The sequence below is a fragment of the Tyto alba genome, unplaced genomic scaffold (assembly GCF_018691265.1).
Source record: "Tyto alba isolate M040663 unplaced genomic scaffold, T.alba_DEE_v4.0 Super-Scaffold_45, whole genome shotgun sequence".
In the NCBI taxonomy this organism is placed as follows: Eukaryota; Metazoa; Chordata; class Aves; order Strigiformes; family Tytonidae; genus Tyto; species Tyto alba.
This window is the reverse complement of record NW_024881321.1, coordinates 34,479,023-35,055,738: the sequence shown is the minus strand read 5'-3', so window position 1 is coordinate 35,055,738 and position 576,716 is coordinate 34,479,023. Positions and strand designations below refer to the sequence as shown.

Sequence of the window (576,716 nt, the reverse complement as noted above, 5' to 3'; positions counted from 1 at the left end):
GTTCTCAAAGAACAAGTCTGAGTCACCAAAGTCTCTCACAGAAACCATTGAAAAAGGTAACCCTCAGCTCCTTCTGAACCAAGGCATCTTTCAGGGCTGTTGCTGGTAATGAAGCAGCTCTAGCGCACAGAACAGGAGACAACCTCCTGCCTCCTTGCTTGACCCTGGGAGATAGCATGTTGGCTGGGTGAACTGGAGAAGATTGAGTGCAGCCACCGTTAATGGCCTAGTAAGTACCATCAGTCTCTCAATCTGTGTAGATTCTTACCTCAATACCACTTTTGTAAGAAGAAATGACAGCAGCAGGCCAGTACTCTTAGGTTATCCCCTTCCTTGTGTTTTTGTTTTTCTGTTTGTTTGTTTTTTTCTCTAGGAATGGTTTCCCTCTGGAAAAAAAAAAGTAAAACCTAATGTACATAATTCTAGATGAAGCAGCTTGGGGAGCACAGATATAACTGAGATGCAGATCTGCTTAAAGTACTGTCACAAAAATGATGACAGTTAAATGCGACAGCCTCCACAATTTTTGGAGGGGTGTCTTATGCAGAGAAAAATCTACAAATCTGTGTGGTAGCAAGCACTCTTTGTATTTTTTTTTTATAGCTGATTCATATAATACTTACAAACCTGTGATATCTATATTATAAAAATGGTTCTGTGTATATGCTTGGCACTTAACAAATTGTAATGGAGAAAAGATGATTAATTGCACAGCAGAACTCTTTGACAATTTGCTGAACCTGTGCATCACTGACATAAATCTTTCTCCCAAGTGCCTTGACTATCATTAACTTGAAAAATCAGCCAAGCAAAAACCTTTACGAGTAGGTTCATGGAAATAGACACACATATTTTGTAGCTATGGTATGCAGCAGACATGTGGGAACACGAGAATACCTGCAGCAGGGTAGTATGTCTTGCATATTTTTCAGTAATGCTCTGTTTCTTAGGGCTGGTATTTATCTGGACCCATGTGCAATACTTAGTATGTCTTGTTTTGCTGGGCTATGATGGCCTGCTATGTGGAATTTTTTTCTCTCATTTGCAAGTACCCTCAAATAAAGCAGAGGAATTAATTTCCTTCTGTGGCCTTAAAGAGGCCTGAGCTCTCTCTGCTGCTCCTCAAGAATTCAGCATCCACAAGCTGCATTCACTTAACTACACTGCCATCTGAATAGCAAATGCTAATTGCATTTGTTTCTAGCCTTTTCCTCACTTGAGATCCCCTCTTACAGGAGAGATTGGGAACCTTCAGCCTGAGAGCTGGAATATGCATTGAAGAGTCTTGAAGGAAGGGTTCTTGTTTTATGTTTTAAACTTGTGTAAGTGCTGGAATAGAACTTGTTCTCTAAAAAAATGGCCAATTCAGTAATGGATGGCTTAGTACTGAAAACCTGATTTTATATTTAGCAGACTTGTCTGGGCCAAACCTGACTGAAATGAAAAGGACATTTGACATTGATAATCTTTACATGAAAATTGACTAATTCAAATGATCTAAATTACATTAATAATTCAGATGAAAATATCTAGCTGTAATTGAAACGTATGCAGCATTCAGAGAGACTCATAATATGGTTTATTCATTGCATTTATCCATTTTTTATGTTCATGTGCAAGGACACTGGTATTCTTGAAAATCATCTAAATCTTGTTTCATTTCTGTTTTCACATCTCCTGCAGAACCTCCTTGCTTGAGAATAGAAAATTATTTTTGTAGAAAATGAATTGATTTGCTGAAATCTAGAACATAAATTATGGTATATTTGAGATGTTTCAGGTATTTCAAGAAAATACTGACTTTTTTTGAAAAGACCTAAAATGAACTTTCACCCAATCTGCTTGAGTTGAATACTCAAAATTAAGAACCAGATCTTCTTTTGGAATTGATCCATTGCTTAGTTTTGATACAGGTCCATTAATGTTCTGCAACACCATATTTCCCTTTATTGCACTCAGATCAGTTTCTTGAGCAAAGATTACTCAGTCTACAGCTGCTTGTGGAAGGCAAACATTTGCACAAAGATCAATGCGAGTCCACTAAAATATCTACATATGTAGATGGAAAAACCAAAATCTAACACGTTTTTGCTTTTCCATATAAATCCCCTGTATTCAAGACCACTTGCTTCCAGGGTGAGAGGAGACTGTCATTTGCAACAACCAGCATGTGTAGTGAGTAAAGATCGTCAATATGCTGTTGACAAGGCTTAAGGATGTCATTGCTTTAAGACAGCATCCTTCCATCATGTACACAGTTCATTAAAAAGTGAGTGACTTCCAAGTCTGGATATTATAGAGATTACTCTATTCTCATATACACTGAGCAGTTGAGGTTTACTTATTTTTATATTTACCGGTGCATCATGAGCAGAAACCTGATAAAGGGGTTGTGTATCATTTCTGTAATACAGAGTATTAAGTAATTAGGGGAATCTGATAGAAAAAAAAATAGCATTACTTCGATTAATTTCACTTTATAATAAGCAAGAGTTTAATTAAATGCTTTTAATTGTTATTAGGCATATTTCCTGCCACTATGAATTAGATTTAGATTCAAAAAAATCAAATATAGTGGAAAAGTATTATGAACATGAATACACTTCCATTATTTCCACTGAAATCATATGTAAAACTGAAAGGTTCAGGCAACTGCACCAGTTTATCATCAGAGGCAGTCAAGTACCACAGCTATGTTAGTGTAGATGTTATTTGACTTTTTTATCAAGATACAAGTAGCAATTTTATACTCTTTTTTTTTCATCTGAGCATGAACTCAGTATTCACCCAGTTCCCTTGTGAGTCCCTGGTTTGTAACCAGTAGTAGTTTGATTTTATAGTGAGAGGCGCCCTTTGTGTGAATGTGCTGGCATGCAAGGAACAAAAACCTCTCAAACCTCTCATGGGAACCAACCTTCTTTCTAGTAGCCAGTACCTATCATTTCCTAATTCTCAGTATGAACTGAGGTTGGCCTGCTCTGAGCTCCAGCATCGCGCTGCAGGTTACAACATGCTCATAGGCTGTAGTCACAAACTCATTATTTACTCTCTGGGATAAAATATTGAGACCCATCAGACAAGTACTGCTACAGATAGGCCATTACTAGAGGTTAGGCATGAACTTGTGTGCATCTTCAAGGTCATAGCTGAGACATTTTAGAGCCTGGGAGGCTGTGGATTTTCTTCCTATCCATTTTCTTGCACTAGGGCCTCTTTCCAGGACACAGCAGAGGACTCCTAAGTGACTTCATGGTCCATGCACACGGAGCCTCGTGACTAACAGGATGGTGGGATGGGACACCAGCATCACTTTTTGATTTGTTTCTCTCTCCAGTAACGCATCCTTTTCACTCCACCTGCCATGTGTCTTGAGCTTCTGTGCCTATAGATTGCCTCTCATCTTTGAGGCACCTTCTCTATAAAAGTACTAGACAGTAAAAGGGCATTTTGGGTGCAACTCATCGGACCAGAGGCAGACATCAGTATCCGGTGAGAGGAACTGTGGCCTAGGGATGCCCACTCAATTCACTTAATTTCACTGCATAGAAGGGGAACCTACACTGTCTATCTCAGGTACAAATGTTGACCATGAAGATTTCTAACGTTCCTCACTTGATGTAACCATTAGCAGAGGTGTTAAATCACAAGCCCAGTTTTACTGAGGAAATCCAATAGACTTTCCTCTAACACCCTTAGTACCACCATTGATGTGTCACATACTCCTCTGTCTGTGTCTTAGCTGGTCACATCTGGGCTGTCCCTGTACAAAGTAGCAGGTAATAAACAAATTCTTCATTCCCCATCTGTGCTTCTGCCAGAGGCATATGCTTGTTCAGAAAAGCAAGTTCCAAGTGTGTTCAAGCCTGCCTACTCTGATGGAGACAAGAAACATTTGTTTTACCCTTAACTAATCATCCTTTTTCTCTTCCTGTCTGAGATTCTTCTCCTTTTGTTGCTGCTGAGACAGAGAACTGGGTGTGCAGCCCAGTAGCTGCTGCTGTATGGGGTGGCTGTCAGCAGCATCCCTAGCGCTCATTGCCTCTTTCCCTCTTCCCAATGTGGACAAAATCCTTGCTTTTCAAGGATTTCCTCTGGCTCTTCATCCCTGTGACAGTAAGAAACCCCAGGCTTTTCCTCCAGCAAACATTGGAACTGGTGGTCTATATGTGAAAAATAGATGTAGAAGGGAAAATTAAGTTATTTCCCTAAGGATAGCCAGAGTGCAGTGCAGCTGCTAATTCTCAAGTACAGTTTATCATGTACAGATATGTGTAGAGACATACACTTAAAATCCTAAATTATACCCTTAACTTTGGGCATATCAGTAGTTCTACAACTATATACCTGACCCTAAATAAGCCATAGTCTTAAGTCAGGTCTTTAAATCATGCAACTGGCTCATGACCTGGGTGATTAAGAAAGGAAAGAACTCAGAGATGACATTTGGTTTTATTTTGTGTTGGTTTAAGGATTCTAAAAGTTATAGGAAATATTTTGCTCATGGCATCTGCCCTTGCACATCTGTCAGAAATGAAAGCTGAAATACCTGTGTAGTTCTTTGATTCCAGGAACTGAGACTTTTGAGAAGAACACATGCTGTCAAGAAGCTTTTTTATATATACATGTGTATAAATATGAGTGTGTGTATGTATACAAAACACAAGATGGTGGTCAAGATGCCATGATTCATGTGGGGCTGTTCCTTTACAGATTAAACATGGGATTGTTTTCAGAAATTTCATTACCTAAATTATACAGCTAAAGTCTATGATGATAAGAAAAGCCCTTGGAATAGCATTTTATGAAGCACAAATAATGATTTGAATGATTATTATTAATAAAATTTCACCATCATACTATTGGACTCACCACAAAATAGATCCAGCAACCTGCCAGTGCTGGTTTACTAACAGCTAGAATACAGAAGGTCAGTGTTTATTTCTGTGTTTTAACTCTTGGGAAAAAACAGATATAGAGAAAAAAAATTACATAGAGGGTAGAGTGAGCCTGATGAAAATGCCCACATACAATATAATAATAGATCTTTGTAGCATCTGTTCTTTGGTTTTTAGAGGTCAAGGAACATAGCCTAGAATATGCAGGAAAGTCTATTAAAAGCTATTGATTTTGTAAAGCATCTAGGACTTAAGAGTGACTTCAGACAGATTTGGAGCATCTGAGTTCAGGTGAGGTGGCAAATTCCAGGTTGTAGGAAACTGGAATTTTTGAAGAGAAGCAGCTAAACATTTAGAGAAATCTAGCTTTTAATACAATGAGGAAAGCAGATGATGAAGAAAATACTTGAGTTTTTCTTTCCATAATAAAAATGTTCTCCTTGGAATCACTTGTTAATCATAAAAATAATATTACTTGGAATGTATACACACACACATATATATACACATATAAAGTCCTTTGACTAGAATATATTGGCATCTTGAAGAGAGAATAATATACAAATCATTTACCCTATTGAAGTCCTTTAAGACTTCAGGAAAGCAAATGCCTGAACAAAGTAGATGAATTAGAAAACAGAAGGCAATCCTGTTCCCTTGATCTAAGCTACAATTTATTGATGGAAAAGCCTGTGGTAATAAAATAAAGCAGTTTGTTTCAATATAGTTGATGCACAGTGCAAGTGCACTTTTAACACAGATATCTAGAAATAGATACTTTTGTTGGTATCTGCAAGTATTTCAGCAAAACGACAGAAGAAGAAAGCAGAAGGATGCTGCATGTTTAAACTCGTAATCCTCTTTATCCACAAGAGAGACACAGCTAAACCTCACACAGTGTAGATCACCGAGTGATTTAGCATGCAATCACCATTGCTACATGGGACAGGAAAAGCACTTTAACTGAAATTTTCTCTCTGTCTTTAACAACCCTCTGCAAGTACCCTCAACACACATGTACATTTATCAGTTGGAGGTCATGCATGCCTCTGGCGTGGTCTGAGGCATCATGTGCCAATTTAAACTTTGTCAGTTCTCTGTAAAAAGTTCAAGCACTTCCAGCACATGCTACTGTACACCAGGTACAAAGGGCCTAATGTCCCAGGTAAATTATTAATCCTCATCTTTCATAAACAAAAATGTTCCGTATTTTTAGTAAACAGATCTGTAAAACGCAGAGGTAGTAGGTTCAAAAGGCTTATGAACCCTTCGACCTTTGTAATCTTGGGTGTGGTATTTCCTCTCTCTGCCCAATGTCTTCATGTGCAAAATGGAGGTAATAGCTCTTAACACAATTAGTTAATGCTTCCACAGTGTTTTGAGCCTGGTAATCTTTGTGTAGGTGCTTATCTGCTACTGCTATGTTGCAATTAAATAGCCCTTGCTATGCAAAAGTAAGTCTCTTCTGTTTTCTGTTTACTACAAGTTTAATATCTGGAGAATAAAAGCCAGTCCTCTGAATGGATCAGCCTGCAGTTTCAGGGAGCAATCTGGGAAGCAGAGCAAGAAACTTTGAATTATTTGAATTGCCTAAGTCTGATAATGAACTTAATTCCTTGAAACTTGGTCAGTCAGGTTTTTTTTGGTTGGTTGGTTGGTTTTTTTCCCTTTTTTTTTTTTTTTTTTTTTTTTTTTTTTAACCTTTCTAGGTTTTAATTACGTAAAAGCAGTCTCCCTTACTCCCAGCTCCCTTCCATGCTCTCACGGCCGGCTCATCTCCATAGTCTCCTGATTTTTCTGCTCTTCTCTGTTGCATATTTTATCCCTTCCTTCTTTTCCTTTCTTTCTCTCTCCAGGCTGGTCCCTTCAAAGTGGAGCTGCTGTTGTTCCTTCGGTTACTTGAGCACCAGTGGGTTGTATTCAGGTCACCTAATATAGCAGCAATCGTGCGGCCTGTCTGTGTCGAACCATCTTCTATCTCTCAGTGTTGTCTGTTCCTGATACCACAGGTAAACCAGGCCCAGACAACCCCCTAATGTATGATGTGGTGTTTATAACCATTTCAGTGAAAGGGATTCTGCAGCTCAGCTCTGTGTTTGCTTTTTTGACTGATGTGTTAAAGAGGTTCCCAGTGACCTATTCATAGCCATACCTATGTCTCTTCCTAGAGCAGTTCTCATTAATTTAAGTTCAGATGTAAATATCTGAAATTTGGGATTTTTTACAATCAGAATGTCAGTTTGTTTCGTTCCTGATAAGCAGTTCACAGATGGAGTTGTGAAGTTAGTTTCTGCTGAAGTTTAACTTCTCAGAAGTATTTTTGTTTTGTATAACCCGTTTGATTTTCCGTTTGCAAAGGCCTTGCAAAGCTAGGCCAAATAAACCATTAATTAAGAGATTACTGGAAGAGAGAGAAAACATGGAAAAGAATAAAAGCTGAGATCATTAGAACTGTTTCCTTGAAATTGTATAAAATATGACAGAGTTCAGAATCTTGTTTTTTCTTAACAATGTTTCAAAAAAAATTAAATTTAGTGCCAATGAAAACTGCTGCTTTGGCAATACGCTATGTCATTCAGTGGCTAACAAACTCAGCTAGGTATAAACCAGTAACCCAGCTGTCAAAGGATACATCGACCTTTCCTTAGCAATCATCCCTTCCAAACCTGTTTGTTGATTCAGGCATAGGGTGTTTGCCTGGGAACTAGTGAATAGATATTCCTTGCCAGGGTAATATCTGGAAAGAGAAAGGTTTCAGTTTCATAATTAAATGAGAAAGCTGAAAAACTACTGAAAGATAAATTACTTCACTTCTGTGAAGGAGAAGTTTCTAGAATGAATTATTCAATACTAACAATGTAGACTTTGAAAACAGGATAATTTCCACAAATGTCATGCCTATCTAAAACTATCTTTATACACACACATAGGAATACACACAGATGCAGATACACAATCACAAATGCACACACACATATGTACATGTTTCTGTAAAGATACCTCATATATTACATGTTTTGGTTCTCTGAAAAATGAAGTGGTCTTTCTTAAGTGTATAACAAAAGAGAAAAACTCCAAAACATTCAGTAAAATTCGGTGTAATCGTAACATGACTTTTAACTTTTGCTTGGTGGTTTCTTATGTTTCCTGTGTATTACAATTTGTCAAGATCAGTGTGCAAGTAAAGAGTAAGCTTAAATGAATCTGCTTTGGTATTAAATATATAAACAAACTTGTACAAAGAAGTTGTAAGGACAAAATGATCTCCTGTGGTTCTAAAATGGAATGACATATGTATGCAGAGTCATGATGCAGAGAAAGATATTATCAGCTTTAATTAAAACTGGGTCAAGATGGCCAAGTTTTTCTTTTGGTCGACCTCACTTGCCTTTTCCCTGGCAAAATCAAAGCCACCCATTTTTCCTAGGATACAGCATGGCAGCATGGTCTGCTTTGCATTTTTCAGCTCTCTTGTGTGTGTTTGTAACAATTTCAGACAAAATGAACGGTCCTTTTCCCCAGATAATCTGACCCTATTTGTAGGAACACAAGCGGAAAGACTTGTCGACAGGCAGGCAAGCCCATGAGCAGAAGGACCGCCGGGACCCTGGGGTCGGCAGAGTGAGCCTGTGCACTCTCAGGTGCTTGCAGAGTGAGCAGCGAGGGTGGGAGAGGTCTGTGGTGCCTCATGCTGGGAAGAAGCTGGATGTTTCCTGAGTGGTGAGCTGGTGAGAGGAAGAAATAGGCACCTCTGAGGTCAGTTAAGTGGCTTAACGGAGGTGGGTGATGTCAAGAAAGAGTTCCTCGGAGAAGGGAAAAGGTAAGAGGGAAAAGGTAGCTGGGACAGGTATTAAGGGTGGAGCGAACAACAGGGAATGAGAATATAGGTGACCTAAGGAAAGATGTGAAGGACAATGGTGGTGGGTGGGAACCGGGGTGACAACTGCTTCAGGGGCAGTATGAAAAAAATGTAAACTGTTTGATGCTGTTTCCTTCTATTAGGTCCTCGCTGAATTTTAACATAACACCATAAAACAGAGCAAGACATAAAGCTGAGCTGTACTCTGTTCTGTGCTCTAGACCCGAACATCCCCCAATGTGAGGTCAGGCACTGTTTTTGAATTTGGAGCTTCAATCAGACCCACAGCCTCTACTACTCCTGCTAGTTAATTGTCCTACTTGTTTTTAACTGGGTAATTGAGAAAGGGCTTAAGAAGAAGTTTGTCTAGTCCATTACCAATTTGTCTGGCATAAGATACTTCTTCTGGATGCAGATCCTGACTTACCTTTAGGACCTGAGTAAATGACTTGTCCTTTTATGTCCTGGCTTCCACATCTTTTGAAATAGGGTTAATTAAACTTGCCTACTTCATGGGAATGTTGCAAGGATTAGCTTGTACACAGTTTTGAGAATGGTTAAGTATGGGAGTTACACTCTTTTCATGGAATAAAAGCAAAGCAGAAACAAAGCAGTTTCCTTGCTACAATCCCACACTTGAAACCACCACCCATCAACAAAGAGTGACTCACAAGCACCATGAGCCAAGGATATGGTGTTTACTCCTGCAGGTTTGTTTGCACAGAAAGAACGATCTATGCTTCCGAGTACGCCTGGCTAACCACCCTTGCAGCACAGAGGAGTGAGAAATGACAGAGTCCAGAGGTGTGTCCCATGGCTGATAGGCAACCTGGACTGCATCAAGCCCTTTCACTAGGGAGCAGAGCTGAACAGGAAACCAAACCATGGCAAACCACAGCAGGCCACTGCAGCAATGCCACTTGGAAACCACCTTCAGTGAGCTGTGCTGAGGTTCAAGAGTCACAAAACAACAGCATTTTTTAAGTCTTGAAAGGGCAATAATTGTTGTCGAAAGATGATGTACCTCAACTATTATACACGTGTGCATTGGTAGACTAGAGTAGACATCAGAGATCCCAGATTACCGTTCATAAACTAGAAGAGAAATTACAAAACATTGTATGATGCAGTCCTGGAAACCACGGTCTTGGGCAAGCCTCATGACTGGCGTGCCAGCAGGGTCCACTACCATGATGAGCAGCGGCAGTGGGGTAGGTGCAGTTGATGATGGCTGCTGGAGAATGTGCTGCTGTCAGGGGCAGTGGCTGGGGGAAGGTGCCTGATCACTGTAGCCACCTCATCTCTTTGCACAGGCTGTGCTCACACTGAGGGTTTCACTAAGCTTCTGATCATGATGTCTCTTTTATAGACTCTCAGACACAACTAGATCTTTGGCCTTGGGTCATCTGCCTCCTCTGTACCTGCCCACCTCTACAGCTAAGACCTCAGCCTCCTAGTAATGAACTCCATACTGCTCATAAGAACCAGCACCTCAGCACCATTTATTCAACTACCTAATAAGCTCCCTTGTCCCTCAGTACTCCATTCCTTTCCCTCTTTTGCCGCATTTATGAATACTGAGATGGTGCCAGAGCCTGGTGAGGCCTTGGCTTGAGCACACGTTGGGGAGCAAACACAGGAGCTAAGACCTCTATTGTATTCAGCAAGAAAGCATTGCTATTGCATCTTCTCCCAATCCATACCATCCAGATACAGAGGTGCTTACCTTGGAACAGATGAGATCCTGTGCACATAGCTGCACATCTGGCACCAGAAGTTTCCAGACAGACTCAGGTCTCCAAGAAGCTCCCCCCACATGCTGAAATGACAGCTGACACTGCTTACTTCAGTGGTATGCATGCAGCCAAGTATGTTTGAACTAGAAGTTTACTCTAATGCCCTTGGTCAAGATGTTCGTACTGTGTTCACATGCACATTAGTTAAGGCTTAAAGGAGTCAGCAAAATCATATGTTCTGGCCTCCTGCTTAATGCAGGTCTCAGACATAGACTGGTTTTCTTTTTTGTTGCTGTTATTTGCTGATGCCTCAAAGAAATGGTGTCTGCATGAGACCTGCTTGTTTTAGTAGCTAAATTCAAGCTGTTCAGGCCTCCTCATATGCCCTTGAGGAACACAATGAACTCTGGTCTTGAGAGTCTGTTATGACACCTCTCCTGTTTATATTATAACCCAGACATCCCAATACCACACACAAAAAAATTAATACCACCAAAGTATAAGGACTAATAAAATTATTTTTTTTTGCCAGCATGCTGCTAGCCACTGTAGTAAAAGTGAGAGTCTTCCTTTGGTATCTTATACACATATTTATGAATGTGTCTTTTAGTAAACTTGTAGATTAGGATAATTAAACAAATATAAAAGATCAATAATCCTTTTTAATGAGTGATCTCTTTTCTTGCATATCCTTCAGTTAGGGTAGGAGAGCCAAGAGTCAGTGCCCTCACCCTGCTCTGATACCAGCATCCCCTTTGTCTTTTCTGATCCTCTTATTCCTTAGTTTCTTCAGGCCCACAGACAGAAATATTTTACAAAGATTACTACTCTTTTTTTGAACTCATTAATGTTAAAAAATTGATTATGCCTGTCACAGTAAAGGTGGTCATTGTAGTTGGCCTTATCAACTTATGGTAAGAATAATGTTTTATTTTGTTCTTAATTTATAACAAAATAAAGTTTTTGTCTCCAGATGGAGAATTATCCCATTATCTATGGGTATGCGCACTTTTCCCATTTAAAACCACATTTTCCATACTATTTTTACAGTTTTCCAGCAAAACATAGGTAATTTATAAAGCCTAGTCACTCTTGGACTGGTCTTTATTAGGTTTAAACCAATCTGATTGCCTTGAAAAGCAAGGATGCATTTGCTAGCTGGAGCTGGAGCCTTTGCATAAGTAGAGGTTGCACATCAGAATGTTTCCTTCAATCTCACTGTGTGCACATTTGCAGTACATGCATATGCGAATAGAAAACCCAGCATGCAGATGTTTGAACATAATACCTGTGGTTTTGTCCAAGCCTCCTCTTCTTTTAAATGTAAAACTTGTAAGAATGTCATATTTAGTTTTATTTTCCTGTTAAAAGGTGATTTGTTTCTTAACAGAGTGTTTGCAAGTCTTCTTCCATTTATATTATTATATTAAACTTCTATTTATATTGGGGGTTTGTTGTTGTTTGCCTGTTTTGTAGTTGAACTGCAGTGGAAATATCAATCTATAAAGATTTTATATTACTGAGAAGTATAACATAGAAAATATAAACCCCACAGTTTACAGTACAGTTCTCCTAATCAGCAAATGGACAAAAAGCCCCTTTTAATGTAGACCAGAAAATTCAGTTGATCATAAGAGAGGGCCACATTATTTTACTACAAAGTTAATGTAAGTGCTGCAATGAGTGGTTTTTCAGCCTCAAATCTTATAGGAGTTTTATTTGGATGTTCTGTTCACATACAAACATAGAAATATGCTCTCAAGGCCTGTGGTGACCTCACTGTAACGTTATACCATTTAATAGTATAACTCTAGTGTGAGTTCAGCATCAGCCTTTTCCTATACAAGCTGGATATTTATAAATATAATTTTACTTTCAAATTAATGAAAAGAATTGCTAATTATACTTATTAAGGATCTGGGCCCTATAACATCTAACACATTTATTCCTGAGAGAAAAAAGTAGCCCTAGGGAAACTGGCAAATCTTGGAGTTCTAGGAAAAGAAATTATTCTTCTGAGTACTCTTACTTTGTTCCTGAGAATGAGAAGTAAAATAGGAGAACATTTACATGCTGCTTAATGGACTACGTAGTGTCACTATATAAACACTCATTGTTCTAAAAAGGGGTGAGCTATTGCACCGAAAATGGATTATCTTTCACTCTTGCTATTTAAAAAGAGGACAGTGCTTTCTAATTAAAGTTTGCACTGTGAAATACACGAAGTTATAAATGAATAGTGAAAAGAAAGTCAAAGCAGTGTGCTGCTTTGTAGTCCACGTTGAAGGAAAGGAAGAAGAAAGATACTCCAGGCAGTCAATACAATAGAAACTGTAAAGACAATGGCAAAAGGGGTAATAATAGTGCTCCCCTAGCCTAGGGAAATATGAATGTAAGAGGAAAGGGGGAAAGATGCATAAGAAAAGAGGATTTTATGTAGGCTGCACAACCTAAGGACATTTGATTGTGATTAGCTGCTGCTCAGTTTCAGCACATGACTGCAGGTTTCATAAGACAGGATTTCAGCTTAACCTCTTTTTCCATGGAGGTCGTTCACTGCAGTCCGCAAAAGCAACTTGTCCTGAATTAAAACCTGTAGGCCTCCTGCCATGAGGAGAGGACATTCATTGGAAATCATCACACCCTTTGTTTTTCAGGCCAATCTCACATTCCTTTTCAGCATTATTTTGATCATTTTCTCCCTTGTCACTATAACTGATGAGAAATACCCCATGGAGAAAGGTAATTTGCATTAATCCATTTGCAAGAAGGAAACTTTATCTTATCAGGTAAGGTAAAAAGAAGCCCACTGAGGGAAGAAAAAAAAAACCCAAAGCAATCACCCCAAAACTATACTGGTTATGCAGAGAACTGTAACTGAAGTACGTCCTTTGACTTTTAATTCTACCTATGCTGTACATGAGGATAAGGGTATTCATTAGTTGAATAAGATGCTTTCCAATTTAAAAGTACATTCTCATTCAATAGGTGGCCATCAATCTTCAACAAAGCAGAAAAAGTGACATCTCTGGTCTTCCAAAGACTAGTTGTTATCCATAAAGAATATATCATTTGCCAGGTGGTATTTTTTAGTGTTCTCTGTCTGGACACAGCTGTTTCATGTTCTCAGTGACGTGTAACACATTTTTTAAAAAGCCTATTAACACAGTTGTCAGTTGGGTGTAGATGGCTGTGTAACTATTGTCTGCCAAGTCTCCCCCCTCCCGCCCTGTTAACTTCCTTACTGAGAAGACGGAAATAAAAATACAGGATCATTATGCAAAACATTCTTTAGTATTTACCTGGAAGTATAGGGGCAGGATGTTCTCAAAGATGGACGTAGTATTAGAAACTAAACAAAATAGTTAAATTATGCAGTTTCACACAAACATGACACAGAGAAAGTGTTACAGAGAAATTGTGTACCCTGAAACAAATTAAATTTTTGAAAACAGGTGGGAAGTAGGGTTTTATTTAGAGGTAGTCTGCACCATTTCTCAGGAACCCTGTGTAAACAATATTAGCAACCTTGATTTGGAACAGTGTCAAACACAACAGGAAGCAGAAAGACAAAATGGGTTTACATATTTAATGTTTATTGACAATTTTTCTTGGATTGTTTTTTAAGATTAATTGCTTCAAGACAAGTCTACAGATTTGAAAGAATTACTTGAGAACCCCACTCGTGTCACTTTAGCGCCCTGCTTTTATCCATTAGGCTGAGCACCCCCTAATTTTAAACAAACAAATGTCTGAAGAGCAACTTCATCTGAAAGCAAAATGCCATAGATATAACTGATGCAGTAATGAGCAGATTTTTCATAAACAAACCTGTTTATCCACAAGACTGTCTGGAAGAGATCTGAGGATCCAAGTGAATATAAAAACAAACAGCTTAGCTGTTGCTTTCTTTGGGCGAGTCTTTGTTTTTATTTAACATGAAAATACAAGGAACTGCATTTTATTGATTTGAAATGGCAATTGCCTCCTTTAGTTCAACATTATTATTTTTTCACAGAATGTGCTGTCTGATTATTTATTTGTTACTGGAAAAATGACTGCAGATTTAGCAAATGTAATCACTGCCTGGCTTCTTGGAAAAGTGCAATTTTTCCATGTACATTTAACACCTTCTTACATAACTGGGTTAGCTTTTGTCTGAACAGGAAGTTTCTGACAGGTACAGATTTTTAAATCTAAAAAGAGCCTTCTCGTAACACGAGCAGAGCATGTCCTGAACACTGGGGTCTGCGCCTGCCCATGCCAATGCCCTGAGCTGTACCCTTGACCCTCCCAACTAACCTGAAATGCACCTTGGGGCTAACGCGGTCCAAAATGCAAAGTGATTTCTCCATTATCACGCAGGAACCTGTGAGACAGTCAGGCATGCTGGGTTTAAAAGAGGGTAGCGAGACTCTTTGCTGAATATCTAAAAGGAAGTCATGGTGTGAGAGGAGACAGGGCTTGCTAGCTCTTCCCTCTGGAAGGGGAGCCAGGCCTGTTGTGCAAAGGGATGTTTTGTGAAGGGGAAGACCACTCTCTATTGATAGGCTTTGGATAAACATCCAGACATTTGAATACATATCTAAACTGAATACAAAGGCCAGAGAGAAGATGGTTTTGTGGTTAAATGCCAGGCTATGATGTAACAAATTTGCACCCCATCCCTGGCTTGTTGCCCTAAACTTTCTACATGGCCACGTGTAGGTTATTTTCCATTTATACAGTTTGATTTCCCATCTATCAAATGTGAATAATAAAGCTTTTGATTCATACCCTATATTTCTCCTGGTGTATTTACTATATCAAAGGAACACAGAAGTCAAAACCATCTCAACATGTCTTTTAATATCCCCCTTTGGAGCAGCAAATACCCAAACACTCCCTGAAAGTTGTTTGTCTAACTAGTCATTAAAATCAGAATAAGAGCTGTCTTTTCTGCAAGAGTCATAAATTCAACTTATGAATCACCTTTTTTTTTTTTTTTTTAAGCCTGGCAATTAAACATATTCCTTATTTTTTATTTGTAGCACAGAGTTATGTTTTCTCAGAGTAATCTGTACACTTGTATTTATTGAATTTCATCTAGTGATTTGAAGTAATTTCTGTAATTAATTTAGATTATTTAACTTCTATTCCTCCAACTGCTTTATAACACTCACTTTTGAAAATAACTAAGAGATCCAGAAGCATACTCAATTTCATTATCAAGGGATTCAATCCAGCTTTCCTGATTTTAACATCTGCAATTTAGATGATTAGTAAAGTTGTCCTCCTAAAATAAATACCTAGATTTCCACTGGCAAATGATGAAAAATAGATGCCTTTGAAAGTATCTGGAAGAAGATCCTCTGTACCTAACTGGCCAAGGTCTTGTTCCTGAGACCTTTCAAGCAGCTGATCTCTTTTTTTTTCCTGGTGAGACAGTGTATACATTAGAAGTACTTTACTAGACAGTAAAAATGATGACACAAGAAACTCGGGCACCTGCCCAAATCAGTATATTAGAATACTGAATGTAACTAGGCTCAGAATATGTAGAGAAGGGCACTATTTCAATCTCCTCCAGACAACTGTTTGACTACAGAGCAATTTGTGACTACCTGCAAGTCTGTTTTCTCCCCAAGTGGTGTGCACCAAACTTATGACATGGGTTTAATCAAAGCCATGTTTCCCAGTTTTCTTCATGTAGGCTAGTTCGAAATTAAAGACAAGATAAATCACATATAATGCCTTTTTAAATTAATTCTGAATTAATTTCTTATCCAATAGGCCAGCTGTCCTGGTAAAGAAGAAAATTAGACTAGCGTGTTACAGTTTGTACTGACAAATTGATATTGGTTTATCACTTGATTATTTTTCAATCCTTACAAATAAATTTGCCAATTATGTGTTTTGATATTTCAGAAGTGTTAAAGCAATTTAACCAATCAATTTTCCTCTAAGTTACTTCACTTTTCCTCAGCAGTTCATTCTCTGTTTGCCTTTCTTCACTTCTTTTGAGTGTCTTCTGCTCCCTGTGAATGCTTAAGGACTTTGCTAGAAGTTCAGAGATCACTTTGCCTTGTTTCTTCAGCATTCTTGGGTGAATTTCATGAGGCTCTGTCAGCATGAATACATCCAGTGTATTTGGTAACTTGTTATTTCTCTGTTCCAGCCTCTGCTTCTATCCCTTCATTAAAATTAAATATTTTTATTACTTGTTTACTATCTCCCCTTTTTTGTGGCAAGGGATGAAATCAGCTGCTGTTTGCTCCATTAATGCAGTGTTGTGTTCCTCTGTCTACTCAAGATTCTAACTGAACACTTCTTCCTGCCTCTTATATTTCCCTATGCTTGTTGTGTCCTCAAATTTAGTAAGGGCTTCCATAAAGACTGTATATTTATACTTCTACTATTTGTCTATACTTATCCTTAGTCATAGCTTCTTTTTCACTTCTATGTTATTTCTGTAAAAGTCCTCAAAGAACTCTTAATGCATCTCTAACAGCATGTTATGTGATTTTACTTCATCTCAAATTATCAGTCTTTTAGGACGGGAAACAGTTCCCTTTGTGATTTGGAATTTCTGGAGTTTACAATAACATATACAGCAACCTTGTGAATTTTACCCACCTCTACCTGAATCTTTGCTGAGAGAAATCATTTGTGTTCTTTTTTTTTTTCCAGTCAAGATTCCTTCAACCTCACTGGAAGTATCATAAGGAATTTTCAGTTTGGCAGGGTTCAATCTCTGATTTCCTAGTCTGGATTTCAGTCATCTGTACATCCTCAATTATCTTTTCTTGTACCCAGCCTCTTTGAGTGAGCGGATATTTCTCATTAAAATGTTATATGGCAGGGAAGAGAACACAGACTCAAAGACATGGCAGAGGGTGAATGAATACAACAAAGGACTAATCTGAATTAAAGCAGGGTATACAGATTTGCAGGACACCCTGATTCAAACCTGAGGCTTTCTTTACATGGTGGGTAGGTAACTGGATATAAACAGATGTTTACTCTTCTTTTGAAACTTTGGTAAGATATACAGTCTCTAAACCAGAAGCCTCTGAGGAAAAAATAAAGTCCTGAATTCCTGGTCCTTCTTATTCTTTTCCCTGAACCAACTCAAAGTTGTAGTCATGCTTTCAGTTCAGATCAGGTTTCAGGATTCAAAATAAAGACAAAACTCAAAAATCCCCACAACACTTTCCCTCTGTTGCACAGGTTAATATTAAATTCAGATACTAAACCTTCATTTATAGGAGACTGTGCTTCTTCAGTGTAAAAGACTTAACTTGAAAAGCCTCACTGAAAGATCATCTGGCCCTTCCCTTACATATTTATATGTGCATTTATTATATAGTTACAAGGAAATGCTCCGTGTGCGAGTTTCTGGAATCTCTTGTTTTCCTTCCATAGTGCACAAACAAGTCATTTAGGTGAACAAAGTCTGAAAGTGAATCATAAACTTATGTTGTTGTTGTTGTTTTTCTAAGAACTTTCTCTGGTGGCTGCAAGAACAGAGATACCCTGTGTCAGGCGAAAGCACTGGCTTAGCCCCTAGAATTCAATGGTATTGCAGAGCTAATTTTTGTGGACAGGCTGACGAAATTTTCTAGTAGCTCTGTGCCAAGGATAATGACATTATGGCTTGGAGTATAGCAGAAAGCAGCATTAGAATCTGTTTTGAGGGGCATAAGTAAACAGCTTTGTTTATCACTACATTAAGAAATTTGATATAAGCAAACACCTACACTCTACCTAAAAGCCATACCAATGAAACCTCAGGCAAACTGGTGGTTTATCTTAGCACAAATGAACTATTATGTTTCAAAAAATAATTTCTTTGTTAAAAAAAAAAAAGTTTTGGTCACATTTCAATGATTAGATTGACATGGACGAAATCCTTGAGAACTTTGTACTTTTCAGAGACAGTTCTTGGACAACTCGAGCTTTGACACCCCTATATGTTTACATCTGTATTACACCCCTCAGCTCATGGGCCTGGGTGTGTGCCTCAGCCATGTTGTAGGTGAGACCAAAGGAAAGAAAAGCCAGGCATGAGTCAGATAGGCACTGCGGTGTGCCCCACCTTGTAAGTCTAGACACAGCCCATGTGCCTAGTACTGCTAAGATGAAACTAGCAGATAAAAGCAGCCTTGTAATTGGAGCTGTTTTCATTTGGATTCAAACTTTGATTTGATGTTTAAAATGTATTCTTCAAATAAGACTTCTTTTATGAGTCTTGAGTCATAGAGACCTAAATCAATTCACCTTTCTGCCACAGAATTTCGGTGTGGCCTTGGGCAAATCACTTAATCTCTCTGTCCTTATCTACAATTACCAAATGTTATGCCTTCTCCTTGCTCAGCATTACTTTCATGATAATAAATAGGGATTGGAAAAAAGATGGCAGCTTAGAACAGAAGACAGGAAGATGAAGAAGGGAAGCAAATGGAAAAGACAGAAGCACATGTGGGATATAGGAAGTGGACAAGGATGAAAACATACAGTAGGAAGAAGTGGACAGGCAGAGACCTGAGAGGTGGCTAGTCATACTGAGATGTGGTTCTGCAAGTCATTTGAGAAGGAAAGTGGCAGATGCACTAGCTAACATCTGCTTAGAATAAACGGCATGTGTGGAAGGGGGAATGTGGGAGAGGGGGGAGGATGGCCAGCACTGCCTGAGAAAAACAACTCAAGTGATCAAAGGGTGCCGATTTTCTCAGAGTACAACGACCCTTTGATCTGTGACTCTTCCCATAGGTAACTACTTGGATGAAGGATTGAGGGGTTAAAAGTGAATAAAGTGACAGAACACAGGAGTGTCCTACGGCTTCAGTGTTTTCAGACCAGTCTGGAAAATCTAGATACAAATCTCCCATGTAAATTAATAGCAAAAGGAGGAATTTTGCCAAGGTAACCCAGAGACAAAAAAACAGTTGAGACTGAATGTGTATAAATGCAGTGCCTAAGTAACTTCTGATATTCAAAACTGTGTAAGTTAAAAATCATGAGTCACTATTGCAAAAGTAATAGGGAGGATTAAATATCTTAAGATTTAAACAGAATAATGCTTTATTCTTTGCATTTACTTTTGTTTTTGTAAGTCCTGAGAAGTAACATGGTTCCAGTTTCACAATTTTTCTGTAATCATGATTTCTAGGAAGTCACTTATTTAAAATGAATGGTGAGACTCTTATGCATTCCTATAATTCTCCATTCCAGCAGCTGGAAGTTTGGAAAAAAATGTCATTTACTGTGGACCTTGCAATAAAATATCCTGGGAGTTAGCTCCCTTGGAAAATTCCATCCAAAATCCATCACTCTTGTCTAAGTGGTCCCAGACTAGATTCCTTACATATTGTGAAAACTGTGATGAAATCATGTCCCTAAAAAAGCACGAAAATGTTTTTTCCATGTGCATTCCTAAATGGAATTGTTTATGGTCATAAAAATCCCATAATAGTCAATAGGAGAGTTAGAAAGTACACTAGACTACTTTGTTATGTAAGATTCTTACTCAAATAATTCAACATGGTTCCTCGCACAGATTTAAGCAGAAGAAGCACTTTAGCCTTGCAAATGGTCTGAAAGTCAAAATACCAAGCTTTTTAGTGAGATTTCCAGAACTTAGCTACATTTCCAGAGCACCATTGGTTGGATTGTAACTCCATTGTACAAATTAAATGATAACAGCAATAAAACCTGGAACTGTTGAGAAGAAACCAGTGTATATTAGGTTGTAAAGTTCTGAATTTAGGTAATAGCAAAAACCATACATTTAAACAAAAGTCACTGTGATAAGACATGTTGTCTAGGTATGGGAAGCACTAGTAAACACCCTTTTCTGAAATGTCATATTCACTCTTCTGAGGATGGTGATGACAAAACAGAAGCCAGCTTCTTCTTTCAAACGAATAGTTCCTTGCCTCAGACCCTGTTGCTTTCCGTTGTCGTTGAGTGTGTGAACATTAGAGTTCTTGGCATGGAGAATTATGCTAGTGCCTGATCCCTGAGATTGTCTCTTGCCCTTGAGAACATAACCTTTTAGAAGTGTTCTGCTGCTTGGCAGTCCTTTGTATTCCTCACATCGTAAAACGGAGCATTTGAGTTAGAACTTGGGAAAATGGCATTGACTAACGTGCAAAATACCACAGACATGAATCCTCTAGGTTTCCATAAATCAGGTACTATCCCTCCTTCCCTGGGGTCATGAAGCCTCTGGTAAATTCACAAAGGGCATCCCTTTTGAAGGAATGTACATAAAAGGTTAATAGAACTGCAAGAGCAGCATTTCTTTTTTCTCCTTAAACGCCCACAAAGCTTGGGAAATGGCAAATGGAAGAGCTCTGAAAAAGACTTAATCAATCATATTCAAACTTAAGTAGATTCAGGAAGCATTCAGTTATTTTATTGGTAGAATGCACCAACTTGACAGCTCTATGGAATTTAATTTTCTATTTATCTGAAGACAAACTAATACTCTGGAGAAGTAAGTGAAAATTTCAGTGCTTCTATCTTATGCGTCAAGCTTGACTTGCAGATATCCTCACTAGAAGATGGAAGATAGGTTGTTAGTTACCATAGTCAAGAAGCCCTTAATCTGAAAAGTCCAGACATTAGCAACAACAAGCAGAAGCAATTTTTACCGATTAAAGTGCTGGCTTTTTTTCCTTGCTTATTTCTGGTTTGTGTACACCAGGGATACCTACAACAATAGAAAAACTATTGATGCCATTTGTTCTGAAAGTCAATGAGAGGCTAAGGGTAGACACAGCTTTGGTCCCAAGGCAATCTGAAGCTGTTCTGAAGGAGAGAAGCCTGACTAACAAACAAATCAAGTGATTTTTAGAGCATGTGTGTAACATGAGACAGTGCTCATGGGGGACCACACAGGCCCCTTACTTCCTTTCTCTTGGCAAATGCATATTTGGGATAGTATAGATAAAATAGTTGGAGATGGTGGGGAACTTGGTTGGACCATCTGGTAAGTTACATCTGGTATTATGTCCCAAACCACCATATGCAGAAGCTAATGAATATCTGTTAATATGGTCAGAATTTTTGAAGGCGTTCCTTGTTCAGATCCAAAACATTGATCAAATACTAATAGTGAATGCTAGAATAGAAATGCCACTAACTGCATTTATGTTGTCTTACTGTCATCAGCTTTTCCAAAGTTTAGGGGGTCGTATGTGTCTGAAGGATTCTGGTAACATCAGAGAGGTACGTGATGCTTGCAAGTGCTTCTAGAAAATGGGCCACTTTTTACATTTCATAACTGAAATAAGTGAAGTAATTTTAATTGTTCAGTGTGTGTGGCCTGGCTTCAAGTGTTACCTTCTTTTCCTATATCAAGCTAAGAGTAGGAAGCAGAACATCAACATAATTGGTGCATATTTCATGTTGTCATGTTTGAACTCAGGAATTTTTGAGGAAAATTTAGAAATTTCTTCTTAAAATTTTCTATCAAATTAAAAAGGAATTATCTGGGTAGAAGTACTCAGTGGTTTCTGTATGTATGAAGGGAGCGCTACAAGAGTTTATAAACCTGCCTGACACTTGAGCCATAGATGGCTCACCAAATTAAGCATTCTCCTTCCTGTGTTGCCTCTAGGACATGAGGCAGATGGTGTTTTTGTGATACGCTTCCCAAATTAAACTTAATTCAAAGAAACAGTACCTTAATTGGATTCCCCACCTTGCATGTTCCTTAGACCACTACTTGCATTCTCCAAACCGCGAGATGACTTTAGAATCTGCCGTGAAACTATCAGAAGCTAAATGTTGCCCCCAGATAATCACCTGTGACAGACATACAGTTCAAACAGTGCTGCTCTTGAAGTGTTTTAAGCACATGTTTTGACCACTCAACTCTTGACACAAGTCTCTGCTGTACAGATATTTACCATAAAAATAAGTTCATGGTTTCCTATCACCCCTTGATTTTGTTTGTTTGCTTGTGGATTCCTTGTGGCCTAGCTTACCCCTGTGACCTTAAATGGTGCTTCAATTAAATCCAGTTGTTTGTCTTACAAAAATCTGCCCGCTACTTTTTCTTTCCTGTCTAGTTTTGAACTTTGCTTTAGTTTTTTTCTGGCTCAGTGGATCTCTTAAATATCCTCATTTGAACACTTTGAACACATTTCCTTTCCCAAAGTTATTTCTCTCTCAGTAGACCACCATTAAAGATTGAATATCCATCTTTTGTTTCCAGTCTGTAGTATATGTGCTGAATCTCCATCAACAAACTGGAGAGCACATTAAAGGAGGCAGAGTTTCAGAGCTACAACTCCACAGCTCTTATTATCAGATGCAGTTCTGTAGTCACACTCACAGCTCGCTCAGTTGTCACATTTGATTCTTTTGCAGTCCCTGAAAATGCAACACCCCCGTCATGATGTCTTGAAATACTGAGGCTAGGTCCTTTTTGTGGAATCAGTAACTGCTGATTTTGTGAACCATGTATTTGTTACCAGAAGTAATACATTTATTCCCTTTTTTTTTTTTTTTTTTTTTTTTTTTTTAAATTTAAAACACATTTAAAAAAAAAGAAAAAGAAAAAATCACTACATCTTACTGGCAAAATATATCATACATAATATGAACAGATCTGGAAATAGGGAATCAATCTAAACTGACTTGTCTACAAACTGAAAATAAATTTGTCCTATAAAAGAGTACATTGGTTTAAAACGCTAAATTTCTTTCCCTAACATTTGTGTACACTGATGTAATAAATTAAAAAGAAGCATTTGAAGACAATTTTAAGAAAATAAGTTACTCTACAAACATGTTTAACTGAAGCCCCACACATACTGTGATTTGTAATATTTGGTAATCATGTATAAAATTCAATATTTCTGTTTTCCACAGTCAAAGAAAAGTTAATGAGAATTCCTGATTACTGGTGAGTGATTTCTTTAAGTTTAAAATTCCCAAAAAGCTAATGATAGAGGGCCAGAGTCCTGTCTGATTAACAGCAGTGCATTACAGTGGGAATAATTCTACTGAAGTAAATGGGGTTTGGCTAACTGTCAGTTCTTCTTCTCATTCAATTTATACCAGCATCATTAGTAATAGTGGTACAGAGATCTCCACCAAAACAAGGATGAAGAGCTTTTCAGGTTGTTACTCAAATGAGAATGAAAGTTCAAGGTGTGGAGGGAGACAGAATGGAAAATTAAGAGAGGACCAACAGTCTAGGTGGTTGGTAGTATTATTACAGAAAAAAACTACTTTGAGACCTTGTGAAGGTGGTGATTAGGTGGATGGCCTGCTACCTTTGACAAGGGTGAAGAAACAAATTTCAGACTATCTTATCTCTTTGTTAGTGGTAATTTATTGCACAGATTAAATTTTTCATTTTGGTTTGGTTTGGTTTGTTTGTTTTGTAATAGCATAGTGTGATGGTTTCTGGCTGGGATGGAGTTAACTTTCTTCATAGCAGCCCGTATGGTGCCGTGTTTTGGATTTGTGTCTAAAGTATGGATAACACACCAGCATTTTAGCTGTTGCTGAGCAGTACTCGCACAGCATCAAGACTTTCTTTTTCTCTCTCTGTCCTCACAGCAAGTCAGCTGGGGATGTGCATGAATGGGGAGGGAGCACAACCAGGGCAGCTGACCCAAATTGACCAAAGGGATACTCAATGCTGTATGAGCTCGTGCTCAGCAATAGAAACTGGGCACAGGAGTGTGGTTGTTTTGGGATGTAGCCACTGCTCAGAGACTGGCTGAGCACTGATCTACTTGGGGAAGACAGTGAGTGATTGACTTTGCATCACTTATCTTTTCCCCTCTTTCCTTCACTTTTTTCTTCATCTTGACCCACAAGCTTTCTTGCTTTTGTTCTTCCTGTTCTCTCCCTCATTCCACTGGGGAAGAGGAGGAGTGAACAAGCAGCTGTGTGGGGCTTCTCTGTCAGCTGTGGTCAACTCACCATAGAGTTTAAAAATAATCTTGATCCTGCACGGAGAGAAATCTACTTATTTCTGTGACAGTTTTGCATTTGCAAACATATTGAGTGCTAGGTTTGTTCCAAGCACCATGCATATATGAGGGGTGATTCTCCATTGCAAGAAATCACCATGTGGAGTCTGATCATACCATGCACATGCTGGATCATCAGTCGGGATGGGTGGGCTTAGGTGTTAGACGATGCCTTAAGATGGCACTGAGCAGAGGGCCAGGCTAATACTTGTGCTATAGCGATGATAAAGCTGAGCTGGCTTGTCATCCTTTCCCTTGCTGAAGAAGTAGCTTTTTAAGATGTGGTGAATCTTTTCATTTGCAAAGGAAAAATGCTGCGAAGGAAATAGTGTCATGTTTTCAAAAGTTGCTGGCTTTGACATGTGTACCAGGACAGCTGAGATCATCCTCCTTAAGGGGAAACTGGGAACTGTGCGAACAGCTGACAGATGGAGTTTCCACAACTAGTGTTCGTGCAAGCTTTGCTCCTACACTTCTGTCACTGTCCACTTAATACAGACGTGTTACTAAGCTTAACGTCTCAGTGGCAAACCAGTACAAAATCCATAGGCAAGCATGGTTAGAAAATTACTCTGTCTTCATGTCTTCAGGCTGACAAGGATTGTGGTTCTTATGTGAATGATGCTGTTGGTAGCCAGAGAAAGGTCACAGCCATGTGCTGCTGCTAAGGTGCCTTTAGATGCTGTGGATACCGTGTGGGAGGTAACAGAAAAATAAGGGAAGAATGCAGGTGTCACGACTAGTGATGGTAGAAGTTAGGCCTTAAAGAAAGACATTAAAAACAATTCCTAGATTGTATTTCTTTGGGGCTGCTCTCATCTATTCATATGTGGTATTCTCCTGTGCATAGTAAGGGAACATGCCACCAATGTTTGTTGTTTAAATATAGAAAGGAGAAACATGAAAATACAGAATGCCTTTTTACTGCCCTTTAAACCACATCAGCTGGCAGCAAAGACACCCATTCCATTTCTGAGCTCCAGAGAGAAAGCAGTATATCACATCAATCAATAAACCCAAATCTGCTGTAACCTTCAATAGATGACAAATAACATCAGCAGTAATCCTTACTCGATAGACTTGCTGTGAAGTATCATCCATTAGTCTTCATAAAGTGCACTGAGATCTTCACATTTAAATGTACTACATGCTGTGTGTGCAAAACATAAGTTTGAACATGGCTGAAAAATGACCAGTCGAGCTGAAGTCCCACATATCTGAAAGCACTGATCATGTGTTGGTCTGATTTTCATCTAATTTGTATTGGTGTTAATCAAAAATTACTCACATGAAGTCACAGAAGTTACAGTGCTGTGATATATGTGAGATTACAATTAAATGTGATACATTTTTTAATGTTTTAAATTTATAATACCTATTTCAAAATGCTATAAATCTATAGCTAGTTCTTCTATAGGACATTTACAAATCTAATATAGACATAGTTCTGATCCTTCAACAGAATTAGACCAACTGGCATAAGATGAGGATCTGTCATGAAAGGAAATTGGGTACGGAATATAATGAGATTATTCATTGTGATATGGATAGAGGCTGTGATGAGATATCATGACTGTATTTCATTCTGCTGAGAAAAGACTTGATCTGTAAGAAAATTAATCTAGTGGAGTAATTACAATCTGCCTACCTAAAGCCCCTCCCGCATCCAAAAACTTTCAGCCTGATTAGGAAAAAAAAGAGGAAATCCAACTAGGGTCTGTCAGAAACAATTTCAGAAAAGTTTTAAGTTTCTTAGAAGGAAATATATATATTCTGACAACTGCTTATTTATTTGACAGCAATAAGTCAATATACAATTAAGCAAGTGAAAATCACACATATTAATTTAAATTTATGCTATTTTCTTCTTTGTTTCTCCATCCCTCCTCCCTTATCTTTTTGTTTTCCCTCATTCTCCTGTGATACCTCTTGTCCTTCATGCACAGCTTTCTCTCTTCACCCATTTGTTCCCCCTTCCCAATAAGGGGATATCTTTTCTGTAGAAAGAGCAAGAGAATATCCTGGGAAAAGCATGAGCAGGTTAGGGACTTTCTGAATATAATAAATCTGAGCTTGAATCTGTGCTGTTTAGGCCTGCAAAATGTTCCCATTGACTTAGAAAGCAGAAGCATCAGTCCTTGGAAAGGTAGATGGGGCCTCTGTTTCCATAACACTGTGTATTATTCTCTTTTCTGTTTCAAAAAATACCAAACCAAAACAAAACAATTTAATGAACACTAGAAACTGGCAAATCTAATGCATTGAAAAGGATAGGAAAGTTAACCTGAAGATTTGATCACCAAAGCATGCCTTGGTTTGAGAGTGGTCCAGGAGACGATGCTCTCTTACAAAGTTGAGCATCATTTACTGCGGCCAAACTAAGCATTTTATTTTCAAGGTTGACTACCAAATACTTGGCAAAATACACTGGTTTCATTGGCTAGATGTTCCTCTCTAAAACAATTTGTACAGACCTGGGAAATCATTAGGTCTGTTTTCCTCAAGTACAAATAATGATCGTCTTGTAAGAACACCTAGAAATGAATGTGTGACAGAAATTTAATGAAAAAACATCCAAATCCTGGTGCTTTGAAATACAAAATAGGCATTGCTAATATATTTTATTTTCTTTCTATATTTTCCTTCAGATATGAGCTTCAACCTTACATTATTTTTTTGTCCACAATGTATAATTGAAAAAGTCCTATCTGAACTTTTGGATTTAAATGACTTTATAAGTAACTGAACAATACTATTGTTTGACTCATGCTTCATGCTTGACCTTTACCATGTAGGTGTTGGTGTTCAAAGTAGAAAGCTTTTCCCATGTAAGAGAGACAAAATTTATTTCACATAATTTATTTTCTTATTCAAAAGGCAAAACATTTGATTTCTATCCTATCTTTCTGTCTCACTAATCATAAGAAAATAGTGATTCCATGAGCAAATCCCTAGTAAATTTGTGAAAATATGACTATGTTGATATTTAATGATGTTTTGGTGTAATCTTGCATAAAACACTAGGAAAATATATCGAGTTTTTACCTTCAAAACACATCAAAATTTTGATCTCTAAGTGGGAAAGAACATGTACGTAACTTCTGGCCTTACATGTTCATCTTTGAATACTGTTTTGTTTTCCAATAGAATTAGCAGACAGAGTTTACGTATCACACAAAATATCTAATTACATGCACATATATATAATAACTAATTACCTCCCCTTTAATTTCTTTTCCCTAGGGAAACTGAGATAATAATAGCAATTTTTTGGTATATTTTTTCAAGCTTTGTTGAGAGTTGAAAGGCCCTTGGGCTACACGAAAATTAGAGAATTACACTAATTTATTTCTGTCAAATTAAGAGCATTTGAAAAGACCTAAGCATGACATTTAAGATCACCCTCACTGTGTCTTTATTTTAATAAGTGAGGGCTTAGTTTTTCCTCCCTCATGAAATACATTAAAAGTTTATGCTATTGTATGTCATATATCTCCTGGGATACAGCTGCAAAAGCTCATGATTCTCAACTGAATTTTTTGTTGTAATAGGGACAAGAGCTTCCTTACTGGTAGGTGAAGACAGAACAGCAATCACATTCAACTTCTTTATGGAAGGAAATGGTTGGCCCATTGCTCTCTGTTTCTAGAAGGAAAATAGAAATTGCTGGTTAAGAGGGATCTTTGGAAGAAAAGGCAACATGGCAAATCAGGGGGTCTGTGAAAGTGCTTCTGCTATCTTACCGATATGTGTGTGATTTCTAGTACAAATGCCGTGACTGGTATGCATAGAGATGAAAAAAACCAAAACTGTTTCTTCCTCTCTGCAGTCTGATTCATCTTATTACATGCAAGATGCAAGATGAGTCTAAAGCCAATTAGGTTTTTCATTTTCACTAAGGCTCCACCATTTTTTCCAGAATTACAATTCTATGCTGTTGATACCGGTGTTTAGTTCAAACCACACATCTCCTATTTGTTCTTCCACCTGGGAAAACAAGGTCCTTTCTGGTGTCCCAAGTAAATTTGTATTCCTTAGAAACTGATGAATTGTACCTTAAAATTTTAATGGAGTTTTCCATTAAAATGAAAATTAATACAAGAAGTTCATTTTGCCTGTAACTTTTGTCTTTTATCCCACGCAGCTGTAGCTGGTGGTGCCATTGTTTTGGAGCTGGGGGAAAAGAGTGTGCTCGGGGCAATGTGATCCTGACTGTATGCGCTCTTGTTTCAGTCAGGTAACCGTGGTCTGAACTTGTTCCTGCTCTTTTAAGTCATTGGTCTACTAGCTGGGCACAGGGAACAACAGCACGTGAAATTCTGAAAAACAGAAGTCCATGGCTTTCACATTTGCATCATCTAGGTATATGGAGGGAGAAGAATGAGCCATACATTGAAAAACAGTTTCTTGTGTTAATAGCTTACCATCAGAGAGTACTGAGGAGTCCTGTTCCACTTCTGAGAATGCTGATGTTGAGAAATATGTGCAGTATTGTGTGGACAAGCTCATACTCATACATAAGATTTATACAGTCAGGATCAATTCTGTCTTCTAGGGAAGCAGGTAGTAAAACTTCCAGTGACTTCCACAAGCATAGGCTCATGCCCCATGTGCTTTTTATTCAGCTCGGTTCAGCATGTTCAAACACATATTACAATAATCTAATTGCAGTGTAATTCCTTCCAACCATCGAGTGTTACTTTAATTGCATAGCTCATATTTACCGTATGCTACAAGGCCTTAATTTCCTTTACATCTGTGACTTTCAGAGTGACAAGGCTATTGTGTTGGTGTGCCGGTACATCTACCATGAGAGAAATGGCCCTCTGAATTTCTGGCAAAGTGGCAATGCTTTGCCAGACCAACTATTTAAAAGAAAAATTGTAAGATGGTAGAAGCGCTGCTGGCATATATCCTTGTTGAAGGAAAATTAATCTCCCTATTCTGATCTGGGAGACGTTGGCATAACAAACAACTTGAAATAGCAAAAGTCCATTCGCTGCTGATTCTAGCAGATGAAAACAATAAAAATACTGAAAATAAACCAAGCACTCAATCTCTAGAAATAACCTTTTGTATTCAAAGATAAAAGCTTAAAGAACCGGCTAGTTGCCAAAAAAAAAAAAAAAAACAAAAACCAGAACTGCAGCTGAAAATGTATATATTCCTTTCGAGCTCTGTAGTCAGGGTCATACCATTAATTACAGATGACAGCAAGAGGTTTAAAAACAAATGGTTTCAACCTCACCTTTAGGCTGAAATGAAGCAAATGTTTTATTCTCAGGGAGCACTACTCTAGCATGTTCTAGAAGGATTAAAACAATCAAAAACTGAAAGCAGGTGTCCTTTCAGGGCAAAGGTGGTTCTTGACACTCACTTTAGTAGCAGCAGAAATTGTCTTCGGGCTTAATGATACTCTATAGGCACCATGATTTCTGTTGTTATCAGCTCTTTATTTAATGGTAAGCAGGATAGATAGTAGTGCTTTTTTAAAAAATTAAATGCAATTAAATGCAAATGTGCTTCTTCTCTACCTTCTTTCCTTATGTAGCTATTTACATTTATATTACAAAAAGCAGACTAAAAAAGATCTGACTTGTGTGCTATAGATCTTCTTTTTCTAAACCTAGGAGTCTGACTCAATTGCCTAAACATAGGACATAGTGCCCTTTGATATGAGGTATCTGCATGGGGCTGGAAGATACAGGACCTATGGAAGTCCCATCTCAATCTGAATTGGCAGACCATGCAGGAGGCTAGGCAGGACTACCTCAGATATTTCAGGTGCTGCTAGATGCTTGTGTTTAGACTGCTGAATCAAGCTCTAGCAGTCTACACAAGGTACACAGAAGTGAAAAATCAGGTCCCCTGTGGGTAGCCTATGAAAACTATGTAGATTTGCTTGCACATGTAAATTGACAGCACAAAGAGGTTTGTGTCTTAAAGAGATTCTTTGAAGTAACAATTTTGAACAAATTGTCATGAAACAGTTGTTGTAGAGAGGTGCCTGGTTCTCATTCACTATAAGCCATTGCTTCCTCATAGTATTAATTCTTCCAAAGTATGAATTCAGCATTAGGAGTGGATATATTCTGTATTTCTTGCCCTCAGCCCCGTGGAATTGCTCCCGAGGTACACAGTATAACAGCTAGGAGAAATTAGCCAAAAAAGGGATGGTAAAACCCTTTAGAAAGTTCCATAATTCTTCTCTCATACTCTCATGACTCACTTCTTTTCTGGAAACTTCTTTTTTTTTTTTTTTTTTTTTTTTTTAATATCTCTAAACAATGAACACTCATGAGCAAACTGTCTGCATTCTCAACTTTGTCACCAGGTGTGCTGAGTAACTGCAGCATCTCCATTCACTGTTGAGACATAAATTCTCTATGTGGAAACTTGCAGCCCTAGATGCTAATCAAGGGCCTGTTCACATGAGCATGTGAAGCATTTTTAAAAAGGCTCTAAAGTTTACAAGTCCTCAGGGAATTCTTGATGGCTTTGCATGACTAGTTTTTCTCACTGTGTGGAAGGAAATGCAAGGATTTAACTTTTGCTTTCCACAGAGTGCAGAAAAAAGGATTTCTTCCCTATTGTTCTGTAAGACCAGATACCTTTGGAGACTTACCAACACAAAGAGAAGATGCACAGGAAAACTTCCTAATAGTAGGACAGTGGAATTTCTAGGAATCCAATGAAAACAGGATTATTTGCCTTGTGTGGTTAAGGATGTGAACATAATTGACATCATAATTATTTTCTTTCTTTATCTGGGAAACCCTCTTTACCATCTATAACTGTAGGTGAAGAACTTCTTACTGAGGATGTTTTTCTTAGGAAAGAATCACTTCCATGTGCAGTCTAGGCAGAGGTGGCATGAGATTGGAGTGTACCTTTGAGAAATTCAGAAGTAGATGGCAGACCTTAGCCTTGAGACAGCTGAATAACACCAGCTTCAAATGATTACTGTTTGTTTTCTACACAACAGCTGTGAGAATAAGGGAAGGAAAGGCTGCCAAAGATTTGCAAGCAGGGAAATAGAAGCTACCAAGACATCCTGAGCACTATTTTGGTTGCCAGGACACAGCATGAACATCTTTTTCACCTGCTTGGAGGAAGGGTGGGAATTTTCATTTTTTTGCTGTGCTCTGAAGCTATTTTTGGCTGTAGAAGAGAGAGTATCAGTCTATAGGAGGCACTGTACATGGTCTGTGTGCTCTCACAAGTTCTGAATGTTGTGGATCTTTACACTGAAAGGCACAGACAATTTCAGCACCTGGGACTGCAGGAGTGAATGGTTTGTCTGCCACGAGGTAGGTATTTGCTGTGCATGGTTTGTGGATACCACAGCAGGGCTTTAGCTGATAGGCAAAAATTAAAATGCTCTGTAATTTCACAAAACATGACTTTATTGTCCTTAAAATGCAATCAGTACAAACAGTGCCAGAACTGCAAACACTGAGAACATTTAGAACACTGAGAACTGCAAACAGTAGGAGTTTAAATTAAAGGATGAGGGAAATTTAACTCAATAGCTTGTAGCCAAGAAATGGTTCAGAGCTGCAGAGAACAACTGTATTTCCTCCTGGTAGGCTACTTGAAAACCAGGACGGTAAAACACAGTGTCAGCACTGAGGTCTGGAGGGTCCTAAGTGCTGTCCCAAAGGTCTTATTGGAAAACATTTTGCTCTAGCTAGGTGATTTCTCCACCATGTATAAGATGGAGCTGGCGAATCTTGTGTTTGCTGAAGCAAATGTAAAATGCTATTGGAGGAAGCAGGAAAGGAGTGACAAATCCAAGACAGCACTTGCTGTCTATTTTTTTTTTTTTTTTCCTTTGTGTGCTGGCAGTTCATTTTCATATTTCTTTTTATTTGTTCTCTCATTGAAAATCTCTTTCTGTTAATTCTTGGATCAGCAAGTTTTTTATCCCTGAGACACTCTGTCATGTTTTGCAGAAATCTTTATAATTTCCACAAACGTTTCCTCTTTTTTGTTTATTTTTTTTTTTTAAACTCTCACCATACACCTATTAGACAAAGGCTGACTATAGTGTTTTGAATGGACTGAACATTTTAAGTACAGATCCTGTAAGACAGGAAAATCAACAGAAATTTATTCTTATTTGGACTATTTTCATGTTAGCAAACATAATATCTTCATTTGAGTGTTCAGGCATGTCTTCAGATGTTCCTAGTCTTGGATGACCCAGAAGATGGTAAGGTCCTACCCACCAGTCATTCCTCTTGTATTCCTTATGTCTTCACATCACAATCTGAGTTTGCTATCAGAATATCAGAGTTACTAGTGGTTTGCTACTGCATCTCATTTCTTTCAGTGGGGTGTGAGGCCTTACGACCAATAAATAGTGTCTTCCTTAAATAGGTGAAGCTGTAGAGGGAGTTCTGATGAAACCAGGCAGTAGACTTCCTCAGGAAGTCCTGATATTTGAGAGTAACCTCTGTGACAATACAGCAAGTTAATGCATAAGAGCAATCCAGCCAGGTGTGTGCTGTTGGTATTCATTAAAATAATCTGGAAGAATGCAGCCACTTTTTTGGGGAATCAGAGCAGACAGCAGTAGCTCTGTTTGCAGTATTGGAGTCCTATCAGAGAACTCTTTATGCTTCATTCCCTTCCATGTTAACTATTCTTAGCCCTGAGTTCATGGAGTCAATAATGCTGCTTTGTAATTACTTTTAGGCAGTGTGCCTCCTTGTGTGTGTGTACATCTATATGGGTGTGTGTAATTACAGTGTTTGTGCCTTGCAAATTATGCTGGGCAATATGTTGCCTAACTTCTACTTTGCATATTCTTGCAATACATTTTTTGGAGAATGTGAAAATCGTATTGACATAGGTTTTACTGATAATAAAAAAGAACCTAATTATGGTTTATGGTAAACATAAACAGATTGGCTAAGATTTTACTGAAATATGCATTGATGAGATTTCTCCTGAAAATAAAATACTATTATAAGATCCACCCTGGTAGCAAGCTCACACTGACTTTCTGAATTAATTCCCTTGGTGAACAAACCACAGTGTGTATTTTGTCCATGGTACAGAGTAAGATATTCTCGTCTCACAAATGTCCTCTGCTGATAAGGGTTTAGAAACTTCTGCAACGTGGACATGAAAAAATAGGATGACTTCAGGAGGGGATGGACACTTGGGGTGAGAGAAAAAAGAGTAAAGAACTGAATGGCAGGACCGAGAACGTACAGCATGCACATTTTACAATTGTGCTGAAATACTCCAAATAGACAGCTATGATCATTATGCAGAGAGTGTGATTTACTCTTGAAAAAGCAGAGTGAATCTCAGAGGAATCCACATGAAAGAACAGCTATTAGGCTCACACACACAGAGGAAAGAATCCATCTATATCCCCTCTTGTATCAAAAGGCAACGTGCAGTCAAGTCTGAACTGTTGAACAAATAAAGTGTTAGAGCAGATTACCACAAGGGACAATGAATATGCCGAGAACAATTTTGGGAAATGTCTTAATGAAAGAGCAAAGCATGTGGAAGAATGAGGAAAATAAGATGAAACCAAAGAATCTAAGTGAGAGCTAACAGGGACCATGCCTAGACCGAGGGATTTGGGAATGAGTCTCAGCTCTGAGGTCACTTTGGCTGCATCCCAGATTCCTGTCAGGGTAACATTTGAGTGCATGTCAGTCCCTTCCAGTGCTCTGACTTTCATGCAAGGGAAGCCCTGATATACAAGCAGCAAAGGAGACACAAAGCACAGTCAGAAGGAAAAGGAGAGCTGAGGTATGGGTCCCACCTGCTCTGCAGCCCTGATCTAATTCAACAGCATTTGAGATAAATGCTGCTAGCCTTCTGCAAATAGATTCACTTCATGAAAACCTCTATCTCTCTCTCAGTTGGAGCTGTTAACAGAGTTATTAATAGCAGTTTATCAATAAAGGAGTTATCTACTGCTGGCTGGCTTGATTAAAACATTTCCATTGTATACTAATTACATTTATTACAGATATGTGATTTCTATGTATTGATTAGGCTTCTAAGTTTAACCCATTGACAATGGTCTTGACAAATAAAATTAAGTAAATATGGACACCTTATGGTTTTGAGATAATCCTTAAATTATCACTGGCCAGGGTAATATACTTTAAAAATGGCCAGAATGATGTCAACATAGAATATGTGATATATAATCCCACAGAACTGTGTAAATTTAATGAATGGAGTTGGGTGTTCTAACATCTCTTGCATTCACTCTTATCAATTTTTGGCTTCAAACATTTTCTTTGTCTTTCTGAAAATTTCAAAATAATTGTACAGAATTGGTCTGTTCAGAAATATTTGGCCTGATTCCTCATTACATCATAATTTTGCTGCTGAATGGTACCTGTCAAATTACTCGTGACGTTCCTATTCTAAGTAGCATTTCACATAGAAAACTCAAGTAGAGTACATCTGAGCCCTGTACAAAGAAAAGTATCCAACCTCCTTCCTGATTCCAGCTGGGACTGTAGCACTACATCAGTTCTGTTAATGACTAGCATTCCAGGCTTTAAATAAGTGATTTAAGAGTAATGGTTGCATACTTCAGTAAAGTTACCTGATACGGAGGCATGGTTGTCTCTATTTGCTGGTAAAAACAAATAAAACATTGAGTTTCTGTTCCACATACTGCAACAAATACAATTCCTACAGAAATGTTTATTAATTAAGTTCTGATTTTGAATAGAGAATTGAGAGTCAGTGAAAACCATAAATTTCTGCAGACAGATCTTTTGTGCTGCAGGAATTTTTTTACAGCAGGAAGAACACCATGAAGCAAAATCCACTGCAGTCACTGGCAACTAAGATTAACAGCTCAGGTGTCAATTGCACTGCTGACACATTTTCACTTGGAGCTTGGCTGAATGCCCCAACTCATTTCACAAAACCCTCTTGAACAGTAACATTCAGATTGTAACAGCTTTCACCTTCCATCCATCTGGTTGAGATGATGAATAAGCAGCCAGGAAGGTAAAAGCCCCCAAAACTTCAAAAACCACTTTTGATCCTCTAAGATGTTTGGCCCACTAAAAGCCTCTTGCTGGGTGAGTGAGGACATACTCCGTAGGCACAGCCCACTCACCATTTTAGAGAAAGAGATTCATTTTCTCATGTGACCACTTTGCCACCCAACTGCTGCATCTCTGTTGTAAGTGAACCTGTTTCCAGACATACCAGATGGGAATAATGCTGGAGAACACTCAAAAGGAGCCATGCATAGAATAAAGTGGGGAAATGCTTCCATGGGCATGCTCTAGACAGCTCTATGTGAATATCATGCAGCTGTGCAAGTTGCTGGCAGATTAAGATATTGGGTGTTGAAACTCATGACAAAAAATAAAATCCCCAGGCTGAGGCATGGCACACTGTATTTGGCAAATCTTAAACACTTGTAGTTTAGTCATTCAGCTTCTTTCTCCCACCTTCTCCCTGTGAATATTCATGTGTAATCTTAGGCTTGCTTACTGCCTTTTCACGTTCTTCATGGTGGGTGCTGTGACTCACGTTGCCTGCCTCAGACTCTTTTCTCCTTGTTCCCCCACAGCTCCTCACATAACCTCCCACGCACCAAACACACCTCCCTCCATTCATTTCCTATAGACTTCTGTGACGAGTTGCTAGGCTTTTGCCTTCGCAGAAGATGCAACACCCCACGAAATCGTCAAAGTTTGCTGTCCTCATTCCCTGCTGAGCCATCTGCAACAGGGAGCTCCTCCCCTACTCACCTTAGTCATCCTCTACTACGACACAGCCATCTCTGACCTCACTTCTCTCTGTAACAACACCTACGACACCTACATACAGAAGCTGACGCAGCGCTCCTGACTCTCCTTCCTGTGACACAATCATCTGGTGCTTCATCCCTTCTGAGTAAATTTTGTCATTCAGTGTTGCTGGTGCTGCCTATGCAGAGAAGAAAGCCCTCCTTCTCAATCAGGGCTCTTGCTCCTTGTTTGATCTCTGTATTTACACAGGGTTTGTTATCGGCTGGGGTGTGATGGGTGCTCAGAGTGATGCTGAGCTCCTGACTGTGAGCAGAATTCAGAAGTGGTGTTGGAGCATCTGCTACCAGATCCTTTTCAGTGTCAACATGTGCCAACAGCAGTCTGGTCTCTGAGCAGAGGATTATAAAATGACCATAAACATGTGATCTGTGCTGAAGCTCAGTATGGGAGAGCACAGGTTAAAAAGAAAAAAAAAAAAAAAAACAAAAAAAACACCAACATACCTTTAAAAAACAAATGTGGTTATAAAAACATTCATTCGGTCAGTACAGTTTTGTGAGTGCTTTCTAGAATATATAAAAGGCTGAGCTCAAAGCTCTGTGAATCAAAAGTAACTTGCTGAAGAAAACTGAGCTATTCCAATGTCAGTGAGGTCAGAAATCGACCCCGGTCACTGCCCTAGTGAGAAATGCTCCAAGTTCGTAAGAAAAGAGACAAGCAGTTAAAAGATGAGAAAGCAATGGAAAGGTGGGGCTGGTTCAGTGGATTTAGTACAAACTACTGTGGCTATTGCATCCTAGAAAATATTGCATGCAATGCTACAGGCTTGGGGAAGAGTAGCTGGAAAGCTGGCTGGCAGAAAAGGACCTGGGGAGGTTGGTTGACAGCCAGCTGAATGTGAGCCGGCAGTGTGCCCAGGTGGCCAAGAAGGCCAACAGCATCCTGGCTTGTATCAGAAATAGTGTGGCCAGCAGGATGAGGGAAGTGATTGTCCTCCTGTACTCAGCCCTGGTGAGGCTGCATCAGTGTGTTCACTTTTGGGACCGTCACTACAAGAAAGACACTGAGGTGCTGGAGCGTGTCCAAAGAAAGGCAACGAAGCTGGTGAGGGGTCTGGAGAACAAGTTCTATGAGGAGCAGCTGCGGGAACTGGGGTTGTTTAGACTGAAGAAAAGAAGGCTGAGGGGAGACCATAACGCTCTCTACAACTGCCTGAGGGAGGTTGTAGCGAGGTGGGTGTAGGTCTCTTCTCCCAGGTAACAAGTGATAGGATGAGAAGAAATGGCCTCAAGTTGTGCCAGGGCAGGTTTAGATTGGATATTTGGAAAAATTTCATCACCGAAAGGGCTGTCGAGCATTGGAATAGGCTGCCCAGGGACATAGTTGAGTCATCATCCCTGGCATTATTTAAAAGATGTGTAGATGTGGTGCTTACAGACGTGGTTTAGTGGTGGACTTGGCTGTGCCAGGTTAACAGCTGTACTCAATGATCTTAATAGTCTTTTCCAACCTTAATGATTTTATGATTCTACTCTAAATGTTTTTTAAAGCATGACTTCCTGAAGAAATTTTATTCTGGTTAATTCCAAGCTCTATTGTACAGTGCTTCTTCCTGGGAACAGGCTACTAAAAGCATACATATTCCATAACTCCTACACTTCATGCTATAAAAAGCTACAGAACAGCATCCATGTGATGCTATCCATAGGGATACTACAAGTGCTTTCTGAAATCTTATATCCTATTTTGAAATCTCCAGTAGGAAAGATTTGTACATTTTATTTTCTACATTTGGTACAACTTCAGTTGACCTTGCACTAACAAAAAATGCATCTCTTTTCCATGAGAAAGAAAACAGAAAGATCCAGTTGCATAATAAGGCCATATTTCTTCTGATTAAGTCATTAGACTTTTATAGTCTGTCTCATCCGAGACAGGTGCCTCTTTCTGCTGCATAATGAGAGAGCTATGCTCTGAATCAGGGGTTTCTGCTATATGCCTATGGTTACCCATGGAGGTTTGGGCATTTCAGAGTACAAATTAAAAAAAAAAAAGTGATTTGATGAGATAACTGCTTAAAGTGAAAACTACACTTCCATCAGATGTTAAAAAGCATGTTAATGTAAAAAGGCATGGAAAATACAGAAATTCTTTAGCTGTCAGGACAACCAGTGATAAAGTTTAGGATCAGATAAAGTAGAACTCAGACAAATTTATCACATGAACAACATATAAAATGCTGATGCTGTCTAATCACTGGAGAAATGTTTGCAAAGCTACTAACTTCCGTAAGAGTTGCAAAAGGAGCTATTTCAGTCCTCTGAGTCTATTTACAGTCAAAAATAATTACTTAACTATGTATTCCCTTAAAGGGTTGGCTGTCTTCCATGTTTCAGGTATATTTGTGTTTTATTATAGCTGTGTGTCAAACTCTACAAACACCAAATCAGCTTATATAGATGTTTTCAAGTAGTAGTATTCTTTCTCCCCAACACCTTCATTTTAAACACTTAGTAAAACATTTATGTGTGAAAAATAAAAGTTTAAGCAGAGCCTCTCCCATGGATTGTATAAACCCAGTTAAGTAACGATGTTCTTATATTATTGCATTATGTGGCTTTTCTTTACAAGCTGACACAGTCCAGGGTGTGTACGATGACTGATTGAGCTGTTCATTAAGTTTGCCCAATGTTCATCTGTTTAGGGATGGTTGAAGCTATTGGCTTGCCAGTAAGCTATTATATGCATATATCTGAATGCCATTTATGGGAAGATGAACAGCATAAAATATGAATTGTGTTTTTACACAGAAAATATTTAATTTATTCCCATTCAAATATAGCCATTCCCCAGAACAAAAATCCTCTATCTAGCTCCTGCTACTGCCATCCTACAGACTCATCTAATGCAATCAGGAGTGTAAAGGAGACCTCCTGTACCAATTAGCTCGTGCTTTAAAAGCAAAATGATTCACTCCAATTTGTCACACAAATGGATGCATCAAGGGTCCAAAAAGATTCTTATAAAGTCAATAGCTTTTCAAGCTACAAAACTAATTTTAGGGAAAGATCCAATAAAGGCTTAAAGACCTTCAAGTTTTGGCATAAAAGAAGTGTTGTCTAAGCCCTGGAGAACATTTCAGGAAGAATTTGTGGAGAGCTGAGGAGATAAGGGCAGCCTAGAAAGCTCTGTAAGCACCTCCCAGTAGGTCAGAAATTAATTTTAAATCTTGGCTCTCCAATGCTCTCTACCTGTGTACTGAGATCAGTGGACCTCATCCATAGAGTTTCTTTCAAAACTCAAGTTCAAATCTTTCTCTTCTCTCAGAACACACCTGATGAGGCAGCAGTCACAGAAAAAATGAGTACCTGGATAACTGTGGGATCAAGCAGAAAATGCAAGAGAAAGTATCCGCCAGAGCCACTTAGGTAGAAGGTCTGATGTGCATATGGTTGTAGCAGGTCTGCTCCAAGACATCTGAGTCTATGCCCTCAAGGGAGGTGAGCTCCAGCCTGGGCTCCCAAGGTCTTGACAGTGGTTTTAAATTCCAGTCAGTCTCACTTCTGGAGCCAAAGTTTCTGTCTTTGTTGTTGAAAAATTCAGTAAATTAGCTCGTTCAAAGCTCATTGGAACAGCAGGAAGATGGATATAGGTACACAAAGCTAGTTTACTAGTTTACTAGAGCTAGCTGAGATAGTGCTCCAGTCACTGCAGTGGCTGCAGTGTAGGTGTGTTTTGAGTTGTCACTTTAAATTGGAGTTAATAAGTTACTAGGGTGAACAAGGGGTGTTTATATGTATGTGTGTAAGGGATCATTGAAATAAGACAACCTTTGCTGTGTGATATATTTGTACCAGAGGAAAGGGTGAAATTTTCACAGATTAGCAATTTTGTCTTGTTTCTTAATTTTTTGAGTCTTTGCTATGCAATCAAAATGTTTCTTTAATTCATCTTTTGATGGATTATCAAGTGGTTTGTTATCGTACTGGCATATGCTTAGGTCCGCAGTAGTAAACAACATTTAAGAATATTGATCTAGCTTTATCTATTCTTTAGGTTCCATTTATATTACTCTTAAGCTTTAAAAAGAAAGTATTTCTGTATGTATCAATTACAGGAAAAGCAGAGGCTCTGTGCTTCTATCTGGACATCACAGGCCTGCATGAAAGAATTGATAACATTCTCCACTCCCAGAATTAACTAGAAATGGCTCTGAGTCACACATTTGGCATAAGCAAAAATGTTCCACAAATTAGGAAATATTCAAACTCTTGAGTTTTCGTTCAGCTTGTTATAAAGCTCTGAGCTGGCTGTGAATCTCAGACACAGATCCAAATATTACCAAGTTCCAGGAATGTTCAACCCCAAGATAGGGGGGTTCTGTTCAGGTTCACATCTAGAGTTATTAAATATCTAATCTGGTTTCCTAAGGAAATTGATCTTATGTGATCACATACATGTTAGTCCCTATCCAATAAATTCTGAATGAACTGGCCAATTGCAATCAATTTGGAAAGAATGCTAAACACCTCAGAAATAAGCATGTACCTACAGGTGTTGTGAATGCTGGATGATTTATAGAATACTTCCTACACTCTATGAAACAGGTATTCTCCCTTGCTTAAAGTGCCAAGAGACCTAGATGCCTAGCTCCATGCATTGAGCAATTTAAGGAATTCAGGTGCCTAGAGAACTTTTCTACTAAAAACCTCCATGATTAGACATGGGAGTACAACTAGAGTGAGGTGGCAGAGTATGAGGAGCTAAAAGTAAGGTTTTGATTCTAGTTGCTCTCAGGTGGAAATTTAATGTACATTCAATTGATAAAGTCCAAACGTTTGCAGCTAAGGGTTAAAAAAATCCCCCAAAACATTCTAAGCAACAGCTTCTGGAAGAAAAGGAAACAATTCCTACCTTACCACTGGTTGGCTTCTGCAAAGTTACATATGAGTCAAATACAGATCTTTGAAGAGATACAGATATGAGTTTATATCATACTGGATTCCCAGAAAGCTGTGAGGCTGGACAAGAACTCGGGAATTTGATGGGATCATCATTTCTGCCTCTGAACAGCCTGTACCCTCAGCACATAAGTATTGCAACTCATATGTTCCATGTACAGACAGACTTTCTTCAGTTACACAATTATCATCATCATTATTACACTTGAGAGCACAGTAACTTGTTCCAGTGAAATATACCCCACAAAAATATTAGTCCTGCAGAAATACAAGATAACTGGGGAAGGGGAAAGTCCTATCAGTAGTAATATTTGCAGAAGGAGCTCCAGGAAGGTAACAGTGCACAAGGGATGTTGGAGGACAGAGATCTACTTATCAAAATAACAAATTACCACATTTTGAAACAATGGGCTATATAGGAACATTTTAGCATACCCATGAATTACCAGAATTCCACCTTAATTTTCATGGTTTATAGCACAAGTGACTAACCTGTTGCTTGCATTTTGGTTCCTGTCTGACCAAATGACTTATCCACCCTCTAAGTAGCTATGCAGTTATTGGGAGGGATAGGTTAACAACAGGCCTAGTAGATGGTTTCTAGACATTCTTTCTCAGAAATCCTTTATCCTTATTCCTATTCTGTGTCTAGATATGTTCCCAAGAAAGAACAAATAAGCTTGGCATGTAACAGTGTCATCTGCATTTTAATCTTAGGTAATACAGGCCCTGGGAACATATTTTGGGAGAAATTTTCTATTTGGCAAGAACAATATCCTTATATGCTCAAAATCTTCCCATCGAGCTGATGATTCTTTGAAGGAATTCTGTATTAATCCTTTAAGACTGATCTGATTTTGAAAGCAGCACTAGCAGCAATATTGGGTTTCTACAATTGTCTCCTCTGGAACTCTCAGTAATATCAGTGTTACAGTAGACTGGTGAATTAGATAGTTGAATAATTACCTCTGAGGAGCCTCCACTACAGGAAATGAACAGCAGTACAAGGGTTTTCCAAAACGTGTCAGAACCATTCCCATTCATGATTTACCCAAACCTTTGGTTCAACCTTTCCAAAGCTTAGCAAAACATCAACATTTCTTTCTTTTTCACTTTTTAAGGAGGCATAGGAATGGCACAAAAAGCTGTTACCTCACACAAATGTGTTTCTAATAGGAAATACTTGTTGACTGACAGAAAAGCCTTTGGGCAGGTAAACATTATGGGCTAACTAATACATCTGAGATACAGAAGGTAGGATTCAGTTGCCAGACCACAGATACATAGTGCCATTTGTGACATCTGAGAATCTTTAAGACAGTTGTATGGAGCTAGATGATACAGGGTATGAGGAAGATTCACATCCTTCAAAAGTGGCATACTAAGATAACTGCAGGCACGTACCTTTGGGCAATTAAGCCTCACTCAAGATGTCCCTTCAGTACTATAGGAAGGTTCTGGATTGCATATAGATAACCACGTATGGGTAAATGAGTATAGGCAAACACAGGAGTCTGAATATAGTGCTGAATCTTAACTGTGTAGATATCAACACTGTAGTTATCTAGGGATCCTTCATTTTAGCTTAAACATCTGCTTTCTGGAATCCTGTCTGGGCTCCAGTGGCCTCTTCAGAAAGGCACAAGAATCATCTGTGTCTTTTGTCATACTTGCAGCCCCATATGGGTGTTTTGCATACTGTAGTGCATTTCAGATGACACAGACTCAATGTTTAGCTGACTGAATTGACAGATGACACCTATATATGAATATGCTGCTAGTTATCTTTGTAATGAATGCCCTTCTCCTTTTGTGGCAGCTATTTCTTTCTGCAGTGGTAGCATATGAAATAAAAATCCAGAAACATTTAATCATTAGAGTAGAAGCAATGCTATTAACAGTGCTTTTTTTTTTTTTTTTTTTTTTTTTGTGTCCTAGACTGCAATGAAACCTGCTTTACATACATATCTTGTACTTCCATTTTTCCTCCCAAAAAGAATTTGAGAGGCATTCTCCATCAGCTCAACTGCAAAATCTAAGTGGTGTAAAAATGGAAATATATAAATGGTAATTCAATGTCTCTGCTAAAACCTTTCACAATCAAATATTCAGATCTCCAGCTAATGAAATTTGGCTGAGAATAGGTTGAACCAGGTCAATTTACTGGTAGAGAATCCAATCATATGATTTTAAACGAAGGTAACTTTGGTTTCTCAAATGTGTTGAACTTGAGAGGTAGTGAGCTAGAACTGGAGCTGTTCAATCAGACTGCAGCAATGAGCAGTGGACTCAATTTTGCAAAGCTGGCATCCTAACCACCAGGATATCTGTTCATCCAATTTACAGTGCTCCGAGCATTGCCAAGAGAAGTCTTCTACTCATGGCGGTATGAGAAGCCATCATCAGGTTCTCCAAAGCCATTTGGTTGAAGTCCATATAGCTTATTTAATGGGCAATATTGTCAGCAATGAGGTGATTTCGCAAATGCAAACCTGAAGAAGTTTCTACACTTTATTTGACTACTTGATAAATGACTGGTGATTTTTAGTACAACAGTGGTGCTTGACTAGTAGATGCCATAGAGGGCTGGGCCATATAGTCCTGTCGAATGTACTTTCAAAACTGAAAGTGTCTAATTATACTTTTCAATTGGTTAGTGTTTTATGAGGATTTATCAAGATTAATTATCATGATTGTAAACAATTTGTCTTTGAATAACAGGAATGTAAAGTAACTTCTTGAAATTCACACACTCTAATAAATAGAGGGGGTCAGTGCCAGTTTTTGTTTGTATATTTGGAGTATTCATCAGTCACGTTACTGACATGTAGTCAGTCCTCTGAAACACAACACAGCAAGTTCAGTTAAATTCAGATTGACAGCGTGAAAAGAAAGTTGGCAGAACACAGGGTCCCGTTGCTAAGCAATGCTTGGCAATACAACACACGCACATTATGGTGCTTGTGATGACACCATGAGGAGAGGAGATGTTTTCAATTTAATGAAAATCCATCATTTCAGAGGAGATGGGGCGGAGCAGTAGCAAACAGGGTGAATGGATAGGAGACATGTCCACGGGGAAACAAATTTTGCTATTAGTTACATCAGCATGAATACATTAACTTAATCAAAAATACTCTGGATTAACTGTGGAGTCACTATAAAGTATTCCAGGTGTTGTACCGAAACTGTTTGTAAGGTTTTGTTAAAAAACACTCCACATCTTTCACAGTGGTTCCGTCGTGCTTCTTTGTCACTTCAAGTCAATGTGAAAATTACAGATAGTTCCACCTGGCTGTGGACTTCAGAGAGTTGTGTTCGTTCAGCCAACTGCAGCCCTCAGTGTGTCCCATCCTTGAGCTGGGCCCAGAATGGTGACTCTTCCCCCTCTTCCTCCTATTTGCAAGTGAACATCACCCTTGGGCCTGAGGGGGAAATGCTCACAGAGTTTGGGAAGTCCTGGGGCTTATGAGGTGGGGCAGGAGGAGGTGGATGAGATCTTTCTATCCACTGGGGAGTCCCCCACCACAGCCTGAGTCTGACAGATGTCTTCTGCCTGTCCTGTCCTCCAACTTCCTTCTATGCTCAATCCTTGGCTAGGCATCTACCCTGTGCTTCCAAGTCCAGATCTGCCACCATACTTCCTGCTGTAGAGATAAATAGCTTTTTAGCATTTTGAGATTTTGCCTACTTCCCCGCTCTTCTCTATCTTACTAGTCTAGTGGGATGATTTCATTCAGGTTTTTTTAAGGTATCATTACCATTCTGAGCCTACTATTTCAGATTTCATAACAGGACAAACCAAATTTGCTTCATCTCTGCAGTTTTCAAAGATAACTGTAACCATTTCCTGTTTAGTCACATATAAATGAAACAGAGTGAAATCTCAACTTTTATTAAGTCAATGACAAAAATTACATTGATTTATGTCTATTGCTAAAAAACGGAAACTGAGAGTCCTTTATAGTGCTCGAGTCTTGTACATTTTGTGGGTATATCCTGACAAAAATGCCTAGTGCATTATTCTCATACTTTCATTGCCACTGTTTTCACTGAGAGCAAAGCCAGACATTAAGAACAGGAAGGGGTCAGTGATCTGGATGGCAGGGGACTGCTCTACTGTTAATAGATGACAATGAAGGCCAAGTTTTCATTTATATCTCCCACATTATAGGATCACAAAATGGACAGGTTGGATAGCCAGGAGGGAAAGATGTGCCAGCCATCAATTCTGTGTTTCCAAATGGTAGATGTCATGTCTACTGTGAAGCCGCTACTTGAAATATGGTCAAGTCAGTATGAAGGTTCCAAAACCAGCTACTGTTCTGCATCCTAGGGGCTGCAGGAGGAGCCATTTTAGGTTCACTCAAGGTTTGCTCTTGCAGGTGCTGAAAGTTCTGGGATGAATCACACAAGTGTTGAAGAGTGTAACTTCAGTGCAAAAGAAAACCCAGTGAAGCCTAGGAATGCATGTAAGTTCTTTGCTGGATCAGATCAGTATGTCTAGTGTGTCACAAGGCAGAGCCAGATGTCTATATTTTAAAAAGTTCCAAAATCTGTGTTTCCGTAAAACAGGCCTCACCAACTGCAGAAGTTACTTGGTATTAGAGAGACAGGATTTTAGTCAGTATTATTTGTTGTCTTTGCTTCACGCTAGTTTGTTTGAAAGATATTTTCCAAGCAACCTATTCTCTCTCTGTACTACAACATCTCTCAGGATAGAATGTCCTTTCTGATACACTACTCAAATATGGTTTTAATATGCACTTAATTCAATGAGAAAGTATAGACTGTCAGGTTGTGAGCTGGTTGCGCACACTGTTAAATTGCTTGTGGAATGAGTGTGCTCTCACAGGACTGAGGACATGTGTGCGTAGAGGCACTATCACCACTCCTCCCTGCCAATTCACGCTCTTTCAATTAATGGCTCTTCCTTATCTGCAACAAGTTAATCAGGGAGTTTGGGGGCTTATAGGCCTTCCTGTTGAATTTTTAGAGAGACAATAAGTCAGGCAGATCAGGGAGTAAGCATACCTACTGGGGAACAAACATTTTTAAAAAGGGAGGGTGGCACATGGCTTTTAGCTAAATAATTTGAAGAGCAACTAAGTCTGAAATCCTACTTTTAATATCAGATTTCTTATATTGTTAAGATTCATGGTAGTGATTTTCAAACCAAGCTAAGAAAATATTTTACTTTCGACATGGGACTGCATTTGAACTAGTCATTTAACAACATTATTTTTTCCTGCATTTCTCTGGAACAGCATACCTCAGAAATACAATTTCTATTCAAAGTCATCTTTAAATAAATCAATACTGATTTTTTCCTGTTATTTTGACAGCTAAATGAAGAATACAGTAAAACTAATCTGATATTCCTGCAATTTGTATGCCTCTAGCTTGCTATAAAAAAGGAGAGACATTTGATTTGTGTATTTTATAATTAATTACTTGTGATTACTTAACTAATTAATTGTGATTACTATCTTTAAATCATATCTCACAGGAATAATAAAAAGCTTCTGTGTTCATACATTTTATAATAAGATCTCACTTACTGAATAGAAAGTCATAGTTCAAAGGCAGCAATTTCCAATGTGAATGGTCACATACTGTTGTAGGGTTCTGGTTTTGTTTCAGGGGCAAATGTGCTATTTCTTCACTCTCAAGCACTCTTCCCTTATCTTTTCCAGTTTACTAACACCCTTCTGTTTATCTTCTTTCATTAGATTCCTTTTTACGTCTTCTACCATAGTTTGTTTTTTCTCTTTTCTTTCCCCTCACCAAAACCACTCAACATACTGTAATGGTATCTTCTATTCATTCTTTTAAAACTTGATACAGCCTGTAGTCAATAATTAGCATATCATTGTTAAAATGAAACAGAAAAAAGGAGATAAGAACAAGAGATTCATCCCTGAATAAAAGCTGGAAAATCTTTGGAAGTTATTTGCCTGCCTGTGTTAATTGTAAGCAAACTGAGAGGACTTTTTGTATCCTGGACAGTACTTTTTACATTGTTAGTGATGCCCAAATGAATAAGTATTATGTTTTCACATAAATAAATGTTTATTTTTTCAGGAAGCCTATTCACAAAACTTAAACTAAATATAAAGAAATCCTAGTTTCATAGGAGTCCTTCTGGAAAGGACCAGATCTGGATGTGCCTAGCTTAGCTGTCTGGTGAAACTGTGCCTAATGGAAGTGCCAAAGTTCACAATGCTGTTAGAGATAGTGTGCTCTTATTTAACTGATTAATTAAAACCAAAAGTCAAAGGTGGGAGCTAGAGAAAGGTATCTACTTAAGGTTAAATACATACTTGTGTTAATTGAATAAGATGTCCCTCTGGATGCAGTTGAAGGTACCTCCACTGAAATAAACTGACGCTTCCTTGTTGAGATATGTATCATGACGCAGTTAAAAAGGAGATGAGAGTGAAACATCTCAGTCGGGGGAGCTGGATGCCCTTCTCTTTGCAGGACACAGTTATGTATCATTTCATGAAGAAGTGATACCGGAATTATGATAATTTTTCATGTACATATCCTTTACCCCAGCCTTATTGGAGACAGACAGAAATGGTCAAAAAAGAGAAAGCAACAATCTGCACTGCTGCTCACAGTCTGACCTATCTCATCCTTGTAAAACACCTGTTTTCACTAGAGACATCTTGTATCCTTCTCTACAGCTGGAAAACGCATCTGCATTCTGAGTACAAAAAACAGTACAACCAGAGCAATAGGTAGATAATGAACAAGTTGCAACATTGCCTGAAAAAACAATGGCACTATATAGCTATATTAAATGAACTATTGCCTCGAAAAAGGACATTGATATTTGACAACAGTAGCAAACAGACTTAGACTGAACAAATTTAGGACTAATTCCCTTTAAAAAACCCACATTCCTTAATCAAGCAACACACTAACTAGAAGAAAGTCACAGTGAAGAAGTGAAACCATTCAGGATCATGGTTACTCATTTCACAGCTCTAAGCCAAATAATTGTTCTGAGCCAAAAGAGAGCAGCAATAAGCCATGAGGAACAAAAGTAAATATATTCTGAAAATCAAAGAGCAATCTCAAAACCCAATTGCACCTTTTCATCTTTACACATAATTTATGAAATTCCACATCAGTTTTAGGTAGTATCTGATTTCTAAGACAATATTCAAAATAAGGCTTCAAGCTTCTCTAAGACTGGCATCACATGGAATCCTACTTATTATCCATTGAGTAATAAGGATACAGGTTCTCCAGGCAGTTGATTTTGCTAGTTAATGAGTCTGACCTGAGGCACATAGATGGTGAACCAGGACATTGTCTGAATAAAAAACTGCTGCCCACCATACTCTGAATTTTTAGGCAGGATCACTAAGAAGTTATGTAAATGGCACAGCTTTTGTAAGGCACTTCAAGGCAGATTACATTCCTTCAATAGTAAAGTAAAAGTGAAAAGAACAAAAAAGTGAGCTGATCAACAGTTACTGTAGACAAGCAAAATTTGTCCTTTATCACATTGTATACCAAATCAAGACACAGCTAAACTCAGTTTCTGTATTTTGTTCCAATTAGTGGATAAAAATGCTAATATTGTTACCTAGGACCATTCTCTAGCAGACAGAATATTATCTATAATGCAGATCCTTAAAAGGGGTGAATTTCCTTAGTGCAATGAAGTTTTCAGGAATACAAGCTACACTTGCGGATGGAAAAATAAAATCCCTTGTTATAAAAGGCAAACATTTCTACCCAATGCTTTCTCTGTGAGTGAAGGTGGCAGGAATCATCTGTTGAACATTTCTGATGGTGAAGAATGCATGCTTCCTGGAATGCATTAGGAGAAGGGCCAGAATTCAATATCACTAGTGAGAAAGTGCCTACACATCTCTTTAGATCAATAACACACAAAGAAGTAGGTGTAAGTCCACCTTAGAGACAGAAGGTAAGACTAATAATGACAAAGACACCCAATAAATCTCTGTAAATAGGAAGATCATTATCAAGTACCACCATCACCTTAGTTAAATCAGCAAATCAAAAACCTATGTATGGCAAGCTGTAACACCTCAACACCTTCTTCACCTTTCTGGATGGTGATTGGGACCTTCCTTGCTACCACTTAGACTAGCAGATGGGCAGAGAACTGTATGGAAGTCTAATACATTTATTTGTGTGATACATCATGAAGACCTCTAGTCTTAGCAATAAGGACCAGATTTTCCATAAGATGGTAGTGCCTTGTACTTTTACCATTATTTGGGGGAGGGGGAGGGGGAATACATCTACTGAGTGTAATAATAATAATGCAGTGAATCATCTGAGTAACAGATGTTTCATCATCAAAAAGGGTAGATGCAAGAGAGGTGCTAGGTAAGGCCAGGTGAAGAATCAAACCCCAATATAATTGGTTTTTATGGGAGATGAAGTGGAAAGCCACATGAAAGCAGTAACTGGTTCAGCCTGCAGCAACTTGCCTCGTAAAAGGATTAGATGGTAGACAGAACATCACACCAGAGCTCTGCTCCTTTCCCTGGCTCCTGCTGGTAGCTCAAAATTGCTTCAAGATGTTGGTTCCAAAACTTTAATGAATCCTTTCCTGTGCCCCTCAAGGCAGCTGGGATTAATGGGGATGCTGCAGCTGAGGAAGGCCCCGGGGGAAGCTCTCTGCCACACATGGCACAGCACCCTCAGATGTGGCACTGCTTAGTCACAGAGCTCAAGGCACATTCAGTTTGCCACAATTCAGACAAAATGTCAGGTTCACTTCTTTGTGTAAGCATCTTGTAATAGCTATGTTTGTTTACAGAAGGGCTTGGCACTGTTTTGCCCAGAGGTAATCCAAGGCATAAACTGGCATAAACAAGTGAGGGAGTGGAAAGCATAGACTGCCTGAGTTCTTATATGTGGTGTTGAGAACCCATCTTGAAGAAACTGTTATGAATGCCAACCTGAATTAGATTAGCTAAAAAACCAGGCTTTGATTGCAAAGAGTTAGAAACATCCCAGCCATACATGCATGTTAACAAAAAAGCAGGCTCTGCACAGACCAAGTTCTTGTGCTTTGGAGCCGGCCTGTGTCAAGGAAGAGGGGACATCTATTCTCTTCCACTCTCTCTGGACCTGAGCTTCAAGGGAGGTAGAACAATGTCTGTCTTGGTCAGCTTGGAATGAGTCATGAAAACAGTATCCCTTCAAACTACTAGCACAGACCAAGAATTTGGAGGGTGGGATGAAGAAAAAGGTTTCTTTAACATATTTCTCCAGTATTGTAACAAACCCCCTTGCCGCCAGCAGGGAAGGATTAAAATTCTGTGTTAGTGAGGGTGGAATGGAATTTGGAAGGAATAAACAAAAATAATCCTGGGCACATTTCCAAGGGAGTTCATAAGAAGAATGCCACAGGAATAAATGTCTGTCAAAAGACAAGAGTCTAAAAACGAATTGATTTAGCTTCTGGTGCCAAGAAGATTTGACTGTAGAGAAGAGTCCTCATCTTCTTGAGTGAAGTTACAACCATAGATTGTAAATAGTGAACAAGACTTTTAAAGATCCTCTCTCTGGTGGTGACAGAAGTGAGAATACCTCTGCAGCTAGCAGAACATGGTTTATTTTAGGCTAGTTAAAAAAAAAAAAAAGTATAGAACTGCCTTCCCCATGACATTTTGAAGCACCCAAAAGCAAAGCACCCAGGCTAATCCCACTAGATAAATGTAATACAGAAATTAAAGTTAAAAAAATAGAAATGGTCTAACACACAGCCAAGGGGAGCAGACACTGTCAAGCTGGCCAAAAGCTGGAGGAGGTAATTATGGATTAAGAATTTAATATTGAAGATGTGTAAGTGCCTGTAAAGATTCAAACAACTCAATGCTGGGATGATTTTTCATGTGCCTTTCCAGACAGATGGGATTCCTGTAGAAATAAAAAAAAAAAAACAAAAAAAAAAAACAAAAAACCCAAACCAAAACAACAACAAAAAAAACCAACCCAAACCAACAAAATTCCCAAAAGAAAAAAAAAAAAAAGTCAATATGTAAGTCATTAGAGCTGAATAAAAAAAGAAACAAATACAATATGTGCTTTACTTTATTAGGGACTCAACAACTATTACAATAAATTTTAAAGAGAGGCAGATGTGGCAGCAATTAACAGATAAAAGCTTTCTATGAGAATACACAAAAGTGTGGATTGGGGTGTGATCCAATGGACTTGGATGAGGCCCCAAATATCTGCAGGAAAAAACATGAGAATTTTCCTCCAGCCCTCAAGGGCAACAAATGCTCAGAACAGCCTTCAACAAAATGGGGGATACTAATACCATTAGTGAAATAACATTGAATACAAGGAGGATCAGCTCTGCAGAAAATATTTTCTTTAGTGGATGTAAGATACCAAGGACATCTGCTGTGGCCTACAGCCCTAGTTGTCACACACTGAAGAAATCATAATCAAGATATGGAAAAGCAGATCAGATCACTGCTGAAGTTTGCATATGATGTTTTTTGTTGAAGTGTACTTGCACGGCTAAGTAAACCAGCTGTGCACCTCAAAGTTAAAGCAGGATAAAAATAATTGTTTGTTTCAATATCACTGTCCTGAAAAGGAGAATTCTATAGAATTGCATAATTGGAGGGGTGTCTCAGGGTGTTAGCCAAAGAGCTGAATTCAATTGTCATCTTTTTATCTGATATTATGTTATGTTTAATCTTGTATCTCCATTCAATATGTGTATATCTGAGGGGTTTTATACTACCATGATAGAGATTTTTTTGAGGATGAAAATCAGGAATGATTATGAACTACTTCAATTTTGCTGTAGTGAAGCATATGCAAGGTTCAAAAGGCTTTGTCAAAACCATGTCAGATTGTTTGCTGATACCTAAAATTCAAAAGACAAAAAAAAATGCTTTAGATTCATCAGTGGGCCAGCTCTAAACAGCAGAGATGATGACAGTGGTGGATAAAACAGTGCACTCACAAGTTGCCCTTCTGTTAACTTGAAAATAGTGCTGCAATAAAAAAAAAAAAATCCTACTCCTTTATAATTCTGATTCTTGGAAGACAATGAAGTGATAAGATGCATAATACAAGCAATTGTACAACCTTAGAGAAGCAGAAATCCCAGATGATGTTTTAAATGAAACCTTGAGACATGTCAGGATCTTGGCCATCAGTCCAAAACTTAATGCAAGCATTCAAGGGCCACTGATTGCAGCACTGTTTCCTTCAACTTGTTCTTTTATCTTAAGCCATTCAAAAATAAACATTCATAGATTAAAATCCAGACATCCTATTATGGTTCCCCAGTCCCTGTACCTCATGCTGAGATGTTGATGTGTTTTAAGTACAAATTTCATGGCAAAGGTCTGTAGAATTACAGAGTGCTTCTGCATCATCCACAGCATATAAAGCAAAGATGAAGAATGTCTTGTTATTAGATATCCAGTTTACAATCACTCACCATATATTGTTCAGTTAAATCCACAAAAATCCTTTTTATCACTGGTGTATTAAGCCTCTTTTCATGGGATGCCTTCAGGTTGAAGAATATATTAAGTGCAGCCTATTCTTTTCACCTGTCTCCAGAATCATCTCAGCTTCCACCACTTCTTGCCAGTGGGCAGAGCCTGGGGGAGATCTCTCATCCTCCAGTATTTGCAGCCACCCCCACTTGCAGCACCCACGTTTCTGCTTTGCCACCGGTGCTGTGTGGGCAGGCAATTAGTATGTGGCTTGCGATCTCCTTCTACAGAGTGGGTTTCTAAAGCTTCATGTGTCTCATCTACTTCATTCTGCAATCCACCCCAAACCTCCCACCAGCCAAAAATGAAACAGCTTTACTTAATTCTTTCCACACACCTCCTTCGGGCAAACTAATGATCTGGTGCTGCTTGTTTCTTGGTAGGAGGGTGCAGCTCCTCCAACACAGTAACCATTTGATTATATTGAGCAGTGCCTTCCAGATCCCAAACCTTTCACTGCCTTTTCTTTAACTCCCTGTGAATTGCTCTTCATTGCTGCTAAGCAAACCTATCAATGTTAAATCTGAAAAAAACCCAAAGCCTTCATTTTTCTCTGTGCCTGCTTATGTCAGGTCTCTTATTCTCTTCAGTGAGAAGAGTATTTTAATTTACAGAGGGTCTTGGGGTCAAGAAAGTTTTGTTTGTAAGCAGATAAAATATATTAGAAGTGCCTCACTGAGATTATAGGTGCCTTGTATATCACATCTGACCAAACTATGTTTTGAAATGTCCAGGACATTGCATTCTGTAAAAAGTGATTGTGAGTGGAAACTTTGAGCAACTTGTAATAATAAAGTGCTGCTGAGCACCATTATGTACCAGTATATTTTCAAAACCAATCCTTTATATGTCTATTATTTTTATCATGGTTTCTTTGTTTTCCATTTCTTCAATAACTTACAATTTCTGAAATGATAGTATGAAACCAATGCAAACATTATTTTATAAAGAATTGTTTCCAAGGACAACGATAAACATTTTTATCCATGCTGGGATTACTCTCTGGGTAAAACTGGAGTGTTACCAAATCCGGCACATCTGCGTGGAAAAAGGCCACTCCTTTGCAGAGGTCTAGCACAGATCCCGACCACCAGCTAAGTTACCCTCTTACTGTCAGGGTAAGCAGCTCCAAGTCTCTGCTTCACACACACGCACACACACACAGAGTTGTGACAATGTTCAGCTGGGATCATGCGAGACTGTGGGAAGGGACACAGTATCAAAATAAGCTGGAAATAGTGGAGGAGTAGCTGAAATGAGCCCAGCAGAGGGGACACCCATACTGAGAGTGGAGGAGGAAAGCATCTGAGCTGGCCATATCAGGAACAGGGCAGTGGGCACAGATGCGACACAATAACATCTCCTTACAGCTCTGCGTATAAACACACACATATGCATGTGTAAAACAGAACTGTGTGGGCAGATAGTTTAATAAATAAAGAATAGTTGTAATATTTACAGCGGGAAAACATTTTCAGGTGCAGATGATCTGCACAAAACTATATCAGACTCGCTCCCCACTCCGTCCTTGGTCGTTACTGTGTGCAACTTTCCAGCAACACACATATTAGCAATGCATGCAGGGATAAACAGGATCAGTCAGTTTTGTTGCTGGCTATTTAAATATATGCTCAGTGGTATATTCTATCCATAAGGTTTCTGACAGTCATCCAGTAGTATAAAAATGTAGGTGGTAAGAAATACTTAGAGTTTCTCCTGTGTCGTAGTGTTTAAAACTAAATATTTCATGTCTTATGATCCATAAGAAAGGTAATTGGATAAAATAGATGATGACTGTACTTTAATGGCAGTTGTGATTGACTTACCCACGGTCTTTTCATGCTTGGGCACTGATATGTGTGTGGTCTGCTTAACAGGAAAGATTCTTTCCCCATACATGAAATATAGATGTCAAAGGACCAGAGCGTGAAAATCCTGCTCACACTCATGAACAATTTTTTGCCTAAGACCACTGCTCTGGTCCGAATGCGCATGGACTAAATGATTATTTAGTAATAGGATTACTAAGGTGAACAATCGCTCAATGATTACAGTAAAGACTTTACTACTGGCCTGGAGGGACTAATTGGCACACTCCTCCTCTGGCTAAACAAAAGCTGACGTCTTCTTTTGGGGGCAAATTTGAATACAGTCATTTACTTAATTGGATCCATGACACAGTCATGTCATTGGAAATTAACATGTCTGTCTTCATTAAAAAGAAAGTATTTGCTTATATTAACGAGTTTTTTGCAGCTAAAGAAATCTACTCTGCTGACTGCCTTACTAAAGATTCAGAATACAGTGGTGGTGGGTTTGTATGAATAGAATCCAAGTGTGATAAAAAGCGCTATTAACAGCATTTGATAGTTGATGTAAATCTGAGTGCTTGGCTGCATGGCCCACTCATGCTTTTGCAGAAGTAGGACCTGTTAATCATGGCCAAATTATAGTTTGAGCTATTCAAATGGATTATTATATATTGCTACTTCAAATGTCCTCTGCAGTTATAACTTGATGTAATTTTCTACACTTCCTGGACTGAACTGTTGGAGTAAGTTCTTGGGTACTTCTCTGCAGCTATTGGGTTTTATCTCTGCAAGAGATGAATTTGCATCTGGGCCAAAAAATGTATGGATGAATACATGGCCAAATTTCAACGATGTTTTGCAGCCTTCTATACTACTTTCTTCCCAGAAATAAATATAGATGGGTTCTTAGTTACATGCCATTTTGTCCTGTATGGGTAAATGAAAATGCCCTCCTTTCTCCAACAGTCCACATAAAGCTCTAACTGACAGAAAGTGTCATCACAGTGTGAAGTGAAGGCCTGAGGGAGGAGAGAGTGAGTTGGTTCTTAAAGGGTCTGCTAGAATCAGAGCAAGGAAGAAATGAGATTCAGACCCCTGGGCAGCAGCATGTCCTACAAAGGCAGCTGAAGAGTGGCACCTCATTGAGCCCAGCCCGGGGGAAGGAGTATCTGTAAAGTTGTTGCTATCTCACTGGTGCAGTGATCCTCTGGGACACTGGAGGTCACATCTTGCTGGACTTCTGGGCATACATTCACTCTCCCTGTGGTCTTTTGCTAGAGGATCTCACTGTCTCCCTAAGCATGTGAATGAAGCTATAGGAAGCATGAGAGGACTGTAAGGGTTAGAGGGACAGGGAGTGGTGAGGCTGAGTGAAAGCCATATCTGTTTTGATTTACATACTGAACTCATAATGAAAAGTGGAATAAAAGTGTCCAGGAAGTTGAGGGAATTTTGTGAATTTTGGGAGTGAAACCAACAATAACAGCAAATTCTGAGTTAGTTCTGAGTGGATGTCTACCTGCAGAATTTGATCAAGTAATGGAAATGAAGACATCTGTATCTTAATTCAGAATACCCTTCTAACTGAGTTCTGAAGTCTACAGTTGAAATTCTTCTTCTCCTCTAAAAAGATATTTCCTACTAGTCTGAGTGAAGGACCAGAAACCAAGAACGCCCAAATTCTAGTGTTATTTCTGCCACCTATGGTATCTACCAAATGTCTGAGAGCATCTTGGTTTTGCCACAAGGTAATGAGTGTGGGAAAGGGTAATCAAAGCTATCGATTAGTAAAAATACACATGTGCTTTGCAACTGGACAGCTTCTTGTAGCTGCTAGGCATACTGTTCACACATTTGCAAGCAGTTAAATCCATTCACCTTGAGACTCTCAAGTGGCTTAATATTTCCAGAGGTACAGAGATTTCTCAGCTTCTGTTCTCCCCAGCAGGAGATTCAGTTGTTGAACACAACTGGAAATCAATCAAGCATACCAAGAAATAGCTTCTTAAGATTAATCATGGAAATATGGATATCTAATTGTAATTTGAGTAAATAATAAACATAATCATTCAGTTTATTCTGGATTAAGATGGCATGTAGTTTTTTTTTGCTCTTTTTTGTATTTGAAAACAGTCCAGTACCAATAATAGTAGACAACATACATGACTGAATTCAAGGGAAAGATGATTCTTCACTAGTCATCTGAAGAAAAGCCTAAAGAAGTGCTATGTCTGCACTCTTCCCGGCATAAGAACAGGAACCTTAGGTTGATTACACAGATCACTGTCATGTCCCTATTGTATATTTTACCCTCGGCACAAACTAAGTTAATATTTTATTAGGCACTCATCAGATTGAAGTAATGGTGGAGGCAAAGTGATGGAACAGTCATTAGCATTCCTATGAGAATCTTACAAGTAAATAAAGTTGCTTCAAAGGAAAAAAAAAAAAAAAGTGAGAGTGAAGTTCTGTATTCCTGGAGTTCTTCCCAGGATATTCTATCTACCAAAGCACATGCTGTTATTAGTTAAATTTAATAGACATGTAGCTTTTGGCCAGAAACTGGGTGCTCATTTCATAGAACAGAAAAACATACCTTTCATCTGGTCATAAAAAAAAGGTAAATTAGTAGAAAGCTGTTAAAATCATAGCCTGCAAATGCACACAAAAAAAAATGTATGCAATTAGCAAACTGAAGTGTGTGTTTTTATTGAAAAAAAAAAATCCATTTGTGTAAAATCTTTAAACAGCTATTTTCCTAGTATGATTTTTTTTTTTTGCTTGTTTTCAGATATTGTATGGAGTCTTCTGTGGCAGACTTCCACCCAGTTATAATTTTAGGTGAATTTCTTTGGCAAATAAAACTAGACAGCCAGCGACCTGGTTATAGACTTTTAGAGTTGGAAATGAGCCTTTTTTTTTTTTCAGTCTAAGAGTTAGATTAATTCAGATCTAATTTTGCACAGTATTTGCTTGTGTTGAAATGAACAGGGCTTTGAGCAACCTAATTTGGTGAAAGATGTCCCTGCCTGTGGCAGGGTGGTTGAACTAGATGATCTTGAAGGTCCATTTGAACCTAAACCATTCTGTGATTCTATGAATTTAGGTATGAAATACAGGATTGGCTTTCATTGTGCCCATCCGAATTTCTCACCCATCACATACATTGCATTACCTTCATTTGCACAACCTCATCTACAGTTGGTGAGCATTTGATGGGAAACCTATTTGTCAGAAAGTAAAGAAATTAATGCTGTCACATTCACTGTATGACCTTTTAAATGGCTGCAGCTTTATGATACAAATTTTAGCCCAAGTGGCTTTTTAACCACAGAGCCTGAACAATCATAATAATTTTAAAATCAAATGCAGCAACAGAATGTCAGAGTGTTCTGACAAAAGTGTAGGTTAATAATAGCAAGTAAACTTGTATTTGATGACACAGAAAGAGTATGAGATTAAACCTAACTGCAAGAGCCTAACTGCAAAAGGTAATAAGCATATTCCATTGTAACATTTGGTGTGATGATTGTATAGAATTTATAGGCTTTTTAAAGTGCTTTGAAGTTCCTGGTCAGCTTAACAGAGGGGTGATACTTTCACCCTAGGGCATCAATTATATAACCACCCTGCTTGTCTAGCTTGGGATGTAAAAGTTAGAAGAAGGAGGAAATAATTTACTCTGTGATTTTTACCAATCAACTCAGTTTTGAAGTTTCAGTGACAGACGAGCTTAGCTTTACAAATTCCCAACTGGGATTTGGCTGCATGGAAGTAACTGGTGAACTGACTTGTACCTCTTGGCCTCTTCATTATTTCTATGAGAACAGGTCTCCTTCACATCAAACAGTTGGGTTTTAGCATCTAACATGACAAGAGAAGTCTGCTGTTTGATGACTCAGTTTCTACTTATTTTCTTCTGCATCCTGTGATGACAGTGGCATCAATTATCTTGACAACCTTCTTGGCCTCGACCCGGATTTCACAGAGAAGCTGAGCTGCTGAAGGACAGTGTTGGCAATTGTGATTCATTCATGACCTAAACTGCCACAATTTTACCCTTCCTTCACGGTCCCGGTATGCTTTAGAGGATGGCAGGAATCCTTTGATGCCAGTTTTTACAACAAAATGGCTCCCCGCCTACAAAATCCCAGCAAGTGCTTCTGAACAAAGGCAGAGGCCAGGGCTGATTCATGCACCATGCACACAAACGCGAGCCTCAAATGTACGTCAGATTTTCATGTTCAGTGTACAGATGACCTGTTGGAGGGTGAGAAGGGAAAAGAATAAGTAAAACACCTTCTCATCTATTTGGATCCTCATTGGTCTCAGCTCTGAATTCAGCTTTCCAAGACTGTCTCCCATCTCATTTATATGCCTGATTCAGCTTCCATTGAAGTCAATGGAGAGACTCCTATTGAGTTTGATGGAATGTAGATCAAGCTCTTATGCTACCATAAATCAAAAGTGCAAGGCTTATTTATTGCTGTTGTGAGCACCATAGCAAAATGCTGTGTCAGCAGACCTGCTAAAACCTAACATATTACATGGCTTATAAATTTGCCATAAAGTTTGACTGGAGACTAAAGCTTGGCAACAAAGCATATGGCCTTGGTGAGCATTCAGTTTTCCTTTGTTTTTTGCAAAATACAAAATAATTAGGTGTGACTACTTGATAAGTTTAAAGATGCAACAGAATAAACAGTGAGTTTTGGCAAGTTCTCTTATTTTTCCATTTTCTCCTTTGTTTGAATGTGAACAAAGAGATTTTCTTAGATTTTAACCCTGCAGGCCTGTAGCACCCTTTTGCCTTTGAATGTCTTGAGAGAAATGAGATGACTGTTTGCAAGAAAATTTGCCTGCCTGAAGAATCTACTTTAGTTCCTCATGAAAGAGTTTGTGAGACTAGTTAACATGCTGTTATGGAGGTAAGTTTCCTGTGTTCTCAACATGGATCATATGTTTGTGTGCATGAATATACTCACTGCATTGTCTTACATTCAGGTTTACCTTGTTGTCAGGAAGAATGTGATCATGAGCTAACAGACTATGACAAAGATGTTTCAGCTGTGGATGGGACTGTATAGTTATGCCCTGAGCATCTGCTCTGATTAAACACCACAGAACACTAATAACAATCTGTTGGTGTAGTGGTTTAATATTCCCTTTCATTTATGAGGATAACACACTTCATTCCTTTGTATCCTAACATTTGCTTATTATCTCAGTCTGAGCTAACATACTGACAGGGTACACTTTTCTTTTTGAGGTCCTCTGAAAGATTTTGTCATTTTTGGTTTGTTTCTTGCACAGAGACTTGTGTCTCATATAGCAAATTAATAGGCAACATGCATAAAGAAAGTCAAATCAAGTCTTCTACCCAGGCTTATATAAAATTACCTGGGGCTTATGTGTTGTTTTATGTACTGTTTTATGTATTTAGCAGTTCACAACAAACTCAGCTGTCTTTCAGGAGGGTGCCACCTGGTTAGGAGGTGAATGGACGCTGTCCTTGAGGGATCATCAGGAGATGTCGCTCATAAGGGCAGCACAGTGCCCCATTAGATTTCCCATATGTGCTGGGTGTTTCTTTCCTACAGTCTCCTCATGACTGTGGCATACTCTCCCCTCCTCAGCAAACCAGGCACAGTGCCTGCCAAAAGGCAGAAGCAAAAGAGCAAATGCTTTTCCTGTTGCACTCCCTCCCCACACCATTTTTCTGGTGAGGCACTCCACAGGGGAAACAATCTTTTGTCTCTTGAAGGCAAGGACTGTTCTCATTATCCCCTTTTATGCTGACCATGTAATGGGATGAAAGAGGGACTGTTCAGTTCTTCCTTCCCTGCATGTCCAGGATGCTGGCCCTCAACCTATTTCTGCATAAAGCTATTTTCATTTAAATCGAAATGTAGTTATCATCCATCTAAACACAAGCCAGACTTGCTGAAGGCTGTAAGAGGTCAGTTTTTTCCTGGCAGCTAAAACCAAAACAATAGTAAAACTCAGCTCGCACTGAAACTCTCTTCTGGTCACTATAAATACTATGGGAAAGAACACTAGCCCCGGTGAAAACAAATGTTAATGCTACATGATGACTAAGATCTGCTTTCAGTTTTCACCATGCAACCACCTGAAAACCCAGTGACACCACGTGGATGCAACAGAGGCTTTCATCAATGCAAAACATGCAGCATATTTCAGAAGATGTCAGACTTCCACTCCTAATGTCCCTAAGAACGCTTTTCACGGCAACGTGTTCCTGTTCTCTGACTTGTTTCTTTTCAAAGCCCTTTGCCCCCTTCCCTTTTCCCCCTCCAGTTCTTAAGGGCCTCAAATGAAACTCAGTCCATTAATTTCACTTTTTTTTTTCTCGCCCTGAAGATGGTTGTGTGAACTTTTTTATTCTGACATTTAAATTCAAATGATGAATGCTGTCATTATTATTACCAAGAATAACTGAGTAAGGAGTCCTCCACTTGCTATCTAGCCTTTGTGTTTCTGGGCCTTTTTGTGCTATTTGATTAAAATTTACCGTTATGAATATGAATGCTATTATTCCTTTCTAAAAAGATTATTGTTGTGTCTATTTTTCATCTGTATTGACCTTGTTCTTTCTATGTGACAGGGACTTCATTCATAAATAATCACACTGAGATATAAAAGTGGCCCATGAAATTAAGTCCTGGAAAAAAAAAAAAAAAAAGGACCGTGACATAGATGTTAAAAAAAAGCAGTTTAGTTTAAAGAGGGCTTTGATTTTTGTTTGTTTGTTTGTTTGTTTGTTTTTAATTACTGAAGCATAATGAAAAGGCTGACAAATTTATCACTCCCTCCTGAAAAATCTGAAAAAACAAACAAACAAAAAACAGCCAAAACCCTTGTAGGAAAGTTGGTATTTGTAGCAGTGTTTCTGACTTTCTCACTGTTCCAGTTTGCTTCTGATCTGCAGACAGTAGGGATCTATTTGCCACTTATAGGAGGAGTTCTTTTTTGTGCTAATTCAGTCTTCCTCTCAACAGAAAACCCACCTGTAAGAACAGAGAGTTTTTTCTCAGAGGACTCTATACCTATGTTTTTTTACAGTTCCTCCAATAAGCTGTTCTTTTCTTCCCTGCATCTCTGACTTGTTTCAAACAAGGCAAAGAGGTAACAGAATAAAAGTGATATAAGGGCAGAATCTAACTTACTAAAACTTTTTAATAGCTTGATGAGCAGAATAACTGACAGTGCTACTGATGTGGCTTTGAATTTCTACATTCATTCATAGATGCACAGTGAAAGTTTCTCAGCAGTTCTCATTATCATTGAACAGAGCATACACATGTCCTCCTACTAATTCATAACCTGTGTTTGCCAGCTAGTCAAAGCATGAACCAAGCTTATTGCAATTTTAGCAAGCCTGAAAACAGGGCAAGATTTTCTCCAAGCTATTTTTATTTTGGAATAGATTTGCCTCACTGGATGTAGGATGTTTTAAGTAGTAATCCAATACCAACTCATCTTTCAAAACAGACAAAAAAAGAGCTTTTGTTAGGGGAGATAGTAATTAACATGTAATCCACATAAAAATTGTCCAATTTTATTTTATGTTTGCACAGGCTTACATGGCTAGCTTAGAAGCTTTGTCTGGAAGAGAATAAAATATGGACTTTTTACACTGATGATTCATCAGCCCTTTGTTATTGGTTATTTTAAGTGTCATCTTGAAAGGGGCCTAAAAGAAAGCTGGGGAGGGATTTTTTACAAGGGCATATAGTGATAGGACAAGGGGTAATGGCTTTAAACTGAAAAAGGGTAGATTTAGATTAGATCTAAGGAAGAAATTCTCCCCTGTGCGGGGGGTGAGACACTGGCCCAGGGTGCCCAGAGCAGCTGTGGCTGCCCCCTCCCTGGAAGGGTTCCAGGCCAGGTTGGACGGGGCTGGGAGCACCCTGGGCTGGGGGAAGGGGGCCCTGCCCGGGGCAGGGGGGGTGGGAGGGAGGGAGGGAGGGATGGAGGGAGGAAAAAAGCTATAAACCCCTAGAGAAATGTTTAGTCCTTTTTACTTGTGTGTTTTTTATTTCACAAGCCACCCAGCACTATTTTATACAAGGACTGACACAAATGCCACCGTTCCACTTTGAAACAGATCATGTGTTGAACAATTCCCATTTACCAAATGATGTTGTAAGTCATGAATATACGTTATATGCTGAATATACATCTGTATTCATAGCAGAGCATATAATTAACACATTGAGGATTCTGATCAGTTATGCAACCCACTAGACCTTCCTGGAATCTCAAGAAGGCTCTATTATGTGGATGGGAGGGCTACACTTTTTGTGCAGTCAGAAGTAGGGAAATGCCAAAGAAAAGGTTTCTGGAACAACCGTAACTGAGTGAGACAAAATGGAAAGCCTACTGTGCATGCCAGGTATGTTATTTTCAGAATCTACTTCATCAATTTCTTATAACTTTCAATGATCTATTCATCAAAAGTCTTCAGTATGAAAAACTTGAACTCATAATGCTCTACAGCCTTTTATTTTGTAATCTGCTTGATTTTATTTGTTCAATTAGAATAGCCTACACTCATTTCTTACCTGCACAATACAAAAACTCTTTTTCTTTCTTAAAAGATAAATGAAAGTAAAATGATCTTCAAGGAGACAACAGGCCTGGAAGATACAGCTTCCAAGAGACATATCTTCTGGAGTGATATAAATGGTTTATAATGGGGGATTAGAATCAAAAGAATTATGAAAACCTGAATACAAGCAGCATGGATGTTTCTTTTTCATGATGAAAGATAAGCTAGCTGGTTAGCAGGCAGCACCTTTGTATTAATTATATGCATGAACTAATGGAGGGCTCAGAGACACTCTATACAAACAGGTATTCAGAGTCCACAGATAGATAGCATTGTTCATCCACTACGTGTATAATATAAAAGCTTTGTGAATTTTTAAAGTCATTTTTACCCTTGTAATTCTAATTTGTTTGTTTGTTTGTTTTAATGTGTAAATATAATACAAGAGCATCTCACTCATCCAGTTTCACCATGAGTACATCTATACGAAGAAATTAAGCAGTATCAGTGAATTTTGCCAGGCACTGAAATTCAATCCTCTATACTGTTAAATTGCTTGAACAGCCCTTGGCGTTGTTTTTTTGTAAACCAACTAATATTCTTACAATATGTTTTTGGGAACAACTCAGTGTTAGTATGGGCCTGGAACAATTACCAGGAGGCAGTCTAAATGTATTAGTAGAGGTATAAGCCATGGGAATGCTTTGCTGTATAGTATTAAGAACTCAGAGGTGGGATCTCAGAAAACATTTTTCAGAAAAAAAACCCCAAATATAGTCACTGCTACTGACAGAAGTGAAATTCAACTATTGATTACACTTGAGCATCCAAAACTTCATTAAAAGCAATTGAGTTTATCCATCTAATACAGTACATACAAAGGAATTATTGTTTTGACTACAGGATGGATGGTGATTTGACAGCAATTACTTTTAAAATAATACATAAAGTAACACTGATAGCTGAAATTGTTATGTCTTAATCTCTTTTATGTGAATTTAAATGAAGAGTGCCTCATTTGAAGCTAATGAACTTACAAAACTGTGAAAGCAGGATCTGAGTATTTATGTTGTTTGGTACATTTACATTGCTAAACAAAATGTCTGAGGCTGAATGCAAGTATTGGACCACTGATCTTCCACACAGTTTATTTCTTGGCTTTTTCCCTAGCTCTGTTCTGCTCCTTCTGGCTCCAACCAGTTTCTCACGACAGTGCCTGGACATGGTCTTCAGCTCCACTAACTTCCAAGACTGCTCCTGGAAACAAGTGTGTACAAGGCTGTCACAGGTTTGTCTTCCTTGCCTTATATCATATTCTAACACTGTTGGGCTTTGTGTCTTCTCTTGTGCTCTCATGCATCCCAAATCTGGAGCACGCACTCTTGGTCTTATGCTATAAAAACACTGTTCCAGTGATCTACAGCATAACCCTCACATTATTTTAGTCATTTTGAACAGAACCTCCTCCCCCTCAATAGCAAAAGATCACAATAGTAGCACAGGCCAGAGGGGCAAAAGAAGACCAAGAGATAAGCCATACATCGAAGATGTGGCCATTGTCTCTGGAGGAGGTAACCCTATTCGGTAGAGCAGTGAGCCTGTCCATTTCAGTTAGCTTTCGGTCTATGGACTAGAGCTCTGTAACTTAGTGACATAGACAGTTCAGCCAGAAGAACAAACATTCAAGATACTAGCATTGGGACACACAGAATATGGTACCTGACAGACTGAGAGCAAGAGAGATCAGGAGTAGAGAAGTGAAGAAAAGGTTCATAAAAATGGAAGGGATATGTTCATAGCAGAGGAAACTTTTTACATTAGCTAGGGAGGAAGGAAACAGATTGCGAAGTGAAGGCAGATACACACCATAATTAAGGAAAGGAGTCACATAAAGGAAGAGGGATTATAAATTCTTGTCTGAGTGCAAAATTTGTGTAAATTATTTTTAAGAATACTGATGAAACTGGGATAAGCAAATTCATGCAAGTATGTTACTGCATTGTGTAGAACAACATATTTCTTGTACTAGCTCAAATAAAGACTTAGCTAAAGGTAGATTTTTTGATCTTTGCATGTTTAATGACTGTCTGCATCTGCTGCCACATGATCCTTGATCTTACAGGTGTGGGAGTGGGTGGGCTTAAGCTATTTGTAAATCAGCCACTCAAAAATATTGTGATTATCTCGAGTAACTGTGCTGTGGCATCTCATTTATGTGAAAGGCTAAAAAAAATAAAGGGTATCAGAGTATGTGCCAGAGAGTCCAATGGATCAGAGAGATGTGCAGCCAAAGGAGGCTTCAGAGCACATAATTCAAAGGCAGAGAAGGACAGAGAATTAGCATGAATGTATCCAATGGATCATACTCTTATTAGGATTTCTAAAGAGTATTAGTCATTAGCTCTTGAAAGCTAAGTGTTTATTATGAAGTTCTATTATTTGTTGCAATAACTGTGAAATATTGCAAGTATTTGCAAAGAAATTATCAATATTCTTTTTTGTTTAATGAGGAAATGAAGCTAGAAGACATAAAGCAATTTGAGATAAAGAGCTTTATAGAGTCAGATTCTCAAGATCTACAAAGAAAGAGATAATCTTCAGTTTCTGTGTAGATCAAATCCCACAGATTCAATAGAAATAAAGTGTCTGTTGAAAATCTTGTAATCTCTCTACATCCTTATGAGTATAAATACTTTGAAAATGTGATGCTTAGTAAACATACATGCAACAAAGTCGTCAAACAGCAACAAGAGGCTCTAAAAGTCACGGGCTCTCATCTTCAGCAGAAGGATGTCAATAAATTAAGACCTTGGATTCTCAGGCTTGTGAGCAATACAAAGGGCTTTTTGTGTCTGCAAAATTGACGCTGAGTAGAAATACTAATGCAAGCCACACACGTTTTTCAATGCCAACACAGACTTATGAGAGTTACCTTTGCTTAGATACAATCAGAATTTACCGGAAGATGCCAGAATATTCCCCACTGATTATTGTCAGCTATATTAATGCAATTACAAAGGCTTGAACACTTTGGTACTTTCCAAGGACCTATTTATATAGCAGTCTATTACTAAACTCTGACAACAGCAGCCCAAATTATGATGCACTTACTCACTCTGGAGAGTACTTTGTACCACGAGCAGTCGCACTTTGAATAAGGCATTCACGATCTGGCCCATCACCCTTTAATTATAGATGTTTCAGAGAAGAGTGAGCATCAGGGTTTACTGCACTATTTATAAAACAATCTAGCAGCCAAACATTGTAGGGCTTCTACTGCTTCAAAAAACAACTTTCCTTCCTTTTATGAGCTCTTCCACTGTGCACTTTAAGCTCATTTGAATGTACCAAGAATATCATTGTAGTAAAAGAGTCATCCACAGATGAGAAATAATCCCACTCTTGGAAAAATCCAGCAGTTAATTCAAACATCTGATTTACAGTGTCTGTTTTGGAAATTAAATACAATGTGTTTATTAATACTAGTGACAAAGCATTCTGCAATCATAGTGTGTCATCCTACTGTAAATCATTTTAGGTTACACTACAGTAGCTATCATTACATGAGCTGAGTAACCTCTGAAACACAAAGAAATCTGTCTTCATTGTCCCTTATGCACATATGACTACACCAAAACACTAATCTACAGAAACCAGCCTCTATCTGGCAAAAACTAGAAGGAAGCACTTTATCCCTGTCTTTCCATTACTGGAGTGTTAGAACTTTCATTTGGAGTCTCTACCACTAAATGTTGTCTGAAGTAGGACATGAGCCTGCAAGCAGCAGTGCCTGGATTCAGTAGCACAGGTGGGTTTTTCTCAGTGTGTTAGGGGAAACATACAGCATATTCCTGGGAACCACTGGGAAGATATGGGAGGAATTTCCACATCCCACATACAGGTGTGAGCAAAGGAAAGGTGGCAGAGAAGGTCTTCAACTTTCACTCAGGGGAGGATCAAACCCTATGTCTTTCTTTTCCTATACCACTGTTCTGACGTTACTTAGCAGCTCTTGATTCTCTGCTGCCATATCATAATGAAAATTTTGCTAGTTTTCCTATCTGTACACAATTCTAGAACTCACAGTGGATGTGCCTTCCCGCTTAAACTTATTCTCTGTGGTTCAGAACTAGTAGTGGTTTTGCTGGATTGTCAGTGCTTCTGTGTGTTATATAGATGCTGCAGATTATATGTAGTTATTAAAATACATACATACCCCATGTAGTTTTGTCTCCATAAAAGCTATTTTAGCTTTTACCCACTAAACATTCCTCTCCATTGGTCATCCCTGCTCTCTAGATGCTTATATGTCCCCTTTCACTGTGGTTTATGAATGTCTCATTATCTAACATGTTCCCCTTATATTTATTTAGCCTTACAGTGGCCTATCAGGCTGAAAATTATTACCTTCCACCCAGCAGGGAAGCCATGGCAGGCTTGCCAGAACTTCCTAAGGTTTGCATGGCATAACTCTCCTAACCATTACCTTCCTCTCCCACACACAGAGGAAGATGATCACAGAAGCAAAAGGATTCTTCTGCAAAGGTAGCCTTAACAGTCCTCCCCAAATAGAATAACCTCTTTGCTAAAGGAATTTTTGCTGGTGTAATTGCTTCTATATAAGCGTATTTCACCCTATAGCCATGTCAGTAAGGGACTGTTTTTTTCACCTCATGCTTCTAACCAGTAGAGTTAAACTGGCAAAACAAAGTCAGAGAGATTTATCTGTGGATGTAAAAAAAGGGCATGAGAAAACAGTGGACTGTTTCATTGGGTAGAAAAGGTATTTGCTTTGTGTTCTAAAGCAAAGCATTGGATCAGCTCAGTTGTTGCTGTCAGCCTTTATCAGATGCTATTGACAGGATCTTGGGAGATGTGAGAATTTCTTGGAGAAATAGCTGGAGAACTCCACAGTGAAGGAAAAGGGGAGAATCACACTTGTATTCAGTATGTTCCCACCGCCTACAAGGACAGGTGCATGAAAAAAATTGCTCTCATTTGTGCCAAAGTTTCATCTTAAATGGAAGCAGTTCTTTTGCTTCAGGTACTCTCTGTGGAGCAGAGCAGACGGCTCTACAAGGTCACAGTATAAGGATCAGAGACTCTGCAATAAATGGTAAACATCCCTTTACGTCAAAGATGAGAGTTCCAGACCCAGTGTTATGCTTTCTGGCCTCTGTAGGTGAGGACACATTGCACCGTAATAAGAAGTGGAGCTCAGAAAGCCTAAGTAAGGTGCTGAATGAGTATCAGCCTAGTGTCATCTAACACAAAATATCAGGCACAGGGGCTTAGAGGAATTTAGTTCATCTGACTCAGACACTCAGTTCACCGAGTCCATCATAAATGCTGCCTTTTAAACACCCTGTTTTGGAGAACAGCTTAGAGTGTGTAATAGAAATGACTTGATTTCTAATAATAGTCAATTAGAAGTTCTACTCTGTAATTGTATTTGGAAATGCAATGTAAGTGCTTCTGCTGGAAAAAGTTAATTTGTCTTAATTTTCCTACGATTTCTAAAAATAGATTAGAATTAAATGTCATGTACCTTCGGAATGTGTATGTTTGGTAACTAACAAACTCACTTTGTCACTGTTTATGATCTCAGAATTCTTTCCATGGAAACTATTATAAGGTCACTATTATCATCAAGCAGCAATGAATGCTGTTCATATTTTAGAGAGCCATTAGGGAAAGGACAATCCTAAGGCCTTAAAATCCATTTGTGTATTCAGCAGGAAAGGAATGTATAGTACATTTTTTGTGTGTACATATGGTTTTATGTGTTCGCAGACATTTTTGGCTTGAAGATTCCAAGTCATGCATACTACCTCTTGCAGAAAGCTTCTTGTCAGTCAGACAAAATTTGTTGGGTTCCTAAACTACATCTTCATAAATGGCATGTGTTTAAATGAAGACAAAACCTATAAGGTACTATATGGCCTCAGTTTGCATTATCATCTTTTAAGTGTATCTATAACCTTGCAGAACTGAGGCATTTGTTCATTGAAAGCCAGATTCTGAATTGTACACTCTACATGTACAAAGAGGTCTTAAAGTGAATGTACCTGTACTTTACTCCCACTGGAAGATTTAATTGTACTGGCAAGCTGGTGTAAAGGAGGAGTCCTCAAGCAAAAATATGGTGCAGGACTCATTTATTAACGTAAGCTGTCTCTGTGGAAAGCTCGGATATTTACTCAAAACCAAGCAGAAAAGAAAAAATATATTTTTTCAATATTTCACTGTGTAAGGGACTCACTTATTTCAATATGTTTCTTAGCATTTATACTATCATAGCAGGGGACTCTATATCATAAGACTTGACCAATATACTGGAAATGTAAACTTATGAGAATGATATAAAAACCTTTCTTGCATATGCGTGATTACATGTATAATTCAGCTAATGAGCCTAATTTAGAGTCTCTCTAAAGAACTGCCACTGATTGATAGGAGTAGCACTGGAAGCAAAATAGAAAACTCTGTCAATAGAGAAGGCTACTTGCACATGCACACAGACATGTATCACAGTCAGCAGAAGATGACTTTCATCAATCAAGGTGTTTGTTCACACTTTTCTACTATTAATCTGGTAACAGGTTTTTATGTTATTTCAAACTCTGCTCTAGCATTTGAGAAGATTTAATTAGAATAAGGAATGAAACGGTGAATTTCAAGATCTGTATTAAAGCAAAAAAATTAAAACATAGAGATGGATTTGTGATAAGTTGAACAGGTTTAGAATTGTTTTACTCAGAGCTGAAACTGAAAAATAATGGGTCAAATGTGCCTAAAACTTTGTTAGTCTAAAAGATAAAAATATAGATGTAAACACTTGCAGCTGTTTGCTAATACAGACTCTAAGTAATATTAGTTGGCAAATAGTTTTATAAATAGGTATGATATAACATTTACCTTAGGCTGCCAGAGTACCTCAGATAGTTATAGGAAAACCTGTGCATAATTTCTTTTTTTTTTTTTTTTTCCCTTTCCTTTCTCTTTTTCCCCCCCACCAAGTAGATTTCTCTAGTCTTACCAAACTTACCTAATGATAGTGAATTTTCTGATGACTTTCTTCTAAATAAGACTATCTTTTTACTAATTTATTTTTCTACAAACCTTCTGAGGCATATGAAGTTTCTGTATGTAGCACTTCATATTACAAATCTGAGTTCTGTGAATATGACTAGTTTACTGAAGACAAACTTATATCAGCAATTTAACTCCTTTAATGATTCTCATGCATGTAATCTTCTGATTAATTTGTATAGCTTTTTTGGAAAAAAAAAATTTCCCATTTTTTAAAGTAAGTGATTATGAAAAATTGTACTTATGTGTCTCATCTCACACACACATGTGCATACAAAAATGCTTAAAGGGAAACATTTTTATATATCTTAAATGCAGCAAAGAAATTTTATTTAGTCTGTTGCAGAAGTAAGTGGTGCTCTTTGTGAAGAAAAGTGACTACCTGGACTCCCTTCTTTGCTACACGGGATATCTGTCAGACAGAACTAGAACAAGGAGATCCTTCTTTACCTGTAGTAACATAACCTTCAGTGATCCTAGAGCTCCACAAATTACTACGGTTTCCTGCAGTATCTAATAATTGGATCACATTGTTTTATCACCAATGTATTGTCAAGCTCACAAAAATATTTTTTCCTTTTTTTGGTGCTGACCATGAATTTACAGTTACTTTTATTATTTATCCTGCTATTTAGTTTATTGCAGGCTTCCAAACATCTTTGTGGCAGCAGTAGCTGTGTTCTTGAGAAAAAGTAATTTGTGCGTGTGGCATTACTCAGAGACGGTCACAAGTTACATGGGTTTCCAAACTTCTGGAACAGTCTGCCATAGTCGTAATAGGGCGGGACATCTTGAACTTTGTGGAATGATTGAAAACTAAGTGATAACAACCTGTGTGGTCTCTGATGGGAGTTACTGTAACACTGAGGAAATACCCTATTCGCACTGTTACCAACCAACCCATTGGTTGTTTTTATCAGATTTGGCACAGAGATGAAGATCTCAAAGGGAAGTGTTTTTACAGAAGTGTCATTAAACACAAGAAAAGACAATCTGAAGATAGATGCCCTAAGTGTGTGTTTAGCTTAATGGCAGACATCTTCATTTAGGAGCTTACAATAAATGTTGTGTGTTTGTCTACTAGGCACCGTCTCAGACTATAGTCAATGACAATCTGAAGTGGTAGTCACCTGTCTAAATATAGGCATCCAGTGCCACGTGAGATGACCTAATGTATTTCTCCTAGTCTCCAGCTGCCACTTCAGAAGACCATTCAGTAGGCCCTTATTGAAGCCGAGAATACCAGGAGGATGGTTCAAATACCTTATGAATTACAAAGGGCAACTAAATCAAGCTCTGGATCTTCGCTGACTATAGTGGACACTTAGATGGTTAAGTCTGACTGTCTGAATTTGTACTAAATCCCAGCCCAAGTCAGGGATGCAGTTGCCTCATGTTAGCGCCATTGTAGACACTGTCTCCTCACTGATGCTCTAGAGGGGTGTAGATCCTATAAATCCTGTCTGCTTATCCTGTTCCATTTCATTTGGATTCTTGACTGAAGGGAAGATGCAATGTAATTTCACAGGCTTTTAAATCCACGACTGAAAGATTTGTAAGTATCCCAACTCTGGAGAAAACGCCTGTAAAAGTTTTCAACCAACAGTGAGGCCCCTGTGCAGAGGGTGTAGGATTTACCAATCCCAGAGCTCACCAAGCAGCTTCTCTCATGAAAGCTGAGATTCTGGAACCAGAGAAAAGCCACTGCAGAAAGTCACAGCATCCCCCAAGTGACCCCTTTTAAAACAAGAGTATAATAAGAAGGCGAAGAGTAAATTGGTAGTTAGCCAGCAAGAGCAGACTTTTCTTTATAGTCTTGGCCACCACCCTGTCTTCAGGATTTATTTATTTGAGCCTTAGTTTTCAATTTTCCCCCAAACTCACTGGATAAACTGCTCATTCAGACTATTCAATCAGAACAACCAACATGTGAGGGACAGTGACATTCTTCTGGGCTAGGACCCTCCATTTGAATTTAACCTTGAGAGGTGTCCCCAAACCCTAGCAAACAGCTAAGGCATTGGTTTTTTAGCAGTTATTGAGAAGTCACTTCAGCAAGCACCAGAGCTGTGCAGGAGGCTGTCTGCCTCAGTTAAGTTGAACTGGCCTCTATCAGGTACCAGACCCCTCCTGCCTGACATGTTTTTGTCCTTCTCCTCCTTCTCTCCAGGCCTGAGTCTCACCTGGGCTTTGAGCTGAAAGACCTGCTCCTGATCTGCCTCCTCACAGCCATTCCCTCGGTCCTGGATGTTATTTGTTGGTAGTACACCCATGGCAAGGGGAGGCAGCGGGTGATTAATTGGCTTAACTGGCAATCAGACAGACTGCCTTACTGGCAACTACATTTTCCTAGTAATGGTCAGTATGGGTCTCACAGAAATCTCCCTGGTATGCCTCTCCAGAGCTGCCAGAGCTGTTGATTGAACTTTGTGCGATGCTGGTGTTTCCCTTCAAGGCAATTTTCATTTGTAGCTCAGTGAAAGGAAATTGTTTCAACTGTTTTGTGGGAAAAGTAAGTACTGGCATATGACCCTTCTGCTTCCAGACTAATTTCCCTTCATTAGCATCTCCCAAGTAACAGGCACAGTGACAGTTATGTGGACATTTATGCTTTTGAGACAGACTGTAATTCCAAGGTGTGTGATGTCCTATGACCAGTGCAGTCTGCATATACGGGACATGGGACAAATGAGGGATCATCTAATTTGTGAATCCTGCCAAACAGCAGGGAAAATTAGGTTGCTTGTCTGGCAATATTTGAATATCCCTGGTTGTTCACATGTCTCAATGACCTTGGTAGTGTACATATGGTCTTGAAAGAACACCAGACAGTGCTCCCATACAGATGTCTACAGATACTAGAAGTCAGCTTAGACTTCCCTGAAAGTCAGTGGATCTAACAGGTTTTTTGTGGATGTGGTTCATCTGACCTATTTTAGATGTCTTTTTTCAAGATGAGATGAATGGCTCCCTAGAAATACCTATTTTTCTCTATTAACTATGAAGGGTGCTGACCAATGTCTCCATCACAGATGCCTTCAGACAGATGAACCTCTATTGGTTTTACAGATGAGGTGAATGAGTTTTTTGTGAGTGCCCCGGTAGGTACTGAAATATGGGACAGGACCAGAGGCAACAGGCACCACCTGAAATTCAGGAGGTCCCCTCTGAACATGAGGAAACACTTTTTCACTGTGAAGGTGACCAAGCTCTGGCACAAGTTGCCCAAGGAGGCTGTGGAGTCTCCATCCTTGGAAATATTCAAAAACCATCCAGACATGGATGTAGGCAATGGGCTCTAGGTGTCTCTGCTTGAACAGGGGGTTGGACAATATGACCTCAAGAGGCCCCTTCCAACCTCAACCATTCTGTGATTCTGTGAACTGTCTGTTTAGCCATCTTAGTCCCCTTTGCAAATCTAGTATAAATTGTTCTCAGTTCTACTGGTAAGAAACTGTCCAAGAAGAACTAGTGTAAGACAATCAATATAATTTCAAATAAATTAGCAGCAAAAATTTGTATTATTGTGTGGCCATCTTTTCATTGTATCTCCTCAAAAAAAAAAACAAAAAAAAACCAGAGCAGCTGAAAAGGTCAAGCCTTCTGATTTTTCCATATTTTATTCAATTAGTACCCCTGAGTGACCGTGATTGGCACTTTATGAACATTAACAGCCTTGATAGTCTTTACTAATTGCCATGCTTCTCAATTCTGGGAATACTGGAGACCCATTTCTGCCTTTATTAATTTATATATTTATTATAGTGTTGTTTTGTACACTATAATGTAGAGAACATTCATGAAACAGTCCTGTGGGATCATCTTTTGAGAATAGTTTTTCTCACTGCTCTGTGATACACATTGGATTTTCTGGCTTCACTGAGCAAATGCTGCAGGGGAGGTGGGTGCAGGGAGAGAAGGGGTACCTTGCATTCATCTAAGAAAAAGAAAACCTCAAACCAACAACCTTTGAAGATGTTTTGTTTTAATCGTTTTATGTGAATAAGGTTAGTTCAGTATGTAATAACAGGCTGTCTTGACAACAAAAGGCTGAATCAACACAGAACATGATTGGAATTATGCATGTCAATTATAACGAATCTCATTATGCAACACGAAAAGTCTAATTCTATGGTAAAGGTCTGCAGTCTGCAGTCTTAAGGCTGATGTCAATGCTGAACAATAACTGCCCTCTCCTCCACCCCACAGCCATAAAGAATAAATATAAACCTAATTTCTGTAGCTTTTTAATATGCAAATTTCCTTGGGGTAGGGGAAAAGACAGATTTCTTTTTTTAATTAAAAGAAAACTGCCCTGGTCTTAAAGCAGTCCATCATGTCCATGGTTTCTTTAGTTTTAACATTTTGCTTCTCACAGGAAAAACTGAAGTGCTGTTATTAAGTTCTCTCCTTGTATCAAAATAAAACCCAAGAATGATAATTCCCCATATTGTACCAGCCCACTATTGTGTTTATCAAAATAAAATAAAAATTTACATAGCTGTAGTGATTAGGCTCTAATTTGTAACAAGAAGGTTACAGTAATAAATGTGATTAGCAACACCTTTATGGAATTACAGGGTAGTAGGGGTGATGCTCTGTGTTTTGTTACAATTAGCTATTTTCCCCCATTATTTATTGCAAGTATTTTGACACTTGTGGTTGAAATGCCTAGATTTGGGAGTTTATTTTGCAACAATAAATACAAAGGTGGATTCTTCTTTGTGAACATGTGATTGGAATGTCACTTGATCTTTTAAATACCGTTCCTTAATTCATTGTTAAATAGTGGATAACTTCAGCTGGAAGCAGGCATGTAACGGGCATTTTTATTTGCTGAAAGAAAACACTGTTGTGACACTATGTGACTCTAGTGGATGGGGGTATGTCAGCAAATGGACGTCAAATAAAATTCAAGAGTTAGTCTTCAAACTGCCATGTTGCAGGATTAGGTGAGCGCATCACAGTGGGGAAGCAATGTCTGCATGCCCTGCACTGAAAAATGGACCATGGCCATCAAAGAATACTTCGCAGAATGCAGTAGGACTAGTCAGTAACCTCTTGAATTACTGGTTATTTTCAACAGGCATTATGAAGAGGTGCTGCAGTTGATAGCAAAGCTTATAGGCATGAATAGCTCTACTCCAGTAGACAGGACTTATGAAGGCAAACCAGCTACCAGGTCTGCACTGCAGTTCTATATGAGAATTCATGGTGCAGGGCTGGTTTACAGACAGACTTGTAGTAAAATATCTATTTGTAGCTGCTGTAAACTAGTTTTTAAACTTGTCATTTAAAGTAAAATTGAAACAAGACATGTGATTTCAAAACAGTTGACCCAGAATTGCTTTGAACTCACACCTTACCCACAGATCAGGGTTATTTACTTTTCCTTTTAAAAGACAGATGCAAACAAATTTTCAGGATCCAGAAAGAAACTTGCAGTTATTAGACCTAGGGACAGTTATTCAATATGCAATTAGAACAACATGCTGAATTTTCCTTGTTTAGAATTTCTAGCAGCTTTCACAGGAAAAGTGTGATTCAGGTTTAGTAGCCTGAGAAAAAGAAGTCCCTAAAGCTGGCCATGAAATTTATCGTCCTTTCTGGCTATTTCTGAAAACCAACTTTACATTTGTACCAGCAGAATGTTACTGTAACCACAAACAGCAGAAGAAATAGTAGACCCGACCAGAGAAAGGATTAAAGATAGTAATTTGACAAACATACAAAGGATACTGTCTTGTAAGTAAAAGGTATGTTATTCTTGTTATTACTGGTCTTATTGTTACTGTCATCTTCATTGGTGCATTTTTCCTGAGCCAGTGGAAGGGAAAAAAACAAACCCCAAAACAAACCAAAAAATAGAGGACAAAACAGCATCCAGGCCATTTCCTCGAAGTCTGTGATTCCCCTTCAACTACTTGTAAAGATCTGCGGGATCTTTGCTTACCATGAAAGTTTTTAAATTAGTTTTGTGCTGTTTTCTTCAGCAAGAAGAGGATAGGGCAGGAAATGACAGAAAAAATAGCTGCTTTGCAGGGTTGGGTGAAAGACAGAGAAAGAAAGGAAAAGGGGAGGTTTTCCAGTGCCAGAGGCACAAAAGGAAACAGATAGCTGCAATTCATTGTAGACAACTTCCAACACGAAGTGAGGGCACCCAGGCTTGTTGTGGAATTGGGCACAAGGGAACGAGAGGGGCTCTGGGGCATAGTGAACTTTAGGTCCAGTCTGCACCACATCCTCACAACAGTTTATACACTACTAAGGTGTGTGTAGAGTACTTCAAAACTCAGGTCGACTCTGTTCACACAGGGATTTGCACAACTGTTGCAGAGTGTATAGGTCAGGAGTCAACAGTGCACTCACAACAGTGATATCTGGAGTCTGGTAACTAATGATGTACTCCAGGGGTCAACACTGGGTCCAGTCCTGTTTAACAGTTCCAATAACAGGGCAGAGGGTACACTCAGCAAGTCTGCACAAAAATGGGAGAAGTGGCTGATAGGCCAGAGGGTCATGTTGTCACCCCAAGAGACCGCGACAGGCTGCAGAAATGGGCTGACAGGAACCTCATGAAGTTCAACAAGGAGAGGTACAAAGTCCTGCACCTGGGGAGGAACAACCCTAGGCACCAGTACATGCTGGGGGCTGCCCAGCTTGGCAGAAAAGGCCCCGGGGATCCCATTTGACATGAAGATGAACTTGAGCCAGTAACGTGCCCTTGTTGCAAAGAAGGCAAATGGTATCACGGGCTGCATTAGACAAAGTACTGCCAACAGGTGGAGGGCGGTGATCCTTTCCCTCTGCTCAGCACTGGTGAGGCTACCCCTGGAGTGCTGTGTCCAGTTCTGGGCTCCACAGTACAAAAGAGACATGAACATACTGGAAACAATCAATGAAAGGCCATGAAAATGCTTAAGGGACTGGAGCATCTCTCCTCTGAGGAAAGTCTGAGAGAACTGGGACTGTTCAGCCTGGAGAAGAGGTGGCTTGGGGGAATCTTATCAATGTATGCAAGTACCTGAAGGGAGGGTGCAAAGAGAACAGAGCCAGGCGCTTTTTCAGTGGTGCAGAGGCAATGGGCACTACCTGAAACTCAGGAGGTTCCCTCTGAACATCTGGAAACACTTTTTCATTGTGAAGATGACCAAACTCTGGCACAGGTTGCCCAGGGAGGTTGCGGAGTCTCAGTGCTTGGAGAGAATCAAAACCTTTCTGGACATGGTCCTGGGCAACGGGCTCTGAGTGGCCCTGCTTGAACAGGGGGTTGGATAAGATGATCTCCAGAGGTCCCTTTGAACATCAACCATGCCCCAATTCTGTGATTCTCTTATTGAATCAGCCAAGATCTCTTCCTAACTCAACTCCTTCAGCTGATTTTCTTTGCACCTATGGGGATCATGGTCAGCATCCTGCCACTCACTGTCCTTATGAAACTCAGAAGTTACAAGAATCACTCAAAGGCTGGATTTACTCAGGAAAGAGGGGATAGAGGTGGTTAACAGTACACTTCCTCTGATGCTATTACCAGATTTATATTTCTGAGGTATCACTTGTGTATGTAGCAGTGCACACGATTTCTTTTCTAAACTCTGCCTTATTTTTCCACTCTTCCCATGGGGAGCTGCTGGACTGCATGCTGCTTGTCTGTCCTAAATTTCACTCTCTGCACACCACATCACTCTCTTTGAATGCAGACATGGAAAAAATGAGCCACTCTGTTTACTGGTAATCTCATTAATAGATCTGTGGCACAGTGTGGGTGAGGACTTCACCTCACAGCTGGCACCAGTGCGTGACGCAGTCTATTGCAGACCACAGTGAGCATGCATGGAGTAAGCAGTTGGTGGGGAGAGGTGGTCAAGAATGGCAGAAATCACTTTTCTTTTTCTCATGTTTTATCTCTCTATATAATATGGAAAATAGAAATATCAGAGACAGTTACCATCTCGCTTCCACTTACAGCTAATAGACTGCGGGGCTAGAAAAACAATTTGAGTTCAGCATGCTCCCAGAGGCAGTGCATTGTTCAACAAACTGAAATTGTGACAGGTCCCAAAAGCAGGAGAATGGAGGAATACTAGGAAAGCACTAGAAGGTTCTGCTGGTCAATGTTCAAAGTAGGTTCATGCTTAAAGGCAACAAAGCCCTCAGATTCCTTAGCTGGGATGACCTGAACGTTGCCTCAAGACCTGGTTGGGTTTGCCACCAAACATCATCACTGCATGATAAGTCTCGGTCCATGCCTACGTCTGAAGTGCAAATAATTATCTAGTCAGTGCATGGGGAATGTTAGTACATGGGAGAGTTAGAAGGGCATGCCTGGAATTTTTTTTTTTCCTGGCATTTCTGTGTATCAAAAAACAGCTAAAATTATGATGTCTGCAATTCTCTGGGATTACTATACTGTAATATCTTGCTTTGGAATCTGGAAAGCTATTGTTAGCACACAAATCTTTAAGGAACTATAATAGGCACCTGGAGACTAAGTGCTCTCCTAGAAAGGATAGCTACTACCTGAAAAAGTCATTATAATTTTCTGTCAAATGGAAGCGTAAATAGTGATGAAAACTAATATTATCAACCAGTGAATGCTTGCATTGTCAGCAGCAGGTGTCAGGTACTATACACCCAGATCTCTGGTTGCTTTCCCAATGCTGTCTTCTCCTAGGCAGTATTTTATTTTTACATGCACATTTTTGTACGAGAAATAAAACTAGACTGCAGGTTTCTCTGGTCTGTGATTTTTTTCTGCTGCAGAGATAAAGCAATGCATAAGCTTACTATCCCTGTAGGAAGCAGGACGCCCCAGTAATTAGGGAGCCTCACACTTTGGAGATCTGTGTGCCCATACTTGTTCTGCTACAGACTGCCTCTATGACCTCTGGTGTCATTTAAGGCCAAAACCCTCCAAGTTTTTTATACACTTTACCTTCGGTGAACTCCAGTTCTGGCTGGCCCATCAGGTAAACAGAGTTGATATTTTGGAAGCCTGGCAGCTTGTGTGTGTAGTCCTAGCTCTAATAAAAGATCTTGGCCAGTCAATAGGGAAGCAGAGGGTGTCTGTCACTGTCTAAAGAGGCAGCACTTTAATACAGAGCTGGGTGTAGCCTTTGAACAGGAGGGATGGGTGGGGATGGACTGTGGGGCTGCTCCACTGCTTCCCACCCCTAGGAGTATGGACCCCAAAGTGGGCAGTTGTAATGGGGAGGACTGGGGGAAAGGGAAAGGGGATTGAGTACATCTGCTTCCTGCAGGATGCCTAGCTCAGTTTAATGGGCTTTAAAATACTGTCTACATGAGGATGGGAAATATATTTGCCTCCCTGAGTGTGCTCTTACTTTATAGTGAGCTAACTAGGTTTATCGGTCACATTTTTCTATCAGATGTGTGGTACACTGCATTGCTATTCAGAAAAACCTATTACTTCTATTTACAATATATATACATACCTGCCAGTGAACTCTTCAATGTGCAGTGATCTTTTTCAGTTTAATAAATAGCAACACAAGAATTATCTGCTCTTTGGGTTTAATCTGTGAAATGCAGTTGGCAGAAGTGCTTAGCGCAGGATTTTATTTTTAGGTTTATGGATATTTGATTAAAGGCAAATGAAGACCCATGCCGTACATCAAGAATATATGTATGATAATTATGGAGAAGAAAGATTTTAATTCAAGAAAATAATATTTGGTTACAAAAATCTGCAGCTTTAACATTCTGATTAGGCAAAACATCCACATGACGAAGCTCCTGGTGTCCATTTTATAAAGATGGAACAAAATGTAGGTGCTTAAGAAACAGTAATTATGAAGACTGAGCTGAGACATCTGGATCCAGCCCTGCAACACAGCAGAGAGTTTAGGGCATGCTCTGTGTTAACCTCTTATTGGAAAAACCAATGAATTCTAGCCCACCTTTGGGGTTTACTTTTCAGAAATTAGGGAACATATTTTGACAATTATTTTTAAGAAACAAACTTCTTGTAAAATAAAATTGTTCTCACTGAAATGGTCACAACAAATCTGTAAAACTGCAGATGGGAATGTTCCTGGAGAATGGGAAGAGTGGATAATTAAAATGCCCTTTCGTATAGGTAAAACACAAATGATTCATTCAGTATATAAATAATTGCCATTACTGACAGCTGTGCTGTTCATAATTTCTCAAAGGTACTTCTCAAATCAGCAATTATTTTAAAAAAAAGTATTTACTAATTCTGATCTCTCACAATTGCTGTGTTAGATTAAGATATAGTAAATCTATAGCAAGCAAATAGTACAGTACAATATATGAAAGTAAAAAAATAAAAATAATAATAAATCCCTACAGAACTGGTGTGTGAACACAAAGCTATTGAATGATGATTTATGCCTGGAATAATTGCTGCCATGAGCCCCTTTGGAGCGTGCAGCTGGAATTAGAATTCCTGAGGAGGAATCCTAAACTGAGGGCTGCAGCAAGGTCTGTCTTTTTTTTTTTTTTTCCCCTTCCCTTTTTTTCTAAAGAACAAAAAACCCCCGTCTCTCCCTGTCTGGATGGAATGGTACTGTCCCAGACAGAAAGGTCCCCATAGGCCAAGCTATTCATGTAGCACCAGGCTGCTGGGAGTACCAAGCTATGGCAGGGACCGGGAGCAAAACCAGGGAAACAACTGCAATGCCCGCATGACAATTAACATGATACAGATTGGCTTTGCTTGCTGGGCCTGAAGGAACAGAGAGAGAAAGGGAGGAAGAGAGTGAAGATAGAGAAGGAGAAAAAACAGAGAGAAAGAAGGAAAAGAGAGGAAGAAAAGACAAAGAAATAAGAAAAGGATTAAAAAAGAGAGAAAGGAGAATTAGGACTACATAAGGAATACATAAGTATTTCAAGACTTCAAAATGAATCATGAAAAAAAGGATGAGGCAGCAAATCAGTCTTTTTCCCCAAGTTATTCTGTAAAGTGATACAAATGTTTATTATTTTGCTTTAGAGAATATTCAAAATTGTTTGCTAAGTAAATGTGTGAATAAATTCACTGAGCACATGCAAGGTTTCCTGGCTGACTGTGTCTCTGAGTGCCTTTCTCTTTCTTCAGGCCTTTTGTAACTGTTTCTCCACACTGGTTATGAAGACCACAACTGCATTTGTGCTTCTCTGACCAAAGGATTCATTTTAACAGATTTAAAAATCTCTATAAATGAGGACAACACCAAAGAAAGCAGGTGTAAGCGAATTCACTGAATATTCTCCAGTGTGTCAGTAATAAAAACATTTTTCAGGATAGCATTGCAGGGTGATGTATGAGGTTTTATGCACATCACTGCTAGTAAAACCAGCAGAAATAATCAATGTATATATCTTCATGCTGAAGGGGAACAGGAATGGCTAGTAACCACCCTCATATCATGTCCCCTGAAAAAGCACATAATTTTTCAACACGGAAAAGAAATTTTTTATCATCATGAAAAATCATGGATATCAGAAGTGGCTCCTTAATTCTAATTTGGATTATTTCGGTGGTATTCCAGTCTGGAAAACAGCCATCATTTCCCTGTTTCTCCCCACCCCCTCACACTCTGCTATTCATGATTCTTCTGTCATGTAGACATCCCAACTGTGTTCTCTCCTCTATTATTTTATTCCACATTTTATAGAGCACTGTATTTTCATTTTTGGTTAATGTAAACAAAGAGATCAGCTTAAATTTTCTGTGATCAACAATAGTCTAAAACATCCTTATGATGGGTTTCTTAGTCTTTAAAAGCTTTCACATTTTATAATCTTTAAGACTCACTAACCATTATTACTATACATATACAATAGCAATAAAAGCTTTGCAGAAAGAAGAGTACCAAAATGCTTGGCAAACCAAGCCAACCTATGAAAATAATCCTACTAAATAATATATATGCTAAATACATGCATACAAATTTACATACATTCATACAGAGATACATCTATACATGTATATATATAAGTTTATATATATAAGTTTATATATAAAAGCTTTTCATTTTTTGTGATTGATACCTTAGACCACTGCTGGCTTCCCTGGATATCCAATGATGCTTGGCAACAATCTGAATTTGGCCCTTCATGACATACCACCTTGCATCTCCTGCTTCATTTGGTTTCTTTGCCCCATATGGAGTGAGTTTCTCCAACTGATCTGATTATCTCAATATTTACTCCAGTTAAGGTTTGGCCTCCATCACCTTCAGTGGGAAAGCAAAATGGAAAGTCTTCTTGAAAAATCAGGCAGAATGATGCTCAGAAGCCAAACATCTCAGTCAGTGTAACACAGTGTTGTGCTGCATAAGGGGTGGTTCACGTGGTTAAGCTGACAGGACCGGCTGGTTCACTGACGTTGGGCTCCCCTTCTCCTCCATCCCAGGTACATGGTGATGTCCCTTCACTCGGGCTGGCCTTGACGTTTGTCTGACCCTGCACTGAGATCACTCCACTGGCAGGAAAACCCCCAGAATTAACCGTCTGGCTCCAAGGGTCATGACCAATGGGTCATGCTCTTCTTGGAGGATGCAATAAGGTAGGTACCAAAGGTGTCTATCCTTGGACCTGTGCTGCTTAACATCATTATGATTGACCTGAAGGAGGTGACAAAGGGCATCCTTGTTAAGTCTGCAGATTACATGAAATCAAAGTGACTATTCAATATGCCCAACTGTAGGGCTGCCATCCAGACAGAGCTAGACAGACTTCAGGGATGGACCAACATGAATGTTGTGCAATTTGTCAAGGACAGGTTGTGCACCTGGGAAGGAAGAGTCTCTTCAAATGATAAAGGCTGGGAAAGAGAATACCTGGGGAGCAACTGGGGGCCCTGGGAGCTGGGCGGGAACCTAGGAAAGACTCCATCACTCCACTATACCTGCCAGGTACCTACACATATCATTCTTCCTACCAAGGGTCTGGGAATAATGACTGGATGTTTTCCTGGAGTTCTTTCATGCAAAGAAGGAAGATCTTAGTCCCTCTATTGTTCTGTAGTCTTTGAAGAGAGTTGAAGTCCTCATTGTTTGTTTGTCTCCACCTCATAAGCAAACTGGGTTGTTTTGTAACTGTAACCTGTTGTAAATTAGTATTTAATCAAACATTATTCCACCTGATTTTTTTTTTCACAGGTTGCAGTTTAATATCTGGTTCCAAGTCATTCATAAAAATATTAAAAGAGAAACTAGGCTGAAAACTGACCAGCAAGAGACAAGAAATTCTGCTCATTAATATTTTTTCCCTATGTTCTGTGATGTCTCAGCTGGTTTTTAATTAATTTCATACATACATATTTTAGGGAGTGCCAATTTTTAATCAGAATATTGTGTAATACTAAGTCAAACTAAGTCAAACTCCCAAGAAACTAGAGAAATTATGCCCATTCAGTTATCTGTACCAGCTAAATTGTCAATGAATAATATCTCGTCAATAACGGGCATATCATGTGCTGATGAATACCACATATATTAACTTTGTCTTTTAACTTTAGGCTACACCCTTCCCCCAAACATATACAAAAAGAACAGATTTTTTCCTTCTTCACATCTACTGTGGATACTTGAAGCCCACCCAATCCCTCTCTGTAAGGTTGATGGATGGGTAACTCAACTCAGGATCTAAACAGAGGGTTTTGAGCTACAGGATTGCCATGCCAGCCTCCTGCCATCTCTACTCCTGGTAAGTATTTCTGCACAAGAACATTTTCTTCTATCTTAACATCTTGCACGAAATTAAGTCAATTGGAGTAGCACAAAGAGATGGGTTAGATGTTAAGCTTGTGGAGAAAATATTTTGATACGGTTCCTCTTTTCCAAATTACCTCTCATCTTCCTCTTTTCTTTTCATCCTCCTCCAAGCAATATGATACACAATAGTTGAAATAGATGAGTAGGTTTCTGTGACTCAGAACCTCCCTAAGAGAAAAGGGAAAATGTCTGTTTTAATTCGCTGTGGGAATATACTGACTCAGCACAACGTCACACCACTTCTCACTTCTTGCCTGGCCTATGATCCTCATCTAGCCACTCCTCCACTCCTTCTCACTTGGACTGAGTTAGAAGCTGTTAGCACCACACTTCCTAATTAGAGATTTTGTGGCACAGCCTACAGTGACAGAAATTGGCTCGTATTTGCTCATGCTATATGTTACACATCTGCAAAAGAATCTGAGAGACAATTTGTCATAGCCAGCCTGATTAAACATGGGCACTTTAGGGCAGCCTCATCCATCTTCCATAGAAACTTGATGGTCACAAAACACACTGACAACTGTGGGATACAATATATTTTAAGAAAGCTTTCCATTGTAACCAAATCACATCCCTTTAGCTGAAAACAAAGATTATGATATTTGCATCTTACAAAAGCCGAAAGTCCACAGGCATATTTTCCCACGTAACATCTGGAAATATCTCCATTAGAAAATGGCAAAGTGTGGGTTAGATTCAGTATCTGATATGCCATTTTCACTGATGGTGAAGTTAAGTGTAGATAAAAATATCTTTCAAAAAGTTTTGACAAAATATTATTTATGCATTTTCCACTGTCCAGCTTGGGACATCAAGGATGTGCTCACATATTATTTTATTTACCACCAAAACACTGATTTCCAGAGGCACTATTTTTGAGAAAGACAACTTCAGACAACCCTCTAATTATAGGTGATGTGACAAAGACTAAACCCCTAGTAACTTGGATGCCTCCCAAAGGAAACAGTAATTTAGTACTATGGCAGACTATTCTGTGCTAATTGTCTTGGATCTAACTACAGTTAGAAGCAATGTGATGTGTGTGATTCCTGAAAAGTCGTATTCTCTTCCTTGTTTCAGATTCCGCAGCAGGTTGATCTGAGACTCCTGTGCTGGGGCTGTTCAATGAAATCTTTTGCTGCTGTGGTCTCAGTCCACTGAGCATTTAAAAAGTGCTGCAAATTTTGCACCCCAGATGCTTTCATAATCAAGTAACACCAATCACTTGAAAAGTTGATGTTCTGACTTCCTTTGAAGACTCCTATCAGCACAGAAACAACCACAGCTTAATCACAGTTCTATTTGAAAAAGAAGAACACATATTTACTTTGATTACATTTTTGAGTTCCTGAAGGCCAGATCCTGTTCCCACTGGTGTCTGTGAAAAAACTCCCATTAACTTCAATGGCAACAAAAGCAGCCATTTAGTTTGCACGATCTGCAGAAAGTAAATATTTTAACGCATCTTATCTGTGATATTTAAGTAGCTAATAAAAATGTGCATGTAGAGCTGGTTTGTATTTATTTAAGCTGGTAAAAAAATGACTTTCAAATAGGACAAAATATAGGACAAAAACATTCTGTAAATGAAGACTCAATAAATAAAGCAATTTTTTTCATTTTTTCCTCCCCCATAATAGAGCATATGCTTTTTAATAATGTCACAGAAATATAGCTCTGACCACTGAAAACAAATAAAATGTACTTATTATGGAGATAAGGCACAATGACTTAAAGTCCTGAATTCTTCCACTACAGCACACACATGTATATTTATATAAGGAGAAGGTAAATTGACAAACTATTCTACTTGAGCTTATTTCTGCAAGAGCCATCTCAGCCCAGTTGCTAATATGCTATTTATCCATTAAAGAATGTTGCTATAGTTACAATATCTATTGCAAAAATAGTCTGGTAATATGAGAGAGTAGATGAAGAATTTAGAACAAACAAGCTTTCATATTTCTAGAGCTTGTATTTTTTTACTTGTACATGAAAGTTAAAAACTTGTAGTTAAAAAACACCTTTACTGCTGGGTCTGTTTTGAATTAAAGCCTTAGAACAGTCCTTTGTACTCAGTGGACCTATTTTCTTGTACATCTGGTATTACAGGAGCTAACTTCTATGACTCAAATAAAGACTCACGTATAAGGGTTTAACTAAAATTTTGACTATAGGAATTTTATGAGTGATTACATAAGAAGATCAAAACATCAAGATTTGACTTATTTATCCCAGATCTCATTTGGAAAATTGGAAGGCAGAAGCACCATTTTTTGACTAGTAAACAGCAAAACAGACAATTGCACAATGTCAGTTTTACACTGCCATATTTCAGCCCAGAGCTACACCTTGACCGTGTTTCACATGAAGACATAATACATCTGCTTGATCACCCCACCCTAAATCAGCTTTAGTGAAATCCTTTAACTGTATAAGAGAATGCCCACACCATAACCCAACTGCTTTGTCTTGTGGTAGTTTTGCACCAGAATTTAAATGGGCAGTGTAGTTATGCCTAAGCAATATGTAGATAGATGCATTAGTTTGCCAAACTCCTGCTAACCTTAAAAACCTCTCCTGTCTAATTTTTTTTAAAAAGAGAATAATCCAAAAGTAATAATTCTTATCTAAAAAATTGTGTAATCGGACTGTCTTTTACAACTTCTGGAGTAGAATCTGCACAGTTGAACCCAGTGTAAATAAAACTAGGATCTTCCCAATAAAACACCCATGAAGTGAGAGTCACTGGGTTTAACTCCAGCTAGGATGAAGCCCTGGACAAATTCCAGAAAAGTCAGTGTTGTTACATCAGTCTTAAAACCAATTTGATATCAAAGACATTTTTCCTCTGTGAAGTTTTCGCAATCCTTCTGTTTAGCAGCCAAAAAAAAAAAGTGGTTGAGACAATGTTGCTCTCAAAAGTAATCCCCAGTACTTTGACCCTTCCCAGATGAAGAGAGAAACTAGAAGGCGTGTAGGTAACATTTCACTTTTGGATAACCTCAATAAAACTTAACACAGAAAAGGCTATGGTACTTTCTACTGGAATGTCACCTGCATAAGCAAGCACTAAGGATATCTGAGTTTTAAACACTAACACTTATGGACCTGACATAACAAAGACAAAAAAAAAGAAGTACTAAAGTGAGGCTGTGTCTGTGTAACCAGATAATTTAGGTGTTCAGTTCATCCCCTGGTGCTTGATCATCACACTGCACAAATGCCAATCCCACTGTGGTCTGTCTCGGAGAGACCCAACTTAGTTCTCTCACACATAAAGTCCAGGCTGGGTTCGTGTTTTCCTCAGGCTCCTACCACTGCGTGTTGGGAACAAGGGTGCGCAGGAGACAAGCCAGGGCAAACGCAAAGCAGAGAGAATGTGGCAATCTGCTCTCCAAAAGGACATGCTTGTACTACTGGGAATACAGGCCTCTTTGCAGCCCTCGTTTTGGCGACGCGATAATCTGCTGGGGCAGATGGATTTAACAGTATAGATCGGTGCTGTTGATTAGTGAGAATGCACTCTCTCAGGGCTAAGAGACTTACGCAGACTGCTACCTTAACACCTGTACCTGCTCCTTTTGCCAGCAGTTGTGTCTGAAGTTGGGCTGCTGTGACAATCCCAAGGTATTAGCTCAGCTGAATGGAGTATCTTTTGCCCAGATCCTGCCCAAGCCTGGCCGGAATTCTCACCCCCCTGCCTATATCGCCAGAGAGACCCAAAGGATGGGAACTAAAACACGTGAAATGGCTTTGGCAGAAAGAACAGCAGCTGCTCTCACTGGGGACTTTAGCTGGTTGTGCCTGTCTCTTACAGCTCCATGGCCAGAGGGTTTGGACTAGAAGAAAGGCACTTTATACCTTTGGTTTCTTATGGGGATGCTCTAGCCATGAAGCAGTGAACAAGGCTTACGTACGTAAATGCTCCACCCCTGTTAGTGGAGGGGTGCCCACCGTGCCCCTGAGAAAGGGACAGAGTAAGCTGGAAGAAGTGTGGTTAGATCTCAAGACATAGAGCCTGACATAATACATACATTTTAGCAGTGGGATGTATAATGCAAAATGCATAGGCAGTCTTGAGGACAAGGCTTAGTGCAAGAATAAACAGCTCTGGGGGTATTCTGTGTAGGAGAAAACTTGTCTGCAGAAGGGGACAGACAGTTGTTTCCACACTAGTAAAGACACTGAAAAAATAGCATTGTGTGGGATGGTGAGCCATTAGCCAAAGATGTTCGTTTATTAAGCCTAAGTTTGCATTTGGCTCCAGAGATTGGAAAAGTTTGCTTCTATTTTATCTGGGAAAGTCAGCATAGCCTATAAACCCCCAACCAGTCAGTTAGCGTGATCCTGTATTCCCCTACTGTATTCCCAGTTTGGATCATGCAATCTAGTGCTGTATGGAGATCCTTCAGCCATCACCAGTGGAACTGAGGGACAGTCTGCTTAGCCTAAAGGTAATACTCTGCCAATATATCTGCACAGCTTTTGGAAACTATGCAGACTTCTCTGGATGGTACTGTATGGCTCTCCTCCACTGGACAGCTTCTCCACCGTGTCCCCTTTGCGGTGTTCTGAAGTTGCTGGATGGAAGGAGAAAATTGTGAGATAAAGTGAAACCAGCTATGAATGCTCTTAAGCATCTGCTATTGGTCCCTGTGGGTGAACTGGTGGTGTTCTAGCTAAATCTGTCCTCAGGTGTGACAGTTTTCATGTTCTCTCCCTGAAGTCTGAATTCACCAAAGTCACATCAGCAACAAACCTGAATGATAGCACACCTCCGCTGTCAAGCTTTGCAGGCTAAACTTCAAGGCTCCTGTCAGGCTTTGTCCCCTGTGTGGTATCAACTAAATATATACGCATGTTCCCTCACCACCCACCTGTTGACTGCCTCACCTCCTACTAATCCAGAAACTACCCAAAGGACACTTCATTCTCTCTTGATATATTAGTCATTTATTATTAGTTTAACCTGCACTGACAACATTTCGATGTATCTAAAATCTGCATGCCACAACTTCTAAGCCATTTCAAGTTATTTTTTTAAATAATTGAAAGTGTTACACAAAGTACTAAGAATTCTGTCAACTTCATATGTCATGTGTTCCTGCATTTGCTGATTGCTTAAGGTGAATAAAGCAATAAATGCCAATAAAATAATTCTTCTCTAGTCTCTATAATTATTTTGTTTCAGTCAGGTTTACAAGATTTTTCTTGTAGTATTTACTGATCTTGTCAGGGAAGCCTGCAAACCCAGTGAATGAGAAATACAAAAAACTATTGTAATATGAAAGTCTTTTATAAAAGTATTGATACTATTTTTAATGATTCTGAATCACCTAAATGATCGTCTGTGAATCTGACAACATATTTCATATGAACTGAATACATTCACTGTTTCACATTAACATTCAGGAATTGTGACCTGTTTTGTTTAAATGTTTTTAGTAGCTACTTATCTGCTTTATATAAACCATTACCCTTAAGTCGCAGATTTTCCCAAACCAGCATGGTTTCATTATCATCACAGTCTACTATTTAAACACTGCTTTATTATCACTGCCAGACTCCACCAGCTGTATTTGCCCATCTGGCTTCTCTTCTTGATCTTCAGTTTTGGTACCATCTGAGGTGGGACAGAACTACCAAGAAGCGCCACTCTACAAGTGATTATTAAGTCTGATTTCTGGGCCTGAGGAATCTCTGACCACTGGTCAGCTCTGAGCCATCTTCCCATGCTTAGCACCTCTGTCAGCTGTTTCTCACAGGAATGCGTTTGCTGTGGATGGCTACAAAACCCACCCAGGAGTGACATGTTAACTTCCTTCTCCACCTGAGAGGGTCTGTTTGGGAGAAGTGAATGGGTTCCTTTCTACTGAAGAAGATTACTAGGCTGCAGTATTTCACCACTATCTAACAAAGACCATATTCTGATAAGAATCATGGTTGGAAAAATATGGGAAGTGGTCCAATCAGAGGTACTTAGTGAGGGTCTGGGAAACCTACTCTAAGGTAGTTGGTGTCAAGAGGATGAATACAAGCTAGTCAAAAGGTAAAACTACTTCAGGCATCTTTTATGTAGAAGTATAGACACAGACAAATAGCCACCGGGTCAAAGAAATTGAACAAAAATTAATTGAAAACATAATAGGAATTTTTGTGCCTGACAGGAGACAGAAATCTGGCTTTTGTTCAAAGCAATGCACCACACCAAAATGCATGCTGCAGGTAGGATTGCAACCCAGTCTCTTACTTGTATAAACTTCCTTCCCAGAGATTCTGGGACAGACAAACTTTGCCTGTTTGGCCACGTCCAGATTCTTCTTCCTTTCTTGATACCGTGTACTGCAAGTAACAGTGGGGCTGCTGTGCCAGGTAATTCCCATTCCCCTCTCCTAGGAGGAACACTGGCAGCAGTAGCAGCTGGCACTGACACTGCTGGGCAACTGTGTGACCCAGCTCATCTCCAGTCCCCTTCCTTCAGCCTTCATCCTGTGTTGTGGCAATGGGAGGGCTGAGGAGCTGGTGCTGTCTCCTACGCTCAACTATTTCCAGAACTCCAGTACTGGAGCATGTGATTTTTGGCTCTCAGCACTACAGCAACTCTGGTGTACTGTTAATACTGCTAGAAAGTTGTCTCACATTCTGCCCTTCCCTTCAGCTCAAAAAGCATTTAATTATACTGTTCAACAATCTTGAACGAAAGTATTTAAGAACAGCCATAGAAATTAAGCTTACGTTATAGGAAAGAGGCAGAAATGAAAATGAAAAACTAATGCTTGAAAGCTTCCTAAAGTCAGGACAGACTATCTATGTACTTTACTTCCATTTCTCTAAAAGAAATAAAAAAGAATAGCAAAACAGTTTTCCACCTATGAACGAGTAGCTTTCCATTCAACTGCTGTCATTAGTTTCCTGTAGACCAATAAAGCCCTTTGTTTATGTGAGCTAAGTAAAAAAGTTATTTGAACATTGGCATATGGATAGACCGGGATTTGACACCATCCTTTCAGACAATTGATCATACTAACACGCTCCCTGCTAACCACTTAGTACTAAAAAGCTTTTCAAGTAAATCTATTATTTAAATATCAAGCAATTCATCCTTTAATGGTTGGATCCTTGAGGAACCTGCCTAGTGATTTTCATTAGATGGTCTCTTCTCTTTCCCATGTAACCAAGCAATCCTCACTGGCATTCATTTTGCATCAGCTCCCTGATGCTACCTGTCCCCTCCAAGAGTCAGAGACTGCTGCAGAGGTATAAAGGTTGACTCCTACCCAGCAATGGTCAGTGACAGGGATGTTTTCTGTCCCTTCAGAAACTGTAACTGACTCACAGGGACCTTGACCTTATTGTTTTTTATTTGTATCTAAAACAGTTCACTATATAGCATTATTGCTAAGCTTTACCTGTGGGTGTGGTAATTAAACTTCTACACTACACTGCAATTCTCTTTTGTAAGGATATTGAAAGGTGGAGAAAGCAGGTGATACTGGGCTTCTGCTTCTGAGTGAGATGAAAGGTTAAAGGAGATCTTCCTGTCCATCCCCTTTTGGGCTGCATGGGCTACAAGTCTCTCCGACTTTTCTGGCAAATGTTTTTATGAGATTAAAATTGCCATTGTTTTTTGAGTCATTGTGTTACAACAGCACTGCAGTTTAGCAGGACTTTGCTATTGTCATGAAAGTGTGGGAACATCAGGAAGATCAGAACAAAGGCGGATTTAGAATAGACTGAGGATATAAAAATCTATTAAAGACCTTCTCTCTCTTTTTTCCTCTGAGTGAAAAATCAATAAAGTGGTATAAGCCAGATAGCACAAAATGTACAACTCCTAGACCTCCAATTTATGCACAAAGTGACCTTGACCTATTCTGCAGTTTCCTATCATTAATTTATTATGTACCTCTCCTAACCATATTACTACAAACCACAATGAAAAACAAAACTTCAAGAGCTGGATGTGTTTCCTTTCTTTTAAAGAAGCAAACTGAGCATGGAGTAAAAGAATGTAAGTTATTATTTACAACAAAGGTGGAAATATTTTTTTTCACTATTTATAGTCTGACTAAATAATGATTTACTATCTAGAAGCTAGCTGCAGAATACATTTAGGAATCATATGACTCTGAACTTTCTGAAAATGTTAGTACTGTCTGTACTTTTCTACCTTTAGCCTCATAATGCTGTGATATTTTCATGAATATATGATCATAATGAAAACAAAAGAAATGTGAAAACAGTTTGACAACATTAGTTCTTCTAGAAGAATGAAATACATCACTTTGTCAGTCATAGATCAGTTCATTATATAAACTGCAATCAGAGAAAAATAATAACTTCCTCTCGGCCAGGTAAGACACAGAAGTTAACTGTGTAATTTGGGCCATACAGTGGGCAACCAGTTGAGTTTGAAATAGACCTCAATGTTTCAGTGCCAGTTATAGTGAACAGGCTTTGAATGAATGTATGGAAGAAAAAAGTGGAAAATTCTGTTTCCTAGAATCATAGGTTTGGGTTGGAAGGGTCCTTAAAGACCACCTAGTCCCACCCCCCCTGCCCCGGGCAGGACCCCCTTCCCCCAGCCCAGGGGGCTCCCAGCCCCGTCCAACCTGGCCTGGAACCCTTCCAGGGAGGGGGCAGCCACAGCTGCTCTGGGCACCCTGGGCCAGTGTCTCACCACCCCATAATGACAAAACAGTTCTTCCTTATATCTAATCTAAATCTACTCTCTTCCAGATTAGAACTGTCATCCCTCATGCCCTACACTCCCCCATAAAGAGTCCCTCCCCACCTTTCCTGTCCCCCCTTTAAGCACTGGCAGGCCACTGTAAGTTTGCCCTGGAGCCTTCTCTTCTCCAGGCTGAACAACCCCAACTCTCTCAGCCTGGCCTCATCAGGGGAGGTGCTCCAGCCCCCTGATCATCTTTGTGGCCTCCTCTGGACCTGCTCAAGCAGGTCCATGTCCTTCTTATGCTAGAGGCCACAGAGCTGGAGAGAATACTCCGGTTGGGGTCTCACAAGAGCAGAACAGAGGGGCAGAATCGCCTCCCCCACCCTGCTGGCCACACTTCTCTTGATGCAGCCCAGGATACGGTTGACTTTCTGGGCTGCAAGCACATATTGCCAGCTCACAGTAATTTTTTTATCCACCAATACCCCTAAGTCCTCCTCACATGGCTGCTCTCAGTCCACTCATCATGCAGTTTGTATCCATGTTTGGGATTTCCCTGACTCAGGTGCAAGGAAGTACCACCTTTTGTACATATTACTAGAACACAGGCCAAAAAACAAGTGGAGACAAGGATTTAGAACTGTTCTTATTCACAGCCATGTTCCCTAGACACTGGGAAGAGGCCTTCATTTTTTTTTTTTTTTTTTTTTAGTTGCATACTTGCCAAAACAGTGGCCAAGCTTCAAGAGAAGAGGTAATAATACTATTAACACAGTACAAGCTCTTCGTCAACAGAAGAAGCAGATGCCTAACAATGGGTTAGACCACCTCTTGAGCTCCCCGAGTACCAGGGACGTGCCGAGGCAAGGGACACCACTACTCTCTCTGCCGCTTTCCACCTCTCCATTTTGACAGACCAGAGAATCTAAGCAATTCTGTTCAGGCAGATTAGATGCTTCCTCTCCCTCCCCTCCAACATCCACCTCCTCCCAGGGGCACCTGCCTGAGTTGAGACAATGTCTACATGAGATTGGCTGGATTATCACCCTGTTCAGGTTATTCCGCTAAATACACTGTCATGATCTTGCAACAGCCCCCGGTTCAATTTGAATATCAAAAAGACTTGACACTATTGTGCCTGAGGGTGACAGAAGCTGTTTATTTATCAAAACCTAGTTTCTATTTTCAAGCATAAGCACTAAAAGTAACTTCTTGGTATTTACTCTATAGAATTTCAAGTTTTTCACCAAACTGAACAAGCCGGTAGTGCAAAACACAAGATATTTTTATATTAAGAGCAACTACTCAGAACAAGTTTTTCAGAGTAACTCAAAATCACTAGTAAAGAACATGCCCAAAAATAGTTGCCTGTTATTGACCCTCTGTGGGCTGACAGGGAAAGTGTCCCCCTGCACGGGTACGGTGGCTTCTCGGATACAGGGGCTCAGAGCTATGTGAACTACAGCCAGCTTTGAAGCTGTGCTGCATGAATATCCAACACTTGTTAAAATCCCCGAATCTGCTCGCAGGTTTGCCCTCGATTTCAACAGGAGCAGGATCATGCTTTCTGAGGGTGCTTAAGAGCTGCTCCGCACCCCCCATACAAAGTGAGTGCATTCATACAGGGAGCCCTGTCACTCCTATTCACTGCCCACTGCGCTAAACCCCAGGGAAGTTGTTTCTGGGTCAGTGTCTTGTGCAGCTGTTCCAAAGTCCTGGTCAGGAGTACGGAGGGGACAGACTCAAGACTTTCCAAAAGTTTTCAGACTCCCCTCATTCCGTGTGCTGGTTAAAATCTGTAGAGGTTTTACCCCTCAACCCAGCCTTCTGATGCATTACTGATGGGTGCTCCCCCGGCATTTGGGGATCTATAAATCACACACACCTTTCACTTTTTCTATTCAAACGTAAACAGCGTGGGAAAAAGACAGTGTCTCTTTTTGCATGACCCAAATGGAGCTTTGCAGGAAGAGCAGCATCAGGCCCACACTGCTTACATTTTCTCGCGAGCAGAACAAACGTCAAAATCTAGTTTTCTTCAAAGCTAACCACATGCAAAAGCAAGGCTGCTTTGGATGGCTGGAAACAACAGGTATAAATAACCTCCTGTGCCCTACAAAGCAAGAGCCTGGAAAGGCTCCTTGGGTTGTTTTCTGCACATCAGCCTATGAGCTCGGGGTGTTTTAATGCTCTGTTGATGCCACAGGAGCCGACAGAAGCAGGGACAGATTACACCGAGAAGGAGGTAAACAAGTTGTTTACAACTCAGCGGGGCTGCAGCGTATCCTCCTTACATCGGCTGAAAGGCAATGAGAGCATTGGACACTGGGCTGCTGATGGGAAAGGATCCCTGGAGCTGCCAAGCTCTGGCTCCAGAAATGTCTGCGGGGCTTCAATAACAGGAAATCACGTGTGCTGTCATTATCAGCTGCTGAGCGAGACAGATGCACCCAGATCAATATCAGTGTCCGATATCAAAGAGCTATTGTGACGGTACCCAGCGTTTTGAACTAAGGAGAACAACAAAACTATTTTAAATTATTAGGGCTGGCAAAAATCCCCTGACTTTCTCTTTTTTGTTTTGTTTTTGTTTTTCCTGAGGCAGTGGATTCATCACCATTAAAGGAACTGAAAGTCCTCTCTGCCCAAAGTAACTTTGATCATTATTGATCTAATTAAACTCTGTTTGCTTAAGGTTGCAGTGGCAAAGGGCTGCAAATCAGCAATCTTCCTGATCTCTTGTAATAGTGAAGTGTATCTGTTCACTCAGCCTGGGAATCAGCATGTCTTTCAGCACAGCTGAAACTGGAGTAAGCTTCCCTTATTATGCCATGTTTTATGCTGTCTAAAAATACAGTTTAGGAACAAAACAAAACATCTCCAGGCCTCTTGTTCTGAGCAGGACTTGGGGACTGGAGAGGCTCTGCACATAGGCAAGTATCCTCCCTGCACTAACACTAGAGCTGAGGGGGTCTTGACCACACTATCATTACACGACACTGCTGATTTCTGCAATGGGCTTTCTGTTTCTTGTCATTTATGTTGTCAAATAAAGTATGTCTGTAAACAAGCAAGCCACTTTAGCTTTGCGCAAATTATACACTAAGAGATGAACTCTGTTTTACGCAGAAACATATCTCTCCTGATTATTTCAGCCCCCCCTACCTTTTTTTTTAAAAAAAAAAAAAAAAAAAAGCTGGTAGGTTAGGATACTTTGGAAGGATCTTTTTCTCCTGTGCCTTTAAAACCATTGCAAGCTGTTGTAGAGAATTCAGTAGTTTTCAGGCCCAAAGTGTTTCAAAGGAAATCCACAGGTAGAATCAGGGAGCTTATTTCATAGCCTAAACAGAGATACTTTTGTTATGCAAGGACAGACCCTGCAGAAGAATTCCTAGGATACTTTGGCCCCTCTGATTTCAGATAGGGAAGAATCTGTGACACATGAGAAATGCACTGAGGTGAATCATGCACTTCTTTCCATTGCTTCAGCTGGGTGACTGCTGTGCTATTGGTGCTTCAGAAAAGAGCCAGCAGCTAAAACAGATATTTGCCTTCTGCCAGTTCGGCTGGTGGCTCATCTGTTTGCATTACACACTCTAGCTTGTAATTGCATTGCTGTATGTTTGCATGTGCTCACATAATCTTGCACATCCTGATAAAAGCAGTGTGTAAGGATGAGATGGTGCAGTCTGCACACTAGCCCATACATACATTTCTCTTAAGTGTAAGTCTGGTGCTCGAAGGCAGATAAACAGATTTAAAACAAGAAAAGGTCCCGCCTTGGTTTTATGGAGGGCTGGGTGGGAAGTGGCACTGGACCGAGGGAGGTCAGCAGGTTTCCGTCCCTTCGGCTTTGGACCAGCCATCAGTGCACGAAGGGCTGACTCCTTTCAAGGCTGGGAAGAGACTTGGGTTGGTGGCAGGGTCTGAAGCACGGGCTTCTCTCACCCACAGCTGAAGCACTCCTCCGCCGCTTTTTAAGATTTTGCCTTTGGCAATCATCCTGGCTCACCTGCCTCTAAAAAAAAAAAAAAAAAAAAAAAAACAACAACAAAACAAACAAACAAAAAAAAAAAAAAACCCAAACAGCCCTGCCTCGCTTCCCGACCCCACTTCAACCAAGGGTTGGCTGGGCCGGAGGGCTGCCACCTCCCCCTCTGACCGAGAAGTCTTCCGCAAGGAAAGAGTTAAACGCGGCGCAGAGGGCCCAGAGCTGCCTGCGGTTGTGCAGCGCCTCTCCCTCAGCCTCCCGCCGGCTCCGCGGCCCTGACGGAGGTTGCCTCTGGAGTATAAAGCTTGTCTCCCGTGATAAGATAGACGAGTCCTTAATGCGATTCCTCACATCCCCAGAGGGATATCCATAAATGCCGCAGAATAAACAAACAGGGGAAAATAATGAATGGGAGCAAAGCAGCAAGGCAGCAAAACAGGGCGGCGGCGGCGGCGGCCGCCTGCGGCCGGGAGTAAACAAGCGGCCGTGCGGGCCGGGCGCCGCCCCCGGCGAGATGGCGGCCGCCCCGCAGGCCCTCAGCCCCTCAGCCCCTCGGCTCCGCCGTCCCTCCGTCCCTCCGTCCGTCCGTCCGTCCTTCGCCGAGCCCGCGCTGCTCCCTCACGTGCTCTGAAGGCAGCGGTCTATTTTTACAACTGTCTGAGAGCCCTGGCTTCCTCTGGCAGATCCTCCGCTAATGCTGTTACCCGGCAGAGGAGAAAAGGCAGTGAAGCTGCTAAAATAACTGCGCATCACCGAAATAGATGGAAAAGGCATTTTAGGTCATGCAGTCCGTGACCCGGCCACCAAAGGTTGCTCTCTACAGAATAAATCTGAGTGCTTTGTAGATCAGGTCTATATTGATGTATTAGACTCCCTGTTGTAGATGATTCTTTTTCAGACCAAGTTTTGGTGCTTTTTTTTTTTTTTTTTTTCTCTTGATCATGAGCAACCTTGATCAAAGTAATAGTATGAACTGGCACAGCTTCAGTAGTAACTGTTTACCCAAGGCAAAAGTTAGGCTTTTTTCCTTTGTTCCTTTTCTCACTGTTTTTATGACATAAAATGTTACTCTCTGCAATATAGAAATGTTCTACAAGGTTGCTTGCGCAAAATCTAATAAAGTAAGCTTATTGTTTCCCACAAGAAGATTATGTTTGAATTTCTCTTTTCTCCTCTTTTATTTAAACTGCTGTCTGGTTCACTTTGGCAGGGTTCAACTGTGAAAGTCACACAAGTCCTGACTGCCTTCTCATGATACTGGATTTCAGACTGTTAACATGTGTTTCAGACAGTGAAGCAGGTATTTTAGGGCTTCTCCGACCTTCTTTAAATGTTGTAATAGCTGATGGTCATCAAGTGATCCTGTCATTCCCTGAGTGCTTAGATAGGTATATCCAGGATGACCTTCAGTGTGTATCCTGCCCTGCTGACCATTTATTCTCTTAACTCTTCATCTAGGAGGTTGGCGATCAGAAGGGAACCTGCCAACCCAATCAAGAGGGAGCTGTCTCCATCGTGCAGCCTGGCTGGAACCCCCTGAACCGGTGAAAGAAGATTGGAGGGAGAGATGGAAAATAACAGCTGAAATCCTGGGCTTGCCAAGATTCCCTGCACCTGAGCTGAGACAATTTAATGGCTGCAGTTACACCTGCTTTCCCGCATCGGAGAGCATTTCCATATTGCTGAGCCAGGGTATGTTCTCTGGCCATATTCTAACTCCTAATTCTGCACCAAAACCAGATCTGCACACCAGCCTGCTCCAGTGTGCCAGTGGAAATGGAACCTTGTGGGTGAGGTCTGGCTGGGAATGGTGGCACGAGCCGGATGGCACTCATCCACCCCCACAGAGCGCGGGAGTGCTAAGTCTGGATGTGAGTCTTTCCTTCTGTCCCTTCTGATCCAGTGGAAAGGCAAACAGATTAGCTTAAATAATTGGCTCTTTAGAACTGTTAGGACTTCAAAATGGAACAGAGAAATAATGCTTACAGACTCAGGAGCAGGTAGGAGGTAGTTTTAAGAAGCTGCTTCTTATCAGCTCTCAGCTGTTCTGCCTCTCAGCTGAGACAGTGCCTGACTGTGGCCTAATTTTGATGTGATAAGATTGGGCCAAACATGAATTCCAAATGTGCAAAAGCCATTCAGAGACCAGTCTGCAAAACTTAATTTCATACAAGTGTTTAAAACCTGTATCATCAGGAGAGGAGGGAGTTTTGAGGAGAGAGCAGGAATAGATAAATAGATAAATAGCAAACCTCTGCCATTTGAGATAAGATATACCCTTTGTTTGCAATTCGATGCTATAGTACTTATGACAGGCAACAGAACATTTCTGATTTATTTTAAGAGAGCAATGGTAAACAGACTATATAGGTAGTATGTTAGTGTTTACCTGTGTGATAAGTTTTGCAGTTTTGAAGAAAAATTTATTTTTTTAAAATCTAATCAGGTTTGCAAAGGAGATAACCAAAGGATATTTTACTATGGAGGTGGAATATGAATTAAGCGTCTTTACAGTTAGGTAAGGAACAATAGCCAAGAGATTAAATTTGATAGTTCATAATATAACCCCTATGGAGTACCAAAAGAGGGTGGGACTGAAGCAGCAACATTTCCAGTGATTAGAGAACCAGGAGAAGATAGCATGGAGGTCCAGAAGTCAAGGAGAAGGCTGTAACAAAGAACTACTGGAAACAGTGAGGTGTTTGAATGTGCAGATGATTCCTTCAGCTGGAGACTTCCTGAGACACACGGATATCATTGAGGGCACTGGTGCAGGTAGAAGCCAGGAGCCAGGGTGGCCTGAACCCTGTTAGGAGGTGAAGAGCAGAAAACTGAGGCAAGGACTGTGAACAGAGCCACGCACAACCACAAGAGAGTTAGAAAAGGTGTTGAAGAGGCAGAAAGCAGTGACAACAGGTCTCTGCCGAACTTATCAATGAGAAGTTATCACGGTCCAACCATAGAGAGAGCTAAGAATAAGAACGCTGAAGAGGTCAAGGAAACTTCCAGAGATTGAGACAAGGCAGGGAGGGTTAGCTACTACTGTTGTAAATGGAATGATGAAATAGTATTGATATGGCAGAAAAGGAAGTGCAAAGACACTTCTAGCAGTGGAAGCTGTCTGGTGTTGAACTTTTCCCAGGTGCTTTCAGTGGCTCAGCATTTGGCAGATGAGGAAGTTGAATATTGCAGGTATTTATTGTGGTTTTTGTTCTAGATTTCACGTTCACTTAGGAAAGAATGGTATGGAGAAATCCATTTATGTTTTTTACAGCCATTTTGTCTATTAAAAGTGTGACTTTAGCCCTTTAAATCTGTTTGTAGCAGCACTTCAGCGCCTCATAGTATCCTTCTAAGTAGCTGGTATGTGATGGCTCTTTACAGGCATCTGCTCAAACTATATCCAATTAAAAAAAATAAATCTGGGAACAAACTGCTCCCACTTTCAGCAGACTGGCAGGTATGAATTCTGCCTTCATAAAAGGCTTATTCCTGTTCTCAGTTCTGTTTATGGCTATCAGGCCAGGAAAACTATATTGTGTAACTTTTAAGTCATATTGCGTTTAAATTTATCTAACATTGTCATCTGCAAATAGCATTAGAACAACATCAAGTCAGTAAAGAAAACATGACAAAGCAGCTCAGAAACCTAAAATGTGGTGGCATACCTCATTATGAAATACTGCCAATAGTTTTGGGGAGTTAAGTGTGTCACGTTTCATTGGTATTGGGGATAAATCTTACTGATTTCTGTCAAGGTTAACAGACTTCTTGGTTTTGGTCAATACAAAACAAATACAAAATCTCTGTCAGCGGTGATACCTTCCACCTCATGAGATCTGGAAAAAAGCTCAGAAGCCTGCCTTGCTTAAGACCTATTCAGCATGAGCACTATTAGCATCAGTGTAGAACGATGCAAGGTGTGGAGCTCTAACAATGGCATTATGGCAGAATTTTTGGCACCAGGTTGAGCATTCACTTACAAATGTACTACGGCAAAATTTTGCACTTGAACCTCCCTGCGGTTCACGAGAATAAACGCTGCTGGCAGTGCAGCAGCAGCAGCAGCGGGGCATGCAAGTGTTAGAATTTGCACTTGTAAAATTTATAGGGACCAACTGGTTTTGCAGGTGTACTGCCTAACACTTGTGTGCACCCAGTTGCTGGAGCAGATAAAGCGTGAGCTGGGGGCTGGAATGCTGGACGGGGACCGGGGAGCCGATGCCCACCCCAGGGCTGCCGTGAGGGGCCTGCTTTGAGAGGGAGAGCTCTTGGCTCTGTCTGTAAAACAGACCCTTATATGGTATCAAGTTTGGCACTCCGAAATGTAGGTATCTCTAAACACTGCACTTTCTTAAAAGGTTAGTCAGGAAAAAATGTGCACACTTAGAAAATGTAGGCATTTAAAATAGAAGCCCAGTACGAGGTCTTTAGATAATATAACTCATAATGATGAGTCAGACACTTTTATTTTAATTGTCAGACATAATCTCCAGCTCTGTATTTACTACCCATCTGCTCAGAGGGTTGTACTTGCTACCAGATTTACTGGGGGAGAGGAGCAAGGAAGAACAGGAGTGGGAGAGGTGTTGGAAGGAAACAGGAGACCCTCCTGTGGCTGCTGGGACTGAAGCAACCTTTGTCACTGTGCGGAGCTCCTTTCCCTCGTCAGGCCACAGATGCATGGGAGTGTGGCTTCTTCTGGAAATCACAAGACAAAACTTCGAAATTGAGATACTGTGTGGTCCCTAATTGACGATCCTTCTTTTCTGAATGTTCTCAGAAGCATAGGTGAGCAATGGATATGCACAATAATTGACACATTTCCAGTTTTAATGACTGCTATTAAGCATGATACAAACTGTTCATTGATACAACAATATTCAAAAAAGCATTTCATTTGAATTTACCGGCTGGTGGCTTTGTTTCCATTTCTACTGTGCTTTACTAGTAATTTTCACCCATCATAGAATGGGTAAATCACTTGCTGATTCCTCCTTTCAATGGGAATTCGTGAGCATAGCTTCCCGTTTTATATAATTATAAAATACTGTAGTGTTGATTCTTAGAGCTGACCACATAATTTTACTCTGTCTATCAGGGGCAAATAAGCTTCATAGCACTGATAGCCTTTCGGTATCAGAATGAAAGAATTTTTGGTTAGGTACACCTTGTTTGATGAGTTATGCCTTACTGTTTCTGATAAGCTGTGTATCAGAAGTCATATAGCATAGGAATGAAGAGGAAGGCAGAAGTGCAGTCATTTCAGATGCTTCTCTGCAGGACTGAACAGCTGAGGACACCAGCTATAACGTACTAATTCTAATAGTTCTGCGTGAGAAAGAGCTACTTTAAGATCCTTTGCAACCAAGCCTCCATGTGGAATATAGCTGTGAATACACGGATCCAAATCCAGGATATACAAACCCTGCTGCGTGGAATGCTTTGTCACTTGAACCTCCGTATGCTACAGATCCAGTTTGGGGGCGGGAGGGGGGAATAAGTTATCTACTTACATTCTAAATAGATACTGAGCTGCTGAGAAGCTGAGCCTAATGACTCCTTTTGTAATCAGGGAAACGATTTTGTGGCAAAACCCGTCTGGCTCGTAGCCTGCTCTGAGCCACCCCTCTCGCTGCCCGCAGTGGCAGAGAGGCAGAGCTGGGCACGGCTGTGCCCTGGCCCCCACGCTCCCGGCCCTTCCTCCGTGTAAACACCGTGGGGTCGGAATGCTGCAGGAATTTGGGGTTGGGAGCCAGCCTCCGAGGGGAGCGGGAAGGAGCAGCTGCTTTGTGTGACGGGCTGTCATCCAGAGCTTACTTAGCTCGTTTGAAGCCAGGCAACCTTCTAAGGCTACGGAGAGGCTCCCGGGGAAGCTCGCAAGGCTGGAGGGGAGCTGCCAGGCAGCTCCTCCTTGGTGCTGAGAGCAGCCGTGGATGCCACACGCTCGCAAGCAATACGATGCCGACACATCTCGCCCTTGCCGTCGTGCAGGGAAGAGCAGACTCAAAACACATATGGCTTCTGTTTCTCCTTCAGAACGCAGCAATTTGCATGCAGAAGCACCATGTGCTGCTAAACTCATGGTAATTTAATGTTTTTAAATCAGTCTTAAAACCATTGAAAGTGTGTGGTGGTAACTCAAGTCCTTCTCCTTGAGTTACCGCTTAGTTCGACACAAGGATCCGACCTAGGCTTTCATTTACACATTCATGGCCAAGTCAGCTTTCAGGATTGAATTAGTTTCTAGTGACCATGTTTTGCTCAAAGAACATTGATATACACATGGTTCTCAGTAGTGTTCCATGGACATCTCTATGCTGACATTCACCAATATATAAGAATTAGAAATAACTTTCTAGCTGAGTGCCCATGAGGACGAGTCAGAAAGCTGGTCCATAAATCAAGTTAATACTTTTACCTTTGCAAATTTATCTCATTTTAAGATATCCTGTACTGCGCAGAGACTTCCTTAAATTGATCACCGAGAACATCATATTCCTTTGGGACAGAAGCAAGTGTCTCATTGTTCCCTCACTACCGGTCTGTGTCATTTTGTGAAAATGCAGTCTTAATTCTGAGTTTCCTGGAGCTCTATCACATAATGTTTGTCACACATTCAAACTAAAGCTGTGCACCTGCAAATTCTACTTAAAAGCAAGAGTTTTCTTTGCTGAGGGAAAATACAAGGAAGCCTATGTGACACACACATTAACCCGGGAGAAATAAATTTGGCTAAATTGCACTGAACTGTCATTCTTTTGTTACCAAATATACTTTGTGCCTGAAAACAGGCCTAATTGTGAGGACTCCCTAAGCACAGCGAATAACTCTTTAAATAGCCAATGATCTTCATATCATTAGTTCCCCCTTCTGAAAACTGAAATGCCCTTTAATTATCCAGCTGTAGGAGCATATAAGATGGTACTAAATTTTGCTTAAGTACAGAGTAATGCCAAAAAGGAAGCCAAAATACATAATTATGTTGGCATTAGCATTCTATAGCTGTGTGATATCAAACTGCACAATGGCTGGAACATTCTGTGAAGGGCAATGCTGTCTGGGTAATGTAGCAGAAACACTTATCTAATAGCATGCCCTCCTGTGCCCTCTGTCAGGGCGCCAGCACATTAGTCCTATTATCAGCCTGCAAATACTGGAGGCTTCCACATCATGGCTGCTGCCAAAAGAAACAGTCTTCCCTGTTACAGGAGCAAATGTCTGTGCACATAAATGAAACTGAAGAGTAATTAGATTACAGCGTTTCCAACTGACCCTCGTGCAACAAAATATTCGGGCTTGCTAATTTACATTAATAAAGATCCCACTATTTTTACAGCATGTTTGCTTTAGTTCACAGGTCAGGCGTTTTCCATAATACGTTCTAAACAGACTATTTCAGTCAAGTCAAGAAATGTTGAGGTGACTGCTTGTAAAATTATCTTTAAAAGCACTCTTTGTCTTTTCCTTCCCCTACGTTATGTAGTATGTTTTGTTTTGTTTTGTTTTTTTTTCACATAAGGTTAGTATTTCATAGGTCCCAGATTTGTTTGTTTGTTTATTTGTTTTGACAATTTGAACTGAATAGGTAAAAAAAAAAATGAGGAACAATAACAAATACCTGTCCAACCAACAACAAAAGAATCTGTGAGAAAGTTATTTAATGTATTTAGCTCCTTCATTAGAAGCATATTGCAGTAGTCTGTCATTGTGTGACAGGCACATCTGAAACAATTTCATTTAGTACAGGAAGAAGGGAACCAGGCTTTTATATGGGATCTAAACCACACACAAAAAAAAAAAAAAACCAAAACCCCCCAAATTAAAATAAATGCCTTGCTTTAATTATTTTTTAATAAAACAAATGCCAGATTACAGTTTTCAGGGATAAATCTATCCATTTATTGATAAGCATTCTCATCAACATTACAGAGTAAAAAACATCTGTTCATGTAGCCCATGTAGTTGAATTCATATTAGCTTGTATAAACAATCTATGTACTATTAAGCCCATCATATTAAAACTAAGTCAGTCAGTGGTCAAAGAAGGTAAGAGCTAAGGGATGCAAGTTTTTGTATGGTTTAGATTTTGTGTTTATAAAATTCTAAAATACTTTCCTGAAACATGAAATAATATTGATCCCTTCATTCTGTTGGCTTAATTTAGATGACTCAATAATTTGAAGAATTTCTAGGTGAGGAGAAACAAAACAAGATCCTGCTATTGTATTCTTTTAGATTAAACATTTCCATTTGTGTAAGGTGTTTCTGTCTGTCCTGGGTTGAGTGAGTGGTGGAGTTTTTTGGTGGCAGGGGAGGGGGCTATCGGGGCGACCCCTGTGAGAAGCTTCTCGAAGCTCCCCCAGCTCCAAGCCAGCTCCACTTCTGTTTGGGAAATTGAGCCAATCGGCTGCGCCTCTGCGATAACGTATTTAAGAAGGGACGTGGTGACGGGCAGTGGGACTTGTGAGGAGGAGTCGCTGCAGCTGCATGAACACCAAGGTCAGTGGAGGAACAGAGGAAGAAAGGAGGGGGGAGGTGTGCCAGAGCAGAGACCCCCCTGTATCCTGTGGAGAGACGGCAGCGCGGCCCCCCCCTGCCACCCATGGAGATCTACGGTGGAGCAGACATTGATTTATGGCGTGTGGCTCCTGCTCGGAATATTCAAGGTGCTGTGCCCGAAGAAGGCCGGGGTCTCATGGGAAAAGGTAGCCCCGCTCCTGTAATTCAGTGCTGGGAGGATTGCAGCATGCGGGGGTGTCCCACGCCGGAGCAGCTCGGGAAGGGCTGCAGCCGTGGGAGGGAATCCAGTTGGAGGAAGTTAGTGACCCATGACGGAGCAGTGTGGGGAACGCTGCGGCCCATGGGAGGAATTCAAGTCAGAGAAAGTTTGTGGAGGACTGTCTCCTGTGAGAGGGGGACCACGATGGATCAGGGGGTAACAAGTTTTGGACACTCCCCCCACCGAACATGAAGGAAGTGGCAGCGCTGACTGCACCCCCCATTCCCTGCCCCTGTGCCCCTGGGGGAGGAGGTAGAGATATCGGGAGCAGAGCTGAGCCCGGGAAGAAGGGAGGGGTGGGGGGAAGGTGTTCTCAAGATGTGGCAATGCTTCTCACTGTCCTACTCTGTTATGTGTTGTTAGTGTCTGTAATAAATGTATGGGTTTTTTTTTCTCTTCCACTAACAAGTCTGCCTTTTGCTCGTGATCATAAAGGGGAATTTTTCCCCATCCCAGTCCTATCTTGAACCCCAAGCCTGGCTCTCTGTCCCTTCTCATTGCCGGAGGGGAAGGGAGAGAGAGCTGCTGCCTTGTGGTTGGCTGCCAACCAGGCCCAAACCACAACACTGTCCTACAAACTATTTCTGGAACTGCTATCTGGTACTGCTTATGGGAGAACTGGATTCTGCTGCAAATAAAAGCTGTCAGGTATCAATCTGTAAATTCCTGTCACTTGTCAGAGATCCTAAGGAGCACACCATTTGGGGCAAGAAAGCTTTTTGGAATATTTGATGGGTTTATTATAAAAGAACCAGGGATTCAATGACTAATTTATTTACAACGGTGAATTCTTTTTCTGCAGTTTTATGAAGAAATGCATTCAAAAACAGTGTCATATGACATTACAACTTTTACACACATAGGTATGTTGTGACTTTAAAACAGTTCTTTTGTATGATTTGAGTGTGTCATTATTGACAGTAGGGGTTGCCACTGTTGCCTTGCATACGTGTGGCTTCAAACCTGCTCTTAAAGTAACTGAGAAACATTTCTGACTTTTTGCCCTAATCTGCTTCTATAGTGTGAACAAGCTGTGAGTACGGGAGAACACCCTCTCCTTCCTTTAAAACAGGCTTCCTTTGTTCAGCCACAGGAAAGACTAGTAAGATGTCAGAAACAAGTTATGGATAGCTGTCAGGCCTTGTTATAATCCAGTGCTCTGGAAAAGAAAAATGCAGGGAATTACAGGTTAAGGGCAAACTCTTTCTTACCTGAGCAGCAGTCACTTTGGGGAAAGAAAGGAAGAGAGGAAAAGAAAGGCAGGCAGGGAAGGCAGGCAGGGAAGGAGGGAGGGAGGGAAGGGGGAAGGGAGGGAGGCAGGCAGGAAGGGAGGAAGGAAGGGAGGAAGGAAGGGAGGAAGGAAGGGAGGAAGGAAGGAAGGAAGGAAGGCAGGAAGGCAGGAAGGAAGGAAGGAAGGAAGGAAGGAAGGAAGGAAGGAAGGAAGGAAGGAAGGAAGGAAGGAAGGAAGGAAGGAAGGAAGGAAGGAAGGAAGGAAGGAAGGAAGGAAGGAAGGAAGGAAGGAAGGAAGGAAGGAAGGAAGGAAGGAAGGAAGGAAGGAAGGGAGGGAGGGAGGGAGGGAGGGAGGGAGGGAGGGAGGGAGGGAGGGAGGGAGGGAGGGAGGGAGGGAGGGAGGGAGGGAGGGAGGGAGGGAGGGAGGGAGGGAGGGAGGGAGGGAGGGAGGGAGGGAGAAGGGAAGGAGGAAAAGAAAGTGAGTTAACACATTTATTTGCATTTAGAATATGTAACATTAGCTTTCTTTTCTCTTCATAGAAATAATGCATCAGCACTAGATCAGCACCCCCAGTTAAACAGTGTCTCAGAAGAGCGTGCAAGCACCTCACTTGCTAACAAATAGTTCTGGGTACACCACAAGGGATGAAGCCTGATTTCCAGCGATTCCTGCTCATAGTCAGCTGATGTTTTAGTTTCCTATACAAAGGCTGCACTGAGTGCAGTGCTACATCCCCTTCGCTCTCAGCTTATTAACTTCTGGAAGTTTCTATAATGTGTCCTGCACTTAAATCTGAGGACATTTTGCCTTCCGTGCAATACATACATCTGATATTTCCTATGCACACCACAATACCTGCACTCTTGTTCCTTGTACTGTCCAGTACAATAACTCTGGCTTGCTGGCTCTGGAAAAAGACTGCTCAGCAGAAAGCTGTAGAGTTTCACAACTTTGTCTTTGGTAGGATAGCAAGCTAAAAATGTACATCATTTATTTTTCATTGGCAGAATAACGTGACAGGGTAAAAGCTGAGGCCTAGTCAAAGGTACTAGATGTAATAAAAATTTAGTGGAGATGTCACTAACGGGGAGTGGGAGATTTGAGTTTAATTCCTTGTTCTGCTCCAGACATTTAGAGCATCCTTCAACAAGTCATTTAACATCAGTTTCCCGTATGAAACATGAGCATAAGAAAAATTTTATGCCTGCCATGGTGCCAGTATTGCATGGCATAACGCAGGGATGACCATGGTGATGGGGGACACTTCAGTGGAAATGCATAAAGGGAATGTAAGATAAACAGTTTTGTGTTATAGAAGAGAGAAAAAAAGACAGTGGATTTTGTCTTCTCAAGAGAAACTGGGTTAATACTTAGGATAATCTGTTTGTAAACAAGTATGTGCAATCCTGTTATGTATAGACTAATGTTTTTTCTTTGCTTTCTTGAATATTCATGTAATCAATTTTAATTTATCTGGAGAAGTGCTTTTACTGGAACAGAGATGGAAATTCATGCATGAAAACAGTATTTGAGCAAACAACAGAAAGCTGCAATTGGGCTGTTCTCACCTGGACACTGTGTACCACTTGAGCTAAGGATGTGGCTGTTCTGAGATGAGAAAATGAGCAAGTGTGAACACCAGTGGCTTTCAAAGAACCTCAGATGCATCACCCAGCACAGTCAGGAGCAGCAAAGAGAGGTGGTTTAACATAAGGGCAATGCTGACATAGCCACAAACTCCCTGTCCTGGTGATACATTTAGTGTGTTTCAGCCTCAAAAGGCAGCACGATCTGCCCACAGTGTGGGACAAAACCTAAGGAGGGGGATCAGCTTCTGAGCACAGGCAAAGGGGACACTGTGTGCTGAGGTCTTAACTGATCCTTACACTTCTGTGTCTCTCTGCCTGCAGGGTGAAATTGCGGCTAGCCCTGCATTATTAAAAGGCACAAGGTTCTGAATTAATCTTGTGTAATTATGGGATTATCGAGGATGCCTAAATTAGGAATGTAGCCACTTCACACTCCTTCTATGGGCCTCTTTAACTGTGAGATATTGGCATTATCAGTAGGCAATCTGTATACGTAGCTTTCTTTTCTGTATATTGTGTGGTGCTTTTGATGGACAGCCTCTTTTCATCTCAGCCTTCCACACTCCACACTGAAGATGTCAGCTTTCATATTGCCTCTTTTTGGCTGGTTTAAAAATCATTTCTATGCTTGCTTTCCCCACTCCCCTAGTTTTTATTCTTGCAAAATCTACCTATCAGTATGTAAAATCCCGAAACAGCCTCATATTCTGCATATTCATTTTAATTTACCTACAAAATAACCCATTCTGTTCTGTCTTGTATCTTACTGGTGTTTCCTCTGATGTATTGTTTTGTCAAGCCCCCCAGTTACATTCCCCTCTGAGACTCATTCATAAACTCATTGAGGTAGGAATTACAGGATTTATGCATGTCACATCTTTGTTAAAATAGCTAATGATATGACCAATCACACAGTGAGACATGGGGATGCTGCAACTGAATGAAAGTGGGGAAAAACACTCTGAGACCCACATTTGCACAATAACATCCAGCTCAAATAAGCCCAGGATTCTTATTTGTTAAGCAGTTACTACAAATCCATAAAAATCATGATCAATGCTCACCTATAAAGAGTGAAAAGATGCATACCTGGTGACTGTTCAGAACAAATAGTCTGACCAGCTGCAGTCTGAAGTGTCTAGATGGGAAATCAAATTGTAATATTGCAACTGAGTAAAATGTCTTGAGATTTGTGTTCAGAAGCTGAAATTATGCAAATTCAAATGAGAGTTAATATGTGGGTTGTAACGGTGTGGATAATCAATCATGAGCACAACTTGCCTGTGGATATAGTTGCTTCTCCACCGCTGCTTGTTCTCAAGTTGGCCACAGACCTTTTTTGAGCAATATATCGTATAGTTCAATCAGAAGTTATGATTAAGATAAATATGAGTCATCCAGTTGGTTTTATGTGGGTGGTCAGACTAGATTACTATAATCACATTTTGCAGTCTGAAAATCAATTTTGGGAGGTTTCTTTCCCATTTTGTGCAAAAGACAGTTGTTTCTGGTCAAGTAGGTGAGCCTACCAGATACTGGAAGATGTGAAGGGGAGACTGAAAAATTCTCACATTCTTGCTACTGAACTACACATACTTCATGAATAAAAAAATACTCTCAACAAATGATTGTAATGGTCAAATGCTTAAAAGACACTAAATAAAGAGATTGCAAGATTTCTTTGCTGTCTTCTCAAATACTACTGCCTGCTGGTCTATGACTAAAGGTAATTCTCATTATTGTGTTGCACTGTGCTGATTGAGTGTTCTAAATGTACAATACTCCTTTCCCAGTCTGTATCTTGCTTAACTATCTTTGAGGTCATAATGTGATAATGCTTTGATTTATATTGAAAATAAAGATTAAAACTACTGCATGCAAAAATGGATAGGGAAAAGAATGAAAAAAAGTATGTCTAAAATATCCATCACTAGGTTCCATTGTCTAAGATTATTTTTATTAAATTCATTGTGTTTGAACAAGCAGATCTTTACACTTGGTAAGAAGCAATAACAGAAGTAACGAATTTTTATTCAAGGACTTGAAATATATTAGCAAAAGAATGAAAAGAGAAAAATGGCAACAAGTCAGACATTTCAGTACCTCCAACACTAGTACAGGAAGGTTCTTCCTGTAAATTGTCAGTATTTTTTTTTTTCAGATAACTGACATTATAATGTGTACCAATCACTGTTTCTAACACATTTTAATCATCTGTAAATTCCTACACATCCCTTTGTAAACTTGACATATGCAAGACAGTTTCCAATCTATATAATCAGATATGCTATTCAAGTTTACAATTTTTTCTTTTTTACTGGAAAGACCACACCGACTTCTTATCTGGAGCTGGTATTTGACCTTTCAGGTACTTCCGAGTCTAAAATAATTCACACAGAAAAATTTTACACTTGAAAGTGTAAATTTTACACTTGAAAGTTTCTAAATTACACTGCTACCCAAAATGATCCAGTGTGTTCGGGGCTAATCAAGACTACTCAATGGTGCTCAGAGTAGCAGTGAAAGATCCAGCAACCTGAGTTCTGATTAACTTAATGAGATTGTTAAAGTTGACATAACAGCCTTATGTTCAATTTAAGAGTAGTTACTCCTATATTCTGTTAAAATTACCAACTTTGGACAAATAAATAACATTTTGACTATTTATCTTCTATATTCATTGTAGTTTCTCTTCCCAGGGAAAGTATAGCAGAAACACATGACTTTGTTAGCCAGAAACCTGGCACAACTTTGCCAAAACAATGTTTTTTAAAAAATTCCATGTGGAAAAGCTGGGAGGTGTATATGACTTACAGGTATAATCGACTCAATCTTCATTTTAATATACACATATTTTAAAAAGTTTTGTTTTCCTTAATTCATTTGTGCATGTAAAATCCATCAGAAGCAAGGAAACTTGCTTGCTGTACACAAGCAAGGAGAATACCTCTTTCTCTGCTTAAAACTGAGAAATATTGGAGAAATACCAAAATACTGCAACAAGAATACTTCTTGCGTAGCAATTAGACCTTTCTAAGGACATTTTTCATTGAAGGTTGATTCTTTTTTGCCATGCAAGACATTTCAGGCCTTTTGACACAATAGCCCCTTTCTTCTGAAAAGAAGACAGAAAAATATGTGTCTTCCTTAACATTTTTAAAAATAGGACTGATTTTAAGATGGAAACAACGACTGCAACTGGAATGATGTGAGACTCTTGTTACTGGAGTTACTCAAAACTGTAAGCTGTAGATATGACAAATTCCTGCAGAATCATGACCTGATATCATATATTTCCTTCCCTTATTCAGGTAAACGGTTCTTACCAGTCACCCTGAAAATAGTGGACTAAGCCCTGAAGCTTTTACTCTGTGCTTAATCAGTTGTCAGTCAGGCAAGCCTCCTGGGAAGTCAATGGGAGTTTGCCTGGGAAAAGGCAGAGTAGGAGTTTAATAAAGCTCTTAAAATTGAAATGTATTCATAAGATTTGCAGGATCAGGCCTCTAATTTAGCATGAACTAAAAATGTTGATGGGAAGTTGGTCATTCAGAAAGCTGTAGAAAGGCTGAGCTGGGGCAGGCACAATTCCAGGCAGTGCCTGCCGTGTCTCTGGATGTTGTGGGAGTAGTGTAATGAAAAGTGACTGATGTAGCTTGACAGAACACTTTAAGATGACACGTTGAGCTAGATTCAGTAAAAGGGTAATGGACAGATGGTTTTCATTTTCAGAAATTTAATGGCTATTTGACATTCTTTGTCATTAGTGATCCTGTTTAAAACTTTATTGAATAGTGATAATTTTTGTTTCCTGTTTTAACAGAACAATAGCTCTGCTATCACTACAGCCGGCAAAGCACACCTGTTAAAAACCTCTACTTCTCAGCATGATGACTGAAAGAATGATTCCTTGCATACAAAATATTCATACTTATTTTTAACAAAGAAGCTGTGTGAGGGGAGAATTGGTCTTTTTTCACTTCCTATGTATAAAAATGGGAATAATGCATCTTGAAACCCGTATCGGATGATATGTTTACTTACCACTGTAGCTGAATTTGAATATTTCTTTAAATTGCTACTTTAAAGTGATTTTTAAACGTAAGAAGTAAACAAACATATTCTATTTGCTCCTGAGGCCTTGTATTACAATATTTAACATATGAAAAGAAACTCTGTTTCCAAATAGACCTACGAAATTCAGATAAAATGTTACTGAATGCTTCTTATTTCTTCTAAAATGACTCCTCGCAAGACTAATCTAGCCATTCCTTTAAAACAAAAATTCACATCCAAATTTATCCCATTTTCAGTCTCAAATTCCAACTTTCCAACAAAGTTCAGGCTACTAGGTAGTAGAAATATAGATTTGTGTTACTTATTTCAGCTGCTAAATAATTAAACACATGCTCCCAAAGTGCTTCTCATTTAAATTGTTGGTCTTCATATTTCATCTGCAGATTCTGCCACCCTTAGAAAGTGTCAGAATATCAACTCAGTTGCACACAGTGCAATCAGATTCAGAAGAAGACAGCTAATGAAGTGTCTTTCTTTCATGAAGACATAAAACCCTACTGCTTCTTTCGAGAATCAGCTTCAGAATGGGCATGCGTACATGGCTTGAAGTATGAAATTACAGTTCCAGTGAGTAACTCGAAGTCCTTTTTCAAAGCATGAAAAGACATTTTATTTGTACATTTTATAATGTTCTAGTAAAAGTCTGGATATGATTTTTTAAATATTGTTTGGCGATTTATACCTTATTACTCTGCAGAAAAGATCTTGACTGCAGAAATTATAATACTGACTTACCTTTTCTTTTTTTCCTTGCAAAACCAATGCTGCTTTATTTGCTACAGAAAGATAAGGTTGCTCCAAACATGTAAACTGATATTCTGAGATCTACATGCTCTTACAAAGAAGAGACAAGAATAAAAGTTCAAATTTGTGGCCTGTTGACTCTGGCAGTCTCCTTTTAAAGCATTATTGTTTATGGATGGGTTCGTGTTATCAGGCACATTCCATTTTCATTACCTGTAAATGGTACAAGGCTTATTTCATTATTTATTTATTAAGATCCCATGTTGGTTTTCAAGTTAGTGAGTATCCAGGTAACTTCTGGAGTGTCACGCAAAAGGGCAGATTATCAGCTCCATTTAGCTCCCTCCATTTTCACTGAAATGCACCAAAGCCCCTCTTGGGTATATGGTTGCTGGCAGGAAGCCCTTGATGCTGTAAAACTTGCCTCTGCCCCTCTGTGTTGAACACCCCCACTCCCACCCCCACCCCCACACCCCCCCCCCCGTTAGGTGTGTTGGGGAGGGGCCGGGGGATACAGTGCAGCAGGTCCAGCCCACGTGGGCGGCTTTGGGTGGCCCCGAGACTGCTTCAGCCTGCGGCGTGGAGAGAGCTGGCGTGGGGAGTGCTGAGCGGCTGCGGGGGAGACACCTCCGTCCTGTCCTACCCCCCCCCCCCGCGTGACTGCGGCCCCCGGGGCTGGAACCCGCCAGGCTGATTGCCCTTAGCCCCGTAGGGCGGCTTTTAGGTGGCGGTGGAGTGGGCGTGCGTGTGCGTGTCTGTGGGATCCAAACCGGTGCGGCGGCCCGCGCGCGTCGCGCTGGCGGCTGTGGGGGCCGGGGGCCGGATCGGCCGCCCAGCTCGGCGGAGGCTTTAGCGCGTTGCCGCAAGGATATCCACGCTCCCGCGGGGGCGAGGGGTGGGTGGCAAGTGCCAGCTGTCCCCTTGCCCCACGCTGCCTGCCGCCATCGCGGCCTGACATCGGCCTCGCCTTTAGGGAGAGGACAGCGACTTCCCCCCCCCCCGCTGCCGGCTGTCACCGCAGCACAACTCCACACCCAGATGGGAAGTTAAAATACGCGCTGGAAACGCGCATGTTAAAAAAGGAAAAAAAGTCTCCGGATTTAATTTGAGGCGTGAATGTGACAAAAAGGGCTTCCTGCTGCCTAGGCAAGTGCTATCAAGATTAAAATTTCCTCCAAGAGTAGAGACCCCTCCAGGATAAAAACAATCACACAATAAAGCTTGTCAGCATTCACTAGCCTAATCACCTGTGTGACAGAAATCAGTCAGATCTTGCTTGCCACTGTACCTGGTTGGAACCAAAATATCAGTGTAGAACAAGGTTGTTTTTTTTTTTTTTTTTTTTTTTTTTAAAGCAGGGAAGAAAACATTAAAAGAGAGAGGGTCATTGGTAGTGTTAGAGGTTTTTGAGTACTTGTTTTTAATTTCCAGTAGGTTATTTTCCTTAATGATTTGTCATGGCTGACAAGTCACCATTTTATTTATAAAATTTAATTTTAAAATTGATTGCCTCTGTAAGCACGTAAGAATTTTGACTCAGTATGTAGATTAACTCTTTCACTTGTGCAGTGAAAGGCATATTTATTTTTATTTTTTTTTTCCACAGTGCTTTTATAAAAGCATCGCAATTCTCAGTTCTGACTCGGAGGGATCATCCTGCACACCTCTTCAGTAGTGTCTCCAGTGAGGCTGGTAGGAAGGATGCCAAGGGAACTGCTATTGTTTCCCTGTAGCATGACAACCTCTTCAACAGGAATAATCGTCTCGGGCCAAGAACTTGTTTCATGTATATGGCAGAATTACTGACCCAAGCTGGATTTGAACCAGCAGCCATATGATTTAAATAGGAGATGAAAATTGATCTCAAAATAACCTCAGCAATCTAAGCCAAGGAAGCAACAAAAGGGTGAATGCTTAGCACTGCAGAAAAATAAATATCCTGTTTTAGAAAACAGACCTTGTCACGAGAACCAAATGCTCGTATATCACCTAGTATCTTAAGTTGAAAAATATGCCTCTTGCTGGTAAACATAAGGAAAACAATAAGAGAAAACCTTTAATGAACCTTTGCTACAGCAGTATGGCCAGAACTACTGGAGTGAGAGGCATATCCCTTTTGTTGTGAGACTGATGAATACTGATTATGACAATGTCAAGGATATCAGCTTACATATTATGTTACAGAGAAAGACTAGCTGAAAAGGAGTACCAGACTAATAGAAAGGAGGCCCTTAGCAGAGTCCCCTCTCTAGTTTACATGTATGTATATACATACACACACACACACACATATATTTGTATATACAGAAGATCAATCTATCAAGCTACGTGAATGTATATGTTGTAGATGTGGTTCACGGTGTATATATTTACAATATCACATATGATGTATCACACATTGCATATATAATGTGTTGTACCTCCCAAGTTTAGCAAGTATTCATTGTGATCTTTAGTGAAACAATAGCTTCCTGAATTCCTGGATTGTATTATTCACGGAAAGTTAGGGTCTCCAGCAAAATTTACTTACCAGATGGATAAAATTCAGACTGTGGAAATGTCCCCACGTTCAGCTAGACAAATAGACAGAGTGGGTCAAAACCGTGTCATCTTACTGCCTGCCGGTTTCCTTGCACTTTACGGAGTGCACTGCTGGACAAGCTACAGTGGCACCAGGTGTTCAAATAGTCTGTTGCTGAAAATTCAGGGGAGAAGAGATTTTTTCTCATAGAAAGGGTTCAAAAAGGCCTTTGGGAAGGGGAGTAGGTTCTTTCCAGAGCATCTGCCTGTGTGACAAGCATTTTACTTGTACAAGAGGATATGTTCTGCTCCTGGAATCCAGTACATAAATTACAAAGAAAATAATAACTTCAGCCCAAAGCACCATCCACTAATCTACTTGTTTATATCACAGGTAATATGTAAGTGCTTTTCAGAGCTAATCCTGTCAGCCATAGCATAAATGTGAAGGCCAATATGATTACTTGGATTGAAGCATTTTAATAGCATCACACAGTCAGGAAGTAAACAGATTATGAAAGGGAGCAACTGGCATTGATTTTATTTTGCAGCTTGGCCCGAATGTCCTAAACTTGATGAGTCTTGTAATCAATCTTGTTTGAATTTTGCAAAAGATTTTATCTCATCCAGAGGATAAGGAAACATGCAATTTAAAAAATCAGAACATTAAAAAACAAATGACAAGAGGGAAGAAAACCACAGTGTAAAACCCAACAGTGAAATCCTCTTTGCTGGGCCTCAGAGGTACCTGACAGAGTTCAAAGGATGAATCTGTGAGACAGCTGTGCAGGAGGTAACTCTGATGGTGCCCACCTGGAAGCATGGGCTCTCCAGAGAGAAGTCAGATTCTGTAGGTGTGTTGCTAGACAGTCTGCAGGCTTCTCCATCTGTGGGTTTGTTTTTCTCCCCTATCACTCTGGACCATTCCCAGTGGGGACTGCATTGTTCTGTTGTGGTTTTAATATGAAGACACACTTCTAGAACAGAGATTCAAGCTTTAATTCTTCTGTAAGGAGTCTCAGTCATGCAACAAAACTGCTTTGCAAATCAAACTGATAGAAAGGGCCAGTCAGGGATATGGATATAGTCCTTCAAAACTGCACTGTTGCGTCAAATCAAAACACTAATTTAGAGGAACAAATTTGGTCTAAACTGCCAAATCAGTGAAATTAACGCCCTGATTGTGATCTCCGAGGTCTTTCTGACAAATACCATACTGTAAACAGCTTCTTTTCCTTGCTTTTCCTACTGCTGTGAAAGTTCTCTACAACCTTTGTTGTCTACAACAAAGTGTAGAGACAGAGAAGCATTTCCCTGCAAGCGTGACTTTTCTGGAGGGCATGGGAAAAGTCTAGATCACCAGACTACATACCCGCTCTGATTTTCTGCCACACCAACCTTGAGTGTGGTGGAAGAAGGCACTGTATTTCATGAAGTTGGCTAGCATGACTAAATTAACAAAGAATTTATATATGCTCTTTTCATAGAACAGAAGCAGTCGACACATCTTTTGCCACAACTTTTTTCTCCCCAAAGTGTTGGATCATGCTCAACATTTTGTCATAAAACACATAAAGTCTTTATCTGAGATAAACCTATGCCTGTCTTCCTGTGTAGATACAGCCCCACATTTTCACTGGTGTTTGGGAATCAGTAGAATTTAATACATTTTGTGTCTATTCAATTTGAAATTCAACCCTTCCACTCTGTCCCTGCAGCTACATAATTTGTTTCTGAGATAATCAGCTTTTACCTAGAATTTATGCCAAATCTGCCAGTGCCCTCATTTTGTGTGGTTCTACTTCCATTTCATACTTCCAGGCTAAATGAGAGGGCAATTACATTCCCCTTAGATTAAGAATAGCTGAAACAAAAGAAGCTACTGGATAGGAGTGGGCAGGGACTAGCTAATACAATTCAACAAATATTCTTTGGTGCTGTGAAATAAGAGGGATTGGTTGGATGTGAATGTGAAAGATAAACAGCAGAAACATGTAGAGTGCAAAGAGAGAAATAACAGCATGCTAAGAGGAAAGAAAGAAAGAGGACTGGTTGCTGGTGAGACAGCACAAAGAGTGCACAAACAGTACAAAAGTGGTTCAACACACTCCTGAAAAAAATAAAAGTCTTGTAGTAGAAGTGGAGGAAGACTTGCAACAGATGGCAAAGCAACTGAATCCTATTGACTTCACTACAGAGTTTAGGGAGATTGAGCCACATGAACTTTTTCTACTGTTGTGGCTTGATCTGAGAGGGCAACTGAGCACCACACAGCTCCTTGATCCCATCTTCACCCCTAGTGCTGAGAAGAATAAAATAAAGCAAAAGGCTGAGGAATTGAGATCAGGACAGGGAAGAATGAATCACCCATTATGGTCACAGTCAAAAGACAGACTTCTGAGGGGAAGAAAAAAAGAGCATAAACTTAATGCAGTAACAACAACAGCACTTAACAGACAGAGTAGGACAGTGAGAAGCATTGCCACATCTTGAGAACACCTTCCCCCCACCCATCCCTTCTTCCTGGGCTCAGCTTTATTCCCAATATCTCTATCTTCTCCCCCCAGTAGCACAGGGGACAGGGAATGAGGGGGTGCAGTCAGTGCTGCTGCTTCTTCCATTTTGGGGGAAGGGGTGGAACTTCTGGAACTTCTTCCCCCTGCTTCAGTGAGGTCCTCCTCTTACAGGAGACAGTCCACAAACTTTCTCCAGTTTGGGTCCCTCCCATGGGCCACAGCATTTCCTTAGGTACTTCAGTGTGGGACACCAACTTTCTCCAACTTGAGTCCCTCCCATGGGATGCAGCCCTTCCTGAGCTGCTCTGGCATGGGACACCCCCACATGTTGCAGTACTCCCAGCACTGAACTGCAACAGCAGGGGCTGCTTCTTCCCACAGGATCCTGGCCTCCTTTGGGCATAATCACCTGAGATGATATGGGGCCCCCCACAGACCGCATGTTGGTGTCTGTTCCATCATAGACCTCCATGAGTGGTGGGGAGGGGCAGCCCTGCTTCTCACCACAGGATATGGGGTGGGGGTTCTGCTCCAGCACATCTTCCCCCCCTCCTTTCCTCCTCTGTTCTTCTACTGACCTCAGTGTTCACATGGGTCTCACAACTCCCACTCCTCTTCCCAGGTTCCACTTCTTAAATACGTTATCACAGAGGTGCGGCTCAGAAGCTGTCGCTAATTGGCTCAGCCTTGGTGCAGTGGTGGGTTCAGCTTGGAGCTGGGGGAGCTTCCAGAAGCTTCTCACGGGGGGCCAACCACTGTAGCCCACTCCCCAGATACCAAAACCCCCACCACTCACTCAAACCCAGGACATCTGCCTATGCAAAAGATGGCATAGAACAAGTATCTGACTCCACCATCCATTTCTCCTAACACAGAGAGCCCTGAAACACTGTCTAAGTGCTGAGGAAAGACTGACATTTCTGTATGCCACTGTTCTCAGATTGCCCTGTGAGTCACCACCATTTGCACAGGTTCAGCTCTGTCTCTTGGGCTACTCTCTCCTGTGAGGGGATGGCTCAGATTTGGCATCATCCAGATTCATAAAGCATTTCAAAGCATAACTTCCACTGAAGCCTTAGATTTTAATTTCATAAATGCCTTTGGGATTTTCAGCTTCCTCAAGTTTTTGAATCAAAACATCTGTATTTTTTTGCAATGCACTACTTACTTACCTTAGAAACTCTCCCAGAACTGGTGTATAAGTTTTGCACAATTCCTACAAATTATTCTCAAACTTTACTATTCCAGTAGATGTGTAAGAAGCAAATGAATTATATGTTAATTTTGTGGGCAAGAAGGGTGGAGGAACAAGGTAAAGCTGCTAGGGAAGGAGTAGATATCCAGGGCTGCATGAACAAGTATTTTTTTTTCTGTGGATTTCAAGTAGATACATACCATACTAGAGTCTGATTTTGTGAAAAAGGAAGGAGTAAATGAAAAGAGTCTTATATATCTGTAGATATTTTGAGACGTGATTCTCTTTTAAAGCTTCAGCAGACAATTTCATGGCAGGTGTATGGTATGATTCTGTTCTAAAGATCACCTCATTCTTTGTGAGAATCCTCAGGCAGGGAATACATGGCATGTTATACAATAATGTATGAAAAAATAAGTACTTTGACAAATGATTATTTAATGAGAAGTTGTTTTCAACTGACCTTCCACTGGTTTTTAATTTAGTATATGATTTAGCCTGGAGACTTTATGGTTCTCTAGTTCTTTTTGCCTTCTCTGCATAGTCACCTGTTGCACAAATTTTCTTCCAAGTGTGTCAGTTTTTGATTCATCCCCATGACCCTGTGACCTGTCATTGACCAAGAACTGCATTTCATTCAAATTGCAGCTGAGCATTCAAGGATAAGACAAGGGTTTTCTCTCCCACTCTGTCAGCTGCTCTTTGGGCCGGTGGCCGCACCTGAGTGACCCAGTACCTCTGTTGTAAACATCCATGGGGAAATTTGGGACAGATCCTGGCAGCTGCAAGTGGGATTGCCATTTTGGTTTTGGTGTTTTACCATTTCTGTAGAAGGGTTGTGAGTTTTTCCCCTGAGGTAGATCAATGATGTAATTTTAGCACTGTAATTTTAGGGAAGCTTTTCAGCATCACTGCTTGATTTCCAAAACTAGTTTTGAAAACTGAATAGAAAAAGGAAAACAGCCCAGAAAAATTAGCCTCAAAATTCGCTTTTTGTTTTTCCCTTCTTCAGATTCTGAGGAATAATGTCATCACTCATCTTATGCTTTTTTTAAGGAAGGTATCCTCCTTTTGGACCTCATATAAATTCTTCTGTCTGAGGTCACTCTTACTTCCTCTCAGCAGCTTGTCTCCCTTGCCGTCTCTCTTCATCTTTTTGGAAATGTTGTGGAAAAACCTTTCCAGGTGACACAGACCCCTGTCCGCATATGTGCACTCAAACAGCACCAGGCACCAGCTACTGTCCCTTCCCAAGAGCCTGGGCTGGTGTCCTGACACCCAAAAAAGTGGGTCAGAGATTTTATGCATGCGCTGACCTGCTTGACAACATCAAATGAGGTCTCAGTGCTACCACAGAAAACCCTTCCCACTCTTTTCTTTTCCATGGTGGAAAGCAGGGTCAAGGTAGAAAACCTCCACTGTGGCCTTTGTCCCCTGTAGCCTCTCTGAACACTGTGGCCAGAGGTTTGTTACTGGACTGGGTGTTATCCAGTGGCATCTGCTGCCTGGTTTATTCCAGTTTGTTCTGCTAAGCCCCTGTCTGGGTTAGTCTGCTCACCCTGCCTTCCCTCTGTGCTGAAGAACAATTCACCTCTTATCATCTCTCAGCTCAAAACCTGCTTGCTTGTGCAGCCCACAGAGAGATGTTTAAGACTCATTCCAACACATTCATAATAACTTGAAGGGAAAAGAATGAGCAAATGCAAGCCGTAATGTCTTCCAATCCACCGTATGAATGGAATAAAGGTTTAAGTCTCCAAAATTAAAAGCAGACAGGTAGCCACAGTACTATTAACCACTGCTTTGTAACACTTTTCTTATAGTCTAAAAATGTCATCAGTGTTTCAATATTTATGTTATCTGTGCTAATGTAAAACAACAATAAAGCTATCAAAACAGATATCCACCTCTTGAAAACCTCCATAGTGGCTAGTCTATGCTCTGGACTATATAAATCATACCCTAAGAAAATATCCAGATGAATTATGTTTGCTGGGAACTGGTTTGGTCCTTCTGAAATTACCCATCTTGCAAAGTAAAGCAATAATTTGCAGCACATGCTGTTCTAAACTGTGGATCTACCTGGGAAAATGCATACCTCGCACTGCAGTTATAGGCCAAGAGAATCAAGTCGCTGAATCGTTGTGTAAAGTGATCGGCTGTCACTGTGATAGGTAAAGGGCTATTCTGAAAATGATGCAAATTGGCTTTCTATCTATGAAACTGTAAGTACTGTAGAGTTGCTGATGGAGCTGCAATTCTACAACAGGGTAACAAGCTGTCTATATTATCACTTATAATACTGGCAATGCTCTACAAAAATGTGAGTATATTGTTTTAATCCTCCCCTAGTCCTGTCAGGTATACTACTAATTATCCTGGCTTATGCTGTTGGAAAAAGGGCTCATACATTCTCATGTCAGATTGCTGAAACAGCGAGTTTTAGAATATAGGAAATCATCCATTGTTTCCTTTCATTTATAGAAGCATATATAAGGCATTTCACTGTAGCTACAACAAGAAAGTAGGCAAGCTGTTTTAAATATGATGGTATAAAAACTATGCTGTGGCCTGGTACCTTACTTTCAGCTGGATTGAAAAAACTTTCTCAAAAAATCCTTCATGCTTCTTCAGGTATTTCTGTGTCTGCCTCCATCTTCTTGCAATACAATACTTTGTGTATTATCTAGAGAACAACAAAATTCCACAGAAGACAGATCGTGGGTCTGCAATCTTTTCTTCATTTTGGGTTATAATTATTTCTGAGTGTTTTCTTTTTTGACTGTGATATTTATCTTAGGATAATGATACGGGGACAGACTTTAGTTTGAACTCCAATAACAAACCTATTATGTTGTTAATCTCTGAGACTGAATTTAAACCACAAGCAATAATCTTTATGTATATTTTAAAATAAAAATAACCATTTTGAGAAAACTGGAAACCTATATACAACATTTGATATATATTTTCCCTCTCCTCCCTTTATTTTGAACATCTACAAAAGTATAAGAAATAAATAATACTGAGGATAAACAATATTAAGCACAGCGTAGGAAATATTTGCACTGAATTGAAAAGCACTGGAAATTATATCATTGTATTAGCATTTATATGACATCTGCATACCCAAAGTATTTGCTTGAAAATAGTTAGCATATGCAGGGTAATACTGGAAGCCCTATGAGTTTTTTAAACTCATGGGACATACCAGGAAAACACAAAACAGATGGGCTGCGAGTCTAAAGAATGTCAGGTCTCCTCATTTTTAAATGTGCATAGAACAAGCCTTTCCAGCAAAACTTGTATTAATTTCTGAAGTTGTAAGTCAACCTGAAATGGACTCAAAATGCAAATACAAATATAAATGAAATTTAGGATTACTTTAGGGTCAAGTGGTTACTTACTGAAAAGAAAAAGTAAATGTGATTTCCATTGCATTAGAATTTCAAGCAAGTAATGTATACAGTTCATTTGCATATTTTGCAGTAATTTGCCCTGGATGACAAAATCAATATTTATTGTTTAATGCACATTAATTTTATATTGTAAAAACATTAAATATCCTGGTGAACACATTCTTTTGGGACTCTGCAGGGTACCAAGCTAGAATAAGCTTTTCAGTGTAGATCTATTTCTGAATAAATGCTCTTCTAAGCACATTAAGAGTAATATCTTCCTCCTATACTACCTCGTTCTTGGTCTATGTGCAAGGACCAGTTGGTGCACATCAGGGAGGCCAGTGGTAAGACTGTAAAGTCGTCATACAGAGCAAATAAAAACTGAAAACAAATGTCTGCAAAAGAAGTTCAAAGTTTTGGTTTTGAGGTATTTTGGTTGGGCTGCATTTTAAGGTATTTTCATTTGCAAAAGCTAAAAAAAAACCTCTTCATGAATATATTTATTCTGGAGAAACATAATTTTAAAAAAATGTAGTTCAGTTGTGATCACTGTTCCTCTACAAGTTTTTCTCTCTGTAGTGCTCAGGGGGATCTTATCTTAACATATATAAATACCTAATGGAGCAAATGAAGATGAACAAGGCAGGCTCTTTTCAGTAGTGTCCAGTGACAGGACAAGAGGCAAAGGGCACAGATCAAAACCCGTGAAATCCAGTATGAACATAAGAAAAAATGTTTTAGTGTGTGGGTGGTCAAACACAGGAGCAGGTTTCCCAGGGAGGCTGTGGAGCCTCCATCTGTGGAGATATTTCAAACGTGACTGTGTCCAGCCCGGGCAACTGGCTCTGTCAGACGCTGCTTGAGCAGTGGGGCTGGACTAGGTGATCTGGAGAGATCCCTTCCAACCTAAACGTTTCTGTGACTGCAGCACTCCAGCCATGGGAGCTGTCCCTTCACGTCTTTGTCATCCCAGTGAGATTGTAGCTCTGCAATTGCATGCAGATCTCTAATTTATTCTCTGATTTTATATCAACTGCATGCTTCTGGATTATTGGACTACCTGTTTGAACTCATTTTAGGGAATTAGGATCGCTTCTGTCTAATGACTGTCTGGTGACTACTGTAAGATGGATTTTGAGTCTCGCATTTCCTTCTATAGTGCATCTTTAATAATTAAAATGACAAAAAAGGGATTTTTTACAGCTGTGTATGTGATGTAATTACATTAGTCATGCAGAAGAGATTAATTTTGTCATAGTAACTCAACCAAGATTCTTTTTTTCTTGTATATTGCTATAGTATATTATATAAATATAATACTTGGTCTTGTTCTTGGAGAGGCATGTCTGAACACTTCTCAGGATATTTTTTGTTAGGACATATGTTCTGCAGTTTGCTGTTCAGCTGTAGTTCCTCATCTCACAAATGCTGTTGCTTGAGCTTAACTTCAAGCAAATGAATATGTCATAGGAACACAAAACCCTACTCATCTGTGCAGAATTAAGTACGAGTGTAAAGATTCAGGTCACTAGAGCACTGAAACTCATACTTAACCTTAACCTGGAATTCAGGCACATACTGGCATTAATCAAATGATGGACTGCTTCACCTCGTTTAGGGCCTACATCTTTGCAGAACTGGAGGACTGGAGTTGCAAACAAATCAGCAGACCACCTTGTGTGTCTTGGGCTTATTTCTTATCATCAGTTCTGCATGGAAACACCTTTGCTACAGAACAATACATTGATACTGCAGTGCACTGAGATGTACTTTTCACTTGAATAATTAATCTTTGTTCATCCTTAAACATATAAGGAGCTACTCTGAAGTAATTAATTTTGCCAAGTGTTGCTTTATATTTATATTGTACCTTGTTCAGAAAAAAAAGAAAAAGTAAAAGCTGATTATAAACCTAGCAGGCCATGTCTTGGATTTTGATTGGGTAGAAAATCAGTCATTAACCTAAGAAAATCAGTAATTTTCCTGCACAGCTGCTCAAACATGCAAGGGTATTTACTATGGAAAAAAAAAAGGGGGGGGGAGGACATTATCAGCATTGTAAAGCATTGATTAGAGTTTGTTATACAAAATAATTACATTTAATCAATTATCACAGTTAACAAGTGATTTCTTGGGGATTATTATTACCTAATTGTTATTAAAGATCTGACTACAGATGGCATATGCAATTCATTGCTTATTATTACTTTTACAAGCACAGATGGCACAGTACAACCAGTAAGACTAGCAGACAGTGATCTTTTTCCTAATATAATAACAAATGAATGTGCCGAGTGCTTTTTTTTAGTTTTGCTAAAGTGCTGCAAAATAGCTAATGGACTCAGCTCTTCGGATCATTTTGTCTCAATAGCAGTTCCTACAGATTGCACGTAGAAGCCTGTTCAAGAGATTGTCAAATTAATGTTACAGACTGAAAATATTTGCATCATGATGCTCATTCCAACTTGCCTGAAACTACCCTTTGCATAAGAATCAGTTTAACTTGAACTCTGTGAACTCTACTGGCAAAACTTCTAAGGCATCAAAATATCAATAACAGTCATACAAAGAAAGAAAGAAGTTAGCTCAAGAACATTTTAAGGCTATTTATTTAAAAATAGATTGGTAGCTCCTTAAAAAATAGAAGAAATAAAAAAGATACTTATATAAGAGCCAGAAAAAATCCCTTTAAACTAACTAGAAAGAATTATTTCAGCAAAAGATCAAAAGTTTGTTCAGGAACAAAACCACAGCATGTATGCAATACTTTCCTACCTTCCTTTCCATCTTTGGGTCCTAAGTAAGTGGGTGGGAGGATAAGTGTGTGATTTCAGTGAATATTTAGTTAGATTAAATGGATTCCTAAAAGGAAAACAAGTGTGCTGTGATAACTACAGCTTAATTCTTTTGGTCATGTCTATCTAGCGATTATGTCTTGGAGTTACATTCTCTATCCAAGTCTCCATCTCTAGTTAGCAAGCTAATCTTGTCATTCACAATTGAATGGAATTGTCGAAATATAGTAAGTGTTACACTCCTAAGACATAATTATAGTACTCCAGCATGAGAGCTTTTATAGTCAGCAGTTTCACAAAGATGGAACATGTTTTCACTATTCATTTTAGGTCGTATTAAAAATGTATTGTTTGCTCTCCTTAAAAATATCCTAATCACATCTCAGAAAAGGCAAATAACAACACTAAGTGTTATTGCTAGAAAATGTTATTGAAATACTTCAGTTTTGAAATAGAATGAAGAATATATTTCATGAAAAAGACAGCAAACATATCATGTTAAGTATAGGTAATACAAAAATAGAAAAAAAATGCAGAGCCATATACTAAAATTAAATAATCACCTGATGAATAGGTTGAACATGGGAATAGACAATCACTTTTTGCAGAAGACATATCACAATAGCTATATCCCTAAGTATGTAGCAGATAAAAGGAGTGAAAATAACACTATTGACTTTTAAAATACTTGTATGCAAGTTCTACCATTACACTAATTTTGCCATATATTGATAATATCTCTAATTGAAATCTGTTGAATGGCACCTCTAACATCTGAGTTTGTTATTAAAACCTTCCAAAAATAACATTCTCTACTTTCAGGCCCTTCTAAGCCTGATTCAGCATGCCAAGGCATCAACAAAAACAATTCTATATCTGATCTTCTGAATAAAGTTTTTAATAATGAGGTCAACATCTGTCCTTATATATGGCATACTTACAAGGTCAAAAATGATTTAATTACCTTATCTTATTGAATTACTACTCAACAGCTGAGCTGTGGTAACTGGCAAAGTGTACACCCTAGTAGAATGCATTTGGTAAGTAAAATCCATTAGCTTAAACCACTATGGAACTGTGCATAGGAAAATCACCATCAAGGAGTTGTGGTTTAACTGGTGGTTTGATCTAATGTGTTTCACTTATCACAGCTTGGCAAAGCAGCAGTCACTTGTTTAGCCACAATAACATGATTGCTTCCATTTGACGGCCATTTCCTTACACATTTTCCATTAACTTCAACAGAGAAAGACCTGGTTCTACCTGTCTTATGCTAAAAGGGTGCTATTCAGCGTAGGCACAGCAGAAAAGCACCCACACAGAATTTTTTTCCCATCACTTTAATTGAGAGTAAAATAATCTTGCCCTTAAGGCTCTGAAAAACACAGGAAATAATATAGACTGTTAGGTGAGTTGAAAATAGCAGATATATCAGGTTCAGAGGGTAATAATCAATTGTTTGATGTTTGGTTGGTGGTTAGCAAGTAGCAGAGTACCCCAGAGGTTGATACTGGGGCCCTTATTCTTTACCATATTCATCAAGGACCTGGATGATTTTGGAGTGTACCTGCAGCAAATTTAAATTAGAGGGTACAATTACCGTAACAAAGAGCAGGCCTTGATGAACTGGAGAACTGAACCAGCAAAAATCTTACAAAATTCAGCAAGGAGAAGCATCAGGTTTTACGTGGCAGTCACAACAGCTCTGTGCAGTGTTACAGTCTGGCAGCCAGGTGATTGAGAAGCAGTTATGCTGAAAGGGAACCTGAACTGAGTGTGAACCAGCAGTTCACTCTTGTCATGAGTAAGGCAGACTGCATGCTGAGTTGGTCAAGGAACCATTAGTTCTTGGTTGGTACTGAGCTGGTCAATGAACATTGATCTACTCTGTAGATCTTGTACACTTGTACTTTGCTTGCTGCTGGTGAGGTTGCATCTGGAATATTTTGTCTAGTTTTGGATCTTCTTATTGAGGTGAGGTGGAACTGGAGAGGGTCTAGTAAGTAGGACATGTCATAGGAGAAGATGAGGGAGCTTGGCTTCTTTAACCTGGTTAAAATGAACCAAAGATGATCTAAAGGAACTGATTATAATTAACTGAAGGTTAACTACAAAGATGAGAGATGAGCTACTCTGTAGTATCAGATGAGACAGAAGGGGCAACAGCCACGAAGAGTGTCATGGGAGATTCAGACTGGACATTAGGAAAGACTTCACCAAGAGGGTGTTACAGCACTGAAGCAGGTTACCCAAACAGTGTGTGATACCTGTGGTTAGACATATGGTTGAACAAATCCATGGCTGACCTGACCCAGTGGCAATCTGCTTTGACTGTGACTTTGGAAGAGTCTCCATAAGTCCCTTCCACCTAGAATTTCTGTGGTGCTAGAAAGCTATGGCTATATGATGTGTCCAGCACAGGAATTGCATACAATTCAGGTAAACATTTTGGAGATTCCTATCAGTAACAATATCAGTATCAGCAACACAACCATTTTCAATGCACAAAACTCATGGCAACACCAACTGATGGAAGCACAACCAGAAGGGATTGGAATTGATTATATACTCCATGGTCATGGTTCAAATATAAGAATACCCTCCCCCTGCACCCCCCTCCCCCAAGAAAATAACCTTTTAAGCATTAAGTAGCAAAGTTTTCAACTTGGAAAAAATAAAACTCCCCAAAGTATTCTGAAGTTTTTTGTTTTGTTTTGTTTTGCTTTGTTTTGTTTTGTTTTGTATTTTTAATTCTACCCAGCAGTTTCCCATGAGGACAAAAACAGGAGTGCAAACCCTTCATTAGATTTTCTGTGGTCTAAAGATACTCACTTTCTTCTCTTTTCAATATGGATTTATTAGGATAGGAAAAACTAAGTCCTGGATTTAACAATTAAAAGTTGATATAATTGTGCACAAAACACTTAAAAATCTCTGTTGCTTTCAAATAGGACATGACTATAGAAGGATGTTTAGATGTATTCTTTTTTCTAGTCTGTAATTGTCTCAGCAAAATATACTTTTCCTCCCTAGTTCCTGTTTTTTAGGTTTAAATAAGTTGTATAGTGTGGAGGAAACCATTCTGAGTTTGTATCATAGAATGGTTTGGGTTGAAAGGGACCTTTTAAAGATCATCTGGTTCAACCTGTATTACCTAGTCCAACTCATGTCTCTTTCAGTATGTTTTATGAAGTGTTTTATTTTTAACTTTTTCTGGTCTTTGCCATTTAATCACTTCCCCACTTGGAGATTGCTCTGCCTGCTCTTCTCTGCACCTTGCTCAGGGAGGTGTTGCAGTCATAGAAGCACCAAAACCTGGATATGATCACTGAGATGATCACTGTTATTATACCAGCCTGTGGGAAGCATTGATGGAGAAGGGAGAAAGTGGATCCTCACGCTTTCCTTCAACATGCTGCCCCTGGTGTACCATGTTACATTATTCTCCACTGCTGATGTGAAGAGGATTTATTGTACAGCTGCCATGGATCTCTATGGCATGGATCACTTTTCTGTCTCTTTTTTTTTTTTTGCTAACCAGCTCAATGTCAGCTACAGTCAGCCATCCCCTAGCTTCTCTATATCCTTCCACACAGCCTACTTGAAACCTGCATACAAACGTATGCAATGTTGTCCTGAAACCATCAGCCATCTGGACAATAGAATGCAACCAATAAGTTTCTATAAAAGTTCAGATAATGCTACCTTTAGTCAAAACATCTGTCATGGGGAGTAACTGTTGAGTTAAAACTAGAGCCAAAACTTCATTGCCTTGATCTGGCAGGGAATACTTCATTGGTCTTTCTGTGGAAAGTATTTTCATCTTTGGTGAGATCCTGCAAAATATCTTTTTATTGTTACAGATGTTGTGGCTCAGGGACAAAGCTAACCTTTGTAAAAGTAATAATGAAAATGTCGGCTTTTCAAAAAAATGTTTGAAATTGTGAAGGATTTGAGGCAAACCAGTATTTATTGGGAAGCCAGAACTCCTTGTAAGAGCTAAGATGTAAAGATTTCAATATTCAGATGTGATTAGAAAGTAAGCCCATCTTTTTCTATGGTTCAGGTCTTTCTGGAGTGAGTGCTCTCCTTGTGCAATAGAAGCTTTCAGCACTTCAGGGAGAAGTGGCCAGAATCCTGCTGTTAAGGTTGGGGGTCTCAAAATCCAGTATAGATTTATAATAATTAAAATAAAAATATTAATAATTAAAAAAACCCAAACAACAAACCATGTAAAGTAAAGTAAACACAAAAGATCCCTTTGAAATACTTTTTCAAGAGCAAAAGTAATGACCTGGATTCCTAGCACATGCACATGTTTAACAAGAAACAAAAGAACATGCAACGTGTAGAGCTCCACAGGCAAGCATGGCAAGCAGTTTTATATGACTGTTTGCTCAGGGTTCATTTTCTTTTCAGCTATGATTTTTCTCCTTTTGTATTCATTTTCAAAAAAGTATGGGTTGTTACCATGCTTGAAGCTACCAGAGTAAGTATTAGCAAAACTACTTGACACATGAGAGATTATTTGTGCGCTCTTCACTCTGAGAACAGAAACAACACCATATGACTTGTCTGACCAGTCACAACTAATCAACACAACTAGAAAAACAAATATCAGACATTGCATAAATACAGAAAACTGTTCACAAGCAGTCTCAGCAGTACTATTGCATAATGAACACTTATGATCTGCTCATAGATTGATCATAAGCATTAGGAAGAAGGAGTCTTAGGCTGATGAGAAACAGTATTACTTTCTTTCTGTTTTCTTTGATTTTGAGCATGCACTCTCAAAGGAAAACTGCCTCCTTCTTGAAGTCTTCTCTATTAGCGAAATATCAGTTCTAAGATAAGGTTTATGCTAAGCTTTCAATTCTATTTTGCCTAAATCCAGTGTTCCTTGCATTGAAGACCACCTAGCCAGCCTTTACTTTCTCCAGTCCTTACTTTCCTGAAGTTCTGTTTTTATCTGTGTAACTGTGTGTACACAGTATGTATGAGTCAGTATGCCAGTCTTGGTGAGACGACCAAAACCGCAGATTCGCTACAGTCAACACAGGGAGTTTCCTTCTGGAAAAAGTGGATTCTCCTAAGTATTCTAAAATCTGCATGCTTCCTTGAGTTTTTCTCCTGGAGACAGTGAAAAGTGGGAATAGAAAACCAAAGATGAGAATGTCTGAAAAAGAGCAACAAGGTAGGGAAACACAGCTTTTTTTTTTTCTTTTAATGTATTGCAGATTTTTTTCTCTTTTCTTGGCTTTGCTTTGCTTTGATTTTCTGCATGGAGATTACAGTGCTATACTGGTTGTTCCTAAAATGCTCTCACTTGTTGAATATTTACCTCATGTTTGCTTGGCATCACTTGTTCTATTGAGGAAATCTATTAGAAAATGGTATTCAGACATGTATTCTTTTACTAAAGGAAGTCTAAGCCTAACACTTCTGAACTGGATATTCACTTCAGAAAACTGTCCTCTTCCTGAGGTCTTTTGAACCAGATGTATCACCTGTGTCTTTGGAATTGACCACACATGAATTGAGGTAAATTACTCATCTGTGCTAATCTAGAAACTGAAGGATAATTTACTGTTCTCAGCAGGCTTACATATTTGAAAGAGACAGGGGCAGATACTTGGAAAGTCTGGGGACAGTCTCCCTCTGAGACCATTGCAATGTTAGAGCTCACTGTTCAGCAAAGGGAAGCACTTGTTATTTCCACCTTTCCTCAGGGTTTGTGTGAAATATTATTATAGTACTCGTGACTATCTTCCAAGATAGGGAGAAAATACCAAGACAAGAAGTCAAGTGGTGGTTGCTTTTTACAAATACAAGAGAGGCCTAATTGCTGATTCAGAGATGTTTGCAGCCCAGGGAGCTGTCAGTAGCCCATTATCATTAAATACATTTAATATGATTTGTCAGTAACAGGATGCTGAATTTCCCCTTCAACAGCATATCTCAGATTCTACTTCTTTACGTTCTCAAATGTTCTAAAAGTTGCAATTTCGTGTTTTTCAGGAGAAGACAACTCCACCTTTTCAGAAGCAAGTTACTCAGGCTTCTGAGTGTCTCCAAGGAAGCTGACAACCAACTCATGAGGACTGAAAAGTCAGTAGACAGGAACCAGTATGAAAGAGCTTGCCTGCCAGCACTTCTGTCCATCACCTGGTGTCTGTGAGGACATAAACCTAGACATCTAACTTTTGAACATGGAACTCACCTAAGTGTTTGGCATTTACGAGGCTGCAACAAACATCACCATCTTGACTAACTTTACCTATGTGGTCACCTGGGATTTAAAATCTAAATATCCCTGTATATGGGTTTCCTCATGTGCCTAGTTCAGTAGACAAGCTCAGGTTATGCCTAACACAACTAATAAAAAACAGGTGCTTTGGTTTGAAAGCAAGAGTGTTCCCTGCCTGTATTTTAAATAAAATGCTAATTAAAGCACTCATCAATAGAAAACCTTGAACAGAGAAAACTAATACCTGTGCTTCCTGTTTACAGTAATCATCAAGCTACAGACCATTCATTGACCATATGCAGCCAAAACCATAAAGGTCATGAGGTGATGTGGTAGAAACCAGGAAGCCTTTGTAATCTCCAATTAGACGTGAAGGTAAAGGCCTGCTATTATATTCACACTCTTTTATGTGGATCTACTAATTGATGTAACTTTAAAAAGATCATAAATGTAGACAAATTATACTGAAAATTGCTATGCTGTCTGCTTTATTCTTAAAATACCTTATTGAGAATTACCTAAAATGCTTCAACTCTGACAATTTTAATTAAGTCAGTACAAATATTTAAATATTACAAAATGTATTGGTTTTAGCTTAAATGAGTTCTCTAAAACAAAATATTTTTTACTCACGTCTGATATTGAAGCTTTATATTCTAAAAACGGTATCAGTACCTCATTTAAAAGTAAATAAAGCACTTAATTTTGAGATAACTATTTAAGCTTTCTTAAACTTAGAGGTTTGTTTCTAGTGTAAATCAGTATACAAACAATAATACATATTTTCCTGAGTTTTGTATATTGATTTACATTTCTCCTGTCACAACTGCGTCAAGATATTTGCAGCTTCACTTGTCTCTGGTGTTAGGTGGATATTTTTTGAACAATTCACACAGAAAAAGATTAAGCTTATGATCATACTGACTGCCAAATGTATTCCTGCTGACACTTTAATTCAATCCCTTGATTTTAATGGTTTTGCGCAAGCAGAATTGGTTTCAATTTAATAAACCATTTTATTGGTAGTATGTTTGGTGAAGATATCTAAGAGTGAATTGAAACAACCTTATTCTTCCTGCCTGACCTGGCTCTACAATCTTAAAACAGTAGAAAACAGAAAAAGCATGTTCAGTATTAATATTGTACACCCCATGACCTGGTGTAAATATAGTGAGAAGATCAGACGTACAAGGAGGTGCTATTTTTGCATAGTCACTGTTCAGAGCAGAACCACACTTCAGCAGCTTTAAAAGAAAGCATTCACAACATCTTTGAAATGCAAGCTTGAATCACAGAACATACTGTGCATTGAAAGACATCCATCTAAAGAACAATGAGTAGGCATTCTATTTTTGAAAAATATGAGCAAATAAATGGAACCATAATACATTTATTTGTAATGTGTAACAACTAGTTCTAGAGATAATTGCTAAGTCCTTGTTTACAAAAAATCAGTTTACTGAACACATTTTGAAATGGGCTATTAACATCAATAAATATCTGTCACCTATAAAAAGTTGTTGATTGCGACTATGTTCACTTACCATCTTTGAAAAACAAGTGAAAACCAAATAGAACTATCATTTATCCATTTAAATTCAAATGCAAAAAGATTTTGATGACTGTTCCTGTGATAAATTTAGTCCATTATTTTGGAGAACTTAGTTGTGCACGCAAAAGCGTCTTGGATAAAAAAGACCAAGTGTTACACAAATCACTAGGAAAGAGCAGCTTCCAGTGCCTGCCAACTTCTTCATCACTAATACACATTTCTGCAGCAGTAATTGTTTTTTCTTCATGCACCAAGCAGTTTTGCACTTCATGATGAAAGAAGGCATTATTATCACTGAAAGCCAACAAGCATTTCTAAACCACACCTAAACCTGCAAAAACACAAGGTATAGCTTTTAACATTAGTAAACCTCTTCCGTGCATTACAATGCAGACAGTACTGCAAGCCAAAGACTGTTATCTCTGATAGCCAGAGATCAGTGAAAGCATGCAAATTCTCACAGGAGTGCCCAGGACCAATTTCCCTGACAAGACTGGGGAGTGTGTATTTAGGCTTCAGAATAGAAAAACAGACTTTGAACCCCATTTTGGGTAAAAGCAAGAGATGTTATTAATATCTTGGTGAAATAGGCATCTGATAAATTAGGGAGGGTGTTGGCAAAAAAGCAAGGAAGAATGACAATTCCCATTTTCTCTCAATCTCTTTTTCCTCTCTCATTTCCATTGCTTCTTTCTGTATTTCTGCATGATTGGTGTGTTCAGCTCTTGTCATTCCCTCCATACCTTTCTTGTTCAGTCATCCACATTCCTAACCATCTAGATAGCTCTGACATTTATGTGGGCCTAATCACCACCGCCTGCAAGACAATGCCCAGAAAGCTAAGAGCAGCCCTCTGATGTTGCAGTCTAATTAAGTCCGAACAGAAGCTTTTGAAAACACCTGCCTAGCTGCCATTTTAACTATCGATGTGTCTGATTTGGTAGGCACTCAGCTGTGGGCCTTACACCTCCCTACAGGTTAACAGCACTGCATTTTTCTATAGCCATAAATGTCTCGTTTACACCTGGAGTCGGGTATGCCACTTCCTTGTCTTCATGCCAGTCTGAGCCCTCTTCCTCTTTCAACCATCACAAACTCTCTTCAAGTCCTGGCAGTGGGGATCTACCCTCTCTATCAGTCAGAAGGGAGCTCCTCTCTATGGATGGTTCATAGGGTGCAGAAGCTGCCTACACATTTTTTTTTTTTTGTTTCTGAACAAAGATTTTGTCCTGTAACTGTCTAAATATGGTAAAACTGGCTTACTATATGTATACAAGTTGGTGTACTGTTATCTCTTGATCCTTTTTTTCCTCTTTAGGATAATTATATGCCTTTATCTTGGTATCTTCACTGAGTATATTCTAACTACATGTTAGTGCCAATAGCCCAATATGTATTTAACTTAATTTGTTGGTTTGAACTGTAGCAAGCCTCAGGCATTATTAATATGCTGCTGCATGTATTAACATATAGAATATGACTCTGGAAAAAAATAATTCTTTAGTTAGGTTAGGTCTTAGCTGGGGTAATCAACGCTCCATGAAAAAAAATGTCTTTTTACTTTTAATGGTTTTGAATGCATTTTTTCTTTTCCATTCTAGAATGGAATAACAAAAATAGAAACTGTTATAGAATCATTCACTGAAAATAGCTGAAGTAATAACATGGAGATGAAATCAAGTTCCATAGTGGGATAAACAAACAAAATCCCCAGGAAGCTAAACTTGACAAACACTAGTAACTTTATAGTACTTAATATTAAAGCTTTCTCTATGTGTTATTACCTGAGCTATGTGATTCCCAGTTTAATTAGATAGGAAAACTGTGAAGAGCAGCAAAGCAAATTGTCTTTCCTATGAAATCTTTGAAATTTCAAAATATTTTCCTTTCCACACCAGGATAGAAACTATGACATTTTGACAATTGTCATTTAGGAAACAACATACCACCTTAGAGAGCACTCACACTGAGATGAAGGCACAAATCACTTCCCTTATTTAGGCTGCCTTATCAGCTTTCAAATTAAGGACCCACAGAATTGCTCTAGGCATCAGGCTGTGAAATATTCTTGTGTGGGAAGGCAGTAGACATGCTCTTTGCACTGCCACCCCTGGTTTGAACTTCTTCATTTATATTTTTGTATACATGTAAACATGTATTATGTATTTAAATTTTGACCAGCTGTAAGGACAAACTTTGTAAAATGTTTCTTTAGACCTTGTGATCTGTTCTTTTGCTAGGCTGCCTGAGATGATGTTTGCTTTGGGGTGGTTTTGCCAGTGACTGCTGTAGATGGCATTCCTTTTGCAGCAATATTGGTGGGGTTTTTTTGTTGCATTCATCTTCCTTACACAGTCATCCTGAAAGTTTTCTAACTCAGGCTCTTGTGTATAAACATTTAGATTCAATAAGCCAAAAGAAAAAAGTGATTTCTAAAGGGTAATGATAAGGAGTGTCAGTTCCCTACTGGAAAGTGGATTCATCTCTAAGAGAATAAATCTGTTCAGTTATGTACAATTCTGAAAGAGATTAGGTCATTGTACTCATGTTGTGCATCTGAACTACTGTGTAGTTACTGTTTTCCAAAATCTTTCTTCCAATCTTAACGCAAGCACTTTAAACAATAACAGAAATAAGCCTCAGTTACTCTCATCCTATGCAAATCCATTTGGGATTCACAACAATGAGGAAAAGACATGCGAGGCCTATTTTGCTCCAGTACCTGTTTCTTTCCCACTGTTTTATATGACATTAAAATGAGTGTTAACACGGCAGGTGTGTTTGCAACATGCACCCACTAAGGAGACAAAAAAGGATGTTGCTTACCAAATGCAGGGTCTGATCCAGTTCTCCAGGGAATCCTTGGGAAATCAGTGGGTGTAATGCTGGATGCTGAAACAGCCTTCCAAGTCTTTTTGGCTCAGAATTGGTAAAGGTAAAATGCTAGTGAGACATTTCAGTTTGTGATTTAAACACAAATAAACAGAAGAAAAGACTGTGACTTCTCACTTTTGTGCAATATCTCTTTCCACCACTCTACCTAGACTTAAATTTTTTTCTCATGTGAAAACCCATTGCTTTCCCACCACCCTGCTTTTCTGTTTATTAATACTATATTTATAATATTTTTATATTCTGTGATGTCTGGGGATAGATTTTTACTAAAGCAAATGTCCAAACATAACTGTGCAATGTGTTTAAAAATTCAGCATGACATCTATTAATGGAACAGGAGTTAAGCAAATAAATCTTCCATGAACTGAAATTAGAAAATTATACCTCAAAGTATTCATCCACCAAAACAGGCCATAAGGGGAAAAGAGTTATAGGTTATTGTCTTGTTTTTATTTAATATTTAATACAATTAAACAAGCAACTCTCTCCCAAGGGATTTCTCATAATGAACAAACTGCTAATATTATAGCAATATCTCATAACATCATGTTTCAGGGTAATGAAGTGGCTGCAGCCATTGCTTTCAATAAAAAAAAAGGGAAGGGAAGGGAAGGGAAGGGAAGGGAAGGGAAGGGAAGGGAAGGGAAGGGAAGGGAAGGGAAGGGAAGGGAAGGGAAGGGAAGGGAAGGGAAGGGAAGGGAAGGGAAGGGAAGGGAAGGGAAGGGAAGGGAAGGGAAGGGAAGGGAAGGGAAGGGAAGGGAAGGGAAGGGGAAAAAGGTCTTTGTTTCATAGTACAAAAACATTTCCACCTTTCGATATAAGCTGATAATAATAAGAGGTCGAGTCAATAAGGAAAATTCGTTTTGAAGTGCTGCTTTAAAATGGTTTGAGTTCCTATTAATTCCCACATATATAAGTAGCTTTGGGGTATTTTGAATCTTAAAACCCTTCAAAACAACTATTTTCCATTTGTTGAGTGTCTATGAAATTTCCCTGGGACACTCATTGAGGATTGCATAATATTACAGCACAGAAATTTTTGTGTGCTAGGGGTTGGTTTGCGGTGACTTCATACAAACACTCAGCTTCCTTTTTTTAATATAAAGTAGAACTGACTCTTTGCTGACTTCTTTCCAGATTACAGTTAACATCTGAGCTGGGCCAAAACCCAACTGTTTGCTAGATGGAATATGTCATGTGTTTGAGAGTATGTATGTATTATATTGGACAACACTATAGACACCTTATCTTCAATGCTAATGTAAATTATGAGGAGGGGAGTATTAGTTATAAGCTACATCTTCTCCAGATAGCATGATGGTTCCCATACAGCTAATGTGCAAAATGTCCCACAAACCCCGTACATTGGTGATCTGACTTAGTCCAATCCATTTAACTGATAGAAAACATGACAATGGCAGAGATTCTACAGATGTGTCACGTTCTTGCAAGCTGGATTCTGGATAATTTTTCTTTCTTTATTCATAAGTCTTTATGGTTTTGTTCAATTGGGAGTTTGGTTTAGCAAGGTAATTTAGTTGGTTAGTTGTTTTTTTATAAATATATTTTCTGGTGTTTTAGTCTATCTTTATTACCTTCAGATTAACTGCACAGTATTCTGGAAGGTATTTCATTTATGTACACAGTAAAAGGATGCTTATTTTTCCACACTCTATATTTGAGAGTGTGGAATTATTTTATATTTCAAATAAACTATATTTGAAATTTCTTTTGATAGGATCTTTATAGATTGTGGGCCCTTTCTGGAAGGATACCAGAGAGCTGGTTACCCAGGACGTAGAGAAGGCTGAGGTACTCAAGAAATTTTTTGCCTCAGTCTTCACAGGAAAGTGCTCCAGCCACACCACCCAAGTCACAGAAGGCAAAGACACGGACTAGGAGAAGGAAGAACTGTCCACTGTAGGAGAAGATCAGGTTTGAGACCATCTGATGAACCTGAAGGTGCACAAGTCCACGGGACCTGATGAGATGCATCCACTGGTGGATGAAGTGGCTAAATCACTACACATCAGATCTGAGAAGTTATGGCAGTCCAGTGAAGTTCCTGCTGTCTGGAAAAGGGGAAACATAACCCGTATTTTTAAAAAAGGAAAAAAGGAAGAACTGGAGAACTGCAGGACAGTCAGTCTCACTTCTGTGCCTGCCAAGATCATGGAGTGGATCCTCCTGTAAACTATGCTAGGGCACGTGGAAAATAAGGAGGTGATTGGTGGTGACAGCCAACATGGCTTCACTAAGGGCAAAACATGACTGACAAATTTAGTGGCCTTCTACAACAGGGTTACACCACTGGTAGATAACGAAATAGCAAGTGATGTCATCTAGCTGGATTTATACAAAGCATTTGACACTGCCCTGCATGGCATCCTTGTCTCTAAATTGGAGAGACATGGATTTGATGAATGAACCACTCAGTGGATAAGGAATTGGCTGGATGGTCACACTCAAAGAGTAGTGGTTAACAGCTCGATGTCCAAGTGGAGGAGGGGGGTGACAAGTGGCATTCCTCAGGGGTTGGTATTGGGACAGGCGCTGTTTAACATCTTTGTTGGAGATGTGGGACTGAGTACACCCTCAGCAAGTTTGCTGATGACACCAAGCTGTGTGGTGCGGTCCACAGGCTAAAGGGAAGGGATGCCATCCAGAGGGACCATGACAAGCTTGAGAGGTGGGACTGTGCAAACCTCCTGAAGCTCAGCAAGGCCAAGTGCAAGGTTCTGCACATGGGTCAAGTCAATCCCATGCACAGATACAGGCTGGGCGATGAGTGGATTGAGAGAAGCCCTGCAGAGAAGGATTTGGGGGTATTAGTGGATGAAAAACTGACTGTGAGCTGTCAATGTGCTCTTGCAGCTGAGAAAGCCAACTGTGTCGTGGGCTGCATCAAGGGAAGTTTGGCCAGCAGGTCAATGGAGGTGATTGTCCCCCTCTACTCCACTCTTATTCAATCTCACCTGCAGTACTGTGTTTAGCTCTGGGGTCCCCAACGTAAGAAGGACATGGGCCTGCTGGAGCAGGTCCAGAAGAGGCCACGAAGATGATCAAGGGGGATGGAGCACCTTCCCTATGAGGACAGGCTGAGAGCTGGGGTTGTTCAGCCTGGAGAAGGTTCCCGGGAGACCTTATGGCGGCCTGCCAGTGCTTAAAGGGGGCTACAGGGACTAGATGGGGAGGGACTCTTTGTCAGGGAGTGTAGGGATAGGATGAGGGGTAACAGTTTTAAACTGAAAGAGGATAGATTTAGATTAGATCTAAGGAAGAAGTTCTTCCCTGTGAGGGTGGTGAGGGGCTGGCCCAGGGTGCCCAGAGCAGCTGTGGCTGCCCCCTCCCTGGAAGGGTTCAAGACCAGGTTGGACGGGGCTGGGAGCAACCCGGTGTAGCTGAAGGTGTCCTGCCCATGACAGGGGGGTTGGAGCTAGATGGTCTTTAAGTTCCCTTCCAACCCAAACCAATCTGTGATTCATTCTGTGTATTGCAGGAACATGATTTAGACAATCATCTTAAGGAGAACATATTGACATTTCTGGAAGAGAACTCCTGAGTTTGGAAAATTTTCTATTTATTAGCTCTTCTAGCCATGTATCTTTTTAATAGCTACACCAAAAAACCTGCATGCAAAGGGAAATAAATAACAGATGCCTGCAGAAGACATCACCTGTGGCAGTCCTGCATCCTCCAATTGCCAGACAGTGGCAGTTAAGCAGATGAGTACTGCTTCCTGTTGTATGTCTCACTTGTCACAGGATGTATTTGTATTTGTATTTGTGTTTGTATTTGTATTTGTTTTTGTAATTTGTATTAACTACAGACACTGAACAACCGTCTCTCCCCATGTCTCCTATTTCAGTCCTTTTGGTTTGGTGCTGTTTTCCAAGAAAGAAACACTTGGAGAGAATTGGTGAAGAGGAGACCTGAGACATCTACACAGAAATGTCCTATGTTCCTGTGTTTATGCAGACAAGTTCATGAGGTATCTGACAGTGGAAAGTCAGAGTACCTTGCCACGTAAAAACCTGTCTGCAACTTCTGCTGGTACGGTAACTTCCGCTGACATGGTTAAAATAGCAAATAAACAAAACCGAAGTCATTCTTAGGAAAATAAAAAATGCTTTATCGTCTGTCAGGCTGACCTTTATCATTATCAATCACAAGAACTGGGAAAAAAAAAAAAAAAAAAATAAAATACCTATTATATTACTGAAGTACAGTGTCTACTGGGCCTGTTTTCCCAAAACAAACCCTTTGCTTTATGTGATTCAAGCAGTTGCTTGCAGAGTCCAGCTTAGTAATCAGGATAAAATGGAATTGGAGATTTCTCAAAATATCAGTAACATTAAGGTCAAAATAACAACTAAAAAAACCCAACAACTAATGGAAATGTTCAAAACTGGTGTGAAATTCATCACATGGATGAATTCAGAATGATTCTGTAGTATCAAGACTATTCACATGCTGGATATGCTCTAGGACACCTGTTTTTGTTATCTACATTCATTTTATCTCTGAATAAAGTGCTACCAACTTTAACAATTGTGCTGGGTCTGGCTGGCATGGAATTAACTTTCTTCATAGCAACCTGTATGCTGCTGTGCTTTGCATTTGGGGCTAAAGCAGTGTTGGTTACACCCCAGTGTTTTGGCTGTTCCTGAGCAATGCTTGCCCAGCATCAGGGTTTCCTCTCTTCCCCCACACTCCCAAAAGGAACTAGTCTGGGGGGTGAGCAAGATGCTGAGAGGGAACATCACCTAGACAGCAGACCCAAACTGACCAAAGGGTATTCCATACCATGCGATGTCATATTCAGAAAGAAAAGCTCAAGGCAAGAAGGAGAAAGGGGGGAACATTTGTGATGATGGTGCTTGTCTTCCCAAGCAAGCGTCACATGTGCTGAGGCCCTGCTTGCCAGGAAGTGTCCGGACATCTGCCTGCTGATGGGATGTAGTGAATTAATTCCTTATTTTGCTTGGCTTATGTGTACAGCTTTTTCTTTCCCTATGAAACTGTTATTATCTTGATCCATGAGTCTTCTTGCCTTCTTTTTTCTCCCTGTCCTGTGGGAGAGGGGAGTGAGCAAGAATCTGGGTGGGTGTTGGCTGTTGGCCAGGATCAACCCACCACAACACTATTTCCAACTCTTTACACAGAGTCTGAGATAATTGAATTATAGAACAAACATTTGAATCACCCTCTGCTTTAGCTGCAAAACATGGGTATTCTTTAAGACATATGAGAAAAATTAAAAGTATGTATTTTCTGAAGTCACATTTCTATGGCATTTTGTGATGTGAAAAGACAAAAGGCTTACTTTAGCATCTCTTTTCTAAAACAACTTTCAGTAAAAGTATGTTTGGTTGTATTGGTCTTATAAAAATTATTTTTCGCAGCTGATACAAAACTGAGCCAAGGTTTATGACTACTGTGACTGTGGCATATCAAAGCTGGCTTTAAAGTTGACAGTGTGCATACACAGCTGTAGTCCAAATCAGGAGTAGGTGAGGTCAGGCTAACCTTCCATCTGGTTCACTGACACGGGGTTCATGGGCAGAGTTGTCATCCTGCCCTGAAGTTCTCATCAGCATAGTTTGGCTGTTCCTATACCTTAGCTACTGGTTTTGGAATACTTCTGCATAGGCATTCCTTATTAGGCATCAAGTATACCAGTGATAAAATAAAAATTAAAAAATAATAACAATATTGACTCAAAGTAGACATGCTCAAAATGCTTCTCACCCAAACAAAATGCTGTATTAAGATTCCAGAAGAGATAATGAAATTTTCCCTTTGTTCTAGAAAGTAATGGCATATTGGCTGACTTAGTGTTAACAATATGTATACTCACAGTTAATCATTGACTACTGAGATACAGCAAAGAAAGTGGAAACCATCACACAAGCAAGACTGAATTTTGCTGCTTAATGATGCAGTCAGAAGGCCCTTTCCTTATAGAAGGCTGTAAAAAACGTTTGGAGAGGTCCTGAACTTGAGCTTGGTCAGAGCTCAAGACTCTTTAGTCTTTTTATCATCAACCACTGGCTGTTTCAGTCTTGCCAAAGAATCTTATTACTTACTTTCTGTGCATGCTATACCCCTTTTCTTTGTGTGAGTGAATTATCTTGTCAGGAAGGGGGAATTAGAGAGACATTCAAATTTACCTTTTCAGGTGTAGGTGTGGGGATTCTGTTTCTCAGATTCCAAAACTTGTAGTTAAGTTTTGTTTCTTGAGCAAAAAGCAGATGTGATTCCCTCTTCAAAACCTTTTCATAAGGCTCTTTGGCTCTGATAATCAAATCCATACTTAACTAGCCTGCCAGTTTGCCTGGGATTCCTCAGTCTGCCAAAAAAATGTCAAATAGCGTTGAGTGGTGAGGGGCTCTGAGATGCATCATCTCGTTCCTCCTCTGAACCTGATGGCAATACTGAGAGAATTGACTCTTCATTTGTTGTTATTTGCTAAGTAAAGGGATCCATGGAGCTTTGAAAAATAAAGTTAATTTTGTCTCCTAAAGGTACAAAGGGAGGCATAAGTATGTTTTTGTAGTTTATTATGCTGATCCAGAACTCTGAGCTCATTTAGAAAGCACAGATTGTTCTTTACCTTTCAGCGCAGGTATCTGAACTGTTTTTCATGTGTATGTTTATTTGAATTGTATTTCATCTGGCACAGTAACTGCTATTCATATGGAGGTTCTTTTCATCTTTTGCGAACCAAATGGACATTTAGTACTAATATCAAAGATAAGATCAGATACACAGCTGACATAAATCACCGTAATGCTACTGAGCTGATCAATTACTTTTGTCAAAGCTCGGATCTTAACCTCATTGCCCGCTTCCTTCCACACAATGTTAGTATATACATGAAGCAACGTATTTCCCGCTGCTGTTCCACAGAGGATCATATAACTAACCACAGTCCACTCTGAAGCAACTAACCATGAAAGCTTCTTCATTATGGCATGGAGTCTTCAGTTGTTGGTGTCTAGACATCAGCGTGGCACAGATGTTTTTGGCTGATGGTCTCTGCTGAATGATCAGTTATCGAATGAGGAGTAGTTTAGATAAACCTATTAACTTTGATACATTTAGCTAGGAGTTGCTGTTAACTTGCCCACAAGCTTCTGGAAGTAGAGCTGCAGCCACTGCAAAATGTATCCATTTTTTGGCTGGTAAATGGAAGCTTGTGGACAGCTTCTGTTAGCTACTTTGAGGTGAAGTATATTTTTTTTTTTTCCATGGAGTGTGGTTTAGTTTAGGTCAGTATTAAGTCATAGGAGTGACCATGTCTAGCTTAGAACCCTTCTGGAGCATGAACAGATATGTGACTACAGTGTCATGGGCAAAAGCAGAGCTCCAATTTGTCCTGCAAATTCTCTCAATTCACGCCTGGGGAAGAACAAAGACCTCTCAAAGAGGCTCCTTCTCCCAGATGCTTCCAAATTGGGTAAACTAGATATTAATGCTTTCATTAAAATTTGTTTTCAGTGAATAAGGTTTTTCTTCCTCAAAATTGTTCAGAGTGTCCCAGTCAAAACCTATTAGATAAGCAGATTTTTAGTTTAGTTCAGTGTGTGTAATTAGAAACAATGGTTTCATGTCCAATTGGTCCATCTTTCCTTTAAATGACACTTGTAAGGTTCGTATTCGTATCTTCTTTGTTCAACTCACAAGTACACTGTAATGATTAGCTTCAGGATCATCAAAAGTTGACAGTGAAGTGTATAGAGATGTGCCTAAACTGGAAAAAAATTCAGAGATACTTGATAGTTGCAAGTAATTATGAGTGATATAGCTGCAACACTGAGAGTGTATTGGGCCTGAATATGTACCCTTCTTTTTGTAGCTTTTGATGAACGTTGAATTGCTCTGACTGGAACATTTCTATCATGAGTAACTATTTTAAATGTAGCTCCAACTCCTTGATGCTATATTTCATTGACAGCAGTGGCTGTACCACAGATGAGCATTAAACTTTATTCAGTAGGTACCAACCTAAAAGCTTCTTATTTTCTGCCCAGACGGATTCAAAACTGGATGAGCAGAATGATAGATTTGCATTCTTTAATAAAGACCATTGACCTGCTCTGAGTGTGCATTGTTACTTTATGGGCAAAAATATTGCCCACAGGCTTTCAACAACAACAACAGATGGTCCTAAGGGCACTAGCCACTTGAGGGTGTTTGCAACAGATAATTGTATGTCGAATAAGGCACAAGTATTTGCTGCTTTCATTTAACTGCTCATGTCTCTTCTTTATCCACATCCGAAACATGTCAGTGTGTCAAAACAGGCACAAGTTCTTGGGTTTTTGTTTGAAAAGTGCTTTGCTGCTTGAATGTTTCTTTTGTTTTGTTTTGTCTTTTTGTTTTCTTCATCAGGCCAGCTTGAGAAGGATCACCATTTCAGTCTTTTCTGTTCTGCCCTTGGGAGTGTTCTGAGCTTTCTTTTGCTCTTGGTAGAGGAGAGACTGTTGAAGTGGGGTGGTATTTGTGAACAAGACTGTGTTTTTCTACCTCTGTTTATGTTTCTGCCTGTGATCTAGAATTTTTAAGCATGTTTCCTGTGAATCTGAAATATGCTTACTAAATGGAAGTAAGATTTTTGATACCTTGGACTGTGCTTTTCAGGCTTAATAACACATATTTATTTGACATGTCTGTTACTGTTAACACTAGGAGTCTACATAATTCTTTCAGAGACTGTCACCTCTGTGTGATCTGCGTACGTCCTGTCAGGAATGCTGACCCTGTGCTGCCCTCATGCATCTGTGTCTGGGTCAGGCCCATGGTGACTCTTTACCATCACATGAAGAGAAATAGAGTGAATAACAGAATCCATGACATTTTTGTCCTGCTTACAAATGGCCACAAATAAGAAGATGAATTTATTTAAGTAGGACGATCTTTTTCCTAAGAGGGAGAAAGAGGTTTTTTCATACTGAGACCAGGAAACTGCACAGAGTGTTTCATGGCCGAATTCTTTGAACAGCATTGATTTTGGATTTCTTCCTAATTATTCTGATGTCAGGAATGGCATATCCAAAAGGTCACTTTACACAGTCCTGGAAGTGATACTTTCTCTCTGTTTTTTTTTTTTCCCTAAGAAATTACATGGATCTCTTTGTATCTTTGCATCTCATTTGGATATGTTGAATACTTAACTTGCATTTACTGAGTGGTCCAGTCAAGTCACTGTAAATTAGACCAAAAACAAATGAACTAACACACCGATCTAGAAAATCAAACCACAGGTCAAAGTGAACATCCCAAACAGTATCCTTAACAATGGGCAGAATATTCAGAGATTTAATTCAGACCCCTGCTACCTTCCTGTGGTAGGCACCAGGAATGCAGTACCCTCTCCTTTATGGACTCCCCTCCAGCACCAAATATGCTTCTCTGCTTCCGACAAAAACATCTTTGAGCATCTTTCCAGCCCATTAATGCTTAAGGCAGTCTGCATGGGACTGTAATATGAGGGTTCTGAAAACTGTCTGGAAATGCTTTTATGAAAAATCTAGCCCCAAGTGTCAAAATGGTTAATAACTTTGTAGCTGGAGATCTCAGAGAAAACTCATATCTGAACATAAAAGTCTTCTCTGTGTTTTCAGATATTTTGATATAACAATCATATTGGGGGAAAAAAGCTTTTGCTGTATCCTTTCCATATATTTCTACAATTTATGAAAAAAGACATTGTACTCTTCGGGTTATCCAGTTGAATGAGTGGAGGCTATTCTGAATAGCATGTCTACACTACTGTAGAAATGCCTAAGGAAACTTCAAAACAGCTCACTCAGGTAGTGGAATGGATCTAGTAAAGGCTCGTGGACATAGCAGTACCTACTCAAGGAGCCTGCTTGTCTCCTGGGATGAGTTGGGTTTCATCGGGGCAATAGTTTGACACTGGTCTCCCTGCACTGCAGCTCCCAGTGCTCCAGGTCTGCAGGGACCTCCGCAGAGGGCTGCCCCATGGCATGACCCTGTGGCTCCATACCGGTGTCTATGGCAGATTTGGCAGGCCTAGACACCTCAGGTACTACACTCCTGCACAGCTGTGCTGCTTCGGGTCCCAGAGCAATATCTGTGTGGAGCTGAGTCTGAGACAAACAGACCTGCTGGAGCAGAACTGGCCCCATCCGCCACACAGCCGACACACGGCCAGGCTGAGCTGGTAGATCACTGGTGGGGGTGCTGGGGGAGGCCAGGCAAGACTCACAGGATGTATTTGATTATACACTGGCAGTCGGTGATCCTTGGATCCAGGGTGCTGTGCAGGAAAGTAAGGGTCTGAATCGCTTCAAGCAGAGGAGAGGACGGAGATAGTGTCCCATGTTCTGGATCACTCAGCCCTGTAAACAGTTGTACAGAATAGAGAGTGTACAACATTTTACAGATTTAAAAGTGGTCTGACACATGTGTCTTACATGAACGGCGACGCATTACTGATGCTTGCAAGGATTTTAAGACTGCCTCCTACCCTCAGCAAGTCTTTGTCACTCCCTTGGCAGCTGCACAGGGAGGAAGCTGGGAATTTTGGACCATCGTTGTGAAGGGCACGTGACATTTCAGGCACTGAACAACATGCCCAAGTACCTCGGATAGTGTCCTGGCTGCCACTTGGGGACTGGGTGTAGCATTTTGTCCCCTTGGCTTCCTCTTATTTTTCCATCAGGTTTCCATTTTAAACTAGTGGAAGTGGAAAATTTCAAACAGTATGGGTAAAGCAGCACCTCCTAACTGTAGCCTGTGCTTAGCAGTCACTTTTCACCTCTAGTGTGAAGAAGTGAGCCATTCCCCCAGTCCTCCTAGGGCTCAGGTGTACCTAATGTGCACACAAGGGCAGCCTGGAGTGAGGGTCCCTGGCTGGCCTTTAAGGCATTCACCACACAGGCTGCACTGGGGAAGTTCACCATAGAAAAACTCTGAAGAGATAATTTCAGAGACACCAGAAGGATGTGTAATTGTATATGAAGAAAAAGCTTTAACTTGTTAGGGTAATCTTAAATTATTAAGACTTTTCCTAGGGTAATTGCACATGCATATTAGGAAGAATTGTTTTCACTATGTCCTGGTTTGCTTTTCTGTTTTTTTTTCTGGTTTCCTTTTACTTTCCATCCTTCCCCCTGCTCTTTTTTTTTTTTTTTTTTTTTTTTTTTTTTTTAAGTGCACTAAAATAGCTAAAATAGCTCATACATTGTTTTGGAACTTGTAGTACTTCTGTTATGCCGCTACATGACTTTGAAAAGGGAAGCTTGATTGGCCCAGCTTTCGAGGAGCTGGAAAATAAGGACCTATGCAGTGCAGGATATGAAAGAGATGCAGGCTCAGCCTCATCAAGAAAAACATCTAAACATTTATGTGATTACTAGGAACAGCATATTTTCCTGCACCCATGTGCTTCTGGATGCATTCCAAGATATTAATAGCAGTAGTGGCAGAGCTGTACATTATATTGTTATTTCCTCCTTGGAGAGAACAGAATGTTAGACTGTGAGAATATGACATGGAAACTATGTGAGTTGGCTGCCCTCTTCTACTTTATTTACTCCTTCTTAGATCTTTCTGACTTTGGGGCTTTTGCATCACTTTAAAAGGGATTCTCTTTTTGCCCAGGAAGAGAAACACTGGAATTTCCACTCTGGATCAGATTATGGACATTAATCCAGGCTTCTGTCTCTATCTCTTGGAAACAGAACAGGCCCGAGTAGTCGATAACATGTTGGACAAAGGCAAGATCTTAAATTTACTTCCCTTTTGAGTTACAACAGTGATCGATACATGCCAATAGGTATAAACATTGATAAGCTTTATTATTTTTCATCTTATTTGTACAGAAATATATATTACACATTCAGGTAAATGTCTCTTCATTTCATTGTGTGTCTCACTAAACTAGGCAATGACACCGTGTCTTCCACAAGTTTCTTCTAGGCTCAGCCAAGAGCAGGCCAAGTACTGCAAAGAGAGAGGCCTGAGAAGCCAGGCAGAAAACAGTGATTCATTTTTTTCATTCCTCTTAAAGTAAGGGCTGGTTGCTTTCTGAAAAGCTGCCATTCCATTGCTAAACGGAACCCAAGTGTCTCTTAAACTGCCTTAGTCTGGACTGAGTCTAGCTACATTTTCCAAGCCTGGGTTTTTAAATCGGTTGTTTCCCCAGCACCCTGACGAGGAGGAAGCTGGCAGTGCTGCCCCTTTTCTACACCTCCTTCCAGTGTATTCCTGCCCTTCGTGCTGCACCGGCTCTTGTGCCAGAACAACTGTCCCCGTGGTGGCATGGGAAAGCAGATCCAGATCAGGGAATGGATCCAGTTTGAAACTATCTGTTTTAAGAGCTCAAGCCTGTTTCCCACTGCTGTTCACCGTTCAGCTAATACCAGTTGACACTGGTGCAGACAGGGAGGTGAGCAGCACAGGCTGGAGGGGAGGAGGGCAAGGGAGGGGAGGAAGATGGGCAGAGCTGGCTCCCCCTGCGGCACGGCTGCTTTATGCTGTTTAAATGTTTATGTTTATGCTGTTTAAATGTTTATGCATTTTTATAATTATGGGCTAAGACACTTTCAAGTTTGCATTTCTTAGCAGAACTTTTTTTCTGGAGAAGTAAGGTTTTACCAGTCAATGCCCCTAGACTGTGCAGGTTTGGAAAAAAAATCCCTGTTTGTCAAGATAGTGAAGTTTGGCATATGTATGCTCTCGTGGACGGCAGCCAGCGTAAGCTTGAAGGACGTGATAAAGCTAAAATAAAACTACTTCAAACTAGGGGCAAAGCGGAAGGGTTAAAGGACATTGGCAAATTGTAGATGTGTGGTAATAGCAGATAAATCTCTATTTCTACCCCAAACTTGAGGATTGCTTCTCTTGTTCTCCAGAAAAAAAAGGAGAATCTGCAGATTAAGACAATGATGCCTGTTAAATGTTGAAATAACGTTGCATTTCAGGGGACATGAATTCAGTAATCTACATCGTACCTTTCAGTTTTCCTTGCAATGATACCTGTTAGTTACAACACAGTAAATGTTTGAAGGGCAGATACTGTCTCACCATAAATTAGCAATGGAATGGTGGGGGAGAGGGAGGATGAAAACTTCTGTCATGTTTCATTTCTCTCTGACGTAGAAAGGGAACAACCAGCAGCTCCTGTTCTCCAAAGACTGTGTGGACTGTTTCCCATGGGACAGACGGTACAAGATAAGGTTTCCCACACCATTTGACAGAAGCTATTTCCCATGGAGGGATTTTGCTGTAGATAGATTCAAGTTGTGTAGCCCACTTAGAAGAAAGTCTAAGGCATCAAACTTGATGCAGTTGTGTTCACATTGCTTATTGGACGTGGTGCTTTGCATAACCTAACCCCTAAGCAGCAGCTGGGGTTTGTTTCAGGGGAATGAGAAGGTTTGCTCTAGACGAGTGAATGGTATTTATTCGGTGTGGGTAATAAGAGTTCATGAACCAGGAAATTTGAATTACCTGGTAGTACAGATGCTGGCTACAAGCACTTCAGTGTTTTGGGGGCTTTTAAAGATAAGATGTGTGCTTAAGTGTTTGAAAACTGTTCATTTCCCAGTTTTTTGAAAGTGACCTTTACATGTACACAAAACTTCCCAGCGTTTCTTGCTGGGTTAGTCAATGTAAAGAGGTAAGCATATAACATAAGTAGTCATCTTTGAAGATTTCCTTTACAGGTCTTTAGAGGTTCTTACCTGTCTACAGTGACTATGTAGGGACTGCAGGTACTTATTTGTGCATAGTGGCTCACCTCCTGTCCTTTTCCATAGCCCACTTAGCTCCTTCTGACCTTTCCTCATCATTCTAGATTTAAGGGCCTAGTACCAATTGCCTAAGCTAGCCTTACTGGGTCTAAAATACTTTTATATTTTGACTTAGAAAGAGAACATACTTATTGTTTTGTGCATATCAGAAAGTACTATGAATGCTAAACTTTTGCTTTCTAAAAGCAATTGAGTTTTATAATTATTACTGCTTTTTCTCCCAGTGTGAAATCACTCATGATTTATTTGATAAAACAGTGCTTCTGTGTTCCCTGTGAGAATGTTCCACTAGAAACACATTATTTTTCTGCTTCAGTGTGAGCTGGACCAAGGTATGCAATTGGATCTGAATTCTCTGACAAAGTTCTTGTTTGGGATCCAGGTCAGAGAGCAAAAGTTGAGTTTTGCATTGCTGCTGAAGTGATTCAGATGCCTGTTACTGCAGCGCAGTTTTGAAAATAGCAGCTGATGTGCAGGTTTAACACCATATTAGGTCTGTCTCAGAGTGTCAGGGGCTATAGAGCTGATGTGCAGGCCCTTGCTGGTGCAGCACAGAGAAGGGCAGGAAGGACCTCCCTGGCTCTGAAGCTTTTCAAAGCATGCTGACAAAGGTGCCCACTGGGAAGATTAACTTCAAAAGGCCATACTTTCTTGGTAGATATGAAAGGAAATTAATTTCCTCATAAAAGAAGTACCCAGGCATCAAGAAGATCTGTGAAATGATGCTATGAGATTTATTTTTGTGCATGGCATTGTGGAATAAGGCTCATTCCCTTTTTTTGCTTCCTTCTTTACACATTGTCTGAACACAGCAATGAAAATAAGGAAGCATGTACACAGGACTGTAAAGCCTCTTAATGACATGTATGGATTTTCAGTTTGTCTGTTTTGGAGGCTTTTTGGTTTTGTTTTAAATGAAGTGATGAACTCCAAATAAGTTTTTATTCTAATATCTAATTGCTCTGTGATAAGGATTTTGCCATGGTACCTTCCAGCAAATAAAGACACAATGTCTCAGCCTTGCACAGTGAGCTCATCAGGAAGTTACTTCTGGAATAGCAGCTGCAGCGAGTGTTAATCTGGAGAGTTGATAAGGAAATAGGATGGACTAACTCACTTTCCTGAAGTGCTTATCTGTCATTTAGGCTTATGTAAAATATTCTAATAATGTGCAGACCCCAGTAGCCAGAAGCTGTCACTGGGGTATCAGAGGAATCAGGGTTTGCATAACAACAGGAGGGGGGGTATCCTTGCTATGTTTCCTTCTCTTCTCTTGTTCCCAGTCTTCCCTGTGCCTGGAATGTAAATTCTAAACCTCCGAACAAGGCAGCAAGCAGACCCATACAAGGCAGCTGGCAGGTGGGCAGCAAGTGGTCCGGCCAGCAGGAGAGCACCAATACACTGTATGTCTTAACACTCAATATAGCTCTTAAGAGACTGCAGAGCTTGCAGTCTGTATGGAAGACCATGGCTCAGATGTTCAGCCACACGAAGTGCAAGCGTGGAATCTCGTACCTGCGCATCACTCACATTTCCTGAGTCCTGGGTACTTAAAGATACTGTTTAGTCAAGAGGCACCTCAGCTTACAAGGTCGTTCTTTTTTCATATAAACTGAGTGTTCATTAAAGGCTCTTCTGTGATGCTGTTGATGGCTGAAGTGACCTTCATCTGCCCAATTCATGCATACGAATTCACCACGCAACCCTGTGTGACCCTAGAGGGTCCTTTTAAGGGAAGGGGGATAATGCATACCCAGGGACCATTCTGGCGCTCTGCAGAATTATATGTGTTTATAAAATTAGATAAAATCTGTTGTCTGTGATTACTTTTTTATTAAAAAGAATTCAGAGGCAGCTAAATGGGAAGGAGCCAAAAAAACATATGGAGAAAATAATATCCAAAAAGCCTGGGACATGCTAGAAAAACAGCAGTCAAACAGGAACAATAACACAAAAATCAATAGGAAAAAAAGGCATATACTAAACCCAATTAAGTTTGCATTGATTATAGAGAGGAAAACAAAACCAATTTTGACTCCTCTCTCTAATATTTGATCCTGAGCCTGGTGTCCTTATTTAAAACATTCTCAGAATCAGTTTCTTTGATATTCTGCTTTCTCCTCTGAGAATGTGCCGTATAGCACATTTGTCATTTGTCAGAATAAAAACAATAAGAAGCCACTAAAACTAGTTTCAGTTTTGTGAACTAAAAGTATCAAAACCACAATCAAAGAACTGAATGAATAATTAGTAACAATTAATAAAAAAAAAAAATCATTTCAAGCCTGTTTTATTCAGAGGAGGTGCTATATCAGAGGAGGGCTAAGGAGGCATAGAATATGAGAAATATGTTTTTTCTCAACAGGGAGGAGGATAAATTCAGACCACACCTAAGGGCCTATCCAATATTTCTATTAAGATTCTTAAGGCTAGAAGCTAACGCCAGGTATGCAAAAACATTTTTATTTATTCACCAAACTCTTACCTTGCTACCTAACTTTTCCAGGTGATCAGATTATTCAGATTGGTGTAACACATTTCACATAATGAACAAGCTCCATATAGAAACCTGGATCAGACAAGTGGGTAAAAAGTAGAGATTAAGGTAGTGTTCAGAACTTTTAAGATTTGTGACTCTACATTTCATAAACAAGAAACAACTAATGAGAGAAAAGCAATCCACTGGCATAATGGAAACATCTGTTCTACCTTTGATTTATTATGTTACTAGTTTTGAAGCTTCTTTGACTTTCTATGCAAAGTGAGGATGATTTCAGTATTAAACGTAAAAATTAAGAAAAAATTTAGAATGTGCAGTGGTATGAATTTCTGTGATTTTTGGAAGAGAGAACTCTGAGTATGCTGTTCTTTTGTTTCCTAGTTGTGAAGTATCCATTTACAAAATGCTTTTATTAATTTACTTGGGCTGGGGTTAATCTCTCCTCACATCTAACATCTAAGAGTTCAGTGTATAGTCTAAGCTTGTCCAATCTGATTCTGTTGTGAACAGAAAACACTGGATGTCTAAGGAGGTAAAATGAATCGCTTTTTAAATGTGCTTGCCTCTCAGCCAATGTGAAAAGCTTGAAGTGCTCATCTCACTGTTAGGCAGTTAAAGTTAAGTAAGAGGAATCACAGCTTGACATCCAGATCTACAGAGGCATCTGTTGGTTTCAGTCGTAATATATGGAGAGATCTGGCTTCAAAATGCTACAGTTCATACACTTGGTAGTTTTGGACACTGTGATGAAGCATGCAAAACCATGAGCATTTCTTGCAAGACGCACTACTGAAATACCTTTTCTTTATGGTTTCTTTTTTTTTTTTTTTCATCCTCTCAAGTAAGATTTTAGCATGATAACATGCTGTACAAAATGCATTAAAAAGGGGAAAATAAGCAACGAACCTGTGCAGTCACAGGGGAAGACAGGAAGAAATCATTTTAAATACAAAATAATTATTTTGGGCACCAGGAAAACATCCTAACTTGTTAAAAGAGTGGGGCAATCAAAAAAGAAACTGGAGTGGTAGTGGTGTATAACATACTGGTGGTGTATAATATACTGGCAGTGTGTAACAACAGGTCACCTCACCTGTAAGTGATGATCTGTAGATAGCAGATCCTACTGGTCTCAACTCAGTACATGAAAGGATAGTTTGGCTTGCTGACCTCCAACTTCATACATTACAACACAGTGAAAAGCCTTAACCTTTGCATTGGAAACGTCTCTGAGCTCACACAGGACGCATATGCCAGGGTCCAGCCATGTTTTATAATTCCCCATCAGTTCTGCAGAATAGAGACTATCTTGTTCCCATCTGCCAAGACTTGAGCAGGGCTGTGCATGAACTGAGGTGTTACTCGAGGTATTTGGAAAACTTTAAACTGAAATATTGAAATGGAATTTAGCAAAATTTGAGCAGCTGAGCAGGATCACAGCTTTGGACTTGGGTGTCTGTGTGTTCTGTGCAAGTCCCAATTTTGGTAAGTCCCTTTGGCTCTGCCGATGTTGTGGGATGTGAAAGTGCCTGCCAGCTTCTGCATCCCTGAAACTGAATCTAGGCACATACCATCTGCCTTTCCTCCCCAGGCTATGGTCTTCAGCCAAAGCATATTCAGGCATACAAGCAAGAAGACAGTGACAGCAAATTTCAACAAGTCCCCTAAATAAATGCGGAGGTCAGGACTGGGTGAAGTGGGGTACCATTGAGGACATGCAGCATAGAGTAAGTCATCCCTCAGACCATATGAGTAGACACAATATATTATTTCTTCCTGAAAAAGACAGTAGCGGATGTCGAGGGAGGGGTATTTTGCCCTTCAGTATAGACATGGTCTCTCTGAATCTGGCCCAGACAGCTGCCCATAAATAATCAGGCAAATAAGTAAAGCTTCTGAAGAGAAGAAATGTTTTCTAATCAATTTCCATTAGATAGAAAGGTGTTAAGGATAAGTAGGTGGTAGGCTTTGCTGCCAATGAATTAATACAGCTACTTCATGACCATCAATTGTCGTCAGAAACATGTGCTGGACTGTAAGCCTTTTTTACAAATTGACAGTGACTGGCCAGGCTGAAAGCAGGTGTATCTCTTTGAATCTATTCTGACCTTTGGTTCATGGCATACGCTCATGTCATGTCACATTACCTCACCATATCACAAAAGCTAAATGTCATACAGTGTCACGTCTTAGCCTAAGATGGCTCATCAGCCCCACCATTTTCAGATTAGGTATCATGTAACAAGAGCACAGTAAATACATAGTCTCATAGGTTATTTTAGCAGTTAACAGTCACATAAGAAGTTGAAGGCAATATTCACGCAAATGAACAGATCTAGCATAATTTATTTGGAACCTCTCTGGGGCTTATTTACTAAGTATTATTTCCATAAATCACTTAGCTGTGCATTAACAGATCTTTTGATTTGAAAAATTCTTTTCAATATTCAGAACCACAGCCCCATGGAAATCTGGCACTTAAGACTCCCTGAATTATTACCGTATTTGAGGTGAGAGAGCGTGGCACCTGAGGGCAACTGGCCAATAAAATTGTCCTTGCCTTCTACGTGGTTGTGGGATTGCCCTGGTTACCATGCTCCAAGCTTTCTATCAGCCTATGAGACAAAGCCTAGTGATTTAATCACGCTTGTGTCTGTTTATAAAGCTTATGTCATCTGAGTGGGAAACTGGAGCAATCCCTTGTGACTTAGGGGACCAGTCACACGTAACCAAAAATGACTGACCCCGGAGCTTGACTGTCACAGGTGGCAATTTGTTTAGACAAATGGCTAACAAACAACTATGAATGATACGCAGGTTTGGATAAATTATCATCAGTCCATGGGAAGTTCACAGGCTGGAAAAGAAGGCAGGGAAAGGATACATTCATCCTGTAAACTGGTTAAGTGATCTCTCTAGGCCTACCCAGCCCGCACAATGCTAGTCTTTGATGAGACTTGCATGCGATCAAAAAAGTAAAGGTTTAATATTCTAAGGACAGGTAAGTTGTATGCAACTGCAAAATGATAGCTGGCGGCCCTTTGGGAGAGTGGCTATCTTACTCTCTCAAGGCAAGGGCAGAGGGGTAGGCGGAGGAAGTTGCTTTCAGAAGATCTTTGCTTCTGGGCACATAGAAGTTGTGTAGACCTCCAAGTAAGAGGTTTCAAAGCAAATGTTTCTGATTATTCACCTATCTGTCTACATTGTTTTGTTTTGTTTTGTTTTGTTTTGTTTTTTTCCCCTGTCATTCCAATAAGCATGGTTTTGTCACTCCACATGACAGAAACATCCTAATTTGCTTCTCTTCTCCTCCTCCCACTCCACGCTGGGCATGCAGGGAAGGAGGCAAGGCACATGCAGAACGGTGACCTTCTTGCCAGGCTGCATGCTGAGATCTTCCCTTTCTTTGTCCCCGCTACATGCATGTCTTGCCTACTGTCTCACGCATGTGATGGGGTGATAAGGGCTTATGAAGCAGTGGGGAGCAGTAGACTTTTTGGATGCAGCAACCTTGTTTTGAAAGTCTGGGTGCCATGTGGCATTTGGCAGCAAGGCACCAAAGAGAAGTAGGAAAAGAGGGTGATAGGATTTAACAAGGGAATGAGGCTTGTGAGGTATCAACCATAAGGAGCAGCTCCACCACGTGTCAGAGCCTTCTGTGTGAAATACTGAGCATCTGCAAGCTCCTCAGTGGCCCATGAAACCAAAAGGATTTGAGGGTTTCCAAAGACTTCTTGGAGATACTCAGCTTCTTTCAAGACTAAAGTCCCCCCATCACTCCTGCCTTTTGCCTTTCTGTTCCTCCTTCAGCTGAAATGTCTAATACTTACTAACTAAATCATTAACTGAGTTAAGCATTTTAATAGGCTCAGTAATTATAGCCCATGGTCATAGTAAATGATATGAAAAGGGGATTTTTTGATTAAGAAATGTTTTCCCACCCCTGTATAACATATGACCTTCAATGTATAGGCCATATTTCTCACTCACTCTGCCACCCTGAGGGCACCACTTCCCTTTATATATATATAAAAAATGTTAATGATGCACTTGTAATCACATGGCTGTATTTGAACGAATCTCATTCCAGACTTTCCCTGGAGGGTTTAATTATACAGGTTTGTGCAGAATTACATCCAGTCGTAATCCTGGGGTCTGCTAGTGTAGCTGGTGGTTAATCTGAGCATCTATTCTCCTGACCAAATGTGCACAAAGAAATGTGACACAACATTAAAAAAAAAAAACACTTAATGAACATAACTGCAAACTGAAGCTCTTCAGCAATTACATGTACCTTTCTGCATAATGGCAGATTATAATTCTGAGCTATCCCCTCAATGCAGGAAGAAAATGTGGTATCAGTTCTTTTCATTGTGCAATTCAATGTAAATATATTTTTTCCAGTCACAGATATTTCAAAAAATAACTAATTCAAAAGGAGCTCCTTCCCCGATATCCTCCTATTCAAGGTCTGCGTCAAAGTCTGACATCTGCTACCCTGCTATAAATCTAGAGATGATACCTGGATTCCAGTGGAGTAGCTCTGGATTTATACCAACTCCAATGAAAGCTAATTTGGCCTTCTAAATATGTAATTGTTCTTAGTGCAAAAAAATCTATTAATCCCTCATAGCAGTCACTGATTGTGGCATTTTAACAATAACATCCAGCATGATTGAGTGTTTTCAGTGCTTACTGACAGATGGTCATTGTGTTACAAAACAGCCTCCAGTAAATAATGACCATATCCACATGAGAGATGGAAAATAGTTCTCTATTGTACGATCCTTTTTTGCTACACATAATGAAGTAGAAATGTGTCTTCGACTCCATTTTATACTGATACTGAAAGACCAAAACTTCCATTTGAATGAAAAGTGATAAGAATATGAAAGCAAAAATGTTCCAAGTTGCTTTTATTTGTTAGTTTGCCTGTTTGTTTGCATCTAATAAACCATCAGGCCTCCATGATTAATGTTCTTCTATCCTTATTTCATAGTATACAGTTCCCTTAGGGTGCTAATGGAGCTTCTTTTGAAAGATCACAAATAAACTAAAGGCAAAGATATGGTTTAATAGTTACAAAATGACAGGGCTAAAACTCCGCTTCCTCTTAACATGATGAGTGCGAGTGCACGGTGGTCTGTGTGGCTGGGAAAGAGATTTCTTTGTCTAAGATGCTTAGGACCATAATGTGTACTAACAGTTTATCGCAATAACATTCACAGAACTGTGGATTTCCTAATGTTACTAATGTTGCTACAGAAATTATTTCTGTTATTCTAAAAAATAATTTGAAGCACCAAGCGTGTTCAATAGATGCCTCAAAAATGTTAGTAGTTGCCTTATTGTACACTAGGAACAGCACAGGTGAAGTAGTACTTCTACCTGGCTAGGAGATTGGAGTCAGATGAGTGAAACAAGTTGTCTTGTATCAGGTGATTGATAAATAAAAGGAGTGTTTTTCACAAGCACAGAGACATCTAAGCCTACCTTACTGAACACATGCAGACATAAATTTTTGAAGAATAAATTGTTGATCAGTAACTGTCTTCATTCCCGCTGCAAAAAGTCTCAATGATCCAACAGAGCTGAAGTGAAGTGATGAAGCAGAACAGGAAAAATGAATACACAGCTATTTGTTTATGTGTTGACTGTTCAGGAGTACAAAAGCTAGCTAAACTGTTTTTTTGTCATTAAAAAGAGCGGGTAAAGCTAAATACATGGAATGAACAGATCTATCAAATAAGAATGTTCCTGTCAGCTCTCAAAACCAAACTATCCTTCAGCAGTAATTTTCAGTCCCATGTTGCACAACCTACAGCAAAAATATTCATGACTTTGACTGAATATCTGTGCTGAACCTGACTGCTCACCACTTTACATTTCCACTCCACTATATTTTAATGTTTGATGTCTTAAACTGGATTATTTTACTGACTTTTACTTCGTAAAATCAGGGGGAAAAGCAAAACTTCCAAAACCACAAGCATCTTGTCTACAGAAGTTTTCAGGGCACACTTTGCATAAAGTTCACTGCTATGAAGGTCAACGATCAGATTGAAATCAGAAACTTCCATGTGTCTGAGTGACCCCTTCCAGTTGCAAGTACTCTTGGGTTGTAACGTGTGGGTTTTATATCCCTCTATGTGTTTACATGTGTTTAAATTAGGAATTGTGCTGAACTAGGTTCTACGATTAGAAGCAAGAGCTGTGCTTTTATTAGAGGCCATAATGAGTTCTCAGAGCTAGTCACTTGACCCCGACAAGCTGTGGGAAAGATTTTCTGTGGTGGTTCCCACTTCTTTCTGATAGTGAAGTAGCCTCTTCAAGACCAACTAATCTCAGTAAAGGTGAGAGACATTCTCATATCTATTAAGTAACCATTTATAATTCAGAAGAACTTTAATGAAAGCAGCAGCATGTCTTTTGTCGTCTATATATGGGACAACATTCAGTGCTTAAACTAAGTGAGCACTTTTACTGCAACTTGTTGGCAGTTTGAAATTCAGTGGGGAAATTAGTGCATGGCTTCATCACCTGCTAGTGAGCTGTCACAGCTCACCATTAGCTAGCAATCTCACAGACCTTGAAGGCTGAATGATTACAGATGTTTACCTTATCCTCTTTTAAAGGTGGTATCTTCGTGTCAAGGCTGCAACAAGGCAAAACAGATCTTGTAATAGCAGTATCTGGAATAAAAAGATGACTCCTGGCTCTTGGCAGTTTCAAGACCTTTTTCATTGTCGTAATGTAATTTAAGTACATCATTGTTTATAACTTAAATATATTAAAGCAAAGTCTTGTTCCACTAATCAAAGCAACACTAAAAGGGAGAGACAAAATCACTCATTTCCTCATTTTCAGCCATCATGGTCTTGTGAAGCTTGCCCAGAAGTACCTTTGATATGTTCTCTGATTGTCCCCAAATGGAGCTAAATCTTGCTCTATCTCCTCACAGAACTCCCACCTGCTTTATGTCCTTGTATGAAGAGCAGAATGGGACAGGGGAAGTATTATTTCTTCAAATAACAGGTTTCAGAGCTATTGTGCATGGGTTGCACAGGCGAAGGAAGACATTTCTAACACCATGAAGACATATAATGGAATAGCATCTGTAGACTCTTTGTCAAGGTTAAATTGAGAATCCCAATGTTCCTATACGGAATTTATTTGTAGTCATACCTACTAAGCAGCACATGTTAAATTTACAAACACAGACAGCAAGAGACACGTGCACTCACACACACATTCACAGTATCTCCGTGTGATACCACAGTTATGACAATACAGTTACTTTCATGTCAAGTGCTGTGTGCCACAGCTCACCAATTTAGCACATTACACACAGACTCCACCAGTCTACTCAGTTCCTAAACATGGTCTTCCAAAACTTACCTTTTCCCTGCCTCTCTGGAGACTCTGAGACTGTGGGCATGCTTTTCTCTGCTGAGGGAGAAATGAGCATCTCTTATTTTCCCACACTGTGGAAGGACCCTTGGCAGTTTTTGTATCATCAGTTTGAATTCTGCCCCAGCATTCTTACAAGCTCTTACAAGTTTTATATATGTTTGTCCTGTTCATCCATCCACCCAGATAACATATTTGGAAAAGAAGTGGGTCTCAGATGCCTCTGAAAAAGAGATCCTATGTGGAATCTCAGTTTCCTGACAGTTTACCAGCAATTGCTTTCTAAGAACTTATTTTCAGCCACCTATTTACCTACATTGTGAGCCAAGGTTGCTGTCTACTACAGCACCCTATAGCCAAATTGATGAGATATGATTTGCGTAGGTGAACTTCAAGGTGGGTAAAAAATTGGCTGGACCATTGGCCTCAAAGCGTGTGACAACAGCACAAAATCCAGTTGTCAGCCAAATAGTAGTATTGCTCAAGGGTTAGCACTGGGGAAAATACTGTCTTTATTAATGAACTGAAAAATCATTAAATTTGTGGGTAATAGCAAATTCTGCATATGTGCTGAGATGAAGAGGAGTCGATGAAGAGGAGTCAATACTTCAGTGAAGCTCTGAAGGATGGGGCTGATGTTCAGTGAATGCTAGCAGGCTGAAGGAATGGGTTGGCAGAAACTTAACATTGTTCAAAAACAAATTTAAGTTTTACATCCTCAGTAGGAACCCCCTATGCAACAGCACAGGCTGGGAGCGGATTGGACAGGAAGCAGCTTTGCTGAAAGGACACGAGAGTCCATGGGGGGAAGAAGTTGAATATGTTTCAGTAGCATGCATTTGTGGCAAAGAAGGCCAGACCCATACCGGCCTCTGCTAAGAGAAGTACAGCCACAGAGAAATGAGACCTAATCCTCCAGATGTCCTTTCAAACCTGTTTCTCTAGGACAGTACTTATTTCCTCAGCTTGTTTAAAGGATGTGACAGGACACAGAAAAAGCCCCCAACCCCATAGCTGAGTTCTCCTTTAACATTAAGGCTTTTGATCTTCTCTGCCAGTTCAGTTACCTTATTAAAGAAGAAAATGTGGTGGAATGATACATACAGTTTCTGGGAACCCCACATGAGCTGCTTGTCAATCTCATCATCCTAGTACTTGTTACATATTTTCTCCTAGTACTAGAATGGGATAAAATAAAACAAAACAAGTAAAATAAAATAAAGCTGACTACCTTACTAGAAGTCTGGTTTCTCTCCCTTACCCCCGCTCCCCCAGTATTTTTCATCTTTATCCTTTATATACTTCCACATACTCCACAAATTCCAGGTAACTGTCAGCCTAATCCTGGGCAGCTGTTTGTTCACCTCAAATATTTTTTTGTCCTTGCCTAGGCTTCTACTTTTACCTGGGACTATTTTCAAAAATACTGACCTTGATACATGCCTGTACTCTCATCCTTAAAGGTCAGGCATCACTTCTCTTAAACACAGTGTCCCAGTGCTTTAGCAGGTAAGGAGCATGGAGGTTTGGGAACTTTGGGAAAATTTAGCATGCTGGCTCAGAAGTTCTCAAAATTCCTGGGAAGATGGAGTGTCTGTTCCCTCCATCTCCTCCTGTGTGCAGAGATATTCCCATCATAATGCATAGGGCTTCCAGGCTGCTGAGGTCCTCTCCTTCTCTCCCTGAACTACAGTGGTTCTCCCACCAAGAGAAATAATTGAGATGGAGATGGAGAGCAGAACAGGCAGTATGGAAAGTCAACTCAGTCCTATATGCCTTTCCAGGGACAAGGCATCTAAAAGGCAGGCCCTGTGTTAACTTCCTTACGAAATCCAAATCCTCACCAGGATCTGACCTTTTCTTACTATATAGGGACTAAATAAAAGACTAGATCTATAGATTTGCTATGATTTTTTTTTTTTTTTTTGGTCTTGGCAGAACTTCTTTGGATGTTCAGGCAGGACTTCTGTACATACACAGAAATAAATACATCATCTGTGGGCCTTAAGAATCAGCTGGGCTCAAATCCTGAATTTAACTGAATATCTCTGTAAAACCATGGACCTAAATTAGACCCATGTTCTCCAGCTACAAATCAATGTCCCTGTTGAGCAAATAAACCTGATCCGGAATGCAGAAGGGAATAATACCTGGTATGGAGAAGTAAGTACATCTACATAAGATATTTGATATAAGGTATCCACCATTGTGCATTTGATCAACTAAACAGAATGTTTTTCCCACCTCAGAGAAGCTGAGGTCTAGATGTTGTTGTTTGTCTCCCCCAGGAGACAAAAGATGCATGTTTTTCAAGCTGCATGTTTGGCCTTGGCAATTGCTTGTGCCTGTTGAGGACTTGGGGATTATATAGCACATAAAATCAAGGCAGAAGAAAATCTTTAAACTTCAAGAGCTACTTTTGGGTTGCTGTCTTGATCTTTGATGATACAGTATCCAGCATATTATTTATGGAAACTTTAAGGCTCAGGGAGCCCAGATCTCAGCCTGGACCCAGAAATATGTTTCAAATGCAGTTATTTTCATATTGCCCGTTTTTAAATTATTTTTTTCTTTTTTAAACACTAAGTTCATATTACAGACATGGGAACTATATCAGTAAATACTAGACTTGAATAAATATTTGGTAATCGGGTTACTAAAATATAATAAATGAAGATTATTAGAGGAGTAATTTCTATTCAAGATATTCTTAACTGCACAAACTGACTGGGACTAGATACATAAAACAATGATTTAGACAAAATCTAGCTTCAGGCTGCTGTCCAGAACCATGAGAAAGGTCATAATGTCTGGAGATTTCCAAAACACTTACCCAAACTTACCCATACACAGATGACTGTTCTCCTGTCCTGGTTCTGTCACACTTAAACACTAGGCATCCCCTTGCCTATCTGATTTGTGAGGCTCAGACCACTCTATTAAGGAGGGTCTGCACTAAAAACAACTAGAGATAGTTTTATTTCAAACAATCCACATGGAGTCGTCTTCCTGAAAGGATGCAAAGTCAGGTGCCCTAGTTTCTGGAATATTTTTCTGACCACCAATTTATACTATGTTGTGAGATAGAGGAGCTATAGCTCCATAAATGTTCATTTAATAGCTGTGGCTATTTCATTGCTACAGTTTTCTAGACTAGTGGTTTGTTCACATCTGGACAGTGAGAAAGTTGCATTCCAATTCCTGTTTTCAGAAATATTTAAGTAATTTATATGAAGCAGTAATTAGAAAGAGCCTGGAACACATTTCTCCTCTTTCTTTGGGAGTATATGACAGATTCAGCACTTTTCTTTCTGTAGTCTAATGAATACCAGGAGACAGGTGACTCCATATCCATGCAGACAGAAGGGGGTAGAGCCCAAATAAAAACAGTGAGGGCACAAGTGTTAGCTAACAGCTGTCACATGAACATTACTGTGATGGCAATATACCTGTGTTTGTCAAATTTTTCCTGTTGATGCTTCTAAGGACCTCAGCAGTTCTCCTGCATCTCAAAACAAATATTCATTAGCATGGTCTTTTCAGAGAAGAGTGGATTTATGAAAACATATGTCTGTGAGGAGTTAAAATTATGTGTAAATTCAGACTGCACCCAACAAACAATTTCAGCTGGAAAAGAAAAGGTGAAAACCATGTTGAAAATGTTTAAATATTCTATCTCAGTATTTTTCAAGGAAATTGTTTCATTTCAAAAATTAAACCTAAAAGGTTATGCTGTAATTTCATTTAACCACTTTTTTTTTCATCATAAAAGTTTGTTTGAAAATTAACCTAAGTTGACAGGAAAGAGAATAAGAAAGGACTAAGAGGGGCTTTTATTCACATATACAACAACCAGAACAAGCTACTTAAGGTTGAAGAAAATACTCCTAGCTAATTCAAGGTGTGTTTTTTTTGTTTACTGTAATAAAACAAAAATCCTCAAACAGTCAAATCATGACTTGACAAAATTTTTGCCTAAGATGCTTCACAGCAAAATCCATGGTTGGGCCAGATACAGCATACGTTCGTGTGGTTAGGGAAAGGGCCAAACCACAGAGGGAGGGCAGACAGTCTTTGCTAATGATCTAATTCTCACAGCCACAGTATAAGCCAGCACTGGAATTTATTTATTTATTCTCAAAATGAAAATCCTGAGTATACAGAGAACAGCAAAACTGGAAGAAAAGCATTTCCTTATACACCCTTCTGTTTTGTTCAGATACTGTCAAATAGTTATGCTCAGGTGCCGTTTTCTTTTTAAAAACTATATATTTAGAACACATAGCCATGAAATGTTTAATACCATTCTGGAAAACTGACTTGTACAGAGCTTAATTACATTTATTATTTAACAAGTGAATGGCAAAACTTATTTTAAGTTCCTCAGAGCATTTCAGATATTAGCAGGCTTTATAGAGATAAGAATAACAGGATTACTAGGGATGTCAATACTATAGAGCAGAATTAAAAACTACAATGAATATGGCTATTACCATCACTTTAGAACTATGCTACAATCTATTACGCTTTCTTAGCAAGTTAATGAAATTCTTTGTCCCACACACAAAGGATCTGCAGTATAATAAAGTTATTAAAGAAAATAAGTCAACATTTTAGAAGGAATAAAAAAGGATCACTGGCAAAACGGCAAATGTAATTCACTTATTCAACAATCATACTATTGTTTTGTAAACAATACAAATTTTTAAAAGTCTTATCACTTCATGCTGTACACAGATCTTCTGTAAAATATTGGTGCATGTATTTCTCTGAATGTCTAAATCGTTTTTTAAAAGCAGTTTTGCTTATAATCTGCAATAAGAATGTAACTACAGCAACCAAAAAACACCAAGTGCTATTTCAGGAGTAACAAGTAAGGTTTACAAGCTTTAAAAATTTCTCATGCCAACAGCTGTTGTTTTTCTTTTATTGTGGTTTATTATGGTTTCAGAATTCCCTTGGCTTTAAGACCAATGACTTTTTAAAGTGTAAAACATATCTGATTCTTCTTACCTTATACTGAAGGACAGGCTGATTTGTTAGAGGTTTTGTTTGTTTCACATATTAAAAATTAAGCAATAAGGCACAGTGTGGAGGAGTGATTATCTTATGATAACCCCAGCTTCCTGAAATTGCTTTATTGCAAATATAAATATATTTTAGATTGTGCATTGGATATTAGGGGCATTAACATGCTCATAGAGTTTAATCTTTCCCTTTAGAATATTAAATTCATAAGGCTTTTTTTTTTTTTTTTTTTTTTTTTGTCTAAGCTATTTTTTAATGTGCAAGAGAGGACTTCATATACTCAAGAAATACTGTAATTGGCTGGTGCATACTCTGCTGGGGAGATTAATTTACAAGCACTGTACAGTTCTGCTAAAACTACTTCTCAACATTTCAAAATGTCAATAGTATATTTTCCCAGCCCTGTAAACACATTTTGATACACAATATAAACCTTAATGGTAGTTTTAAGACACCTCTGGGGGTACGGTTATTTAAGCAATAAGACACAGTAGGGTGTGAATTATGGTATAATAATTCCCTACCAACTGCATTGTTAGGCAGGAGGCCAAAGGCCAGGGGACCAATGAACACACTAGGTGTGAATTATGACATCATAAGTCACACTCTGGAGTGTCTTACTGCCATTAGAGAAATATTTAAAACATGTTTTAACACAAATACTTTATTCCTATAGTACTACATTTTAATGGAAAAATCCTCCCAACTAAAAAGTTAGCCATTACATAACCTGGAATTAATAACAAATTTTTTTTTTTAAAAAAGGTCTCATATTCTGCTATTTAGTTTGTAGTATTGCACTGTGGTAACATGCCTTAAGTAAGAGCCCCAGAAAATATATGCCTTACCCAAGTTTGCAAAAAACAGAACAAAGGCCTTCTGCACAGTGGGGAATAATCTGCTTTGTTTATTGTCTAGAGAATCAGATTGCCTGAATCAGGTCTGTACTGGCTTCTACTGTGTAACTGTATTGATGAAATTGCTAGAAGATCTACATACCTTTTTTCCATGCTTGGTTCATACTACTGTAATAGGGCACAATTCAGACTTCGGAAGAGTTGCAAAAGGGTTGCTTAGACCCCATTTAAGCTCCTGGAGCTGAGGCTCATCACAGCCCTAACACCACTTTTAGTAAGGATTGCAAACAGTATAACGTGCATTTATACTATTTCCCATTTTAAACTCCATTTTAACCTCCATTTGACAAATGCATCCTCTCCCCTCCGGGAACTCCGGCATTACAGGCGCAGCAAGGACAGCAGTGTCATCGGGAGATACGCAAGCTCGCCTTACAGATAGCGAGCCCGGCCAGCTGGTCGCAAGCTCGCTGCTGCGGCAGGGATCTTGGCTTGTTCTGAACTGGCTTCTCAGCCAGCTTTTACAGCTTGCCCTAAACCTCCAGGCTGCTGTGGGTTGACTGCTACCAGTGGCTGAGCCAGCTAGTGGGCATTAGGGTCAGCAATATGATAGAGCTTATGAGCGGGCTATTTGCCAGCCCCGTTCGAGGAGCGATAAGCCTGAGGGCATGCCTGCCTGTCTCAGTGCAGTGAGGTGTTCAGGATTGCTAAGCTAGCTGGGTTGATGTTGTTATGGTTATGTGTGAGGATGCCGTGCCATGTAGGGATAACAGCTTCCATCCTGGAAGCAATGTAGTCGCGAGGTCAGGCTCTTGCATCCAGTTCTGGAGCCATTTCGTTTTGCTCTCAGACAGGGATCTCTGTGCGTCCCTGGTTATCAGAGCGAAAAGACAAAAAACCTCAATTCTTCCAGGCAAAGCTTCGTTCTGACATCAATGTTTAGTGGGTGAGAGTTGTTTTCTGCATAACCTCATAAGTGGTTAGCTGTCCCTCCTGGACAAAGTCATGATCTACGGCCAGCTACACCAGCTGGAGGTGAGATTCAGAGTCTAGAGTCCCCTCTTCTCCATGAAATAGAAATGGGTCATCTTGCAGAGAAGACTTCTGGGAAGCTAACAGTGGTAACAAGGTAAAATTCTGAGCTACCCTGGTGTCTCTTCTTCCTTGTCCACTCAAAACATCTTGTTTAATCTCCAGCAAGAGAAGGTGCTTAATTCTGCCTACAGCTTTATGATACTCATGGGAACAATTTGAGTTTTGCTGCCTCCCTGTAAAAACAAACAAACAAGCATGTGATTGCTTTTTGCCATTCAGCCTGCTTGAAGCTTCTGTCAAACATGATGGAAAAACCTACATCTGCAAGCAGGTTTTTTTCCTTTCCCAACAACTTCCAACCAAGGGTAAGCTCACTTTTTTAAACCTAGCTTACATTTGAAAATATTAGTTTTACATCCACTTGCAAAATTACAGGCACTTTTTCCTGGATCCCAATAGGAATGGGGCAAACAGCCAAAAAAAGTGTTTCACACTGGTTCTACATACTCCAAAAACTTAAAATAAGTGGCCCCTGACAAAATACCTGTGTATTTATATAAATTACACCTTTTAGTGGCAAAGCAGTATTTCAAAGACTGCTGAGCAGTAGCTAACAAGTTTCCAGCAGCATGTTTTTCATAAATTAACATTACTGCTCCGAACTCATGTTCGCCAACTAGAATGCTCCAATTTCTGAAACCATTTCATTATGTGAAATTTGAAGTATAAATGCATCACTGTACCACCATAAGGACATAATCCTTTGATATACCCATCTCCATAAAGCCTTCTGGCTTGTAACAGTAAATCACAGCCCTATTTTCATACCTCATTACCATTATGTATCTTTCCACTGACACCTGACCTTATGCATAATCAGGTATGAATTTCAAACCACACTTACAATCTAAATGAGTGCCTCATTATTTTACATAACCCAGAATGAAATAAGATTTGAGATGTAACTGCAGAATTCACAGTTCACACATTCAGAAACACAGGTCCACCGAAAAGAAGTCATGCTCTCTAATTCATGACTGTGAACAGCATCAAATCACACCTGCATCTAGGAGCTTTGCAAGAATTTCAGGATTGAATTTTAGAAAGGATATTGCCAGTTCTGAAAAAAACCAAACAACACAGTGTTGAAACTGTTTGGTATGTTGTTAAAGATAAACTATGAAAGAAAAATGCGAGTACTGAATTTATTACCTGTATTTTGAAGAAAGAACGACAGCACCAATTGCATAAAGTTATAAAACACCAGTAATAAACATGTGTATAATCTTCAGGTTTGCAACGCCAATAGAACACAGACATCTACAAAGAAATATATATATGTATACATGTAATATAATAAAACCATTCATTAGGGAACAAGAAACATCATATTTTTGTACTATATAAAACAGCTGTACAGTGTGCACACAGACTTTCCTGATCTCTCTAAAATGCCTGTCGATCACTTCTCCCTATCATCATTTGTTTAACACAGTTTCTTCACTGTCCATGGGAGAACTCTAAGTGACCATCTTGTACTTTTAAACTAAGTACTTATAGTGCAGTTTGTCTCCATATATATATACACACGCATACATATATATACTCACAGATGCACACATATATGTATATGTGTATATATATGAAAAGAACAAACACACAGATGTACACGCACACATGACAGATCTAAATAGCTCCTCCATCCTGTGCTCTTGAATGAGTGCTTATAAAAAATCCCTGCACGCTTTGTGAAGGGAAGAAAACTTGCTGATTGTGCAGCTTGAAGTCATTAGATGGTTTCTAACAGTCTGCAAACACACACATCAGAATCACATGGTGGTATCCCATATGCCCGAAGAGAGTCTGTTGCAGGAGGTATCTTCTACCTTCTTCAGCAGCGTTGGCTTTTTACAAGGCGGTGGAGGTGGGGCTGTGATTCTTTGCTCAGTGTTGTGCAAGATTTGCTGCCAGTCTTCTTGCTCTTCACACAGCTTTCTCCTCCAATCTAGAAGCTCTTGCAGAGCCACACTCTCGTTCTCTGAAAGTCTCAGCTGGTGAATAACCTGTTAGTGAGAAGGAAATAATAATAATAAAAAAGGCAGTAAGTGAATTCTCCTCGCAGTGTAAGACTGCAGTGTCCATGTTGAATGATACTTCTCACAGGATCCTCTGCCTCTGTTGTCAAGGATGTAAACCTGTAGGCAGGGAAGATGCAGGTCCTGTTTTCTTACCTGCTTTGTAATGAGCTCAGTGACATGTATAATGATGTATAAACAATAATGACTTTCAGCAAAATAACCTTTCCTTGAGTTCAGGAGAGGTGTTTTATTCTGCCAAGCCCTGTGTGAGGAGGCAACCACCTTCTGCTCTCCATCCATTATTTGCAAAGGGCACCATGGAGCATTATAAGCTTATCCACGCATTCTAGCAGGATGATGAACAGAAATCCTGCAACTGCTACTGTGTACTCTGGCTTAGCCATTTTTGATGTTGAGTGACTGTGAGTGCTCCCTTTCTAATGTTTATGATTAAAGAAATAAATTAAGCACTCGAGTTCTATACTTTTGCCGAGGGAAAGCTGCTCTCATTTGTACTACAGCTGAAAGAAAACAGATCAAACAACCCTGTTAATAACTTGAAGCTACCTTCTCCTCCAAAAGGGTTTAGAACTTTGTGCTTAACTTGCTGCCCCACTCTCCATTTATCATTCGTTACACTGAAAATAAGGAAAATTAATGGTTTAGGATTGCCTTATTTCAATCTCATGTCTGAAAGTCATGGAATTGAAGTTGTATGAAGCAGGTGCCAAAAATGAAATTAATGGAAAAAACTCCCCTATGTCAGCAAAGGGTACATAACACAGTCCTTTGTAACACACAAACCAGACTGCCTACAGTGATGAGTGGTCCATATTTCTATCAACTTGGTCTTAAAACTGTTGCCATATACTACTGTTATACGCATAAAATACTCCTTTACACAGAGCAAATAGCAACTGCAGGAGTAGCAAGGCTTTGCCACTAAATATAAATACCCAAAGATCCATAACCAAGAAACTATAAGCTGTTTTGCTGCTTAGAATTAATAATGCTACTTGTCACAGATAGGTGTCATCCTTAGACACAGGGGCTGGCCCTTGTCTTGCTTCAGAGAATACATTAACAATTTTAAATGTATTTTCTGTTGGCCTGAAACTATTTATAAATTTATCCTGAAGTAACCAAACAGCTCTGCACTAGATTCATAATCCACCTAGGAGAAACCATTCCCTCCCATTTAACTTTTCTGTTCCAGTGACTGTTTATTTTGTCCAAGCCAGTTTGAAGCCCTCATGACAGCACAAGTTCACAAAGCTATGAAGTCCATCTTACCATCCTTTAAGACCTACTTAGCACCTGTGAAGTACAGCAGCACCTGAAGCAGGTAGTGAGAGCTATTTGCTTGCGGGTATTCTGTAGCAGAAGGGGCCTATCTAGGAAATAAGAACCAAACCTACCATAACAGCTAATGGCCCTTACCCTGCTACCTTCCTTCTTAAGGACACCACAGGGGCATCTATAAGGGCATGTATGACATGACTACAGTGCCCATACTTCACGTTGTACAACAGGCTCACATGAAAAGTATGGCTATTCTTGTCAAGGTTGCATTTATTCTACCTGTCATAATGAGAGATGGCTGCACGTTAGTTACCATGATAGAGGAACTGATGTGCAGTGCCCTTAAATGCTCACGAGACACTGCGCGTGTGGTTGGTTCCAGCTGCAAGGAGGGCTGAGTGACATGAAGGGCACTTTTGTCACTGATGGGCAATGAGGTTCCTGGGGTAGAAGGCTTTGATATTGCCTGTGGCTCCTGCTGTTCCTTCATGGAATAGCAGGTACCTGGGGACAGGCTTACACAGGCTTTACCCTGCTGCTTCAGATGTGTCCTGTGCAAGTCAGACCTTTCACTCGTGCTGTCAGAAAAGGAATGAGACTTTACATGGAGATGCCTGAAGATCGATGAGGAATCTGCTTAAGTTCTGGTTGCTTGATACTTCAGAGAGAAATGCATTAACCTACATGATGTCTTAGTAAAAGGTATTATAATTTCAGTTATAATTGAAAATTATAATTGTTGTAAATTCTGCATTTTTAAGAAAAGAGAAGAAAAATGGAAAGTCTTTGAAAGATTTCGTAAAATATATTTTAGTGCCATCCCAGTTGTGAATCACTATGAAATCAAAAACCTCCTTGCTTTTATGTTTACACCAAACGCAAGAAGGCATCTCAGCAACTCAAAGGAAAAGGAAACGTTCCACAGATATTGTTAGAGGGATATCAGAGACTTCTTGTGTACCAGAACACTTTTTTTTTTTTTTTTTTTTTTTCAGAATGGGTAGGAAAGGTTAGAAGACAAATGAGAATTTTGTATTTGGAAACAGTTTATCAAGAAAGACAGGTCAGGTAGTTTTATCCTATGGGAGAGGTGTATATTTTGGGAGGCACCGTGGCTTACTATGGCCAATTCCTATAGGTTTTTGTGGGTTTAAATTACAAGCATAAGCCAATTTAGAAAACAGATAGATTGGAATCCAGTCTTCCCAATTTAGATACCTTATTTATATCTAAGTTTTAGGCACTTCATGAACTTGTATTAGGCATGCTTCTCAGAGAGGTGCTAGACCATACAAAAAGCAAGCTATGTTAGACTGTCATTGCAGGAGTTTCACATGAAAGAGTTTCAGAGCAAAACAATCAAAAGATGTGCCTGAACACTACTAGATAAGTAGCCTTATAAGAAAACAGGTATTTTGAAACCATGTGTTATTGGATGTGCTCAGGTGACAAAGGTTTGGTAGCATGACCAATGAAGTATGGAGGAATTTTCAGTTTTGAAAGATGGACAAAGTATTTGAATAGGGACAGTGCCACTGCTATTCTAAGAAACGTAAAGGCACACAGGTGCAGGATGAAAAGTGAATACATTTTGCCTGGGCAAGGCAATTGACAAATGCATCCTATTTATAGCTTATAGGCACTGAAGAAGCTTTATTATACTGACCCTGCTTATATAAGCTGTAAATTAATGTTGGGTCAGCAGTTTCATTATAGAACTCATTTTCCAGTGTATAGTGGACAAATGTTGGTCCAGTCCACAAATAAGTGTACATCTTTTATTGTATTCTTTAAACAAGGTTGGGAAAATATCTCATATCTTTATTCATTATGAGATTGATCTGGTAAGTACGCTGGAAAAAGTTTATATTTCAACCTAAATGAAGGACATGCAATGGAAATGCAGTGGAAATGAAATGGGGGGAAATGCACAAGAAATTACAGAGCTTTAAATGGATCAATTAATTTAATTAGATCTATTTGAATAACATATCTTCTCTCTTTTCCACTCATGATTAGACCTGTGACAAGCTAAAGATTTATTATACATATTCATTATAGAAAAGATTTGCTGAATAATGTCACATGAAACCATGTAAAACAGCAAGCTACGGTTCTTCATCAGTCTATATCCAGAACAGGTATTTTGCAAAGGGTGAATGAGATGTGTAGGAAGTAATCACTTTAAGACTACTGAGCACGCTACAAACACTGAACATTGAACAAACAACTTCAGCCATTAAGGGGTAGAGATGGTACCAACTGTAGACCAGGATTTTTCGACTCAAAGTCAATAGTCAGACATGAGCAACATAGCATTTGGGCTAGACCCACAAAAATACATAGCATTTAGCAGCCTTGCCATCTGGTGGAAACACCATCCATCCATGTATTTGGTATCCAGAGTCCTTACTGAGCAAAGAGAAGCTAAAGTGTCCAAGACAGTGACACACAAGAGAAGAGCACATGGAGTTATCAAAGCTGTTCATTGGAAACTGCAAATGGATTGAAGCAGTTAAACAAGATCCATATTTTCCAATGCAAAATATGGCAAGAGGAACAAAATAAATTTGTACTGAGCAGCCCAGGGCAGAGATCCCAGGATTTGTTCCTCCCACCTCACAGCCCAAACTACCAGACTGCAGAAGCAAGTGCTCTCTTCCTGGCACTAGGGATTTTAGTTGGTGACAGAACAACAATGGCTCTGTTCCATCAGGACATGCATGGAAGGTCTTCCACCATTATCTAGTGGTTAGAACATATTGGGAAATCAGAAGATGTGGCTTTGACTTCTGTCAGGTTAAGGAAGAGACTGAGTTCCCACATGCTGAGGGGACACTGCAACCACAGGAGGTGGACTCTGAGTGCAAGGAAGAAGGACTTTGGCTCCTGTGCTTTGTGCTGCCCATGTGTGGTAAGTATGCTAAAGAAAGTCCTTCAGACTGAGTGCCTTGTGGTTTTAGTGCACAAGAGACAGTGGAGATAGAGCCATTTCATTGTATGATGGCAAACATGAAAATCTTGGAGCACGATTTTGCGATTTTTCCTACTGAGCTATACACATTTAAGTATTGCATAGTCATTTGAGAATGAGCCCATGAATTGCCTTCTGGATTTAGGCTTCTAAATTCTGTCTAAATTTCACTTTATGGCCTAAAGCAGACATACTGGATTTCAACTTTGTCTTAGAATCAAGATAAATTGCTGTAAGATAAGTCAATAAATTATTTTAATTATAGTCTTATTTCTTACACTAGTTAAAAAAGTCAGTGAGTTTTTAATTATGGAAAGTTAGAAGTTTCACATTTTTAAATCATTTGTGACAAAAGATATGCCAGATAAAAAGATTAAAAGGTCCATTTAAAATTGAGTTATTTAGAGATTTGGCTCTAGAACCTCAGGAAATTCATTCTGCATTAAAAGATCAAATGCTATAACTTTACAGAGGTATCCTGGGTTTGAGTGAGTGGTGGGGTTTTTTGGTGGCAGGGGAGGGGGCTATAGGGGTGGCCCCCTCTGAGAAGCTTCTCGAAACTCCCCCAGCTCCACGTCAGCTCCACCTCTGCACCAAAACTGAGCCAATCAGCTGTGCCTCTGCAATAACGTATTTAAGAAGGGACGTGGTGACAGGCAGTCGGACTTGTGAGGAGGAGTTGCTGCAGCTGCATGAACACCAAGGTCAGTGGAGGAACGGAGGAAGAAAGGAGGGGGGAGGTGTGCCGGAGCAGAGACCCCCCTGTATCCTGTGGGGAGACGGCAGGGCGGCCCCCCCTGCCACCCATGAAGATCTACAGTGGAGCAGACTGTGTTTTTGTGTTTTTCACATGGAGCAGACTGTTATGGACTGTGTTTTTCACATGGATGAGCAAGGTGCTGTGTCCGAAGAAGGCCGGGGTCTCATGGGAAAAGGTAGCCCCGCTGCTGTAATTCAGCACTGGGAGGATTGCAGCATGCGGGGCAGTCCCACGCCGGAGCAGCTCGGGAAGGGCTGCAGCCGTGGGAGGGAATCCAGTTGGAGAAAATTGGTGACCCACACCAGAGCTGTGAAAGGAAATGCTGTGGCCTGTGGGAGGGACTCATGTTAGAGAAAGTTTGTGGAGGACTGTCTCCTGTGAGAGGGGGACCATGATGGAGCAGGGGGAAGAAGTTCCAGAAGCTCCCCCCACCGAAGATGGAGAAAGGGGCAGTACTGACTGCACCCCCCATTCCCTGCCCCTGCGCCCCTGGGGGAGGAGGTAGAGATATCGGGAGCAGACCTGAGCCTGGGAAGAAGGGAGGGGTGGGGGGGAGGTGTTCTCAAGATGTGGCAATGCTTCTCACTGTTCTACTCTGTTAAGTGTTGTTAGTGTCTGTAATAAAAGTATGTTATTTTTTTTCTTCCCCTAATGAGTCTGCCTTTTGCCCGTGAACATAATGGGTGATTTGCCCCTCCTGGTCCTATCTCGAACCCCAAGCCTGGCTCTCTGTCCCTTCTCATTGCTGGAAGAGAAGGGAGAGAGTGGCTGTGTGATGTTTGGCTGCTGAGCAGGCTCAAACCACGACAACAGGATATTTGGTAACATTCAGAAGTAACAAAGAGCTTATATTGTCTATTTGTGTGTCAAATGCAACACAGTCTTAATCATCAAGCTATGGCTAACTGTCTGCCAAACAGAGATTTATTAATTTGCATATAGTAGATTCTTTTGAGTATTTCACCTCATTCAGCTCTCTCCCTGAACAAATATATGGTTTATTTTTTAAAAAATACGTGTATTGCACTGTAGCAATTTTTTTGGTCATGTGTGCTTGCATTGATTTTTCTACTACTATTCACCAGAAAAAATAAAAGAAGTATTTAATTACATTCTTGGATGTTAAAACAATTTTCTTTGCACAAAATGTGGCTCTGCATGTTTTATTACAGTTCTGGTTTTAGTTGCTTCTGTAAGTTTTAGTAAAATTCCTAAATATAGACATATAAGCAGAACAGAAAATATATTTTTAAATCACAACACAATTTAAGGACATATATAATGTATAAACCTGTGCTTCTGAGACATCTGCATGGGGTAGCTAGTCCATAATTTCTCTTCAGAGAAATACTGCCAGTTATTTCCTTTAATAGATTTGTCAATGTTGTTGTTTTAAAGTAACTGTCAGTAGATGCTCACAATTAATTATTACAGCATTATTATGTTTGTGTTCCATTAGTGTTTTAAATTGTTAGTAAAGTTGAGGTCCCATCATGGAATCCACACGGAGATTGAGTCTAGAACAGCAGTGATTTTACCTTTCTAAAATTTGATCAGGATCTAAAGTGAGTTATGCAATAAATGTAAAATGTTGATGATAAATTACCATAATTATCTTAGAAATGGAACTGCTTTGACAAAATCCCTGTTTTTAATCTTTTCCAGTTTGTAGGCTGCCTAAAAATGTAATCAGAACAGATTTCAGCCAATAGGTGACTCACAGTTGTCTTTATTAGAGCCCTCAAAAGCAGTTCACAAACACCAGTGGGTCTCCTGCAGATCATCAGCTTTAAAGACAGAAGTGATCAGGATGTTTTCACCTCTCATTTCAAAATTAAGAACACAATTTCATTCAGTAATTCTGGAACTAATGCTTACTGTATGCAATTATTAGGAAGACCAACATATTTTGATTCAACCTGTGACAGATACGCCTCTCTCACAAAAATGTTTCTAACTCATTTTAAGGGCTTCATCTTTCTCCATTTTCTTTTTCAATCTGATAAGCCACTACATTGACTTCCAACTATGCATGTCACATCCTTTTTCCGAAGTACAGGACAGGCACACTGCAACCACTCAAAAAACACTCACCCCTTAGGTTCAGACAGATATGTTTGGTGTTTTCTATGTTACAAAAAAGCATAAATCAGGAAAGTATTGCTCTCTCACCAATTCTTGAATCAAGAAAAGAAAATCTGTCAGCCTACATGTGATTTATCAATACAATACTCATTTAAAGATACAAAGGGAAAGAACACAGTAAATCAAGGATGTGTTAAGAAGACTAAGGCAAGCATTCAACATAAATCAAATCAATATGTAAATCTGTGTTTGATTGGGAAACCTGCATTGGCCACGTAAGACCCCATCAGGGAGTAGAGAGCAGCTATGATAAATGAGTTTACATGCTTCTAAATTCCAATTAAAAATCTTCAAATACAAATGTACCACTGGGATCCAAGCTGATTCATGTGATTGTCTTGTGAATGGTGGGACATGCATTTTTTTGAAAACATAGTCCCACTGGACATAATAACTTGATACGTGATACACAACAAGAAAGTAGTTTTAGTTAATCATTCTTTTAAACTGCTGATGATTTTTCTTTGTGTTGGAGCAACCTTACAATCTCCAAAAATAAAACTCTCCAAATGGAGGCAAATGGGTTTATTGGAAAGGAGAAAATGGCAAAGACAACAGGTGCTCTGTCTGTCTGGTGCAAATCTGGAACTACTCTGGAGGAGGTATGCCAGATTAAATAGAGTTAAACATGAGATCCATAACTGAAATATATATTGCATTTTCTTTGTTCTAAACAAGAAAACACTTTTTTCTCTCTCAGTTAAAATTTCTTATTACATCAAAAGGATAAACTACCTTTAGAGCAGGTATAGATGACATACCAAAGGAAGTTACAGCTTTGCTGATATTTAAAAATTGGGGGTAATCTTAAAAGTAACTTTGTATTTAAAATAAAACTAAAAAGGAACTACAGTTCTGAACATAATCAGATCACCACAAGAGTAATGAGAAACCTTCTGACAAGCATTTTTCAGCTATCTGGATTTTTTGAGGGACAGATTTAATTTTCTTCCAAACATCAGTTGTGGGATAATGTGGGAAGCAAGATATTCTGGTGTCAGAGATCATGCAGGCACAAGCAACTTTGATTGCCCAGTCCAGCCTTCTGCTATCACATGGCATTTGCAAAACTCTCAAGCTTCATCCTAAAAAAAATTAATTCCACTCTTTGACTTAGTTCGGCTTTCTGAAAGGATTTTTCAGAAAAAAAAATATGAGGGAAAAGTCCACTAGAGGATTACAAGCTACAAAATGAACTTTGCCTCCAGGAGGCCCTTCCTCACAGACCACTGGAAACTGAGAGATCACACTGGCAACAGAGGCACCCTAAACCCCTCTCTTTTCCCTCGGCAGCAGTGCCTTCTCATTTTTGTCAGAGGCTCCAAGGCTACACACACCTTTGGTGTGCCTCAGACAGAAGATTTTATATTCTTCAACTGATCGCAGTGTTATTTCTGGTGTAAGCTGTCCAATTTTCTCTCATAGTTTTGGGGTTTTCTGATTTTTTTTTTTTTTTGTTTGTTTGTTTGTTTGCTTGTTTGGTTTTGGGGGGGGGCATGGGTGGGTTGGCTTTAGATGATTTTTTTTTTTTTTTCTTTTCAGGAACGCATTTTAGTTGCAAAAGTAGGGCTTGGTCTTCTGTACTTTTGTACCTCTCTCTCAGTGAAGTGGTAACATGCCTGGGACCACAATATTCTCAATTCATCAGGTCAATCATCTTCCACACAGCTTAGAGGTATTTCAGCAAAGAAAGATATTATATCTTTGCAAAATAAAATCAGTACACAAATCCTGAGTATAGCTGTAAGGTATCATCTGGCAGGAAGTATTAGGACAAAGTTGGCAATGTTTAGTAATATATGACAGCACATGTCAGGCACTCTGATTACCTGAGCTGGGAATACAGTTGGACAGCTCTATACGTTTAAAACAGCTGTGTATTTTATTTACTTATTTGGATCTTGTGAGCTTCAATTATTTATTTTATTTGTTTTGGCTGAGTTTCTTTCAGCTCTAGATTTCTGATATCAACTACAAAATGACACCTTCCCAGAGTGACTAAAACATCAACGAATATTGAAATATACTGTTTTTTTCTCTACGGCAATATTTCTCTTTCCAGCTAAACTGACTACACAATGCTCTAAAACCTTCAGAGCATCCTCCTAATTGGCCTCTGATGCTTGAGAGAAAGATTATGTTCAGGATATCAACTGCGCAACTATGCCTTTCTCAAGATGAGTTCTGAAAACAAATAAATTATCATCGAGATCCTCAGAAGAGCTGATATAACAATGCTAATACCACTTTGTACCTAATCTAACAAAAAATATCTGAAAAACTGAATCATGTTGCTACTTAATCGATCACTGTTGCTTTATGGTATTAATGGAGGTATCTTACTTGATCGGTTAGACACTAGGTTTGCCACAATGCTTTTGAAGCAATTACAAAAACAACCATCAACTCATATTTTCTAATGTTGGGTATCATCCTTTCTTGTATAAAAACACTACACTTATGGTCAACATTACAGGCAAACGCTGCTTAATTTATGGTCTGTTATCAGTCTAAATCTCTGCTGATCTACATGTATGCGGCAGTGTGTGACAGCAAGGGAATGAAGGGCAGAGGCACCAATTTATTCTCTCTCACACCAGGCACTTGTGACTAAGTCAGAGGGGAAGTCACTCCCCACAGGTGGTGCTGTCGGTGGGGTAGTGGACCACACTCCCATTGAACTCACACCTGAAGCATTCTTTAGAGTGACACATTGGCCGCTGTGGCAGCCCAAGGGGAATAACTACACACTTTCGCCAAGCACCTGACCTTAGGGAGGGCACAGGGATGCTCAGGAGGTTTTGTTCCCTCTCCTCAACAGTCACAGCCTCCTACCAGAGGAAAATGCAACGAGGATGAAGCAGTAGAGACAAAAAAGTGGCCTCAAATATGTAGGGAGCTGACTGTGGAACCTACTGGTTTAAAGAGGAGAATCTGCACTTTCCCTTTTGGATGTCACAGCAGTCAGTTCTAGGACATACTGGCTGAGGAGAGGGGCATCAGCCCTCCAAAGCCCTTGATACAGAAACACAAGATAATGTACCTACTGATGAATTTATACTATGCGTTACCTCATACCATTTAATCTATAAGGCACGTGTTTTTGACTGTAAGTTTTCTAAAAACAAAGCTTCACTGTGTTGTAAGACCTGATTTTTGTCTGTATGTGACACTACAAAGAGAATTCTTTGACATTACTGTCAAAACAATAAACAAAACATAAATCAGGGGGATATACGGATTCAGATCAATGATAAATATATAACATTCTATGTCCTGTCTTGGATGTTAAGTGTTTACAAAGGAGTTAGTGATTTTTTTATTACACCAGACTTGTTTGATTGCCATGTTTTGCTTCAAAGATGATCAAAGATTATGTCTAGCTAACAGCCAAACATGATGGACATTTATCAAAAATGTTAGAGCCCAGTGTTTAGAACTGTGACAGCAGGCAGGGGGTAGCAACACATTCCATTCTTAACTATTCATTTTTTTAAAACTTTTAAACAGTCAACAAAAGAAGTGATTGGCAACAAATATTAAATCAAGTAGGAACAAAGGCGACCCTTGAAACTATAATGAATATGCAGCTCCGTCTGAGGGAAGAGACTGCTGAAAGCAATGAGATTTCTTGAAATAAGAGCTATGGCTTAAGGTATAATGAAACAATAAATACATTCTTCACGAATATGAAAAGACGTTTCCAATTTTTCATTGTCAGATGTTGGCTCCTATATTACTGCAATCTGCCAACCAGCACTATGGGGTTTAAACAAAATAGAAGAGATAAGACTGCAGATTTTTTAATATAACAATATGGGAAAAAATAACCATCATTTTTTTTGTCTTACCTCTTTGAGCATGTGATGGATAAAACATGTTTCAGAAGTGGGTAACCAAAATCTTACACCAGGGTGTATTGTGTGTCTGATATCACTTAACCTACTAGGATGGCAAACTGTTTGCTTGTTTGTGTCTTGTTCTGGGAGTATTTCCACAGGATGCTGAACGCATGTGACATCATCTTACAAATAAGCCAATGTTCAGCCATTAGAAAACTAAACTGCACAAAGAGGCTTTGCACCTTTTAATGGGAAAATTTCTACCTTTATTTTTGAATGGCTGAATCTTCAGAACACTGTGGTTGCAAACTAACTTGCACAGAAAGCAACCCTATGGTCGGTAGGTGGATCATTACAATTATTTCTAGTTTATGGAACATAAAAGATCACATTGACATGTGTATGAAGATGAATATCATATCTGGAACATCACATAGACTTTCTATATTTTTACTCCTTAGTCATTTTCTCTTTTTACTCTACCACCCTATGGTCTGTCCTTGGTTCTTCCCCTCTTTTTTTTCTTATCCCCCTTTTAGCTGTTTTTCTCACTTCTCTGTTTTTTTTTTTTTTTCTTCTCTCTAGACCTTCCTTCTATCCTCTTTGTAAACCCCATATTCCATTTTATTATTTACTTTCTTTCTTAGTCATTTTATTCTTCCTCCAACCGTACTTCTCTGAATCATCCTTTATCTGATGCCTGTTTTACTCCCCGCTCCCACCCCCCCCACACACTTCTTATCATTCTAGGCTTTAATCTGCCCCTCACTTCCCATATGTTCATTATCTCCAGGTTGTCCATCTCATCCTGCTACAGACAGACCATGTTGCTTCTTGCTGCCCACATAAGAAACAAGGAGTCTTTAAACTGGCCTGATTTTCTTCATTCCACTGTATCTTTCTCACACCACAACCTACTTCGTAGTGGATGTTAATAACATTATTTTTACCAAAAAAAAAAAAAAAGAAACAGTCCTGGATCTGTGAAAAAGAAGACATCAGGGCCGCTTAGTTTTTGTGTGAGGTGCCAAAGATACAATCTTGCTTTTGTTGACTCAGCTTCATCTTGCTGCTGTTGCTGACATTCCAAAGAACTTAGATATTTCAACAGTCTTTATGGTCTGTCTTTTAAACATATGCACTCATAGGAGCTATCGAGAACAGAGGAAGTAAGAAATACAGTCTGGAGAAAAGAGCCCATTGGAATGGCCAAGGAACTGAGAAATGCTTCACGTAAAAGAGAAAGAGCGCAGAGGTAATGTTTTATAGAGCTTTTTTATTTTAGAGGGGCTTTTAGGTTTTAGACCCTGATAAGCAATTTCAACATTTGTGGAGTCGCCAGTATGCTTTGGGATCACTTTCTGGAATGTGACTGAGTAGAAATGACTCTTAGTCATAACAAAATTTTCTATCTAAGCAAGATTATGGCACAAATTACCAGAAGAGACATCTTTTCCATTTTGGTGGTCTCTGCCTCTGGAAGGAAATTATGGCATAAGAATTGAAGACTACAGATCCAGGCACATTTGGAAGTCCCAAACCGTTTAAACAAATCACTGAAACAATTTGAAATAATAACATTAAAATAATTTTAAATCAGTAATTTTAAATCAAGTTTGGAAAAGGAAGTTTCCTAGGTTTCTGCTGTTTGGGGAGCAAGAAGCACAGCACAGCTTCCAAAAGATTTTCTATAGAAGCTCAGTTACATGCAGTCCTTGCAGCTGATATATGTGGGCTTAGTCGCTAAGAACAAAGTAGGTTTTCTTCTAAGGGTAGATTAGGATTTTGTTTCTTGCATTACCATTTTACTGTAGATTTCTAGTGTACATTTTGAAGATTTTCTTGACTAGAATGTTTTGGCTTACAAGGAAAGAACAAAATTGGAAGCTGGTATGCTGGGTTGTGAAAAGAATATGTGTGGCTCTTTGCTAATAAACAGTTTCTTAAAGATCACTATTTTAATGAAAAAAAGTGCATGAAACTTCTTGATAACTGGTTTCACCCCCAAATTCATGGCTTGGTTTTCATCTTTATTCTCAATAAAGATGACACTACAGTGTTGTATCAGTTGTTAGGTTCTTTATGTTATTATGTGGTGCCTACTTGCAACCTTTAGACATAATTGCTTGGAAATCCACAACTGAACAGCCACAGAACAATATGAAGAAAAAGGTATTAATTTAACAACAACATACTTTGTTGTTCTTTTAACACACAAGACTAATTACTTTTGATGTAAGTTCTTCAATTTCTGATGACACAAAAATTGAACTATATTTTTAATATTCTTCCCCTTTTTCTAGCAGAAGAAAGTAGAATTTTATTACATAACTTTCAAATTATAAATATTTTGTTAGTGTTTTAACATTTTTTTTTTCAATTTTTTTTCCTTTTTCATTCTGATAAAAATTGACCTTTAAGTAACCATTACCCTAGAAAAGTAGCATTTGTGCTCAATTGTGAACTTTTTTGGTTTGTTTTCAGCAGACTTTACTTTGAAGATGATCAATTAAGTTGCTGAGTTCACATCTGCATGGTATTTTATACTTGGTAATTGCTTCCAACAGTGTTTGTTAAAAGATTGATCCTTATGATGCATGTCGACAGATACTGAGCTGAAGAATTTGCTCTCTGAAGTGTGTAGGTTTGCAATGTGCAGGAAGTATCAGGCAGTGATGCAGGTAATTATCACTTGATGTGACAACATGATGGTACCGTAAGCCACAATGCCTAAACTTTAGTTGGATGTATATGAGCCTTGAAATCCTGTGACAAAAATGAAATTAACTCCTGTCACTTCATAAGGAACTAGCAGGGAGATATTAAAAAACCCCATAAATATTAGAAGTCCCTGAAAGCTAATGAACCAGTTTCCTTTAGCTGAAATGACAGAGTGTCTGCCAAGAAATCCAAGGACACAGTCTATGTTTCTTTCTCTAAAGCAATTAGTCAATCAGTACCTTCACAGATCTGTGAAACAATCTGTCCTATTATTTCATATGTCTCTGCAAGAATTACTTTAAAGTGATAAGGTTACTGCAGTGAAGCCTGGCAAAGACTTTTACAATAGGGTTGTACACTGTTAGAGTCACCAGCAGCATGCTAAGAAATGTCAACTGTAATTAAAACCAATCATTTTCAAATATATGCCATGCTTTGGAAATGGCGTGGAATGCTTTTTACGGTAAGAATTATCAGCCCTGTGAGCACAGACTTTTTTTAGGTTTTGGTTTTTTTAATTTGTAGGAGGAAGATTTTTTTCTCCTCTTGGCAATACCATTTTGGAAGATGTTTATTCATTATGGCAATTGTATCAAAAAGCTCAGAACTGCAGGTTTCTTCTCTAAACTTGTCACAGTTCTTATTGAGCTTGCATTTAAAGATTGTCCCTGCATGTAATTCTGAGTACAAGGCATGGAATCTATTTTTGTGAAACACTTTGGCAAAACATCTATTTACTGAAAAGTGACATTTCAAAGTACTGAATTGAAATCGTGTTCAGCTTTTGGCAAGCAGTTTTGGAAAAATCAAAAATACAAGTTTGCAAATGGTTAAAGACTTGCTTCTAAAATAAAGCATTTTAATGTTGCAGAGTAATTTCACATAAGGATACAGTTTCCATTTGCAAAGATAAGAAGAAGATAATTGCTCCCCTATACCCAGTTCATTTAACCCTCCATGTACTGTACTGATGTAGCAATTTAAACATGATCCTCCTTAATCTCAGGCAAGCATTTTAGCAACAGAGGTGTAAGGTGCTCCAGGAAAAAAGTGTCTCACTGTGTGAGGTTTATAACTGCAGTAGTGTCAGGGACTTGGATTTTTCATTCACTAGAGAGGGCTCTTTGGTTACTCTCATGCCTAATAAGTATTTGGTTGATCATTAAAAAATATAACAGAGACGACTGAAAACATTGCCTTCCGTTGTCTTCATAATCTCATAACCTCATCCAGTATACTGATTGGAGACAGTAGACCTGTATGTTTTTCCAGTATGGTCAAAGTACATTTTGAGAGTCTGAGAGGTAGGTTGATGGTAAAGATTTGTTACTGTGTGCAAGATGGGTATGTGCCTATGTGTGTCAGGCAGCTCTGGCCAGCCTCACTTATGTATCTGAAGAGATTAGTGTGAGATTTGATGAGTGCCATCTTGGCACAATTTTTCAACTCAGAATAGGCACTGTAGTTATGCCTGTGCTTTGGACACTGGGGCAGAAACACAAAAAGTGAAGACTTTTGTACGGGTTTGCTCACATATTTACTCAGTTAAAACCTATTTTTTTTCAAAGTTCTGTTAAGACTGAATATGATGTTGAATATTGAATCCCACTCCTGTTGGAGTCAATGGCCAAACACTCATTCACTTGGTTAGGGCCAGTATTTTGTTGTAATGAAATTCCAGATGTCCCTTGCAGACAACAAGTAGCTTTTAAATGTGATAAAGCACTTCCCTTATGAGAGGTTTCGGTTGAGAAAATTCCTGTCAGTTCCAACATATTTTCTCTTTGGACAATATTTGGCTTTACTGTAAAATTCTTACAGCCACCTCAAATGAAAAAATGACACAGGACTACCCTTTTAGAAAAGTGGACTGAAGACATAAAGACAACATAATAATATATTACTACCATTTAAGTGAAATAAAATAAAATTTCTTGAATGCCTTCATGCCTGAATGGGCTATTTAGAAAGTAGTGTTTCACATTGTATATAAAATGCTGAAGAAAAGGATGAAGAAAATATATTATGACAAATTTCATTCCTTTTTGTTCACTTAATGCACACTGCTGTGTCACAACTTAATCCTGTGTTGTGTTGTTAAAGTGACATTAACTAAACAGAAATTTTAAAAGAACCAAAGTTCAAGCTTCACACTACCTCAGTACCTATTGATGTTTTAAATAACAGATATTTTTATTTTAATTTTTACTTATTGATATCAGTAGAAAATCAGTGAAGACCACTTTTAAAGTCTTCACTGCTTTTGTGCACAAAAGGTTGATATAGTTATGCATTTATCCCTATGGGACTCATTATCATGCAGCTCTTTCTGGTATGAATGAATATCTTGAGATAACATCTTGGTCCTCTCAGGGTGAAGAGACATATTTCCTGCCTGAAAATAGCACCCTTACAACCAGCAACAGCAAGTTTCATTAACTTTGAACTCTACTATGAGAACCTTCCAGGATGATTATCCTTCCAGCAAAAAAAAGCTAAGATTAAAGTAATCATTGTCCTTAGCTCAATACAAACCTATAAGAGAAGTCTGCATTTTTCAATGCCATCACACAAATTTGAATTTAGACAGCTTTCAACATGCAGCTACTATGATTTTTTTTCTCTTTTACTAGTTCTAGTAGACTGTCAATGAAATATTTACCTGACTAGTGTGGCTCTCCCTATGTCTTTGAATCGATGAGCTTGCTGTAGTGCTGGCCGACAGTCTTGAATATTCGTTTTCCTCTGGTAAACCTAAAGCAGAACAATACTAATTTATAATCTGACATTTATGCATTGGTTGATTTCAGCATGAGATTTGAAAGTCCTTGACATGTTTTACTAAAAAAAAAAAAACAAACAAACAAAAAAGTCACACATTTGCCTGGATATTTACTATTTCCATGCTTACTGAAACAGGAACAATTATTGTTTACCAAATATGAATACCATCATAGGTATGCATGCTGGTTTACAGAAGGAACAATTGTACTGAAAGAGCCTACAAATTACACAGTACCTATTCACTGGCCAGGGATTCCTTCTGCAATGCGGAAATCCCTGGCTCCTCTTCCCCTGGCTCCTTTTCATCACAGAAGCAATGCAAAGGGAATGGAAAACAGGCTTGTGGTCTGCTCTCAAATAATGACCCTAGGTCACACGGGAAGTCGATAGTAGGCCCAGAACTTACAACTTCATCTCCTCAGTACAAAGGTTTTTTTTTATTTCTTGCACTTATTGTGCACTCTCCATGGGGGAATTAGCTGCCCAAAATTTAGCTGTGTAAAAACCAGTCGTCCAGCAAAAAAAGAGCCAGGTAGTCTCTCCCTGTATTCAAGAGAAACAAACATTTCTGCACAGTGATCCTAGAGCGAGGCTCACTGCCGGTGCTTCCCCATCATTTCCGCCGGAGTGGAAGGACCATTCCCATAGTACTACAGAGGATCTGAAAGGAGGCATGAGGGGAAGCAAAGGTGGAAGCAGAAACACAGTGACTCCATGATAGGTGTTATTAAACCCCTCACAAACTAGAATCACAGGCACCATGGTAGGTCTGGTATCCAGCAATTTTGGTATTGCTTTGTATCGCATATATTCCAAATTTTCATACTACTATGGCATCCATAAAGAGCATATACTCCATAAACTCCTTCTTTAGTCAACTGAACAGAGCTAGCCACCGTGAGAAGAGGACTCATCCTGGTAAGATGTGCAAGTTCAGTTTTTCTAAGTAAATTGCCTGAGATTTACTAACTATAAATGGATAACATCTAAACTGAAGTATTTGATTAGACTAAGCATCTACTTTTTGTGTGGCTAAAACTAGGTAAGGTGATTCTGGGCCTAGATATGTAACTCTTAGATAAGAAAAAATGAGGTGAGCCCCCCTCTTTGCATATTATATCCAACATACACAGAATCATAAAGGAAAAAATTCAAAACTCAAATGCAGTGCATCATGAACTACTTATGAGATTATGTACTGCACTACACATAGTTCTGTTTCATGTTCATGTTCAGTTTCTTGTTCAATCATGAAACTGGCATAGAAACACTCTGTGAAACATGCTTGCCTCCCAACCTGCTATTTTCAGTATTAAAAGTTTTTTGTTGTTGTTTTTTTTTATTTTGATAAATGATCATTAACTCTTATGTGGTTATTGATACATGATTTAACTCATGAAAATATAAATTGCACGAATAATCCCATAAAATAACCTGACTTTGCGAGAGAAATAGAACAAGAATTTTAAAGAGAAGGAATGATCCTTATTCCTTTTTGGCCTCTTTACCCTGCTTTTAATTTCTCCCTTATAATGGTGCATCTCCAAAGCTTTGTAACTAGGGACAGCTATTTTTTTTTCTTTTGTTGTTGGTGTTGTTTTTTTTGTTTGGTTTTGTTTTTATTTATTCTTCTGAATAAAACTTGTGGAAGTATTCATAAATATGGATCTTTTTCTACAGTTTCAAATCATCTGGACTTCCCCTGGATACACACAGGCAGTGAAGAAGGTGGAACCCCTGCTTGCAGCTCAGGAGTCAGGTCAAATCTTGTGAGAATCCAGCATTTCAGTCCTTTCTGCCCAGTGCAGAGGAGTCTCACTCTGTTCTTTCAGTGATTGGAACTATGTGTTGTTCTGAGGTAATCACTTTTATAAGCTGGTCCATGATATCTTAGATATGTTCTGGGGCAAGGTCTGATGTCCAGGCTCTCCAGTATGCTAGGCTTGTAAGATATATAGAAGTTTCCACTCTTCCCTTCTTACCTATATTAAATTCTCTGTCCTCCAACTTAAAATTCTCCCTCAGCAAAATCACATAATTTTAGTCAAATGAAATGCTTGAAATGAATACCTCTCCAAAAATCCATATTTTGTCAACACAAAACAAATCTCTTTTTTCCAAATAATTTCCTGATCTAATAATTTTTTCACATGGATTCAGTCTGGATACATCTCAAACAAAGTAATAAAAAATTATCCACATTTTAATGAAAAATGCCTTTTTAAAGTAGATGCTATTCAATTAATTAAAATACAAGATATAATGTAAATTATTTGCATGATTCTTAGACCACCATAAATGAATGAAAATACTTTCCTAGGCCAGCAGCATGTTTTGAAAAAGATACTGCTTTTGCACTGTATTCATACACTTTAGGATCCACTGTTCATGACAGCCTTGAGCTAAGAATAAGATTATCAATGATTTTCTGTTTTTTTCTATGAAAAACACTTTGATAAGAGGTCTTATCAAAGAAATAAAGTTTCCATGTAGAGCAACAGCATGTCGTCACAGACATGGCAAGCAGCGGCTTGGTGGAGTTTGGAAAGATAAATGGAGTAGTTGATTACATTCTGAGAGTTTTCCTTTACGTACACCTAAGTAAATATTAGGATACCACAGCTGTGCCCTGAATAAGACCTTGCTTAATTCAGCACAAGGTTAGAAGCATCCGTTTAGCAGTGGCAGAGGCAGAACTGCAGCAACATGAGTTAATCAGGGGTTCAGGCTGGAGCACTAATTACACCATCTGGACTGGGCTTTCTTGCAACTATTCTCAAGTTACCAAAAGTAAGTCTCTGATTTGGCAATTTTTTGGCAAAATTATGCTTGCTAACATTATTACTGCAATTGTATGTGGTGGTGAAAATGATAGCAAGGAATATGATTCAATCAATAATCTCTAACTGGAGGAGTTAAATGAAAGAAATGCACTCCATTTTCTTCACATAATTAAGAATATGGCCTTGCCCCAAACAATATATGTATTGAAGCTAGAAACCCAATCCTTTACCCTGTTACTTCCTGTAATGTGCTTTCTATATTGCTTAAAGGAGGATCCCATACTCAATCCCTGATCTTTTTCTTGTACTTCCTATTTCCCATTTCTGCCCTGTTCTCAGATACTCCTTAGGATCCTTCAGATAAATAGCTTGCATCTCAAATAATGAGATCTAGATCAGTGGACATCTAGAAGTGGTTCTGTGGTTTCAGAGAACCTCCAGTCTCATAGGCTCTGCTATCCCCAAACCCTGAACCTCCTAGCCTCCAAGATGCATCTTTGCAAAACAACATCAACACCGCAGAGTGTCTGGGTCTTCGCAGCTGTGGCCAGACATCATTCCCCAAACCTTCTACCTTCCTCCATGATTCTGCATTCACACACACAGGCTGGATCTACTGATCGGCTACACCTGGCACATTGGCTGCTATATATTTCCAGGAGAGGCAAGATGTAAGGCTCTGTGCTCAACAGCATGTAGCCTGTGTCATGGTGACACGTCCTTTTTCTGTCAGGTTATCTGCTGTGACACCTCTCCCATTCTGCGGCTTGTTGCCTGATGTACTTAGATCTGGTGTTAAGTTTCAAGAAACTACACAGCAGACTATATAGCCCACAGGTGACCTGCTCAGACAGAACGGCTACCTTCTTGACAGCTAAATTGAGACAAGGCTAATCCCCTTACCTGAATAATGCATAGGGCTTTGGGGGAAACAGGCAGGTTCTTACAGTTACTCTTATGCCGATCTGCATAAACTATAGAGTGAGTTCATTCGCCTGGATCTCCATACACAAGCAGTGGACCTCAGTTATAACTGCAGAGACGAGAAGTAACGAGAGGGGCTTCCTTGGAGGGACGGCCAGCAGAGCTGGATGAAGAGCACAGTGCAAAGCACGTGCCTGTGCAAGCGTTAGGCACAATGCAGCCCAGTGTTCCTCCGGTCCAACGGGGCTGGGTCATCTACACAGCATCTACTCTAATTATCAGTCAGGTCACACAGAGTAAGTACCTCTACAACACATTCCACTGCAGGTAGAGAACTGTCAGGTATCGGGGGAATTTCTCCCTTTCACTAACAAAGGTTAGGTCACCTCAGTCACTTATTATAGTTGGCATATTTAAACCTTTCACTTAATGATTAAACACTCCTCTATATCCCATTAGGTACTAGACGGAAATGACAAATTTCAGTAAACTTTTACCTGCAGTGTTTGAGTGTCTCCCACCAGAGGATCTGCTGGTTTTGGTGGTTTAGGATCACAGCTTTCAGCATTGTAACATAAAAGGTTATTATAGGCTTTCTGATTACTCTTTGTGTTTGGATAAGAAATAGCAAAAAAGCTCTTTCTTTCAGACTAAAAACTCTGGTAGGTGTGGAAGATTTGTAGCAGAAAAGTCACAGCTTGATAGCACAGAGCTGTAGAAAGGTGTTACTCCTACCTAATATTAAAGATAAACTAAAGAAAAGGAGGATTACATTATATAAAATGAAAAAGCAACTTCTGTTAAAATTCTGAACTAACAGCAGTGTCAGAAATTAAACTCAGCTTCTGAAAGCAACACAGCATTAATCTGTTTGGAAGCTGAGCCAGCCAGCTTCTTAGCTGCTTAGTAATGGTTTTCTAAAGAATTCATCAGGTTATAAGTAAGATTAACATCTTTGTCAAAATGATTATTCTTATGACCATTGTGCCTTTAAGTTTCACGATGCTTCAGAGGAGTGGTGCTGACACTTCATTCATGACAGCAAAAGACTAGTCTTATTTAAGAAATTGTTTCTGCATTAGCTCATGAGTAAAGTATGAATGTAGACTTTAGTTCTATCTGTGAAAAGTAGATTATATAGTTGCACTGTGTAACAGTGGGAAGCAGATTACACTATTCAAGAGTTTTGTAATCTCAGTAACAACTATTTAATAAAGCATTTCAGGTTTTATTTTCCTCAAAGCTAGAGGAGTTTGGTATACAGTGACAAAGAAATGAAAAAGTATTTTACATGGAAACATCTCATGGCACATTCTCAAATATCAGTATTGCCTAGATATATCCAATAAGAACAGATTTCAAAATCATTAAGGTGTTAAGGTTGAATCCTGGAAGAATTTTTTCCTAATCAAACTGGAAAACTGATTATGAATTCATGTAATCGGAATACACCAAAGTTTTCCATATTGTCAACTCTTTCAATTATTATTATGGGTGGCTGGAAAACTAGCATTCTGTATCGCAAAATTTATAATCTGATTTTTCTCTGCGTCAGGGTAAAATAAAAGCTTGCATCGTTTCTACAACAGTCTGATAGGCAAAACAGATTTGAACCTTGAATTACCACAAATAGTGTTAACTCCTTGCCTAGTGGGATACTGCCAGACCTACAGGGAGTTTTTTTCTACTCATAGTTTACACTGAATATCAAAACCATTCCTTACCAAAGCTGCAACAATATTGGAAACCTTCCATGAAAAGTTTGGGTTTGATGAATCAGTGTTTTTTAATGGAAAAATATCTTACTGGAAAGTTCCATTGCATGACATTACACCTTTATGATTTAACTTTCCATTTACAGAGAGTTTGAAAATAAATAGTTTAGACATGGTAGATACTGTATATTATCAATATGAACAACCCTGTCTACTAGTGATCACAAATACACTGATAAAATGTTCACACAATTATAAGCAGCCATCTCACCTATTCGTTGGCCTTTTATTCAAGCAATGACTATTTATTTCAGCAACTGAGATCATTTACTAACTTAACTATAATCATCAGAAATTATAAACTTAAAGCATCATTTCATTTCTAAGCTGAAAGAAGCACAGCTCTTGTGATTAAACTCTCAGTTAAAGGCATCTGGGGATAAAATGGTTGCTCTTATAAAAAGCTGATCTCCCACATGTCCCATTAGGACATCAGAGTACATGGTTAAAATCCTACACAGAAGGGAATCAAAGACTTGGTCTACCCTCAGTTTCTGTGGTCATTTAACAGTCTGACTGTTATACATACTGAAAATATGCTCCCCTCCTCTCCAGATTATTATATTGATACAAATGGGGACACAGTTGTAATGGACGAAGATGCCTTTTTCTTCTGTCACTGTGTGTTCCTGGTTCCCTACAGGAGTGACTGCACCTTTACACTCATATAACTTCTCAGACTGGATGAGTGCTCTGCTTTGATTATCAGAGAGAGCAGGAAGAATTATTTTGGCCAAGCACTCCAGAATTTGGAGAATTGGTTTTCTTGAAAAGAAAGGAATTATTTGATTATGAAATGTTTCATTTTGATAATAAAGTTTGATTTTTCATTTCACAACACTGCATATTAAGCAGCTCTAGCATTTTTTTTTATTTTTTTTTTATTTTTAAAGGTTAGAATATTTGTAAAACAAAATGCAATTTTCACTTGACCTAATATTTTTTTTCCCTTTGATTTTTCCAGTATAGCTCTCAAACTACCAAATGCATTATTTGTAATTCTACCTTTAATAGTAAAGGCTATACAACTGTTCTGCTTACACAAACCATATTTAGACTTAAGTTTTCGGCATGAAGATAATAGTACCCAGTGTCATGCAAGTATTTAGACATCTATTTCTTCACATTCCATAAATACTTTCTATTTGTCTTTTGCCTATTAATACTTGTGTATTTGTATTGTGTGATCTTAGGTAATACAGGGGTTATATCCTTAGGATTTATGCTTTTAGGACCTTGAAAGATTTAATTGTTTCCATCATTGATCTTGCACCATTTCAATCATCTTGTTGCATTGATAAACAATTTGTCATTCACTAGTAAGGCACCTGTAGCAAAGGGAGATCCTGATTTTCCATTTTCTATCCCATCTTTATTGATTATAGGATCAGAAATCTGAAATCTTGGTCCTCCATGCCTTGGGATGCTTATAGACTTGGACCTGAGCTAATTACAAATTCTTCAAGAGAGGCTGTTTTTATTTTCTTCACATTCAGCTTTTATTGGAGAGGGGCTTATCAGTTCACACATACAAAGTTAAGCCAGTTCCAGACACATGCATATTTCACAACTCAGAAGATTGCAGCTTGACTATATCTTAAAATGCTCATTCAAGGAAACACTTCAGCAATTTTATGTGAGAAGAGCTTTGGGATTAAAAACTGCTTACCATTTGATACTGAATTTCCATTTTCAGCAGTCACAGAACTGGACAGTGGATTAGATGACTGAGTTCCATGGTTATTTGCATTTTTATCCTGGGTTTCAGATCCAATATCCGATGTACTTGGATCTTCCCTGCTCCTCAAGTTCAGATTAGTTTCAGCACCTGACACAAACAGAGAAAAAGCTCATCACATGGCTTTCACATATAAGTAGAAAAAAACCTAATACACAGGAACCAAATTACTTTATCAAATTAGTTTAATTAATCACTAAATTAATGGGCCCACTGATAAATGTGGAAGTGATTTCTATGTCAGTGATTTTTGCAGTTTATTTTTTGGGTTTTTTTTGCTAGTGTTCCACTTGTAGCCATTTAAAATGTATGGAAGTGAAAGGCATTAACAAAATTTCACTTGTAATGTTTCTTTTCACACAAATATCAGCTGATAAGACTCAACAAATGTTTACATTTCCTCTATTTTAGATTCTATTCTACTTCACACGAGTTTATGTACCACTGTCATCACTGCAATGACTTTCACCACTGCATTAGGTGATACTAGCAACAGCTATAACAAGGGTTTATTTTTTCCCTTATCTCCTTCACAAGAAATTAAATGGCTTTTGATATGAAGCCATATGTAGCAGGATTCCTCCCAGCAAAGCCTCCCTGTGGGCATTATTTACCCCGCCTCAGGGCACTGCAGCCTTCAACTGTCATTTTCTGTAAAGTTCCAGGTTTTCATGTCATAGCCTTTTAGTTAAATTTCTTCAAGACTTCAAGAGGGTGTCTGGTCCTGTAGGAGTTACCAAGCTATGTACAATGCACGGGCATTTCTTCAAAGAGAAGGGCAAACCCCTCTCTTCTCCCCGCTCTGACTGATGGCACATCCATGCAAAGCGCAATGGCTCACAGCAAAGTGCCCCGAGCTGGCTCTGAGCTTGCCTGGCTTTATCAGCCCGGTGTGCCACAAGAAAGAGGGCTCAGTTATCAGCTGCACCCGAGCTGTGATCCCCACCTGAGTTCAGGGCCTGGAGGCATGGTCAGAGCTGGGACACAAGCCCGTGAACGGGTGGGGATGGTAGAAGAGACCCCCACTGCAATTCTGGTACCCCTGGCTATCCCCGCTCCACCCCTGTGTGGCAGGGCTGAAGGGGCTGCATGAAATGCTGCTCTGTCAAGGCTATGCATTTTTTGATACATTTCTCTCTTTTCTGTGTTTGTCTTCATTTTGTGGTGAACATATGTACATACTTTTTCCTTGCCATAATCCGGTTTGTTTCACGGAAGGCAAAGCTGAATTCGGTTCTCTCTCTGTTTAGCTTTCGGTTTTCCTAACTCTTTCCACCCCCTCTGAGAGCTGGCCTTAGCTGCGGGGCTGACATGTTATGGCTGGCCTGGGTGCAGAGGTCCTCATTTAGCACTCTAAAACGGAAATTTTTCTTCTGTGACCTCTCTCAAAAAGCTATTCCTTGATTTTGGTTGTGTCTATTTAAGCTTTGTCATAACAACCAGCAACAACCAACAGAGGTCAAAAAACTAGCTATTAAAACCAACATTACAGCATTCATCCATATTTCCAATTACATCCTCAGCTCTCCCAAAGATACAACATATTCTTGTAAGTCTTGAGCACATGAGCATTTTTCAAGTGCACAGGAAAAACATTTTTTCACCTGCTAACGGATACTTTGCCTGCAGATTTTCAAACTCGATATTGACTGCACAGTCGGTTTTTAATTTTTATGCCTGAACTGAAAAAAGCCCACGTGGTTTACAAAGTACCAACATTTTAAAAATGAAATAATGAAACAAAATCTATACATGCATTCTGGTTAACCTTAATGTTTCATTCGAAAGGGCTTTCTCATTTTTGTTAAGCTTTCAGTTATCTAATGCTGAATCTTTCTTAATATTTCCTCTTCTAACAAAAAAGCTGTCTTGAAAAGTCAAAAAGTTAATTTCCAAGCTGTCAGAATAAAACATTTCAGTGTTTTTTTTCCGCTCCCTCCTTTGCCCTCATTCCCTGATCATTATTTTTTGCCAGATCCGATTGGAGTATTTCAGTGGCAGTGTTTCACAAACTGCGTATTTAGGCAAATGTGCGAAGCATTGAAAAAATTAGGCCAGCTCTACCCACAGCAACTGACTTGGGAGAGGCGGTAGAACCAGAGTCTGAACTGGAAAATGCATACAATACAATTATAAGAGCATTATAAGAGCATGCCTGATTTAGCTTTCGTACAAGCAAGTTGACTGCAAAATGCATCTTTGCAGCTCATATTAAATTCGTCTGAAAAGGAAATGTCACTTTTAGATGTTAATAGTCAGTGCACTTGCCTATAGATCATAATCCACCTACATAATTATTGTGCCACCTTTTACATAAAGAGTCTCGAGGGAAGTGGCTGGGATCCTTATTTTTCTTGATATCCGAAAGATTTATTGATTTGCCTGACATCTGCAATTCATTTGAGAATGTGCAAGTAGAAAGACTTTTTCTTGCATTCCTATTTGCAGAAGCCTTTTATTTCATAGGTAAATTGATGTCTTTTCATGGCATTCATGAAGGGCTCTTGGAAAAAAAAGGTTGTCTTTTCTCCTTTATACCTGTAAGATGAAATACTACAAAGAATTGTGGATAGCTACTATTGAGCTGAAATATCATCCTAAATTGACAGAATCAAGTAATGGACAGATATGCAGTGTATCTTTTGGGACAACTATTTAGATAGAGATCTGTTATCCCATTTGCTCTGTTGAGTTATCGTAAGAAATGCACACCTTTAGTTTCTAAATAGAAGACTATATAGTGAAAATATACTTCATTGTGCCTTAATTAATTAATCTTGGGGGTGGGAAAGAAGCCTATATTTTGTTTCAAAGTAATCTGGATTATATAAAGGTACTTGTACTAATTTCCTATATATAGGCATCTTCTGCTCCTCACTGGAGCAGTCATGTGAGTCTATGGAAAAAACGTAACCACCTATGTTGTCTAACTTCTAAAAGACTCCTGGAGAAGCCAGAGTGCGCCCCTAGCAAACAAGTACTGTTCATTTATTTTGGACTTTGTGTAAACTGGGGGAGTTTCTGAAGAAAATATTTTCTATAAATAGGATAACAAGACGATGCTTTAGTTAGGTGTAACCAGTGTACTCTCCTGGTTCTGTAAAACTTACCTAGGATCACTGGGAAATTCAGGCTGGAAGGGACCTGAGGAGGTCCCTCGTGCACCCCTGCCCCAAGCAGGGCCAGCCATGGGACCAGACCGGGTTGCTCAGGGCTTTGCCCAGCCGGTCGTGACACCCCCCAAGGATGGAGCCTGCCCCAGCTCCCGGGGCAGCCTGTCCCCCTGCCTGCCCCCTGGCCCGCCCGTCCTCACGGGGAGAGGTCTCGGTGCCCAGCCCCAACCCCTCTCGTTTCACCTTGTTGCCCTGCCATTCACGGCCGAGAAGGGCCCGGATCTCCCCTCCCCATCCCCTCCCCACGGGCACTGGGGTCTCTGCCCCAGGCTGGACGAGCCCCCCTGCCCCAGCCTCTGCTCCCGGGGCGATGCTCCAGCCCCGAGCGGCGCGGGGGTGAACTCACTCCGGGTTGCCGGGGTCTTTCTGCATTGGGAGCACCGAAGCGGCCACGGTACCCAGATGTACGTGCTGAGCAGAGGGGACAACCCCTGCCCCGACCTCCTGGCTGTGCTCCTGCCGAGGCAGCCCCGCACGCTGCTGGCCGTCCCTGCTGCCCGGGCTCGCTGCCGGCTCCTGCCCAGCTCGCTGCCCCAGAGCCCCTTCCCCAGAGCTGCTCCCCAGGCACTGTGTCCCCAGCCTGTATCACTGCAAGAGACTCTTCCTTACCAGCTGCAGCACTTTGCATTTGTTTTTTCAATAAGCTTTAACATGCCAGAAGGCCCTGACTTTATTATCTTCTGCACTGGAGTATCTCTCCCTGTCCTGCCTTCCTGCTACCCAAAATATCCCTGAGCATAACAAAGGTCTTTCCTGACTTTTTATCATAGTATTTTATTCCACACAGTTAATCATTGCACAGTGGTATCTTAGATAGGAATACTGTTAAGGTATAGGGAAGCTCTCTGTTAACACTAAAGGCTTAGAAAATTCCTACTGATTCCTACTTTATCCATCGAGTATTGGTCTGAAATTCACTTCACCATAATGTTTTCTCAGTCACCTAATATAGAAGCTTGGACTTTCCTCCACATTAATGTCAGCTTCCCCCTGCTGCCATGAATCCCTGCAGACACAAGTACGCATTGCTCTCTCACCCCTTATCAACTTTCTGAAACTATCAGAAATACTTTAGGAGAGAGGACAAAACTATGGTTCCTACAGTTGAACATCTTCACCACGATGCTGAATGTTAGCTTTTTGTTCAGAGTTGTGCTCCGCTGTTCTCGCCAGATGGATGGATTATTTACCAGGTTTCAACTTTTTTTTTTTTTTTTTTTTTTGGGGGGGGTAAGCAACAGCATTTTAACAGTTTTCAGCTAGTAATAAATGTTATTTGAAGAGTCATCCATGCCTACTTGTGAGAGACTAGCTACAGAGAGGTATCAGCTGTAAGAGCATAGTGGGAGTTCATGATTATAAAAGGAATACAAGTTTTAAGTAAAAACCTACAGACGCTTTGCAACAGTGAACAGCATTAGGGTTATTATTTCGGTAAACTGACTTTGCCAAAAAGATACCTCTGACTCAGTCAAATTCTGCTCTGACTAATCTCGCAGTTAATGAGGATGTATGGACTACAAGGATGTATAGATGGACTGGGGGCATAATTTTCCCCTCAACTGAAGCATAGTTGATAACTGGAAGCAATCACATATACAGTGCTTTTAATCAGAGTATGACAAATCAAAGTATAACAATTATTTCCTTACAAGCAAGCTCTGTATTCCAATAAACCCATAATTAATTACATAAACATTACTTGAAAAGTGTAAGGGAAAGGTATGCAAAAGAGACAGCTCATGAAATCCACAGTTGCTTGTTATTTTCAGTGTTACTGGAAGAGACTGAGTTTAAAACTCATGACAAAGCCATAAGGCACAGGGTGGACTGAATTTTCACTTATTTTGGAAAGAAAAGTCAGAGTATGGCAGTCATGGAAATGATTTAATATATCTGCTTTTTATTTCCCTTTTTGAGTCATTATCTCACTCTTAAAAGAAACCCAATGAACTGAAAATCTACATGATATAACTTCATTGTCAAAGGAATAACTTAAACTCTTTTAATTGAACTATGACTTCCAAATATCCTATTATAAAGCTCTTCTTTCTCAAACATAAAATGTAGGATCCCAAACATCATAGTTATTTCATAAGTAGTATTTAGGTTGAATTAATGCTGTTATCACCAAATTAGAAAATGGGCCAGTATAGGCTCTATTCAGATGACAGATTAAAATGCAGTACTGAAACATTTTGAGAAGCTATTAATTTCGTAATATGCATTTAGACTATTTCATAAAGTCTAAAGCAAAGTACAAATCCATGACTGATATCGGCATTTAGGTGGAGTCACCATAGACGGTGCAGCAAGACATGAAACAACAGTATGTTATTAAAAGCCCAGCAGTAACTCAGCTGGTTGGGCTGTATTTGTTTTTTCTGTCAAAGCCCCTGGTTTGACTCTCCTTTCTTTAAAAGTAGGTATATCTATAATGTTTATCTGTTCCCGTATGTTCTTTTTTTTTTTTTTTTTTTTTCCCAAATACTTCTCCTTTTAACATTTAGTGCTCATTTACAGTCTGACTGAAAACTCATTAATAACAACAGAAGGCCTCCACTGCTTTCAGTGGGTTTTGGATCAGATTCATGCTTACCTTGGATGCTTTCTGCAGCACTGCCAAAGCACCAAGGGATTCATAATACCAGGCAAAAACAGAGGGCCTCTTGCTTTGTCTATCCTGGTAATTCAAACGTGATCGTAACTGTGCTCTGGCCCCGAGGCAAATGGTAAGGGATCCATGTCTACGTTATTATGCGTTCTTTCCCTCCACAGCAGAGAGGCTGCATCCAAGTTGCCTACTGGGAATAGTCCCCGGGCTGTGCCATTTCCTGAACTATGCCCAGATCTGTCTGGAAGGGAGCCAGCCTGCCAGGTCCAAAACCATGCCAGGGACTGCTCTAGCACTTTGACTGCACAGAGGACTGAGCTGCCGTACCCAGGACATTCCCTGGCAATGGCTCATTTACTAAAACAGACATAGCCTTGACAGCACCAGTTACCGCAATCAGAAATGAGAGGTCAACATTAAATCCATCTCAGGAGAAAAGGAAAAATATGGAAGAAAAGCAACCTCAAACCAGATGGGGCTAGTGGGGCACTGAACTGCCGTACAGTTTCTGCTGAAGCCACATTTAAAAGTTTCTTCTTGACTATATGGGGAGAGCAGGTTCTCCCTTGTTTTGCTCTAGTGTAAATGTAAGTCATACACACCCCTTGATCTGATCTGACTCATACCTGGACCATTCTTTTAAGTCACATGTTCCTTTTCATTAGGTAAACAGAGAGCTAAGGCTGACTTCCCAGCTGAGGAATTTCAGTGCTACAAGCGAGGCAGGATGTACTTAGATCCCAAAGTAGAAACAACCTCTGTCCTGGTGAACAAAATCATCAGCCCCATAAAACAGAAACCACAAATAGTATAGAAAAAGCTTAAAAGCTTTTCAACAAAGGAACAAAACCTACAAAAATATGTAACACCTAAAATTATGGAAATATACGTATGAAAAAAGGGGGAAATAGTTCCCTTTCTTATAATTTAAAGTCTTTAATAAATCCCAGGATAATGTCAAACATTATTTCTTCATCCATGACAAACATCACTTTTTGTAACCAGTAATCAATATACGGTTTTAGTTACCGAGATCCACAGCCATTCACACTTCATTAGTATCTATGAAATCTGGAACATGCATACATTCTGGCAGATAAATTAATGTAATACAGGAGGAGAAGCTTTTTGTACCTGGGCTACTATGGAATCTAAAAGCTAAATAGCTTGATTTCCTTGAAACCGGTGGCTGGCATCCAGCAAAATGGAAATTTCAAATCAAGCAGCTTGTCATTATGCATGTGAATATGAGAACTGATGGATCCCATTAACCATTATCTGAAAGACAAGACATTGCAGACAGAAGGGATTCCTGATTTATGCTTTCACTCTTTATTGGGAGAGTCAGGAATACCCTGAATCCTAGTGGCCAACCCCGAATATTTGTTACATTTAGTGTAGTAAGTGGACATTGTGAAGTGAGGAAAAAAGAAAAAAGATGGCGACTGCAGAAATTATGCAGATATTTTTTGATGAAGGAAAGGGAGAAGAAGGTTAAATAAGAACAGGACATTCTATTTTGGCTTGAGTGTTTACCACTGTGTTTTGTTGCACCTTGAAAAATGCCTTTGGCACTTCCTGTTTTGCTCTGACTTATTGTTGAGACATTCCTTGTCCATGGCATTTGCTAGCTACCCTCAGCACATATTGTCTTGGGTGCCCTTTCACTGGATATATTCATATTGCTTCACTGTAGTTCAGTTTACCCACACGAAGTCACACTGTGACCTGCTGTAGCATGACTGTTTACTTTGTCTGCTGAGAGCTGGAAGCAAACAGATGCATCCTATTTGCTGAAAGAAATGGAGCAGGATGAACTGTCAAGACAGGATTCCCCCAGCCTATTAGCGTGTACTGCCTGTCTCACCCTCATAGCTGTGCTGCCGGCTGCCGCTGCCATCAGAGGCAATAATTATTCATTGATTTATTTCATCTCACAAAGCCTGCCCTTACAGCAGCAATTGTCTAAGATTTCCCTCTGCAGTGATGCTCCTAGGATAGGCAGCAATGAGTTTGTACTGCCACTTCCAGCACCCTTTCTCTCTGAGCTGTGTAAGTGGAGCTATCAGAGGGTGTTACAAGCCACTCCAGAATCCACATTCTTCAACAGAGCAGGTAAATACAGAAAGAAACCACTTTGCTCTGGGAAGCTGCATTCGTGGAAGCTCTGTATGAACACTGGAAAGCAAAGAGAGGAGATGCAGGCCACGAAGAACATCAGGTGACAAAACTCAGGCTGCTGGAGGTAAAGAGCTCCTCTGAGGTATGGCACCAATCAGCCAGAGTTCAGAAGGTAAGGCTGGTAGTGAGAAGGAAGTTGCTGAAGCAAATGCAGGAACTCCTAGGTCTGGTTCAGACCTTAAGAACCACCAGCCCAATCACTTTTTTTGTAAATCACTTCACAGCTATGGAAAGTAAACACCTATAACAGAAAGGTTTCTTCTGCTTTTTTCTCTGATGGACTTGTGCTGGTGGGAAGATAGTGCTCTTATCTTATTTTACATTTATTTTAGTGACAATCATTACAAGCGATAAACCATTCCCTCCTTCCTAGAAGTAATGTTAGGGACATCTCTGGGTCAGTTAAACTTTCAGAGCTGGTGGGGGAGATAGATAATGGCAGTGCCTTCTTTCCCTGTCTGGAGGACTCCTGATTGTTTGAATTAGGCTTGTTCCCAACATGAGACAAAGAATACTGCTGCTGAAGTGGAGAAAACAGCCTCCCTAGATACTGGTAATGGATGAAGAATATCTGGACAGGCTGCCACTTCTCCTGCTTGAGAGTATCTGAGCAAGAACTTGGAATACCTTTTTAATACAGCAAGTGTGCTAGAGTCCACTCAGTGCATGTGTTTCAGAGACTGGGGATGTCATTCACCCCATCTTCTCTAGGAACCAAACTCTGCAGGCCTTTCTGTGGTCCATTACTAACCACAGAGGGCAAGAAGGAGGACAGCATTGCTCGGGACAATTTCCTGCCTTAGGTGAAGCATTTCTTCCCTCCATGTTCCCTTGTTCCCCACCTTTTCAAGTCTAATATGGAAAAAAGTAGATGATTTTACTCTGTAATAGTTTTGTTTACCGTTAGGTGTGTTGATTGGCTGACCAAAGGGTCCATTTCTTATGTTTGTGTGGTTAAAAAAACAGCTGGTGCGCTGGAAAAGGAGGAGGTAATTTGGTAAAAAACACAGCTTCCCTTTTTTAAACTGTTTTCTTCTAACTAATGTGGATGCAGCAGTTCTTTTTGAAGGCAGACATTTAAGTTTGTTTACATTTGTGTGTGGTATCTCAGTAACAGAACAGCCATTACTGCTGGGCTTTAGCTGCTGTTGGAAGGAATTATGTGATGAGACACTGTCTCAACCTTCCTCCCCCTCAAACACAGTTGCAAATATTGTAAAAATAAGCAAACAAAAAAACCCCAAACAAACAAACATGCAGGGATTTGCTACTGCCAACAGCATCACATCAGTTCTATTTATTTTTCCCACAGAATACTTCTACAGAGATTTTTCAGGATCTCTCTCATACCAGCTCTGGCACTGACTGCAATGCACAAGTCTTAGCACGTAAGTGACTGCACTGGGCAGATAAATTGTTTGAGCAGATCCTGATAGACAATCCTAGGAATATTTTTGGATCACCTGTAATCCTGCCCACCAAACAGGGACAGTTGTTCTGGAAAACCTCTCAGACAACCTTTCCAATTTGCTTTTGAAGTGCACTTCCAAACTAAAAACTGAATTTAGATTTTTCTTTAGCTTGTTTTTAAGTTCATTTTGAAGGGATACACTGATGGTCAGTGACACCTCTGTGAACCTCTAAGAAAGAACATATGGCTACCACAGATGCAGTGTGAGAAACATCCATACTGTGCACATATATAGCCAACCTGCGGCTAAAAACTGTCACTACATACCACTAGTATGTCAGTATCATACTGCAAACAGTCCTTAAGGAAAGAGCTAAAAGAAATAATGAAATGTGGGACTTCAGGTCTAATTTTTTCATATGTTTTTTCTTTTAAAAATTGCACTACACGAAGGATAAAATTAATTTTCATGTTTCTCATTTTAAAATAGAGTGAAAACACAAGCCAAAAGAGCACTGAACTTGAAGGCTTCTTTATCATCCCACTTACTACTGGCCCCAGGGAGAAGACAGATGCTCCAAACTGCTACTCCTGCTTCTAGTGCTCCACTTCCAAACACTCTCCAATCCTCTCAACAGCAGAGTGCAGAGGAGTGGAGACAGCATGAGGGTCACAGCATCCTCATGTTTATGACCAAGTGTTTTTCCCAATCTCTTTCCAACTATCTTCTCTTTTTTTCTCTATCCAGCCCCACAAAATGCCAATGCTGGAACATGAACACCATCCACACACATGGATCTACAGACTTTCACGGTGACCTGCATGAGTCCCGTCCAGAGCTTTGGGTCATCACTGAGGGGCTGGAGTTTGCACACTCACAACTGCATTGATTTTGGATACCTAAGCCAGTGAGTTTATAAGTAGCTTGGCTTGTTTGAAACACATCTTCAGTTGCTGCGTAGACATACCCCTAAATGACAATCTGACTGGTTTTGAAACGGCCTGCCTTGAAATTATCTAGGTCCAAAAATAAAAAGTCAACACATTGAATTGTTAACATTTTCAGTATAAAACATTTTACTCTGTTTGAGGCAAACCATTTCAATACCTTCCAAACATTTTTGAAAGACTGGACATGAAAGAATATTTATTTTTGCACAGAATTTCAGAATGCTTGACTTTCATTCCAGGGCAAAACAAAAATAAATGTCACAATCTTGACATTTTTTGTGAAATGGAATTATTGTTCTCTACTGAGGATCTACGCAAAAGATGATTTAATGCTGAGATGGATGTAAATAAGTTAAAAGAATCTTAACAGATTTCTCACTCAAGTTGTGAATTTAATTAGAGACTTTCACTAAAATGTGTGTTCAAATTTCATTCGCTACTATGTCCCAAATGCCTGTAGTACTGTAATAGTAAGTGATATGACGTTTACTGCCAAATAGCCCTATTCTTTGTTGGTATCAGGAATGGAATTGTGCTTTAATTCATTTTCCTTGTTCTCTCACATATGGCTAATTTCTCACATTAATGTATCTTTGGTTTACAGTTATTGATTTAGTGGTTCCTAAACAAAGCCCTTCATGGTTCTGCATCTTGGATCACAGATAAAAAATACTGAAGACTGTTTACTATTTAAAGAAGCCCACAACACTGTTAGTAATGAGACAACTTTCCAAACCATTGCTGAATTTGAAATAACGATGTTGCATCAGATGGTGAAGAAAATACATTGTTATATAATAATCCTGTAAATGTCTACCTGAATGAACAAAGTAACTAACTGTTAAAGGTGGGATATTATTAAAATCTATAGGATTGAAATACACTAAACTGAACCAGTATGGTGTGGTCATTGTGCTCCAATATCAGACATGATGAAAGGAACACAAACTAAATCCAAACCAGCGGAAAGAAAGCAAAAAAGAATCAGTAATTTAAAAGGCATGCCTGCAGTTCTCAGAAATGGACCATGTAAAAGGAACAGAGAAGTCGATGCAATTATTTCTCCTCAACTTCTGTCCTGTTAAGCAGTGACTAGGTATGGATATGAGAGAGCCTGTACTGGGTCAGACCCAGGGTCCATCTACTCCAAGATCTCTTTCTGACCACTGTAGATACTTACAGTATGTGATCATGTCAAAAATGCAGTGATATTTCCTGTGTGATCCTGGGGCTGCACAGTCTCCACCAACCTCTATTTGACTGGATATAGGCTTTGGAAATGTGTGGAGAATGCTAAAGATTTGATTTTATTTTCAATAGAAGTATTTCAAATGCAAAATTAATATAATAAAGGTTTATGACAATATCCATTTTTTTTTTCACCTGAAAATGAGACTTGATTTGTTCTTCTCATAATTTTCAGGTTAAAATTGTTTATGGTAATCACACACAAAGCCTCTTTTCCATATCAGAACAGAAAACCAAAGCAAATTACACATTACATGATTTTAGGCTGTAAGAGCAAACAGTGAAATCAACCAGGAAGATAAACTCTACAGTGAAAAAAATTTTCATAACAGAAACCCAAAAAACTCTTCAGCAGTAAAATATATAAATTTTCAGAGATTCTGAAATGGAACATTATTCTTGGTATATTGTGTTTGTCCTAAAACAACAGATCTTTTTTTTTGTGAGAAATTATCCAGATAACAGCAGATTTACAGATGAGAAGACTGCTGGTTAAGGTGGTATCTTTCAGGCTATAGAAAAGTTCATAAATATTCTGCAAACAGAAATGGAGGGTCCTTTCTTTAGATTCTTCTAACCCCTTTTACTGCTACCATAATCCAAACCACACTTATTTCCTCAGAGAAATCACCCAGCATGTGCTGGATGGCAACCATATTGCCAGCAGTTCTGTCTTCTCCTTTGTAATTTTCTGCATAGAGCATCTAAGGCTAGCCAAGTATGGGCATTTTTTTATGACTCACATTAACCTCTTACTAGCAGTGCTTTGCCTTTCTCTCACTTTTCTGTACCTACTGCAAGAGATTCAGACTGAGAGCTGCAAGTAGTCCATAGTGAATCAGAGAGTGATGACTCTCCTGTGTTTAGATATCTAATCTGAAAATTAGTCACAGAAAGTCACCCTCACTCCCTGGTAATTAAGGCAATTATATAAACAGATATTAATCTCTTTCTGCGAAGTGTTGTGAAGTTTAATTCATTAAAGTTTTAATGCTTTGAGAATTTTTATTGAAAGATGTTACAGAAGTCCAATGCCTCATGTAATCATTCCTCCAGCATTCACAGGTAAAAGATGAAAGGTGAAAACACAGTTTTTTGCATTACTCATGGTTTGTAAGTTGTTAGCTTTTGCCACAAAGAAAGTAAAACTATTACATTGTATCAATATAATGTAGGAATAATGAGATGCAGATATGACTATTATCTTTATGAAGTTGCTTAAGAGAAAAAGCTGAGTAGCTTAGAGGATAAGGGACTGGGATTTCATCTCAGAAACCCCATTGCGGATTTAATTTGCAATCCACTATTTGAGATGTTAGCTGCATAATAGCTTGCTCTAATCTGCTGATAGAGGGAAATTATTTACTAGCTACCAAAGGGATACCTGCCTTTGACAGGACAGTACTCCCTATACATACACATTAAATCCTGTTATTTTCCAAGTTTAAGCCAATTTCAATAGAGTATTTGGCAGGCTTTAGTCCCAACTAGGTACGGCTAAATATCTGCATTATTTGTCATTTGTAATATCTTCCTTCCAATGCTTTATTTGCTGATATGTGAAGCTACCTCCCTTGGAAATACCTCACTTAGGAAGAAGGTAAAGAAGGGATTTATATAGTTAATGGATGCCAAAGATATTGGGCAAACATTTGAATAGTACTGATATTTTGTTAACAATATAATATTTGCATGCTTTTTCTGTTGTTATTACATAAGTTACTAAACTGTTTTGGAAAGGAATAGGTCACTGAAGCATGTATAGACTTGCACATGCAGATCTACTTGTATTGAAACACTAACAATATTTCACAAATCTTGGAAGCCTCTACATTGATGAGCTACATAAAGGAAAGCTCTTCCTAATTTTATTTCTTAGGCGTCTAAATCTGTGGGTTGGAAGTTTGCACATTTTCTTTTGCTCAGACACAGAAGTCAAGCATCCACGCCAATCTTTTCTCAACAAGCAGGAAGGAGAGAAGGTATTAGGTCTTTATCTCAATAGCCTGATGGTAAGGAAATTTATCCAGGTTAAGGGAAAATCGTATTTCCTTTGCTCCTTTCCCTTCAGAATCCACATGAATACTCACTCTGCCAATCTGAGTATGGATGATGTGCTAGGAATTATTCCATTTTTTATTCTGAAGCTGCAATGATTCCTCTTTGTATGGAATAATATAGTATCAACTGTACCAATCGAGAAATAACACTACGACCAAGCAATCTGAGTATCATACATCTGTGTGGAGGAAAAAATTCTGTCCTTGCTCCACAAATATTTAATATGAAATGCTTAAACCTGTAATTGTCTCTTCCGTATATATGGAATGTTTCATATGTTGAATAGTTAAAAATATTTGTACATTCTGCTAGAGAATGTGGGTTTTAAGTCATTGAATTGTGTTTCATGAAGTCTAATACAAATCTAAGGTCCTGTATAGAAATATCTGAGTAAGACCTCTGAAAACAACCATTCAGTTTCTATCTGTCTTGCAAACTAAAGTTTCTAATTCTAGAAATCAGGGAGAATAGAAAAAAAAACCTGTATGTGTGTGTGTGCATTATTGCTTATATGCACTTAAGTCTTGTTTCAGGTAGAGGAAAAGGAAATCCCTGTCTAACAATACAGCTTCAGTGACAACCTTTTTCAACCTTGGAGAAATCACTTTATCTCAGTTCTCACCTGCTACAGTTTTGCTTATTTAAATTATAAGTTCTGCAGAGCAGAAAACTTCTCTTATTACATGTAAAGTATTTTGCAAGAAATTGAATACGATATGATCCTGATCATTGCTTGAATCAGTAGATGCTACTGTTGTATAAAAAAATGGTCAGACTAGGCCACCAACTAATGACAGTTGTTGCCATCTGATTATTTTTTTGTTGTTGCCTTTATGATGCTCTCACTTCAGTTCACAATAAGTCCACAGCCCATCAGAAAACCATGAATTCGTTCTATTGTAATTCTGGACAATCATTTCCCAAGGATAGGTCAGGAGCCAAAAAGGACATCAGTGTTCTCAGGCCTTGAAATTACTCCTCCAGGCAAGATGGAGGCATGTTGGGGGATCTGTCTATATTGCACTTTTATTGTCAAGGAAGCTTTTATCTCCAAGGCTGATGATCCCATACAGAAACTTATTGATTCCCACAGGTAACTCTCCTTGACTTTAAAATGGCCCACAATTTTACTTTCTGGTTTTAGTTAAGGGTGTTCGCAGACTATAGCTTATGGAAATAAAGGAAATTGCACATTACAGAGTGCTGCTCAGGCTATGTCTTCAATTTTAATAATTTTTTTTTTTTTTTTTTTTTTTTTTTACGATATTATCTCCTATAAATAAAATACTGAAAATGACAAAAGGAAGAAAGGGAGGAGTCTTCCAGAAACTTAATATGCATTAGGCAATAGGTGATAAAAAATCAGAAGGTAAGACATGGACAACTTCTAGTTTTACATAACAGAGTCCACTCTGCTGATTGTCATATTATTACTTTACATCAGAAGTTAAATAAAAAATATTTTTTTCCAGCTGTTACTCTAGAAATTAACTGAGCAAATGTAGTACATGAAAAAAGGCAAATTGTAAAAACACACACATACATTCACCTGTATTTCTTTGTTACTTTCAATCCATCTCATCACTGAAATACTCATATGTAACTGCATTTAGTATACACTAGCTTCCTAGCTCATCAAATATTGATTCAGGTTTTTTATCATATATCTTTCTTGAACTTTGATCTTTCATACTTAGTGCTGCCTTGATGAAATATTTAGAAGTACAACATTTTCCATATGAAAGGTAAATTTATAGTTTTTTAATGGTATCTTCTGTTAATGCACTAGCTTCAACCCACAGCAGACCCAAGACGAACTCCATCTTGGTCACATTTAGTTGAAAATTGTATTTGCAAAAGTTCTCTACCCCAAAGCAACATTTTTTTTAGGGTAAAGGTCAGTTTTGTAACTTGGTTGGAGTAGGCTTACCACACTTTCTCACTAGGTACACTGAGACAGACTTGAGAGGATGCATCCAAAGGGCTGACTTTAATAGTTACATCCTAGCAGATAAAAATGTATTATCTATATAATAAAACAAGACGACCAACTTAAAAAACCAAACCAAACCAAAACAAAACAATCCACAAACCAAAACAAAAACCCATGCTACATATATTTATAGGCATTGAATGCTATAAAGTAATTTTGCCAAAACCAGCAAAACTACTGCATTTACCAATTTTATCAATTCATGTACTCAGAATAACAAACAAGACATTCTTTTCAGGTTGACAACTGATGAGGTCTCAGTTCATAGCTCATGGCTGCTTGAATTTGTCAACTAGGAACATTCAAGGTCCAATTAAACATTTTTCAAGGTCTGGAGGACTCACAAGAGTTCTGTCCACCATGGTTTCTCTGATAGCTTGTAGGAGCCTTTCTCCCAGTATAAGTCTCTTGTCTCCACCCAGCCACTAACTTTCATGGAACCTGTAAAAACCAGTTTTATTTTGAGACCTTTATCTCCTTGTTGTATTTGGTTGAAAGGGGTTTTGCCTGAGGGCTGCCAAGGTTCTTAGGGACAGAGAGATAGGGTGGCACACAGACATACATACACATAGCCAGAGTAAGCACAAACACCTGCTTCTTTTATATTATAGCTGCATAAATATAATACTAAAATCAACGGAGCAGTATATATTTAAGAAAATAGACAATGAATAAGAAGATAATCTATCCCATTCTCTGCTGTTTTGTTTTATATTTCAAAAAAAAAAGCGTCAGGATTAATAGCCCAACTGAAGTGCATCTACACCAGTGCATGTAGCATGGGCAACAAAAGAAGGACCTGGAAGCCGTTGTGCGGCAGGGAAACTATGATATAGTTACCATCACAGAAGCATGGTGGGATGACTTACACGACTGGAGTGATGCAATGGATGGCTATAAGCTCTTCAGAAGGGACAGGCAAGGAAGGAGAAGTGGTGGGGTAGCCCTGTATGTTAGGGTGTGTTTTGACTGTCTATAGATTGATGATTGTAATGAAAGGATTGAGTGTTTATGGGTAAGAATCAGGGGGGAGGCCAACAAGGCAGATATCACAGTGGGAGTCTGTTATAGACCACCCAACCTGGAAGAAGAGACAGATGAAATATTCTGTAAGCAGCTGGGAGAGATCTCACAATCACTAGCCCTTGTTCTTGTGATGGACTTCAACTTACCAGATGTCTGCTAGAAATACAATACAACAGAGAGAAAACAGTCTAGGAGGTTCCTGGAGTGTGTGGAAGATAACTTCCTGACACAGCTGGTGAGGGAGTCAAATAGGGAAGGTGCTGCTGGACTTGTTTGCAAACAGCAAAAGGTCTTGAATGTGATGTGATGGTTGGAGGCCATCTTGGGCACAGCAATCACTAAATGAGAGTTTTCAATTCTCAGAGAAGGAGGGAGGTCATCAGAACTCCTACCTTGAATTTCCAGAGGGCAGACTTTGGCCTGTTTAGGAGCCTGGTTGACAGAGTCCCTTGTGAGACAGTCCTGAGGGCAAAGGAGTCCAGGAAGGCTGGACATTCTTTAAGAAGGAAATCTTAAAGGTGCAGGAGCGGGCCATCCCTGTGTGCTGAAAGATGAGCTGGTAGGGAAGACCACCATCTTGGCTCAGGAAAAAAAAAGAGAGTTTATGACCTTTGGAAAGAAGGGGTAGGCCACTCAGGAGGACTACAAAGATATCATGAGGTTATGCAGAGAGAAAATTAGAAGGTCCAAAGCCCAACTAGAACTTAATCTGGCTACTGCTGTAAAAGACAATAAAAAATGTTTCTATAAATACATTAACAACAAAAGGAGGGCTAAGAAGAATCTTCATCCTTTATTGGATGTGGCGAGAAACATACTGACAAAGGACAAGGAAAAGGCTGAGGTACTTAATGCCTTCTTTGCCTCAGTCTTTAATAGTAAGACATGTTGTCCTCAGGGGACCCAGCACCCTGAGCTGGAAGACAGGGACAGAGAGAAGAATGAAGCTCCCATAATCCAAGGGGAAATGATTAGTGACCTGCTGCACCGCTTAGACACATGCAAGTCTATGGGGCTTGGTGGAATCCACCCAAGGCTACTGAGGGAGCTAGTGGAAGTGCTCATCAAGCCACTTTCAATCATTTATCAGCAGTTCTGGATAACTGGGGAGGTCACAGTTGACTGGAGGTTAGCAAATGTGACACTCATCCACAAGAAGACCTGGAGAAAGTTATGAAGCAGATTATCTTGAGTGCCATCACAAGGCATGTCCAGGAGAACTATGTGATCAGGCCCAGTCAGCATGGGTTTATGACAGGCAGGTCCTGCTTGACTAACCTAATCTCCTTCTATGACAAGGTGACATGCTTAGTAGATGAGAGAAAGGCTGTGGATGTTGCTCACTTGGACTTCAGTAAAGCCTTTGACACTGTTTCCCACAGCATTCTCCTGGAGAAACTGGCTGCTTGTGGCTTGGACAGGTGTACTCTTCACTGTCTTTGAAGTCAATGGCCAGGCCCAATGAGTTGTGGTGAATGGAGTTAAATGCAGTTGGCAGCCAGTAACGAGTGGTGTTCCCCAGGGCTCGGTATTGGGGACAGTTCTATTTAATATCTTTATCAGTTATCTGGACGAGGGGATTGAGTGCACCCTCAGTAAGTTTGCAGATGACACCAAGTTGGGTGAGACTGTTGATCTGCTCGATCAACAGTCTCCACAGGCTGGGATCTTGAAGGCTCCACAGAGGGATCTGGACAGGCTGGATCGATGGGCTGAAGCCAATTGTACGAGGTTCAACAAGGCTCAATGCCGGGTCCTGCACTTGGGTCACAACAACCCCATACAATGCTACAGGCTTGGGGAAGAGTGGCTGTAAAGAAGTTGCCCAGCAGAAAAGGCCCTGGGGGTGTTGGTCAACAGCCAGCTGAATGTGAGCTGGCAGTGTCCCCAGGCAGCCAACAGCATCCTGGCTTGTATCAGAAATAGTGTGGCCAGCAGGATGAGGGAAGTGACTTTCCCCCTGTACTTGGCACTGGTGAGGCCACACCTCAAATACTGTGTTCAATTTTGGGTCCCTCGCTTAAGAAAGGCATTGAGCTGCTGGAGCATGTCCAAAGAAGGGCAACAAAGCTGGTGAAGGGTCTAGAGAACAAGTCCAGTGAGGAATGGCTGTGGGAACTGGGGCTGTTTAGCGTGGAGAAAAGGAGGCTCAGGAGAGACCTTATCGATCTCTACAACTGCCTGAAAGGTTGTAGTGAGGTGAGTGTTGGTCTCTCCTCACAAGTAACAAGTGATAAGACGACAGGAAGCAGCCTCAAGTTGTGCCAGGGAAGGTTTAGATTGGATATTAGGAAAAATTTTTTCACTAGAAAGGTTTATCAAGCATTGGAACAGTCTGCCCAGAGGAGTGGTTGAGTCACAGGTATTTAAAAGACCTGTAGATATGGTGCTTAGGGATATGGTTTTGTGGTGGATTTGGCAGTGTAAGGTTTACAGCTGGACTTGATGATCTTAAAAGTCTTTTCCAACCTAAATGATTCTATGATTCTATATTGCCCATTTTGAATATGCTGCACACAGCTCTTGATTAAGACAAGCTGTTTGGACAGACAGAAGTGAAAAATCAGAGAAAAAAGTCTAGAGATTTTCTCACTTTGAATTTTAAATTCTGTAAATTTTGTGTTTAGGTGATGCTACTAGGGAAAGAAGTTTCTGTATACAGTGCACTGACTATTTTCAATAGGAGACTTTTTGTTATTTTTTAAATCAGAAAAGTAACATGAAGACCGGAGTCAGTGTTGTAATTGACAGGCAGACCCAGGATTTACTTCAACTTTAATCACTTAGAAGTTACAACTCTACTAGTTTAATCATGTAGGCTTTCCTCATACACAGTGGTGAAAAATATATGGGAGAAACTGAAGTCTCAGAATGACTGTCGCTTCATAGCCTAAGGATATCATACCTACATATTGAGCTTTTAGATGGACCAAGTTAGCTCAGAAGCATCTCACCCTCACAGAACACACTAGTGAATCTGTTAATATCAGGATGAATTTTCAGTATTCATAAGAGCCATATATTTGCTCCAGTAACAACATTAAGCCCCTTATTACCTGGACATGGCAAATAATGAATTGATAGTACCTGAAGACTGTGGTCTCAAAAACCTTTAGCAAAATGGAAAGCTTAGGTTATTTTTATAGTTGGCTTTTGCACTAGATACAAAAGATGTTCTCCAAATGCTGGAAAGCCACAATATCAAGTAATCACTGGGTATACACATAAGCATATGAAAATTACAGGAAATGTAGGAAGAAAAGGATGGAAAAGGGCAACATAGTTTGCTGCATGATTCTGTCTCAGCTTTATTTAGGACAATAATACTGGCTGCATCACCAAATTAAGAATTTCATGGAAAGAAATAATGAAGCCTCAAAAGAAAGTCTTTAGATTAAATGCATGCTATCTACCAGACACTTAGCCATATATTTCATTCAAAGTTTTTCTATAGATTGATACTATGAACTCATTTTCATACGATGCAACATCTGTGTTTATTTTACCGAGACTGCTGGAATCTTAAAAATAATCCATCTGAATTTGTGTCATACAAACATTTTGGTAAAGAAAAGTTGACATCTCAGAGAAAACCTGAAGATCTGTAATTTTTATATGTAATGTATTTTCTATATGTGTTTGACTGCAACAGACTTTTCTTTAAAAACAAGCAACAAAACAAAACAAAAAACAATGGTTTTGTTTTGCATTTTTACCTACTCTATTAGCTTCCAATGTAAGAAAGTTTTGGTGCAGAACAAATACACTATACAGAAGCACAGAGATCTCTCTTACCTTCTGGCTCCCTGATCTTACGTCCCGCTGCAGATTTTCGTAGTACACTCCGTCCTGAGTTGAACAAGCTAGTTAACTCATCAAGGGGACTGGTCAATGACCTTGAGTTTGTAGGGCTGTATGGAAATGAAGACGATGAATTTGAGTTCAATTTCCTGTGATCTGCTCTTGCCACCTTTGGGGAGTAAGGTAGTTTGGAGAATGGAGAAGATGAGCATCCAAGTTGAGCAGGATTTGGTCTCTGAGGTATTTTTGACAGATCTGAGTTTGTACTTGTTTTCCCTGTATTAATCAGAAAACTAGCACAAGTCTCTGGAGGAAATGCAAAATGTGTGGAAGCCCGGTAGGAAATAGGAGGTGGTACAGGAGGAGGGGGTGGGGGGAGAGGAGGAGGTGGTGTGGAAGGAGGAGTCACTTTGCTGGAAACACTGAACACAGCCAATCCTGGAGATGCTGGTCTTTCATTCTCCCCTTTCTGGCTTTTGGAGTACTGTGGTGATAACGGACTTGAGCCTTCTGACTGCACAGGGTATTTTAGGTTGGTTTCCAAGACAGGAAGCTTTTTGACTTCTAGTGGTGTTAGAGGTGATTCATCAGAAGCAGGTGAACATGTGACAGGGGTTGGAGGAAATACAAGAAGTGGTGGCCTGTGGGGGAGCAAGTTAGGGAAAGGGGCTGGAATGTCACATGAGTCTTTATAGATCAAAGCTGCATGACAGTTTCCATCCAATGTTCCATCTTCAGTGTTAACATTTTTCTTGCTTTCAAACAGCAGAGGAGGAGATCCAGTCACTATTGGAATTATTCCATTACCATTGCTTCCTTCTTCTGGTAGAAAATACTTCATTTCTTCATATACAGACTCTCCTTGTTCTGGACTTTCTGCTTCAGCAGAACTGCTTTTCATTGCATTCCCTACCATTTCAATATAGACAGGCTCATTTTCCTCTTCTTCCTGTGACATATAGAGACTCAACACACCGTGTTGTGGCCCATCAGCAGAAGCTGCTCTCTGTACTGTCACAGTGTCATAACTACCTGGTTTAGCTACTGTGCTTGCCTGTTTCACATCCCCAGGCTTTTGGCCAGGTATTTCTTCATAGGAGCCACTAAGTTTCGTATTGGGACTTCGTTTTGGTTTTCTGGGAGGTATTTTTTTCATGGTACTGTAGTCATCACTGTGTGGCCTTGGACGGGTCAGTACTAGGAAAGTGAAAAAGGTTTGTGTTATTAACAGATCAAAATCATTTTTTTCTCACACAGATCTAGCACTTTAAGCCTTCAAATATTGCCCTTATAGTTTTAAAATGAGCAGCAGTCACCAGCACAGGGATTCAGTCAAAAGCACAAATATCTCAAGGAATGAAATACAGAACTTTCAGCTTCCGAACCACAAGACTTTGCTACCTTGGCATATAATCTGCTTTGGTAATCTCTATTGCCACTAAAAGATGCGAATTAACATGTGAGGAGATATCTTTTGAATCCAAATGCTCACTGCAAGATCTGTAACACATGGAAATATATGCTTGTTATTCCTTTTGCCCCAAGGAAGACGGGCATGCTTTTAACTGGGAGTTTCAGCATGGTGCTACTTTGACACACGTTATTGCCAGTAACTGAAGTATCTCCCTTTTATGTAATATCTATAAAACTCTATTTATAGGCAGATATTATGCCTATCTCTCCCTCTTTTGTGCTGCAGGTGTGGAAATAATTTATAAAGTTAGGGAATCCCATAGCCTAAGGGCAATTCCCCAATGGAATATACAGTTAACTAAACTAGATATCTTTTCACAGCCTCCAGGCACGTTTGGAGCGGACAGACTAGATAGCTAGGTGATTGATCTTTTAAGATCAAAATTAGATGGTGAAACTCAGAGCTGGTTTTGGACAAAGACTAAGGAAAATGACATAATTCTTGAAAAATAAGTTATACGGCAGGGAAACTGGCCCTATTGTTTCATACATATGAGAAGAACTCCAAAGTTGTTTTGTGAGTGTATAAAAGCATTAGTGTTAAGACCAAAATACATATATCAGTTGTCTTTCTTTCAAAAACCTCTGCTAGACCTTTTTGGTTAAATCAGTCATCTCTTTCAGAGCTGGGCACAGAAAGCCAAAATCACCACAGAGCTCCTTAAACCATACTAGTTTAAAAGTATATTGGACACAGTTCATCTCTCCTTATATGGAGCTTGAACAAGCAAGAAAGAGGTAAAGAAAAACGGACTCGCATCTCATGAACTGGACATGAGAACAGTACTTATTTTGCAAGAGGGAGCTGCAAATGTTTCCATCCATTGTATGTAGGATTAGAGAATGGTTATACATAGCTTTCAACACAACCTGAAGGATCTTCCCTGATAAGCATAGAGGATCCTTTACACAAAGCATGACAAGTCAGGCTTATCAAGGAAAAGCAGAATACATTCCTTCCCTTCATCTTCTACTCATTCATTTCAAGGGTGAAGGAGAATACAACAATTGAACTCAAAACCTTTCTATATGCACTATAATGCATTGAGCTTTTGGACTTTCATAGCACTTTCTTTCTAAAGAAAAAAATTACTGTAAGCAAGTTATGGCACAAACATAAACCACTGAATGAATAAGTTATTCATGTGAACACAGAGAAAAAGTAGGAGAAAATTTAATGTTTGACTTCCTGAAATTCAGGATTTGAGCATTCTGTTTTAGTGATGCAAGATATTTTAACATACAGTTTGAGAGGTGAAATAAAATGGTCAGGGGGGAAGAGTAGCTCAAGTTGACAGATCATTTGTCTCTAGAGGGAGTTCTGCAAATGGGTTTTGGTTGTTGACAAACTAGGCAATTAGAACACATGAGCATTATTTGCTGATTTGGAAACAAATGACAACTTGACTAATTTTATTTACTGCCACTGAAATATTTCGGGAAAGCAGGACTTTTCAAAGGTGCTTGACTGTGTTTAAAAGGATCAAAGTGAAAAGAATAAATCAATAACCTAGAGCACCATTTGCGACTGTTTCTTCCTTTATGCCTAACCTTCATTAGTGGTTTCCTTAGAAGCTGCCGACAAGCAAGCACTAACAGCCTCGTATGAAGCGCTCAGTCGTGTGTTAGGGTCCCTCTTTGGTTTGGGAGGAGGCTGTTTCCTTGGTGATGGCAGGCTATTGCTGTCATCCATGCTGAACACAGAGTGCAGGGAGGGGGATCTGATGGATGACCCAGCCGCAGAATGTACCAAGCCATCCACTGCCATGGGGACAGGGACGGAGCTGGAATGAAAGTGCTTAGGCGTTCGACAGCCGGCAAAGCTGTCCTCAGAGACCTTCCCACCCTTGTCTTCAGCTCTGAAAACACAGAAAAGAGGCCCAGATGCATTATTCAAGCGACAACAATGAACCTGTTCATGCAAACATAACAACAGCTTTTTGGTAAACAATCTCACAACTCCCCTGCTGTGTGGAGGGGATGTGTGCAGTAATCTTCTGACAAACAAATCCAGATCAAGCTGCTAGCTTTCTTCCATTTCCTGTTTCATGATAAATCAGGACACCGGCCCTTTTTCACACAAATGCAGCCTTCCTTAAGCAGTTTCATATTGTTGATCAGACATTCACTGAATGAATTGTTCACACTTTGATTGTTACACACAATCAAAAGCTGGGTTTTCAATCTGAATGATAATTTCTGGGAAATCCATTTTAATAGAAAATTACTGAGGCAGCAAATGCTGAGCCTTTATCATTATTTTCTAAAAAGACAACTATAAATTCTATTTAGATAATGCAAATCTTTAAAATATTAGATGACCTTTTCAACTGTCTGCTTGAACTATTCCATCCAGATATCTATATATCTTCTTGTTTAAGCTTAATTATTAGCTATAATCTCAATAATATTAATTATGAAATTATGCTTAATTATTTCAATTGCAGTTTTGGAGTTTTACTTATTCCAATTTTTTCTTTTTTTTTTGGCTATTTCAATATGTATTGAGAAATTATGTTTATCAGCTGCTTCCAAAAAATTGATTTTTAACAAAAATTTTTCTAACATTTTATTCCTCCAAAAATCAAAACATTGAAAACCTTTTAACTCAGAGTGGTAATGTATTAGATAGAAGATGTCTATACTGTAATTTTACAAAAAATCCCTGAGCATTTTTTTTTTTAAATTGTATTTCTGCATGGCAAATCACCAGCAGAGCTGGAATTCATGCACAGGATATAGCCAGCTGCCCATGTAGTAAATGAAATAGCTAAAGATGAAAGCATGGTACTCAGTGGATAATTTGTTTTCACTGTAATGTTTAATTACAGTCTTTCCTACAAAGGCATTTCCTCCAATATGTAATCACTGGGATATTGAAGCTAATTAAGCAGATGCACTGCCATTTTCACTTTAATAAAAGTCAGTGACAAAAGCAATGAAAGCAAAGGGAATTATTCTGGATGAAAATTAAGTTCCTATGGAAAAATAAACATTTACATGTCCAGCAAGTTATAGACACATTTATAGTATAGACACATACCTATTAACTGCAAAAGCTACCTCTGCACATTGAGAGGTTGTCTGAGAGCAAAGAGATCAGGGACTCAGTTCCTAAAGAAAGGTTCTCCAGCATTTGATGGATTTGTAAAATAGGTATTCCTGAAAACTCAGATGGGAGTTTAAAAAAACCATATTCGCCTATTTTCAAATAAGAGGAAAGAATCCTTCTCACAATCAATCTACCTAGTTCAATGCATAATCAGGATTTCTCAGTCTGGACTTTTTTTGTATTTTAATGCCTTTCTAGCTGTTTTTCATTACCTTGACAATTACCCAATGTTGGAATTTTAACTTAGAGGAATTTTTCTTTTGTTCATTTGGTTTGATTAAAGTTCAACTACAATCTATTTATTGTAGAATTAAAAAATATTTATGTAAAAAATAAGTGCCTCAGAGACTTGAATAAGTTCCTATAAAGCTCAGTGTCCCCTAAATAGGATATTAGGGGTGTCATTCAGTTTCTAGACTAATTACCTGACATACAGAAAAAAATAGGGCTTAACGTTGATTCAGGCTGTGTATATACTTGAGAACCCTCTTGCAATTCCTCAGTCATTTCTATGACTTTCTCAGCAGGGAAGGAAATCACTAAAACTGAAGAAACACTTTAATTCTTCACAGTAGATGATTTCTTATCTTACCTTTTGTGGCCTTCTTCTGGTTTGTTTCTGGAGTCTAACTTTTCCCTGTGGTAAGCTGCATTCATCTCATTGCGGAGCCGGTCATTTTCCCGAGCAATGTCAGAAGCATTTTGAATGACCAAGGCGTCATATGTTTTCAATCCCATATCCTCAGCGTTCTGCAAGAAGCTTTTGATTGAGGTGACCTCTTGTTGTTTGATGCTCATCTTCTGTAGCAAGCGCTGGCGAGCTAGAAATCCTCTTACAACTGCCATAACAGAAGGAGAAAACATGGACCAATGAAAGACAACTAATTAATTGGTGAATAACTTAATATTACTGTGTGTTCATCTGTATATACAAGTGAATCAAGTTTGGTCAGTCTTATACAAAGAACAAAAGAAATGTGATGACATACAAATAACATACTAAAATGGAACTCTTTCTGTTTTCTGCTGTCAGTGCTAATAACAAAATATTGACAGTAAATTAATTCATGAATTTGAGTTATGACAACTCAAAATGTTTACTTTCATTGAACATTATTTTTTACTACATTACAGCTGGAAACTTAGATGCATGCTACAGATTGTGAAAGCATGCATTTATACTGGAAAGGTCAAAAGATTGTTTGTTTCAGAATAATTCCCTGAATAAACGATTGCACATTCAATGCAATAGCAATTAAATGATTGTTTGCTTTTGGTCAACTTTAAAAAATTCTTCAAATATTTCAGTGTACTTAAAAAAAAATCAAAATCAAAACTGAGAAGATATTTTAGTTTGACATAAAGACCTTTTGTTGCTCATTTCCTCTCAGCAAAAACAATTAGATTAATTTAATGCAAATTTCTCAAATGTATCTGTCACATCATGTCTGCATTTTTCAGTTTAAAGTTTTCATCTGCATTGCATCAGCTTTATGTATCTATTAAGCCTATTTTTCACATTCTTTGTCAGCCTCATGTTGGGAGAAGATTTTGGTATATCTCCTATAATAGCTTTCTGTACCACTTTCCTAAGTATGCACATTCATACAACAAATTCTACCCAACCTAAATACCACCTAGTTCCCTGAATTTTCAGAAGTACCCAGCTGATCAGAAACAAAAGGCACAGGGACCTGCATGGCCACGATGAATTTGGCACCAATTTAATCACTCCACCTGCAACAGGTGGTATTAATATTCTGAGTGTATGTTTTGGTTTAGAAAGAAGAAATATGCTAACTGAAGGTGCTTATTTGTATGGGGATTTTTTAGTTCCACAAGATCTTGATTCTTTCCAGATCTAGAATCACTGCTGTGTACCTTACAGGGAAGAACCTGTTTTATAATTACTCACTTGTTGCCTGAAATATTGGTGATTTTCAGTACATCAACTTACATGTATCAAGATAAGGTCAAACTTCATGCTTCCTTATTATGGTTATTCTCATTCTTGTCAACTGAAAGCTTTTCTTAAGTGAAGTCAGCAGGCAATACCCCATATAGGATATTTGTTTGAGTTTTGGGGGAAATACTGAAAATGTTAATATTAAGATTGTAAGATAAAAAAATGCTAAAATGCACTAGGCCTTTTTAACAATGCAGTTAAGTCTTAGGAACACTGCAGAACAACGTTAAATGACAAAGAGTCAAGTTGAATTAATCTAAAGAGAAAGATACAACTAGTCTATGAATGTGAAATGTTATTGCATAAAATAAACAGCTAAACCAGAGGGCAATGTAAGGCATTTTCTATCATCTTCTATGTCCTTGTTTGAGTATTTAAAATATCTTTTTTTTTTTTCAGAGATGCTCTGTGGCCAGCTGATGAAATATAAGAAATGTTAACATTAACATACCAATACTGATCCTATTTGCTGGATTTGGAAACATTCAAGTTCAGGTACTTTGAGATTATTTATAATGGACAACTTTGAAGGTTTACATTTTTATAATCACAGCCAGTCACGCCATTTTCAATTCCTTTAGTTTCATCCTATAAAATCTGACTTCTTTAAGCCCTGAAACATTAATGCACTTACCCAGTTTAGTTGAAGAGGAAACTAATAGTACAGTTTTTTTCTGACAATTTTATGAGTATTCACATTGGATATACATGTTATTGAGTCTGAATCCATAATATTGCTGTTGCAAAGGTCATGAATACATGCATAGAACATCATCAGAGTTCACTGCTCACAAATATGAAAAATTCAGAAGAGCTTAATAATCAGAAATTGCTCCTTCACTTCTAGTGTTTTCTTTAAACTTACCTGCTGCAGAGCAGATAGGGTATTTGACAAATGGTTAAGCATCAAATCCTGGCTGACTTTGGAAAAAAAGCCTGTATTTTAAAGTAACATTTTTACAAGTGTGTGTGTGTGTATGTGCGTACTTTTACCTTGAAAAAAAAAAAAAAAGGGTCAGTAACGCCACTAAGGTTGGTTAGGAAAAGGAAACAGAGAGGTCAATGCTCTGGTAGGATTGCTAGCAGGCATGAGTGATGCAGAGTAATCTGCTAGGATGGCCCAGTAAAATGATATCCAGTACAGCTAGCTGTAGCATTTAGATATTGTACAGCTACTCTGAACTATGTACTTTCATCAAAATTGAGATGTTTTGAAGAAACATTCAACAAAGTTTTGTCAGGAAGGGTTGGCAGATAGACACCCGTCTTTCCTTTTGCACACATTTTCATGAACTGAATTGCTCAGGTTTTCATTAGAAAATGGACATTTCACCACATTTCTTTTTCTGTGAGAACGTTTGAAAGATTTTGTCTTCAGTTCAACACAGAACAAAAAGCCAATTTCATAACGTTAAAAACTGCTGTGAAATGAAACTGTCATCTCCTAGACCTTTACTGCTCAGTTTCATCTACTACTGTATGGGTATTGTCTTCTGAACTTGCTCCTCATTTATGTAGATTTAAAATAATTCTCTCTTATGAAAATTAAAATAATTGAGGTTAGCACCCAGAGGGCTGAAAAATACCTACTCCTTTACAGTTCATCTAAGGATAAGGATCAGAATAATAAAAATTTGAGTAGACCATGGATCTAGGTTATGTGAGAAATGTATTACCTATTGTATATACAATGTATTGAAGTTAATTCCTAATCTACGTGAACTCTGATGGAAAAAATTCAGCATGATGGACTTTCCTACAGTTACAATTTTCTCAGTGATTCAATATGGTCAAAAGTTCCCATATGTAGTTCTCATACCTGTGAAAAAAAATATTACAAAGTCCCTAAACTCACAGATAAATTTTTAAATAAAAAGTGCTTCTACACATGCTTTCACTTTAGTTTGACCCCTTTCTTTCCCTCTGTAAGTTAACTTTCAGGATAACAGAAAAAGACTTGGATCGGGTTTGCTTTGTTTTGGTTTTCCCCAGATTTATGGGAATGCTGAAGGGATTGCTAGTAAGACTGAGTTAAAAGCAGTAGATAATTTTTGCACAAGACCTGTTTTTCCTTTAAGTCCACATATGGATATATATTACATTTTAAGTCTGATACAGAAATTATTGACTAGTTTGGCTATTAGTCAATATGATATCAAGAGTACTTTAACTTCCAAAGCTCTTTGGATGCAAAGGGTGAGGGGACAGAAATGTGGATATGCAGCAGGACTGATACCATTACTCAGTAAGCATCACCATCCTGGTAAAAAGTCTATGGATCACAATTTGAGCATTACATAGGAGCAATGCATAAGTACCTTATCCTATTCCCAAACTGTCAGAGATCTTTGACATGCTAATTCTGCAAGTTTACAATTGTACCTGTTTGCAAAGGGCAGCTTATTTCATGAGCTAACATTGTGAAAGGGGTGTCTAGCTAGTCTTTACTCAGGCAAGTTCCCGATTTTCTCAGGTTTCCTAGAATATGAAAAACATGCAGCTGAACCATAGCTTTGAAAAAACCTTTGAACACATAGTTTTAGTGAAAATGACTTTTCAGGTTAGCCTAATTAAGGAGGGCTAGAAGCAAAACCAACAGATATTTTTGTAAGGAGCCAAGGAGACCTATCATCTTCATTCTTCAGACAGGGTTTGGCAGACATCTTGTTCTCTTACCTCTGCAAAACATGGTCATATCTAAGGATGTTTTACATTTTGGTGTAGGGTTATACTAAAGCACACTGCAAATCAGACTGTGAAAGGTAAATACTTCCTTTCTTTGTTAAGTCAGCATGAGAAGGGAAAGAGGATAAATGACTATTGCTTTTCTAAATGTGTAAATACAACAGGGTGATTCACACAAAAAATCAGGCCCCAGTTATATACCCAGCTGAACTGTGACCTAGGCTGTCACTCTCCACATTAATTCCTGAACTGCTACTATTTTGATTTCTCTTGCTTCAAGATTTCTCACCTTCCTCATTTTCACGATATGCTCACAGTGAAGAACAGATAGTTAAAATGAAAGGGATTTTTATATTCTTAAATCTGAAATATTACAAATCTGACTAAAAAAATCCCAAGATAAGTCTTTGTCTTTTTAATTTCCTTTAGAAAGGTGATAATGGGAATTGTTGCAGACATCAGCCAATTAGATAAATAATGCATTGTGTGAAGGAAGCTTCTTCAAACAAAGCAATATTCACATCTTCAACAGTTATTTGAGATTTTGATAGGAAACAGAAGTAACAGGAAATCAGGAGGCAGTGAATAATAACTCCTTTTAAAAATGTGCCAAAAAATGTCAGTGTGACCTTAGTAAAAGTGCAGGCATAAAAGGGGGCAAAAATGCCTAAACATAAAATACTAGCAGCCAAATACAAAACCTGTAAGAAAAGGGGAAAAAATAAAGACAACTAAACATATTAAATTATCAGCTTTGTATTCACTGTTGATATATTTGAACACCTTGCAATTTTCTATCATTGTAACCTTATTTGATTTGCAGGAATTTAAAGGTGATATTAATGCCTTGAAAAATCACTGAATACACTTGAAAAAGGAAATAATGAAGATCCCCTAAGTTTTAATTACAGTCAACAGTTTGTCATAAAATTATGATTGACAGACAGAAAGTGCAAGCATCACCAATGTTAATATCATCTCAAAAAATCTGTATAAGGAGTTAGATGGAAATATGTCTGTAGGGAATTGTATAAAATACAGCAACTATTCCAGGAGGAGAACATTTTTTTGTTATGCAATATTCCGTTTAGTGTACAAAGAAACAGCTCAGGAATACTTGTTCTGTAAATGTTACCTTTTTGGCAGGTTATAATTTTCTTCTGAAGCTGAAGGCAGAAATCGTTGAGATGGTCAGCTTGCCAGTACTTAAGAAACACTTTTCGGACTCCTATCTAGAATACAAATAGCAGGGAAGCCTTCATCATCAACAGAAAAGGCCAGGACGATGACAGGCAAATAACAATAGTATGTATACAATCCAGCTAAGGGTTGAGATTAGTTCTACAATTTAAGAACAGTACAATGCCAATAGTTGTACAGAGAGGTAGTATCACTTGGTTGAATAAAAGACGTATTTGGAAAGGACGAGCAAGTTGTCAGGCACACAGTCTCCCTTCAGTTCCAAAACCATACAGAACAAATACTATAACCTTCAAGTTAAATACAGGTTGGAAAGAAAGCATTCTGAATGTAATTGCGCTAATGTGTTAGACAATGTAATTGAAAATAAGGTTTAGCTTTTATAAAACAGGGGGATGTGGTCAAAGAGAAAGGTGACAAGCCGTAAACCCAAATGGAGCAGAAAATGGTAACAGATAGCTGCCATCTGTGGAACATGAAGAATTTAGCCCAAGTTGGCAGATGGGAGAAACTCACTGCCATTAGGAGTGATGATTCCTAATGTCCAGTAAAATTATGAATCCTAGTTCCCAGTCTTGCCTGCTGAAGCTGTACTGCAGGTCTCCTTTTAGAATTAAGCCTAAAAAGTCAGAGATGGAGGGACTCATTTGTGAAAAATAATCTCGTAAGTATTGATTGAGAGTATGAGGTTATTCTGGTGCTGACTTGTTGCTTGGTTTAACTCATCTAGTTCTTGAGCATCTTAACAATGATCATTAGATGCTCTTCCCCCTTTACAGAAAAATTTAGCTAGTTAGACCAAAAGAAAACACCTTCCTTTTGATACCTTCTGAACATGCTGAAACAATTCTTAGAAATTCTTTTCTGTATAATCTTCAAAAGCATTCCTTTCTAATAGCCTTAAAAAAACCCCAAACCACACACAACCTAGCTACTCTAAAAACAGTAACTAACTAAAAAAAAAAAATATAAGTAATAGCTTTCTTTATACCATTTTCTTATCAGGAATTCTGTAGAAGAAACTTCCTCTCACTACTTCAAAATAAAAGGACCAGTATCAGAGAACTGTGCTATCCAGTGAAGATTATAGCTTCTGTCTAGCTATTAATTTTGTATGGTTAATAGGCATAATGATTAATTAATACAAGACTGGCTGAAATTGCAGAAGTTCATTCCAACTCTTGTTTGTCTGCAGCTCACAAGTTCATTCTTTTCTCATTGCACCATCCTGTTCCACTGTTGTGTTTTTTAGCATAGATCTGGGAGACAGGTATCCGCAGGGAAATTCGCATACATTTTCAACTAATTGTTTTTAATCCAAACACTACTGTCAGATGTACATCACTGGTAGTGATGAACTACAGCGAGCCAGGACATATATATCGTGTCTAAACTCTACTAACAAAATTCAGAAATGATTGGGGCACATTTTTGTCCCTTGGCTTCCCTTCTCTCTACTCTAGAGAGAAACTATTTTGAATCAAATGTTTTCTGAAGTTTGAGCTGACAGACAATGATGGTGCAACTGTTAATCTTTTAGTTAAAATCAGATGCACTCAAATGGCGAAATTAGAATGCTTTCTAAAATTTTTTTCCATTATTATCTCTTCTCCCAATAAAATAGGCCTTTTTGTGTTATTGCAAAGTGAGTGAAGGTAAGGTGAAAAAAAGACATATTTTACTTGTCTTGACATTGTAAAAACTCATAAATAGGGAATAGGCTTTCTTTGCATGGTGGAAAATGCCTGGAACAGCTATTTTAGAAAACTGTGCAGCTACAGAAATACTAGTATAACTTAGCTGTTCCAGGGTAGCTCCTCTATTCAGACCATCTGTTCTGGAATAATCCTTCTGCTTATAAATTTGAATTATTGTTCCAGAAAAATATTACCTTTTCCTAGATCCTGTTTCTACAAGGGTACCTTGTACCTTTCTACCCTGGTTCAATGGTGTTTTTATAGTTAATTAATAGATTATCATGAGCGATGCCTTCCAATTTTTAACTTCATGTTCATCTGAGGTAATATTGCTGAGATCTCATTGTGCTCTCATACTCTACTCTTAGGGACATACTCTCATCCTCATTTTCTTGCCGGGTGACTTCCAACAAAAGTTTTCATTTCCTGTGCTTTCAAAATTGTCTCTTTGCCTGCTTGTCTTAGTACTCTGACTTCCTTCTTCATCCATCATCTGTTCTGGGATCTGCTTCTTTCCCAGGGCTTGATAAATTTCCTTAGGAATCTTTCGTCTTGTCTTTTCCTCCTTATTTCATTAAAAATTTATATGAAAAAGAGGTCAACTACCTATGTCTTCAGTTTAAATTTGCTTCTCTTTTAGACATCTAATCCTGTATCATGAACAAGCAAACTTTTCATGGTTTCCCAGAAAACCATGTCCATTTTCTCCTCTCTTCCCAACAAGTATTCTATTTTTGTGCCTTGAACTTTCTTTCAGGACACCAGAACTCCACCTTGACTCCTCCCACCATGTGCACGCTGTCACTAAACACTGCAAATTCTGTAATAACTGCTCATCAAACAACTATTTTTTCCATCCATCTTGTCAAAACACATATTGAACTTTCCTTATTACTAGCTTTGGCTACTAAACCCTCCATCTTCTTGCTCACATCACCTTAAATCCAGAATTCTTCTATAAGAATAACTGAATTATTATTCATATGGTTAACTGTAATTAAATTATCATGAAGTTATTATAATTACCATTTGTATCTGAGTAGCTCTCAGACAACCAAAGCCTGGATACAAATACTTAATAAAATCATATTATTCCACTCTGATTACATTTTCCCTTTATACTCCACTGTTCCTTTCCACAAACCCTCTGTATCATATAGGAACCATTTTTTCCCTCTCTGTCTCAGGTCTATGACAAATCATCCACTTTTTTCCTCATGTCTGCCTCTTTCCCTCCATCCCTCAGAATGCTTGTTTCTCCCCTTACTTCCTCACTGGAAGTCTCTAAAACATAGGGAAATATTATGGTGCTCTGACAGTAGAAAAGGGGATGAAAAATTACATTTTGAAAGCTTAAAAAAGCCCTGATTGCTAGCAATGACCATGGCAAAATTAACAACCACATTCTTGATTAGTCTCATAATTAACACACTGGTCATATCTAGCCTATATTTCAAATGTGTAACTTAACTAAACATCAAGTTGCAATTTATTTTGCAGTGTGCAGTCACAAAATCACAGTCAAGACAATTGCTCAAGCTTATGGTCAGTTTAGCTACAAGTGTCTGGCACTGCAGGGTCACAAAGCTAGCTAAGGGACATTCAAAGCATTAGCGTTCTTTTCTCTTGTCCTACACCCTAAGAACAATATACATGTAGTTATTGTGGCATTACTTATGCTATGAACTTCATTAGTAGAAGCCTGCTACAACTTTTAAGTGAATGAAGAAATACAAAATGTCAATACAAACTAATTTTTACATTCAGATAAAAGCTATTTAAAGACTTTACATCATATGCCAGGTCTATTGAGAGCAGAGCTCTAGACAGAAGCATGTATAGAAGGAACTGCTATAACACATTTGATTATGTCAGTATGGCTGGAGATCTGTGTTGCTCAGTCTTTGAACTAAATCTGATACCTTCTAAAGCTGACTGAGAACAAGCTAGTCTCACTGCCCTCTGTACAGTTCTGGTGTTCAGTGAAAGCAATAATGCTGAAAAATGTTGGAATTTCGTATGCCAGATATCAAAACAGTTTTTGAGGCTGCCACCTGTCTTCATTCTGGTCTTTTCTCTAATCACAAAACATTTCATGCTTGCTTAGGGGAAAAAAAGGTTAAAATGTTCTTCCACTAAAGCACTCACTTTTCAATACTTTCTGGACTACAAAGTGCTCTCATCTGAGTCTGAAATTTTAATGTCATTCAGACTCCTGTAAAAGTAAACCATCTGTGAATTACAGTCATAGTTATTTTAATTAGAAAAGCATTAGGGTTTTAAATGTTATTTTTCAAAATGACACATTTTTTAAAGATTAAGTAAAGTTGTCATTGATGACTACCAAAGCTTCAATTACTGCCACAGGCCTCCTTTTTTTTTCCTGGGAGGAAGGAGAAAGGATGGGAGGGAGCTGTTCTTTCTCCCTTTCTTCTTCTTTTTTTTTTTTTTTATTTTTTTTATTTTATTTTACAGAAAAGGTGTAGGATGTAGAAGTACAGACATTCAAAACTATGGAATGGATGCTGAGATGGTGTGTAGGTGGCATGGAGGCAGTATTAGCTCATACTTAATAGGTGTCAAGGGAATCTGTAAAGCTGTTCTTTAGTTTAAAAAAGGCAATTTGTGGGAGTGCTGTGTGTTTCTGGCAGTACTTTCAAAATAGCTACCTACAAAAGACAGAGAACTATAATCTAATGATATTTTACACAATGACACACATTTTCACAGTGCATTAATGAAATGTAGAAAAAAGCCTTAAAACTATTGTAAAATGTGTCTTTTCGCAGTGTACATGTCTGCAAAAATATTATAACGACAAACACATTTACAGGGTACCGATCTTTTACAACGACTGAAATGTTATTTTTAAAGGCTTACTCTCTCTGTTTTATTTGCTAGCTTTTCTTCACACATTTTAAGAGTCCTCCTTCATCTCTGGCAAATTAGTGACCTTGCACCATGGTACATACTGAATAAACCTATAGTTAAGTGTAGATTATATACGGCCTTAATATAAAGAATGGGAGTAGTCCACTCACTGAAGTGACATTAAGCATTTATGTAAGCACTTGTCAGGAGTTGGACTTTAGGGAGAAAAACTGTCATTCAGCTCTCTGGACAGGGCAGAAAAACGGTCGTTCCTTTTCCCAAAACTGTACAAACCTCACAGCTCTTTGCACTTGTGAGGCATAAAAAGGACAGACTTACCTGAAGGGAAGTGATGGGGAAATGTAAGATGCATGTAAGAAATACTCAGTGGAGGAAACCCTACCCTGGTTTTATCTTATGGGATCTCTGTACTTACTGGACCTATCATTCTAGCTTTTCAAAATTACAGGAATAGACATAGCACCAAAAGAAACAATATGAAAGTGTCTCTCTGCGTGAACTGAGAAAAAAGGGCAACAGAGCCAGCAATGGCAGAGGAAGTAAACTCTGAGATAGGGGATTGGAAAACTAAACCCAGACAAAGAAGGAATTAACACAGGGACCAAATATGAAGTATCTAGAATAGAATAAAAGAGAAGAAAACAAGAAAAAAGTGTCAAGATACAAGGTGTGGGAAGGTGGGGTGCGGCAGAGAGAGATGAAATCCAGATTTGAGACATCTGGATGAAAAAGATATCAGAAAGTTTGCGAGACTAGTAATCATAAGTAAACCCTGAAAGGGGGATGGAGAGAGGGAGGAATATGTTCTAGAGGGAAAAAAAGATAGAAATAGGAACCAAAAATAGAGGTTTGTGTTGAAAGACTGAAAGCTTGTGAGCATTCTGAGGTCAAAGTGAACCATCCATCCTATTCTCTGGCCAAGGAGACAAGATGGACTTGTATATTGTGGCACAAAATAGCTGCTGAGAAAGCTTGCAGGTGGTGGCTGGCCCAGGCCAGACTTTTGGTAGCACTGGTGAGATCCAAACTCACTCTGTGGAGATTTCTGATACTAGCAAATTATTTCCAAAATATAATGGGATGATATAATGGGACAAAGATATAATGGGACAATGCAATTTTGATGACATAATTCAAAGTATGAGGAAAATATAGACACTGGTGTTTTGATCATTTACCATCAGTCTGGAAACTGCTCCTGGGATTATTATTTTTTTTTAAATGTGATCTTCATAATTCACTTAATTTTAAAAGTGCCTAAAATAAAATGGACTCTTAAAATAAGATATTCAAAACAAAACCAAAACTGACTTCCAGTACAGTTAAAATTACTAAATGACAAATGAATAAACTGGCCTATGTTTGATGAACACTCAAATTTTTCCTACTTGAGGGGAAAAAAAAAGAGTTAAGAAACCCTTACATACTACATTGCTTGCAAAGTACTCCAGGACTTTATCATACCATGTATAAAGCAATTCAAACTTCAATATAGTGCGACCACTTTCATTTTAAACCAAAATAAACATTTCTGTTTAGAAAATAAAAGTCCTGCTGAACAGAGCATACAATTTACATATGTATGATTTCATATACTTCTGCTCATTTCTCTGATTTAATCATATGCCATTTATGTTCTGTACTCTTCTATAAATACATATTCATAATGTACATTTCATATATTTCATAAATATACTTTTCCCAGAAATGACTCTGGTATGTTAATATTGTATATTAATATATTGAAATAAAAAATACTTGAAGACAGCTATATCAAATCCAATAAATGAAACACCTGTACATCAATAATGAAATATGGTTCTCTTTGTGACTGGCAAGAACTTTGGATCACAATTCATTTTCCTTCTGCAGTTCTAGAAGACTAAAAGAATTAAAAATCTCTAGATGGACTTATGGGATTTCTCTTTATTGAGGTCTTATTCTCCACTTTAACACCTATTTTGAGTGGAAGTTTAATAATACAGCTCCACATTGGTATGGATCATTTCTCCAGAAACACTGCAGGCTCCTGAAACAACTTTAGCAATGTCTGTAGTTGCAAAAATGTGAACCGGCACTAACACAACATCTATCTCATGCAACGACCTGATGCCGATTTGGAGCTTCATAAAAACATTCTGACTGACTTTCCTGTACTGCTTATTTCATACCTGATGAGTGTCTGGATCATCCCATTCAAACTTAAGACTAGTCTTACCCTCTCCAAAATAAGTGATCTCTTGTGTTCAGAATTCAAGGCTACTGGTAAGAAGGAATCATTGTGGACTAGAAGAAGCAGGCTAAAAATTAGAAAGATAAACTAAGACAAAGATTTTATTAGACATTTTTAAGCGTTGCTAACTTTTAACCAGACAAGCATTTCTAGCAGTCAAACGCTGAAAGATTCACTTTTAGTAAAGTCTGGCCTTTGCAGCACATGTATTTAACAGCTGCACTGTATAGCAAGAGTAAATTAAATTGATTTTTTGTTTTTCTTCTGGTATAATGTAAGTTGTTTGCATTTCAGCAAGCTCCATCTGAAGTAACTGAGAAGGGTTAATTGCAGACTGCTGACCTTAGCTAAACAAAATGTAAAGCTCCAAGTTTTGATGAGAAAGCTCAGTAAGCTATGAGCTAACTCTCTTTTATTGAATTTATATTTGCAAGCTTAACAGTGTGAGGAATGATAATCCAAACAAATGAAAGTTTCCTTATGTCAGTAAAAAAAGCCAAGGACTGTTTGTGCCCCGTACTTCTCCCAAAGCACAGTAACATTTGCAATCTAGTCATGTTATTGGGATAGTAGGCTTTGCTTAGCTAATATATCACTGTATGACAATAAATGAACACAGCACCGAAAATGTGGGTTTCCTAATGTAAAGGCCTTCAGATGTTCTGGAGGGCATGAGATTCTTCTGCTTTACATGTAGCAGCCAGTCCTTCCACTCAATTTAACTCTGAAGTTGCTACATACCATCTTGCTCCTTCTAACATCAATAGCAAAACTCTCACTGACTTCTCCAGGGGTTAAACAAGTCTATTACTTTCACTCTGGTGTAGGAATGGTTTGTTTTGATTTAGAAATCTGATTTTCTCTTACATTGGGTGTGCTTGAAAGTCACAGAAAATAGATAAGCTTGTCATGATCAAGTATATATTTAAGCTGAAAGAACACCTTATCTACGGTATGTACAGAGTCAGGATGCAAAAACTACCTTTCATTAGTAAGTCTGCATTTCTTTAATCCCAGTAGCTAAGCTAAGTGCATGACTGAAACTGCATGGTATGCCAGCTTCAATGAAACAGCTATTTTATTGCCCTAGTTTAGTTATCTCCAGCTCAGCTTACTCAAGTAACAGCAACATTTCATAAACCTATCAACATTTCCTTGATAAATAATTTCTTCTAACACAGAAGCTGCTGAATCAAGCACCAGACACTGGCTAGCTTATAGTGTTTGCTCTTATGCTCTACTAAATAGTAGAAAATAAACCAAAATTTAATTTTGGTATTGGATCTTCTGCATTTGTCCTCCATTTTTAAACGGACTGCAGTATTTACAAGAGATGAAAGAACTTGTTCTGTGAGTAGGCTCCAGAGTTTGTTGCTTAGTTGGTTAAGAAAACACTCTCCAAGCACAACTTACATGAGAAATAGAAGATAAATTGTCAGGCAGGAAATAAATACAAAGAAACCGTTTTCTTTAATCGGTCTTGGGCTCTCACTTCAGAACACAGATTTACTTTCCCCTCTCCCACGTTAATATCACCTTTCACAAAATGGTATGGTGAGGTACATTATTAGAAGGAAGTTAAATAAAGCATCATCTCAATTTGCTCAGCTAGTCCAGATCTTTCTTTTTCCCCTCTGCTGAGGAGTTTATTGGCAACCTCATCCTCTGATGATGACATATAAGCAGGAGGTTTATTTCAGATGTGTGTTGCGTTTTCCTAAACTTCACCATCTTTGATGAGGATATTTTAGCTATCTATTTTCTTGGTCAATTTATCTACCCGAATGTGCAACAGCTTTTCAGGGAAATGCAGGTAACAGTGTTGGGGAAGACAGTTTCTGACTTATTCATGAACCTCTGAATCAAATAGATTTTCAGTTCCAGCAGTGACTCATTTGAAGTAGTTACTGCTGACAACAGTGGCTGAATAAACTGGTTATATGTGTAACCCCCTACTTCTTGGATGATTTTTAGTGATGCACTATAGATGACTCCTTTCCTCTGGCTTTGCTAGCTGACATCATCCTGGGAACATAATTCCTTTTTTTCCTTCTCCTTCTTCCCCCTCCTTCTCCCTTTTAAATTGTTTTCTTCTTTATTCAGAGTCCTCTGCTGTAAAAGCATAGAGGAGGGAACCCATGACAACTGCAGATTGTATAAGCTTCCTCATTTAGATTGTTATTTAAAGTTCAACTTTCATGATTAGTCAAATGAATCAAAAAGATAATTGAGAGCGAGAGATTATGTGACACAGTCATTAGTCACTACTGCTGATAGTTGTGTATATGGCTTTGTATAACCTATACAAAACGTGTCAGTGTCAGGCTTTCATTCACTGGGCATTTGTCTTTAAGAAATTGTCTGGACTTAGAGTGAATTTTCTCCTAGATTTTTCTTCCATGATTATCCTCTTTCTATCTGTTTGTCATAGCCCTCTGTGGCTTGAAAAAGGTGTAAGGAGGAGGTCACTCATTTTTTCAGACCTTGTTCCTTTAGCTTAGTCTGTTGCCATGTGCTTCTTAGTCACTGAGTGACAACGGTATAATTCTCACCTCCAAACCCTCCTATTCCTTTTAACTTATCAGTGTTCCCTAAGAGTTTTGTTGCGTTCTGGTTTGAAGGATGGTGCATTATGCGCTGCAGTAGTTTTGCACACCTGTCTTCTCCTGGTGTTAATGAGATTCTGGAGTCAGAACCTCTAAAATCTGTTTGAGATCACAAGCTTCGGTCCTCTGCATGATGGAGGGATCCTGTTTTGCAATTTCCTTTTTATATTTTTGTCTTTCAAGGTTTCAGACTTGTTTTCAAATGCCAGTCACTACAGAATCACTTGTCTTGAGCTGTAGGCTTTCACTGACAACCAATTGCTTTTTTTTCATGCTATAATGCTGTTACTGGCTGCTGCGGAAATAAACTCCATAGGCATCCTGCTCTGTGTTTCGTGACCGGAGCACAATATGCAATTACTGTTACACAGCTTTTGCCCAATGTCAAGCTTGTAGCCCCACACAAGTTCTGAAGGTTAGTGGTACTCAGCTGCAGGCACTTGTAAGCAAAGTTACAGCTTCTAGATATTAATGATTGTTTTTTATAGGGAACCTTGTCGCAAGGGTGCAGAATATACCCCAGAACTGACTTAAGAAACCTGAGTAGGGAAAGCAAGTCTATTTTAATATTGTTATCTTTTTCAGGGTCTACCTTTTTGCTCTTTGCTATTGAGAGAGTGGGGCTATACGTGGCCACTACTTACTTTAGTGACTAAAAGGGGACTTAAACAGTATTTTGAACAAAGAAAAATTTTCTTACATGTCCAAGTGCAGGTGATCATACATGTGTGCTCCCATCCTAGTGAGGGGCCTACCTTTTTTCCTGTTACAACTAAGGAATCTGGGCCACTGAGAAACACCCATAGTGCAAAGTCCAATATAGTCCTTCATAAACAGTTGCAGAAACTTTTTCTGGGCATCTTAATGCTTAGAGGTTATACATGAATTAGAAGGCCTATGTTAACACCATCCTTTAAACTAATATTCCCAAAGTAACCTATAGGAGTGCCCAAAGCACTGACCAGTCCCTAAACTTCATACCTGTCCCTGAAACTGGTCTGGATAATCTCTTGCGGAATAGATTTCAGTCCTGCTAGGCTGGGAAAAGACCTGAATTTGAGGCTTATACAGCCTGGGAGAATACTCTACACATTAAGTCACAGAAGCTTCCTTTCTGTACAATAGTTTATATAGTGTGCAAGGAAACATAATTTTCCTTAGAAATTGTATATGTTAAAGAAATCAGTCCTGCTCAATTACAAAACTACCCAAAGGAGATGACTGAGTACTCTGGACAAATGGAGACATCCACCTTGCAATCCTCATGCTGGCAAGGATTAACTAGGATATAAATAGGGTAAGGAGATACGAAGTTGAGACCTTCCTGTTCAGTGTTTGACTTATTTTTTCACTTTATTTGATGTACAGCAACACTAGGTACTTTGGTCTATACCTGGATTAGCATTGGCACTTGAAAAAGAATTGACTAGATGGGAAGTCCTAAGTTGTTTTGGACCTCCCCAGTTATGACAGTATAGCATTTACTATGGGATTTTATATAAGGAAAACATGAAGGTTTTTTTTTGTAATTCAGAAACCATTCAAACACTAAAATGTGTAGACCAGTTACCTTTAAAAACCTGGATGCAAATTTACACAGTGTACATGCTTAATTGAAATCTTTTCCTTCCCACAAGAATACACTGATTTTTTTGACACAACGATCACAGCTACTCATATGCTAGAAAACTCAGAAAATCAGTTTGATTCTATCCCAAAGCATATATTAAATGTCAAAAGAATATACTGCTGCAAAGGATCTGGTGGCTTGCCACAATGGAAGTGACTCAGCTAGCTTGTTTAAAGAATGATATTTTAATTGCTTTGTAGATCACAAACCTGCCAGCCTTGTAATTTACACTGCTGAAGAACAAGACGACATCTCTCCTTGGCAGACAACTTCTTCTCTCCTGCTGCTGTATCAGCCAAATCTTTATACCTAGAAAAATCATCAGAAGTAGAGTTATTCTAATGTTGACTTGGTTGATATCTTTGCAAAAATTGTCAGTTTTCCTCTGACTCTCAAATTTTTGCTAGCCAAATTGGAAGCTTAGGATTCTGCTAAGGGTGAAGAAAACAAAAAGGCAAATCACTTTAAATCTTGTATATTATTAGACATGACCTTGGTTAATAACAGCGTGGGACAAATAATGCCTAAAACCCAGATTTGCTTCCTGTTAGTTCTTTGGATGCCTCACTGAAAATCAATGCAGAGAGAATGCAAAGCCTCACCAACTGATTTCACTGGTACTGAATTGGGTCACTGAAAGGAGGAAATTATTTTTTCAGTATGTGTCATATGACATGTGCCTATTCAGAAGTAACTCGTAAGAAAGTGACATTGATAAAAATGTTTTCCATCAGTCTGAAATCATATTTTCTTCATTTTGAACAAAAAATCTTACAGCAAGGAGACTTTAAAGAATTTGATCAGTTTACACTATTGGAAAGAAGATCAAGAGGAGACGATTATAGCATCAAGTACCCTCAAAGCCAGAAAATGCTAGACATTAAAGGGATCTTTGATGTACCAGATAAAAGAACTAATGTAGGAAACTTAAGTCATACAAAGTCAAATAAAGTATAAAATTCAAATTTTAACTGTGGACTTACATTGCTAAAGAAATTGATTGATTTCATACACCTTGATGCTTCATATTATTACTATACTTTCTTGAAGGTATTAATCGGTCTAGATCTGACTGAATGTGATGAGCTGGGATGCTTTTTCATTGAGAAAAAAATGTTTTCAAAAGGAAAGATTTTGCAAATGTGTCACTTTTGATTAAACTCCCAAGGAAACAGGGCTAAGTTTTGAAGTTTGCATGCTAACTATATTTACTGACATTTTATTTGGTTCCTTAACAGCTGAATTCACCTGTAACTCTGGTGCAACCCAAAACTGTGCTGTCCTGGGACCACTCACACAGACCATGGCGGGCAAAGCTGCAGGGCTGGAAGGACTCCAGGGACATCAGTGGTCCCAGGAGCTGGGGCAACTCTGGAGCAACATCTGCAGGCAAACTGCTCTAAGGTCAAATTTCACCTAGATGTCTAGTTTCCTGGAGCTGCACAGACCCTTGGGTATCTCAGCTCCTGCAGTCTGGAAATGTTCTCTGGTCTGGTAGCAGTCCTGCTGAGGACACCATGGCTAAATCTATACTAGTAAATGAAATGTTAGAGGCATTATTTCTCTGGCATAGAAACCACCTGGCAAAAACCCAGCCTATTTATTAAGTATTCTACTATGTTCTATTAAATTCTGTCACCTTCCAACAGAGTGTAACCACATCTAAGGTGCCTTCTGGGACTGGTCACTAGCCTGTCTTAATTTCCAGATTGTGCCCAGTTTGGAGGAATGCTGGTTCGAATGGGTCAAAACTTCACTAGAGATCCTTTTAGTTAGTCTAACACTCCAGATTAGCAGTAGAAACCTGTGGATCCTACTTTCAGACTAACTTAACTAGACGTATGGTCATGGAGACATTTGTTTTATGCACTGCTATTAAGGCTGGGGCCACATCATTTCCATACTTGTATCAACTGAATTCTTAGAAATCATGGAGAATCAGAGGTGTTAGAGAGACAACTGCTGGAAAGCTTAGCAACTGCTGACTGAAACAATGATGATTCAGCATTGACTCACAATGCATGAAGTAACTGCAAAAGTGGTCAGCCTGAAACTCACTCACAGCAGAAACCCAAATAAATGTATTTAATTCCTGAAACAGAGACAAATTAAAATGTAAAAGTTTGAAATTCTAAGTTTGGATCAGATTTACTTTAGATCCATCTAAAGCAAATCGCAGGACTCAACACAAGGATAACCAAACATTCTTTACAATCTGTACTATACAGGATGCCAGACAAAAATGATCCACTGTTTTCCCCCAGCTTTAAAGGTTTCTGAAATTCTACCACATTATCCTGGAAGTCTAATCAGAGTTCACAATTCACTTCTACCCATAAAAACAAGCTCAATCTTAGAAAGAGAGGATGTGCTAATAGTTGTGGCAGCAGAGAAAAAGCTAACTATGGAAATTTAATTCTGCCACAAACCCTCTGTGAACATAGCAAGTCATTTGGAAGACAATCTACCTTTCCCTATGTTAGACACTGAAGAGCTACAGTCCTAGCTTGAGTTAGTCTTCTGGTTCTCAAGACTGTCTGTGAAGATAGGTATTTCCATGGGGTGACTTGTTCTATGAATCCTAGATATTTCTGTTAAAATGAGAAGAGATTGCCCTCTGGAGGTGCCTTTCTCTAGTGACCATAGATGGACCCAGAAGACAACTTCAGGCTGCTTGCATTCTGGATGGCTGAGAGAAATTTCATATTGAGGTCTACTTGTCTGACTGACTTATTCATCTGCAGAGTAACTAACAGAGGGACTAACAGAACTTCCTTATTTCTCATATCTTGTTCAAATATACTGGCTATCTAAGCACCTAGAATTAAAAAGCACCTATAGGTCTAGTGTCATCTCCTGCTATATCAGATCAATAAATTTTATCTTGTATAAGACCGCTTAAACAAAAGCAACACAAAATTTGTAGCAATTTTCCAGCCAGAATGGTTCCCTGATTTGATTCTCATCCAGGTTGTGCAAATACCAGTGTTAACACCAGGGAAGTAATAGGAATGGGTAAGTGGGAATGAGCAGGTTGCACCTGTTTGGCAGCCCAAATTTGTCCTGGACAAAAGGAGTGGTCTAATCATAAGCTTTTTTGATTTTTTTTGTGCTTAATTTTAAATGAGTTAAAATAGTCAAACTTTTTTTTTTTTTTTTTTTTCTTCTTTAGGTGGGTAACCATATACTATAGCTTTGGCTTAGGGATTTTTTTTGTATTTTAAACTTGCTATTACCCATGGTAAAAAATTATGCTAAAAAGAAAGCAAAACAAAATCGACAAAAAACTAAGATATAAAGAAATAAATAAAAACTTATGAGACATTATCAAAATGCAAAATTATATCTTTTTAGTGTAGCAGATACTTGCTCCTGTGAATTGATCTTGTATTACCAGATTTATTTTAGACCCATCCAAATCACAGGACTCAAAATAAGGACACAAGGATAACCAAAAATCCTTTACAATCTGTACTATACAGGAAGCCAGACAAAAATAATCAACTGTTTTCCCCCAGTTTTAAAAGTTTCTGAAAATCTACGACATCATCCTGGAAGTCTAATCAGAGTTCACAATTCCCTTCAATCCATTAAAGCAAGCATGTCCTCTTAAATTTAACCTTTTCATGGTCTCAAGAATAGCAGAAGAACTTACTATTTTTCAAATTTACTATATTACAGAAAACTAATAAAAAATACTGCATCTATGGTGCAGATTTGTATAGATAAACTTGAGTTACTTGCAAACAACAGGACTTGCTTCTGAGGAAGTGTAACCTGGCAAGTTTTTGAAACTTTCCCTTACCAGAGAATTCTTCCCCTACCACTGCAGCTTTAGTTCACTCTGAAGTGAATGAACAAACCCAATTAAATACCAGGCTTCTTCTCACTGACGGGTCATACATTTTGCCCCAAGTAAATAATGTGGAGAGTATTTGTAAGGCTTTATAAAGGATCCTGAGGAATCAGGTGAGCATACTCAGTGTTACCTTTCTAAAAAATGTCTTTAATCAGGTGAAATTCAGCTAAACCTGGATTAATTAATTAGTTTTCTAGACCTTCTTAAGAGTCAGTAGAGGACACTATTCAGGTGTCATATACCCTACTGTAATACTGATGCTTAAAATAGGTCAGATGAATTGTGTATTGCAAGATCCCCCATTTCTTTCCATTGAGTATAAAGATAGCCTATGCTCTCGACTTCAGCACAGACATCTAATATTAGACAAAGTGAATCTCTCTCCTAGACAAGTCAAGAAGATGATAAAAACCCAATATTTCATGGCTTAGCCCCAGCAACTCATTCACTAAGGTATCCAAACCAAAATACAAAACTGGGAGATTTAAAGGATTAAATTGAATTAACACCCTTCTACCGCCATGTCAAGACTAACGTAGTGTTGATTAGGAAATAAATGCAAGACCTCTTCCAGTTACAAGTTGCGACAGGGAACACTACCATCAGGAGGGCTTTCCCTAACACCTCTCCACAGGAAATCAGTGTGAGAAAAGCTCTGTCTTCCCCAGCTTTGTCCTTAGCATCATCCTTGTCCTAACTTGTCATTTTTACACACCTAAAACAGAAGAAAGACATTTTGTCTAGACAGGCTAGCACTATGAGCATGTACGGACTGGCCAGGATCCTCTGGTGCTGCAGAAGCTGTGCTCTGACCTCTCTTCCTTTGCTTCTGAATGACACTTTATCAGGGAGATTTTTTGTTTGTTTGGACTAGATACTGCTGCCAATACCTTCAGGTAGCTTGTGAATATGGGAAACTCAGTTCTCTTGGGTCTTCACAGATAAGGATGTTATCTGATCATTTTCTCCCTCACTTCCCTAAGTGCACAGCTGACAAGATCCAGCAGGCTGTTTTTCTCTGAGGCAGAATATTCTCCAGTTCAGGTTATGGCACAGTAACCCACAGTAATATTCTAAGGCTCAGCACGCTATTTGATTTACACGGAGTGTGCACAAATAGTCTGTGAGGCTGTACTCCCAGTTCTGTATGCACAGCAAATCTTTAAGCATTGGAATAAACACTACACACTCAATTTCAATAGCACATCAACATGACAGAAGATACTAATGGAAACAACAGGGTAAGTACAAAGGGCACAAAAACAAGCAGCTCCAACTCAACAGCTTAAACAAAACACATAGATGTCTTTGAACGGAAGCTTCAGAACTACTTTGTCTGGTTGTTTTTTGCTATTCTTTTTCTGAGGTCTCTCTCTTGACTAGATAAGAAAGAAAGACCAAAAATGACAAAGTCAGAGGTAGCTACTGACTGCAATCCAATGTCCTCAGTAAGAGGACAGCTTCTAACATCAGAACTCATCTTTCCTGAAAGTAATTCCTTCTATCCATGCCTTTGTCTGTTATTTAAAAAATAAAAATCACATATGGCTGACATGTAACTGCTTTATAGGAGTGTTAACTAATGTAGTTTTAAGTTTTAAACATCCAAACACAGCTTATGCAAGGAAAGATAATCAGTCTTGTCAGTGTAACTCATTATGTTGCAGTTTCATTTTCTCTTTCTTTTGTTTATTACAGTGTATTCTGTTTGGCAAGGTAAAATGGCATGATTTAGTAAGATCTATTCAAGAGGTAGTGAATAAAAGGCGGCAATCAAAATTAACTTGTATCTTATATTCCTGCTAGAAGAGATGTAAAAATTGTCATCACAAAGGAGTAAAACCAGGTTGTGCTGTCTTGCACAATTCTTGCTAAATTCTCTTTTTTCCTTTCAAAACTTCCTCTTTTCTTCCTTTGACAGCCAGTAACAGATTGATGTATTATTATGTCTGTGAAGTATGTGAAAGAAATGGACTTTGTTTGCAAAACTTGTCACTATGTGCTCATAACTAAGGATTTTTAGTTTTGTTTGTTTGGATTTGGGGATGATGGGGAGAGTGGGTTAGGCATGGTTTGTATTTGAAAAATCTATCAAGTGAGAGCTGTAGTATCTAGAGGACGTATCCACTGAAGAGAGAAGCCTATTTTTAAAAAAGAAAAAAGAAAGTATGTCTGGAAAATTTTCAAGTAATAGAAATCTTATAAAAGCAGTCAGCAGAAAAGAATAGGATGAAATTATGTTTAATGTTATGTGTATGTAAAGGATACATACTCATTCCACTTCCCTGTGTTATATTCTTTCTTTTTCTTGAAGGAATAACCTAATTATTTTTGAAATATGAGGAACATGGGGAATTCCAGATAATCAGAAAAGAAGAAATAGATTATTATAGTTTCTAAGAAAATAAAAGTGACTCTGCCAATCTCTGTATATATATATATATGTGACATAAATATCTCATCATGCAGGATAAATATTATCAACCAAAGCAGGTACTCAAAATTTTGTACAGAATAAATCTTCAGATGTGGAAAAGAAAGCTGCCTTTATAAATAACAGATTACAGCAGACACACAGACAGAATCTGGGGCTTCTTTTATAGGAGTACAAAAATATAGTACAAGAAGACTATAAGGTTCACCTTTATATGAAACACATTTTACACTGAGGCTGCTTCATACAGACTTACAGAAATAATTCAGATTGGTGTAGAGGTGAGCATGAATTGCAATTTGCCTGATAAATCTGAAACAATGAATAAGTATCTGTGGCAATGAACCAAAACTTTAGAGTACTTGCCTGCCATATTAGTGTTAAATATCCTAATTGATATCAAGCAACATGGGACTAAATGGCTGGACCTGCAGACCAATAGGAATTCAGGGACAAAATAAAATTAGAGTCATTTTGAAAAAAACTGCAAGCAGTTTTATCCTCTCTGGGTTAATCTGGCACATAGACATTTGCTGACAGAAAAGAAACCTGGAAAGCTATAATGCCAAAAGTGACCTTACAGCAAATTGACCAGGTACCATAGTTTTACCACAGTGTTTTTGTACATGCTGCTGGAAGCCAGAAACTATTCAGCTGGTGAAACATTCTGATTTTCTACTTCAACAATTAAAAATTCACTTTCTACATAAAGAGGTATAGGCACATATATAGCATGCTTTAACATGTCTTCAGAAAAAGGAAAACATACTTAGAGTGACATAAATGGTATGTAACTGGGATAAAAAGAGCAAAATTAAGGACTAAGAAATAAAAGTGGAAAAGACTCAGAAAATCCCTAGAGCAAAATTTTACAGTGACCTGCATGTGGGTCAGCCACTGGCCCCATGTGGAGCTCAGTACAGACTTTTGAGGGAGGATAAGGGCTATTAAGTCCACTGGATTGGAATACCCTTGCATAAGAAGTGGCCATTTGGTGTATTTTAATTTAGACTGAATAAAAAGTAAAATAAATTTCTCAGATAAAGATACTACTTTGTGATGCGTGATAGACAAGTGACTTGGAAGGATTTTTTTTTTTTCTTTCCTAAATTTTATGCTTTTGCATTATGTTTTGCCACCCTTAATCTTTTCTAGACATCTGAATTTCAATTTCTGGAGAGAATAAATAACAAAGATATGTGTGTCTTAATCCTAGAATATTTATTCATATACTTCATGTAATTAAGCAGGGGCTTCCTCATCTCAGACAATGTGGCAGCAGAATAATAAATAGAATATAAATTATAGTTCAGCTCTTGGGATTAGTGGCTTCAGCTATGCAAATAAAAAATGAATTCACAACATCTGCTAAAGATTTGCATTACAATAGTTTTTCATCATCTCACTTAAAGCTGATGTTCCCATTATACCTTGATAAGGAATGTAAAAATATATTTATTTAAGAAATTGGCAAAAAATGACACATTAACTCAGAAATAGGCTAGCATCAAACAGACAAGCAGCCCTATTACATGAACGTTTGCCTCTACTTCTGTAAATATTTGCACTTACCTCTTGACAGGTAGGCCTTCTCCATAGCTAACTGCCTCTTCATGCTTGGGCACTCCACAAACATGCACATAGATCAGTAAAATGCTTCACTGTACGCAGAATATATGGACTGTAGTACAAATTTAACTTACTCTATCACCCTGCTAATTTGATTCTGTATAACACAGAGGTGATGTAGAACTGGTGTATAATGAAGCTAGTTTCCCTTCTCCACAGACGTAGCCATGTGAAAATAGGGCATCAGATTTAAAGTCCTCCTGCAAAACTAAAAGGTCTGAAATCACAGAAAATCAAAAGGTACCTTCTTTTTTTTTTTTAACAGAGACCAGAATAAAGGAATGCCTGGAAGTACGAGTCAAAAGGTGACTGAACAAATGGGTACATTTTTGCCCTTTCCTACCACAAAGAAAAAACCTGCTCCATGAGTCTGAGCCGTATCTCACTACTCGGATTATAAAGAATTAGAAGATGTCTTATGCATCCTTTTCTTTAAGATCACTCTAGAAGGCAAGAGTTTTGGTGATTATCACAGTATTATGCACTTGGCCTCCAGGAAATGTGCTGCCGGGCCTCACCAGCAGGCCAACTTTGAGTAGGTTAAGATAGAGTGTACCCTTCAAGGTCATGACTGCTGGTCTACAGATATGCAGGCAGAGTGGTGGGCATGATACTAGCTGGGGATGACATTATGAGAAGACTTTGAAATGGTATTCAAAGAAGGACATGCTTAGGCCCAGCTTCTGTCCCAGTGTTTGGAAGCCTGTAATCAGATGCCCAAAATAACTGCAAACAGGTTCTGTAAAGCAAAGTGACTTATGACTTTTTCTGAAAAATACACGAAGCCTTTTCAGAAATGTGTTGTGATACTGAGTTGAAATACCATAGTGGGCTTATACAGTTTCCCACTTAGTCTCCTGGAGAGATTGCTACTTTATTGACTCATTGTTTGCCAAGAAAGCACTTCCCAGCTCATTTGGAAATATACCAAGACACACACATATTGCAGAAGCAGAAAGTAAAACCAGAGTAAAATGGGGAAAATTTTATATTAAAGGGAAATAGAATTGAATTAGATGTTCCACCTAGATTATGCTTTATTTCTTCCTTGCTTTTGTTTTTTCTCTTCTGTGCAACCTTGACTCGGCCAAAGAGGAATGGAAATACATAAAATCCTTCCCACAATGCTCACTAGTAGCTCAGACAGGTGTATTGAGATTATGGGAAAGACTTTCAGGATCTTAAGGCATACAGGCAAAATAGCCTCTCTGAATGATCATCTCTATCTCTACTCTCTTCTGTGGGAGATTCCCTTATGCCCGCTGAATCCTGTGAGTAGTATCAATCTGGGTAACAGGGATTCTCCTGGCTCTGAATTGTATAATAGACAAAATGTACACAATCAACATTTTTCAAGATAGCCTAAGGCTGTCCCCTTGGTATACTGTATCAACACTGGACCAGATTCTGCTCTCATTTACTGTATAGTTCAGCAGGAGTAATTCTGCTAAAACTGATCATGTTAAATTAATGACACATCGGTCTAAGAAAAAAAGCGAAGTGATCCAGTGATTAAGATACATAAAAGGATTTTACATGCACGCTTGCATAGGATTTTCTGTTTGTTCTCAGATGCCACCAGTATTAACTGCCTACTATTATTCAGTCTGACTAGGAAATCTAGCTTTAGGAAGTCTCATTCCAGCTTCTTCTGCTGCAGATTAAATGGCTGTAAAGAATATCAAGATGTGGATAAGGAGAAAAAGGGTGCAATGAATGTCTGAGTTGAGTGGAAAGAATTTAACAGCTGCAGAACCACAGAAAGAAAAAACAGCAGGAAGGTCACAGTCGCTTTTGTATGTGAGGCAGCTGGACTACATTTATACAAGTCCTATAAGCAGAAAAAAAAGCAGTCAAGAGCAACTAATTATATTTTTCTAGGCACTGAAAGCACACAGTTATACTTAATTAATCAATGAATACAAATGAATTATTTTAAAACTATACAGTAAAATTAATCTATCTATGTGACAATTTGCACCTTAATTAGATAATGCAACGTTCCTGCATAGTTCCATTAGCATAAACTAATGTGTTGCATACTTACTTCTTTAAAATGTTTATTTTCAAGATAAGCTGTTTGTATTAATTTAAGAGGTCTATTATTTTAACAGACATTTCCTTAAAAGGGTTTCAATGTATAAGGATTAGTGAAGATATTAGTGGTTGATAATATTTTCTTTTAACAGGTTTATTTCTATGACAGGCATTTAACTGAACTTCTTACTATCACATATAAATCTACGTCTATTATCTTTGTCATTATGTGATGTCAGCAAATTATGAAGTGGTCAATAATTATTTCTGTTGAAACATCAAGGTTCTGAAATAATTTAATGCTATTAGCTGCTTATTATAGGCACACAGAACTCAGTCAGCTCCTAAGATATGGGTCAAGAACTTTCAATATTCTTATTTCTACACAAATATAATTTTATCTATTTTTATAATCCAGGCTTTTAGATGGAATCCAGTACTGTGCTAGGTATTTTAGTACTCTGTGGGAACATTTTTCCATGTTTAGAAACAGCACAGGCTTTTAAATTCATAGATATAAAAAATGCATAGATATTATAAGAATATCATAGAGTAACAGGGTTATTTAGTGACTTAATAAATGTTTAGTTAACCCTGAGGGAAACTGCTAGTGGAAACTGAATGTCAGTCCAGAGGTATCAAGGGTGGCACTTAACTCTGGAAATGAAATAAACATTTTAAAATTTCAGAGATCCCTCCTTAAGTTAAAATAAAGAAAACCACTGGAAATGTAGAATCAGTTCAGCCAGAATTATGTTTGTGTGTGCGTAACAGATTTATCATTGTCTAAGAAAATAAACATAGCTAGGAAAAAAAAAAAAAAAAAAAGGCAGAAGAAAAAAGGGCAGAAAAATGCCTTGCGTACCCCTAGTAGTGGAGGGAGAACAATACCTTGAGATTCTCTTTGAAAGGACCTAAAAGCCAGGACATTCTCTACTGCACAAAACAATAAATTCCCTAACTAAGTTTTATACATTCTATACTAAATGTAATACAAATAATGCTGGAAGATTATTCAAAATGCACATAAAATATTTGGAAGTTAGGAACTGACAGACTTAAAACTGACCATGCCTCCTTTATTTCCTTGTATCTGTCTATTTTATTACTTAATTGCATCTCCCTACTCAAGGGAGCCCTTTTCATGTCGATCCGGCAGAACTGAGTAGTACAGGACAGAGATGAATAATTCAGCTGACTTCAGTGGAATGACACAATAGTTTACACCCATTTATAATCACTATAGCAAATGAGGGTTGCATGATAAAACTCAGAAGATGCCCAGCAAACAGTGTTGATGGTGTTTGTCTGCCCAAGTAACCATTACATCTGATGGAGCCCTGCCTTCCTGAAGATCAGTAAACACCCACCTGCCAATGGGAAGTAGAGAATGAATTCTTTATTATTCATTGCTTGAGCACACAGATTTTGCTTTCCCTATTAAAATGTCTTTATCTCAACCCAGAAGTTTTCTAACTTTTGCCCTTCCAATTCTTTCTCCCACCCCACTGGGCAGGAATGAGCGAGTGGTTGCATGGGGCTGAGCTGTCCACTGAGGTTAAACCATGACACTTCTTTCTACAGTGATGATTACCAAAACTGCCAAGACATAGACGTTTTAAAAAATCGTGGGTTTCAACTTTGTGGATGACCTTCATTCTTCACAGGAAATTAGTCATGACTGTGTTTATGAATTTGGGTCTAAGGTGCCCTCAAAACTGATGACTTCAACATACTTAATTTACGCACCTTTTCTTGCATTCTAAAAGAAAGACAAACAGAAATGATTGCCCTCAATCGGAAATATCACCTCCAGCTCTAGGTCTGAAGCAACAAACTACACAATGGTGAGATTTCCATTTGGTATAAACTGATATCATTACATTTACTTTAATGGAATATACCTTTTTAACACTAGTCAGATTATGTCTTGCTTTACTTGCAAGGATTGAAGGTATCATGGCATATACTAATGCAGTGCTCTATGAGAAGACTGATGATATTATTGTATAGCAGACAATAAAGCTAAAAGGGCCAGTGTGATGACCTGTCACTTTTCAATCTACTCAGTTTATCATTCTCAATAACGCCCTGCCTAACTCGCCCATGAGACTTTGACATATTTTGCTGCACTTCTTAAATTCACAAATGAAGTATTAAAAAATTGTACAACTTCCCCAATTTCAAGAGGAAAAAAGAGAGAAAAAAAATGAACACCAAGAAGCTTCTAGACAAAGAGAGTTCAGATATGCAGTGATGAGTCCCACACAAGAGTCACAAACATAAACAACACATCTGTGCAATATAGCATCAGCTAACAGTACACATTTAATCAAAAGATTACAATAGTTATTAATAATGGCTTTATGCCAGTTGTAGGACAGACATTACTTGACAAAGCAATAATAGCATGAACATAAACTTTCCAGAGAAAAAAGGTATGCCTTCAGAATTATCTCCAAGCAAAATCAGTTGTCTGGATGATTTAGTAACAATTAAATGCTCTGAAGACATTTTTGATCTAAAGTCCACTGTTAGAGCATTTCAGTATCAGTGAATGTTGCCCTGAGTACAACTGTATATTTCAGGATCTGCAGTTAAATGTAACTTCTAAGAATTTAATCTAAGAACTTCATACTGAAATCAGAGGAAAACCTGTAATTAAAACAGGCTTTGAACATACTTGTTTCACCATCACTGCTATGATTACCATAAGAATCCATTATCATTGTGTTCCATATCTTCCTTCCTAATATTTCCTATTAAAATGGATGTTTTGTCATCAAGTTACTTTAAAACAAAAATTCATCAGAATGCTAATTCTTTTTATCATTCTATTTTCAAAACATTAAAATCTTAGAGATTCTTTATTTTTAATTGAAGCTATAGAGCTTATGTGTTGTAATTTAGCTGGTTTAACATAATCTGTTCATACAGGAAAACAAGGTTAGACAATGAAAAGGAGGGAGAAGAAGAAGAGGGGAAGAAGGGGAAGCAGAAGAGGAAAAAGAAGTAGAAATAGAAAAAGAAAAAAAGAAAAAGAAAAAAGAAAAAGGAAAAGGGAAAAAGAAGAAAAAAAGGAAAAAGAAAGAAGGAAAAAAGGAAGAAAAAACCAGGATAAAAGGGAAAAAGAAAAAGAAACAAAATGAAAAAGAAAAGAAACAGAAAAAGAAAAAGAAAAAGGAAAAGAAAAAGAAAGAAAAAGAAAAAAATAGAAACAGAAACAGAAAAAGAAAAAGAAAAAGAACAGAAAAAGAAAAGAAAAAGAAAAAAAGAAAAAGAAGAAAAAGAAAAAGGAAAAAGAAAAAAAAAAAAGAGAAAGAAGGTGGCTTGATGCTGTACCTTCAAATTGCACTTGACACTGTTTTACCTGTTAACACAAACAACTACTTATAGTCTAAGATGCATGTCTGCATATGCATAGGTAAATCTAAAGATTAGATTGATGCAATTTGAGCCATTTAAAAAGAGAGTTGGAAATGGTAAATCATAACATTCTGGTGACTTATCTCCTCTTGTAACAACACTGTAAGAGATGTCTCTACATACAGCCTTCATGCTCTCCTTCACAGGATGAAATTTTCTCTGCTGTTCCTTGAACAGCAACAGAAGGCAGGATGAGAGTTCCATGATGGAAAACTCAAGGCTGAGTTGAAAGAGTTAAATTCAGAAACGACAGTCTAGAAACATGAGAGACAGTAATAAAATTCCAAGAAACACTCAAAAAGTGAAGAAATAAAGACAAGGAATAGCACACTAGCAGACAATTACTTGGGCTTTCTGAACAACATGGTTTTACTCATAGAAATTCTGCAATTCTCACCACCTAAGTGAAAGGCTCAGTTTATTTATCAGTTCACATAATCCACAGAGGTTATCTTGAGGTCCAACAGTCCTGAAGGTTTGCCACAAACTGGCAAACTGGCATTTCAGGACCTGTGCAACTGGACCTTGTAGTCTTCACTGCTAAGCAATGTCCCAGACACAAAAAATATGTGTGAAGTGAATTTCAATCTCTAAGTCAGTAGGTCATAAATTCTTCCTTGACCAAGGAAACTAAAACACTGGGAGAGCAAATCACTGGGTACAGTTCAGCAACTTGGTGAACCACATTATAAAAGAAAGAGAGAGGAAAAATTAGTTTCTAATCCAATTTACAAAACACATAGAGGAGCGTTTGTAGAAGATGGTACCAAAATAAAATTGTTCAGAATGAGTGAAACAGAGCATTTTACTGACTCATTTTTACCTGAACATGTCTGAACAGCTGTATTCTTGTACTTCACTGAGCAAGAAATATAAGCTCACCTCATTACTCTAGATGGGTCCTTGATCACTATCATTATTTTAAAAAATTTATATACCAAATGGCTTTTACGTGTCTTCCTTGAGCACCAAGTGAGGTGAATGACACAAAAGTCAGCCAGGATCCATTTTATTAATTGATGCAAAGAGATTAGGTTCTAGATATTAAGCTTGTACAACCAGGCTCTGTCTGTGCCCCAGAAGGATCCTGAACCCTATTGTTCTACACTGGTAACAGAGCACACACTGATACTTTTTTTTTGACATTGCATCAAATACCAAAACCATAATGAATTACTATGTTGCTACTAAAGTGCTTTCAGTGTATCTTGGGTGGAATAATCCTCATTTTCAATAAGATATCAAAATGCGAGATACTAGAAAGAAACAGCCATCTGCAGACAGTTCCTAATTCCATGGTCATTTTACTGTTTTCTTTCTTCCAGGAAAAGGATATTTGAGGATACTTTTCCTGTGTACAATTTGGGCTTCGAACTCTTCACAACATTGTTTATGCCACTGCCTTGACTTAAAAGCAAAGCCAGAATTTAAAAATCTAGCCCACTGAGAACAATTTTGAAGATATTAATACAAAATAGATGGGTAAACTTTTCCAGGAATCTAAAATGCATGTTACTCAGGGCTTTCTATTTTAAAGATAAGGTAAAAAATTATTTCTGTCTCTACTCACAGAGCTTCAGAAACTGAGCCAACACTGCAGGCAAATTCAGCGGAAACACTGCAGCTGGAGTTGGCAAATCTGCTAAAATCACATATATCATTTCATAATTATATTGGTGCTGCCTGTTTTTACAGCATTTAATAGCATCTGACCTTATTAATTCCCACTTTTATTATATATTCATTGACAGTAACTGTCACAGCTTCCACTTAAAAACCAGAAGTTCCACAAGATTTCTCTTCTGATCAATGAACTTTAGTGATTGAGGGGTTCACCTAGCAGCTGTCAACTTTTACTTTGATAATACAGAAGCAGAACCAGTAAATCCAAAAAGGACAGCAATAGAAATAATGATTCAGGTTTGTAGCCTAGGAAGAAATGCTCTTGCAAAATATGACCTTTCCTTAGCTACTATCTTTCTTTAGTTGTCATGAGAGTTCAAATGTGACTTATAAATATATGCTAGACACCAGTCATATTAATCCCTAATTAGATATTAATAGAAATTTATTCAAATTCATCCTATTAAGAAATCAATGGTACTGTCTGTATTACTGATAGAATATCCAGGTTTTCCAATATTCTATCCCTTCAGCACAAAGGCCTCTAATTCAAACATTCTGTCTTTTTATTAGTCAGCAAAAAAAAAATGGTGTTTTAATTTTCTCATTGATTATTCTTTTTAACTCTGATCACATTACCTATATGATAAGGAAGACCCAAAAAGTAAATGCATGACAACTGCAGGCAAGCTGAAGGAGGGTAACAATTCACTATCCTTTGGGAATTCAAGCTGGGATCTGAGCCACAAATTCTCTTTGATTTTGCACAGTGCTTTCAGACCTACCATTAATATCCTTTACTTCTCAAGCCAGGTAAGCCCAGGAGAACTGCATTAGTACATTCAGCTCTAGAAAAATGAGATTTCCTTGCATCACTACTATAAAACACTTTGCAGCTGAGCTAAGCCAAGCTGTGAACCACACAGCTGCATTCACTGAAACTCAGCCCATCAGAAAGACTCCAAGACACAAACTGAAGGTGAAAATCTTGCAGTTATGGGTAAACCTCTCACAGGCACCCAGCTGGGGATATATTTTGCTACCTCTATGTCTTGTCATTCTTGGATTGATAGTTCGTAGGGTCACACTTATCAGCTATATCAGGATATCATGTGTTTTACATGTGTAGACCATTTTTCTCCCTTTGGGGCCACATGGTCAACTTGCTAGTTAGCATGACTCAAAATGGGAGGAAACCCTCCTCTTCAAAAGAGAAAACCTGCATGAAAATCAAGAGTCCCTACTAGTATTCAGTACTTACAAACAAGGACACAGCAGAGCATGACAGGATAAAGCAAAAATTACTTATATTTCATTTTCTTATAAAACATTCAGGAAAAAATTAAGGTGCAGGCAAATTTCATTATTCTCATTAAGAGATGGAAACTGCCTATTTCTTCTTTCTCCCTCTTTTTTTTTTTCTGCTGTCAGCTGTTAAGGTCTTTCTCCCCAGAGTAATGGGGAATAATTCCTTTGCCCCTTGGGGAAGCTAAACTTTTTCAGCCAAGTAAGAGCACTTGGTAAGAGCATTCACTTGCTTACAGCTTCCTACAGTGAACAAAGAACAATTTCTTCATCTTTCCCTGTGATTTGTTTCCTCATTTTTCTGCCCCTCCCCAGTATTATCAGTATAATAGTAAACAAATACACTTATTCCCTACTTAAAAAAAACACCAAAAATTAAAATAAAAGAACATATTTTTCATTCACTGTGACAGAGCTGCATTTTCAGACCTTACACTTGCTCGTGATTCTTCCTTAATTATGAAATGATGAGATTTTAACTGAGCCTCTAACTTTCCATCTCTATCTAGAGCAGTAGTTTTACTGTTTTTGTTTTATTTTTGTGGGTTTTTTTTGTTTGTTTTGTTTTTTTGTTTTATTTTGGGTTTTGTTTGTTTGTTTTTCTTTTTTTCTTGGTTCTAGGATAGATCAGAATGGAGTCTGTTCATATACACACCAGTATCGTTGTGGCCTGTTGTGATCACTACTTGTTATAATTGACATTTTATATTTTACCTGTTTGTGTGGTATTTGTATTAGTTTGAGATTGAGGGACCCTAAGTAAAATCTAAATTGATGTAATTTTTTCTCTCTTTTGCAACCTGAAGAATAATAACCAGTACCTCAGAGTGCAGCATCCTGACATCTTGTGCAGCATCCTGACTGTTCTGCAAGAAGCAGCTCTTCTCATCGCACTCAGTAGCTTAGTGCCTGTGCTCAAAGTCTGCCAGAATGCATACCAATGCAACCATAACTGCCCACTGAAGGGCTGGAAATCCCAAATCATTCTGAACCACGCAAAAGAAGTAAAAGAGCCAAAATGGAGGAAAAATAATTGCAGAAATAAAGAATATACTATTTTCCCAAGTAATAGAACACTAGAAATACCAGTTTGACATCAGAGGAAATAAAAAATTGACAGGTGAGAAAGTCTATCAACTTTAGGTCTATAAGCACATATGAAAATCTGACAAAATAAGTTCTCATTCCAGTCAACAAATCGCAGGACAAGGCCAGAGCTAGGATGAACAGCCAACAAAGCAAATCCAGCCTGCAAGAACATTGTCAAAACTAATTACCCGGTTTCCAAAACCATCCTGTCCAGTCACTGAAGCAATACAGAGATGTAGTACTGAAGCAATACAGAGATGTAGTACAAGCGACAGTTTTTTAGAAATCTTTTTGAAAAGGTGGTTCATAATCTCTGAATTCAATAATTCTTTACTCTTTCTTACCTGTAGTCTATTGCCTAAAAAATTAAAGCATTAAAAATTTACAGTACTTTTGAACTGCAATCTAATACTATAATTTCTGCTTAAAAATTTCAGACTTTTCGGCCAATAACAGAACAAACTGCCACACGCTCGCACTATTTGAAATAAAAAGAATTATCCAAGTACACTGAATGTGAATATGAAGGTTAACTGGTCATGGTGAGTAAAGCAAAGAATTGGCATCTTCTGCTGTTCACAGATAAGCTTTGTCCTGCATAACAGGAATGGCTACTGTAAAAACCTTACAGTGCTGATGATTTCTTTCAGTACTGCTGGGCCAAGAGCTCTGTGTTCCTCTTTGTACACAAATCTAAAAATCTAGTTTCAAGAGATGTATGCAGAGTGATTATTGCTAACTTCTGAGTAGGTCTGACATATATTCACAGGGAATATTATAAAATGGACTTCATTTTCAGTGACAGCATGCTAGCCCCACCACTGTTTAATTACTTTTATGTATAATAATGCAATTATCAGGACCTGGTGAGAACAGGTAAAAAGACAAGGGCTCAGCTGCAAAGAACCTATGAAGATAATTGATTGTGGAGGAAAAGGGATAAAGATGGACAGTAATGAAACTAGAACACTTTAAAATGATAGCCTAAACATTGCTGGTATCATATTGTTGGGTTTTGTTGCTAGTCTTGTTTTACTATCATTACTGCAAATAAATATTTATTGTGAGACACCAGATGTCCTCTAGACTTTTAGATAAACACTCGTCTTTGGGACATACTTGAAGGAGAGAAGGAAAAAGACTGAAATTATACTTGAATCTTCAAGCATTCTTTTACTGATATTTTTAAATAAAGTTTCTTCAAAAAAGACAACATGACAGACTCATGCCTATACTGTTAGAGTGAACATGCATGGTTCCATTTTTTGGCACCGAAGACAACTGAATAAAAATACCTTTGTACATATGGTTACTCTCTTTTATCCTCCAAAAGAGAGCAGCTATGTCCACATCGCCCACCAGGAATGGTCCCAGGCCTGTCCTAACTCCCAACAGGTCTCTGGGAATTGCAGTGAGAAAAGCTAGGTGGCAAGGACAAAATCCCTGCCAGGAACCACTGTAAGGTTTTAACAGTAGAAAATACTGTGGTTTTGTGCTTATGTAATAGTCCCTTGAAGCATTCAATTCAGTAATATAGAACAGCTACATAGAGATTGCCCCTACCACTTCTGAATATGGAAGCAGCCTGCTTTTCCAAATCTCCCATTATCTGCACCTTCTCAACCAGTCTGCACTTCTGGATTCATGCTGTAGGATGAATATTGTGGTAGGACAGAGATGGCTCACTTTTGAAACACATGGGATTATAAACTCCTATACTCCTTTTAAGCATTTACAGACTTGTCAGACAGAATATGATCCTGTCCGAGCAGTAATTTAACATCCACAACATTTTCCAAGAAGGCAACTGAAAGTTTAGATGTGTGTAAGCAGCTGATACTCCCATGATGGTTTTCAGAAGTAAAATAATACATAGGCCAGATTATGACTGCTTGATATGTCAGTCAAGGAGTAGAACACACAGAGAGGAGCAACATGTGTTGAGTGCATGAGGCTGCTAACCAAACATCTCTTGGACAAGATGGTGCGCCTTCTTTGATGAAGCATTTGAGAATGTGAGCCAAAACCCAGAAACTGAATAAGGGATGGGGGAAAAGAGCTGGCCTTCAGTGAGAAACAGTGACATATATCTTTCCTGTCTTTTCACATTAATTCAAGATTTCACTCATTTCTAACAACAATAATAAAAATGGAGTTGTGGAATAAGCATTAACAATTTATCACCATGCAGAAAAAAAATCCTAGCATATGAAATACAAATACTGAAACCATGACACCTACACTGATAAACGTGAAAAAATAGATTATTTCTCCTTCTGGTTTTTAAGTATGTGGAGACAACATGCAATATTTTGTATTTTATATATTGTATAAATAGCATAAATTATAAAAATATAACTATTTTATGATTATTTTTTTAATTCAATACATTTTGCCAATGATCTTTACAAATATATTTCCACAAAGTTAATGTTTCCTTCCATTAAAAAATAACAAGCCTACTCCCCTTGCTGGTAGACATGATTTTTCTCTGAAGAAAGTCTGAAAGACTCATTAGCAAAACAACACTGCAAGCACTACCAGAACATAACAAAAGGGTTTGTACCGTAGGTAAGAAAAATTTTTTATGAAACTTAAAAGAATTTACCTTGACAAGAAGTCTGTGAAAGACAGACGTATTGGATATCCATGTCGTATGATTTTGACCATGTCTAGGACACCGATATAATGCAGTTGAGCAGACACATAAAAATTGTCAAATGTATCTGGCAATTTGGAGGTATTAGGCTTTATACAATGAATAGAATGTGGCGTGCAGTTCTGCAGCTTCCCAATAATATCTGTGAGTGATTTCTGTGGGAAAAAAAATCAGTCATCATTATTGTGCAGCAATGGCAATTGCTCAACACGTATGCTCTTCCTAACTTTTTAACATAATTTTCTCATAAGGCTTGACCTGGCCATGTAAGTGGTTTTCTCAAGCATATGATTTCTCTTTCTTCTATTGCAATCTATAGAGACTAATCCTGCCTTTAAAATGTGGGGAGGGTTTTTATATAAATTTCTATCCAGAAGATGTTCACTAACCCTGAGTTGTATTGCCACAGTGGTTGGACCACCTCGTTCCAGTCTCTGAAGAAATGAGGATGTTCCTTTCTTTTTCAACAGCTGTAGGGGAGAAAAGCACACACACGATTCCTTTATCTCAAGATGGGCAGTAAACCTTCATTTTCATTGCTACACAATTTACTAACAAAGGCAAACATTTATACAAATGGTATGTCCTAGACAATGATTTGAGTTTCAGAAAGAATTGGGAAAGTGGATAAATATCTTTGAGTATCTGCAGAGCCATGACTGACAAGAAAGTTTTGATTTCAAAAGCAGCTGTACAGCATTCAAAAGATAAAGCAGCTTTTCTAAATAACTGGACAAAGCAATATGATGTGGAACTCTATTGTGGAAGCAGAACTTCTGTAGTTAGTATCCCATACAGTCTGCCTGTAAGTAGCGTAATTCTGTAACTCTCTGAAAAGGTTTCTTATGTCTTTGGCAGATGCTTAAGTAAGTAAATGAAAGCACAGATCATTAAAAAAATATTGAAGGCAAAACAATAATATTAATATTTGAAAAACCCTTCTTTTCCTGCATGCATGAATGCAGTAAACCTTTTTTTATTTTATTTTTTTTAACCCATTTTCACCCATTATAGGTATAAATTATCAATAATTTCATATTTCATTAGAACTATTGCTACATCAGAGTTCAGAGTGGGGAACAAATTTATTTTTTACTGTTTTACTTCCTATCTTTGAGACTAAAATGGCAATAAACATCCTAAGAGTGGACCCAGAAATTTGGGACTTTTGTTAAACTATCTACAGGAAGGCTGGAAAAACTACTGCAGGCCAGGATTTGGCCAGGTTCTTAGATTCAAACCTCTTTATCAATGACAGCCTTTTCAACTCCAACATTTTCACTGTCTTTCTCCAGTCCACCTACCCATAGGACTCCCCTTCTATCAAATCAGCATGTTCCGGCCTATTCCTCTCTTCTTTCAGTTGCATCAAAAAAAGTGTACATTTTCTCAGCTTGGCCCACTCAAGCCAAACTCCATTAAAAATACTGCAGTGCAAGCAATTCTCTACTCAGTGTGCTAAACTTTGGAGCTCTTTTTTATTTCAAATCTCACCTACTAGGATGCAATAAGATTTTAAAGGTAAATTCATCCCCAACTTCAAAACAGAAAAGTAAAAGAGATCTGCTTGCTCCAGATCTTCTCATAAAAAGAACCACTATCATGCCAATGAGACTTCTCAGTTAAAGTTTACAAAATGATTGAGGAATGTAACTAAAATAGAGTTTTCTTCACTTGACAGATAATGTGCTCACCCCTTCCTCCCAAAAGATTAAGTCACTAGTTCAAGACCATCTCCTGAGTTAGTGGAAGATCCAGGAACAACACTTTGGACACTAAACTTTCTGCCTGCTGTCCTGTGTTGTGTACTTCTTCCCATGGGAAATAAGTCTTTGGTTCAGAATGAGGGAGAGAAAAGAAAGGAAACAAGGCAAAACCTAAAAATTAATTTAATTCAAACTGTCAAAACTTGTACATCTTCAGATGGGGCTGGGAACATATGTTCCCTAGTACGGGCCAGGGAACAAGACTACCTCACCAAAGCTGTACTTCTCTATTACTCTCTAATATACAGCTTTACATTGGAAAATCTTGTACCTCTAATCTACAGAAAGAAAGTACATATGTGTAACTTTGTAATCTCTGTTAAGAAGGTAAAACCTCCTCCTAAAACCCCTCTATTTACCAGCAGAATATTTTAAAGCTTTAACCAGAAGATATACTGAAAACTTTGCAGTAGATGAGTTCTTCAACTAACAGGCAATGAAGCAAAGTGCTCATAAAGAGAAACAACTAAAAGTCAATGGAAAGAAAAGCCTTCTGTTAGTGATGTGCATTCATGTGACTAGCATTCTGCTGTATGAACTTTGAAACCCACTGAGTCTTCCAAAGAAAGTGAGGGAAAGGCAATAGGACCAAAGTATGCACTAGGAAAAGATTGCAGAAAAATAAGGGAGCAAGAGCTGATGTGAACAAAAGAGAGTTATAAGAGTATCAATGAAGATATGTTCTATTTTATTTGAAAAGGGGACACAGTCTTCATGAGTCACAGAGACTTGAGCTGGTATCCCCAAAGTCCTATGACTCCTTATGTGCTCCAAAATTCTGGCCAACTATTAGATTTGTTTATGACTATTTTAGGATGGATGCACTGTTCTCTTGGACCCTACTACAAGTAGAGTGGCAAGATCAAGGAGGTACATCATCCTTACCTGTGACAGCATGCTCTAAATCAAGGAAAGAGTAATTTCTGGAAAAGTAAACAGGTAGATACATGGCCATACACAGAGAAATCTATAATTATATAACCTAGCAAGTAGCTAGGACTGCAGATGACGAACTGAAAGGGGAGGGGAATCACAACAAATTCCTATCTGACCTCTGAAAGTTTCTACTTCCCTTCCCTGGACATGGCAGAGTCTAGATGACTGCTCATACACAGCAACATGAATACCTTCCATTTTGCATTTCTCACTGCCTACAGTATGATGTCTGTTACAACTCAAATTTCAGATATAAAAGGAATGCCAGTCTCTGGCTGATAATTCTTGCCTTAATGGCTCTCTTTCTCCCCCTCCCCCTTTCTTTTTTTTTTTCTCTTTATTGCCTTTACCCTTGGGATAAACTCCAATAAAAATATAGTGGTTATGATTTTCTATCATGTAGTCATTTTAATTCTAAACTGATTAGAAAATGCCCCTTACGCTGCATTTCCAATTGCAATTACAACAGAACAACAAGACCAACATCTTTCCAGCCATCACAGTTGATTTTTGAGGCTATACTGGAAAGGGGAAGAAATTATCTGGGACAGCACAGTTATAGATGTGGGATTGATCCACAAAAGAATTTAAGCACTTACCTACTCCCAGCTCTTGCATCAGATGGCTATTCCAAAATAACAAGTGTCTCTCTTTTGCCACTGGAACAGTTTGGATGATACCTAAAGTTCTGCTTCCATCCTGCAGGGCAGCACAGTACCTTGCTCAAATGAAGCCAGCTTAGTATCTACAAACTAAGTGGTGTTCTGCCTCATCTGCACAGCTCTTTTTAAAGCCTACCTTTGAGAAGCCAAGACACCTTTGTCTCTGTGAGCAGATGAAGGATTAAGTTCTTCCCACCTTCCATCTAATACCTAAAAGTTTAGAGCATTCTCACTGAATCTGGAATTTCTGACTTAATTTATCACACTTTGCAAAGGAATTTGAATATGTCTTCTCTCTCTCAAGAGAGTAACTCCAGGTTAAAAGCTATTCTGGACTGGTCAAAACCCTCATAGTTTCAGAGATCCCAGCTGTGTGGTGTCCCCCTGGCTTGATTAGTCTTCTAACTTAGACGTGCTTTTCATACTTCCTTCCATGTATGGGACTAGGACCTTTTTCACAGCCTTAGGAAGCTTCCCCTAGGAAGCTGTTATTATAGTGGAAAGGCACCTAAAGGCACCTTGTGATGCCTCAGCTGTTTGCTAAATATAGCCTTAAACCAACACCATTCACTTCAACTGAAGTTTTTCCACTGAGATTACTGACAAGAACAGTAGACAGGAATTATGCTACTATCAGCAGGGGGCCTATAAGGAAAGCCCCATTGCTATTCTGTGGATGTACTCGCATAAAGCCTTCCACAATGACACATGAGAGCAGGCTCCTTAATCCCATGACAGAATCAATTTTATGCAGCTGTAAGCCAAAAATAGAGTTGTAAGATTCAAGAAGCCTGGTGAGGCAGCTGATGTATTGTGAGAACTGCTTTCTTCTTTTCTAGAAGAAGGAGGAATTCCAAAGGCCTGTCAAGAATGGACTGAGCAAATCATGTTATTTCTCCTCAAAAGAGATGGCTCATGTGATATGAACAATTAATTTTCTGATAGCCTCCCAAGTTGTTTCCCCCCCCCCTTTTGTTTTGTGGGTTTTTGTTGTTGTTTTATTTTTTGTTTTGTTTTGTTTTTGTTTTTGTTTTTTTTTTTTAACTTTTTTGACTGATTTACCGAGCAGAAAAAGAGACAAGTTCAGAAATGAGGAGAGTTTGTTTTGATTTCAAATCGACTGGGAAAATTTACATGCAAGTGACCATTTAAAATAGCAACATTTGACAAAATGTACAGGGTGGATCTTCATACAAAACCACACAAACTATCTTCTGCAAACCAGAAATCTTCTCAGGTTAACACAATTAAGACACTGAGATTTTATTTTTGTGCTTCCTATGTCTTTGTTTACTTAATTATTCATCATAAAGTCAGCAAAGAAGACAAAAAAAAAAAAAAAAGAATTGTTCCTATGCAGCCATAAATCAGTAATAATGCATCCACTGTTAAGCCCTGGAACCACAAAATCATGGAAGGATTCAGACTTGAAGGGACATCATCATCATGCCCAACCTTCTGGTCTGAGAGTCCAAGAAAGGGGTTCCTGAACCAGCATTATTAGTGTTAGTAAATTATAACCTGTTAGTTTCCACTGTTGCTTTAGTGTTGATATTAAGTACTAAATTATTTGAATAGTTTAATGACTACAGAGAATGAAGCAGAGAACAAGGAGCTTTCGGAAATGACAAAGTAACTGAGAAAAATTTTCTAGGAGCAAAGAGCAGAAAGAGTCCCAAATTCTTACCTTACTGAGTTCAATATATTTCTTTGCTTCTCCACTTGCACAGGATACTGATGGTTTTTTACTCAGCAAAGCTGCTTTACACCCTTTGATTTTAAGGGAATGATATGGAGGAATAAGTGACCCAGTTTGTGTCAGCTTGGACTGGAACAGTTGATTGATGACTACATTTTCACTGGCTGGAAAAAAAAAAAAAAAGAAATTAATGCATGAAGATAAAATATAAGTTAGAAAATTATACATATTCTATTTGGAAGTAAAAATACAGTAGGCGATAGAACTAAATAAGTAAACTTAAAACAAGTGGACAGACCAATAAACTATCATATTATGTTAGTTATCAAACAGCATTCAATTTCTAAGTATATTAACACTATTTTAAAACATATTCAGGTCCTGTGCTGAGCAAATCAGGGCAGAAAACAAAATCTTTCAGACTGTAATCTGTCTAAACTTAATTGCTTATGTGATAACCACCTCTGAATTTTGTTTCATTACAGACTCCCAATTTATCCATCTATTAAAGTAATATGATAGATGCATTCTGCACGTTTACCTAACATATAGTATTTAGGAATGATCAAGGCACCTGACAGAAATAGATTATAGACACTCACTGCACCAAAGGAAAATAATTATATAAAACACAATATGGGAAGTGATGAAAAAAAAAAAAAAAAAGTCAGTGTGAAAGACAGAACTGTAGCAAGCTGGGTTCACATTTCTCTACATTTATAAACATTCACAGAAAAAAGACAATGCCATATATATGTTTGATGCAGTGGTGACAATTAGTACAAAACAAATACAATTCCAAGAGGTGTTCTTAAAAATAATCTCAGTTTTAAGACAGATAGGATACTTCATACTAATTTCAGTCAAATAATCCTTTATGAGATTATGGTCATGGGCTTTTTAAAATGAACATGGTAATTACATGATGCTTGTACTGCCACAGCACCAATAAGCATTAAAAACCTGTTGTGTGATAAATCTTTAACCATCCTTCATTTTTATTATTAATTTTTTTAAGATATAGTGTACTGGCATTATGATCACACCATCATGTGAATAAAACAAACAAAAAACCAGAAAGATGAATGGGATAAGCATCATGAACAATGTCATTAAGCTTAGCATAACAGGTAGAAACCCTCAGTTTGCTCTTTATTAGCTGTCTAAAGGTATATTACTAAATGCTTAAAAGTAATAAATTTGTTTCCCTTTTTCTGTGGAGGTTACTATTCCTTACTTAACAGGAATAATAACATTATAAGGAAGATAGTAAAGCAGATACTTGAAACAATTTCAGCACAATCAGCAGACATAGTAAACCTCCATATTTTTAAAATATGGATAAATGCAATAAGTGGCATTACAAAAGGCATTAAAATTACATCCTTCAAATTAGAACAGATAAAACCTACGTTAATAGTCTTTCCTGATTTATTTGTTGGACAGGTATGTTCCACATTCTTACACATATAAGCAAACTACTTTAATGTTGTGAGCATATTTTAAAGTTTTGATTGAGGAAACTAAATTAAAAGAAAATCGAAGGAAGAATTCGCTTATGTCATATGTCTACATAACTTGTGAAGCTGTACCGAAAGGAAATGTGTCACTGAAAATCAATAGGTTTTAAGCCTAAGTCACTTAAAAAGAAGGAATGAAACCCTTAAATGACTTATGTGTTTGTAAATATTCTGCCTTAAGAATTTTTCCATTAATTATAATTTTTATTATTTTAACTTCTTAATTAAATATACACTCTCAGCATACAAATTATTTCATATCTAATCCAAGTCTCCATTCTTCTCTTTAACAGTTGCATAGCTGATTACACAAAATAGCAATCTAAGTGCAAAAGGAGAATATGTGAGAGAATGGAAGAATGCTCTCTCTCGTAGAATATCCTGGAAGTTGCCATACATTCTTATTCTCTTTGGCAGATTATTATGTAAATTCCAAGCAGTGAGAACTGAAATGTCCCTAAAACTATAATCAGTAGGATTATATTCAAGATCAATTCTTCCATTTTTTTCTTCATCCCTAATGTACACTGTTTGCCTTTAAAATGCATCAATTATTTTACTAGGGAGTTTAGCTAATTTCACAGTAAAATTACTAAAAAACAATACATTGTAACAGTGGGTCTGATTTGGAAGTCAAATATGACCTCCAAAAGACCTTTATTTCTATGGAAGGAAATATAAATATATAATATATTAAGTGAAAAACTCTGCAGTTGTTGGAGAAAAGACAAATAAAATCTCAAGATACACTGACATTTCCCTGAGGAAAATGTTTTATTTTTCTTCACAGGAAGTGTAAATGATAGGGGTTTTTAATAATCTAATTATGAATCGTCAATTAATAAAGTGAGATGCATCATTATTAGGCATAGTTATACAGTATGCACATGGAAAGGTCTTTAATTTTATATTTCAATGAACATTTGTATCTATTAACTAAAAAAACCACAAGAATGCCCACAAGTTCCTGCTTTTAGAAACATACTCAAACAGTGAAACGCATCCCACTGCAGTCTGTACGATTTTGGGAGCCTTATTTCCCTTCCCTATTTCCTGGGGTTTATTTTTGTTTTAATTCATACTGAATGATTACTTTAAGTCATGCTCATCTATCACATTATACCTTCTTGTTCTTTACATCACATCACATGTTGAAGATGCTTTACGTTCATGAAGTCTAAAAGCTTTCTAAATTAGAGCAAATTTCAAACAAAGCATACATATTTCAAAAAGATGAGGGTGACTTCCTTTTACTGGAAATAAAATACATTAAATTTGTTTTAAAAAGAAAATGAAAATTAAAGTCACATCATAATATCTTGATTTCTAACAACAACAGCAACCAGAAAACCATTTACTTACTTTTCATTACAAATATGAGATTTTGAGAAAGGGAATCTTTATTTTTTTCTATCGCACCAGCAATTTCATAAGTAACCTATAATAAAATATTGTGACATCATTAGTAATGACTAATGCATCTTTTAAAAATCTTACAGCAGCAGAAATGAAGCTATGTTTTTTTTCCACCCAACACTTGAAGGCTGGCACCAGGTAGCGTCTTTTGCTCCTTCCTTAGTGTCAACAATACTAACCAGAAGAACTGGTTGTTGAACATTGTGCATCTCTTTAAGTATACAGAAATTTCATCAGACTGATTCTAAAACATTGCCACAATGCAAGACTCTGAATCAATAGTGTAGTGTCGAACAGAAGACAGTGACCGAAACATCACTTTCCCTGTAGGATGAGCAAGATGCTCCCAGATCACAGATCTCCTTGTCAACGGGAAACTGTCCACCCTGACTATGACAAGACACTTACGGAGAAATCTGAGTCCCAGCTCACACTCAAAACAAGTTCCAGCCATGTATATGTCCTTTGGAGGCAAGTACAGTCTATAGGTTATGTACAAATTCCATTGATCTTTCTAACAACTATGCACATAAGGATATTGCATCACCTTAGTCACCTGATGTCATAATTTCAAGGACAGACAGCTGGATTGTCACTCCATCTGTCATCTGACTGCAGATAAACTCTAACACATGTGGCGGGCACTCTGAGAAGTGAGAAAAATGCAAAGTTCTAGACAGAGTTCCTGAGGGTACATCGAAAATGAAGAAATATGAACAAGTCGCTGTTTTAACATTGAGCCTATCCCAGGAGACACTGTATAGAGAAACAGCTCTAAGACCAAAAAGCAGTCACTGAGCCCAGGTGAGGGTTTTTTTTCACTTTGTATGGGGATGGAAGGCAAACAACTAGTTAATTTAAAGGCTTTATATATAAACTGTTTTAGCTTGCATGGTAGTAGAACCGAAAGGGAATTTTTTTAAGTTAAAAAGGAAGAAAATTATAGATTGTAGTACATCCAGGATTAGGCAGACACTTAATCGGAACTTAGCATACAGTTTGGTTTTATTTACCTTGGGACCATGTTCCTATCTAAAGCCTTTTTAAAGTTTTTCATTGGATCTATATCCTACGCCCCTTAAGACATTTGGGGAAATTTTATCCTTGTATATTTAATAAAGCCGTAAATATATAATTAAGATTAGTAATAATAATCAGTGCATTAATTTTGTTTCCCATTGGGTTGTTTGACAATTATGCAATACTATCTTACTCACGAGAGAGATTATATGACTTGGATGCGTATAATCTATTACAATTAGTAATTGTCAAATGATGTAATTAGTATGGCATCTGACATAGAAAATGTGTAACAATAGAATTACATTCTTACCCATGACAGATGCAATGTTATGTAATTTTCTAATTGCATCTCCTAAGAACATACAACATATTTAGCAAATTATTAGAATAATTTTAAATATACTATTTAATGCTTTTAGTGTACATAAAGTAAATGTTCTACCATACTGGTCCATAAAAGATAATTAACAGAACTTATCTGACAAATCCATAATGCCAGTTACTAATTGAGCGTCCTAGGCTTTGGCTAAATTAGAAGAAGAGAGCTAGTATTGGTGGGAAGAGTAGGTGAGTATAGCAGTAGGAGATAGTATATTATGATTAAGTGCCTAGATTGAAAGAGGGAAAATTTTCAGTACTGGTGCTGGTATAATACATCATAAACTTCTAGAACTATATTGATAAGACATCTCTCATACCACATAAAATACATAAAAGTTAGCAGGATTCCCTTTTACGAAGAAATTCCTAACTCTCTAACAGTTTTCCCATAAACTTGGTAAATTAATTCACTGCCTAAAGACATGAAAACTGACTCAATGAAATGGCACTCTAGGGTTCCATATTCATTGCCAGTCCCACAAAAGAGAAAAAGAAAGAAGTCCTCTTCTAGCTGCCAATTTTGTTAATTTAATCCTGCCCTCATCAGAGATGCCAACCTACATAGCACTTTGCCTAAAGCACAAATATTTCCCTCAGTTTTCTTCCACTGGGTTTCTAAAGTAAACCTGGCCAAAACTCTGCACTGATTGGCACTCAAGCACAGTGGATAGTTATTCTGAGGAGACAAAAAACAAACAAATATTATATGATTCAGACAGGAAATGTGCACTCGCTTAGATCATGGTTCCAGTGTTATAAAACATACTCCTTATTCTCACTTCTATTTGTTGCAGCTGTTTGCTCTATCTTGCTTTACATGATGAACTCTTTGGGGTAGACAGTATGTAAACCTACATGTCTGAGATAACCAAAGGGAACGAGATCTTTAGATACTATCTGTACTAGTTGGAACTATTTTTATTTAAAAAGAAAATAGTGTGCAGTTCCACACTGCATTTTATTTCATTAAAACAGATTAAAACAAGAAAAGGATTGGATTTGCTTTCCTTCTTGAGTTAAGTTCAGAAAGAAAGAGAGCTTAATCTAAGTACAGCAGTAGTGGGGCAAGCCAAATGCTCATCTAGTCCTGGATATTTAGGGAAAATATTGAAGAATACTTCCACCCTGCTCCCCACCAGTTCCACTCTCAGCTTCCAGGGCTCTGTCCATAAGCGAGCTCTTGACATGAAGGCTGTATCTCATCTTTGTGTTTAATATCTCTTGACCAATGTTTCCTCCTCGAGTCTCTGTTTCCAGAACTCATTAACATTTGTGGCATTTATAGCACTCTGTGGCAAGGAGTTTCACTAGTTACTAACCATGCAAAAAATTACTTAATTTTATTTGTTCTGAAAATGCTTTCTGGTTATTTAAGTCGGCATAGCTGGTTTTAATATCATGAGAACTAGCAGATACAAAGAGGTAAAAAAACAACACCAGGAAAACAAGACTCACACACCAAATGTGCAGAGATAACTTTGGGAACTGCATATTACTCTTATCTTCTTACATACTCTTGCCTCTTTATTAATTATCCTCATGCCACTCCATTGTACATCTCTTCTGAACTGAAGCATCCCCTCTCACAACATCTGACTTTGGCAAGGGACTTCATCTAAGTTCACTGGATTTCCCAATATACTTTATCAACAGGGTCACCTTTACACATAATTTTCATTAATTCCTTCAAATACTCCTTTTTGTAAATAGTTTTCATATATTGTGATAGGCCAAAAGCACTCATGGTTAATGGCAGATCCTGCAGGAACCCTAAATCATGATAGAAAAATGCCACCTGGAATGTTAAGGTTGATTTTGCAGCATTCACAGGTAAAAGGGAAAACTTTACTATTTAAACAACAAAATGTAACTCGAAAACTCACAGTTTTTCATGTGTTGTTAAATTTAGTTAATAAGGAAATCTTCAGTTCATATAGTTAAAAGAGAATGTTTTGAGAACATGTCCAAGGACAATTTCAGTGCACAGAGAGTCACTTGTAGTTGTTAATTTTCAGCCAGGATTTAAATGTGAGTGATTTCATTTAAATGCTTGAAGGTGTCATTTTTTTTAGGATCACTGGGCTTCTCACCTTCCCAAAACAAGTCTTGTTAAGCAATGAGTGAAGTAAATGATTTTATATAGTCTGGAAAGTCTTATTCTAACACTGTGATAGAAATAGTAATGAAACCAGTAAATATTTAGAAACAAAATATTATCTTTTCCTGTAAGCGACAGTGCAAAATCAAGTCTATTTAAAGAAAGAAAGACAGAGAGAAAGGGAGAAAAAACTCAACTATCTCGTCTGCGTAAAAAAGAGAATCTTTGACAAGTAACCTTTATAGGCTTTGGTATAGCTTAGACTAGACTGATTTGATTGTTATGTCTGGGGATTCAGCCTGGGGAAAAATAGAGAAAATGAAAGCATCCTTATTGATTAATCCATCTCCTTTTGTCTTTTGATTTAGAGGTTCAGTTTCAGAGTCTGCCTGAGATATATAAGGCATTTCAGAGAAGACTGCCTTGGTGAAGGTGAGCTGACAGCTGAGAGGTATTTTTGAAATGCACGTAGCTGAGAAAGGGAACAGACATTGATCTGCACTTAAAGGACATTATGTGCACTAGTTTATAGAGCGAAGAAGTTGGTCTTTTGGTCTGATCAGTTTATTATAGTACTAGAAGTCAAAACAGTGGCAAGACATACAGCAACAAAGGGCTTATCTGATTTGTACATTCAAGTATAAATTTAAACTGCACAAGTCTTAAATTATGATGACATATTATTCAGATTACATGAACAATGGGCAAATAGCTCATTATCTTGAACACTTGTATGTCAAATACCTCTATTAGGTAAAGCTGTGTCTCTTGGCATTGTGATAGACGATATATTTCTGATTTACTTATTCATATGTTAATTCTTCCATAAAATTAAAAAAAAAAAGAACTTTGATTCCTCATGAAAGTTTGGCGATAGTATGTTATTCTTCAAAAATCACAACTATCACAAAGGCTGACAGTTCAGAGATATGTCATTTGAAGTCCTTCATGACATGAGAACCCACAATGTATATATTAATTTTATCAGTTAGAGTATCTAGAAATTCAGTATTACGCATTCTTAGTATAGTTTCAGCTGATGGTCAGGTACATTGATCAACTGCACCTATAAAACACTTTGTTTCCTCAAGGCAGGCTTGCAGCGGTGCGGCACAGGATCGGCGTGCCTCTCCTCTCACGGTGCTGCCAGGCACACAGTCTCTGCGAGAAGCAGCTGAGAATACCCACATTCATGTTAGGCATCAGAAACAAAGCAAAGCCCCAGATGAGCAGAATTTTTCCAGAAGAGATCAGACTGCCAGTGTTCAGGAAAATGTGTTAGACAACCTTTGGATAAAGCCTTCCACTAGGGTTTTTTTTAGTCATACAAAACCTAAATCACTATTTTCTACCTTCTGCCTGAACAGAACAGATAAGCTTTTTGTCTTATAGCACTCAGATACCAAGACATTAAATAGCTCTTAAAAGAGACTCATAATGCGTCAAGGCATTGTAGGATTCTGTTCAGCTGCAAAATTAAAACTGGGAGATAAAAGGAAAATACTTGATATGATCAAGTACTAATGTTCACAGTGGTCTTTGCTGAGGATGTGTTCATACAGTTAACAACTGTATCACATTGCTCATGAAGAAAAGGACAGATTCAGTGTTGTGCAGTCATAATAGCAAAATTCAAGAGAAATTAATAAAAAGTTGTTTTCTTTCTTCCACAGGATCATTCTGTCACATTTGTGTAATACAGCATTCTCACTCAGCTTCTACTGAAAAATCTCACCCAGTGTTGATTTCTTCTATGTGCAGAAGCTGAATTGTGCATATTGTTTTCCTCTTTTATTCCACTTTCTTCATTCCAAAACAGTAAAAAAAGTAAGAAAAAATCAAAGGTCTCTCAGAATGATATCATACGTATACCTTTCCTTAAAGCATTGTTTTCACCAGAAATTCAAGTATGGATTCCAAATTCTTTAGGATTTTTTCCTTTACACATTACTCTGAGCCTTTTCTTCCCATATTCCCTTCTAGGCTGACTTTGCCCTCATGTTCTTTTTTTCACTTCCAACCCATTACCTCTTCTCTTTTCGCTCAGTACTGCCTTTTCTGGAATAGTCTACAGCTGATGAGGATTGGAACAACAGTATGGTATGTGTAGTCCTAGGAAAAGCTACTGAGCATAAAACGTAAGGGAATGGGCAATACCTGACAATGCATGACTGCAATCAATCAAAACCACTTGATATTGGAAGAAAAGATAATTTTTCTATAACTATCCTAACACAAAATGTTAGGATATGAACATACGGTAAGTCTTTAAAACTGCATGGAGACATCTGTATCAGCTGTAATTCTGTCATAATATAAAGCTAGAGATACTAGTTTTGTTCACAAAAAGTCTGTCTGTCAATCTCGATTAAATATGTAGAAGAGGTCTCTTCAGCGAGGCAGTATTTTTAATAGCTGCATTTTCCAGTATAACTTCACTTGTGAGCTGCTAAAATAGCTACTGTAAGTGTCTGAGTAAAGATATGAACCCAATTCTTTCTGGACTTTGAGCTATATACATAAAATACTGATGAAAAGAATACCAAATTACAAAGGTCCGTATGAGATTCATACCAGGGCCAACACAGAATATTAGCTTTTTTTTTGGCTCTACATGACTTGGAGTACCAGCTGTTTCACACTGTCTGTGAACTACGTTGCAGTTAGAACTTTTGTTACGTAGAGAAATTGGGATGTCTGCTTTCACCCTATGTTTAACACAGAACATGCATTCAGTGGGACTTCCTTCACAAACACCAGCCTATACACATTACGAGAATATAAATGATTAAACCCAGAAGTGAAAAAATTCATGTTCAATTACCTGTCACATTTTACTGGTAATCCTTTTTCTACCCTCTGGGTCTGATGCATCTTTCAGTTACACTCATGTAAATAATAAGCTTTACCAAGTTAAAGGAGTTACAATCAGTGAAAAATTGTGGTAAGTGAGAATAAAATCAAGCCCCCTTGTTTTAGATTTGGGGATCTCTGAAGGTAATGACACACACAAAAAAAGATTGCTTTATACTTCACTTACTTTAGACTCATTTAATTGATATCAGACTATAAAAATGGTTCTCAAAACCTGCCAAACTATACCGATACTTTATATATGAAATTCTTATTTTTGAGTGCCAATAAAACCTGATATATTTAAAAGCCTGATCTTTTATCAACTTTCATAAAGCATAAATCACAAATTACTTCTATAAGATACAAAATGTAGTAATAGCACAATCTAAATAACAGCATCAGCAGTTTTAAAATCCTAGTTTTTCATATTCAACTTATCAACTTATGAAGACATACTCATCTCAGAATAAACTCAATTTGTGTCATTATTTAGTACAGTAATAGTATCTTCAGATTTTATGTAAATGTATATTATAAATCACTGGAAATTTCAATCTATGATCGCTAGATAACAGTCCCATGAGATATCAAAAATACAAGTGCCTTTAAGGATTTTGTTCAACCACTATTAAAGTAAGGTGAGTTGAGCACTTGCACAGGAACTGTTCTGTTTTGGCAGGGCCCAGCATCTTACTGTCGTAAGGATGCAAAGAACAACATGACTGTCTGGAATAGTTTCTTGGCCAATGTAAATCAAAGGATCTCCACTGACTTCAAAAGAATGTCTAAATTTACATTACCTGGAGAGCTGTCTATTTGTTCATACTTTTAGATTATATGTCATTACTATTATTAGGAAAAGGTCAAACCAAGTGTCTATGTTATAGAACAAAAATTTAAACAACCATGCAAGGCTAAAACATGTTAATGAAAAGTGTACTTTTTACCACTCACAGTTTAACTTTCAGAACTAGGTACCTGAAACTTTGATCTTAACAAATCTTCCTGCTAAGTGCTTCTTCAGATAATACAACAAACTTTTTTTTAATTTGGAAGAAATGTGCTTCTTATTCTGGTTGTGATTTTAACGCAGCTGCCTTGCTGCTGCTTCCATGTCAGTTTTCTGGTGTGTTGAACCTTTTAGAGCTATTGTGATAGATTTGTGTAATCACAATAGAACTCCATGAAAAAATATTTACCTAACAAGTAAAGAACAGATTTATAAATTAAATTAGACATCTGGAGTCCATAGTCAGTTCTTAACTCCATCAAGTGCTAATAAATTTCACAAAATCTTCACTGTACTGTTATCTAACTACTGTGTGCTCACATTCCTACCGAAAAGTCCCAGTAGCAAAGGTATTCAAACCATTTAACTTTGGCAAATAATTTGAGTTTAAGTAGAAGGCCTTATGATGAAAGAAGAGCCTCCAGGGAGTTATTCACAGTATTTAGATTAGGAATTTAAGCACTGCCCAAATAGTCTTAATCCTTTCCATAATGACTGCATTTCTATCATTGGGCAGGAATACATTTGCCTGCATTGGAACACTACTCAACACTTCCATCACCTTCATTTCCAAATAAGGAGCCACAAAATAGACCGTTCCCCATTCATATTGTTGTAAAGGACCTTAATCTGGTTAAAGAAGGGCAAGAGTGCATATGCCAACCTCTCATCCATTCTGGAGAGCTCAGGGCATATAATGTTACCTTGAGATATGACAGAGCTAGCAAGTCTTTTCTTTTTGGTGACTTAGAGACAAGTCTTGAACACATCTCATGAGTGCAAGTTTTGGAATATAATAAGTAAGAGCCCCCATTGTATTGTGCCCATACAACCTACATTCATGAGCTCGTTTCAAATATCGTGCTTTGAACAGAGAGAAGTGGAAGCATGTCAGACTAACCACAGAGGGGCCAATCTGACAGATTATCTAAAATACCTGATTATCCCTTTAAACACATACCTATTTTGCTTGCTTTGGGCTGCGGGTGGTTGTGGAGACAATGTGAAAATGAGGGAGTATTGGAAAGAAAAGGGTAAGAGGCCTATTGAACAGAATTCACTATGTTTTCCCTGTGAACATCGCAGGAGGGGAAATGTAAAATATTCATCCTGTTTTACAGCCATATTTAGAGACACTTAGCATGTTCTGGGATTTTGAAGAATGAAAGGAAAAAATGTATTTTGATTACTAACAAAAAAACATGTTTGTTTCTTTTTGTTGTTGTTGTTTTTTACTGTGTGCATGCTGGTATCCACAGTATCTACATATATGGCACAATACCTACAGGGAATCTATACTGTTCTGGAACAATATCTGAAAGTAACATGACATCCAACTAAAATGGCATTAAACATTTATGCTGTGGGATCCGAATCACCCCGTTCTTCATGAAGTGCTTACAATGAAGATACAATTTAGGAACCAGAATTAGTTAGCCCAAATCCTGCAAAATATGATAAAAATGACAGATTTTATACAGTAGACATTGCATTGAAATTCTAAATTGTCCTCTGAAAGTTCATCACTAGGAAGTGATTTGTTATTTAGAGCCAGGAGTTGGAGAAGCCATGCAGAATTTTGTTTTGTTTACTCTGCGTGCACTAGTTTTTACTGTGTACTAGTGTTTATACTAGCGTGTGTAACCAACCATTCAAACAACTTACCCTCCCAGCATAATGCATAACAGTGAAGGTAGAGCCCTGATCCCTTGGGGCAAGGTTACCATTTCCATCTTTTGTGGAGGAATATACTGTATTTGTATCTGATGTATCCAGGTAAGACTGAATGCGTTTAGAAAAACTCTGTTCCACTGACCAAATAGATTGGCTTTCTTCATCCAGCATTGACAGAAAGCCTGATGGTTTCTGAAATGAAAAATAGATTTTTCTCATTTTATACAGGAGCAGTAGAATTTCAGTTGTTCCTTGTAGAGTAACACAGCTTGCAATTTAGTAAACAGAAACATATATCACCTCAAAGAAAACAATGCTCAAAATATTCTGGCAAGTCTCCAAGGCTATGCACATCATATAATTCTGCAAGAAATGTAGGGAATAATATTTCAGTTCCCAAAAATGGTAACTATTGATGATCTTTTAGGAAACTGATTGGGCTACTTCCTTCTTAGAAGTTATATTCCAAAAACTAGCTCCAGGCACAAAAGAAACTGTCAGGCTTACAACAAAGACTCGTCAGTCCTACGGCTGCATTAAGGACATGGTATGATACACAGGTACTATGCGTGAATCAGTATGGGCAAGGAGTTTCTGTAACATTTTCTTCAGACCTGGACTGTTAGAAATCTCTGTTAGCCCTCGAGCTATGTGGGCAGTTATGACAGCTCTCTCTATGGTCTCTTTGGACCTATAAGCTTCTCTACAGATTCATAAATCAGCAAATGCAGGCAAAAGTTTTTATTAGTTTAACATGCAGAGACTGCATATAAACATACATGGTTTAAAAGAGCTCTGAAAAGTACCTGAAAGAAAAAATCCAAGGCTGCAGTATGGTTACCAGGAGAATACACCGTTTCCATGGCAACTCCCTCTTGTATACATTCTGCTTGCTCTTGTAGGAAAAGCACTTCATTGATGTACTGGTGTATCTTCTCATTGGTCATGTTGACACACAGCTATTGTAAAATGAAGACAAAAATAGTATTAGAAGTTTACTGGATAAATAATTTGTGTAGGTTTTATTCACATCTAATATTGAATTTGATGAAATGTCAATCCACGATATGTTGTTTCTCTGCAGACCATAGATTAGCAAGACCCTAGGTAAATTCACATTTTAACAGCTATTAGTATTAAATAGGGAATAAACAGTTTTCTGCCTACACAGATCATTGTGAATTCCACATAAGAATTATCAAATACCAGCATTATCAAATATAGTGCAAATTTACACTATCCTATTGATTAAAGTAGGGTAACTCTATGTATAAACCGGTACACTTAATATTCTTCTGCAGTTTATACTCAGGAAGACTACACAGATGCAGCGTGCTTTTAGAGAAAATAACTACGTATTTGGTTAGGATCCTGACTGTAGTTAGTTCAACATTAACAAAGACATTCAGAATCTGCTTCCACATATAATGTCACTGAAGTCTAAAGCAGCCTTTCAGGAACTCATTCTGTTTTACCCAAATATATGTTATAAACCATCTAGGGACATTTTACTAGATGCTTCTCTCAATTTTAATGAAATTCTAAGAGAAGGTTGGCAAGAAAACAGTCTTCAATAGAAAAGTTCAAAGTTCAGACAGATAAATAATATAAAAGCCTCTCAAATATATCCCCTGATTGCCTTATAAGAGGTGTAGTGCCAATTTTGCAAAACAAATAGTTTAATAGGAATTTTATTTTCAATTAAAAGCAGGTGGGAGTTGTATCAGCTTATTTTGGGACCCTTCATATTTTATTCAAAGCTCACAATCCGCAAAGAAGTAAATATTTAATAACGTTTTGGAATAAATGTTTTAACTTTTACTTATATTAAAATGGACATTTTAGTGGAGAATTCTAAAATCTCCTCCAATGCTATATTTAGAAAATTAAGAAATTAAGAAAACAGAAACTCCTAAGAGGGTGGAAGAACCCTTTATATGAAGAAAGATGCAAGGAATGCTGCATGCAGTGTCCTTTCAGACTAAACTAGTCCCATATTTGTTTTGGCCCTAAACTGTATCTTCCATGAATAAAGTTTGTAAAAGCAATTCCAACAGTAAGTCATATTAAAAAATATGAAAAATTTAAATCAAAACTACACGGCTTAACATCCAGATGAGAGAAAAAAACCCATGTGTAACAGTTGCCTGAATTGCCCATTAACACTTCACGCTAGTATAGTCAACTCGCACTCGCTACACAATGGAATCTCATTTTAACAATGGAAGTATACAATTGACTTACACTACTTATTTTATGGAAAAAGTTTTTTTAACTTTGTGACAGTCAAAATATGCTTTACTGATCACTTTTTGAATTATAATTCTAATTACAAAATCTTTTCAGAAGCTTCTTCACATTGTATTAGAAGGGAGACGTAACATTACAAGCTTGTACTTCATAGGATATGTAAAGCCTTAAAATGATGCATGCTGTGTATATCTTTATTTGCAAATGAGTTATTTCGAGAACCATTTTGTTTAACTTTACACAGGTATATTTTACCTTAAGAAAAGTTGACAAGATCACTATAAACTCAAGCTTACTTTTTATCATGTGCCAATCTCCTAAAATACATCCAAACAATAAATGTACTTGAAGACCTGACTGTGCAGCAAAATTATTAAACTACACAATTTGAGCCGAAGGGAAAAACTATCTTTGTCATATCTTTAAAAGATGTGATAAATAGTATTGGTTTTAACTGCCAAAAGTAAAAAGCATATTATTTCGTTAAAACATTCATACATAACACACTGGGCTGGTAAAGAAAAAAAAAAATTATAAATTCTACTGATCAGTATATTATGGCATACACTGGTGTGCGTTTTAGTAATATAAGCGACACTGTCATTCAGATTGGCAGATATGTCATAATGACAATAAGGTTCTGCAAATTAGACCAGAAAGCAAGCTCAAGCACTTATACAAACTGCAATCTGCTCCAAAGCTGCTCTCTCTAGCAGTGGCTGCGAGTAACAGCTCTGCAGAATGAGGACCAGGAGACCAGCCAGGGATTGCTGAAAATCAAGACATTCTGATCATCTTTCTCCATTTCAATATTTTATACAACTTGCTGGGAAAAGGTAATAAAATGAATGTTTAACATGAAAAGCTTGACACAGGTTGACATAATAATTAAAACAGCTGAAATGTAGAAATCAGATGGAAAAGAACTAAACTAGCTTTGCTAACACAACTTCTTTTGCTCCATGTCATATGAAGTATTCTATAGAACAATGACATATTTTCTGTCCAAAGATATGAAAAGTTCAGAAAACTAAATTTTTAAAAATGCATTTACTTGCACCCATAAAAATTAGATGGAAATACAGTAGTAATAAAAGAAAACACAATGAAATTTTTACCTAAAACAAATGTTGTGGGAGTATCTTTATGCAATGTGTATTTGCTTTACCATGCAGCATTACTCAACATTACCTGTGGTACTTTTTGCAATTAAACACTGTTGAACTGTTCTTTACATGCCTTTTATTGGCTTCATTTTATGTCTTTCTGTAAGAAAACCTCTTTTCTATCTGTCTTTCTTTGTAATTCTAACTCACTATTGAGTCTCAGTGAAAATAAATACATCATCTATTTGTCCAAGTCTTCATTAAAAAGTACTTCTAGAATATTCTTAGAAGAGAAAAAAAAAAATCTTGTTCAAGTATTTAAGCAAATAACTTGCAGTATCATCCAAATTGTAGAATTTGGAAAATAATATAGTGGCATTTGGTAAAAGCAGTAGGCATTCATCACATTAGACAGTGTTAGCTTGATCTTGCTTCTTTTACTATATTTGACCAGACAGTAGTATTAAGTATAATCCAAATTCAAATCTAGGTAGAAGACCAAAATTGTACTGTCTCTGAAGACAGGAAAGCATCTATGACTAATGAAATTATCCTGCTCTTCATTTATATAAATAAAAATTTGAAAAGGCATAGCCAAAAAAAGGGTATTTGTGGAAAGAGAATTTGGTGACTGTCAATCAGTGAGGGAATGATAGATGTAAACACCCTTTGGAAAGCTCATTTACATCCTTTGGTCATGCAGCAGGATTAGCCCTCTCAAGGATGCGTATTCAGAGCATGGAGTAAAGCTTAAGTTTACAGCTGTCATATCAACACATCTATCAAGCCGTATGTTATGGGCCAAGATGATGAAGCTACAATGCCAAGTTTAATTTGCAAGGAAGTGCTTTAGCATTTCTCAAAAATGTAATTCTAAGATAGTGGAAGGCAGAATCATCTATTTCCCGAGGTTGGACTCAGAAAATATTTTTAAACCTAAGTATGATAATCATGTATTTCTCAGAAGTATCTTGATCACTGTTCCCACTTGTATCTGCTACTCAAACATTTCTACATCCTTTTTCTTTTATATAGAGTACCAGTCAGAATATTTTTAATGAGTGTATAACAAAACCAGAACCCATTACATCTCTTCCTTTGCCTTTTATGGTCAACAGGATCTAATACAGATTTCTTGTTTTCCATGCAGCTTCAACACAAATTCAAACATAGTCCTTCTGCCTCTCTGTCAGAAGAACTTTATTTCACCGGGAATTCATGTTGTCTCTGGGGTCAGTTGCCATTAGCTGATCTGTGTTCCTCAGATAAACTAAAACAGAACCCAGTGAGTGCTCTATTAAAATTTTATTATAGGTAGCTGTCACCTGAAAAGCCTTCCACAAAGGAAGGTCTGAAAAGCCCCTCTAAAAGGGACACAATTTCAATACAAAATGGAATAGTCCCCTACTTGATTTTGTACATATAAAAGTATTAAACAAAAAAGCAAACAAACATGGTAACAATCGTCTTTCCTTGAAAGAATTTGGAATTAAAGATACTGAAATACTTCCAAATTATTTTTTTGCTCATACTGATGGCCAGCAGCAGTACTGTAGGATAAAAAAGGGTGTTGCTGTGGAAAAGTAAAATAGCAGTTAATAAATGTCCTTGTGCAGCATTTCACCAATCAGTCAGAAACTGAATCTAGCTGGGAATCTCAATTTTAGATAAATTATTTTATTTTTGGCCACAAAGTTTCTACTGTAAAAGAATAAATAATAAAAAAAAAAAAAAAAACAAACAAAAAACAACATTTTAATGTCAGGTACCTGATAAACCAAGTTTAAAACTGAGTAACAGTGGTTTTGCAGTGGCTGACAGGAACACTGGACAGACAATAGTGTCCTGCACAAATGGAAATAAATGTGTGCAGACCGGGAAAAAGATCAAAGAGCGTGAGAGGGAGCAGGGGTACGCCATGACAAAAGCCATGCAGAGTGTATGATCCACAGGAACTGGGTTGAGGAACAAATCAAACCACAGGATCGCCAGGCCCCTCGGGGCCGGAATCGGCTTTTACAGCCCCGCTCAGCTTTCCCTGGGACCCCCACCCCCGGCCTGCCCGTGGCCTGCCCGTGGCCTGCCCGTGGCCTGCCCGTGGCCTGCTCCCAGGAGACACCATGGCAGGGCCAGTTCCCCGCCCCGTCGCCAGCTGCTCCCCAGAGAACCCCAGCCCTGGCTCGCTGCTTGCCTGGTGTCAGGGCTGCCGATGGGCGCCATTACTGGCCCTGGCTCTGTCCACCGTGCTCGGGCCCGGTGGGATGGTGGCCGTCAGGGAGGGCATGGCTGGCCCTGGGGTCCGCCTGCTGCCCAGCTCCCTGATGCCAAGGATCAGCTGGCTCTCGCTGCTCCACAACAAGGATATTAAAACCTTCCTATGCATGGAGGCTGGCAGAACTCTGACTTTAAAATATCACGTTATTTTTTCTTGGTGAAGGCTGAATTAAGATAGTAAAACACTGTCCCTCATCCTGTGGGGAATAAGCAATGCCCCAGCACTGGGAACTGCAGTGGGACATTCTGCATTTAAGTCCCTACATACTATCAGAGCTCAGTGTGCACCAGCAGCTGCCTAGCTCCCAGGTGAGTACCGATGCAAGCAGGAACATCTGTTTATGCTCTGGACAGGCAAAACCAAAGGCTAATTTCTTCTGCATAAAATAAAATATTAGAATGCTCCTTCAGACTGTCCAAATGCAGATGCTTGTGTGCGTGACCTCGCATCTCCTAATATCGGGACTGCAACAACTGTAAAAAAGTTGTCATGCAACTTTTATCTATTCATATCCATCCATATATAAAATAGGCAACATGTGCTTACACTTGGATAGCTAGAAGCAGTCTAATGGCTGAGGCAATGTAATTTAATAAAAAATACTGTGTTATGGCTCTCTTGGCTAAGAAAGGTCACATGACAAAATTAAATGAAGTCTCAGTAGGGTTCACTAAAGGAATAACACACTGAGAAGTTAAAACCTACCACACCTAATCATAAAAGTGGGTGAAAATTCCTGTGGACACAGCTGAGTCGTACAAGCTCTTCTGCTTCACCATAGAGACTCTGAAGTCCTGAGTGGGGCAGGCAATGCTCTGTGCTCTTGGAGCCAACTGGCTCCTATCGCGAGACGTGTTGCACGGAGCTGCCACAGGAACCATGCCTCTCCCAGTTCTCTACTGCATCACACAGATAATGCACACACACCTTAATGGGTATGGGGTTGAATGGGTGTCAAGAGACACTTGACTGTTCCAGTGACCTGTGGTTCTAATTCAGATAAATCACTTATATTTCCTATAATTGGAGGATACATAGATATACTTTCTTCTGCAAAACTTAAGAGGTCTACAGAGGCAAAATACCATGCAAGAGCTAAACATGTTATTTAGCAAGAGCTAAATATTTTTTCAGCTTACCATTTGAATTAGACATTAAAGATAAAAGACTACTAGAGTCCATTTTATTTAACTGCGTTATTGCTCTTATAATGCTTCCACAACTACAGACCTCCATTTCTGTAGGAAGACCTGACTTTCTGCAGGGAGAAGAAAAGCTACCCTTGCTATTCTAGGGTTTTGTTCTTCTGCTATAATACAGTTTTCTTAGAAACAATTAGGGGAAAATGGTACAGGCAACTTTATCAACCTTCCTTCCTGCTTATCATTTATTAATGTTCATTGGCCATGAGTTCTTTCTGTTTGTGTTGCATGCTCTTGTGGTCAAAGAATATACTAGCATAAAGGTATAATGAAGACAGCAGCATTCCTTGACTGCACTATTTGGAGTTGTGCTGTGAAGGAACCATGAATAAGATCTAACCTAGTTTTAAACTCTACCAGAAGACAAGCAGACATTTTCTTCTTTTAGCGGAGTGCAGATTAAACTGTAAACAAATATAGTCCCTTTCAAACAAGGGAACCTAAGAAAACATTGAAAACTAACATTGAAAAATGCCATCGCTATTTTTGGTAGAGCACTCGTATTTCCTGAAATGATCACAAAATGAAGGCCATTTCTGTATAGAACAGGACAGACAAATCTGTGCTCGCTTCTGACCATATTCCAGTATGGCTGTATACAAAGCTGTTCTGGCACAGCAGGTATGCAGCTGCTCAATGAAAATGCTGTTCCCAAGCTAATGATCACTGCTAGGAAGTGACTGTAAATTGTAATTGGGGTGAGCTAAAAGTGTACTCTAGCCATTTACCATTGCTCAGCTGATGAGCAGTAACTCACTGAGTCCTGATAATTCAGAAGCTTTCAGCAATGACTCCCTCAGACTGTGGCTTCTAAAACACTGTTCAGCTTTTAAAGTTCATACCCAAAATCACAACTCCACTCACTATCGCTTATTCTATATACTTATTTACTGTTATTTTAGAACTACATGTCCTATTTTTGCTATTATAAATATAATGTATCACACATTTGTTCTATAAAATGAAGGCTTACCAACGCTCACCAAGTACAAAGAAAACTGAACACTTAATTAATACTGGTTTTAACTTTGAATGCCTTCTTCTTTGTAATTGCCTTTAAAACCTTTCTCCTTGCAAGCTGTCAGCCACATCATTTTGTCTGCAGAAGTTACCAGATTCTTGGTGTAGACATAATTAACCTTACTTTTCTAGTTCTTTGACATCTATTGTCCTATGTATCGTTCATGAACCATTCCTAGACCAATTCTTTGTTTGCCTTTGACATTTCAGTACTCTAATGCCTTGTTATTCCAACACACTCACTGGAGTGAACGAGTTATTTTACATGCTTTATGCAGCTCTCTCTTCCCGAACCGTCTTCAAACACAGTCTATGAAAATGAATTGTTTAAATTGACATGTGATTTAGTATCATATTGCTCTCTTAATTATGATATTAAACTGTCAATCAACTGACCTGATTTGAAGCACCAGAAAGATTCATGCAGCTGCTTGGAATGTCCCCAGATTTGAGCAATCGAGGTTTTAATCTTTCTTGAAAACAGGTGTGATTTTTTTTTTTTTTCCAAGCAGGCAAACAGGTATCACAAAGAATGTCTTGTCTTACACTAATTTGAAACAAAAGGTTCATTTTTCCCAAATTACTTTTATAATGCCATTTTAAAATATGTTAATCTAAATGTGATGAAAAATCATTTTTATGGCTCCTCCACTGTTTGGCTGTAACATGTAATGATAACGTTCTGCAATCACAGGCATTGACACTGGGCATGTTTGCAGACATGATGCAATGTTTTGCATGAGGACCCTATCTGGGCTAACAAGCCTGCTTCTCATCAAGGTTAATGAGCCCAGGCAGAATACTGAACTAGGATGGACTGTTAGACAGCTCGAGCTTTTGAGTGCAGGCTGTTATGGGTATGTCTGCATAATTACGTTGTGCCATGTGGAGATACAAACTGCTTCTCTTCACTGATACTGCAACCTATCACTTCAGGAATCAGATGTGTTAATCACATTATAGGGTTCATATGAAAATTAACTCTGTAATTCCCTCACCTCTATTCTATCTTTTCAGGAATGCAGTTCAGTAGTTTCTGAGGTAATCACTCAGTATTACTTAAGATTACTCAACAAAATGCATTCAGTCCAGGTGGCCAGACAGTAAGTGTCTCTTGAAACATATTTATATAGAAAAAATAAAATAAAACTGCGAAGTTGACTTTGAAATTATCATGTTTGCTATGCAGAAATCATAAAATAAATAAATTACTTCTTACTCATTTTTCTTTAAGTCTCATATTTTCTCCTACAAGCATCCTCTGCAGTCACTAAGCAGAAAATTACTTACCTCAGAAAGTGGAATTTTCGTGATGTCAGTTGCAGAACTTATGTAAGTTTCATGACAAAAACCAATGTAGAATAGGGTCAAAGGAAAATAACCATAAGTCCCAAGATGCACCCCTCTCTTTTGAGATGCATTTAAAATGCATAGAACACTTTATCCTTATTAATCAGTAGGATTTATGGAAATTTTTTTTGCATATATTCAGTCTGTTAAAATGTTTTTTATTTTTCACTTGATATTTTCCCCCAAAGTATATGTTCAGACTGAGGAAATGATTGAATATTGGCACACATCCATAGTCCTTAATCCAGTAAACATTCAAGCAAGGTAGAATTGTAACAGCAAAAAGAGTTTTGTGAGAGGGGAACTGGAATATATTTTACTGCATTCTTACATGCTCTTTTGAAGGTATAGGTAAGTTCACCCTGTTTGTGCTTTCAAAACATTTGGAAATTGGGTAGTGATGTAGACATGCTACACAAACTGAACTAATGTGGCTCATATGACTTCTATTTCACTAGAAAGTTGATCTGTAAAACAATGGATTGACTGGGATGAAAAGGCAAATTCTGATTTCAAACAATAACAGGTCCTTTGTTGTTGCTGATGCCATCTCTATTCTTTTCTATGCTTTGATTTTCTATTTTATGCTTTGATTTTTTCTGCTACATTACAGAATGAATGAACAACTGAACAATAACTTAAACATCTCTTTCAGCATATTGTGTAGAGTTGCTAATGCTTTCTGAAATACGTAATTCACAAGAGCTTTGGTGTTCAGAGACTAATGTTGAAGGTGAGCAAACAGTTCCATAATTTAAAAGAAATGTTTGATATTTAAATGGATTTTTAAGCGTTCATTGAGCTAAAGTTTAATTTATTTTCCATGGATGTAATTCAATTTTTTAAAAAGTCACATGTAATAAAGTCACACAGAGGTGAATCTGCCAGTAACGGCACTTAGCATAATGTAGCATTTTCATTCTATTTTTTCTCCAAGGCATCTGAAGACCTTTTGATCTTTTTTCAATCCAGTGTATTGTCCTCCTACTCACTGATCTAGTTGAAGTATCATTTCCACAAGTATGAAAGCAGACAACACTAGGTATTTTCCTCAGATTGTCTTTCAGTGCTGATACTTCCTCTCTACCAAATCATTATGGTAGATGTTTACTAGACTCTGTTAAAATGATAAATAACTGTACAACGCCTGGGTTTTAATTCACACCCATATAGGCAGAATGGGAAAAAAAATGTTCTATGAGCAAGTTTTTGCCTCCATGTATTTTTATATGCTGATCAAAACACTCATTTTGGCCAAAGCCCAAAACTTGAATAGAAGAATTAACAATACAGTTACTCTAAATTCAACAAAACATAGCCACTTACCTGTTCGAAGGTATTCTTTTGAAATTCTTCGAATCCAAAAATATCTAGTACTCCAATTTCAAATACCTGGTCACTGGGAAAAAAAAAATATATATATATATATTACAGATAAGAATTAAAGCAAGTGAATAATGTATCTGTTGTTTATGACAAAAGTATTTCTGTTCTAGGACAAAAGCATGCTGTGTTTCAAAAACATGATGTGAAAGCAGACCATGTATACAACAGAATCAAAACTCTACACACCAACCTTTTATATCAAACATAAATAAAAAAACAGGGTTCAAGATTGTTTTAGCAGCTGCTTTAAAAAATAAATTTGTCAGAGAAGGAAAAAATCTTAGCTTCTTTAAAGTCCACTTCCTAAAGGTATAGGTATCTATTCACTCAGATGAAGGATAGCCATTTAGGGGAACTTTCAAAATGGCTTGGTTGCACGCAGTTACCCCTTCCAGTTTATATTTCTTTGACAGCCAGAACTGCTCCTACTAAATATACTTCAAGGGGAATCTGTTAAGCCAAAGTCCTCTCTGTGCCAGCATCAAGTAGAGGCTGCGAGCTCAGGCTGCGTAAGAAGTTACATCTCTCAGGGGAGAGAACAGTCAGGATTTGGGCATGAAGAGGACAGATGTTTCTTCTCTGTATATATAAAAGAATACTTGTTGGCAGTGAATCTAATTTGTCATGTGCCACTGTCTGCATTTGGGGAAAGGCTTTTATTTTGGCCCAGTGGAAGGATTAAGGCAAGGCAGTCACCTAGGATTTGGACAGGAGAAACGGGAAAGGGACAGAGGGTACTTATTTGAGACTAAGTCATTGTAAGCTCGATCTGGAGGAGAAACTAAGTTCATTACAGGGAGCAAAAATTTTTTTTTTTGATATTCTGTTGCCTGCTTTGGGAGGACTTGAGAACTCTATATGAAAGGTCTGGGCTCACTGAAGCTGGGTTTTTCTTTATTTTCTTCACAGTATCATTAAACAGGGAATATAAAAGGAGGCTTGCAGTCAAAAATTTGTTGCAGTTTGCCTATGTGAATGCAGTGGGACTTTCTCCAGAGTGAAATGATCTGCCAGCAGGATGAAAGTCTTTGCACTATAGCCAATGGCTCTCTGGAGCAGGAAAAATCAGCAAAGGAAAAATCATTCAGCTTCCTGAGGAAAGAGATGGACGCTTTCTAAAGCAGATGAGTTTTCCTTTCTCTTTGCCAACAGAATTTGTAAATGTATGGGTTTATATGCATACAAATAATATTGCAGCCTGCTGTTTCTGAAATCTACTTTTCCTTCCACATTTTTCCTCCATGTTCCATGTTTCCTCTATGTCTAAATCTATGTCTGTATTAGGATATAGATGTTAAGAAGAAAAAGGTCATCCACTGTTGAAGTATTTTAGTAGTTCTATTAGTCACTGAAAACACTACCGTTTAATTAGGTGAGGATCCAGCCCTGACAATAAATTCCCATAAAACAAATAAAAAAGTAAATTCGTAAAAAAATTGAGTACTACAAAACAAGCTAGAAAAAACAATCCTCAGGGACAAGCAAAGTCTTCTTCAGAAATCATACCCAAGAAGTTTGTCTTCTTTTCTGAGGCATACTAGTTCAATGCACTACTGATTGTCACAAGACTGGATATCTGCGTAAATGTCAGACATAGAAAGTTGCATAATAAATCTAGTCTAGAATGACTTTGTTGGGCAGGAGAGGTTATCATGAGGTCGATTAGTCTCTAAGGGAATTTCTAAAACAAGAAACATAAAGATATATCACCACCCTCATCTCTAGGAATAAGTGCAATTTAAATTGTGTTTTAAAATGTAAGCCTCATTCTCAAATGTTCCTGGTTAGAGATGCGTGTACATTCCCTGTCACAACATGTTTTCAACAGAACCAGTCCATTTCTATAAAGAAGAATTAGACACTTTATAAACAAACTATCTCAGGCTAATATTGAAAATCCAGAATTATTAAGTTATTTAAGTAAGTTTGGGAAAAAAAAAGTAGTTTGGAAATTCAGAATACTCAGTAAGTTTTCATTCTTATTTTTTTTGTCATTTATCTATAGTCTTCCTTATCGGAAGACAAAACACGAACTGTTATATAGTATTGCACAACAGCTGAAATATTTCATTATATTTCACAATTATTACGAACTACTTAACACGGATAGAACAGATTATCCTTTCTCGGTCTGATTCAATTAATGGATTTGAGGCTGGATTGCTTACATCCCATCTGAGTGTCAGGATTGTCATTTTGTCAGATTAGTCTCTCTTACTTTATCTCAAAGAATATATAAACATTTGCAAAAGGAAAAGACCAAAACAAACTGACTTAATGAATTATTACAAATCAGGCAAAACAGGAACCTGGCCCTAGTTTCTAAAACTCCAGGTAAAAGCTTTAGCAGCTAGTTTATTGCCTACCTCAAATAACATTCCTTATCGAAACTGGTATTTCCTAGAAATATCTTGATTTGCTGGAGCTGCATTTGTTGACAGGAAAATATGTCATCCCAATTTTTTTTACAAACTCCACTTGATAATCTTGATCTTGTATTATTAGAAAATGCACAAATTATATGAAAAGAGCTGGAGGTTTTACATAATTAATATCTTGTCTACAGGGCAAGTATAACAGAACAAGGTTCTGTATCCTCTACAATAGTGACATTTTATTACTACATTGTGACATTTATATGCAAAATCTCACCAACCATGATAGTAATGTTCTGTAGTAAATTATTGCTCAGATTTTGAAAATTAACTAGCAACAGACAGTACAACATCAAAATGAAAAGCACTGTTTTATATGTGGCTACAAATTACTTTGCTTTGGTTTTTTCTTTCTTCTTGTTTTCTTCCATTTTATACCACTTTTCTTCTAGGAGGGAGGGTCCATATATGTTTTTCTTGGCCAGATGTCAATCATATTAATTCTAGCAAAATTACTTTCTTTGCATTAATCATAGCAGAGATTCCCAAGGCAAATAAAGCATGAATGATCTCATGTTTACAAATGAAAGGGCATGTCACCAGCGTCTAAAAGAACAAATATTAGAAAAGAGCACTTTTTGTTCTGAAAAATCCCCTTATTTTACTTTATTCTTTTATGGTTACTAAACATCACTGATACTTTTCCTCATTACGTTTCAGATATTCTGTATTTACTATGTATAAATAAAACAGCTATAGTTTTAGTGGGGACTGAGACTTTGATTTCAAGTTTAACAATATTTCCTAGCATAGAAATTAGAAATTGAGCAATTTTCCAGTATTTGAAGAACATTTTTATCTCCTAGACCAGTACATAGCTATGCATAGTTAAAAACAGGCACGGATGTTAAGCAGAACTCATTTGATTTTTGTGATTTACAAAACAGCATTTTGACTGATAATATTTTACAGTGTCTCCAGTTTTGCCTTTTCCCCCAGAATGACATCTCTGTAAAGATGTTCTTATAGACTAGAAATACCTTTTGATCTTGTGCACTTAACTGCATTATAAAGAAACTACATAAAAATTCTTGGCAACTCCTAAGAACAATACACATACAGAAGACATCCTGTCTGAAGATCTACTGTCTTGGCAGACATCTTGCCATTCATCACAAGATGCTCTTGAGCCGTTTGCCGTTCCTGGCAAGGTGAACAGAACTCCCTTTACAATACTTCTGACCCATTGCTTCAGACAAACCTATAGGATGCTATTTGATCACTCTTTTTTCACCCCAGATAGTTTTCAGCTCTGAAATTCATAGGGTTCATTCCCATTGTCATTTTTTAAATCTGCCTACAGAAAGCAGTGAGGTGAAACTGTTGAGGCAGGATGATCTAATGTGACTTTTCATTTGTCCCAGACACAACATATCATACTCTTCCTCCAACTTCTGCCAGTAACCAGGAAGGAAGCCAGTAGGCTTATGTCTGATCTGGATAAACTAGAAGTGATACTGATTAATGAGGAAATATTTCTAGGATTAAATGAAGTATATAACCTAGGTTTCAAATGAGGACTCTCAGAATCCTAATTAAGACTCCCTCACTTCTCCCAGGGGGGACAAATTATACCTGTTGTCATAAATACAGTTCTAGAAGGCAACAGGCTGAATGCTTCCAGTCGGTTATGTTGTTCAATTCAAACAAGAGTACTTCCAGTTGTTTATGTTGTTAATCTCAAACAATTAGCAAAACAAACTAGTTTCTAAGACTTCTGATTTTTCTGACATTTTTTAAAGATTCTGAGATTTTTGCTGAGACTTGGTGTCATTGCCACATCTCTCAGTCATCTTTCTCAACAGCTGTCAATTTTTCTTTTAATATTACCTTACCTAGGTGTCAGTGGTACAGACAGAGACAGTGGTTGCACACAGTGGAAAGAAGCGCTGGCTCCATATCTGACAAGCATTTCTTTGAGTGATTTGACAGATATGGCAGGAAGGGAGAAATATGTTTGCTAATAGACTCAAGATCTGTAGCCCTCTCATCAGTAGCACATGCTCTTCCACAGCTCTTTAAAGCAAAAGTTGTTCTATGCTTTAAAAAATGACATTGTCTTGTTTAATGAAACACTGGAAATGATCTAGACCGAAGCAGATCTCAAAATATGATATTATGCATCATACTGTATTAGATGTTTTGTATTGTTTGTCTGTTTTAAAGATGTCCCTACCTCCACATATAGAAACAATTCGCACTATGCTGTGCGTTCATATTCTGACCAGGAACTCTCCTGTCCTTCCTGTGCTCCTAGCACCCTTCTACTTCTATCGGGTTCAATAATAAATAAATAAATGTTTTAGTTTATTCTCTGTTTTTTTTTTTTTTTCTTAAACTGGGAAGATTCCTATTTCAGAATATCTCATTCTATAAAGCAGATGATGAGTATTACAAAGTTTGTAAATAAGACTCTTGAGATCTTTTTTTTTTCCCAAGTAAGTGTTGCCACTGTTACTCTCTGGCAATTTTTGAATTTCACTGGGAATAAGTTTACACAGTCAGAATAGACAAGGTTTCAGAAAATACCTATTTAGAAATATTCTATATGCTCCATTTGAAACAGAAATCTCCTACGGCTGACCTGGTGATACACAGGGTATAATGAAAAGCTAGCTTTCTTCTCTTGTCTGTAATACAGCAGGCATACTGGCGTTAGCCCCATCTTCAGGCCACAAAAGACAGAAACTCTTTGCTAACTAGCTGATAAAACATCATGCCTTCTACTTAATGGCAAGGCAGGGAAAACAATATCATGATTTTCTTAATTTTCTTAAACATATATACCTAATTATCTTGTTTTCCACCAGAAAAGAAAAATAATATTTCATAAGAGTTCACAGACATACTTAAATCCCCATAAATGGAAAGTTCTCTTACAGGATGAGTCAGGAGTTTTTAAAACATCATATTAAGACATATCGTTACTAATATTTGAATCACTAGATCCAACTTTGCCTAGGTGCAATCAAGTACCTTGAAATGCAACATTTTGGCAACCATGAATGCTCTAGTCTCTTTTAGCTAGAAAACTGAAAATCAGCATATTTGTTTGAATGGAAGTAAAACAGTAGTAAACTTTGAAGAGTTAAGTCTTAGGAAGAAGTTCAACTAGATGATTTTTTATAATAATAAAATCACTAGAATAGGAAATCATTATATAAATGAGTGAATATAAACATTAATAATTTAAAAAAAATAATTGTAAGCACCTGTGAGAAATTTTAATAGCTTTCTCCTAATCCCATTCTAGAGGCCAGCTGAAGAAAAACAATTTCTCCACAGTGAATTTGAAAGAATATCAAGATGAATAAAGTAATAAACCTCAAAGTACCTTGCAACCAGTCCAAACCAGCATCCATTACTATAATTTAGTTCTAACTAGAAAAAATCTTAAGTAATTTTTTATGAAGGATAACAACGTTTCTGAAGGTGCGTTATCTCACTTAATACTGTCATTAAAATTCTTGCTTTATATTTATTGGATAATATTATAAAGTAATGAATTTGCTGGATTCTGCCAACACTTATTCTCTATACATACCTATAGAGCTTGGGTTTTGCAGCTTTTCCTAGAAACATCTCCCCTTCCCTTAGACCTAATGGCAACGATCACTTTTATTTTGCCTGAAATCAGTCACAAGCTATTTCATGGTAAATATAAATCAATATTATTGAACAAAATCAAGTAGCTTCACCATAAAAGTTAAATCCAGGTAACTAGTTTCTTCAAAAATGCCAAGATCAAATGTTTCTTTTAGAGCTACTAAGCCAATAAAATGCATTTTTATTGTTTTATAAATTCTCACTGAAGTGGGATGGAAGTACGGTTAAGCTACATCACAAAAAAACAAGAGAACTGAGTTAGAAACCTTATTCCATGTTTCTGATGAAGGCTTCATCCCATCTGGTAAGTAGTAACTGTGTAAGTTTCTGACAAGGGAATGAAGTATGGCCTGAAATGTATCAGCCTTAGTCACAGTAGTTAATGTCCTTGGTGGATCTTTAACTGGAGGTATAATGCTGCTAGTTGATATAATTGCTCAGATATATATGAAGTAAATCTGAACCACAAGTCACAGATTCATGAAATGGCTTTCATTAATCCAACTTGCATCTTGAATTGTGCTATGCCTTGATTTACTACTAGAAGTTATACCATATGATTAGGCTGCACCAAAAAAAAAGCTGGGGGTGCGGGAGTTATTTTCTTATCTTAAGGTGGCTAACGCAATTGAGGTTGAAATATCAATGAAGGATGGGCAACTTTATTTTCACTTAAAATAAGCTTTTTAGCTTCAAGTTTGGAAAGGGACCTAAGACTGACTTTGGCCTGCTAAAATTTAACAGGACTTGTCATCACTGACAATATATCCTGAGCTGGTTAGCTTTCTTTTGCCAGCCTCAATGAAGAGCTCCCCTTGTTCAAGCATAGGTGTAATATAAAACTATTGCAAATTCCTCATTCCTGACAACATCAACCAGTTGCCTCGTTTTACCTAGGACTTACAACATCATATAGTCTTCAAATTACAACACAGGTAGAAATAGTTTCACTGAGAAGTATTTTCACAAGGTAGAAGTCACCTCAGGCACATGATTGGACTAAAAGGAGACTACAAGGTAAACAATATGCAAACAGCTTTGACTTTCATCATTTGAAGATCCTGTGATACCTAGAAATTATAGGTTTACATTGCTGAACAGGCACACATAACACCCTATTCTGAAAGATGGTGAGATATCATATTTCAAAATTGCAAAAGTACACATTGAAAAATTATTTCAAATAATTTTAATAGATTTTTAATATACTGATTCTAGATTTCTTCCTGAATGACTGCTACAAACGAGCTCACTGTAATTAGGAATACCTGAGCTGGATTGTTGTCTGCCACAGACATGCACTGAGTTAAGCCCATGTTCCATAAATTCCAGGAATGAATGGAGAAGAACTGAATGTGACCACATGCCACCATCCTTCCTTGTTACAATATTTCAATTTAGGACATGGATTGGAAAATTGCTCTAGCTTACTTGTCCTCGTGTCTGCAACTGTAAGGGGCTGTACAATCAGAAACCAACAAGTAAAACCATTCCTTGTTACTGGCAAACTTTCCCTTTGCCTCCAGCAGGAAGCTAGGCACTGTGGTGGTATATACAACGATGGAAAGCTTTTATGTGCAGAAAGCTCTGAGTTACTCAGGCATGGTAGCTTTTTCTGTTAGCTACACCTATAGAAATGTGATTTATTACTAGTTGGTCTACAAATAGGATAGGAATAAAAATAAGATTGTGATGTTTTCAAGCTCTAAAAGAGGGCATCTGATAAACATTTGTCTTATGAAGCCAATGCAGATATGATATAAGGGAAAAATACTTATTCCTTTTTTGAAGTGCCACATCTGTCGTTTGTAGATTTCCATTTACCAATAACGTCAAGATATCTTGTACTTAGTATTCATAAGAAAGCTCATCTGAGCTTGTGAGGTGTTGAACTTCGGTTAAATTCACATGCATATGAACATCTAATTAGGTCTACTGTCTCAGTTTTCTACTTTGATTCTACTGAGAGTTCTTTTTTGCTGTTTTTTTTGTTTGGTTCTTGACTGCTCCACTGATGCACATTAAATGACATACATTTTATCTAAGAAACCACACTGAATAGCAACAGCACTGAATTTAGCAGATGACAACATAGAGACATCCAGAACACTCTTAGAACATTTAATTCAGTGAAGTTTAAACATTCATTTGAAGGCCTCTGAACAAAATTCTGGTTTTAATACCCTGTGATAAGGTCACAGTTTTGGGGAGAAAGAACAAGTATATTCTGCACTAAAAAAACACCAAGCAGCTTTTTGCTTGTTCAAAGACAGTTCACTCTGTATTGTCAGCTCTTAAAAGGCTAATAATTCTAACCATCAATCTGTATTACGACATAAAGTACCATGTCCCCCTACACAAACAAATAAACAAATATGTCACCAAGGAAATGACCTAAAGGAATGGCCAGTGATGTAAAGATCCAAGCATTACTGTCATGCTATCATAAAATGCTTTAAATGATGGAATTATGTTTCCTTTATGGATCTGGATTTGAACATATAATGGCACACCTAATAGCTTGTAATAGCACTCCTACCTGCCAGTCTCATCTTGATTTTGAAGATAGCAGTTGATTGTGTTGATTAAAAAGCTAAATAAACGACCATATAGAGATTTTGCCAAGAGATCCCGGTAAAATTCTGCAATCTCTATAGTGTGCCTCCGTACAATCATGTCCCCTAAGAGAGAAAGCAGAAAATGGAGATGAAAGCATGTTGTAAAGCTCGCCTTAAGTAATTTTAGATACAGTAAATTTAGTTACAGTTACTTCTCCTTTGCCAAACCCATACATGGTGTTAGTTTTTTCCTGAAGCCTCCAGTGAGAGATGAGGAGACTGTCAACACTTGCAAGATCTTCAGTTTGGAAACATGTACCTTTGTACTTTTTTCAATAGAAAAGGGTATGAGTACCACACAGAACTAGCATTTTCCTGAAAATAACTTTTTCAAAACTTCTTTTTTTTTTTTTAAAGGACACTCCTGTTGACTTTTGTTCTTAGTACAAATAACTAATCTTGACACACTTTTGTAAGATTAATCAAGTTAGGAGCCCATCAGTATCAGACTGCAAAACTGCTTTGCTCCATATTACAAAGACATTTCTAATTCAGTGGTCCAGTCTGACTTACCGCATAGCAGATAATCCTACATATTCCTCAGAGCAAAAATTTACGAGACCATAAAAGAAGTAAGAAACAAAAATTATCTGCTTTTAAAATTCTCAAATCAGAAGGATCAAAAGGCCACCAGGTCTGACCTATGAGAATGTAAGCTTGGAAAGATTACCTTTAAAATACTGAACATCAGTTGTTAAGGCTGAAGCAAGCTCATCTGGTGAAACCTGCAACATCCCCGCCACTGAAATGAAAAGAGACTTTGAAGAAAGCCTGATTTGTGCTCTACTGCATATTTTATTTTTTATAACAGATTTTCTTATATAGATGTTATTTTTGAACAGTGAAAGAACCCACAGATTAAAGAGTGCTGTCATAGGAATAATCAAAATTAATGAACACATAAAATCGGATTACTATAATCAGCACTTTGTGAAGTTTGAACATATCTGTATATTACATTACAGATTTCTTTCCCTTTTAAAGATTACTCAGGACTTTCCCCAGGGCTTGGCAGACTTTCTCTCATATTAGAGTTAAGGTATGCTACTTATTGACATTCTGTATCCATAAGCTACTTTGAGGAGATTTGTTAGTGACCAAGAGGGCAAACTTCAAAGCATGGAAACAAGAGACCCTTTTCAGACATAGATTTTGAATGTAAGGAATTCAATTCAATGCAAATTGTTCAGCTGTTGACAAGCAGCACAAGAGCATTTTAAAAGTCAACTGCACAAAGTGCACTGTACAATTTCTTTCGGCAAATGATAGCATTAAATACGATATTGAATTAGATAATTTGCAATACCAGCATTTTATTTCATCCCATAAAAAAATGTAGTTTATAAAACATCCAAATCAATTGGATGCTGTCTTCCCACATTGTAACTTATGAGTTCCCACAGTAATAACTTATGAATTTTCAGAAGTCACTTTTTCTGTCTCCCTGGAATTGTGTTTCCATCTGTTGGTGGATCAGAGCAATTGTCCTGCCGTGGGACCAAGCAGGCAATGCTCCAAGGTCACGTCCTACTGACCTTGTTCCAGTAGCTGCAGGTCTGACACGAATGCTGTCTCAGCGTCTGTCAGAGCCGTAAAGCGAATGTCTCCAAGATGCAGAATTGCCGAGAGAATTACAAACAGGTTCTCCACCTCCTGCACATATTTTATGCAGAATTAAAGATAAAGAAGAGATCTGTTGGGTACACCAGTGAAAGGCAATGCTTATAAACATACAAATTCTATTTGTTTGTATCACTGGAATTTGCTAAGTTAAAAAGTATTCATGTGTGAACTATTAACAGGATTAGATATCAAACTGGAACCTAGCTTGGGCATCAAACAACAAGATTACCTTTTTTTTTTTTTTTTTTTTCCTTTTGTTTTAACGTGAATCACATTAACTACTGAGTTAGAAAAGTTTTTCAGAATATGATAAAAAATACTGACATATCCTTAATGGATGCATTATTTCTGTAAAAAATAAATGTATCTTCTCCATAGAGAATTTCCATCAAGACATTTTCTGTATCTGGGAGTAGCAAGGTTTGTTTTTAACTCAGCCAATTGCATTTACAAACAAAGCATCTAGCTCTAAATTATAACGGGTTCCTGGTGGCAAAAGCTGTAGTTAAGGTCTAAAAGAAAAAAAAGCAACATCCCTTAGCCACACACTTTCCCTCCGTGATTGCATGCTATGTTCTGATGCCTCTAAGGCTGTGAAGCAGTTATCTTTAGGGCTAGATTTTTCCTGGCCTCATTTTTACCACAGCAAGAAGAGAACTAATTTTCTTGTTTGTTATTTTTAATGTTTTCAAATTCAAGGAAAAAAATGATCCACGAAATATGAACCAAAAATGCTATGACATGGAAAACATTGTGTATTTTTGGAAGTTTTTTTTTTAAGGTCAGTTATATAACAATGGTGCTCCTTTAAAATTATAAAACAGGAAACCTGATATCCACTATAGCATTACACACAGTAAAGTTAACTGATAATTCCTGAAATATTTTTGAAAAATAATAGTTGGAACCTGATTCTAATGAAACAGTAGAAGTGACAGTGAGAAGTCTCACTTACTGAAATTTGCAGAATAAGAATAAAAAAATATACTACAAATGAAATACTTAGCCAATACATCCCCTTTATTCTCAGGTGACTGTAATGAATTCAGAACACACTGAAACCAAGCTTGAATGATGTTTCATCAGTTTTCAAAAGCAACAGGTCAAAAGAAAAGCTTTTCTTCTTCTTGTTCCTTTCTCTAATATATATGCCCGTCATCAGAGGACATTAAAAAAAACTTACAGTCTTTCTGGAATACAGACTACAGCACCTCCAATGCTGTTTAAGCAAGTTTGATTCTATAAACTACATTTTCAGACAAGAACTTCAATCACTTACTGTATGAGATAGATGCAAACAGGGCAACAGTATATTTTTCTATTACTCAGTACCAAAGCTGAATATTAAAGAAAGCAATATATATAGATGAAGTCTGAATAAGATAACCCTTACACCAGAATGGCATTCAGACTAGGGTGCTATACCTTCCTGGGAAGGCCCGTTAGTTCAGATGGAATGATACACTCGTACAGCATGCGCCTTGCTTGTTTGTTAGCTTGTTCAGAACTGGTTTGGGGATGACTGTACAACACTGAATTGCAGCAGGCTGGGATAGGCTGTTTATTCTGGTGATTTTGGTAAGGCCTTGCCTTTAGTTCACATTACAGATTCTCAAACACCTTCTCATTGTGCTCTAAGATGCATGTTCCCTCAAATCTAAAACAATGTTTTAATACACTTTAACATTCTTTGCAAGATACCATTAAAGACTGCTAAGGAATTTTGATGGAGTTCTTCAAAAAGATAATCTACTCTATCATCAAATGTGTCAAGGAATAATACATACAGACCTTTCCAGGTACCTCAGAAGTAATGGACAGAAATTTTAGGAGATGTGTTTTATCTATATATTTCCCTCTAACCTCCAGCAGAGATCAGCCTGCAGTACTCTGGAGCTCCAGAGATGTCTGGCTTCCTAAATGATTATTCTAATGTTTCCTGGCTATAGAGGAGCCTTGAAGATGGTTTATGCTTTTCTGAGAGGCAACTTACTTCCTCTCAAGAACTCTGAGCAAAGTGAAGTTGGAGTGCTAGATCCAAAAGAATACTGTATGTAAAGTGTTCTCAGACAGTTTCTGCAGGCTTCTAAAGCATGATTCATTATGCATTCAGTTATTTATTTATGGGCTGAACCCGTTCCTCAACAGAATGGAAATGTTCATGGAAGAGCTAGAGAGATCCACTCATCTGTGAACACTGGGCTAAATGCAGAAGTGTGTGGAACTTTTGCTGCTAAAGTCTACAGGTGCAGAGCTTGAGCCACTATGAGTAAGGAGTAATTCTGACAAATATAGGAATATATGTTCAATTTTGTACATCGTCATGTGAATATTCATGGGAAAAAATCCTACTCTGCTTTATATTAAAAGGTGGCACGGGTTACCAAAGAACATTTGTTCCTACCTTAACTGGGGAATGCCAAACAACTACATGATGTGACATCACCACGTAAGTCTACCTCACACCTAAATAACAGCTTCAGCAGACTCACTTTTCTTTTTTTTTCTTTTTTTTGCTGATAGCGCTTGATCCCTTTTCATTAGAACTGTTGCCGAAATGTCATATCTTATATTAATTTAGTGTACTGTTACATGAACTTTTCCTCTGCTTTTTTCTTATGACATTAAGTATTATATAGGGGTAAATAAGTTTTTACCTCCTTCTAGAACTACTGTTGCTTATGCACTTGTTTTGCAAAGTGTGCCAGCTACAGTGTGCTAGGTAGCATATACATACGTTAGAAATATGGGGAGTTTGTTAAATATTCTAGCATCCTGAAGGGAATTACAGAGTTTACATGAGTTCTTATACTCAACCCCCCTTTTCTGCTGATTCTCATCACACTTCTGTCCTCCAGAAGCTCTTCTTGATTAATTTTTCAAATTACCTTCTTCATCATCTTTATAGGATTAAAGACAAACATCAGATTTATCTTCATGTTGCTTTTTTGGGGGTTAAGTCAGCTCTTTCAAGTTACCCAGTTCTAATTTTGTTTGACTAAATATGTATTTACTTCTTTTCAGTTGCTGCTAGCAAAGGCAATTGGAATGTCTGTTTCACAAAATGAAAAGGGACAGGGAGATAATCAGGAAGAGGAAAAAAATCCTGTGGGTTTTATGAAGCTTCTGTCATATGGGATTTGATTGTTTCTTTTTATCAATGTAATTTAATTGTTCAGAGTATTATACCTTGAAGCTGTTTTGTGAATCTTTAAGAATGAAAAAGATTTACATGGTTGGTGCTGTGTCTAATTAAAAGTGATTACAGTAATTTCCCTGGTGTGAACTAGTACTGTATACTGTTTCAAGGTATTAACTAACAGGAAAAAGGAAAGACAAAAAGGCACTTCCTTTACCCACAAAAGGTTATCAGTGAGAGTTCCTTACGGCCTGCTTCTAAGTAACATGGTGATTTTAGCCATAAATAACATAAGCTTGTGTAACTTACCAGGCTATTGAATCCCATAGCACCTAGAGCTTGTTTTAGTATGGCTAATTTCTCCCTGTTTTGAGGGTTGGCTGTTAACATTGGCTCTTCCAATACAGTCTGGCTTAGATACCTGCACAGAGGAAAAACAACATATATAATATTTACAAGGCTGGTGCACAATCAAACTTTTGAGGTTAAAAGCCAGCTTTGCCCTTCTAACCAGGGGTTTATTACAGATTTTTCTCAGCCTTTGGAGGGAACAGTACCAGTGACAGAATGCTCCTTCTTTTTTTCTTTAAGCTTTTGCTTAAGGCTCCCCCCTGCCAATTTTAGCCCTACACGTAAACTGAAACTTCAGATTTCATTTATATCACTGGCAGTTTTGTCATTCCTGCACTATCAGAGATTCCTCTTCAGAAGGAACATTTGAGGAGATCCTCTGATAACTCTGACTGCTTCAAATTCCCCTCCTACTGGCTAGGGAATAGATCAGCTCTTATCTGCCTGATCCCATGATGATCATTTGCTCCCTTAGCAGCTGAATGGGTGACAGGTATGCTCAAAATCTCTTAGAATAAAGTAGTAACTAAGTACAGAGAGTAGTAAGTTACAGCCCTTAAGCTGTACTGCTTTGCACACTATGAAGTAAAAGGAAATTTTACAGACCTTCCCAAAAATAATTATAAGAGAGAAAGAGAGACACCTAGTGCAGTAGCTAACTCAGGAAAGAAAAAAACAGAAATAACATAGAGTAGTAACACAAAACAGAATAATCAAAAACTATAGTACAACAGACTATTGAAGAGCATCAATCTAAACCTTACAACAAAGTATTCTGAAATGTCTATGGGCCAGATTTTTAAAAGTATTCAGGTATCGTCATACATCTGAAGTCACTAAGAATGAGGTGTCCGAATATCTTATGGAATCTAATTTTTAATTGCATCATGCTGAGAATGTAAAAAGTGTTTTATCATTGTCATTAAATTATCATTATCACTAAAATACACATTCATCACATAGTCTACAATCTTCACAAACAGCACGTACATCAACAAAAGAATTCCCCACACCTAAATCAAAATAACATAATCACACCAACAAAGGTGGACAATTTACAAACACTCCACCCCTCATCCCTCCACCACATTATAACAACAAAAATTCCCCATAATTGTTCTGCTCTCTAACAATGTTCAGTCCATGACCTATCACATAAAGATGGGAAGCAATACTGGTTACATTTCTGACAATTCTTGTTCACAATCCTATTCTAATTGCACTACAGAGGAGACACGGTTTCAAAATAAAACTGCTATTACCACAGAAAGTCTGGTAACGCTCTAGGAGGGGTGGTAGCTCTTGTAAGGGTGGCCTTTTATGTGAATATGTGTAGCTTTTAGAAACATGTGGAAGAATGATTTAGTATTTGCACTTTTCTCACTGATAATGAGGTTTATGAGGCATACGCAATGAAATGCAGAGCACGTTTTTAGTGGACTGATACCAGATTTACCAGTGTGGATTTCCCCTGGAATGATAATGGCATAAGTTACCCCAGCAGGTGGGCAGAGGAAGAATGATGGTGAAAAAAACATGTGCCTGGGTGCATAAGCACTTTTTGCACCCACAGGAGAATTCAGTCAGCAGATATCTCAAGTACAAACAAGCCTCACATCAGTGGCTAAAGCCAGTGAATTAATGCAACCTTTGAGAACATGGGTCTGTGAACATCACTGAAAGAGCTCTGCACCATTTCCTTGAGGTTACTAAAAACATTAATTTTGTCCAGATCAGGTAGATGCAAATGATAGCACAGCTGACAAATCAGCTAGAGCAGATGATACAAAGTAGATGCCAGCTTTATGTTCTTTTCCTGGGTTTTTTTTACATTATTGTAGGTTTCAAAAGGAGGCTAGAATACATCTGATACTGAATCTGGCATAGAACCTACTGGTGTAAAGGTTAATCCAGCAGAAAATTTTCCACTGTTCTGAACTGCTGTGTGAGCTTATACTAGTTCAGTGTTATGCACCATGTGTCAGTGGCATTTTTGATCCATAATTAGGAGATTTACAGCAGCAGATACTCTGCTGTGAAAACATCCTATTGTTGAATGGTTGGAGGAGTTGGAAGCTTATGGCCATTTCTGCAAAAAAAAGCCTCCTCACTGGTGTTCTCCCTAAATAACTCTTTGTCTCTCTGTATACTGAGCAGGGAATATGCTTTCCTGTTCTGTGAAGAGAATACTGCATACTCCTCTATTTTAAGCAACCCCATTTAAGCTGGTTAAAACCCAGCTTTTTTTGTTATAGTTAAAGTGCTAGTGGGTATCATTATAGCAAAAAGGTGTGTGAACACTACTAACACATATCAATTCAGGCCGTAGCATAGCAAAGTGACCCAGAATGCTTTCCTTGGAGGAAAGAGCTGAGCTATGATATGAACCAACACACGTCAGTTCTTGCCTTCAGCACAGGCACTTCTTGCTGATACAGCAGGGGGCAAACTGGGTCCCGGCCAAACCAGGTGCCTGTGGCTCCAACCACCCGTCCATAAACAGCAGCATCTGCTGAGACATGCCTGTTGGAAGAGAATCTGACTTTCCCAGTATAAATCTCCTGAAGATTTAATCAGCAGATGTGCTGGTGCCCTTGGAAAGGGCTGCAGTTGGACATTTTCTAAGGTGCGCTTCAATTTAGAATCAGTTTCCCCAGTCTAAAAGCAATTAAATTCTTTTATACCACATCACGAGGCCCACTCATTTTCCAAACTGTTTAAGGACTAATGAAATATGAAAATTGCTTTGAAGATACGCACAATCAACTGTTATATGTTTACAATATAAAGCATATGCATATTAAGGCTGGATTAATTGTATAGAGTACTTGGAAGTGCTGGTGGACATCATACAACTCCCCCAAAATGCAGAGAATATACAGCGTAGCAGAATAGGGGTATAATATATACTAGCTGTACAAGGAATCACATTCCTCTAATCATTAAGTCTATTTTACCTCAGAAATATAGTGACATTTAGACAGAAATATAAATGATTTTTTTTTCCTTGTAAAACAGTTCCCTGGAATCTCCTTTCCAACCTAAAGTCCCTGAGGATGAAAAGGGCATGAGACACCCTTTGTATTAATATTAATACTATCACCTATTTATGCTTAAGAACCAAAGTCCCGAACAAATTTGAAATTGTTGTCTCTCCTACAAAATAAGGGGAAATAGATGTGTCATACCACAAAAGTCCTAATAATAATGAAACATTCTTTCATTGCAGATATATCATTATTCCATAAGATGTAAACTTTTTTTTCAGTAATGTGTAGCTTGCTTCATATTTATAGTGCACTTTTGTCATTTGACATTCAAGTGGCCTAGACAGTACTGTATTGCTAGTGATGAAGAAGAATTAAACTGCTTAAAATTTCCATTGTGAACCTGCTGTGGAGCTTTTAGTTATTATTTTTACTTAGATTTTTGTTATTGCAAACTGTGGTGTTATAGCCATCACATTTATTGAAACCTATGGTGTTACTACAGTGTGTGTAATGCCCCTATAAGTTCCCAACAAAGTAGTCCATGTTCAAACGCAAACCACACCTGGTGACTCCTGGATATTTTGTTGCTGAAAATCTTAGTAAAAGAGGTACTACTGCTATACAAGCCAGGGATGATCTTCCACAATATCTGATGCACGCAGTCTGCACACCAACTGTGGACTTACTTATCATAGTTTTATTAGCCTTGCGTATCACTGTGTGTAAATTAATTCTGCAAATGCACATTCACATTAGCTTGCTGTAGCTTTAGAGAAAGATTCTCAGTTTTTGGTTGAAGATGACCCTTTTAGTTGAAGGTAGCTGCTCAGAAAAATTATACCTCTGGTAGAAGTGATGAAACAAAGAGTGTATGCAGTTCTAATAATCAACTCCCTTCTGCTGACTGTCGAACCATTTGTTTAAATGCTACCATGTCAACATTTACACTGGACTAGTACTCTTGACAGACAACTTATCAGCATACAAAAAAGTTTCAAGGACATGTGATCAGTGAATTTCAAAAAAGAAGAAACTTACTGAGCCACAAGATGTTTTGTTTTTTTTTTTTTGTTTGTTTTTTTTTTTAAAGAAGATAAACTAATCAATAATGTTAGTGGAGTATAGTCACTTTCAGTAAAACACAATGCTGCATTAGACAAACAATGTCTTGAGAAATGTAAAAGAGACTATTTACATAGTTTTTTCTTTCTGGTTTTTTTTTTTTTTCCTAACAGTTCTAATTTGCAGCACTATAGCAATCTCATCTATTCTAGTCTATCAAAGGAAAACAAATTACTATTTAGAAGAAAAAAATCAACAGTGGTACATTTTCAATGTGTTGCTTATCATAATACACAATTTTCCAACCATCATTCTAATGACATCATAGATCAAATTTTCAGGTAGGGGTGTGACCGGTGTGTCCAAGAATATAAAAAAGTACTTACATTAAATTCTTTCTCTATTACCTACCCATATAAATAAAAAATTTCTTTACCTGTTTACTTTATCATTCCCATTAGTATTTTTATATTCATCATAATTTGCATTATTCAACTTATACCTGCAGTAAAGTTTGTAATTTGGTACATACATCTCAAATATGAAGAAGAAATACATAGGAACAAATGTCAGCTTACCTGAACAATACTGAGTTTTTGTGGCATAGGCATATTTCAAAATTTCTTACATAACCCTACTGGTTAAAAACTTTCTTCAAAGTAATAATGTCTGCTTAGATAATTGAGAAAATAACAAGGAGCTGAGACTAAAAAGAAAAGTTTTGACTATCAGTTGGCTGCTCTGCCAAAAACTCAACAAAACAATATTTCATTTGAATTGAATTGAAGTTCATTTATTTTCTTTTGAACTGTAACCCAATAGCATTTAGTATCAAATGAAGTAATCTGCTCATTCAACATAAACAAAACATGTCATTTCATTTCCTTACAAGAAAAGCAAAGGAAATAAAAAAGTAGGACTCACGAAATTATTACAAATGTGAAAAAAAGAGTCCTTTTATTCTGTATTTTCTGTTAGAACAGTTATGTTTTTATAAAATCTGTGAAGAGAGAAAAATAAACAAGTTCAAATTTGATAATTACGGGATTTAATTGAGAAGAGGGTACCCCTTTTCTGGTTACCATCTCATAGTCAGCACGACCCACAGAAAAGATCTGGAGCTTCCCCACTTGGTGTGTCAGGCAGTCCATTTCAAAGTGAGTTCAAAGCATCTAGAGCACAAGGGAATATTGAACCTTCATGTTTCACGTCCCAGGTAAGTGCGTGCTGCAACTTCCCAGTTAGCTCATGCCAACAAGAAAAGCTTAGCACAGTCCTATCAGGAAGATTCACCTCCGTTTTGTGGGAAGCTCAAGAACACCACAGCTTTCAAAAATAAGTTCTCTTGATGTTTTGATATATAGTCAAAACAAAGCCAGAAAACAATCACCTTTTGACCCTGAATTTACTCCCCAACCTTGAAAAGCTGACTCACATTCTGATCAGAATTCAATATATGTATAAACTTCTCAGCTATAGTCATCAAAGTCTACAGACTGGGGTTATCAGCATTTCAAGGGACATCTGAACTGTTGACATATGTATGTCACATAGGGAACTTTTCCGATCTCTAGCAAACAAAGGTTGACAAATAAATGATATTTTGAACTAATCAACTCTTTGAACAACTACAATCACAAAGTACTTCAAGCTGTATTGTTTGTAGTTATTGAGAAAAGAAGACCTTGGTACACAGCGCTGACCACAGACATCCCAAGGCTTGCCACAGGGACCCTGTAGTAGCAAGCCTTCCTAAGGGTTGTTACAGATTTTGGTATTTCACTAAGAGAGTAAATACGGCATTACCAAAACACTATTCCAACACCTAACCACTTCGCATTTGTAAAATCTGACACTTGAAATGTTCAAATATTCTATAAGAACAGCCACTTTATGCCACATACCTATATACATTATTACTGTTTATCATACAGAACTATCTGGTTCATTACAGTGGTTCAACTCATATCTGACAGTGAAGCTGTCTGAAAGAGATTAGTAGGTTGTGTCCACTTCATCAGAAATTCCTTTTTTTCAGGACAGTTAAAGTTGGGTTCCAATTAGAGAAGAGGAAGTGTGGTTATGCCAGATGGACACTTCTTTTCAGAGGACTTTCCTGAAGTAAATACATTCTGTCATGAATAATTAAGAGAATTCTTGGCAGGATTATATCATTAAGTGGTTCTAAGTCCCTATAAAAATTTAGGATAAAGTCCTATGATGAAAGAAAACGGATTTTTTTTTTTTTTAAAGTTAGTATCTAGCTGCTTGCTACTTGACTCCTTTCCTGATAGAGGATAAGTGCTGACACATCTGCGTTTTGTTGTAAAGGTTTCTGGGCTATAGCAGGCTTGATATAAGGGAAACATAATACAAAATTAATTGTTAGTCTTGAAACTTTATTACAGCTGATAACTCAGTGCAATAAATGTTGCTTGTGGTAATAATGATTTCACCGATCACAGTTAACATCTTCAGTAAAAAAGCTCTGGTTATAGGCAAAAAGCTTCATTTTCTAGTTGCTTATACTCAGAACAATCTACCCATTTGAGGTCTCAGTATGCTAAAGCTTCTGGGCTGTGCTCAGACTAGAAACAGAGCAAATATCTTTAATACAAAAAGAAAAACACAGAAGCAAGGGGCTGAATAAGGTTATTTATGTTAGTTTATTGGTCAGAGAAAGTGTCAGGGACCAGATGAAAGCACATTTTGTCAAGGAATTAAGCCAAACACAAATGAGTACTGTAAAGATACAGTTCAACTAGGAACAATTATAAAATAAGACAAAGGGATAACTGAATGTACAGATTCAAGATGGGTAAAGCTGATTAGGCAGTGGATCATCAGAAAAGCATTTATCATAAACTAAATGCAAGTCAAGTATGCCTTAATTTTGAAAAAAAATCAATCATCATATGTAATACCCTTATATGCCAATATAAGACCCATGAAATACTGAGCATGGTAAAGTTTTGACTGGAGTTTTCTGTGTGATTTTGGGCATCCCATTTCAGGGACATCAGGATCAGTTAGAGAAAATCCAGAGGAAAACAATAGAAAAATGTATCAGAAAAATGACTTGGAGCAAAAGAGTTCATTAAATGTAGCCTACAGAAGAGTGAGAAAGATATTGCAAAGAGAAAAAAAGTCCTACAGCGTTTTGAGGCCAAAATCATGGACATGGAAATACCACTACTTTATATAGCTGACCTGAGGGACATAGAAGAGGAGCATGGTAGATCCTGAAATAGATCTTAGAGAGATGAGCCAATTTCAAGGAGATGCCAAATGTGAAGGTACCATACTAGACCTATGGTATGAAGATAATTTTCAACACTCCTTCTGGGTTTTGACATCACATTCCTATCAAGTTTGAAGAGGACATCAAATTGGGGGGATATGTTGGAGGGTAAGGATGCCTTTTACAGGCTGAAGGAATGGGCCAAGAACTTCATGAAATTCAGCAAAGACAAGTGCAAAGTCCTGAAGCTGGGAAGAAAAGAATCCTTGCAATGGTACAGGCTGATGAGCTGGGGAGCAGGTCTGGAGAAAAGGTCCTGGGGGTCCCAAAGGCAGTGAGTGAGCTGGGCAGGAGCCAGCAATGAGCCGGGGCAGCAGAAATGGCCAGTAGCATCCAGGGCTGCATCACCAGGAGCGTTGCCAGGAGACTGGGGGTTGTTTCCCCCTGCCCAGCACTCACTGTTAGACCACATCTACATATTGCAGCCAGCTTTGCACATGCACTCACACACGCACACACACACACACACACACATACAATACACAGAAAATGTTGCTAAAGTGGGGTGAGATCAATGGAGGGCCACCTCAATGGTCAGGGCTGGAGACACGATGTGGGAAGCTTCTTGAGTGATCAAGGTTTGCTCAGCCCAGGGAAGGGAAAGTTCCAGAGACACAAACATCCTTGGAGGTTTTAAAGACTTGACTGGACAAAGCTCTGAACAACCTGATCTGATCTCACAGCTGGCCCTGCTTGGAGTAGGCAGTGCACTAGGGACCTCCTGAACAACCTGCCAAAATGAATTATCCTATGATCCCATGAAACACATTAAACTTATTTCTCAGTCGGGTTTTGTTTGAACTTCATATAAAACCCGTAACCTTAGCCCCAGAAGAGTGGGAGACCAAGAAAAGGTAGGTCTCAAATTGTTGGGGACATTACCTTGACCTTTGAACAGTCCCTAAAACAAAAAAAAATAATATGGATCTTAGAGCCATAAGATATCTGAGGACAAATAAGCTTTATTTAGAAATTTACGTTGTTTAAAATCTGAAGGAATGACAGTGTTCTAAAATCAGAACAAGCTTAAATATGAAACCTCTACCAAAGGATGAGTCAGAATAGGAAGAGAATATTTGTGCACTGCAACTCCTCTGCTTAGGTCAGCAACCCTTTTCACTAGTTTATCTAGTAGTTAAAATAGCACAGAATTATTATTTTCTGAGGAGGAAAATGTCTTCACACTTTGGAAATAAATATTTAGACACCAACTTCTAAATAGTCTTTACTTTATAAAATTTCAGACAACTTAATTTTTAAAGAAATTATCCTAAACTTTTAAGAAAAACTGAAATGAACAATTTACCATCAGAAAATTTCCACATACTTTCTATGAACTAGAAACTAAAGAAAACCTCTTTTAGAATTTATTTTTTTTAAATCTTCAACATATCTGGTGATATAGTACTACTGGTAAGTCAGAAGATTTCCATCAGTTGTTTTAGAAAAAGCTGGGGCACAGGGCCAAACTCCTGAAATTTAGGAAGACATCCCATGCGAGCTGTATCAAAATAATTGTCAGGATACCTGCTATGACCAACAAAAGTATCTCCCAGCTAATTCAACTTAATTTGACTTTGTATCTAGACAATAAATGGTTTGTACATTCTGCATGAAAACATTCATAAGTCTAGCAGGATAACTGAAAATAAATCATTTCTTGCACAAAAACACTCAGGGAGGATAAGATTTTTATTCTCCTGGGCTTCCAGGTAAAGGAGTACACTAAATTAATTCAATCTTACTTTATTTAGATCTTAGTTTTTATGCTGCATGAAGTGGCAAAAAAGATGGGACTGAAAGTCACTACAGAAACTTTGCCTATTCCAGATATTATCCCGAGGCAGAAAATCACAAGTTTAAAGATTCAGGAACGATAGAATCATCTTCCTGGTAAGAACGGGGAACATGAATGCGAACGCAGCTAAAACAGTCCTGGCATTAGCTTATGAATCACTTAAGTTTTCTCTTTCTTTTGTGTAGCTGTTGGAATAGATTTTCAAAGAACCTGTCTGTTTGCACAGTAGATTCGGTCTTGATACAAAGAGTTGGACTAGATCTCTGGAGGCCCCTTTCAAACCAAGGGCAAAGGAAAATATTATTTTTCTCTGTTTATATTTCTAAGTTGGTGAAAGAAAGGAGAAAAAGAAAGAAACGAAAGAACAGAAGAGAGGAAGAAAGAGAGAAGAAAGAAAGAGAGAAAGAGAGAGAAATAGAGAAAGAGAGAAAGAGATAAAGAGTGAGAGAAAGAGAAGAAAGAAAGAGAGAAAGAGAGAGAAAGAGATAAAGAGTGAGAGAAAGAGAGGAAAGAGAGGAAAGAAAGGAAGGAAAGAAAGAAAGGAAAGAAAGGAAGAAAGGAAGAAAGGAAGAAAGGAAGAAAGGAAGAAAGAAAGAAAGAAAAGAAAGAAAGAAAGAAAGAAAGGAAAGAAAGAAAGAAAGAAAGAAAGAAAGAAAGAAAGAAAGAAAGAAAGAAAGAAAGAAAGAAAGAAAGAAAGAAAGAAAGAAAGAAAGAAAGAAAGAAAGAAAGAAAGAAAGAAAGAAAGAAAGAAAGAAAGAAAGAAAGAAAGAAAGAAAGAAAGAAAGAAAGAAAGAAAGAAAGAAAGAAAGAAAGAAAGAAAGAAAGAAAGAAAGAAAGAAAGAAAGAAAGAAAGAAAGAAAGAAAGAAAGAAAGGAAAGAAAGAAGAAAGAAAGAAAGAAAGAAAGAAAGAAAGAAAGAAAGAAAGAAAGAAAGAAAGAAAGAAAGAAAGAAAGAAAGAAAGAAAGAAAGAAGAAAGAAAGAAAGAAGAAAGAAAGAAAGAAAGAAAGAAAGAAAGAAAGAAAGAAAGAAAGAAAGAAAGAAAGAAAGAAAGAAAGAAAGAAAGAAAGAAAGAAAGAAAGAAAGAAAGAAAGAAAGAAAGAAAGAAGAAAGAAAGAAAGAAAGAGAAAGAAAGAAAGAAAGAAAGAAGAAGAAAGAAAGAAAGAAAGAAAAGAAAGAAAGAAAGAAAGAAAGAAAGAAAGAAAGAAAGAAAGAAAGAAAGAAAGAAAGAAAGAAAGAAAGAAAGAAAGAAAGAAAGAAAGAAGAAAGAAAGAAAGAAAGAAAGAAAGAAAGAAAGAAAGAAAGAAAGAAAGAAAGAAAGAAGAAAGAAAGAAAGAAAGAAAGAAAGAAAGAAAGAAAGAAGAAAGAAAGAAAGAAAGAAAGAAAGAAAGAAAGAAAGAAAAGAAAGAAAGAAAGAAAGAAAGAAAGAAAGAAAGAAAGAAAGAAAGAAAGAGAGAAACAGAGAAAGAAAGAAAGAAAAAGAAAAGAGTAAATATTTAACATAAATAACTAAGTATGGGTCTCTGTATCAATACATAATTATGCAATACAAGCCACTGCAGATCATGTTATGAATCAGAAATTAAGGATTTTGTCTACAAACCCCTTATTACTTTTATAAAAGAGATGTACAATTAAAACTCTATTCATTCATTAATTCAAGAGGTATTAAAACTGAGATCCTGACAGTTCATATTTATTTATGCAAGCGAGAATATTTTTGTTCTCACTTAAAGAACAAATAATCCACACTTTTTTTTTTTTTTTAATATCATGCTGTATTCATGTGGAAACCTGTCATGCAGTAATTCTCCACAACCATTATGTGCTGTCCAGTTAAAGAAATTTACAACAGAGAAATGAAATCAGGCTGTTTCAAAACATCATCTTCATCCTAGATGTGATTTTCTGCACACCTCTCCCCTCACACAGAAGTAACCAAATTCTTTGTAATTGTGGTGACAGGCAGGAAATAGAATTCACTCATCACTTCCATTTAATGAGCTGATTGATCAGTCAGCTTTATAGGTAACTGGTGGGAAATATTGTGTTTATATCTTACAGGAGAGCACATCACTTAGTCTGAACGGATTCAGATATGCCTGTCGAAAGCATTCATATACTTTTAGCGTTGTAAAGGCTTTTGTTACAGCTTGACCTTAATTAAACTGTGTCATTTAAAAAAGCACACAAATATCCTCTCAGTGCTAGTTTCTATAAAATGTTGCATCAACTGTTCTAAAAACAAACACAGACCATGCACTTCATAACATTGTATTTAGTGATTTCAGGCCACTGGAACAAGACAGAAGATTTTTTTTTTTTTCTTGCCAGTAGAATAATGATTTATTCCACTACTGTATATTGTCCTAATTCAGCAAAACATTTATGTGTAACTAACTTCAAACCTATGCTTCATTCCACTGATTTCAGTTGAATTAGTATCGTAATAAATATTAATATGAAGCACAACTGGAAGCTATGGTTTGACACCCTATGTTCAGCTTTGATTCATTATGAAAGAAAGGCAGACAGGGTTTTTAAGTGAGACAGCAGGAAGTAAGTAGGACTGGAGACCTAGACTTCAAGCTGCCCTAACCATTGCCTACAAAATTTCTAGGCACATCACTTTATCATACATTTACTTCTACACAGTGCAATGCAGTGTTACGCAAAGATTCCTGAATTATACCTATATGACTTAGGTGTAGTACAGAAAGCACAATTAATGAGGCTAATTACCTCACATGAACCACTGCCCCAACATAGCTATGGTACTTTTTGCACAGCACCAGCTGAGGTGTTTCTGCTGCTCTCCATAATGAACCGCACAGTCATCTTTCGCCTCTACCTGTCTTTATATAAAGTCTAAACCAAAGCCAGCTTTAATTGGACATTTCTTATCACGAAATCTTCATTAATTGATGCTTTGTTGATAGAAAATTCTCAAGAGCCAACGTCACAGGAGGATGAAGCAGTATTTCATAATCAGGTTCCAGCTCTAACACAGTCAATACACGTTGTGGGTGTCATTTAATGCGACACTGTATTAAGAAGCATGGATTAACAAGCTAAATCCCTTCCTTCCCCTTATTAGTGCTGCCCAGTGAACCATGTACCTGCACAATCATGTGAAAAGCATGTGGCTTTTGCCTTTGCAGTCCCTGTCCCTCCTTCCCATCCAGCTCAGGATAGTAACACTGGTTAAGCACAATGGTCGGCACTGAAAATTCAACATTACCAGATCAGTTATTTTTACTTTAAGCTAAAGTGGAAATTACAGTATCATCTCAGTCACATTCTAGTTCCAGACAAAATAAAGTAATTTATAAACCAGTTTTCTTACAACTAGGTCAGTTTAGTGTCCTCACATTAAATATTCATGAAGTCTTTCTCTGAAATACACCAAATTTTTCTGAAAGGTTAGCTATTCCTGTGACTACTTGCAAAATCCCAAGACTTAATCCAGGTGTAACTAAAGATTGAACCTAAGAACTGTTTTACCAGACTGAGAATGAATGACCTCATAGCTTAACATATGTTTTAAAAAATGTTTCCAAACCTGCTGGGATGAAGGGTATTGAGTGTATAAACCCAAGACATTACCCTTCAAAATTAAATTCCACTAATCTGTACTATATTTACAAAGTCACAGAAGAAGAAATTACAACATTTTTATGTCTTTAGAACTCTCATGAGAATATGAGAGGACAATGTATTTTGCTTAGTGAGGAAAAGCTGCCTTGCACTTAGCACTGTTTGATATGTAAACAGGAATGAGATAAAGACAAAGCAAAACAGTTGACATCAATGAAGTAAACGACATTTACAGAACATGATAAAAAATAGCTTCTGCCTTTTTTCTCTGAGGGAAAAGGGTCATATTTTACTGCTTTGTTTTTCTTTGTCTCCAGCTTTTAAACCTATTCCAACCCGAACAAATTTTACATCCTTTGAACCATGTTATGCAGTAGCACTGAGCTGGAATTACTGGTAACTATTTAAGTGCACAGATTTCTGCTCATGACTAGTGCAATAAAGCACTAAAACTGGCATTTCAAAAATAGGAATAACTCTGTTAATGTCATGAGGTAAAGTATCGGCATAATATTAATAAATTAAACACTGCAGACAGATTTGGTGATAGCCAGAACATAGCTCTTATTTTTATTTTTCTAAACTACAAAAATCACATGCTAAAATATGCCTTTTGTAAACTGGTTTCAGCACAGTAAGCTTATAATAGCCTGTGTGTTGCTCAGTAAGTAGTTTTGCCTTGACATTTTCATACGACAAAATTTCAAATAATTCTGTAAGTGTACCTGTACTATGAAGTACATAAGTTTTTACAGACAGTGGATATACTCAAATGGAAAACGAAGAGATACAGCTTGGTCTCTATTCTCAGAATGACAACTGTCTTTAGGCTACACTCAGGTACACAGAGACTCAAGATTTCTGTTCCTAAAATCACATAAAAATGTAAATCTAGGATAATTCCATTAAAGAAAAAAATCGAATCCACAACAGGAGTGACTCAAAATAGAAATTTTGGTACTGCTGGTGACATTAAAAGAAATAATAAAGGCAGTATACCTTGTAGTGCTGTTTCTCTGACTCATTCAGTATTTTATAGGACAGAATCACTCAGGCAATCATAATTCTGTGAACTATCATTTTACAAGCATAATTTTGAAGTTGAATATACATTAAATAAGTCACATAATGATGATGATGATGATGATGATGATAGTAAAAAGTTGCAAACACTGAGCATTGCTGAACATGTGAAGAAAATAAGTCAGTCTGCATGCAAGTGCAAACTGGTCCAATCCATGTCCTGAAATGCTTCAGAAATTGTGTTTGAACTTTGCTCCTATAACCAAAAGTAATTTTCTATTCCTGTGTTCAGACGTACTTTGGCACTAGTTGCCAGGTAGATGTCATTAAGTTTATGAGCCTCGAGGCACTTCTCCACCAGCGTTTGCTACTTTTAAAATGCTGATTCATTAAATAAAGTTACTGGGTTAAGAGCCACAGTATCAGATCTAAACTTTAAAAAGTGCTTTGGGTACCTGCTTATAACTTTCACTAGTATCCAGTTAAAAGGTTGATAATATACTTTGAAAATGATTTCATATAACCACAGTTTGTAGCCCATGGATCAGTTTCAGATCAGCTGATTTACAAGAAGCCTTCTTCATCCCATATATGCAGGTATGGCCATACGTATTCAGGTGTGTATACTAAACAAGTAATTCTGAACCATAAGATCTCTTTAAAGCCCTTTAACTTGGCCAAAGGAGGGTTAAGGTCCCCCAAGTCACTAGTCACTCTAGTGACTTTTGAAATACTGGGAAATATATGTTATTTACACAACAATGAGACGTTTTTAAGAAGGATTAATATAATTAATTAATTAATAACAATTATTTGCTTTACAGGCTAGGAAGGTCTCACACAACACATGAATACGATTTGGTACAGTACCTAACTCGACCCACTTATTCTACAAAGCAAGAATATTCTCCTTTCTGCTTTAAACTGAGTAAATATTTATGTATTTATGTATGTCCTCTATTTAGCAGTCAACCATCCGCAATCATTAGTGGCCAAACCCCTGACATAAGCAGAGGGTCCTGCTTTTTCACACAGCCAGCAAGCTACACGACACCGAGCAGGGGGTTCAGTTATGGAGAATTCACGGCTGCTCTCCCATGCTCAGGAAGACCTGCCTTCCCTCCCCCTGCCCCGTGACCCATTTCTGTCCCAAGTGCATTACCGCCGAGAATAGGAAGAGGATAGATGCGTGTGTGTGTGTGTGTTTCTCTCACAGCTTCTCAACCTTCCCAGTAAAATCATGCGGGATGAAGGTTCTCAAATGAACTACTTCTGGCATTAAATCTCCCATGGTGTCTTTCATTGCCTCTCATAAGGCAGAAAGTACAGAATACCCATTAGATGTACGCTCAGCAAACCTGAAGTAAACTTCACAGGTTGCACGCTGAGAACTCGACTGAAGGGCTTCATCTAAGCAGGTTACTTACGTGTGGAAGTTACACTGACTTTACTCTGTATTAAAGGAACTGGCCTACTAAATCAAGAGAATTTGCAGATTTACTTCAGTACTTTCATGGTTTGTGCATCCGAATAGGACAAAGAGACTCCCTGTTGAGTCTTATTGCTAAAATTCACACTGTTTATACATAGGGATTTGCAGTTTGTGCAATTTAGTTCTGTAGGCAAACTAGGTTTGTATGCAAATATATTGCTTTCTAAGTAAAATGAAATAATAAAATAAAATAAACACAGAAGAAAGATGATAGCAGAATTAATTATGCCTCAGAGCAGCCTTTTTTTTCCCCGAAGATATATGGGAGGCTGGAATGGGAAGAGATTGGAGGGGATTATAATTGCGTATTTTAAAAACAGGCTCCAGAACAAACTACAGAACCATAGAATTTGATAACATGTTCCCATTTGTTCCAGTTTTGACTTAAGGACCAACCTAACTGTATAACATACTCACTGAAGTAAGTCCATCATAGTACATATTTTACTAGATGCTGCTCCATTCATCTTAGTTGTTACCTGGTCAAGGAGTCATGTTTAAACAGGGGATTAAGTCTGCAAATGTGGCAAATATACATAATGGAGATGAGAATACAGTGGAAAAGCAATCACTGACAGCATGATGGAAATGAGGAAAGGACTGCAGGTACAAGAAAGTACAGATGCATCTCTAATAGTGACTCTGATTTCTCTAGCTGCACCTGAAACTGAAGACATGACTTAGACAGAAGCAAACACAAGAAGTACTCAGAAATATTAGGATAAATATGTACAATCTCTACCAGTATCAGCTTTAACCCATCTGGATTTGGGACAGGAAAGTGGTATGAAAATAAGGCCAAGCAAACAATGATTTAAACAGACAAACATATCAAAGAAGAGCCATATAGACTTTCTCTGTGTTTTATTCATTACTGGAATATTTTAATGACACAGGACAGACTCCAATTGTTTTCCAACAAATTATTCCACTAAATAAATAATTTTCCTGTTTAAGAGTATAATTTTCATTATTAATTTTTACTGTGAAAGACCACAGATTTTGTTTTACAGGTGATTAGCACTGTTCTTAGTCTTTGTAACCCTCATCTTGAGTGAACAAAACAGATCACGAAACTGGCGTCAGTGTACCAGCATCAAAATAAACACTGCAATTACTGCGTAAGTTTAATACTAAGCTGCAACACCAGCTTGGTAAACTGATTTCTACCCATTTAATGATTTGGTTATGTAAAAACTTCATAAAGGTTAAAGCAGAAATTAGAAGGTGCCAGCGTTTGTCATAAGCCATAAATTACACTTCTCTGTAATTATGGTTACAAATGCAGTTTGTTTGTCAAATGGTATTTCTACAATGTTTCAGTGCCCTTTTCCATCATTTTAGTCAGCAGAAAATTTCTATTAAGCTTTTATTCCAGAAGACTTCCTTGATTTGCATAGTTCTTTGTGCAAACTGGATTGGTTCTAATGATTTTTCTCAACCATTTTACTACTATTAAAGAAATGTTGAAACTTCAAATCAGATAAGCAGAGGCCTTACTAGCACAGACAGGTCACAGATCAAAATCATAGAAGAAAGAATCATTTAGTTTGGAAAAAAACTTTATGATCATGGAGCCCAAAATTGTGTGTTAGAAAGCACAGTCTCACACGTTTCTTCCTTGAAACGCTCTGAACTACTCCCATTCAGCTCTCTCTCTCCAGTGTGTATCCTTGTCTGACCTAGAGTGTTGTTTGCACAGATCTGATAAAAATACAGCTTTTCCTAGTTAGATGGGCTAATATATGTGTGAAAATTCTTAAGCATCCCCCAAACCCTTGTACTATTTTACACCTGTTGGCTGCCAATCAAAGGTGGCTTCAAATTATTAAAACTATACTGGAAATCATTTTTGTTTACTTTTGATATTAACCACTGAGTACATCAAGTTTCATATGATTTATGTTGTACAGTACTAAGCTGCAGCAATAACACTTTGTGCTGTGATTCCAAGAAACGTGTCATAAACTAACTGGAGATAGACAAGACCTATACATAGAATAAAGAAGTTCCAAAGATCATCTGGGTGATGGGTGATTCGGTACAAGATATTCCTGCAGCATTCTGTTCTGTATGCTATTGCATAAAATAATTTTAGAAGCCAGACTGATGGAACTGCCATTTTTAGGAGCTGTATAAAACTAAGATCCTAACATCTTCTGGTCATTAGCACTCAATTTACATATTCAGAAGACTTTGAGTGGTTACATGTAGGCTTTAGACAAAACTCAGTTTGAGTAGTTACATTTTAACCACAAAAAAAGTCTGTGTGCAATTCTATCAGGAATCAAAGGAAACTGTGAATGGCACTAACCTAACACAATCAGGTTTAGCCTCAGTGTAGAGGTCATTTTGACTTACGATTAATGGAAGAACTATGGGAAGAAAACTGTGCGACACTTTGGGTTGACCTTGCCTGACCTTCCCAGAGAGAGCTGTCTACAGTAACTGCAAAGTTACTCCAGTGCAGTGAAAAATTCGAGCTAGCTCAGGGAAATCAGTGAAGGCAGTAAGTTCAAACAACGGTGAGAGGTATCGTCTCTCTCCGATCTCAAATTAAGTTGTGATGAGCTGGGTTCAATGACTGGGTCTTCCGTATGCCAATAACAATTTCTAAAATGACCCATTCCTAACTGGAAATTCATCTACAGTAATTGTATCAGGATGAGCCTAAGAGTGACTTTTGAAATATAAATTGCAGAACTATATTATCGCTCTATATTTATGCAATGTAATAGCTAGGTGGTTTCAGGAGCTGAATCCACTGAATCTCCCTCCACATATGAAACAATTATCATCCTAGTAAAGTGCAGAGACATATTTTGTACTTAAAGTAAGAGCCAAATGAGCTCCCCTACCATTTTTATAAGTGAGTAATCACATCTACTTTTAAGCTAGGGTTTCTACGGCAATTTCATCCCTTGGAGCTACATCCATTTTCAATCTGACGTGAAATACTGGTGGGCTGCCTAAGCAGTCAGCACTTAATTTCTTCAACAGAAGACCAAATTTAACCTCTCTCTCTATACATATATCTTCCATGGATCTCTGGAGATTTCTTTTTTCCAATAAGATGTTGAACTTGGCCCAGGAACTTTAAGGTGTAAGATGCTCATCGACAGAATTCACAACAAATTGTAAAGTCATCTGGTTCATGTTATATTTATTTTTGCATTTTCTTTCTCCATTTCAAACAATGTATTCCAAACAATGTTTTATTGTGTGTTTAATTTTCTGTTAAAACTAAGACAGATGTATGTTCTGTCTTCAGTAGACTCTATAGATCCAAGTGCTCTTAATTACCAAGTTTGTTTCCTTCTCTTAGATTAAACAGATTTCGTTTTTTCCTGCCTCCTACTCTTTATATTTTATGCCACAGACAGATTATACTCCTCTTATTTTCTGCATGTGTTTCTGTATCATGCTTACCCCAAAGGAGGAAAGAAAGACAAAGCCTCTCTCAATCAAAGACATAGCAAATGGTATCATGCCAAGTCAAATGAAGTAACTGCAAGTTTGTGGATTAAAACTAAACATGCAGAAGTAAACTGATTAGAGCTATAAAAAGGCAAAAGTCAAAGTGGTTTTATATGGTCTGATGCTATTTTTTATCTTCCAAACTGCTCACTGGCACCGAGAGAATGTAAAATGCCAAAAAATTACCAGATACATGAGTTCCTTTAGGACAACACAGAAATACAAGGAGGAGTGCCTTGGCTCTATTGTACAACTCTAAACATATGATTTAATCCTGAAAAAAAGATCTCATTTGTTCATTTAAACATAGTTAGTTCTACATCTTTGGCTTGTTAGAATTATGATGGAGAGAAAAACAGTTATTGAAAAGAGAGGTAATTGTAATGAATGATTTCTTTACCTCTGAGAGTCTGGCAGTGGAGTGCTGTACATCCTCTGCCACTATTCAGTCAATATGTATGAAGAATAATACAATGAAGAGGGGATTGTTAACATCAAATGAAAGAAAATACTCAGAGGAATATGAGTTTCAGATTTACACTCTTGAACAAAGCAGAATTTCTACAGCATTTATTCTGAAAGCCAGACAAATAATAAGTCCACTTGGGACCTAAGACAAAGACACTAAGCTAAGTCTCAGACTTATTTTACTACCTTTACTTTGTTAAATAAAAATTATTCCTGCATTTCATGTAAATTATTGATTATTAAACATCATTGGAGCTATATTTTTTTAAAGGATCCTTCGGGAATGAAGCAGTAATATCAAAAGCAGCTGATGCTGAATCTGGAATAAATAAAATAAACATAAAAATTCAAAGGTACCTCTGCTTTCAAGTATAACAATTCTGTTTTGGATATCTTGACATGTAAATAGAATGCAGGTGTGCAGGTGTGTATGTAACTAACCCTGAATTCAGGATGAACCACTCAAAAAAACTGCACAGCCAGATGCTCAAAACAAATATTGTGAAATAAAGTTAATAACATAGAGGTATACCTTATGCATGAGGTGTAGGTATCTGCAAATAGAAAAATAACCACTTAATTTGCAAAATAAAGCAGTTGACACAAATTAATATTTCAGTTTTGTTTTGAAAACCTAGCTGTGATCCTGATTATATCTTCTGTAATTGCAATGCTAACCTCCTAGTAATGTACATTGTAGGTGCACGGTGATGATCTTAGGGAGGAAGCTTTAGTTTACATGGTCCAGTCATCATACCTGCCCTGTTAAAAAACACTGGAAAATTTCTTAGCTTCTGTATACTAATAGGCTGCTTAGGATTCCATCTAGTGTTCATTAAAGTATGAGAGTCTAAGCCTAAAATATGAAAGACCAAGCCTAAAAGCTTAACTGAACAGAAGTGTAGTAAATGAATAAGAAAAATTAGATGAATTAGACCACAGAGTAATACTTTAAAAAATCAATATTGGATGCAAAATCCCCCAAACTTAGTTACACTTTGTTGTATTTTACAGTCTCCGATATATCTGAAAACATGCATTATAAAATGCTACATTACATAGAATTAGATAATATTAGTTCTGGTGATATTACTTTAAAAAATTAAGATGTATCTTAATAAAACATATATTTTCTGGTGTCCATCCTCAACAAAACTGAGTTAGTCATGATTATTACTATCCAGCATAATATATCACACATATCAGCCATTTACTGGTATTGCCTCCCAACTCTTCCTTCTTTGAAGTGTAAAGAACAACTTGAAGATCATGCTCCAAGAGGTTAACGGAGCCTGAATTTCAAAGAAAGAATAGGACAAGAAAAAGACAGTTAATAAATAAATAAATAAATAAATAAATAAATAAATAAATAAATAAATAAATAAAAGTTATTTTGGGTTCAATTTCTGTTTATTTCTAGGGAAGAAGAAAGAATAAAACAAGTTGAATAATCCTAGGTACCCTATTTACGCAGAAAACCTGCATGGCTGAGGAAGACAAAGGAAAATTGAAGAAGGTAAGAGTACTAGGGTAGAGACTGTTACCAGTTGAAATAAAAGGGAAGTGGAGGCTGAAGTTATAAGAGGGCAGGGAAAAACACGTTAAAGAGAGCAATATGAAAGCATATTTTTCTGGAATGTGAATATGTTATACATGTAGTGAAGAAGGTTCAACCTTAAAAAAAGAATCAATGAAAAATTCAGACATTGGTAAATACAAGGTAAACAGGAAAAGAATTAATGGTATGCAACAAAAGTAAAGAAAACAAACAAAAAAAAATTCCCAAAAGACAACAGAGAAAATCTAGACAATTCTTTTGATGTTGAAATTATTTCAAGTTACATACGATATAAAACTCACTGAAGCAAGTTTAAACTTGATCCAGAATCTCAGACAAATATATCTGCTTCTCCTCTCTCCATTACCTTCCTAATAACTAGCTGGTGTAGTTTAGCTGTCAGACCTCACTGGAATCTAAGTAAATGGAATTGCCTCATTTAATTTGGAATCTACAGTCCTTAAAATAGTATTACTGGTTGTAAATCGTATTTTCATAGTAGTATGGTATGAAAATAGCTTAGAAGCAAACATTCACAGTTAAAGCTTTTCACTAGACAGATGAAATATAAGTAAATGATATCAGGAAGATGTAAACTGATGGAAGTGTATAATTTTTATTCTATTTGCTACAATGTAGTTTAAAAAAAAAAACCCACGAAACAAAATGTAAACTATTTTCACTTTTACTTAGGGCTTCACCTATCCATATTCACTTATTGTACTGAAACAAATTCCAGTAAAATTAATGGAGAGTTAACTCCCTCAGTTTTTTTAAATCTGTGTTTGAAACTGCATCTTCACATTACGCTATTATTTAGAAAGTTTTTCAAGCATGCTTGAAAAGTCTTTACACCCCAATGCTCCTTTGCTGTCTAGGCATGCTAATATACATAGCTTGCGCTACATGTACCACTGCATTGTCTTATAAGTGTTAATGTATTCAAAATGCAAGCTTTTTAGAGAAAAAGAATGTGCTGCGTGTAATCAAGTTAGGACAGGAAAACTTTCACAGTACCAAAAAAATAGAGATTTACTTGTTCAACCAGAATTTGAATGTTTGTTTCCAATTTAAGAGACCTTTGGAAGAGAAGAGAGAACATGGAAGAAACAGAGAAATGGAAAAAAAGTTGAGTATAAATGCATTTGGTATGTCTATATACGTGCACGCACACACAAATTCAAGGTATATTACTTTGAGACACCTGAGACATAATAAAGAAAATACATGCTGCCTTTGAATCTTTAAGAAATATTTTAAAAAATTCTAATGGCACCAGAAAATGTATCATAAAATCTTATTTCACAATAATCTCAGCTTTGCCTCCAAACCCCTCAGCTCTTATGCAAAATGTTGACAAGCAGGAAAAAAAAAAAAAAAAAAAAAAAAAAAAAAAATGAATTTAGCTCAGATACCTGAAGACAAATAATTTTTTCTCAGAGTGTACCAGAGTTACTTTTGGCAAAGTAAAACTTTATAGAATAATTCTAGTATAATAATTTCAGAATTAACTTTCTACTCAGTATTCATTACAAAAGAAGTATGTTGAAGTAGGATAATAGCAAGATGATATATTTCAGATACTGCCTTTGAGAATCACCCAGACATAGTCATCCAGTCTCTAAAACTCCTTACCCTCTGTAAAATATCAAGTCCACTTCCAATTTCCGAAGGTCTTGATTTGTGTCTTGGTAAGATTGTCAATGCTAAGTACAGGAAAATGAGTATAAAGGAAGTAGAATTGAGTGATAAGTTATCTGTATGATTTAATGCAAGGTAAAAAACAGGCTTGGAAATGGAACAGAACTGGGAAACTGATTCAGGTTTTTCCTCTTCTTCACTCACATCTTTACTAAGAACTTAAATGCCAAATGATTCATGGCAAAAAAATCTTAGGGATGACAGACAAACCAATAATCATTTGCTTAATAGTTGCCATAAGAGCTGCCATGTATTGAAAGTGTTAATTAAATACAAGTTTACAGGCAAAATGGTAAAGAAAATACACATATTGAAGAAAATATACATATGAAAAGGAGAGCAATTAGTAGAGAACTTTGAAGATTTAGCTGTTTATTGATAATGGGGGGAAAAATTAGATATTCCTTAACTCTCACTAAAGATTGACTGAGGATCTTTTCTGTTTCTGCAGGTTCCTTGAATGCCCTCGGCCCCTCTCAATGGTTTAGCCGCCTCGGCTGTGCAAGAAGCTTTGTTGGGAGTTCCTGTGGTTCAGGGGCGGCTTTTGAGTTCAGGGGTTGGGCCCTGGGGCTGGCCTGAGCTGGGGGTCAGCCATGGCTGTGCCCGGACACAGATCCCCCCAGCCCCCCGGATGTGGGCCAACGTCCCAGCCTGGCCTCGGCCCGTCCCCATCCCCACGGCCCTTCCCAGCCCTCCAGGGCTGTGCCTGGCCCTGGTGACCACCCCTGGGCCCTCCGGGTGCTGCAGGGACGTGCCAGGAGGGTGAGGACCCTGTCCACCTTCCCACCCCAGCCTCCATCTCCCGTCTCCCGTCTCCCCTGCCCGCACAGGGTAGCACCTGCTCCAGATTTTCTCTAGCCATCACACAGAATTGCCTAAATTCCGGAAACAGTACCGCGAGCTCACAACTCAAAGGAGTCCTAGTGAAAGTGTTGCTAGCACTTGAGAATGATTTCAAGGTTCAAAAGTCATAAAAGCATGATTTCCCTTTTTGCACAGAAGAATTAGGAAGGGGTTTCAGCCAAGAAGAATGAGAAGGACTTGACGCTCATGGCCATTCAGCTCCAGGGATGGTAAGCCTAATATCTGCTTTCACAGCTTTTCTCTCCTCCCGTGCCCATGCCTCCCATAATGGAAAAGTGAAACACAGCTGAGGAACCTCTGAGTCTGATCTTTACCTTCCTCCTAAATTTAAATACAATGAAAGCCACTTTCCTAATTGCCTGGAGCTTTATTCTGTCAGCAGGATTTTAAAACAGAGTAAATCCTCAACAGTAAAGTTCATGGAGCCTCAACACTAGACTTTATTGGGGTGAGACTCAGAATCTTGGTACAACTAACATGCTGAGTTTCAGCACACAAAGTCTAATGGCAGTTTGATAAAGTGATGTAACTTGGCACTTCATATAGAAACTATTATTCCAGCAGGACTACGATCCATGGGAAAAGTCTGATGTAACCCTTCCAGATCTAGTTATTTCATTCACGGTGTTTAGATCCAACCAATTTTGTAAGACAAGTCTAACACTGGTTTGGATTTTCCTCCAGTCGTCAGACACAGATATCAGCAACAGATAATTTGTGAAGGACAGGTATCCAAATGGTACTGTGTAATCACCTCTGAATTTTTATGGATGCAGCTGAGATTTATGGGGGTACTGAAAGTTTAAATCAAAGTAAATATCTATGAGGAAAAAAGGGATCTATCAGGCTTGAATACAGGGAAAAGCCATGGAACATCAGAGGACTAGAACATCCCTAAAATGTCTATTTTTCCAATTATGTGGGTCTAATTAAAGAAACAACTTTTTTTTTCTAAGAATTTACCTTGTATCATTAGACTGCCACAGCTACATTTATAGACAATTGGCACAGGTATGGAAAACTGTTATTTTCAAGATTGATATTTCTCTCTGTTGCGTTTTAAATGAGAAAATAATCAAACAATTGGAAAGAAAGATGACATCCAAAAATAAAAAGAAAGAAAAGAAAGAGGGAGGGCATGTAAACATGCAATGCCTTCCTGGCTTCATACCTACAGCAGTTAGAAAACAAAAAGACTGCCTCCTAGGTATGTTGAATTGGGGAAAATTGTGGTAACTGGCTACTCATAGTCTTGAAAATTCTCATCTTGAGCTCTTGTGTGTGAGGGAAAGGAAGAGTGGGGATCAATATGGATGATACTGGAATAATCACCATTTCCCACACATTGTATTAGTGCTTGTTAGAAAAGATGATGACTGGAAACACACAAAAAATCAGACATAAGGCTTTGCACTTAATGCCTCTGAAAATTGTCTCCTGGGATCTTTTCTATACCATTCACCTTCTTGCACTGTAATTTTTCAACCATTTTGAAGACCAACCTTATAATTTAGAGTGGTGAATGATTTCCTCAGTGATCAAGCAAAGAGGTTCTGATCAGTTTAGCCTTTCATGACAAAATCAATCACTTCACTAAAATTACTACTTTATATATGAAATTAATGGAAATTTTTCTTATTGACAGTAGAGAGGGCACCTGCACTGAAAGTCTGAGAAGAAGATACATCAGTTCCGTGAATGATCTACAGCTATTGTTGCAGAAGAGTTTCGCTGCTTTTTAAGGAGTGGGAGAAACAGCACAGGCAGTGAGAGCACACACTGCAGTGCACATCATTTTTCTATGGGAGGAAGGAAAGTTTTACACATCTGGGAACAGCAGTCTGACAATGCAAAACCAAAATGCACTCCCTGACCACAGTCCAGCTTCTGCATAGATGTATATATTAATATTTTCCCCAGCTTGAAGTTGTTTAGTTTTACACATACGGCTTATTTAATGGTAGTATGTTTCAACTGGCAAGTGTTGGGTTACAGAGATCTGATATTACCAGGGAGGACTAAAAAATGTCTGTCAGAATCACCTTGCAGTACTGAGAGCATTGTATCAGTTTGCCCACACCACCAAAAGCTGTAATGGTACAATCAATTAGAAGAACTAGCAGCCTTGTTTAAACTGAAAATGGTGACATCAAGGTGAACAGCTGCCAAACCCAGCATCATTTCTCAAACCATTTTCTATAGTTAAGTAGCCTTAAGCTATATTTCTAATAGACATACACAAATGTAATGACATGATTTTTAATGACAATATGTTTGAGCATCTTACATACACATATTACTCAAAGACATTCTTATGTTGTTATACATACTACAGTTTTGGAATATCAATGCTAATATGAAGCAATTGTCCCAAAATAATAAAAGCAGGTCTTTTTTTCCGTAAGATTTTTACCCCATTTTTTCTTTCCTGTGTTTCTCATCTCTCCTTTTAATACCCTTTCTTCACTAGAGTCGAAGGCCATTTACAAGCTGATCTCACCATTGTCACCTCTCTTCTTTGCTTTCTGTTTCACTTTGGTTGCAAGATCCATCACTAAGGTAGTACTTACTGTAATTAGGTAGCTAAACTTAATGTGTTAGAAAAGCTAGTATATACTCTTATTATGAGGCTAAACTTCACATGCCAGAAAGCAATTCTTACAGTAATGGACTGTACCTGCACCGAGCAAAAAAAAAAAAAAAAAAAATCAAGAGCAAATCAAGAGCAAATTGAGAATATAACTTCAAATATCTAGTCTCTCTGTATTACACACCATCATCAAGATAAACAAAGTTCTGCAGTTCTTTTGAAACACACCAAGTTAATAGAAATATTGGAAATTTCAATCAAGGATCTGCTGATAAAAATCAGCTTCTGAATGTAGTGAACACACGGGAGTAGTTGTTGTCAATCAAAAAACCTCGACTTGCCCTTTCGAGACTCTCTCTCCATTTTTGACATCCTTCCCCTGCTCAATCTTGAAAAATGATCTTACCTTTCAGGAATTGCTTCTGTCTTTATCCATCATGATCCACATGCAGATATGGTAGGAGATGTATTCATCCAGATCTCTCCCTACATAGATTTAGATGACTTGCTACTTTAAGATCCTAGTTGTATATAGGTTCAATAGCAAGTGGCCAGCTGTTTGTCTTCGTATGATGCCCTAGCAGTCATAATGCTTGCAAGAACATACATTTAAGTTTCCGAGCTCACGCTCCCTCTCAGGATGGCATCAAACACCACAGAATTACAACCTAACAACGCCCCCTACACATTGGGGTGAAACCCCAGCCTTACTGAAACTCTCGGTGACTCCAAAGGGGAGGGATTTCCCCCTTTAGTTATTTACATTAACTCTTAATCCAGGATTATATACTGCTTAATACATGAACTACCTCTCACCTTTTACAGCATTAAGTCTAACAATAACCACTATTTACAGTACTACTTTGACTCTTCAAAGTACTTTTATCTAAGATGAGAATAAAAACCCAATGATATATCTCATTTTTCATATTGCAATGGGTTAAGCAAAAAATGAAAAAATAGGGGTATCTTGTGATCTTAACAGCCATTATTTGCTAAGATTGTTCATTTTTCTACATAAATGTTTAATATTAAACAAAGCAAAGAGGAACAGAAAAAATATCAAAAAAACAGTTGGGCATGAAACACTCATAGTTTCAAAAGGGCTGTTATCTAATGAATTTTACTATTAGAGTCAAGATTACACTTGCTTAAAGAAAACATGACAAATTCACTTATTGATGTTACCAGAATAATATGATCTCATCAAAATTTGACAAAGCCAGAAATCATGAATTTATAACAGAGGCCAAATCCTGCCTTCCTGATTTAAGTGTGAGTTTGATGCAGTAGAAATTCACACCTAGTTTAACTCTATCAACCAAGAAAGATCTAGCCCACTGAACTACTACACTCAGAAGTTTAAGGTAAGAAATATTTGGCCGAAACGCTCTCTCAATAATGCAAGATACAATCTACTCTATGTAGCCAAAGCAAAGCTTTATTGATAAAAGCAGCTTTATGCAAATATTCAGCTATAAATTACTTCTGAAGCTTTGGCATTGCAATGTTCAGACATCTATTTAGAAATACTATTTTGTTCTTTTTGGAATCTTATCAGACATCTTATCAGATAAAGCTTTGTTCATGTGAATCTAATTATTCAGGTTTTTGCTAAGTTCTTTCCTGTTGGAGCTTCTTGCAAAGTGACTTCAAACTGTTTCATTTTATGAATAAACTGAGTGATTCCAAACAACTTTTGCTAGAAGAGGAATAAATTAATGATTGGGAGCTCAAAATCCTTTTGGTCTTCAAAGCCTTCAAAGGATTTAAAATATAGAATTTAACTCTTCCCCTCCCCCACTTTGAAGTGGGTCATTTTTAGTAAAGTAACTTAGCCTCAGGTTTCTTCAGAGCTAGTGCATTACACTATTCTGTATAATATCAGAAGCGCTAACAACTTAAAACATTACCAAACAACAGTAGTCTGAAGACTTGTGTTTAAGAAAAAATCAGAATCAAGTAAAATTATTTTCTGTAAAAATCAATGGAGTATCTTTCTATTTACAGGCCCCAAATCTAGAACTACTATTTTATTCAAGTACTAGCCAGAGTGGAAGATAAAAAAGTTGAGAGAAAAATCCATGGGAAAAAGACTTTGATATGAAAACCTCAAAACACTAATTTTACATCATTTTAATTACTATAGGTCTTTTTTATAGTTACTCGCTATACTCATTATAAACCTAGCAAATTTAAGAGAAGATTATTAATGCCAAATAGGCTTCTCTCATTTCAGTGATACTTTTTAGGAAAGATGAAGAAAGAAAGGCAAATGATCTAAATCAGGAATGTGCTTTCATTACAAAAGAATCTGAATTAATAAACCCAAAACTTCCCCAAAAACCCAAAACCTTCCACTTATATTAAACATTTGGAGTGTATTCAGCCTCAGACACATGGCATTTAGGTGTCCATATACAGCTCTTTATATTTAAACTCTTACTATTAAAGGGGATGTAGTCAGCACAGTTTATGAAGCCACAAATGCGATTCAGTTCACCCCGAAGCACACATCTACATGTAACTCTATATAGAGCTGCTGAATAGGGACTCAGTCTCCTTTGATTGAAAATGGGAGCCAAGACAACCAGCTCATGTGGAGACACACACACAGACCTAATTTTAGGTGTTAGGTATTGAATCTGATCCTTGGTTTCAAAGCAGTCAAAACTTTGTTTCTGTTTTTCTTAATAATATGAATTAAAGTAAATATCAAAATGAAAATGGAAATATCAGTTACATATAGTGATATCTCATCAAAATTCACATATTCCACAAGAAAAGTCTAATTTTAATAAAACACTTTTCCTGAAGACAGAACATTTAATGAGGAAAAAAAAAAAAAAAAACAAAACATAACAGACCTACTCTGGTCCACAGAAGATGGAAAAATAACTAAGTAGTTTCCTTTCTAGTTTCCTTTCTTTTTCTCCTTTAAGGCAATAATCCTAATGGATATAGTGCTCTGATCTTGTTAAGAGAGTGTACATGTACGCCAGAATTAAATCCTCATGAACAGGTACTCCATAGTAAATAACTTCAGAGCTCATTGAAAAGTAAGGACACAAATGTTAACTACTGGAGGAAGGACCTCAACAGCAAAGAGGCAATACATAAGAAAACTATTAATACTAAATATAAAGTTGTTTTCCTACCTGTGTGCAGACAAATTACTGAGGTACAGGGTGTATTTTTCTTCAGCAGACAGGCCATCCATCATCAAGTAAAAAACATGAAAATTACTCTGGTTGAGAGGCTGCATAATGACACGAGACTTCTCCAACATGTATGTATAAATCCTAGCTGATTGAGAAACAAACAAATAAATTCATCATTATATTGATTGCTCTAAACTTATATATCTTAAACCATTCACCATTGCAACAGTGAATAATAAATGTTTCCTATAAAATGGTCTGAGGTGAGCATACAAAAAAATATTACCATTCGTTCTATCATGTTTTTCTATTTAAATCACATATAAAGCCCTAATTCCATTAAAATTCGTGGAAGAAATGTCTTTACTTGCTTACCATCTTACATTATCTTTAAAATTACTGAGTTTTAAAGATAAAGATGTTGATTTGTACTATGTTTTACTTATTTGAGGAACCACTTGTCATATTTGGCAAGACTATCTAAGAGACAAGATATTAATCATCTCACTGAAGTGTAACCATCTGAGCATTGGCACCTATTCTAAGATCCTTCCTGATGGAATGAGAAAGATGCAAGAGATATTCAAGACATCTTGCAAAAACCGCACTTGGAACCATTTCCTCTTTGTTGGTAATCAAGAACACTCAAACTAATAGTTTAAATTAACCACCTAACTTCTAGATGGCTACAAAGAGACAAATACTCTGCAGAACTGGCCATTGACAAGCTCACTAGCCTGTGTCTGGGGAAACGTGGGCATCTCAGAAGGGCTGTGATGAGCCGACCAAATGAGAAGCCACGTGAATCGGCGCATCGGGGATCAAGGTGAAGGAGGATGAACCTGACCACAGTTTGCCTACAGAAATGCTGATTACAGGTTCATACATAACCTCGGGCCCACTAAGGTTCTGAGAGAGGCAAAGCACAGAAGCAGAGGAAATACTGGCCCCTCTCATCCATTCACCTGCTTCACCACAATTACCAGCATTTTAGATGTAAAGAGACAGAGGGAGATTCACAGTTTTGGGCAGATTACTCTTCAGCCCTCCACTGGGTGTACACCACCATGCCGTTCCAGGTGCAGCAGGCTAAAGAGAACAAGGGAACACCCAACTGTAGCTAGAGGTCAGGGCCCTCCCTGTGAGCGGGGGCCTGATTCCAGTTCCCATTTACCCCACTGTGTGTATACTTTATCTCATCATTGCTTAAATACTAGCTGTGGTGCAAAGACCAGAAGCATGTCCCTCCTCACACAGCTGAGCACCCCCTCCACCAGGATGCAGTACATTCTGGTGCAGCTTTACGCTTTTCAATCTCTGCAATATGGCAGAGCTTTCACAGGGTCTTAGTGAGCATCCTTACTCTGGAAAAGACTGCTGAGTTTAGGGGATAAGGTGCACTTTTCAGCAATGGAGAAGCTATATTTTTGAAACCCCGTGAGCAGAGTAGGATATTAAACCGTGGCTTCTCATACTGTGGATGAAAACCACTGATCTAAGACACCTTCCTTTATGTGCTGGAGGTAGTTTTTGAACAATCAGTGATAGAAAATACTGGTACATGCATCTTGTAGCACAGTAAATATGTTCTCTAAACACATATAATTTTTGAGCCGCTCATGCTTTTTTTTTTTTTTTTTTTTTTTTTTTACTTTTTTGAAGCAAGCTGGGATTAAGCATAAAATAGTACTGAGCTGTTCAGTGCAGTCAAAACTGTTGCATTTCTAGGTATATGCGGAAGCATAACTTCAGATGTCTGAGAGACCTGAAGTTTGAAGGCAGAGTGAGAATTTAAAGACTTCTAAAGATGGGGATAGTTCAATCAGTATTTTCAGAATCAGTTTTGGACTCAAAGGTATCACCCAATGCAATGCTGAGCAAAGTTATGGGGGTTAGATCTCGGCGTGTGAGAGTGTGTATTGGAAACACAGTAGATGCATTAGCCTAATGGCTAGGCTAGAAGCCAGAATGTTATGCTCCTGCCACCATACAGCTGCTAGTACTCACAGTAGCTCATTCAGAGCTAGCTCAGTTATTGCTATACCATCTGTATTTGTCTGGTAATTATATTCTAAATCTCACCTAAGTATCTTCCTGTATTTTGGAAAGCTCTAAGTTCCTGTCTATCCTGGTAAATTAAACACAGAAAACTTGGAGTTACTTGAAGTTGTATATATAAGGGAATGCAGCCTGTGAGAATATTGTTTGAAAGACAGTGTAGATTGGAGTGAAACAAAATTGGTGAATCTTGAACGTACTGTTCCGAGAAAGGTCTCCGCAGCTAAGTGCTGCCACTGAACTAAGTATAACTATGCACAGTCTCACAAAGTACTACTCTGCACAAGCCAAACCACTCCAGACACACCCCAGTTAAGCAGAACAGAAGGTCAGTGGTACACTACCCAGGGGCATCCTCCACCCTTTCTTTTATTTAACAGCACAGGAATGGCTTGATACATGTGCTGGCAACCAAAGCCACGCCTGGGATTCTAGCTACAGAAGAGAGTGGGACTGACAGAGAAGAGCTGTACGGCCGACTTGCTGAAGAAAGGAGACATGATCTGGCCCATTTAATCATCCTACAAAAAGTAAAAGTGAAGTCCTGCTATTACGGAACCTATAATATGAGAAATTGTGTATCAGCCATCTAGCCCTCTGTTGCTACATTACGGAAAAAAGAACTGTGCTGGAAGTAAAAGGGCACGCTTGGGAAATCATTAAGCTGGAAGCAGGATGTGTTTCTGGCTCCAGTAACTTTGCAGCATACTACAAATTGAAGCAATGCAATCTTAACCTATCATGGCAGGACTGGACCAGACACACACTTTCATCAGAATCAGTCATTACCTGGCTGACATTCCTAAAGGGTAAAACGGAATAGATGAACCTGAAGGATGATTTTAATCTTTTATTGTGCTTGTAACTTATTTCTCAGTAAAACTAACCCTACCATCAATTAATTTGAAAAGAGGCCATTAAAAAAAATCCCTTTTTTGTGTGCAGTGATCTTTACTAAGGCTTTTGTAACTATCACTCAGGTGTTTTTAACATTCATTGATTAATAAAAGCAAGAAAAATGTTACTGCAGGTCATCTATCTGATTAATTAATACATTTAACTTTAATGACAGGCAACACCACTTATTTAGATGACACGAAATAATTTAGTCCTTTTCAGGTACTTCAAGTCACCCACTTTAATAAGGCTAAATACAGTTCATCTCATTAGCATCCACAGCAATGGCAAGAGTTGTTAAGAAAAGTCAAGCTTCTGATAATCAGGAATCAAACACAGCACCAGCTTAATGGAGCTAAAGTAACTCATAAAGAAAACTATCACGGTAATATGCTTTTCTACAAAGTGAAATGATATGTTCATTAATCTATGTGTGAAATAAATGGGAAAAAATAATAGAGTTCCAGAGCAAAGTCTGCCATTTTTGTGCAATGTTAACTATGCTTATAGGCACAAGGAAATTTTTCCTTCCTTTAACGGATCACTTGATCTATTGAGCAGTTACAAAATCAGCAAGTGGACTCTCTATTGAAAGTATGGCCAGTGAAATCTTTCTTCCAGCTATGCATTCTTTGAAACTACATTGCTCTTTCTCAAAACCCAGGCTGTCCTAAACACAGCGATTGCCAAAGACAAAGTAACATTTGAAAGTTCAGAGCTGAAATACAGTACAAAACCACATCAAAGAGCTTAACTGGCTGCAGTCTGTCTTATATCAAAAAAGGAAATTCATGTCTGAAACTTTTTAATGATAAAAAATGTTTGTACCACACACAGGTGAATATGCATTCCGCTTCTTTTTACAAATCAAATTAGATCATTCTATTTCAGTGCAACTTAAAAAAAATATCAGGCCTTGCTTTTCAAGAAGTGCAGACTGAGAAAAGCAAAGCCTGAAAAGCACGGCAGGAAAATCTGGAGAGTAAGTTTGTCAGGCGTGATTTTATCTTAAGTTTCTTTTTTAGTAGTCTGAGGAAAGCAAGAGAAACCTTAGTTTTCAACTTACTTAGGCATTATGTCAACTTACCTGAAATACCACTTACTCTCTCCCTTTCCAAATAAAAATGAAATGCAGTAGTTTTACTTCTGGAAATAAATAAATAATCAGTCTTTTACTACTATGCAGTATGTGTGAATCATCGTCTATGAACGATTATGATTTTTTGGCAGATCAGTCTTTGACTTCTGTTAGGTATGAATTTATTTTAGAAACTTAATGAAATCACTGTCCTGTAGTTTATTCTGTATTTATTCTGCTGTATGACTTTTTACTATTTCCCACTACCTTATCTTATCCAGTCACAAAGAACAATGCCTTAATCTGGGTTATACCTTCTCCACTTGTTTGATTGGATTAAAGCAATGAAAGGTACCTGACCACAAAGCCACTCATCATGGAAAAACTCTCATTTGAACCTAACATCACAGAGTACCTCATCAGAAACAAGAGTCAGAAAAGACACGTAAAACCTCTACAAATATATATACTGGATTTGAGTAGAACCACACTCTAGAGCTCCATCCTTGTTTTCAAAACTTGATGGCAAAGATCTATTTTATGAGAATGACCAAATGAAGCCTGTAGATGAAAATTATGGTGAACATTTTTGTTATTTAGGTCTACTGGACTTTCTGCTACAAGAATAAACTTTATTTGACAAAAGTCAGAGCACTTCCAAGGTCTAGGCATAAAAGAACTTCAGCATGAACAAAAAGCTGTCACAAACTTCACCGATGTCCACACAAAATGCAAAGAATGCTACCTTGAGCTTGCCCTCTATAATAAAAATGTACACGAGTACTTTGCATGTTCCTGGATCTCCACCCTTAAGATCTGTCTGCTAAGGAGTTTAAACAACCTAAACACTTTGATGGAGGCAGTCTAGTGTCACTTGGATTTCTGTTTACAAACCAGACATATTTAGCCCAGTTTGTCTCAATGAGTTATAAAGTCACATCTCAGCAGAATCAGGTGCTCTGCATCTTTACATTTTTCATTCATGTTTAAACAGTTCAAGACAGTAAATACCGCTGTAAATGATCTTGCAATTAGATATGGAGAATCACTGGGTGGGATTTAAACCAGTCAAAGACAACATGCCTGATTCTTTTCTCATTTATGGTAGTGTAAATCTGGGACAATTTCACTCAGAAGTGATGCTTAGCAGTGGCCTAGAAAAGGCAACATCTACAATGCAAATCAAACAGCATGAACAACTGCAACTTACAGAAACATAAACCACACTTTTACTTCTGTACTGGGGCTTCTCATTCTTGACTGTAAATTACAGAACTTACGGCTACCTCAGATTTTATAAGAGTAATTGATTCAATTCCTAAATATTTGGGGAATAGTAGGGCAGATAAGTAATTTGTTTATATTTGCTAATGGACTTGACTACCTGTAGATTTTCTCATTTAATGCCTATGGTTTGAAAGTGATAAAAGCATAGTATTAGTGTTCCGGAAAACTAACACCAGACCCTGGTTAACTGGTTCCACGTTTATATCATTCACAGACAAGGACTGTGAATTAAACTGGCAAGTCTAGGTAGAGCTTCTTGAAAACTCAAGTCCCTGAGTCTCAAGCAAGGCACCCAAAAATTGTGGGAACACACAGGGAAGGCTTCAAGGCCCTGAGGCTTCTGTTCCTTTTCTGAGGCATAGAATGACACAACTTTAGGTCAGAGGTACTGTGAAAATGAAGCCATTTATGTTTCTGAAACGTTCATAAGGTGAAAAATGTTGATGAACATTATAGAAAATACACAGAAAAACTAGCATTCTGTTTTTAGAGCAGAATAAAATGGCACAAGCCACACATGAATCAATGAAGGGAAAACAAGCTATTTAGTAGCAGATCACTGAAGAAATGTACTCCATTCTCTGCACTGAATGAAGCTGGGGAGGGGTAGAAAATCAACAGCATTAAATTTGTACGTACAGGGCAACCCAAGAGTACCTCAGACAACTTCATCTGTTTGCATTTGTGTTCTGTGTGTGTAACAAAAAGAGAAAAAGTGTACACTCAATATAATTGTGATAACTAAATGCACTCAAATTAAGTATTTATAATACAGAGGATTTATATTATGTTAGTTTTGGCGATTGAACTCTATTTTTACAAGTCAAATTCAGATGCTATTTAGTCCATTCTAATGTTTCTATCACTTTCTTTATATTCTGCACACAAGAGCTCATAAATGAAAAAAAAAAATAACCCACACTTTTTAATTTTACATTTTCTTTACAAATATCCTATGTTTATTGTAAAAAAAAACCAAAACAAAACAAAACAAAAAAACGAAAAAAAGTGATAGTCATTTCCCACACAGTGACATTTCCACTGAAGAAACGATCATATTTGCTAGGGTACAGTGAACTCTCTCATGAAAGTTAATTATAATTCCTACTCTGAAATATTTCCGAATAATATTCTTAGGAAAATCTTTTAAAAGCATAAACACATTTAAAATTATAAAAAAATAGTGGTTTTGGAAATCTTTATCCAATGGAATCTAATTTAATTAGATCAAAAGTGTGTTTCACCACACAGCTTTTCCATCCAGGAAGATCAGTGCAAGTAGGAAAGCGTCTGTGTACAGTTATTTCTGCATACACCTCTTGCTTTAGCACAGAGTAACTTTATAATGACTTAAGCAGACCAGAAATTAAACCTCTCCCTGACTGCCTCAGAAGATCAGAATTTTCAGAATCAAACTGAAGTTTGGCCCAATATTTTTTTTTTTTTTTTCACTAATGAATGCTTATTGGGGATCAGCAGACTCCCACTTACTCTGAAAGCAGGCACAAATTCCACACTATCTTAACTCTAATGAGAATAAAGATCAGTATGACTCCAATTTCCTTTAGAAGAATCTCAAAGTTGTAATAAATTGCTTCTAATTTCAGTATTATGGAGCATACCTGTACTTTGTTTGCCCTAAAGAGATGAGTTTATCACTTGTTTAAGGGATACTTAAAATACACAATACAATATTGGATACAAATGCAAAAATTAGTCTCTCTGTTACTTTTCTTTCACAGTGAAGTGATACACAACTCTCACAGTTTGTTAATCTCGGATATAAAGGGAAATGTGATTTCCTGGGAAATGTAAGAGAAACCAGTGGGGTTCATTTTTTTTTCCTTGCCTTTCTCTGCCACCTACTGGTTGCACAGAACAGGGCTCTCCCTCCTAATACTGCCCACTACTCTTGAGAAGCTATGAATTTACCTGCTATTAGACATGTTCCCCTGACACTCCCTAAAACCCCCTTGCCTCTTTCATGTACTTGAATGCCACTGATGCCTAACGCTGTGTATGGCACACTAGGCTCCCTGATCTACCAGTCTGGGGGTGATATCAAAACAAACAGATTAAATGATACTTACCTGCAATTAATGTTTTTTTCTTCTCACAAAACTGTAGCTCAAAATATTTTATATAACAGCTGGAAAAATCACTCAAGGGTGTCTTAGCATGTCCAAAGGCCTCCAAGATACAGTTTACCTGCAAGACAATGGTAACTAAGTGATAAGGGAGGAAATAAACAGGAAGATAATTCAGTAAACATCAGTGAGTTTGGTGTGTGATCAATAACTGGGGAGGGATGGGGGTGAAAAAGACCATTTTTCAGCTTGGAATTTAACAAATTCCTTGAAAGTTTTTTCTGAATAGAAATTAAATTAAGATAGCTCAAAATTAAAAAAAAAAAAAAAAAAAAGTGCTGCCAGAATAGTGGAAGGTGTAAATGGAAGGAGGAAGACAATGGTTCACACCTGAGCTGTGCCCTTACCACTAGTTTGGATACAAGTGACTGGACTCATATGCCCAGGGCTGGCATGCTTAGCAAAAATATTAGAATCTTCGAAGAGCAGCTATGCTTGTAAAGTTACAGTCAGTTGATACTAATAACCAACAAAAGGAATTTACAAGCTTTATATGATTCCAGAAATGGCATAAATTACTGATTTAAAATTGAATTACTTCAGCATTATACTAGTGAAAAACTGAGGAAAAAAAAATAGATTCAGAGTTTTTTATGGCATCTCTCACTAATGCATTTCCATGTTACATCTTCATGGTCACAGCAACTATTTTTAAAAGAGCATTAAAAAAAAAAAAAGTATTAAACATGCCACCTTTATTCCATGTTTCTCTGTGTTTAGCTTTTTTGTGTATAATTAGTTTCTCATACCTCTCACACCCTGAAGGATTCCCTTCAGCACCTTCCTCTTTTGCATTCTAAGAAATTGATTGTAATGTGGCCCAAATACACTGTTTTTCTGATACAGCAGTGTTTTGCTGAAGCTGGATAACCTATCTGGGGGGAGAAGAGGGCTGTGGAGTGGCACAGATAACATGTGCTTCCAATCACATGGGCAGAAACTAAAAATCAGACTCTTCAGAATTACTAATTAATCCAGCTATCTGAGCAGTAGGTGGCAGCAGAAAACTAGTCAGCCTAGCTTCGGTTCCACTCCAGTAGCGCTGTTTGGGATGTGTTTGCTCATTAGGCTAATTCAGCACTTGGTTTAACCTATTCAGCTTTATTAACTTTAATGCTGCTATGCATAACTGCAGCAGGAATGAATCCAGGCTATTGTGTTCATTAAAGAACCTTAAAAGGCAACTAAACCAGAATCTCTACTTGATTCCCCACAGGTGGGATCTGCTACGTCCACCTTCACTGTCTGAAATCAGGTGTCCCACCTAAGCGAGCTACAAGGCATCATTCTATAACCACAAGGCAACTAATTTTTTGTAACATGTAACTATTCTCTTCTGCCTGCATTGTCTAAGACTCATTGTCACGTATGGCTACATCTATACTATTAAACTCAACAAGACCAGGAGCAGGACTCTCTAACCTCAATGGCAGGGGGCATGATGAGGTTCACATCCAGACATCTAACACCTCTTCGTCTGCAGAATAGGGTGGACATGCTGCTGTGAGTGGTCCCTGGCACATGCTGTCCTCTGAACTGTGGCCAGAGGACCTGTTGGGGAATTAAACTGTGTCAGGGAGCAGGGTAACAACTGCACATTAGGGACTGTTCAGTTTACTACCTAGATGTAGAATAGTCCAAAGTAATCTGTGAAGTTAACTAACTTTTAGATGGAGTAAATGAGGCCTAGTCAGCCACCTCCCACACTGATTCCTCTTCTTAACTGAGGACAACATCCTATTCCATTTGCATTGGATCATGATGGTTGTCCCTGGGAATTCTCCTGTGGTCAGGAGACAAGTTGCAGCAGAGATAATACTCCTTCCCGCACCTCCTGATTGCCACTGCTGACATATTTTTACCCAAAGCACGCAGTTTTCAGTTGCTTATTCATGAATTTACTTATTTACTTAGTTCTTCTACTCATTACTTAATGTAAACTTTAGGAAAGAAAAGGACTTCGAGGATCTGATATGAATTTTGCAGTTCTAACTGAATAACATCTATAGCCTGATCATTTCAAAGCTGTAATTAAACCTGTGTATGTAGTAAATAAAAAAATACACAGTAGAAAAAGATAACACTTGTAGATCTGGTTCTTGGGTTTTAAATGAAGTGTACCGTCCCTATGTAATGTCATTATCTCAACACTAGACTTTAAAATTTAAATAAAACCCCTGAAATATAACAAGGGCATTCTTAACATTGTCATGTGAAACCTAGATTAAATGTATCATTTTAGGAACATCATCAATGAATCAGATAACACTGTGAAAAACACTTTAACGTGGCAATTGTATGACTACACAAAGTAAAGTAAAGCTACAGCTTATTAACTCATGGTGTTTCCAGTGTCATCAGGCTTTTTTAATGTCTTCAAAAACCAAAAATGCAACACTTTTCTAAAATCCACCCAAAATCCATATGACTTTTATTTCCTTATCAGCTGGAATGTACAAAATATGAACCAGTGTATCTGCAGCCTTTCCCACATCTTAATAATCCTGATTTGTAGGTTGTCTGTCAGTGTCAGCTGTACTTCAGACACTATTTTATCAACTTTCTGGACTGAATCATACATATTTCAGGAAGAAAGTAGTGTGTTTCGAATGATGCATGTGATGCTATTAAAAAACTCCACAATGAACAATTCTAGAGTTCTGTTGAGCATCATGCATGTGGCAAGTGGAAGCTGAACAAATAAAGTATCTTGGGTTGAATGTAAGTGCTGAAGAGGAAGGTCACCAGAGTGGGTGAAGGTGTCTAAACATACTGTTTTTAAAATATGAAACTCAGAACTGTGATAATGCAGGAATGCAGACTCTGATAAAACATTCTGTGTAAACCTCTCTCAGCTGGGATTTCAGATGAGAAGTTTCATCAGGGAAGCCAATTTTTTAAAAGAATTTGAATTGGCAATTTATGGTTCAGCATTATCTAAAATGTCAGTATAAACCCTTAGACTAGTGTTACAGCTGTAACAATGAAACATGAGTTGCAAAGTTCAGTCAAACGAAAACTTTACATTTACAATGTATTGTCAAGGAGGTGAATTTATCTGATATGTGAAGCAGGTTCTCATTATTTCATAATATGCACTGGGTAGAATTTGGTTCTGCTGAGGGAATTAAATATGACTGAGCAAATATTCAGAACTCTTGTCTGTTTCATAAATATAATTAGTATACAAATACTAGGCCATATAACTTTGTTTAGTCCTTGCAGTTTTTTCTGCAACTTTCCAGATTCTCTCTTACATACTACTACTTCAGATGCCTCAGCACTTACACCGTCCAGAGAAGCACCACCACTACCATACAGATAAATATACTTACTGAAAGCAACTAGTACACATTTAGAAGACAGTATCTTACGACACTAATGTTTCCTATTCACTGAAACAGTGCTTTCCAAAGTCACCAAAACATATAGAAACAAAACTGTCCTCCACTTTTCAGATTCTTCTTGCCACATAACTCTGAGCTTAATCCTGTTCCCATTCAGGTCAAGCCAGGGAAACAAACCTTCTTTGACTTCAATAGTGAAAACAAACCATTTATGAACTTCTGCATAGCAGATGCCTTTTTCCTTACAGTTCAAAAGTCTTTGCCTATCAAAAAGGCCAGATTTTTGCTTTGTTCTACTCAGTGATCAGAATGCTACTTACATGTTTTATCTTTGTATCAAAGGTATTTCTGCTGGAGCTGGCTCTGCAGGTGAGGTGCTTCACTATTTGTTTGCAGGCTTCAGTCTTCCCAGAACCACTTTCTCCACTGTAAGATGACAGGTAAGAAAGAGAAGGAGAAATCATTGTTATTTTCACATTTGGTATGTTATTTATATTCTCTGCTAGCTTTGTTTGAATGGATTTAAGATATCTCAGTCAAAATTTCATTTCAAATAACAGAAGGTTTATGGATGGCAAATAATAAAGAACAGAATGTAGGATATAGACTGGCTGACTCTCTATGTTGATGAGGGCTGTCAGAGCTGTCAAGCTATATTGTCTTGTACCACAAGCCAACCCAATCAAATCTAAAGCTTTCAAACCATTTTCAAGGTGTTTATAGCAAAGTTTTATCTCCTCCTTTATCTTCTGTCCAACAAAGGAGGTTGCTTATGCTGCCTGGTTCTCCTCCCAGATGGGGAAATGCTACTGTCGTAATGATGGGAGTCAGAAGGAATGTGTAGAATACAATAGAAAAAACTGAAAGGAAATAGGAAAGGAACAGGAATGAAAAAAAAGATGATTGATTTTACAAACTGCCCAGCTTCTGCAGTGCAATACGTTCTGACTTTAGTGATCCTGTTTCACTTAATTTCTTGTTCATGATGTGGAATAAAGATTCCAAAGAATGAGAATCTCTGAAGGGGAAAATGAGCAAAGAAAACAAGATAGAAAGCATACGAACAACAAAGGTGGGAAGAAACAACAGAAAAGTGGAAAGATGGAGGAGGGAAGGAAACTCGGTGCACTTTAAGCACGGAGAAGGAAGAAAGGAAAAGAAACGAGAGATGGAAAGAATAAAGTTAGTGAAACTTGATTAAGAAATTAATGTTAATAATTTCTTACTTGAATTATAACTTATATATATATAAGTTATATTTATAAGTTATATATATAAGTTATATATATATAATTTATATAACCAATAATAAATTGGTTTCCTTATAGACAACTAAACCAAACAAAATGTAATTTGATGCTCCTCCTTCATTTATGTGTTTCATCAAATTCAAAAGGCTGTTTGTACAACAGCCAGTTTGATTTTTCACAAGTACAATGGCCATGCTAGCTGGTCAGTCTGTTATCAGTATAGTTTAGTTTCTGAAAATGAGAGAGCAGCAAAATATAGCATCGGTCTAGCCACTGCTTTATTTATTCAAATCTCCTTCAAGGAAGAAATCAATTAAATAAAAAAAGAAACAAAAGAGGGAAGGACAAAAAGGTCTTCATACTCAGGGATGGGATCTCTGCACCATTTAATCTCATTCAACTTTTATGGGACATACATTCAGCTCTGGCAAATATCTGATTTGTTTGCCTGGTAAGTTGCAGTCTTAGGTGACAAGACAGATGTCTCATTACTATATGTGATGTGTCAAATTGCTTTTATCTGTGTCATCCATGTTTCTATAATGAGCTGGAGTCTGACCCTGGACTTCAAACTCCTATTGGCATCAGTAGGAGGTCTCTGGTCCAAGACTGCAAAGGTTTGCAACCTGGGTATATGTTATGCAAAGACCTTAAATAACAGGTCACAAAGTCATATTTAAACCCGGTCTTAGAACAAAAGAAATCATGTGAAGTCAAGAAGATCGGTATCACAGCTAATACAAAACTAGTATCTCCACAGAACTGACAAGGTGCTCTGTTAAGCGCACAACCCCTTGCTCGTATCTTCAGCTTCTAACTTTCTGAAAGAGTTTCAAAAGTCATATGATACTTGATGTCACCCTCTAAAATCTGCATGCATCTCTGCCCTCTTAACAATGACTTCGCTCTCCAAATGCTAATTGTACCATGTTGCCTCTGTTCTTCACAAGTGGCAGTATCCTTCTGCCTTTATAATGGTAGTGTCCAGATTCGCTGTTCCTTTGTGTGTTATCACCAACAGGAACAGAAAAAAGTGAAACAGAGCATTAGCCCTGAGACATTCCTCCACTGGAGACATTTCATACTCTTGCAAATTACAGATTTTATTCCTGTATTATCCAGAAAGTCAGTGAATTTACAGACAGATATAAATCTATCTTGTACCATCCCTCTTACCACCCACTCACATTGGCCAGTCCACTGGCAACTGTGTGTCATGATGATGAAATAATTCTGTCCCTCCACAACACACTTAATCCAAAATCACAGCTGCAACCTGCTATCACCATACCACATATTACCAACAAGATTAGCAACAGTGACTCTTCGGTTATTTCAGCTGTCAAGGAGCTTCTCTGAAGTTAAAAGATCTCTGCAGTTTAGTACAGTCACAGTTACCGATGATGCTACTGTGGAGAAATGTTCATATATGTTTCAACGTCAGATCTGAAATATTTAATAGTTTGTAACAACTCACAGCTTCTCCAATGTGTACTGCCCTTTATATCCAGCAGATAAATATTTGTATCATACTGAGGGCTGAACATAGCTTCTTTAACAGAAGGCTTTTCCAGGATTAGCAATTTTATTTTTCAAAAAATATTTCTCACAACTGGAGAAATTGGGGAGGGGAGGGGGGAAGAAGAGATGCTAATACAACATTTGATGTGCCTTCGATTGTTTTAAAGTATTACAAAGCAGGCATGCAAATTATGATTAAAACCAGAAAAATGCCTCTTAAACAAATGAATTGGAGTGTTTACTATGAGTTTGCCCACTTAACAATTAATTTGTTTCACTTCTTAAATAAAGCTATGCTTTAATTTTCGCTGCAAGCTGTGACCCAGATAACACAGGACCATGCAAGCATGCACAGAATGGACAGTTTCTGTCCCTTGAATATTGCCTCTCAGGACTGCTGTTTCCTAAACATTTCAGTGACACAGCAACAAAGATTTGACACTTGCAGATCAGCTGTTAACTTTACAGTGATTGACATTTTGCCTAGCAGTGTTACAGGAGCTTGTTGGCTAAAGAGTTGCTAGAGTACAGTTCAGGGGTCAGAATACACTAGAACTTGGTTGATGAAAGGGGCATAATGTTGCTTAGCTGTTCTGTGCATTTCAGAGGGTTATGTTCACTCCTACTGAAACACAGATTGAAGCACTGAGAAAGAAATGCTACGTTAGGTAAAGTTTTAATTGTTGATACCCTTGTTTGGAACATTTGGGGCAATAAATAATTTAATAATGAAAATGTAATTTGTCACCTTGAATGAGGTCTTGTTTATTCATTTTGTGCTGGGTTTCTGTGGTGTGGGGGTTTTTTCATAGCAGGGAGGGAGCTACAGCGGTGCCCTCTGTAAGAAGCTTCTCAAAGCTCCCCCAGCTCCAAGTCGGACCCACATCTGGCCATTGATGTGATACACAAATGTCTTGCCAAGTGCTGATGTTATCAACAGAACACTCTCTTGTCACATTCTCCATCAGGTCACTGATTTATAATAAGTTACAGTGGGCTGAGCAGGGATCAAGACAGTGGGGCTTAACACATGCCTTTACATCCTGATGTGAAATCATCAGTAGCAACTATTGCCTGATATCAAAGCCATTCAATTTTAAGTACAATATTCTTTGTGTACTACTACACAATACTTAATTTGGCAGTTATCCTTTTCTCTTGAAGTGCTAGTAAATACTGTTTTCTGCTTCTTCTCTGTCTACACTTATAGGCAACGTCACAAAGCTTAATCAATTAGCAGTGTCCCCAGTTCCTACTTTGAAGAAAATGCTGAAAGCAGTGCCTTAGGATATTTTTTATTTTATCAAAATTATTATGCCTAAACAAGAGTTAATATTTACAAGAAGATAATATGAATATACAGTAATGATTTCCTAATTTTGCTTGTACGTCTGCTTAAATGTCACTGCTCACTGAATAAGTAGGTTCTAAATTAGGTTATAAAAAGGTTACCATTTATTTTAACCAATCAACAGTCAGTTCCACACATAATAAGTTTATATATTTATAATTTAGAAATCTATAAACTATGCTTTTTTATCAACTGTGCTTTTAAAAGAAACATTTAATTACAATATTCAGATGTATTTGAAGACAATATACAGAACTTCAAACTCATCTGAGTCTGCATCCACATAAATAGAATGCAATATAAATTGATACCTACGATTGTATTTATGTGTTCATTTTAACTCTTGCAACTCTAAACCAGCATTATTAGATGCTTTTGAGTATCATATCCTCTCCATTTCCTAGTATTCAGTTTTCTTATAATTAGAGGTAGCTCAAGAGCAATTACAATATTTATCAAAGGGATCAGCCTTTATTCCTGTTCAAATAAAAATCTACCTTTCCCCCCATCCCATCTCCCATGAAGTTCTGCAAACCCTTGTCAATATTTCAGCCAACAGCAATTGTGAAAATGACAAGACTGAACAAATTTCTTTGAGCAATTACACCATTTCACCAGACTTTTTGTTTTCAGCTAGGGTGAAGGAAGAAAAGGGATTAACAGATCTAGGGATCAAAAGTTCCAAGTGAATTCAAAGTTTCACCATTATAAAACCAGCATAGTTGGATAAAACACTGTTTCACTGGAGATTTCTAATACATTTATTCACAGTCTTGAAGTTATTTATCACTGAAACAACACCATCGATAAAGGAACTGGTTAAAGTCCATTTTGAAGTTGGAGAGCTAGATAACAAACTTCTGGCCACACAAACACGTGAGGCAGAGTGGAAGCTCCAATACAGGTGCCCCAACTCAGAGGTTTATAATTTAGTCAAGGACTTCCTATTTTTATTGCCATTAGATTCTATTTCCAAACCCAATCCATGTAATATTAGCACACACAGCAGTTTTGAATTCTTCACCGTTAACTGTTGGTTCTTAATTAGATGCAGCTAGATGGAGTGGCAATTCCCCAAGAGAAATTATGAACTTGAGATGTAAGTAAACCTTTTTCAGTTCTATTTTGCTCTAATCTATGATACAGAGATAAGTACACAGAAAGAAATAAACTGGAGACAAAAATAAAATGGAAATGTCAACTGCTGAATCCTGGGGGAAACAGGTGAAAGGCAGGAGTTACAAATTAGTTAATAGAAAGATAAATTTTCACCTGAGGATAAAGCACTGGGGACGCTGCTCCTGGAATAGCATGTGGTAAGCTCTTTCAGCACAGGAAAATATATGTGGGGGAAGTGAGGAACACAATTTTCCAGAGTTACTTAAATAAAGCTGTGTGACCTGAAAAATTGTAGAAAATTAACATGATCAATACATTTCAAACTAATTATGTTTCACCCCTCTAATCCTGGGTCTTTTGTAAAGCTCTCTAAGCATTATGAAGAGAATCTCTGTATAAGTGGTACTATTACAGTATCTACGAAGATTTTAATTAAAGAAAACAGAGCTGTAAGCATAGAAGATTTAATTAAGATACAAAATTAAACATAAGTAGAGGTCTCAACAATACTGGTTTGTGCACTGAGTAAACCAAAACCTAGGAAGTTACTTTTTTATACCTTATGTTTATAGCTCTTCAGTGTCTTGGCATAAAAATCGTACAAAATGAAATATGATCATCCCATGAAAATTTAAAATTTAAATCAAAGGCTTAAGTCATAAACTAATTAATTACTTGACAGAGTATCTCTCACAAATACTCTTTCTGCAATATAGAATAACTTCTATGATACACATGGCTGGCAACATGTACTAACCTTAAAGCTTAAGTGTGAGTAGAACCAATTACCCTGATGTTCTTTCAGCTAACATGAAGCAGATTTTAGTAAAATCAGTTTATCTGCTAATATCTACAGTTCTGTTCTTACAGAAAAAAATAAATGTAATAAAGGAAATACACATGGTGATTTAGATAAAATTGTGAGCAGAACCACCGTACCATTTTACAAATATCCTTAAATAAATAATTTTACCCACCTTTTTATATAGCTTTTATCAAACATTCTCATGAGTTTAGAAAAATAACACAGGCTCTACAGAAACCTACGGCAGCAGGGGTACACTATGAAAAAATATGAAGCATGTAGAATGATACTGAATGCTGCAACTTAAATAACCAAATCCCTTCCTCCCCATCTTGTCCTGTTTTTTCCAACTATTCTATTTAACAACCTTTCTACCACTGTGACATTTCGTATTTGCTCCTTTCTCCAAACTAATCAGGTGCTTATCACCCCTTCCTGTCCCATGCCTGTCTTATTTACTTAGATATTAAACCACTGTATCTTGGGGCATCTGCAACGCTGTGGCTGAATGAATCTTCCACAATACGGCCCTATTCTCATTCAGACCTTTTCAGCTACCAGACTAAACAAGATAAAATCCACACCGATTCTCAAGGAGTCATTTCACCGTGTCCCAAAGCGGAAAGAAATACCTTCACGCACTTATGCTCATTGCATAATGTTTTAAATGCTTTGCAAGTTTACATATTTTTCTAACACACAAACTTCAAGAATATATTTTCCCTAATCAGACACAAATAAAGTCTGCACAAATGTAACAAATCAGGATGACGGTAGCACAAGTACTTCTACAGTTACTATGATACCTTCAAAGTGTCATCCGCCTGTTCCTAGTAGTATAGAGCTACTATAAGGTATAGTGTAGTAGTACAGTGTATTTCTGTGTAAAAAAGCATTATCATCTAGCAATTGCATATGAAGCAATGTATAGCGGTGTCCATTACTGTATGATTCTTTATGTCATCCCAGAGTGAATAATTGCTTATAAAAAGATTTATTTCAGAATTATTCTATTGGAACTAAGTGTGGGAGGTCAGTGTAGGATAACAAAATAAAGATTGATCAAAAGCTATGAAAAGTGTTTTTCAAAAAGAGAAGAAAACCTACAGTGTTGCCGTTATCCAAAAATGTACATGATAATCTTTTCATTGCTTCATCCTGGTTTTACAAATAGTATCATGCCCAATATATCTTTGCATTCTGTTTTTGACAGCTAACAAACCACATACCTGAAACAAAATGCTGACTAATGAGGCAGTTCATAGAGCATGTCAGAATCTACTGAGGAATTGACATCATCAATTTTTATTACTTTAATATGCAGACCATCTAACACTTACAGACTTCAGTATAATACCAGCTAAGCTGCTGCAGTATATTTGAGCATTTGAAAACCAGAGAAAACAAAGCTATTTTATAACCATGTTTTATTGATCATCCGGGAAATACCTGCCTAATGCACAATAACATGCAGATAACTACTATGGAGTGAAAGCAATGATTCCAAACAATTACAGGACAAAAAGTGTCTCATGCTAAACTTGCTAAAATAGATCTATCACAGAGAGGTCAAGAAAAGATGCAGCAAACATCCAGAAAACATTTTAATATGTAAGCTTACCTCCTAAATTCCTTTTCTTTATAGTTCTCTCTTGGTGCACAAAATTCATCCGTCTAATGTAAAATACACAGTGACAGGAAAAATACCATCATCTAAAACCTCAGGTATGATGGATGACTTCCATTTCTAGAAACTAAATTTTGACTCTCAACCTGCAATCTGCTGCTCCTGCCATTGAACATCACACCGTTTCCTTCTCGAATTTACTACTGATGCACACGGAGCTACATGACACAGCAAACAGCTACAGACTACAACTTGCTTACCAAATTTTGAGCCCTTTATAATTCTTGTAAGTTCACTAAACATATTTGAACGCTCCCTACACAACAGGGAGCCTGATCTCTGTGCAGTAATGTGATCTCAGTGCAACAAGAAAATAATAGGGAGGGGGAGAAATACGTTAACAGCTACGCTAACACTGTGTCTCTAAAATGGCTGAGTGAGGATGAAGGAGAAATCTGATCATTTGAATTTATGTTACTCCCACTGATCTACAAAGTCCACTTAAGTTACTATCAGTGTCTAGGTACTGAAATGATAAGCCCCTTGTAAACAACCAGTCTGCCTCATGAGTGAAAGATCGGAAAGATAAGGGTACTACCACTCACAACAGACACACCCGGAGCACTCCTTAGGTGGCCTTGTGCATATGACAGTGCACGGGTGGACTCCTCGAGTCCCCTTTGCCCGCGCACTGCCTGTGCCAGTGGGCGCCGCGTCCCGACGGCTGCCCCGGCGTGGAGCTCAGCTGGTGCTGAGCACTTGCACGGTTGCCTGCACGGTGTCTGAGCTGAGCGGCCCGGTGTGGAGCACGGGCAGCCACTCTGAGCCTTTCTGCACCGTTCAAGGTTGTTACCTCCGTAAGCGTGTTTTGAGCAAGGCCGGGGGGTGTGGTGGGTGTGTGAACTCAACCACTGCATGAAGTAGGCGTCAATTTTACAAGTTTGGCTGTGGTGGGGAACATCAAGGTCATGTTATACATCAGGAACTACTTTTAAACAAGCAAAAGTGCTACTGCTCACACAAAACATCAGGAAGATGGCTTTCTTACCGGTAAGGCACAGCAAAAATACTGGTATATTGGAAGAAAATAAAAATATTTTGCTAAAATATTGAAACCAAGATGTTCCCAACATAAATAAAGGCATATATGTTAGTTAATTTTAGGGCTTTGGCCTGTGAAATGAACTATATGAATCCACTGAAAAAGATCCACAATGTAACATTTTAAAGAGAGAATGCTTACCATGGTAGAATAAATAGGAAGTTCTTTAAATGGGTTAACAAGCAACAGTATATCACCAATGTAGGTCTGAAAAAAAGAAGATATAATTGCTTTATTAAGTAATGAATTAAATTTTTAAGGAGGCTAATGGCTTTCTTCCAGAAAGGACTTCTGACAAAGCCACTTAAATCTAGCTATCAATATATTAAACATAATTCGCAAGTTCAGATCTTTTAACTTCATAACTTTAAATTGAGATCTAAATTTGCAATTCAGACAGCATTAATTATTTTTTTTGTAATAAAACTTAGTTCTTCATAATGGAAAATTATGCATAGAAGGATTGCACCGCATATATTACTGGTAGATTATTTGAAAGCTAATTTGTAATTTCCCATTTGTTAAACTACAAAAATGTGACATGCCATAAGCAAGTTCCTCAAGCAATTTTTTACACAATGACATAATTTAGAAATTCTATATTGATTACCCATAATTGATACATTACAATAGGCTGTTTGTGGGATAAGACAGAGTAATTGATACATATATATACAAGTATTTATGCATGTGTATGTATCTATGAACATACGTACATGCATATAGAAAAAAAAAAAACCTGCCTATATTAAAAATAGCAAACCATCCACTGATTGCAAAGGTGCCAAGATTTTATTATTTCATATTTAAACACTCATATGTGAAAGATGGACTCAAGTATATGATTATAGGTCACCCTTCCTGTTGTACTTCTTACTCTACATTAGGAGCTGCTGCTGTATTACAGTTTTTGAATGCAAAAATGCCAGACTTCTGTCTCTGAAGAGGTCAGACATCAAAGCATCATGTGAACAGTCCCAGTCATGCTGCCTTTTTCAAAATGAAGTATTTTGATTTGGGGAGCCAGAAAATATTGCCTTTCATAGTAAATGTATTGTTTTTCTACTGAAATGCAGTAATTTATTACCTTTCTCTTGCCCACCCTGGCTTCACTGTTGGGTTTTCCTGCAGAAGGGAAGTTTATTAAGCTTCACAAAACAGGAAGTGTTCAATGCTAAGGAGGATTTTGGTTTGGAATTGGAGACCAAGGACTTTTCCTTCCAAGTTTGAGAACCAAATCACCCAAAGATGCAAAGGTTTTCATCATTGATGCTGACACTCTACCAAAGCACAATGGCTGCTGTTGAACAGAATATTAATGATCACTGCCTATAAATTTCCACTAAGCAAAGGAGAATGCCAGAGCGGGGTATGAGATACTTATAGGTGAAATATGCAGTATTTTAAAATAAAATACTTCCTTTTTATAAATACTAAGTGTCTGTGGATCCTCCTGAATTCAGTTAGCTATCTGTGCTTGGCATCTTTGGAAGTGAGATAAAGGTAAAGAAATACTCATAATAAAATAAGATTTGCTCCATGATTCTAAAAACCAGAATTTTTATTATCATTGAATGCCACAACACTAGAATTGAAGTTCCCATAATTTCAAAGGTATTCACAGCAACATGCCAATTCCCCATATTACTTTAGTCTAAACAGTGCAATCAACTTATACATTTAAAAACAATTGGCATGTTTCACATTAACATGCCACTCAGCTGTTCAGCAAGATAGAAATAAGTTATGAATAAGATATGAACAGGGATATAAAAATTTTCAAGTGCAGATTTTTCTCCAGAAGTAATCTATGCCTAACGGGATGCCTCCCAAGTTTATTATGGCACAACCAGAAAAACCTGATTTACCAAAATCTTGCTATAATTATTTCATTTGGTATCTACATGATTAACATTATAATACAGAGAATGATTGCTGTAATGTAGGAAGAGATAATGTTTAATTAAATATCTCATGCTGAATTCTAATTTCTTTTAATTTTTTAGTAATTGTGCTTTATTAAAATTAACATAAAGTTAAAGATGGAAGGATCTTCTTGTGGTTTGAGAAGAAAAATTACATTTGCTCATCATTTTCTACCAATACTCTTCCTCTCTGAAATAAACAAACATAAATTGTATCCAAACCTACCTGAAGAGTTATTCCATTTTTTAATTTCTGCTTTTTCTGTATAAATTTGAGAAATTGCAGGGCCTACACACAGATGTGTCCTGGATCCATTTAAATATTAGTCATGGGTCCAGGGCAGGTTACTCTCCAGTAGTTATGATAGTAATTCTATTTTTCATACGCTCCTACTTGCTCTTTTTTGAAATCTTACTGTTATGTGAATAGGAACTCACATATATCTGATTATTATTGAAACGCTTCTGAATCTCATAAAGCAGGCTGCTGTCTGTTAGTTCACTCAGAGAAGCCAAGTCATCATTTGGAGCTGGAGGCATTAGCTTGATCTAGAAAACACAAATTAGAGAAATAAAGTAACTTCACAACCCATCATTCTGTACTGTAATGTTCTAACCTAAAGTATAAATGCAGATCACTAGAATTTATGGAAAAAAATACATTAGGAAACTGGAAAGTTGTCATTCCTTCCAAACAATTATACATCATTAATCTTAAACAAGGGAAGAACATCAAAAACTATTATCATCGTTAAGGTGTACACCTCCATGAGTCTGATGGGCTCTTAAGAACATAGACACCTACTAGAGTGCCATTTTCTATCCCTGAATTCATAAAGATTCCCAGCTCAAATGCAATTCTCCTGCTGTGTTCATTAAATCTTTATGGCAGAAAAATCAAGACTGTAAAAGTCAGTGCACTTGTAAACTATGTATTGCCCAGTATTTAACAAAGCTCTCATACTACTTTTCATTAAACAGGATTTAAAGTTCTATTAGAATTTTTCCTGCAGAATAGAAGGAAGTTAAGAAGTGGGAATTATGTTGTCAAGGAGACCAGAAGAGATTCAGAAGCAGCTACTTTAGCCAAAAGTGGAAAATTAAATGAGCTTAACACTTTTTAGAATTCGGAAGAATAACATAAGCTCTGCGAGGCAAAGTAAATGCTAAGGAAACAAAAAAGAAAATCCAAAAGACAGAATAGGAGACAAGAAAAAAGAATCAGTGCTAATGGAAATTTGATTAAACACACAATAAACATCGATACATTAAGTAGTATGCTTATAAATTATGATCCACACTTAAAATGTAGGTTGATTCCTTTTTTATGTCAGCCTGAAGAAAAAACATTTTTTCATGTCAGCAGAAGACCTAGAAAGAGAAAATTCTCATGTGAATGATGGTAAAATTAGTTCAATTGTTTGTCCAGAGTTCAGTAAAACACTCTCTGTGTCTCTTCTACGTATGGACAATGAAGATGAAACTTCTTTTTCTGATTGTTCTGCTTAAGATGAAGGCTCAGGAGAAAAGCAGACACTCCCCTTTCTTGGAGAAAAGTCAGCACCCTCAGCCTCTGGCAGTGACAGAGTCAGTGACAGGAGCAGCAAGCAGACTGGGAGATTTTGGAGGGAACGCAGAGAGTGCTTCTGGCAAGGAGAAGATCCCAAAACTGATGGATACTGGTGTTTAATACTGGAGTTCTGATCCTGAACTACTGAACTTCCATTTTTTCCATAGGTTCAAGGTCTAGTTCAGAAATCATGACACACTTGGGTTCTCCTTCTACATTTGTCAGTGCTGCACTGTGTGATACTGCTGAAGAATTTAATCTTAATAAGACTAGCAATCTGTTTTTGTCTCAGTGTTTCAAGATTCTTGAAACATACACACACCCATTCACATGCAATTTTTAGGTGACCATGAGCAAACACTGGGAAGTCTGTAGTTATAAACAAGCAGGATGAGCTAGATGTGACTTTGTGTCTTCTCTAAATCATACATCTTTGACGCTATCAATGTTTTTCTTCTAAAAATAGCACTATTGAATAGCAGTATCAAAACATTCAATGAACAGTCATAAAACAGATGGCATTTGTTACTCTTCTATTTTATCAAGGAGAAACAATGCACACCAGGCACAACAACCACAGAAACACTAGCTCTTATGACATAAAATAAAATCTTGGGTTTTCTATTTAAATATTTCACCAGCTCTACTTGTATTCATATGCTGGCACAGTACAAATGAAGTTACAAAATTCTGAAACCTTCTCTAGTCTACAAATAGAGAAATACAAATACAAATTGGGGAATATCAACTTCACGGTTCATTTTGTACTAAATATTCTTGTGGGCTCAAGGTGTTTGTCAAAAGATGTCTGCCCTCACATCAGCACAAAACAAAACCGAAGAGATACTTCTATCTGTACTTACTGCATGTTTGACTCATGCCATGCCACTTCAATTTTTCTTAGCTTCCAAGCTTTTCTATGGCCTTAGCTATCCTAATATTATGCAGCTGCTTACAGTCCAAACAAACTGTCAAGTACTATACTTGGTTTTCAGTCACTTGCCCAATTCAACCTATTCTTGTCTTTGTCCAAGTCCAGTAGTGAATAATGAGACACAAGCTTAATCACTAAATAAACTGCAAAATAGAGCAAAATTAATTCTAAGAAATATTACATATAATGTAATACATTAAATTAAGCTGGTGAAGGGTCTAGAAACAAGTCCTGTGAGGAGTGGCTGAGGGAACTGGGGCTCTTTAGCCTGGAGAAAAGGAAGTAGAGGGGAGACCTTCTTGCTATCTGTAATTGCCTGGAAGGAGGTTGTAGCAAGGTCGGTGTCAGTCTCTTCTCCCAAGTAGCAAGTAATAGGACAAGAGGAAATGGCCTCAAGTTGCACCAGGGGAGGTTTAGATTGGATATCAGGAAAAATTTCTTCACTAAAAGGGTTATCAAGCATTGGAACAGGCTGCCCAGAGAAGTGGTTGAGTCACCATCCCCGGAGGTATTTAAAAGACATGTAGATGTGGTGCTTAGGGACATGCTTTAGTGGTGGATTTTGCAATGTTAGGTTAATGGTTGGACTTGATGATCTTAAGGGTCTTTTCCAGCCTAAATGGTTCTATGATTCTATGTGTGAAGCCATAGTTCCTCACAGAGGAAAGGTATATGTAAGCAGGACTTGAAGGTCCCAGATTCTATTGAGTCCCAGAGCCCTGCAGTACCTTCTATTTATGGAGGGCACGATTCAACTCTTTTCTCTGCTTCAAGTGCTATAGCTAATACTTCATTTTTGTTTCTTGTAATAGCTCTATCATGGAGATTTTCACAGTAATACTGGGGACTTCAAAAACCTTCCATTCTGGGACTGACACAGTGACTGGAAAAATGTGGGGACTTCTCCTTTAGTCTTTAAAAATTTCCTCAGTATTCCTCTAAAGACAGATACATTCTGTAGAAAATAATGTTTAAAACAAATATATAAGGAAACAGGCAGATGCCTCACAGAAAGCTGTCTCTTTTGTTTTTTTATCAGCTCTACCAACAGGCAATAAATGTTGACAACTAAAATGGTATATGTAAACCTCATATTATGTATGTAACAGCATGAGCATTAGCAAGAGATTTTTCAATCGTTTTCCACTCATCCACTAAAACAGGAAAATCAGGCATCTAATCTGCATCCATCTGCAACAGATGTTGAACTAGACAGAAAGAGTAGCAACCCATAAAAAATGTAAGGAAAAGGTACCTTACAACAGTAGCTCCACATATACTAGCTGCACAGATGTACAAGGACAAGAAGGTAGTAGTGCCCAATCGCACTTTAATGATGCTTTCTATTTCCTTCTTTCACGGTAAAATTTGTGAAGAAAACACCTCTCATTCCATTAAGCCCAAAAAGCAATAAATGTACAAATGCAAAAGAGTAAGTATCTCAAGGAGATTATTTACTTGACTTAGATAACGTAATGATTGTTTTTTACATGTAATGTAAAATGTACTTACTCCAACATGTCAACTGTGAAATAGGCCAAAAAATTTCAAAATGTACCTTCCCACAGTTCTCATCTCACTGACTAATTTTTTTCAGTAGAGATGTACTCTAAAATTGTGGAGTCTATCAAAATGTTACTGTAACTATTCTCCTCCTCTTGTCTATTTAAAATACTTCTTAAAATATTTGTATTTTTAGAACATGAGCTTCGAACAAGATAAACATACAGAGGTTGCCTGCTATATTTGTCTGTGTCTTTCTGTCTACCTATTGTAGAGGCTTATTCCTCACCCCATTCAAGTGAATGCAGATTTTTCTGTCACACAGAAGATGGCATTTCTTGCTTTTTTTGTTTTTAATCATAGCAGTTGGATGTAAGGCTGGCTTGAAAACAAGAATTCCACTTGGCAAAATAAAAGTAAATTACATTTTGACATTTGCTTTTGATGATACACATTGGAATAGAACAAAATGAACAAAAGAATTCCAAGAACTTTTTTAAGTGTCTTGTAGAGGGAAAGCAGATGAATGACAGAAGCCTGTGTCCTCCTTCTCTTATTAGTGCGCTCACCTGACCTGCAGGAACAAAGCAGGCATAGGTCTTTACTATTCTCCCTTGTGTGCTATCAAATCTCAGAACACCTGAGCCTCTCTAAATCCATCTCTATAAAGATTAAATCTACACTAGGCTAGAGACAAATGTCTTAATTTGTAAATAAAATAAGGGTTTGGATTTGAGCAGTGCCCTGGGATTCCCCACATTTGCTGGACTGTTAGCGCACTTCCTTGTACTTTCTTGGCTCATGCCAGCTGGCACCGATGTAGATAATACCTAGGTATCATTCAGGCCACATGTCAATGGTCATTTCCCATAGGCTGGCTGGGCATGGCCCCATCCTTTGAGGGATAATAGAGTTTTGCTTTATGGACGTGCAGTGACCCATCCCACATAGCCCTAGGGCAGAGAACTGCCCCTGGCTTGTTTTTATTTCATAATCTAGGTATAGCCAAAGATGCTGACTATACATAGATGGTTAGAAATGTGCTCAGTTAAAGTAAGGGAATCAAAATCTTTTTCCAGCATTTTCTAACAGACTCTTTGCACCAAAATTCACAGCTCAGTAAGCAAATAAATTATGTAGAAATAACAAACTCTAAATGCCTTAAATTCACAACTGATTTGACTTGGTAGTAGACATTATTTACAGTATTTACAGTACTTATTTGTGGGCATCTTCAAATTCTGTTCTTCTCATCTACTTTTCTGAACACACAGATGAGCTTTCTCTATTTTTTCACCTCAATGAATGTATCTGGCTATCATACTGATTGCATGATGCATATTTTACAAGACATAAAAGGAAAATAGCCATAAATACAGCATAAGTTCCAATATAACTATGCCTCTGGAAGTTATTAGTTTTTGAGATTTTTGTAATGTTAACAATGAAGATTCCTTTCTACTTATTTAAATTACATACACTTAACAACATTCACAGTCTGCTCATAGAATAACATCTAATGATATTTATTTTTTTACATAACTGTGTCACTGCAATAAGTATGCATTCTAGCTCTTATGTGTAATACTGTGTTATACATGGTTGTCCCTTGTGTATGTGGTGATACTAGAAAAATCAAAAGGGCATCAGGGGATACTCTGTCACACAGTTCATGTGGCCAACGACATGTAAACAAGAATTATAAGACAAAGACAAAATATTTTTTTTAAAAAGAACAAATTAAGGAAAATAAATTATTTAATCTATATTTGTTTGTAGCAAGAAGTATGTAATTCAATTCCAGGCTAGTAACTTCAATATGCTATCAAAAAAATATCCCTCCCAGCTGAATGGAAGAGAAATTGCCAGCTACAATAAAATTCTGGAAATTATTCATACTGCTTTCTTTGTTTGGCAGCACAGACCTTGACGTTACAGATGATCAAAGTACATCTTTTACCTAGGAAAAAAAGCAAAAACTAATACAAGCCAAGAGAGACCCAGAATGCTTTATCGATGTAGTCATTTGATCCCCATCTCCTATACTTCATGTAATAAAAAATCTTACTTCATGAGAAATAATATTTAGTAAGGGTTTTTTTATCTTTTTTGCAATTAAAAAAAACCTGAGGCTACATATAAATTTGAGCTGTTAGTTTTCTCAAAGCCAAAAAAGTGATGAGCTTTCTCTATTAAAAATGCATGTTTCAGATGTAATAAGATGAAATTTTTCTCTCTGATCCCCCAATAAAGGCCTAATCTGCATGCCATATTGCCTAAGAATGTATGATATTTCTGACACAAAGCATACGAAATATCATGCTGATCTATTTTAATAATATATGAATATAAAATCCAAGTAATGATTCCACATATCTTACTGAAAAATTAAACAGGACATGATTACTTTGAGTGTAGTTTGGAATGCAACTGTTAAGACTAAAATACAGTGAAACTCATTAGTATTAGTATACCCAAGAGGCAGAGATAGTGAGAAGGGGTTGTTCATAGCTTTCCTTTGGTTTCAGCAGTAAATAAAAAATTTACTTCTCAAATTGTGAAATTAAAAAAAAAAAAAAGAAATTGTTACTTGGAAATGTCATATCTGAAAACGAAGATCTACATGTTATATACACAAATATGGATAAGGTATACATATACCTACAGTTCATAATGCATGGCAAGTAGTGTAGAGTACAATTCCTGTATTTTCAGGATCACAATTATGTCACTTCAAAATGGAAAAAAAGCTCATATTTTCATTTGACAAAATATGAGAATTCTTTAGTTTACTAAAATTCAACTATTTCCTGAAGAGATTAAACTGTTTTACCCTCTTTTGTCCATGAGACCTAAAGCTCATTAAGCCTTTGCCAACTTAAAAGTTCTGTTAGTCTATGATTTTTTTTTTAATGCAACCAGTCATTTAAAACCACACTGAAATAACATGGTTTCTAAGGTATCCCTTATTAGTGCAGATTTCCCAGATAGGATTGTTCTTGCTTATTCTTTTCCAAGGGAGTATCACTCCGTTTTCAGCAAATGCAAATATTGGACAAGGTTTGTATTTTTTACTGCTTCTAAAAGACCACAAGATACACATTCCTTCTAGCTTGTTTAAAGCAGAATTTCACAGAATGTTTTCTGCTGAAATTTCTCAGCTTACTGAGATAAAAGAGATTCACCTTTAATTCTGCTGTCCTGTCCTTGAATTGTAACTATTGTGGGAAGTTCCACTGAAGTATGGTGAAACAGAAGACAAAGTAAAGTTTTGAAAATCTGCCCTGGGACTCTGAAGTGACTCTAGATCATGGAGGAGGACAAAACTACCAACATGAAGACCTCTAGTTGCTCTTTTTCACCTGGAAGATTAGCTGTTCTACTTCCAATCAGTTTCTGCATATGTTTTACTGCACAAACTATAAAGCAAAAGTCTAGCCCAGAGATAATTAAAACCTGAATAGGTTTAGCTGGGTCTGCATCAAAACAGAATCAAGCAGAAGGAGGTATATATGTTCTTGTCCATACTCTTGTTGAACATCAAGAAGCAAGTGACAGTCTCACAATACCCTAAACTAAACTCCTCCTCCTCTTTTCCTACAATTATAGGAGGGTGCCTCCTAACAGGGTTTCAAGCTTTTACTTTTCTGACCAGCAGTGCTTCTCCTTTGGATTGACCGTGTTTTCATCACATCACTGCACAGTCAGAAAAGCCAGAAATTGTATGACATGAAAACAAGATGTAAGCCAAGTGTAAAACATTCTTCTGACTGAATAGGGAACCGAGTGCTCTATGGGATTCCAAAGCTGAGGGTTTTCAGAGATGGACTCGTATGACTGACATATGAACTCACTGATTGATCTCATATAATCAATGCATTTCTCTGAAACACATTCAAAAAAAAGCAATGAAGTGTACATGCTTCTGCCAAGGCAGTTACGCAGTTTTTTTGAATTGAACGTTGCTTAAATGCAATCAGTGTCTTGCTCCTTTGTTATGCTTCAAATTCATAGTAAATTATTTTAAATTGAATTTTTCCTCTCCACCCACTCCAATTCTAAAGTAGTTTTTTTCTTAAATGGCTAAATACTTCTGGAATATGTGTTTCCCAAATGCATGTAACAGAAAATAAAACACTTGTACAAAAAACAAACAAAAAGACCCAAACAAAAAACGGCTGAAACAATATTTAAGTCCTAACCATTCAAAGTTACGACATGCTAGATTTACAAGCGACAGATAATTTCCTCCCTTTGCATTCACCCTATGCACTGAATGAGACTGCGATCCTGTGGAGAAAACCATAAAGGGTATCCAAATAATCAGTGTCTGTATCCTAATACATGAGCAGAAGAAAGAGAGCTAACAGCTAACACTGCAGCTGTAAATCTGGCAATTTCTATCTTTACATTATCCACTTATTTTGCAACTTAATATTCCTTAGACATTTTTTTTTTTTTTGGTTTGGCAGTCTCCCCAGCTGTGTTTCTTCCCTTTGCAAACCGAAGTTGGAGAGAAGAGCACACCTTGGGCAGCGCTAACAGTTGTCCCTCCCCTGTTGTGAGCCATTAACAGCAGAGGAGGAGCCCTGAGCCCTCTGACTGCCCCAGCCCCTGACCTGCCACCAGTGGCTGGCGGGAGGCAGCTGATCAATTTGCCGAGAGGGAACGCTGCGGGGCCAGACCGATTGCAGAGGGGATCAAGGAGACGAGGCTCCACAGTGCAAATCATACTGCTGTGTGGCAGTGGGGAAAAAAGTTACTACGGTCTTCAGCATCATTAAGTTTAAGCACTAACCTAAGCGCTAACAAACATTTCAAGAAACTGCGGGCCGTTACCTGTTCAAGTTTGGTTGCAGTGTTCACAGCAACATTTTCAGATGCACTGTCTTGAGATTGCTGCTTACATAAGCCTTTAGCTGCATCCTTAAACATGGTGTCTTTCTCCAGCAAACTGTCTTGCTTGGCAATCGGTAAAGCCAGGGGATTGCTACAATGAGAATCAATAAAGCAATTAGAATCCTCCTGAAGATGTCAGACAAATAAAAGATTGCCAAATGTGGGTGGCACAAACACAGAACTGAGATACAGTTCAGGGATGAGACACGAGTTCCTGGTCCAAGTACAAAAAAGAAATTGATGAGAAATAAACTGTTCACATAGGTTGGTCTGTTCCCAAAGACACAGAGCAAAACACTTTGATTTAAAATTCACCTTTATGCATATCTTTTCTGAAGCAGAACTGAGCAAGCCAAAGAGAATATGCATGAATCTGCTTTTGACAGCACTAGGCTGGCAAATCAATAGGCAATTTTGAAACTGAATTTAAAATACACAATTAACTTATGCAATGCTGTTTTAAAAAATAATATGTTTTTAAAATAATTCAATACAGATATTGCCCTTGTGGTTAACAAATTAAATTCCACCACTTTCTAGCTTACTTTTAATCAGGAAATATCCAAGATCTATTTTATGACCAAAAGCTGCTCTGAATTTATGACATGTAAAAAAAAAAAAAAACCAAACCCACAAAAAAAACCCAGCAGACTCCTGAAATTAATTCAGTGATACACAATACTCTTCATGCACATACAAGTTAAACCTATTCTTACACAAATGGAAATGTTTTCCCTACCGACACTTCAGACTATATCAGACTTCTGAAAAACATCAATGTCAAAATCTTGGATGATTTTGCCAGTGTTGTATATCCAGAGGAATTAGCGAGGAATCAGTCCCAGGAGTTGAGAACACAAACTTCTTAAAAAATAATCATCTGGACTCTGACAGTGAAAATTAGACAATCTCATGGAGTGTACAGCAGCTCCTTGCCAAAGTATGCACATAATTTTTTTGAAAAGAAAGGTGGACTCAATGTGGGAATGTGGAAACAGTGCATTCCACTATGGGATAAAGCCCAGATGTCAAATTTAGTTTAAAAAAAATCTCATTTTTACTCTACATTACTTGAGTTTGATCACTGATTTCAATAAATCCAGGATTATATACACAGTTAAATGAAATGAAGGAGGACCCATAGTTAATGCTGATTTCAACTCAGGATAAGAACTGCTGTTGGAAATGGAATTGAAACGTACACATTGTTTTAGAAAGGTACAGTCCTAAGCAGAAGCAAAGCACCTTCTAAGCAGAATTCATTGGAAAATATATCAAAATTTTTCCATTGAATAAAAGATACATAAACAAAACCTTTCTTTTAATGAAACCCCCAGTCTGCAAACACTGAAAGAATTTGTTTCAACATTTTTTAATGAAATATTCACAATTTCCTTTCTAATGATATTTTGCTTCAGACATTTTGATTTAAAATGTCTAGAGGAACACTAGTGAAAATAAAAATTTCTATTTACTGCTTTGATTGATTTAAGATAATTTTGTCATAAATTTGTTTACCAAATGTCACATGGATAAAAGATCCAAGAGACAACTGCTTTTGCATTTTTTTTTTATTTGGACTGTAGAACAGAAAGGTCATTATCCAATTATTTTCATGAACTGAGCAATTGGATGTCATAGAATAAGACATATCAGTGATTAGACTAACGAAGAAATTAAATAGCTATGACACCCACAAGCAGAAATGATTAATACCAATTCATTTTACCCAGACACAGAATTGAACAAAAGATAATTAAAGTTTTCTTTTTAAGTAGTCTTTTACTATTGTCCAAAACTGCTCAAATTCCTTTGGTCTGAATTATTTTTACAATTTAATCACAAAGAGAAGAAAGATTTAAAGAAAAGCATAAGTCAAGTGAATTTAAATATTAAAAAATCAAGCACTGCCACTTACAGCTTTTTATTATTCACATGATGTTTCTTTTAAATTGTGAAGATCCATGATTTTTTTGCTGTGAAGTTCAACTTTACCCCTTTAATCTTACCATTTCTTTATAAACTATACAACACACATTAGAAACACTTCTTAAAATTCAGGTGTAAACTCCTCACAACCAAATGAACTTTTCTTGTGTCACAAAAGAGAAGTGGATTATAAATCAGAGCAAAGAGTGGGGAAAAAAGGTGCCTACTGTTTCCACAGATGCATTTTGAACTGAAGAGGACAATAATAAAATGACTTAGCAGGCATTTTCCATGTGTTGATGTACAGGAGAATAGCCTATAAATTATGTGCATTTGTGAGATACTAATAGGACTTTACAAGATGGAAATGCAGACATATAATTCATGTTACAACAAAAATGAAAATGATTAGAAGAAAAAAAAAAAATTACTCAAAAAGTTCATTATGACTCCGATTCAAGAAGACACTGTGAAAAAAGAAAAAACAAACTGAAATAAAATGTTTCCAGAAAACAGTGGGGTTTTAGAAAAATATTTCTATTAATATTCATATGAATTTCTACTAGTAAAAAGATGAAGTCAAGCAGTGCCACTGAAAACTGAACTATAGGACAGTGCAAGGGAAGATTTTATGTTAGAGTAGGCAAGTGGATTGGCATGAACTGTCTTTTTTTATGAAAATTAATGGATAATTAATAGATAATTAACCACAGAGGGCGACTTAAACCAAAGTAATGCTGCATAATAGACAGGAAGGAGAGTTATCCAGGGTAATCTTATTTGAACAAGGTAGGACTGTTGCTACCAGCATATTTAAGTGGGAAAAAATCTTGCATGTTATATGAAGGAATAGTCATTTGAATTTTTAGGTGTATAAGCCATCATATATGGAATTAATTTGAAGTTTTGCGTAGGTTTGGGTTTATTTTAGATGGATGAGGTGGTTTTCTATAAGTTGCCATCCTCTAGCATGTCCTCGATTTTTTTAAAAAAAAGAAAGCGTACAAAAACCTGGGAGCTGACAAGCAAATAATTGGCGGTTTTATCATCAGTATTTGAATCACTACTGGAATGAATGAGTGGTGGGGTTTTTGGTAGCAGGGGAGGGGGCTACAGCGATGGCCCCTGTGAGAAGCTTCTCAAAGCTCCCCTGGCTCCAAGTCAGCTCCACTTCTGCACCAAGACTGTGCCAATCAGCTGCACCTCTGTGATAACGTATTTAAGAAGGGACCTGGCAGGAAGAGTTGGACTTGTGAAGAGGAGTTGTGACATCTACATGCACAGCAAGGTCAGTGGAAGAACGGAGAAGGAAAGGAGGGGAGGAGGTACGCTGGAGCAGAGAACCCCCTGTATCCTGTGGTAAGACAGCAGGGCAGCCCCCCCCGCCACCCATGGAGGTGGTGCAGATTCTGACATACGGCTATGGGGGCCCCATGCCATCTCAGGTGATTGCGCCTAAAGGAATTGAGGATTCTGTGGGAAAAAGTAGACCCCACTGTTGTAGTTCAGCGCTGGGAGGATTGCAGCATGTGGGGGTGTCCCACACTGGAGCAGCTCGGGAAGGGCTGCAGCCGTGGGAGGGACTCCAGTTGGAGAAAGTTGGTGACCCACACTGAAGTACCTAAGGAAATGTGGTAGCCCATGGAAGGGACTCAGACTGGATAAAGTTTGTGGACTGTCTCCTGTGAGAGGGGGACCACGCTGGAGCAGGTGGAAGAAGTTCCAGAAGTTTCCCCCAACCCCAAGAAGGAAGAAGCAGCGGCACTGCCTGCACCCCCCATCCCCTGCCTCCTGCACCACTGCTGGGAGGAGGTATAGAGATATCAAAGCTGAGCCCGGATAGAAGAGAGGGGTGGGGGGAAAGGTGTTCTCAAGATGTGGCAACAGTTCTCACTGTCCTACTCTGTCTGCTAAGTGTCGTTGTCGTTAGTATCTGTATTACATTTATGTTCTTGTTTTTCTTCCCCTAACAAGTCTGTCTTTTGCCTGCGACCATAATGAGTGATCCGTCACTCCCTGCTCTTACCTCAAATCCTGAACCTTTGCTTATTTTCTCCTTTCCAGTGCTTGGGGGGGTAGGGGGAGTGAGGAGCTGCATGTTGCTCAGTTGCCCTCTGAGGTCAAACCACAGCAAGCTTCTAACATGGTAGGAAGATGTTATAGAAAGAATTATATCAAGCCGATTTTCATGGGCTTTTTGAGCTTATGGCTTTTGTTGGAGAGAGCTTCTGTTACAGTAATCCTTCCACAGGCAATTCTGAGACCCACCAAGCAATTTCTAAATCAGGTAACATCTGTAAACTGCATAATGTCTGAAATTTCAGTCGAAAACCTTTTTAAAGTTACATGACAGAAACTTCAGAATGCATTATACCCTAGAGGAATGTTTGAAACTACTAGAATAATTGAAATGTAAGTGGCTACATAAATAGTTAAATGGAAATGCTCTATGACAAGAAAAATGTAATGTCTTTTCTCCTTTGTTGTCTCAAACACATCTATGTATATTTTATTTCACATTCTTCTCCTGATTTTGAAACACATCCATTACTATAATTAATATTTACTTAAATATGTATCTGAAAATATACAACATGATTGAGTTAGCTTTATTTTGATAATAAGTTCCCAATTTTTTAGCATTTATTACTATCTAGATGACTGCACTATCTGTGTGTTCAGGGACTGTTTCATCAAGAAAACTTCTACAAGTACATGTACTAAACTGGAAGTGCAGTAGGGATCATTGCAGCCATATCACAGTCCTAAAGTCACCTTTGAACAGATACAGCCAATTTAATTTCCTGAACTATAAGCTATGTCTATTAATGTATTCTGGTGCAGGTATTTTTACCAGTGGAGTAACAAAATTTCTTCGGATTGTACCACTAGAATTAAAACTGGCAAAACTTTCCAGAATAGACCTTAGGTTCTTCCTATTTTCTTCCCCATCCCACCAACGGTGGTGGGGAATAGAGTTTGAGAGTGAGCAAGGCAGCTCAGTGAGTGCCAGCTAGGGCCAAACACCACAGTTATCTTCCTAGTCTACCCCTCCTAAATCAGATAGAAAAAAGTACCCAGTAGCTTGGTAGAAGAACTATGAAAAAATATTCTAATATAATTAGTGCTTCAAATAACAGAAATTCAGGTGGATTAGCCCAATGCTTGCCTAAAGGAAACCAGGTCTGCTTGATAACCTAGCATAACACTAACATACTGACTGCTAAACTTTTTTTCTACCTGAGTAAAGGTACTGACCTTTAATTCATCTCCTCATAGTGTTCTTCCAGAAATCAATACTGTAATTTAATCTAGAACCAGCAAAATTAGGTTTGCTGACAGAGCACATGCTATTTGTAATTGTTCGTTCATAATTTTTGAGTCTGCTTTTGAATATTGTCCTCTTCTGAGACATGGCCACAAAGCAATATGGCCACAACAGTTATATGAACTCTTGTAAAACTTATCACCTCAGTTTAAACATACTTTCTTAAGTCAGGGGAGTTGATGGAGAACGGACACAATATAGAACAAAGCAATGGTAAACGGGGATTATTATTGTGCACTTCTCTTTACAGCACTAAAAATTTTGCTTTGGTACAAAAGAATAGTACAGACATTCATCTTCATCCTAGCATATTACACATGTCTATAGACTCCTTTAATAAAGCACAGTGAATTAAACTCTTTGCTTTCAACATTAGTCACTGAAAAGGTAAAAATTTAGTTGAAACCAATAATCTAGGCTGCCTCTCTGATAGGCAGACTGGTGGCACTCTAGAGGATAATTCAGTATATTTTAAGAATTTGTCTACTATAATTTGGAAGAATAACCCTCTGTAATGTTTTGAATGGTTGAGGTTGGAAGGAATGTCTAGAGGGCATCTCGTCCAACCACCCTTCTCAAGCAGGGACACATAGAGCTGGTTGATCAGGACCATGTTCAGATAGGTTTTGAATATCTCCAAGGACACACAGACAGGATTCACAGATTGACAAATACAGTTCAAATGATAATCTGGCCTCAGCGCATCACTCCTTAACAACAGAAACACTTACAGTTTATTGGAAATTGTGGGCAGGTCATGGATGATCTCTTCATATGGCTCTTCTTGAGATAAAGTAGAAACAGCTAGAGGGTCTTTCATTTTTTCCTCCCAAACAATTTCAGCCTTCAGAAGCATTTCTTCAATAAACTCAGAAGCTGCAACATCTAAGACATTGGAACACCAAGATATCAAACAAAGAAAACAGTGCAGAAAAATTCCTTTAAATTCAAATCTCTAGATCAGATTAATATTAAAATTAAGCATCTGGCTGGATAAATTGAAAAGAACTGCTTAGAAATTGATCATAAAATTATTCTTGGAATTACCAGGAAAACAAAGGCAAAATAATTTCAGTATGGAATTTAGCTGTAATTTGTAAAACCTCAAAGCCATTCTCAATGTGTAGCGAACCAAAGTATTATTCACTAATTTAGAGGACTTCAGGAAAAACAATGCAACTGTTTTCAACTCTGTATTTCAATGAAAACAAGTACTTAAATCCTTTTCAAACCTCTTACATGTCTACAAACTAGATTTATATGCCTTGTGCATACAGAAGTGCTGAAATTAGTTGTGTTTGCAGAACAGGAGTATAGTTAACTCAACTGTATTAAATATGTACTAAGTGTGGTTAGTTTGCTGTATTCTTAGATGATCTCAGTTTGGGCCATAACCTTTTATACAAATACAGAGTGGCACGTATCTAATCACAAACACCTTTTCTGAGGTTAAGTGTCATGAAGCTCCCTGTGAATGTATTTGTAGGTGGTACATTATTTGAAGCATAAAATATCTTGCTTTATTATACATAGGAAGCTTCTCCTCATAATCTGACAGTAGAATTAAGTTTTCTATATTACTGGGTTTATTCTTCATTTTATCCTAGACATAGAAGGTTGAACAACTATATGTCTCTTATTTTCAAGACTGCTGTCTAGCATTACTGACATTAGCTCTGCTTTGATCACTAGGTTAGGCCAGTTGATCCACGTCCCTTCCAACTTAATATAGTCTATAATTCTGTTATCTTTAGAGCCAGTGCTTCAGTTCCCTGTTGCTATCTGGTCTAAAAAAGTGCCTTCTTCTGTGGGAAACAACAGGTGCTACACTTCAAAACTGGATGGTGAATTTGTTTTCAGTCAACAGCTATACAGATTCCAGTTCATAAGACTACGTACTATCATCAGTTGAGACAGAGAAAGGAACTCAGAAGTCACCAAGGAAGTGTAAATGCAGCTACCACCAACGCACTGAAGAACTTACAAGGCAGTAACATAACTAAAAATAAACAGGGAATGCAACAAGTGGAAGAACATGCTATTATTTGGTATGACATCCTGCATGACCATCACTAGCAGATCTCAGCAATATATGAAAAAACATATACATGCATGTGTATGTGTATATAACTCTACACACTATATATCTATATACATATATATATGTGTCTCTGTGTGTATAACTAAGAAAGCAAGAAGGAAAGAAAACAGTGTCATGGTAACTTCTACCTACATAATATACATGGATATTCACCTACCTGAAGGCTTTTCATTATTGCAGTTAAGAAGATTGGGATTTGCCCAATGCATCAAAAGCAGCTTCACAAGGTTGGTCTAAAATGGGCAAAAACAAAGGTGTTTGAAATGGCAGAAGTAGGACAGAAGCAGTATGCCTGTCATTCAGTTTACTCATTCCTTCCTGTACTACCTGAAATCATATGATTTCAGATGCAATACTTCAAAATCGCACCTTCTGCAGCTACTACACACATTCGTATAAATCACAAAAGGCAGATTAAAATACAGTTCTTGTATGATTTCAGTGTACCCTCAGCATAACTCTACTCCCAAAGTCTCCCTCCATCCTTACATATGTAAACACATTTGCATCAGTAAGGAAAAAACCTAACCCTCCATCACTTAGTCTGTCATGACTTAGACCATAAATATGTCTTTATGCCTAACTAATTCAACAGCTGTGTACCATCACTGCCAAAGGGGTCTGACTCACAGCCACCATGGAAGTAAATCTGTTCTCTGTCAGTAGTAGAAATTGGCACATTTATCTTATGTTTACCAAATCCATTTAACGTATTAGTATTGGTAGCAATTATAGTAGAGTAGGGTAGAATATTATATAATGAAAAAGTCTAGAACATATTTTTCAATTCCTGAAAGGATGCTGCAAGCAACTGTTTTTAGCAAGCTCTTCTATTGCTGCATCAAAGTCTCTAGAGATGTTCCTCCATCAAAGGCTGCAGTAATGTCTACCTGGATAAATTGGTTAGTCAGAAAGGAGAATGAAACAGCACAAGGAGCAAATAATACATTTAGAATGTGAATATAGAGCTCAACTTGAGTACTGTTTGAACTTTTGAATATATGCTAAAGCAAACAGAATTTATATTATAAATGTAACCAACAGAGGAGACCAGGATGACCGCAGGGGAAAATAAGCTGTGCAGAAAAGAAAGGATTCATCAGAGCAGAAGAGAGCTACAGTTAAATGAGACCTGAATTGGAAGGCAGCTATGGGAAAGTATAGCAATTTGGCATTAAATAAATAAATAAATAAATGCTAAACAGGGAAGAAATTATAATAAAAATAATAGAATTCCGTATGTTTTCAGTACACTGAAGGTGATTTACTACAAAAGACCATGATAAGGAGGAATCAGTTAAATGCAAAGAAATCCCCAAGCTTCTAATTATAGAAAACCAGGAAAATATTGTTACAAATTTCTATAAAAATAAAAAGATCTTGCTCTCCTCAGCTTTCTAGTACTGGCTTTTAATTCTGGCAGTAATAGCAGAAAATTCAGCAAACTGTGGAAGCAGGGAGGAAGCCATAACAGGTTTATTTCCAAATCCAATTAGCCCTGATTTCAGCTGAGAACTCTCAACACATATATCTCCTTGTATTTCATTATGAAAAAAATGGAACATCCTTAGTCAATGAGCTGACTAAATCATCAGCAGTTGCACAATCTCGTTAACAGCCATTCTGAAAAGTGGTAGTGGTTGTAGCAAAGGAATGGGGGGTTTAAATGCACTTTCAATTTAGTAACAATACACAGTTTTTTGGGTTACCACCATTTCGGATTTATACCAGAAGAAATCCTATGCTCCAATATCAATGCTTCCTTCTGCCAATGAAATATCTCCAGCTGGGAATCCTTGATGCGTGTCACCAAGACTGAGGTATTCAGGTGACTGACAATTTCAATGACCTGCTTTTGGATACACAAAACTGTCTGTGTTAGTTTTAACTTCATTCGCTTATGTTTTACAAGGAATGTTTTAAAATCCAGTTGTCATATCTTCAGAAGTGTGACTTACAGTAGAAATATTTGTAGAATAATTAGAGCAAATTACCACTATCCAAAGGTATTTCAATTGCAGAGTTACAAATAAAGTAGATATGACTATGTTAAGAGAAACTGAAATATCTAACTAAATATTGTAGACCCTAAGAATAAAATGACTATATATATATATATTTTCTTATTTTCCAGTGTTGTCTTTACCAATTCATATAAATGAAAAAAACAGACAATGTGATGATTCACTGTGAAGAAAATTACTAGTAATGGCAATTATTTAAAATATCTGCTTACAAAATATCACTTCTCTTATGCCCTTAATTAATTATTCAGTGCCTTTTGACAAGACACCAGGAAACAGCTTAGACATTGATTTTCTCTTTTCAGAACTTACCTCCAAGTACACTTCTTCATAAAACACAAACTTAGTTACCTTTTCTGTATAAATAAGGCATGGTACTCTATTCTTGGTGTTCTGTCCAAATTACAATTTTTCTACCTCCCTCTGACATCTCTTCATGGATATTTTGCCCTTTGATTGTTGAGAAGGCTGCTGCAAGGCTGTCTCATCCCTTAAATTTGAAATTCCTATCTTTTAGATACCCCCTGGCTCCTTCTTTTCTCACCAAGCCAGAAGCTGCTTGCTCTCATTTTCAAAAGCCTTCACAGACCCTCCATGCTTCACCTATTCCCACTCATTCAACATTCAGACGCCAGTGTTCACCTCACATCAGTCTGTGACTTTGACCATCACTAATATATTTGCAAATACATATTTCTGTGTTTTTTCTAAGCTGTACCTTATACTAGTAAGGAAGTCTTAAAAATATCTGCAAAGCTGCATTGTAAACCTCCATTCACAGTCTGTTTTGACATGATGCGTGCCAAGCAGAGAAACAGGTAATGCACTGACATTTCTCCATCCAGGTGGATTATGAAATGGCTCAATGGCTGGGCGCAGAGGGCAAGAAGTCGAGGTGGAGATCAGTAACTAGGAGTGTACTCCAGGGATCAGGACTGGGCCCGATCCTGTTCAACATCTTCATTAATGATCTGGACGATGTGGTACAGAGCACCCTCAGCAAGTTTGCAGATGACACCAAACTGGAAGGAGTGGCTGATACACCGTCAACTTGTGCTGTCATCCAAAGGGATCTTGACAGGCTGGAGAAATGGGCTGATGAATACCTCATGAAATTCAACAAGAGGACGTGCAAACTTCTGCACATAGGAAGGAACAACCCCAGGCACCAGTACATGCTGGGGGCTGCCTGGCTGGAAGGGAGCTTTGCAGAAAAGAACCTGGGGGTTCTGGTAGATACCAAGTTGAACACGATACAACAACGTGCTTTGGCTGCAAAAGCAATAGTATCCTGAGCTGAATTAGGAGGAGTGTTGCCAGCAGGCTGAGGGAGGTCATCCTTCCCCTCTACTTAGCCCTGGTGAGGCCACACCTGGACTACCGTATCCAGTTCTGGACCCCTCAATACAAGAGACATGGAGAGAGTCCAGCAAAAGGCCACTAAGATGATTAAGAGACTGGAGCACCTCACATATGAAGAAAGGCTGAGGGTGCTGGAATTCTTCAACCTGTAGAAGGCTCAGGGGGATCTCATCCATGTGGGTAAATACCTGAGAGGGTGCAAAGAGTACAGAGACAGGCTCTTTTCAGTGGTGTCCAGTGACATGACAAGAGGCAACTGGCACAAAATGAAACATCTGAACATCAAGAAACACTATTTCACTCTGATGGAGACCTAGGGCTGGCACAGGTTGCCCAGAGAGGTGTGGAGTATCCATCTTTGGAGACATTCAAAAGCCACTGGACATGGTCCTGGGCAGCTTGCTCTAGGTGGCCCTGCTTGACTAGAAGGGCTGGACTATATGACCTCCAGAGCTCCCTTCCAACCTCAAACATTCTGTGATTCTGTGTAACGTGGCAAAGATCACCTATGACTTTTCTGGAAAAGACCATTTTTTCTCCATCAGAATCAATCTGTCAGTAAACTTTCAACAGTTTGAATATTTATGGACACAGGAAATTCTTATATATAAAGATTATACTAATTACAGCTTTACACAGGCAAGATTAAATAACAAGGGGGTTTGTGCACGAGAAGCTCTGAGGTTGATAAACAAGACAGAATACATGATCAGATGTGCAGACAGACCACCACAGTTACACCAAAAGAGCTATGTAGATTTTTTTCTAAAATAGCAAGCGGAAAATAATGCAGCCTGCCTACTGTGAACTTGAGCTTTAGTCCTCACAGGAAATATTACAAGGAAATTAAGTGCAACTCACATTAATGGGAGCAAGACTTATGATCTAAGTATTTAGAAAAACACACAGATGAACAGAGAAAACACTGACTGGACAGGGGAGCATTGGCATTGAACAATTCTTTAAACCTAATGAAACATGGAGTGCAACACTGAAAATAGAAAGCTATAAGGGGACAAAACACAGCATAAATAAATTTACTGCAATAGGCACATTATAAAGCCTTCAAATACTATTTCCCCATGTCAAAAAAAGGTCTAAGTTTTACCACACATTAAATATTAGCTAAGAAAGCCCAATCCTCAAGTGCATAAACCAGAGGCTTAGGAGCACCCGGGTTGGCCAGCTGACAGATTGTGAGGGCTGTTGCCACAGGTATGTGACTGCAATGACAAGGTAGGAAATATGGGGCATGAAGGAGTGATAGAGATTCATCCAGAATCTCCTTACACCCTTGAGATTGCAAAGGCAGCTCCAAAGTCCTCTCAAGCCATGCTAGTTTTACTGCTAGTGACTTATCTGGGGAGAAGAATCAGTGTTCCTGAAAAGCGTCTTCCTCTCCTCTCTGGTCAGGTATTTTCATCTGAAGCTATGCACAGGCTGCCAGATGTGTGCCAGCACCTGGAAAGGATATGCTGCTGGATCTGGCTGAGCTTTGAACTCTTATTATCCAAGCCCCAGTGCCACCACCTCAGATCATTTATTCCCTTTTTTTTTTTTTTTACCATTGGAGACATACCTGCTTAAGTTGTAAATTCAGAAAGCTGGAGGTTTTATGCAAATGTCCTGATGTGCTACTTTGCACAGCAATGAATATGCATCATCCAATTTGCATGCACCACCAATGGTAAATTTCTTCAGTCTTTCACTTTTCTTCCCTGTCAAAACCAACATTTCTCTCCACTCCTCCACTCCTCTCTTTCTGTTTCAACACTGGACATTTCCTACCATCCTTAGTGACCTGGTTCACCATCAACCTTTTGTTCGGCTCCCCCACCCATCATTTCTTATTCCTCAGGCCCTTTTTCTCTGTTCCCTGTATATAAGACTCCCAGCTCCTTATATACATCTCCACAACTTGTTTTCTTCCACCCTTTTATTGGTGCTCTTATCCCTTTTTCAGAACAACATTATTTTTCTTTTCCTTTTTGACATCCATTTCTCAGTTCTTTTTAACTAAGGCCTCCCCACCCTCTTCCTGCAATTTCCTTCCATCTACTGTCACTTCTCAGGTTTCCACTTCATTTTCTCTGGACATGGTCCCCAGCATGCTCTCATCCACAGTGAGACAAAGCCATATAATAAGAAAACAGTGGATCCACAACCTTGGATAAAAATCAGTATTATTTTGGACCATCAATCTCACACTATTGTGTGAAACACAGTGAAATCCCCAAGTATTATTTTAATATCTAAACATGTTTATTCACTAAACACAACAAAATCCCTAGGCAGAACACATGAAATACCACTGGTTACACCATTACAATCTGCAGTCTTCACCGTTGAGTAAGATAGCTTATGTCTGCACTCATAAGGATCAGTTATCAATTGTTCATAAAGCAAAATTTACTGGGTTGGAAAAGTGCATGTTTAACTCACTGTGTGATTTTTGTTAGGCAGTTTGCTAGGATTGCTGCCTGTGAGTGCTCATGATTTTTTAGGGGTTTTTTAAAATAGGCAGAAAAATAAATCAACCAAAAATTAAGCACTTCTGGGAGCACAGTGTGGGAAAATATGTTGCTTGATGCTGGTGAGCTCCAATGTTTTTATGATTTCAAGACTTTGTATTAGGCAGAAGATTAATTCCATGGGCTGAGAATATTCCTTTTGTTGTCAGCTTGGAAAATTGTCAAAACTTATCCGAGTTCCAAACCTTTGAAAAAATCAGCCACTAAATGCTTACAAAACTAGATGCTTACAAATCAAAGAGCCCACTTTTCCTAGTACAGTCCACTGTAGGTCACTGGATAACCAGTAGCAGTGGCTATGTTTAATCATCCATTTGGATGTTTAAAAGATTTGCAATAAAAAAATATAAATCTGGAAAGTAGTTTCAATTTTTATTATTACTCTCATTAGTAATATCATTACTAAGCATCTGTGATAGAAGTGCTCTAACTTCATGCTAGCTATATATTCAGCAGATGGAATAAATAAGAGCAGATAAGTCATGGGGTAATAAAACTCCTTAGAATATCACTGGAGACTATTTAAAGAATAGACTGGGCTGATAATAGGCACTTCACTAAGCATCAAGGACATTATGAAGAAAAGCATAGGTTAGGGACCTTAAGTTACTGAGGAGTGAAATAAACAAAACAAATCCCAAGACGGAGACTCCAAACATTAGGGAGTAATGTAATTATTAAACTATTAGAGTTACTGTGAATTGAGTTTTGAAGATCATATGCTTCCTCTCCATTACATAATAGTACGCCTTAGTAGACCGAGTCTCCCTTAAAGCCACTCTCATATGTAAACCCCTATATAAGAACGGTATTGTTGAGAGGCTAAATAGTATTTTCTCTGCAATTGCAAATCTGATCCACAGTACTGCTCTAGACACAGGAAATGATGTCTGAAACTCATTACAGATTCCCCTTCTTAAAACAATATAGATAAGGAAGATATTTTTTCTATTTGAATGCAGAAAAAAAGGAGACCATAATCACCTGTGGTCAGCAAAGTGGAACCAATTAGAAAAAGTAGGTTGCAGGACTGAAACTAGCAGCAGGGTAGAAAGAGTGGAGGGGAAAAAATAGAACAGAGCATGAATAAAATGCTGGAGTTTGAAACTAACAGCACAAAACAAATGATGTGGAAGGGAAGAAGAGAGATGTGGCAAGGAGCCAGGATGCAGGTAGAGACAGACTAAGCAGAAAAAGAAAATTAAACAAGTGACATGGTGAGGAAAAGACACTGAGACTGAACAAGGGAGATTGGGAGCAAGTGGGAAAAAGGGGTAAGTATAACAGAAAGGCAGGAAGGTTGTCATGAAGCCAAAGTAGAGAAAAGAGAAAGCTTGGATGAGAACCAAGAGGAGAGGAGGAGGGGCAGAAGCTGGCTGTGCAACAAAATTAGGATTGGGATAAAACACATAAGGAAAGGACATGAAGCCAGGAAAATGAATGGGATAATAAGGCAACAGAATAAAGATGAGAATGGAACAGACTGGAGGCAATGGGACAAATAAGGTTACATGTGGGAGGAATGAACCGTAAAGACTGTGTCTGTTCATGCACAAAGCTTAGAATGGAACCCATGTTCCCCAAGTGTCACCACTACTTTTCTGAGATCAGCATGTTTAACCTACATGGCATAAGAGTGTGCCTTTCAAACCTCTGGAACAGTTCAAGTAAAGAAGGACAGCCTAATACTGTTTTCAGCTATCTAAGGAAGTGACAAAGGTTACTTAGAAGTTTTTCTACAGCTAACGTAAAGATTTCAGCAGTCTTTACTTCAAAACTGACAACCTACATTTCTATTCTTCAGTCTACTATTTCTACAGAGAAAATAATAAAATCAGGGAAAAATATTGTGTTATCTTGTGATTAAAGATGCTTATAAGTTACGTTCTTACAAGTTATATATTAATAATACAGAGAGGATCATAAATCTGGCACTCCTCAAAGTTTGTACCTGAACAGTCTTATTAGACTTCTTTTTCTTGCCTCTCATACAAGAGGGGAAGTCACTATAGGTGGTATTTGAAGGAAAATGAAATTTATATTGATCCCTGGGATCCTGCAATAACCAAATAAGCATACAATGTAGGCTGTGCACATCTCAGCTTCAAAAACGTACATGTAAACACTGAGAACTTTACAGTAATTTTGTAAATTGAGGTTGTCCCTAGTCTGTATATGAAGCTCAGACTTGTAAATCTATTTTTTTATAATTTGGTATTGTGTGAATCTAGCTTTTCTTGCCTTAGTATTCTGTACCCACAATTAACATTTGATTCATTTATAGAAACCTTCTGAATATATTGAGACTGAAAGAAAGATATCACAGGCAGAAATCCCAAAGTGGTCTCTCTGCTTGAGAAAAATTACTGTAATCTGATCTGAAGGAAAATGCTGCTCTTCTACCTGAGTACAATCACACATGCCAAATATGAACAAAAAGACTAAAGAAAAGAGGGTGAGATATGTCTGGATAAAACATTCTCTAGAGAATTTTCTGACCATAAATGAAAGATTCCAACTGCTTGACAGGGAAAACATGTATTCCCTCAGTGACTACACTCTATTCTTTTTGAAATACTGAACAAGCACCCCTTTCTTTAGGCTCTTCTCATTGAAAACATTTGTGGAATGTGTTTTCAGAAATCCAGAAATTGCATTCAAAGGAACTGCTATGGTAATGGCCAAACTTGAATGAAATTAAATATCATTTCCTAAAATTAGTTCAGATATCCCATCTACGTTGAAGCATATTCTAATGGTGGATGTGGATTTTTTTTCTATTTAGAGGTCAACATGCACTTAAAGAATAGAAAATTAAACTACAGTTAATAGTTGAGTCAAATGACTATTATGTTTTGGCAATGATGAGAAAATTAGATCACAAAGTAAGAAGGTGTGTTCTCTCAAACTTCAGCAAGAAGCACAGAGTCCCCTCTATGATCTGAAAGAAATGCTGTGTTTGGATGAACTAACTTGACAGAGGGATATGATTCAGTCCAAGCAAAGAAGCCAACCCAATGTGTGTTAAGGGAGAATATACTTACAGAACGGCAATTTCACACATAAATTTTCAAAATTACACAGGATGTATATAACACGCTAAGAAACATGACATAGGCATCTAAGTTCTTTAAACAATTTTATTTATTTGTGCTATTTCCAAATTAATGATGGGAAGAAATCCTTGTTAGTGCGAGAGACACTCTTGGAGAGGTACAGTCAGCAGTTCAGCAGTTTTCTTATCCTTTTTTTTTTTCTTTTGACATGAAACTGCTAAACCTCAAACCCAGAGGCTAAATCTCTCTTGCCAAGTAAGAGAGTGCAATGGAGCAAGCCCTTATAATCCATACTGCTTAACTGTTAGCCCTGTCCCTGACTCTGCTTTGGACCACTCCAACCAGCTCTCTACTAATCTCCTGTAGAGGAAACTAGCTCTCAACAATATGAATGTGAGCCAGACTGTTTTCTGGCTTAATCCCTAGCCTTCTTTTATTTAGAATTTTAACAGTTTAGATATAGGCAGCATCCCCCAAGGATGAAATTTTGGGAGAGGTAGTGTTTAAGCTACTGGGGAGTCAGCTCTGACCTGCATGCCTCTGATAACTGGTTTGAAAGGTGACATTTATGTGATAAACAACAAAGAAACAGCTTGTGCCTGGGAATTGTGCCAAAGTACCCAAGGCAAATGTCAGAGCTGTGGCCTAGTCCCACCGTGGGGAGAGGGAGTGTGTGCTCTCCTGATCACATCAGCAGGGACAGTACTACCTATGTCAGATTACTAGCTGTTCACAAAGTGACTGCTGTGCTAAATTCAAATCAGGGGTCCAGCCTGAGAAATACAAGTCACCCTTCCACAGCTGGTGTCAGTGCCTGCATGGGCAGTGGGGTACCCAAGTGACGATCTGTGCCCCTCTCTGGTGTGCAGCGCCAGCAGCCACATACACACCAGCACTCCGCATGCTGCAGGTGAATGAGATGAGGGAGTCCAAACTGCCATCAGTAACAGTATTAAGAATGTATATGTACAAAAGGCTCTGTTAAATTTAGGCAGACAACCCTGGCATATTCTAATTTCTTAAGGGTAGTTTTGAGGCCCTCATAATCTTATTTTGAAGACGGTTTTGTGTGTCACTGACGCAGATTTGCATGTGTGTCGAAAGGGCTATTCTATTCCACCATTTCATGAAGGTAAAATTATTAAGGTAAGAAAACCTGACCTTAATACCTCAATAATATCCATTTATGGTATAATGTTAGAATCTCAATGTGCATTAAAAGTAAAAACTTGCTTTTAACCCTATTAGTTACAGGGGAGGAAATGACACCGGTCCTAGAAATTAAGAATAAACTTTCTTAAAAATATGCCTACTGTTTAAAGCTATTACCATTATTTTTTAATGTTTTAATGTGTTTCAGTTAATAGTCTGTTGCACGCACTGGTAACCTAATCTGTTCCTGTAAAGCAAATCCTCACCTTACAGAGAGACCGACCTTTAGGCAGTAGCCTCAGTTGCCTTATTCTGTACTCAGTAGCCATATCCTGTACATAACCCTCAAACTCACTAGTGATATCCTGTACTCCTATGCACGGAAGATTTCTACTCTGGATCTACACACTCTGGCCATAATAGGGACTATTCATGCGTCATTCACCTATGGTCTTTCTCAGTATTTGGACTAATAAAGTTTTAGCAAATTTTAGATGGTAAATTGATCTGTGAGACTGCTTCTCTTTACAAATATAAGTAAAAACAGGTACAGATTTTTTTTTTTTCTCACATCAGATAATACATACTGTCACTTAAAACTAGTTATTCCCTGTTTGAAAACAATGCAACAACCTACTGCTTTTTTTTTTTTTTTTTTTTATAAGAGTGCTATTGTTGTAAGTATTTAACTCTACTCCCTCTGTAGGATTCACTCAGTGCAGTTTTACGCTAAGAGTAAGGTGTCAACTCCATGTCCCCTTTATGGTGACTGAGGAGACACAGCACATCCAGTGGGCAACTGACCCATCCTTTGGTCCATTTACCCTGCACTTTGGTCTGGATTCTTCCTGTAAAATTTTGAAAAGTTCAAGTTAGATCTCTAAAATATGCTAGTTGCCCATGACTGCTATAATCAGGGAGGGTCAGACCTTTCAATAATGATTGATCCCAACTATTTTAAATGCACCCCCTAGATTTGTCTGAATCACTCTAGAGGTGATTCTTCACATTAGACAAGATAAAGCTTTGACTTTGTACTTCAGCAATAGGTGACTAAATTTGGTTGAAAAGAATCCTGCCCTAAATAAAACTGGTTTTGCCATTATCCGGGTGTCTCTACAAGCCAGGTTTCAATTATAATGAGTGGGTGTGATGTCTTCGCATACTTGGCTCGCTTAGGATAACGTATTTTTGCGCCAATAATTTCCCATATAATTTACTGTGGAAGATGGAGCAATCAGCTTTTTGTAACCCACTTACAGTGTGTCTTAATTTACAACCTGAGATTTGGAACAAGAAGCTTGCAGTGCCTTTATTCTTTACAAATTTCCTCCTATACAGATGCAAAGTAGATTTCCTCACTATAAATTTAAAACTTCAGTAGATTCTTCTCTTTTTTTCCAGGTAAAGCAGTACCATCTCTAGTAATGTTATGGTCTTACAAATAGCCAAATATGGTTGGGTTTTTTCATTTTGTGTGGTGTTTTGTTTTGTTTTTCATTTTTTTGTATTTTGTTTATCTGCAAGCATAAAACTGTATATGTACAGAGCTCAGGTCCTTCAACTGAGTCTGGATGTCACTTTAGAACAATGTAACAACTTCTTCATAAGAACATCTCTACTCAATTTTTTTCATAATATACATGTATGTAAGTTCTATAAAATAAAATAGTTCAAAAACTAAATGTGCTATTTGTATAACTAATCCAATTGCATTTTATTAAGGTAAGAAGCTTCTCCAAATGAAAATTATATTTGAAATACTATGAATTTTATAGGTATTTTATAAACAGAAAATACTATCAGCCCTTACGACTCATGGAACATAATATTAATTATATATTGGATGGGGCTTGGCTGAAGGTATTGCAGCTGCAGTGTTAGTAAACTACCAAACAACAATTGTTTAGAACAAGTTTTCTGAAACTTCTGTGACCAGTCATTAAAGGATCATTGCTTATTAGACAAGTTGCAAGACAAGAAAAAGCTAATTTTCTGTTCAGATACATTTGTGGAAGGAAAGAAATCCTCTCAAGAATTGAAAAGAACATCAAACTAAAACCAAATAGATTTTTTTTACTCTTCTAGTAGAACATACAGATTTATCACTGCAGAGTTTTTCAAATCAGACTTTTAAAAAAGACCTGCCACAAATATGTGTTACCAGAGGGTGAAACTGTAAGGGACAGAGTCCAGAATTTATATTAATGACTTTCTTAGGAAACATTCATACTTTTGGCTAAAAAAGCCTATTGCCTCATAAATATATTTTAACTTAAAACAGGCTATCCAAATCACGTCTTGACTAAGGTTATTCCCATTCTGTCATACTACTTTTTCCCAAAATAGTAACAATGCTCATTTCTGTCTACAATTTATTACTCAGAATGGAATCATAAATGTGATATGCATATGAATTCATATTAAGGCTAAAAGATGCTTCAAAATTATCATCATAAGAAAGGAAATTTTAAAATTGGCTTAACTATTGGATGAAATGTTTTCCCTGATATCTATTAAATTCTCATAAAGAAATTTAAATTACTTACTTGTTTCTTACAAACAGCATCCATATGAAAGCTGTATTTTTCTCAAAATAAGGATGGCAAATTATCTATAGTGATAATAAGGTATATCCGAATTGTATTATTCATTAACACTACAAAGGGAAGATATTTGCTCTGTATTTTGTTAATTTTAGTGAGGAAGAGTGCAATGATATTTTATTTGTCTTCCTCCAGGTGTACCCATAGTGCTTGCACAGTGACTAGCACAGCTGATCCCTGGCTTCTCAATGAAAACTTCTGGAATAGTAAGAATCACTGCCATCCATGATCTGGGACATAGAGAGAGACACAGTTCAACAAAAAAGCCAGTAAAAAGGGTCATCTTGCAAATCAGCACTCTGAGCTCTTAGGACACTTCAAAAGGAAAGACATTTTTTCCATTAGCCACTTTCAACTACAGACTTTACATGTACAGGTCTGCTTCAGAAAGAAAAATACCTAACTGCATGACAAGAAAGGTATTTCAAGTCATTCAGGGTTAGTGTTGCACACATATATATGTTACACATATATAACCAAAGAGAAGTTCAAGTCAGTCCTTTCAAGTCCTTTTCAATAAAACTAGTGTTTAAGCTTCACACCATGTATAACTACATTAATGCAGTACAAAGCCTGAAGTTGCAAGACACCTTGAAATGTAAGAAATAGTAGCTCCAGCTCAAGATCACTGCAATCACCTCACTCCTGAATAAGAGTTTTCTTGCCCTGCTGAAGGCTGAACACAGGTAGAGGGAGTGCATGCCTGCCTGCAGTATCACACGAGCATCCAGAGGGATCGGTGAGGGCACCACAGGACAAGGCGGGATGAGAAAAATAAAACTACAGTATGTGCAAAATGTCACTGATGCCTCACTTGCTAACAAAACATTGGTTCGGTATATTTTTGTGAACAAATCTTCTCCGTACATTTAACCTTCCAGATATTATTGAGAGCACACCTCAGGCCATAGATATATAAATCAATGACTTAATCTATTATGAAAATATGCCGAGCTTTCATACCCTGTAAAAGAACAGATCCAGGTTATCTCAATAGGAGAAATCTATATCCCAGCAGAACTAACTAGTCTCAAACACATTTATTTTTACTATTATTTTTACTACATTTTTACTATCTTCTTGCTGTAAAGTGTATTATTTATTTTCTGAAGTCTGAAAAGAGGTTGGAAACCATTTATTCCATGAAAATAAGAACACATGCAATAAGGAAATACATTTACATCGTTTTAATAAACAACAGGACGTGAATCAATATATAACATAAGTACTGAATTGTATCCTTAAATGGTTTTGCAAACCTATATATTGTAAATGTAACAGTTTTCTAAAGAAGACAGTCTGACAGGTGAATTATAATGTGAATGTATAAGTACTTGAATTACATCCATCTATCTATATACATGTATTTTTTGCTTTTCATTAGACATTTTGGCATAGTTAGAATCTACTCCTTAAATTTTAAAATCTTAACATGTGAATCACCTGCAGTGAATGATTAAAAAAAAAAAAAAAAAAAGCCTCCAAAAAAAGCAATCTGGCTTCATATTCAGATATTCTGATCACCAAGGGTATAGTAAAATCAGCTGCATTCCACCTCTTGTATCTCACCTCCTTCATCTTGTAATTCACAGGTTGACTCACAGGAGTACCAAAAGCCAACTGAGATACCAGAAACGGACATGAACAAAGATCCTAGTTATCCTCAATCACTGGCTAGAGATTCAGCTAAATGAATGGGATTGTCTCCACTGAGATCAGAAACATAATTAAGATAATCTAGAGTTCATACTCCAGCAGAAGTACATGAGGATTTTTATTTATATTTATTAGAGAAAAAAACAAACAAACAAAAAAAAAAAAAAAAAAAAAAAAAAAAAACAACAAACAAACAGTCCTGTTTAGGATCAACAACTTTTTGCCATTTTGAGTTATGTTTAAAAGCATGGTTGCTGGCAATAGAATTAGGCATTACAAGACAGCAAAGTCCCAAAGAAACAGGGGAATGGCTTGACAGCTACAATTCATAGAATTTTCTGGCTAACTCAGTACACCTGGATTCACAGTGCCAGGAAGGATATCCCTGCCGTCAGGAAGAGCAGGAAGCAATTGGTATTCAGAGCAACACTGGGAAGCTCAGTCTGGTGCCCACCGAAGAGCGGGCCCAGCCCCTCCTGGTGGAGGACAAAGACAGGAGGGGATTTTTCCAGGAAGGAAGAGTTTTCCGTGAGCTGCAGCACAGGCCTGGCGGGAGAAAGGGCGGGAGCAGAGGAGGCTGAACTAGGATGCTTCAGAGAAGTTTTTGGAAGGTACCTGAGGGTGAGTGGTGACTTGTGAGCCGTGAGGTGGGGCAGTGGGAGCTGTGGGGATCTCTCCTAAGGTGGTCAGACTGTAACAAAGGCTCACTGAGCATGTCTGGGGAAAGTGAAGATGAAGGAAAAGTGAAAAGGTTAAGATATTAAGAGGCACAAGTCATCTTTAGCCATGATTTCCAAATCCCAAATCCAGGGCACCATTCTACAACTGAAAACTGAATGTGTCTGCTATGTTAAGTGAATCCTGGACATTCATTCACATAAATATACACAGTGAAAACAGTTAGCTAAAAATAAGAGTTTGACATCAGAATACAAGAAAATAACAGAAAAAAAAGTGTTTATTTTGGCACGCTTTCAAATGTCAGTGTAGATTTAATTTTTGCTGGAGACAAAATTCTGTTTATGGTACATTGATTTGAATGAGCTGTATTGGGTTGATAGCTTTACAAAGTTTATTCTCAAATGACCTCTGTCATTTGAGATGCCACCTATAGTACAGGAATGTGTAAGCTTTTCACATTAAAACTAGAATAGTCTCCCTGACTTGGAAGTATTTGCTATTGCTGTAGAAGGCCACCACAATAAAAAGAGAAGCTGGTGAAAGAAATCATGCTTTACCTGTCCATACTTTGCAGCTAAATGTAGGGGAGTCCAGTACTGATTATCCACTACATTGAGATCAGCCCCATGATCCAGTATCAGAGATGCAACATTTTTGTATCCGTTAGCGCAAGCCACGTGCAGCTGCAATATAGAAGTATCTTAATAGTTTAAAGAACTCAGAAAAACCCATGATGTGCTATTGCATATCTTGGCTGCCTCACAGACCTAACTGGCTATATTACAATAATGACAAATACAAAATACACATGATAACAACAGACTAGAAAACCACTGCAGAACCTATTTTAGCATTTACAAATAAAACCCACCAAAAATAAGAATGTTAGCTTATTGAGAACTACTTAAAGAATCTAGTCTCACTAGATATTTTTCATATAGTTTCAAGGAAACAGCATTTCAAACAAATTCACAAACTTCGTGAGCCCAAGTAGATTCATACATTTCAACAGAGGTTGGCCTAGACCTAATGTTTTTTTGTGGTAGTTCAAACATCCCATATGTAAGCTGACACTACTTTACTCCAAAATGAATTAATTAACACATAATCAAGTGAAGCACATTGAGTTTGCAGCACGAAATCTGTATCAAAATATACCTTCTCAGTTTTGAGCCACAGATATTTTATTTCTTTTACTTGCATTGCTTTCCTATATACCTAATTATTTCACGTAGTATTTGTTTTAATAATTTTTGTTAATTTTCTGTATCAGGAAATATTTTATGACTTAAATTTTTCAAAGGAAAAATTATTACAGGAGAATTTAGCTGAGAAAATCATTTTGCCATATATCATTCTGTGTCTGTATTGCATGTGCATATATGTATGTGCTATGAATCCATAAGAATGTGTGCATTTATGTATTTATGGCATCAATTTTTTGCCTGATTCATCTTAACTTCTACCAAGAGAAAACAAATCTATCAAGAGAAACCAGCTACTTACAGCTGAGATATTTGTTGATTCCTCTGTACAGATAGATGTAGAGCAACAAAAAACTATTCCCAGAACCCTTTGATACACATACAGCTATCACAGACTGGCTGACTCCATACCCATGAATAGAGACAGAGCAGTTTAACAAGTTCCAGATTTCCCACCAGTTTGTCAGACAAAAGTTTCACATAATAGAAATCTCCGACAAAAGCAAAATGATCCACTCTGTACCTACTTGTTGCAAGACTATGAAAGAAGTTCAAAAAATCAAAGTTCAACATAAAAACTGTTCATGCAAAAAAATGTCCCCTTTGTGAACATCCCACCAAGCAAACAACAAAAACCAAACTATCCATGATGCTTTTCTCCTAGTATTTGCAGGAGTTAAACACATTTCAGACATGCATTTCAACTATTCCACATAACTACAGAAAAGATTTTATACAGTGATAGATATATTCATAACTCAGTTTAACTAAACCAATTCAGACTGAAGTAGCAATAAGAGTAAAGTACAATAGAAACAACTTTGCATTTTACTGTGATTTAGCAGCTTATCTTAAATGTATCAGAAAACTGGAAGTTAAATTAATGCTTTTATGAAATAACCTAAAAGTTACGTTGTTTCTTCCCACCCCTCCCCTGACTCCCTCCTGTTTTTAACTACAGTTAACCGCCTTGGGGCTGCCACTCCAAAAGGCGTATCTTTCTGTATAGATAGAGTCAGTGGCTGGATTCAACAATCCCAGATATGAGGCTGCTCACTTTTACAGTTATAGTTTGAACATTCCACATGTATTAAAATATGGAATTAAATACTAACGATTCAGTGTATTATTTCAGTCTCATGCAATGTAACTCAATGTAATTGCTGAAATAATAATAATAATAATAATAACAATAATAATAATAATAATAATAATAATGTTCAGTAATACATCCTTCTAATTATTTTAGTACAATATTTGCAGAAAAGCACTAAAGAATTTTTAAAAGTTATTTAATATCTTAATGTTGCTGATGACCATTTATTGATACATAATGATGTTGAAGATTTTATATGCAAAGAGAACATTCCACAGGCACGCTATCTAGGGGAAAACACATTAATTTTTAAATTAATTTATTATGTTAATTTTTAAATTATTGGACAGCTAAAGAAGTAGCGATCCTGAAAAAACAGAGGGACAGAAGATCTATTAGCAGAATAAAAGTATAATGAGACCCAGTGACTACAAATAACATGCAAATTTGGGAGGAGGAACGCTTATCCACTGATATGGTGGATACTTCATTACACTGAATCAAGATGGGACAGCTTCATGAAAGAATGTTTTAGCTTGGCTCAGCCAGAAGATATGAGCCTAGAACAGGAATCACTGAGTGAAGTTTCAGAGCCTTGCTTACACAGAATGTCAAAGACCACATGCATCTGCTGCAGTTCTAAACTACAGTGCCAATATTTTTTTTGCTATTAATTTTTGTCTTGCCTATTCAGTGGCCAAGAGTAAGAAAGTTGTCATTAAGACAGAGATGTTGCACTAGCCTATTTTAAAATCTGTGCTATGTGTGGCATTGATATATATCTATTTTCAAAAGGCCAAATGAGAACCTAAATCTTGCATAATCTCATTTTGCTTCTTAGAGAATTTCCTTGCAAACATGTTCACCAGTACACAGTTATAGTACATGCATATTCACAAGGTCGTGATTACATATTCACACTCACCAGGGTAACTCCTTCATCATTCTTTTGATTCACACTTCCTCCACTCAATATGAGCTGTCGGACATCTGTGAGCATTGTTGTAGGTCTCTGTATCTTCATTTGGCGCAATGAATTCAGCTCTACACCTGGGAAAAGGAAAAGGCTAAAACCTTCTGCTATTTCATTCATCAATAAAGAACAAATACATGATTTTGTGTTCTGGGTTTGTAAAAGATTAATTAACATTTAATTAGACTTCAGAGAATATATATAGAACATGTTTACTTATATTTACCAATATGTTTACTCACATCTTTATTTATCAGTCACTACATGGATAATATAATGCCAGTCAGCAATATCAAATAAACAGGCCTGACCTCCTACTGACTGGCAAGAGCAATTGTAGGTAAAGCAGTTGTAGTATCTTAAAATCCACTGGGATTGTCAAAATAGCTGTGAATGAGGAAATAACTGAATACTCTAAGGAAATAACTCAATTGTTTGGGTCTTATTTAATGAAAATTATTTTTGGCTGCATTCTTTCAACCCTGGGTATACATCCCAGTGCCCAGACCAGTCCCTCAAATCTGTCAGCTCAGCTTCTTGAGAAACGCTGAAGTGAAGCAAATGGTATTAAAACTCAACACTTTTTTATCTGCCTGTGTTATTTTTAACCGGAATTAGTTCTCCATCTGAACCTTGACCATTGCAAGGCCCCAGAAACCAAGAGAAAATGTGGTATGGAGGCAGGAACAAATGAAGGGGAATGAAAGGAATGAAGGGCATGGCATTGCTTGTGTCAGCATTGTTATCAAAAGAAGCAGTTGTCAAAGTAGAGTTTTAAAAGGAAGGTAAGCAAGACAGTCTATAACCAAAAGAAAGAATGGTCTCCAGTCTGAAGAGATTTAAAATTAGAAGCAGAGCGTACAACAAAATTGCTAAGTGGTTAAGTTAGCAACTGGCTGTAGCTTGATTGGAATATCTAACCAAATTTCAGGGCTTGATTCTTCCACTCCTGGAATCATGTGGTCACTTACATCCATACATAGAAAATGTAACGCGAGTATAAAAATTCTTCCTCTCTGCCCTGGCCATGACATAACAAAACACATATGAATAAATGATTTCTTCGTTCTCTTCTACATTTGTCAGTAAGCTTAAAAGTGACAAATAATAAATTAATTTAGTTCATATGTATTTAACTTAACATTTTCTCTTCAACAGTTCTTTCAGTTTTTCATATTACTAAAACAATTGCAGCATGTTTTAGAGTAAAAGCATATTTTAAATTTCTTAGTTTTAATCTACCCTGGAACTCATAAATGGGTGTGTCATATTTGGTTCAGCAAAGAATCCCAATCATTTTATTTCTCTAACATGCTGCTATACATACTGCTCTATGTTCTGAATGTTATTTGCCTGTAGCATTTCTATGAGTTGCAGCTCTGAAGTGAATGTTCAGCGTGAACACTGTCTTGCTGGTCACATTTACTTATTCTCATATTTTCATACCTGTCACCTAAAAGTTTCTAAATGACACCAAATTTAATACACAAATTAAACCTAAGCTGGAGAAAATTAGATGTTTTCTGTATCTGGACTAAAACCTGTGGTCTTTCACATTAATGTAATTCAGACAAACATATATATATGATATTGATAGATTAAATTAGATAACCACTCAAAAGCAGAACGTGCTAACATCCTATTGCCTGACAGTTGTTAGACTGGAACAGAATGAGGATTTTATAGGATGTCTCGAGTATCTCTCAACAATCAATGTATTCATTTTGTCAGAATTGAACTTTTTATGCCTTCATCACGTTTCACAGTAATGATTTAAAACTACCTGAAGACACTTACAGATTATCAATGTCACATCATCAATTAAAACTCTGTTTTCTTTCTGTTTCTGCCTATTTCCTGCTTTTTGCAACAGTAAATTGATAGTTTAACATTCTTGTCCCAGTGACAGAACTCTCTCAAATGCATAACTTCAAATTTCCAAACCGCTATGTCGTGTGAAGGGCTGTATACACCCAAAATCAGTTAACATTTGCAGCACTGACTTCACTTTTTAAACACATAACATAGACTGAGCAGCTGAAATGAAACTTGACTGATCATGATAAAGGTCTTTCTAATATTGTCAGGTAAGAAAGATTCAAGTTTTAAAATATATGTGTCTTTTTATACTTGATGAAGGTGGCCATTTTTAAGTACTACTGACAGAACTTATATCAATTGTTTCTTCCTCTTGATTTCTCCAGTAAACAATTAGAATAAGTTTTGTTTTTGAAAGAGAGAGGCAACAAGTGGAAATTAACATACTACCTCTTTTGCATGTGAATAATACCACAAACACTCAAAACCAAAAACTAAGTTCACAAAAAAGACTGAGAGTTAAAACCAGTTATCAGTTTGGTTGGTTCATCATGTTTTATGTAAATTACAGTAATGGCTACAGGTTGAGGGCAGAGGCTAGCTGAGTCCACTTAGCCCTTCCTAGCAATTTACTACTAACTTACACTCAGCATGGTCAGAGAATTAACTTATCAGTGTGTTCTTATACTTACAGTGAAATATTGATCCTTACACCTTGTAAATTGCATTTTATAGAACCTTGCTGTGTCCTGCCTGGGCCACAAAACCTCTGGCTGTTGAAAGATTAACTCTGCTCATGATGAAGGAGACATCAAGAAAAGAGTTCATCTGCATCAACTGCTATATACCTTCTATCACAAGTACAATTTAACCCATCAGCTCAAAGAAAATGCATAAACAATGCTACATAGCAACAAAGGGCACAGCCTATGTGAACCTCAAGATAGCTTTACTGGCTTCAAACTAATAGTTGTATAGAGGAATGATACACATTTTGTTAAACAAATAACAGTAAACAGCTGGGCAAGTGAGCAACCAGAGTGACAGGGTTCCACAGGCTTCATTTTTTAAATATCCAAAGGAGTTTTGAAAATGCTACAGAAACAAAAGAGATTTCTTTCTTTTGCCTTTATAGAAAATAGAATGAAAACATGAAAACATAATCCAATTGCAATCTTAGAATATAAGAGTTTTGAACTCCAAGGACTTGGAAACCATCAGGCTTCAGTGTGAAAGCTTCTCCAGTGGGGAGCTGAGAAGCAGATTTACCAAGCGTGCACATGGATCATTCTCGGAGGCTCAAACAAGGAGACCTGGTCAATAACTGCCTTCCCTTAATCAAGTTTGTAATTCTGGAGAGTCCACTTTCCCTCTCCAGGGAGTGATACTTTTCATGAGTTTAGATGGAACAACAAAATGTTACTCATGCAGTAAGTAGCTCTTTCTGCCTGAATCAAAGAATGACCTTCATATTGCTTTTCAAAGGGGAAACGTGGTTTAGATATTCAGCTGAAATGGGATGACAGCCAGCATGAATAAATAGAGGAAGAAAACCAAATTGGCATGTACTATGGGAATGGATTCACATTTTTAAAAATGGAAAGTCAAAAAGAAAGGCATAGGATGGAAAATACTTTACAAATATCCTGTAAAAAAAAAGAACAAGAGCTACATGCTTACAAATTCTGCAGGAGATGAGATGGAGAAGGAACAGTTAAAAGTAGTGACCCTTCAGGGCACAGTATTTGGTGATGAGTATCAGTGCTGATGACAGGCAGTATCATGACCTAAAAGCTAAAATATATACTCCTTCTCACTGTCTAAGAAAAATACCTGACAAGGCCATTTCATGTCCTTTGGCTGTCTCACCCTCTCTGGCATATTGTTATAGAAATGACAACCCAAAGGAATGTAAAAACCTCAGATAAAAAGAGGGAAAGTAACTTTCAAAAGTTGCAGTGGTAAAGCAATACATGGCAAACGGAACTGAGAATTGCTATTAAAAGTATTCTCCACAGAAATGTCTGGTGCTAAGAAGTCTCTCCAGCTGCAAGGGGAACACCGTTCCTGTAACCAGTGCGAAGCACAACAGTCAAGCACGCTTTGGGAAAATACTCACTGCATGCACCCAGCAGCCACTCTTCCTGTAACTTGCATGTCTCATTCTCCAACGGGCTTAATGGTATTTAGGAGAGGTCAATATCATCTTGTCTTACAAACACAAATGTACATTAAAAACTTGCAACAGCTTCAAGAAGACAATCTCTCCTCTCCTCTTACTTAAGTCTTCTCTCACCCTGTTTATATCTGCCCTTCCTGCAAAGAGCTGTAAACACAGCAAGGCTCTTTCCACCCCATGCGCGATGAGCCTGTCTGTACTCTTCTGTAATTCTGGGGATATCATGGTTTAGAATTTCTACTTTTTTCCTGTGGAGAGTAGTATAGGATAGACATGTTTACGAACAACCAATGAGAAAAAAATGTCACGGTACCATCCTTGAAATACTCATTTTCATTCATGAAAATATTTAGGTGTACCTGTCACTTTATCCAGCTTTATTTGCTTAAAGTTTTATAAGGACTTGTCTGGATGTTTACTAGATAGCTGTGTAAAGAGCATTCTTTTTGTTAAATTACATTGTTCAGTAGCTCTTGTGCACATTACTTGGCATTACGTGCACCTGATTTTCAAAGGTCAGCATATGAACAGATGCATTTCACCATTATTTATTATGTGAGAAAGGAAGAAAATACTTCAGCATCTGCAAAAGAATGTATACTTGCAAAACTACTGATGCCTATAGCTCTAATTCACTGCAGAAGTACTGACTGTTGTTGTTGGATGTTATCTCTTTGCCTTTAAAGATATCATTACATATGCTTAGTGAAGGATGTTTCGTTTATTTCCTTCTAGACTGAAAATGCCATCAGAAATTAAATCCCCATCTCCTCTTCCTGCAGAAATCAGAGTGACAATTCTCCCACTCTAGTGAGACATGCTTTTTTTTTCTCTCTCTTCTATAATAAGGATGTTGATGACCTTTCCAGCTAAAATTAGTTAAATGAACTCTATCTCTTCTTAACTTGAATGAAAACAAAAATAATTTTTGTAATTTATTTTAAGAGACCGGCACAATCTCAATGCTTAGTACTAAAGCATTCATCTGTGAATGTCTTGCACGTTTATTATTTTATTTGTAATATTAATACTAGAACACAGAATCAAATCAAGTGTATCATTGTCTCTGGTTACTTGTGGTATTATGTCTGAAATAAGCTCTTCATATATGGTTTTTCTATACGCAATATTTCTCTGCAAGATCTTTTTATATTATGGTTAGATTTTTTTGTGAGAGAGCAGTAAAAGCATGCTACTCAACATGTGCCAGGGGTGAGCACAGGGCAGGCAGGGTGTCCTTGCTGACCAGGGCACAGTCCCACAGTACCCAAACAAGAAAATCAAGCAGCTCCGGTGATGGGACTCAGGGCAAGCCTACTGTCCTGTGATTGCCAGAAAAGCCTCTAGAAACAAATCCAGCCAAGTCAGGTGAAACCAGGAAGTCAAGTCAGTGGTTCAGGGTTGGGATCAGCAAAGTTTGTGGCTGGGAATAGGCATACCTCAAGCAAGGACCAAAGGCAAGGACCTGAGCTTAAATGTGGCTCCGGAGCCAAAGGATGGGTGAAACATCATGACAAGGCTTCTCCCAGCTCTGCCTCACAATTTAGCTCTTTTCTCAGCTGACTGCTTCCAGGTTATGTGGCTGTACCACATCAGAGCTGGCTTTGGGGACAGGCAGCCATGCCCCGTGGAACAGGGGGGACAGATCACAGGGCCTGTGGATGCACTCTGGGCAATGAAATATTTTTTTTCTAACTTGCTAAAGGTTAGAGACTTAGGAATTCTATAAAAAAATATTATTTCTATTGGTAACAGAATTAGATTATTCATTGGTAAATTGTTTGAAAGGATGCTAAAAGGGCATCCCCAGTTTCTGATACTCTTCACAACCTTTTTTCAAATCTTTGCAAAGCCTATTAGTCAAGGAGATGCCTGTTTTCCTTCTAGCGTCAGTTACAAAGTAGACCATACACTACTGGCTATAACTTAAAATGCTAATTCAAGTGCCAAAAGTCTACACAGTGAGTTTAAAGGTTTTCCCTTTGACAGAAACATATGGGTACCAAAATATTTCCATATGATGGACTTTTTTCTTTAATTCATTTTTAAATCCCCACACATTTGCATGCTGGAAACACAGAAATATTAAGAGGAGTCTAAGACTTCAAAGGCAGTTCCACAAGAGTTAGAAAATATAAAAATGAAGGTAGCTTATTCAAGTTTATATTAGAAAACACAAAAGCCAAAGGAAGACACTCAACTATGACATTTTCAATGTATCACGTTTTCCATGTGCTTCATTTTTAGGACTTGAAGGGGAGTACTGAAACATCCCATTTGATCCCCTGTTCTCACTGGCAACATCATAACCTAACCCCTATCATCAATTAATCAAACTCTCCATAGAAAAAAAAAACAGATATTTTGTGTGTGATAACCTTATGAGTAGATGGATCCCAATCAGCAAGAATCAGAGTAAAAACACTTTGAACCACTCTGAGGCTGTTTGGTTTTGGTTGTCTGTTTTTCTGTCAACCTATTGCATCAATATTATTAACAGAAAATTTGTAAGTAGAAACCAAGATCACATTGCATATGGTTCTAAATTAGAAAATATATCAGGGGATTTAGTTTTAGCTTAGGTTCACTGATCTTTATTGATAAAAGCCAGTATGTGCTGACATTTTAGCCCGTTTTTATTGTGGTATGTTAGCAATAATTCCTTAATATCTATGAAAAGCCTTTTGCAGTTTTAGATATGAAAGTCTAGAGCAGTACTTTTCTGAAATTATATTGATCTATATCAGTTGCTTTTCTGAGTGCTCTGAAGAAATTAGTATTTTTTTTTTCCCCTTGTTGGATTACTAGATCTGTTTAAGGGTTTCTGTAGCACAACTTCATTGTTAGAACACTTTGGTGTACGTATTCTGAACAGCTTTTTTAATTAATAACAATCAAAACTGATGAAAAATACAGGTAACTGGGATTTTAATTTTGATCTTGTTCTTATAAAAAGTGCCAGTGTTGAAAAGCACATGACCAGATGTATTGTCCAGTTGTTGCCAGTTGTGGGGATGCTGGGGTGGCTTCTGTGGAAGAGGCCAGAGGCTGTCCCCTGCAGATCACAGACGGTTCTAGTCAGCTCCAGCAGACCCACTGCAGGACACAGCTGAGCCTGTCAGCCAAGTGTGGCAGCTCTGTGAAAATGGATTTAAGGATGGGCAGAAAACAGTGGACAGAGAGACAAATATGGAACAAAAAGAGGGAGAAACAGCTGAAGGAACACCAAGGTCAGAGAAGGAGGGAGAGGAGGTGCTGCAGGTGTCAGAGCAGAGATTCCCTGCAGCCCACGGAGGACCCGTGGTGAAGGAGATGGACATTCCTGAAGGAACTGCATACGTTTGAAAGACCACTCTGGAGCAGAGGGAAAATGCAAAGAGGCAGTGGCAGAGAGAAACTGCTATGTAGTGACTATAGCTCTTACACCCCCTGCACTGCTTGTGGGGGTAGAGGAGTCTGGAATGGAGGAGTGAAGTCAAGCCTGGGAAAGGGGGAGGAAAGGTGTTTTTTTAATGCTTGCCTTTTTGTTTCTCACCACCTGAATCTATTACAATTGGCAATTTTCCCCAAGTCGAGCCTGTTTTGCCTGTGACAGTAACTGGTAAGCAATCTCCCTGTCCTTATATCAATCCACAAGCTTTCTCATCCTATTTTCTCCCTCTGTTCCGCTCAGGTGGGGAATGAGTGAGCAGCAGGTGGAGTTTTGCTTTTAGACCAACCACACCATATTTTATGAATGATTTCAAATTACTTTAAATTTTAAACCAGAATATTTTTTTGATGTATCTTCCTATCACATTCTAGATTACTGTATAGTGTCAGTTTTACAGTAAATTTTTCCTTAATCCTTTGCCCACTACTTTTCTGGATCAGCTTTTCCAGCATGTGTTATTTCCCTTATGTTGGTAGCTGTTGACTTCAGGGAAATTCTTCTTATAGTAGGAACTTATGAGTTGACTGTTTCTGGCTAATGCTAAGCACCATCGTCAGTGTAGGATTCTGTACTAAACCTTAGCTTCTATTTTTTTGATTCTACCTACTGCTGCAAGGCAGAAAAATAAATTTATTCCTTCTACTTTGCCACTGAAAAGTAAGGCTTAATCCATTTTCTAGTAAAAATTGAATAAACCATGGTCTATTTTTATGAAGACTGCACAATATTTTAACTAATTTAAACCATAGAAACCTAACTAAATAGATAGGACTTGCACATGATTTTGTCTCTATATGCAGTTTTCTGAGACACCTGAATATAATCCCTTAATATTCAGAGAACAAAACAGATGTATTATTCACACAGTTTGGGATATTATAAAAGATTCTGATTAAGTACATTAAATCTCTATTACCATCAAAGGTCAATAACCTTTAGCCAGCTATTTTAAATTCATTTACACCACAGGAAGTAAATTGTTAAAAACAAAAAGAATACTTTGTAGAAAAGCAATTACCATTTTTTTCTGTACCTGTGTCATAGCAGAGAAAGAAAAATCATAGATATATTATTTAAATATAGTAATTCTTGAAAAAAAAATCACAACAGATGGTTTTCTTTTGTTTTTGTAATAATCTGCTAGTGCATAATCTCTCAATATACAGGAGACAAGAAAGGCGTTATTTTGCTTTCAGATGCATAGGATACTTAGACAGCTCTTAAAAAAACATAGTCAATATCCAGGTACTGTTTTCTCTGATTAAATAACAAGGCTAATGTTCTTGGAATGCACAGTTATCCTGCTGAAAGCTGAAGCCTTGGAGGACAAAAGGGAACACCTCTTTTTTGGAAATAATTTACACAGTGACTATGTAACCTCCTGTCACTTGTCAAATATGGAACCAAGAAATATCTGTCACTCATTTGTAGTTTATATCTGACTCATCTAATCCACTATGCAACTAAACACCAAGAAAGGAACAACAAAAGAGTGTTGCTCTGAAGAATGCAACATAAATGAGGATTAAATATTTAAGACAGCCTAAAGGAAAAGAAGGAAACATAAGGATCATACGCCATAATCAGAGTTTCACTGACACACTTCTACAGTAGAAATTCTGCCTCTACAAACAAAAAGAACATGCTATCAGTCATTTAAAGTTTTATATCTTTAAAATAGCATTAATACAACAAAGGCTTTGCCTTAAAACATAAAGCTGATATTAATCTAAAGAAATGTTATAGAAGGTGCCAGGTAGACTTTCTTGATGATTCCAATAATCAACCAGGTTCAGAATAAAACAGGACAAATGGTGAAAAAAACAAACCACCTTTTTACACTTCCTAATATTTTCATTTCAACTCTGGAGGGAGACACTTCCTGGAAGTAAACAATGTAATGACAAGAGGCTACGGGTGTAAGTTGCAACAAAGAAAATTTCAACTGAAAATAATACGAAGAAAATGATATGAAGATGGCTCAGCACTGGAATGGGAGCCCAGAGAGATCATAGAATATCCAGCGGAATGTGGCCCTGGGTAACCAAGGCTACTCTCAGTTGGCTTTGCTTTGGCAGGACACTGCAGCAGATGGTCTCCCCACCTTATTTTTCAAAGTCCTTAAATGCCATGACTTTATTTTCATATCAAAACAAGAAGACCAGTAACCTGAAAAGCCAATGATATATTGGCGCATAACAAATTTAACAGTGTTTACCTGTGTTTTCCTAGAGGCTGGTAACATGGATAACCCTTCTGCTCTCTAGTGACAGTATTTCCTAGAACTCCACTAATGGTAATAGGAATTTAGACACCAAAGCTAGTGTATAGGCACCTACATATAAACATGTAAATGTAGATATCTTAACCTTAAACTGAATCCCATCCAATGTAGCAGACTTGTATGTCTCAGCTAGTCATTCTGGGCTCCCTTCATAGCACTTGGAAAGAAGCATGCATTTCAGATCACAATTCAGATGGCCCATTACAGATCCCTACCTTCGAAGCATCTCTTGCTTTAAAGGAAGGTTTGTTATAGAGTGACTATGAGACACTTGATTTAGATAAACCAACTCTAATAAAGTCCTGGAGCTCAGGAGCACACTAGTCTTCTCAGTGCTCCTAGGATGTGATCAAGTATCATACAGCTAAGCTATTTCCACCACTTTCCTAAATATGAAATTGGATGCTGTATTTTCCCTTCCATCCTTGATTAGGGATGTCTTAAATTAAGCTTATATAGTGTACTAGAATTATTACCCAACACAAAGGATGGTCTTTATATACAGAGGATATGCACCTCAACTTGTTCTCTCAGGTAAGTAAATTCTCCCTATTGCTTTCTTCAGTCAATAATTAGTTTCAGTATACAATGTAACATCAGTTACATAACATAAAGTAAGATTAGAGAAAGCTGATTTCTGTATAGGAAAAAGAGAGTATTTTAATGAAACATACAGAATTTTATGTAGAGTTCAGTACTACAGTCTCCATATAACGTCCTGATGAGCTATATTCCATAACAATAAAGTACATATGAAAGCTTTCAGACAGTTGCTAGAGGATTAACTTTACTTTGCACTTGTGATACTCCTATGTCCTAATAGATCACTTACAAACAGGACTCAGAAAACTAACTTCAGTAAATAAGTAAAAATATTTTAAAATATTTAAATCATTAAATGCATCTAATCCTATTGTTATCACCTATCCAGGTCTGCTGAGTAAATTAGGTTATCTTCCACAATAAAGAGGAAGTTCACTCACTAGGATATGTAGTGCAGCTACAGATTGAACTACCACAGTGATGAAATCTGCAAGAAATTATAAACACACAAGACTTCTAACAACTTTCATGTCCCCAATTAACAAAGTTTTCTGTAGCATCAAATCTACTTGTTCCAATCTTACATTGTTTCATCAAAATAAATTGATAGCTTCTTGTTTTCTTGTTAGCGGAGCCATAAGGCACTTGATTTATTTTTCTCTGTGAACTCCACAGTTAGAGGCAATGATTAGAGTAAGTCTGTTTTACACAGCAATTTCTTCTTAACGTTGTAAACCAGGGTGCACAGCTGAATAGAGAGTATCAAGGCAACCTTTTAGGAATGCAGGGAAGTACAAACAATGGGGAAATGTGCCTTATACATTGTATTTGATAGGTGAGACTATAGGTGAGTGTTTTACAGCACTACAGGCTGAAGATGGCATTTACTACAGGATCAGCTAATGTTGTACAAGATTTTTTGCCATGACATTGCTCTATGCTGGAGTATGTATATGCAGGTGTGCATGGGGATTACTGCAATGATGAGGGATTCATGAAAACAGACCACAGAGAAACATTTAAGTCTGGGAAATTCGTATTCCATATGCATCCAGACAGCTTTATTGCCTTCAAAGATTCCCTCCTCTATTATTATTAACCATGGTACTCTATATAAATATTTGAGAAGATACTAATTAAATTTTAAAAACTAAGTGTGAAATAAGGGTACTGTGAACTGTCTATTGTCACAAGAAGAATAGTAGCAGACCAAGCAAAGTTGATGGGCATTTTGTCATTGATCACCCAAGGGCCAGGATTTCACGCAGCACTGCAATTAAGGAATAGGATTGATCTACCCTAACAGTCCAAAACTAAGACTGATAAATTACTGTTTGTCAACTTAGGGTCTTATTAGTCAGCAGAAAGAAACAGTCCTAAAAGTCAGTTCTCCTCATTTAGTCAGGTTAGGAAGAGCTGAAACGATACATGCATTTCCTATTTCTGTCAAGCAAAAAAAAAGGTCTGGATGATTAGCTCAGGCTTAGCTATCTAAAGATAGTAGCGGTAGATCTCACCTTCATAATGTGCAGGTTTTTTTCATTGGAAGCTTACCACATTCACAGAATCACTGTTTAATGAGGAATGGTGCCTCTCCTATCTACTTGAGGTTAACACTGATAACGTTAGTCATAAAATTCCACTGTTCCATATAAGTTCCTTCAACATAGACACTTTGCCAAGGAACTAGTCAATCTTTTATTTTTCCAAATCTGTTTCATTTTGCAACCAAACAAAAAGAAAGACAAACCAAGGAAAGAGGAAGCACTTTCTGATAGATCTGCATTAATAATTGCAAGTAAGCAGACTACATCTTGTTGTATGCTACATGTTAAATACCACATCAGCCAAAGTATTTGGAGCATTTAGATTCCAAATATCTGCATTTTGCAAGACCATCAAATTTTTAGAAGCTAATACCTGTCTTGCCATTAGAAAAATCCAAAACCAGTGTTGATGAGCTGTGAAGAGATTGCCAGGCACCAAGGAAGCAAAATTATAAAATATACCTGTGTAATACCTTGGATGTATTATGAACTACCAGTATAGGATTTGACACTGAGTGTGATTTCCTTGCCAGTTTAAGTTAACTTCTCTTTTAAGTATTCACTAACAGGATATAACTTAACTTTGTTTATGCTAAAAGAGATTTCTTATATGGAGGCAATGTTGAAATTATACATTTTTACATTACTGCTCATTATTTCTGCTTAATACACTTTCCTCAGTGTTATGATGAGGTACAGACAATGCTATTATAGCCAAAAGCTATGCTAGAAATCTCACTTCAGAACCCTTATCTAAGTTTGGAACTGGTGAATAACAAACGCTTTTTTTCAATACAGGTCCTGTAATCTATAACATACTAAGCATACTTCATAATAGAAATCTAGCTACAGTATTTTCTAAACAGAAAACAAAACCAATACTAATATTTTTTAACAAGTGATGAGGTTTCATATATGTTTCCACTCAGATGACTTACAGAGATTGATTTATTTAACAGTCTGTCACTGGAAAAAGTAGACTGAGGAAACACATAACTCACATGTGAAATTAAACAAAATGGGAAACCTGGTCCTCACACTGTTAAATTAGTTGTTTTAAAAGATTCTGCATTACTGCATTTTTTCTGCTTTGAAATCACATTCTAACGTCTCCATATAAATGGGCAAAAGTAGATCTGACGATGACCACTGCCACTAACCTCTGTTAGCTGCTCCAATCTAAACGCACTAAAAACTTTCGTGACTCCAAATCATCTTCCTCCCTTCATCTCCAAACTAATATAGTTCCACTGGCCTCAATGCTATCTTACGTCAAATCAATATCCATCCTTTTCGGTTTTATGTCATGTTCAATAAAAGCATTCCAGAAGCTGAAGAGCTGACTTACCATTTTCTTCCAAGTACATCAGAAGGATGCTGCTAGATTCAGTCCCTTCTATGGCATAATCAAGTGCAATGTTTCCATTAACATCTTGCAGCAGCACATTTGCTCCAGCCTACAGACAAGAATGAAAAACATTTTAGGATTTTGTAGTGAAATCTCAAAACACTACTGGGGTTCTTATACATTCCCATTCAAAAACATTTCAAAGCTGGGGTTCTTAGGCTGCAGGCTGATTATAACTTGAAACAAAACAAAACAAAACACACAAAAAAAGCTAAGACAAAATAAAGGACTCTTGAATGTCAAAAAGGGCTGGCTGACACTGTTGCCACCCTAGCTGTTCAGCTTGCCTTTACTGCACAGATGTCTGAGCTGCTCATCAGTGAGTTTTGGAAGCATCACCATTTGCAGCACAGCATTTTAAAGTAAAGTAAGCTGTCACCAACTACAGTCTGCTTTAAAACACTACACAGTAAACAGCAGTAGTTCAAAAGCTGACTGACAGGCAGCACAAACACTCATGCAGAAGGGATGGATAGACAGCTGGTAGGGGTAACCTTGTCAGCCAGCCCAACCTCTTATGGCCTCATCCATCAATCCAACCTCAAAGAGAACCATCCCTTGCTAAATAAAATTGCCATTTGTCACCAACTGGAGACAATGAAAGAGCTTGATGATTTCAGCTGTAGTTCCTAAAGGAGCCAACCTGACAATTCTATAAGTTTCATTCAAAATTCAATATAAAGGACAGACAGCTAAAAGGAGCCATTAGGAGGGGGAGGGAGGGATGGCAATAGATTCATGAGAAGCTTGAAAAGAAACCACCAGCGCAATAAGCAAACTTGTATTTTCTATATCAAATACTGTAAGTGTACGAATTTGCGCTGTGAAGGGCATTTTTTTAATAAGAAAGCTCTCATCTTATCCTTGAAAATATTATAAATGTCTGGTGGACATAAAAGTTTACATTACAGTGAAATGTCATGTATCTTCTTTAAGAGGCCATAACTTTAATTCAAGTGTTCTCTCTATGACTTTAAACTGCAAGGAATTATGATATAAGAGTGACCTCTGGTAAATTTAACCACTTTTCTTACCAGCTTGTATGATAAAAAGTTTAGCTAATAAAAATGAGGGGTACCAAGGACAGCCTTTCTTAAAACCACAGCAGCAGAGGTCAACTGTAATAAGGAATTGCTAATAGAAGGTATGACTGCTTCTTTCATGAGCTTATTTTGTAAGTACTGTATCCAGGAAAAACTTGTAATGGGCTCAGATTCTAGCTCAGAGTGAAATACATCATGAAAAACTAGCAAATTCATGTGGCCTTCATGTCATCAAACGTAATGTGTTGAAACTGGACAGCTACTCTAAGGCGATTTCCCGGGTTTCCATTGTAGTGAGGAGGGGACAGACAGGCATCAAAGAATGCCTCATCTCAGCTATCTCAAACACCTCAGATGTCCTACCAGACCATATCCTATACAGCAAAATATCCTAAACTGCTGCAAGGTATACTACTTTCTTTTAGTGCATGTCTTGCTGCACTGATTGTAAGGGGAAGATATACAGCAAGTTTAGATTAGATGTATATATTTTAAATTGCTAAACGACATTAGATGAGAGGAGTTGACTCTCATGCTTAATGAAGGAGACTTACAAGGAAAGAGACTTACAAGGTATAAAATCCTATATTCGTTATAGTGCTATGAAAATAAATTTCTACTTAACTGTTCTGCCAGACAAAATTAAAAACATGATCAAAAATCAAATAAAAGATGGATTTCAAGATCATGATATCTTTGCAAGATGCTTCAAAAAATATTTGTTGCACTCGTTCCACTACTAGGAAGCATGGGTTTTGGTTGTTTTACTTTCTACTCACTGACCCATGAGAGTTTGCTGGTGATGTTAGAATCAAGGAGGTAACATATTTTCATATCTAATTGACTTTCATACAATAAAAAAAGCACAAAGTATTCTAGGTACCTATCCCTCCCTACTTGTAAATAATCTCCAGGCAATGTCAAAAGGAGGTCAAGAGGATAATAATAAAAGAAACCTACATATATTTTCTTACTTGTTAAGAAACCAAAAGACCTCTGACATACTAATTTCAGAAAAAGTAGGGTAATTAACTTGGCCAGCACCACACTTTTCATTCCTCTCTAAGATGTAACATCACTGAAAGAAGGATATAACATGGAATTACTCAGCTCCAATTAATTTTTATTGCGTAGTTCTATATTAATTCATTTCTTAAGAAATGTTTGCAATGCTCCCAAACAGAAGGTCAAGTTTGGTGAAAGCTGTGGTAGCAAAGGTAGGAGAAAATCTCAGAAATCAGGTAAAGAAGCAGTTCTGAACAGTGCTGCACATTTTAAAATAGTGTCCTGCTTCAAAATGAAATACTTCGTGGGATTTAGTAATAAGCATTTTCAATATGGTCTATCATCCCTGCTTCCCAGCTTTGTATCATCTGTGGACTTAGTGATGGTGTACTCTGTCTCACTGTCCAGGTGATTAATGAAGACCCTGAACAGGACTGGCCCCCCTGTTAACCCGTGGGGTACACCGCTACTGAATTGCCTCCAGCTGGACTTGGTGCTGCTGATCACAACCCTCTGGGACCAGCTGCTCAGCCAGTTTTCAATTCACCTCACTAGCTACTTCCCTAACCCATACTTTGTCTATGAGGATGCCATGGGAGACAGTGTCAAAAGCCTTACTAAAATAGACGTAAGTGATGTCCACTGCTCACTCCTCACCCACCAAGCTAGCCACATCCAACTTCAGCAAATCTGATTTTAAGAACTGTATCAAATGTTTTGAGAATAGCCACAAACACTGTGAATTGTAAAGTCTGTCGCTGGCTATAAAACAAGTTTAATCTCAGGGAATTCTACTTAATTTATTGGCCAACTAACACTTTTAATTACTGATTCTGCTACCAAAAAATAGAAACAGACAAACACACAGACACTTAGGGAACTACATTTGGACTCTTCTCCTGGCAACGCTCCTCTGCATTCCCATCTCCAATCCCCTTGCTGCCCGCAGGCTACGCCTGCTGTTGGCAGTCCAGGAGATTGGGGTCAGCACCATGTGGTTCCTCTTCTTTGGTGGATCCTTGTTTCTTTCTCCTTCCACTGCTCTGGCATGGGCTCCTTCACTGGCCACAGTCCTGCCAGAGATGTAATTCCCCCCAAGTCCTCTGCTCAGTTCCTGCTTCAGCAATTCTTACGCTCCAGCCCTGCTTGCAGCCCCCCAGCGCTAGCATCATGCAGATTAAGCCCAGTACCAAACTTCAGTGTGCTTTGCACAGAATGTCATTCCAGGTATTGAAAGGTGGGAAATTCCACTATATTTCCCTTCCTTAGTGTATTGCATGATATCCTGCCAAAAAGATGTGTGACAGGTTGTCAGTATGATGCAAATTGTACACACCAGTATTCTGAAGTACTCGTAGTAGGGACATTCCTTCCTGTTCACTCTGATTGCACATTTGCCTATGATACATTAGAAATTACTCACTGTTAAATGTGACATAGACTTTTCAGTTGCTCATGAATTCTTTTACTCCCAGGCATCTCTCAGCTAGTTATGGCCAGTTCTGGAAGCTGATTTAAAGTCTTATTTTCTAATTATAATGCAAACTTCCCATTTAGCTACTTGTATAAGTAAAGATAAGATGGCAATCTCACAGATGGCAGAAGACATGGCAGAAGCTCAAACAGGTAACTAGCAGGAGTCAGAGCAGAATAAATGAAAGAGAGAGGCAAAAAAAAAATAAGCAACAGAAAAACAGCAGGCTCAAGCAAAAGTATAGACAGAGCATGACAAAGATGTGGAACATGTTGCAGGTAGCAAATGTCACAAATATTGTACCTTTAGTTCAAATTCAGATGGTCTAAACTGTGCTAAAGAATTTGAATGCTATTGCTACATATATGGCCTTGCAGGGCAGAAAATAAGAAACCCAGATATGATTAGAGATGCAGATGGAATTCAGATTATCTGAATATAGTCCTACTTTGCTCTTAGGTTTCTGTTCATAACTCTTGAAGAAAATATGAGCAGTACTGTCCCTAGGCTGCTGATATTAAAGTTTCCAAATTTATATGCATACCTTGTTTATATTTAAAACGCAATCCCATATTTATTCCATTTCAGTTCAAATGTTTTATCCACCTGCTTGAATTCTGCATGCAGTGCTCAGTGTACATGAAAAGTTACTGGCTTACCCATTCTCAGCACATCCTCAATAACTCATTCTCAAGTCATTTCTCAATAAAAAGATAAATGTATTGCAAAACCTTTTCCAATGTAACACATAAATACAAAAAGTATTTTTGAGAAAAAAAAATACCACAACGATAAATTGCTTCTATTCTAGAAAGACTACAGAAGAAACATCTTTAAATACATTATTCAAAAATGTTCCCAAAGACACCTAGTTCAATACATAGAATGCAAAATGCAACTGAAGTGCACGTTCTGCTATGCAGAACAATATCCATGCATAGAGACAGCATAAGAGAGTGAACTCTGGTGATCAACAATAACTGAGTAGATGGTGCCAGATTTGCACACTATCCCCCTATGACCAGAAATCAGAGCCTGCTGCCAAAGAGAAGCTACCTTATCTCCTCTGGGTAGTGAAAGGAGATAAGATTTCCCTTCTCGTCCCAGAAATTATGATTCAAAAGACTTCCAATTTATCGTAGGATCACCTTACTGTGCATTTTTAATCCTGTTTTAATTTCTGACTATTTACTTATTTGTAGAACCACTGATACATTTTCATTTCAGAAAAAAAACTGAGTAGAATAGCTTAATTCCACATACATGCAAAACTGATGATCCTAAATATTAGGTACTGAGCTCAGGAGTAACATAGCATGAGGTAGGTTAGATGTGAATGGTTTCACAGTACCAGTTTATGGGCATACCCTCATTTTTTGCCAGCATGAAGTAGTTTGAGATGACCTCCCATTCAGTGGAAGAGAGATGAACAACTTCAGATTCACTGCAGAATACATGATACAATATATATTCCCAATGCAGCTTAACCCATGATCACATCTGTGTATAGCTAAACTTCTAGCTAATTTAGGATGGTACAGGGAAGAGCACCACTCTGCACACCAGGAGGTAGGAGCTGAACTCTTCCTTCCCAAATAATGTTTCAGAAGGTGGGAAAAGAACCAAATAGCTTCTCAAGTCCAAGCACTATTGGAAATTTTGATTTGCAAGAACATATAAAAAATAGTAAGTTGATGACATAATCACATGTGAAAGTGCTATGAGCATACCCAGAATCCTCTACCTGTCTCTGTCCCTAGCCAAGCTACCCCTTGCCACTTGGTCCAAGTGCAAAAGTATAAATGCAGTCACGAACTCCTAAGGCTATGTGGCTATAGCTATATCCCAGTGGAACAATGTCCAAACTCCCAGTGGTAAAATAAGAGTTTAGTTTAGTCCATATTTTATATTTGGGAAGCCTAATTAGTGATATTGTTTAATCACAAGCAAACAATTTATTTTTAATTTTCTCCATCAATCTCTCTTTTTGTTAATAATTAATTGAAATCTAAAAATCAATCTAACATGCACAGGGGCAAACCTTTAATTAAATATTTGATTTTTTAAAGTCTTAAAACTTCCTTCTTCTGTGCAACAGATGTAGGTTTATCAGTGCTATTTACTAGCTGGCTAATAATCCTTGATACTCTTTCTTATTTCCAGTGTTTCTTAAACATCTTATCACATGATTCCCAAATGGGAAACATATCTACCTACCATTACTTGGAAAAAAACCAGATGCAGACATCCCTGTTCTGAGGAATGTGTCCTTCTTTACAGATTTAAAAATATTTCTTTTCTTCTGTCTCTCTGAATTCCACAGTATTTTGTGTATCAGCAGTCTTAACTTCATCAGGATAGGTTGTCCTGGGTTTGAGTGAGTTTTGGGTTTTTTTTGACGACAGGGGAGGGGGCTACAGGGGTGGCCCCCTGTGAGAAGCTTCTCGAAGCTCCCCCAGCTCCAAGTCAGCTCCACCTCTGCACCAAAACTGAGCCAATCAGCTGCGCCTCTGCGATAACGTATTTAAGAAGGGACGTGGTGACGGGCAGTTGGACTTGTGAGGAGGAGTTGCTGCAGCTGCATGAACACCAAGGTCAGTGGAGGAACGGAGGAAGAAAGGAGGGGGGAGGTGTGCCGGAGCAGAGACCCCCCTGTATCCTGTGGGGAGACGGCAGGGCGGCCCCCCCTGCCACCCATGGAGATCTATGGTGGAGTAGACATTGATTTATGGCATGTGGGGGGGTCTCATATGGACAACTAAGGTGATTATGCCCGAAGAAGTCTGGGATCTTGTGGGAAGAAGCAGCCCTTGTTGTTGTAGTTTGGTGCTGGGAGGATTGCAGCATGCAGGAGTGTCTCACGCTGGGCCAGCTGGGGAAGTGCTGCATCCCATGGGAGGGATTCCAGTTGGAGAAAGTTGGTATCCCACACCAGAGCAGTGAGGGAAATGCTGCGGCCTGTGGGAGGGACTCACATTGGATAAAGTTTGTGGAGGACTGTCTCCTGTGAGAGGGGGACCACGCTGGAGCAGGTGGAAGAAGTTCCAGAAGTTTCCCCCGCCCCCAAGAAGGAAGAAGCAGCGGCACTGCCTGCACCCCCCATCCCCTGCCTCCTGCACCACTGGTGGGAGGAGGTAGAGATATCAAAGCTGAGCCCGGATAGAAGGGAGGGGTGGGGGGGAAGGTGTTCTCAAGATGTGGCAATGCTTCTCACTATCTATTCTGTTAAGTGCTGTTAGTGTCCGTATTAAATTTATGTTCTTTTTTTATTTCCCCTAACAAGTCTGTCTTTTGCCCGTGACCATAATGGGTGATTTGCCCCTCCCAGTCCTATCTCGAATCCCAAGCCTGGCTTATTTTTCCCTTCTCATCGCTGGGGGGAAAGGCGGGGTGAGCAGCTGTGTGGTGCTCAGTTGTCCTCTGAGCTCAAACCATGACAGAGATGAAAAACACATTCTCCCAACACTTTATGGACATAATTAAAGGCAGTGTTGTAGGAAGAAGGGCTGTGGGTTTACACCTCCAGCCATCTCCAACCATTTCCTATATTCAAGCACTGAGTTCTAACCACTAGGTTGTATGTCTGGAAACATAATACCATCACAACTGTTCGGACTGCAGTGTAATCTGATTGAGGCTTTCTTAGAGAACACCTAACTTACCAAGGTTCCCCAAGGACTTGGGAAGCATTTGGCCATGTCTCTGCCTATCTCCTGTTTAGCTCCCCAGCTAGGATGCTACAGTTTATGCAGCCAGGGAACTTTGCGCTCACTAGGGGTAACCAGTTGAATTGCTTTCTGAACCAGAGTTAGCATTCATCCATTTTAGGTAAGAGCTGAGTAAGCTCCAAAGTCTGACTATGATCCACTGTAATTCATGCTTAAAGTCCTATATTCTGTTGCATGCCTTAAATTATTCTTTTAAACTCATGTTCCATGCAGGTTATTTAAATATTTGACATAACTAAGTAATTAGAATGTCCCAAGTGTGTTATAAAATATTTTTCAATACAGAAGTCATGACCCAGCCACTGCCTCTTTTACCTAGGTTTACCACCATTTGCTTCATGAGGCTTTATGAAGCCAATCAGAAATAAAATATAGGCTTGGAAATACGTGTGGCTAGAAGAAAAAAAAAAAAAAATGACAGAGGCAGAAACAACCATCTTGTTAATGTACCTGTTGCTACGCAAAAGGAAAAAAAAAAGTTTCCTCCTAGTAACAGGCTTCTGCACAGTTGTTACTGTGGTTCAAGTGCTCCACAGTATGCTCGCCATGTGCAATTTCTGCAGTCACCTGTCAACCCCCCTCCCCAACACCTGACTTCTTGATATCTATTTATATTCTTATTTATTTTTATATTAGTATCTATTTTTATTTCATTCCACATACTCCATATATATAAAAGTATTTTATATATGTGTAAATGTACCAAAATTTACACAGTATTACCCTCCTCTATGTTAACCACTGTTTCCAAAAGGAAAAGGCTAGCATTTCTTCAGTAACACTTTCTTCAGTAAACTATTCACTTTTTCTTAATTTTTTAAAATATAAACCACATGATTTACAAACTTTCTTTTTATAAGATTACATTAAGCATGTGAGTAGACCAAGACTACACGTAGTTCTTCACAAAATACTTGTCGCATTTCACCTCCTGTAACATGAGGAGTGAAGTTTTCCCCCTGTTAATTGACCTACTTCTTCACATAAATTCCATTTAAAAGTTTTGCTCATTGAAGGATGTCCATGGTTTACTTGCACATATATGCATGATCTCATATATACTATGGTTACTTTATAAATGCTACATCCTTCCAAAAGCCCTTAGTATGCTATCAGTTAAAAAGAAAGCTACAGTAATCAGGATATAATGCTCTATTTGCTTGTGAACAAGGAACATACAGGAAATCACACATGCTCATGGGCTCCATGGTGCTATGTGATCTCACTTTCCAACCTCTACAGCTTGCATAAAAGTTTCATTAAAGATACCACATCCTAGAAATCTAGCTGGCTCCTCTTTTTGTGGCTCCTGTTGGACTTGTTTGACTCTCATTCATTACCAGAGTGAAAGGGATAAAGTTGCTCTACACAGTACTGTGTTTCAGGTCACCACACTTTCCACAAATCCATGATGCTAGTCAGAACAGGAACAGTTCTCAAGGCAAGGCTCAAAAAAAGTCAAAGACTTCTACACATTAGCAAACCACAGACAACGAAATAAAAGATTAATTGAGATTGAGCAGCTGCTCTCAGTTCAAAAGCATGTTTTCCTTCCAACTCATTTCAACAACAGATTTTCTGTAGGCAGTAAATTATTTCACTGAAATAACAATTTAGTTACTAGAAGAGCTGGGAAAAAACAAATGAGGTTTTTAGTGATTACAATTATAGATCCTCCATCGACAGTTCCCCTGCCTGTTCCTAATGTAATCCAGGCTTGCCTGCCTACTAAGAAGCAAATTGACACACACAAGCTGAGTTACCTCTTTTGTTTTCTCTTTTTGGGTACAGAACAATCTAGAAGCTATTTTACTACATCTATATATTGTCTCTCAGAATGCTGATTGCAGTCTTAATACTCTCATTTTTTCCACATAAGTCTTTAAGGAAGCCCCTTCTCCATGACACCACAGATTCTTCAAATATTTGGGATATAGTAAATCAATTTCTATCAACCCCAGAGTAAAGCAAAGATTCCCGTTCCAGCACAAAATGTCAAAAAAAGCCCATGAAAAATCCAGCTATCCCCTGAGCAGATTCAGGACTAGGAGTCTACCATGCAGTCTGCTATCTCTAAATTTTTACTTTTATTCTTCCTCCCCCTGTGCTTGACAGAAAATGGAGAAGGAATCACAAATATTTTTAAGGTATCCATGAAGATATGTAACTTCCAGTATAGACCATGGCAAACAGCACAATCACCTCAAAACTGTTCTAGCTTCTGTTTTGGCTTTAGTGACCCTTAATGTAGCCTGCCAAAAGAAAAGTAAAAAAAAGACAACATACTCCCTTTACAGAAGACATGAGGGGGACTGATAGGAAACCATTCCCCAGATGGGGATATCTGCTATACAGCTAAGCCTAGCAGCCTCTTTTCTTTTATATATCTCAAAGGAAAACAAATAAATTACAATTTCAGCTGTACAAAGGCAACTTTTCACAAGCCCATTCTTCATCCTTTTTAGGGCAGTTTCCATTACCACAGCCTGAGGGGACACACCTGATCTTTGATTAAATGGAAATTCCAGTAAGTCAAGACTCATGACTTGAGCTTCAAAGTACTATGTTTTACAAATAATAAACTATAACTTCTCTCAGGCAGTTAAGTTACTTGCAGGTAGTTAAGTTCCACATCCAAGCACCCAACCATAATGGATACCAGACCTAGGCATAACTTTTCTAAAATAATAGGCTTTCCTCAGTAAATTCTTATTTATTGAAACCTGAACTTTTAAAAGCATTGAAGAAATGCAAACAGCAGTCTCATCATGTAGGAGTTCCAAATTGAAAATATTTTCTTACTCTCTTTCCAGAGCATCTCTTAGCAAAATAATCTGAACAATAACCCAAACTCTATACAGCAATTCAGAAGTAAAATCTGTGGATCACAAATCAAAATGATAACTGAAAATATGTAACTGCATCTATGATGCTTGCACTTTGATACACTAGCAAATGTTTGGTGCATGCCTTACATGGGTTTATGTAGCTACAGAGAAAACGCAGGGAACACATGTTCCTGCTCAGCTGATTTCCTCCATAGTAGGGCATCATGTTAAGGCATATTCATGAATACAAAATCTCATTTAATACAAATGGAAAAACATCTCACTTCCTTTTAAGTGGACTTGCAGAGAGCACAGCTCCGTAAAGTGGGCTGGCCCAGTGCACTAGACACAGAACTTCCACAACCTTGAGTCAATGGTTACCTGCAGCTCATTTGAAGCAGTTTTCACCCCTTACAGAGGAAAAGTACTGATGACTAGCTGTCTGCAATCTTTGTTCTATTTCAGAGCTTAAACTATGTAAGAGTTGCTACTGTCTATAAACCTAAGCCTGTCACATTACCAAAATTACTCTTTCACAAGAAGCAGGAACTGTCTGCCATCTGGATGAGCTTAACTTGTGATATAAGTAAAGGTTTGAATTAATTTTCAGCATGCCTGATCCCACGTCATAAAAGCACAAACACAAAGCTCAATCCCTTATGCCTGTGACAACACAGCCTACATAACCAAAGCTGAATTCAGAGCCTTGTAAGTGCCCCCCAGGCCCATAAACTGAAGAGATCGCACATGTCCAAAAAGACACTTTAAAGGAAATCAGGAGATAACTCAGTGCTGAAAATTTTATGCCAATGCCCTTATACAATTGCTAGAATATATGCATTTGTATGAATATAAATTTATGCTCTGCCATTACTACTTTTTTTTTTTTTCCCCTCATAGCTACATGCTAGACCAGTCAAGGAACCTTCATACAAATGCAGTTGGAAATTCTTATCCTTCTGTAAGTAAAATATTTCAGTTGCCATGTGGATACAAATTATAAAATTCATGACACTTCTGGCTTCCATGTTGCAGAAATGGGCACCAAAATCTGAATATGCAACTTAAGAACTTAACTCCTGGTCAAAACAGACTTTTTTGTCACAATCTAGAAATTAGGATTTATGGATGTATGCCAATATGCATAAAGAACATTACAGTGTTCCAAAAATCCCAGGCATCTTAATCTCTGTGACACATTGGTTAGGAAAGGATAAATAAATGTGCCAATACAGTGTCTGTTTATAAAAAGCATCATATAGATGTGCACATATAAGATCACCAATGCCTACAGAAATACCCAATTGTATTTGAAAATGTGCTTCTTGGTTGTTGAATTTTTTCACACAAATAATAAAAATAGTACTTTAAAATCATCAAAGTTCCACAATCATTTTGATAATCATTTAATTCATGAATAATGCATTTTTTTCCTTAAACTAATAGAATGTATCCAAGTCAGTTCACTGAAAAGATTATCAGTAGAATTTAAAAAAAAAAAAAAAAAAAAAAGCTGTCATGGCACATATTACAGATTGCTTGACAGGCATAGTCTGTTTGACTAATGCATTCAGAAGATAAAAGAATTAGCACTGATGACTGAAAACTAAAGACCAACATTTTCCCATCTGTTTGTGCACCATGGGGACTTAAATTCTGCCCATCAGCTGGAAGGCATGCAAAAGGCAAATAAAATCCCACTCGGTTCCAGTACTGAACACTTCTGATAACACTGCAGAAGTGTATGTTTTCAGTAGCATCTTTCAAAGTAAAATACAACTAAGCATACAGTTAGGAGATGAAAAATTAAAATCTACTAACCCAGAAGCTATCAAACAAAAAATAATGTGCATTTCTCAAATTACCACTATTTCCATAACCTAGAACAACATTCATGAGGATTTGGGGATTATTCTGAATTTCTATTAATTCTAAATACATACAGATATATACTTGGATCTTAATTAGTTGACAAGTCGGCTTTCATGGTGGTTCTTCATATTCTGACTCCTAGCATACATCACCAAGGTTTCTTGGCATTTAAGGTCTTCATTTCTAAGCTAAATAAATCTGATTTCCTTGACTTAGCTTTACCTCAAGGAATTATTTGCATTTTCTCTCTTCTTCTACCTAAATATCTGAAAACATGCAGAATCACACAGCTAGTTTGATTAGAAATTGAAAGGACAGAACTATTTTTGTTACACCCATTGCTGATTCTTTACTTCCATACTTCATTCTGTATTTTTTCATCAAGTTCAAGTAATTGTTCTTAACATAATCAAAATTTGTATCTCGAATGCATGACCAAAATTTGCCATACAATTTGAATGTTAATTGTATCAGCCTTGGTATGTCATCTTCATATGGTATCACTGCTGTTTTTAAATCTATGAGGAAAGAGTCCATAAGAATATCTTCTATCTTGCTCTTGTTGACTAGATGTGATGTCAGGGATGGGATGCTTTAGCTTTTCGTGTGACACTGTTTTCCATCAACAAGTTTGGACCATGGGCAGAACATGTTCAAGTCCAGTACTAGGGCTCCCACATCCAATTCTCCAGTCTCTTCTTTATTCAAACAGAAATTACATGAAATAATCTTGCTCTCAAGATAGGCACTTGTCTTAAAGTAAATCAGTATTTCAATAGTCTACCTCCTAAAAAGGAGTTAAAAAAAATTATTATATTAAAGAGCACCTAGTGAAGAATTATATATTCATGATACTCATTTCAAAAGCCAAGCATGACAAAAAGAAAACAATATCTGTGTTTCTTTTTTTATTTCTTTGTTCATGGAGATACTTTTGTTTATAGAGGTAAAAATACCTGTTGCATAGTTTTAGTGAGGGCTTCTGAGAAAAAAGACGACGCATTATGGTATCAAGAGGGTGTTAAAAGCATGAAGAAGCTCCTTATTTTTGCTTAGTATGAAAAAAAAAAAAAGTTTAATTGGCATAATTATATGATTGGATGGACCAGTTTGAATGTCACAAAAATAAGCTGACATACTTTTAACTCATTTAATCAAGCAATTTTATTTGAAAGCAAGAAAAAATTGAGAAGAAATCTCAGAATATATTTTTCTCACTGTAATTTAGTATTTATACTGGAAGCTGAGGTAGACTAAAGAAATTATAGAAAAATCTATTTGCGTGATATTATACCACAAAGACAAGTTCTCCTTGCCTAGAATAGCATTCAATTCTAATTTTAAGACACTGCAACAAAAATGCAAAAGATCAAATGGAGGTCAACAAAAAGGGTGGTTAAAGTACAGAAGGATGGGTATTTGACTTGATATTGCCAGCTCTCAAATTATTTGGCAAGAAAAGGGAATTAGAAGGGAACCTTCAAAGAGCATTGATGACTAAAGACTAAAATTTCCCCATCTGCTTGTGCACATGGGACTTGCACATTCCCCATCAGTAGCAGAGCTTATGGAAAAAAATGAAATTATTCAAGCACTGAATGCCTTTGATAACAGTATAGGAGCACACTTTCTTTTCATTTTTAATTTTAATCATTAAAAATTATGATGGGCATGCAGAAAAATGATCAGTCCCTGTCTCCTAATACTGCAACAAAAGGTCATTTCATGAAATTATTGCCTTTTATTTTCAGAACAAATAGAAGGAAATTCTCCTTCACACAGTAAGGAGTGAGCTTTTGGAATTCCCTGTCAAAAAGTTTTTAAATCTGGCATTACAGTTAGAGTTATAAGTTACTTTATAACCATTAATACAGGTTGTAATTACCATAAAATCAACCAAATGTCATATTTTAGGAAACAAAAAGATCACTCCCTGGGTTTAATAAGAACTGTCATTTGCGCACAATACTGGACAGTTAGTACGGCAGTTTTATTGTAGGCAAAATGAGGATAGAAAGCATCCTCTGACTATCAATTATTGTACTGCTAAGTACAGGGCACAGATAGGAAAATAGGACAGCAAGTATTACCTGTTACTAATATGTTTCCTACTAAGTTCTCTGTGTGTGTGTATATATATATATATATATGCATGCATATATACATGGGGAAGCAGTTGTATATACATACATACATATATATATACACATATACACACACACACACTCCAAACAAAACAGCTGGGAAAAGTTCTGCCTAGGAGCTTCACTCAAAACGTTTCCGACCCTGACCCACCACTGCTGAAGGCAGAACAAACAGAAGAACCACATGGAGCAGCCAAGAGAGGAAGCTGATTTTGACAGCTCAGTAAAGACAGGACGTGGATTTTGAGGATCTGGTAGCTTCCAGGCTCAATGTAAATAACAGAAATGGTGGAAAATCTAACTAGGGGCAAAACTGAAGACCCCGTTTAACATAACACTCTTCTCCTTATTCCGTCTGTGTGGGAAACGAGTCTTTTTTTCCCATCTATGCACACTGTCATACCCATGACTGTATTTACGCAGCTTGGAAAATACAGATGCTGAATGTTCTGATTTTCATTCTCCAGTCCATCTTGAGATTACATACACACACATACAAATATACATATCTATATTTAAATTAAATATACTTCAAAAGACACATGGAACTAAATAGGACTACTTTAGGCATAACATTAGATACTACCACTTTACCAATGCAGAGAAAAGTCAAAGTCTACATTAATGTATATACAAGTACAGTAAAAATAAAGAAAAATCTGTATTACATGTCTCTGATATAAAAAGCAAGAGACTAAACAGTACATAATAAATTACAGCGGTGTACCGTGTATAGTTTCTGCAAAGATAAATGTGTTCATTTCACACAAGGAACTAAGAATACAAAACCGCTAATTTAACTCAGTTAATTTGCATTTCTGTTATGAGACAGATTCATTGTGTTGATTGATAACATCAACATACCCCTGGTGTACAGGGAAGGGACTGTATGGCAGTTTAATCTGCACTCAGGGTGACACTGTCCTGCTGGTTAGTAATTAAATCTGTACACTCTACAAACAAGTAATCGTGTGAAATAACAAATGTATTTAGGAAGTTTAGTATGCCAGTCATCTTAATAAAGAAATGGTTTCTTAGAACACCAGCTTGTAATTAGAGAACTCGCCAGACAAGCAGATTACACTATTATTTTCCTGTGCCTGGTTAATGGATGAAGTGCAGCAGATATCAAAAACATCCAGCCATAAAAAGCCACTCCCTAAAACAAATGTGAGGGAAATGCACACCCCATGCCAAATTTTCTCATCGATTATATGAAAAGGAAAGCATACACTTATATATCCTACCAATACAAGCATAACCACAGCTGACATTTTTATATTAATGAAAGATATTAAGAATCCAGATTTATTTACATAAAATGCTCTCAAATCAATTAATGCATATATTGGAAAAGTGCCAGAATTTTACACAAAATTGAAACAAGTACATTAAAGACATAATAATATGTAGCCTATCAAGTATTTATCTATGTATTTTATCAGAAAGATTTTTTTACTTGTGTTCATATAGTGTAATCTTAGCAGTAAATGATGAGGTGATAGGCACCTATCATCTTCGTATCACCTTGCCCAGCAACATTTGTCCATAATCATTCCCTTGTCATTCTCTGGTCTTCATCCCAAAAAATAAATTTTCCCAACTTCCAATATTCTCGTAATTTTAATGAACATTCTTCTTCCCAAGTAATGAAGTATCAGTAATCTTGCAGTATTTATTTTAATTCAAAAAATCCTTCCCACCATTTAACATTTTGGAAAATTGTTATTTAACATGTTTTAAAAGGTTGCAATATATCATAGCTTCTAATGAGTGTCATTTGAAATAAAGGCAAGTCTGATTTGCTAAACTTTGATTTTACATAGCTGAAGATGCAGCTGTTATTCAGAAACTGTATAAAAAGACATTTTTTCCTGTGCTTTCATATTCCAGTTTTTATACAAATTTTCCAACATCTTTTTAGCCTTCCGTCCTTACAGATAGCAACCACATCTTGCTCATGCTCATTATCCAAAAAAAAAAAACCCCTACATCCAAATTTCCACTATTTTTCAGTTCATGTCTTTAACTCCTAGACTTCATTATGCATCCCAGTCTCATTATCTTACATTGTTCTGCACTGACCTGAATTACCTACTTTTTCACACACGGTCTACACCAATTATTCTAGATTTGGGAAGTCAGTGTTTTTCTCCACCTTTCCTATTCTAATTGAAAAGTCTTCAAATACATGTGACAACATGGGCCTTTTACTGACCCCCATGTCACCTCGTTTATTACCTCCACTAACCTTGAACTGTTATAATTTACCTAGACCATCTGCTTTCAATATGTAAGCCAGTTTTTCCTGCAGCAGTTTTCTTTTCAATGACTTGACACATCAATCTTTATGGTGGCATATCAAGATAAGTTGCCCTTGTATTTTTGATAAATTGTATCAGTGCTGCATTTTCCCCTACTAGCTCACTCAGAAATTCAAGAATTCAGGAAGATTCATTTGCTGGTTCTTTATCCATAGGTTCATGCTCCCAAACCCTTCTAAATTATGCATTGCAAAATATGCCATAGTGATATTTCATTCCAATGTTTCCCAAATGAAAACACACAAAAAACCATACAAGATTGAGGGGGGAGGGTGTTGGCTTGGGGCTTTTTTTTTGAGCATTGCAGGACAGCTCTATCCAAATAAATAACATGGTATCAACTTACCTGAAAAAAAAAAAAAAAAAAAACAAAACAACAGAAATAATATCTCTCTCTTCCTCTTTTTTTTTTTTTTTTTTTTTTTTTTTTTTTCAGAAGACAGCAGCTGACAAGATTGCGCTAAAGTCTGGGAATCACATCTACCATCATTGTCATAGTTCTGTTTTACTAAAAATTTGGAGATGCTGCAAGGTTCAGTCATTTTCCATGAGATACTAATTTTTCTTAGCCTCAAGAAAATGATGATGGCAAGAGATATCAAAAGACAAGATGTGTGCTTCTGGCTTATTATGGTTGTTGTGAATAACATGATTAATTACAGAAAGAAGGTAAGAGAAAGAAGGAACTGAAGGAGTCTCATCTCTGTGGAGTATTTAATAGTTTTCAGGAATGCCTACATAAAAAGGAAAATGCAGGCTTTTCTTACTGCTGCAGGGGGTGTGTGTGACATAGATCTGCGTAGGTAAATGTCCCCCCAAGACAAAATACACTGTAGACATATGTCCTGATCCATTAGATCTAACACCATTGGTGCACTGAAAATCACTGCGAACAAGCTGTTCAACCCACTAAACTGCCAAACCCATCTCTTTCCTGGTAAACTTCCCTTTTCTACAATTCAAGAGAGACAGTAATATACATTTTCTACTAAATTTACAGCTGGCTGACCTTCATGCTAGGTTGACAGTAGTGCCCCAGTTAGTACAGACATACATTACACAATACTAATCTAGGTCTTTCACATCCCAGGCTACTGTCCTAATCACTAGAACCAGTGACCTCCAAACTGTTCTTATTGTGGAAACCCATCAGTAAAAAATTTTTGAGAATGTACCCCCAGTATGTGTATATATGTTTTTAAATGATATACACGTACCACTGCACTATTACGTACATTATAAAAAATACACAAAAATAGACATTAAAAAAGGATGAGATAAAGATGAAATAAACAAAATTTTTAAACAATTTTTATTTTATTAATGATACAAAAAAACCTCTACTATTATTAATACTAATATCTTTAATGAGAACAATGTGATTGAATATGCTTCATTATTTTTAAAATTTTTGGTTTAACACTATGATGCAGTGATTCAAAGGTCTGGTTCTGAGTTCAGTTTACTTCAATAAGTTTTAATGTCTGCCATACCTGGAAAAGATAGCTCACAAAGATACATAGATGGAATTAGAAAAAGAGCATCGTTGGTGGTATTTACTAAATCATGACACTAATTTTTCAATCCACCTACCAATTAAACAAAGGTTTTTATTGAAATTTGGCTAAGGAATTTCCATCTTTCCTGATGTCAATCACTTGCTCTTGAAAACTAATGAGATGTTGCATTTTTGTTTTTAACAAATAGGTCCAAAAACTACTGAAAAGCTTGGTTTGGAATATTTTAAAACAGGTTACAAAATTCTGTTTCCAAGTTTTTTTCAGTGTACAGACATGAGAGTTTTTATAGGTGACATGCATCATTTTCAGCAACAAACTCCTATAACAGTGGAAACATTTCCAAACATCTCTTTTCAAAATGCCCTCTCTGGAGTGTGAGTTTCTTTTGAAAAGCAGTTGCTCTCCTACTCACTGTTAAACCATCACCTTTACTGTGAAAGGACAGATTAAGTGTGCTTATTTTTTCCAATAATACCTGCTATGTAGCATACCACTGACAGTGACTTTTCACCACAGAAAAGGTCAGTAAATTTGGAACATTTGTCTTTGTAAAAGAAAAATGCTGAACTCAGTCTCTAAGTTCAACAACTCTTTTAAGCACTTTGCCACAAGAAAACCAGCAAACCTCTGTGCAGTACAAAAGAATTTCACAGTCGCTCCCCATCTCATTACAAAGTATTGTAAAAATTCTACTATTTAAAGGTCTTGTGTTTATAAAATTAACCAAACTGATGACATCCTATAGCACTTCGTGCACTTCTGGGTCCAACCTCCTGGCTGCAATAGCTTGCCTATGAATGATGCAGTGAGTAAATCTCAGGTGTGGTGCCAGATCTGTAACCTTACCCCAGAATCTTTTCTTACTCCAGTCAGAGCAGCTGCTCTGTAATTACACTTACATAGTTTTTCCATAAAACACTGGTTTTATTAAAGCCATTTCCTGTTGAGATTTTATCTCCTTTGGCACATCTTTCTTTTAGTGGCTCACAAGAAAGTAGTTCTTCGTGTATTTCATTACTGAAACAGATTCTAGCAAATACCATAAACTGAGAGATGGACATGTTGGTAACACCTGCAATTTCAGCCAACTGCATAGCAAAGCTCCCACGCTGGGTAATTTGTCTTAATAATTGTTTCTTCAAATCTTCAGTGATGTTTTCTACACATCTTCCAACCGTATTTGCTGACAAAGGAGTGCATTTCAGAGTTTGTTTGTTGCCATATTGCTTTCCATGTATTATTTTAGCCAGTTTTACTGCAGCAGGAAGAACAAGTGTGTCCTCAATAATATGTGGCTTTTTGTCTTTTGCTATTAAGAAGGCTCAAAAGAGGTTTCTGAAGATTTATGTAAAATTTATATAAAATGAAAATTTTTAAAATACTGTATTGCATATTGCATGACTTCAAACATCTCTGATTAAACTGGCAGTGTTTCTACCCCGTAATGATGAAGAATTCATACTAGAACTAGAAGTGTTTGCTCTGCCGTTTTCTTGTTCATTTGTGCTGTCATTATGTGCTTTATTATGTTCAATCTGTTGTTTCTTTTCAGGAATCTTTTTAAGCCACTTGTCCATTTTGTGAGGGTTAGTTTAATTAAAACTATATAATATAATCCATAACTCCATGTAATGAGGCATATACAAACTGCAATACTTCTCAATACACTGCAAGCAGAAGAATGAGCGAGAGCGCCATTTCCAACACCTCTGCATTGTAGAGCACCCACTCTTCCCCCAGGACACCTCACCTACTGCTCGTAACACAGGACCCTCTGACCTATGGATGGACTGAGGGTGCCAGTGCCAATATGTATATTAAATATTAATAAAGCTTAATTACTTTCCTATTTTTTTTTAGATAAAAGATAAATAAAAATAAAAGTTCTAGTACCCGCAATGAATCATCTTGTGGACCTCCTGGGGTGTGCATCCACTTTGAAGACCACTGCACTAGACCTCACCAATTCAAATTTTCTCATTTCCAAATATTTTTTATATTTGTATAGCTCCTGGCAAAACCTGGAAGCCAGTAAGAATGAGGAACTCAACAGCAACTGTTAAATAATTGCAAGCAAATGTTACCAAAAGATTGTCTTACAGCACCTTTTTTTTTTTTTTTTTTTTTTAATTATAATTCTTTAATTATTTCCTGATTACTCAAACACCTCCACTGGCATATTTCTCACATGTCGGCGTTTTCATATCCCATGTTGAGATAATACTCAGCTTTATAAACCAGTCTGCAGTTTCTCTTACCAGTACTGCCGAGGCACACAATTAATTACAGATCTAAATACCATTCTCAACTTACTACCAGTGATTCTCATCTGATCTTTTGTGACCTTGGGGGTTCTTCTCTTAAGAAAAAAAGCCTTTTATTATTTTTTCCCCTTGATTTCATACTACTTGCCCATTATGCATTTTCCTTTCAAATATCTGAAAACAGTATATTTAAAAAAAAAAAAAAAAATATTTTAAATACTTGGAAAACATTACAGTTTTCCTGGTAGTTAATATGTTTAACTTCTTTTTCTGAATTTTCATCTTCCACTAAATTTTCCCCTACCTGTTTTTGACCCCCAGAAATTTAGCTATTGCCTGACAAGCATCATATCCACCACATAACTTTATTTGCTGTTGTTCACAAAAGTATAGTTTTTAATATCCTCCACATGTTACTTTATTATCTTAAGCACACAACTAGGATAATTATATCTACACAGCCCTCTGAACAGATGCCATGTGGGAATGTAATACTAGAATGGATCTCCTGAGGTATTACTTTGATAATGCAGGTAAACACATAACATCTAATCTCATTCACAACTTTAAGGTCAATTTTAAAGCCAATTAAGTGGGTTTTTTTGTCCCCTATTACTCCTGCATGGAATGATGTTTTCCAACCTAGGTCTCCTAACACTCAGAAAAGTTAATTTAATTTATGTCTTAATTTTATTCCTGGCCATTTCATAATCATTTGTTTTCATGCCAGTAGTAACGCCAGACTTTAATAGCTCTTTTTACCTCCTTCTCTAGACTGATACATTTATAGAAACTTTTACAACCTCTCTGTTTTGATTTTTTTTTTTTATTAAGTTAAATATATTTTTAGCCCCTTCTCATAAGATAGGCTTTCTATTTCCCTGTTTATCTTTGCAATTCTCCTTGATACAATTTACTATTCTCAAACATGGCTGCAAATAGCTAACTGCAGGCTGTCATTCCTTGTACAGTGGCAACAACACTTTCCCCTTTCTAACAGAAACATCTTAATTCTGACAAAACCAAAAATCCCTTTTTCCCTGCTGACAGCTACATGTTTGCAGTATATAATCATTTTACAATTGACTAAAGCTCCAAGGTCTTTTTCCTTATTTTCAACTGATTATTCCTGAGCGTATCCCAAAAATGCCAGTTACTCATAACTCAGAACATGACCTTGTACTTTGTACACTTAAATTTCAACCCATTTTTTTTATTGAAGTCTTCAAAGATACCCTGTTATTTCTGCACTACACTCTAATCATCACCCAAATTGACAAGGCATCGCAGCTTTGTCATCAGCGTATTTCACTCATATTACTATTTTTCCTCCCAAGGTTATCACTGCAAACTCTAAATAAAATACCACTGTAGGACCAATCCTAAAGAAACGTCAGTAACTCCCAGGCCCATTGTTTCTCTCTTAATAACTACGCTGTTGCCTTTTTGTTACCACGTTCTTGACTACCAGGCAGCTTTTCACTTCTCTAACTTAACTAAGTTTTCCTCATATTCCTTAGCTACTCCATAAGAACAACTCACCCAGACCATCTTCTTCATAGTACAAAACTATGTTTACTGAAGATGAAAAGCTAGATGTTGATTTTCATTATTTTGTCATTCCTTCATTCTCTTTCTCTGGAGATCAAGAGAATTACAGTGAAGCAAAAATTCCCCATCTTCATGCATGTAGTCTACCTCTTGGCATACTCATCCTGACCTGCACCAGCTAAAACTGGGGGTGTTATTTCTCCGAACACATCTAACTCTCTTCTACTTACAGGAATTCTTATTTTCTGGAAATACCCTGATGTTAAGGACTCCAAATTACACAGATTGGCTGTTTACTAGCACTAGAGTATGTCATAAACCTCTCCCCCAATCCCAAACATTTTCCAAAATCAAAATCCAAATACTTTCTGCCACCACCTGAAGGGGTGTGTGTGTGTGTCTGTGTGTGTATTTTGTTGCTGTTGTTTAAAACCATGTCTCTTCTTAGACTGATTCCTTATTCCCATCCATTAAATGTATTAAAGAATAGCCAGGCCCCCAAATCATTGTCCAGGCTAACAAACTCTAATTTGTATTTACTAATTTTGTCTGGCAACTAAATCTCTTGATTATTGTTCATGTTCTCTTTCCCCCCTGGAATAAGATAAATCTTTAAAATTATATCTTCTTCTTCTAAATAAGCTATATTCTATGTCATCTGAAATTAGTATTGAACAGCATTACTGTTATCCAGTTCCTACAGTTCATGATGTTTCTGCTAGCAAGCAGTACTTTTCTTTGTGAGGTCTTGGCCAGAAAGATTCGATTCTCCCACTGTTGTCCACAGAGTTCTTTGTGATTTCTAGCTATCCAGTAAGTATTTACAGACCCTTCAGACAAAACCACGGTCCTATGTCTGAAGACAAGTTTTACTTTCTGTGACTACTTCCTGTCTACAAATACTCTGATTCATCCCATGATTCATCATTCCTAATACTGTGAACTGAAGATTCAATTTCACTGGTTGTTTCTTCTGTCAACTGAAGTTTTCAAAGCTTTTTCTTTTCTCTCTACATCACCCTCATTTCTTTACTAGGCTACCTCATTACTCTTATGATAGCACTCAAAGACAAAATTCTTTCCAAAGCTGCTTTTTCCAGCTAGGCTGCTGTTCTTATATCTCCTTGGACCACTTTTAGTGCTGCATCACTAGCTAGTTTAATCCCTTTTTACCAGTCTTAAAGGAGAAAGACTAATATTTCTGTAGATTCTCTCAAGTGTTGCTATCTGGTGTTCAGTAGCTCATTGATAGCCTTCATCTAGATGAATTCATTAACAGCCTTCACCTAGATGAGTTCTATTTTAGCTCAGTCAGCAATGATGAAAGACTGTAAGCCAGTAGAACACACTCTCTGGAAGGTCCCTCCTACACTCATCGCATATCCATCAGCTTCTCCAAACTGTGACTGAATTCAAATAGATACCCACAGCTTTCATATAAAAGACCTCTATTTGAAGTTTCTTACAACTACCAGATGTTGATAACTCTCTCTAGAAAGAGAGAAGAATCATTTTTCTTTAAGGCCACATGTTTCTTTATACTTTAAATTGTTATCCACTGTCCCCTCCTGACCTCTAACTGCTCTTCATTCTCTCCCCTTTACTGCTTCCTCTTACATTGACTCAAAGGAGGAAGTCATATTGAGCAAGACCGAGTGGGAGGGCAGAATTACTTTCTTTGATGAAGCAATTGTTTATTCTGCTTTGATTGTTTCTGAAACTATGAAAGACAAAGATCTTTCATTCAGTTCTAAAGATAATGGCACTTTGATCATCCATCTCTGCTTGCTAAACTGCTGATGCAGTTGCAAAGAACAAGGGCAAAATCACTATGCAACTTCTGTCCAATTACATGACCTCAGATACGTGCTTCATCGAGTGTATGGGGATGGGGAAAAGACAGTTACATCCCCATAAGACTTCCTTTCTACTCCCACCACTAAATCTGTTCCTGTAATTTTTTCCAGTAAAACTATATCTGATTTTGGAAAAGGGATTTTACACTAAAATAAAAAGTAGGCATCCCATAGAAAAATATAAAAAAGTCTCTTGAAAAAGCTGGAACTAAACTAGGAAAAATGAAGTTGCTAATAAATTCTGTAAGTGAAGAGGTGGTCAAATTTAAAACATTCAGCTAATACTAGTACTGGAATCAAATTTGGCTAACTGAATACACTCAGTTTTTATCCTGACAGCCAAAGCATGGCAGTGCTGGTGGAAGGCTTTTAAATAAGTGTTTCCAAAATCCCCATACAAAAACAGAATCCTATCAGGCTTCATGAGCTAAACAGCATCAGGGCAGTTCATGGCACTTGGATAGACAATATTCAAGCACACTCGGGAAAAAAATCTGAGGGTGATATTCTGCCATCAATAATTTAAGCCCAGCACTACACTTAAGTGCTGGGCTTTTGGATGATAGCTATGAAACATTACATAGCATTTACTCTGTGTTTTGTAAGAGAGTGGAATTCTTCAGATGAGTAAGTTTGAACTTGCATAATCATATTCTGTTTAATGGCATATTCTCTGCAGTTCCTTCTGTATTCTTTCAGCATGTAATGACCTTTTTGTAGAATCATTAAGTTTCAATACAGAGAAAGCTAAATTTCCATAATAGCTTAATTCTACTGATTGCTTGATTTGCACTGAAAATCCAAATAGCTTTTCAGTACTCTGATGAGTGAGATGATTTAGAAATAAAATAGACAATTTACAAATTTAAATTATTCCTTATCACACTATGATGAGGACAAACATGGGCAAGTATAGAGAATCTCTGCCCTTCTGAGACCACATAACGTACCTTTGGAGGTAATAAAAGTACAGACACAGCTGTACTGCTCCCTCATAAATGAGATTTTTGCTTAGCACTCAGTTTGTAGTGTGATAAAAACTGCCTCCATCCACATGTCCAATACACAACTTCACCAGATTCTCTAATACATGGCCTGTCAGGCATGGGGTACCTCAAGCACAAAGTGGGGGAGCAGAAACCACTGTCCCACCTTGCAGAGCCTTAAATACTACTTTTCTAGTATCTTGGCTCCTTGTAGTGAGATGGAGACTGTGAAATTCACCTTTCATCCTACTTCTTCCCTCGTAAGCTCCACATTCAGCGTACTCTGTTTTTGTTATGGTAGCCTAGAAGACCCAGCACCTTGTGGGAACACCATCTTTGCACCAAAATCCTTCTCAATATCTCTGTCAACAATTTTAGAGCCCAATAAAATGAGGACAAAGGAATAACAGAAGTTTATAGGTAACACAGACATCCTAGCGATCACAAGGACTTGTAGGAGTATGTCACAGGACTACACTTTGAGCAACAGGCCAGGTTACAAAAAGAGAGAGAAGGAACAGACACAGTTGATAAAAATAAGAGAAAGTTATGTGGCTTATAAGAAAAAAAACAAAATTTAAGTCCCAAGCTGGAACTCCAGCACAGGGCTTGATTACATTTTTCAGATTTTACCATCACGAACATTTTGACTAAAATGTTGATGCAGTATTTCCTGATACTTTTAAACTGTCTTCTACCAAAAATTCTCGTAGGTGTAGTCCAGTTCTCAGAGAGAAGTTGGGCCTGAAATTACTTGATAGGCTCTAAAATTAGATCAGTCAACCTAGCTAAAAAATACAGCATAAATGATATATTGTTTCCAATTTCAGTCCGATAAAATTGGCACTCATGAATTCAAATTAGTTAATTGGGTCCAACACTTCTAAAACTAATTCCATAATCACAGAAATATTTATTGATGGCCTTTTAAAGTTATGCAAACCCAAATCCTATACTATTTCTTTTTTTTTTTTTTTTCCAAATCTCTTTAGATGAAATAGTGAGAGGTCTATACTGTTACATTATAATTTCTGTAAAAATTATCCCCTGAGCTGAGGAAATATTAAGTAATGATATATTAAGGTTTTCTCTTCAAAGGACGAATTATATTTCAGTCTTACTGAAAGTATCTGGTGTTCTCCTATTTGATTTTAAATGTTCCATAGGGTTTATTTTCATAGAATAAAGAATTTTGCAGAAGTAGACCAGCAAATTTGGATTATGCATACAGTGAATAGCATTATACTATTCAAATACTCTAACAATGATCATCTATTGTTGGTGACTGTAAATCTAATGAATGATTTGAGCATAACTCCCTTTTGCACACTGCTGAGCACAGATTTTCCTAAGTTCTTAGAAAGAAGAGAGAGAAAAAAATACTCAGCCTCAATTTTTAACAAATGTACTTTTTGCCTTCTATGCCAGAATTGCATTTTGTGCTTCAATCTGAGGTTCCAAAAAGCACATGGTGAAACACATTTAATTGGTTGGCAGATAGTAGTTACATTTGCTTTTCCTACTAAGGTCAGTAAAAAGAACATATTAAGAAAGTCTTTCTACTCCCCAATTTTCCTTTATCTACATGTAAAAATTACTGAGGATGTAGTACTGCTCTCTGCCATTCTAGTTAATTATCTGCCATGCTTATTACAGTAACGTCTTCAGGTCTATGAAAGAATAAATCTCCACTGTGCAAAGTGCTGTACAAACACTTTAACACTGTCTCTGCCTTCCTAGTTTCATTTGACAAGATCTGCATTACAGATGGTGAAAACATTATATTCAAGTTGCCCACTAAAAGGTGCCTCACAATAACAGTAAAACAAAGTGAATTACACTATAAAAATGCATTCTCATTTGCTTTCTTTTTCTTTTCTGGTCTCAACCTTAGGTCAGTCAACATCAGAAGATTTCATGACTATCAGGGAGTGGGGAAGAGGGAAAAGAACCACTCCCAAAACCAAAATCAAATATATAATAAAAAAGAAAACTCATACCTATCAACTTATGTGAGCCCAAGACTACAACTCAATGATGAATTACCTGTGACATACTCTGAAATGAGAGTGTAACAGCAAGTCATAAAGAAACCTGTATGTAGTGTGTAACACAATCATTGTTATCTTGAGAAAAGGAACTAAACATAGGACATCAATATGATTGTGAGCCTTTTAATAAGTACTTAAACACCATGTTTCAAAAACTGAAAGAAAACAGTGGGTCAGGATCCATTCAAATATATCATGGAATATCAGAGACATGAATCAGAATTTGACCAGTCATATTTTTTCTATTTAATTTTCAAATGCTTTGGGGCAGAGGAACAGAGGGGAGGAGGTGGGGCAGCTTGACCTCCTTTGCCTTTTTAAGGATCCAGTGCTGATTCTTAGAGCATAAATAATATTGTCAGACTGAAGAAAAAATAAAAGAAAAAGAAAAAGCAAGGTTCTACAGACTGGTATTTTTATCTATATGCCTTACTGCCTGAGTAGCTAAGGTTAGTTTACTGAACTGCAACAGTATTACTGTTACTATATCTGATGGTAGTTTGGATAGTAGACAAGTAAAGGAAGATTAACCACTCTTATGTATTAATTAAAACTATTTGAAGCTAGAAAGTGTATATCATGGAGGAACAATTAGACTGCAAGTGATGAGTACCTGTTTAAAGCTGCAGCCATTTAAAGTGATAGAGTGGACCAAACACTTTCCTCCAGCTAATAAAGCATAAGCAGTATCCAAGTACCACTGCTTGGACATTCTGTGACTCAGACAGCATTTTCAATAGGACAGAGCACTCGGATATTAAGTTACAAAACTTAGCTAGTCTTTCAATTCAATATAAAAACAAATACAGGAAATAAATGTAAAATGCAATGCTGCAATGTGTCCAGAGATGATGGGAATGCACCCCAACCAGACAGAACTGCTCTCAACGCATCCAGTCCTGAGCCTTCAAAAGACAGTGATGCAAGACAGAGCAGATACTTCTAACAAATCTGGTTGCTTTCCATACCCTCTTGGAGGTTTCATGGGGGCACAAATATATACAAGCCTATGCATCTTTGTTCTTAAATGAAAGGCACTTCAGCACTCTCCTCAACCTGCTACAGGAGCCTCCTCCATACAACATCTACAGAAACAGTCCCCTAACCCAGGGGGAAAATGCCCAACAGTGATGCAGTCAGGCAACGATTGATGAATCTGACCTTCACCACCTCATCTGCATGTATGGCAACCAGACCTCTACGGATTACCTTTGATCTCTACATTTCCTCATGTGCTAGCAGCTGCCTCAGGGGCAAGTTCTTCACTGGCTGACTATTTAGCAGACATGGGATATATTTCCTGGTTTTACTGTCCAGTGTCCACCCTCCCCCCACCTTGCTGACAGCTACAAAATGGAGAAGACGTAAATATGTCCCTGGAAAGCTGTATCACCCTGGGTAAAATGTTGGGATGGAAATAAATAGCTTCAAGCAATTCATTCTGCATTTATTCCAAAAACAGTGCCTACAATTCCAACAGTCTTCCAACAGGGCACGATAGCAGATCATCACATTACAAACAGCTACAGCCCCTCCTAGCTCTCAGTGAAAGACATTTCAGCTAACAAGCTTTACTTCTGTCTTTGCTATCTACTAGAGGACAGAAATAATGAGTTACTACTGCTAAGCTGATGAAAGACAAGTCACTACCTTGTCTCAGCCAGAGAAACATGAAGACCACCAAAAGTGGGATCTTTGTTAATAGCCTTGTGGGATCTACATATACCCTATATTCCTTTTTTTTATATTTTCCCTTCATGAAAAATTTTGAAGCTCTCACTGAGGGAACCTCCACTGGCCTCAGAGTTTTCCAGGAATCAGAATTTGCACAGGTCTCAAAGGACCATGCTGTTATCTTTAACTTACACTTTTAAAAACAGATAATATAGCACTGTCTATGTTCTAAAGTCAATCCAGAAGAAATATTCATCTAAAAGTAATTAATGAGGGTACATGAAGTGTTACTTCCTCTTCCAACTAAAAACTGTGGCATAATAGAAGCTACATATTAGACATGCCCCATGAAACACTCTAACCTCAAGGCAAGGTAATTCCTAGTATCAAATACTCACACACAGATCAGAGTTGTGAAAAATACTTCCCTTCAACTTCAATTTCCATTTTCACTTTTTCAAATTTTATTAAAGACAGAATTAATGTCATGGTTCAAAAACTACTGCTTACCTAAGAACATTTCCCTTTTTCTGCCACAATACTCTATTTATTCTTCCCACTCCAGAGGGAGAGCATAAAGTTATTATTTATGCAGTCGAGAAAGTTCTGACTTAAAAAGTGCTGACCACCTAAAATGTGGACGTATGTATCAGAAGTTATTACAAATAATATAGACAATTCAAACACTAGCTGCAAAAATCCACACAGATGTACCCCTCCTTACTGAAACTGTAATATATCAGATGACCTGTTTATCCCAACTTATCACAAGATACTTAGAACTTTCATAAGAAGACAGCTTCTTATAAACAGGGACTAAACCAAGCAACATTCAAATGATGGGGTCTGAAAAAGAATTTTGGATACAACCCTGGGTAGAAATACTTATTGATTTTTTTATTAGATTGGGCTTGCAAAAAAAGGCAGGGAAATTTTCCGAAGTATACTGTATGACCCCAACTGTTCCTATTAATGTCAACAACAGCACAGCATTCAGTATTTCTGAAAATTTCCCACATTACAAGACTCTCCCACAATACAACAGTTCTTATAGATGAGTTTCTCTGTTCTGATTTGTTTATTAGTGTAGGAGTACACAGAGAATCCAAAGAATACATAGGTTTCAAAAGTATATACATTGAACAGATCAAGGCAATACAAGAGATAAAATATCACCTTCTGGAAATTTCATCCTTTATTTGCCAAGAGTAGTGACAATGTTTAGAATGGGATACTCCTACCAAACATATCTGATGATTGTGGTTAAGTAAGCAATACTATTTTAAGCACTAAGAATAGAAAATCAGGTTTATACATGTTGTATTGTACATTTACTGGACCTAATTATACTTGTAATAGAAAAGCTGAGAAAACAGGTATTCTGAGCATGTAAAAGGCTGTATCTCCATTATTAATCAAATGGACCTGGGAAAACCCTAGGCATTGAAGCCAGCTGGCATGGAAGAGACCTTGTTTAGTCCAGTGAAGACTTTTAGCCTCTACAATGTGACAGCTGGATACAAACTGGTCCATGTGACTTTCCAGCTTGAAAACTGTGCCAGGGAATTGTCTGGAAGGAATCTAGATGACACATGCCAAAGTCATGGCAGAGGACATTCTAACAGTTTGCTAGTACAGATGATTGTCATCCAGCACCCAGGAAGAGTCCTGGACACCTCTGTTGGGTTTTTCAGAGCAGCTGTAGCCTCAGAGGCCATCAGAATCCTAAGAGATTACCAGAGAAGATATGGTACAGATCAATGTTAAAACCAAAGTTACAGATTGGAAGAAGGAACCACAGGATAGACTAAAAGTAATTCCAGGTTCCAACCAATGGTTTTGGTGAAGGTCATGCCATTTACAGAAGGAAAGATAGCAGCCACAGTACTTTTTTCAGATACATGGCATTACATTAGAGTTATCATAGTCACTGACTCAAAATCATAATACTGTAACTCACTACACAGAAAATCAAAATACTATCCCCTCTACTACTGAAGATTACTAAAGGCTGTTTGCTTGTGGTGCCACTCTAACTGCATTCAGCACGCATATATTCCACAAAGTATAACTCAACATGAAGGCTTTGACTTACAGGATTGTAAATGCAGTGAGTTTTAGGTTATTAAAAAACAACAAAACAGCAACTGAAAAAACCTTTGTTTCATTGAAGTTCTCAAAGCAAAACAAAAGCACAACACATGTTTATGAAGAACACAGCATTTTTGGGGAAGAATCTCTCTATTCAGAAATTCATTCCAATTTGGTGTGATGGAACTATAGTCTACACAGGGAAGCCTTCAAGAATTTCCTGTTCTGACTTCAAATGAAGGTTGAAACTTAGGAACTCAAAAATCAGATGAAGGGAAGGAAGGTATCACTAATTCTGAACTGAATAAAAGATTTTATTTTTCATTTATTTTCTAACTTAATACAGGGGGTTTATTTATTTTATTTTTTATTATTATATTATTAATTTATCCTGTTTTCTATAAAATGAAGCATATGTGCTAGAAGGGAGAATATCTGCGTATTTCAGAAAGATCTCACATGTAATCAAGAAAGCCTGAAACAATAGGTCTAAAGTGTAATCTATCACTTTAATCTTTGTGGATGATACTTAACCTGCTGATTATGCTTTAGCATTAGCAATTAAGCACCAAAGCAATCCTAAGAAGTAACTACATTATGAAATCTAACAGCCTAGTCTGTCTTCCAGGAGAAGACACTGATATGACTTTTCTCTAGAAGAGGAGACATTTGGACTCAATTCCTCAAAAGCTCAAGAGGGCTCCATCACTACCACACTGGTTAAAAGCCCCTCTTCCTATCACTGACCTAGTATAGGTATACATATCCAGAACCATGTTCCCAGCTATTACCTTCAAGCAAAGGCAGATATTTCCCTACAAGATGACTATTTTGAAGGACAAAATTTAGGATATACTCTTTTCTTTAGTATTTATTGCTGTCTCTATAGACAACTTCCCACACAAAATACTTCTGAGACTTAGACCTGGAGGACAACAAGTTAACCATGAACAAACCATGTGCTCTTGCATCAAAGAGGGTCATAAATTTTTTGCACTGCATTGCCAGCAGGCCTAGGCACTGGTGAGAGCCCACCACTAGTGAGGCACCAGTTGCAGGCTCCTTAGTAGAAGAAAGACATGGACATACTGGAGTGAGTCCTGCAAAGGGGCTACAAAGATGAAGAAGGGACTGGAGCATCTGCCACACAAGGAGAGGCTGAGGCAGCTGGGACTCCAGCTTTAAAAAGAGAAGGCTCAGGTGGGTATTACCAATGTGTGTAAATACCTGAGGAGGGGAGTAAAGAAGATGGAGTCACACTCTTCTCAGAGGTGCTCAATGAAAGGACAAAAGAAAACATGCACAAACTGAAACACAGGAAATGTGTTTAAACCTAATAAAAACCTTTTCTTTCTGTGCAGGTTGCCCAGCGAGTTTGTGGAGTTTCCATCCTTGGAGACATGGTCCTGGGCAAACTGCTGTAGCTGGCTCTGATCTAAGCAGGGAGATTGGACTAGACAATCTCTCAAAGTGATTTCATGAAAACTATTATCAAGTATACAGTCTTTAAAAATATTTTTCCCTTCATTTTACCTGTAACATTGAAACACCACTATAAGTATGCTAAGAAATACTGATCTACTTGCAACAACTAATTAAAAACACACAAATTTTAAAAATATGCACATAGATTAGAAAACAATAATTCAGACTGTGAACTGGTTTTGCACTACTGTTTTAAAGAACAGTATAAAATGAACTGGGAGAAAGAGCTGCATTAACGCCATGATGTAAAACTAGAGGCTGTGATCCTAGGAACGGAAACACAACGTGAACAGAGATGTTCTCTACAAAGGCTGAATGCCATATCTATTACTATATTGGATAAACTCTGCCACAAAAAGCCAAAGTTGTTTAGATAAATATTAAATTGGCCTCATTTTGACCATGTCCACAAACACTTCTTTATGAATATTGAGTGCAATTTAGCGAATACTTGCTTTTAAGAAGGAGTTTTTTTATAAGATTGTCTTTGAACTCAACCCTTAATAGAAAGTGACAAGGAGATGAGAAAAATAATTATCCAAATATCCCATCTGGGACTGTGCTTACCAGAGACATAAGCTCCTGACCACAGGGAAGAGGTAGGAGATACTTGACATTGACATTTATACTCTATTCTCATTGAAAGCCTAAAAAAGCCTTCTAAACATCCTGAGCACCAAAACAATATCAAGAAATAATTACACACAGTATATGCTTTCAGTGATATGATCAGTAGCAATATATTGCATTCATACAGCAGTTTCAGACCTTTGTGGTGTTACATTCTGTTTATTTTTCAACCACATTGCACTGGATTGCTTTACTTACTAGTAGCAGTAGCAAGACAATATCAGGATTATCACAGGCAGAGGCTACATGCATTGATGTCCAAAAATCCTCATCTTGATGATTTACATTTACTCCTCTGTCAATTAGAATTTCTGCAGCAAATGCATTATCATAGCGGGCACACTAGAAGAAAGAAGAGCAGATTAGGGATGGTGTTTTACTCAGTGTACAACTGAATTTATTACATAAAATTTTTGCTCCATTTAACATTTAAATTAAGCAGATGATGCACTGTAGTTAAACTGCTGTGTTTGTAGGGGACCACAGCTGATGAATCTATTAAAATAGTTTTGTGAAGACTACAAGTTCCACGTACATGATTCACAGTCCCTTATTCCCTGTGAAAAAGCACTATATGAAATCTGCTGAAATCTACAGTAAAGATGAGGCTTGCTTACTGTTTGATATTGTCATTCCAAATCAGTGCACAGGCTCTGTGCATCAGTGCACAGTGATCACAACATGAGTAGTAGCATCTCAGTACATGTACACCCACAAGTACAGATGTCCACATGTACATGAACTTCTGCCTTTTATGCAGCTCATAGCAATAATACATGCCTTTCCATACTCACTCCTATTTCCAATCCACTAACTACATTGATGCCTATTCAAGTGTCTCTGACAGATAACTACTCTGCACACTAAGGGTGTGTTGAGTGCAGGGGTGGGGGGGTTGTACATGTGTATTTCTATACTTTGTTTTGATGATGGAGGTCACTAATTTTAGCAGAGAAGAAGAAACTGGCTTAGCCATTGTTTTAAGCTTACTCCTCTGTCACATCTGTGACTTTTTATAGATGTGCTTATGGATAATACTTTAAAAGACAATCAGCACACCTAAATTAAGATCGTAATTCTGGCCTAACATACAGTCTCAGCAACTCTTTACAGAACGATCCACTCACTGGAGAGAGGTTACAAGGAGACTAATTTTCTGTATTAGATACTTAGATGCTTTGAATATAATCCTTAGTATCTATGCCTCTTCCAATATTTAAAGCTGTATAATACTTCCCTGTCTGAAAAACACACATATACACTGAGAGTACAAATATAGTGAAATCTGCACATAATTTACAAGTGAGGGTTAAACAATTATGTTGCTATATCTGTATCGCATGTGGAATCACACCATGGCATGTATTTATCTGGCATGGAAGCCAGGACACTGGAAGAAAAGGGAAAGAAGGAAAAGGGGAAGCAGGAAAAGGGGAAGCAGGAAAAGGGGAAGCAGGAAAAGGGGAAGCAGGAAAAGGGGAAGAAGGAAAAGGGGAAGAAGGAAAAGGGGAAGAAGGAAAAGTGTTTAACTGGCTTCCACTGTGAAGTCAAGACATAGCTGAGATATTCATCTGAACATAGGAGGTACAGGTACTGTGGTCATAAATATAGAAAACTCAGAAGATGAAAATTAAATTTTATCAGGCTAAAAAGCAGTTCTGCTTTAAATGATTTCCAAACATATTGACCATTAAATTATAGAACAGAAATAAAGTCCTGATTTATTTGCTTTAGCTTGTAACTTATCTGACAGCTCTAGAAAGTTTTGTTTTTTTCAGTAGTATAACTTACATTGAGCTGTTCAATGTTCGAGTTTTAAGAAATCAAAGATAAGACATTTTATAATATAGATCAACATAATCTCATACCAATCACATTTTCAAGGCATTGTTAAGCAAAAATTCTAGAAAGCTTCCATACAAAACAAATTACATATGTCACTGAGCTATTCTGTGCATTAATAATTATTGTGATTTAACCCCAGACAGAAACTAAGCACCACCCAGCCGCTCATTCATTCCCCCCACCAGTGGGATGGGGGAGTGAATTGGAAGAGTAAAAGTGAGAAGACTTGTGGTTCACAATATAGAGCTTTTTGTGATTGGTTCAAAGTTTGAAAACAGCCTAGATTTGTAGCAGCAATTTCATTGGGCAATCTCCATCAAAGTTCCAGGAGAAAATTGGCATGATATAGTTACTAGGGCGGGTTGGGTGATTGCTTTGTGAATTGATATAACAGCATGGGCTTCCCACTGAATGGGCAACTCAGGCAAATACCCTCTATTTTTGTACCTCTCCTCTCATGGCATCTAATGAGAGTTCAGTGAATACCTTTGAAGCTCCCATGGCTTCCCTGAGATTCAACCATATTGGGACACTGTCTACAGAGATAGCAACAGAATCTTTACGAAGTGTCACATTTGATTTTTTTTTTTAGAAATACATTACATTTTTGAAGTTAACAGATATAGAAAAGAAAAAGGAATTAGATCATGAATCTGATTTTAAGTAAAATGTGAAGATAAATATATTTTCCATTCATTCTGGAATAAAAACATTTACCCTACAACTGGAAAGAATAAATGCTGGTTAGGGTCCCCTTTGGAGAAAGCAGCTTACATAGAATTACAGTGGTAAAACTAGTACTTAGAAGGGATCTGAGTTGGCTTTAAAGATATAATAAAGATGCATGCTAAACTACTATTTTGAGTTCTTACAGGAAAATAAACACGGCTTATTTCTTTCCCTGTATCAGTACTCTCCTCTCCTATCTGTACTGCACCCAAATCAGGGACAAATCCAAGTTTCATTGAAGTCAGGTTTGCCCCTGGTTTGAATAGGAGCATTTTTCTCTAAGTGAATTACGAGTACTTACAAGTAACTGACTAAACTGAAGCAGTAGTTTACACACAGTTGTCTATTGCAAATTTCTTGCTGCATGAAGCTTTCCCTCCTTTTGCAGCGTATGTGTGCCTGTGAAGCACAAGTGAAGAGATACTGATTGTGACAGTGAATTGGGGCATGATGCAGACGATCAAGAAACCTAAAAAGGCACCGTTCAACTCTTGATTTTATCCACAGTTAAGAAGTGTGCATCAGCTAAACTAGACAAACAAAATATGCAAAGATGGGTTTTTCTTTCTTCTATTTTAAAGTGTGAGCGAGACAGATGTCACATCAGCCACACTGAAGATAAGATTGTCTGCCAGGGCTTTCAGCACAGGATAAGATTTGGGATACCTCAGTTTTGGGAATCCCAAAGATAACATCTCATATGGGCTGCATTTTTAAACAGTGATTGAGCTCCTGCTCATTACTCATTACTGCACCCTCCCCCTTACCTATGCCTCTATTTCCCAAAGTCCTTGGTAAGCAGCATGGCTATGGAAGATGGAAAACATTTTAATTACACAAGGGAAATGCTGCATCTTGCAAGAGCATGGTCACAGGTGTGCTGGAGTCTAGTAATATTATAGTATCCTTTTCTTCATCAAGAAATGGCTCTATTTTGTGTACTTACTATGAGAAACATAATCTAACTGTCCCAAAATGAAACACTTTGTCAGCAGACGTTTCACTAGATCTGTTACGGCCTTGTATTTGTTAAGTCACATTTATTTTAGCACCACTGTGCAACAAAGTTGGATTGAAATATCTTAAAATAGTTTCATGTCAAACAGAAAGCATGACTGCAATTGAAGTACCACAGGCGCAAGCAAAGGTTCATAAGACTTAGGAATTTATGATAAGTTTTGCCATTGGCTTCAGCAAAGCCAAAATTTTACCTCTGCAGTATTTTCTTTCTGTCTGCTTGTCAGTCTTCCCTCCACAGGTCCTTACATCTTGTTTCTCTTTTGGTCATTGTGTACAAAATGCTTTTATCTTCCAGTTACTTAATCCAAATTGCTATTCAAATAATGATAAACTAGATGCACGTAATGTGTTAAATATGCACATGTAGGAAATTGGTGCAAGAAAATATGCACAAAAACAAAAGGAAAAATGTTACATCATGGTGTTTTTCACACAGGGCCTGTGAATCCCTGAAGCATATAATTCTGTTTTCAGAAACAAGCAATATTTCCTTTGTTCTTTCTTACTGCACAGATAATTTATAAATAAAACATTTCATTCTACTTTGTTAGTTACCATTCTGATGACACGATCTATCCTTTTATAAGCAATTTGAAAACGACCATTTGTTTCACACACATAGCTGGATGTAATCATAACCACCATGGAGGGCAGTGTAGACAAAACTTTATTGCTAAGCCTTTTTTTTTTTTTTTGATATGCCCAATCTGCTACTCAGTATCCCACCATATTTATCTACAGCCACTAACATTAATCTTCAATCATTCTTACCAGATGGAGCAAGGAGCCTCCTGAGGAAACAAGTGCATGAGGGTCGGCACCATCCTTCAATAGCCGTAGCACTGAAATATCAAAGAAAAGAGGAACAGGAATTAATAAGCAATATACCTAATTCTGAGCTGTTAATAGGCTGATTCGTCATCACCTTCATTAAGAGATTTAATAATATATGCAAACCTCTCAGATAACATTTGCAAAACTATCAGGTCAGCATTTCCCATCTCATCTATTTTAATGGCTAAGCCTGGAAGCAAAAGACCTTTGATAATGATATTAAATACGAACAGTATCAAGGACTTCTCAAGCGGACAGATGAGCATGTCAGTTCGTTACATAGGAGAGGGGAAAGCTGGAGGAGAGACCCTGTCTCAAGGTCACAATCACCTGATTAGTTCATTTGGGAGCAAAATCACAGTCAACTGGTTGTATTTTACTTTGCAGAGTTCCCACGAGATCTGTTGGCTTTTTCAGTAAATAATTAAAACTGGTGTTCATAACTTAAATCACCTGACATTAATCATCATACCAAAGCTAAACGATATGCACTCAATTTAACCTTTCCAGTACATTGTCAGATCACTGATGCAGCATAATTCTTAAAACGGCATTTGGAGTCAAACTCCACTCCCAGTTACATGTATCAAACCTCTTTGAAATGAAAACAGGCTTATAAATGCAACCAAACCCACAACCCTTCATATTGGTGCTCACTCAAGTGTGAAAATTCAGCATTTTTCTCCCATGGTCTTTATTGCCTTTATAACCTTTTCACTCAGAATCAAAGCATTGACTAACTCATGCTGCCAGTGCTCATTCCTGGAACAGAATTGCACAATAACAATGCCAGACGTTATCAGGGAATCCACACTGGCATTGCAACCCTGTCTTCACTGTATTGATATGAAGAACCCTTTTAAAAGGCCTCCCTCCAGGAGAATAACTGCCAATAATGTTTCCTGTATAGGAACACAGCTGGTTCTGCCTCCATCATCTGGAAATTCTGGTTTTAACTCCTAGTTAAGCTTCCTGGATAGCATTGTGCAAAGGTCTGCAAAGAAATTTTAAGTTCTGAGTACCCCAGAAATCTGTTCCACTGCAGTGTCTGTCCTACGGGAGGGCCATAAATTTGTCTCCAAGCTCTTCTAACGTCTGTAAATCTCTCAAGAGACTTATGTACACCATCTCCTCCTTATCCATGCATTTTTTTGTATGTGTTTTCTTTCTCCCTAGAATATCTTGCAACTCCATTTTCACTGTACAGTTAAACTTCTTACAGCATTCAAACATTCAGTTGACCTATTTGAAAGGGGTTACTTTTCTTTTCAAATATTGTCAATTTACACAATGTTTTCTGAATGTGTTGAATGATTTTTGACCAGGTGCCCTAGAAAAATTCAGCCTAAGAAAGAAAATTTGGCTAAATGGTTGCAGGACTATAAAATTAAAGACTTGGCGTCATCGTTACTAAATACTTCACACATAGTAAACACACTGGTATATTGGACGAATATTTATAATAGCTACACAAATCCATTTAATCTTTTGCCTTTTTTTTTTAATTTTGAAAATCAAACATCTATCCAAGCCATTGTATAAATTCATACTTCATTAATAGTTCCATGGTACCTATTTTTCCTCACCAAAGGTTTTGCTTCATTTAATTTACATAACTGTAAAAGACTTTTATGTTCTGTCAAATGCCACTTTAAAAGTTAACTGCTATTAGAAGTCACTGTTGTCCCCTGCATGTCTGCCAAAAGTAGAAGAGGAACATTAAGTAACATGGAATAAATGAACTGTAAAACAACTGCCAAGCAAGTTGAAAAGCACTGAAGCAGAGTGGGAAGGTGGAGAAATAATTACAAATTTTCATAACCTTGGGAAAAATGGATGAACAACAAAAAGCAAAGTATTTCTTTCTGCTCTCAGATCCACAAGTTCAATACTAAAATACACAAGTGTCCTCATCCAGACAGAGATAAGTAAAAATAAAGGTTCAGAATTAAGTTACTTCCTTCTTTTAATTACTGACCACATATGGAGATGCTTCTTCTACATCAGGTTGTAGTGACTAAAGACCTTATTGTAAATCCTCCCTCCTTAAATAGGCGTGCAACTACATCCTCCTTAAGAGTTAATACTTTCAATGTTCCTATGTCATGCCATTTCTTCAGCAGGCCAGAAAGTACAAATTCCATATCACAGAAGATATCTTAAAGCTCCAAAGGTAATTTCATTCTGTCGATCCCATCAGGATTTCACCTGAACAAATGAACACTCCGAGTTGCTCCCCTTTTTCCATCCCTGCTTTTCAGTCTCTCAGCCACTTAATACAGCATTCTTTCTTATGTACTCTGTGTGAAGGTTAAAAATGAGAACTATGGTTTGGTTCTACCTGCAATGCTAGTCTCATTTGCAAATAAGGGAATTATGGCAGATAGTCCTTAAAAGTGTGATTTGCAGGAATTATTAAGCTGCCATAATTCTGTTCTCAAAGAGGCTTTAACTGATGACATAATTCTTCGAAAATGTCATCTTCATGGTGTATTCTCACAGATTGCACTGCTGTCAAAAGGAGAAGGCATGTTATCTGCTGCGTGGCCCACTCTTCCCTTGTGCCAGCTCTCCCCACCTATGCAGCTGCATATTCAACTGGACCAGTAAGTATTTTTTTTTTTTTCTTTTCTTTTTTCTCTTTCCTGGCAGGGTTAGTTTTCAGCCCCATCAATGTGGCCGACTGCATAGCTCCATAAACATCGGCACAGAGGATACAAATGCACACATCATGTGGAGGCAGAGCATGCACGCTGCATTTTGGTGGCAGACGTCTTACACTGACTAAGGCTGATAATGAAATAACATCCTCAGTCTGTGTTTCTACAGGATGGGATAAGCCGATTAAGGAGTCAACCAAACGGGTCTGTTCCCTTCCCCCGTTCACGAAAGGACCTACACATCGTTTACCTCTGGCTACTTCTGCATCCAGAAACTGACTCCAATGGAACAAAATAACCCCAGCAAAAATAAAATGCAGTTTCTTGTTGGGTCATTGAATGAACTCAATCATTCAGAGTCTTGGGATCACCAAAACTGGCTTTTGGGTGGATTCTTCTAAGCAAAGACAGAGGATAAAGACCTCTCTTTTTTGGCAGGAACAGGACACATGGGAAGGTCAGAGGGTTGGGAAACTGCATTTCTAAAAAAATTCACAAGAATTTAATCTGAAGCTTAAAATAGTAACCAAGTGACAGAATGAGCCTTTGGCTACTTGGGTATATAAAACATGGACAATTTATTGAGTTTCTTCTGCCTGTCAAACACCCAAAGACTTGGTTCTTACAGAGAAGTTATGCAAAATTAAGTAAGGCTTTTCCAGATTCACTTAGCTACACCTTGTAATTGAAACCTAAAATTTACAGACCATTTCTAGAGCTGAAATTGAAATTCATATGAATTAATATTTTTGCCTTTCTTTTTTTTCCCCCAGCAGAAATGCACACAGAGACTACAGTATAAAGAAATAATACATAAACTCTGATCTTAAATTAGAATACTAAATAACTATGACCATAAACAAATGATCAAGCCATGTACAAAAAATTAGGGTAAGTGAATAAAAGCTCAGTAGTTCTTTTCTTTGTCTAGTTTACTTTCCTTATTACTGCACGTAGCTTAAGCAGTGCTTTAGGGAATTCACGTCACAAAGACTACCAGGGCACGATATGGAAACTCTCCTTTCAACCAAGCCAAGAGTCTTTATTCTGAATCAGGATTATGTGCTACATTCATCTGCATATAAAGACAAGTAAAAAACATTTCTCTTTCCTTAAATTCATCCCCTCTGCAAAAGACAATGAAAAAGAAAATAAAGATGGACACATAAACAAAATCTCCTTCCTTACCACACAACTCACTTAGATCATTCACTTAAGACTTCAGTAGTCAGTAGGAAAATCTTCGCTTTATGTACACTTTTTTCCTTTCGTTATAACTACTCTAATTACTTCCAGTAATTTGGGATGAATTGCCCTAATGAGGACAGGAAGTCATAGATAACTTTATTCCAGAAATGTTATATATCTCTTAATTAATGCAATTTTTAAGGAAGTTTTCACAATACTTTCCTTTAAAACTTGTTTTAGCTGTAATCTTTCATGGAAGAGAAGTCTCCAGAAAAGATGAGGAGACTGAAAAAAGGCTTTAAGTCAGGAATCTGACATTTACTTGAAAAAAAATTGAGAGTAAAATTTTCAGTAAACTCCTAAGCCATTCCTTTGTGTATATAAACAGGTCCATCCATTCTCTGATGTCTTTTAGATTTGACATGCAAAATTATCAGCTACTCAGAGTAGAATTTCACACCTAACTGCATATCTAATAAAGGTGTTTTAGAAAACACTGAAGTTATAAAGTCTCAGCAGTAAAGAAAGATAATACTCAAGGTAGCTTTTCACATATGCCTGACATTACAATTTTAACTAAATGATTCCCATGAGCTGAATAGCTTTCCACACTCTGTTGGCTGTATTCACTGGATTACTACTTATTATGTAGTCTTGTAATTCAGTAAAGACAGTGTTTCCATGCCTGTTACCAGCCACAGGTCTTGTACTAACTTTGCGTGTGGCAATGAGGCTGCAAGGTTTACTTTGTCTGGGCTTGGCTTGGCTTGCCTGCAGCTTTAACTTTTTTATACATTACAGGAACTGGCTAATGACAAGGTGACAATTATCTAACATGTTTTAGTTTCGTTTAGCTTTGTAAAACCATGCTGTGTAATGTGCTAAGAATTTTAATATATATGGCAATAACTAGTCCTTATGCTCTGCTATGTTGAATAGCATCTAGCTACACTGGCATGTGGAACTATCTATGACCTTTTATGCTGCAGACAAAAGGCGCACAGATCTGAAGTGACATCAGAGCCTGGAAGATGAATCCAGAGGGTCCAGGGCTATCAATAACTCCCCAGTGATCATCTACTGATGGCAATGCAAAATTAGGAGCAGGGCAATGTTGCATTCATAGCAAACCCAGTTTTAGTAGTAACAGAAAAGACACAAAAAAAAATGTGTCTAACATATGTAAAACTTAACCATTGGCCATATGCTGTTCTGGATAGAGTACCAGTATATGTTTCTATTAATCGTTCCTCTGGGGAGTAGCAGCTAGCTAGCGTAAACTTTGTTCCTGTTAACATCTATTTTTGTTCTCTTTAGTTTAGCAGGAATAACTAGCTGGAAGGCTTTGCTTGTTCACTGCATGCAGAAACATGACTTACTGCAGAAGCCTACCTAAAACTGTTGCTGGAATGGATTACCCCATTCTCCTCCTGTCTCAGGCTGCATGTTTCTGCCACTTGTCTTGTGCCGGCACAAGGCAAAGATTAGTTTTCAACTAGATAAACAATGTGGGAATGTGGCACTAGGTAATGGGTATGAATAGGGAGGATGGGGTTGCTACTACTTTGAGCAACAGCTGAAAGCAGTTTGGGCATAAGCTGACCATGAAACTGAACCACTGGACAACAGGAGTGAAACTGAAGGAAGAGAAATAGCATACTTCCATCCCCTCCACTTCCACCAATTAAGGAAGTGTCATATGTTGCCCATTACTGCCTCCATAGTCACAACTTGGGTCCAACATTGGCATCTCAAACTCTGTATAGATGCAGCACTTAAAATTCTTGCCACTTTCATGCCTCTTTAGCACTCTTTTTTTATTCCCTAGTAGTCACTCTGTACTATCAGCTTGTACCAAAGGCACTTATGAGGAACCTGATATACAACTCAGCTGCATATGAGAACAGATGAATGCCAGTCTCTGGTAAGTTATTCTTAATCAGAACAGCAATTGAAATCAATCAAGATGTCATGAATTTTTGGTTAATGCAGTCTTAGAAAAATACCTCACACCTTTGCTGTGATTAGTTTAAAATTAAATTCTAAAATCCAAGTACCGCTGTTGGTAATTTAATCTTTCATTTAAGCTGTCTTGTTTACCTAACAAACACATTTACAGTAGCAATACTGTCACCACATCATTACTAGTGCAATAGCTGATTCTTTCTTTCAAAGCAAGCTCTACCCATCGGTTGACAGTGCTTATTCAGAGTAGTCATGCCCTTAATGGGCTTTTCAAGCAACTGATTTGTAATCCTAATGCTTTTTCCATCCTTGAAATATTTCCAGCGATCACTGTCAAGATCTGTCAAACTTGTTCAAACCTCATCTTCTCATTTTCTGAAGAAGTCCTGGAAATAAATTCCCACCTTTGCTGCATAAAGATTAAAGACAACAAACCATAAAGGAAACATGCATGATATTTGGACATCTAAGTGTTATGCCATTCACAGAATGCAGAAATTAAAAGAGGAAGATTACTTTTTTCCATACTGGCTGAATTTGAGAACGCTAGCTTTGTATTTCCAAGCTGTACTGTCCACTGAATAGAGCACTGATGAGGATAGGGCTGACGCTTCCATCCTCCCTGGCAGAGCTTCTGTCATTTACAATTTTTTCCAGGCAGCCAGGAATCAGATTATCATGACCCCAAAGCAACTGGGCTATTGATTCTCTGCTGCATTTAAAAGCATGACATGAATTGTCAGGCTGATTCCTGAGTTTCATTCAACATAGCATTACCTTCAAAAGAAACAAATGAAGCCACCCATGAAACAGACTGACAGAGGTTGTCCTACAGCCCCAGATGACATCTCTCCCAGCTTTAATGTTAGGCACAGACCAAAATACTCTCTGTGGAGAAATCAGTCAGACCCCAAGCTTGGAAGCAGTTGAGGGGCTCAATCACTCCACTGTGGGAGTGAATGTTGAGCAGCACAGGTTGCACGTGACAAGATAGGTCCCTTCCTTTCTGCCTAGTCCTCTGCCGCTTTTCCACAAAGCCTTGCACCCTCAACTACTATACATCCGTGCCCAAGGATTCAGCAACACCGACAGCTTCCTGACAATGCACTGTTGCTCTGGAGGTCAAGGGCACAGCTCTCCTGTTACCTGAGGTACCTTGAACTGGACAACCACATAAAAATTAATGGTTATGTCTCTGGGCTACACAGACACTAAGTCAAACTCCAATGAGATCTGTGAGGAGGGTCACAGTTCCCTCACTGGGGCAGATATTTCTATCACTGTAGGCATAGCCAGAATATTTTATGAGTTTTGGGACTACAATTATTTAATAACTTCTAAATTTAAAACAACTTCTTCAGGCAGATTCCCGCTCTTTCATTTCATTTTTATATACATAAAATTTAACGGTCTGTGACTCTACTGGAAAATATGAAGGCCACAGATCTAATGGCATAAAAAATCTAATGTGTGACTCCTACACTGCCCAAGCACAGTCATATAAATTAATTTACCTCCTTACTCAAAAGTGACAATGGGTAGCAGTCAAATGTGGCACCTGAATTAAGTTGTGATATGGCAGACAAAGCATCTCTGTTTTTAAGACTCTGAAAAGACAGATATTCATGTGGAAAAGCAGTGAGGACTCTGAAATCATACCAGAGGAACAAGATTTAAAAATATGTGGGTCATATTACCTAATAGCTACATCCGATTTCTCTCTCTTTTTCTTTTTTTTTTGTTTTTGTAGGACATTTATTCCTAAAGTCTTCTTTTCTTTCTTTATCAGTTCACAGTACACAACTCCTTTCTACAACTCCTTCCTGCTTTATAGTTACTCTTTCAAATAGAAGGACCCTAATTCACATAATTTACTTGGATATAAATGCGTTGATATCTGGAGTGATGTGGAGAAACAGTGATGTAAATCACAGTAATTTAGAGAAGATTAGAAGTAGCCATTCAGTTCTATGGCCCCAGGGCTATATTCTAGGCTGTAAGGCCCACATCCAGGGTCACTAGGCAATGGTGGTGATCCCTTGGTTTGCCTCTGTATTGAATTAAATATTCAAAGAGTTAATTCAAGATCTTTGGCCAGGTCACAGGGAAAAAACTGCTGAGGTGAGGTCATACTTGTTTATAAAGCTGTGATTTTACCTCACTGTAACTAACAATTGTATCTATTACAGAGATATTGCCAAAATGATTCAACACCACCTCACAAAATAACACATGCTTAGATAAAAATATTGCTTCTATCATCATAGCTGATAGCACAGCAGGGGTTTTGCTAGCATAGCTACTTCCCAGGCCAAAATAGCTGTGTCATCAAAAACTGGTAACACAGTCCTGACTGAATTCTGAATTTCTGTTAGTGAGATAAAATTACAATAAAAACAAAGCCTTTTTAAAATTTACCATAAAATGAACACTCTAAAATTAACCTTAGGAGAAAGTAGTTGATCATACAGTAAACTTAAATACGGCTTTTCTCAAAGCTTTCACTTCCAAATAGCTTATATAAGTTATTTATTTCAAGGTTAAAAAGACCAAAAACAACAACCAACCAACCAAACAAACAAACAAAAAAACAAACAAAAAACAATAAAAACCAAACCAAACCAAACCAAACAAACAACAGTCTAATATCTTAGCATTTACGTCACCTATTTCATTCTGTATACATATTTTATCTGTCTCCCAAGTGTGAGTTTTCCTGTAGGTCCTGACAAAGGTGACTAAAGCCAGCAAGAACATCAATAGCAGGCTACTGTTAGTTATTAGAAAAGCTCACACCCTACTGGGTTCACCTTAGAAATATGTGTCAATTTGAAAGCTCTTAAAATTATCAGTGTAATTTTTATGGTAAATTTTCTATTACATATGCACAAAATTGTACCTTCAAATGTTTGTAGAATTGAATAAAAGTTTCAGATCTGCACAATATTTTACTAAATATGTTAAATTTATTTCAGACTTTGCAATTTTACAATCCTATAGTCATTAAATGATAAGTACTAAAACACACATCAGCAAAATAACTCATTATATGGTCAGCAGCTTAATTTGAAAACCATTGCCATCCCAAGTTTTTCCCTTGTGTAACAGTAGAAGTTAAAGAATTTGCATACAACACAAATTTTCTGCTGAACGGACTGAACACCCCTTTGTTTCACCCATCATTTATGTTGATCCTATGCCAACGTTACTTAATTGGCATAAATCAAATTACTGCTGACTTATATTCCATATGAAGCAAGACTCAGTCCCTCTTTTAATGCTCACAACACGCAGAGCAAGTTTATGCCAGCTGGTTTTAGAAGCCCTCTAAGCAAGTCATTACCATTTGTATTAGAGATCTTCAAGGATAACAGGCTATTATCCTGCTTAGCAGCTGCTAAATGGTACTAATTACCAGCTGTAAACCACTAGCTGTTAGATTCTGTGTGTATAGTGGAATTCTTACGGTGTGCACAAGGAAGCAAACTTAAACCAGGCAGTATAAAACAAACTAGGGATAATAGCTATCCATGCATGAACCCAAAATAGTTGTGCATGTGGTATATGAGTGACCAGAGCTATGAAGAAAATGTCTGGTTCCAGGAATATCTCACCCCTTGACATATGTGGCTCAGGGACCCTCTTTCACAGGGTGTAGTCTGTGACAGTCTACATTGTCAAAACCGGAGCTCCTTCACTCTTGTTCATACTTTCATTCACACACTCTTGCCCTCGACCTTGTGTAGCAGTGACACGTCACTCTGCCATGAGCTGGTATGGGGAGCTAAACCAGCTACCCTTATGAAAGCTGGTTTAGCTCCCTGGCTCACTTCAAGATGAGCATAAAACTAGGAGCACAAAATGATAAGACAGAAGCAGAACAGGACAGAAAGGAGAGCAACCAATGGCAACCTCAATTTTACCTTAAAGTGTGTTAGAAACACACTTTGCAAGTGTCATTTGGTATTGTTTGCATCCTCAGGCTACTGTCAAAATTATGTCAGTGGCTCCAAGATGCCTGTATATTCCCTTTTCTTTCTTTGCATAGGCCCCATCAGCTGTGCAACAGGTACATAAATTGATTCAGAGAGCTGACATGGAATGTAACTGTTGATTTTGGGCAGTTGTTCATTCTCTCTTGGATCAGTTTGCTGAACTGACTTCCTTTGCAGCCACACAACTGCTAAATCTGATACAAAGGGCATGCAAAAAGAGCAGTGGTAGGAACAGAATCATAATAATATGAATGAAAATTTCTGAAAGAGAAAATATAGCATTGGCATAACATCCAATGAGCATGGAGGTATACCAGTATAAGCAAACATTTTATTGATATAACTTTATTATCTTCTGAGAAATGCACTGAAGTCACAGAAATACCTCCCTATCGGTGTAAATACACCCCTGTGAGAGTAAGCAGTACAACTGCAATTAAAATAGCGTGACTGGAGTGATACAATTCTTTTTTCAGGCAAATCATGACACGTACAGGGCCACTATAAAGTGTAATCAATATAATAGCACACACCTTTAGTAGACAGACAACTATAACTATATAAACAAATAATACAGAACTGATAATTTTTAAAAAATCACTATTTTAAGTGTTCCAAATAAGAAATATTGTGTGCTTCATTTGGCAGTTATCACTATGCAAAAGAGTTTTTCTTCATTATCTAAATACAAGCTACATATTTCTTTGATCTTATTTACACCTATCTTGTTGTGCCTAGTGTTGATTTTATTTACACCTGTCTTGCTGTATCTACTAACCCCAAGCCAATTCCTTCACAGATTGGTATTTATGGGCTTCAGACACCCTGTAGATTAATATGGCTATGATCTGATTCCCCTTAAGATGATCTGTGTTCTAATTTGATCATTAAGTAGGTGCTGGAAGAAGTGCAGCAGGCCACAGTATACTATAATTCATTAATAACACTTGGCCTTATCATATGGGGTAGCTCTCAAATTTCTACACACAAATGATGCCATTCAGCCTGCCACTTTTCCTTGTTTTTTTCCCTCTCCAGACTTCTTACAGATATCTCTTACAGATGATAGGGATAGCATGCCAGTTCATGAAGACGTTCTAGGAGAGCAAGCCTGAAGTCAATTCCTGCACCCCAAAACCAGTACCAGACTCTTTACTGCTACCTTTCACTTCAAGAACTTCTATCCAGTTTGGGTAACACCACTGGACGTTGGATGTCGCGCAGCTGTCAGGACCCTTAAAGCACTGAGGAACTTTCTGCGCTGCCCACCCCCGCTGCTCCCCCACCCTGCCCAGGACCCCGGACCCCATGTCAGCCCCCTGGGGCCACCAGCCCCTGTCCTAGTGACACCGCAGCCCAGGTCCCCACAGCCACCATGCCGGGCCCGCCCGCGGACCCATGCGCTGTCCCGGCCTCAGCCCATCCGCCTCCCCACAGCCCGCCCCGGTTCCCCTCACCGGGCCTGACCCTGACCCTACCCCCGGGGCGATGTCCCGCTCCAACCCTGGCCCATCCTCAGGGAGACGCCTTAACGCCGGGGGCTGGGGCTGCCCCGGTGGCCCCGGCTGCTTGGATCCTGGCCGGGCGGTGGGACAGGCCTGGCTGCCCTGGGGAGGCCCCCACACTCCAGGCCGCAGGGAGCAGCCGACCTGCATGGCGCCCTTACAGCATCTGCCTGTATTTAATTAAATTCAAACCATCGATCATCTCCAGAAGGACTTCCAGTCCTGCCCACACTTCCATAGAGTTCATGGGAGCAGAAGCACATCTCTCCTGTTCTAGCCTGGCATTTTGAATTTCTACCTAATGCAGTTTTTCCATCCAAAATCCTTTCCATCTATGTTTGTAATTTTTAACATATTAAAATTTGTGTATTGTGAAACATTTTCTGGCTGAGGTACATTCTGCTGTATGGTAAATTTCAAACTATCAACATATTCTAGTCTATTGATACCATCACCCTTTTTCAGACATCTCAGAGATGCTGAAGAGACGTAAAAAGCCATGGGGATCACTGTCCATACATGTAGTCATTCCCCTCTTCACAATTACAGAGTTTTAAAATGAAGAGAAGTTGGATTTAGTGTATACATGTCATAGTCACAATTTTTATTTTTCAACAATATCAGCATTCAGTCACAGTCCTTTATGATTTGCCAAAACCAAGAATACCTTTTCAGTGGTTCTTTTCTACTTCACAATGCACACTCACACCTCTCAACTTCATTTTTTTTTCCTAATATAATGTATGAGGTTTGCAAAGCCTACTGACCCCTTGCACATATGGACAGCATGAGACACATCCTCCTATTAGAGATGATGGAACAGGATCTGCTTTTCTTGTCAGCTGAAGGGTGGGATCACCACAGAAACACATCCAGAAAATTGAACTTCTGGAAAGACAGTTTGGAGCTCCTCTTACTCTTCACCTACCTGCTAAGCATAGCTGACTGAGAGATTGATCAGTGAGGTCTGGAGAAATTACCCTGTGCCGTGCAAACAGCCAGGATCACTGCAGGAAAGCAGGATATGGGATCCTGTTACATGAGTATCCCATATAAACATGAATATAAAAGACATGCACGCTGCATAAATATTTTAGTTCGGGTAAGCTCTTCAAGTATTTCCTTTTTCTCCTTTTCAACCCTTACTGCATTGATTGCAACATGCTGGTTACCAAGTCCTTCTATTAACTTGAGCGTTCTGAACAGGAAGTATAAACATTTTCACAATTTGGTTAGTTGTCACACATCTTTACAGAAAACTACTGTCTGTTTTCTGTATAGTTCTATATCCTGTCTATGCATCTAGCTCAAAATGGTTTTCCTTCCTCATTCCTGCATTCTTGAAATGCATGATACTTTTCCTAGTGGTAATCCAAGCAGTTTATAACCACTAGCCTCCAAATCTTTAATCTTCTCTAAATTTGAGTCAGCTCTTTCCATCCAAAGCGCAGGGACATGAAGGGTCTAACAGTTCTAGCTAGAGCTTCTCTCACATCTTGGCTTCCAAACTCCCAGCCTTCAAGGAACTCTTTCACACTTGGCAAAGGGCAGGCTTGTCACATTTTGTAACACAACAACTTTTGTAACCTTTATCCATTTCTGACCAGGTGGCCCAAATATTACCTTTCACACTTGCCTGCTGTGTATTCTTTGCACAGACTAGGTGTCTTTTATCAGTAGTGACTACAACAAAGGTACAACAGTAAAGCAACTGTTAAGTGTCCTAATGACACTAATAAGAGTCTTGTCTCAACTAAATTTGTTTTAATACATACTGGAATCTTTATTAGACTCCCTGATAGCTGATGGATGATGTGGATGTCCAGCAAGGAGAGCAAATTGCTCACAGACTGGTCTGCATAATCCCCTCCAGTCAGTGCTGCTCTGACTGTGCAAGTCCAGCCTCCTGGAAATCATCCTGCTTCCATTCACTCTTACCCTACAGCTGATTCTGTATGCTTGAAATTTCAGTGCATTCCGGCTAATGCCTTCATTTCCCCACATCAGTGACAGCAACCGCCATCACCAACAACACACCAACAACAAAAAACATCTGAAAAACCAGAAGTGACCACATAATCGCCCTAAGAACAACAGATCATGTGTATAAAGCCAGCATGGAAGGAAAGAACTATTATAAACTGTAAACTACCACTTCCATAAATCACCTCAGAATAAGCAAATGAAAACATCTCTGTGTCTGCTTTGAGGTAAGGCTATCACACTCGGGCAGCTGAAGATTGCAAAAATGTAGACTTCATCTGATTTCAACATTCAGTGTTTGAAATACAGAAATCATACAAAGACAGAGGGGACTGAAATGACAGATTTATAGCAGTTCATCTAAATGCAGTTTCCAACCAAAGAGACAAATTTGAAGAACAAACAGTTCTGCATTCAATATCGCCAAACTCACAGATGGCTAAGCCTGCACACCAATCTAATGTAAGGTGAACCTACACTGGGTTATCAGTGAAACACTGAGGATCCAGGGAACCTAGGATGATACGTAGGAGAAACAAACCCTCTGCCTCATATTTAATACTCAACACCTCTTCTTTGACACCAGTAAGCCTCTAGAAGGGCAACATTATCATGTCAAAGCTGGGGCAACTGGTAAACCACGAAGCAAATTTTACTTCATTTATGCTTTCCTTAAGCTTTTACAGGTGTGGATTGTCACAGCATGGTCTGCAATTACAGGCCATCATGGAGAGGACAAAATTAGACTCACACAGCACCTGATATAATCATGTCTTTTTCACAGCTCACAGAAAGCAAAAGTCTGATATACAATTTGATGGTTTTATTTGGCTTTGAAGTAGAACTATCAGTTGTTCCCCATTGGAATCTCTTTGCTTTGCTTAGTCTGTTCTTGCACTATAATAGTAAGAGCTGCCTTAATTCAATACCCTGGTTAGCTCAGTCCTCTCCAAAAGTCAGTATGCTACTGGACTACAGACCTGAAGTCCTTTCTAGACTGACCAATGTTACAACTCTAAAAGTTCAGCAGTCTTGATGTGAACAAAGGGAAGGAGCAACCAACATCACATTGCCCAACAGAAGATTTCCTTCTCAGTTCTAGGTCATACCACTGAGTCCAGGTCCATATGGAGACACATGTTAGGTTTGATCAGTGATGAGCTACAAGTACAGAGGCTCAAGATTCCCAAGTGATACACAATGACACACTTTCTCATTTGTTCCATCTACACAGCTGGCATGTATCAGCCACATAAAGCTGATAAAACAGGGAGAACCCAAGGCGAACCCTGCACTAGAAGTGACTAAGTTACTAATAAAGAAAGTTAACCTAAATTACCAATAGAGAAAAAGATGAGAACTAATCCAGAAGAACCTGCATGTATATAATCAAAACCACATATACAGAGAAAGAGCGGGATACTAAACTAATGCACGTGTAAGTATTAGTAGAACTATATATTCTTGGACTTTACATCAGTCCTTTTCTGTCCAATTTATATCATTCTAAATATTTGTAACATAGGATTTTTAGGGAGAGGTTTAAAAACAAAAGAAGTCAAAAGTTCATCCCATATAGGAACCAAGTGAAGTCAACGAAGTTCAGATGGTGATTATTATAACATTTGAAAGCTGGTGCCCTCTTATAGGATGCCTCCTGAGTAGACTAAGAAACAAAGCAGCAGTTCAAATTTTGCACATATGCTTCGAGATTTAAGAACACTGAAAATCATATTTTCTGTACTGTCAATGTGGAAGTCTAGAAAAAACTATCACTATATGCCAACAATAGTTGTGATTGCTAAAATCTGGAGCACAGACCTCAGCTTGATTTAATGCTGCACCTGCCATATTTGCCTTTTGAGTCTGAATGTAATCAAAACCCTAAACAGTGCAGTGTGAGAAATTACCTCCTGCAACCATCTCATTGTTTGTCCCGTAACATGACAGTGTATACTGCTTCAAGGTCACATACACACTGCACTGTAATAGAGAGTCATTAGAAGGAATCATGGTAAGAAAGCTGTATGCAGCCCCAGGCTGCCTGTCTGAATTCTACCGCAAACCTTTTACATATGCTTAAAATCCTTGTTTAAAGCTGGACATTTAGATATATCACCAATTTCATCTTAACTATTCACCTTCCCTCCTCCATTCTTGGATGCAATTCACACAGAAACACAAGCTAAATTATCCATTCCCTTAGATTCACTGATTGTATTCTTACAAGCTTCAGTTCCTCCACTGTAATAACCTGCTCCTGTGATGGCTGCAAATAACAATAATCAAGAAAAATAAGTTGTCTATTCATTATGCCATATAACCTTTTCACTTATTTCTTTCTCATAGTTGTAGAACTTGTTCACTGTCAATTTGAAGTGCAAAAGGTTTTAACAGCTAAAAAGCCTTGCAAACCAAGTTAAGATGATACTTCTGTGTACTGAGAAAAAAGAATCCTCCAATCCATGTGTCAGAGAATGGAAAGATTACTGAAATAATGTGTGTTTAGAATTTTTATTGAGGAAGAAAAACCACTAGGTACTATACAAATAAACCTGGGTCTGCCTCTGATATATTTGTGGGTTTACTGCAAAAGGTACTACAATTCAGGCAGAAGGAAAGAGCAGGGTAACAGAAAAAGCCTAAAGAGACAGGACTTAGCAATTAAAAAAAACAATTCCCTGTATTTAGTGTCTCTGGCTATATTCTCTTAGTTCTACCTTCAGAGCTTCTAGAAGAAGTCACTCCACTTATTTATTCTACTTCACAAAACCTCCAAACAAACTCTGTTTTCCAAAAGCTCTGAACAAATGTTCTCCTCAATCTGGCAATTAATATGACAGTGCTAAACTGAAGTCCATATGTTGCAGGATCCCAAAATAAGGTGTTTTCCCAGTCTCATGCTTAAGTATTTCATTTTATCAACACTCCTCCAGTGTAACAATGTAAGTGTATACCCTGCTGGAAAAAGGCTGTTAAAATTGAACTGAAAAATTGAAAACATTTTTAATGAATTCTTAAAAGTGCGGTTGATTTTTCATAAAGAACTGTATTATTGCTTTAAAGGTTTTTGTTGTTTTGTTTTTTTTTTTTTAAAAAAAAAAAGGAAATATAAAAGGTTATTCTCTACTGATTTCTGTAGTTTCACAGCTTAATTACTATGAGAGTAATCTGTGATTGAAATGAAAACATTTTAAGTGATATTGAAAGATGAATACAGAAAAGTTTTGTACTGAAGTATTGTTGGAAATCAGTCGGAAGCACAATAGAAGAAATCAACTGCAAACTGCATAGAAAAGGTTCCATTCTTGTTATCTTTTTATTTCTCAAGTAGAGACTAGGGTCTTCTGCCATCACAGCAATCTTTCTTTTTAATGAGTATGACTTACAACAATATCCGGGGAACGTCAGCAGTACCTGCCACTCAGTACATGCCATCTTTCATTGAGAGAATAGGCTTCTGAATCCTGCCAATTTATAGCCTTGCATCCTACCGCATGATGCTGGAAAATCAACCCTGGATTCCCTTCGAAATGAACAGGAAGACTGCCAGGTGTCAATTTGTTGGTTGTTAATGGCTTAACGACCCTCTACTGTCATGACACTGAATTTGTGAGTGATTAGTCTTTGAGTTTCTTGCCACTTTTGGGTGTCAGAGCATGCTAAAGTAGAAAATAATTTTTTATTACATGGAAAGAAAGATCTTATGGACAAAACCACCAACATGTAACTATAAATGAGCTTGGCAGGCTTAACATGAAAAAAAAGGCCAGATACATGTCTATAAAGGTTTTCTGTTCAAAACAGATTATACTCTTAAAAAGCTGGATTCTTGTGTAGGGGTGATGGTCTTCTGAATATTTTTCTTGACATTTTAGTTTGTGAAAGCCTTTTGAATTAGACCCTGATCATGCAAAGTCATGAATAATTTACATAATGACTTGTTCTACTGAAGAAAAGCTTTATATCATAGTCCACAAAAATAAATAGTTGAGAATTTTGAAAATGTATTCATAAGTAAATAAATAAAATTTTTATAAAAATTGTGTATTTTTACAAAAGGCTTCCTCATAAATATTATGTTTTACACTTGTAATTGAGGCAACATTTAAAGTTATGATTTCTAGTTAATTAAATGTGTTCTTGTTTGGATTTACAGGGTTAAGGTTCAAGAATGGACTTATCTACATACAAAGTAAGCAATTCAGTCCCTACATTTCAGAAATCTGTGACTCAAAGAAAAAATCCAAAAGCTAAGTTTCTAGAAGCTGAATTTTAATAAGAAAAATGCATACTTTTCACAGAGGTGATCAACAAATCCTTAAGGGTGAACTTAGAGACACCCAAAAACATCAAATGGGAATTGCTAAATTCAAACACATATCTCAGTCTTGATTTATTCAGAACTTAAACATGTGAAATGGGGCTGCAAATAGTCTAGTATATGCTCCTGATTTCAAAACACAGTAGCAAGATGACGACAACATCAAGGTTTTTTGCACAACAGCCTACTAGGCAGTCAATTTTCTACAGTTTATTATACTATAAGCAAGACCACCGAGATTCAATTTGCCTCTCAGGCCCCTTGCCCAGGAGGAAGCCGTGCCAGGCCAGACACTGCTCGAGAGACTTGAGGTGTGGGGCTGGGGGGAGCGGAGGAGAGAAGAGAAGAGGCAGTGGGAGAGAGAAATCCACAGACCTGAGACAGCTCTCGAAGCAACCCACAGGCACAACCTGTAGACTGGCAAAAGTGGGTGGGCGACAGCTCCAGCCTCAGTTGCGTGGAGAAAAGGAGGAAGTTACAACTCCATTTGATGGTAAGAGATTAATTAAATTTGGTGTGAATCCCTCTGCGAGGTGGGACCCAAAACAGAGGGCTGCTTTGTTTTTAGTTCCCTACTTGGCACAGGCAGGGGATAGCTGTTCAAATCAAGGTAGTTCTGGGCATGCACAGAAACAAAAACTGCACTTGAAACAACCCAGGGAAATTCTAGGGCTAAGAGAAAAGCCAGGGAGCAGAGGCACTCCTGTGGCCAGGCAGTCCACAGGAAGAACAAAAGGGCTAAATAAAATCTACACCATCAAGCCTATCCTTCACTTTATGGATACGATATAGATTTTTTTGTGAGTTTTACTTTTTGCAGTTAAGTGCTGTATATTAGGAATCATACATATTTTTATCAACAAAAAATAGTTTAACATTCAGTTCTCATCTTTACCAAATTACTAAAAATGTAAACACAGGGACAAAAAAACTAAAAGCACATATGGAATCCTGTAGGAATTCAAATGTATTCAAATTTCATCTCCCTGTGATTATATGATTGCTTTTGAAATGGGCTGCTTTAATTATTTAACATCTGTTACCCAATAACTAAAGGCATTATGTTTCCCTGTGTCATAACAAAAAGATGCCCTGTGTTGCTGAATTCATTACACATGGAGCTAAACAAGGTTAACAGCCATGCTGAACCTATAGGATTGAAGGCTTGCTCTGGTTTGAAAGGGGCGTCTACCTTCTAGGCCTTCGAAACAGCTTCTTCATCAATGGGTGGATTGAGATGGTTGATTGATACTTCATTTTTCTACAGACAGAGCCGATTAAATCACTAGCAGCATGTCTGACAGTCAGCTATGTTAGTGTCTTCCAAAGTTACAGACGTGAGTTCCCAATACAGAATGCATATATTTGTCTGTCTTGTGGATGCATCCATTTACAATATACTTTTTTCTTTCTTTCCATGAGCCCCAACTGGGCAAAATTTTATGTACTTCATTAATTTCATACAGTCTGAATAGTCTCTTGACTTTACATTTCAGTGTCTAGTGTTCATGTCTCTTAAGGATTGGATAATAAATATTAAATTGTATAAATTATCATACATATGTATTGTCTTTTCTTCTACAATAGCTCCCAGTAAACTAACATTTGCCAACAGTCACTTTTAGATTATTGTGTAATGTACAGACTTCTCCTCTGATTCAAAGGAAACTAACTGTAAATTCCAAAATAAGTCTGTACAGGCAAACCTTCCTGATATTACATATATAGTGAATTTCATATGCTTTCCCAGTAGGGGGAAAAAAAAAAAAAAAATAGCTTACATGAAATTTAGAGTGAGAGTAAATAGTAACCTAAAATTAAAATATATTAAATAATACTAGCTCAATCCTGAAACAAAGCATTATAAAACCTGTCCTGTAGTTCTGTTTTGAATGTTCTTGACTACGCTGTGTTTTAAAATCCTCAAAATGAGATTAGATTAAATTGATATTTTTTTGTCCCTCTTCATGGTATCACTATGCAGCAAATTCCTAACTGGTGTAATTCATCTCATTTCCTATTAAAATAGGTTTTGACCCAAGATTTAATTTTTTTATTTTGGGATCTGTCTATCATGAAGCTTCACATCTGCATACTAAATACACCACAACTTTTCTGTCATTTTATCCTGCTCAGGGCTGGAATGATTGGTGAAAGTCAGGTTTCCCAAAAGAGAGTGTAAAATCAAGAGCATACATAAAACTGGGAAGTGCTACTTAGATTATACAACCTAATTCTGATTCACCAGCTGCGTTTATCTTTCTGGCCTTTATGCTCTTGGTGTAATACATGTATAACAAGGTTATATATATAGTAAAATACCCCATGCATTTAATGTTTCTCATAATATCATTTATAAAATTTTATTCCTGCTTCTTCAGAAGGCTGTAACTGAGACAAACAGTATAGAGAAGAAATGCTAATTAAAGTACCTTTGGTAGGAGAAGGGAATGAAAGAAGTTGATATTAATTATTAATCATAAAAAACAAGGCAAGACTATTTTTAAAGGTGGAAGTAAACAAAAGTGGGTTGTTGTAGTTTGGCACAGCATAGATTGATCTGAACTTTCACACAGAGGTCCTTCTGTTTACAAGAGCCAACTGTTTTTTTTAACTCAGGATGGGTATTTTTGGCTAATTTAAGGAAATTCTGTCTTAATAATAAGGACTCAACTTGGGAGATTTAATGCTACACCTATTTTTCACCTCTTTCTTAAATATTGAACATAATAGTGTGTTTTATCATTTTGTCTTTCTGTAAATCTGTTCTATCACTGCAATTCTCTGTCTTTAGTAAACATATTCTTTTATCTTTCAGTCTCATCTGAAGTAAAGCAGATCTCATCTCAGTAGCAAAGGTGTCACTGAACTTCTGACACACAAAAAGGCAATCCTCATCCAAGGCTTTGGTGAATATTAAAAACAAGGCACTGCCATGCTCAGAGCCTCCCTTACTTTCTAACCACTCACCCCAAAACATGCAACAGATAAAATCAGAAAATCTGGCTGCAATCATTTTGAGAAGAGGTGTCATCGAACATCTAAAAAGGTTGATTAAAAGTCAGAATCCCAAGGGCAGACAGACAGGTTAACTGAATATATTCCCACTCTTCCTAATTATACAAATGTTTGCAGTGAATAGCCTACATTATGCACTCTCGGCACTCTTCATTCCTCAGCCTCTTTCTCCAGCCTCCTGTTGCCTGACATTAGGCTTCACCTAACGGGGTCTTACATTCACAAACCTGTCACTACTGCTCGTACCCTGGCTCTTTCAGCTTTTTAAAGACTGCTGGCAACTCTTAAACCCGATCCCTGAGGATCAGTAAGTTTGCCCCAATACGTTTGCCAGACACAGGCAGTGCAACCCACTGTTTTCCAGAGCAACTTGTCTGTAGCCAAGCTGTTTGTACTGAAAAAGGTAGAACAGTAAAGCATAAGCAAGCTTATTGTAGTAAGATGCAAAAATAAGAAGTCAATAAATTTGGAAAGAATGCAAGGAAATAATAAAAAATGTGTCTTAATTCAACTCAGTTTTCTACATCAGTTTATTTTTATATTTTTTCTGTGAATAGGAACAGTTGCTATAACACCTCTGAGCATTCTCCTGACTATTGAAAGCTAATGGCCAGCTCATCTGCCACCTCTCATTAAAGACACATTCTTCTTTTGAATAGATTTTGATTTCCCTTCCCCTGGGATCTTTTTATAACCCAAAGTTGTTAGAATGCAAATTACACTCCAGCACCAACCCCACCTGTACCCCCCTTTATGCTTCCTTACACACCCTTTTAATCAATGTAACTGAAATTTATCATAATATTGTACATTATACAGTGCTTACAAAAAAATAACTAATAACACTAAAACCTTCCATTACATTGATTATTCCAATCCTCTCAAATATCATCATACTATCGAATCGCACAGTAGCATTAAATTTTTCAATCAGCTAAAGGTACAGGCATCATGGAGAGGAAGATGGAATCCTTGTTTTTTTCCCTGCATTAAGCAACTACTCTGCAGCCAATCTGCTGGGGCTATGACCAAGTCCCAGGAGGCCTCCCCCAGCAGTGGACACTACAACAAAAGTAGGATATTGGTATCTTCTGCTTTTTAAACCCCATTTTCCAGGCATCCCCTGGTGAAAGGAGGGAGAGTAAGGCTGTCCCCAGTCACCACGTCCTACTGCTAATGGCAAAGGGCCCCGCCAGTAGCTCTGAAGGGTTGGGAAGAGGCTCAGGCAGAGTTGAGGGGGGCTGAGTAAAACAGAGCCAGGCTCAACCTCCATGGAAGGGATCAAGAATCATTACTACAGATGCTGACACCCACTCACTTTGGCATTGTGGCTGTTTAGAATCACAGTGCAGCCGCAGAATCAGCATAATGCCCATCAAAAGGATGAAATTGGATTTAATGAGGTTTAGGGAATCTGCATTTCCCTTTTGAAATGCTGATTTTCATGGCAGTACCTCTTTTGTCTCAAGCCTGAGTTGCTGGCTCTCTGGACTTCCCACACTGACCTTCCACGCCCTGCCAGCATGGCAGACCTTACGGTATACATCATGACTACATTACAACACAGAGTTTACATAACAAAAGATACTACATATACAGTTTATCTGACCGTCCTGTGATTTGGGCAATGTTGCAGGATGTCTGAAAGGCTGGGTTACAGAATATACCAAAAAATGACTGAAACTAAACCCAGTGTTTTAGTTTCCTTCCTCTATTAGATTCTGGGTACAGAGCTGTCATTCACTTCTAGCTACTGTTTTCATCATGGCAAGTTTATCTGTCAGTTCATGCTCAAAAATCACCTCTTTCAAAGCAGCCACCGTTTCCTATGATTGTCAGTGGCAATAACTCCACCATTGCTTCAGGAAGGATGCATGTCCCTTATTCTGAAGAGGCCATGACTACCTTGTATTTGAAGCAGAAACTCGGTCTCTGATTCACTCAGTTTATTTCCTGATTGCACAGTTTGTTTCCTAATTACTTGTACACGAGTCTAAGCTGATGTGCAGGCTCAACAACTACTGGAGTATGGGTACTGGAGAAGAAAATCTGTGACCACGCTAATGTTAAATGTAGGTAGAAGCATGCCTATTTCACAGTGGAAAGGAATGGGATGCAGAAGCCTACTTGGTTACATCTCCCAGTTTGCAGTAAAATTATATGACTGATGTCAGCTGACATCAGCAGGACAAATGTCCTGCTGTCCATTATTAATAGGGATTTAGCATCTTGCAGAACAAAGATATATAGGATTTAAAGACAAATGAATTACAGGTAGCAGTAGAGATGTACAAAACCAGTGTCAGAAAACAGTGTGCTCGCTTATTCACCAGCTTCTGCTTCTATACATGTCATCACCAAGAATGGTAGTTGCAGAATCACTTTTTCAAAATGCTCACTGTCAATCGTGTGGGTGAACGTGGCCCTCCAATAGTACTAAAAAGCATATTACTTTTAAAAAGAGAAATTGCAGGAAGCTGCAAGGAGAAAGAGAAGGAGCATTTCCATTCGATCTCCCCGGATCAGATAAAAACCCAAATATCAGTTTGGAACAATAATTTTAAAAATATAATTAATAAATTTAAATACCTTCAAATAGAACAAAGATACAACATTTTGCTAGTTTTTAACATCAGAAACATTATGAGCATATACTTAACTTCTAAACTTGAGACAAAGCAGGTCACTGATAAAAATTTCTGGAAGCCCATTTTAAAATTAATTGTAATGGAAACTAATGATCACATTTATTAGCATGCAGTATCAGAGATGCATTTTGTGCCCAGTAGCAGCTGCTACAGTAATTTTGGAGAAGATATACTGCATTCTTCATGAATAACAATGAATTCTTAAGAGTGAAATTCCAATGAGACTCAGGTGTGAAATGTCTCTGCACTAGCCACATTATAAATTAATATTTATATATATTCATGGTACCCAATTTATCTCACCTACCAAACCAGATTACTTCTCATCATTTCAAAATGTGCTGTCCAGCCTATATAGTTTATGATATTCCATAAGAAATGAGTCCCTGGACTTCACTTGGGAAGCTACTTCTATCCTACTCTATCTACTGTTGTGCCTTCTTTCCACTTCCTATACTTTGTATTTCGCATTCCCTTCACAGAACTGTAAAACATCCCTCTCTAGCTGTCTTTTACACCTATAGAATGGGTGTTCTTTTTTGATGAATTATTACCAGCTGTATTCAAACCTGATCAGATGTGAGCATTGCTTTATCACTCTCATAGGTCTTCATCTCCTCCTTTTTAATCACTCTCTATAATTCCTCCTGGTTTTGTTGCTCTTCCATGAGCTCCATGTAATGTATCCACATTTTCTATTTAAGTGGTATGTGTAAGTGACATAGATTTTTTATAACCAGACCCCAAAACAAGTAAAGCTACTCCAGGATTCATTAACAAACAGGATTCTGCTTACTCTCAGAGGACCACAAGACAGTCAAGCAGACTTTGGAAGTGCTTCAATTTAAAGAATGGAGGAAGCACATAGTTGTGAGTAAAGCATTTAAGAGCCCAAGATTTGCAAACAATTCCTAAATACAAATAAAATTGAATAAAATAGGCCCAGCTGCAACTCTCTGTGGAGGAGTCTACGCTTCTGTAATTGTGTTGTTGTACACCCTCTTCCAAGGGTAAAACGAAGAAAACTATGAATTCCAGAATTTTAGCCTTGAGATTTTCAGTTTCATTTTACAAAAACTCCACATCCAGAAAGCTGTAAAGCCTGAGGACTTATAAGCACTCTGAACCCAATGATCACAAAAACATTACAAAACCATTTACAGTCTCATCACAAAATTAACTCTGTCTATATGTATCCAGTTATTTAATTTAAAGCATACAGGTTACAGAGTCTTCTTCTTAGGCACCACAGTCTGCCCATACATCCTGAATGGCAGGATCAGGCTTATTCACAGCGAGATGTGTTATATTATAGCTTGAGTGGAATTCATCTCTTCAAAGCCACTGCACTTCAAGCTCACAAAATTAATTACCCACGAAAGGTGTTACCTGATAGAATTTAGTCAACTAAAGCTATTTGAGAACTGAATATGTTTTACCACATTTTTACATCTTTTATTAAATCTTCCATAATAAACAAAATGTCTAGTTTGAAAATTAAATTATTTCTAAAAAAGTAAAGACATTTAAACTGCATTAAAATACCCTACTGATGATTATAAATGTTGAGTAGACAAAACTGAATTTTTGAAATTTGCTGAGTTCTCATCTTGATTACTTTCAGCATTTATTCCAAAATATACAGTGTGCAGATCAGTCTGAATCTCATTTTTTACAGGAAAACAACTTATCTTTATATAGCAGAAGGGGTTTTATTCTAAGTCATTAAATTATTATTGCTAATTCACATTAAAGTACTTCTCTGCTACTTACTTGCATTGAGCTATTTTTTAAAAAAATGCGTGTTTAATGCCAAGCTTTTCCAAAGAGAAGCATTTTAAAAGTACTTATTGCTGTTTTCTTAACCAAGTATTACAACCTCTTTCTCAGACCCCAGGCCATTTCACCAAAAGCAGGGATCTAAAGAGAGGGTGTGACATTTGAAGAACGAGGAAATATGTGCTCGTTTCCATCTGCAGCCTTATATTGCAGTCATTTCTGCCTTAGGACCCTGTGAAAGGGAGGGTTCAGATCTTCTCACACCAGAGCTGTATTTATTCCAGCTGTACAGATAAAGCTGATATGAAACTGCAGTGAAGTGGAGGATATTCCATGCGATTAACAGGATCCATCACAATTAGCTTACTGACTATATATACCCATTAGTAGTGATGTGTAACATGAATGATGAATGTTGAATGAATGACTGAAATATGAAGAAACAGAAAAGAGAAGGAGGTAGTGCCAAAAGGCCAACTTCCCCAGCTATACCTGTTGCAGTGGGATTATTTCAGCCTGTGTCTAACCTGGCCTTATGGACTGAAACCCCATTACTGTTTGGAGGCACTAGGTGTGCTTCCAGAGCACGCAGAACCACAGTACACCAGGTTGGAAGGGACTTAAAGGATCATCTGGTCCAACCTTTGTTTGCAAAAGTACCATCTAGACAAGATGGCCCAGCACCCTGCCTAGCTGAATCTTGAAAGTATCCACTGTTGAGGATCCACCACCTCCCTGGGGAGATTATTCCAGTGGCTGGTCGTTCTCATTGTGAAAAATGTTCTTATTGTGTCCAGTCAGAATCTCCCCAGAAGTAACTTGTACTCATTACCTCATGTCTTTTCCATGTGACTTCTTGTAAAAAGGGACTCCCCATCTTCTTTATAGCCACCTTTTAAATACTGGAACATGGTGATAAGGTCTCCCCTAAGCCTTCTCAAGGCTGAACAAAACCAATTCTCTCAGCCTTTCCTCATACAGCAGGCTTCCCCATCCTTCGATCATTTTTGTGTCCCTTCTCTGGACCCTCTCCAGCCTGTCTGCATCTTTTTTGTATAGCAGGAACCAAAACAGAACACAGTATTCCAGGTGTGGCCTGACAAGCACTGAGTAGAGGAGGATAATCACGTCTTTATCTCTGCTGGTGATGCCCTTGATGCAACCCAGCATCCTGTTGGCTGTCTGCTGCTGCAGCACAAGTTCACTCACCTTCCAATTCAGTTTTGTCTGAAAGGAATATAGTTTTCATGCTCCATAAATCAAGACTAAACACAGTAAATGGACATGATATTTACTACAAAAGAATATGTCTGATTTGAACTGAAATCCTAATGTAGATATATTCACTAAAGAATCATGGTTAGATGTTCCACTCGGCAACAATAGTTGGAGAGCAGCTTTTATGTCTATGAATTTCAATTTTTTTTTTTTTAATTTTTGTTTTTATTGGCTCACGTGATAACAATTCTTGGTATAGCATTATTCACCTCAAAGCAAACAGGTTCTGGGAACATTTGTCTAAAATCACAACAGACAGGCACTTGTGGGTCCTCAAGCTGCTTAAAGACAACAATCACACTCTTTCATTGTCCTAGGAAAGAACCACAGGCATCAAATTCAGAATAGTGTTGTTAGTCCTACTGGGGTTATCTGAGGGTTATTTGAGCTCCCTGCATCTGGGGATGTATTTTATCTGTTTCAAGTGCAGGACACCATCCCTGTTTTTCTCTCACCTTACTTCCTCTGCCTGAGGTAGCTTCCCTTTATGCTCATGCTATTCAGTCTCAGCAGTTGCTGAACTTTCTGTTCCAATTCAGGTGCAGCTCAAGGCCAAGTATGAGTAACACAAAGGACTGTTGATGCCCCGTCACCGCTCCAATAAGCAAGCTACATTTCTTCAGTATAAATGTCAAAAATAGCCTGGAGTATCTGACTTAGAATGCTGAAAGTCATATCTAGTACTCTGCACGGTTTTTAGAGAAAGTTGGGAGCCATAGAGGAAGAAGATCTTCACTTATAATCTCTACTTTTATACATTAGGAGTATGGAATGAAAGCTTGGGAACTTTTTTTGTAACTTAGTTATAAATGATGCCCTGGGCACTCCCTTGAAGAGAAGAGCTCTGATTTATTTCTTATACAGATCTAAATGTGTAGGACTATACTTCAGTGTTAAACAATGATAGTTAGAGCAAATGCCCATTAAAATGAAGATTCAGGAGCGAGTAAAAATCCCATATCTAATCAAATTGATAAAAATTAAAAGAAACTTGTCAATTTGTTTGTGTGATGTGACTATTTAAGAGCCTCCCTTATTCAGGTAGTTTTGTGCTAATGTGATTACAAAGAGCTGCCATAAAATCTGTTTGCAGAAGGGTTGCTAAAAGCGTTGCATCCATTCTTTTCTTATATCCCTCCCACACAACAGTATGGGGATTCCTAGGGACTTCTAAAACTTGAGAGACCCTTACTGAAAGGTGTGGTTCCCTTTTGAGTAGTAAACTACAAAATTCCTCAGATTACAATCAGCTGCACCAGAGATTCAATGCCAGGAAACAGAGCCCCTAGAATGTAGTTACATATTTCAAAGTAACATAAACATAATTTCACAACCAGAAAGATGACCCGCTATGTGGAGTGACTCTGGGTCATTACTATCTCATTGCTCTAGCCAGGCTAGTGTCACTAACAGCAGCATTCAGTACTCCAGATTTTGGCTAAAATTGAGAAACTAATTTTTGAAGTAACTTGTGCTAAATGCTATAGCTCATGTAGGTATATAAGAGGCCACATGAAATGAAGATCATAATCCTTACTAGTTTTGAAATATAATAGTTTATACATATATTCACCTCAACATAAATATATTAGGTTTCTGAAGGTTTATTCTCCATACCTTATTCATTTCAGTAACAACCTATAACAGGTTGCATGCAATACATGTCTGTATGTTCTATCATGACAATCACTTTATGATTACTATCATGTATAATCATATTTTTCCTAAAGACAGGTAAGCAGAACAGGGAAACTTTTCCTCTGAAACTTTTAGGTATACAAAGAGAAAAAAGTAGTTCAACATTACTAAGTACCTTCTTTATCGTCATGACGTATGATTGCATCCTGTATCATATCAGCAAGATTAAAACGAACTCGATTCTTTCCATGTTTCAGTTTTTTCACGTAGCCCTCCCGTTTCTGGAAAGCTTTTTCTCGTTCATAATATGCCTTTATTTGGTCACAGCGCATCCGCTTCACCAGCCGCTGTCGCTGGCCAAGAGGGAGGGACTCCAGCAAGCACTGCTCAATTTCCATCTCATGGGACCGAAAAACATTACATAGCTGGAAACAGCCTGTAAGAAATTAAAGACAAACACATTTAGATCGTGCAACAGCATGTTTTCAAATCTGCCATGAAACCTCCACTGATTTTCTTGTCATCCTTTCTAACCATGTGTAAGTCTATCGTGTGAGCTCCTCCTACTTGACCAGTGCTGACTATAGAGAGTATACATCATCACTTACTTTTTGAAGCAACACATAACTAATTCCATTAAATCACTGATTCATTTTTTAAATGCTAACTCTGTTCATGTAAACAAATGTGAATAGAAAGAGGTCTAAAAGTTTAAATGTGAGATGGACAAAATATCTAACTAATTCAATATAGTTCAAGTGGCTTGCATTCGCTTACAAACAAGAGACTATTACGCAGAGAAATGCCAGCCTGATGTCCATGCTTCCTTTTTATTCATTTTCATCTTGCTTTAGTTTACCAAATTCCAACCATTCAGTGAGAGGAAAAATATCATAATTATAATGAATTCATTATCATGCAGTGAGTACTCAGGTAACTATCTATTAAAAACATAAAAGTTATTTCAGATTCCTAACTATGTGTATGACATTTTTTTTTTTTTTTTTTTTTTTGCATTGTATAGAGCCATCTAAATGGAATCTTCTAATGAAACTTAAATACTGAAATCTTTGTGTGGAAACCAATCACAAATGTGTCGATTCAGTTAATCCTAACATTCACAGCATTACCTTTAAGTCAGATTCCTCTTTTGTTGTTATCATTAAATATGGTATTTTTACTGACATTGCAATAACAGTGATGTTCTTTTCCAGTATGTTCTCTTTTCCAATGTGTTCTCTTTTCCACTGAGCATGAGGACTGTAAGAGGCTACCTGCTGTTAGCTGCTTTTCAGGGGACAGTTTTGTTACAAAAGAAGACTAGTGGACTGTCAGATAATTTTATTGCCTGAGTCCTCAGATGTGAATCCACATCCATCAATGAGGTACCAACTACCCTAAGACCTTTTGATGTGGTGGCTGGAGACCACCCAATCACTTCTGATTCTCATGTTCTGCTTTATATACATACTTAAATTTTCTTCATATGGGAGCTAGGTGCTCAAATTTGTAATTTCTAAGGACTGTCAGCAGCCCAGATGAGAAAGGCTTTATCTCCTTAGTTTGATGGAGGAGCTCTTGAAGGAGATGTATGTTCAAGTCACCTTGGGCAGTTAAGAAATACCAAAATTAAGCATTATTGTGCAACTTTAATTAGGTCTGCTTTTGTCTACCCATTTTGCTAAATCTGTAATTACATCATCAAAGGACTCCTACCTCAGTCAGGGTACTAGCTGAGTAGTGCTGACTAAACGGCCACTTTGTTTACTCCTTGTTGCTTTACATCCTTCTAATCGACTGAGTACTATTCAAACCCTGCTCTGAAGGCAAAATTCATAATTTCCTGACAGGCTTTTGTAAAGCTCACGACATCATACCACATAAATGTTTCACAAAAATTTATATCTTTTCTTTTAAAAAAGAGGGATAAAGGGGCATTCTTATCTATATTCTCTACTGAAGAACTGAAAGACAATGATTTTCTTTTTAAATCACTAATTTTGAGTGTCCAATTCAAGAATTCTATATTTTTTTATTCAAGTTTTTTGTTGCTGTGAAGGCATAGTATTCTGTAAAGTATTATGTATCATAATACCATAATAAAATACTACCAAAGTGATTGTCCTAGGTCTGCATGCCAATCACTCCATAATTTATATCTATTACATTATATATATGTAATTTTATATTATAAATCATATATCGTATTCTATTATACATTCTGTTATATATTCGATGTACTCACTATGGATTAGAACCCAAGGTCTCAGACCAGACTTCCCAAAATTGAGGAGCATACATTCATGCAAAAAGTGCTCAGAATGTCTTGTTGAGAAACTCCATGACAGAAGCTGACACAGAATACAATTCTACAGGTCAAGTTCAATCAGCTTCTGTTAACATAGGCTACCCTTTCCCTCCCTATAATTTCTGTTCCTTTCTTAGCATGCCTTTCTAGCTAGAAGAAAATGAGCCGTCAAACTCAAAAAGTGGAAACAAGTATTGTCTTGCATTAAGCCAAAACACAAACCCTTTCTTTTTACATGTCAAAAGTCAACAACTCCTTCTATATAAAACAGAATTTTCCATTTAACCTTAAATGATATGTTTCATTTCTGAGCACATGTCAGAAAAGACAAGGAAATGAAAGGGTAGCTCTGTAAAGCTGCAGAAGATGTAACTTTATGCTTCAGTCCCAGTGTTCAGAGCATTCAACAAAATAGGAGATCTGCACTCAGACCACCCTCAGCCCGAGGTAGTTTGCGACTGCATCTCCCTTCTGGCACAACAAGACTAAGGAATGAGCAGACTTCAAATCTTCCCTATTAGCATTGCTCTGCTTTGTCTAAAATATTTCAGTACCCATGCCTTAAGCTTACACAGTATTTTTGGCTTGTAAGACTCTAAGCTTATATGCTAACACTTCTAAATCTGGGTATAGTGCCTGCCAGGCTCGCAGCCTCAGAGGGAAAACCAGCTTGCTGTGTTAAACCATGTTTGACAATGCAGCCAAGAGTCCAGCTGTACAAGTTTTACTTCTGCTCTGTTCCTTCCTTCTCTTTTATGAAGGGAAGAAGGAGCTGCCATGCACTTGGGCTCAGACAGGCTACAACTGAAGTTGCTGTCTATATCTGGAGAACTCATCTGAGGGTGAGAATTGTTGCTGCTGCTCTGGTCTTAGCTATAAATCAGTGTTGTTTGATGACAACAGACTTCAGTGGTATCTTTGCTTTTCCTCAGTTTAGCTCATGTGCTCTTAGGAGGAACTGGCAGTGTTCACTGCCAGATGACAACTGAGACTGGTGAAAGCTGTAGGACACCTTTGCTGTCACAGTGCTCTGCTCCTCCAGGGTAAGAAATCAAACAAATTAGCTTAATGTCTTGGTCGAACAGAGCACAGCAAAGCTGAGCTCATACAGCCAGATTCCAGTCTCAGGAAGGATGTGGCCAGCTTAGTGTCCTCTGCCTCTTCAGTGGGATAACTTTCAGCCCATCTATTTGCTTCATGAAGAACAGTGCTTGACTGCCAGAACTGGCCTCACATAGTGGTTTCCAGTGTGTGGCCAGAGTCAAACAATTCAGGCAGATTGAGAAGAGGACTCTTAATTCACTTGGGCACTGGTCTCATCTGAGAAGTAATGAGTTGCAGATGGGATTTTTTTTCTCTCAGCACATCTGGAACATGATACTTCCCAGATGAGATCAGTATCTGACTGTGGATATAATCACTGCAGGTCAGCAGCCTCATTAGGTTAAGCCTAGATTAAATGACATAGTATACATGCAGACAAGGCAAACTCTCTGAATTAATCTTTCAGATGCTCATCTTTAAGGCATGCAACATTCAGTCCCAGTTTTAAAACCAGGCAGATCTCTGCTCCAACTGTGGTAGCCTACTGAGTATGGGGAACCTCTGATGGCATGAGTAGGCCTTCCAGGCTATCACCCCAAGAGAGGTAGACCCAAAACCAGGAGGGCTGTAGACATGCTTCCAGAGGAAATTCTGGGGATTGCTTAATGCCACTTTGAGCAGGGGGTTAAACAGCAACATCGGATCGGGTAACTGTGTCTTGTCTAGCAGAATCTTGAAAACCTTTACCCTTGGATTCTCCAAGTTCTTTGGGTAACCTGTTCCAGTGCTGCACTGCCTTTTATCAAAAACATCTTGGGTTTTTTTAGTGGTCATTATCCCTTGTTACTACTAAGAAGAATTCAGCTTTGTCATTTATGTAATTATGCTGGTAGCCTTCTGCTGCCCTCATTCCGCTTCCTCAATTTCCATCTTAACTGGGGGGACCAAGACTACACACATGCAGGTGCAGCTTTACTAGCCCCAAAGAGAAGCAAACAAAGACTTCCCTTAGTCTGCTGGACACACTCCTAATATAGCCAACTATGTGGTTTGCCTTATTTACAACCAGTGTGGAGGGCTGGCTCCCATTCAACTTTGTGTCCACTGTAACCCCTGCATCCCCTTCAGCAGGGATGCAGCTCAGCTCAGTTCCAAGCCTGTACCAAAGGACAAGGTTAGTCTGTCTCAGGCATGAGAATATGCACTTCCCTTGTCAAACTGCCCAAAGTTTCTGTCAACCCAATCCTCAGGATTAAGGTCTAACCATTCAAAGTATGCCAACCACTCTGTCCTAACTGAGCACTGACAACAGCAGCAACAGCTTCAGCTGTAAAGAAAACCTCCAGGAAAAAATAGCTGCTAAAATCCACAACTTTATTAGGCGGATGTAAACTGTTACTGTTTAGACACTGACAACTCAGATACAGCCAGGCTCGAAAGAGAAGCTGTTAGAGCCTCGTAAAGGGTAATATGTGCAGCAGGCCTGTCTGTCCTTTTCTTTTCTGTGTATGAGAAAAATGCCACAAACCATCACACTCAACTGCTACAAGAACCTTGTATGGGGCACATTCAAATAGTACAAGATATATGGTAAACCTGATCTCAACCAGAGCTGGTTTTAAGTATGCTGGTCAAGAGGCAGTGTGGTAATATGAGGAAAGATTTGTGGGTAGGGAGAAAGGCTGCCTTCTGAATCAGTTTGCATAAGAGTTTATATCTCATTATATAAGATAACATATCTGAAGATTATTTCATGTGGTTCTTGCCTCAGTGTATGACAAATTATAGTTTTGTACAGTGATTTGATAAGGTCACCGTGACTGTCATGGTATATTCTACTGGATACCTCATTAGCTGTGTCTTCATCAAAACACTGAGAAAGCTTACCAGGGTATTATTTATTTAATGAGATACCCTGGATCAAACCGACTAGAATAAATGTGATTGTCAGTATGTATCTGGTTTTAAGGTCTGTATCTTCTGTATAAGCACACAATATAAAAACCTTTATGAAACATTGAAATATCAAAAACAGAGATCCTTTTATTATATCATATTGGTTATTAACTAGCACAGGACAAAGGAAGTCACTACCACTGTAACAAACAGGAGAAAAAAAAAATGTTTCAAGGATGCTTGCTAGTGTAGAGCTTCTTCACTGACTGGGTCCACCCCAAACTGCTAGAATCATTGCTATAAAACAGCCTGTTCATAAAATTGTAGCAATTTACTCACATTTGGACAGAGTGCCAATTGCATTACAACACAAATTACAAGCTTGATCCTGCCTGTACAAACAAGAGATTTCTAAGTAGAGGTGAACTGCTTGCTTTGAATTGTCACTAGTTCTCACCATGCAGGTGAGAGAAGGAATATTTTGTGGCATAACAAGCACCAGCTCCTGAACAACAGGAAGAGCTCGGAAGGGTGATGGGACATAAACAGAGAGGAAGAATGTGATTGCTACAGGCATTTTCTTCCATCACCTGCAGGTGATTTGAGCCAAAGTAACTTTACGCTATGTAGGAACAGTTTTGCCATACCTCTTTTCAGAAAACATATTGATAGAGCTTTCTTTTATATTTCTGTTTCTTACAGCTTTATGTCACTTTTCTTCAGTCACTTACCCTGCCATTTAAATTGGGAGTCAAGCCATCCTAAAAAAAAATGCACTTCAGATGGTAATTCACATTGCTTGGGGGTGATTATGTTCCTATCTAATCTGGATCACATGTCAGAAGGCATTTCCAGAATGTAAAGCTGAATGCCTATATACATGCTCACACAGGCACTCCAAAAAAGTTTGCCACTGTGCTCATATGTGCTGTATTTTGACTTTTCATGTGATACAAATGTTTGCTGTTGTGATTCAGAGAAGTAAGTACTCCTGGACCCTGGGAATAGTGTGTTTTGCAAAGTATGGCAAGTTAAAACACCTGTCTCTTCACTAAAGGCACACACTCGACTGAACTGCTGATGTTGCTTAATGCAGCAAGCTTCTCAAATAAGGTGACACAGAATTATGGTGCACAATGCCTAAAGCTACAAATTTGTAACTACTAAGACACATGCTTACCTCTATTTATGTAAACATTCACATTGATTTTGATGATATTTTAACCAATGAATAATTAAGCTTCTGGATATTTGAAGGACTATGGTCTTTACAGCATAGAAACAAAATGTAGAAGGCTTAAATTAACAGGAAAAATGGTAGTCTCAGATTCTGAGAATGTATCTGTTTGAGACTGCTACCTAAACAACATTCTTTAAGCATCTTGATGTCATTAAATGAAAAAAAACTCTCTGGAAAACTCTCTGAAACATACAGTGTTCAGCTTGGGTCCTCTGACACTTCGGCTCCAATCCTGGTCTGTTCTGGCTAAATATATGATATCAGCCTGTCTTCATAACTACAGTTAAACACAGATATTCTAATTTAGATACCCGAAATTGTCCTGAATTTCAGAAAGATAAAATATTTGAAAAGGTAAACAACTTCAGTGAACTGTTAAATAGATTATCATTCCTTAAATAACAAAAAAAAATAAAGCCAATTTTTTATAAATACCGTACTATTATAAGACACTTTTAAAGCTGGCTAGCTAAACATATTCACAGTACTAACAAAGATATATGGGAAAAACATGCAGTGAGCAGCAATTGCTTTGACACTTGCAGACTCAGATACATGGATGGTGCAAATCAGTGAAGCTTCATCCAGTTCAAAAAGCTGCATTAATTTACACCCCATATTTGATAACAGAAATCAGACCAGAAACTAGAGCACTGACCCTTTCAGTGATGCACTTTTCTGTTATGCATAATGACTTTACTATATACAGTGATTTTCTGCTACAACAATGCATGTTATTGAAATTTATTATATTAAATTAGAAATAATAATTTATTAGCATTTATGAAGCTGAACTGAATTCCATATTAAATCAATGATACAAATACAATAGCCTAACTGAAATTATGATGTCTGAACCACAGATCAATGCATTTTTTAGAGGTGTTCTTTTCAGGTATCAGAAGTTATTATGTATTGTCTACTGATCTTCCAGTTTCAAAAAGAAATACTTCTTACCCACAGAAGGGGCTAGATTAGTTTAAATCCATCTCAAATTGCACTGCTAAGGTCAGTATCAAAATACTTGGATTTGAAAATCCTTTGTTCAGCACAGGGAAAATTACTTACCATCTGAACAGCCTCTCCATTACATTTATTAAGCTGTAACTGAAGCACGGTGCTCGTAACCACTCAGCCTGATTTTAACAGCTAAAGTGTTTTCATCAGGTCAGCAGTGCTCTACTCACTGTAGTGATGGGCTTATTCCTTTTCTTTTTTCTTGGTTCCCCTCCCCACCCCACAAACAGATAATCATGAGGGAGCAATATAAATGTAAACTGTTTACCTTGTAAATAATGTAAAGAATTCAATTAATGCCAAGTCTTCTGAGAATAAATTATAATGCAGTAAAGGAGCTGATGTGCTTCTCCTGTTCTTGGCTCTGCAGATCTCCTTTTGGGTGTAATTACAAAGTTAGGGCTCTTAAATGACACATGATATACAAAGCTTCCTCGTTTTCTGCTTAACACCCAACTCTGTCTTTGCTGAAGAGCAATCCTGAGCACATTCAAGCAACCTTCCGCTTATAAAATTCTACTCCTGTGTGCTGCTCCTCAAGAGCCTTTTGATGTGACTAGACTGGTAAGCAGGAACTGCAATCAATTTTCAGTTTGATACTCAGGAAAAGTTACTTATCAATCACTATTAATCAACTCTACAGGCTTTCTAATAGACTCTATTATCTATGTATCAGCAATTCAGTGAGGTTACAGTGGCATTCTCTAAAAAGTTATTATATTTAAATCAAAGAATCGACCAATTTAGGATCTTGCCTTCATAATGATAGAAGACAGCCTGAATAATAACACATCAAATATAACAGAGGGCTCTGCACTGTCATTTGTGATTTATGTCATGTAGCAGTGTGTAACATATGGATATTTTATGTTCTACGTAAAAGTCATTAACTCTGTGCCAGCCTATTTAATAAAGGCAGCCAAACTGCCCGCCCATGCATTAGCCTTCAGTGTAATAAAACACAGGTTTCAAGTACATATGTAAGGAGTTCTTTCCATTTTTTAGAAAAAATATCATTATTATTTTCTTTTGCATGCCTTGAAGCACAGGGAACTGACAGGTCTGAATGGTCTGAGAGGAACTGTGTATATCCCAGAGCAGTAGTCCTCCTCTGTGAATCACATCCAGAAACTACATGAATGCAATGGAAATGAACAGACACAATATGCTTCAGCTCATACGGTTTCTTTTTGGTAAAGCTGCTGTCTCCACATCCTCACTATTGCTGTCATCCTTTTATACTTCCTTGGAGGATGAGACAAAGGTGCAGTCTGGATTCCCACAAACCACAGCATACCTCAACCACCTTCTCCTGCAAACATCAAAACCTTTTGTAAAACAAACAAAAACACAATCCTCTGCTCTGGAGCGCTGCAGTTTCTAACTGAGAAGACTGAATACTATCAGAGATGAGTAAAACACATTAACTAACCCATTCATCTCTCCTCATATAATGTTACAGATGACTGAGATTTTAGGAGATGAAAGTCTGTCCTCAAGGTGGATTCAGGGCTGTATTGTAGCATCTCCAAATTATGACTGTCCATACAATAGGCTGAAACACTATCTACTGCCCTTTTGGACTTTAAGAAAGGTTTTTGAGCAATTGGTCCATGAAACTTGGGATCCAGTATACCCTTACCAAAAAGGAAAAGTTTACTTTGGATACTTCTATTCTAGTACATAAAAGAAGGGTAGGAAGCAACCTCTGGCTTGCCAGTTAAGTGCCATGTACTGGCTCATGTTCACATGGTGAAGGTTCATGCAGCAAATAAAACATATCTAGACAGCATAACACATGGTCCTGATTCTCCTGTGATTACCATGCTGTGCTGTTGTGCTCTGAGACATACTTACCTTTTTTTGTGACTTGTAAATTTCACAGTGTCTAAAGTGGAGAATGCACTGTAACATAGCAGAAAGGAATTTCACAACATAAAACCAAAGGTGCTTGTATATGTTCTAGTAAGTAGTAGGAGAGTACGTGTAGGTAGGGAACACTATTTGAAGCTACAAAGTCTTTTGAAATAGATAAAAGATTGGGCAGGGCATAGAGCACATAATTTGTTTCATCCACCCTGTCTATTGAGAGAGGTGTCTAGATACCGTCTGTAGCCTTTGAACTAAATAACAATTCTGTAGACTGTCAGAGGTTCCCTCTTTTGTACAAAGTGTAGAGAGACCCTTTGAAGCTCTTCCTACGAATGCTGCCTAGCCACCTTATCTTCTGCTTGCAGCAAGGTAAGTGGTGCAAAGTGAAATTCTGCATGGCAATGTATTTCACCCAAGGAAGAATGAATTTACTTGAAGTAGGCTTAAATTTCCTTGCAACATAGTTAAGACTACTTGGTATCTTCTATGACCTGAGACTCAATGGTTGTTAAGCTAACCTTGATACCCATGTAGTAGAAAAGCAACATTATAATTTCTAACCATAATAAAATAGTTGTACAACATTCCTAGGCAATGTAGTACCAAACACTGCTCACAGGTTTGAATAAATTGTGTCATGATTCATCTGTTTTTGAAGCATTTTCTTGAACCTGGGTAACAGATTTGGAAATTATGATGGGAAGAAAAACTAAAAGAGGCACACACACAAAAGTAACATAATCACACAGACTTTGTTTCCTTAGGAAATACAAAGCAAAACATTCTTTTAAGTTTCCCAAAGATTAACAATATCCTTCTAAAGCAGCTAACTGTAAAGTTTTTCTTTAAGAAATATTCTAAGTCCTCATGTCAGGATCTGAAAAGAGAGTTTAAAGTAATCAGAAAGCAACAGTCATCTGATTCAAACTGACTGCACTAACACTTTTTTAAAGATATATCTATATATAAACAAGTTAGAAGAAAAACTAAATTGGCTGTTTGAGCTAACCCTTATAATCTTTTGTTCACTTTCGGACCTCTGTATTTATGTCACTTATTATTTGGGATTTCCTGAAGCAAACAATGTATATTTGTTGGATTAATATAAAGCACTTAATAAGGCTTGTCACCCTCAAAGCCTTTGAGAAAATAACATCAGCATATTCGGTCATATTTTAATAATCTAAATTGCTGTAAATCACACCAAGAACAAGTAAAACTTAAGAAGCTCCAAATCAGAAGACACACTGAGAGCAAAGAACATCTGGGCTTGTCAAATGACAACAAAAGAGATAAGAAGCAAGAAGTGGTAAGTCCTCAAAAAAAACCACCTCCTTTTAGTCCTTGCACAGACCTGCTTGTCTTTATTTGGTGCAATGCAAAACTTATGAAGTTGAAGCTAAGCTGTGAAGATAAAAGTTATTTTCTTACAGTGCATTAAATGGAGATGTAATAATACATTAATCTCTAGTCCACACTTTCAGATATAGGACAGAGCAGAGGGGAGGATGTGCATCTGGGAACAAAAATTCTTCCTGCCATCACAGTATGATATAAAGGGCTTGTTACACAGACCAAGGATACTCAGATCACAGTAAGTGATGAAAACCACTAAGACTGTTGCTGATACTTGTAAATCTGCAACTTTGAAAGGTACATTCACACATAGGTGCACAGTGAGAAGAAGTCAAAAATTACAGTTGCTAAGCCTCAAAGGTACTGAGAAAGATGAACATCAGCAGAAACAACCAGCTGTTTTACTGTAAATTATTGTCTGAACAAAGAATCAAAAAATCAGATTGTTTCAAAACCTGAGGCAGTTCTTGTATCACAGGTATTCTCAGATCTCACTATTTAGGCTGCAAATATGCCAGGGATCAACAGACATACAGCGTATGAGAATTACAGAAAACACTGGAGAAAAACACATAAATCAAAATTTGTAAAATCCTATATGTAGCAATTTTATTTAAAAAAAAAAAAAAAGGTATATGTGGATCAAGACAAAGAGGATATTCAGTATCATGCATCAGAGATCATCAAAAGCCAAAAGGGAAACAGTGGTTCATAGACCTAGCCATAAAGACTGGCAAGCACACAGGAAAGGAAATCCTGTGCCAAGTGGACTGTGGTTCTACACGCAATCTAATCATTTACAGAGATTACTGTAAAGTAAAAGCAGATGGAAATCTAGTTTACAGCACAGTGGAGCTAACAAAAATTCTGCAGCGGAGCTAATATGTAGGCCTTTGGTCACTGTTCAGTGTACATCAAGGGAATGCCATCTCAGTTTTCAAATAGCAAAAGGATTGGAAACAGGCCCTCCTCCTTTCTGCAGAAAGGCAACTTATCTGGAATATTGCATTCAATTCTAGACAGTCAAATTGGAGCAGTTCAAAAGAAACTACCACAAATGGTTCTGGGGCCTGAGGGACTGATTTATGAGGAAAGATGAAAAGAATTAAATATGCATAGCTTAGCTAAGCAGTGACTAAGGAGAGACAAGTTAACAGAAATCTGAAGGGTGAAAAGGAAAAAGAAAAGTTATATAGCATAAAAAGGAAAGGAATTTGGAACAATAAAATGAATTTAATATAGGGTAAATTTAGGCAGAGTACCAAGATAAAAATAAAACACATGGATGAAATTAACAGATAAAACTGCAAGATTCCCTGTTTTGTACAGTGGGTGGATAGCCACAGAAAAGCACCCGTGTGGGCACAGCGGTCCAATGTTTCTGGCACTCAGGGCAGCTCACTCGCTCAGCTCTGGCACCTCCGGATGGCCCTGCAAAGTTGTGCAGAGACAACCCTCCAGTAAAGTGGAGAGGCAACCCTCCAGATTTTCTGGTATGTAGAGCTACACCGTTGGCATCTGAAAGACTCACCTCCCTTGCGCTGGGGGGACAGTTATTGGGTATGTCCTAGTTAAGCCTGGGCTATGGTTGGAATAGCAGGGACGGCTGTTAGTCTGAGCTGCATCTTCATGGGTAAGTGAAAACGAAAGCAGGCTAAGCAGCTGCCCTAACAACAGTAGTTACAGTAGTCTGTTAAGGTCACCTATCTACCACCTAGCATTATACCTGTGGTCACATAACACTATAGCACAACTGTATGGGCACATATAATGTTAGAAAAAGTGCAGCGAATCACTATTGCATTTGCTTGTAAACTCGCATAGCAATATCACTTCTAGGTTAAGTTAAAATGGGGAAATCCACTTGATCATTTGTCTGAAGAGGAAGAAGAAGAAGAAGAAACTGAGCAGCTTCATCTCATCTGACAAACAAAAAAAGCATAGTGTCAGTGGATGGACTCCTACTCTACATGAAACTTCAAGTTCCTTCACTGAGGAAGTAACTAGACAAACAGAAAAAATGTTCCAAAGCTATTGAAGAAACTGAAGTCTAAATCTTTCAGAAATTATTACTGCAGCTCCAACATTACTTCTCACAAGACAGAAAAAACGTCTGTTAAAGACACAATAAATCTATATATTTCTTGGTGATTGGGAGGAATTAAGTATGTCATTTAGATTTCCTTAAGAGTTTTACTTTACACAACTGTCTATATGATTTACACATACCACTTCTGTAACTAACATTATTAGTACTGCAGCTAACAAAATCAAATAATTGTGTCCAAAGCAAAGCACCTGAAAAGAAAGGTACTCTTTTCATCTGCAATCTGAATAGAAAATTTCTCCTGCTTCACATAAACTGAATGCTGAGTAAAGGATACATTGTTTTCACATATTTTCTTAGTCTCCTGTAATAAGCTACCTAAAGACAGCAATACTACTCTTTCCACAAAGACTGAAAAAAGGGGAAATTTCTACATGTCTGCCTCCCTCCTTCCTTCTCCTCAGCGTAGATGTCAACATTTACACAACTTACACAAGAAATCTTTGATTCCTTATATAGTAAAAGGATCACATCTGAAAGCAATCAATTAGCTTTCAAAACATGAGCTTAATAAATTGCTCCATTTTCTACAGATGTCTTTACAGGGTCCCATATATATTTTATAAGTCATGCTTCATAACAGGATTTGCACCAAATGGGACCACAGCAGGACTCCACCAGCCTGAGGTGGTATGGCCCAGATCTATTGCCTGTCTACATGCTCTGAGTATCACTTCAATCTCATCTTAAAAGTCATACTGCATAGAGAGACATTCATTATGGGATTTACAGCCAAAGCCATCAGATGCCCCATTTTCCTTCTTCCCAAGAAAAACATTTTCTATTTTAAAATCAACAATTTTAAAATTTCCAAGTGGAAACCCTACAGGAATGTCTGTATTCTAGATGGATAAAACCTAGTAATAGGTGACTAAATGCTCCTCCCCTTCTGCACTGTGCCATCTTGTCCACACTCCTTGTCACTTCCCATTTTTACTGGCCAAAAAGAGATTAAGATGGACTACATCCCAGCTCCCATAACCACCTTACAGATGGGGGGGAATTTGCCAGGGACAGCTGTCTTTCAGTGTACATGAATGGCACTGGCAAGGAAAACAGGTTTGGCAATACCACTTGCATTTGTGTTTCTGCAAGTTACAACAGATTGACCAATGTCATATGTTACCTAAGGGTATGTCCAGCAGTCAAAATATTAGAACTTGAGGATTTGTTTTAGCAGGTCTTATTTTGCTGTTGTTTGCACTGAAGGCAGTTGATTGAAAGCAAACAAATGGAAAATACACCTTTTAATAAATCAAACACTGATTTTTTAAAATTCGTGGTGCTCCTTTATGAGACATTAAAAAAATTGCACTAGGACAACTATTTGTTCCCAATCAAACTAAATGTCAGTTGACTTAACTGATTTCCATTTGCTTAAGAAAAAATTAGAATTACTTCAATTTAAAATTTTACTTGCTTTAAAATAACCATATTTACACTGTGGCAATTTTTCCACAGACGTTCATTTAATTATCAACAAATATTTTCTTTTTGGTCTTTAAATTTGCCAACTGTGCAAAATTTACCATGATACAGTATATTAATTTGTCTGAAATGAGAAAGAAAAGGAATTGTAATTATTTGGAGCAAGAAGTTACTTTAGGAATGAAAATATGTTCCTTAGCCTCAAAATTTTCACAAACTTTGTAAGAAAAAGTGGCTATAATAGAGAGGTTTGGGGTATTTTTTTGCTATTCTCTGTTCTTGCAGCAATCTTCTCAAAAATGTAGTATCAGAATTCTGAAGCTTTGTTCAGGCAATATGGTAAGAAAATATGATACTTTGACCTTTACAAACTTCTTTCATCTTATTTTCAGGGTGGTTAGATTTCTTTGCTGTCAGCACAATCACTTTTCTAGAAGAATAAAGCACTCCAAATATCAAAAATGTAAGAGATTTCTTTATAATTTCCTTAAAAGTTCACAGTAAAGTTTTCCACAGAAAACGTTGATGCTTCTCTCTCATGACAGATTTTTTACAGTGGGAAACAAAATGATGACATAAAAATTATGTTTGGGTTGACTGAGCTCCTCATTAGTGGCAGAGGACATGTCTAAGAGGACATGAGAATTCTCTGGGACACCATAAAACTGACTAAAAAAAATAATACTTCCTCCTGCCCAATCCTGGATTAGAAGAAATCCTGTTCATGGAAAGGAGAAAACAAGACCTTGATAGTTCTCTCATACCACTAACAGTCCAGTGTGACAGAGCACCTGTGTGTCACTGTCACTGGGTCCATCACACGTCCTGCACATGCTGACATAGAGGCAAAGGGTTCCCGTATCACAGACCAACTAGGAGTCTCCAGTTCTTCTTTTTAGGATCCTCTTCTCTTCTTATTCAGTCTAAACTACACCATCTCACCCTATTGAAACACAGATGAAATTTTCACAAGCTGTCTCACAGTAAGAAAACTGACACGGCGGTATCACGTGTTTCACCCACAGTATTGCCTCTTCAGCAATGGGAGAATCAAGCTTGAGTCCCCATCCCCTGTAAACTAAAACTAATGTATCATATCACATCTTCCCCCACTCCCTTCCAAGCTGCATAAGGTTCAGGTAAAGCTATCACTATGGCACATATCTGGAGCCTCAGAAGACTCTGGGTGATGTGAGAATGGCTGAATCCCTTGGGAGAAGCACACAGACTGAATTTTAAGTGCTAAACGAGAGTTTGGGATGATATGACTCTTTCCCCTGAAGTATCCTGGAATGTGATAATGCAATCTGTCCCATAACCCTGGTGAAAAGGGACAGACACCACCATGGGTGAAACACTCATCCAACTATATTGAGAGTTCTAGTGGTTAATAATTTTATTGAAACATAAAATGCACTGAAATGGCAAGTTATGGAAAATTGGGATAAAATTAAATACAGTGGAAATCATAACCATAATCCACATAATTTACTCTTCTTTCATTCATAAATATGATAGTAATTTTGTTATCAAATAGTCTATGAATCAGTGTGAAAAATAATCAAGATGACATCTGTAAGTACATTACTGCTGGGTTTGACCTTCCAAGACAAAGTATATGATTAAGGTCTCTGGAACTTCAGACTAAAGTCAAGACTGATTTTTTTTTAATGTAAGGAAAGACCCCTGTAGTATACGGACTTTTTGAATACTGTGATTAGGAGGCAGCAAAAAGAAGGAATAAATCAGTACAGATTACAAGATATCTGAAGAGGATATAGCAAAACTTAAAGGCCAAATCTTTCAGTGCATCTTCTACTGTAATTCATTTTCTTCATGGACAATCCTTGCCACGTATTCAGATGCTGAAGGTAATAAGGGCTAAATGTTGGAGAGAATTATTATATTTCTTTTATACCTTGTTTCAAATCCTGAATTAAATTCACCAATAAACATCTAATTAGTATTTCCATCCCAGCTTTCTGTAAGCACTGGTCTGTAACAAAGCACAATGCAGTGTTTCATAATTCATACAAAGGAGATAAAGGAATTGGAAACGGAGATAATTCTGAAAGAATGGATGTAGACTCCAGTGTTCCAATTTGATGATCCTAACATGGATAAATTCACTTGGCTCAGACTTTCAGCTGGCATAACTCCTTATCAAGGTTTGAATTCTGTTTGCATTTATGTACCTCTACAGCATTTGTAGCAGAAATCAGACTCTCAAGTAATGAATTTAAGCCCCCTGACTAAAGTCCTGTTTTTCTAAGTTACCTTTGCAGATGGCTCAGAGGAAGTCCAGAGCACAGGTGGAAAACCACAGCCATAACATGTAAATGATGATATTTATGTCATAACTCGGTATACAAGGGAGAGAAGATAGCAGTAAGGTGCTGCCTAGTCTGCAAAACTTGTACATACAGTCTGTCACACAAATCATCGCGATAAAATGGTACCCAGCAGCTGGCAGATAACATGTGGTACTCTCCTACAAACTACTGTTCTCTCTTCTAAACAGCTTACGCTAGCTGATTGCCAAGGAAAAGCTACTAGCACAGAGAGGGACAGCTCTCAGCAGTGATGATACTTGGCTGCAAAAAAGGAGATGGGCACTAGTAGTGGCAACATGAGCTGCTGAAGCAGGCAGACATGCATACAGCTTGTGTTTTAAATGCTGCAGGTGCCAGCTGAAGACAACATGATGGCTGCAGCAGGCGTTATTCCAGAGTATTACTGGGACGAAAGACCTCACTGGGCATGGCCCCAGACAACCTGGTCTGACCATGCAAGCTGCCCCTGCTTAAAGCTGGAGGGTGGACTGGAGACATCCCAAGGTTGGATCTTTCCAACCTGAAAGTTCTTATGACAAGACAGTGACAGTGTATCTCATGTTCACAGCTTCCTAGTGGGAGCAGTGCACTGAAAAAATGAAAGAATATTAGTAAAATTGTACTAACGCTGTAGGACAATAGCTGTAGCCCTTCTCCGATCAGATCTCCACCCTTAATCCCTGCAGAGATTAAAAAAATGAAGTGCAAACACATGCAAAAGCCAGGGACAAAGCACTACAGTTCATAAAATACTAGCTTTGAAGTGCCATTAATTTATATCTTTTAGATACTTCCCCTCTCCCCAAAGTAGACCAAGAGACAGTGATCTGCAAACACATTTCCTCTGGTCCAATGTCTTTTCCTTCTGATGCAGAAATCATTGGTAAAATGAATTGAAAACAAATCAGGGTGTGAAGAGTCACATCCCAGCTCCTGTGAGGTTCAGCTGCTCTCAGCAGATCTCAGAACATCACTGGTGCTGCCACCCCACATGCAGCCCTGGCCCATATTTGATCCCAGCTGTCTGCCAAATACAACGATCAGCAACACTATTGGCATGATAAATCCAATGGTAACACCAAGGGGAGGATCACAGAGGAAGTGTTGCTCCTTCACTAATCACAGGTGGAGATTTTGCCAATTCTGTATGGAGAAGCATGGGCAGTAAAAAGCTCTTCTGGCAGGCTCCAGCCAGCACCCATTGTCTTCTAAAGCATACTATTTGGAAGGAAAAGTGCTAAGTGGTAAAATACCCTGATTTAGTGAGAAATCACTAATTATAAAATTCCAAATTTGGAAAAGAGGAAACAAATAATACTGCCAAAACCAATGCTGTACATTCACCTTTTGCTCTGCTGTTTTAATCCTTCATCCCAACCCTCTAACCAATGCAATGATCATCCCAAGTTGTTGTCATTCATTTCCTTTTAATGAGAGAACCTCACAGTCATCCTCATCTCTTTCCAGTTAAGGAACCTATAGATTCATTGTAGAGTTATGTGTCTAATACACTACTGAACAAACACATGCCCATATACATTTGCTACAGTTTCACTTTAAGAAAGTAAACTCAAAGTGAATAAAGACTGAACAATACTTTTCTGACATCAAGACAGTTGTTATGCCACAAATTCCTCATTTGCATTTATCAAATCTCATGACAAGCTCAAAGACTTAGTCTCAGAATGCACCTTTAAAACTATGCAGTAAATCTAATCAGTGCTTCTCTGCATGAACAGGGAATTTATGCTTATAACTCCCACCAATATTAAAAGCAGTTCCATACACAAGTCCCATTGAATCCAGATGAGAGGAAACCCTCATAAATAAATTTTCTTTGAATTACTAACATACTTCCAGGGCATCTTAATTTTATATTAAAATATCAAAGAACTCATTTCTTAACTGGAAACACAGTATTTTAAAGATAGTTTCAGAAATGTCCTTGGTACACTTAAGTCAAAGACCACAACCTGGAGAGAAAACCTTTTACAGCAATCTCCTATTTGTCATGTAAAAACAGTGACATAATCACTGGAAGTCTGAAGTTTTCCAAGACCTGCAGTAAAAAATATCATGGCTAACAAACTATTACTGGCTGTCCAGAACAAGTATCTAAAAAATAATTCATTTATCTGATGTAAAACCAGCAATTTCCGCTCAGACCCTGGAAGCTTTAAAAGGCAAACCCAAAAAGCTCAATAAATGTGCAGCTAGGAAGCCAAGCAGCCTTGATAGGCAGACCAAAAAAAAAAAAAAAAAAAAAAAAAAAAAAAGCTGCTAGGAATTTGCTTTGAATCAATACATTTAGCACAGATCCTAATTTCAGTCTTTAAGGAGGCAGCTTGCATAATTCAAGGTTAAAAGTTCATTATTATTTTTTAAGTCTGTCACACCACATATCTAAATATTCTGATAATAAGGGGATACAAGCATTTGATCTACAAGATATGATGAGATGTGCTCATAATTATGAAGCTATTCTCAGCTGTTTTACCCTTGTAAAGTGTAAGAGCCATATCCGAGGTTGTCCTTATAGGCATCTTTAACATAATGCTGTGAATGACATGTTTCTTCTTTTTGGCTATTATTTTCTCCAGAAATTAAACAGAAGTTTTAAAAGCTGCTCAGTATGAACTTCAGAATGAGAGCTTTATCACACACACAATGAAGTTGCCTCTGAACAGAGGAGAAAAAGAAACACTGCGCTCTGCCTGCATATTCACATGCAAAGTAACAACTCCCCGACTACCACATTGACATCATGCAGCATCTGCCTTCGACTTTTTGCATACGCATTGAAAAGACACACCTCGGAAAATAAAAAGACAGTTTTAAAATCAAAATAACCGTTTTGTTACTTACAGCATTTGATAAAATGGTAATGAGACATTCTTTCATCTCAGGCTGTAGTCTTGCTACAGGTTTCAGCATTCTCTTCTGCTACAACTGTCATGCCCAGAAAATGCATTATTTAGAGCCCTTCCTCAGGTATCCAGTATACCTCAGAATACATTATTTAATGTAGTTTCTGTTCCAGGATCTTGCAGAGGCTTCCCAGTCACCCTCACCCGACTGCTGGAGTTACGATAAACCTCTGTGCGTCTTGAACCATGACTACTGCACGTGCTATTGTAGCCCAATTGATTGACACCGCTCCTAATCCCACATCCCCAAGAACAGAAGAAAGATTTAATTGGTGTGCACTTGCAGCCACATTCTTCCAGCACTGAGGTGTGCTGCTGCACTGCGGCTCTCACAGTCCTGCCAGTTAATGGCTTTTCAATAGCTTTCAAATGGCAGCAAACTAAGCTTGATGAGTGGGCTCGAATACAGCAGAACAAGGGATCTTAAATTTTATTTGTGCACGTTGTTCATGTGCCAAATGTGACCGGATTCTTAGCTGGTACTAAAACAGGATTATTTTTAGTTGCCACCAGTTGCTGTGTGAATAGGAAATTGATATAGGTTGCCAAAAATAACCACCTTTTAGCATCACAGATCATTTTTCAATATGTTGTAAGGTAAAAATCAGGATAGAGCTCACAGCCATCTTCAGACTCTCTTGGTTTATGCATGGCTTCATTTGAATTGAGCTAAGAAACATGCTTGTGTGTGCATTCCTTGATATGTTCTTGTTTTGTCATTTCTTTGTATTACATTGCATCTTTTTCACAGATGGAATATTTATGTGAGAGAAAGAAAATGCAAGCTCTGCATGGTTTCTATCATGATTATGTGCATGCTATCTAATGACATTTTAATCACTGATTGTAAGACAAAATGCCTAAGAAAATGCATTACTAAGAACAAGTCTATACAATTATTTATCAGACCGTGGAATAATAAGTCAATGTATACTGACGCATTACCCAGCTTCAGATTAAGGACACACAAAAGGCAGACCTGCATTGTATTTTAAACACCCAGGCTGCATCATCCTCTGAGCACAATTCCTGCATTACTTTTCCAAGAACAGTCACCCAGGAATTTGGTTACTACTTCTTCAAGAAACCTACAGCAGAACATTTTTATAAAATGAAAAAATAATTTAAGAGAACTGCGCTCAGAGAAGATTTATGTTTGCTTACCATGTGTCATGCTTGCCAGTCATCACTTCACTGAGTGAGAGCTCTTGTAAAGGGAAACTGATAGTCCAGCCATATTTAAATCTTCATTCCTCTGAAATTTATATATATACTATTTTTATATGTATACAAAATGCATACTATTTTGTATACATACCATTTTTAACAGCTACAGAGTGTTAAAGGGACTACAAAGGGAAAAGGGTCTAACTCATTAGTGAGGATTACTAATTCAAATTCTATTAACTATTCTGCAAAGTTCCCACAAGAGCAGAAAGATATATATTCACAGGCTTCCAGTGATCCATTAGCAAAACCCTTAGGTGAAATCTCTCAGCTCCTAACAGCCACATATTTCAAATCTGGTTTTAGGTATAATATGCACAACAATAGTTTTGCAGAACTAATTATTTAGGTGAGTTTTTTTCTTGAAAACATAATTTTTAAAAAGAAAGAGAAAACAAATCTAGAAATAACCAAGGGAAATAGGGATAAATTATATAAAACACAATACAGTAATTACATTACCATGGAAACTTTTTACTGTAAAGCTCAGAAGTCCAAAGTAATTAAATCTAGCCAGACTTTCTTTCACACCTCTACAACACTAGGCCAGTTTGGGCCATATGGCTTATAAAATATACAGAGTGTTTTAAGAGGCAATGTTAGTCATAGTTCATGAGCAAGTGTCAAGTAATCTGACAAAAAGCCCTTTGAGCAATACTTTTTGGCAGAGACATTCCTGACAGGTTCATCTCTGGTGGTACTGTCGGGCAGACAGACTGCCGTGTCTAATAACATCACGCTTCTACCAACCCACGCTGGTGAAAACCAGGAGGACTTTCAGTAAACACTGGTGAACAGGAGCAATGGACAAAGGATGCTTTTCTGAAGACAGAGCTAAAAGGAAGAAGCAGCATTTTGGAATTTGGCTTGAACAAAATGTGGAGAAAAAGTATTTGGATCTGTCTCATTTCGGATCAAAATATTTGTCTATCTATTGAATTGCCATAGTGAAAACTTAGGATGGTGGAACATGATAGCATTTATGTGACAGGTTAGACGACTGCATTCTCCATCCTGCAAGGAATGAGAGAGAATTCACCAAGGCCAGATCCTGCACCTGGGTCGGGAAAACCCCCGGTATCAATACAGACTGGGGGACCAAAGGATTGAGAGCAGCTCTGAGGAGAAGGGTTTGGCGGTACTGGTGGATGAAAAGCTGGACATGAGCTGACAATGTGTGCTCACATACCAGAAATCCATCCATATCCTGGGCTGCATCAAGAGAAGAATGACCAGCAGGTCGAGGGTGGGGATTATCCCCCCTCTACTCCAATCTCTTGAGACCCCACCTGCAGTGCTGTGTTCAGCTCTGAGGTCCTCAGACCAGGAAAGACATGGACCTGTTGGAGCAGGTCCAGAGGAGAACCACAAAAATGATCGGAGGGATGGAGCACCTCTCCTGTGAGGCCAGGCTGAGAGAGTTGGGGCTGTTCAAACTGGAGAGGAGAAGGCTCTAGGGAGACGTTATTGTAGCCTTTCAGTACTTAAAGGGGGCCTACAGAAAAGATGGGGACAAACTTTTTAGTAGGGCCTGTTGCAACAGGACAAGAGGTAATGGTTTCAAACTGAAAGAGGGTAGATTTAGACTAGGTATAATGAAGAATTTTTTTTTATGATGAGGGGGTGACACACTGGAACAGGTTGCCCAGAGAGGTGGTAGATGCCCCATCCCTGGAAACATTCAAGGTCAAGTTGGACAGGGCTCTGAGCAACCTGATCTAGTTGAAGGTGTCCCTACCTATTGCAGGGCAGGGCTAGACTAGATGACCTTTAAAGGTTCCTTCCAATGCAAACTATTCTATGATTCTACAGTACCTTACAGAGTGTATAAAGGTACAGGACAGACTCTTGAATGCTGCAAGCTGTTGACTTTATACTTACGTCAGACTAACTGGGAACAGAGCTGCTGTCTGTACAACTAACACATCTCCGATTTCTTCTCTCCTACCATTCACTAGTCCATGTAAAAAAGGAAGCAGGTGGGGCTGTTTGACAAGGGAGGGTCTGCAACACTACATGGTAGCTGGAGATTGCGCCTTTCAGCTGGATCTTTGGACTGTGCAAGTCCATGGGGCAGCATGTGCCCACCTGCAGCAGGGCACTGTGCCCTCTCCCCCTCGCCAGGACTCCGTCTGACAAAAAGGTGTGGTGAGCTGCTCAGGTATGAATGACAGCCTGAAAGTGAATGAAAGAAAGGCATCAACTTTTCAAAAGGTGACACCTGGCAGATGGCTTCCTCAAAAGGTCTTTCATTTTAGAATATCACATGTGCTTTTTAAAAAACCTTATATAAAATATTTTATTTTATTACATGGGTAATTATCATTAGTGAGCTTTGCAAAAGAAGTGAAAGCTTAAACAGAAAGAAAACAGCATTGTATATTGCTGTCAGCAGGAAGTTCTGACACATATGGAAGGGCACCATTAAAGCAGCAGAAAAATTAGGAGGGAGGAAAGGTCCCAAAGAAATAGTAGAATGGAAACACTAGGCAGAGTAAGTGGCATGAAGCGGAGAATGATGAGAAATGAAAACAAGGGATAACTGCAAGTGCAGAGACAGGTTGAACCTTGAGGAGAAGTGGCAGCTAAACTTGAGGCAAAAGGAAGCCAGAATAGGAATACTGAAGAGGAAGAAATCTGGTCCACCTGTTGGAAAGACACATGATTTCTACTCCAACCTTTTGCTAGGCTGGAAGGTAGAGAAAGAACAGAGAAGAAATTGCAATACTCCTGGTGGTAGATGTCCATGTCATAAACAGAGATTTCAAGTGTGAGAACAAAAAGAAAGATCTAGGTTTCTGAGATGAGCCCAAGGGAAGGAACATTTTGTTGTCAGTGATTTTACGAAGCAAATTGTATGATTTGTTTATTCACAATAAAAGGGATATTGGTCATGTTAGGTGTGTTCTCCTGACTGAACTCCAGCAATGAAAAAGGAATTCTGAAGGAAAAAAAAAAAAAAAAAAAAAAAAAGATATAAAAAACACTTAAAATCCAACCATGTAAACTATGGAAGTATATCTGGACAAGCTCTGAGTGCTTTGTAAAACTGCTTTCTCTGCGCATTAGGGAACATAGGCATGTTTTCACTCACAGTCCCACTAGTTTCAAGACAACTACACCAGTGTTTGAGTCTACAAACAGGCACAAGTGTACTTGGACTGTGGGACAAAGACTGAGCTGGTATTAAACCTGGTAATAAAACACCTAATATTAATGTATTTGATTTTGTCCAGCTTACCAAAAGTAGAGATAAAACAGAATCCAGGTCAGCAAACAAGATACATTTAGCCCATCTGGAAAAATTCCTTGCCATCTCTCCTTCTAGAAAGAAAACAGCCACTTTCAAGCTATGTACAAATCCAGCATTCAATGAAATTACAGGTTTTTCTAAATAGAATCTTGGAACTGGTCAGCCATCACTAGGATAGCTATTTGTCTTAAGATAAACACACATTTATGGATTGTCTTCTTAGAGTAGGCACTGCTTTTACACCTCAATTTCCAAGGCTCAAAGCTTATCTTAGAAAAAGCACCTATGAAATGTTTCCTACAATAACCCAGCAAACAAAAACACTGGCTTAAAATATGGGTCTTGCTGGCAAGAACTGTCATGCTGCATTGTATTCATGTCATGTAAATATTTTGTTACTTTTCCAATGTCTTCTGGTGTCACAAACAACTGAACATCTAATATTTTTATCATCTTAGTATTTTATAAATCACATATAACTGTAAGATTTGATAGAGAAATGTGGAACTATCTGAAAGCAGTTTGTATAATGATGAAAAAACACTGTAACTACTGGTTTTAAAAACATGACAGATGCTCCCCGTTTATGCCATTTTCATGCAGTACAACAAAGACTGCTATATTCTTTCAGATGTCACAATTTCATTGTATTACTTATGAGTTTAAGGCTTCAGACAAAAAAACTGAATGCGGAGTAACATTAACATTACTCATATATTTTTGACAAGTGATACTGCTTAGCAATCAATCCTTGGCCATGCTATCCAGCTGCCAACAAGCCACTCTTCAGATAACATCTGGTAGTTGTATGCTCATCAGGAAGCTAGGGATGAGCCATAGCAGATGTAGATACTTAGCAAGAAGGAGTCTATACTAATTTTCTCTACATGTGTCACAGCAGAACAAAACACAGTATTTCCAAACAAATTTTCAGATGAACTGGACTTTAAAATGGATTAGAGGTTTGCTCCATAGATAGCAGCAACAAACCACACGTAATCACTCAGTGTTGTTGACTCCTAAAAAAACAGATGACTTTTCCTCTTCTCCTCCAACTGTTGAACACTTTCCTCCTTTCCCATTTTACCAGAAATGCCTTGATTTTTCAGGAAGTAGGCAATCTTCCTCCCATTTTTCTACCACTGGATTAAACCCTTACAGAGTAAGAAAAGTGAAGAAATCCTTTTTCTTCTTCTCCACTTACTGTTATAATTGAATGTATACGGCTGGACTAATCCATAATTTTTTTTTTTAATGGATTGGAAACAGCCGATTAAAATCACAGGACATTATTATCCAGTACTGATGAAGTTTGCAAAATTACCAGTATAAATTATACGCTCTTTGAGAGTACTATTTGCTTTTTCCCACACAAAAAAATAAACATTTTTAGTCTCTGTGTAGACATCTCTAGCAGTTCTTTAACTGGACAAGATGAAGAAACTATAATTTCTGGTAGGAAATCCCAGAACAGAGAGAAAACAAGGCTAAATACAAGAAAGAAATCCCAATAGTTTCACGTATGGTTAGTCCTATCTTTAGCACTGATAGTGACTTGATAATGAATTTCTTTATTACAATTTCTGTATATGTTTTTTTTTTTTAAAAAAACTTAGATTTCTTACTAGATCTGATATAAGGATGGTACAGAGAGGAGCTGCAGATGTTTTATATGAAAAGCCCCTTATGAGACTGAAAAGAAGCTATATCAAGACACATGTTAAATTGAAAAGTGGAAAAACATGACAGCCATCACAACCTCCAGACACAAGAAAAAAAATGAAAAAACAACCATGAATTTCCATGTCAAGAGTTATTATATGATAAGACAGATTTTATAAAGTTTATAATATTCAGGAAAGAAATAGACAAAGAAAAGAATTCAGTTCAAATTGAGAAATGGATTGTTAATGTCCTAATAATTAGTAAACGCCATGACTCACTGCATTGTATCTCTACTTTTTTTTTTTTAATTTTCTAATTGGTTTTGTAGTTTTAAAACCAGGAGACAAATAATGACCACACTAGAGAACGGATAAAAAGCCAAGAATAGAGCAGAGGAATTTGTGAATCCTTTACTGGGGTGAATGTTACTACAACAATGTAAATCTTGAAGTTTAAGTAGAAAAAATTTGAAAGGACTGCAGAAGAAGTTAAGGTAGAAAGTGTTCCAAATTTAGGAAAAAATAACTTGGACAGCTGAAAAAGCTGAAGAAGGAAGTGACAGAATCAGACTCTTCTGGGACCGTAAGACAGCACAGATGATGGCGTGGCAATTGGTAATCTCAGAGATAACTCTAATACTAGGTGTTCCAAAGGAAAAAAAGAGAAATGGAAAGAGTTAATGTTGAAGATTTGTTAGTGGTGGTGAGGTGACAGTATTTTAAATTAGCCAATCATGACATTCAAAATAACAACCAAAACCGAAACGCTTGCACCATAGGCAAGTGCAATACACCAAGAACAGAATAAATCTTAGATCTAAATTTTAAGTGAAATTACAAGATCCTGAGAGGAGTTCTGTAGATCCAAGATGAATATTGGACAGCTATTACAGTACTGACAGTAATGATATGTATAATAGTTTCAATATAAACACTGTAATCAAAATAGGATATTATTAAATTATATAAAAGACAATCTGAAAAGCAAAGACTGAAATTAAGCAAAAAGGGCTACCCAAGACGTACATTACTTTCTTATCTTTCTACTGTCATTTTTAATTCATATTAAATACAATACTGCTTCTTTTTCAGAGCCTTTCTGCACTTCATTCTTCATTTATCTCAGCACAACTTGTTAATGCATGCTTGGCTCCCAATTTTTTATTATGAACGAAGCACAAAGCAGAAATGGGACTTAGGGAGGAAAGGGCTACAAGGTGTGGAGAAAATAAATGTCACTTTTAATAAATTGACTATGCTGCCAGATGTGCACAGTGTAGCAACACACAGCTGGGATGGTTACTCTGATTCTGCACCTTCTCCAGTCTCTGACAGCTGTATTTATTTATTTATTTCCTTTTTCTTTTGCATGCATCAGCTTAAGGAATTCATCATTCTGACCACAGAGACCAGGTGAGAGTCTGAAATGATGAGAATGATAATCAAATCAACGAGGATGATGATAAGAACTGTTGACATAAGATACCATGATCTAGCTTGAAGATGACATGGACAAGTAGATAAACTCAGTGAAGAAGAGAGAGATGCACAATATACTGCACTCAGCGTGAACATAATAGAATTACATCTCATTCTCAAATTAGCAGAGAATAAACAAGGATCTGACAAGAATTAGGCAGCTGCTAGAGGAAGGAGAGGGGGAATGAGAGAGATATGTAACGAAGAAAGGAAATAGAGGCATGGGAAAATGACTGTTAAAGGCACTGATTTATAGGGATGTCTAAACAACACTGAGAAAGCAGTAAAACAATGCAATTTTAATAAAATTATGTGAGGTCAAATTAAGGGCAGTCAGTGAGGCTATAAACAAAGGCAGTAAGAAGAATGGTGGAAAAGAACTTCTCCCACATGGGCAGTGGACTGAGATGCCAGTGAGTAAGAACAGAAAAAGGGAGGATTCCCCAAACACAGACTGAGAATGGTGTGGAGTGTGCTGAGGATTAATCAATAAATACAAGATGCCTTAATAAACAGTTCCTTCAAACAGAAATAAATGAAATAATCAGGACAGATTTCTGTGTTTTGTACAGACATGAAAAATAAAGACGAAATTCCTCAACTCAGCAAGCAGCTGATTTACACATGAACAAACAAAGAGTACGGCAGCTTTGTACAGTTACTGCACATATCACTAGAGCAGCAATAAATGTCAGCATACTATCTAAATTTAGGGAAAATTCAGATAGCTGGAACCCAGTTTTTCAATTTTATAATATTGTACTTCATGTTATATTTCATTCCTCAATGATTTGAAAACCTGTGGAATCTGTTCTTAGAGAATAATGCATTTCTTTTCTTACTGAAATGGATGGCTGTTCATAACAGATTAATTACTTTGCTCTCAAATGAACACTTCTTTCAATCAAACACTGTATTAGAGAAGTAGTTACTATTCTAATATTATTTTCTTGGAAATACAATAGTAATTACTTTCATTTCAAATATCAAGGGACACCTGAGAAGGTAACAAAAAATAAACCCACAAACATAATGGAGTAAAACATGTCTATGAAGAAGAATTATCCAGCAGGGTAAATCATGTCATTCCAACCAATTTATAAGGCTTTTTTTTCGCTTTCATTTATAGCAGAGTTTTCCTTGAGAAAGAAAAGAAGTTTTCAGCACCTTGCCATCCTGGCAGAGGGCAAACTGCATGAGAAGTTATTTCCTTCACCCTTTAGCCAAAATACATTATGTTGAAATCTCCAAGGATTGCCACTCAACACTTTAAATTCTTAGAAGAAAAAGCCACACAAGTTGGCATTGACTATAAACCATTCTTTTGGAATTCTTAGATTTTAACCTCAAAGTCAGCAAGGATTCTGTCATTGCCTTCAAAGGGAGGGAAGCTAAACCCTTTAAAGTGAATGACCTAGGATTACTGGAAAATTACATAAATGAGCTATCTTGGAAAAAAAGAATTAGGAATTATGCATAGTACACCAAGACTAATTTGCATAACATCTTTCAAATGTTCCTGTTGAACTTGGTGTTAACTGGAGACTATGCATTTATCCATTTTCTGATACCTTTCTCGTTTCGAAACCACTTTTACTTATCATTACCAACATATTTTTGTCACATTCAAAGACAACATAGCAGTAGGTAATGCTAACTTGATGCGAGGAATTAGTGGGATTTTTTTCACCAACTTCAGTTCTAATCTTACGGCCTTGGCTGAAGCCAAGAGTAGATAGGGCTCAGCACTTTTTATTATCAGTCCTTCTGGGTCTTCCATACATGTAAATCAAATGTTGCATTAACATAGGTTTACTGAAACCTTTTCCCTATGTTTTAAGGAGAAAAATAATCACATCTGCTAAAAAATGAAGGCATCTGCTGAACCTAATTACAGTGTCTGAAACTAACACATATTTCGAGTGTTTACTAAAGGCAGTTTCATAGTAGGATGCATTTAATCGTCAGAAGCAAATTTCAAAAATGGACTTTAAACATATGAAAAAAGCTATAAAGGCTTAGCACACAGACATACCAATAATAATATGGAAAGGTCCAAAGATTTGTGATATTAAGAGTATTTTTTTTATGTGCCTCTAACTTTTTTTTTCCTTTTGATCAGGATACCATACATAATACAGAAGACAAGTTATAGCTGGTTTTCTGTGGTTCAGTCTAAAATGCATGACTGCAGTTAAAATACTTCACAGTTGGCACAGGTCAAAAAGTGAGTAAACAGGGTCCTTTAGAGACTCACTTATAAGTTTAGTTAACCTGTAAGTATTCTTATCTCAGTGCAATTAAACATCTTTGTACCTGGTCTCAGTCAACACCTGGTAATCAGCTGTGTGCCAAAATCCCACCTAAATGTTGGTATAAAATATGCCTGTCAGTTTAAAAGGTGATAGAGAAATATGACTCAGTAGATGGAGACATTTTCACAGCAAGACTGGGGGTGACAAGGCTGGGAAGATTTTCTCCACTGAGTTAAGCTGCTGCTGGTAGCCCCTCATGTGCCAAAGGGACACTGTATCTCAGGAGTGTTCAGGACCTACATGCTGGATAAGCAACATATTAATATACTCCAAAGATGTATAAATATGACTAAGACCCCTGCATATATCAAAACAAAAAAAGAGATTGGCACTAAAAGGTGGTATTCATCACCAGGAAGGGTGCAATCTGATTAATGCAGTCTGAGACCTAAGGCAAAAAAGCAATGCCCTTGGCCACACAGCTCGGAAATCTGCGTCAACCAGATGGATAAAAGGAAGAAGGTTTTTCAGATTTCAACTTTTTAGCAACAGATTAATAGCTATTTTTGTTTTTGCTGTTGTTCTTTCTTGTGGTTTCCTTAATTCGTATAAATATTTGAAACTATAACCTGTTTTGTATGTTATAAAAAAATATTTTTATTTACAATTATCTTGAACTACAAGTAATTTCAAGGTAGTTAGGCAATATCAAAGCACTTTACGTTAGTAAAAACAGTGACGATCTTAATACAGGTGGTAAAAGGACTCTGTAGTGAGCATCGAGGTTACCAGCATTAAGCAAACATACTGCTACAACCCATAGCTGTCTGATAGCTACCTCACGTTACTTCTCAGATGAGCTGGCAGCCCCTGACTCCCCGGCGATCTTCCACCTGTAAATTGAGAGCCCTGCAGCTCACCAAGATGCTCTCCGAGATGTCACAAGCAATGACAATGAGTGGAAAACAAGAGTAGTTCAAAAGTGCTCTCCTTGAAACATACATGAAGGGATTAAGGTGCACTCAGATTATTTTAGCTATTAAAAGCAGAGTTACTAGCTACTCTTCTGCAACAAATAATCCATAGCCCACTGCCAGAGATAAACAGTGGGAAGCTACCATCCTCTTCACAGTCCTTTTACTTCCTCTTGATTCGTCCCCATACTCACAGAGGTACACAGTGGACAACAAAATGCTTTCCACCCCAAAAGTAACTTTTTAGTGTCCAGGTTTAAAATAACAAATGTTGGGGGTTTTAGTTACTCTCTGATTTGAAGCAGTCTGTGTTGTACTCTTCTGTCTCCATAAGATCATGCCCCAGAGACTTGACAGTACTTTTTTTCCCTATTTTATCATCAGGATGCCAAGAAATGATGCTGGAGAAGAACACTGTCAGTGGTGAAGATGACACGATCAGAGAAGTGAAGGCAAGAGAAGGAGCGGGCACACAAGGTGTGCTGCTCCCAGTCCTGCTCCAGTGAATACGCCCCGGGTTGGTCACGATGGAAGAGAAAGACACATCTGCAGCTGTTTTCTCTGCGCCCCCACCAGCTGCTCCAAACATACCAAGGGTAGAGAAACCAGAGAGAAGGGTGAATGGCTGGCTGACAGCTGACGGGCTCTCACGAGCACACCCACCAGTCCCGCTCCAGTTGGCCACCTCCCTGCAACTCACAGGCTGGGGCAGCTGCCCCGGGGGAGGGCAGAGTGGGGGACAGAATCCCCTCAGGTCTTGGCTCAGCCCACCCACAGCATCTCCCAACACAGCTCCCAGCAGCCTGGCAAGGGCAGGCAGGGAGGTAACGCAGAGATCTGCAGGCCCTTGGCTCACAGTCCTGCTCTCTGCGCTGCGGGCAGGTGATATCTTATCAGCCCCCGGCGATGATGTTTGATGGGAATCTTGCTGTAAGACATAGGAGTAATCTGCCTGCTCGTTATCAGACACCTCCTAGGGCATGGGCAGGCTGGAACATAGGAGAAGGCAAGTCTGAGCGAAGGTGAAAAGCCTTGGTGGATAAGGAGGGGCAGAGCTGTGCCTGACTGAAATGAGATAAGGGCTGGACAGGACAGGAGTGGTACAACTGGGGAACTGCAGCAGCAGAGTCTGTCCTGGTTGAAAAACTTTTTTTCTCTCCAGTGAAAATTGGGGGGTGAGGATAACAGAGGTTCAATAGCAGTGAGGTAGAGATCATGCTGCTCTGACGTGCATTAGCCTGAGACTAAGTCCAATTTGACTATTTGCATGATATACCCTTACACGTGATAATGGGCTTTTTCTTGCCTGAGCTTCATTTTCTAAAACACCTCTGAAAAATTTTCCAGAATCCTGACCATGATGGCCCCACTCTGATCTTTTATTGGCTTGGTGCCTTTGAGTTGCATTTCTATTCACATCCCACTATACTTCTTAGCCAAAACAGGGAGGCAGCTCCTCCCTGGTAAGGAGCATAGCCCTTATGCTTAGCTGTTTTGGCCACTCACCGTGTAGTTGTGTACCAAGAAGGACCCTTGTGGAATATTCCTGCTGATTAGTACATAAAGTTAATAACACGCTCTTCTTCTATCAATGACCATCACTACAGTTAATTTCCTGTATCTCTTTGGGCCTTCTTATAAATATTCATACAAACAAATTAATCTTCTCAAGGAAACTTTTAAACAAAATCTGAGGACAAAATCTCCTGTGTAACTTGCTTAAACAGTAGGTTTGTTGTGCACAGAGGATTTGCTGGCAAATATACACAGGCTACTATTTGAATAGGTAATGTCATGGTCCATCTACTGCTTTTGGATGACCCAATTGTACTTATCCCCTAGTAGGAACACAAAGAACGTCAGTGTTCATTTTTATTGAGTATGAAGTATTCAAGAAGAAAATCTGTGTGAGAGCTAAACTATACTCCTTCCAGATTCTGTTCAGATCTACATCTGAAAAGAATAATAACCCATCAAGGAAAATAATATAACTACGTTAATACTGAAGTTTTGAAAGGCAGCACAAAGACTGTCTAACTCTCTAGGGCACTGCAGCTCTTCGTTGACAAACCAGGTAAGGAAAGCTTAGTTATTTCAGATGATCCATGGTACTTAACTGCAGCTGAAGATGAAGGACAGATGTTTCACAAATAAGAATCACATATCAAGGATTGGCAATAAACTAGACAAATAACTGACACCGAAGTTTGACATGAAAATAGTATGAATGTGTATGCTCACGTGGAGATGTCAAGAGCACTGAAGAACTAACATTAAATTATACAGAGATCATATACTATCAAGAAAACATTATTTTCAAGAAGCTGAAAGCAAAAAATTAATAGGGAGCTACTTCTGGCAGACATAGCATACATAATCAGATAAATTAATATATAAATCATAATCTATGGAAAGGTGTACAGAGATGGTGATGCTGCTCATCTACTGAAAACTTCCTTCCTGAACCAGCCACATGAGTGGGGTGGGGGGGAAGTATTTATTAATGTATTCAGAATTGTAAATTATTATTTACCTTCTTTACCATGATGGGTATTTTCCATTTCATGGATACGATCTGATCCACAAGAAAATCATACTGGGCTTGAAACACTTGATAGCATCTTTCTAGCTGCTGCTCTGAAGCATACACTTCTCTAGATGGGTGCACATCTTCCATGAAGTTTATGATGAAATTTGTGGTTTTTTATCCTTTCTTCCTTTAAGGAACACAATGCAAATGGCTAGGGGAATTTTACTGAGCACCTGTGGGGACTGTAGTGGGTGCAGTCCCTCTACAGTCCTTCTGCCATGCCCTGTCACCAATACTGTTGTATGGTGCAGTCAAGTACCTGCAGCCTCAGAAGAGAGAGGAAGAACAAGTTATGCTGTCACGCTGCCAGAGCTTTAGCAGAGCTCTCAAGATTCTGGTTTTTAAAGCATGGCACAGTGCTGCAACCTGTCCCATCCTGGTGCCCCAAGAGCCTACTCACTTCTGAGCCCCACCAGATAAACCCATCTCTGCCCTAAAATACAGCACCACAACCTCTCCTCTGATTCTGCATGTAGGTGCTATGGCTGCAATCAGTCAACAGAGCAGCTGCCCCGCTGATCAGCTCCTCTTCCCCCTCATGTTTCAGGCTGGAGACAGCCATATGTAAAGTTACCCAAAACATACATACAGCTATGCATGAGGCACCAGTTGCATGCATCTTCCAGCCATTTCATATCTTTGACCATGAAGGAAGGGTACAGGCGTTTAAAAAATAATTTATTACAACTTTCTGCACAGAGAAAACTGCTGTGAACTGGGTATAGCTTCTGTTGCAGCCACGAACACTTACTGTAAAATGAGAAGTGTCATTAGTGGGAATATACCTCTACCATTCCACAGTAACTGTAGCACAAAACATGAAAATCATAACCACAAGGACACTACCTGTACATTTGCAGAAAATGGGGTGCCCATCAGCTTCAATATAGTGTCTTTGAAGCTCTAAACAACTTGAACAGATTTGGAGAAGCTCTAATTTCCTGAAAACATACAGACTGTCTACACATCCAAGTGTTCTCAGGCAAAAACCCTTATGTGTATAATGAAAGAAGAAACCTGTAATACATGTAGCTTGAGTTTCTGGCCTTATTTTTTCAAATTAAGAAAAAATCATTACCTGTTTCCAAACTAATTTTATGAGTCCAAGATGTGTTCTGTTCCTACAAAATATATGAACAGCTCTGAGACTGGATTAGTACAGTCACTTATTTGCTCCCCATCTAAAATACTAGTTACGTTCGCTCTGCTACTGGAAAAATTAAATCATTTTTAAACACTGAATATAGATTTTTTGGCCTGTTCTATTTTATAGAGGAAGCACCGGGTGTGACTCCTGTTGATAACAGAAGCAATTTTGCTTTCAGTTCATCTGACACTTTCAGCTCTGCCCTCCAAGTGTCCTCAGCCTGATTCATATGCTCTCAACCCTAAGAGCTGAAGCCACCTGTTTCAAGAAACACCACTCCTTCATTCAGCACCCTCTGCTACTTTCTGACATGCTTAGCATCCTTCAATTCACAAAGATGGGAAGAAAAATATATAGCAGTAAATAAACCAATACATTTGCATTTCATTTCTTTTCACCTTGTGGCTGACACTGCTGGTATCTTTCAACCAGCACAATTTAATTCGATTTCATGAATTAGTGTTGTTTGCAGCGGTAAGGAAGCACGTTTTATCTGGTGGAATAGAAGTCACTACTACATGAACAAAGGAAAGTTTCATAACCTAAGGCACAGGGCAAAGATGTCAGAGGAAGAATTTTCTACCTGACTAGGAAACTATTCACAACCATTGGTAGGAATCATGAATGATGCCCAGATAACATTAGGAGAGATCTAAGGAGGAAAGGAAGTAATAGAAAAATCTGAAAGGAGAAAAAAGCATATGAGAAATCACTAGTCTTCAACACACTGCACCAGAACTGCAGGATCAGACTGTTAAAGAGAAAGAGATGTGGCTGCAAAGAAAGAGACCTTCAGAAAAGAAGATGCTTTTGAGTAATACTGTCCACAGTGGGTATGAGTGCCGGGAGAAGATTTTGTATCTTCAGATCATCAAACTCAAACTTTTTAGGATGCCATTTCTGTAAAATCAAGTAAGTTATTTTTAGGTTATGCTGTGTAAGACAAACTTGTTATTAGATCATATAATAACAAACATTTTAAAGAAAGGAAAATAGCATATGCTACAAAGACATGGACAATTATTTCATTAGAGTACATAATCTTGGAAAGCATGCCTGGAGGTATTATGTACAGTAGGTTGGAGTTAGGATAATACTAAATCCAGTAAGTCATATCAGCAAACATAAATCAAGAATGCTAATGTACTGCAGAGGGGATTTTAGGTAGAGCTTGTTTTACATATATGGTATTGTGCAGTTTCTTTATAGATGAAATTAATCATTGGTGGTTGCTCTTGTAAAATCAGATTTTTATTTATTTGGCTGGTTCTTAAATCAAAGTCTCTTAATAACTGAAGTATTGCAGTGGAATGTATATTCCAGAATGCTCTTATTTTACGAGGTCTCTTGTGTGAAATTCCTACTGGTATAATGGGAGATCTGGGTGCATGAGGACAGCAGGGTCAGGCTGGGTAATCAAAGCGGCCGAGATATCACCAGGACACAAGTTGTGCTCTCTGCAAATTATATTAAATACTTGGTCTTAAAGTGAAAATGTTATTTAACTTTTTAGTAAAACAAACAGCAACTCCTACAATATAATCTTGTGGCTTTTTGAATCTTCAAATAGGCATTTAATTTAAAAATATAATTCCTAAAATCCTGATCCAGTGTCAACTGAGGTGCCATGAAAACATTTTCACGGACTGTAGTGGGTTTTAGATCTGGTGCAAGTTTTCTCAAATGGCTTATTGACGATAATCTCATTCATAATGTGTTATTCAAACCTAACAAGAGCAGACAATACTATTAGGGATACGTAAAATTAAAAGTTACGTTAAAACCAAGGTGCTGAGAACTAACACTGAACAGGAGGACTAGAGGTTACAGGGAAATACATCCCTTGAATTGGGAAACTGGGATCAAAGTAGGCAGGTAAAAGGTTTCCGAGATGGAAAACCTACTCACCTTGATCTGACAATATGAAAACCTTTAGGGTTAGAGGACCAGCTTAGCCTCCAGATCTGCACAGTACACAACCTTGACACTTCGTGGCATAGACTATGCATATCCATAGCAGTTACAACCTTCCACTTGGTGTGTTTGGCACAGGTGACAGCTGCCTGGAGCACATTCTGAAATCACCTTCTCAGACCATGTGAGTTTCCGCAAATGACACCTCGAATGTGTTTCACACCCAGCATGTAAGACAGATGATGTGAGGAGCTGGCTTGGTTATGTCCTGGATGTTATCTTGCAGAGCCTTCTGGTGGCATTTAGTACTTCCCCGCCAAGTCCTTTGCCATCACCTATCTTGACCAATAACATTGGTTCAGTTAGGGAGATAGAAATGGCCATGCGAAATGACAGAAAATGTGATGTTGAAGGTGTGACCTCTGAAGGAAGATGAAACATGTCATCTTTCCAGGTAAATGAAGATGTGTGCCCTGGGGCCACATGGAGTTCAGTGATGGAAAGGCTAAGGTAGCAGTGACACACTTTGTGGTAACTACCCTAAATCACAGCCTCTCCTCAACTCTGGGATCCCATGCACCAGGCAAATCTGGTAAATTGAATGGCACCAGCAAAATCTGGTAGGGGAAATCCATTCCTAGGACAGGAGGGAGACTATAATGCTGCTAAAATCTGAAATATAGGAACCACAGGAAGGAAGATGGGGCCAGGACTAGAAGTGTGAGTGTTTTCTTCAAAGCAGGAGACTTGCCAAACCAGGACAAAGTTTTTGTGCTAGGCCTAAGTATTTCTGGGCACTTCACAGGGTGCTCTGAAAGTTACTTCAGCACTCCTGAGGCAGCCCAAGACTGTCTTAGCAGACTGAAGCTGCTGGCAGGTGGGCTCACACTGGGATGTTCTCCTGAGTTCTGACGCACTAAGGATACGAATAAAATGCATCAGAGGGAATTTACAGCATTTGGTCATTTTTCCAAGGAGTGCGTCAGATGTGTTTCTTTACGTCTGACAGGAGAAGCTACAGCACAAGCTTTCTTATCCTACTGTGCTGCTCAGAAAATGTACAATTTAAAAAAAAAAATAAAAAAATTCCAAGACAAACATGTTCAATTACAGGTAAAGAAGAACGGCAGAGGTTTCAGAACACACCCAAAGAAACCACTGAAAAAAAAGATTAAAAATATATATACACATTAGTGTAGAACAGTAAGGTTCACCTGCCCAGTTTCAAAACAGCTTATAAACTAGTTTATGAAACTGCACATTCAAATTTTTGCTGGCCATGTTAGTAAGAAAGTGATTCCTGATCCTGGTAAGATTTGTATGTGGTTTAAAGGACAGCAAGCAATGATTTCAAGGGAATATAAAATTTATGACAGAAACAAGATCTGTGTTTACACCCTTGATATATCATCCCATATTCTCTAAATACAGTAACAAAAAATAAATATCCTGAATCCTGATGCCTCATTACAAAGTATACATGAGGTAAAGATTAAGAAGCAAGTAAGAATGGATGTTAAATATAGCTGCCGCAACAAATTATAATGTCTTAATCTCTCTGGCATAGCAGAGACTAAAGAATCACATACTTGCTCACTGAAACAATCATTTTCTTTGTCAAATATTCATCACTGATGTCATCTTTGTGAATTTTGTTTAAAACATGTTGCCAATCACCTTTTTTTGGAGCACAAGTTTTAGTCAAATGTCAGTTGGGTATTTCCCCCCACCGTCAATCAACAAAATCCATTTCCAAAATCCATTCTGGAAAACCATCCCATTGCCACTAAGCATCATAAATGGTTTGCTTTTTGGCTAGACACCACCTCTATAAAGACAATTTCAGAAAAGGAAACTACCAGTCTCTGGCACTCTCATATTTCTTTGGGCAAAACCAAAGTTGCTAGACTTCACTACATTCATGAAAATAAACAAATAAACAAGCAAATCTATGAGTTTCTTGAAATCCATGTCTTGGAACTTGTTTATACAAGCAGAGGTCTGACCTCTAACTTCAAGTGGAAGTAGTTTCATGTCGTGAAAAAAAAAAAAAAAAAAAAAGGGTGGGGGGATAACACCATAAATACAGGTAAGAGGGGGAAACGTAGATATGAAAGTTAAAGGAGGAAAACTAAGGGTTAGCTTTTGTATGAAAACTTAAGGTAGAGTAAGAAAGAAGCCACACCTCAGCTTTATCATGAAGGGCCTGTATTTTGATGTTAGACAGAGGTAAGTCTGTACAGAGACCACAAGACCCAGCTTTTATCTTCTGCTTCATTTCCAAATAGATCAAAAAGGATTTTTTGGAACTAGCATTTCTCTACGGTCAACTGTAGCTGACAGTCATGCAGCAGCCCATTCTAGGAATAGGAAAAAAAGTGGTCAGGTAGGGATTTGAACACAATGCCAATTCAGTGAAACTGGGAAATTTTGTGGAAACTTCCATATTTAAGTGAACCTCTTTTTGGAAAGGCTTTCAGGTCCCAAAATAGAACTTCTGGTCAAAATACAAAAGAACACCAGAACAGACAACGGTGCAGTGATCAGTATATGACTTGGCTGCAAGAGGAACAGGTCCTATCAAAAGCCTTCCAGGTTTCCTGCCAGCTTGGCTGGTGACCTGAAAAGGAACAAAGCTTGCAGTGTCTCCAGGCAGTCCTGCCATCTGGACTGCCTCCACATCATGAATCCTGAGGTGTCTAGAGACTGCAGTTCCAGGAAAGCCCTGCCACAGAGGCGTCTTGCAGGTCACTGTCTCAAGAAGTTCCCTGTGCTGGAGGTCTCAGCTCCCAAGACTGCTTGACTCCTGCTAGAGATGACAGTGAACAAGTGGCCTGGGAGAATCGGGAAACAAGGGCTGAGCCAAGAACCTTAGCCCTGGGTTTGCATCTTCCTACAGAAACTGAACAAATGATCTTATTCCTAAATAATTTTACCCCTTCTGTGGAGTGCTTTCTTTATGAAAAGTCTGGGATTTTTTCGAAGTATTTCCTGCCAAATATGAATTCCAATAGATTCTTCTCATTAAATCTAATATAAGATAAACATTATACTAGGCATCCATATTCTGACCCTTCTAGTATCACTGCAAAAAAATATGGGGGATCATGACAGACAGACAAGGAAATTTTATTTGCATGAATAATACTTCTTTCCCTCATGCACTGCAACAATAGGGAATTATACCAAGATCAATATACAAATACAATTTAGAAAAATGTTTCCCAGTCAAATGCTTATTTTTCACTAGAGTTCACTATAGCCTACCATTACCACCGTCCTTCCCATATAGAGTACAAGTATTACAGCCAAAAGCTCTTTGCCTGGGAGCAGTGTCTGCAAGATGGCTGCAGAATGGACAGGTTTCCGCAGCAGCATGGCTAGGGTTTCGCTTCTTTTTTAAACCTAGTAATTGGTTTTCCTAAAGCATCCCAAGCCCAATTTTTTAGCTTTCATGTTTATTAAGGAAATTAAAAGCTGCAGTAATCACTTTGTGCTCTTACAAATTCTCTCCAGACTGCTGATTTATCCTACTCTTCCTCACTTCCTGAACAGGATTATCGGGGTGTGAAAGCCTATGGCATTCTCTCACATAATATAAAAGTCTGTTCAAACTGGAAGATAACATGATTGTTTTCTGATTTATATCACTTTCAGACTCAAGTGAAATCACACATTCAAATGAAAATCACTGCAAAATTGGAGATAGGGTTTATTGAAACTTGGGAGTGTGCACATGTCCGTTTTGCAAGCTGCCGAAAGCCCTTTTTCCCCACTGTATCCCATCGGATGCTTAAGCTTACAGTCTGTTTGCACAAAAATTAAAGTTTTACTTTTGCCTAGTAGTGATTTCCCCACACTCTTGAGCCTCCAAAAGCATGTTCTAGGTTATAAAATTAAACTGTTGCTTTCAGTAAAAGAATATTCATAAAAGACATAAACAAAGTGGCACAAGACTGAGAAAAATATACTTCAGCACTACAGAAGCTGGCTATTATTAAATATCATGAACGATACCAGTTTTAAATGGGGCCCCAACACGTGATTGACAACGAAATCTATCAGGGACTGTAAGCACAGAGGAGAGAGCAGTCTTTGCCCCGAGATGCTGCAAGTCCAAAGACAGACAGTGGGCTAGATATCATAATGAAGTCAAAAGAGAAAGGCCCAAACATCAGTGAAACTAAACCGAACATAATAAGCTTAAACCACAGCAGACCAGCTGCTTACAACTGCTGCATGTCCAAATCAAATCGACTTGGGCCTTATCCTGCTTCTAAAATTTAACCTGCATTTTCCACATTCTTCAGCTAGCAGACAATGCAGCACCAAGTGTTAACTACCGCAGAGCTATGAGGGTTTTAGCACGTGGAATCCTCTGAGCTGACACAGTCATTCCCCTTTGTTAGCTCATTTTCATTGCCAGGACCTGCTGCCAACCTGCCAGAAGCTGGCTGTTTCATCCCTGCCACAGAGCCAGTTTCCAAACAGCTGTCACGGCAAACTGTTTGAAACTCTGCTGCCAGCAAGTTAACTATTCAAGTAGTTTTAAAAGGTGGGAGGGTGATTTAAAACTATGCATAATGTAGACACACGCACACTTGCGTTTGCACTGGAATTATCACGCTTCTCAGATGCTTGAAGGAACGTTAGGTCAGCAGCTATATCAAGTCATGTCATTTGCTTTGCTGATTTGAATTCTCATGCAGTGATAGATCTTCCTTGTCAGATGGCTCGCTAGATATTTTCCACGTTGTATTTTGGTAAATTGCAATGCAATTCTCAATCCACGTTAATTCTATACCACAGTTAATGACAAATGAGTTAATCACGATGAAATCTTTACAGAGGTTCCTTTGGGTTACCTACTTAAGCTGCTGTCAGTATCATACAGTCATTATGCCCAAATTAAAGGATCATTATGGCATATATTGAATATTTGGCTTCACAGCAGGTAAATTCTATTCAACACATCTAGGATGCTGAGAAACAGTTTCCTTTGGTCCCTTTCTCCGAAATATCACCAGCAGGAGAAAACCCAATGAGATTACCTTATGAAAATACTCCTAGTATGATTTGCTTTACATTTACTTCTAGAGTGCTCTTGAGACTGCTCCGTATTTCACAGCAGTGCCCAGTAATAATATGATCACTTAGTACCCAGTGATCATACTGCTCTTATTCTGCTACTCTTAGAATTCCCCAATTCCCTGGTACAAAGGACATTATAGTCTGTACAGTAACAACCCCAAAAGAAAAGACTGCAAGTTGTTTCTTTTCACTATCATCACCACCATCCCTATCCTGACACACCAGATAACTGGATGCTGCAGGAAACACCGTCTGTTCATTTTTCTGCCAGGTGTCCTCTGCACGGTGCTGTAAACTAGAGGTGCACTGAAAATTTTCCCTGAGACGTGCTAAATAATCTCCTTAAGCCCAACTCCTAGAAGGCAGGTTACATATACAGGTGACTACCCTCAAGGGCACCTGGGAAACACTCTTTATAGCAGCACAGAAATAAACACTAAAATCCTCAGTTCTTGGTCCTCCAATTATCTCAACCATCAGGGGATCATGGTATAATGCAACTGTAAGCTTCAATTCACTTCACTATATACTTCTAACTTCACTTACTTTAAAAATTTGTACAAATAAGTGGTAGGGTGAATTTGCTCCACTGTTTTTATTCCTTGACAGTGTAAATGATAAGACTTGCCTTCCCGCTCAGGTGGACCAAGCATAAAACATAATAGTGATACAAGTCAAGGGAGGGAAGAATTGAGTTCATACCTATACCTAACCGATTCTGAATGTGATGGCAGAAATATCCAGCTGCATGTAAAAGTAACTTCAGCCCTCTCCGGGCTCATAGGTTTTCATAAGACTCATTCAAATGCTTTCCACCTGACTATGTACAGTTGCAAGAAGATTGCTAAGGGGGCTTGAGCTGCCCCCAACATCATCAGCTGCCTTGGCGCCTGCACGGGCATCACCGCTGCCCACCCCTCCCCAGAAGCTAACCTCGCACCACTCAGGCTCTTCCAGTCCCAACTCCTAACGCGGGATTCCAGCCCCCCTGGAGCACCCTGCCTTCGCTGGGCAGCCTGGCACCCCGGGCCCACTGCCGCCCTTCCCTCACCCCATGACCCGCCGTCTCCCACACCAGGAAAGCAGACCCTGGGGACTCACTGCTTCTCCTAAGGGTCTGAAAGCTTATTCTGGAAATGAAGTAGGGAGAAAACCCACAGTGCTTCAAAGTCCAGGAATATATTTTAACCCTACTAAATTTTTTCAGACAGCGAAGGGCAATGAGGGGAAAAGGTGAGGAAAAAAAATAAAAATCAGTTATTTGTTTTTCTCTCATTTGAGATACTCCCCAATTTAGCAAAATTTTCTCCTGATAAGATCAAATATGAAAGAGGAGGCCACACTGAAAACAAGAGCTTGCAACTTAAGTGTCGCACAACTACTTGGCAGGAAGGAAACACATCAGCTAATCAACCAAGGTGAACGACTTCTTAAAAACAATTTCAGCAGCAAGGTACAACTCTAACCAGAATGGAGCTGTTTGAGAATGGCAAGCTTCAATAGTTCCCCCTTCTCTAACAGATGCTCGTGCATTTAAAAATACAATATGGGTTTGTATGGGCTTTTTTTTTTTTTTTTTTTTTTTTTTTTTTAAGACAACATTGAAGCACTGGTGTGAGCTTACTATGAAATTCTCAACACTGAAAGAAATACTGGACTAGAAGCGACCCGCTTACTGTGTTCTGGGTGAGTAGTTTTAAACAGAACACAAATATTCACGTTGGGAACCACTTTCCTGGCTTGGCTTGAAAGAGTCTAGTGTCTGGATCTTGTTTAAAAAAAAATACGATGGGCCAAAGTCACAGAGTACTCAAAAGAAAAGAGAATTAAAACCAAAATGAAACAAAGAAACCCAGCATGACCCACAGACTGCCCTAGTGACAGTTTCACAGCATTCTACAGTCACCCTGTGGCACATTTCTAATACTTTTCATTAACAAAAAGATACTATTTTCTATACAATCATGCCAAAAGAAGAAGAGTAAGCGTGGGTTTGAAAACACTGCTGTGAGTTCTAAACTGAGCGGTAGCACTAAGAACACAGCTAACACAATTATACCTGCATTAGAAGTCTATTTAAGAAAAATAAATGACATTGAGCCAGGAGATGAACTGACTCTTTAAGGTAACTGAAATACGTACAAACTCACATTTTCTTTGAGAAGTGCCATCCCAGAAAGACAAAACAATAGAACAGGTAAAAGAGTTTTCATTTAGAAAGAAAACCCAAATCCTTTCCCTCATTAAAAATACTTTTGCGGAAATAGTCTTACTCCAAAACTATTTTGATTATATAGCTGTAAAAATCACATGTACTATGTCACTGGTTCAGTTTTACAAATACCAAGAATATTCTTTTATAAGCCTAAAAATCTGGTTACATAAAAAATTAATCATCAAGATACAACTTTATTAAATAACAATGACTGAGTGAACAGCATAAGCCAAAGTAAAAAACCAAGCTTTTTAGCTTGCTATCTAAGACAAAGAAAAGGGAGGGAAGTGTTTGCCAAAGATGTAACAAAAGGCTGTTTTCTTTGCTATTTTTCTAGAAGTATTATTGACACAGAAAGCAAATACAAAACCTTAAAATATGCCAAACTGCATCTATGTAAGATAACTTTGAATTGTGTAGCACTTTTAAGACAAAATTCCAGCATAAGGCTGTCAAAATAATAGCTCCAAAGGGCCCATTTACATTTTCCTAGCAGCTAATGAATTGCCATGGAAAATGGCAGCAGGCAAGCTTATGGGAAGCATCTTTAAATCTGTTTTTCCTCTGTCTAAAGTAGAAGCCCAAGTACTACACTTGGGAGTGAAACACTTCCTCTTGGCTCCAAAGACTGAAAGAATCCTAGTGTATCTGTGAAAAAAAATCATGAAAGTGATACTCATTTGTCATTTACAAAGGGAAAATTAAAGCAAAAGTAAAAGTACTGCTCAGCTAAAAAAAAAAAAAAAAAAAAAAGAAAAATCAAACAGCGGGAAAATACACGTGGACAGCTTTAACCTGCGTCTTATATCTACTATAGGTGCTTAAAAGAAAACTACATACAACAAGAAAGAGTATTTACTGCCATTTTTATGTGCCAACAGTTACTCTGAGACAGCAAGCCTGACAGAACCTAACTTCATGCAGTGCCTGGATTGCAGCTGACCTGTACTCAAAAGCCTTTGTACAATACAGTGAAATATACTAATAAAAGCCTCTTCAAAGGCACAGCTATTCAGAACAGCCCTCTTTTGACCTCTGGGCAAACAGAAGAGAATATGAACACTTGAAACAAATGAATTACAAGACAAATTGCTTACTTTCTATCCAAAAAGTATAAAAGAGCTTTGTCTTAATTGAGAAAGTAGAGATTGACCTTGCATTACTGGAAAATGGGTTACAAAGATTGACAGCTTTTTTGGATGGTGACACATGGTCTGGGTCTCAAGTTTACTTAGTTCTGAGCATTCTAATAAAACAATTGCAAAACAAGTAGTAGCGAAACCAAGGTATCGTGAAACACAGTTGATTAAATGCTTAGCTAGCCAGAAGAATGTGGGGCACATGAATGTTGGTGACAAAGCAAACCTTATGTAAAGCTGATGACCTGGGATATGACCTAGCCCGATTAGCAAGGAGACAGCCCAGAGCTTTGACAGGGTCACTAAACAGAAAGTTGGAGGGAGCAACTTAAAAATCCTTCTTCCTGATAGTTTCCACTTCGATTTAACAGTGCACAGTATAACTTGCCCCTTGCTCCCAACCATTTGTTTCTACTGTGGAGTTGTCCAAAACTCCCAAGAAAAACTTTCTCATAACTGCTCCAGACAAAGAACCCAATGAAGGAACAAATGTCTTACTGTCTGTGTCCCCCTTCCACAGTTACCACTGCCCATTCCTTTCTTAATCATAAGCAATAGACAAGATTAATATATCAAGGAATTATTAAATTATCAAGGAAAACAGAGACACTATGTCAGAACTGCAGGATATGGGAGCATGTCCTGGCACTTGGGTCTGGGTCAGCACCCCTCCTACATCCTTGCTATGCAATGGGATAAAACCCGAGTGTACAATAACCCTTTCCCTGAGGAATAAACTCAGGTACATTGCCTACAAGGGAATGACAGCATATTCTGGCCAGGCTGCTAACCTAAATGATTAGGACACCAGGACTGTGGGAATGCTACAACATAAGATTATTCAGTTGAGCATAATATCAACAACTTGACAAGCCATGACTCATTCAACCTCTGTTCCCTCCCACCCAAGCTTTCCTCATTGCCTATGTATTTGTGCAGATAGCTACATCCACAGGTATGTAGGAGCACCCAGGTGAGACAAAGGTAGAGAGTACTGAGACAAAAAGATGACTTCATGGCACCTCACTCTTGTTTCAGTCCCAGTTTTGTATTTATGCATAGTATCATTTTGATTATCTGGTACCAACATCTGGGATTCCAAGCCACAGTCAGCTTTTATTTTTCCCTTCTCTGCTTTTCACAAAAAGCTTCAAGTTTCTAGGGACTGCAGCATCAATTTCTAATGGCAAAGGCATCTTTCTCTTCAGCTGTCAAAAAAGAAATAGTCAGCTGAGAACTTGTGCTTCGCTGCTTCCATTCTGTTATTTAACAGTGATAAATAAGGATAAACATTTGACTCCACAGTCTGAGTGAGACCCTTATTATTGTCATGCTGTTTTCCACCGAACAATTCTACTGCAAAGAATAAGAATCCAAAGTGACACGAGTACACCTGAGCTTCCAAACTGCTTCATGTCTCGTCTTGAGCCACATTTCAGTGGGCAGGAATTTAAGCAGTTTATGTATAAAATATATAATATTTTTTTCTTCTCCACTGACAATTTTATAGAAAACTACTTTGCTTCCAGGCTGATATTTGTCTTACACCCAGCAAGCATGTATTTCTGGAGAAAGGATCACATACTTAAATCTTTCAGCAAAAGAGTTCTCTCAAGACTAGCATTAAAAAAAAAAAAAAAAAAAAAAAAAGAGAGGCTATTTTTGCCCCTCTGTACCTTTGAATGCATCACTTCATCATTTAAGGTCAGTTGTTCTGGACTTTATCTTAGGAATTGCCTTCTTGATGCTTTTAAATGAAGTCCTATTTGTTTGAGAGCTCCCCTTGAAACTAAATTCAGGATTAGGAGTGTATTTTTCATACTGCTTGCTTTTTCAGGAAGCGTCATCTAAAGGTCTAACTTTATTAATTGCAATTTCTGTTTTGCCTGAGACTAAACTGGGCATCTTTGCTTTATTCATCAGGATTCTTTTCCAGAAGCCTGCTTTAGCCAGCATCTGAACTATCAGCAATGTGCAGCGTAAGCATATGCATAACAGAGGGAGTTCCAACTATTTTATATACTCCTTAAATTCCCTAAATCCTTCACTCTGTTACAAACTTCCTGCATGACTTCAGATAAGTTATTTCACTGTACCTCAGTCATCTTCTGCAAAACTGAAATAATTACACAAGCCTTTTCTGTATGAGTTATACAAGCAGGGGAAGCAGAGTGAAGTGCTCATAGGTAGACAGAGTTGCAGAGATTATTTTTATAATGTTTCTGAGAAAGTTCTACTGAAGAACAACATCGGTGGATAATTTTCATCAAAAATTTGCATTTTGAACAACCCATGCAAGACAAAGTGTGCCCTAAGGAATGAGAAGAATCATTATCCCCTACCCTCTTGTAATTATCCTTGCTTCTTTTGGGGACACACAGGTATGTCAGTCACTACACTGAGCTATTTAGCCCCCTATCTAGCTCCAGCTGGGGAGCATCAGCCTAAGAAAAAGTAAAAGCAGGGCAAGCATTCATTCTTCCCCTGTTACTCACCTAGTCTCCAGCTGTTTTCATAGCATTTCCTGAGCCTTATATGGTCTCTCTACTGAGTAGCACCTAATGGATTCCCCTTCAGAGCATTTGATCAGTCTCCCTTTGAACTCATGTAATACGACGATGGAAAAGAAAAGGACTATCTTCCCCTTACCTCCTCCCTCCCAGAAAAGTGATTCCAAATGCACTGTGCTAGCCCATGTCCTGCCTCAGCACACTATTTGGAGATTTTCCACTTAACTGCCAACATTTTTATCCTCCTGTCCATAGTGCTCTAGAGATAAAAATAAAGCCAGGAGTATCCAGTGTTGGGCCCAATACTCCAAAACCTCCTGAATTAGAGACAGTAATGCCATAGTTAAAACCATGGTAAGTCATTAGAAACCCACCACTACTACTAAGAAAGAAAACTTGGCATAATATTAAAGCACAGTGCAAAAGCAGTAGAAAACGTGCCCACAGCATTAAACACCGGGAACAAAAACATACAGACAAATGATAGATTGTTGATGAAGCAGACTGCAAAATTATTTATGATTACTATCTCACACCACTCTTTAAATGTTCTGCCTAATACTGCTTTCTGCTAGCCACTGCGTTTATAACAAAGGTCAGTTTGTACCAGAAAACTCTCTCAGTGTTAGTGGAAGTTTGTGCACGTGTTAAACACTTCTCATAAGCCTCTGATGCACCAGAAGGAAGGTACTGATTAAGAAGAACCCACCACAGGAATTTCTACTTATAATGATGCTTTTACAATATATATTTAAATTCATTTAACCTAAGGCAAATGATGTCTGCTGGATCCAGCAAGATCTGGACCTAGGTGTGTTTGTATGGTCACCTTTTCAACCTTTGTTAAAAATCTTTGGGTAGGACAGTGCACATTTATCAAAAATCATCAAGCTTTGGAGTTTTTAAGTTTAAATTCTAACTGAAATTAAAGAAGTTTCAAGAAAGGCATTTCAGTGTAATATTGCCATTTATATATCGTCAGTTTGATACATGGGCTCTTTTTCTAGTGTGAGAATGGCTTACAAACATGCTCTCTGAGCCATCATATTGCACCTTGAGCTCTTTCTTGGAACTGAGACCCAAGAAAAATGTGTAAGCCTGATTTATGCCTATAAATATGCTTTATATATGCTTAAATACATATTCTTATATGTACGTTAAATATGAATGAACTAGTTTAGTGGAAATATAAGGAAAAGTAAGCCATTTTATTCCATCAAACAGAATCAGAAGCAAAATCCAAGAAGAGAAAAAAAAAAAGCCTTATCAACTATAATAATGCATAATAAAATAGCCTATTAAACCTGCCCAATTAAGAACTTTTTAACATGTCAGCTAAGGTTAAGAATCTCAGAGATCTGAAAATCAGTAAAATCATCTTCTAGGAGAGTTGTAATACAGTGTGAAGCAGTTATGGCTGACAAGCTCATGAGTGAAATGTAGTGAAAAAAGGTTCTTCTGATTAAAAAAAAAAAAAAAATGTAGCTTAGCAGTTATAGAAAAGCCTCTAGACCATAAGTGGATTTGAAATTAGTAATCATCTAAATTAATAAGAGAAGGATATACAGAAATGAAATGAAGAAACAGCAAAAATATACAGGATTTATAGCACAAGATTGCAGATAATGATAAAAGGAAGAAATTAACAAAAAATGGTTGGGGTTGGATTTTATTTTCAATTTACAGTACACTGAGAGGGTTTTTTTTTTTAAAAAAGACCAAACCCTGAATGTCTTTTGTTGGTATACCCCTAATGTAGCATCCCATTTGAGTTGCTTTATATCTGCTTGGCCTTACCAAGACACAGCTCTCCATTACTACAGTGTCATATGATAACAGCCCATCACTGTGGTGCAACTTTGAGAGAAGTATGGCACACGTGGAAATAAGATACAGGACACCTGTACCACATTGTCCAATTTTGTTTAGATAAGACTTTATAACAATTTCAAATTACAACTTCAAACTATTTTTTGCCCCAACTATTTCAGTCTGGCAGCCAGTTCAGAATAACAATATGAATACTCACTTTTACAGTTAGAAACGGAGCCACTCAGAAGTTCTCCAACAAAATAAGTCACACTAAAAGCATCCATCAGATGAATCTAATCTGATTTAATAAAACACCTTGGATTTGGCTTTCAAAGAACTGAAGTGAAACCGTGCCTGGCTTCCCTGTAGGTGGCTGGAAGCCTGGAGTACCAACATCCCCAAAGTTCAGGTAGCTAGCCATGAGCGGAGACTTTGGACCTCCCCATGATGTAACTTCCACCAGTGCCAGAGATCCCAAAGCTTTTAATTATCTTGACTGTGGGTGTTCAGAGGCCTGAGAGCTCTGGGAGCCCTGCACATGATGAGGAACCTGTTCTGGCTGCCACTTAACAAGTGGCAGGCCAACTAAAAGTTTCACATGTGCTGGTGCCAGTCTCAAGATAAAGGTAAAAGCTGCACCAGAGCAGGCCTGCCTAGGAGGCTAGTACTGAAAGGGGAATATTCTGCTTTGCCTCACTTTGCTCCCTGCTTTTCACACTCTCTGTTCCTTATCCCAGTAACATAACATCGCCTTCTTTCTTGGCTCAGTTCGGGTGCTTGCCAAGCTCTCACTGAAGTGATTCAACACATTAATCCCATTCGATAGAAAACTTTAGGGTTTTTTTTGTCTTGAGGGTGAGGGGCTAGGACCAGTTAGCCAACCACCAGTTTGGTGAGTTGAACTGCCTCAGCAAGCAATCTCCTACACCCAGTCAAGCAGATGCCAAGTCGAGACCAAATAGGGAAACTGCCCGGTCGGCAGCAACGAAAGACCCCTGTCCTCCTCCCCAGGCAGCAGGCCTCTTCCACCCGTTCAGAGGGACAGCCTGCCCCACTGCAGGGGCTGCCCTCGGCTTCTCTGCTGGAGGACTTTCTTCTCCTTACTTCCAGGCCACAAATTCATCCAGGCTTTTTTTGAATTAGTTGTTAAAAGCTACCATTTGTGTTTCATTGTCCCACAGAACCCTTCTCCTAAAGGACCCCTATACTTTCTGATACACGTTCTGCGTGGAGTCTCCACTCAGGGTCCCCCCACACTCCTTGGCTCAGAAGTGGGGTACAGAGCACAGCCTCTCCAGGGATGCTCTTGTCCTGAGCAGTGGCTCTGGGAAAAAGGTTGCAGTCACATGGAATCTCAGTAGGGTATGTGCTTTCAAAATAAACCAAACTTCTGCACATCAACATTTCTAAGCTGGATATGGGATGACAAAAAAACCTGTATTTCTTTTGCATGGCCTGTCTGGAATACAATCAGTTTTTTACGAACTCAGATTTTTTTTTTTCATTGACTGACAATACCAGTTTTCAACCAACGCAATTTAGAAATCTTTAATTTCAAGTCTTCATATGTTAATGGATAATTAATATCTATTTGTAAAGACCTCTTCTGCCTTCTGTATTGGATTTACATGGCAAGTTGCTGGCAGTGGGGTGAGCTGCTGGGGTGACATCAGTCTGTCTTGCCCATGATGGTAACTGGTAAGTGTCCTTATCTGGATCCACGAGACTTTTTGTCTTATATTCTCATTTTCTCCCTGTTCTGTTGAAGAAGGTAAGTGAGAAAGCAGCTGGGTGGGCATCCGGCAGCCAGACAAGGTCAACTCACCAAACGTTCACTGAGTTCTTTCACAGAGATCTATTTTTAAGAACTGAAGGAGATATTAAAGAACCACAATTCCAAGAAAGACATATAGCATCATTGAAACTATTATTTCCTCCCCCTTCCCAGTAAAACTGTACCAATTTCAAGAATATTTTGATGAAAAAAGATTATCATGGATAGTAGACATTTCACAGTTTTAGTAGTAGCAGTAGTAGCGGTAGTACTACTACTGTGTCTACTAATAACAATATATTTCTAACAGAAAAGAACTGAAAGTTATTAGGACCAATAAAACAATAAGAATAGTTTTTAACTATCAAAACTGTCATAACTACTCTCTTATAATACAAAATATAATTTTCTTTTGCAGACTCCACAAGGTGGCCACAATTGCTTGGGAAACTCAGTTTTAACACGTACATTTAAAAAAAAAAATCTAACGCATGAGGAACCTCACATGAGTTATATACATAACGCAATACTCTCATTCATTTTGAAATAGACCTACATTAGAATATTAAATCCAAGACTACTAAATGTTTTCATAAGTCTAGTCTTAGATCTGGCCAAATTTAGGTTCAAGAGCCATGATTGACTTTTGTCCCTAGAGTATCTGGGTCCCGCTTCTGCCATCCGCTACTGAAAACCTCAAAGAGCTTGTTGGGGAGGCTACGTGGGCATAATCACAGGATTGGAGCTTTACTCATACCTGTTTAGACTCTTGTACCTAAGTCATGCTAATATTTCAACTTCATATTCTGTATTTAGATTTAAGTCACTCTGTTAATATTATGTTTTTTATCAGTACACACTTCATAAATCCAGAATATGTTCACATCTTGTATAGTCTGCAGTTCTGACCACTCCAACCACAGAAAGACAGCATAACTACAGAAAGTAAAGGAAAGGTGCATTTTCTGCAGGTAAGGTAGAATAAAATAGGGTAAGACGCTTATTTTGAGAAAGACATATGGAATGAATATGGAAAGACCAGTAAATAGGAAAATATTTTGTATTGTTTATCACAATACAAAAAACAAGCAATGCCTGTAACTATCAGGTGGGAACTTTACAATAAAACTGTGGTGCAAAATTGGTGCCTTCTCCTCACAAAACTTACATGGATGTGTAAAATATATCTGTAAGCACAGGCCAACAAAAAGCTAGGAAATGTACAGTGCACCTGAAAAAATGAGCAATAGGAAACTACCCAGCTATTCAATCTAATCTAATAATCTTTTCAGTTTCAAAATAACTTGATACAATAATGTGTCAAAAAGATTTAATGAATTTTTTTGAACTGTTACTAACAAATTCTCATCTCAATAAAGATAACAAACTCAATATATGATCTGCAATTTAAGTGCCACGTTGAGTGCCCACTTTAAAAACATATGTATATCACAGTTTTCAGAATGGAAAGATTTTTCCAGGGTGATGTACTCTGGAATGTTTGAGTCAAGGTGATAATTTCCTGAGGTAAACGTAGGTCACATCTAACCATGTTTGCTTCCAAATATCAGTTATTTTTACAAAACAGGAACTAAAAATTCAGATGAACAACATAAAAAAAAAAAAAAAGAGAGAAATCTCATTTAAGAAATTTCCATGTTAATGTAACAGAGGCAAGTTCAGAGATTTAGATTCACCTGTTTAAGACTAGACTATGCTATGCTAAATTACAATACAAGGATTTGGCCACCTTGTAAGCACTGAAATCTATGATTAGCAAATTTCCAATCAACTTCTGGAAGTGCAGGGAGAGGCCTAAAACAAACAAACAAAAAAATCACCAATCCCTCAGTGTCCCTCCACCAGCAACAGTGCTGCAGTTGCACAATGTTTCTAATTTAAAGTCACTAATTTAATAAGAAATGAAGAACAATAAATACACAGATTTTTAAAAATTCCTTTTCTTTTGAGCCTACATTATTTACATTAAATATGTTTACAGTTTCTCCTTCAGAAAGATAGAGGATAGATAAAGGAAGGATAACTCTTGCCTGTAATGAATATTTACAAAGTAGTCCTGGCTCCTTCTAAGATTTTATGTTTTGAAGAAAAGATATGATAAAGATTTAAAATGCATTTTTAACACACACCAAGTTTATAGGAAACCGCACAGGTCATCTAACAGTCCTAGGGCAAGGCAGTTATGACTTCTGATGCTTTTCTAGCACCAAGTACATACACAGGTGTGTAAAAGGATTTAGCTATTTTTATTACATTTAAAGTGTCTGCACAAAGATAACAAACTAATAGATATTTGGAAAACAGCACGGATATCTGTGCTACGACAATGTGTGCATGGAAAAGCTGGGATTTATTCTCCTGGTAACTTCACTGGGCTGTGCGGATCATCCTGCCCCAGCTTCTACCATTGCTTTCCCAGACTTAAGGGGCTGATGCTTTCCCAGATCTTCATCTTTATACCTTCTGCCAACCTAACTGCAAAGGTTGCCGCCCCTCATCCAAGGCTGTCAAAGTGAGGCTGTTTTATAAAGATTTTGCAAAGAATTCACAAAACCGGTCTAGACCATCTTGACAGACCTCAGCTAACAATTGGCTGCATGCCTTTCAGCTGGCATTTTGGCAATGACCACTGGTTGGTGTAGCTGGGAAGGCAACATCCCAAGTCATACGAACTGCAGGAGCACATGCAGCCACTCTCCTGTTCTACAGGATAAAATCCACTTCCAGGACACGCAAGCAGATTTTTTACAGGTGAAAGGCAGAAAGAGGAACGATGGCACAGAGCTTCAGGGAAGCACATGGACAGCAGGTACGCCAGGCTGGGGGCAGGAATAGCTGCCCGTTGCCATCTGCTTTCACCGGTGGGAGCACACACGCAGGGGCTGACACCGGCTGTGCACGTCGGGGCAGGGGACACCGAGACCTGCAGCCAGGGGCTGCCAAGTTTCCAGCGCTTCCTTCGGCCACCAACTTGATCCCGACCTTGGAAAACTTGTTTTGTGGTAAAGTTCACTTAGCACAAAGGAGTAAAGGCAGGAGAAAAATGCAGCTCTAAGCTGAAAGTCAGTCTTGGTCAACTCCTTTTCCCCACAACCTTGTAAACATTAATCTTTCTCTTTCAAGCTTCCACACAGGACACTACAGCATCTCCTCCTTCTCCCAGCTGAGATACATGCATAGCAATGATATCTGAATATAACTGGAACCAGAATTTGGTGAAAATACTCATGCTAATACTGAAATGAGCCTTATTTTTCCCTCAGTTGTACTTATTTAGTCCTTACTAAAAACAGCAGCTTACTCATTTTACGCATCTCTCCCTTACCCAAGTTTCCTGCAAGAACTGCAGTCATACACCACTGCAGTGTACTAACTACACCCTGTTGTTTGGTGTAGCAACTCCAATGTTCAAAAGTAGCGTTTTCTTAAGTGAAGATTTGTTTTAGTTCTCATCTCTTCACATGAGCATTGCATGCTTTCAGTTTAGTTCTTACATAATTCACGCCTTTCCTCTTGTACTTTTTTATTTTAAACAAGTTAAACAAAAAACAACACAGATACAGAAGGAAGGATGATTTTAAAACTGTCCTTTTCAAATCAGGAATGAGGATTCTGTTTGTCTACATCAAACAACTAATAGTTTATTAGTGAATAAAATACATGGGAAAGTTAGAAAACACTCATATTATACCAATCTCTATCAAAACAAGCAGAGACTTTTACATGCCATTAGTCTTTCTGTAATGAGGTAGCAAGGCTGTAAGTGAATAGTCTCAGCATCAAAATTAGCTCTGTTTGCATATGGTTTAAAGCAGGTAGATAGATAAAGTTATAAATTCGTCATCCAGTGAGATTTTATTCTTTTACTATGTATGCAACCCAGGTGGATGGTTAATATCTTGAAACAGGTCCCATAAGAGTAAGCAAAATGAAATTGTAAGGGACAGAATTACAGTTCTATGTCCCGCAAGTAAAATTGTTATTTATTTAGGTTTTTAAAAATATATTTATTGACTTTCATAAAAACTCAGAAGTAAAGACCAGATCTCAATAGACTCAAATGACCACACGGGGAAAATATGCAGATATTGCATGCAACTATAATGTCTTAATAGAACTCAGGCTGTGTGTGCAAGAGCAATATAGGGAGGAGGCAGTAATAAGGAAATTGCCTTAGTGATACAAAATAAACAACAGCAGTCTCAACAGTCTGATTCTTTTTAAGTGAGTAAAGAGGAGGTTAAGGTTGGGTCTTGACTGCACTCCACATTTTATGCTGTCCAGGAGCTCACAAACATGGATTGAGAAAGATGATCTCAGATCCTTGGATACTTCACATCACCCCACCAAGTTCTGTCTCCCATAAAGACAAGCTTTGTTGACACCAGATTTCAAATTCATTGAACAAAGTTATGTTACACAGTGGAAATGCACAGCTATCATCTTCATCCTAAAGGCTCAAACTGTCTCTTGGACAGCCTGAGCCCAAACCAAGAAGCAACCTTAGTATGAATATCCTAAGATGGTTGCAGAAGTTTCTACAAACCAGAGAGGGTAGGTGCTGATCTGAGACATTTGTAGCAGCTTATGTGAATGAAGGCATAGACTTCAACCATCCATACTCAGTCACATTTCTAGAGATATGTCTTCCACATGAAGGAATACGCTATGAATGAAAATGCTGCAAACCCTTTTTTTCCTCTCAGCATTAACACCTGTGTATTTACTTTCAAACAATTGTCCTTCATTTATTAAACTATTTTTATTGATAATAAGATGCCAATAACACTGATTCAACCAAACAAATGAGTGTCAAATCACGTAAGGCAAAGAACCCTTGTTTAGTTTTTGTGTTGCTGATGCTGAAGTCCGTGCTGTCAGCTGACTGCTGAAAAGCATCTATGGGACAACTGATTCTTAAGTAGCTCCACAGCTGTGGGACTTTGCAGCTGCTCATTCTATGTTCCCTTCCAGGGAAGGATGTTCATCATTAACTAGGAATTTGTTTAGATCCTGATACTCTCACAGACACATTTGAAAAACAGACATCTCATGGTCAATAGTGTGAACTGCTATACCACAGTTCATTGTAAGAAAGAGGTAGCTGTCTGTAGCATTTAGTAGAAACAAAACAAAACCAAACCCCGCACCCTCAACAAACAAGAAAAAAAAAAAATCAAAACCCCCAAACCAATAAATTTATATATTTAAAGCAGTTTTAGAGTGGTAAAATGTCTAGCATATTCTGGCATGAACATGTGATCAAAATTATTAAAGTATGATAACCTGATGCCTGTCACCTAGTTAACTGTATGTGCAAGGTTTTAGCCTTTCACACTGACTTCCACTGCATTTTACTTTGCATTTAGAAAGCCTACAAATGCATAGAGTTATTTTGTCTGATGGTGTCTTTTTATACTACAACAATTCAATCCCTTCAGACTACATGCCCACTTAACTTATAGGAGATAAATAAATTTTTATTTGTCTAACTTGTTCCCATGAACTTGCTTAGGCATGGAAGGTTTGATATTATGAGGCAGTTATATAGGCTACAACCTGTGAATCTAAGGTGAATTTCTTCAGTGTTTGAAATACATTGTGTTTCTAAGCAAAAGGATAACATTTCACTACAAAAAGCAATGGCTATTTTGTCTAAGAGCTGCTCATGATTTGGGTTTGTGAATCAGTAAAGAGTGTGAGTCAAACTGAAAGGTTTTAGGTTGATGTCCCCTTAGGATGTCCAGAATATCAAATGCTCACGATGCTTTTGAAAACTTCCCAAATGCCTCTAATGAATATTAGCCCTCTGCAGCAATTGGGAAACTGAACTTACAAAGCTTCTCATCAACCCCTAAATCAGGTTAGTACCATAGAAAGCATCTGGGATTGGGCTTGGCATCTTCCTAGGCAGACAAAAAGATCGCTTTGTCTTACCATATTCTCTCAGCAGCATTTAAGTTTCAAACCTTTTATTTTCATCCAAGCAAATTTATAAGAAAACCCACGTGATCTCTGTGAGCAAACATGAAGAAAAAAATCAAGATGTTTCAGACCACTAAAACATCTACCACAACATTTTGTCTCTGCCACTGACAAATGGAAGATCTACTTAGGGAGAAAGCATTAGCCAAGGCTTCCTGCCTTCCCTTCTCCCACCCACTTCATTTCATTCTCTAAATAATCCCCTGCATTGGCCACAACAGTACTAGGGATGCTAAAGTGTACTTCTGTTTATTCTCTTTAATATCTATCTGTGAGCCTACTGCCCATGAATTTGTCTTTTTATTTTTTTTTTTTTTTAAATTTGATAGTATCTGCATTCACAAGCTCTTATGGAAAAAAAAATGCAAATTTTTAACTCTATTAGAAAGTACTTTCATCTGGTTTAAATCAGCCTCCTCCTAAGTTCAAATCACACAGTTCCAGTATGACAAGATTTGGTGAATAACAGCTCTGCTCCTATGATGTTAAAACTTCACGCATCCTTTCCACTAGTCTTCTGCTCAAAATGAGTAACCCCTGTGATGCTAGTCCTCAAAGACAGCTGCTTGCCCTTCATCAATTTAGTGGCCTCTCTCCGTTCCTCTACTACCCTTCCTGGGATACGGAAACCAGACCTGCACACAACTGTCAAGATTTGGGCACACCAAAGTTGTATACCACAGCAAAATACAGAACAGATATTCTGTCTTGTTCTCAATACCCTTCCTGATGATGCCCAACATTTTATTAGCCTTTTTGGCTGGTGCTGCTACACAGCTAAGCTGATGATATCAGAGAATTGTTGATGATGGTTCCAAGACCTTTACTAGTGCAGCTCTGTCAAAATTAATGTGGAACTCCCCCAGGGTGACATGCATGAGATAGTTCTTGTTTGCAGTAGTTTGTAAGTGGAACTGCTGTCTGTATTCTCTTTGGCTCCGGTTTCCCTTGCCAGATAAATAAATTAAAATGAAAATGTGATACCTACAGCATTAATGTTGTCAAGGAAGATTGCTGCAGTGCCACCTGTCTTTGTGTCCTGCCTAGAACTCGCAAGATATACCATCCAAGTATTGCAAAAAGATAAAACAAAGTACTTCAGGATTGGCAGCGTCAGTCAGGCAGGTCATGATGATGCAGGCTTAAGAGTCTGTGATAGACCTTTCATTAACTGGCATCGGCTTTCTGCACATTTTCCTCTTTGAATTACTGAGCACAGCTTATATAGTAATTTATCACATAATGTATATTTTACTAGTTTTAAAGGTATGATCTGTAGACATTAAGGATATAATACTATTTCAAATTTCAATATTGTAAAATCTTTCCAGTGTTTTATTTTGAAAAGGAAATGAATGCAACTAAAACAGCTGTTTAAAGGTTCTATCTTCTGATTATCTGCCTGGATGACTGAGTATTCACTTTAGATTATTCTAAAATGCCAATAGTATGGTATTCTCCCTTCCTCCCATACTATTTACTGTCACCTCCTTGCTTGCTGTTATTCATTTTCCTTTATTATGAATAGAATCCCAGGAAAGCTTAATTCCTTTTACTAGAGTCAAAAAAATAATCATGTTTTTGAAAGGTCACTGTTTAGAGCATGATGAAAACTTTTGACAATCCCATCACTTAAGAGCAAACTGAACCTGTCTAAAAAATCCAATTCAAGGTATTTATATAGCACGCATTACCAAAGCATCCAATCATTTAACTTTTTCCAGAATGGCTGAACTTACAGTGAGGTGAGTCAGACCATCGTTCCAGCAATTACCAGAGGATTAACTTCCCCCTACCTGAAGCTCATCAGATAGTACTGCAAGGTTGGAAAGCCATCCAAAAGCTGAGCTGAATTAAGAAAGTTGGTCTGTGTAAGAAGGTTAAGATGCTAAGATGCATTGGCTACAGGAAGCAAGCTGATAACGAGGAACAGGAGTGAATCCTAAATTGGAAAGAACAGAAACCTCTAGGTAGTACAGATGGGTCTTCAGCAGGAGAACCAAGGTTAGGAGAAAGTATTGACTGGTTTTGCATGGCCGTGTGAAAGAAAGTTGAAGCCCTGAGATAAAGAATCTGGGCACGCTGCCATGCCTTCTTGAGCTCAGAGGGCAGGCTGCCAGACTATACTTTTAAGTCACAACAGATTTCTCCTGACAGCATCTCTGTGAAAGAGCAGTATTAATTCTCTCATTTTAAGAAGGCACAATCTTACCCTCCTCAGGGTTAGAGGAAAGGCAGTAGGGAATTATGATTACAAACCTATGTATTATTCAGTTCTGATTAAAGTCATATTTAAACTAAGTTTCCCAGAATGTAAGATCGGGGGTGAGGGGTGTTCACGGGGAGTTTTTTTAGTGGAGAGAGAGGGAAGATGGAAGAAGTTTTCTGACTGTTTTGCCATTCAATCTTCAGAGAGAAAAAATTGATTTTGTCATTGATTTTGATTCGTCTACTGCAATTAAAAAAAAAAAAATTGAGTTCTACATTATTTCAGCTTCAGAACTAGATTTCCCACCTTCTTTATCTATAAGTACCTATCCTTTGATTTTTCACAGTATCTACAGATAGATTGTGCAGAAGAAAATAAACTCAATGTCCTAAGAAAACAAAAGGACAAAAGAAAATTTTAAAAAAGCACATCTATATAAAGAATGTTTCACAGAGTAAAACAAAATTATTCCTCACTATCAACAACAACAAAAAAGTATCTTAAAAAGTAAATTTATCCCTGTCATACCTCCAGTTCAACGTAAAGCACTGACAAATAACCTCAGTGGGTACTCAGTCTCTGCAGCAGCCCTTCTGTGGTACTGCCACTTCCTCAGAGGCATTTCCCCCCAAGATGCACTGATCAACTTGCATAGTAGCTGACTCAGCTGTTTCTGAGCTACATTCTGAATATCTTCCACAATAGTTAGAAGTAACTTTTTTGCTTTATCCATAGCTAAAATAATCAGAAACAGGGGTCACAGAATTGTGGAATCCTTTCAGTTGGAAGGGGCCTTTAAAGATCACCTAGTCCCACCCCCCTGCCCCGGGCAGGGCCCCCTTCCCCCAGCCCAGGGGGCTCCCAGCCCCGTCCAACCTGGCCTGGAACCCTTCCAGGGAGGGGGCAGCCACAGCTGCTCTGGGCACCCTGGGCCAGCGCCTCACTGCCCTCATCGTAAAAAATGTCCTCCTTCAGTCCAATCTAAATCTACTCTCCTTCAGTTTAAAACCACTACCCCTTGTCCTGTCACCACACTCCCTGACAAAGAGTCCCTCCCCAGCTTTCCTGTAGCCCCCCTTGTGCTCACAGGAGAGGTGCTCCATGGCTCTGACCACTTTTGTAGCTCTCCTCAAGGAGGCCCATGTCTGTCTTGTACTGGGGACCCCAGAGCTGAACTCAGAACTCCAGGTGGGATCTCACAAGCACTGAGTAGAAGGGGAGAATCCTCTCCCTCAACCTGCTGGTCACGCTTCTTTTGATGCGGCCCAAGATACAGTTGGCTTTCTGGGCTGGGCTGTGAGCACACATTGCTGGCTGAGGTCCAAAGTGGTAGGGAGAATGCACAGAATTTGGAAAACATTGTGCAGTTTTAAAAAAAACAGCAGCAACAATTTCCATAAATACTCTTCTATTAAATTATTTTGGAATTACAAATCCTACTTAGATGCACAAGGAAGGCATTATATTGTCCAGCTGCATCTGAAAGGTTTACAGTATACTAAGAAATAATTTAAATGCTCTAAGTAGACATAACTTTCTGTCCCAGCAGTCAAGTGCATATGTCAGTGAACACCTATGGACATCTCAGTTAACCTAAGGTTTAACTGCAATACTAGATACTACCGTGAAACAGTCAATACAATAAATTTACTGTAAAATTCTACCTTCCAGATATTTACAGCTCACTTACAACATCTTTATTTGGATAAGATTTCATGCATAGCATAAATTGTAAACTCAGAAGTTCCTCTGTTAGAGAGAAATAACCATAGCAGTTCTGCTCAATACCACAAAGAAAAGTACCCAATCCAATTTAAAAAAAAAAAAAAAAAATACTGACTTACTCATTAGCACACACCTCTAAGAGGTATACAGATATTCTGTGGTGCCAATAACTTCTCACCACCGACCTACACTACAAGCAACGACCTGTTCTATTGAATACATTTCAGCTGACACAGCTATGTTTACAGCCTAGAGTGTTTAATATTTGTAAATATTAAGGCCTATATATGACACCCTGAATCTCCTAGGTAAAACTTTGTTCTCATACAAACACTTAATTTGCATGGAAGCCTTCAAGTCCTGTATCATTTTTACTAGAGAGCAAGAGATTCAGACAAGCAGTTATGTGGAACATGGCAGGGTTTTAAGAGCAACAGCAATACCTCATAGGACTTTAAAAATGAGAAGTGAAGTCTGCTGTAGTTAACAGAAATGGTAAAGTGAATATGTAATCAGCATGTAATTAAAGCAGTTTAAGTACATACAAGATTCAAGTCAAGAGTACTGATTTGGCAAAAGCATGTCCTGCATTTTTTCTAATGCCAAGTAATCCAGGTCACACCCACCACGCCATTTACCAAGAACACAAAATCCCCTAATACTCAGGTCAGTGAAGAGTCAGGAAGGCTAGAAAATCAGGTCAAACACTAGCTTCTACCCTGCTGAAGCACTCTCTGAGACCTTTCCACCTAGATCTTGGTGCACTCTTGGAAAAGGTACTGTAGCATCTATTCTCATCAATCTTGAAAGGAAACTGTGACTTTCCCATAGAAAACCAGGCAGTAAATGTTTATGCAGAAGTGGAATACAATTAATATCTCAGTTTCACTGCTACCTACAGGGATTGCAAATACATAAGATACCCCTAAAGGACACACGATCTGTTTTAGTGTTTTTGGTTTTTTAAATCAGACAAGCAAGGTTATTGTAACACTGAGCATGGGAAGCAATTTATTTATCTTCTGCTTTTTGATCCATTGGAGTCCATCCCCCTTCATGTCTGCAATACAAAAAGTACCCAAGCATAGAAAAAAAAAAAAAAAAAAAATTCTAGTGACTTTAAAGTCAGTCAGAAAATACCACACATACAGGTACTGAAAAGTCAGAAAATCAGTGCCCCTCTGGGAACTTACACACTTGAGCCGTTACTAATGCAACTCGATTCAGAAAGTATCAGCAGATGATTTTATAGTCTCCAGGTCACCGGGTTCTTAAAACAAAAGGCCAGAAAGTAGGAGCGAAAAACTCCTGTGGGTCCTCTGGCCTCAACAGGTGGGGAACCAGGACTGTAGGATGCATCATGGAGTATCATGAACTATAGGAAGAACCACCGAGTAGTATCACAACTGCAATTCAGTCACAAGATCAGTCATTCTCTGCTTTGATTCTTTCAGCTGCCACAGAGGAGGCAAACTCATTGCTCTATCTGTGCTCTCATTTCTACTACCTAACCTATCATATAAGCCACTCTTCTGCTTTATTCGTTTTACAGTAGTGCAGTACAAAAAGGTAACAATTTAGCAGGAACATTCAACTAATAGATTTAAGTGGCACATATTCACACAAAAGCTTTCGGAATACAGTTATATCAATTAATTAACTCAGCTGCTAATGTGATCCTTCAAGAAACAAACATTAACTGCAGGCACTGCAACTGGCCTGAAAAGCTTATGAAAATACAGCCTTAACCAAACAGGTACAGGGAAGAATGATGGAGGTGACCAGCTGTCTTAAAGAGGACAGAAGCTAGACCACAGAAACTGCTGGCAGTTGTGCAGGAAGGAGTGGTGGCTGGCACCTTGGGCTGAAAAAACTGATTTACCAAATCAATGTCTACACGTTCCTGAAACCTACAGAGAAGCTGCCAAGGCAATTTTTATGCTCAAGGAGGAGTCATATGTCTCAAAAGGGCCAGGAAGAGTCTGTCACCTACCCCAAAGAAGATATGAAGTATATTAGTGAATACTCTCCCAGAATTACTTGGTGGATACCAGAAAACACATTACCCAGATAAAGCCAAAAAACAGTTCTTAGCCTTCTCCAGACTCCCTCTGAATTCTGCTTTGCGTGTCTTGCCCACGCGAGACGGCTCTGACCAGACCATGAGTGACTGGGTGTCTCCAAGGAAAGGACTGATGGAGAGTGGGGCACAGGTGCAGTTCTCATCCATCATCCCAGCTGGGTGTCCCATTCTGCAATTGAGTAAACTGAAAATTGCTTTCACCTGAGTATCTTCTTTAATCCCCAAAAGCTGCTCTTCAAACTTTCTAACACCAAAAAGTTAGCTGAGATGGTCAAATAAGATAATGTGCATTAAAATATTCCTAAAGAGATTAATTCGCATTTCTAAGAAAGATATAAGTGAAACCAAAGAACAAGGATAATTTACCTCAGAAACTTAAGAAGCAGCAAGTCATTGTCTCAGTGGAAACTAAACCAAAGGATATCTGCACATGTGAGCACTGGCAGTTATTGTAGAAGAATACCTATCAAATGTGCAGAAGCAGTTACCAGATTGGAAAAAAATCTGACAAGACAAAAAAGGGAGAGAAACAAAAGACTGAGAATTTAGTAAGAGACTGCTGACACAAAATAGAAGAAATATGAGAAAAAAAAGCCACAGGAAGATAGAAGATGGTAACTAAGGGTAAATACAAAGTGACATCACACTTAGAATTCTAGAAGTCAAAGGGCTGAAATCAAAAACTGAGATGGTACTCCGTCTACAAAAAGAATCTCATGTTGAGACTCTATCTCCTTCCTCTGTACACCAACAAATAAAACCCACTGAAAATACAGTGACTGAATGTGTAAGAAACAGTGATTTGTACATAAGTAAGGACTTTTAGGGAAAGTGATGTCACCTTTATGACACAGAACAAAGTGGTTTTGTTATTACACAAGGCTACATACCCAGTGAGGTTACAGCCCTTTGAAAAGATTTTGGTTTATACAGCCGTATTATTCAGATGAATTAGTGCTTGATAATGCTCCGCTTGCACTGAACATGCTCCCACCTTTTATCATCCCCAGGCTGAGGTAAGCCGTGGGTGCTGCGGAGGGAGCAGGGCAGTGGCCCCATGCTGGCACATGGGGTTGTGTGGGGAAAGGTGAGACCAACCTCCAACACAGAGAGTGGGTAAGAAAAGAGACCATGATAACACTACATTGGTGCTGAGTTCTGTATAAAGAAAGCAAATAGAAATTTACTCAAAATGCCACTTCCATCCTGTTGAATCTTGCAAAGTGTACAGATAGGGATTTTCTGGACTGTATATGTAGTTAGCTACTAGAGTGAAGACAGCACTTTTTTCCATGCATTCATTATGCCTGCACCTGGGAGTTTTACTGGAAGGACTGGCATGAAGATAAGTTACACAGTGTAGGGCATCACACACCCAAAAGCAGTCCAGAGAAAAGAAAATTCCCAGTGCCATATGGTGTCTATCCACACTGCTTACCTGCAGTGGATGCCTGCATCCTTTTGTTTCTGTGTGCACTATTACAGGTACCCCTCTGAGCACCGTGCTGCAATGGTGAGAGCTGCCAGCGAGGGGACACTGATGCTGCTGAGGAGGCATATAGCACTCCTCGCTTTAGACAGCATTGAAGATGATACAGGACTGGATACACACTTCTGCCAAATGAACCCTTGTCACCATCTGCTTTGGAGGGCAGGAAGATGACGTAGTTCAATATAGCTTTTTCCACTCGTGTATGGGGATAGAAAGCTATCTTGGCTTGCTCACTCAGGGCAGCTAACCTAAGTAACTTAACTTTACAGGAGATAAAAGCTGAATTAAAAAGCTGAGGGTGAAGCAATAAACATTGCTGAGAAAAGAAACCCACTTGATCTGGGGCATGCCTCTGGCCTCCTGAAGAGATACTTCTTCCTTCCCTGCCCCAGAGGCTTGCTTCTTAGCCATGTCTGTCTCGTTCAGAACTTGGGCGTTAAAAACTGCTTCCAAGGATTTTGGAAGTGAACCACTGTCTGCAGTGACACAGCAGTTGTGCACACACTGGGCTATTTACCAAGCGCTGCTAATAAGCAAGCTTTCAAACAGACACCCCTTGGAATAGACGTTCCCTTGCTTTCAAACCAGCAACAAATCTGCGCGTTCGGCACCACGTGCACCGAAAGTGAGAAAGTCAAAGCACTAGGAGGAAAACTGAGCCTCTTCTGAAAGCGCCTTCCCTCAAAGATAACATTCCCACTGTTTCAGTTGCATGCCTGACCTCATCCAGGCCAGCCTCGCGACCGGCGTAGCTTGAGGAGAGCGCACCGGTGGGCTGGGACGCGCCGGAGCTTCAACGGTGACAACCTTGCCTCGGCAAAGCTCATGCTGGTGCCGGTGCATGGCCGGTCTCGTACAGCACGTACCCCTAAAATGGTCCGTGGCAAACACAGGAGGACACTTCATGCGTATACAGTGTACAACACAAACTGGCTCGTGGCCTATATTATTTCTTTTTGCATCTGTTTAACCTTGCTCCATCTAGGTTTGCTCAATTAATTTGGGGATTCTGTTCACATCTGAAAACAACACGAATGAACAACCTTTTGCAATGCAGCTGCTCGCCATCACAGGAACCGAGTTTAGGAACATTAATTTAGTCAGGGCTTAACACTTGAAGGGAAATGCAGGAAAATGTGTAACTGAAGGACTTAAAGATGTTATTGTGTCACAGAAGAGCTTTATTCCTATCTTTAAAACTCCAAATCACAAAAGCTTCAGTGTTCAGCCAACACTCGCTCTGTGTTTGTTTTCGCCTTATCGTTCCATCCCAATGTAAAAAGCAGCAGTCAGCAACTACTTTGGCAATAATTTGGCAAATATTGCTCTATGAAATCTAAGCCAAAAGGAAAAATGCAAACAAATATTGGTTTCTGTTCTGTAAGTAAATTGAGCTATTAATTTCTGCTTTGAACTAAAGAATCCAAAGTGGTAGCACAGTGGCTTTTATGTGACACAGTAGTATTTTAGACAAACTACATTCTTCATTTTATTGACTGTACTTGATAAAACCATTCTGGCATCTTAAAAAATAAAATTAAATTTAACTTAATGCTGTTTAGTTTAGCATTGTTATCATACATCTTTTTCTTCACAAACGAAAAAAGGATTTGGACATAAAAATACACTCACGGGGAGATGGAGATGAAACAGAAAAGTACATGTAAGATGTCAGATTTTTTTAAAACTATAAATAAACAGCAAGTTCAGACCAAATTATTAGCATACAAACTACAAGCACTGAACCTCACAGAAGCACGGTTCCTGCCCAAAACTAGCAGACAGCCTAAAAAATGTTCTAAAAATAGATTTCTTTGTCTTACCCAAATAAATATCAATTTGTAACATTTATAACTCACACACAACAAAATAACCTTCTATTCCTCTGCAAGAGGACCTTTCCCCACACTAAAGCCTTTATCATTATTTCATTGTCCAACTGAACTGACATGAATTAGTAAAACAGAAATCCTAATTAAAAACATGCTTGATATGTATTTTATTTTCCCTAGGTAACAGAAATATACTGCTAGCACATTTTAGTATAATTGTTCTTTTCACAGAATGTTTTAAATTAACTGGAAAAAAAAGAAAGATTATCTCCCCAAGACATTCCAAATACTGGTCACATAAATCACAAAATAGGGCAATGAAGCATGATCGATATTTGTGCAATCCATTTATAAGCACAGATATCTATCTTTTGTTATATCAATGTGCTATCCAAAACACATACAGCTTCTAGGACATTTCTGTGGGTTGTATCACTATACTGCGCATTTAGAAATAAAGAACAAGTTTAAGCCTGATGTATTTGAAAATGTGCTTTCAAATACAACTTCTACAATATTAGCTTCCAGCTGATAACAGAACTTATACTCAAGTTAATTTATCTCACCTAGATTTTATGACTATTATTTTTATTTCTTTTAAAAAATTATGTACTTTTTTATATTTAGCTATATTCATTATGCATGAATAAATGTCTTAAATGCCTTATATATGTTGAAACACACACATAGCATCAGATGAAAAATACATAAGAGTTTATGATGGAAAAAAAAAATACCTATAAGATTTCAATTTTTTAAAAAGTCATTATACTAAAATATTGAAAGTGTGAAGAGAAATAGATTTTCCTACCAGAAATTTTATCTTGACCAATTTGGCTCCCACGTATTCCTGTGTTCCACTGAATCAATTTCACACTTACTCACCTCCCTGTCTCTCTGATGTGGTTTATTCATTGGTTTGATATTGCCATAGCAACTCTGCAACATGGTAACATGTTAGCCAAGCAATGCTGCTCACCTCCCAGCATATAGTGAATAGCTGCTTGGTACATATAGCATAATATTTTAATGTTTATTGATCTCTGCTTCCTACTATTAAGCTACTGGTATAAAATCATCATTTTTAACTCTGTATTTAACAATCTTTCATCATGACCTTCACATATTTAATTTGTGGTGGTCTTAGCTTAATTATAAAAATTAGCTACTACCTCAAATTTAAAACCAGGATATATTTTAACTGCAAATTCCAATTAATGCATTTGGATGTTTTTGAACAACCAGAAAAACAAACAGCACTATTCCCACCCCAAAAATTTAGGGCTTCTCCAGTGTTCTTGCTTTTTTGCCCCATGCAAGCAAACATGCAAATCAAAGATCAGACAGTGCTAGCACGGGAGCTCACACACGCTCAATTTAAGAAGCTTTCCCATCAGAGTGTGTGGCCTGGAGGGAGTGGAAACCCTCTCCCCCCCCACGCACGCCTCCCCAGCAACCCACCAGTAAACTGGCTGGTGGCTGGTAAGGGAGAAGGATGGTGCTTTGTCCCCAGAAGGGATGCCGCGACAGCTGAGCCTGTCGGATGGCAGGGAGGGATGCTCCACCACCTTCTGCTTCCAAAACCTCCCCACAAACAGCAGGGGCTCACAGCGCGCCCTGAATTACTAACTGGAGGCAGTATGTCTCTTCTATTTGTATAAAATGAAACCCGAAACAAAACAACATGTCAGAACAAAAGCGGGGTCTCCGCTGCAGCAAGCAATAGAGGCTTCAAAACTACAAAGTCTATCACATCAATACTATGCAAATCAGGGCATCCCCAAACACAGATTTGGATCATAGCAAGGAGACTAGGCAATCATCCAGGGCAATAGTATGAGTGGGAGCTGAAACTGTCTCATTGACTGTGTCTTTATCTTCACTAGTTGGCAACTGTTTCACAACTGTGCTTACTCACAGTGGAAACATCCTTATGTTTGAACTAGGTTGCACCAGGGCTTGGCCTAAATGGGTTTTAAGAAAAGCAGTTTATTTGCCCTCAGACACTCTTGGACAAGTCCCATAAAACACAGAGGATCTGTCCACACATAAGACAGGAAAGCAGAATGGAGACCGATGATACCTTAGGACTGAACGCATCTCTGAATGTGGTATCATACCACGACACCTCCCTGTACCTACCTCATAACATCACCACTATTTCAGACCACACTGTGCTTAAGCTCAAAGGTTAAACGCTGTTGTTTGCCTTAGGCTAAGTGTAAAACACATCTATGAGACAGTATGAGCTTCACAGTCGAAATTCAAGTTACTGCCACGTTGCTATAACACACTAAGGTTTGTGATCCGAGATGTACCACAAAAATATCTCTGCATGGACTAGCAACCAAGGGCTTTAATTTCTTTCCCCAGCAGAGCTGAAACCAGCATTTTAGTCTGGGATTTCTTTAGATTGTACCAAGGAAAAGATGTGGATCACAGCAGAGATGGAGAGGAGTATTTTAGAGTGAAAGTTGTTATTAGTTCCTGACTACACTCTCCAATAAGCAAACACAAGAGAGTTATGAAACTGCTGAGGTAAATTCCATTGTGCTCCAGTGCGGTAACAGCAGCGTTAACTGTGCAGAACAGGCAAAGGGGTTTCTGCTACCATCTCCTGTAACTTGGTTTTGATTTGTTCTCAACCAAAAAATGTTCTCCCAAATTCCAGGAGATACAAGTACTCTACACTCAGTAAGGAACCTACAATAGTTGTTCCCACTGAGGGCACCAAGAGGCCACCTCTTGGCTGGGGGGTAGGGGAAGAATAGGGGTAATCTGGTGATGAGGACATATTAAAGAAGAAAACAATTAATTCACGTAATCTGCACACACTACTAGGAAACCATGCCTTTTGCTTATGGACAACTCTTACAGCAGTGCAAATAGTTAGGTGATTGCTCTCTTCTAGCAAAATTTGTGATGGCTCTACACTTCTAGGCAGTATGAAATATTAATTCTCTTAATATATTCAGTTTTCCCTTTGACAAATAAGGAGCTCTAAAAAGAATTTAAAAGAAAGATTACATTCTGCCTAATATGAGAGGCTTTTTCATCAGAGTACACGCTCAATTTATAGTGATCTTTGCTGGAACTCTTACAGTTAGTACACTGTATCTAAAAGGCATCTAAGCAAAATTAAACATTATCAACTCATCTGCCATCCCCTTCATTCTCTTGGTAAAGAATCTGAACCTTCAGATCCCAACGCAGTTACCTGCTTTCATCTGAAGGACTTTAAGTAGGGGCCAGATGGGAGCTATCTGTGCATACACAGACTATGAACTCATGGCCAAAAACGGAGCATGAATATGTGAAGATACTCAGCATCATTCCCATAGACATGTATCCCATGGACACATTTTGGAAAACAAGGAATAGTACAGTAGTAGTACAGTTTCCACAGGAATACTTAACCTTTAAATAATCCCCAAACTATGAATCTGCAATCAAAACAAAATCCAACTCACCAACAGCCAAATCTAAATGCTACTAGCAGCCTAACCTACACCTACATGAAGGTTCAGGAAGGACAGTGAAATACCACTCTCACTTCCCTTTTTCTCCCCAGGTCTCAGCAACTGCACAAACTGAGCAGCTCAAACATAAGAATTACTTCACTCCTTAGCATTATTATGAAAGTTAAGCAAGAAAAATGCAACTGAACGCGATACAGTAACTTCCTTACAGGTCCGAAGCAGTCCTCCATTTCAGTGGAGGAGTATAGAAATATATATTTCAGTATAGAAATCGAGGAGAAAAGTTCTTGGTAAACGGCAACGTTGCAGTCACATGAACTAAGGCCCAACTTTAGTTTACATAGAGTCCCACTGGCTTCGATACTCTCTCTAGCTCTTTTATCCTTAGATTTGCAGCCTTCATATTCTCTTTTGCGAACACTGTCTTCTCTGCTACCACCCAGATTTCTTATGCAGGTCTTAAAAACACTGTAAGACTGTGTGGTGGGTTGACCCTGGCTGGATGCCAGGTGCCCAGCAAAGCCACTCCACCACTCCCTCTCCTCAGCTGGACAAGGGAGAGAAAATAAAACAAAAGCTCATGGGCTCAATAATTACTCATCAATTACTGTCACAGCCAAAACAGACTCAACTTGGTAAAATTAATTTAATTTATTGCCAATCAAATTGGAGTAAGGTAACGAGAAAATAAAACCAAATCTTAAAACACATTCCCCCTACCCCTCCTTTCTTCCTGAGTTCAACTTCACTCCCACTTTCTCTACCTCCTCCCACTGAGCAGCACAGGGGGACAGGGAATGGGAGTTGTGGTCAGTTCATCACACATTGTCTCTGCCACTCCTTCCTCCACACACTCCCCTGCTCCAGCATTGGGTCCCTCCCATGGGAGACACTCCTCCATGAACTTCTCCAACGTGAGTTCCTCCCACGGGCTGCAGTTCTTCACAAACTGCTCCAGTGTGGGTCCTTTCCGTGGGGTGCAGCCCTTCAGGAACAGACTGCTCCAGTGTGGGTCCCCTATGCCCCACAAGTTTGGCCAGAAAACCTTCTCTAGTGTGGGCTCCTCTCTCCCCACACATCCTGCCAGGAGCCTGCTCCAGCACGGGCTTCCCACGGGGTCACAGCCTCCTTTGGGCACCCACCTGCTCCAGTGTGGGGTCCTCCACGGGCTGCAGGTGGGGATCTGCTCCACCATTAACCCCCACGGGCTGCAGGGGCACAGCCTGCCTCACCATGGTCTTCATCACGGGCTGCAGGGGAGTCTCTGCTCCAGCTCCTGGAGCACCTCCTCCCCCTCCTGCTTCACTGACCCTGGTGTCTGCAGGGCTGTTGCTCTCACATTTTCTCACTCCTCTCTCTGGCTGCAGTTGTTCTTCCAGAGGTTTTTTTTTTTTTGTTCCCCTTCTTGAATACATTATCACAGAGGCACTGATGGGCTCAGCCCTGGCCTTGGCCAGCGGTGGGTCCATCCTGGAGCCGGCTGGCACTAGCTCTGTTGGACATGGGGGAAAACTTCCAGCACCTTCTCACAGAAGCCACCCCGCTACCAAAACCTTGCCACACAAACCCAACGCAACTGCTAGAATAAAAGCAACATTTTAGTTACTTATCAGACTGTAACACATATTTCAAGTCACAGAGCCGTCACACACAGCACTAAATTGCAAAAGCATAGGCTTGCTTTTGCTAAGGGCCAGATGTCACCTTTGGGGAATTATCATGGGCTCCTCTCCAGACCTGACATTTCCCAGGGCCAGAAACCCAGAGATACAGTGGGTACTTCACAGACCTTAGTGTCAAGGCCTACACAGTCACACTAGGGTGGTTTGACAGCTTTGGGCTTCATGCAGTGCCAGGAATCATTTTTCTTTATCTCCATCCTCTGAGCAAGGCCACATCTCAAAAATCATTTTATATCCAGTTGTATCTTCCACTTGGGATGCCAACCAAACTGTTCTGAATTAAAACAAAAGGCCATACAATATGAATTTGGCTTAAATTTCAGTTATTTGTTAATTTAGACCAAATGAGAGGAATGACAGCTCTAATTTTATGTAAAGATTCCAATCCTTATATATAATTCCTTTAAAATGCACCTATGTGTACATTTATATTCTCCCAGCACAGGTGCAGCTCTGTACAAATAGGATTTTGACTTGCTGACACTCCTAGGAGTTTAGTCTGTAAAAAGCAGCAAATACACCTTGAGACTTGTAAAACACCCTGGATGAAAAACATTCATATTTTGATCAGCCTTTTTTTTTTTTTTTTTACATCAGAAGACAGTATTGCAACAACAGAAAATTAGGTTGATAAAATGGGTGATTCTAACAGACAAAATGGGTTGTCAGCAAATAAATTGATGTCAATAAGCAATCATCAGGTCAGATCAGGCAAGCTGTGCAAGCAGAAAATGAAGGGACTGCAAGTCAGTCCATACACAGTAAAACAATTGGTGATATCTTTATTTGTTGTTAGAGATCTTTATTATAGTTGCTATTTTAGGCTTGACATGTATTGCTATGACATGATATTATTTTTGATTGATTGCACCGTTCTCTCTTCATCAGGATGAACCAACACAGATGTACAATGGACTATCTTTAATGGCAAACAGATATTTATGATATCATCTAAGATTATTTTCACTGCATAATGTGGTGCTCTTTAACATCTAATAGCTTTTTTTTTTTTTTTTTTACATACAGTCTGTTAGGGTAAACTTAAATCAGAGGGAAGAAAGACTTCATTACAGAAGATGCATTCTGATTTCTGTCGCATCACAAAGACTAGGTAAAGCCTTACATAGGCTTCTAATGAGAACCTTTCAAAAGGCTCAATTTAGCAAAATGCTAACAGTTTACAAGGGTTTTATCACCTCTAGCTTCTTCAGATTAGGATGGTCCTATACCCATCACACTGTTGGTTTTAATGACTACATTACACACATTTAGCCAGTTACATAGTAATAATAATAATAATAATAATAATAATAATAATAATAATAATAATAATAATAATAATAATAATAATAATAAAGAACAGCTTGTGTGAGACACAGTCAAAATAATTATGTATCTGTGTAACTTCATCCATATGAGCAGGTTAGCAAATTTTAAGTGCACAGTGCTTACTTTCATATTCCAAATTACAATCATATTAGTTTTAGAAATTACTATGTAAAGTCATGCTCATCCTTCTTGCCAGATCAGGTCCTTCAAAACTTTACTTTCATATGTTTATTCCTTTACCTGCACATGCTGACAGCAGAATTATTAACAAAGCACCTGAAGAAAAGGGAGTACTGTTTCCCATTTATATTTGGCAATTAACAATGTTAAACAGGCCTTTAAAATTAGAGAGATTTTTTTGCTAAAATAAATTAACACTGTAAAATTTTTTTATATGCCAAATTAATGTAAAATTAATCTGAGAAAATACACCTTGTCATATATTTGAACTTGACAGGAATCTTTAGATGAGTACAGTTGGTACCTAGAGCTGACTTAATACACAAGAATTATCAGTTGCTGTTACAATTATGAAAACATCTATGAGAACCATTAGCTGTCACAAACAAGCCAAATTTTCTTCAGGAGTCTTAATACGTGGCATTCAGCAAAATAATGAAACAGATAATGTAACAGGATCTCTGGTTTGTATTGTTACTGCTTTTCCCTACATCTTTGTTCCTTGTATTTCTGTCAATGGCTCTATTTAGTAGTGTTGTTTATAAAATATGTATTTTTATTTGTGCTTCCACGTAGCAAAGTTGTTACCTTGATTCCAATACACTGACATAGACTCATCTAGCTTTGCTATGGCAAAGTTAATATGATTTGATTCACCATGCTAAAGCTGCAGGATTTTGATTGCCTCTCATAACACGCTGAGTATACCCAGCATCTATTTAACCCATCCAGGACTTAATCAATGTCTACAGATGATATATGCTAAAAATAGTAGTCAAATCAATTTGCAAAAAATGCCATGTCTGACACCCACTCTGATTTTAAGTAACAAATCTGCTCTGAGCACTACTATAAAAAATAAGGAGTTTACTTGTGGAATACCTACCCAATATGGGCAAGAGTAGAATTCAACTTCACAAACAAATTTAGCCCATAAAGAAGATTCTACTAATACACAGTCAGTGTTTGAAAATAGCTATACCAGTAATGAAAACAGTAATTTTTTGCAGTTGCGTTGGGGAGATGAGCAAATTGTTACTCATATTTCATAATAGACATATTTTAGTGCTTCTAGTGGCAGACAGATGAAAGACAGGACAACCAAATCCAAGCAAAAAATCCGTGAGCTGGATAAGGGGCATGGGATAGGAAGCAACTGTTAAATACACCGTAGCAGCTGAGCAATTGGAAGGACTGATAAGAGTCCCAAGCAATCAAATGATATCAGATTAATTCCTGAATCAAAAGTTATTATCCTCTCTGCAGAAGTGAAGCTACAGATCTGTTAATAAAAAGAGAATTCTCTTCTCTTCTAACAGAAAAAAAAAAAAAAAAAAAGCAATAGGACACTTCTGGGTATGCACTGTTTTCATTAGTTTGGTTTTGACAGTGGAATTTTTTTGACACTAGGGTCCAGCAGCAACTTTGTGGCTGCATTGCAACACACATCAACACTGTTTACCTCAAATCCTATGTAGTTGTTTATTTAACGTGCAGTTTTTTGTTTTCTACACAACAGAAAGTCTCCAACTCTAGAATCAGGAAGATTTACCAGGCCTGATTCCTTGCACTCATACAGCTTCTAGCATCTCACTGAAACCAGCCTTCCTTAACTGGTACCTATAAATACCTAAAATTGAGTAGGTAGATTGATTCAAGTCCTTCCTGAAGAGCAGCAAAAGAATCAGGCTATTTTTACTGAAATGTCAGGTGCTGCATAGAAACATTAAACAGTATATCAAAATCACAACACAGTGAACTGGTTGCAACTTGTGCAGTCACTGAGATGTGGTTGTCAGCTGGTATATCTTATTTCCACAGCATTAAGCAAGGAAGACATTTTCCTCTATTGTCTTATCTCTGTTTTCCACTTATGAAGAGTTTTAATTTTTCCATTGTTTCCTTATCTTCTAACACTGAGAAGTCAATGCTGAAAAAAGAAACAAAATTCACACTCCTGCAATTGGGCAACTCTAATTTAAAGCACAAAGTTGGATTTAACTAAATTCTTTCATCCTTGTGTATAGTTTCATTTATTCAGAAACTCTAGACTGCTGCTAGCTCCAGCCAACTCTATATTCCAACCTTATGACAGGAATAAACCTTTTAAAGAAGGTTTTAAGGCTACAGTCCACAACAAAAGCAGATCCTTAATACATGGTTATTTACAGGAAAGGAAGTGGAGAAATACCTGTTTTGAAGTCAGCCTCCCAACTTTTTGAATTGCTAGGCTTTACAAGAAGACAGAGAAAGCACCACAAAAGCCTTGTGTTTCTATCTGTTTTCCTGACAACTCATCACCAATGAAAAGAAAAGCTTTTCGGGAAACCATGCACACAGGATCTCCCAGGGAAAATGCCCGGAAACGCTGCTAAATCAGAGCACACAGTTGGTCATCACAAACTAAGTGACCTAATGTTCTACAAAAAATTGTATTTTTTTGCCATTGGTAAACCACCAATTCTTGTGCTTTAAACACACAGGGCTTCCTCATAAGAGAAAGGAAATACAGGAGAGCTAGTGATACTCCCTTCTGCACCTCATCTACAGAAAAGAAATACTAGATCTTGATTCTTGATCTGGTATTTATATGGTAACAAAAAGAGATCATATTTTTGCTGTGTTTTTTGTTCTAATTAGTGACAGATTTTGGTTTTGTCTGAAAGAAAAAAAGTGCTTCATTTCATATGAGCTGGCTCCAGTACCACCATAGTTTTTATTGTCCACTTTAGTGAAAAAAAAAAAAATCTCCTGGAATTTGATGAGACAAAAAGTTCTCCGAAAGTTCTGTCCCTTCAATAAACATGGCCATTTTACTGCATAATAATTATTTTTCCATTTCTTTGGGTTTTTTCCCCTAAGTTTTAAAGCTAGGCATAAGACTTTTGAGGCAGTAGGTTACCAAGGCAACTCATGCAGCTCATCATTATCTAGATCTCATTATTAAAAATTTGGTTTTGGATGAGTAAACTATACTGTTCTTTCAATGTATCTTTTAACAGGGTGTGCTGAAGAATCACCTTCTTTTAAGTTTTTAAAGACGAGGGTAGCCCAAGCTTTGATTCTATTGTGGGTGGAACAAGTTGAAGAAACAGCTCACTAAATGTTTTCCAGGTTTCCCTTGCCCCCATTCTATCCATATACGGGTTTCCATTACCCAGGTCCTACCTTCCTCAAGACTGTAACTTCACTGATTCAAAAGAGAAAGGGAAAAATCAGATACTTACAGACAGCGTCAGCAGACCTCCTGGGAGACAGCCAAAGTTGAACTCAGATCTACAAAGACTGCAGCAAAGCAACTCCTGGTTTTACAGTTCAAACACTGAATCAACAGTATAACGACTGTGTAGCACAAATCACTAGGCTGCCATCACCTTAACAGATCAAATTTCATTTAGTTATACAGCATGTAAGTTCATGCAAACTCAAGGAAGACTTGTCCACATTAGGCTCTTATTCAACCTTCTGCTGCTGGTTCCCAAGCTTTTCTGTCAGTTCTTTCATACACTGTTAGTACTCCTTATCTTCTCTGGCCATGCTTCCTTGTTTTCATCAACTTACCCAAAGCGGAGGCTTTGATCCCAGCATTTGCACTTTTTACTTAAGCACTACACAGCTGAACCTTTCTCTTGTCAAAGCATCCAGTACCTGGAAAGACATCCTGGCCAGGCAAGAGGCTGGAAATCCTCAGGCCACACAAAAACTTCTGAAGTTTGCTCATTCTGGCCCTACATGCTGTAGTGCAAGACTCAGGCAGGAGCTGCACAGCAGACTCTTGTTAGCAATGCGTATAATGCTGTAGCATACCGCGGCCACATGTTGATGATTCATACTAGGGGACTTGAAGCAGCAATTCAAGATTACTAAAAAGGCTGAAAGTAGAAAGAAGAATACGAGGGACCCGTCTACTGGAAGCAGGATAAGCAAAGCGCTTTGCCAGGTGCTTGACTTCAGGGTACAAGCGGTGGAAGAGCTATGCACACGCACCTCAATTGCAAGGACTGTTTGCTTCCTTTGAAGAAGAAAGTGTGCAGAAGATATCCAGGCCACCAAGGGGAACCAAAGGCCCTCAAGGGAGGAATAACAGTGCTGCTTGTAGACCTTTGTACTTCCTAGGTGCCAAGCAAAAGGCTCCAGAATTGAGCTAGGAAGCAAGTCACTACCAGCCCAGGTAGGATACTCGCTCTGTCAACATTCCTCATCTCCATTCACCTATCCTTTCTGGATGCATGAACTAAGTTCAAGGCATTTTGATAACAAGGGTGTCTTCAACAAGGGATGTCAGTATAGTGAAAAAATTTGATTATGTGTAAACACATAATTCTTGGTTATAAAAAAAAAAAATAGCAGCACAAACAAGTACTGTTAATAGATTTGGCATGGAAAACACAAGTATATTTGTTATGAAGCTATTATAGAACTCACACCAATAGGACATTACTGGAAATGCTGCATAGTAGTTGGAGAAAAGGTCAGTTCCAAGATCACCTAGGATTATCACAATTTTTAATCTGCATGAAGCCAGACCTATTGAAAATACTTGCAAGAGTGGAACAAAACTGCTTTCAAGAAAAATGCAGACAATTACGAGATTTTTGATACTCATCTATCCCCTTGAGCATAAATTAACTATGATACATGACCTTATGGAATAAGACAGGTCTGCAAACCATTTGTTAGTAGGTTATCAAACAGAAACACTGTGGATACATTTGTGCATTTTCATTCATTACTCTTCAGACATCAGTTTATCCTGGTAGTGCTGAAATCAGTAGGAGCTTTAACACTGACTTTATAGAATTTCCTCAGGCTAAAAGCATATGACCTTAGACCTGGCATGAGGCTCTATATAACTCTGAAAGCACAGTAACACCTTCACTGAAAGATGTTTTTTAATTCAGTTAGATAAGAACGCAATGCTGCTCTGTTTCTGGCAACAAAAGTATCATTACAAAGAATTAAGAAAGGAAGCTGGCCGACAGCAAGGTATTTTGAGATCTGAGGATGATGGAAGAAGGAGTTGTTATTCTAAAATAAAAGAATAAAATCAGACCAAAATTCTGAAAGACATCAGTCAGATACTTAAAAACAGAGCTCAAGCGTAAACCTAGAGCAGTCATTAAGCAATGAAGAATGGGTGATTTGGTAATTTTTGAGGCAGGAGGGGGAGGGTTTCCTGTATGGTAAATATGGTAGAAGGTAGATTAGAGAATCGTTATGTCAGGAAATACAAGTTATCCCACCTTGCTGTCTCCACACCACAGAAAAGGTGTTGTGAGGAATAATGCTGAAAGGTGCTGAACATCATCACCATTACCTAAAAAGGTTGCCTAGCACTAAGGGCATTTCAACACCCCATATGATTTAGAGCCTTATGAGACAAAGCTTTATAATACAGACACTACAGTTTACTGAGATAGGATTATTTGTTACATTTCTTGTGCATGTTTGTCCTGCCTACTCCTGCCCCAGTTCCTGGCTTTGTATACCTTTGTGCACCACTGCAGTGACCTAAAAATATTCAAGAGTTCTTTCCGTCCTTCTGTTTTTCAAAATTTCTTTATGGAAGGCCTACTTGAAAACTCATTTCCCCACTTTTCCTCCTCATCCAAAAACTTTAAGGTAGAGCAGCACCTTAAAAATCCAGGAGGTAAATTTCAGAGTATTAAAACAAGCATCTTGGAATGCAAAACAAGACAACAAATGTAACCATAGTACTAGTGGCACCTGCTTTAGTACTAATACATGCAAGCTCAGTTATGTGAACATATTCTGAAAGCATTGAAAACGAACAGATATTCAAACAAGAACTAAGAAAATTATTGGTAATCCAAGAGATCACAAATTAAAAAATGCAAGTGGCACAGGATTCCACAGTCAAATACTGTCTATCATAAGAGACTGGAAAAGCAAAAAAAAAAAAAAAATCCCCAATTAATATAATTATTCGTATTCTAAGATGTAGCATTCACAGAACTGGCAGGAGATTATTTTACTCAAAAAAAAGCATGCACCTGCAGTAACTTTTCACTCTGAATACTTGGAGATGCGTAACTAAGCACTAGAAGAGACTCCTCCCCAGAACTGATGATGATGAGCCGATGTGCTGATTTTTCAGTTGGCTTCCCAAAACTTGTTGGTTCAGATTCTCCCAGTTTATCCTACATGGTGCATGAACCCAACCAAGGCAGAAATCACATTTCTGCTGAGGCAAGTCAGGGCAAGGCAAGGAAGCTGTAGGGGCTCCGCCTCCCTACATGAGGGAGGCAGGGGGTGAGAATAAAGGGCAAGAGAGGGATGGAACCTCTTATCCTGGGGGAGAGTTTTATCTAGGGATGGAGACCGTCTCAGATGCTCACCCAGTCTGCCACTGAGCTGATGGCAACTGCTGTTGATGCTAACTCTAAGCCCATTGCATGTGATACCTGAACAACTTGACACAGGAACCTCCTACACAACAAATGCTAACACTGAGTCGGAGTGTCAGTGTGAAAACCAATCCACAGCATTATCTATCACATTTCTGCACTAGCCCTGGTGCTAACCTTACATCCTGCTTGCTGGTGTTAAGTAAACAAGTGTTAACAAGAAGTTAACAGCTTCAGATCTACATCCTTTGTAGCCTTTTCACACCAGCTTGCTGGCATATCTATTAACCAGCAAGACAACTAAGTCCACTTTTTTTTTTTTTTTTTTGTCCTTAAACTACAAGCAAAAAGGTTCAGGTTAGCTATCAGAAGATCACTAGCATAAGTAGGTGAAGCTTTCGTCATAGGAAGACTTTAAAAACACATTAATGTCTGATTAAAGCTTCACCCAGCACAAATCCTTTCACCTGGATCTGCATCTCAGGTACCCCCTAACCATGCTGACAGGGATCAAGGCAAGGACCGAAGTTCAGTCCCTGAGCTCCCCTCAGGGGTGTCTTAGTGGCCCCATTGGTTTCCCTTGGCCCATTTTTCCAAAGCTCCACATGCAGTCACATCCATCAACATTAGCAGTCTGGTCCAGTGAGCTTCTGCTCCTACAAGTCCTGCTTTTAAGTTTCACAACCTCTGCACAATCAGACAAACACTGGCTGAGAAAAAGTAGGAAGAGATTATTCTTTCCTTGGAGCAGGGAGATAAACTACACAAGTTCTCCAGGTTTTCCAGCCTTATTTCTCTGTTATTCTGTATCTGAGAGACTGGGAAAGGAAGGTTAGGATGCGGCTCCCTCGCACTTCTCCCCGGTCACTGGCAAGCAGTCCTGGAAGGAAGCAACCAGTCAGTCAACAAAGCATCACTTTGCACAGCGCACATCCTTGCTGCTACCAGCAGATGTGTCAAATCAGGAGCTTGTGGCCTTTCTCTTGAGACCATGTGCACAGTCTACTGGGTAGACACAAGCAGAGCTACACACCTACAACTGCACTCACCTGAGGCAAGGCAGGTCTGACCTAATAGCTCGATATTTAGAGATAGGGTCAGCGATGGTCAGTTAGTACATACTTAATTTGTGCAAAATGACTTTTAAAACTACTAGTCAAATCATTTTCCAGCACAGAGCTGTTATGCTTTGACTGAAGCCTAACACGTATACGTTGCATTACTGCATGTGGCACCTTGTTCTGGGACAGCTTTATTTTGGACTGAATCTGCATCTGAGCACTTCACAGCCATAAGAATACATGCTGCTGCAGCTGCACCCATTTCTATTTGTGTGACAGTTGGCCAGGAGGCACAGACAAGGCAGCATGTTGTGCTTTTAAGATTTCTTACCCCTTACCAACCTAGGCACCATAAAAATTTTATAGATGATTTTGGGTGGCATTTCATTGCAAATTCCATATGTTTAGCTGAACTGTTCAATGCTCAGAATGACAATAAAGAGAAGATTACATCTGAATGCACCATGTAGCAAGTATTTTCCCCTTTAGCTGCTATAGCCCATTAGCTCCTAAAATAAACAACACACAGCCTGCTTGCTCCATCAGCAGTTCTGCAGTATTAGACACCTCTGTGCAGCAGCAGGATGCACGTGGCTCAAACATCTACTCCAGGGTACAGACTCATCTCCATTCATGGATATTTGCACACACACTTCCCAGCGCACCGAGAGGAGAATAGAGCCTGAAGGGTGTCAGTTCTTTAATACGGTGTATAACTGAAAAGGGAGAGAAGCAAGGCAGCTACTGATCCTTTCCCCAAACAAACTGTATAGTTTTGCTTTTAGCTATAGACATAACCATATGATGACACAGCACTTAAAATAAAAAAGAAAATTCCTAGCAATTTCTGAGGGAACCAGACAAGAAGAGTATCTGATCTCCAGAATAATTTAACATGTACTGAAGGGAAACAGCCACTATTATAGAAAATTCCTTTAAATAATTTGTGCTTATATGTCATCACAAATCAACAAGGAGACTGAAGTAGGGTATGTAACTTCAGGACAAGCAGTAATTCATCTCTGCTGCACCATCATAGTTGTTCTTGCATATGTGGTCCAGCAAGGTGGGATAGCAATGTTGTATATAAGTTTAGCTTTTCAGGGACAGACAGTGCAGACTGGGACACAGGAGAACGGAAGAAAAAAGTGGCAGCTAACTGAATGAGTTTAAAGCCTCTCTTACATTCCTTGCAGAAGAAACTGTCTAGCATATTAAGCCACTACTATAGGTCACCAATGTAGCAGAAAGGATGATCTTCTAGAGGCTATTTATATATTCAGGATCCTAAAGCAGCTCATTGGATCAGCTACCTAAAGTAGTTTGGATAATCTCTGCTACATTCACCACTGAACTCTGGCCAAACATCAGAGCTTTTAGTCTGCTTTGACTAAAGCTGACCAGGCACCAGCCATGTACAACAGCTCCAGCACAAACAGGGTTTCATGCAGTCCTCCGAACAAATCTCCCTATTTTTTCTCTGTGTAATTTGACTGGAAATTTTGTAACCTAGGCAAGTTTAAAGATTTTTTTTTTTTTTTTGCCTAGACTTTAAAGATTAAATTGATCTCTTGGGATCTATTTTATATCACTACATACATCTTTTCTTTTGTCCACTAGACTCACAGCTCATAACGTCTACTAATATTTACTTTTAAGTACAGAAGAACTGCACGTTTTTCGTATCATTTCCCTTCCCACTTTCTGCCTGCGTAGAGCAGAAAAACTGCACCTTTTGCATTAAATCATGACCAGGCCCATTAACGTTAGGGAACCTTCCCCATTAAAAAGGCAATACACTGATATGCAAACACACCACTCCCAAAAGCTTTTCTCCACCACGTCCTTAACATTTTTCACTGCTGAACCATTATATCCTCCCAAAGCGGGTCTTTATTGTCCCGTTTCCTCGGTATCCCACTAATGGCACAACAAAAGGAGAGGAGGCGACTGCAAATAAATCAGTCAAACTTCCCATCGGGTTTCCCTTCTGCGCTCCTGCCATCTGCGCTGCCTGCGCACGGCCCAAGACGATACCGCCCGGGTCACGCGCCGGGCTCCGGCCACTTGCGCCTGCTGTTGCGATCGTCACAGCCCAGTACTTCTGCTGCCCGCCTGCACGCGTACGCCTGGGGACAGCTTCCAGTCACCTAAACTGGGGGCACACAGCTGAGCTCCCAAGCGCGACAGATGCCCTTCTCCTCAGGAAAACTGGCGACCCGTCCCCTGGTTCTTACTGCGTCGTTTATGCACCGCAGATTTCAAGATTTGAGAGGCAAACCGTCATGTTTTGAATGGCCTGTTTACTCCTGAGAAGTTCCCCCCGATACAAGATTACCAGATTAAACTGCCTTTTTGGCAAATAATAATATTTTCAAATAAATAAATAAGCAGGAAGGTTAAATCTTAAACAAAGTTAGGAATGGGTGAATACTTCTTTCTACTAAATTAACACTGGCAAAAGACAGCATGAAGTATTGATCTATGCTTCTGAACTAGCTTTCTGAGGTTTGCAACCACCCTTTCATTGCAGTGAACATAGCACAGCAAAAACATTGATCATCACTCACTTTGCAAGCTGAACTGCATGGATTGTTAATGGTTGACTTGTTAATTAAATACGGTAGCAGAATCCCAGATTAGTCCCGTCCTTATAAGAACACCATTAATAAACCTGGTTTTCAATTTAGGAAACATCAACTCCGCATACAGTAGCCATTGTAATATTCCTGCCTAAGTACAATACTTCATTCATTACCTTGACAGGCTGCATCACTTAGGCCATCCACAAGAATATATTTCATCAGCTTGCAAATGCTATCTCTGTTCCCATGTAGAAGCCCCACATGCACAACATCTCCTTTAAATCTCATATCATCATTTTCATAAACCAACAAGCACAAAAAGCAAACCCACAATCAAGAGAATTGCAATAGGTTTTCTAATTTATTATTTGGCACCGTACAAAATGACTGTTTAGCTGAAGAATTCTCTTCCCGTTTTTCATTTTTTTTTCAGTTTTTAGCAGCATATGCAAAACAGAAAAGATACTTTTCTACAGATGTTCAATAGAGAACCCGAACAAGTTCAGTACAACTCTGTCCTTAATCCTTTTATATTACATATTACAATATGAACATGAGCACATACAACATAGTGCATCAGCTGTGGGTGTCTGTCTTCTTTTTGATTTACCATGTGATGCATCAGTAATATTGATACAACCTAGCCCTATATTCCCCTCAAGTATGGTATCTAAGGTCAACACTTGTTCTTTCAAAAGACAGACAGCAAGTACCCCTGGGAAAAATATTCAAGAAGCCCTCAGAAAATTGGTAGCTAAGAAGCAACTCTTTTTTGAAAGTTTTTGTGAAACATCTCATGCGATCAAGTTGACTAATATTCATGTGTTATATATGCACATACGTATTTTATACATACACACACACACACACACACACACACAGACATCCCTCAAAATCTAAAAAAATATTAATTTAGGGACTGCAAGATTGAACATATGATGATTAAATGACTAGCACTCTGAAATGCTGTGGTAGCAATACTGCTAAAATACATGCTGAGATTCAGCACTGCCTTCATTAGGCAGATAAAGTCATCACTGTGGAAGTGTAAGATTGTCTTTTTGGCTAGTACTTAATCAGGCTTCAAGTATGTATTGCTAATAGCTGTGAATAATAAATTAATTCACAGACTGGAGCATACATGCCTATAGAAGACTGATGAATGGTTGTTAACAAGCCTGTTCTAGAGACAGGAAGTCTCTTACACGCTTTTACGAAGTGTATTTATTAATTCTCACAAATCCTTAATGAGAACTTCACTATTTTCTATTTTAAGTATACAGGAAAGGAAATTTTAGTAAATAGTGACTTACGAAACAGTGGAGACCAGATGAAGAATAGACATGGCTCTTCTTTCATAGGGTCTGTTTTTAAGGAAGTGCAATGGATCCAATTTCAGTGGAATTTTTCTAATGCACGTGTCTCACATAAACAAGATATTTTACAGGAAACTCTTGGTAATTTAAGAGATTTACTTTGCTTCCATTTCTGAGGACAAAATTTCTCACCCACAAAAAGAGTATGACCAAAATTCTGTCTTTGAGGACTTCTGATATGACAGCTTTGGTGGTGATTAGGTATCTTATCTATGAATCCAACTCCTGCTGCTTCAGTACTAAGGGTATTTTGCCACGCCTTCCCCAAACCATAGGAAGTTAAAGAGTCTATCCTCTTTTACCCCCAAAACACATCACAAAAAATGAGACAGGTCTCTAATCAATAATTTCCCCATTCAATGCTCTAAATGTGAATTATGTAAAAGAATGCTGAGCTACTTGGGAGGGTGAAGGAACCCATCTTAATTCTGCATGCATAAGACACAGGGGGTTTTGCTTATTAAGGGACCTTTATACTTTTAATGGATCTTTAGACTTTTAAACCAAACACAAACCTTGAAGCTCTACAATAGAATATTTACTCAAATTCAGTGTACTCCTACAGGATTTCTGATCATAGAGTATTAATATGTTTATACTATATTTTTAATACATATTACTATTTATTACATAAATAGTGTTACAGTAAACGCACATTTGATATCATGTCTTTGCTTCTAAAAATTGGTGCAACAGCATTGATTTACACTGGAGCTAAACTAAATTAAACCTGGAACAGTGTAATTCATTCTAGATTCTCTAACCTGATACTAATGGTATCTACCTTGCATCCAGACTGAAAATTAATAGCTTAATCCCATCACTGGCATGAAAAGAAAATCGTAAACCTGTCCAGTTTACTGTATTGGCCACAAAATCTGGTCAAAATGGAGAGAGGTGTCACTGGGAGCCAAAACCATAATGTTGTGGAAGCCAGTTGTGTCTATGGTGTTCGCAGTTGTTCACATAAATTTTTGTCAACTCTTCTAGTTTTAGTAGACATGATGCAGTACAGGGGAATGTTTTGCATGGAGGAAAGACAGGAAAAAGGAGCAATTTGGTGATTAAAATGTTAATATCTGCATTCTACAATATTAATGCCTACATGAAAAGGGATAGACTTGCCCCTCAAATGAAGAGGGTTTGCCACAGAATTTAATTCTGCAATTCATCATATTTTTAATGGATTTTACTTGTTATTTTCTATCATATAGTAGGTTATGAAACAGTTCATATAGTCCTTTCACAAAAACTGACATTTATTGTGTTATGGTGGCTGCAATTAAAAAGGTGGTATTTCCACACTACTACAAAGTAAGGTATTAAATGATAAACTCATTCTGTGTGCTTAGAGAAGGACCAAGATTTTGCAGATATCTTATTTAATGAGGAGGAAGTCTTTGCTTCTTTTGAATTACTTTAAATAAATACAATTTTATTCGTTAAGGAGATACTGAATAAATTATACTAGTTAATGTGCTTTTTAGATGGACTCAATTAATACCAGATATTCACAGAAAACATAATTGACTAAATCAAGATCAGTATGATGTCCCTCGAAGGATGAATAATTAAGTCTTAGCTGCAATATGTACAAAAACACAGGATTGCATAAAATTTCTCTCCGACCACATAGCTCATGTTCCCATTTATTCTGAAACTATTATAGATAATGCCTCAAACCCCAGACTACATCAAGGAAAATATATCCTTTTTCCAGAACAATGTTTCAATGCTGCACATCAATTTCTCACACAATTTGTATATGTAGTAACACATTCCTTCAAGGGAAAAAGACGTATTAAACACATATGTCCAGGAAGATGCAGGAGTATTTCAGCTGTACTATCTTTGGTGCCTGAGACTACACCTCCTACTTTGCCGACGGGACGTTTCAATTTGGAGGCAAGACTCAGGATTATCTCAACTGAAAAAACAGCCTTTAATCAGTTTATGTTGCCAATTGATATATTTTTCTCCTCAAGCACTAAGCCAGTTATTTTTGTCACATGATCATATATCAAATGCATTTAGTTTTAGTGTACTCCACATTCTTAAAACAATTTTATTCTTTTTTTGAACTAAGCATGACACTTACAACCAGAAATTAGTACAATTAATTCTTCAAAAGGTAATTCCAAGTGTTGAATGACTGGATATTAGCATGGGTTTAGCACTTTTAATATTACATCTGTGAAAATGAGAAAAAGAAAAAAAAAAAAAAAAAAGAAGTATTTGCCTCAGTTTTTTATTTTCTTAAATATTGTAGATAACAAAACATAAAATTTAATAGAGATTCCTAACCTGACAGTTCAGTTGCAGATTACAGGATTTTATATTTATGATTTGGTGGTCCATATGCAAATGATTGTAAAGATTGCTGTTGAAGGTTGCTGTTGGCCAGCTGCCAGGCACCCACCCAGCTGCTCTGTCACCATTCCCCTGCAACAGGTCAGGGGACAAAGTAAGACAGAAAAGGTCACAGATCCCAGTAAGTACCGGGTCACTTACCAATTACCGACATGGGAAAACCAGACTTGTCTTAGGGAAAATTCATTTAATTCTTTGTCAATTAGAGCAGAATGGTGCGAAACAAAGACAGAAACTAAAACACCTCCCTCACCCCTTCTTCCCAAGCTCCATTTCACTCCACTGTTAAGACTCTTCTGCCTCGGTCCCCACCTGCAGGGAGATGGGGAATGGGGGCTTGTGCTCACTCCACAGCTGTTCCTCCGTGCCACTCCTTCCTCCCCACGTTCTTCCCCTGCTTTAGCGTGGATCCTTCACAAACTGCTCCAGCATCTGAGGTCCTCCAGGATAAACCTGCACCTGTATGGGCCCTCCACTGGCTGCAGTTCCTTCAGGCCATACCCACTGCTCCAACGTGGGGTCCTCCACAGCTGCAGTGTAGATATCTGCTCTGGCATAGTTCTCCACAGGCTGCAGGGAAATACTTGCACCACGGTCATCCCTCCCTTGGGCTGCAGGGAAATCCCTGCTCTGGCTCTGCACACCTCCTTCCTCTTCTTCTTCTCCGACCTGGGTGTTTGCAGGGTTGTTTCTCATACCGTTTTATTTCCCTCACTCTACTGTGCAGAACGTTGCCCTTTCTTAAATTCATTTTCTCGGCAGTGTCACCAGCTTGGCCGAGGGGCTCAGCCGTGGGTGTGGTGGGCCCACGGGAGCCAGGTGGAACTGGTTGTGCTCAGCATGAGGCAGCCCCACCAGCACCAATACCTAGATACCTATGCCCAATACTATTATTTACTGATAAACAGGTTGTTTCCATATATCATACCAGAGTACTCAATTCCTCAATCCCCTGAAGCAAGAACTTAGTGTGAAACAGCTACCATTTACTAGGAAAATCAAGTTTCCAGTATAACTGAGGACAGCTTTTCCCTGGAGCAACACACTCCCAAACACTTCAGACAGGACAAAGAGCTTCATAAGCTTTGATGTTGGCAGGGTCCATTCTAAGAAAACTTAACACTACACCATGCTTAAAGCAGGTGGTATTCTTACAGAGAATCCATAGACTGGAATAAAGACATTGAAGAAACATTTTTATTTATTTAGAGAACAAAACGTATACGACGTATAAAAGCAGATTAACATATTCATTGAGGAACGCTAAATTTAATACATTAATTCATTAGGGAAGCAATAAACATACTGTATAAATTAATTACTTTGTGGTTATCCTCATTAAATGCTACTTAATGAGTTAATAAGCTTGAAAAGCAATGACAGATTGCTAAAGTGCATGCACAGGATTTTTCTTTTTTTTTTTTTTCTTTTTTTTTTTTTTTTTAATAAAAAGCAGCATGTCTAGCTGAATGCTGAAGCTCTGGATACAAGCTAGTAACATTTATTTAAGGTGGTCACTTTACCTTCCAGACTTCATTAACAAGTACCTTTTCCTACATGATTTGATTTTGCCAAAGAAGTAAAGACTTTACAAAGTTCAGCTGCAGAAGATACTCTTGTCAAGGTTTAAGAACCACTTGCTCCTTAAAATTAAGAAGAAAACTTCTTAGTTGTGTTACAGGATGACTTCCAGCTTTTGGGGAAATATTAATCAAAAACACACATACACATATATATGTATACACATATATTTATACACACAGATACACACATAAGAAATACATTGCTACATCTGAAAATTATACTCAGACATGTGCAGCCCTTCAGTGTTTAAGGATGATAAACACATTACCACGTTGTCACAGTCATGAATTGGGAAGAGGCTGGGCAGCACTGGGGGAAGCCATCTCCAGCACTAATAAATACTTGAACTTTTGTGATGGGGTGTGAGCGCTCCAGCACTGACTGAGCTCTGTTATTAACATGCTATGGAAGACTGAAATGGTGGCCCCATTTGTCATGTCATGGGTACAGGCTGCTTATGCTCTCATTTTCTGTAGCACAAAGGCTCAAAGTGCTGTTGGTCTACATTGCAATTTGAACAAGATAAAAAAACCAATACATACACACATTTTTCACTTGCTCTCTTCCCATGCCATAATGTATAATTGAGAGAAGATGGCAATCTGCATCCCAGTGTACATTAGTCATATTGATATTATAAATACCTTTATTTGAAAGTAAAATATAGCCTGAACACATCTTTGATGCAGCATTGGTGCATTAACTACGCATGGTTCAGCGGATGTATCACACAGTCCTCTCACCTTCCCAGGACATATACAATTCACAGTGAAACTACCAGTGCTACCTTGATAAAATACTTAAAGCAATCTTTGACTACTACGCACTCAAACAACTCCTTAGATAGCCTCAGGACATTAATCCCATTTTTCACCCCTTAAATTGATTTTGTCAACTCCTTAAATTTTACTTAGAGAAACAGAATCTACCTCCCCTCTGTAGGGGCAATAAACAGATAAAAAAAATAATATTTGAACAAAGACTGTCAGTCCTTTTAAGGGATTCTCATTCCTTGGATTATGTCCCTTTTTGCCCTAGAATATCTAGTCCAAGGAAATTATTGTCCTTAATTCCCGAATCTTTAAGAATCACGAGAAATAACTAGAAAATTTCAATGCCCATCATTACACCCCCCCAAAAAATAATGCATAGCAGTTTCTAGCATCCTCCAGCATGACCAGTCCAAAGAGGTAAGATCTCAGTATCAGTTGTCAGCACAAGAACTCTTTTGAAACAAAATACAGAAGAAATCAGCTACCAAAGCGGCATCAGAGAATGCTACAGTATTAATCTTGCATCACATAAGCTGCTCTGCACTGTTATGACAGTAGTATTAAATCCACAAATGAAAGAAAGAAAAAACCGTACACTTCACAAGACAGCATGTGCTGACAGAGAACAGCTACCATAAATTCTTTCCTTAGAAGTAAATAACCCCATAGGCCTGCTGTTTAAGCAAACCTTGAACTCTCTTAAAACCTAGTCATTCTGTAAACAGAACTGTGTCCATCAATCACACTAAGTCTTCAGACATTTTCAATTGATTTTGGTCACTTAGGACTAATTCACAAAGGATTCAAAAGCCAGAACACAGTTAAATGCTATCTCCACAACAGGATAAAAATGTATTTTAAACAATGCAAGACATACTCATGTTACAAACAGGTCCTCGAGTTTTGTTCTGACACTTAGGCAATAAGAGAGCTAATGAGAACAGCTATAGTCTGCTCAGCGTTGTTTAGGACACTAGCAAATTGACTTTAGATGATTTGTCATTGAGTCCCTGCAGGAAGAAGCAGGAGGTGGGAGGAAGGAGCAAGACAGGTCACAACACACTAGTATAAGAAAGTCTTTGATCCCAGGCTAATTACTGGGATAACAGTAAAAATGATACTAGAAATAACATTTAATGCAGAATAAGTTTAACCATTTATCTCAGTTACAATTACATATTTTTGATGTATTGATAGGGACTTTAACCTTCCTTCAAGTCTTTATTGTCAGTAGTCATACAACTTTAAAAGAACAGTTTTGTAAAGAAATTCAGATGCGGTTTGAAACAGAACCACCACAATCAGTCACTGACTGCATTTGCACAGAAACAGCCAGTGGAATCACAAAATGAAGGATGGGTGGTGCGGGCTGAGATTGGTTTTCCTTCTGTTTTCTTTTAATATATCTTACTATCTCACTCCTGAACCATTATGTCTGTGAAAGAGAAGAGGAAGCGTCATCAGTAGCCAGTGGCAGCACCAGCTGGGAGCTGGAAATGGCACTTGTTTTCAGCTGCCAGACGTTGGCTGAAATTTAACAAGCACCAATATGAAACAATCTGCAAATCCGTAGCTTTTTTTTAAAAAACTAGCAAGAATAAATGAAGGGGTTTGAGACCAATGTGAAGTCTGTTATGTTATTATATATAAAATATTGCAAGTTGCTCAGTCTTGATGGTTCCTGAGTTAGCAGAACCCCCACCCATGTTCTACACTTAAACACCAAAGCAAAAGGGAATTCCGTATTGTGCTTGATCCACTCCCTGATAAAATGCCCAGATCTATTTTCTCTCATTCTTAAGTTTTTGTGAAAGTAAACATCATAGATAAAATGAGACCAAATAATGGTTGTCACTTATTTACTCTTACAAGTGGCATCTGTGAGTTGCCGATGTCTTATCACCAATGAATAAAGCCAAAAATGCAGAAACAAGATGAGGAAGATGTAGAAAGCAGCAGAACTATACAAATATTTTCTAGATCCCTCAACACAGAGCTTTGGGTCCAACCTCACATTTTCTATCCAAAACTGTACCTTTTGTGAACTAGATTTGCCTCTCTCAAGCAACAGGGTCTGTGTAAGAACTGCGTGGTTTTGAACCAACAAGGAATTCACACATGTGCACTCAGCCCATGAGCAGGACCAAAAAAAAAAAAAAAAAAAAAGGAAACGGCTTCCTCCGTAACTGAGTTCAGCAAATATGCTGCAACAGCAGCCACAACATTGCTGTCCTTCCTTTCTGAGAAGATCAGTTAACATTTAAGCATGGATATAAGACAACTCCCAGGCCCACCCTTAGCCATTCCAAAATGCCAGCCTGTTTATCAGCACAAATAACCCTTTTGGAATGTGCACAGCCAGCCTACCAGCGCCGCAGCACTCCACCACCTCACACTGGCCTCTCAAATATCCTCATCCCCAGTACAGAAGAGGATGCTGCACTGAATCAAGAGCCAAGGGTAGGTGACTAAAGGGTCCGTGGTGCTTGACTTCACCTGTATGTGCATTTCTTTGATTGCTACACCTGGCAAAGCAGTGCAAACAGCTACAGCATGATGCTGTGGCCCATCGCCCTCACTGTGCATCACAAACCAAGGAGGACAAATTTACCTGTCATGAGGGTCACTATATTTCATGAAAGGGTATGGCCATGAATAACTTTCCAGATCAGCAGATAACCTGAACAGAACAATTGGATTTGTCCCTTAAAAGTAGACCAACATTACCCTTCCCTCCTCCGCTCACAGGGCGCAGCACGTTCTGTGGCCCTTGCTCTTGGATGGCTGTACTACTCACCAGCACTGAACTGACTTTTTAAAAATCCTATGTATTTTATTTGAATTACGGTCTTTAAAATATTAAGATCTAGCTAGTCTAACGATGGCTTACTATATACAGCAGAAAACCAGAAATGGAATGTGTTCTTGGCCAATGAAAATCCCTTGACTTAAATTATATTTGCTATCTCATTTGTCCCTGTGGACACTACCTAATTCCCCCTTGCCCTTCTCTCATCTGATAGACAGAAAGTTTTTTGGGAGCAGGGACTGTCATTTATTATATGTCTGTACATGACCTAGGCCACCAAAGCCCAAAGGCTTTGAAATGCTACTGTATTTCAACATCTTCATCAAATAATGAGGACATTTGACTGCTCCTTCTAGCAGACACTACTTGCAGTAGCTACATTTAAAGCTAATAGCAAGGAGAAAGTTTGAAAGTGGTATTTTCCATTCTTGGAAAAGTATAGAAAGAACATAGTAAATCACTTCACTCTGCCTTTTTGCACTGTTGGTGACTAGTTTAGTTACTGATCGGATATTCAGGTCTACTGGAGCCTGACTTGCAGCAGGCAGGGGAACGCAGGCACGACTGCAGCCCACGGACTGCCTCAGCGGCCGCTGCAGCCAACGCGACGCTGCGCAGTTGCTGTGGGCTCTCCCTTCACGTGCCCAGGATTCTTCTTGTGGCAACAACTGCACAGCTACCCCAATCCAGCGCCTTTTATGAAAGCTTTATAAAGGAAATGTAACATTACCCTTGAACATCTTCTGTTCGACTAAAAATTGAGGGAATAGGACAGGGGAGGGGGAGAACAACCACCAATGAAAAAGCTACCAGTCCTGTACCATCGAATAAAATTTCACTTTTTTAGAGGAAACAAATTCAGCATTCTGGAAGGCAACAGCTGCAACAAAGAAGTATTAACACCAGCATAAAATCAGCAAGTCTGGCTAGTAGTTACACCAATAGACGAAACATACAAATAAAAATTGCTCAGACTGTGAAGCTATAAATTCTCTGTGGATGAAAGTTACCATGAACAACCTTGGCTTCCTCAGCCGTTACTCACTGAGATAGGATTCCTCACCCTGTTGAACACTTTTGGTCTCAAGACACTGGGTGTCTAACAGAGTACCCTGCAGCTCCTATATGCTGTTTGTGCCCACATTTCCTTTCTGAGGAGTAGAAAGGATATGTCTGTAAGTATAGAAGATATGATTAAATACCAAAATGTCACTTGATACAGAAATGGAGTAAAATTGCTGATGCTGTCACCATCCACTTACCCCTCTGTGCAGTAAGGTACAGCCATTATTAGGGCTGGAATCTCTTCACTAATACAAGCAGAGCTTGTATTAAAACCCAGCTAGATCTGACACTCAGGAGCGCTTCCAAGCTCTTTCTATCACAGGCAAGAGGGGGCAGTTAAGGGCAGAAGACCTCCTGGGAGAGTGCTAGAGAAATGTCCTGAGCAGAGGAAGCCAAACTTGGCAGGGTCTGTACCCATACTGTTTGTCTAGAGCAGACCTTGAAGCAAATTAGCCAGGCAACAATGCCTTCCCCCCCCCCCCCCCCCGCCCCTCTTCAGAAGGAACTACTTCTCCATCTCTGGTAGGGGTACTGAATTAATTAGCATATATGCAGTGTGAACAATCAGGAGACTTGAACCTGGGACTAAAGCAAGAGCCAAATTATTTGACGCTAAAACACATTCAGCGAGAAACAGTGAAAGGGGTCAAGGAAGTACTGGGCCACTTGACATCAAAAACAGTATCTGTGGTAGGAAGTGGAAGCAGAGCAGAGTAGCTCGCAGTGTTTTTGTATCCTTTCCTTTATACGGCCGTGTTGGCACACTGGGATGTAGACGAGCATGTCCTGCTGGGAAAGGAAGAGATGTGACAGGACTGAGGAATCGTGAGCCCAGGGCACGATCTCACATGCTGAAGCGACTCCGACTGTTTTCTGCACTGAACGCACATACCCGCACCCAGTGCCCCCTAAGCGTACAGCAGCTCTGCCTAGAGATGAACCATTTTCTTTTACAAAGTCAAACAAGCAAAAGATTAGTTTAAAAGCCTACTACAACTGTTGTGCAATAAAAAACAGTGACAAGCTTTTAGGCTTAATTGCTTCATCAGTCTAATAAGGGAATAAAGTATTCTGAGCCTGAGAGCTTGCTTGTTTCTTTTCTAGCTACATCTATTAAACTAATAAACAGATCTCTCTCTACAGACCTTATTTATATTGTATTACTCCAGACTGGCTACAAAGATTCCCATTTTCAAAAAACATTAAAAACCTAGCGTTTAAAGAGAGGAAATTACTTGGTTTTGATTCCGCAAAGTGTGAATTGCCTTCCAGAAGTAAGGGCTAGTCAAATGTATCAACCTCTGGAAAGAGCAAGCCTGCTTATCAAAATTAAGAGAACACCTGAGAGACCTTCACTGAGAAGAATACTTCTATGACCACCGGCTTGATGGGCCAGGATATTTCTCTACCATGTTCTCTGTCTAAGTGAAATATGCTACATAGATTACCCAGAAGCAAGCAACAAGACCAGCTTTATCCTTGTAAGGCCACGCTACATTTTAGAGCGGGCGTATGGCTGCTCCGAGTTGCACCTTACCATCTATGTTTATACAAAGCTGCCTTGGCTGCTATAAACTGCAAGAGCACACAGCCAGTGCACCCTGGCTACACCCCGAGTTCTCTTCTTCACCCTCGGAAGGCCAGAGATAACTGTGGTATAAAGTGATTCAAGCATGCCTTCTCCACTAGGTAATATCTGAGCAGAATCTGATCCTACGGATGCACGTTCTAAAGCCAGAGCCATTTGGGTTCTGAGAACTGACTATAATAGGTTTTTGTAAACACTTGGCACATTATCTGTCTTTGCCATCATGTAAAATTAGAACAAGTAGTAATATTTCCTTATAGACATTGTCTACAGAAAATTGTCACAGAAATAAAGCTCTCTATAAGCACTGGAAGTTATGGGCTCTGATTTCCTTAAGGGTGTATTTTCCATAAAAAGTCTTGTTCCAGTGCTAATTGCAAAATTACCAAGAAGCTTACGAGTAATTAGATCGGGGTGTTAAATCACTAATGTTCCTTAAATAAAACTCCTAATTAGGACATACTGCACATTTATCTATCTACAAGCTAGATCTGACAAACTCACCAAACTTCCCCTTTCTAGCTGACATCCAGCACACTGCCAGGGAAATGTTAGGACCCACAGTACTCTCTTCAGGCAGAAGCCCTCATCTGACCTGCGCAGGTACAGGCCAGGACTCCTGTGCCCATCCACTTCGACCCCAAAGCAGACAGGCACAGCAGAGAGCGTCATGGCCATACATTCTGACACCTACCACCAGAAGGGCATTCATCTCTCTTTTGATTACACAGGGAGCCTGGGCACTTGCTCAGATTAAGCCTCTGTGATGGGATTTAGCTGCTGATACCATAAAAATATAAAACTACCAACACTACCTGGTCTTTCCTCCTTGTACATGGTATCTCCCAGACTCTAAGATAAATGCAGTTGGATAGAAGCTTTTGTTTGATTACACCTAATAAAACAGCATCTGACACAAAGACATCTCAATTGATAATTGATCCACAGTAAACTACTACAATACAAAGAGGAACAGTTACAATTCCTTTATAGCCTGCTTATCTGAGACATACTTAACTGCTTCAAAAAAAAAAAAAAAACCACAACTATATTGACATTCCATGCACCCTGCAGTCTTTCCAAACGTTTTGTATCTTATTCTAATCTCAAAACAAAATCATCCATGATCGCAGAAAAACAGATGCACAGATCTTTATGTACCAAGGAAAAAAACTTTTTTTTTAAAAAAGCTGTTCACCGTTTTATTTCAAGTCCACTGAATATTGCGTCACGTGACAACATAACATATTTGTATGGAACACTTCACTCCCACTTTGACATCAACCACCATAAAAACTAATTATGTCTTCTGATCCACAAGCAGTATCTCTCAGTCACCTGGATTTTACCGTCTGATGCGGTTCTGCTATATGCTTGTGCCGTGGCTGCAACGTACCTCAGATGCCTACAAGGAATCCTCACACGCTCGCCTCTGGGACAGAGCTAGCTTCCAGTATCTGGAAGTATCCAGTATATAGGCCGAAATCACATTGCCCAATTACCTTTAGGCAAATCTTTGAGCAGCAGCCCCTCGTTGCCAGACATATTCACGTAACAAACCCAGCTGTGCCATCTTAGCCATTTTCACTGAGGGAGGGAAAAAAAAAAAAAAAAAAAAGCTTTAAGTGATTTGCAGAGTAACTTCACATACCTTTCAGCTGTTAAAAGAAATGTTGTATTTTGGAAGAATTTGTATTTTCTCTCCAGAACTTACCCTTTCTCCCAACAGCTCAGACAAGAGCAGCTTATACCTAAAAGCACCAGAAAAATTAGCTTGGTTACCATAGTGCCCATATTTCTAAGTCAACACAGGTGTCAGCCTTGCACTGCTGGGGATGCATGTGCTCTTCCGTCTTTTTGAGGCCACTGAAGTTAAGATTTGATACCTTACCCTACACACACATTCATTATAGAGAGGAACAAGCCATTTTTAGCGTGTCTGGAAACAACCAGCTACTTCTCCACATATGACCAAAAAAATCTCAGTTATTTCAACCACTATGAAGCCATTTACCTGCGAGGCGTCATTGTTAGGATTGTTTAATTTACTCTAATTCACCTTTTGATGTCCCTTTTTGTTTAATACCACCTCAATTAGCCCAGCAAAAACATAGATATTTGCTACATCCATTAGAAAAAAACCTCAGTTGTACTTTTGCTACAGCACAACACAGCGAATGATTTCTTTACATTGTTTTTCTCCTACTGCAACTTACAATAACATCAATTCTTTTCCAGTGGATACACCCAAACCTCTGTATTCAAACATTCATTCATACTGGGGACTGCCAGAGATGTTCTGACTAAAAACAAGTTTGGTGTTTTGTCAGAAAGAACAAGTCCTGCTGAAACAAAAGCCTTTTTCCAAAGTGTTGCAAATCCAGGATGTAAACTAGGGGAAAAACATGATGACTATGTATTTCAGCTACATTACTCTTTAGCCAAAACCTAGAACCACCACAATCAAGATTTGAAGCCTAGCCCTACACTTCAGGTTGAACAGTTTACTTCCATGATCCCCAAAATTTTAGATAAGAGAACAATTTCCCCTGACCAAACAAACATAATGTTTGCATTAACAGTTCCAGAAATTAGGGAGAGTGATATTTTAAAGTGAAACATTTAGAAAGAAGGAACAAAATCCAAAATCCATACTCCTCTTCTGCATGTACAGTAAGACAGGCCAGGAATACACACTCTTACAGGCATGAATCAGAACATGGTATCTTAACTACTCCACAAAAAGGCTGTGTGAATAGCCACACACACACATATATAGATAGGTACACACACACACACACACACACACACACACGTCGATGTTTATTTGACTGCTGTGACATGTCTCTAAGAAACTAAATGAATTAACAGTTAGGCTTCACACCACATGAAACACACACCTTAGGGAAAATTAACAAATCTAAGTGCAAATGTTAGAGTTAGCTGCTTGCCAGGAAGGTTCTTTCATCTTATTGAGCCAAAAAAATATTTGTCGTCTTTTTCAGAAAGATGCAACAAACTGCATTTCACATGAACTTGGCAGAGTCTTAGACCAGCAGGTCTGGCCCACAAAATGGCAAGTATCTCCAGCAGCTGTTGTTGTTGACAACATGTGACAACATGATATTCCCAGACATCATCAACTGCATCCCCAATTATTGCTAATTTTGTGCAGAATTACAACATTTTCCTATGTTCATTAGCTACAATTATCTTAATAGCTGTTAGTAGCAGAAGGAAGATGAAGTGGAAAAAACACAGAGAATGTGCAAGTGATGTTTGCTAGGCTATGATTAGAAAGAAACAAGCCAACACACAAGCTTAACTTGAGGTAACACCTACTGACTGTAAAAAGTGGCTTTGGACCATACTACGTGCTTGGTTTTCCTGTTTTTGTTGTGGTTTTTTTTTAAGGCAGATGAGAAATTCACTATTTTTTCATTTTTTATCGAACTGGACAAAAAAATAAAAAACATGTGCATGAAAATCTGCAGAAAAGCATTATTCAGATTGGAAGAATATTTTCTGTTCTATCTCACAATTGAACAAAAAATCACCATGTGTGCCTGTACATGTATATTCAAACTGCATACTTAAGCACATTTTTTTGTGAAACAAACACACAGAAATCACTCTGAAATCACTTGTTTGTTAGGACAATCAGGTGAGACAGAGGAGGCTCATGTTCAAATCTGTAACTCATCTCATTAAAGCATCGCATTTATTATGGCCACTTACCTCACAATCACTTTGTCAGACTTTCCATGCCTAAGCTAAGAAATCATTCCCCTCCAAAAGAAGAAAAATGTGGTTGAAACTGCTGTTCTGACTGTCATTTCATTATAAAAATATTTTAAGAGAGCTTTAACCTAGACGTCTATTTTTCTTGGTATGACACCCTACAAAAGCATGGTATTTTATAGATACCTTAAAGCAAGGATCTGAATTCAGCACTAAAATGTTGTTTTACAGGAGTGCATGCCAAATGCTTTTCATCTCATTATGCTGGTTTGAAATAATGGTACTACTTAAAGTAACATCATGCTAGCGTAAAATGCAAGAGCTATTTTGAAGCAGCGCAATAAACCACTGTTTCACAATGGTCAGCTGCCTCAACCAGCACTACAAATTCCAAGCAACTCAAGCTCCATTTAATTCCTACTGCACAATTAAAGAATATACTATGCCCTAGGTAGTTTTATTCTAATAATTTTGTACGCTTCCAGTTGGAAGTATTTTGATCTCCCAGCTCAAAGATTTCTAGCATTCACTTTCCACATTAAATATGTGTTCTGTGTACTATACATCAAACATTATCACTACTACTTGCAAAATTATTCCGTAATCAGGAAAGATTCAGTTCCTAATGAAAAAGTGTTACAACAGAGACAGAATATATAAAAGTCAGTTTCAGTCTGGAAACTTTCAGTTCTGGCCTAACCTATGTAATGTTAGACAAATAGCTTCCCCTCTGTTCCTTCCTCTTACAAATTGCTTGCCATACCTGTGTCATCCCTTGAGGCCAAGGGCTGGCTTTCTCTTTGTATAATGTGATTTACAGCTGGGATTTCTGAATGCTGCTACAACACAAAATCACTACAATGGTTCAGAGCTCTGCTCTACCAATCACTCTAATCCCAGTCTTTACTGGTACTTTTAATGGCATCCCCGCTGTTCCATGACAATAGTCTAGTCAGGAGAACTTCTCCCATCACTTTGAACCTACTGTACACACACATATATATACATACATAACACGTTTTGGGTTTGTTTTTTGGTTTTTTTTTTTTTTTTCCCCCTCAGGTCACATCACAGATGCTGGCAATGAAGTCTAAACTTGTTCTATTCTCAGCAAAAGGGATTGGTTTTACACCCACAAAATCATTCCCAAAGTAAAACACCACCTAAAAAACTACTATTTCAGCACTGCCCACTCATTTTTGGTATAAATTACTGATACTAGCAAGTCTAGCCAGGGCTCTACAGCAGAATACATGGAGAGTACAGAGCTCAGCAGGAGAATGCTCTCTTAGAAAGATGTGGCAACGGGAGATAAGAAACTACGCCCTGCCTGAGATTCTGCCCAGAAGCAGCCCACAGCGGGAGTCCCCGGCCTGTGATCACACCCGCACCCCTGCGCTGCCCCAGGGCTGACGCTTCTGTTCCACGGGGCTGATGTTCTCGCTTCATCAGCTGGAGCAACAATTCCAAGTTTAAAAGTTTCCCACAGAAAGTTCACAAACTCACCGTGCAAACACCTCAAGACATCGCCCTGAAACAAAGAGGATGATTCTGGCGCACTACTCGCTATCTTCCCAGAGAAAAGGAAAAAATCATTTTTCTCCAGAGCGAGCCTCTGAGGCCGGCGACCCACCCCCAGTCCTCTCCAGCCAGGGCTTCTGGTACCCAGCCCCGCACATACCCACAAGCTCCCAGTTTGCCTGTCACGAAACCCGGGCCCGGGGAGCCCTCCAGCCCAGCCCAGCCCAGCTCAGCCCGGCCCAGCCCAGCCCAGCTCAGCCCGGCTCAGCCCGGCCCGGCCCAGGGGACACGGGCCCTGGAGCCGCCGGAGGAGGGCTGGTGGAAGCGAGCCTGGCACACAGCATTGCTCTGAAACCCTTCTTTCACCCGCCTGGTAGGTACGCTTCCACGAAGCATTGGGATTAAACCGACTGACACCACCAATGAAAGAAAACGTTTATCAGAAAATTCTCATCCAGTCGCCCGTCAGCACTGATTTACACCAGTGGGGTGGCAGGCTTGCATCAGCCTCTCCACCCAAACGGGGGGCTCGGGGAATACGCAAGAGCGTGCCCATAAAGGGGCTGATTTAAGGAAAAGTGCGAATCTGATAAAGCCTCGGGTAGTTTACTCACCTCCGCACACAGTAAGAGCGGACCGAACCGAGCACCTCCGTGACCCACTGGAGCTCCTTCCCTCGCTCCCCACCCGCAGCCCGGGCAGCTCCTGCCTCTCCCCAGCCACCCCTCACCAGGGCTGGCACCGGGCTGCGGGTCCCCTGTCCCAGAGCGGGACACGGACACACTGACCGAAAAGGCAGAAGAGGGAGAAAGGGAAGAAAAAAAATAAAAATAATAAAAAAAAAAAAAATAAATAAATAAAATAAAAAAAAGCACCCCCCCCCACCCACACACACAAACACAGAAGAGACCATCAAACCCCTCCGCCAAACGCGCCCCCCTCACCAGCCCGCTGCCGGCGGCCCCTCCGCGGGCACCCCTCCCCGAGGGCGGCACTCACCTCGGGGCGGGGGGTGGCGACGCGGCCCCGGCAGCCGCCTGCGCCCCGGGGGGGGGGGGGGGGGCGGGGGGGCAGCCGCCTCTCCGCCGGTGCCGGGCGGCCGGCAGCGCGGCCCGGCGCCTCCGCGCACTTCTTCCACTTTCTGTCGGGGGTGGGGGTGGGGGTGGTGGTGGGGCGGGGGGGGGAGGGGTGTGTGTGTGGGGAGGGGGGGGGGGGGGTGTCTTTCTTTGCGGCACGGTGCGCCCAGCCCCGCCGCGTCGAGCCGCGCCGCCCCTGCCCGCCTGCCCCCCTCCCCGGCACTCCGCCCTGCCCGCCTCCCGCAGACGCCTCCCCGCCATGCGATGCCCAGCTGCCCGGGGGGGGGGGGAATGATTGAGCGCCCCCCCCCCCCCCCCCCCGCACCGCCCCGCTACCTGCCGGGGTGCCCCGAGGGCGGTCCCGGGGACCCACGGCGTCCCCGTGATCCTCAGCCGAGACCCGCATCGCCTCGCAGTCGTGTCGTCCCCCGTCCCCCCCCCCCCCCCCCCCCGTCTTGCTCGTATCCCTCTGCCTCCCTCTCCCCCCAGACACCCGCCGTCCTCGGGGTTCAGCCCGCGGGGCACGCCGCGAAGGTGGGCTGCTGCTTTTTCGGGTTTCGACCTTCATTGTCCGCCTTCCTCCCTCGGTAAAACTGCCCGGAGGAAGGGAAGGGGTCGAGGAGGCGGTGTGGGTTGGAGTGGTCGAGATGTAGTTCAGCACAACAAAGGCCCACTTGATTCCCTGCTGGCACATAACGCCCAACAAAAGGGAAACGCTGGGAATGTCATAATTATCACCCTGTGAGATGGAGGCAAAACCAGCACTTCTTACGGGGTTCGTAGTTATAAAACAAATGGCAGCTTGGATGCATCTATTTCTGTCCCAGCACTATAAGCAGCTTGCTCACGCCCTGCTGCTTTAGCGCTGTGTTTGCTGGCACTGTAGGCAGAAATCTTGCAAAAAAACATAAAGGCAGCAAAGCCACAAGTCCTGGTGACAGAGAAGTCTTTTGCCAGTTTGTCAAGCGGTGAGACTGCCTCTTAAGATATTTTGCCCAGTGGTCAGAACCTTGCTTAACTCTCAGCTAAAATACGTATTGGTGCACATCGGTGCATCTGTTTTCTGGGATTAACTAAAGAGTATAAACACTTCCATATTAGATTGCCCCCCCGGCTTGGTCTCAAATGGCTCCTGCTTTCCTGACGATGGCACCTGCACTGACTCAAGGTTGGTTGTGGAGGACATAAGCAGCTGTCCCTCACTTAAAACTCAACAGTGATTCAAATACGTGGCCCACTTTTGAAATTCACTCAAGCTTTCCAGAGATGCTCAAACTGCCAGTCATGGATCTGACCACAACTAGCTTCACATGAAGTTTTAGGGGCCCAGTACCCAATGCATGAACATTTAGTGTCCCCATAGCCAGATTAAATGCAGGTGGGGGAAGGGGGTTGGGAGGAGGGTACAATCTTCCCTGTGCCTGGAAGCTGAACCCAGTACACAGCAACAGTGGAGGAGCCGTGAGGACTGAAGGAAAGGAGAACGTAGTCTCCAGCTTTGTGACTGGGGTATTCAGTTAGAAAATGTGCTTCCAGGATAGTTTTAATCCTGGTGATGGACACCACAGAAAGCAGAATTTAGGCCCTCATTAAGTCTCCTGCAGAATAAATGCTTGGATTATGTCTTTTAGCTCCTTGACTTTGAATTTTACATGCCCTCTGGCCTAACACTGATGGAGTACCCTATTGCCTTCTTCCCCACGCCTCATCATGCCTTAGAACCTTGATGAAGCACTTCCTTAGAAAGTGGATTGAAACTCTCTGGGTCTGAGGAAGGCCTGTAATGGCTCTTTGCTTGTTGGCCAAGCACTCTAAATAATCAGTGGTTATGCAAAGACAGGCAACTTCCTCCTTGTGCTCTGTAAGCAACTTTCATGCATAAAATCTGTCATTTGCTATTGATTTCCAACCAGTCCAGAAAGACTGATATGTCAGATGGAAAGGATCTACTAGAAGCCTTTTGTGGTGCCTAGTTCTTTCCTTTGACTGCATATGTAATGTAAACTTCTACTCTAAGGTCACCTTCCCTGCTTAAGGGACTAGGGACTAGGAATCTAAAATGGAAATGAAGCAATAGCTCTGTAAAGTGCCTCAGTTAAGGCACACCAGATCCATATATCTTTACAGTTCATTTTGTTTTCAAAACCATAAAGTATGTTAATGGTATCCTATCTGACACATTGGACTATTACTTAAAAGCAACAATTTCAAGTCAAATAGAAATTGTTGCCGGTATTAAAGGTAAGCCCCATTCTTGCAAACACTGACATCCAAAAGTTTATTTATGAGGATAATTGTGTTGCAAGTCACTGAGGTGACTCATGCGAGACAGAGCTTAGAGGAAAATCCCTGCAAGCTGAAAAACTTTCAAAAGTAAGAAAGCTGAAAAAAAGTTACAAAAGAATCAGAACTTTGTATGAAATGAATCATCAATTAATTTTTTGTTCATGGAGGAGAAACAGGAACATTGGTATGAAAAAAGCCCCTGTCTCTTCACGCTTGCCGGTGCCTGGGTCACTTAAACAATGCACAGACAGGTTTAGATGCCACTGAAGGAGACTCCAGCAGTAAATTGAGTTGCTGCTTTCCCTAAGGGTGTACTTTTACAATGCAGCAAACTGGCTTTGGAGATATCTGTTGTCCTAAAGGTGGCAGTCCTGCTCCTAATGCTTCCTCTGTTGGAGCAAAATTTAAAGAAAACTGAACATTTTTTCATAGCTAGTTTAGTTCCTTGAACAGGCTATCTGAAAGTCAGTGCTGGGTAGATGAGAGGGAAGCAGAGAGCAGCTGTAGCGCCAGCGAGAGGAGACGGAGACTGGCCCAGGACTGTAGCAGGCAGCCACTGATTTGGCTTAACCGTCTTGTGAAATTCCTTCGTAGGAGGAGTTCAGAAAGGACTGTACATTAAGTGTGCTCTTCCTGTGTATGCTGTTCTACTTTGCAGGGCATAAATTAACTGCTAGAGAAAGAAAGATTCTGTTACTTTGTGGTTAGGACACACCACCAGGCAGAGGTTGAAGACCTCTCCTCTAGTGCTTGCTTGGAGAACTGATACTGGCTGCTGGAACAAGGCATTAAACCAAGGTCTCCCTATTCCCCCCGTGTCCCCAGTCATTCCTCCTGCACCCAACTCTCTAGTCCCAGACTTCAGTGTCGGGGAGAAATACATACCTAGCTCTGAGGACGTTAGCCCGGATGGGTTGTGCGGTGTGCACCTGCATCACAGCGCAGCCTCAGCTGGAGTGCCGGGTCCGGGGGGTTCCCCTACACCAGCTAGCCCTGGTGCCTCTGCAGGACACAGCGCTGTGCTGTGTAGGCATAGCATCTCCCAGCAGGCAGTCTAAATTAAAATATCATTCTAACAATTAATAAAATACTGATTTATCCCACTAAACCGGCAGTATTTCATTAAAATAGTGATATTGTTTCTGGTTCTAGAACCGATTTTTCCTCTATTAGAAGACCTAAAAGGTCAGTTTACCGTTATATATACTGTTTATAAAGCTACCCAATTTTTTGCATTTCATTAGTTTGCTGACATAGGAATGTGTACAACTCAACTTTGGCAAAGACACAAATTAGAAGGCAACGACAAAATTCTCCACCATAGATATTTGAAGTTAGTAGTTTTTACTGTATAAATAATTTGGCATGACTTTGGAACAAAAAATATGAATTTTGAGTAAAACCTTTGTAATGGTGAGCTAAGATCACCCACTGGTGTTAACCACATCTATTCAGACTCCAATATGAACAGAATGTGACTTAAATTATCATTTCCAATCTGTGTGCAGTCTACCGAGAATGCTATTGCAATTCATTCATTCATTCTTTTATTGATGGTTATGAATCTAAACTGCTATTGTGTTTGACACTAACCTACAAACAAATCATTGTTCCTTGCTTGTCCCCAGAGTATGTCATTATATGTCAGTTCAGGTGACAAAATTCTGAATCAGAAGGAATTTAAAATAATTTGTAGTCAATCAGCTCCTTTCTGTAACCTACTGTTGGTAGGAAATTCTAGTACCGGTCCACCAAGTATCTTTACAAGTGAAAAGTTAGAGAGCATCCATAAGACGTGGAAATTCTCATGGCATGAGCTTTACCAAAATGTCAGGCATGCCACTGGATTAGCATGAATATGGACAGAATTCCCTCTTGCAGCTCAGAAGTTTCTGTTTGACAGGAGAAGGAACTGAACCTCTGTGGTTGTTTAGAGGCTGCCCTCCTGTGTTCAAGTAGATTGACTTTCAGTTTTTCACCTTTTTTTTTATTGAGTAATATTTTCTCCAGATCAGTTCAAATTGAAGATCATGTTAACCCTGCACTTTCAGGATATATTCAATTTGTGTATTTCTTTTAGATTTAATGTGTTTCTTCAGAAATATAATTTCAGCTATGTACCTTGGAGAGACGGGGGCATGACATTGTCTATGCTTGTCCCATGCAGCTACGACACATGCTACATAGATGTGTTGGCTGCTTTTTAAAGGAATAGTCATTTGTGGAGGAAAAACTTCTGTAGTTTCACAGCTAAAAGCTTAGGTGGGAGGTGTGAATCATTGCCTGAAAGCTGGGAGACACTTTGTTCATGCAAATTGCATGGGGTGAAGTGAGGACAGTAAAAGGTTTCTAGACAGCCAGAACTGTAGTGATCTCAGAGAGGAAAAGTGGGAAAGCTGGGTAAGAGAAGATTCGAGTTAAGGAAAGGGAGAGGGCATGTTCTTAATCATGACATACATACCTAGTTTTCTAACTTTGAAGGTGTTCCAGTTTTGCAGCATAGACAAAAAAGGATAGGTTATGACAAAGAAAATAAATTGACAGGTAAGTAAATAAACTGCTATGGCTATGGACATGGTAGGTGGTGCAAAAATATGAAGTAAGTGAAGTGACCTAGAATATACACATCAAAGGATTGCTCTCTACTGCTTGCTGTAGAATGCCCACATTAAAGATCGTTATTTTTAAAGGAAAGGTCATGCAGTATCACAGAAACGTCAGGAAAAGAGAAAAGGGAACAAAGAAAAGGAAAAGAGAAGGGAGAAGGTAGTGTCCTTTCAGAACAGAAAACATCTTTATTTATACATTACCAATACAGAGCGCACTGACTTGCTTCTAGTGAATAAATGTCTTTGCTGAAGTTTTCCACCAAGGTTAATGAAACATTATGAAAGTTAGTCAAGGAGAAAAATTTTGTATCCATTCAAGTGTGTATGAATTTCACAGTATTTTTGTGTCTGTCACTTCAAATTATACTCATCCATGTTTATTTATTTTTCAGATAAGACAATAACCTGATCAGATGGCTTTCTTTGTCCAGCTCTATTAGGTAAATTCATCAACAAGGATTTGTTTTCCTGTTAAAATTTCTATATCCTAACCTGGAGACTCACATATGGGTTTTTATTCTGGCAGTGAACTATTTACAATATGGGGAATGTCATTTTAATACTGGCATAAGCAAGGCAGATTAAAAAGAAGGTGTCAAAATTTATCTCCTGTGCCATATTGAAACGTTTCCATAGTGCAAGGCACAGCACAAAACCACATAGTACTACGGATTTTCTGTGTATTTAGATACCCTCTGCAGAGTGGATCCATTGCTAAGCTTGGGCAAACTGACAAAACCATTGATTTCTATTCATGGGTTTACATTAATCAAGGTCCATAGTATTTTAACATGTCACATATTCTCTTGACAGTTACTTTTGGGAAGTACAAGACTGGAAATACTAGAGCAACTACTATCCTCTGAATAGCACCACTGCTGATCTGAATTTATGACTCCATAAGGACCTATCACAACAATAAAAATACTAATTTTTGATATGTTAATAGAGGATTGGTTTACTAAGTTCTTCAGCTGCTTGGTTATAGCTGCATTTTAAATATCGAATTAGATGCCATTGGCTTCTACAGAGGGAAATATGTTACATTAATAGGAGTAATCGTTCAGAAAACTTGCAGTTAGGCATTCTATAGACTTGTGCTTGAAATACTGATTTCAGACAGCTGTTCCATCGATATGATTTTCATCACTATGTGAGTGATTTATATATTGGGATGAGGTGCACAAAATTATTTGGTTTTAAGGTTGAAAAACATTAGCTTCATGACTGTTGTAGCAATGCAAGGCAGAAGATATCTGCATTTAGATTTAGCTCAGTTACAGTGTGGCGCCGTTTATATTAAATTCTTAGTGAATCATTTTTAGAAACTGATATTTTGAGAGCAACTTTTTATTCATTGGAACACAAATCAGTTCCTTAATACTGCCAGTTCAAAACCACATTTTGTCAGGAAAGGCTTTCTCAAAAGAAGGGCATGCAACAATGCAATCAGTGAACTGTAGTAAATAATAATGTGCATGTTCTTGTCCTACCAGAGTTGCTAAATGGACACTGTAGACAGTTAAAACGAGAGGATCTATTCCTCACCACTCCAATGAGGATTAACCCCTAGCCTGAACAAGGCAGACTCACAGACTGAATATGTGTTTCTGACACACCCAGCAAATGTCCTATATACTTCTTGTTCTCCATAGGTCAGCCAGCTAATCTTTTACCTCACTGCTCTCACTCTTTCCAAAGGCCTATTTACACCTTGGTGAGTAAAAACAGTGTTTCTAGTGTCTCAAGAAATCTGTAGGATGGTATTTTGATTTCCTGGGCCTCTCAGAAATGCTGAATCTTTAAAAATGTGTTCGTGATATTCCTTTACTTATATCCTTTCATTGGTTTAATACAGATTATAAATGGTTTCCGACAAAAAAGTTCATGATATTCATTTGTAGAAATTTAACTCTGATCTCACTTGCCACAGAAGTTTCCATTTTATTACTAGTAAGTATATTATTTTGTAATGAAAATATCATACTGTATTATAAACATGAGCCCTAATCAAGCAGCTTAGTCAGCAAAAGAAATCTATCATTGGCTGTATCTATGCTCTCCTGCTACATGGCATGTGGCAGCACTCTGCAGGTCACATTCCTGGAATGTTTACATTGCTTAGTTTGAGGCTTTTTCTGGGCCATGCTCTTGGAAAAACATGGGGCAAATGCCAAAAATATATAACCCTTACAATGCTCTTACATTGTCCAGGCGAACCACATAACTACTGTGCCCAAGTACTCTAGCACAGACTCCCCAAAGCCATTTTCAATGACTGTTCTGAGGTAGAGATAGCTGAGTAGACCAGCTGGAAAAAAAAAAAAAAATGAATCAGGATACATGAAATAAAACTAAAATGGAGAAAAAGAATCATGCTAGTCTTGACAAGAGATGTACGAGGTGTAGCTGTGAGGTATTTCAGAGGAACTTGACACCTTGTACATGATCACAAGTGAAGGTGGAGGAGAACAGAGGGGAGCAGGAGGAAGAAACGGAAGGGTTGGATGACAAAAGAGGCCTATCCCTGAAGATATCTCCAGGGAAGGTGATGATGATGAACTGTTCTATATCTCTGTGTAACCTCAGGCCTACCCTCATCATCTTGGATGAACAGATAAGGACATCATTATTCAGGGCCATGTAGTTTAAGCAATAGGTCGATATCTGCTGGGTACTCACAGTTTTGTAGTAGGCTGAAACTAGTGTGTCATGAAGCTACTGGAATGGAATGGATGCAATTATTATGTCCAGCAAAAAAAAAAAAAAAAAAAAAAAATCTTCTGGATCCAGTGTCCTCTGGAATGACCTAAAGGACTACGGATGGAGGTGTTTCTTGTAGAAATGTCTTAGACTAATCTACCCACACCATAGCCTTAGGAAGGTGTTTAGGTATATCTAGTCTGAATAGAGTGAGTGATTCTCCATAGTGCCAATAATTCATTTAGTCAAATGAATCTCACCAGAAGTGTCCATTTTGTTTAGGAAAAGAGAACTATTTTTTAAATAGAGACCTGGGCTGATTTTTGTCCAGATATGAAAGATAAATTTGCCTTAACTTCTGATAAACAGTGGTTTTTAACCTTAATTGAAAGCTTCTTTCAAAAATTGTTTGCTAAAGAGGTCAGGTTTTGGTTCCTGAAATTCTCTGGCTCTCACTAGCAAAACTGGTATTTTACCTGCCATCTTAGATAAGGGAATTCTTTTTACTTAAAAATTACATTAAAAATGCTAATAGAACATATTATTGTTTGAATTAACATTTCAGTACAGAAAAGTTTAAATGCAGGGATCTGAAAAATTCCTCAGATGATTTAACCAACTGGAAAGGTGTAATAAAAAAATGATCTTTCCATTAGTTTTACTTTGCAGACAGCAATATAATCCCCATTCAAATGTCTTAATAGTGGAATTAAGACAGTAGTGGCAAAGCTGGGAAGTTCAGTCATTGATTTAATTATACTTTTACACATGTACAAAATTCAGTATTTATTTTTAAAGCAACACAGATAGCTAAAGGTAGATACTAAACTTCAGTGTGACAGTGTTGAAGTTTAAATCAGCAAAGCAATATTCATTTGAATTGTATGTTTTAAATTAAATGACCCTAATTTACAAAATTAGGAGTTACTGGAATCAGCAAAGAAAACATTAATGAAAAAATATGAAGACTTATTGTCATTTTAGCTCGACAATGACTACCATCGCCATATACAGGGACCAAGCAAAGATTGATTTTACCAGTAGCATTCATTGCAAATTTAAACACCACAACTCTGCTATTCATGATGCCTTCAGCTAAAGACCTCTTTATTAGCAGGGAACAAATACAGGGTTTAGACTGAGCCACCTTGTCTTGTGCACCATTATTTCAATTTCCTTTAAATAAAAGGCAGAAGCTCTTGGCACTTTGTTTCCAATTCTCTGGTTATGATATCCTTGAAAAAATCACCCAGGAGCTGAGATCTATTGCACTTCCCCTTGCACCACCATAGTAGAGGGTGTCCATCTGAGGTTACACAGCACATACACAATAATACTAATGAACCTTTCCATTCATTTCAGTGAGATGCTATTTCAGATACGTGACGCCATCATTACTATTTCAATGAAAAAGTGCTGAGACATTAATTTGGTTATAGACAGTTATGCAACTTGTTGTGGTACTTTGCTCTGTTTTTTGATGAGTTTTGCCTAAGGAGGATCAGATAGGTCCTTCCCCTACCTAAGAAGAACTGAGCATTAAGCAACCAATGAAGTGTGGGAGTCTCATCAGAGATGCAAATGACTGTAGGGAGCTCAGAAGATATGTTCAAACTCCGTGAGTCAGAAGTTAGCCCAAACGATATGGTGACATATTGAATGTCTTCACTGTTCCCTAAAAGGAGGATTTATTATATATGGAATATAATTTGTGTGTGTAGCTTGGAGAATGCTACCTCCTTCAAAGTTAGCTTACGAAACAAACTTCATGCATGAACATGATCTTGAGGATTTTCTTTTGAAATAACTTCAGTATAGCTTTTTTAATTCTACAGCAAGAGATTCTTGGCATCCTTGACCCTAGCTGAAGAATCCAAACTGGTGAGTTCTCCACTTCAGATGTAGGGTGGACCCTCAGAGCAGAAGTGTACGGAACAAAATCAGAGAACCCAACATGTGAAAGAATAATGTGCCAACAGGTGAGAAATTAATATTTTGAATGGCAATCTATGCCCTCCAGAAATCCCACATCTATTTCTGGAAGATTTTCTTTCATGACAGGAAATTTGTTAGACTTGATGACTGGCATTCTAGGAATGACAGGTTTCTTAAAAAAAAAAAAAAGAGATCAGACTGTGAAACAAGGGACAGAAAATATAGAAGTTACTTAACTACTTTGGAAAAACTGAGAAGTAGTCTGTGTTACTCTTTGCACTGTGGTAGAATACTCTACTCTTTCTAATGCCACTTTGCACAAAGGGCAATAGGATCATCAGTTACGATGAAATAGAAAGACATTAGCTGAGTAAGAAAATATGTGGAAAATGACATGTTCAGATATCTACATTTAGACACCTCTGTCCATAAATAAACTAGAAAATAAGCTTGTGTGTTTAGGTAGGCATTTCAAAAGGTTCTGTTGAAAGTATGGTAGAAGTGTGGCTTGGAATAAGGTCCACAGTCTTGATCCCGTTATTACTGCGATATACTGGAACAAGTTGTGGAGTATCACAATCCCCCAGAAGAATTAAATAAGTTTAGGTGAATAGATAAAGAGAAAAAAATGACTAAATTATTTTTCCTTAAGTAAGTTTACCTGTAATGCTGAGATATTAATGAATAAAAAGGGAGTGACAGAAGATTCATGTCTTTAGTCTTTACACCAAAATTATGCTAAACAAATATGACATTCTAACCTCTTCCTCAGCAATACTAAAGAAACTAAATACACGTATATGTATACATCAAATGTATGTACCTATATATCTCCAGGGTCCTGGTGAGGTGAAAGGGTTAAATCATGTTTAACCAGAATGTATACTTAGTGTTCTTTATCTCCCTGGAACTTGTTAGCACTTTGAGGACCAATTCACTAAGACTGAATAATACCATGAATGACATCAGCTTCCGCCAACATGCAAGAGGTTACTATGGTAATGGAGAAAGTTTTTCACAGCACAAAACAAGTACCATACTTGATATATTAGCCAGCCAAAGAAAGCAGTCACATATAAACTACAGCATCTTTCTAATGAATAGCCATTTATGCAGCATGCATGTTAGCGATTCTGCTGAGTTCCTCTGAACATCAAACTGTTGGCAGTTATATTGAAAAACTTGGCAGATTTACAAAAGTGTTAACATTTTGTTTTCAGCAGCTTGGTTTTTTTTTCTCTCAGAGCCCATATCTTCAGCATATTCACAGAGTCGTTAACCAATGCCAACCAGCAAGGTCTCTGATGTGAGCTTAAATGTACTGTATATGCACACTGGGAAGGCAGGATCTCCAAGCCATGAAGTGACTCAAAATAGACCCTTTTTTTTTTTTTTTTTCAATTTGTGGCAGAAGAACAGATGGCTTCTTTGTTAGGTGGCACTTTCTTTTTGTTTGCTTGCCACCTTTTCTATAAGAGTTTAATCCAGAAAACAATGCAGCATATTTACTACAATTCAAAAGTCAGAAAATCCTGAAACCTTCAAATTATATCAGTGCATATCATATATCAGTTCAAATCATATCATATCATATATATATACATATGTGTGTATATATATGTATTTATATATGGTTATTTCTTTACTGGATCAAAGCCAGCACTAAACCAAACCCCATCAATATCCTCTTGTGACAAAAAAAAAAAAAAAAAAATTAAAAAATCATTCAAAACAGAGGCAAGATATTATTTCCTTGCTTCTTCCACTTCTCAGAAAAAAAAGACAGAGTGACTTATTTTGGATGTTGTCCTATGAACCCTCCTTTCTTTGTTGCAGGGAATGCTGAGAGATGGGGGAAAGAGGAAATCTGAGAGCAGTTAAAGACCACTGATTTTAAGAGTCTGCTGTCAGATAACTCTGGGGTTTGTTACTGGTACTAGATTCTTGTAAGACTTGTGCTAAAGGACACCAGTAACAACTGAAGAGACCTTCTTCACAGCACTTCTTCTATGCTTCCTCATTGCAATTCCCTTGCCATGGATGAAGGAGTGAGTAAAAAACCATGGAATGTATTCAGAGTGAATGAATTTCCATGCAATAAAATACTCCTGCATTCCAGAAAAAGGGAGTATCTGATCTCGGATTCTGTCTTCTGCCACCTATGTAGTACATTTCAGCTGTAGATGCTGCCAAATATATAAATTTAGAATGCTGCCGAAATTAAACTTAACTTCCCAACTTTTCATAGGCATGAAAGGTTGTTCCAATTCCACATCTGCATTTCTCATCAATCTTCCAAGTGAGATTCTAAAATAGATTTTAACTATAAAACACCATTGATCTGATTTTTTTTTTGTATAAATTACTGTCTTCCTAATGTCAGAATCAGAAGAATATTTCCTATTCTAAAATTTGAATCCTGTCAGCTCAGTTTTTTCTGCTACAGAATTTCTAAAGCACATTCTGTACTGGATATCTGAACTACACATTTTGAGACAATTTTTTTGGTAGTGATTTCACAATTTAGTTTCTCTGTTGTCTCATCTGTTACAATGTTCACAGATATGTTGATTGCGATTTTTTTTGTTTCAGATAATGGCAAAGGGTAAAAAAGAGGTGGAAGAAACAGGAAAAACTTCCTTTTTTGAAATCCTCTTTTTTTTTTTCTTTTTTTTTTTTTTTTTTTTTTCCACAGCTTTGCTTTATCCTTTCTAAGATATTTCACACCTAATTGCCACTCTGTAAGCGCAAAGCTGTGGCAGTTGGAAGAACAGATACCCAGTCTTTGGCAATGGAGGAGGCAGCAGCACAGATTACTCATGCTGGCCTGAGACTTGTGGTCTGGCTGGTTTCAGTGGACTAGCACGATGCTGGGGGCAGAGCACAGCCCGCTTTCCAGAGCATGAGTGGTTTTCGTTATGTTGGTAGCACGCTTGTGGACTAGGACTAGGTATTTTTAGGCACTGCAATGAAAATCACAGATGATCATTTGGGAAGTACTTTTCCATACAGCTCATACAACTTACCTGTATTTTGACGAATCTCTTTCTGTTAGACCTTTTGTGTCTCAAGCAGGAGCAAAACCAGGTTTCTACTTTGTAGCAAGTTTAATGCCCCTGTGCTAACACCATCTCAAAAGCAGCAGTAGCTTTCATTGAAAAAAACCCCAACAATACAGTGCTCTTTAAAGTACTGCCACCACATAATACTCCTGGGAGGGCCTGATCTGCCCTTTTATGAAATGGAGCTTGTTAGGGCTGGATTCTGAGAGGTGTGTAGATATCCATCCTCTTTTAAGTGTGCACTGGCCTTACTACTGATATTCAGCTGCTGCCCCACAGGCACCTAGCTAACTAGGAAGTCTTAGACCCCTTTCAAACTACTCAGCACCTACACTGAGGGCACTCGGTGGTCATTACATAATCACTGAGGGTATTTCCTTCCCTCAGGTGTCCGGGGAGGCAGGCACCAAACACTCATTCTGGTCGTGCACACTGTCCTGGTTGTGATGTTAGGAAGCTGGAGCAGATGAACTGACCACAGTCCTGGATCTACAGGTTCTTCACACAGATTTCAGTTTCAGTGGGATCTCTGTTGAGCTGCAAGCTGCATTGTAAAGATACGACAGAATCAAGACAAGAAATTTTATGCTCTGCTTCACATGCTTCAGTAGGTTAAGTACAAAGATTTGGATAATGATGAATAGAGTACCTGGCACTGAAAAAAAATGGTTATCCACCAACAGTTACCACACAGCATTATGAAGGACAGATTATTTTATCATTTGCCTATTCTTCACAGAATATTGTTGACAATAATTTTAGTTTCACTTGTTAGCAGTTTGATTTCTTTGTTGTATTTACACACAAAGAAACAAAACTGACCGAAATAATAACTCAAGTTTAAGGAGTGTTCCAATGAAGAATACAAAAAAGAATTCCTCACACTCCATCATTCTTCCCCGTCATGATGGTTATTTATCATTGGCACTATTTGCAATAGCTGTTTTTCTGGCTTAAAGACTAAAATGTATTTTTTCCTACTTTGTTTAAAACGAAAGCTAAACCTCGATTTTTTATTTTTTTTTTTTTTTTTTCAGACTTAGCTGAGTTGGGTCTACTGCAAAAATGAAGGTGTTTCAGATTTTTTACATCCCATTGCTTAGGACTGTTAGAGTTTTTAAAAGAAATTATACAGATAGCCGTAATTTTTAAGGAAGTTTTGAAATACTGCCTGGTATATAGACAGTTGTAATTACTACCAAGAGCTACCATAGCAAATTATAGCATTTAACAAGACAACTTCAAAACAGCATGATTCTACCTCTACTCTAATAGAATTTAAATGAATGAACAGAGAAAGTAATAGTATCAAATACCACATAATTTTTTCTTGTTCTCTCATCAGCTTTGCTAACATGAATTATTTATGTTGGCTGAACAAGTAGAATCAGTCTCATTCACAACTACATACAGGTGACAAAATGTAACAGTGATAATGATGATAATCTCTTACTGACCTCAGTTATTTTTCTACTACTTCCAGTTATGAACCTGCATTTTTGAGTCTGCTCCTGCTTCACTTCCACAGCACAAGACATCTGGAAAGGTGGCCTAAGAGTTCCCCAGGTGCTGGGAATCCTGGGGTAGTTTTGAATTCAGCCAGTTGAGGCCACCACAATTTTCTCATCTCTCAACTCTCTCACACCTACCAAAACAATCTTTTGATGACTACAGAATTTGATGTTACGTAGTTTGGACACTGCTCTAAGCTAACTAGGGAAGTGATTATCCTAGGCCTGGAATTTCAAAGGTGGTTTTGAGTCATCTTTGACTCCCCTTACCTTGCCCTAGCCTGCTCTTCACCTGAAAGCATCTAATTTACATCTGCTGTTTGGATGCATATGACCTTACCATTGCATTAAAAACCTCACAATAACAACACATTCACATACTATTTAACTCACACCTGTTGTATTATCTCTGTATCTCCTTCTGCTTACAGTCCCTTCTTTCCACCCTCACTCAAGAAATACAACTGCACATTTGAGCCATACAAACACATACAGACCTCAGATATTGTTGTCTTAATTCTCAAATTAGTTGACTTGACATTAGATGGCCTGACATTAGATGAACAAGATGTCAGGTAAGTGAATAGCTGGGGAGAAGAAGAGACAACAGACGCTGGTTGTGAAATCTCACAGTATTTCATAGACAGTTTGTGCCTCCAGCAGAAGACAAATCATTGTATATTAGAGCAGCAGAGAGGAAAGCTAAGATGAATGTGGGAATCAGTTTCTGAATGTGTCTTGAGACCAGTGCTTATCTTGTAAGTAATGCACAGCAGGCTAGGTGGATACACTCTGTAAGTGCTAGGCAGAGAGCAGAGCTTTGAATGGGCTCCAAAGTAGGAAGGGCTTAGTCCTGAAAGGTGGCACTCAGACATTCCACAGGCCAGAGTTTAAAGAAAAGGTAAAAGGCAGGCCAGAGAGGAAAAAAAGATAAAATAGCAGTGTAGAACTTGTTGTGAGACAAGAGCTGGAGAAGAAAGATGGCTGGGTAGGAAAAGGGGACCTCCCCTTCTCAGGAACAATCAGGAGGCAAATCCTGGTCTTCCTATTCTGACTTTTAACCTGGTATAGTAGTTTTAAAGTTGATATCCTTATACCACATCAGGATGCGCCATTGAAGGTGGCCATTCCCAGGCAAAATTTTCATGAGAGCTAAATCTCATTTGTCTTTTTCAACTCTAGTCGAATTTTAAGATATTCTTGACCAGCTTTCTCTTTTATTTGTTGAGTTACCAAACAGTGCCTGCAAAACAGGAATAGTGTGGTGCTGAAGTTTTTAAATCAGGTCTTTTACTAGGGCTGTAGCAAAATGACAGATTCATCAGTCAGGAATAAAGAGCAGGTTTAGTAAGCAAGTAACAGAGGATTTGAAAACCACATTTCACATGACTGACTGAGTGCCAGACTTCGAAACTCTGGCAAAGAGCTTGCTGCCACACTGTACTGCATCTTTGCCCTAGTTTGAGATTTAAATAGGAATTATCTGCCAACTTCCAGGTTATAATGAAACAAGTAGGAAAGCAGTCTCATGATTTAGTATATGGGATTTAAGCTCAAGCAATAACAGAAAAATTTAATCTATGATACTTTTCCCTCAGGTATGAGAGACAGAGAGAAAGAGAATCGACAAAACTGACAAAAATGTCCAGAAAGGACATAATTCTGGGTATATCCCTGCTAGTTTATATCTCCAGGTAAATCCCTCTGGTTAGCTAGCCTGACTTCCTGGATGGGAACTTTTTGAAAAACTAATGTTTCAGTTTAGTAGGTAAAACAAAATATGTGAGAAAATTTTGATCAGACCTGACTTGTTTTTCCCTCCTTGTTTTTCTACACATAAAGAGATTTTAAAATGTAATTTTCTGTGAATTCTTCCATTCAAATGAAAGCAAGAATTCTGTGGTTTGAGTCCTTGTCTGGGTTCTGGGAGACCCAATCTCAATACTTCCTTTGGCTGAGGGAATTTAAATTTGTATTTCTAATTGAGGATCCAAGCCATTAGACTCATTTGCATTCTTTCTGGGTTGAAACTGCTCTTCTTTCTTTCTTTCTTTTCAGGGTGATTGGTGCTTCAGACTCACAAAATTCTCTTGTTCTGCTGAGCACCTCCGACTACTGAAGACTGCGTCTGGAATGACAGTTCTTGTTAGAAATGAAAGGGTTAATGTGGCCTTCCCTTTCATAAGATGATTGAGCTTGACAGCATGGCTCACGAGATCACACAATCTAACCCCAGAAGTTAATCAACCACATAACTAACTGCTGCCAAATCCATGCCAGTTAGGATTGCATACATTCATATCAAGAGGGTATCTGTGTGTCCCCATCTGGAACAGTTTCTTACACATTTATACCTAATTCAGATGAACTTCAGCAATACACTGGGCTAAAATCAAGGGTGATTTTAGAAAAGAGTATTAAGCATTTCTTAAGGGCTTAAGGGGGGTCTGCTGTACACCACAGTTGAAGGAAAGGAAAGGAGGAAGCCAAACTGAACATCTCCCAAAGAGTGGCGCGAAAGTGACCAGCATAAAACATTTGTTGAGGGTGATTTTTAGCAGCTGGTTCTCCTTTCAGAATAGTCTGGAGTACTGCTTGAAAGAACCTTAAAAGGATACTGGAACATTTTTATTCTCATAATACATCTTAGTTTTGTCACAGGGCCATCCTAAGCTCTAGACCTGCACAAACCTATGCAGACAGGTATCCATCTCTAGCTACAAAAAATCCAACATCGTTATATACACT

General features: G+C 38.3%; 1 protein-coding gene and 1 long non-coding RNA gene across 6 annotated transcripts; one reads left to right on the top strand and one right to left on the bottom strand.

The window, feature by feature from the left end:
* The first annotated feature begins 96,941 nt into the window (after positions 1-96,941).
* On the top strand, positions 96,942-100,256 carry LOC116962630. The gene is made up of 2 exons (XR_004407683.2): positions 96,942-97,417; positions 98,067-100,256. It is a non-coding gene; the product is annotated as an uncharacterized LOC116962630 (long non-coding RNA).
* Positions 100,257-163,955: 63,699 nt separating this feature from the next.
* Positions 163,956-559,557, bottom strand: MYO16 (myosin XVI). 5 transcript variants are annotated; one of them, XM_032997101.2, is made up of 36 exons: positions 559,401-559,557; positions 555,027-555,111; positions 459,532-459,792; positions 431,313-431,383; positions 427,146-427,289; positions 394,362-394,470; positions 381,162-381,286; positions 378,493-378,618; positions 363,025-363,100; positions 361,498-361,651; positions 355,450-355,600; positions 347,042-347,152; positions 344,820-344,885; positions 341,298-341,425; positions 336,224-336,329; positions 332,500-332,617; positions 325,087-325,234; positions 295,969-296,080; positions 292,433-292,550; positions 291,568-291,639; positions 290,819-290,960; positions 282,179-282,251; positions 272,456-272,608; positions 271,641-271,841; positions 262,555-262,630; positions 259,661-259,836; positions 254,999-255,079; positions 254,559-254,764; positions 234,758-234,857; positions 223,426-223,522; positions 218,232-218,478; positions 216,079-216,386; positions 213,049-214,251; positions 192,527-192,685; positions 185,254-185,345; positions 163,956-168,832 (listed from the first exon to the last, which is right to left on the bottom strand). In XM_032997101.2, the coding sequence occupies exons 2-36, from the start codon at positions 555,067-555,069 to the stop codon at positions 168,599-168,601; spliced, it is 5,787 nt and encodes a 1,928-aa protein (XP_032852992.1). In that variant the 5' UTR covers positions 555,070-555,111; positions 559,401-559,557; the 3' UTR covers positions 163,956-168,598. The 5 variants fall into 5 exon arrangements, with proteins under 5 accessions (XP_032852992.1, XP_032852998.1, XP_032852997.1 ...); XM_032997107.2 differs by lacking the exon at positions 378,493-378,618; XM_032997106.2 differs by lacking the exon at positions 555,027-555,111.
* Between the last annotated feature and the right edge of the window lie 17,159 nt (positions 559,558-576,716).

What these genes read in the sequence shown, in the direction of transcription:
- MYO16 (XM_032997101.2), bottom strand. Translation starts at nt 555,069, where the DNA reads ATGTCTGGCAACGAGGGGCTGCTGCTCAAAGATTTGCCTAAAG. An exon ending in TAGCTGCAAAGTATGGACAG is followed by an intron (nt 363,101 to 378,492) that starts GTAAAGCATGAT and finishes TGCCCATTTTAG; the next exon opens with ACCAACCTTGTGAAGCTGCT. An exon ending in TTCCTATTTATTCTACCATG is followed by an intron (nt 341,426 to 344,819) that starts GTAAGCATTCTC and finishes ACAATTTTTCAG; the next exon opens with GTCACACAGCTTTATTTAAG.